Genomic DNA, 576,716 nt, shown 5'->3' on the forward strand with positions numbered 1-576,716 from the left:
AGCTATAAGAACATTTGGGTACTGTTATGTGAGAAGATTTATGCTGCACTCAGAGTCATTTTTGGGACTATCTGATGAAAGGTCATCTAAGGGATCTTTTTTACACTAGAAAAGAGAGGAAACAAACAAACAGGTGCATAGACAATAAATTCAGAACACAACTCGTAGATCTTCATCATCTGTGCAACTTTTCTTTATTCAGGTTTCTTCATCTATATAACAAAAACACAGCCAACGCTTTTCACTTTAACAACGGCTTCCTCAGGGCAGTATTATCCTTCCACTGGTTTCTTCCAAAATTCTTAAGGCGCAATCAAAGGACATAGGTCCAAGGCATATGAATGTGGTTCCGTGTAGCCAACTGTGAATGAACTTCGGTCACTATGTTTCCCCTAAATATCATAAACGTTGTGAAGTCAGACAACGCAATCAGGGGTGGTCCACGGTCAGTTGTTTCAAACTCGTAGCGACTCAATTTATTTATTTTATTTATTTAGTGTTTTCTATAGCGCGAACATGACCCTGCGTAGGGTATCAGAGCGCTTTACAGAAGCATTTCAACAAACAAAACCTTATACGTTACCAAGTCATTAGAGAGTTACCAAAATTAGAACAATCATTCGGCTTCAAGGATAAGATATACACATATACATATAAGTCAATGGTTGAATTACCATGAATAGTTTAAAACATTAGGCTACATGGTGAACATATATACAAGCCCATATAAGGTTAATGAGCGGCTAGCGGGAGCATGGACAGTCATGATAGGTTTGTAGACAGTGACAGAGGTTCTGCTATATGGACTTATGGGAGAAATTTCCTCATATAAAATGTTTTTGCTTCCTTTTTGAATGCCGCGATGGATGGAATTCTTCTATTGTTAGGGGGGAGAGCATTCCAGATTCTCGGAGCTGCCCCGGAGAACGCTCGGTCATAAGTTCTTTTCTTACAAAAACGAGCCGGTTTCAATAGTAGGTCTGCGTGGCTCCTGGAGAATCGGCACCCTCGTGATAGAGTGAGTTTCTGTGCTAGGTAAACTGGTGTTTTGTGGTGTAATGCTTTGTGCGTGATGCATGTCAACTTGAATTGAATTCTTGCTTCGAAGGGCAACCAGTTAAGTACTTTCAAGTGAGGGGAGATATGGTTGAATTTTCTGGATCTAGATATAAGTCTTGTGGCTGCATTAAGACAAGCTTTCAGTGGGGCTGTTGAGATCTTGGGGAGCCCGGCCAGAGTTGTGCAACCATACTTAATCCTTGATATGACCAGTACCTGAACTGCTGTTTTGAGATCTGTTTTATTTAGAAAAGCTTTTAGTTTTCGCAGGTAATTTAAATGGAAACGGGCGTTTTTTGCCATTGTGTTAATATGTGCTAACATGTTCAGGTTTTAATCCAGAGTATTTCCCAGAGATTTAGTAGAGTCAACAATCTTCGGAGTACACTTTAGAGCAGTGATAATGTTGGTCCATTCTACTAAATTTTATTTGCTTTTCTGGGCTGTAATCAGTAGGAATTCGGTTTTCTGAGGGTTTCGCTTCAGGTGGTTCGTGGTTAACCATTGGATGGTTCTCGCTAGTGCCTGATTCATGGTCTTCATCTCTTCTGTCGATGTGACCTTGATGTACAGCTGAGTGTCATCTGCGTACATGTGGAAAGAAATGTTCGCTTTTTGTAATATATCCGTGAGTGGTTCTACGTATAGGTTAAAAAGCGCCGGGGATAGTGTTGACCCTTGTGGAACTCTGATAATGTTTCTGGTTAGGCCTGAGAGGGTTTGGCTGACTATGAATTTTTGTGATCTATTCTCAAGTAAGGAACTAAACCATTTTAGGACTGTTCCCTCTAGCCCCATTCTGTTTTTCAACCGATCTAATATTTTGGCATGGTTTACCACGTCGAAAGCCGACGACAGGTCCAACAGGATTAGGAGACATGTTTTGTTATGGTCCAGAGCCAGTAAAGCGTCATCTACTATGTGCAGAATTGCTATTTCTGTACTATGGTTTGGTCTGAAACCAGATTGGAAATCATTTAAAAGATTGAAATCCAAAATATGAAGACTCAGTTGTTGTTGGACACATTTTTCCAGTACTTTGGCTAGCATGGGAATGTTTGTTACTGGTCTGAAGTTGTTAGGATCAGAGGGGTTCTCTGTAGGTTTTTTGAAGAGAGGAATGACTTGACCAGTTTTTAGGCAGGCCGGTATTTGGCCTTGTGACAATGAGGCATTTATGACCTTTGTCCATGATGGGATTAGCAGGTGGTTTATAGCAGACCAGCACTTTGCCGGTAGGGGATCGTTGTAGTGATTGTTAGGTTTAGTGGTCGACATGATCTTCGCAATGTCTAGTTCACTGACCGGCTTAAATCCTGACCATCGAGCATTGTTTTTTGGTTTTTATAAATCTTGTTGATCCTGTTGTTCCTCTAAATAGTCCTTATCTCTTTCAATGTCTTCGGCTGCTTTTTTGAGCATCTCCATCCAGTGAGTTAGCTTTGTCTGTAAAGAAAACGGAGAAATCTTCAATATTTATGGTTGATTTTGTAATGGTTGGTGCCGATTTGGCAGATTTATTTGATTGTTCTTTTAGTATATCGAATAGTTTCCTTGGACTTTTTACTGCATTATCCAGTTCTTTCCTGAAAAAGTCTTTCTAAGATTTTAGAATGCTTTTATTATAGGTTTTCATGGATTGTCTCCGTTGGGTTAAGTGGGGCGAAGAAGGGTGTTATTGCCATTTACGTTCTGAGAGTCTCAGTGACCTTCTTTCTTCATGAAGGGCGCTATTGAAACACGGGTTTTTGTCTTTGTCAAGAGATTCTTTTTAGTTTTAGAGGGGCTATGTCCTCGATAATGCTTGATATTGTCTTGTTATAGTGCAACGTGAGGTCATTGACGTCAACCAAGCTCTTAGGTGGCCACAAATCTTTTTCACAGCGAGCTGCTACGTTTTCCATGTTGATTCCTCTAGTGTCCCGGGTCCATTCTTTGGGATTCATAGATTGTGAGGACGATTTGGTTGTTCTGAAAGGAATTTCGAATGAAATTATGTGGTGGTCAGACCAATCACAGGGGGCGATTACAATTTTCACGATCGCTTTCTCTTTTGCTAAAATCCAGTTTAAGGTGGAGCCTTTGGAGTGTAATATGTATTATATCCAGAAAGCACCTCCTAAGGTTGACACACGCGGTAAAATCGGCAGGCATCTCATTCGTAGGCTTAAAGGCTGAAAGGTCATGTATCTCTGCCATCCTACTGAACTCGACTTTGTTTGTGCTGAACACGGCGGAGATACATGACCTTTAAGCATCGGAATGGGGCACCTGCCAATTTTACCGCGTGTATCAACCTTAGGAGGTTCCTTCTGGATATAGCATAAAGAAGCAAGTCACATGCTCAACAGAGGTATATTTTCACGAAAACATGGGATCAGTGAATTCTGAGGTGATGATATGGGAAGCTCATGCATGTAACCAACTCCTGCTCCATTGCCACGTGATCAGGGGGGAATATCTCTTTAGGAAAGCTGTGAAAATTTGGCTATTTAATTGGGACTTTTGAGGGCTTTACTCTGTGGATGGGGTGGATTGTTGCAGTTCATTTAGCACTGGGACACTCTGATGAGTAGTTGTGGCGCTTTATAAATTCTTGACTGCTTGATTAATTGATTGATTGTTTGAAGCTGATAAACAGTAATAAGACTGCAGAGTTTTGCCATAACTCCAGGACAACATAAAGAAAAAAATAGAAAAGTACTGGAGCTGGAGCAAAGACTGGGTCATAGGAGGAAGAATAAATACAGAATCCGGGCAAGGGGTTGCTACACTGCACATTGAGCTCACTAGGGAGGGATACAGGAAACAACAGAGGTGGAAACAAGGGTACTCTTTTTTGGCAAGGCAACACAAACTGAGTGATGTCAGCAACAAAGCAGGTATACTATTAGCCTGGCTAGCACACACAGAGGAAGGACAGAGTAGGGCCCGAAAGATTGTGACTGAGGATGACAGACCGACTCTGCAACCAACAATGCACAAGGATATTTAGAAAAGCTATACAGGTCTAGACTTCACTACTCTACTGAGGAGACAGAAGAATTTGTTGGGGATATCCCTACACCCTTACTAACCCGAGACAAGGCAACCCAGCTCCACCAGCAACTCAAAGCAAGAAAAGGTAATAGAAAACATGAAACAACTACATAGCGTGAGGATGCCCGGACTCAGTGGTTCCCCTACAGATTTTTTCAAATCTCTGAGCAGGAGGACTGGGCGCCACTCACATGTATGCTTCATGATGCAAGGAAGGATGGGGCTTTGCTGTGAGATTTAAAAATGGCCAAATCTGCATTTATTTGTAAAGAGGGCAAACTTCCCAATGACGGCTCGTCATAAGGGCCTGTGTCTTTGCCCAACACAGAGGAAAAGATACTGCCAAAATATTAGTTAACTATCTATATCAGGTGATAGACAATCTAAGAGGTCCAGCCCAATCCAGTTTTATTCCACACAGGGCCACCCAACACAATCTCTGCTGACTTACTTCATGGAATAATAGCAAGAGTGTGTAACATGCAAGAACTGGCAGTGTTGCTAGTACTCAACACCGAAAAGGTGTTCAACTTGCTCGAATGGCCTTATCTAATATTAGTCCTACATAAAATGAGATTTGGTCTAGAATTTAGAGCCTGAGCCGGCTTATTGTACACTTCTCCAGTTGGACGATTGAGGGTAAACAGGGTTCTCTCAAGGAGATTTCCTTTGGGTCAGAGAACAAGGCAGGATCTTCGCTTTCTCCCTTGCTGTTTTCCCAGGCAGTGAAGCCTTAGACTGGCTGAATATAATGTGATGCTCTACTCCGGAGTATTATGTGGGAGCTAGAATGGGATGGATATTGCTTCTTTATACGAAGACCACTTCTTCATGTCAGACCCAGACCGCGTAAGTCGTCCATGCCCTGATGATGCCAACATTAATTTCTGTAGTTTCCTTCCATAGTGACTATTTCAAAGTATTATGTTCTGATTTGCTCACCATCTAAAAGTAGTTTCCTTCTTCTGTAAGCCCCTGGCCTTAGTAAGTATTATTTTTCTAGTCTTTGATTGGTTTACGGTCACCCTATTGGACTTACTATACTTATCCAAAGATGAAACCTGCCTCTGTAAACCTATCCTAGTTCAGGCACTGGGCAATTTTAGGAAGGAACAAACGTTTCGCTAACAGACATTTATCCACATTGGCCATGTATGAGATAAAAAGCTGAGATTACTTAATGCACCTCTACTTAAGGCCTCAATTTGTCAAGATCTTTCTTGGCAGCTTATTACCCATGGCCATTTAATCTTAACCCAAGCCTTTGTTTACAGGGCTATTACTACAGACAATAGAGGTTGGGAAATACACCAAATAGACATGTTTTGAAAGGTGTGAAGCTCTATCTACACTGTCAAAGGTCTTTTTAAAATCGGACATGTGGCGAGTAACTGCCTTTCTATGTAACCTGCACAGATCCCTTCAACTCTTGCCTTCTGTGATATATTTTATAGCGCAAAAAGATGCACAATTTAGTAGTTATTTGGTCTTGCTTCCAATCTTGCTTATTACATTGCACATTCAAATAAGAGTTTTTAGGTCTCGCCTGGCGACGCAGCGCGAAGCGTTGTCGCTAGCAAGATCTATTGTTGCTGACTTGCTTCGGAAGGGAGACAGGAGATGGGCACGCGCAGTGGCAACTGGAGGTTGTGAACGCGCCCGTGAACACGCATGTCCAGACACGCGATGTGCACATCTCCTGTCCCCCTTCCGTCTTCGCAAGCCTCATGCAATTTCACCTTTTTTTAATGCGGGGTGAGACAGTGGCACCCAGGGAATAGAAACGGTGTTTAAACACACGGTAATGACACTGCACTGCCTCGCCCCTTCTCTGTTTATCGCACGGCAGTGACATCACACCCTGCGCATGAAAGTTAAGCTTGCACTGCGCTAGAAAGTTGGGTACTGCACACGGTTCTGTGTTTAGCACAGTGTCACATCTCTCAAACTCACAGTCAGACAGAGCATCTCGGCGCGCGACGCCACACACAAAGCCGTGACGTCACGCTTGCACAGCGCTGGGAGGACGGTACTGCACTAGGCGCTGTACTTAGCACAGTGGCGCATCTCTCAAACTCACAGTCAGAGCATCTCGGCGTGCGACATCATGCCCAACGCCGTGACGTCACACTTGCACACAGCGCTGGGGAAGAGGGTACTATGCAGTCTGTAAACCTATCCTAGTTCAGGCACTGGGCACTTTTAGGAAGGAACAAACGTTTCGTTAACAGACATTTATCCACATTGGCCATGTATGAGATAAAAAGCTGAGATTACTTAATGCACCACTACTTAAGGCCTCAATTTGTCAAGATCTTTCTTGACAGCTTATTACCCATGCCTATTTAATCTTAACCCAAGCATTTGTTTACAGGGCAATTACTACAGACAATAGAGGTTGGGAAATACACCAAATAGACATGTTTTGAAAGGTGTGAAGCTCTATCTACAATGTCAAAGGTCTTTTTAAAATCAGACATGTGGCGAGTAACTGCGTTTCTATGTAACCTGCACAGATCCCTTCAACTCTTGCCTTCTGTGATATATTTCATAGCGCAAAAAGATGCACAATTTAGTAGTTATTTGGTCTTGCTTCCAATCTTGTTTATTACATTGCACATTCAAATAAGAGTTTTTAGGTCTCACCTGGTCACCTCCCGATAGCTCTTCTCGGGCAGGCAGGCTCCTCGGCCGTGCAGCAGGGCGTGCAGGGGCTTGTCCTTGCCCTGGCGGGTCAGGCAGCGCAGGCCCTGGGCGCAGCGCTCCGTGTAGACCCCGCAGGCATAGCCCTTGGCCAGGGCGCTGAAGAACCAGAACCTTTTGGGCCTGGCGGCGCAGGGTACGCCCAAGTCTCCGGAGTTCTCCTGCTCAGCTACACAGAGACACGGGACACTCTGTCGGCGTTAGAAGATCAGATTTATTTAGCTGCAGCTAGTACAGTTATCCTAGAAGTACACAAAGTAGGTTCTCAGGAGACTGCCACTTCACTCTGTGGCGCACAGGGTTATATACTATATAATGTTAATATACATTAACCAAATGCACTCCCAGAACATACAAGAAAGAGCCAATAAGAAGAGTTGGAAAACAGGATAGAACCAATAGGAGAAATTGGAAAACAAAAGTGTCAGATGACTCGAAGAAACCTCTCCTCCAACTATGTTTGTCACCCCTCCCTGAGGCTAATTCATTAACAGATTCGTAACTAACTTGCAGGTGGCGAGATACGTTTGTGTGAGTTGGAGGACAGTTGTGAAATGAGAGAATGCTAGCAGAAGACAGTGAAGGCCAGACGATAAGATAAGGTCAGGAAAGAATAGTGTGAACCAACAGATAGTTGAGACGGGGATTAGCAAAGCCAGACAGGGATTAGTGTACTCGGCTAGTTCTAACACCAGCGTTGTAAATAGAGGCAGAAAGCGTATTTCGACACCAGGCTGCAGAAAAAGCAGAATAGACTTTGTTGGCCGTGCTGCCTGAGTGATGGCAACATAAAATGGCGGCGGAGCACAAAATGGCGGGTCGATTCGATCGCGATCAGAAATCGAAGTTCCTCAGACCCTCCTTTTGCCAGAACTCAGGCAAGATAGACTCATGCTAATCTGAGTCAATGTCGATAGCCATGAGGTCATCGAGCTGTTGCTGCAACATCATTCTTATGTTTTCTGTTACTTGTGGTTTTGGTTTTGGGATGCACATAGTAGCACAAAGGTCACAGATAGCGGGACCACAGTGCATACAAAGGCAACAGGAGAAAACAATGGTCAGAATTATACCAAGAAATGTCAATGCTTTCCAACCCCATTTGGACAGTAGTCCCCAAAACCACTCCATAAAAGACCAATCTCCTTCGTCCTGATGAATAGACTCAGAGATTATGTGCAACTTGGAGATAGCTTGGTATACTGTCGGAGCGTCATTAGGTATGAAAATACAGCAACTTGACCCGATCAGTTTGCACACTCCACCACGATCGTCAAGAACAAAATCTAAGGCAACTCGATTTTGTAATGTCATAAGACGGTCCGCCTATAGTTCTGCCGTGATATTACTTAAGGCTCCTACAGTGATGTCTATTGTAGTCTCTACGACACGGACTAGTTGCCTTATATTTCTGCTGTTAGCCATTGGACCCCAGAAGGGAAGAAATCCTTTAAGGAAATCTCCTCCCTCTTGTCCTGCTGTGTCCTTCGAATCAATAATCCTCTGCCGTATCTGGTTCGATGATGATTTGCGGAAGCGGTGTAAGTAGGGGGGAAGAAGAAAGGCTATATAACAAGAACCAGGAAAACCCGTTGGTAACCAAGGATAAGCCCTATTGTAGCAAATGAAATAGGTGCCTTGAGACGGCACTAGAGGAGGCGAGTTCTGAGAGGAATAAATGTACGTGTAGGAGCAGTTATTCCTTTGTATGGTGTCAGAAGAGCGATCGTTTATCTATAAGCAGAAATTGCCCTGATGTGGTATAGTCCAAATCGGTGAAGACTTTCCTTTCTTAACTTTATCACTAAGACTAGACATATATTGGGTAACGTTCCAGTTAGTGTATGCTTTTCTTTCGTCAATGGAGATTTTACTGTTTTCCATGATTTTAGCCATAGCTACCATTCCCTTAATCAAAGAACTATGACTAAAATCCGGATCACTAACATGTGAACTATCGGATCGTCTGAATTTGCTTTGATAAGCATTGGCGAAAATTACAAAATAAGCCCAAGCAGAACCCTCATAAGAGAACGGGAGAACTAAATATGGCATTCCTTTCTCTGTGGTGTGTGGCATAAGTCCACACACCCAACAGTCAGTTGTATTGAGCACTAACTGGTGCTGATGTAATAGCTGGACAAAGGAATTGTTATAATATTCAGTTCTTCTAATGAGTTCATGTGGAGGAAGAGCATGAAAGAAATGTGGAGAGACAGTTGAAGAAGACGGGGAGGAAGAAGAAGAGACAACTTTTTGCTGCAGAGCATTAATAATCCAACCGATAAATGCCAAAACAATACACAATAATATAATAACACATAAAGTTATACTGAAACGACTGTACATTATTTTACAGAATCTTTTCGTCATTTCATCTTTTCTCTCTCTTTTGTCTAGTGTAGTTTCCATCTTTCTAATGGATGCTCACGGCAATCTTCCTCGATCGCTCAATCACGATTGTCTGCCGTCCTATGACACTGCAAGTCCTGCAGGCCTATTGCCACTACTCAGGTCGCGATTCAGACTCCTACCGTGACCCTGCAACTGGGACAGAATACTACACAAGAGAGAAATCTTTTAAGTGTTCTTTGGTCTAGGTCTCAAATCGTATCTTTCCTTCCCAGGAATGTTCTGGTTTTGGAACAATGTTCATGGATTAGTCGTATCCAAGCGACGATGTGGTGGCATTGCTTCCTGCAAAACGTCGTCGTCCTCTTTCTCAGACAGTGTCCCATTCAGGTGTGCATCACTAAAAGGCACGAATTATGGAATCTTTTCACTTTCACAGTCACCAATACCCCTGCGTACCCATTGATCGTAGGGCAAAGGCAAAGGCACTTTCTTACAATGCACACCGTGAATCCAATTTTTCTTTCCTTCGACTTTAACTTCTGTTCTCGTTGTGAGTAGAACCATCCGCGCCAGGACACCCCAGGGTAACAGTGCGCTTTAGAAATCATGATAACATAACATAACATAACATCCGGGGCTCTCGCCATCTGGGTTCCAAATTCCTTGTCCTCTGGAAGTTTTTAATGCAGATCCAGTCGCCTGATTGGATGGAATGACCTGGGTCTGTGGAAGCCTTCGGCAGAGCACTCTGAACCTGTTGATGGAGAACACGCAATTTAGTCGTAAGATCATGCAGATAGTCAATCAACATTGGATACGGCAAGTCTGAGTATTTCTTAGGGCGAGGGACTCCCCATACGTTAGCCGGACGTCCAAAAACCACTTCGTAAGGGCTAAGTCCCAAACGCGAGTGTACTGCAGTTCTGGTGGACAGCAGAGCTAACGGCAAAGCATCGGGCCAATTGAGTCCTGTACTCGCTTGAACCTTTGCTAGTTTTAACTTCAAGGTTCCGTTGTAGCATTCTACTAAACCCGCTGACTGTGGATGATTTGCCGCATGGAACTTTTGCTTGATACCAAGACCTGCACAAACTTTTTGCATGACTTGGCCAACAAATTCACTCCCATTGTCACTCCAGACAATGCGCGGCAAACCAAACCTGGGGAAGAATTCTTTTAGAAGGATTTTAGCTGTGGATAAGGCTGTGTTATCTTTTAGAGGGTATGCTTCTATCCATCTTGAAAAGGCGCATACTACCACCAGAATATATTTGAGGTTTTTGCATCGCTCCATATGAATATAATCGATTTGCAACACCTCAAATGGATATGTCGGAGGAGCAAAATGACCCGCTGGAGTTGGGGTTCCCTTTCCTGGATTGTACATTAAACAAACAATACAGTGCTTCACTACATTGTCTGCACATTTTGGGATACCTTCATTCTGCCACACTGGAGCCAGACGTTTACAAATACCTTTTGCACTTAAGTGGGCTGGACCATGTGCCATAGTAACCACTGGGAGAACATAGGCATCTGGTAACAACCAACGTTGATGTTCAGATAATTCCACCCAACAACCCATCTCATCTAACATTCCTGTACTCTCTTTCCACTTGCTTAACTCCCTCTCTGAGGCCTCTTTCTGAGTCGCTTTTATACTTTCCACTGTATTCTCATACATTCCTCTCTCTCTGACCCAATTCGCAGGACCTGCCACATACATTCGACTTGTTGAATCTCTCGCTGTCTTTTTCGCTATTTTATCTGCAAATGCATTTCCTCGACTAACATCATCTGTAATCTTTTTGTGTGCACTACACTTCACAATTGCTATTTGGGTGGGTAAGGAAAGTGATTCGAGGAGATCAGTCACTAACTGACCATGTTGTATTTTGGTGCCATGTGAAGTGAGAAAACCCCTTTCCTTCCAGAGGCGCCCGAAGTTGAACGCTACACCAAAAGCGTATTGGCTGTCGGTGTACACGTTCACTCTGTTCCCTTTCGACAATACACAAGCTCTTGTTAATGCTATCAATTCTGCTGCTTGTGCTGAATTGTGTCTAATGCGTGCAGTTTCCACAACTGTATGTAAAGTAGTTACAGCATAGGCTGAAACTGTATCTCCATTAGGCATTTTAAAACAGGAACCGTCTACCCATAGAGTTCCATCCGGATTCTCTAGTGGTGTGTCTTTCAAGTCAATTCTTCCTTTTGTCTCTTCCTCAGTACGGAAGAAACAATCATGCTGTTCCTCAACACTTTCCTCATCTGGAAGGGGCAACAGAGTAGCTGGATTCAGGGTATTACATCGTTTGATGTGTACGTGACTAGACAAAAGCGTCAGCTCGTATCCAGTTAGACGAGCACTCGTAAGGTGCTGCGTTTTCGTTCTGTTTAGTAAGGTATCCACTGCATGTGGCACCATGACAATGAGAGTGTTATCCAACACCACTCCAGCAGACTGTCGAATAGAAATTGCTGCTGCTGCTGTCGCTTTGAGACAACTGGGCAATGCTTTAGCTACAGGATCTAACGTAGCCGAAAAATAGGCACATGGCCACTGTTTGTCTCCAAATTGCTGTGTTAAAACTGATAATGCACAACCTTCTCTCTCATGAACATAGAGCGTAAAAGGCTTAGTGTAATCTGGGGTGTCTAGTACAGGAGCAGAACACAGAGCAGTACGTAAATCAGAAAAGCTCTTTTGGCACTCATCAGTCCAAGGAAGGGGCAGAGGCGTATCTTTTAAAGTGAGTGCCAACAAAGGTTTGGCTATTAGAGAGAAGTTAGGGATCCACTGTCTACAATAAGGAGTAATACCCAGAAAGGCACGTACTTCCCTTTGTGTGGATGGTACAGACATTCGCGTAATCGCCTGAATTCGTTCTGGTGTCAATCGTCGTCCCTCCTTTGATAGGAGATGACCCCAGTAGGTAACCTCTCGACAAACATATTGTAGTTTGGAAGGTGAAACCTTATGATTCAGATTAAACAAATGGCGTAATAATGCAATAGTGACATCTTTGCAGATATCTTCTGAATCAGCGGTGACTAACAAGTCATCCATATATTGTATAAGAGCAGCACCAGACGGCAAATGAAAGGTATCAAGATGACATTTTAAAGCTTGGCTGTAAATAGAGGGACTTTCACAATAGCCTTGAGGTGCACGCTTAAACCGGAAGCTTCGGCCTCCAAGGGAGAAACCAAAAATGTCTCTACTCTCTTCTGCAATAGGAATACTAAAGAAGGCATTCTTTAGATCGATAACAGAGAACCAAGTCGCTGTGGAAGGTATCATTATCAACAAAGCAGTGATATCTGGGACAACAGGAAATTGTGGGACAACAATTTTGTTTACCTCCCGCAGATCAATTACGAAACGATACACAGGAGGCTGAGAAGGATCAGTGCGTTTGAGAACAGGAATAGGACTATTGCATGTGTTACCTCTTGTTTCTTCAACCACATCCTTCTGAATCAAGTCATAAATGATTCCCAAAAGCGCTTTCTCACCTTCAGTAGAAATTCTATACTGCGGGATGCGCTGTAATTCAACATTGGGCTTGAGAGTGACAACATAAGGTGGAATCTCAAGACAACCCACATCGTTCGGACCCGTGGCCCAAAGCGCTGCTGGAAGAGAAAGTAATTCAGGTGGAAACTGATCTTTGGACAAATACATTGGGGAGATCAATTGCTGTCCTAAAGTAAGATGTACACCAGAAGGAGAACAATATATTGTAGCATGCATTCTTTTCAATAGGTCCAGACCCAACAGATTCTCACCGCAACCATTCGTCAACAGAAGTGGAGCTTTCAAATCATAAGGACCAACTGAAATAGGCAAAGGGCAAGAAACTGGATTGCGAACAGGGGCGCCAGAAAATCCTACAGAAACATTCGTTAAGCCAGACAAAGGTGCCCCAGGGAGTTTAGAATGAATGATAGAACTTCTCATTGCCCCAGTATCCAGAAGAAATGGCTCTGAAACACCCATTGTAGTGACGTTAACATAAGGTCCATTCTGATCTACTGGGATCGACACAACTCCCTTACTTTGTCCATGGCTGTCCTAGTTAGCATGAAGACTTTCATTCTCGCCTTCAATATAATGGTCTTCATTGTAATACTGTGCAGACCTCATATTTTGCTGATCGAAGTAGTTCACGGAATTGGGAGAAGGAAGGGCACGCTGTTCTTGAGTCAACACACCCCGACCTCTACCTCTGTTTGCTGACTGGAGGCCAGCACGACCTCGTGGAGCAGATAATGCTCCATTGCGCTGCAATAAAACTGGACAACTATTCTTAAAATGACCTTCCTCTCTACAATAGGCACATTGATAAGGTCCTAACAAAGGTCGCGGAATGTATGGCTCAGGTTTTTGATACAACCTCTGAAGCTGCGGAGGCTGTTGAAATTGAGGCTGAACATAACGTGGAGGATAGGCTTGTTGCAAGAGAACCTTCGTTTTTAATTCTTTCGTCTTTTTCTCTTGCTTTTCTTTTTCCTCCTTATCTCTGTTTTCATAATATTGCGCAGTAGCTAATATCTGGGCAGAAGAAGAAACAGCCCATGAACTTTCAGAATCTTTTAATTTGTGTGACAGCTCGGGAAGCAAATTGAATACGAATTTGTCCACAAATAATTGCTGTCCACCCTCTGTAGCCATGTCTTGACCACTGTGGTCGATAAATGTCTCCTCGAAATGAGTAAAGAAATCAGAGACACTTTCATCTTTCTTTTGTTTGCATGCTGCTAGTTTATCCCAATTAACTCTCAATGCAGGCATCATAGTTTTCATTAAGGTGATAATCCTACCAGGAAGTTCCGAGATCAAAGCGTCAGGCTTTGCGCCACCCACTTGGTCTCTATCTGTAGTAGTTATAACATCCCAAGTAGCACCTAGTTCCTGCGCGTGATCCTCTCTACGAATCTTAGCCCATATTGTCTGTGGGACTACATTTCCCATCAACATATCAATATCTGCTAGGTTCATGATGCAAGCATCAACTGTCTGTGATACTTCTTTGTAATAACCTGCAGGGTTTTTACGAGGATCCGGTAGAGTCTGCTTAAGGGCCAAAACTTCAGATCTCTTCCAAGGGACATGTACCCATATACGTTGGAAATGAGCAGGAATAGCTGGATTAGCACCTACTCCCGCAACCTCTTCCTTCCATACTGGAGGAACCTCTCTCATAGGATAATTTTTCAACGTCAGTCTAACCGACGGATCAGAATCAAGGAAAGCCTGAGAGGACAATGAGGATCTATAAGAAATAAGTGTCCTTACAGCTTTCTCAACCTTAGAACCCACAATAAGTCCTTTATCAAAATCAGTCTGAACATTTAACAGATCTTGTGGGATCGGACTCGAACTCACATCTTCCCATTCTTTAATAAGTGTATCGCACATTGCATTAAAAACATATCTTTGCGTAGGCGCATTCCATTGTGAGAAAGTAGGCATAATATCAAGCACACTGTATTGTGGACCCTTTTTAATCCATTTACGTGCAAGAGAGTCCAACTTCTCTCGTTCTTCAAAATCTAGGAACTGACTACGAGACTGTCTTCGAGCAAAAGCCGGAGACACATTTAAAGCTTCAAAGAAAGGAGATAGAATACCAGTAACAGTGTCTGTGAGACGCTTACGCACAGACGGAGAATTAGACATAAGAATTGGAGACAAAGTATTAGGAGAACTGACAGGTGGAGAACCGATAATTGCAGGAGGAGCAGAAGGCAAAGGAGATCTAAGATCAGGAGATGAGGAAAAGGAAGTCGAAGTTAATGGTAAAACCGGCAAGGGCGGTAATACTGGAGGAGGCAAATGCGGAAGAGCCAGAACAGGCGGAGGTACCGCTGGCGGCTGAACAGGCTGTAACGGCTGAGGTGCATTGGCACTTTGTGCATAGGGCGGAGGCAACCTTAATAAGTGGGACATTAGGGGATCTTCTTCTACATCTTTCTTATTATCAGAAGGAGAAACAGGCAACACCGGATAGCATTTATCTATAGCCATACGATGCTGTCTTTCTGCAATTTCAGTCGCATTATGCATTTCATCGTTTTTAAACTGTTGGGCAGCCCTTATAATTGTCATACCTTGTGCTTTCCTATCTCGTTTTGCTTGTTTAATTTCTTTCTGTTTGGCTTCCTTACGCCAAAGGCGGAAAGAGTCAAAATTGTGGGCGCGACCCACGAAAATACTTAACTAAGGACGTCTTCTCCCACCAACAGAGGCCCGTCGATCATCTCGCCTTACCATACATCATCAAAGGAAGGGCCAAAGCAGGGCAGCAGTCAGGGCAGCGGTCATCAGTAGCCGTCAGGAAGGAGTAACCGCGCTGCAAAAGACTTTCGGACCACTTTCGACATACAGGGGTCGCTTAATGTGGCTCGCGAACCCTCCGGAATTTTCTTGCAGGGTTCCTCACGACCTTCGGGCAGAACCGGTACCACTAAAGCCGCCCCACGTTGGGCGCCAGTTGAAGAACCAGAACCTTTTGGGCCTGGCGGCGCAGGGTACGCCCAAGTCTCCGGAGTTCTCCTGCTCAGCTACACAGAGACACGGGACACTCTGTCGGCGTTAGAAGATCAGATTTATTTAGCTGCAGCTAGTACAGTTATCCTAGAAGTACACAAAGTAGGTTCTCAGGAGACTGCCACATCACTCTGTGGCGCACAGTGTTATGTACTATATAATGTTAAAATACATTAACCAAATGCACTCCCAGAACATACAAGAAAGAGCCAATAAGAAGAGTTGGAAAACAGGATAGAACCAATAGGAGAAATTGGAAAACAAAAGTGTCAGATGACTCGAAGAAACCTGTCCTCCAACTATGTTTGTCACCCCTCCCTGAGGCTAATTCATTAACAGATTCGTAACTAACTTGCAGGTGGCGAGATACGTTTGTGTGTGTTGGAGGACAGTTGTGAAACGAGAGAATGCTAGCAGAAGACAGTGAAGGCCAGACGATAAGATAAGGTCAGGAAGAATAGTGTGAACCAACAGATAGTTGAGACGGGGATTAGGAAAGCCAGACAGGGATTAGTGTACTCGGCAAGTTCTAACACCAGCTTTGTAAATAGAGGCAGAAAGCGTATTTCGACACCAGGCTGCAGAAAAAGCAGAATAGACTTTGTTCGCCGTGCTGTCTGAGTGATGGCAACATAAAATGGCGGTGGAGCACAAAATGGCGGGTCGATTCGATCGCGATCAGAAATCGAAGTTCCTCAGACCCTCCTTTTGCCAGAACTCAGGCAAGATAGACTCATGCTAATCTGAGTCAATGTCGATAGCCATGAGGTCATCGAGCTGTTGCTGCAACATCATTCTTATGTTTTCTGTTACTTGTGGTTTTGGTTTTGGGATGCACATAGTAGCACAAAGGTCACAGATAGCGGGACCACAGTGCATACAAAGGCAACAGGAGAAAACAATGGTCAGAATTATACCAAGAAATGTCAATGCTTTCCAACCCCATTTGGACAGTAGTCCCCAAAACCACTCCGTAAAAGACCAATCTCCTTCGTCCTGATGAATAGACTCAGAGATTATGTGCAACTTGGAGATAGCTTGGTATACTGTCGGAGCGTTATTAGGTGTGAAAATACAGCAACTTGACCTGATCAGTTTGCACACTCCACCACGATCGGCAAGAACAAAATCTAAGGCAACTCGATTTTGTAATGTCATAAGACGGTCCGCCTGTAGTTCTGCCGTGATGTTACTTAAGGCTCCTACAGTGATGTCTATTGTAGTCTCTACGACACGGACTAGTTGCCTTATATTTCTGCTGTTAGCCATTGGACCCCCTCAAGCTAATTCATTAACAGATTCGTAACTAACTTGCAGGTGGCGAGATACGTTTGTGTGTGTTGGAGGACAGTTGTGAAACGAGAGAATGCTAACAGAAGACAGTGAAGGCCAGACGATAAGATAAGGTCAGGAAAGAATAGTGTGAACCAACAGATAGTTGAGACGGGGATTAGGAAAGCCAGACAGGGATTAGTGTACTCGGCTAGTTCTAACACCAGCTTTGTAAATAGAGGCAGAAAGCGTATTTCGACACCAGGCTGCAGAAAAAGCAGAATAGACTTTGTTCGCCGTGCTGCCTGAGTGATGGCAACATGAAATGGCGGCGGAGCACAAAATGGCGGGTCGATTCGATCGCGATCAGAAATCGAAGTTCCTCAGCGCATGTCAGGCAGCAGCTCCTTCACCAGCTCGCAGGCGTTGGGGGTGGGCGGGCACATGGACAGGGCCTTGTCGTCGCACTGCTCGCAGTGCACAAAGGAGCCCAGGGCCCGGCACAGGCCCACTGTCAGGGAGAGCAGCAGGCAGAGTACCGGCAGCATGGCTGCGGCCCGGGAGTCAAGCATGAGGTGCGGGGAGAGTGCACCCCGACAACTGAAGACCAAGAGAGAACTGAGTCAAGGAGTGAAGTGAACTGCGACCAAGAACTAAAGACCTACCCTCAAAGAACTGAGGGAACTGCACCCCAAAAGTCAGAAGTCTGTACCTCAAGAAAGTTACTCCCTAGTATTCTAACTAGAGCCCTTAGCTCAGAAGCTGCTTTTTTGCGTATCCCTGTCCCTCTGCTCCCTGAATACTCTGTACAGAAAAGCCCTAACCCTATGTACCCCGAAATAGTGTGCTGAATGTTTTAGATACTCCCTGCGTCCAGAAGGCCAACAGCTGCCCAGGGGAGCCTTAAGCAGCGTCACATATGTGAAATGCCTGGGTGCGGTTTTCGGGCGCTCTTGGTGCTTTGCACCCCCAAAGTTTTCAGGCGACCTCATGCACCGCCAGAAGACTTCAAACGTGCTCTAGAACGAGAGTCCGAGGCGTGTGCCTCAAGGGGCGCTGTATGCAGAAATGGTCTGTCTCTTGTTGACCCAGCACTGCTGTGGGGGTCAGCCAAACAAAATGTCTTGTCGCCCGCAGCGGTGCCCTCCACAACAGGTTGCACTAGGTGTTGGCCAGAAAACATTGGTGTCTTTTTTTGGTGCGTTTTTTTTTGTCTTTGTTTTTAAGGCAGAAGCCCAATCCACACAGGGGCGACTGGGATTGTGAATGTGCCCGTAAACACGCACGTCCAGACACGCGATGTGCACATCTCCTGGCCCCCTTCTGTCCTTGCAAGCCTCATGCAATTTCACTTTTTTTTTACCCCTCTCGGAGAAAATACAACTCAAACACCCCAAATCAGTGTGTGGTTCCCGAAACCTGCCCCTCAGCTTCGCTACATTCCCCTAAGGACAATGCTGCACATTACTTCACAGCCACACAGAAAGAAAAACACACAAGAGCGTTCCAGTCCACCGTTAGCCCTCACACTGGACATTTTCCATATACGTATGTCACTGATGAACACACATTACCGTAATGGTTTACCATTCAGCAGCTATCACAGGACAACCCGTCCCAAATCGAGCAGAAAGTGCCAATCTTACCTTGCGCATCCCACCAGAAGACAGTAAAATCCGATTGTCTCAGCTTTCCTTTCTACTCATACCAAGTTCAAGAAGTGAAGGCAAGGAGTGGTGAAAAGAAAAGCGAGTTTACAGTGATTGACAGGCTACGTACAGATACTGGGCGGGCCTTGGTGACTATAGTTCGCCTTCAATCCTGTGATTGGCCAGAAAGAATGACTGCCCCGAAGAAGAAGGTTCGCCTATCCCGAAAGGGTCCTCCTCCAGCTGCTGCCCCGAAAGAGACGACCATGCCGCCCCAGAAGTGTTCGCCTACGGGTTGTTTCCCTTGGTTGGTACTCTGTGAGTAGTACCCTAGCAGACCCCCGTGGCAAGGTGGTGAGTGTCTCCGTGCTGCGGAGATTGAAAACTCACAATGTAAGAATAACGGTGAGAGTAGCTGGAACCAAACCAAAACAGGAGGAGTCCGGAAAGGACACAGGCAATGCTGGGAAATGCAGAATAAATGTTCCGGGAATGCACACATTGCTCACCAGTGAGAAGCGGAGCGGGCGGCAGCCAGCCAATGGTCTGCAAGTGCATTTGCATTTTTTTTGAGAAGCTGACATTCCACCTTAATTCACAAGGCGAATTGCCATAATAAAGCTACCCTCTCTCTTTTATGTGTCTTGGGCAGACCTCGATCCTCTCTTCCAAATCTGACTGTAAAAAAAGGAATGAGAGGTAGGTATACCGCATGAGGAAAGCGTAGTTAAATTACATGTTTATGTGATGTTAAGTTTAATGAAGTTCTGTAAAAACGTAATGAAAACATGTATTAGAACAAGCATTTCCAATGCAACAGGTCTCACATTTACGCGAGTTTGAGCTATTGGCATTGCTAATGACTGCCTTTTATTTATGTTTTGGTTTTTGAAACAACATTAAAACGCATTGTCATTTACAATGCCAATAGCTTAAATTTGCGTAAATGCGAGACCTATTGCACTGCAAATGCTTGTTATGTTGGATGTTGCGTTGAGGTTGTGTCTCAGACACAACCCCAGTCCAGACACACCAGACACTCACGTTACATGGTGGTAACTGAAGTGAGGGCCTGAGCCACAGCTCCACTTTACTGAACCAGTCACATGACCAGTGACACAGGTGGTGGATGGGTGCAGAGTCAGGCAAAGTGTACGCGGCAACCCTCTAGGAGATGGGGCTGTCCACAGAACTTGTCCTCATGGACCAAACAGTTAAATAAATTCACATTTTGAGAAAACGGCATATATATAAGCAAAAGATACAGAATGTAATAATCAAGCAATGGATGTAACTCCTGAGGCTCAAACCACTCCTTGTCTGTGACTGCAAAAGGCGTGATAATAAAATGAGTCAACACATCATATGCTCACTTAAGCGCCATTGCGCCATTTGGTATTCATTGATTTTGCAGGTACAAAAAAAATAGCCACCAACCACCCTTTTTCCACAAATATTGCTGGCTGCTGGTACATTAACGGTACGAACACGAGAACGGCGCGAAACCATTTAAGTCTGTCATGGAATCAACATACAGCTCAAAGGGCTCCGTTGTTTTAGCCCAAGGAAGTTCCACCAACCTCAAATCACAGCTGTGCAGTCTGCAAGTGTGATTAATTCCGTTAGGAATTCTGGAGAAAAAAAATCAACGCGTCTCGCGTTACACTGATGTCGCCTCTGTTTGCCCCCTCCCTACCCATGGGCAGCCTCATTTTTTTTTTCCTCGCTCCTTCGCTTCCTCCCTTCACAGCTGAGTGCAAAATTGCTCTCCCCTGAAATAATCCTGTTGCTTCTAGCAGCCTCGCTCCTGCTTTCTAGAAGACACGTCGCCACCTCTGGCAGCGAAGGCACGCCCGCCTGATTCAAAGGGAACGTGCGTCTGAGCCCACCAAGAAGCCATTAGGCAGCTGCCACTGGATGCATCTTGGCACGTACATTTCACCAGACTGCCAGGCGCACGCACATCACATACATACAAGGCGGCAGAGCGCGGGTTAGGCTTCGGGAAAAAAACCACAAAGGGGCGTGGAAAAAGGAACACTCTTCAGAGATATTCGCGGACCCTTCTTCGCAGGAACGGTAAGAGACTTGGCAAGGGGGGAATTGAACTGAAAAGGCGCAATCTCCTCAAAAGTTTTGCTACTGTGTGCTGCTATCTATGGTGGTGTCTGCTGCGATAAAGATTCTAATGCAAGGGGCGCTTTTGTGCGCGTGACAGGCGTTTCAAATTGAACATTCAGCTGCCAGCTCTAAGCCGTTGACAACGCGGAGAATAGTCTGGCGACGCTAGAGGAATATTGCATTTGAAATATTTGGGGCAGAACAGCAGAAGGGAGGAAATGGTGGGTGTGCAAGTGCAACACAGACGCCATGGCGTCCTGAAGACGCGGATTTATATATTTGTTTGTGTGCCAATTGTCAGGAATTCATTGTAAAAAGGATTGGCAGCTGAGCAGATTGATACATTATTTATGGTTGTGCTTTTGGAACAGCATTAAATCCCGTTTACTACAACACGGAATGCGCGTATAATGAAAAATGAAAACAAAGCCCTTGCTTGGGCGGGTGGTTTGCCCGTTTCTTCCTGCTTCTCTTTCCCTGTGTGCCCTAAGGATAATTATAACCTGTTGAGGACATACTTATTTTCGGAAAGATGCTACAATGCGAAGCCGCCTCTCGTTTGGAAGGGATGTCAGGGGATACTTTGCGCGTCACAATTTTCAAAGGAAGGGGTGGGGTTTTGGGAAAGAATCTAGTCTTGTGAAAAAAAGAAACTCCTTATTTTGACTGTGAAATGCAAAAATGAGTTTAAGTACCAGCTGATCTGATGTTTTAGAAAGGATGGCTTGCAATTTATGTAAAGAATTCCTAATCATGTACCAGAGTGACGCATTTATACCTATACTCAATAATATAAAAAATATTTGTTTCTATGAAGAAAGAGGTGTAATGCTTGGTATTTGGTTGAATGTTTCAGCAGTTTCAGTTCACATATTTATGCTTTATACACAAATATATACATTTGTTCCAGAAAAACACAGATTTTCAACCTTAAATAACGAGGACAGGTTTGGCACCTTGCTGTTCAGAAAGTTGACGTTTTCATTAACGTAGACTTTGAGAATAAAACAGCAGCATAGACAAGTCTATTTTTGTTGGTAGTCCTAGAACTAACTGGATCCCTGTGGTGGCTTTGGGTTTGGAATTCAAGGTAAATGAATATGTTTCAGTCCTTGCTTTTCAGTTTCGCAGTTGCCCTTTACACAATGATGTTCCATCATACCCAAAATATTTTGTAGGTGCACACGTAATGCTGGCTGAAGGGTAGGTTTACCCCTTCTCGAACCCTCATGGGTGGATTTTGTGAAACCCACATATTGTCCAAAATGTCTAAAATGCTTAATTTTCATTTAGAAAATAAAATGAAAATAAATTACATTGTCCAAAACCTGTCTCAAGAGGGCACTCCCCACCAACACAGCAGGGTCTGCCGCCGCCATTTATAACCAGTGTGTCGGCTACTATCATTATGAGCAACGTCCACCGACTTCAGTGCTAGCTGCAACCACTGTGGTTTTGGAGGGTGGTCTGCCTGGTAGAACTGACATTTCTATTTCCTTATGGCACTTGTTTATGATATATTTGTCATCTTTTGCTTGCAATACAAAAAAAAACAAAATGTATTTAAAAGCACATTTTTTAATACCAATCGCCACACCTACTGCCACTCTAGCTTCTGTGCAAATGCCTACCCAATACTTTATTGCCTGTTCTGGACAAACAATAACTAACATGTTTTGTGTTTAGGACTTACTATCAGCTTAGTTGCTGCGTAATATACACATTTTATCATCTGTGGATAGATGAAAGGCTGAATCAACCATTCCACAATGGAACATGTGACTAAGTATGAGCAACATAGCTGACAAATATGTAAAAAAAAAACAGCACATGAAATGCACATGGTGCAAATACACCTACTGTAGGATAAAGTGGATGAAAGTAATGAGCTACATCCAAGTCCGCCAAACACACCTCGCAAGAAAGTAATAAAAAAGGTGAAACTTTCTCCATTATGACAGAATACATATTGTTGAGCCTTAAGCCACATTGAGCGAAGACATCTTGAGTTGTTGCGAGGCAAGGCCGCTGAGTCACTAGATCACAGGGTCTTTTCAAGAGGACATTGGCTGATGTGAAAACAAGATGGCAAGACATGAAGCAGTGACCACATATCGCAAGAATGAAAGGGTTACAGGAAAGGCCCCATGTAGCACCAAGTACCAGCATGCAGCCTATAGAATAAACTAATGAATCAGTTAACCACAAGCAAATACATGAAGCATCTGTCATCCGTGTACTAAACAATAAGTGAAAAAACACCACAAAAACACAAAACATGGCTCGCTGCTTGCCCAAAAACTGTCCAGCAAAGTAACATTCAGAACCAGCTTGTCAAACTACACTATTAAATACCAACCAGGTGCAAATTATGAAAGAGGTAATTGTAGCACATGTCACTATGCAGGTTCGACTGATAAAACTACATATGCCAAAACAGCACTTCATTGGCCAGGTGGTCAAGCAGTTAATGCAGAACACCATATGCAATGTGATTGGTTATTGAACACCATATGCAATGTGATTGGTTATTCACTTGCCCAAAGGGCACTAGAATGGAGCTCTGGTCCTTAATAGTATGCCCTATGCTGACTGGACCGTAGCTACTAGTCTATGCATGGTTGGTGCCTCAGCTCTAACCTCGCTGAGCACTGCTATTCACTGGCAGCCTGCCATGTCAGAGACAAGCATTGAGGCTGGAGCTGCAGATACAGCTGCATATTCTGCGTACAGGGCTACACTTTAAGGGAATTCCATGGGTGGCACTGGCACTGGTTGTGAGATGGACACTGTCTGCCTTCAGTGTGGTGACTGACTGTAGCTTAGGTGCTGGAGGAACTGGCAGGCACAGATGTTATTGAGCATGTGTGCCCATTCCACCCAGTTAAATGACTGACAGTCAACAGGCAGCTGCAGTGGGTGAACCAGTGCCACTGCTCAACCCTGAGGGCACTGCTCCCCTTTACATTAAACGCGACTCACATGGTGTGTTTCCTGGTAATGCTGACCCAATGTCCGATGGCTTTTGTGCATCTGTGAAATGAAAATGAATTGCCTCCAGTTCAGTAAGTGAAACACATGCAGTGCACCAGCAGAAAGTGTTCCAGTCTCCAAAAATGAAACAGAATGTCCACTACCAGCAAACACTGGCACAAAATAAACATTGCTCAAATTAGGGGTGGGTGAAGAATTCCGCTTTGCCAGTTGAGTTCGGAGAGTTCTGCCCACACTGCACTCTACGTGGAGTTGCACAAAACTCAGCAAAGTGACGCGGAGCAGAGAATTTTTCTCCAGCGGCTCGCCAATGTTAAATTGACGAGCGCTCGTGAGAAAAAAACATGCGCTAGACCTCCCTCTGGTGAGATTTCTCAACACGGGAGGTTGCGGCAGTTCGCGATCGCTCGCGTTGCGAAACCTGTCGCTCACGTTGAGGAAGCTGTCACTCGAGCAGAATGTCTACTCGAGCAGCAGAAAACAGCAGTATCCTCAGGCACGATATCTAGTGCTGTTTGCGCTGAATTTACAGCACGGGACAAAGTCCTGGCACTAAAAACCAGTGGGAGGAGCAGGACTGAACAGACTCCGCCTCTGGAAGAACCCCACAGAGTTTTTCTGGCTCTTCGCGGAGTAGAACTCTGCAAACTCTGCCCAGGCCTAGCTCAAATACAATTTAGAAACTGGCTTACTAAATAAATCCTTTTTCCAAGGTAGTGCAGAAGTGGATGTCCATGGATGATGTCTGACAAAGGGTCTCTTAGCATCATTATTAGTCACAAAGTAAAATTAATCTTAGCATAATCTTGAAAACTAATTCAACTATACCATAATGAAAAAATGTCCTGCATATCTCCATTTGAATAAAAATAGACACCCATATCTATAAATAGTTAAAATAGTCTGAAACTGTGATAAAGCCATTGTTTTGCTCATCAGCATAAATATCACGATTTGTAGCCTACTGTCTATGGGGTCTGGGCACGGCCTGACTGGGAAGCCAAAGCAGCCCTGGCGATTTTGTTGGATGAGCCCCTGGAACGGATAGGGGGGGAGTGTAAGTGCGAAGCACTGCTGCTTTTGTTACTGGGGGGCAATATTGCAGCACTGCTGAAAAACCGGCCCCAGTAATAAAACCGGCCTCCACCGCTGCAAAACCGACCCCTCCCTTCCAGCCTCCCGGGGAAATGCCCGATGCCCGCTACGGCCAGGCCGGCCCTGAGTTTCATTTCATTGATAATTAGGATGGAGGGTAAAGTTGGACTTAAATTGAAACTTCATCCTAGACTACTAATTGAGCCAAACCCTTCTTATCACATGGAGTTTATCTGAGTCATTTCTAAAGCACAAACATATTCAGGGTGTCTTCTGCCTTGCATTTTATTTGGGATGTCTTGCAAACATTTTGGCTTATGACTATTTAAATGTGCCTTAGATAGAAGTACATTGCAATCACCTCAAATTGCTATGGCCATACTGTTGAGGGGTGCTTTTGATGTACTATTCATTGGTGTAAGCTACAGCCCAAGGATTGTTCACAGTATCATGGCAAGGTTTCACTATTTGCCAAGAAAATTCTATTGATATAACTATAAATGTATGTACAAATCACACATTCATGGCTGTTAATTTGTCACTGCACAGCCACTGTGGATGCTTTAGGCAAAGAATGGGCCTACATTTAAAAAATGATCTGTTATGTTGCATTCTATCCTAATGGCCATGCAATTAACAGATGTATAGGAATGCAAAGATTGCTTCAATGGACTATGCAGACTTTTGTTAGCATCTTTTCTGTGTGAAAATCATCAAAGTAATGTGATGTTGTATCCTGTCAAGTGCATGTCAATAAACAAAGTGTGCCATAGGCCATGCATGCAGTTTTCCATACAGGGATTTGTGATTAGTGATGATGGTCTGTTTTTGCTGAGCCAGCTGTTACATTGTTGTATATAATAACACAAAGTCAACTCTCAGCTCATGATTAGATGGCATTCTTGTCAACCTCAGTTCCCTTCTTTTGATAGGTGGCTTCCTCCAGTTGTGCGTTTGTCCGCCCCCTGAGCATAGCTTTTGCTTGGCTTGGCTATAACATTCCACTGCTGTGTCGTTGCGAGACAAAAGAGCATACAATGAGCGGTAGGGCAAGAGACAGTGAGAATGGAAATGTCTGATGAAGGAGAGAGAGAAAAGAGTAAGAGACGAAATGGAAAAAAATAGAGGGGCAGATTTACAATAAACTGACGCATCTATATAGATGTGTCCATTTTTCTGCACCTCCATTAGAAACCCTTGCTCCACCATAGATACGCCGTATTTACAATACAGCGCACTATGGTGAAAGTATTGACAGATGCGTCAGATATTCTGACGCATCTGTTGGCGTAAAGGTCACGCATTGCTGGAGTCGTGTCGCAAGCACGATGGAACTCCAGCAATAAGTGTTGCGGCCTATTCCCAATACACTGCGTCACTCCTTACACCTGCTTCAAGCAGGCGTAAGGTTTTGACAGAGTGGCATCCTAAAAGTCACGCAGTGAAATCTTGTAAATTTCACTGCGTCACTTTTACAAGGCTTTCCTGCGTGGTAACGCCTACCCTGCATACATTATACCTGACGAAGGTATAATGTCACGCAGAGCTTTACAAAGTGACGCATCTCCTTAGATGCGTCGCAAGGGACTCGTAAATCTGCCCCTTAATCTTTAAGCATGGAGGTAAAAGACGGGAGAGTCAAGAACAGAAAAATCACAATAGTGGAAAATCAGACTCAAACTAGGGGGCACATTAAGAAGGTAGAAGAGGAAGCTATATATGAAACTGATGGCAAATGGTTCCTCGCAATCTGTCACACCTGGCTTCATTAGTGTCTATTATGCCCGTTGTGCAGCCCTCGCTGCACGGTGAAACAGATTAGGGGCTTGCTAGAGAATTACAGTTGAAATCGGTAAGCACTACCCTAAAGAATAAATAAAAACATTAAAGGTTTGGCGATTGTTAAGTTACAGCAGCAGCCTCACACGTCTTGCTTTCCTGCCTCGTACCTCGTGTTTGAGATAAAACCCGAGGCAGCACGTGCGCGCGCGCCACTGAAGGGAAACGTGCCCCGCGCCAGAGGAGGGTGAATAATGGCGGGAGTGAGAGCGGCCAAGACTCTCGGTGGGTAACGGTCTTAGCGGAAAGGTTTCTGAGAGGGCGCAGCGTCGACATGTAGGTGGTTGAAGGCCCACGTGCTCTGACATAGGACAACCTCTCCCGTTCATAAGTAACACTCCAGACAGCGCACCTCCAGACAGTCCTCTGTGAAGAGGAAATCATAGGAGCCAAGCCTCTTCAGTTCTTTGCTCAGCCATGGTGATGAGATGTGCGCATGCGGCGTGATACAAGAATGAGACTGGGTAGAGTGATGTTGGCGCCTCGGTTTTGTGGAGGCAGAGGGGTCGAGAGCGGAGTCACGGACAAACATGCTTCCTGAACTGCGCTTGCCCAGGATAAAAAGACAGAATTTCAGTTTTCGGGCAGAGCTTTCTGGTTCCTCTCGCAAAGCAGCTGATACAGTCACTAGTAGTAGTCAATGTTGATATCTATCATACATTTTATTCGTGGTAACCAATTTGAAACTGGTAAAATTTACAAAATACATTTTTTTCTTTTTCAGTGTATTACAACATTTCATATTTGAATATTTGTATTCACTTGTATGGTTAACAATCAGAGAGGATGATCTAAAACCTAATCATAATTGGTTGCAGTAAAAAAACGACAGTGGCTCAGATCTAGAAAACATGCGTTAAACAACAGCAGTAATCCTTACGGATGTAAACATTAGTTACTACAAGAAACAGAGTCTGGGAGGAGTGGCCTTCCAGTGTGGAGGTGGGGTCAGTCAGAGCCTGAACTTCATTATAAGACTATCACTTTTCTATGTACTGGCCTCTGTTGATGGATGCCGAAGTCATAGGACTGGCCAGAATAGAGGTGATCAACCCGACAAGTTTGAGACTGCTGTTGGGGTCTGGACTGTCAAGGCCTGTCCTATCACTAGTGGCCAAGTGTGTGACATGGGGTCCTCCTGTGTCTCTTCAGCTGGCATTAACTCATGAGAGGCTATCAAGTAAGGGGTCCCAAATTATTTTGTTTTCTGCCATTTGATCATTCAGTTAATATATTGTTTTTTCAAATGTGGACAGCGTGATCATTGTGCTTGTCCAGTCCGTCAGAGTGGGGGCAGTTTTTTCTCAATGTCATATGATACATAACTTGGCTGTGGCTAAGAAAACACTAGCCATTTCTGACCGAGTGTGGTAATGACCACCACATCCTGCATGTGAGATCTGCCATTGGGCACACTAGGATCAAGGGAGGAGTTTGGATAGTCAAGTCAAGTCAAGTCAAGTCAGCAACATTTCTGTAGCGCAGACATATCACTCCGAAGAGTCTCATGGCGCTTGCAGCGTCTGAAAGCAAGAGAGAATGGCGGAACGGAATTACTGATCGAACAGCCAGGTCTTAAGTCTGTTTCGAAAACACCCAAGAACGGGGATGGACCGCAAGTCAGCCGGCAACTTGTTCCAGGAAAACGGAGCTAGGTATGAGAAGGATCTACCACCCTGCCTAGTGGTAAAAATTCTAAAAGGAGTGAGTAAGGATAGAGCACCATCCCAAAAGGAGGCTGTGATGTGGCAGGACCAAAGTATGTGGAGCAGGTTCCCCACCCCGTTGTTTGCATCTACAGCGTTCCGAGAAAGGGACCATCTGATCTTCATAAAGTTTATGTGATTGGTAATGCAAGTTATTTAAAATCTCAAAGAAGCTAAGTTTAAGGCGTGCTTCTCGTAGGCCTTTCACTTGGTGCTTTAAAACTGAGGACCATTTGTCATCCTCAAATTGTTTGTGGGATTTTTATGACCAAATGAGGCAGTCATTTTCTCCATAGATTTTGAGAATTGTTCCCTAACAAATTAAGGGGTATATAACAGAGATACATTTTTTTGTATGCGCCCCACAGAACTAAGTATTTGTGGATGGGGAAGAGATGGGTATTGTTGCCTGTCGTCCCAATCTCTCAGTAAGAATAGATTTCAGTTGTAGGTAGCTAATTATTAGATTCCTATGTAGTGATCCGGGAGACCAAATTCAGTTTGTAGACCCTGAAAGGTTTTTCCTCGGTCACGTGTCAAGAGTTTTTGGATTGATGCGATTTCCTTGGAGGCCCACAAGACCTATCCGAAAGTAGATCCATCGATCAGTAAATGAGCATTGTTCCAGATCGTGGCCTCGAGGTGGGAGAAGCCATTACAGGCACAAACTTTGTGTTGTGTTTTCCAGATATGTCTGGAGTTGTCTGTAATTGGGTTATTGGGGTTTTTCGACTTTTGGTCCTGCTTCTATAGAATCTGTGAGCTGGAGGCAACCATTTGTAAAAATTGCTCAGTAAGGACCCAGTCTGGAGTCTCCAGGTCATTATGAAAATGGTGTGTCAGTTGCGATATGTGATGAGCCATGTAGTTGCACTGTATGTTGGGTAGCCTAATACCTCTTGTTGCAGTGTCAGAATGTAGTTTGGACATAGCTAATCTGGGTTTTATGTTTCCCATACATAGGTTTGATTTGATTATCAATTGATAGCAGTGTTTTGCAGGGCATGGGTATGTAAGAGCATGCCAAAAACGTAGTTTAAACAGGATACCATCATCATCTTAATTGCACTCTGTCCCAGAGGGAGAGGTGAAGACTTCCCTATTTATGGAATTCCCTCTGCATCAGGTCGATATCACTAGTGACTAGAATTCCAAGATATTTAAGCTTTTCAGGTAGCCATTTGAAGGGGATACCCACCAGTGAGGACACCGTCGTCGATTGTGTCACCGGAATGGCTTCACTCTTCATCCAATTTATTTTATAACCCGAGAATGAGGAGAATCTAGTAATCGTGGCCAGTAGTGCAGGGATGGAGGTGCCCCGAGAGGACAGAGTCATCAGTATGTCATTCACGTATAACGTGATCAGTAGGAGTGTCTATCCTGAATGGCAATTGCCAGGGGTTCAGGGTAATCAAGAGCATAAAAGGAGACATGGGGAAGCCTTTCCTTGGTCCTCAGCCAATATGAATCGGATCAGAGAGGAAAACATTACAAGTAACTTGGGCCATTGGAGAGGGTGTAAAATGCACAGATCATTTTAAGGAGGTTGGCTCAAAAACCTATTTGTCATGACTGAATAAATACCCCTCTCCACTCGGTTGAATACCTTCTTCACTCCTAGGGAGATAGCCACTCTCTTGCATGAGTAAATATACGTGTGCATATTTTCTCATGAGATCATTTATAGCACAGAAGCCTGCTCGCAGTATGGATTCCAGGCATGCTTCTGTAAACTCTTGCGAATTACTGAAAGGAATACATCTGCACTAATGGAAGGACATATAAACAGGGATGCCTTTAGGTGGCTTTTTTTTGTTTAAACTAATATGCATCAAAATAATTTTCCCATTTTACTAAATGATGTTTCAAGAAAATTGTATATAAAGTTTCACATTAGTTTAGCAAAACTGTTTTCAAGTTGCAAATATTTCTGAGCATAATTTTTTGGGGGAGGAACCACCAATCTTGCATTTGTGCTTCTGCATGTTTTTGCCTATTATTGTAGCATAATACATAGCTTCAAATTGTTACATTTTATGAACGTGTCTATGCATTTCTATACTGGATCCACAGTCAGTGATGCAAGCTAAAGCTCCCAGCTCCCTGCACATCTTATTCATCTTGCTTTTGTGGTAGGCAGCCCTCTATCACGGATCCATACGGTGGTACTGTAAACTGGTAGCCAAAGAGTTTGTGCTTCAGTAGATTGAGACTGCTTGTCCGGTGGACAAAATAAACATGACATTTATTGCCCCTTGTTCCCAAAACAATATATCCTTGACGGTGGGTGATTGGAATTTCACATCTCTGGTTGTAGCCAGTCTCAGAAAAATATATACCATTTGTTTGTTTTTTGATTATAGGAATAGGTCCATAGCTAATGGTTGATGGTGATATTTTGTGAACTCCTCTAGTAATTTTTAGCATAACAATACTGCCCCAGCTTTGCTTTAATAATCATTTAGAAATACTGCAGGCAGGTCTGAATGCTTTTGAAGATTTATTTTCTTAAATTTGTTGTTTTGAGATTATATTTCAAATGGGAATACAAAATGGCTTTCCATAGTTTCTGTTCCATTCCGGGCATTGACATCAATAAAATACTGGCCACCTGTCAACCTTACTCATTTTGCTGCACTCAAACATTCCCTGCTCATTCTTTAGCAGTGCTTCTCTATGTTTCTTATTTACATCACAGCAAGAAATGAGGTCAATCACACAATCATTTGTTGTGCTGTTAATCTACTCAGTTGCACCCGAGCCTGAATTGCATTCCATTTGCCAAACCACAGGAGCATGCTGCAGGAATCAGACTTTCATTGACACACCACCGAGGACCATTCCATGTCAGGAACTAGGGTGATGATTATGCATCCTAACCTTCTTCCTGAGTCTCAGCAGCCATGAAAAATAATAGACAACTCTTCTGGACTACATTTTCCATGAGTCACAAACAGGAACCGACAAGATCCAAACCTAGATCTTCAGTCCAAAGATATAAGCCCTCAGGAAACAGCTCTTACTTTTTGTCCACTGCACAGCAGCCAGTTAAAAGGTTTCTCTTGGGGGTTTTTGTGTTTGGAACTGTGTGAACGTATTGGTTGCTTTTGCCATATGTATTCGGTGCTGTGCTAATATTTAGTGTGCAACGTCCTCTCAGTTTAGGTATCTCGCAGAGGACTGCAATGCTTCTCCTGGGGAGTCCACTCCCTGTATTAGCGACCAACGTCCTTATCTCAGATGAGTAGCAGGTCGTTGCCGTTGAGCCTTCTCTCTTCATTTCTTACTGTAAGGTTTCACCAGCATGTGCTGCCTGCAGTGGAGGAGTCCCTGCAGGGCTCTCAGCGGTGTGGTCTTCCCGTGATATTTCAGCATGTCGCGAGGTAGTGGGATGGAGTTGCTGGCTGATGTGCGGTGTGTGTTAAAGACGCCTAGCGGTGCTTCAGGAGGCTTTCCATGTTATCTTCCGTCTCATTTACCGGGGAGGAAGTGGCTTGCAGGGAAAGTTACATGTATTTGCTACAGTCTTGTGCCCCTGAGATGTATTTTTAGTCTTGACCCTCCATCACCCACTGTGACACCCTAAATGGTCTGTTGAGTCTTCCTTCACTAGTGCAAAGACTTTGTATCCAGCACCAGGTGGGTGATTGACCTTAACAGTTCCTGGGGGCAGACTTAGGGTACACCACAGTCTATGTGTAAGCCCAGAACACTATGGCAGGGTTATGGGATCAGGATCTCATTGAGGAGGTATAGGAAAGGCAATTCTTCTCCCACTGGTGAGGGTCTGTCGGGCCAATGATTCCACAGTTCAGAGAGCAGTACATACTGCATTGGAACCTCTGAGAAGAAAACTACTTTTGGCTGCTTCCCAGAATATATTCTTCACTGTGGGGGAAGAACCTGGGCCTTCTAAGAACACAAAACACCAGGACCACCTGTGCCTGTCTTGCCTGGCAAGACCAAGAGGAAGTGTGAAGCCACAGCCCCAGTAGATGCATTCATGCTGCTTAAGAATGCATTTCTAAGAAGAGTTCATATTGCCCAGAGGGCCTTTTCCTGAACAGAGAATGATACTGTCCCTGACAAGGGGGACATCCCTTCTCTGTAGATCATCCTGAGGACGGGGAACGAATAGATGGGGATCACAATGAGGACTGGGGGAAGGATGCAGCCTTAGTAGATCCCTGCAACCAGATTAGAGTGGAAAAAGGCATTGACTGCATAGAGGAGCTTAGGAGTCCCAGCCACTAAAGGACTATAAGGCATGTTGGATCCAGAGGACATTTACCATTCTTGGTTCTCTGTCAAAGAAACCAGAGTAATATGTCTGCAACATGCTGAGAAAATCTCTGCCAGTGGATGTCTGCGGTGGAGTACCCAAGAGCTTCACTGGAGGGCAAGCTTCCAGAGATTGATGGTAAAATAGCCACTTTTTTTAGCCAGAATTGAAATGCACCCAAACAATGGAATTCGCCAATTGTGGTGGGCATGCAAGTGTAAACCTCTAGTTATTTCTAGCCCACTGATAAAGATCCTAGATATGGATGAGGAGGCCAAGAAGAAGGAAATGTCATATCCCCAGCTTTCTTATTGAATTGGGCCCGCTTGTGGAATGGCAATTGGGCCCTATCCATGCAGTGGGGATGCTCCCCATTGATTAAAGTAGACCCAAGCTTAAGTAGCTGGCAATCTCAGAGAAGGAGCAAGCAGCAGAAGGCTGTCTTGTTGGACAACCTTACATTAAAGAGCTTGAGAGGTTCATCACCACCATATCATCACTTCATGAGACCCAGATGTCAATCAACACCTTTGGACAGAGGATTTTAATTGGAGCTGGTAGAGGCAGGAGGCAGTTTTAATTTGCTCTAAGTTCACTTCCTCCCAGATAGGCCAAGGGCCTCAAAGAGGCATTTAGCAAGAGGTCTAAAATACACTTGTAGGCTTGTTTCCCACAAGAGATGGCAGCCATTGTAGGAGAAGTGTATTCTGGGATGCAGCTGACGCAGAAGGAGGCTTCTCAGGTAGGAATTTCCCTTTCATATAAACCAGAAGTGAGAGGGAGACTGTGCTGTTCGCTCACAAGTGGCAAGAGATAACTGGGGAGGACGAATGGATCCTACAAGCAGTCAAGGGTATCCAGATAGAGTTTTAAGGGACTTTGAAACTCCGGCCCCTAGAGTTTTCCAGCAAGAAAGGCCCCTTAATGATAATGAAATAGAGGACTTTGTAAGTAAATGCACAGTGGTTAACTACCGATCACCCTGAATGATTCTTAATATATTTATTTTTTGGTGAAGAAGGCCACAGTCTGGTCATCAACCTTTGGAATGTAACAAATGGTTGATGTATCAATGCTTCAATATAGAAGTAGTCCACCTTCTCAAAGATGTGCCTCTGGCGACTATGTGGTCCACTTAGATCTTTGAAATGTATTTCAAGGTACCGATTTTCAGACCTTACTGATATTTGCTTCCATTCCTTTGGCAGGGACAGACTTTGATGTTAGTGGACCTTCCCTTTGGCTTTTACTTCATTTGTTTATTTTATTTCTCATTAGTATATAGCATGACTCCGCCCACCTAGGTATAGATCAAGACATCTCTTTAGTGACAGCAGGAAAATGCTAGGAAGTAAACCTGTTAACTGTAGAAAGTGACGTGCATAAAACGCGGAGTAGGGTTAGCAGAATTAAGGCATGAAGATAAGTATAGGATTACAGTCACAGTTGATAAAGAGGTGCAAAAGGAAGAGGGGAGCAATTCGTTTTTGTGTAGGGACAGACAAATAGGGGTAAGGAATTATGGATTGAGATAAAGTTTAAACAGGTAGGTTTGTACCTTTTTACAAAATTGTAGACGGTCCATTTTTGTGCAGATATTCAGATACTGAGTTCCCAAAATAAGGTGCTGTCCGGGAGAAGGCTTGGGTAGCAGCCACATGTTATCTGAACTCCTTTGTTTTGAGTCTGAAAACTTACCTACTCCTCAAGTACTGACTACCTCAAGAGATCCAGGGTACTATGGCTCATAGAGTACATAGGCGACAATTTCCTCATGGTGCAATTGGTGGTATATCTTCTTCAAGGAATGGAATTTGTCATTAACAGCCACAAGTCAAAGCTTTCTTTTGTTTAGAGAAGTTTCTGCTTGGGGTTCACAGGGACTCAGTGTCGGCCACACTGATACTCCTTCAGAAGAAAACAATGAACATATTCTCCATAAGCCGCACGCTTTGTTCCTACAAAGATTCTATCACTCTATCCATAAAAGGTTCCCTTATTAATAAACATTTGCTAGCCTATGGGTACTTGCAAACATTTTCCCAGGGCACAAAAGGTTTGGTCTGTGGTGTAACTGGGGGCTGCAGAGTGGCAGCGGTTGGTGGTTATGTAAGGTGGGCATAGTGGACCCAAATCATGTACATAATAGTGGCTGAATGTGAAACCAAAAAATCTGGGCTCAATCCTGGCTTCCCCACTTGCCCAAATTGTGTGATTCCAGGCTATTGTTTTAGTTCAAGTTCCATACTTTTTCTTCATTATCACACATCAGGACCAAGACATACATGGCTTAAGGATATGCTCTGTAGACAATCTTCTCTTGTGTTTGATTTAATAAACTATAGTGTTATCCATGTATAATTAAAACCCAGGCCACCTAGAGAGTGCACATAACAACTGACTTACCTCTTAGTTCACTATTGGCATTGTTATCAGGGTGGAGGAAACATGGATGTTAGTATATCCTTGTTTGATACATAATGACTTTTGAAAGAAACATACTTCTCAATTCCCTAATATAATCTGATGCACTATGGTGAAGCACTACTGCATATTAATGAAATACTTTTTTTGAATTTTGAACAGACTTTATCATATTTTTGCACGTTTGTTGCAAGATGTCTTTAAAAATCAGTGTTCCTAAATGTAAGTAGTGTCAGACACTCTAGTTACTTCCTTTCATAAATTTCAGTTAACTTGTAAATAAATGCTTCCCTGTTTGTTTAACCCCTTCGATGCGTGTGACGGAACGGTTCCGTCATGCACGTCGGTTGCGCTGTGCGCATGACGGAACCGCTCCGTCACGGCCCCGTCCGCGCAAGGAACCTTCAGCGCGGCACGGTAATCCGCGCCGCGGTGAAGGGGTTAACACATTTCTGAATGTTGTTGCTGAGTAGAGTAAACAGCAGCCCCGTTCTGCTGTTGACCTGGGAGCTTGTAAAGGCCAGCACATCCGCCTGCGGTCCCTGAGCTGTACTTTGCTCTAGCCAAACATGCTCTGGAAGTCTGGGATCTAATTGTTTCAAATACCCCAGACTTGCTTTCCCGATCTCAAACTTGGCCCAGACAGAGCAATAGCAATTCCTCCCGGCTACAACATAATCAAACAAGACACAATTCATAAACCTGGATGTGGAGTGGCTATCATGTCCTGCTCCTCCTTTAACTGTTCCTATATTTCATTAGGGGTCGATCATTGAATTGAATATCTTATTTTCAAAATCAACTCTGTCGATTCCCCAGACATGGGAGGACTTTGGTTTACTGTAACCAATACCCAGGAATAACTTCTGGTTCAACTTTATTGAACAGGCTTCACCTTTTGCTCGGACTTATAAATAATTCATGGTCCTTGGGGACCTCAACTTTCATCTGGAAGGCACTTCTGACCCTGACTCAACAACCTCTCAGACAACCTAAAACTGCTTGTTCTCTCCCAACACGCTGATGAGCTCCCCGTCTCGCTGGACATTTACTTGACCCTATCTTCACCAGTATCTCTCATATTAGGTAGCGAGGCTCCTACACCTTACTTCATCAAATCATTTTTTTTAACATCTTCAATATCCCCTTCTCTCAACATAACAATGCACCTGCACAGAATTTTAATACACAGCAGTGGAAACTAAATATGGTGGAGTTCCACCTCGTAATAGACAGCTGGGCTCAGTGTCACTTGGATCTCTTTGCCTTGCCATTTAATCAGTTCCGAGAGTATTTCAGCTTGAGATTGGACCAAGCAGTAAACGTGTTGGCTGTTTTTACGCAGATCTGGGGGATGGGTTGTTATTATGCAGTCCTTCTTTTATGAATCGATCAGCCTATGTGAGAAGATTGTGGATGACATCATAGTTACTCCACTTTGCACATCACAAGTTTGTTTTGTTGTTCTGCTGGAACTATCTTATTCAATCTTCCTTAACTATCCAAACATTCCAAACGGCGGTCTGTAAAGGTTGCAGCAACTGGTCCTGGTGGAATCTCTCTGTTTGATGCTGTGGAAGATTACATGAAATGCTGGGAGATTGCAATATTTTCACTCCAGCCTTCAGGCTATCCAGCAATCTTGGATGGGCACTTGCCAAAAGATACAGCTTGGGTAAGGGAAGAAGGACTGTGTTTGTGTTTTGAATGAGATCTGATCCTTTGCAGCGGATATTGTCCAAATCATTTAGTTCCTCTCAGAGCTGGTGGAGAAAGGCTTGGCCTACAGAGTGATGAATGCTTGCAAATCAGCCAGATCTTCGAGTCACGTGCCAATAAACAGTCTACTGACGAGAAAAAATCCTGTGATATATTGGTTGATACTGGGTATCCGGCTGCCAATTCTTTTGGAACCCACGTATTTTCAACTGTAGCATGTCAATGTTGTCCTGAACTACATTTTGTCTTTGCCTGACAATGAGTACCTTTCTAGGAAGGAACTCTCAACGTAGATGGCAATGCTACTGTGCTTGCTGTCATGCAGAAGTGGATCTGATGTGTGACCCCTGAATTTGTAGGGAAGGATGTTCACCACAGAAGGGGTGACTTTTACTGTTGGTAGAGAACAAATTACAATACTCAAATTAACTCCAGCTTTTCAAATGCGCCCAGGTTATGTGTGGTGAGATGCCTTAAGTCCTACAAGAATATGACAAGTGAGTTTAGGCCACTGGGCATGCAACAACACCGATTTCCATTAGTAAATTATTTAGTGTGATGGATTAAGGCAGAGGCTGGCATCAATACAAATTTTGGGTGCCCATTCCGTGAAGCAGGGTAAGGCAGTTAGCCATGGCAGGTGCCTTGAAGATATTATAAATGCAGCTTTCAGTAAGTTTTACTTCACACCAGTGATGGGGCAGCCTCATGGGTGGTCAGCATATTTTAAATATCCATACTCCTCGCCTCCAGTCCTGATATAGAGTGTAAAATGTCCTTGCTATTTTGAAACAAAGTTTCATTTAATGGAGACAAGTATAATCCCTCCCGGATGTAACCATTCAGTTTCAGTTCCCACCCTTGAAGTTACTATGTAAAAATAAAAGACAGACTGAGTATAAGTAGTTTCTATTTCGTTGTGATGAAAATAAAGAAACACAACGAAAGAGCAACATTTATTGTTAAGTGGATTGTAGTTCTACTTATGTTTTTTATTACACAATTGAAATGTACTCTAATGTTAATGATTGATATTAATTGGAGATTGCTTAATTGACTTTACAATGATGCTATTTGTTCTTGTTAGGAACAGATTAAAAGCAGGATGACAATGAAGGAAAAATGATGCGAAAGGGCAATGAACTAGCAAGAAGAAAGAGGAAGTTGTGTTTCTTCTGAGGACTTCTCTCTTTTGACTGCCTATAGCGTTGCTTCCTGTGTGGGTCTCTTGGGAGGTCCAGTCCAGAAGAGCTATTGATTGTTTTCCATGACTGCTGTGAACAAAGAAGGTTAAGATGCACAATCCCCTTCTCTGTGCCTTTAATAGAAGTGAAACTTTCCTTGGGCTAGAAAAGTTCGCATTCTCCACTGCGCGAGCATCAGCTCACATGTTGGGTGCTGCAACTTTTGTGTGCACCAAAGGTGTTCATCACACCACCAGTAGTGCACAAGTTGCACCAAACAGACCTCTCCTCGCGTTTTTGTAAGACCCCAGCTCAACTGTTCACCAGCAGCAGGACAGTTTTCCTTCTCAGCCTCCTTCATATCCTCCTTTCCGACAGTCCCTCATCTTTCTAGAATGCCAGCTACATTCTGTACCACCTCAAGCTCATAGAAAGATAAGGACAAGCGGCGACTTTAGAGGAAAGGTGTGTGCTGAGTTAGCCTTTACCAGCATGAAGCAGCCTGCTCTGCTCTGACTCTTACAAAGGCATGTTTCGCTTTATGCAAGTAGTCAAGATTATCTGGATGCACTAGTTAGAATAAAACGCAAACATTCTCTTTTGTTAATGCTGGTAATGGATGAGGAATTTTGTGTAATCGTATACCCAGGTTTCACATTTTTTTATTGTCATTTTGGGGTAAATGAGACCGAATTTCAAAAGCTACTAATTCCCAAACCGACATAAAATATATTTTGCCATTTAGTTACAAGACCTGCACAGGTCCCACAAATCCCACGTAATTCCTCAATCAGACCCAGAGGTTAAATGCTTAAGTGTGGTCCAGTGCCATCTCTAAGACTGGCACTTAAACAAGGATTTGACAGTTCACCCAAACTTCATAATGGCTTCCTAACACATCGATGCCTAGCGGAATGCAAGGTATCATAAAGCTTACAGGTGGATGAGACTTAATAACTACGGGTGATATTTCCCGCTTCACCTTCTGTATCTATTCCTCTCTGAAAGCACTTTGAAATGGACGAAAAATGTAGCAAAAATTACAGTTTTACAAATTTTCCAACAGCATTGCAAATTTCATGATTCAGGACCAAATGGAGGGGAGAGACTCGGGGGCTGCAGATTTAATATTGCACTCAGTATCCATTTTCTAATTCAGAATGCTGGAAGAGGTGTGGTTGTGTGACCTAGCTGAAGACTTTGAAGAGGTTCAGCATATTCTATGATCCTGGGCAAATGACTTTATCACCCGGTGCTCTTATTTGTCCAAAATTGGATGTGTTTTGAGGCAATACATTTGGCAATTTTCACTATAAAAAATGATATTAGATTGAATTACTCATCTGGGAGAGTACCTAGAACTCCATAGCTCACTTTTGCAACGTACTGCCGAATTAAAACGAGTATCCAGGCACTCATTTGTAAAATTATTTTTTATGTTATCTTAAACCTCAATTTTTGTTTTTATTTTAACACTCATACAGATCAAGACTTTGCCAAAAATCTTGATTTACAGATAACTGGCATAATAGTAAAATATTTTGCAAAATATCAAAAACAGAATAAAAAGGATGAGTAAAACACAAATGTCTACTATTGATGCCAATATAACTTCTATGACGATGTAGGAATTTCTTTTTACGTCTGCACGGAAGAGAGACAGTTTCAAAGCCATTAGATTTGGCTTTTGTTTAATGGTAAAGTTTAACTGAAGTTCTCTAAACACCGAGTATATGTAGGGCATGGCAAGCAGCAGTATTATCTTTCCTCACACTACAAATATAGTTCGGATAGCAGCAGTGCAGGTATGAACAGTGTGAGCTGCTCAGACATACAGGGCTGGTCTACATAGCAACAGTTCAGGTTTTACACACACACACACAAAAGTGATACAATATTCAGTACCAGTGCAACCCTTCTGCACATACCTAGAATGTTTACAGCACGCACAGAAGCAGTGCAGAGTTCATTGACGTTCATGTAACACGTACAACACAAGCACCAGGAATGTATTCTTCCTGCATATACTCAACATTTACAGCAGAGCAAGCTTTCCTTGTTCTTCAAGTCTTGCAGTTGGATGAGCTCAAAAGGGAGTTTGTGTTTCAATTGTGCACTGCACTGTAACCCACTTCAGTGAGATTTCAGTATTGTTTTTAGTTTTAGATGATGCAACTGGAATATTGTGCCCTGTTTTGAAGGCCTCATCTGGAGTGCTGTGTCCAGTTCTGGTGGCTACCTCTGGAAAGTTGTGCCAAATTCTCTGGGTCACCCCTAGCATATTGCATCTACCTCTGTGGGAAAGACCTAGCACACACAGTGTGTCAAGTTTAGGGCTTCTTTCTAACATATTGTGGCCACAAGGCTAAATGTGGTCACAGGTGGAAACCTACGCAGAGGACAAAGAAGTGTTCATTTGTAGAGGGGTTCAATTTCCCCCTGTCCTCACTTCTCTGCTATGGAGGACTCCACAGGAGAGTTATTTTTTTAAAGTAACCTGTCATCCAGGTAGTGTGCCTGGAAACGAGCGCCTGGCACAGCTTTCCAGGCCTACCACCAGGGATGTTAGTGAATAGTAAAAAAACTGAAAAGTACACTCAGGTGAAGCTGTAAATCTCTGCCGGTACTTATCTGTTTATTTTGATAAATATGGCTCATTGTATCTAGTTTTGGAGATCACACCAGGATTATTGTGTTCAGTGTTGAAGGAGTGTTTCGTTGTTTTTGGAGTGTGCCTCTGGCCCATTATCTCCGGTTCTGGGAGCTACCTATGACATGTTGTGAACAATTTTGGATTCCATATCTGGAGTGTTGTTCCTAGTTCTTTCATTTGAACGTATTTAGCTTGCAGTACGTTACATAGTCCAATGTAACGTAGTCCTGTTGAAGTGCAAATCACCTTCAGGATTGTATGAATTGCGCAGAAAGTTGTTCACTCAGGTCTACCATGTTTTCTGCAAGAAAGTATGCCCACTTGGGGGTCAAAGAATTACAAGGGTGAACAAATGAAAAAGCCTCACCAAAGAAGAGGAAACTTCCCAGCAGGTCTTGTTCCCTGAACTTCATTTAGGGGTCACAGGGGCCCCAGATGCGACCCTTGGCTTGCCCCTTGCTATCCCTGGCACTGCTTTTGCGACCCCATGCCCCAGACGAGGCAAAATCAGTCCCTGGAGCACAGGGGCAGGTCTTCCTAATGGACGCTGGTTGGCGCTCCACTTGCCTGGTTTCGGTCAACTTTTTAATTATACAAATAGTGAATAATAATATTCATTATTAGTGTAATAAAAAATGGAGTACATTAGCTGGATAATGACCCTATCTGGAAGCTAAGGTAAGTAAAAAATGCTGTTAAATGTAAATTGTATACTTTTTTGCGGATGAGAGTGTGTAAATGTGTTACTATGTGTAAGCATGTGTGCGTGAGTCAAAGTAGAGGTCAAATGGCGTGCACAGTTAGTTCCGCTACCCCTGACATTTTGGTGAATTGACGTCCATGCCTTCTCGTGCCTCACAAGCAAACTCTTGAACCAAAGCCAAATTCCTGAAGGCATAACACCGATTACTAATCTGACCTTTTATAAAAATTCCAAAACTCACCTCTTCAACCTCTACCTTCCACAGTTTTGCCCCTAGTGCCAAGCCAAGAATGATCTGTATATTGTGCCTGTTATATGACCGATATAGGATGTCATGGTGTTTCTGAGCGTGTTGTATGTACAGCAAACCACTGCGCTGGCAGCGAGGAAAGCTCTAGAAACAAGCAAGGTTAGCAGTTTACTTGTACTCTGAACTCCCTCTTGGTAATCGCAATGAGCAGCAGTGAAGTAAGAGCCCCACACGATATTGGCTGTTAACAAATAAAAGGTTATATGCCAACATTGGATATGACTTTTTAATACTATACCAAACACAACCTGTCTACAGGATCATTCTAACACTTTGACTGTATTCAGCGAAATCCCCAGAACTGTAACGGGGGCCTAGATTTTGAATGAGCTACGGAAGCAATGCTCAATTTGAGCCAGTGGTTGTAGGTGGAGGCCAGAGGCTCTCATTTTTTAGGACCCACACTTTTGTTCCTCATAAGTCTTTGACCCAGAGCAAGAAAGGGAGAAACAGACAAAGGGGAAAGAAATAGAAAGAGAAAGACGAAAAAACTGTGACAGAGAAAGACGAAAAAACTGTGACAGAGAAAGAAAGCAGGGATGAAAAAGAACATGAAAGAGTGAAACAAAGGGACTGGGAGTGTCTGGTGGTGGATGAAAGAGGCATGAGTTGCTGGTGGGGACTGAGGGAGGGGGAGGGACTTTATATTTTTCATGGTGGTTAGAGGTAGGTCTTAGTTGGGGAGATTTTTGGTTTATTTGACGCACAGCTCTGGAACGATTTGTATTTCCTTGTACTATGCACTGTGTAATTGGTGGGGGGGTGTTGATTGCTCCTCAGGGATTATGCTGATAAATATTGTGTGCGGATTTGTGGATGTTTGTATAAAAACTCAATAAAGTGCGTTTAAAAAAAAAAAAAAAAGAGGTATGAGTTGGAGTCAAGACTACACAGCCTTTGTATTCAGCACCCCTGACATTCGATAGCACCGGTCGCAAGGTTCTGAATAAATCTTTGGACCCTGGCACTTATTCTTTTACAAAGTAAGCACTGCTCACAACCCAGCAAATGGCAGAACTGCTTTACAAATGTTGCCACATCAACTTTTTTTAATCTATAAGAACAGTTTCAACATTTTAAGCATGATGTTGAGTCAGTGAGTAACATGTGCCATTCTGCATGGTCCAAATTTATTTTAAGCATTCTATTGCTGTGGGTGACACTGCGAAATGCACAAAAGTGAACAAGAAACTCTTAACATGTCCTCATGGTGTGTATACATGCATCGCAATGCTATATCAGTGAAATTATTGGTTAGAACATTCTGCCATTTGCCAAGTTGACTGGACAACTTTGTTAGTGTATTATTCAGCTTATTTACTATTTGCACCACTTTCCAAAGTCTAAGTAATCCAAACAGATTGCAAAATTGATTTAAATTAAATCAATATGGACGTGTTGCTTGTCAATGTTCCTTTTATTTTATTGTTAGTTTCAGTTCGGCCTCATCTGCAACTGTGTCATTTGAAGCTGAAAATAAGTTGCATGAATTGACCTTAACATTCTATTATGAGTAGTCAAAAGCGTATTATTTCCCCAGAAGCGCCTGTGATGCATAACATATATGTTTTGTTTCTATTTGCAAATCTTGGACCGTGTCTTGTTTACGTCAGATTGTTCGCTAAACAAAGCTAATTGAAAAAAAAACGCGATGACCTATATGTTGCTAAAATGTGGCGGGTGATATGCAGCAGGAAACGTGGTCGAGCCCTACACAGGGTTAGTGCGCTCTTAAATCACTAGTTGGATAGTAGAGCGTTAGAAAGAGCTGCATTTTATCCCCGTGGATGGCAATCCTAAAACTCAGGTTTCGCTACATCCTCCACAGAAATCTTGATTTCAGAGGTCTTCATGCTTTATGCTTGTGGTCATCTAGCACACACGATTTAGTCCCCAAGGCCTACCTGGCCCCGTCACTCTCTTTGGAATTATTATGTACTTTTTATAAGTTGTCAGTAAAATCATTAAACAAGCAATAACAAAGTACAAAGAACGGGATAAGGAATATAGATTGCATTTAGTTTCTTAATGTATTATTCTTTGTGGGTTATGTAGAGTGGTGCAAGTATATTGATACTTCTCCAAGGAGTTAGCAAAGGGAGGATGGGGTGACAGGCTAGAGGAGGCGGAATGTATGGTAATAGCTTGATGTAGGAGTTTAGAACTAGTCCTTATGTTTGGTGGAAGAGGTGTGTTTGCAATTTTTTATTGCTCATTACAAGTCAACAATGCATATCCTAAAACCCTCATTTACTACCAAGTCATATAATATCAGGAATATTTTCCAGAATGTTCAAAAGCAGACATGAACATATAAGACAGTATCCATACTTATTATTGATTTATATTATTGAGTGACAATCTGCTATTAAGGCAGAGGAGGCTTAGGATGAGCATTCTTGAAAATGCCAATTAACTTTTCAAGCTGTGACATGCAAAATAATAGGTCACCATTATCTTTTTTTTTAATGGTTTATTTTAATGGTGTACTGTAACATTTTACAAACTACCTCAGGATGCCCCCTTACATCACACACTGGCAGATGCAAAGGATAGGCAGGACATAGACCATACATTAACTAACTGAGACATGGCTTTGAGTTGGGCTTAGGAAAAATTTGAATGTTTGAAAAAATAGTTTGGAGCCTGCCTCGGTTAAAAAATAGTGCAGGGGGAATCTGGTAAATTATGAACCCTATTGAGCTCTATGAAGCTCACAGAAAACAACTCTGGCCACCCCTTGTCCCCAGGCACTGACAGACTTGCAAACGTGGTGTCAGATCCTCCCACTCAAGAAAAAGTCAGAGAGCCTATTTGATTCCTAGAGATAAAACGTGCTCTTCCCCGTTCCCTCCCCAGACTGTAAATTGCAGGTGGAAGATATTGGAGTTGATCTGAACATGTTTGGGTAGCTCATCTAGTGGCCTTTTCCTCACTATTATATCACCCTTGTCCTAATTAGCTATTAGTGTCCCCATAAAATGTACATTTGCAAACTCTTCAAGTGCACCCAGCTCTGAATAATCTCAATTACTCTTTCACGTGTCACATAGACTGCTGCTGAATCCCTAACAAAGGTCCGCCACTAAACAATAGCCCACCTACACTCAAACAATAGAAACATTGTCACTGACCTCGTTCTTTCCTCTAAAAGGTGGCGCACTGTCAGTGTGCCTCATGATGGCAACCTTCTGGAGGGGAGCAAGGGGGTCCTATGGAGCCCCCAGACATCCCCTTGCAGGCAGGTGCAGTCTCTCACGCCACACTCAAACAGGGGGATCCCTCCCTCTTAAAAGTGCAGACTGGTTGCACAGTAAAACATGCAGTGGCTGCTTCAAAGCCGCTCCATTTTTCAATTGAATGCGCTGCTCCCAGGACAGCACAATTTTGCGGCTGCCCTGGGGGGCAACGCATACAATGTAATAGGGCTCACTTTCCGTGTTTGTGCCCGGCACACATGTTTTAAAGTCTGCCGTGGAGTAAACAGGAAAAGTGCACCCTATATGTGATAGGGCCCCTGTTGCTCTATCTATAGAGGAGTGGCTAAAAGGCTTCTAAAATCGGCATGGCTCACTCCTACTCAATAAGCTATCATTTCATTCTTTGCAGGCTAGTTGGTTCCAATTTGAAGCTAGTCAGTGCTATGTCCCTTAGAAGGATAGTGGCAGAAAGAATTCAAGATTGTGAGGAATTCAACCACTAGTGGATATCCCTGAGGAATAAAGCTGTCCCTCTAGGACTATGACCCCTTAGTATTTCCCTTAGGTTTTATTCTTTTCATTTGTACTCGTAGATAGGATGGAACAAGAATGAGGGGTGTCAGGGTAATTGTGGAATAGCAGAGACCATACTAGATTACTGGAGAATTAGTCACTTGAAATACAAGATATCAGGCAGCGATTTGCACAGTCCAGCTGAACTTGGTGGGTTTGGGGATGCAGAGAAAGTTAGCTGCTTTCAAATGAAGTATGTTTTTTAGGGCTGAATTTGGCACTACAATATTCAGTTTTGGTTCCAATGAGTTCTTTATGGACAGTTCTGGTTTCGTGGAATTTAGTGAATGCAGGCAATGGTGTGGATATGTTGTACATTGTTTCTGCTTGCTTATAACGCCAGAGAGCTGTGGTTAGAACCCAGAGGTGGTAGTGTTATCCAACTGTAAGTGCCAAATGGAGGCTGTTTTGTGGCGGTGAAGCATAGAAGACTGCAATCACAAGCACCGAAACCAGCTTTCTTAGATCCCATGTGAGAAGAGGCATCTTAAAAGAAAACTTAACAAAATGAAATCAATGCAGAAAAAAAGACACTTGGATGCTTTCCATGAGAAGCAACTAAATAAACAGCCCTTTGATGAGAAGCCCTGGCGAAGTGAGATCTGACACTGCTGGTGGCAGGCCAGAAGGCATAGAGGCTACAGAGGAGACTTTGATGTTGTCCTGAAGAAACCTGTTTTTGAAATATATTTTCACATTAACTTGTTTACAAATACTTACATAATATCAAAGGAAATTTTGACACAAGAACGGTATTAACCTGTGGACAAACAGTACTCTGTCACCAAAATTGGCGTGTGGGGACATTTTAGTTCATTATGACACATTTGAGGCCATATTACTCAAAGAGCCCCGGGGGCGCATAGGGCGTTTTATATTTGTGTATTTGTTTTCTAACAATGTACCTACAAATGTCAGGATGTCAATATACATCGATTGCCAACTGTTGTAAAACTAACATATAAGGAAAGGAAAACTGTCAATAAACATATCACTGAAAGGATTATTAAAACAGTTAACATTTTTATGATAATCTAATATGTAGTCTTGTTTTATTATGGTAATGAAAATGAAAAATTATTACACACAAAATGCATACTCTGCAAAAAAAAGTAAAGTATTCCAATAGTTTAAAAGCATATACTCATCTGCTGACCACTGTATTAAGCAAGAGCTGTTCTGACCACATAGGTAAAATGTACAGAATCCAACAGAACTAAAAGAGAGAGAGAAAGGATACACTATTTTAAGCCACAGTGTTGTTCACTATGGGATTCTATTTAAAAATTATTTGTAACTTAAATGTACATCATATTCATATCGAATACATTAATAAGCAGTGTATGATGGAGCTGTTATTCAAGAGAGAAATCATTTTAAAAATAATCGTTTCCTTTGGAGACATTTTTTAGCAGTGTCCCTGACTAACAGCTCCAATGAAGGCAGTTTTGGGTATGTAGCGCTTCGATTAACATATCTGTAGAACTTACATTTAACACTGAAATAAAACTCATTAAACAATAGAGGATTAAAGTACATACAAAAAAATGAAAGTAATAACAGTTAACCAACTGATTAAATACTAAAAACTAAACCAAAAGCAATAAAATGATTTTTTCTGACCTTGTATCATCAAAAATATAAGTAATTACTGATCTTTGGGGGAGCACCTCAATATAGCAAGAAATCACAAGAAAACTGTACATCTTCCAGTTACTCTTCACCGTTCTAACCCAGTTGTGTTCCTAACCTTTATCTAACTGATCCCCCAATGTATGTTTAACCGTATGGAAATGCCAACACCAGGGACGGACTGGCCGTAGCGGGCACCGGGCAATCCCCCTGTACGCCGCACGGGTGGGGGCCGGTTTTGGGCCCCTGGGGGCCGTTTTTGTTGCAGGGCCGTTTTTACAGCAGAGCTGTAAAATCGGCCCTGTAACAAAATTGGCCGAAAACCGGCCCTGGCAAAGAGCTCGGCGGCACCCCCAACCCCCTGGGGAGGCCTATCGAGCACTTTGCCAGGGCCGGTTTTGGTTCCCAGTCCGGCCCTGGCCAACACATGTTTTCTGAATTTAGTCTCTGTGGCTTCCTTAGCAAATAATAAAGTATTTCAAGCAAATGATACATGGAGGCATTCTCCAAATTGTTCTAGTTTTACACATGGGACCGATTCACAAACAAAGTACGAAAACTACAGGCAGAGGTCTCCGCCTCCACCTGAACATACTTTTCCTACTTTTTAGGTCTCGCCTGACCCAGCGCATGCGCTGGTCTGGCGAGACTTATTGAGAGGGCTCCAAAAAGTGCTACCAGGCCAGCCTAGAGCTACAGTGCAAGTGCGTGGGCGCGCCCGCCGCGCTTTACCGCGATTACCTACACTTTCGCGGCCGCTTTGATGTTTGATCGCAATCGCGATCATTTTCACTTTCGCGGCCGCACGGCCGCTTTGCATAGCCAATAGGTCTCGCTTTTGGGACCTTATAAGTATTTAGTTATGCAACTGTTGCATGGCTAAACTCTTCTGAGGTCCCAAAGGCGAGACCTATTGGCTATGTCAATGCTTGTTTCTACTTACTGACATCCCCAGGTGTGTCATTGGAAAGGCCATGTGACCTTCACAGAGGGACTGTAATCTTCTACACCCCAAGGTAATCTAAGGGTGATCCATTCCCAATTTCATTTCTAAAGGAAGTTACACCAGCCCTTGGCTGCTTTAAATTTACCTTTGTGAATAGGCTCCATCAAGGAGTCACGAGACCGGGTTAGCAGATGTTTTGAATACAGTACTATTACCCAGATTTTAGAGCAGATTTTTTAGTGGCTTCCTTAAAAAAAATGGGTGAAGAAACCCCACCCAAAATGATTTATTTCCCGAAGTTTTACAATAGCCGTATGCTTTGTGCTGTATTGAGGTGCTTCCCAGAGATTATTCATGAATTGTATTTATTGCTACAATGCAGGGATTATATGTTGTTCAACAAGGTTATCGCTGTACTGGTCTCACCCACAAAGTACCACAGAAGTGTAAATATCAGAAATATACTCAGATCCTGGGAACGAAGTCAGGTGAGATGTGGACAAGTGTAAAAATATCTTGAGATACCTACCATTCCAACTCCTGCCAAAAACCACCATGAGTAACTCAACTATTTGCAGTGAAAACAGCAGCAACTAAGCAACAACTGCTACCACCTTCTTCTCACTTTGACTGTAGGACTACATAGTTCCATTCGTCGTGTTACTCAGCCCCTAATAGTTGTTGTTGCATTTGAATTGAGGAGGATTCCTGCTTCAGATCTCTGGCAGTTTCTGTGCACTGATTTGGTCTGACCTGCCGGCTACATTTCACATCAGTGAACATAAAGTTCATGTAAGTCGCCTGCCTTAGGTCAGGGTTGGGGGTACTGGGGTCCTATGGCTCATCTCCTGTCTGATTGAGAGGAGCCAGATTGTAGTCCTGACTAACAGGTTGTAATTTATCTTTTTATGCCCATCAGGCTTCCTTCATGATGCCAATGTTCTCTAACATCTCTGTTTGCAGTTTGATGTTATTATACTTTGTTTCGACTGAACAGTATTTCAATCCTTGCTTTCAACACTAACTCATTCAATACTGTAATAAAATTGTTATCACAAAACTAAGCTGCAATTATATTTTATATATCTAGCCTAAATATGTCATATCATCAACGATCCTCTCCATCAAGCTGGGGTGTAATAATACTCTTGGTACTCATTACAGCAGAGCGACAGTTTATCACAGTTTAAACACCAAAATGCAAAAATAGATCCTCCCTTCATGGGTGCATGTGTTTCCTGCTGTCTCCCCTGTGTGCTTCTCTACCCCCCTCTGCCGCACACTGTGTTCCTTTCTCGCGCACGTGTGCTCCTCCCCACTCCCCAGGTTGCCTTCTCGCCTGTGTGCTTTCTCCCAGCCAGCTCGATGTAGCTTTCTTTCACTCATTTGATTCTCCACCTGCACCTGCTTTGTCACTTCCACCCACCAGCGACCCTTTATCGTCCCTCATGTTGCTTCAGCGCTTCACCTTCTCCCCCTTTTATTTGCTACAGCCCCTGTGTTGCTTCCCCCATCTGCTTTAGGAAAATCAGCCCCACCTGCGTATTGTGTTGTTTCTACCCTCCACCCATGCCCCCACATGTTGCGCCTCTCTCTGTGTTGCTCCTTGCACTTTTTTTTCCTTTTTTAGTTACCTATACAATTTGGTGACAAAATAAATTGCTTCGCCATTTTGTAGGTGTGTGCATGTGTCACACGTGCCTACAAAACGTCATGGTTGGCCACGTTAGTAGTTTCTTTTTAAAGAAATTCTTTAGCCATGCGGCACAGCATCCGGGATGGCTAAAACCATTGGGAAAGCCACTAGGTTCCAAAAGCAAGACCTATTAACTTTACCAATGCTTATTTCTTATTTCTCAGGGGTTTCTCATTGAAGTAATGATTGAGGTCTAGTTTTCTCCATTGATCTTTTTTGCTCAGCTTGTAGCGAAGTTTGCTTCATTTAGCTTCCTAATGACTCCTGCGCCACAAAAGCAACGCTGTCTGCACAGTGAACATACAGAACCCCTCGCATGCGTGTCACACCAGTGAACACAGACTCTTAATCCACCTGCCACGGGTCAGAGTTGTGGCATCCTTCTAGCTCCATAAAACGTCACTCTAATATAATGTTTCAGGGATAACTGCAATTAAAGCATTGTGTGTTATCATTTCCTTTTTTTGGTGGGTCTCTCTGTAGAGTACAAGTGTAGGACTTGTCTGAGTGCTTGATTACCTTGGTGGCTCTCTCAGTGTGCTAGCAAGAGCCATTATTATGGCAGCTAGTCTGCAAGCCTATTCCCTGAAGTAGCACGTCAATAAAATACCTCCCAACAACAGCATGTCAGCACTCCCTTCCCCTCAGCAGCACGTAAGCATGGCCCCTTCTCCCCAGCAGCACGTGAGCATGGCCCCTTCTCCCCAGCAGCATGTGAGCATGGCACCTTCCCCTCAGCAGCACGTGAGCATGGCCCCTTCCCCTCAGCAGCATGTGAGCATGGCCCCTTCTCCCCAGCAGCACGTGAGCATGGCCCCTTCCCCTCAGCAGCATGTGAGCATGGCCCCTTCTCCCCAGCAGCACGTGAGCATGGTCCTTTCCCCTCGGCGGCACGTGAGCATGGCCCCTTCCCCTCGGCAGCATGTGAGCATGGCCCCTTCCCCTCAGCAGCACGTGAGCCTGGCCCCTTTCCCTCTGCAGCACGTGAGCATGGCCCCTTCTCCCAGCAGCATGTGAGCATGGCCCCATCCCCTCTGCAGCATGGGAGCATGGCCCCTTCCCCTCTGCAGCATGTGAGCATGTCCCATTCCCCTCAGCAGCATGGGAGCATGGCCCCTTCCCCTCAGCAGCATGTGAGCATGGCCCCTTCCCCTCAGCATGGCCCCTTCCCCTCTGCAGCATGTGAGCATGACCCCTTCCCCTCTGCAGCATGTGAGAATGGCCCCTTCCCCTCAGCAGCATGTGAGCATGGCCCATTCCCCTTAGCAGCACGTGAGCATGGCCCCTTCCCCTCTGCAGCATGGGAGCATGGTCCCTTCCCCTCAGCAGCATGTGAGCATGGCCCCTTCTCCTCAGCATGGCCCCTTCCCCTCTGCAGCATGTGAGCATGGCCCCTTCCCCTCAGCAGCATGTGAGCATGGCCCCTTCCCCTCTGCAGCATGTGAGCATGGCCCCTTCCCCTCTGCAGCATGTGAGCATGGCCCCTTCCCCTCAGCAGCACTTTAGCATGGCCCCTTCCACTCAGCAGCATGTGAGCATGGCCCCTTCCCCTCAGCAGCATGTGAGCATGGCCCCTTCTCAGCATGGCCCCTTCCCCTAAGCAGCACGTGAGCATGGCCCCTTCCCCTCAGCAGGATGTGAGCATGGCCCCTTCCCCTCTGCAGCATGTGAGCATGGCCCCTTCCTCTCAGCAGCATGTGAGCATGGCCCCTTCCCCTCAGCAGAACTTCTATAAGGCCCCGTCCCTTCAGCACCATATGTTAAACCTTCCCACCTGAAACACCACTTTGTAGGTACTGAAATAATACTATGAAAAATATTGATGTATATTTGTGTTACGTCTTTAACTGACACCAAAGGAAATGTAAAAATACAATAGAGAAATAATCTAAAAAAAAAAATTCTTTATATATTTTCTAGTAAGTGTGTACCTAAGTCACTGCCCTAGCCATGCATTTCCGAGGTTTGTAATGATACTTGCATTCAACAATATTTGTACAACTAACATTTAATGCTACAGTAAACTGTCTTTGAACTAACTATGAGGAGAGTATTTAAGAATAGTAAAAGCATCATACCAAACTGATGTAAAACTATTCGAGTTGTAGTCGTCATGTATCATATTGCCTCAGTAGAAAACTACAATAAACCTCTACAGTACATTACCAGCATTGAAACAACTTTCACACAAAAAACTTAAAATAAAACATGTATCCTTATATGAAAAATAAAGTAATGATTCACGTGATTCATATCAGCAACATCCGGTGGTCCTCAGCACTGAGAAAACACCAGTACTTATGATTTCTTTTTTCAGTGAAAGGATCAGCAGTTGAACACCAGTTGCTGCTAGTTTCCTCTTGCTGGTGTCTCACCGATAGGAAATAGTGACTCATTTTGTTACTCAGCCTTTCTCTTTATTTGTTGCAGTAAGCTTTCTGATAATTGCTGTTCCCAACCCTTGAATCACGCGCTTCCGGGTTTCGACCAGTTTTAGAACACGTTTCTACCTTATTCTCTCTCTGACTGCTTGTGGTAATGCCCCTACAGATGATGGAAGGTAGGGGCGTCAGACTGCTTGGTACAGTTTGGCTTGTTACCCGGCCCTCTTCCTTTCCTGCGGTGGATTTCCTGAAGCATCGTGGTCCTAACCCTGGCATCGTCTGCTATTGAGGACAGAATTCTAAATGCTGGTAGTAAATCGAGAGAAAATGTTAAAATAGTGTAAACCTTCATGTCTCCGGTGGCCTGTGCAGGACGGCAGGTGCCCTCTGTGGAACGGTGTGAACAACTGGCTCACTACTTCCAGAAAAAGATTGTAATTGTTTCAAGCTAGTCTCCACCCTTCTGTGCAGGTGGAGGCGACGATGGGGGACAATCAGCAGCCTATCCAAATATATGAGCCATCCCTCTCACTGGATAGGTTCGAGATGATCTCCGTGAAAGGATCGCTACTGGCAACCCGTAGTCTTAAGTCGGGCTCTCCCTCGGATCCATGCCCCATCAGATTTCTGGCTTTAGGAGCAAGTGTCATTAACCCATTGGCTAACAAGCTCTTGAACACCTCGCCCTCTTCCACCACATTACCCAGTGCCCGGAAACAGGCTAAAATTGTGCCTCTGCTGAAAAAACACCAGGCGGAGGCTCTGGTTCCATCTAACTACAGGACTATTTGTTTGCTGCCGACCCCCTCAAAAGTTAAGGAAAAGCATGTCAACCAGCAGACCTGCCATTACTTGGAAAGTAATAATGTATTGCATCCAAGTTAGTCTGGTTTCCGCCGCAGTTGTAGTAGAGGGACGGCGGTAGTGGAGGTAGTCGATTTCATCAGGGATAGCTTAGATGTCGGGGGCAGGGTGGTACTGATTATGCTCGATCTGTCAGCAGCCTTCGACACGATACACCACTACACACTCCTGGCCCATCTCCATACCTTTGGAATCAGGAGGCGGGCTGGGAATGGCTGACTACTTTCCTGGAAGGAAGAGTTCTGGTGTCCACCTTTTGCATCTGGGTCTTGTGATCTACAGGTGGGACTGCCACAGCGTTCAGCTTTGAGCCCTACATTATTCAATATATATCTCACAACTCTTGCATTCTTGGCAGAGTCTCTGAGAGCAAAAATCAATTCGCATGCGGATGGCACCCAGTTACTTTTTTCCTGGGGTAAGGAGGAAGGGTTTCCTGGCAAAAAAAATCAGAACCTGTTTTATGGAAGTCTTTTAATGGCTATCTCACTACCAGCTTAAGTGTAATGTGGGCAAAAGGGAGCTACCTTTTTTTGGTATAAGATCAGACGACCCTTAGCAGTCCTTTTGGCCAGAGGGTGTTCCCCCTACATTAAGCCACACTAGCTTTGTCAACTATCTGGGCATTAAGCTTGAATGTGAGCTTTGTTTTCTATCACAGGTTAATGCAATAGTGGCCTGTTTTGGTCTGCTACAGATGCTTAAGAAGTTCCTTCATTTTCTGTCTCTTTCTGCTAGGAAACGGGTGGTGCAGGCTTTGATAACATCTAGGCTTGATTATGGTAATGCACTGTATTTGGGCCTGCTTGTTTACCTGATTAGTAATTTGCAGTTATTCCAAAATGCAGAACCTCACAGGCATCTTGGCTTGCCACTGAGAACTCATGTAGTCCCTATCTTAGAGGGCAGCATTGTCTTTCTATTAGGAAGAGGATCCGTTTCAAGAAGTTGCTACTCTTCATCAGTGTGGCGCAGAGTGCCTTAGAGCAAGAATTCGCTTTTATACATCTTTCAGGAGTTTGCGCCCAGCCAACTGTTTTCTGGCCAAAATCTCCACGATTCGATGGTCCAGAACAGGGGACAGGTCCATTTCATTTTTGGGACCTTCACTCTGGAACAAACTTCCTTTGGAGTTAAGGTGCATTTCATCTGACCCCCAGGCAACGTTTTCACTAAGAACCCTTCTACAAACCTTTAATTGCCCCATCAAACGCAGACATTAACACAATCGTCCATCTTTTCAACATTGACAGTGTTGTCACAGAATGCATGCTTTACTTAATGTAGTGTGTTGCAGTAATATTGTAAATGTTGGCTCCATATTTTTCAATATCTGCCGAAGGCAACAATCGTTTCATTCAAAATTTTGGTCGATGAAATGAGCATCTTTGAATTGAGTAATACTACCTAGTATTAATTGTCAAAAACAATGTGGTCAACTGATCAATGTCATAATTACCAATCTTAACACCTAGACACCGACGTTCTAGCCTCGAGGTTGGCACTTAGCCATCATCATTGTGATTCCTGTTTGTCTCCCCATACTTTTAATTGTAAACATGCAGTTAACTATTATATTTAATGTTTTATTTATGTACGTTTTTCTCTGCACACCTTCACTACCTCTGTATGTAAACAGTATGCTCTCAGGGACCTAATGTGCCTTCTTGATATTATGAACTTTTAAAAATGTCGGTTTCATAAATTAAAAACATTTAAAAAACAAGAGACAGGTCAGTTTTAGTGTGCCCTAAATAGTCACTGTTTTTTTTTGCCTAGCGGTAAAACAACCATAAGCATAAACAACCTTATGAAATTCAGGTATGTGCAAAATAAAAATGTTCCAAAAAACACAAAAGAACAGAATTACTGCTACCCATATTTGTTGAGACTCGTGTATTCGTGAAAGTTAGCACTGGGCCAAAGGTCTCCTGGCTGGCACCACCGAATTCTTTAGTCGGGTAAATAATGTGATTAGCAAGGCATTTATTTACAATGTAAAATATATTTAAATTCCTCTCTCCCCTTCCCCGACAGCCTAGGCAAGGAGATGAGAGCGAATGTGATTGGTTGGTGGTTCGCGTGATCTGTCAGCAGTCTGCCCTTAGTGTATTTAAGTGCATAACAACAGTCAAGCAGAGGGGCTGGCACAAATCTAGTTTTAACTGAATGAGTGCACTGGGGAGTAAGTGGCCCATATTCTACATCGATATTTCCTTCTGGGAGCCCCGAGTCATTTTGTCCTTGACATTTATGAAGAGTTAACCATCAACTTCCGGGAGAAGTTCGGTGTTCGGTTCCAGTCCTTCTGCAAAACCGACTCTCGACTTGTGCCCATGCATTCATTTGTAGGTCAGTGTTTCTTATTTGGGCCCGAAAACCATTGCGACAGATGTAGCCCATCTTCTCCATCCAGGTATGTCGCCTGCCTGCTCTTGGCATACAGGTTCAGTGTGGTTTCCAGTTTTTCACGGAATATTTGGACAAAAGCTCTGTACCTTGTCTCTACTTCATCTTCCTATGGCCCTTAGGAATGGCTTTTATGTATTCCTAGCCGACTTCCTCGGTTGTCGCGAGTTCTCGTTCTGTGAGTACCGTTCTCTGATCAAATGCAGTCTTATATGATTTCCTTTTTTTTTGTCAAAGTTGTTTTTATTGAAGTAAAAATAGAAAAACACAAATATAAAAGACCAAAGAAAAGGGAAGGACATGCGACAGTTCCGCTATTATTCCCACGCAGGGGAGATGCACAAGATGAGGGGGGCCGCTATGACCAGCAAAGTTCCTGTTGTCCGGCCCAGCAGGGTAGTAGCGCTAAAAAGGGACGATGAGGGGCCAAGACCGGGCCGACAGTGCGGGGGCTATATTGATGGGCGAAGTCCGCCCTTCTAAAAATGAACACCTACAGTTGAGTCTCGAGGGCTGGATCAGCCAAGCCCATCACCTCGGGCCCCTACCCCTTGGATTTCGGACTGTCACCAGTGTTTCCCAAAATAAAAGGCAACCAGAAAAACTCCCCCCTACCCTCCAACAACCCCCCCCTCCCCCCTCCCTCCAGTGGTGGAGCGCGCACTCATACCTTCGCAAATTCCTCGCCAATTTTACACCTGAAAGAGATGTAGGGCTCTGATCGTCGGTGGGCAGACCGCAGCCGGTAGCCCCTGGGAAAGGAAGCGTACTAAAGGTCCCCAGCGGAAGACAAAGTTTTTAAAATCCCCCAGAAATACGTCCGCCATTCGCTCCATGCTCAACAACTTCCACAGCCTCGCATGCCAGAGAGAAATCGCCGGGGCCTCCTTCTTTTTCCAGGCCGCTGCCAAAGTGATTTTAGCTGCCCCAGTACAGAGCCAAAAGATCTTTTTGTCCGCTCGAGTCTGGTGTTCCAGAAGCGGGTCCCTGAGGCCCAACAATACGTGTTCCAGGGACCTCGCGGTAGGATACCCCAGTATGTCCTTAATATGGGACAGAATCTCCTCCCAATAGGGGCGGATGATCGGGCAGTCCCACCAGATGTGGCGGAAGTCCCCCAGCAAACCACAGCCTCTCCAACATCTATCCGAGGAGTTGGGAAAGATGCGATGGAGCCTGGCAGGGGGGAGATACCAGTCCATCATAGTTTTAACATGGGCTTCCCGCAGCTCCATCGAATGATTGAATCTAGCCAAATCCCGCCATAGGTGGGACCACTCCTCGTTCGTGATGTCGCGCCCAACTAGGCTTTCCCAATGGCCCATATATCGTGGACAGGGCGCGACAGTGGTGGCTAGGAGGTGGCTATAGAAGAAGGAGACAGCCCCACGCATGGTCGAGGTGCGGGAGAGAAAAGCTTCAAAGGGGGTAGGCGGCCGAGTCGCCACTTCCCGTATAGACGGGGATAGGGCCCAGTGTAGCAATTGTCCCTGATGGAACCTTTCCGTCTCAGCAACCCCATAGTCCCGTCCACAGTTCGGGAAGGTCAACGGGGCAGAGCCGTGGAATAGATGCGTGAGGGCTAAACAGCCCCCCTTTCTCCAGGCGTCAAAGGGGCCCTCCCTAAGCGCAGGCGGAAAGGCCGGGTTGAAGTGTATGGGAGTAAATGGCGACGGAAAGGTGGTCCACCGCTCATTCCCGGAGACGGCATCCCAGACCTTAAGGGTGGTGCCGGTAGGGGTGCTAAGATAAGCATTCTTGGGCCTATCTCCCTTAGGTTTCCACACCAGGTCCCAGATCGTACGACCCGCCACACTCCTCTCCATGTGGAGCCAATGCTTTTCCGAGAAGGGCTGGGTCCACTCCACCAAAACTCTCAATTGCGCAGCTTTGTAGTAGAGGCGCATATCAGGGAAGCCCATCCCCCCCTCCGCCCTCGCCCGCCGAAGAGTGGTAAAGGAGAAGCGAGCCCTGCCCCCCTGCCACACATAGCGCAGCATGAGTGTCTGTATGCGGCGAAAAAAGTCTCCGTCTAAGACAATGGGAAGAGCCTGGAAGAGGTATAAAAGCTTCGGGAGGAGTGTCATCTTGATCGCATGGATCCTGCCCATCCAGGAGATAAACAGCGGCTTCCAACGCTGCAGCTCCGTCTGAATAGTTGCCAAGAGCGGGGGGAAGTTGGCCGAGTACAGTTTGCCCACTGTGGGGGTCAGGCGAACCCCCAAATATAATAGCGAGGAAGGAGACCACGACAGGGGCGAGAGCGGGCGGAGCCATTCCACCTCCGCCGAGGGGAGCGTGAGGTTGAGGATTTACGACTTGCTATAGTTGACCCGAAACCCCGCCACTTCCTCGAAGTGCGCCAGGGCCGTCTGTACATGGGGGAGAGAGTGCCCCGGATCGGCAAGGGAAAGGAGGACATCATCCGCGAACAGGGAAATCTTATGTTGTTCCCCCGTGAAGGGCAGGCCTCGGATGTCCGGATTTTCCCGGATCGCCAGCGCCAGAGGCTCGATACTCAGGGCAAACAGCAGTGGGGAGAGAGGACACCCCTGTCGCGTTCCCCGCGAGTGCGAGAAGAAGGGGGACAGATGCCCATTCACCGCGACCCTAGATCGGGGGCTGCTGTAGTTGGCTTTAAGCATGGTCACGAAGCTGTCCGAGAAGCCAAAGGCCTGGAGGGTGCGGAACAGGAATCGCCAATCCACTCGATCAAACGCCTTCTCGGCATCTAGACCAAGCAACACCGCCGGGATACGAAACCGGTTGGCCTTCTCGATAAGGTGGACCACCCTTCTGATGTTATCATGGGTCTGCCTCCCTTTAATGAAACCGGATCAATCCGGGTGAATCAAAGCCGGCATCCAATCTTGCAAGCGCGACGCCAAAATAGAGGAGTAAAGCTTAGCATCAAGGTTGAGTAGCGCTATCGGACGGAATGATGAACAACTAGAGGGGTCCTTGCCCGGCTTGGGGATCACCGAGATGACCGCCTCCGCCATGGAGACCGAGGACTCCCCCGCCTGGGCCATTTCGTTGAACAATCGAACCAGAAAGCCACAGATGTCCCCTGCAAAAGTCTGGTAAAAAAGGGCCGTGAACCCGTCCGTGCCAGGTGCCTTGCGAGGCTTCAAAGACTTAATGGCCTTCAGTACTTCCTCGCTAGTGAAGGGGGCAGATAGGCGGTCGTTCCATTTGGGAGTAACGCGAGGCAGCGGGAGGGCACGTAGGTAGGCCCCCTGGGCAGTGGGGTCCAAGTCGTCCCCCGAGTACAATGTAGCGTAAAAATCCCCGAAGAGTGCTGCTTTGGTGGCGTCATCGTGCTGGAGCAAGCCAGCGGCATCCCGTATGCCTCCTATGTACTCTCTCTCCCGTTTGCGGCGCAACTGACGGGCCAAGTGTCTCCCCACCTTGTTCCCCTGGGAAAATGAGATATGGCGGAGCTTCAAAAGGGTGAACTCAGCCCTGGTGCTGTAGTGGGTCCGGAGTTTGCCCCTGACAGCCGTAAGCGAGCGCAGCGTCAACCTAGATGGGTTGGCTTTGTGCGCCTGCTCCAGTGTGGAGAGCTCTCCCTCCACTCTCCGCAGCCGATTGAGTGCAGCATTGAGCGCCAAGCAACTCCCCCGGATCGACGCCTTGAAGGCGTCCCAAGTAATGAAGAGCGATGTGTCCCGCACCGGGTTGAGCTGAAAAAATTCCCGGATTGCCTTGCGAAGGTCGTTACACGAAGACTCATCGCGCACCAGTGACGCCGGGAAAAACCACTTATGTGGCGCATTCTCCTCTGGGGCCCATTGAAAGCCAAGCGCCTGTAGACTGTGATCAGAGACAGAGAGTGGGAATATCTTCGCATCTCTCAGGGATCCCCGGAGGGACTGGCTATAGAAAACATGGTCCAGGCGGGAATAAGAGTTGTGCACATGAGAAAAAAAGGTATATTCACGGGTGAGAGGGTGCAGAGAACGCCACCCGTCCCGCAGACCTAGCTCCTCAAACCGCCGACGTAGCTCGTCAGAGAAGAGGCCGGCATCAGCCCTCCGCTGGTGGGAACAGTCCAAGTCCCTGTCCCAGACCAGATTAAAGTCACCCATCAAAAAGAGGCCGCCTTCCACAAAGTCTTCCACCGAACGCAGCAGTAACCGGTTTTGTCCAGCATTGGGGGCATACACCACTAGGAACGTGCAGGTTCTGCCATGGAGCACTCCCTTAACAACGAGCCACCTGCCCTCCTTATCACCCCGCACCCCCAGCGGTTGGAACTGAAGAGTCGAGCGGAACATCAGGGCCACTCCCCTGTGCTTCGACCCCGCCGAGGATCTGTAGATAAGAGGAAATTGCCTGTGCTTGAGACGGGCCTCATCTCTCCGGGCTAGGTGCGTCTCCTGGAGCCCCACCACATCCAGGTGGTGATCCAGGATATATTTCCAGACTTTCTGGCGTTTCTGCGGCGAGTTCAGCCCATTCACATTCCAAGTACCTAAAATGACAGGCATCCTATCACACTCCCTCCACTCTTCTCCGCCCAGTCTCCCCCAGCCCCACCCAGCAACAGCACGCCGCCATCAGTACAACCAGCACTCTCCTTCCAACTTCGAACCAGCAGCACACCCCGGGGCCATCGCTCGCAAGTCCTAGCAGCAGAGATCACCTTATCCCACCCCAACTTGTCATACGGCACACCGGGCCAGTCAGACAGTCGTCGCCTCATGTCTGGACATGGCAGAAAGGACCCAGTCCCAGACCAATTCCACCCCCGACTCCCTTGTCTGCAGACACGACGTGCACTGTCACTCATCACAGGGCCTCCCTCCATTCCTCACCAAACTGACATCCCTCATTGCGCTCGCACTTTCCCCCTCTAGCCTCCACCACTGCCAACCTAACTCCCCCCTCCCCCCCCTCACCCAGGACCCCCCCAACCTGGAGTCCCCCAACAAATAAACAAAAAAAACCCTGAGTCGTCAACAGTCCCGTAGCTGAGACCACTGTGGTTGTCCCCCAAGTTCCTGGGGCGGGATCATCGCTCACATCCCTCCAAAGGGCAGGACCAGGGTGTCTCCCCATAAAGTACATCAAAACCCAGTGGTACCTGAAAGGAGGACGGCCCTCCGGCGCCGATCATACAAGGACTCCCGGGTGGCTAAGCAGCAGAGGAAGAGTCCTGCGGGGCTGTCTCCGTCACGGTCACCACCGAGGCCACCGCGGCGTCTCTCTCCTGCACGCTGGTCTCACGGTTCGGCCTACTCGGGGCGATAGGTCGACCCACTCGGCGCCAAGGGGAGGAGCGCCGACGCTGCCTCATAGGCGAGCCCCCATCTCCCAGCGACGGGGATCCGACATCCAGACCCAGGAGATCCTTGGCAGCCTGCAGAGAGCGGACCTGAACCAGCCTGTTCTGCCATCGAGAGATCAGACGAAACGGATGTCCCCATGAGTAGGTGATGTTCTGGCCTCGCAGGAAGGACGTCACAGGGCGAAAGTCACGGCGCTTCTGCAGCGTCGAAGCCGCCAAGTCTTGGAACAGCTGGGGATGGTGATCCCGATAGAGCAGCATTGAAATCCCTCTCGCCTTCCGGAGTATACGCTCTTTAAGCTGATAGTCGTGGACGCAGACTAGAATGGAGCCCCTGATCCTCTTGGCAACCCCACTCGATGCACCCTGTCCATCCGGACTTCCCGTATGTCCTCCTCACCCAGGATGTGCAGAAAGAGGCCCTCCACGTAGCCCCTCAGGTCCCCAGCCTCTCCATCCCATGGCACCGAGCGAATGCGGATGTTGTTCCATCGGGACCGATTCTCTAAGTCCTCTGCGTGGGCTTGGAGGTCTAAGTTCTGCTCCGTGAGCCGGAGGACATCTTGCTGGAGTTGATGAACATCGCCAGCGAGCCCCAAGTCATGCTCTTCCAGGGTTGCAACCCTTTCTCCAATCCCATCTACATCTCGACGGACCTCCCGTAAGTCAGAGGCCAGCTGGGACCGGAGGCTGGTGATGTCCTCCTTGATGGCGTTAAATAAGTCCAGCATAAAAGCCTTGGTGACAGGCGCGTCATCATCAGGTGGCTTAGAGGAGGCTCCCGCACCAGGCGGCGTCGAAGGGGCAGCCCCCCGTTGCGGACCGTCCCGTCCGGATTTGCCCCCACGGGTCTTGCCAGACATTCCGACTTCTTCAAGGTAGTGCGATGCCCACCACCGGCAGTCGCGTGGTACCGCCACTGGCTCCCCCTTCACCGCTTGCCTCCCCAGACGGGGGGAGCCAGCCTCTGGCCAAGGTAACTTCCCAGTACTGGCCTAGGACGGGGGGTGGTCCGACACTGCCCAGTTCACCTCCGTAGGCCGACCTTCCAAGCAAGCGGGTCGCTCCACCGCACCACCGGTCCCAGGGCGGCTCTCAGCTCCTCTCTGTATCGTCGGGCCCCCGTCGCCACTCCGCCCCTCGGCACGTACAGCCAACCTGGAGGTCTTCAAAGCGAGGGTCTCCCCATAGATCGCCGTTAGGGCCCTCAGCTGGAGCGCCCCCACCCCGGGCCCCGGAGCAGGCTCACCGGACTCTCGCAGGGGGCGCCTCCAACAGCACTATGGCGGAGCGCGCTCAAGCTCCCACGCCCCAGTCCACTCAATCGCTATGAGGCGAAAGTCTCCCGTGGCCGCTGCTCCACTATCGTCTCCGTCTCTCCAGGGGCCCAGAGGGGCCGGACACCCCCTTGCACACTGCTCTCTCGAGCCAATCCGGGCAAACTCCGGACCCACAGACCTGCGGTCCGATGGGGCCCACAGTCTTCGCCCCTGACGCCGGGGTGGGGATCCGCACCCCCCAGGCGCCCCAGCCTCCTGACCTCGCCGGGCACGGTACTCTGTCTCTGCCCTCCAGACGTCCGGATCTCCCCGATGCCCCCGGCAGCAGCCCCACCTCCTTCGGGAAGCCGGGCTCCGTCGCGTCGGCCTCGCCCCGCAGGCGAGGCCCCGGTTCCTCCTCAGCCGGTCGTCCTGCAGGCCTCAAAGGTTACGGGCCGGCCAGCACACTGGTGGAACCCGCCGGCGCTCCCAAATTGTTTCTGCCGCCGCCGGACTTCAAGCGCCACCGTTGCCAGGTCTCCACGATCCCCGGGAGGCCGCTAATACAAAGCTCTGCAACTTCGGCGCCGGAGGGACCTAGAGAAGCGTCCTACTCCGCCGCCATCTTGACTCCGCCCCATGATTTCCTTTTTACAACCTTATTGTTTCTAGCCAATCTACATCTCAGATTACCCCACTGCATCCACAGTCAGACTTTCCTCATTATGGTTTAAATCACAATCCATTTTAGTCATCTATATTTGACTGAGTCCAATTTGTAGACATGTGTCTTTGGGTTCGACTCCATAAGGAAGGCACAATGCCATTGATGTGGCCTATGGAATTTGAAACAATTTTCCGACTTTAACCAATGAAGGTAACACAGTAGCCTCTACAACCACACATAATGATGCAGAACTGGCAGCTAGGAGTGAAAAACCCGCTCCATCTGACACCTTGGGACCTATGTACTCTGCTACTGGCTTCACCTCCAAACCTGGACTCAATAGCCCTGTTAAGGCCTCCAGAAATTGATGCAATATTTCAGGTGTGGCAAATTCAACTAGACAGCCCCCCTCAATATACAACATTTGGAACTGGATGCAATGGTCAGGTTGACGTCACACCAGAATTGTGTGCTGCTAACTTTGTCCTCCCGTCCTCAATATCCCTTCTGCTGGTTCCATATTACATTGTTGACACTAAGATTAAGAGTCCTTCTTCTTTGAAAAGACCTGCACAGGCTGCCCACGTCACCTTCAAACCCTAGAGGTTGAGCTATAAAGCTGCCCCAATGGGCACATCTGTATTTCTGGCCTAAAATCCAACCAACACAAGAATAATACACAAAGACCTGAGGTGAAACCAATAGCTGCAAAAAGAGAAAACCTGGAGCCAATGCTTTCTTTTCTATGCACCTTGGTCCTGGAGTGACATCCTGTCGCACATCAGACACCGCCTGCATTTTTGGGAATTCCGGAATTGGCTTAAGACCTGTCCAGTCACACTGCACCTCACGAACCATTGACAACAAACCTCCCAACAAATCTTAGCTTGCACTTGTCATTGAAATTCTCACTTCTCTCTTATAGTGCATGACCTTGAATTCTTCTCTTGACGGACAAAGTGCCCAGATCCGTCCAAAATACTTCTAGAAATTACACACCGTTGATACAGTGGGTATCTTAGAAACACCATTACATACATGGATAGGTTAATGAATATTGTAATTAGTAACTTTAGGCATATGCAAGTAGTTCCAAACAAAGAAAACATTTCTTATGGCACATTACACTCACTAAGGTTCTTCTTATTATGACAGGATAAAATAAATCCCCACTCTGTGAAGTTAAATCTTAATAACAAAACAACTGAACATTTGTACATGTATGCCATCTCAAAGACTAATTTATAAATGTTCTTGTATGAAAAATGCTAAAAGATAAAAATAAAAAAAATGGAGAGAGTTGGGTTCACTTTCCACTACATTCTGTCTTTCTCCTCAATTTGTTTTTAGGGATATACTTTATAATTTCAGAATTCGTAATTTTTTTCTCTTTTCCAGTAGTATCACATTTTGTTAGAATTATTTCAGACACGTAGGCTTACACAGTGAAAGAGATCTCAAAGTAGCAGGCAATATTTTGCTAATGCATAGTGTCTTGGAAAATATTCCCCCTATATCGGCGATGATAGCACAGTATCTCATAGAGAGGTTATGTTTCACAGCTGCACAAGAGCACACAACGTAACACACTTCAAAAATGTAAGAGACAACTCTTACAAGATTCTCACATCTAATGTGTAATTGTGATGTTTTAAAAAATAATTACTGTCTCTAGTTATGGTTCAGTTTCACTTTCCATTAAAAAGTATTTTTTATTTGCTTATAACTTTGGTGTTCTCTGATAAACTTGTAAATGTACCACTTAATGAATGCAGAGTTATGCAGGGAAAAATCTTTACAGGAGGTAAAGAAAAATGCGTTTCACATTTTAACTTCCATACGGCATTTTGCTCCCCACTACTGAAGAAACCAATTAATTGATTTACATCAAACTTGGCATTAAATTGCAACTTCACTGTTTTTATGGTTTGGTTTAAATTTGTTTGCTGTTCTTAAAATGTTTGTGTTTGAGAAAGGTGTAGTGGTTTTTGAAACTGGTGAGTTTTGTCAATGACATTTGAATTTTTCATGAAATGTAATTGGAGGATCAAGAGCTTGAAGATTATTATTTTTGCCATCTTGTAAACCCACAGATTTTGCATCCTCAGGTGCAACAGGGGGTGTACACAGGTACACAAATGTATAGAAACTGAGCTCTAAAATATCAAATCAAGAACACATGGCCACACCTTTGTATTCAGAAATGGGCGCCATTTTTGTTAACTCATGAGTTTCACTGAATTCACAAATGATATGATTGCAAACTAAAATGACAACACACACATAAGGCACCAAGTATGGATGAAGAAAGGCACAAATCAATCATTGAGATAGAATAAAATATATTGCAATAAAATACCTTTAATAAGGAGTGTTTTAAAAATTAAATTTCAACAGCTTGAAATCGAGATTTTCAAGAAATTCTCAAAGGAAAAAAACATGAAATGGGTTTAATTCATCAGGGTGCAGGGTCATGTTGGACATATTGGTTGCTGAGTGAAAGGTCTGGTGTCAGGCCAACCACTGGGAGGAATGGGCAGGTGGGCTCATTGATGTCCTCTAGTGCATTCCAGGCAAGTGCATGGGTGATTGGACAGAGGCAGCGCAGGCACACAACTGAAGGCTGTGCTTAGCAGGGAGGAGGCATGGGTGGTTGGATGCATACAACCCAGCAATACATAGCGGAAGGCCTTACGTGGTGAGGGCTTGAAGCGCAGGAGAGTGACTCTGCATCAAACTAAAGCTCCTTCTGAAAAAAAAAATATAGTAAAAGACAGTTTATAAAAAAGTTATGATTCTGGTAATGCAAACGCCGTAGTAACAATTACTTGTTAAACATGTAAGAAAGTCCTGTAAAAACATAGTTAAACTGATGTTATGGTTCCACAACAAATCCTATCCCCCCCAAAAAAAATCATCAGTTATATTCTGTTTCACAAATCACAGCTTGAACCCACCATGAATTTCTTAATCTTTTTTACGTGAGCGTTCCAGTATTTGCAGTAACTAAACCATAACTTTAGATAATTTTATTATTAGCGTGCTTGCTGCTTTTCTGCAAAAATACTGCAGAACGACAAAGGTATTTTAGAAGCAATTAACTTGATCAGCAATTAATGTAATACCTGTGAATTGAGCGCTCGCAATTGCAAGCCAGTGTGCATGTTTAGTGTCTGCCTGATTGAATGGCCGTACTCATGGTTCTCCTTGCTTTGAAAGAAGGATTTATTGTTGAAAAATATGCTGTTTCATTGCCAGCTATCACCGATTTGTGCAAAAAAGGAGAAATAAATAGATGAAAAATCTTTGTTCAGAAAATTTGTGAAATTCATAATTAGCTCTTAAATCCCTAGACAGTGCCAGGGCATACAAGTAGCAGCTGTGTTGTGAAAATGTGCAGTTCTTTATCAAACAGTTGTGTTCACTTTGATACATAAGACTGTCGACTTGAATTGGTAGTGAACATACTTGACAGACCATTTTTGTCTTCACTTGCGGCAGACTGATAAGTGATAATTTTTATTATGAAATATTTGCATCCTCCGGAGTCTTAAAATACAGGGTACTCTTCAGAATCACTGTCACTAAAACAAGCATGCTATTCAATTTAATGGTACATGTACATGTCTTTTGCAGATAAAGAGATGGCCCTTGGGGATTTTAGCAGGTACTGCCAACTTTAAACCTTTCTGGGTTCTACGGGATAACTCGGGCCCCAACGAGAGGAGACATATAGGTCACAGCCGTTAGTTAGCCTCTGTGCTGATATGACAGGTTGGCAGCAGTGGGAAATGAAAAAATTAGTTTGACATTATTTTCAAAGCTGACGCCAGTTTCCTTTTTAGGTCAGAGCCTCCCTGTCTGGTTTGCTAATGACATCGGGGGAGACTCGAGAAGCTTCCCTGGGAATCCATTCCGCCCGTTTCTTAGACTTTGCTTTGTTGGTTGTAACTCACAATGCGTGTTTCCTATTTGCTGGCTCTGTTTGTTTTAGGGTGTGCAGCTCTAGTCCGTCCCTCCTGTGCCAAACCCTTATTTATTGTATTTGTCCACCAGTGCTCGATTTCTGTAAATAGGCTATTAAATCTTGTCACATTTGCTGTGCAATTGAAGACAGAGGCCAAATGTCAGGGTTTGTCTTCCAGGGAGCTTGGTGTTTACTTTTCTTTAACTTACTTCAAAGTGAGAGGACTTATATGACAATCATGCTGGCTCTGGGGAAGTACTTGAGCAAGGCTGTACAATGTTTTTCCTACAACACAACAACATTTAAATGTCTGTAAATAAACTGTGCAGATATTTCAGAATTAGAAAAGCCTAATTGAAGCACCTGTTTTGGTAATTCTAAAGTGTGGTGGAGACAAATATTTCAATATGATCAAAACAAATCAATACACTAGGGTGATGACATTTCCACACATTATTGTTTGTGCGCTGTATATCTGTACAAATGTAACTGTGATTTCAATTGAAGATGTGTTGTCTGTAATGTAAGTTTGCCACCACACATGTTCCACTTTATGCGACTACACTCTACTCTGCTCTACTCCGCACTACACCACTCAACTCCATGCCACTACACAATTCGTCACTACATCTACTCCGCACCACTTCACTCTACGCCACTTCACTCTATGCCTCTCTACTCTACACCACTCTACTCAATGCCATTGCACTCTACACACACTACTCTACTATGCACCACTGCACTCTTCACCACTGCACTCGACACTACACTACACCATGGCACTATATGCCAATGAACTCTACACCATCTCTACACCACTTTACTCAAAACCAATGCACTCTGTCACTGCACTCTATGCCAACTACTCTGCACCACTGCACTTTATGCCTCTATACTTTACTCTGCAACACTCTACACCACTCCACGTTACACCTCTGCACTCTCGCTGTGCCCCTCTACTCTACCCCATTGCGCTCTGTCACTCTACTGTAAACCACTGCACTCTACGCTAATGTACTCAACACAACTTTACTCAAAACCAGTACACTTTATGCCACTGCACTCTATGCAAACTACTCTGCACCACTGCACTCTGCAATTTTACTCTACACCACTGCACGCTAAGCTACTTTACACCATTGCGTTCTACATCACTGCACTCTATGCCACTCTTGTCTTCTCTGCATCACTGTGTTCTGCGCCATTGCTCTCTGCGCCTTTGTACTCTGCTTCACTCTACTCTGTGTCACTCTACTCTCCCACACTCTGAAAGACTGCACTCTCCTCCACTGTACGCTACTTTGCATCACTCAAACCTACGCCACTCTTCTGTACTCTGTGCCAGTGCACTCTACACCACTACACTCTGCCCGACTCTATGCTATACTAATTTATTCTGCACCACTGTAATACATGACACTGCACTCCATGCTACTGCACTCTACACCACTGCACTCTATCCTGTGCCACTCCACTCTTCACCACTTCACTCTATGCTGAAACAATCTACTATACGCCACTGCATTCTATGCTACTGCAGTCTACTCTGCCCCCCTCTTCTCTACGCTACTGCACTCTACACCACTCTACTCTTCACCACTGTATTTTACACCATTTGACTCTAGGCCACTCTATGACACTCCACTCATTTGACACTCCACTCTACTACTCTCCACTCTGCGACTCTCCTCTCTATGATACTCCACTCTCTGATAGTCCACTCTAGGACTATCCACTCTATTAAACTATCCTCCACTCTATGACACTCTACTCCACTCTGTGCCAATCTACAACACTACTACACTCTACGCAACTCCCTCTATGCCACTCCATCACACTTTACTCCGCTCTATTTTATGACACTCTACTCCACTCTATTCCACTCCACTACTCCACTCTTCACCACTCTATGCCACTCCACTCAACTCTACGACACTCTGCTCCACTGTATGCCATGCCACTCTCCTACACTACTCCCCCACTAAGAGCAACACCCCCTATGCCACTCCTCTCTGCTCTACACCACTCCACAGCACTATATGCCGCACCATTCTACAACACTCTACTCTGCTCTGGCACTCTGCTCCAATCAATGCCCTTCCACTCTAAGACACTCTACTCCTTCCACGACACTCCACCCTACACCACTCTACACCACTCCACACTACTCCATGACCAGTTCACTCCACTCAACTTTGCTCTTCACCACTCGACGCCACTCCATAACACTCCGTTCTGGGTCTTATCCACTTTAGAACGCTCCACGCTACTCTTCTTTACCCCACTAAATTTTAGCCATACTGAACAGCAGCCACGCTGGTGTACAACATAGCTAGAGCATATTGGCAAAGTCAATAACTCTTGCATGGGCAAGACCTATTGGCTTTGCCAATGCCTGTTGCTCTTAAGCAAGGTTCCTTGTGCGGGAAGGAGGGGCCTTCCAGATGCCAGGCAAGAGATTGTGGTGATTTGTATTTCGTGTGCTTGTAGTGGAATGTGCGCCTGCATTGTCCGGGGACATGTCTTCCGAAGACTCATCTCGTACTCAAATTTAGTATAATTTATGAAACTAATGTGATGCATTAGTGCTAGCACCCTTCATCAGACAGCCGAAAAGATTGACATTTCACTGATTCATTTCTGGCAGTGATTTGTGATAGCTCTCGGCATACTAACCCTGCATCTTAAAGTAATAGGCAAAAGCCAGTTCACAGCATTAGAAAAAGAAAATGTACATTAGTATCCTGATCTATATAATGATGGATATTGGAGACAGCGTTGATGTCTTCATTTCTAATCGGTTTCATGTGCTTAACTTCAGTGTTCAATTGCACATGGGATGCCCAGTATGCGTGGCAGCCACTGTCAGGTTTTGAGTCTTGTTTAATCTCTGTCTTTACTTAGTGGTTCCTGTACCCCCCAACCCCCAGCTGTGCCAGCGACCCGCAGGCCCTCCCGACCTTCACTCTCCCCATCGAATTATAGCCACCAAGACTTCTGTGGTGTTAGAACGGATGCAGTTTAAAGCATGCACATAATACATCACGATTGATTGCATCGGTCATTAGCATACTCAGCTCTTTGCTTATCCTGTGTTTAAATGTAAAGCATTCAGATCACACTGGTCCTACAGTGTACAGTCTTATCTTTATTGCAATTAATATCTTAACTCACATATATGCAATGTGACACCCTTAAAGTCATAATGTATCTTTAATGTAAGTCATAAATCACTGTTTATCCACTGCTTTGACAGCTTTTCCTCTGTCACTTACTTTGTGCAGCGGGTGGCGGCTACAAGGCTTTCCTTGCTACCAAGTGCCTGGCCCGTGGCCATACCTGGGTTGCAAGTGTCATGTCCGACCAGCGCTGACCATTTCTTGCCCATATTGTTTGCCCTCAAGTGTCTCTGCCGCAAGGCATCCCAAGGACCGTGTTCAGAAAATTGCCCTTTTCTGTCCTTGTGAGAAGATACTTTATTGTTAACCCTTGTACTTCATATGCGGGCCTCCCCGCTTGGTCGCATTTTGTACCGTGCTTGCCGCCATGCCTCTCTGCCCGCATTTGGCTGTTTGAACCAAACTTGTTAGGTCACTCCGCTGACCACTGTCCTTGCGTGGTTTTCACGCCGCTTCCTGCTACTGTGCCCTCTAGCGCCACCCACTGAAGGGGCAGGCTTAACCGCCGCCCCTCTATGGTCTGCTGCGCCTCCCCGTTCCGTGGTACAGGGAGCTGAACATTACATTCCTAAATGAGAGTACATGGTAGATGTCTATGTGTATGGCTTGAGGCAGTGAGGTTATTAGGCTAGGCTTACGTCACGGTCTGTATGTCTTTGACAAATCCTTTAGATAGAACCTTAACGCTAAGTGAAGTTTAGCAGTCTGTGGCGGCAGAGATGTGATCAGGCTACAGGCTGAATAAAAGAGCTTTGTCCCAGGCTTCTTCGGAGGGAAGGAAGGGCATTCCAGGGAGTAGATCCAGGGATATGTACTGATCTGCCAGTGTTATGTTTTTTTAGTCTATCAGATGCAAGATATGGCAGAGGAATCCCCATTGGAATTTAGAATCTTAGCTTCCGCTACATACATAAACATGCAATCTCCACAGATCTATAAAATTGTCAAATTACTGTCAGCAGCCCCATGCCAGACTTAAAGAAAAGTGGGAACAGGAAATGGGTATTCTAGATGAGGATGACTGGAATGAGGCTTGTAAATACACCCGGGAGGTAGCAATACTGCATTGTGCATATTACGCCAGAACCAGATTATTCCAGATGGGCAGACTAGATAACCATGGATATTTGCGGGATGTAATCAACAGGACACGCTGGTGCACACGCTATGGGAATGTCTGAAATGACACTGTTTCTGGCTAACACATGGTAAGAGTCATTGAAATGGAAATAGAATTCAGAAAATGGGTGGTATGTTGGGTATTTGGGGAGATCTAACCTGCCCATGTATTCACTTCTGGTTTGTCATATTGCATTGATGGTGGACAGGAGACATTTTATCAAATTAAAGTAGAGCAAAGTGATACCCAGCGTGACAGATTTGGCTCATAATATGGACTGGTGCATGCTTGCAGAGGACACAATTTACAGGGCAGGCGGATGCCCCAGACGTTTATGAAGATTTTGGGCCTTTCAAAGGTCCTCCGAGGCCACAAGTAATCTTTCTGGGACGGGCCTAAGTAGTATGGCCATGAACATTTGTCCACCAGGGCTGCTGGGCTGGATATGTCTCAGTGGGGGTGTAGCACGTGTTATAAATTAGTCTCAAATAAAAACTGAGGACTATGCCCTGATAAGAACCCCTAATAAATACAATGTGGTCACGTGGTTTGCTCATTGATGCCCTGCAGGTTAACATGTTATTTCTGTTTGTATTAATGTAAACTAAAAATATTGTTCTAAAAAAACAGTCTGAGAGAGCAGATGGCCAGTAGTTTGAAGGAGGTGATACCATTCTTGATGAGAGCTTGCGGTATTGGAAGACCTGGGTTAGGTAATCGGGAGTATGGTCTTGACCGGCTTTGTGGATTATGAACCGTGTACATTTTTATAGTTCTTAGTGATAGCATGCATATTACATTACTCTAGTTTAGGCATGCCACACTAGCTCACAATGCTGCATCCTGCATATTATACAAGAACCAAATTATTCAAGATGATCAGACTTGATAACAATAGATATTTGCGGGGATACCCACACTATAGGAATGTTCAAAATTATGAGATGCAGTTTGTAGGAAATTAAAAGATAGTTCCATAAATACATACAATACCTGCAGGCGAATGCAATGCTCAGTATACTCTTGAGTATGGTTTTGTAGCTACAGGTGAAGCTTGTCTACCTGGGTAAAGTTGTAATCTGGGCTACCACGATCATGGCAGCATTAGAATATTGTCTGCATGTGGAGGGATATTTTCTAGGTCTGGTGTTAGCCAAGACCATTTTATTTTACCAAATTAATACATTTAATATACTTATAGTTGCTTTGAGCAAACCTCTTCATCCATTGGTCTCTTGTTGTGTCATTCACCCTTTTCGTCTGCCTACCAAAGGACACAGCATGGGGCAATGCGTCACCCCACTTCAGGCACTGGATAACTTCACTGTGAGTGATGGCATACTGCTCTTTCACTAGGAGCACATCCACATGCAAAGTAGTTCTTTTCAGTGCCAGGGACTACTATGGCAGTGTGTGCTTTTTGAGACAAATACAGATTTGCTTTTAGCCATTTATTTTATAATGGGGCCTGTGAGCTGCCTCAACAATAAGGTTTTACAAAAAAAATGACAAAACAAGTATTGAAAAAGCCAAAAGGCTGGCACCCAGCTTCGGTCCTACTGGCTTTGCCAATACTTGTTTATTAAGATATCATTTATCACTATATTTCCTAAAAAAAACCTCACCAACTCCCAATAAAACAGTTTGGTGTGCGGAAACACAAATAAACAAGTGCCAAGCCTGATGTACACATAAGTAATAAAAACAGTTGAAGTGACACCCCCATCACACACACACAAAAATAAGTTCTTGCTTTAAAAGATCTTGCTAAAAAGCAAAGCCTTCTGATAGAAAAGTAATTCTGAAACCAATTGCTCTACTCTGTGCCAAGAAAAATATCAAAATCTTCAGTTGGCAAGGCCCTAATTACACCCCTGGTTATTCTGTAAGGCATTAACCACACAGTGACTACTAACATCTGCAACCGACAAAAAGTCGGAGCAACAGGGTAAACAATCACCCTTCTACACCCCGCTCTACCAGAATTTTGGGATTCAATGCAGGACACACTCCTTAAAATAATTTTAAAAAGTACTGTTTAGAAGTTCGATATGCATGAGATTCCTTTTTGTTTTGCAAATCTATATTTTTGTACCCCAGTGCAGAAGAAAGATGTGAAGTATTGAAATCCATGGTAGGTAAGAATCATTAAATGGAAAAAACAGCCAAACTGGAAAGAAAACCTCTTCAGCGGCTATAAATAAATTTAAATACAGCAAAAAGTAATCATAGCTTGCAGCTCCCTGCTGTATTTGTATTCTTTATGTGTGTTCAGAAGGTGTACTAGCTCTGTTTTTTTAAAGCCCTCCACTTTTAATCGATAAGTGCTGTCGTACTTCTAGACGGTAGCGGCAAAAAACCTACCGCTGTGTGAAATCTCATAAATAAGAGCTGACTCCATCAGTTCCTGTGATATTTATTCAAAGGTGAATCATAAAATTCAGAAAAGCTTTTATTCCGATAAACGTTTGCAGCATGGCATTTAACAACACTACACATTAGTTTTCAAAGGTTTGTGAATCATGGATTCAGCTATTGTAAGATTCAAGGTTTTTGTCTGAAGTGTAATTTCTGTTGTAGCTCCTTTTTAGGTCTTGCCTTTGACAGCGTGCATGTACTGTCGCTTGCAAGAGATTTTGTGTAATAAAAGGGACTTGGAGCCCACCCATTGCTTGCCATTCATTGGCTTAATTTTCACTCTTATTTGCTGCTTTCTAATTGGCAAGCATGTGCCAGTTTCAGTTCCTCTTCATTTGTGTGGCGCATGGACCAAGTACTTATTACTTTGGTTTAATTAGGGTCCTTCCTCTACTCGCGCTGTGATTGAGGTACTATTTTTCTTTCTTCCACCCCTTTTGTTCGTTGTTATTTGTGTTGCTTCTCCTGTGATGCTTCTTCCCTCCTACCCCAATTTTGTATGTGCTGCTTGCTGCATCATAGTGCTTTTTTTACCCTCCCATTGTCCGTGTTACTTGTTCCTTCCCTCCCATTCTCAGGGTTGTCAGTAGTTCTCTCTCATTCTTCCCTCAATTGTCCATGTTTCCCGGTCATCCCTGACCTAGAAAAACAAGCATTGGCATAGCCAAAAAGTCTCGCCTTTGGGACCTTGTAAGTGGGTGCCTCTGAGGAACCGAGAGCTTGAAAAAACAAAAGCGGTAAATAAAAATAAACAAATCAGCCATGCACTTTTAACATAATAATTTTCTTGCAAAGAAAAAACAAAAAATACACGCTATTACTGCACACCCCTTGCCTTACACAAAACTTGAACAGTTTGGGCTTCAGCGCTTATATTTTTTTTAGACCAATTAAGCACTACCTAGACACTAATACAGTTTCCACATATAAGGACCTTCCGTTTTAGTAATGACCTCCGTACTTCAAAACTCCCTTCCCTGCCAACATCAGTGAATTGCCGACCATCTGAAGGGTTGATAACTCACTTCTGCCACCACTCCATGATAGGAAGATCACAAGCCACATACTTGACCTCAAGAAGTCGCACTCTGGATCCTGCAAAACCTAGCGGTAGAAACCCAGAGGGGGGCCATAACACTGATATCTTCTGCCCTTTGACTCCGCTCCCAAAACCGATCCAAACAAATACTAAAAATAAATTAACTGATCCCTTGCGTGAATCTACAGGCAACCATTAACATACCACGAAATGTGCCAACCGGAGAATATCCAGAGCCGAGATGTATAAGGCCAGAGTCATGTGTACAAACTTAACCAACAGTGATACACGCAACGTCTAACATTCCCTGGCAAAGAAACGCTACTCGCACCAGCACGAGTACCTTGACTGTAACATTATGCCACCTCGACCTAAAAAGGACAACGACGCAGACCCAAAAGACAAGGCCCTCCGAAATGCTGCCCATTCGTTAAAATCATAAAAGCAACAACACAAAGACCGAGCAAAGCACGCTACTTGGACAACAGAGACAGATCCCCACAGGTAAAGTTGCACTCAACGAATGACACCGAACCAAAATAAAAATACCAATGCGCAGTAGGAAAACCGAGATCCCCGACGAAAACATGTGTATGGGCAGAATAAATGGGATGTCACTTCATTGTGATTTATTTTGCGATGTCCTCATTTATAGTTGAACATATTGCCTTAAATAAACGGCTGTTTGCAAAACAAATAAACGGGTAAATGATATAAACAAACAAGCGCGGTGCAGAATATTGAGCTGCCCATATTTTTTTCCATTACCTAATTCTGTAGATGAAAGAATGTTACACATCTTAGATGTAAAATGGGTGCTCATGCATTAGATTGAATGGACTAAACCTATTCAATATCAATAGCATAATGGAATTGGAAATCTTCTTTCTATTCAGCATCGAATTTTAATTCCTGCCAATTGGCCGAAGTGACGGCTGGTGTCAACACTCGGCAATCTGATCGGAGAAAGCGCTGAAGTTAATGGAGACTTGTTGGTTTCCCCCGGCCAATGATATACTTAGTTCAAACTTTCAGAAAGGGGGCGTAAAACATACCAAACAAGCGTGGCAGCACAGTGACCGTGAACGCGCTAATTCGACACATAATTACAAACAGATGGCGCCGCTGCTGGCGCCCGCAAGCGGATACATTTACTGGGAAAGGTGGGACATGCACCCGCCTTTACCCAATTGCATTCTGTCTTTTTAAAAAGCGCATGCAAAGCCCAGTAGAAATAATGTGGTAAAAAAAAAAAGCACAGGCTTGTGAAAAGTCCAGAGTCCCAAGAGGCCCGCTCCTAGAGCAGTGCATGCGCGCTGCGCTAGGCTCGACCTAGAAAGCACTATTATGCTTCTAGCGCTTGCCACATCATAGCGTTTTTTTCTTTATTTTTTGGGCCTGCTACATAGCAGCTGTGTTGCTGTAGTACATGGCTAAAAGCCATTGACAAAGCCAATAGCTTTAGCATAGATGAAACCTATTGGCTTTGCCAATGCTTGTTGGATTGCCCACCCTCAAGTCAGTGCTCATGTTTTGTTGGCTTCTGATTCAGCTCTTTGAAATCGATTAAAAGCTTTTCAAGGATCACTAGCACAGCTGCACATTTGGTCTAATGCCTTGAAATGCAGGGGGTATCGGGATGAATAGTTAAAGGATTTGGTCCAGAGAGATTGTCATAATCATGGTTGACTATTACAGCTAAGACGCTGACAAATTGGTAGTTGTTTAGGGGTTTAATAGCACCTAGTGAGATTTACTATCTGCATGCGATTCTCACTGATTACATTTCAGACTCTATAGATTACAGTAGTGCATCTGGCCTCTTTAAAAAAGCTCGCTTTGTAAGAATACTTCTGACCTTCACGAGGCCAGCTTAGTTTTAATAGTTTTTATTGTTAATTAGTAGGTGTAAAGAAATAAATGTAGGTGGGCATATCCACCGAAACCTGCCCTCCCCAAACGCACCCTGATGTCAAAAAAAGAGAACTCGCCCCAATCTTCCTAACCCCTCGCCCTGGTCCCCTCCCTTAACAAAGTTAGAAGTATTGTCATGCCTGGCACATGAACACACAAAGACAGGATAATATGTTGGTAGAGTCCACAAGACCTAGTGTTCTCAGAGACTGTGGATAGCTAAGACTCTTGTAATTCTTGTTCAGGTTTAACAAAATGGATTCCATAATCTATTCAATTGGCAGGTCATTTCTTCCGGAGCGTATGGTAGTAAGACCTAAAGTTTATGTTATGTAGCCAAAGTTCATGTTTTCTTTTCACCCCACCCTGCCTGCACATCCAGACGTTATGAGGTTCCTCTGATAAATATCCATAACAGAAATTTTGGGGCACCTAGTCAACTTACTCCAAACTCCAGTAAAAACAGAGTATGCCCCATCACATGCTTCTCCATGCAGTTGAGTGGACTGGAATGCTTTTTTCCAACTCTTTGAAGCTATTCAATTTTCTTTCCATGTCCTCGATAGAGTCTTAATTAAAGGGCGTAGAGACAAAGCCAATCTGTCATTTTCTCTTTCCATTACTAATGAAAACCTTCCTTTCATGTTACATATCAGATGACTGAAATGACATGTCGAGCCATTCTAACATACAGTATTCTTCTTGTGAGGCTGAAAGTAAGCAGTACCTCTGCAGCCCCTTCTACCAAGTGCCACTCCCAAGATTAGGAACTTTTGCCAAATCACTGCCATCACAGAGCTGTGCGACCCCACAGGACACCAGTTACCACGAGCTGGTCTCAAACTTGTGGAGTAATTACATGCAGTGTGCCTTGCTCTTTCTCCGGCAGCAGGGTACATGCAATTGAAACCTACAAAGGAGCAGGAGTCCTATGGAGTTAGAGGATTAGGCAGTAGGGTGTGAGTTGTGGAGTAAAAGTAGAAACGTAACTCCTGTGCAAGGCTCGTGGAGTCAGCAGGGAATCATAATAGGTCCCCACACGGGAGTCTGACTGCCCTCTGTTGTGGTAGAGAGTAGGGGTCCGGCACCTTGCCTGACAGATTGAACGACCCAAAAGGCAACCTATGCCTCAGTGAGTGGGGGACCGCAGGAGTGCTGTCCAGACTCCACATCTCCGCTCACCCATTCTGGCCCAGATCGGGATCCAGACCACACGCATACTGATGAACTTTACACTGAGGGGGGTAGAGGGAGAAAGTTAAGCCAATGGCTACGAAACTACATTGAGATACCCCCTTCCAATGTAGGAGTGGTGGGCCGGCCTCCTTGCAGGCAACTCCTGTCCAAGAGTATAGTGGGAAGAACTTCTCAGCCAGGTGGCTTGTGGAAGGTACACTCCTTGGAGACCCGGGAGCTCCAGGGGACATAAAGGGTCCCTGGGGCATGGGATATGAGGCCAATATTAAGCAATTGGTGTAGGCCTGCCAAGGAGTAAGGGAAAGTAGTGATGGGCCGAATATTGTCACTAAATAAAAGGGGGTTTGACAAGCCAGAAGGGTGTTTGTTGGTTCCTCTATCTAGGTACAAGCAAGTGAAGAACAGGCTTCTAGACCTTGTCATACTGGGAAAATCCCAAATAGCAGCTGCATGAATATACCCCAGGACCCCAGCCGTCCGTACTTGTTCCAATGGGTGAAATGGTCAGAAGCTGAAGAAGAAGCAATGTCAACACAACAGTGCAGACAGGGGAGTGAGTACACAGGACTCATAGTGCTATACGTAATACTGTTCAACTTAATGAGAAAATTGCACACTAGGCCTCCTATCATGTTGGTAATGAATGGTACTTAGAACAAGAAGTTGAAGATCTGAGCCCCAGGAAGGTGGTAGGGGTGAGCTTCTCAGACAGGAATGAAAACTTTATGTACAAATTTAGAGGGTGGAGAAGAGCGTGAAACGTAGTCAGCAGAACAGAGCGTTGCTATCTAGCCGCCAGACACTCTCAGTGAAAACCTATGACTTCGTTGGGGAAATTATAGTTAAATGGCTTGCAGAGAAGCAACATGACAGAAGGGACATACAGAAATGTTGTTGAATTTAAAGCTGTACAGCCCCAACGTTGCACTTTAAGGTTTAATAGTTAATTCATTATTTATATGCCTTATGCTCACCTTATTTCCCTATGTAACATCTCAATTGACAGAATTGTAATGCATATAAATATGAAAAACTTGATCACAGAAAATAGAAAATCAGTAAATATGTATAAAAATCATTAATGGATATATTATTCACTATAGACCAGTGGTTGAACCCTCCTATGAGGGTATCCCACCTTAATCGGGACTCAAGAATATTGTGATTCAGAATATTAAGGACCAAAATATTGTCACAGCAAGTGTTTATAGGTGAAGGTTTCCTTTCATTAACTTCGTATGTATGAATCATGATCATATATATCTTCAAGGCAGGAAGATGTCGAGTTAGGAACACTAAATCTGTATTTAACTATAGGCACTTAGCTTCTTGAGATTTTGGACACAATATTTTGATAGCACAATGCTTGTGTTGTCGACATTTTGAGAAATAACTGCAAGGTGCAGGATGTGTTTTCTATCCTGAGTCAATGTCGTTCTATCTGCCACTAAGTGAGGTTCAAGGGGCACTCATCCCATTATACTAGTCAGAGCAGATCATCGCACATAGTCAGTGGCGTAGCTAGACGATTTGCCGCCTGTGGCGGTCCCAGCATTAGCCACATGTAAGCGGGGGTGCTGGCAATTCCTGCATTTGCCACCCTGCGACGGCTGCAGGTAAAAGCGGGGGGCGTCCCCAAAACTCGATCCACCTGGGGCAGAACCCCCATGCTATGCCACTGCATACAGTTTATATGGGATAATGGGGTAACCCGGTTATGTGCAGAACCTGTGGATTAATACATTAAGGGAAAAGTGGTTCTGCCACCAATTAGCTTAAAAAACATGCAACTTTTAATTTATTCTTTATCCCTCTGTTAAGATGAGACTAATATTTAATGAGAAATATAAGCATATCCTGATTTTTGTCGCTGGGGGTTGCGTAACTAGTTAGCATGGAGAAGTCTTGTTCGTTATCGGAATTAACCGGACAAATCGCTCCACCAACTAAGAACGGCCAGGCACCACCACCCACAGAATCGAGAAAGAGCTATCAATCTGTCAATCCTTTCTGTGTCCGGGCCGGGTGAGGTTTCCCGTGTTGAGTCAAATTAAGCCGCAGGCTCCACTCCTGGTGGTGCCCTTCCGTCAATTCCTTTAAGTTTCAGCTTTGCAACCATACCATGTGGGTGGTGGTGCATGGCCGTTCTTAGTTGGTGGAGCGATTTGTCTGGTTAATTCTGATAACGAACGAGACTCCTCCATGCTAACTAGTTACACGACCCCCAGTGACAAAAAACAGGATATGCTTATATTTCTCATTAAATGTTAGTCTCATTTAACAGAGGGATAAAGAGTAAATTAAAAGTTGCATGTTTTTTTAAGCTAATTGGTGGCAGAATCACTTTTCCCTTAATGTACTGCATACAGTTTGGCATACTGTTTATGCATTTTAGAGTTTATAAATAATCTTAAGTGGTACTTGTAGTTCAACCAGGAAGCAGTATCTGTGCTCCAGACATGAATCTGTGAGCTTGCTTTTAAAAAAATCTTTTATAACTTTTTTTTACAAATGTCGTCATACCGAACTTCAATCATTACTAAAGCCTGTAAATACCATATGTTGCGATTACTCAATTTAGTGACCTCAAACAATCCCAGTTTAAATTGGCCTTACTTGGATTTAATTCGTGATTTGACCAATACAGTACATGTTAATGTGTTTGACTTCTTAAGCCATGCCAAAATAAGGTTTCTTTTACAAAACCAGCCTATTTGCCTCGATTTGTATATTTTGAAAACAGTCATGGCTTTCTGGAGCAGTATGTGATCTAGGAAATTGCAGTCACTGTGTATGTTGCCAGATTTTTAATATGTAACCCGCATGATTTAATCGCATAACTATTTGGGTGTTCACTTTGATGACCTTAAAAAAACATAAGCAAACACATGTTAGCTGTATGTCTCCTTTAATGGTAAGACTCCCAACAGCACATCACTAAGACGAATATGATGGGAACAGTACATAGTCTGTAGCTTCCCTAGAAACAGCCTATAGTGACGCTCCATGTGAGAAAACCTGCCGAGGTGAGCAATAATCAAAACATGAAAATTTTATTTGAAACTGGATATTGATCCAAAATAACTTTCATTTCAACTGTCAAACACTTGAAGTGCATCTCAGGAAATCAGGACTCGTGACGTTTAAGCCACCATCTTTAGTACAAAAGAAAAATTGAAATGCTGAGTCAGTGATCCAAAGATGTAAGGGGACTAACATGTTTATTTCAAGTGAGAGCAAACAGCACCATCACCCAGACATGTAACAAGAAGCGATTCAACTGAGAGGAGTCAGAACATTTTAAATGCCATTTCCACCCTGTGTAACAATCTAACAAATATAAAAATAACCTAACTCCAACCTTAATAAAACACCGTCCCATAAACACAACAAAAATAAATGTCCCAACATACAGCGAAATAAAAAAGTAGGAACGTTCCTTATTTACTGTTCTGTCCAGCTCTCAGAGACTTAGGGTAAAATGAAAGTATAATATGGAAATCTCTTTATTAATGTTCCCAGCAGCAGCAATACATATGAAAAGTGCCTGTGGCATGAGTAATTATGATTGAGAAAAAGGAAGTCCGGAATCCACAGAAATGATTGATCAAGAAAGATCTAACCAGAAAGATAGCTCTTTGCTTTTCATTGACGGTACTGTGATGCTCTCCTGATCTGTGATAGTTGGAGGACATTACAAAGATTGTACACCTGTCCTGCAAAAGGACAGTCGCCAAGCCTTCTTTGGACGAATGTCAGTTTGAGCTGCTTGTTGGCTGTTGTCATAGCAAGACGGTTTTTCTTTACAGATGAGTAGAAAGTCAAGGAATGATGGTTTTCGATTAATATTGTAGTAATTTCCTTCCGAAAGTGATTGAAAACATTCTTATGCAAAAACAACAGTTGATGTACAGAATGCAGAACAATGTCATACATTCACCCCAGTAGAGAGATCTGGGCCTAAATCACAACATTCTTAACCTTTTTTGTGTAGACAAGTGATCTTTCCTTCTGAGTCATTCCTGGTGCCATGTTCCTCGTCCTCAACACTCTTGATTCTGGGAGTCTCTCGGCCGCAAATATGAAAAGACTGTTTTTTCTACATGCAAGCTTGGTGGGACCTCTCATGTACCTTATGATAGTCGGAATCGCGCCCACTCCACCCACTCATTCTCAAGCTGGTCCCAGACTTCCAGTTTGAATAGGTGGTGCGCCTCCTTGTCTTCTTCCATCAGTATATTTCTTCACTAGAAGCTGCCCTCTTCTTTTCTTATGGCCATAGGACAGCGTGTGTTATCTCTGCACTTACAAAATGGTGAGTCTTGGAAAAAGGAAAATACAGGAAAGGTACCTTCAACTTGAGTTGATTTTGACTGGTATTAGCAAAATTTGTTGAACAACTCAAGGTGCAAATATTCGTGATAGCCATGTGACTGTTGGTGGCCTAGAGCCCAAAGGCTTATATGATGCACAGCCCTGTCCAGGGGCTCATACACCACTTCGCCTCCCCATCCAGAGATTAACCGTGTTCGCCTGTCTTCCATGGCTTTTTTAATAGTAACTCATGCTCTCTTTAACTCTGCTCTATTTGACCTGACTGTTGGTTTCCTTCAGCAAATAGATGTGTGGGTCTGTAAGGCAACGAGATACCCCTGTACTGATTGCATCTAGATACAGAAACAATTAGTGTTCTTCCACATACCACACAGATGTTTGCTTGTCTGTTGCTAAACAAGCCCTTTAGATATCTATCCCAAATTAATCTTTCGTTACCGCATACCAAATTGCGTATTTGGCCCTGGACCCGCAATAACCCATTTACCAATGCCACCTAAATAGCCCATTCATTCCTACAGCCCAAAAACCCATTCAGTATTGCAACTCATTCAGATGTTAACCCTAAACAAGCATGTAAACCTGAAATCTAAACTAATCACTTACTTCTGTACCCTAAGCTTCTCATTGATTTCTGGGCCTTAAATAAGCCATTCTACCATTCATCCTAAATTGTGGATGTCCAAGTGGCATTCCTCTTCATTGACAACAATTATTCATGTACCCCCAAATCCCTTTTTAGGCCATGAATAACCCATGTAGCCTTGGTAGGAAAAAATAACATAACAAATTAAGAATTGTTTGGGGGCAAAACATTGTTCCTTGGTTAAAAAAGAATCTGTCTCTCATACCAAAACACGAGTTGAATTTATTTTCTTGTGCATGTAATTCACGTCCATGCTGGGAAAAGGGCAGAAGAGAACATTTGTAATGCAATTATAGACAGAGTGCTTGTTATCTGAATTCGCCTGGGAGGAGAGTGATTGAAAGAGAAGATATCGCAAGTTGTAACTGCTGACCTAGGAATGAAGCAAAATGCAAACAGAAACGCAAGCAGTACAGAGTGAAGGAGCTCGAGGCCTGAGATAGGATGTCCCAGAATCCGCTAATTATTCCGGATGAGATTTGGCCCTTACAGGGGGGAAATCTGGTCATCCAGAAACTGGTCCATGGATCATAAATATTGTATTGTATTGTAATTGCATTGATGTAGCGCTTACTACCCCTGATGAGGCATTAAAGCGTTTTTTCAGTAAGTAGCACGCTACTCCAGAACCCATGGAGGTGTTGAAGCGATTTTTGGGCGAATAGCGCACTACTCAGGAACCCATTAAGGATTAGTGGTGAATTAGTACAATTAAATATGAAAGTAATTTGAGTGGTGGATATGTTAGTCAGTTATTTGGATTGAGAAGGATAGTGGACGGATAGAAGAGGGAAAAGGTTTGCAGTTATATAGCAGTTCATCAGGTTTAACACCCAACCACAGAACCTATAGAATACTAGAAATGTCTTATGTTTCTGATCATCAGCAAATCTTACCAATAGGAATCGCAGAAATTGCAACCAAAAAAAAAATGCGGATTAGCCACAAATATGAACATATGACCTGTGCAGGTATCCATAACATACTGGAGCTGCAGAGTCATAGAAATGTAGAATCCCATGGCAGAGGCAGGTGTTTTTCTTCAATTTTCACAAAAGCAGAATTTAATGGACATTCTGGTTAATACCTTTATTTGCTATGGAATGTGATTGTTTGTGCTGTTCTAGAACAAAAGAGCTAAGAAGTCTCAAAGGGGGCTCTTCAAGGGGGATACATGCTAACTCAAAGGGCAGGAGGACAACCCAGCTGGGAAAAGAGAACGGCAAGGAAAAGTAGGTCCCGCTGAGACAGTTGTCGTCAGACTTTAACTATGGACTGCAGAGTCGTACAGACACAATTTGGAATACTTAGGAAAGTTTGGGGTGCTTGAATAACGGTTGGCATGGCCAGGTGCAAAGTAAAAATCAGTAGGTTTGACAATATAATAAGCATTGCCAAAGCCAAAAGGTCAGCAGTCCAAGTCAGACCTATTGGATTTGTAATTCTTGTTATGTTTTAAGGCCAAGAACACAACGGATTGTGGAAGCTTAAACTGTGGGTCTCTGGGTAATTTTCCAGAAAATAACACTGTCTTAGAGCATGGTAGTTTGGTTTAAATGTGTGCATTATGGGCTAAGCCTTCAAATTCAAGCCCTAGTAGAAGCCTGCCTTTACCAACAAAATGAGATTTCATGATGGTCAGTAGTTTACAAAGTAAAACAAATCAATAAATGATGCACTGCAAAAGGCAAAGTTGATTGTTTTACCATATTGTATGAGGGTGAATACTGCGGTGCACTGGCTTCCAACCTGGCGATCGCATACTAATGATTCACAGCAAGGGAATTCAATATTTGAGAAACGTCTTGCTTTTCCAAGCCCTTTTAGCAGACAAGCATCCAGTGGTTCTTACCATATTCTTACGATTTTCCTGTGGTGAGCTCTTGTTCCTTTGACACGTTTTTAGTGCTTTAAAAGCCGTGTATTGAAAGTTAGATGTCACAGGTATAACATGTCAGATTTTGATGCATGGTCTGGAGCATCATTAGAGCTTAATCCAGCTCATTGTGAGCCTATCCTCAGCCTCTGTTCTCCTCCCTTGGTCTGTTTGAGGGACTTTACGCCCTATTATGAAAAGACAGGTCAGGGGCGTGGATCCATAGGGGATGTTTGGGGTGTTACACCCCCTAAAAAGATATTCTGTAGTAAATAGTTGGGTATAGGTGCTTTCAGTCGGGTAATATGAAGTGTCTGTTGGATTTCACCTGTGACTCTCAGATGCCTGTATTGACTGGAGCACACACACTCTCTCATTTATTCTTTAAAGGTCTTTAAAATTGTTGATTAGTTTGACAAATATTGCGTTTTAAGTACCCCTAAAAATCTTCACTCCTCTTTCTTTCCATTGCCCCATAATCCCCCCTCATGTCCGGCTTCTCATATAATGTGTTTTAACAAGATGTCCCTGCGTGTCTGTTGGGAAATCTCAAACTCACAACCCTCCCACTCTCCCAATCATACTGACCAAGATACGCTCCTTAGTCAGTTACTGCAAATCTACTGTGCCATTGCACTCGGAAAAATGAAACATTTAAGCTAACACTATGGTCACCAATACTCTGCTCATGGTTTGTAGAATCAGACACAGTCTGAAACAGCGGGTTCGATTTGTAATTCAGATGGTTGTTGACATGTAGAAAGGACAGGGGGAGTTCCTGCCAGGAATCTAATACTCATTGGTGGGGAAATATATTAAACAAATAGAAACTAGGATCGTGTTGGAGGCACACCTTCCAAATACTGAATCGGTATATGTATCAATATTTTGCAACTAAAATCTGGTTGCAAAACATTGAAAAATTAGCAACCCCCAAACTGGGGTTCTAATGCATTTTGCAAAAAGGAATTTGTGAATTAAAAAAGATGTTTGTTGGGGAGTGGGCAATGGTTCAGGTGGCAACTGCCAACTCTCAAACAAACTTTTCAAAAAAAGTAAATATTTCTTAAATGCAGCTCTGTTTTTATTTATAGAAAATAGGCTGCATTTAAAAAAAAAATCATTTTGTTAAAAAGTGATCACAGACATGGTAGTCTGTTGTCCCTAGCAGGCCACTATCAGAATTTTATTAACTGACCTGTTGGTACATAAGACGGTTCTTATAATTATTTGCTGAATGCAAAAATATGGTGAAATATTGCTACCAGTTGATTCACACCTGATCCTTGGAGTGCTTCTGTGTCCTCATCCCTGCCCCCATAGACTTTATTTTATGTCTCACAGCTCTGTATGTTACTAGAAGTTGCTCCTGCCAGAGTGCCTGGATGTAAGCTGAGTAGTTGTTGGGCTTGGTAGCAGAATGCCTGGCATATTTAGACATGTCTGCCAACGCATCTCTGCAGCCTGAAACCACCTGCCCACAGCTGCAGGTGCGCACTCATTTTGGGACAAGTGATGCAAGTCGCACCAACTAACAGTCCGCCTCCACCACACTCCCAGTCCTTAAACTTTATGCTTCTTGAAAAGATGTTTTCCAAAAAATCAGATGAAAAGACAAACACGTTAAAAAAAACATTGTCTGTAGGTGGCTGTATGTATGATTCCCACAGACTAGAGAAGACGCCTTGTGACATCAGCTGCTCGCAAGTTACGCAGCAGCGTCTGTCGTCACACGTCCAATGTAGGGTGACCTCCCGTCTGTAAATTTCACAGACCACCCGTTATTTGGGCCTCATGTCTGTTGTCCGTAAGGGTTTCTTTCACCGACGCTTTTTGTCCGTAATTCTGCTCGGGCTCCTGCTGTGCTCAATGGACTGCAGCAGCCCCTCCCCGACCTGGCGCAGACTTCTATTGGCCCATTATCATTCTGTATGTCGGCCTAATTATCACAAACAGAATGATAATGGGACTCCCTGTGCACTGTCAGAATGATCTCTTTTCACTAGTAAGTTTTACATGATGCCATGTCCTGACTCCACCATGTAGGAAGTATTTGGTGCTTGATTTTCTCCCCGCAACAATCAGAATATTTTAAAGGAGTCAATCTCTGACTGTGAGTCAGAGAGTGACCTCTCAAAACAATGTGCAATAATTACAGATAGTATTTGCCCTGCTTGGCTCTCATTCCTTGAGATTGGACAACCCAGTGCAGTAACCATATAACTAATGATGATGTGAAATACCACAAAAATATCTGCACAGTTGCTCAAAGCTGCGCGCATACCAAAAAAACGAGAACGATTGTCGCAACCTAATATAAACTTATTTTGACTTGTACTTATGTTGGTTTTCTATTTACGTACTCGTATGCTATTGCGTGACCTCCTCTGATATGTCTGTAAAACATACCTTTTGTCCCACATTTTTGTCCTGAATTTTGACCCTTTGTCTTGAATTTTCACACTCACCATCCTGAATTTGCACCCATGCCAGTTGGTCACCCTAGTCCAAAGCTACCTGCTCGGTGCACACAACATTTTTGTTTTTTTCAGGTTACCACTAATCAGACAATATGCTGCTTGCCTTTAGCCTAAAAAGAAGTTAATTTTGTGGGAATTCCTTATTTCCTGCCATTTCTCAAATTGTCTGCTTATTTACTCGCATATCACCTCCATGAATCTCTCACAAACCCTCTAACACACACCGCTGATTGCCACACATTTAATACGGAAATGTCTTACAAACTGAGGTGACCTTGAATTTATGTGAACAGTTCCTCTGCTCAAACATCTGCTGCATTGGAACACGGAGGGTGGAACATCTTGAAGGTAATTGTACTGCATTACCAAATTACTATATTTACATTTCTTTTGCCGTACAGAGCAATTGTTAGTTTTTTCGGTGATCGTTTTTAAAAAATATTTCTTCCCTTTCAAGATAGGTATTTTTTCAAAATAAATAAACCCTACCTTGAGATCGAGAAATGTGTGAGTTTTAAGGCAAGAGCCTAACATGGCGGCCTGTTTACATTTTCTGCACGTCTGACTTATTTATAACCCGAATGAGTCATCACCTTGCCAGGAATGGCGGCGGCTGTTTTTCCACTGGCCATCCTGAGCGCATTCCACCTGTTACAAGCGTATAGGGGTGCTGGAAGACAAACACACTGGGAACAGTTGTGTCTTGTTGGCTGCTGGCACACACGCTGCGCAGGAGTCACAGCCTGTGCACCAGCAGTTGGTTGGCTCCGAGTTGTGTTTGGACTGATGCAGTGGTTGTGTGAGTCCCTGGCTGAGGGAATGGCAGAGGAATTCGTCTCCCTTATCTATGGTTTCTAGGCAGTGCTGAAACAAGCCGTTTGCCGCGTCATGGGAGCCTGTGGGGGCGGCTGTGACCAGCCTCTGGCGCTTTCTCTTGTCCCTCTTTCCCATTGCAAGTCAGTTATACAGCTTATCACAAAAACCAGTGCCTTGCCTCCTATAAGAGGGAAGGTGTTTATTAATGGAGATAATTCACTTTTCGGTGCAGTCGCTTTTAGCTCTCTGGAGTGAAAACAAAATATATATATTTGAGTGACTAATTGATTATTGTTTTTATGTTATATCCTGGAAAATGTTTGAATATGAAGCTGTGCTGTCATTGCAATGCAGTGGCCTCCCCATACAGGCATGAAAGGTTTTAGGAGGATGAGTGACCCGTATGCATGCTCCTGTTGGTCCATGTTGACAATGCCAAAAAACAGCCTTCTGGAGGGGTAGATAAACATATGTTTCCCCCTAAGACCTGGAGTGATTGAAATCATAACCAAGCTCTGTGTGGCCAGTTTGCTGACCTCATTCGGTGTTCCACAGGGCAGGTTGGGGCAACTGGGCCCGAACCATGTGTTTGAGCTAATTTCCCACTGGTGTCCTTGGGTCCATCTCACAAAGGCTATGCACACCGGGCCAAGTACAACCCCTTACTCACTTGACTCTCAGTGTAGCAAGGGTGAGCAGTCAGGGCTCCTCAGCAGCGGTGGCTCCTCCCCAATGTCGGAGGAGAGTCGCCACACCGCCTGGCTCGGAGCCAGCAGGTGAAAAATAAAATGATGTTCTATCATCGTTTTAGTTTTCATTTGCCAGTTCTGAGCCAGCACCTGCAGGGAGGGGCGGGGCCGAGGCATGAGAGAGGGAGGGGGGGGAAAGAGTGCTATGTGTACTAAGTTCTAAGTTCTCATGTGTGTTTCGTCTCAGATCGGCAAAACACACATGCACACTTAGGTTTCTCCTAACATTTCTATTGATGCTTGAAAATTGCTGGAGGCAAGGCAGCAGGTGCTTTTAAAACCTGCTGCCTTGCCTCCAGCAAGGCAGTAGGTTTTAAACCTGTTTGCATATACTTGCAAACATGGTGCCCCCACCGCAAGTCAGCACCTGGTGCGGTGGCAGCGGTCGCACCGCCCTAGAGCCAGCCCTGCCCAGGACTAAGACAGTATTTCTCTGTTCACTATGAGGGGACGCTTGTTGAACTCCACCAGGTCACAGGAGAGGTCCTAGACCTCACGGTGGCAGGAACAGCTCTACTCCTCTGTGTCCATGCTAGCTTAGCATGACGCAAGGGCCTAAATAAAAGGCAAGATGCCAGATTCACATGCAGTTGGGCACTCAGAGGAGAGGAGCACCCCTTATACCATGCAGGGGAAAATTCCATTCCCAACATGGACTATCACCATCTTGGCCCTTGGTAATCTTGACTTGGCCAGGTAAAAATGTTAATGACAACAGCATAATTTGCATATTTTTGGGAATTTTATGTTCTGTTTGTTTCACCAAATTCCAGTAATTACACCACGTTGCATAATTATGTGCCATTTGCTGAAAAACTTTACTACGAAGCGCCTGGGAATAATGCAAATGGACAAAATGCAAGTGATTGTTGCTCACGCCACTTGTGTGATTGCCCTCATTTTTTTAAAATGTGAAATGCATCTTTGTGTGAAAAATTGACACAAGGACACATTTTGGGATCAAATTTAACATTAATTTAAGGATTTGCATTTTGCATAATTCTGTGTAATTTTGCTGAAATTTAGCCTAATTATGTGGAAGCAAATTATGTGCATTTCGCACAACCCTAGACTAGGTAAGTTTCCCACCGTTGCTGTTCCAGCCTTCTATTTTCCTCTTTGATCACCAGGATTCATGGTGATCAAATCTAGGTGTTGTTTGTAGTCCACGCTGAGTATTGTTTTTATTTTAAATTTCATAGCATCAAAGTTACACTCCATGGAACATGCATGTACATATATAGGTGGATATTTTACAGACAGTTTCTCTAACAACAATGGTGGGTGAGGCACTTCTTAGTGCCTTGCCCTGTATCTTGTCAATATGCGTCATCTTGCATGCCTTTAGCTTTAGGTGATTTAGGATTACAATGAATCCTGAATCACCTTGTAGCCTTTTATTTGCTCCTACCTAACCTTGTTGTACTGAAGTTATCTAACTAGAGGGAAGAAAGATTAAAGTCGCACTGCTGCGATTCAAACTTGTAGCCTGCATGTGCTTACCTCAGTGAGCCATCGTCTTGGATACAGTTGTTCAAGTAACTAACAGTAGAAGCCTCCAATACAAATATATTCTGTGCAATCACTAGGATAGCAGGGGTGGAGAAAGACACCAAAATGTAATTCCTACCTGACTGGATAGGTTGGAAAAAGGTCAAGTGAACCCTTTTCCTGCCTGCAGGCCTTTTCCAGCTGGTAGTCCAAAGGTCCAATGGGTGTAGTGGGGTCATGTTGTTCTAAAAACAATGCTCCTGAATAAACCTACTAAAAACTAGCCTAACATTGAGTAATGTTTGCCCTGTCACTGGCCGTTAAGTAGCGCAAATTCTGCATTTGTAGGCACCTGAAAATAAGTCATGTGGCATGGTCCATATTGAATGCAGGCCAGAAACTTCAAAAGAAACAAATTTCAGGATTTTAGAATATTTGGTACTTGCAAAACATACAGGACAGGCACAGCTGTCATGGAGTGTGGTGAGGGGAAGTTGGGCAGCTGAGTATCCTTTCGGCCAAGCCTTCGTCTGCCTGCCCTATTTAGAGACTGGCTTACAATCAGCAGTGACCCTGTTGGCTCCATCGACGGAAAGCTTCCTCCGATGGCCTGAGAGAGTGCATCACGCTGGTCACCTTATTTCAGGCTGATAAGCTAATGTCCTTTTTTCTATCCATTACCACCAGTGAAAACCTGGTGGTGATGAACAGAAAAAAAACAATGACTTCCACAACCAGGGAAAAAAACTCCCCGGGTGTGGGATGCATCCATTTTTTGTTTTTGATAAGCAAACTCCGGCTTTGGGCCCTCAAAACCAATGACGGACATCCATCAAACGCTTTATACCTTCAAAGGAATCGCCGTCCCAGCGGTTTCTCCGTAGATACAGTAACCACCTAGGGCCATTTGTGATATCTAAATATGGCAGTCCTCTATCTTTTAGGGTGGCTGCTGAACTATCCTCTGCCAATCTGGCGGACAGAGCACATACCATCAAATCCTAAATCAGGCCCTCAGAAAGGTGGTCACTCCAACTGACAACAGCACAGGAGGCCACCATAGGGCCCTACATTTAGGTTTCGTCCCATGCCTCGCACTGACTGCTGACAAGCCTGAGGACAGGCATCAATTTGCAGATGAGGTCATCAAGAATCGTCCGGTAGCATCTCTCTACCTGGTATTAAGTTGCTATTCACATACTGAAGACTTCCATGACTCCTGATTCTGTTCAGAAAGCCATGGAAAAGTTAAGGTAACTCATTACTGGAATAAGGCCATCCTCAGCCCGAGGCTCCACCCTGGTGTGTCTTCCGGTTTAGTCCATACGTGTACTTTCTGACTGAAATCAAGTGCAACTAGTGCCATTGCGTTGCTAGCAGGTCCTCGGGATGTTCCTACGACCCCCAATAAGTAGAGTTTATGTAGTGCACAATGTTACATGAAGTTCCTTCTTCCAGCATCATAATCTTTCACCTTCCCACAGCAGCCTTTATTCCAGCCTGCTGAATCAAACTGATGTATTTTCTTTGTATTGTGTACTACACCGACAAATAATGTGTAGCCTTCATATACAACATCAAAAAATAAATGTGTAGACCCTTTATAGAAATGGATCTATGGGCCAAGGGTTATAGCAGTAGCTAATGGGTGTGTGGGCCCTATGTGTGAGACTTGTATAGCAGCAACATAAGTACACAGTGACAGCACTGTACACAGGGCAGGTTCTACAGCAGGCAGCACAGAGGGAGGCTGAGATGTAAAGAAGAATGCAGACTTCATGGCAGGCGTTTCAGTGCTGAAGGTAATGGCATCGGGGAAAGTTATAAAGGGTGGCTAGGAAGTAAATTCATGGGTAGAGCTGTGTGTGGGAGATAGTATGATGTAGGATTGGGTGGGAGCGGGAGCTCTCCAATGGTCTGGAATTTTGGGAGTTGCCTTTTGACGAGTTGTTATGTAACCAGTTCAACAAAAGACTGGGAGCTCTATATTCAAAACAACAAATAATTGAGTGTGTCTTTTCTGTACAACATCAGCAGGAGAGGTGTGGGTCCTTTTTACTACAATAATTGCATATGAGTTAACCTATTATAAAGCGTTTGTTCCTTCATTGGACCAATAAATCTCTCTAATTAGTGGTGAATTTTGCATTTCCCTAGCTCTTTCTGTCTTCCTCTGTACAATAAAGATAACAGTTTTCCAAGTCTCAGTCTCAAGGGCTGTGGGCACCGTGGGCACAACAACAGAACACTGGCAGGAGATAAGAGGGCAGGATTGCAGACATGTAACCTTTTCCTCATTGTCGAATAATATTTTTCCGAGTTCCCGGCCCCTCTTCTTTGCTCCACTTCTAAATGCACGTTTTTCTGACTACCCTCAGGTCGAGCCCTTCCAGTGTGTGGCACGCTCCTCCTTGGCCTGCATTGTACAACCTTTTCCTTGCCATGGTTGTTTATTCCCCAGGAGACGTCTGCAGTGCAAGGCAGCCTGCTGGGCCCCATCTGTCGCCATTCTGTGCAGTTCCTGAAAAGCATCAAAGATGCACAAAAGAGTGCACGCAGCGCTCTTTTATCTGAATGAATAGTCGCAGCTGTTTGTGGATTGCTGCCAAAAAATAACGTCACCTCGTGCTGGTTGTGAGTGAAAAGAGTGACAGAAACGTCCTTTAGATTGGAGGCCGCTCCATTAGAGCGGATGAGCGGCGCCCCTCTACCACCATCAGTCCATAAAACGATAATAAACGGGGTTTAAACGCGTTTTATTATCGTTTTATTTTAATCCCTTGGACCCGCCCCCAGGACTTTGACCGTCTTGGGGGCGGGTCCAGGGGATGACACTGCTGGTGGGGGAGTGGTGGTCACTCCCTCAACTGCGCATGAGTTGTTTGGCCGGCCGTCTCAGGCCGGCCAAACCCCTCGTGCGCAGTGAAGCTCTCTCCGGCCCCAGCTGTGTTGCTGGGGCTGGAGAGAGCAGGCGCAGGCTCACAGTTTGCCGGGGAGCACAAGTTGCCGACGCTCAGGCCAATTCTGAAGGTGCTCTCATGTGAGAGCAGCTCCAGGATTGGTCGCAGGGCAGGCTGGGAGCCTGTGCCCAGCGCCAGAGCCAGAAGCAGGAAGATCCGATGCACGGGAGAAGGCAGCAGCGGTGGCAGCATAAGATAGGATTTTTATTTTTGTATTTTTTTGTGCCCAAACCCTCCCTAACTCCCTGCTCCCCACCTCCCTCCTTCGACCCGGCTCACCCCACCCACTTTGGCAGGGGACGGGCCGCCTCTGGAGGCTACTTAAAATTATTGCACGTTCAACCTGTTCGACCCTCCCAGGCGTGTCTGGAGTCACTCTACCCATAAGATGTTGGAGACAAATGTTGTATTTTATAGCCTAATAATTATAATACATGAGCTGGTAACCCATATGTTTTATGAGCGGTTCTGAATGGGAATAACTGAATTTTGCTACGCTAGCTAAGAGCAAAATATCTCTGCGGCAGCAAATCAAGGATGTGCGTCATACAAAACACTGAATCTCATAACCCTCCCGATATAGTGTGCCCCACTGGAAACAATTCTTACCGCCAGATCTATGCCAGGAGAAGTGACAAACTTTTGAAATAGTGCGCCTCGCCACATTAATATTCTCTGATAATATGGTAAGGCACAGTAGGCACTACTGAGTAGGTAGTAAACCATCAAAATGTCTGTGCCACAAAATAAAGTGCCATCAGAACATAATTATATGCCAGGGCTCACCACCATATTGCAGAGGGAAACAACAATTGCCACGACCACCGAACGTGTTGCCTTTGCAACGTGGGTGGAACAACAAATGCGTCTGAACTATACATTCCATTTACAACGCAAGTCAATACAGTGACATGCATTAGGTAAAGCGGCGTTGGACTTTAAAGTAGAACGCTTTCCCTACAGTTGCGGGGACTGGAGTTGGAATAGTAAATTATACTATTCCAAAGTCCAGCACCCCGTAAGGCACTTTAAGTCATTGTAACGACTTGCATTGTAAATAGAATGTGTGGTTCAGACACATTTGTTGTTCCACCCATGTTGTTAAGGAATGCATGGGAAAGGAAAGCGTGGTTGTGTCAGAAAACCTATTGTAGAGCACTTCTGATATATACCATTGTTCAGTCAATAGTAATATTAAAGCACAGTTTCTCACTGTATCAGGGCAAGGCTGGCTGTTCCATTGATTGTTTGGGTCAATTGCCAGGGCTTTTTCTCGGTTACATGTCTCCCTTGCGTTATGGATCTCATGGACCTCCACCTCAACGCAGACAGTTTGCGTGCTTTGTTTGTTAACTGAGCATACGATACCATGATGGGATCCTGGTCCTGCTCTACAGAATCAGCGATTCCACAGGAGTTTGTGATGCAAAAAGCAAGATTAAGTTAACAATTTATGCAAAGCAATCCAATTTATTATCAAATATAAAGCCAGGATTGTGAAGGGAGCTCACTGGACCAGGACGTTCTCCTAAGGATGAAGGCCACCAAGGATGAGACAAAGGGAAGACTGCTCAGAAATTACCCTTTAGGACGCAGCCATCAAACATGCCGGTAATCCACCTAACTCACAGCGTGTAAACCAGCATCAGAAGATCAACAATTAACGTAGCCCAAACCTGGTAGGAAATCACTGCTAGATCAGTATTTCACATAACCCACATCATGTAACACACAACTGCATACTACTAACTCACATAGCCCAAATCATGTACCACACACAACTGCATACTACTAACTCACATAGCCCAACTCATGAATGCCCCATTGCTATACAAGTAATTATTGTAACCCCTGGCATGGTCTATGCTCCATCACGTCTGCGCCTTTTCAACTATGGGTATGATGACTAGGATAGTAAAGGACAGCAGAGCCGCAGGGTCCCCTTTGGCCATTTGCCCATCAAAAATCGTCAAACATGCTTTAGTTTTATCAGCTAGTAGATCCATTTCACTTCTTGTTTAAGCACTGCCCATGTAGCTCCCACCCTTAGAGTGATACCGAATGCTGCTGCTCATTTTGTTTTGGGTTGCAATAAATTCAAGCATTTTACCCTGGTCACACCATCACTACAGAGGCGCCTCATGGAACATCGAGCACAATATAAAATGGCCTTCATCATTTACAAAGTGCTCAACATGTCTCCTCCCTCTTATTTAATGGAGAAACAGAAAACCTCTGATGGCTAGCGAGGATCATGAAATGCTCAGTCCCTTCTCCTTGAACCTCCTACGTTCCAATGAGGATGCTATCAGAGAGCGTGACATGACTGTGGAACTCACTTCTTCCAGGTCTCCGCACCACATGACACCTTTCAACCTTCGAAAAGGAGTTGAAAATCTTCTTGTTCCATAGACAATTACATTTGATCTGAAAGACTATTTGGGAGTTGGTTTAACATGTTATTATTCTGTCCTGGCCCTGGATTTTACTTGAAATTTCACTTATACATAGTCTCACGTATCCCCTGTTCTCGACCCTTATGCTTTTTTAATCTTGGGCTCCTTTATACAGCCCGCTTGTTAAATAGGTAATTTTATTGTATCTGAGAAGCTACTAGAAAATTGGTTTGAACTTCTTCCTATTCTGTTCTAACTCCAGATTTTGAGTTATATCTTTACTCTCTATATTCAAGTTTTACGTTGTTGATGTACAGTTCCCTTACACCCCTGAATCAAGTTGGTGCTACATAAAACTGCTTAAATGAACAAATAAATAAATATCATGCCGGTTGTCAGTTTGGGGAATACATGTAATCCAGAGTCAAGGACATGCACATCCTTGTCTTTCTTAGGATTGCATGCCAGTGGTCGTGCTGGATAGCGGCAAGGAGGTAAATAAGGAAACGGCAGCCAATGGTGACCGTTGCTGCACGTGAAGTCAAAAAAGGGGGACACTGTTCCTGAGGAGTGGTGCAACATGTCACTCACTCACTGAAAATAGGGTGGAAGGAGGGGATCCTAGGCCTAGAACCCACTAGTGAGAGGGAAGAACAAGTCTTGTCTGTTGTTGCTCTCACACAACCCGAAGGAAGTCATGCTTCATCATCGGGCAGTTGCTCCTCGTCGGGCCGGCACTGCTATGCCCCACGGGTCCCCCGAAGGGTCACTTTATCGGAGATCTTTTGAGAACTGCCGTCTGGTGCATGCAGATGTGTGGGGTGAGTCCTATGTGGTGGGTGTTGAGGTGTATGAAATGGTTTAAAACTGACTAAGGGTTACCAGGAGAGGTATGTTTAATGTGGCAGTACCCTTGTCAGAACACCCGTAGGTTAGATGTTACCCCTCTAGGCGCAATGTGCCTAGGTAACTAAAAGGTTGACATGTTTCGCACCTATGTGGTCACAGGGATCCGTGGCGCTTCATCAGGAACGAATAAACAAGGTGTGGTGTGTGGTGTGTTGTGCACGTAAATAGTGATAAAAGGGTCAAAACCCCTCTATAAGATCAGGTCAGGCCAAAAACTGTGAACCCTACAGTTAGGCTACAACTCAATAGTTGATACCACTCCTGATCGTGACCTAGGAAAGGAGAAGAAACAACAAAGAAGGCATACATGAGGCAAGTGTATGAGGCTTAATGGCATGTCTCAGTAATGTATATCAAGGAAACGCAAATAGCGTTATGTGGAAAAACATACAAGACAGACTAGGTTAATAGAACCATGGGGCCCAATTACCCGGCGTAGTAACTTACCAGGTGCGTACGGCGGGCAGACTGTACAGTGGCGCCAAGATACTGGCGAATGTGTTATCTGCCATGTCGGCCACCTGGGAGCTACCCATGTCGAGGGAGGTGCCATGAACGTAGGGACCCCACGTGTGGGCTCCAAGATGCACTGGTCATGCGGGGTGACCCGTAGGGCATTGCAGCTCCAGCCCGACGAGGAGCAACTGCCCTATCATGAAGCATGACATCCTTCGGGGTGTGTGAGGGCAACAAGAGTCAAGACTTGTTCTTCCCTCTCACTAGAGGGTTCTAGGCCTAGGATTTCCTCCTTCCTCCCTCTTTTCAGTGAGTGAGTGACACATTGCACCACTCCTCAGGAAGTGTCCCCCTTCTTTGACTTCACGTCTAGTGCTTGGAGCACGGGCATTGGACCTTTAATTAGCTCCTGGTCCCCCACTCTCTTTACTGACATTGACCGTTGCTGCACAACACCATCTTTGTGCCCTCTGGATCATGTCCAAATGGTCAGTATTTCATCACATGCTTCTAGCTCCCCTTTGAACGGAATGTCACCTTAGCTCCTTCCCAGTGCAGCGAGTGAAATCTGTTTAAGCCCCAGTGCCAAGGGCCTCTGCAACTGTGTGCACTGCAGATGAGAAGCTTCCCTCCGCTCTGTGTTACCATCCTGCTGTTTGTATGACACCTTGCTCCTGTGTTCCTGTCTCCTTTTCCTTTGAATTCCTCCCGTCAATTCTGTCCCACCTTTATTATGAAGCTCTCCATTGGCTCGTGTCCTTTCTTCTTTGCAGTGCTTAATTTGAGCTTGTGATTTCCAGTACTCGACACAGGCACTTAATTCTCCACACCGGCACTTATTAAAGTCTGCCACATGGTGGCACTGTTTGTTTAATATATTGATGAGCACGATCACAGCTGTTTATTGATTCAATATACTTTGAAAATGACTAAGGGGCATATGTATCAAGTTCCGTTTTTGCAATTCTCAAATAGCAATTTTTAGGGAATCGCTATTTGAGAATTGCAAAACGGGATGTAATAAAAAATTCGCAAATGTTTTGCGATTTCTTAGCATTCCTTAATTGCGATTAGCAAATTGCTAATCGCAATTAAGGAATACCTTCCCATTCATTCCTATGGGCCAGGAGGCCCATAGGAATGAATGAGAAGACATTCTCAATTAGCGATTCGCAATTAGAGAATCGCAAATTGATAATAATTTCAAGGGTGTCATAAGGACACCCTGATGCACCCCTGAAATGAGCATGTGTGCGCATGTGGTGCACATACATGCCCTAAGGTCATGTATGTGCGCCACATGGCACTTTGAAAGATACCAAAAAGTGCATCTTTCAAAGAAATCGCAAATTACCACCAACTTGAAGTTGGTGGTAATTTGCGATTTCTTAAGGAGAAATCGCACAACTTGGGTGCTTGTTACATTGCATTTAAAGAATCGCAATTTGCAATTCCTTAAATGCAATCGCAAAATAGAGAATCGCAAATTTGCGATTCTCTAATTTGCGATGCCCTTTTGGGATGATACATCCCACAAGGCCTTTTCACGTTCGCAAACGGGCCGATTCTGAGAATCGGCCCGTTTGCGAATGGGAAAAGGGCTTGATACATATGCCCTTAATACCTTCTGAACAAGCCTCTCGTGTAACTTTTGGGGAGGGGGCTGTAATTGTCACAATTGTCATTCTTGTAGAAGTGTGATGGTTAGGAGTTGTGTTGTTACTGACTTTGCAAGCGCTCTCAGGGGAAATGGATGGTGTCAGCTGCAGGGGCCTTCCAACAAGCGCCCTGGCACCCATTTTTTGTTTTACAAATTAAGCACTGCTTCATTGTCAAATGTTCCAGCAGGCTGCTGCCTTGCTACCATTATCACGTTTTGTGTGCTTTTCTTGGGTCAGTATCATCACAAGACAACACAATTGTACTCCACTTCCAAACTCCTTTGCAACTACCTCTCCTCAAAGGTCTCTATTCTCTATGTGCTGCTTTCTCAAGGGAGTGGAGGGCCCAGGATAAGCCAAATCCACCTCCCAGCTACTCCTTGTGTCTGAAACATACATTAGTCTCTCCTCTTTTGAAGAACCCACAGGCTGATCCAACTGACCTTTTCAAATTGCAGGCTAATTTCTAATTTCCACTGGTCCAAATTATTGGAACTTGTTATTAGTTAGGGCCAGTTGCAGGAATACAGCGAGACTAGCAAGATATTAGGTGACCATCAAGCGGGCTTTGCTCCTACCACCGTACAGAGTCGGTCACCACAGCAATCGTTGACGGTCTTTCCCTGTTAGCGCACGCTAGGATGGTGTCGACCGCTGATCACGTCAGATCTGCCAGCGGCCATTCTACTCCATTGGTTGCGAGATTCTATGTGACAGGCTGGTTGGCTGTGGACTGCAGAACATCGCTCTTGCATTATTTGACCCCTTCATGGTGGAAAGGATACAAGCAGTGATCCTGGAAATTTGTGCCTCTAAGTGGAGCCCTTTGACCTGTAAAATGCTGCCGGGAGCAGCACCGCCACTGGATATTTATCGATGCCCTTTGATAAAATGCTCCAAAACCTAGGACATTTGATTCTACAACAATGCTGACAACTTGCAGCTGATCATCCTAAATGCTTCATCGGCCCCTCAGTAGACTGCTTCTTGTCAGCATGTGCACCCACACTTTGGAACGCGCTGCTCCAAAAAGTGAGAGCAGCAGGAAATGTGACTCATTTGAACACAGCTTGACAAATTACATTTTTTGAAAGGCTTATCCCGCGGACTGCTAAATAACAGTTCTGTGACCAACAACCCACTTACAATAGCGTCAATCACAGATAGTGCCAAGAAACTGCCATGGCGGTGATAGTTGTGCTTTACAAAAACATGTAACACACCATTGCATTATATATTGTAATCAACCTAAGCAGAGGCTTGAAGGTCACCATTGACATGTCCACATAAATGGAAGCAACCATTGCCATACTACAACTCGACAATGCGTAGCAGGTAACGCCAAGCCTGCAAATGACCTGCCCGTCAGTATGTAACTCACCATTATCATGTCAGTAATGCATAGCCCTCAGCATGAAAAACACAATTCCTATGCTTGCAATGCACAAACCCCTGTGCTGTAAACCATTATCCCCAAGCCAGTAGCCCACAGACACTCCTGCATGTAAACCACTGATGCTATTCTTATATGTACACACACTTTTGACATGTTAATATGTACGTGCACTTGTGAAAAGTTAGGTGTCAATTCCGTGACAAGCCACCACACCCTGAATGTGAATCACCATTCCCATTCAAGTAGCGTTCCTCATAGGTAAAGCATTTTTGCTGATGACAAGCAACCACCAATCTACCTGTACCCTAAAAATGAAGGGGCTCCCAAAATCCAAAGTTTCTATTTGGAATAAAAGGATTGTCGGTGAGGTACAGCAGGCAGGCGAGAGAGAGATAGTACAGAGAAGGAAGTAGCTTTGGCCGAAAGAGAGTGTCCCCAGCAAAGCCATGTTGTATCTTTGTATTTCTGCTGGCCGCGTTGTGTGCAAGTTGTGTTGGGACCATGGTTGGATCGTGGTTCTTCCCTCACCCATTCTTTGTGTGCCCTTTAAAATACCTCTGCAACGCTACTTGCAGACCTGTGCTTCTTTCTGCCTCAGTGCCACTGTAGAGACAGTAACTGCCTCCCACTGTGATTAGGAATGGCGCCCCCTCCCCCAGCCCAAAGGCTGAGAAGGACCCGTCTGCTCAGTTGTGGTCAATTCAGAATTTCTGAGAACTGGATGTAGCAAATGGATGTGCGCTGCAGGGAATGCATCTTTCAAGACCAGCCTTGTCATTCAAACCCCTGGCAAATGGCTAACCCAAAGAAGATGAATGGACTCTATCTAGGAGAATATGTACCCCACTGAGCCAATAAATGGTCTTAAGTTCATGCAGATGGCATGTATTATTTATTTTATTCTTAACCAGATCATAATTGCTCAAAACAGGGTATGAGTTGATTTGATTATAATTTTGTAAAGCGTGGCGTTTGCCCTAGGGCGTCCTTGCGCTACCTATAGTGTGAAGGAAGAAGCCAGCATTTAACAGAGGGAAGGTAAATAACCATGTTTATAGTGACGTTCTAAAAGCTAGGAAGTTAGAAATATTCCGTAAGTGCTCTGACATTTGATTCCGGAGGTGACGTAGGAGAAGCTTCTACCTACGCAAGAGGCTTTGTGAATTAAAGGAACAGACACTTTCTTGGCTGTGGATGAGCGCACTGATCTGTTTGCAGTGTACCATGAAAATGTGTTTTTAAGAAAGTCAGGGCCTTGAAGATAAAGTAATCTATGGGCTATACAGAGTGTGTTAAAGGCAACTCTCTTTTTAACAGGCAGCCAGTGGAGTTTTTCCCAAGCTCTGGAAACAGGTTCTCACTTTTTTAATCGTTTGTTTCAGGACCCAAACTGCAGCATTTTGCAGTCTCTGGAGTCTTCCCAAAACACACTGCCGTCCTTCAACATAGAGGGCATCACAATAATCTAGCTTTGATAGTGCCATAGAAGTGTCCACTGTCTTCTGCAGGTCAAATGGTGAGAAAGGGCGAATTTTCCTCATTTGTTTTTTAATATAGAAGCCTGTGTAACTCAAGTGATTGGTTTTGTTCCCTGAAAGAGAGATTAATGTCAAAAAGTATTCTAAGATTCCTTGTTTTGACTGCCAGGGACATGGCTGGTTATTTTCAGAGCAAGGTGCAAAATTGTGGTACTGGCTTCTCACAGCATTCACAGCACACGTTCCCTTCTGGTCAGATCTTCAAATTCTGAATGCTTCCCCACTAAATGTAGGTTATCTCTCTTGTGGATTTTTGGAAAGTTCTAATATCTGAAAACCATCTTACCAGCAACATTAGGCTTTGGAAATGTTCTAGCATACAAAAGAATTGTGTACAATAGCCCACATAAACAGTATTATTAATGACTGTCTACAGAAACCTCTTTTTGAATCCAATGGCAATCCACTTACGTGGTTGCCCACTGTTGGACTTGGCCCGTTTTGCAGGATCATCCATGAACTTTTTGCCTTCCTCCTATATTTTGTCTGACCTGTTGTTGGCTGTTTTATGACTCTGGGCACTTTACCACTGCTGACCAGTGCTAAAGTGCATATGCTCTCCCTATTGTACATTGATGATGAATTAGTGATTCCATGATTGGTTGGTTTGGTTTACCTGTCAGACCCTAGTACAGTGCACCAGGAGTGCCCAGAGCTTGTAAATCCAAAAGCTGCTGGTGGGCTTGCAGCACTGGTTGTGCCACCCACAGAAGCAGCCTGTAAAAATGTGTCTAAGGTCTGCCATTGCAGAGCCTGCGTGCAGTCTGGTAGTGTCATGCTAACTGGGCAAGTGCACCCACTAGCCAGTCCCTAAACCTTCCCTTTTCTTCATATCAGACACCCCTATGGTAGGCCCAAAGGCAGGGTGCATTGTAAGGATAAGGTAGGACATGCCCTGGTGTGTGTGGCATGTTCTAATAGTGAATTACAGCCATTTTCGTTTTTCACTATTGCAAGGCTACCTGTTCTCCATAGGCCAGAATGGGCAGTTTGGTTATTACATCTTATAATCCTAACTGACTCGGGGAACATGGTAGAAATTCGAATTTAGTATGCCTGAACTCAGGATGATAAAATGCATCTTTTAGTGAAGTTGGTTTTAACATTCTGTGTTTAAAAATACCACTTTTGGTAAGTAGGTATTTTCTTGTCTAACCATTCAACCCTGCCTCTGCTAGGCTGTGTATTCCTTGTCTGGAGTTTGAGTGACAGGGCTGGGGAATTCCAGGAGACAGGGGGAGGTAGCCCAGTGGTGAATAGAGAGATCTGTATCTAGATGGGAGGGAGTAGTTGCACCTGGAACCTGAATAGGGCTGTGCCTTCCCTCCACAATGCTGGCTCCACCTCCTGTGGTGTGTCTGATGTCTCTGCCCTGCACTCTGAAAGGAAAGAAGAAGGAGTCAGGTAAACAAAGTGCTCCAGGACTGACCAGAACTGGTTTGAACAAGGTAAAGGCCCCTCTGCCTTCAGAGGACAAAGGATTTTGGGCTACGTATTGGGACCCTGATCCCAAGAATGTAGATCACTTTGAGAAACAAGAAGAAACCTTTGCTGAGGAGGGGAACCAAGAAGAAACTGAGGAGAGACTATCCCTGAAACTGGGGGATTGGCCTGCAGGGGTTGCCTACTGCCAAAGAGAGGAGAAAGGAACTTTGTGTGTACTTTTGCTCAACATGTGAAGGATCTCCAAGGGATTGGAAAAGAGCTTGCCTCATGCTGAAGTCTCAGGGACAACAGACTTCAACCACCAGCTCCCCAGAGTTTTTTTGGAAGTGCCTACTGCTGTTTTGAGCCTTCTGAGGGACTGCGTGTTGCAAGGAGCTGGAAGCGCGACTCACGGAGAAGAAGCGTGTCGCCGTCGCAGCTGCTGCCGTCGCATCACTGAATAAGGGTGTCGCCGCTGTAGCTGTCGCATTACACTGCATCACGAGAAGCGCCCGCAACACCGAAGAAGCGTGTCGCAGCCATCATAGCTGACGCATTGCACCACATCATGAGAAGAGTCTCGCATCGAGGAAGAAGCGTGTCGCCGTCGCAGCCGCTGCCGTCGCATCTTGGATGACGCTGCTGTAGCTCTCGCATTGCACCGCATCAAGAAAAGCACCTTGCATCCATGGAGAAGCGTGCCTCCGTCGCATCACTGAACAAGGGTGTCGCCGCTGTAACTGCCGCATCGAGCGGAAGAGTCTCGCATCGCTGGAGAAGAGTGTCGCCGCCAAAGCCGCTGTCGTCACATCACTGGACAAGGGTGTCGCCGCTGCAGCTGACGCATCGAGCCGAGATCTCTCGCAATATCGGAGAAGCGAGCCGCATCAAGAAAGATCTTCACATCTTTATTTCTGTCAGTATTGCTCCACAAGACTTACCTCTGCTTGTGCAGCGATTCCACAGAGACGACAGGAGCGCCCGTCCCCGCACCCACCTGACCCTCGTGGACCGTAGAACCCAGCAGGGATGAGATGGACGCAGGGAAAGGAGCCTGAATGAAAGCGGTGGGTAGGGGTGCAGGGTATCTCGGAAAGACCTGCGAAAGAGGAAGACTACGGTCAGTGAAGAACCCACAACCACAATGGAAGCACACACAGAGCTATGTCCTGTCCCAGACTCAAGGAACTCACCCTACTGCGGGAACGCCGGTCGCTACACGGCCGTCGAGTAGGTGAAAGGCCAAGGACAGGCTCTACAGTAAAGCAAAAGTCGGTGCTCTCACACCGTGGTCAGTGGATTCAAGCTGGTTTCCCAATAACAACCCTGGAAGCGGTAATTAGAGTTTAACCCCTGCTTCCGAGTAGAGAAAACAAACTGCAAGTCGCAACAGCGAAAAAGTCAAAGGAACTCCTCAATAGTATATCAGCACATACTAATGGGCAAAATCATCAAAGGCTAAATCAGCAATGGAGAACAGATATGGCGCATAGCGCGTTGAGGCAAAAACAAACTGTGGCAAAATCATCCAGGCAAAATCAGCAATGGAAAACAGAACTGGCGCTAAGCGCGTTTAGGCAAAAACAGACTGTGGCAAAATCATCCTGGCAAAATCAGCAATGGAACTCAGAAATGGCGCAAAGCGCGTAGTAGGCTAAATGAACTGTGCAAAATCATCAAACGGCAAAATCATCAAAAGGCAAATCAGCAACGGCACCCTTCAACAGCCTAGGGGACAAGGGTCTAGGAAAAACCTGAGAAGCCAGGACAGGTTCCGAAGCGTGGACGAAGGTAGACACAGGTTCCACTGGATAGGGACGGCGTTCTTTTCCGTTCGGCTTCAGGACGGTCACTCTCGCTCCTCGCTGCTCGGAACTCCAAAGAATACGAAGCGCCGAGCCGGCGGGAAACGCGGCGTATAAGCGTTTCCCCCCGGAAGCGCTTCCGTGACCCTAGTGCTCCTGTGGATGACTAGACCGGTACTCGACTTCCGCCCGGAAGTGAGTATTTCGGGTCGTCTCTGTGTGTGCGTCTTCGTGGCGGGGGACGGCAAGCGCCGTAACATGACAGAACCCCCCCTCAAAAACAAGTCCCCCCCCCCCCCCCCAGGGGCTCAAAAAGGGACAGCAGGGCGAGGGCTGCAGGGGTGACTGAGATGAAAGGCACGGACCAGAACAGGAGCATGGCGAACATGGGACAAAGGCTCCCAAGACCTCTCATCCGGGCCGTACCCCTTCCAATCGACCAGGTAGAACAACTTCCCCTTGGTACGACGAGAACCCAGGATGGCCCGGACTTCGTACTCCACGTGGTCCTCCACCACCACTGGAGACGGAGGAGAGGGAACCCCGCCATCCGGGCGGACCGCTTGCAGAAGAGAGACATGGAAAACGGGGTGGATTCTCATGTGTGGAGGGAGCGTGAGTTTCATAGCCACCGGATTCACCACCTTCTCAATGACAAAGGGACCCACATAACGGGGTAACAGTTTCTTGGGGCCATGCACGTTGAGATGTTTGATAGACAACCACACCTGATCACCCAAGCGGTATTCGGGTTCCTTCTGTCTATGGGCGTCCGCATGCGCCTTGTAGGTGTCCTTTGCCTTGGCCAACCCAAACCGAGCTTGTTGCCAGATAGTACGCAAGGCAGCATGATAGGAAAGAACTGACGGCAAGGAGCAGTCCCGGGGTATTTCCCAGGCAGAGGTGCGGGGGTGACGGCCTTGGAGGCAAAAGAAGGGAGACATTCCGATGGCAGAATGCTTACTGTTGTTGTAGGCGTACTCAGCCATCCATAGGACCTCGGACCCGTCTTTGTCAACCATAAGCAGCAGGCAACGGAGGTACTGCTCCATGGTGTGGTTAGTTCTTTCCGCTTGACCGTCCGTTTGTGGGTGGTACGCTGTGGACAAGCGTACGTCCATCTTGAGGATTCTGCACACCTCTCTCCAGAAGTGGGACACGAATTGCGATCCCCGGTCTGTTATGACCACCGATGGAATGCCATGAAGGCGGATTACTTCTTGCACAAAGATTCCGGCCAGGGTCACAGCTGTGGGCACCTTCAGCAAAGGCACGAAATGCGCCATTTTGGACAGATGGTCGACGATGGTGAGAATCGTGGTGTGCCCCGTCTTGGTGGTGGGGAGTTCCACCACGAAGTCCATGGAGATGGTGTGCCATGGATACGGTGGTATCGGAATGGGACGTAGAAGGCCCACCGGAGGCACGGAAGCGTTCTTACTCAGGAGACAGATGGTACAGCTCCTCACATGAAGTCCTGTGTCGGCCACCATGGTCGGCCACCAGAATTGTCTCTGCAAGAGCTCTAGTGTCTTATGGAAACCGGGATGGCTGGACAAAACGTGGTCATGACATAGGCGGACCGCTTCCTGCTGACTGGGCACCCCGGGTAGATACAGCCGGTCTCCATGAAACAGCAATCCGTCCGTGTATGACACGTCCGTGCGTCCATCCGCCAGTCCCTCCAGGTCGACTTGCTCCGTGTCCTTCCGTACTTGAGTTAAGAAGCCCGAAGACGTCACCACCCCCTGGAAGTGTTTCTCGGCAAGGATGGGAACTGGCTCGGTGTTCTCACCTTCGTTGTCAGCTTCTTCCATCCGCGAGAGGGCATCAGCCTTGGCATTTTCTCTTCCTGGCCGAAACGTGATCATGAAATCGTAGTCATTGAAGAAAAGGGTCCATCGGAGTTGTCGGGCGGTGAGAGCGCGTGCTGACCGGAGAAACTGAAGGTTCCTGTGATCCGTATAGATGGTTACGGTGTGTTTGGCGTCTTTCAGGAAGTGGCGCCACTCCTCGAAAGCGGTCTTGATGGCAAGGAGCTCTCTGTCCGACACCGAGTAGTTACGTTCCGCAGGTTGTAGTTTCTTGGAATAGAATGCCACTGGATGCAGTAGTCCAGTGCGGGTGCTCCGTTGAGACAGCACGCCCCCGATGGCATCTTTAGAGGCATCCGCCTCCACGACGAAGGGCTGCTTGGTGTCGGGGTGCATCAGAACCGGGGCTATGGTAAAACGTCTCTTCAGTTCTTGGAAGGCGTCATCCGCCTTTTGATCCCAATCGAAGTGCACGCCCTTACGCAACAACCGGGTAATCGGGGCAACCATCTCGGAGAAGCCAGTAATGAATCGGCGGTAGTAATTGGAAAACCCCAGGAACTGTTGTACCCCTTTCACGGACTCCGGGGGGGGCCAGGACAGGATGGCTTCCACCTTCTTGTTGTCCATTTGTATGCCCGCTGGAGTGATGACATGCCCCAGGAACTCGACCGTGGTGACGTGAAAGGCGCTCTTTTCCAGCTTTACATACAGACGATGTCTACCCAGCCGCTGAAGGACGGAACGCACGTGCTGCACGTGCTCTGTGATGGTCTGCGAATAGATCAAGATGTCGTCTATGTAGACGATGCAAAAGACGTCTATGAACTCCCGCAACACCTCGTCGATAAAGTACTGGAACGCTGCGGGAGCGTTACAGAGTCCGAAAGGCATGACCTGGTATTCGAATAACCCGAATTTGGTTCGGAAAGCGGTCTTCCATTCGTCGCCTTTTCGGACTCTGACTAGATGGTACGCACCCCGCAGGTCGAGTTTAGTATATACCGAGGCGTCTTTTACCTGTTCCAGGAGATTGGTTATCAAGGGTAGCGGGTAACGGTTTTTGACGGTGATGTTGTTCATCGCTCGAAAGTCAATGCACGTCCGCAGATCGCCCTCCTTCTTAGCCACGAAAAATAGAGGAGAGGAAACCGGAGACCTGGAATGACGGATAAAGCCGTTGACCAAATACTCGTCCAAGTAGGAGCGTAGGTGGGCGTTTTCTTTCTCCGTGAGAGAATAAATCCTGCTGCAGGGCAACGTGGAACCGGGAATCAGATCTATCCGGCAATCGAACGAGCGATGCGGCGGCAAGGTGTTGGCTCCCTTTTTGTCGAACACGTCGGCGAGGTCCAGGTATTCTTTGGGCACGGCTGCTTGGGAAACCAACCCCATTCCCTGCACGGGCAGCGATCTTGCTTGTATGGAGCGAGTCCCGAGGGGGTGGTCTTGGGTATAACAGGAATCACAACAATGCTCAGAGTCCAAGTGGATGCTTCTGGATACCCAATGAACGCGAGGATTGTGCTTCACCAACCACGGCAACCCCAATATCACCTTGAATTGAGGAGCATCAATGACGTCAAAGCTGATGGCTTCGGCGTGGTGATTGATAAAGGACATAGTCATGTTCTCGGTGTGGTGCCGAATAGGGCCGGAAGTTAGGTCTGTTCCATCCACCGCCTTGACCCTCTCGGGATGGGCCTTTGACACTGTAGCTATACCCAAGGCGCGTGAGAATGCGGTGTCTATGAAACAGCCCGTAGCACCGGAGTCCAACATCGCTGTTACTTGCCAGGTTCTGCCCTCCTGGTTTTGCAAGGAAACATCCATTCCTATATGGTGAGTACCGTCGACTACAGCAGGGATCGCGGCATTGCAATACGAAAAACCCAGAGGACGGATCCCCTTATCTACTGGGTTGCCTCGTTTCCCGTCTTCTCCGTTTTGGTGATGGGCAACGCGAACGGCCTCCCGCTCCGGGACTTCGTGGGCTTCACCGGACATTCCCTGACGAAGTGTCCGCTTTTCCCACAGTATAGACATTGATTCTGTTTCCTCCGCCGTTCCCTTTCCTGACTTGACAAAGGACCTCTTATGCCTCCGATTTGCATAGGTTCAGGTGCGTCGCTCTGGGGACCGGGCCCTTCCTGGGTCTTCCGGGTCTCCTTCTCCCCCATAGATAGGAAACGACTGTCACTGCTTCCTCCTTTATCTGACTTTCGTTCTTGCAACCGAAAGTTCATCTTCACCACCAGATCGATGAAGGGACCGATTTCCTCGGGTGGGTCAGGGAACTGCGAAATGAGATCCTTTAGTTCGTCCCGCAAACCTCGGTAAAAGACTGACACCTTCTTGTCCTCGGGCCACTGGGACTCAATCACTAGCCTACTGAAAGTGGTGATGTAGTGCAGGAGGTCCTGGTTGCCTTGCTTGAGGCTGAGCAACGCGTTATCAGCGGCTTGCACAAATGTGTGCCGCGCGAACATACGTCGCATAGCTTCCTTAAAGGTCGGCAGGTGGTGCAGCATGGGGTCGTCGTGTTCAACCAATGCTATTGACCACTGAGCGGCGTCTCCGCCCATGTATGACAGGATGTAGGCAACTTTGGATGCATCATCAGGAAAGGCAGTGTTCCTGGCCATAAAATGCAAGTGGCATTGATGGATAAAGATGCCATACTTGGTACTGTCGCCATAGAACCGTTCCGGTGGTGCCAGTTGTACGGGATGAGGAGCGATGACTTGGACTGCAGGAGTCGGGTTGCTGGCGGCAGATGACCTCCCGAACGTAAATGTTGGCTGTCGTAATATTCCTTCCTGTATGCTCCGGTGGCTCGGGGCGGACCCCCAAGGGTTGGTGACCCCCGATGACATCTGGCCCTGTAGAGTAGTCATGTCGTGACGTAAGCTGAGGTTTTCTGCCTGTATTGCGGTTAGCATGGAGGCAATGTCTTGCAAGGTGACCTCTGGGTCGCCCATGTCGTCTGGGCAGAATAGTAAACGTGGGCTTCGTATTCTGTCAGTATTGCTCCACAAGACTTACCTCTGCTTGTGCAGCGATTCCACAGAGACGACAGGAGCGCCCGTCCCCGCACCCACCTGACCCTCGTGGACCGTAGAACCCAGCAGGGATGAGATGGACGCAGGGAAAGGAGCCTGAATGAAAGCGGTGGGTAGGGGTGCAGGGTATCTCGGAAAGACCTGCGAAAGAGGAAGACTACGGTCAGTGAAGAACCCACAACCACAATGGAAGCACACACAGAGCTATGTCCTGTCCCAGACTCAAGGAACTCACCCTACTGCGGGAACGCCGGTCGCTACACGGCCGTCGAGTAGGTGAAAGGCCAAGGACAGGCTCTACAGTAAAGCAAAAGTCGGTGCTCTCACACCGTGGTCAGTGGATTCAAGCTGGTTTCCCAATAACAACCCTGGAAGCGGTAATTAGAGTTTAACCCCTGCTTCCGAGTAGAGAAAACAAACTGCAAGTCGCAACAGCGAAAAAGTCAAAGGAACTCCTCAATAGTATATCAGCACATACTAATGGGCAAAATCATCAAAGGCTAAATCAGCAATGGAGAACAGATATGGCGCATAGCGCGTTGAGGCAAAAACAAACTGTGGCAAAATCATCCAGGCAAAATCAGCAATGGAAAACAGAACTGGCGCTAAGCGCGTTTAGGCAAAAACAGACTGTGGCAAAATCATCCTGGCAAAATCAGCAATGGAACTCAGAAATGGCGCAAAGCGCGTAGTAGGCTAAATGAACTGTGCAAAATCATCAAACGGCAAAATCATCAAAAGGCAAATCAGCAACGGCACCCTTCAACAGCCTAGGGGACAAGGGTCTAGGAAAAACCTGAGAAGCCAGGACAGGTTCCGAAGCGTGGACGAAGGTAGACACAGGTTCCACTGGATAGGGACGGCGTTCTTTTCCGTTCGGCTTCAGGATGGTCACTCTCGCTCCTCGCTGCTCGGAACTCCAAAGAATACGAAGCGCCGAGCCGGCGGGAAACGCGGCGTATAAGCGTTTCCCCCCGGAAGCGCTTCCGTGACCCTAGTGCTCCTATGGATGACTAGACCGGTACTCGACTTCCGCCCGGAAGTGAGTATTTCGGGTCGTCTCTGTGTGTGCGTCTTCGTGGCGGGGGACGGCAAGCGCCGTAACATGACAATTTCTTTGCACCAAACTTTAATCGCATCAACATCGTTGCAACACTTTTGTTGCCCTGCGTGTCGCATCTAAAGGTACATTGACTTAAAGTGTCGCATTTAAGAACTAAAGAGAACTAAGCTAAATTCTACCATCTTAAAGTAACAGTATTGTGGATTTTTGTTGTTTATGGTCTTGTGGTAAATATATATAAAGAATACTTATTTTTTATATAAACTTGTGTGGTGTCCATCTGTAGTGTTGTCACTTGATTACTGTATGTGTTCACAAATGCTTTACACACTGCTTCTGAGATAAGCCTGTCTGCTCGTGCCAAGCTACCAAGGGGGTGAGCAGGGGTTATTTTAGGAGTATACCCCCTTACCCTGACTAGAGGCGAGGGTCCCTATTTGTCACAAGTGCATACCTGTGCCAACTATAGACCCCCAAGTCTAACATTGGTGGCAGCGGTGGGATTCTGGACTTGCATTTGTGACTCATGTACAGTGATTGGTGAGCACTACTAGTGAGCGCAGACCAAAACGCGACCACATACTTTTGGTAGATTGTTTTTTCTGGGACTTTCTATTTTTTTACAAAGGACTGCCAAGTTTAACCACCATGGAGAAAACAGCATCCATAGCATCAGTTCATTATGATTGTGAAAAGGAGAAACTGGGATGCTACAATGTAAGGCAGCTGGAGGGGCCATTGGGCCCAGGAGGGAGGAAAGCACCTTCCCCAGCGGGTAGCAGTGTTTCTGCCAGAAGCCTGACTCCAGAAGAGTTGGAGGACAGGGAAAGATGCAGGGTGCATGAGATGGAGCTGACCAAGCTCAAGTTAAACGGGCAGTTAGAAATTGAATTGCAAATTAGCAAATTGGCCCTAGAAGAGAAGAAAATGGAAATGGAGCATGAGTTGAGAATGAGGGAGCTTGATTTAGAGCTCGAGAGGCTTGAGGCCATGAGTGTCTCAGCCCAGCAACAAGAAATGTGTGTAGCTCAGAGAGTGAGCTTTGCTGAGCTGGAGGTGGAATCCAGCTCAGATGGTGGCAGCAATATTGAGTTATCTAGTGCTGGGAGAGTAGTACACACACCTAGAGATTTGACGCCTGACTTGAAGGAGGGGGTTAACATACACCAGGAGGTACACGGATATGAGGTAGCTCCAGTAGTGCGCAGTGTCCCTTAGGAGAATGGGGAAACTGTCACAGGGGTTCATAGTCCTAGTGGTGGGAGGGACACTCTACTGACTCTAGATGAGAGGTGCAGGGAGAGGGGTTCTCCCATAGTTGAAGTCCTGGTGTGTGAGTGTGAAGACCGCCAAGAAGAGTGTGGGTTGAATGACAGAGACAATCAGATACTGTCTTGCCAACCTCAGGAGAGTGGTGTGGAGTACGTTTACGAGGCACTGGATGGTGAGGTGAAGGATAGTTTGGTTAACCCTTGTAGGGCGCTGTGTGATCCAATTGTGGGAGAGCATATTGTAAGTCCCTGTTTTCTAGAGCTATGCCAACACCTGTTGGAGAGTGAGTTCTCTGACCGCAGAGAGCTACCATTGGAGGCAGACCTTTTGGTGGATTCCAGAGGGTCTGGAGAGGCGTCAGGGAGTGATCCCAAGAAGAGTGGTTCAGGTATGTTCCAACCCAGAGTGGGGGAAGTGGTTCAGTGTAGCCCAGCTAGGTCCCAGTGTAGTGGGAGGGGTGTAGGGACTCACGTCCTGTCTCAGTGGAGAAGGAGTGAGTGGGGGGCTGCGGGTCCCAAGGTGCCCGAAACCCAGTCTCAGAGCCTGGATAGTTCTTTCAGGGAACACCAGGTGGGGAGTCTAGTCTGTCCTGAGGGGCTGCCCGTTGTGCGGTATACACTAGTGTCTGGTGAACTGAGAGTGTCTGTAAGCAGGCCTCCATTAGTTCTGGTGTCTGACAGTGCCACTCCTAAGTGGAGGGTGCAGAAGTCCAGAGTGAGGGGTGAAAAGGGGAAAGAGTCCCCAGTGGAAGAACCAGTGGGTCAGGGGCCAGCCAGAAGGGCTGCATCACCAGTGAATGACCATGGTGACACCACTTCTGTCCAAGGGGATCTTCGCGCACTGTCAGATGGACAGGGGTTGGGAGATATGCGCCAGGCAGACTATCACACAACTCATGAACTATGTGTTGCCCTTGGGAGGGGCATGCGTGCTCCCCAGGACGTCCTGGTTTGCCAGGCAAGCATTCAACCGCAGGGGTTGGTCCCTGGGTTGGGAAGCCAGGTTCAGGTGTTGACTGACCTGGAGGACGGGGCAACTGTAATCACTGTACTTACCGATGTAGTTTATAGGTGTACCACCCCAGGTGGGAGGGTACAGCACTCTGGAAGGGGGTGCAGAGGGAGGGAGTCCTCACCTCTGACCCTGGTGCAGCCTGAGGGTTTAGACCCTAGGTTGGAGGGCCAAGTTCAGGGTGTCCCCCCTGACCTGGACACCCAGTTGCAGGATAGAACCCCGGAACTGGTGGGCGAATTGAGCAGGACACCTGCCACAGGTTCCCTGGCAATTCTAGAAGGGGGTACCACTTCAGGTTGGAGGGTACAGAGCCCCAACAAGGAGGAGGAGGACCGGGTGTGAGAAAGCCCACCCCAGTCTCCTGTCCAGCCACCGGGTACAGGCCTGGGGCTGGTGGGTCAGTGTCAGGATGTCATACCTGACCTGACAGGAGGGAGAGTTGACAAAGGGTGGCAAGCACCTGGAGCTACTGCCCCCGTTCTCTCACACCACAGAGGCTTGAGAGCCCTGAGAGGCATAAGGTCTGGGTCTCAACACTGACTACAGTCAGTGGCCACTGTGACTTGCTCTGTGTGTCTGTTGGGACACACCTGTGAGCAAGTTAAGGTTAGGTGCTGCACAGGTGGCGTCCACAGGTGAGGAGAAGGGTTCCACATGGGTCGGCTTGGTGGGCCCTGAGAGTATGGACAGAGGGATTGAAGTGGGTTCAGGTTGGCGTAGAACTGGAATATGCCCCTGCAGTTGCGTGCCAGGTCCAGGTTCTATCGCCCAAAGCAGGGAAGCCCATCAAGGTAGTGATTGGTCTACCCTGCGTTTTGGCTGGAAGGGGGTTGTGTTGGACTTGGCCCTTTTTCGAGGGTCATCCATGAACTTTTTGCCTTCCTCCTATATTTTTTCTGACCTGTTGTTGGGAACTTTACCACTGCAGACCAGTGCTAAAGTGCATATGCTCTCCCTATTGTAAATTGATGATGAATTAGTGATTCCATGATTGGTTGGTTTGGTTTACCTGTCAGACCATAGTACAGTGCACCAGGAGTGCCCAGGGCTTGTAAATCCAAATGCTGCTGATGGGCTTGCAGCACTGGTTGTGCCACCCTCAGAAGCAGCCTGTAAAAATATGTTTAAGGTCTGCCATTGCAGAACCTGCGTGCAGTCTGGTACTGTCATGCTGACTGGGTAAGTGCACCCACTTGCCAGTCCCTAAAACACCTATGGTAGGCCTAAGGGCAGGGTGCATTGTAAGGATACAGTAGGACATGCCCTGATGTGTGTGGCATGTTCTAATAGTGAATTACAGCCATTTTCGTTTTTCATTATTGCAAGGCTACCTGTTCTCCATAGGCCAGAAAGGGCAGTTTGGTTATTCCATTTTATAATCCTAACTGGCTTAGGGAACATGGTAGAAATTCGAATTTAGTATGCCTGAATTCAGGATGATAAAATACATCTTTTAGTGAAGTTGGTTTTAACATTCTGTGTTTCAAAATACCACTTTCAGAAAGTAGGTATTTTCTTGTCTAACCATTCTAACCTGCCTCTGCTAGGCTGTGTATTCCTTGTCTGGAGTATGAGTGACAGGGCAGGGGAAGTCCAGGAGACAGGGGGAGGTAGCACAGTGGTGATTAGAGAGATCTGCATCTAGATGGGAGGGAGGAGTTGCACCTGGGACCTAAATAGGGTTGTGCCTTCCCTCCACATTGCTGGCTCCACCTCCTGTGGTGCGTCTGATGTCTCTGCCCTGCGCTCTGAAAGGAAAGAAGGAGTCAGGTAAACAAAGTGCTCCAGGACTGACCAGAACTGGTTTGAACAAGGCAAAGGCCCCTCTGCCTTCAGAGGACAAATTATTTTGGGGTATAAGTATTGGGACCCTGATCCCAAGAATTCAGATCACTTTGGGGAACAAGAAGAAATCGTTGCTGAGGAGAGGAACCAAGAAGAAACTGAGGAGAGACTATCCCTGAAACTGGAACATGAAGTGTTGCATTTACAGTACGGCTGAAGCATAGTACAGGTACCAGAATTTGAGATGGAGTGGGGTACGAACGAGGGACTGGGAAAAGGCCAAACAGCACATTGTACAGTTGTTTTTTATATTCCATTATATTACAAATGTTCTTTCTAATTCATATACTTACACATATTTGCATTACGTTACACATATTTAACATTCGAGGAACATGTCAGTATTAAGTGATGTGTCCAGCTTCACACATTACTTTTTTTGTTGATCTGCCAAAAGCATGACCAAAACCCAAGCCTTTGGGTTCCAGCATCTGAGATCAGCACCTCGAGGACCACACTGAACAAGAAAACTCACGGCAATTAGATGCGAGAAGAACCCATCACTGTGGCAACCTCAGGCCTTCCTCCGGAGTGAGACTCTCTCCCTGGAGGAGGGAGCTGCCAGTGTGTGAGCTGATGTGTCACCAGTGGTTTCATCCGCTTGATCAGAGCTTTCAGGAAGTTAAAGTGCTGTCGTTGATTTATCTGCACCATCATTTTGCATTGAAGTGCAGTCAACCAAAGGAAGGCGAGGGAACCTTAATTCACCCCATTGAAAGTTTGTTCCCTTTTAATAAGTATTTTCCTGCATTTTTTAATCCCTAATCCTCCTTGAGCACAGCAGATTAAGTGTTCGGCATATGCCACTACAGCCTAGGGTCCATCTGCGGTACAGCTGATAATTGGGCTAAGAACAGCCTATCTTTCTGTCATCATTACTTTATTTTTTGCCCTCGGCTGGGCTGGCTTTTAGTGATAAAAAATACACAAGTCCTAATCCTGAGAGGGTGAGCTCTGAAGTTCCTTTCGACTGCATCTACTACCAGAAAACGATGTTCAAAATCTTAGCACAATCAAAGGCACAAGCAATGCTACCATTATGGGAGCAACAATATACGAGCCGCACCACTTGCCACATATGCACTGATGAATGTCAGCAAAAAGTGTGTTGTTAGAGCCAATCCAAATCGATCCAAAATATTTGGAAATTAGCAAAAATGTTTTTAAATCCCTACATCAGCAGAAACCCCTAAAGTAATCTGGAAGTGATACAGAAAATGCGTATTTCAGGGCCCAACAGAATAGTCAAAACAGAAAACTATACAACAACCGCAGTATAACACAAAAAATCAGACTTAAATAATGCAGCACAAAAAACAAAAGAACACATCACCACTGTGACCAGAGCAAAATGCTACACAACAAATCTACATCAACATTGTTGTCACACAGTACCACCTCCAGAATCCTGTTTTCATTTTACAGTGGTAATTGGGGATTGGAGCAAGCACTATCCTAGCTTCCCACCAAGACCAGTCACGTGCTCTTGCAGTTCCTCGCCCACAGTGAACATTCAAGAAGACGCTTCCATTGAATGATTATTTTATCAGATTATGGCAGTACAGAATAGCCAAGTTCTTGCATATATTATCAGTGGCGGCTGGCACAGGTAAACGCGGTACGATGGTGGGGCAGGGTGAGGCAGGTGGGTAAGGTGACTAACAACAGAATATTTATTATTTATTTATTTAATTATACCTATTCCGTCGTCTGTCGATCGACCCCTGCCCGCCCCCACCCCGTCCTACCGAGTTTATCTGTGCCAGCCGCCGCTGTATATTATGTTGTTAACTTTCATCACTTGCCATTGTTTGGGATGCTCTTCAGTCCGATACTAGGGACTGACTGCAAAATTTAAGACCACACATAGGAGAGAACCCCATATGATCGAGGTCCCTCCCAATTGGTAATTTTAGAATGCATCATGCTCAGCTGATCAACAATGACAATATATGCTAAGAGAGGGTACTTGGTAGACAAAGCCTTCAGGCACGTCTAGATCAGTGCACTCTAGTCCTGGCATACTTTGAGCAGGAGTAATCGACTACGTTTAAAACAAACCTGTGCGAAATTTAAACTTTACCAGTGTAATTAAAAAAAAAAGCGTTATGTTTGTTAGGTGAAGTTCGTGAAATGATGTCATTGTGCCACTTCATGTGATTAAATGTCATTCTCAGTAAATTTTGCATCAAATAGGCCCTGTCCACAAACCTTCTTAGCAAATGAGTCCAGTGGAATCGGGTTCAAAGATTGTGGAAGTGTTTGCCCGATTTTATAAACAGCATTCTGCTCATGCAAATCTTCATGAAAATTGTCCAGATTTTCTAGGTAGATTGTTCCATGTGCTCATTGTGCCATGGGGACTGAGGTCCCTTGGGCTCCAGCAGCTATTGGTAGTCATTCACAGAGTTCCCAATCAGAAAGCCACAGGCTTAGACAGTCATCCCTATGAAATACAGAAACCTTGGGGAAGGACGTACTGATACCATTGCAGCAAGCAATAAGGAATGTTGGGGCGTATTATCAACGGCCAGCGATAATTATCGCTGGCCGTGCTTAGCGATAATTTTGTTACCGCAGGCTATCTCTGGAATTTATCGCCCTGGTAGCGCGTTATTAACAACGCGTTTCTCCAGGGTGATAAAAATTCCAGGGATAGCGAGGTTATCGCCGTTTTGCAGGGAACATCGCTAGTTTTCCAGCTATGTTCCCTGCAAAACGGCGATAACCTTGCTGATATGACCCACAGGGTCGTATCAGCATAATCCACCCCAATGTTAGGGATACGCAAGTCTGCATTTTAGCAGACGTTAGTTTTTGGAGAAAACAGCGTGTGCTAAAATGCTGGGGCAGCCTTGTAAATATCGCGATGTGAACATCAGCGATATTTACAAGGTTGTCCTGCCCAGTTTGCATCTCATTAGAGATTCAAAGGGAGGCGTTGGGTAAAAGGGTGCTAACATGCGCTAATGCATGTTAGCACCCTCTTGTTAATAGGGCGATAGTTTTATCTCCACTTTTTTGGCTTTAAAAGTAAAAAAAGCAGAGATAAAGCCCTTGTAAATAGGCCCCGTTATGCGGGAGCAGCAATACCTCCCTCAATTGCTCCATCATAGTTTTTTTGATGAAAGTTAAATCCTCACTAAATCGGGAGTCCTAGCACCAAATGTTATAGTGTAGTTTTGATGAAATGTTGTGGAGCCTGTGATTTCCTATGTGGATGTGTGGAGAGCTAGTAGGTTTGTGGACTGTTAATGCATTGTTACGTACTGTTGTTTAAAGAGATGCGTCTTCAACTGTTTCCTAAATTGAAGCATCATTGGAGCGGTCCTGCTGAATACAGAGATGTTGTTCTAGAAGCTGAATGCATAGATGGAAAAGGGCTGCTGATTTTGTTTTGTTTTGCGACTTCATAGTTTGCAGTCTGATTGTGTCGTATTGCTGTTGCGCAGAGAACCACCAGAGATGGTGAGCGCGTCGGCAAGATAAGAGAGCAGTGAGCTTCTTTCACATCATGAGCCTGCTGCATTGCCTCTTCAGATCTTGTTCTTGAGATGGGTGCAGACCACGGCTGTCAACTCTGGAGAGGTCTTCCTGCACCAAGTTTAGGAAATACTGAATAGAAGACTCTTCTTTCCTCTGGTTGTCAGTCCTCTCCCCTACTCTTACCTCAATGTCTTCTTTGGACCTGCTTGCTGTCCTGGGTAACCACGAGTGGCCCTAGTTCTGTGACTGTGACTGCCAGATCCACTCCCAGCTTTCCCATATTAAGCTGCTGACCCTACTCACATGGCGGCTTTCACCCAGGGCTTGCTGGTTATGTTCCGGCATCCCGCTGATATGCCTTCCAAACTCAACATGCTTGCAGAATCTTTGACCATGCCTCCTGTGGTGACCCCTACTTCAGTGCTGGTCAACTCATTTGGTACCCCTGACACTATTTAGCCTCAACTGCCCCTATATTGCCCACGAAGGCTTTGCTGAGTGTTCTGGCATCAACTCGAATATTAACATCATTTAAAGTGCCAATTTAAGTTCAACTGTCAGCATTATTGAGGGACAGAGCTGCTTTGGCTAAATTGAAGTGCACAGCACAGAGAAGAGTGCCTTGGGTTTCCTGCTGAAGTTGATGAGGCCTTTCATGTTGAGATGGACATGGTAAGTCAGACTCTCTGCTCTCTTGTTTGGACTCTGATATAGCGCTCTTTTTGAATTCCCAAAACACCAGTGAAATCTGTTCCTTGTGTGAGGTTGCCCTTCAGTTTTCCTTGGATAGTCCGTTTGAAGAAATGTTTTCTTTTAAAGCGGTCCTGTGCCAAATGGGCGAGGTCCTTGAGTTACATTTGCATGTTAGTGAAGTACCTACTAACTTAATGACAAAAATTCCACAGACAAGCTCCTTCACAAATAAATCTTCACTGCCTTTTAAAGATGCCCTCTAGGCCCAGATAAATCTGCTTGGGCTAAACTGGCCTCGCCCTCCACCCATGCCGTCTATTGCCATGTTGCTCATTGTCAATGCCAAGGTCCAGGTGAGTCAAACTTTCTATCCTTTCATCCTTTGACTGAGGGTGTGGTACTTCATCTGATGGAGAGTCTCAATGGATTGAGATAGTGGGAAGGAGATGTTTCTCATTGGAGAGGCTGGCTCTTCATTTATGCAATGCTGCATGACTGTTAGTTCACTTCTCACTCTTTGGAAGATAACGCAGATGATGCTTCTCCTTATACCAGATCATGTGAGAGGAAACCTTTTCAACGTGGTTGGTGATTAATTTAGGTCCACCAAGCAAATTCTTACATCTGATATTTACACCTGGGCTTAGGTGTCTATGTGTTCCTCTGTGATCCTTTGTAGACATGTTTGGGTCTGCTCCACTGGTATCCCTAGAGACATCCTGACGGTATTCTACCTTTACTACACAGTCATTACTTCGTATTACCATTACTACGCATATTTTAGTTCACAGATGCCATTACTTAGCATGCATTTACTTAGCATGCATTTACTACGCATGTTCCATTACTTAGCATTCACTTACTACGCATAATGGAGTTACTGTGCAAATTAAAGTTTTAGGGTACAGGGATATTTTTAGGGGTCAGGGTGCATTTAAGGTTTTGGGGTGCTGGGGTATTTTTGGTGTTCAGGGTGCGTTTAGGTTTTTGCGTGCTGGGGTAATTTTAGGGGTCGGGTTGGTTAAGGTTTTGAGGTTTGGGGGGTAATTTTAGGGTTCATGGTGCGTTTAGGTTTTGAGGTACTGGGATATTTTTTGGGGTCAGGATGAGATAGGGTTTTTAGGGTGTAGGGGGTCTTTTTAGGATTGTATGACATAATTTCGAAAGACAAAAATTCGACCTACAAAAATATCGCAACAAAAATATCGTGGTCAAGAATATCGACATCCTATCTACAACATGGTAAGTACAAAAATATCGATAATTTAATATCGATGTCAAAAATATCGTAATTCAAAAATATCGGTTTTTTTTTAGTTTAAAAATATATGTAAAATAAACCAAATAATACTTATAAATCAAAGAAACATAATTAAATATATTGTATAATATGTAAAATTTATAATAAATATATATAATTAAATGAAACTTTAATTAAACATATATATAATATATAATATATACACTTACTTAATAATTACTTTTAATAATAATTTCTATAACATATAAATTATTAAATATTTATTTAAATTACCAATACATCTATACACATAAAACAATAACATTAATAAATATTAAATAATTACATATAGCAAATAATAATCAATAATTTTAATTTGAATAATTTTTATTATTAATTATATATTACAATAGCTAAAATATTACAAAACATATTTAATATCAGACACAATAAAACTACTAGTCCAACTTCAACAAAAACAACAGTAAGGAAAATGTTGGATAGCGTAGGGGTAAAAATATCTATTCCAACTCCCGAGAGTGCAACAGTAGGGAAAACATTGGATAGCGTAGGAGTAAAAATTACTATTCCAACTCCAAAGAGTGCAACAGTAGGGAAAGTGTTGGATAGCGTAGGGGTAAAAATTACTATTCCAACTCCAGAGAGTGCAATAGTAGGGAAAATGTTGGATAGCGTAATGGTAAAAATTTCTATTCCCACTCCAGAGAGTGCAATAGTAGGGAAAGTGTTGGATAGCGTAAGGGTAAAAATTACTATTCCCACTCCAGACAGTGCAACAGTAGGGAAAACGTTGGATAGCGTAGGGGTACAAATAACTATTCCAACTCCAAAGAGTGCAACAGTAGGGAAAACGTTGGATAGCATAGGGGTAAAAATTACTATTCCAACTCCAGAGAGTGCAATAGTAGGGAAAGTGTTGGATAGCGTAAGCGTAAAATTTACTATTCCCACTCCAGAGAGTGCAATAGTACGGAAAGTGTTGGATATCGTAAGGGTAATATTTACTATTCCCACTCCAGAGAGTGCAACAGTATAGAAAACGTTGGATAGCGTAGGGGTAAAAATAACTATTCCAACTCCAAAGAGTGCAACAGTAGGGAAAACATTGGATAGCATAGGGGTAAAAATTACTATTCCAACTCCAGAGAGTGCAATAGTAGGGAAAGTGTTGGATAGCGTAAGGGTCAAATTTACTATTCCCACTCCAGAGAATGCAATAGTAGGGAAAGTGTTGGATAGCGTAAGGGTAAAAATTACTATTCCAACTCCAGAGAGTGCAACAGTAGGGAAAACGTTGGATAGCGTAGGGGTAAAAATTACTATTCCCACTCCAGAGAGTGCAATAGTAGGGAAAGTGTTGGATAGCGTAAGGGTAAAAATTACTATTCCCACTCCAGACAGTGCAACAGTAGAGAAAAGGTTGGATAGCGTAGGGGTAAAAATTACTATTCCAACTCCAAAGAGTGCAACAGTAGGGAAAGCGCTGGATAGCGTAGGGGTAAAAATTACTATTCCAACTCCAGAGAGTGCAACAGTAGGGAAAGCGCTGGATAGCGTAGGGGTAAAAATTACTATTCCCACTCCAGATAGTAAAACAGTTGGGAAAGCACTAGATAGCATAGTGATTCTATTAACATTATAACCAATTTAATAATTTCTTATAAAAAAATTGCATGTTAACAATGTTTTACAAAAAAAAATATTATTAAATACCAATTATGTAAAATAAATATTTAAATAAATAAATTTTAATTACATCCCACACTATTCCCCCTTTAACACACAACACACTACACATAAAAATTCACATAATTAATTTAATTATGAATTAATCACTTAATAAAATTAAATCACCAATTAATTACTAATTAACAATTAATTAATTAACTATAACAATAAAGAAATATTATTAATAAACTAATTATAATTTATATAATTAACAAAATAATAAAGTAATTTTACAATTAATAATTAATTAAAAATTAATTAATCTATTAATCACATTAATTACCAATTATTAATTGATTACAAATTAATTAATCATAAATACCAATGAAACAATACATATTAATTCATTAATTATAATTACATTACTTCCCACCCTATTCCCCTATAAACCCACAACCCACTACACATTAAAATTCACATAATTAATTTAATTATCAATTAATCACTTAATAAAATTAAATCACCAATTAATTACTAATTAACAATTAATTAATTAACAATAAATAAATATTAATAATAAACTAATTATAATGTATATAATTAACCAATTAATAAAATAATTGTACAATTAATAATTAATTAACAATTAATTAATCAATTAATTACCAATTATTAATTAATTACCAATTAATTAATCATAAATACCAATTAAACAATACATATTAATTCATTAATTATAATTAAATTACTTCCCACCCTATTCCCCTATAAACCCACAACCCGCTCTGATACTAAAACGCTAAATTAAATGTAAAATAATTATAAATCTCTAAACATTTATTTTTAAATGTATTAAAATACATTACAATAATCTTTAACATACAAATAAAATACATATTAAATGACATTACACTAAATAAATATCGATATTATTGACATCGAAATTTTTACTTACGATATTACTTACATCGATATTAATTACTTCGATATTATTTACTTCGATATTACTTACCTTGGGATCGATATTCTGTCCATCGATATTCTTGACTTCGATATTCTGTACCTACGATATTAAAAACACGATATTATTGTAGGTCGAAATTTAAAACTCGATATTTTGGCTAACCACCTCTTTTTAGGGTTCAGGGTGCGTGCCAGGGGATAGGTTACTATTAAGATAAATTTTTTGTTTTAAAGTACCAATAACGCGTTGTAACGGTATGCGTAATAATTAACTGCAAAGTAAAAGCATTTTTAATGTATGTGTATATATTTGCAAAGTAAAAGCATGCGTACTAAAATCATGCATAGTAAAGGTATTTCCGAAGTAAAAACTTCAAAGTAAATACCTGCAGAGTAACGGTATTCTAAGTAACATCATATATTCCATCCTGACAAGCCTGATGGGTGTGGCCTTTGATGGTTCCCATCTCTTTGACAGAAAATGCCTTCTTGGCCTCAGATGTAATTGCTCACCAAAGCACTACTGGCAAATCTTGGTGCTGGGATTCTTTTGTGTGAATGCTCATCTGTGGTGTGGAAGGTTCAAGTGCTATTTGAGAATATAGGCTTGTAGGGAACTTTAGCTTTCACAATCAGGTCGATAGCCATCTGCCTTCCCATTGGTAAGGAAAAGAATGATGCCTTAAAGAAGTACAAAGGCTGAAAACATTAGTCTTCTTCCTATTCCTGCTCTGCTTCCCATGCCAGACCATGCATCAGGGAAGGACCTTAATGCCTGACGTGATCACACTCCCTCAGTAGGGGCCACAGAGGCCTTCGAATAGTTAATAGAGATTTGTCCTCAACTTTCAGGTGCTCATATGCTAACTCCATTTTATTCCTGCCCATTTGCTAATCATGATGCAGAGCGCCTTCGCTCCTTGATCACAATACAGTAGAGTGGATCCCAGAGCTTGAGGATTCCCTTTTCTTAGGCAAGTTTTAATATAGCTATCCAGACATAGGGTGTTCTAGCCCTGAAGTCTAGGGTGTGCCTACTTCGCCCTGCAGGCATGTTTCATTCTTTGGTCCTGCAGGCTGATGGATACACTGTGTGTTCTGTACTAAGTTTCCCTGGTTTCCAATTGCAGCTCTGACGTTTGACGTGGTATCAGCTCTTCATGTCATTATATCAATTGTGTTGGTGATGATTATGCAACTTTGTGGATTAGTGCTACCGGTGTTTCAGTGTCTCAAGCACTGGACACTGGACTCAGGCTTACCATGGCTGGTATTGGCTTCCCCCACCAAGCCCAGTTGTTTTCTGTATGTCTGGGCTTTTTTCCATCCACTTCATATACTTCCTTCAGCTTACACAGCATGTCTTCACTTTTGACTGGGCTACTCTTGATTGACTTCATGTTCCCTTCACCCAGGAGGTCTCGGCACCTTTAGGGCAGGCTTCCGCTATTTTGGAAGAAGGTGCCTATGTAGAGGAAGCCATACATCACAACTTTGAAGGATACACCTTCGGGACTGAGATTGAGAGGTTATGTTGGCGGTGATTCATCTTGGTTAGCTAACCATGAGGACAGATGATCTTACTTGTGACATCTCACTGACGTTTTGTGCTATCTTCCTCCCAGGGAGGTTGAGCCTATACTTTCAGTGAAATGGCCCTCTGGTGATTGCCTTGCTTTTCGTGATAGTGCCGTCATGGTTGTACTGCCCCTTCTGATTGGTCTTGACCTTCTGGGAGACTTCGTTTTTGGGCGAAATTTGGATTCCAATTACATGGTTTCTGTCCACTGCCTCCTCATGGTCAGAGTCCGCCTTGTCAAAGCTGAGACAAATGATAATGAGCCCCACGGAGAGGGGTGGCACACTAATCTTTTAACTGTTCTATCTCTGTTCTTATCTTCTACTTCCATTCATGATGGTTCCTCTCTGGTTTAGGTTCTTCACAGGAAACTTCAGACATGGCTGTTTCAGGACAGAAGCTCAGTGGAGACCACCTATGCTAATGCGCTTTGCTCTTAAGGTGATGGAGGCCATCTTGGCTGCAGGTTGCCCTCTGTGGAAGTGTGTTCGGTAGTAACAAGACATTATTTCTTTAGTGGCCTGAAAAGAGGGTATTTTTCTCCAACTTCAGCTTCTTTTTTCGCCTGTTGAGGGGGCAAAGTTTGGTCATTGTTTTCTGGTGGGTTCTTGATTGAGGTCGAGACACAGTTGCCATTATAAATGTATAATTTATTATCGTTACATCTGTTAGACTTGTGCCTATTTAAGCTTCTCTCCATTTCCATTTCAGTGTCTGCGTTCTGTCAAAGAGTGTAAGGGATTCGGAGCCGGTACAGGTAAGAGGGGTGGGACGGGGCGGGCGGGAGGGAGTTGACATACAATGGAATAGGGAAAATAAAATAAATAAAACCACTTACCTTGCGCTCGCCGCATTGCAGACTGCGCAAGGTAAGTGGTTTTATTTATTTATTTGTTTCCCTATCCCATCATATGTTGACTTCCTGCCCCACCGCTCTTACCTGGACCGGCCGCGCCTGCTGCAATGCTAGCATCTTTGAGGGAGTTGGTTTTACGATGCCCTAGCTGGCCCATCATGATTGGAGATGCGCTGTCCTAGGAGGGCAGTGCAGTCCAGAAATGATGGACTGTTTTCCTGCTACATCATTTTAAGGAATAGAAACAAACGAAAAAATGTTTTCTTGGAAAAGTCAGACTGAATTTGGCCTAGCACATGCACTGTTATACTCTGCATAGGTACAAAAATGAGCGGCCATGACCCAGTAGCTTACAACGTCAGTTACTCTGACCCAGAGGATAGAAAATCCCTGCCTGCCGCAGGAGCCAAAGTCGATTGTAGGTGTTGGTGTAAAGAAAACATCCTTTCACAGTATTTGTGCTGTTAATGTAATTATTTGCACCAGAAATAAAGGGCACACACTAGTTTCATACTATTTCCGACGTGAAGTAAAAAAAAAAAATTGTATCTACCTTTCAAATAATAAAGACGTGACAATGTTTGAAGTGAAATTTGGTTTGTTCCATTTTTCCATTGTTTCAGTCGAGCCTACCATACAGCGCAAACTTTCTGGGTGCAGAAAACCTTACCAAGAACGTACAGGGGCTGTAAACCTATTGTGAGCTTACCAAGAATTTACAGGGGCTTGTAAACCTATTGTGAGCTTACCAAGAACTTACAGGGACTTAGTGCCGCACATTGCTTACTACTGTTTATCTTTCTCATCACTCTAATTTTCTTGCTTCTTATCCCACGGGCTTCCTCGATCAACTTATACCATCTTAACTTTGACACTCCTCTGAAGTATAGCTTCTTCACATTTTCTTTACAGGCTGGCTTGTGTACTTTAACTGCTGACTGTTGAGGAACTTTTTTTTTCTTTTTGTTTATTCGTTCACCAGCTTCATTTTTTTGTCGAGCCTGCAACATCACATGAGCTACATGCGATCCCACTTGTGAGACACTATTGTGTAGACTAAATGGCTTGTTGCCAGTCCTTTGCTTTAGGGCACTATAACTTGTGCCCTGAACTAATGATTGCTCGCGCCCCCATCATGCACAGTGTTGTCATCAATGATGTAATTTCAGATGTTGCAGTAATGTTATCAGTGATGTCATAGAACATGTCATGGGTGATGTAATATGTGAGGTCATTGGCAGTGCATGGCGAGGGTGTGAGTTGTAGTTACTGTAGGGCATAAGTCATAGTTACTTGAGATAACTATAACTGGGGATTTTCAGTTGTTTTGCTTGTTTAAAACAGTATGTTTAAACTGACATTTTCACCTAACTATAACATCCCTATAACCTTATGTTTTTTCAGTGAATTTCAAAGTAATTTTTTTTTTAAGTAAGATGTAGTTACAATTCCTAACTATAATGTCACTTTAAACTTTGTTTTTTTTCAGTAAATTTCCTTTAAAAAAAAAAAATGTAAGTAAGATGTTCATTGCCATGTGCGGCATGGGGTTGACAAGCCCCCGTGGGTGCCCAACTCCCCTGCTGCGCATGGCTGAATACATGATGTAACAATATAAAGGGTTGCATTTTTTATTCTTTTGTTTTGTTTTTTTAGCGTTTTATAAAGCGCAAACTAGACCCGAAGAATAAGGTATCAGAGCGATTTACATGAGCACCAGTTTCGCTACAGATTTTAAGTAAGGCAGAACTACTGGCTTTGTCAAAGGGTCAAAATACAAAAAAAAACAGTATCCTTTTGGCCTTATTAAAAGGTCAGCACATCAACATATACAAAGTAGATCTATTGGCTTTGACAACATTTCACTAATAACTTTAATCAAACCTATATGTGATAAATTCATACATTGCAATATTTAATAATAATGATTGCCTATTAATATATAAGCATTTTTAATAAAAAAACATTAAACGTGTTTGAGTTTAAAAAAAAACATTTTTCAAGCCACTAAGTGCAAACATAGAACCGACTACAAAGAGGCACTGCACTCCAGCTGGAGAGCATTCAGCTCTACCTTGGAGTGCTTTAAAATCTATGGTATGCTCTCCTGGGGTCATGGATTCAATGACCCAACAGACTTACTGTATGTTTTTTAATGTTGCTGGGGGGCTGCTGCAATTCATGCAGTCCCTCTTCCCCACATCATTAAAAAAGGTTAGTGGTTCCCCTGCCACCACCAGGAATAAAAAATATTATTAAAAAACGCCCATGGCATTATTGAAAGTTCCTACAACGGAGCGACTCCTGCTGCTTATTTATCAATCGAATTTTTGGGGGGTAAGTGGGTGCCCTAGTGCCCACCCAAGGTACCCACATCACCTAAATCGTTGGGAAAAGCATGGGGAACCCCAAGGACCCGTGGCCCCTGCCAGCTCCCCGCCTGCAGCCATACTGGTGCTGGTGGGAGCTAACAATTTTTTTTCCGTAAGCCATTGATGGGGGGTGCGGAGGGAGCCCTACAACCCCCACAGCTCAAGTCAGCTCCACAGCCGCCCCTCCAGCTATTACACTTATGAGCCAAAATTGTCCTAATTCCAGAATTCCTAGTTCAGATTCATATTGCAGAGAGAACCTGAATTTATAAACTCATGTCGTTCGGTGCAATTAGACTATTATGCTAAACATGCAGAGTTGGGAAAATATTTTCCTGGGCACAGACATATTGTCTTATCTGTAGACTGGAATCCGCTGCAATAACTATGCAGATGCTTGTGGGACACACTAGAAATCAACTATGAATAAGAGGAGAATTACATGCATAATGATTATGCATTGCACAAATCATTGAGTTATCATGAAACAAAATCATTGAGTTATCATGAAACAAAATCATTGAGTTATCATGAAACGTACATGATGAAATTCAGGCAATATCGGAAAATGTTTTATATTATAAGTGAATTATAAGTGAACCATGTAATAGAATAACATCTTTTCGCATGGCATTCAATGCGTATACATCTTCATTCAACACGCTCACAATTGCACTACTTTTGTTTAGTTAAAAGAGTATTCCTCTTTTATGTCGATGAATCACTGATGACACAGGAATTTGAACAAATGAATTGCGCTTAAAATTATTGAGGTGCGCTGGTACGCTGAACGTTGAGAAAGGAGCAAACCGAAACGCGTCCGTCTGTGTAACTCATGAAATTAAACAAAGTTTATTTGCCTCTTCCATGAGTGCTGTCCTTCCTTGGAAGGATTTGGAGCTGCCTATATGCATATATATGTATCTGTGTATATATCAGGGGCATAACAAAGGCCCCTGCAGCTCCCGCGGTGTGGGGGCCCTCAGCCCAGTACCCTGTCAGAAGAGCTCCTGAGTGTGGTCGGAGGGGGCCCCCTTCATACACTTTGCAGGTTGGCCCCCTCAAGTTTGGTTAAGTCACTGGTATATATACAGTGCTTTAAATGGGGAAAAAGAAGTGCAGGTACTCATTAAATTTTGCTCCGGCGTAGATAGTGGGTGGGGCTGGAGGCGGAGTGAAACATAGTGATAGACATTTCTATGGAGTATTCATTTTGCCCTTACATTTCCGTTGATAGTAGTTTCAAACTTCCCATATCTGCAGATTCAGTGACTCAGGTAAGAGCTGAGAAGGTGATTTGGATGTCAGAATGCCCTATAGATCTGCTTCGCTCGAGCGCATCAGTGACCTTACTTTTCATGAGTACCGGTACTCTCCTTTGCTGTGGAAACGTGCCGGTACTAAGATCGCTAAAAATAAGATGTGCCGGTGCTCAGTACCTGTTAGTACCGGCCCATTTAAAGCACTGTTTCACGTAGCACTCAAGCCGCCTGCAGTTATGACACTTGAGCACAGAATGTGCAGGAGTAGCTGAAGCGCTCCACTTGTTGTCCTCGGGTGATCATTATCCGTGTCCGCGATTACAATCCAGCCCAGGCGAAGGACGAATACCACATACAAATTCGATTACAAGGCTTTCATTCCATTATCTTGGAGACAGCAGAGGGCTCGTAGTAATTCATTACGATCTGTACAGGCAAGGCCTTTTACTTCCTGACTGCTTTACTGTAATGAGGTTTCCCACAATGCCCTTCTCCCTGACCATCTGCTAGCGAATGCGCTCCTGACTTTTCATTTTTTTATAGTCTGGCAACTGGTAACTGCATTAAAGATGAATGAGAAATTGTTTTTTAATACCAAGATCGCTTTGTTGCTAGTTCTGTACTTGAATTTGGCTTGTTCGCTTTTCTGAGGTCAAAATAATAAAAACATTTAAAAAAAAATATTGAAGCAAATACATCTAATGGTTGCTCAGAAGAATGTGACTTGTCAGGAAATACTGAAAGGCAAAAATTTCCCAAAACGGGAAGTTCTCGGGTGTTGCAGTTTTTCTGTTTCTTTCCGTCTGTATAAAGGAATTGCTGCAAACATTGGATCCCAGCCACGGAATCCACGCCATAGGCTTTCTCAACATATGTTCAATGTGTTTAGAATTCTCTGTACCTAGAAATCTGCGACGGCGCAGGCTGTCATGGAATGTATTTGAGAATCATCATTTTTGGTAATATACAAGAAGCATTTGACGTGTGATTAGTCGTACAATAAATTGCACAAGTGGATTTCCTGATCAAAACTTTTTTTTCCTCTACTGGGCAAATTTTTTCACCCAAGGTAGATCCCAATCCAGACATCCCCCGAGTCTGGGGGATTTTTCTTTCCATTCGTACCCTTGAAACGTATTTATTCTTGCCCATGAAACAAGTATCTCAGACCTTTTCCGGGGAGGGAAGGGCTGAGAAAGTCTTTACGAATTTCCATGAGCAAGAAATATGATGGTGCTCCCCAAACTTTTTTCATCCCTTCCTGTCTTGGTATTTCCCCCCCATATCTGGTATGAAACATTCTTGTACAAAAAAGCATTGTCAAAGTTTGTAAGTCCTATGTGAGATCTATTGACTTTGTCAATGTATTTTTAGCTATGCTGTACAGCACCTCATCTGCATAGTGCTTCTGTTTACTTTCTGCCATGCTGCACAGCAACCACAGTGCTGTATAACAAGGCTAAAAACATTGACAAAGGTGATAGATCTCTCATAGGCAAGACCTATTGGGTTTGCCAAGACTTGTTTTTCAATGGAGAGACAGAACCAGTGGTGTAACACAGGCCCCCGCAGCCCACGCGGTGCGGGGGTGCCCAAGCTCCAGCAGTCTTGCCGGAGAGCTCTTGATTGAGCTCAGAGGGGGCCCCTTCACGTTCCTTGCAGGGAGGCCCCCTCAATTTTCATTACGCCAGACAAAATGGAAGTAAATAGACAAAATGGAAGAAAATAGACAAAATGGAAGTAGGCAGATGGTGAGCTAAGCTATGCCCTCCTAGTTTATTGGGGTGCTGGAAATAGCTTCAGGGTGGTGTAGTGTTGGGCCTCCGGCCAACATGGCGGCAAGGACTGACACGGGCACCAGGAGTAATGGTACAGTAACTGGCCTCGAGCATGTGCACCCGGGCCTTTTTATTAGCGGGGCCACGTCACTCGTGACACCCGTGATGGATGGGTGTGGGGTGTAGTGTGTCCAGCCCTCAAGGGAGTGGCTGGAAGTACAGCTTCCTGCGGAACACTAGAATGTGTCCTGCAGGACGTTACATTCCTCCCCAACTTTATTGAGGAACAAACAAAACATTAGTCCAACCTGTGGGGACAAAACAGTTATCTAAATACCACAGGGTCCATCAGCCTTCCGAGTCAGGTGGCAGGATGACATCAGACAGGCGCTGGTAACTTGGCTTGCAGCAGGACCTTCTCAGCGGGCACCCGTAGTTTAACCTGAGGGGTTCAGGACACGACGGCTGGCGTGGGGATGTCTGCTACATACCGTCAGTTCACTGACGATGACATGTCTTGCTGTCCTGCACGGTTTCCCGTTTGCTGACGTCAGTGATGGTCTGTGGTGAGATCTAACAGTTCCTTTTAGTGGGCTGCGTCATGAACATGGGTGGAGTCTCACGTGAGAGTTCATAGAGGTGTTGCTGGACCGACTGTCCCTGTTGAACTACTTGGCTGTGACCGGTAACCTGTCGGTGGGGCAGTGTCTCTCCTCGCTCTCCCGCCTGGAGAGGCCCGTCTTCGGGGTTGCTGCAGGACTGTAGGAAGGCTGCGCTGGGGCCGCTGCTTGTGTGCCATCTGGGGGCAGCTGCAGGACTGCCGAAGAGCCGTTACTTGGTCACATGCCCAACCCTTATGGGTGGATGAGTCTTGGTCAAGACTTGCACTCGCTGCCGCGATTCCGGTGTAGGCCAGGTTCACAGGTGGCTTCTGCTTTCTTTTAGTCGGCCTGTATGGCAACGGTTTCGGACTCCAGTCCATCGGTACTCGGGGAGTGGTGTTTGACGCATATGCTGATGGCTGGCGTGATGACGGCTGCCAGCCATCTGGGACTTGGAACAACAGGTGGTGGTGACTTGCTGGGAGAGTTTGGATGTCAGGATGGACTTGGTAGCCAGGTGTCTCCGCTTTGTCGAGGTTGACCTTCGGTGGTGGCTTGACACGTAGAGTGTACGGATCCTCTCTTGCTTGTTTTGGGGCCACTGCCGACTCCATCTTGAGGCGGTGTGAGGGCAGACACTCAGTGCTGATCTTCACCCATGGCATCTGCGGACAGGAGCAGCGATGCCGCTTGACTTTAGACTGCCGACATTTTGGGATGGACGGTCGCCTGGGAAGCGTTGGGATGAGACGCGGTCTGCGCTTGCTGCGGCTTATGTTTGGTTCACCCGTGCGGCTGTACCCAGGGACGTCGGTCCGCCTTGGTGGCTGTCTGTTGTGTCAGGGTGTGCTTCGTGGCTTGCTGTGAGTCCTCGGTCTTCTCCTTTTGCTGGTCTGTTCAGCCCACCTGTGTTCATCCGGTTTTCAGGATGACAGGGCTGTCACTCTTCTTTCTTCGAGGGCGTTGTGCTTGTACCTCGAGGCGGCGCTGTCATGGCGTCGTCTTTTGCCTTCACTCCAGTGCGCTCCTTGCTTGCTGGGCGACGTGACGTCCAGTCGCGTGTTGCTGGCGTTGGAGCGCATGTTGCTGTGGCGGCCTGCCACGTGGAGTGTGCGAGTCCTCTCATGCCTGTCGTGGGTCACCGCCGACTCCATCTTGAGGCAGTGTTAAGGAGGACACTGTGTTGCTTTTGGCCCGCTGCGGGGCTTCGCTGGTGCAGTGGAGACATGGTCGTTCTCTGTGCTGCGTTCAGCTGTGTTTCTTTGTTGAGATGTCTCGTTCTTGGACGCTGTCTTCTGGCACTTGGGGTGCCTGTGGTGTGGTCGGCGGCCGTGCCCGTTCACCAGTAGGGGCGGGTGATGCGACCTCTTCCCCGGCGGTGGCGTTGTGCAGCCACGTATGGTGTGTGCTCTGCACCAGTCTGTCTTGCGCTATTGCTGGAGGTAGCTTTCTTTGAGATGTCGCTGTTTTAGCTGGTTATCCATTCTTGCTAAGGGTGGCTGTCCGTGTGTGGCTCCGAGTTCCTTGTAGCTCTTTGCAGGGTTTGTTAGTCTCTCCCCATACTCTGCAGAGGTTGCAGGCTTTGCTCTTGTTTATATGATGATGGTTTTCGCTGGTGTGGCTGGGGCCACTTTGGGGCTTGAGTGTGGCATCCACCTGGAGACTTCGCTTCCTTCGCAAGCATCCTGGCTGTTCTCACTTGCAGGGTGCAGAGGGCCACTCTCTGAGTTTTCTTCTCTGAGGGCACGTCTTGCTGTGCCTGGTGCAATCTGTCTCTGCTACTGGGCGTGAGCTAGCAAGCTTCCTGGTGACCGCGGTGTGTACTCTGGGATCTGCTGACTGCTGTTGATGGTTGGTTAGCTGGACGCTGGGCGGTGCCCTGGTGCGGCTGGTCTGTGGGGTACAGTGCAGCTTCGCTCATCGTAGGTCTGCAGCCGTCGGTCGCTGTGGGCATTTAGTGTGCTGGACTGCCCTTTGGATGCGCCGGTGCAGATCCTCCTGCTAGGATCCCGTCGCAGTCTCCTTTCGCTGATCCAGTCACTTCCAGCAGGGTAGTGGGGTGTTAGGGCCTCTCCTCCGGTCTATGGTGCTGCCTGGGCTGACGGTCGTGGGACCCAGCTGGCTATCTGCTCCGGCCCGGCAGTATGTCCGTCCTTCAGCGCGTTGTGCCTGGAGAGCCACCAGTTGGCGCTGCGGTCGTTTTGATGGCTTGCCCTGGTTGTCGCAGGTTTTGAGTGCTGGAGGAGTGCGTGCAAGGCTCTGTGTGGTGTTGACGCGTGGCGCTGCTAGCCTGTGTGCAGATGTGGGTCTGGCGTGCACTGTTGGCCACCGGGTGGCGCTGACATCGATGCTGGTGGCAGCGGCGGCTGAAACAGAGTCCTCGGTTAGTAGCGTTGCATGGACCGGCACCTGTCCCAGGGCTCAGGGATGATGGGACAGCTTCAGCCAGGAATTTATATACGGTTGTGCACATAGTATGCGGGCGGGGCTTTACCTTCTTGTGGTAGGCATCCGTAAACGTGTGCTCATGGAGGGCCACTTGCAGTGGGCAACGCTCCCGATGTCCTTCCTGGGTGTGCCCTGGGTGCTGTGGTGGCAGCATTGGGCTTTCCATTGTGTTCAGGGACGATTTACTTACTTGTTGAGTGCTGTGTCCCACTTGCTAGACGCCTAAGGCTTGTGTCACCCTGTGATGGTGTGTGGTTTATTTACTCATGCCAGTGACTGGGCTGCTGTTGGAAGCAAAAGTCCTTTCCTGGGGTCACAGGGTGCAGTCAGCACTCTGCTGGCGTACGTGCTTGCATGGTGCCGGTATGCAACATGTGTAATGTGGCACCTTGACCACCAGGTAGCGCTGCCGCTACTCGCTGGGCTATGGTAACTTTCTTGCCGCGGGGGATGTCTGCTCAGAGACAGTAACTTCTATAGTTGCTCCTTACCGCTTCTCGTAGGAGGTGCGGTGCCGCTCGTGTCCGCCAGGTGGCGCTGTAGGCACCTCATAAGCCAGGGCTTTCCTCACTGATGCCACGCTCACTTCGAGCTGCCAATGCGGGGGCATGTAGTGCTGGAAGGCTGATCATCTCAGTCCCGTTCGGGTTGGTCTCCGGAATGGCATCGTAAGTGTGTGGTCTACTTCCTACATTCCTGCGTAGACCGCCTACTTCGGGCTGCGCTGGCCTTGCAAGTGTATTGCAGGGTGCATGTCCATTTCCCCTGAGTACTACAGATTGGCCCCACGAGACGGCAGGGGTACTCTTGCTTCTTCTCACCGCTGCTGAGGTCGCTGCGGACCCCTCTTGACACGAGAAGCAGGGCCGGCCTGTACTTCTTTGCCGAGATGGAGGCCCCTCCGCTGGCAGTCTCTTCTATAGCCCTGGTGCAGTCAGCACCGTCTCGCCGGTGCTCTTCTCTTCTCGCCTGCACACAGCTCCAGCGGTACAGCGGCACCTGCTATACTCCTCATCCCTCAGGTGCCACTGATGGAGGGTGGTATCGTCAGCTTTGGTGAGTCCTCGTAGTGCCGGGCAATGACGGGCGGTGCAGGGTGCGGCGTGGCATGTGGGGCTGAGGTCATCGCGGCACCTCCCTTTTGTGCAGCAGATGCAGGGAGCGCTGTTGGCAGAGCTGTGCCTTGCTTGGGGGCAGGGTCGCTGACCGGTGAGGATCGCAGGGCTCTTTAATTGCGGCAGTGAGTGCCTGCGTGAGGCGGCAGCCATGCCGTAGGCATGATGGGGAGACTCACGCTATCACTGGTGTTCAGGCGGCTCATTTCCTCCTCCGGAGGGACGATACAACACCGAGTAGCAGGCATGCGGGGTGAGCTACCTGCCTCGTCGCCAGTGTAGTGTTGGGCCTCCGGCCCACATGGCGGCAGGGACTGACACGGGCACCAGGAGTAATGGTACAGTAACTGGCCTCGAACACGTGCACCCAGGCCTTCTTATTAGCGGGGCCACGTCACTCGTGACACCCGTGATGGATGGGTGTGGGGTGTAGTGTGTCCAGCCCTCAAGGGAGTGGCTGGAAGTACAGCTTCCTGCGGAACATTAGAATGTGTCCCGCAGGACATTACAGGTGGGTATTTAGGGTGTGACATCCCCCAAATAAATTAATTCTTGGCTTGTTAGTTGGGCCCGGGTCCTGAGTCGGGTCTACTATCTCTTTGTAGGTTTTTCTCATTGTGAGCCATGAATGAAATACAAAACAGTGACCTTTGATGCAAAGGAGAGAGAGAGAACAGTGGCTGAATTTCAATGTGAAACCAGGTAACCTGGAATGAATATTTTATTTCACAGAGCCGCCTTTTTCAATATTATCATACATGAGCGTACTTTTAAAGACTTGAGTTCAGGATTTGCACTGTACAAGCACCTCTTATGTTTGATTTAATAGACTATAATGTTGCTTCATCTAAAATAAGAATCTAGGCCACGTTTAGGGTTAGCAAGACTACTGGCTTGCCTCTTTGTACACTAGTGGTATTGTAGTTGGGGAGCGAGCCCTTAATGTTTCTAAAAACTATAATTTAAAAAAAATGTGTGTCCATGCAGTGATATCTAATGCACTGAGGTGAATCCCTCCTGCAAGTTAAAGACATAAACTTTTAGAATTTTGAATCGTTCGTATCACATTTGTACATTATGCTTGGTGCATGACAAACATGCAAACATTTTCATGGCTCAGCTCGTGCACGGACTCCTAGAGCTAAACCAGATCCATGCCTCGCTCTGGCTTGCCCTACTAACTTGCCTGCACACCTTCCTCTCTTTGCAACTCAGGCTTAGTACATGGGGCCATCAGTTACTTGATAAAAGTATTTTTTTAAAGCGAGGACTAGAAACATGGAGCCCTGCCCACATGCACCAATTTGACAACTCTATCATCGAGACTCCTTGTAGCGGAGACGAAGAACAGTGTATGCAGTGAAAAAAAAATTAAAATAAGTAATACCAGGGCAGGGACTCCAGGCTGCAGTGCTGTACATAATTGTAGTCATGAGTTCCCTGGGAGAACTACCAGGCAGAGGTGGGACAGACTGGGGCATAGCTTCGGCAGGGTGTTTGGAGTGTGACATCCCTCAAATGCATTCTTGATTTGGTAGTTGGGTCTGGGGCTCCAGATTCGAGTCTGCTGTATCTGTGTCATTTTTATTCTCATCGTTCTAATTTCTTTAAGAGTTTATAACTTGTTTGTTTTTTGGATCAGAATCTTAAATATATATACTGACCACTTTACTAAAAAAGTAGTACATCTATACCCACAGAAGTAATCACTGAATGGATGCAAAATTACTACGTTTTGGAATTCACAAACATTTTCAGTAGCAGGCAAGAAAAGCTGCACCAGTTTCAAGTTTCCAGGGATACTACTGGCAAACACCCAAAAGGTGATGGGGTGAATGCTTGCAAATAATCTAACCAGTGGTGATCGCTCAGGGCAGTATCCCAACTCACTGTTTGTTGCTCCGGAGCCACCACAGACGGAGGCCGACCAATGCAAATCAGCACTGACCCTGCTCCTCATTGAAATAGTACATCCCCAGCCTGGGTCATCTCACCACTCCACCCTGCAGCCCATTGCTTTTTTAGTTGGAAAATTTGAGATTCATGCCCCCCAAATGTCAATGACTAAGCTATGCCTGTGATTTTTTTCAGAAACAAAAGGAGGCACTTCCTCCTTTTATGTTCAGTTGAAGAAGGGCAGGTGTCTACTTTGATTGGAAAGCAGTAACTATCAAAGTGGATTTGGTTGAATGGGCTGCATTTGTGGCGTATTTTTGTATTATTCCTGTCGAAGAAGGCATCAGCTGATGTTTAGCTGCTGGAATGTTTTTGCTGCCTCTGAGAAGCGTTTGGAAAACAGCATTATTTGAGACCTTTGGTGACTTGCTTTCAGTCCTTGTGTAGTTTCAGCTTACTTAAGGGGAGGGTGGGCAGTCAAGCAATAACGATGGGAGGGCAGGTGCAGACAACAAAGAAGGGAGGGCAAGCAACAACAATGAGAGGGGGCAGGGAGGCAGGCAATAACAACTGGAGGGGCGAAGGGGCAAACAACTATGGTAGGAGGCGGGCAACTGCAAGCAACAATGATGAGGAAGCAACAAAAAATAAAGTACTGAATCCAAGCTGGGGAAGCACACTAATAAAGACATTAATCAATACTTGGTGCATTCGCCATTGAAACAACAAACACATGAAGCGAGAAATTTAAACTGGCACATGCTGGCCAATGAGAGGCAAGGAAATGAGAGTGACAAAGAAGCCAACCAGTGGAAAGTAATGCGTGGGCTCTAAGCCATTGTTAGTGTTTTTTTAGTAACAAAAGATCTTGAAAGTAACAGTGCATGTGCTATCTCAGGTGAGACCTAAAAAGTATGTGTAAAAAAATCTTTTTACAATAGAAAACATGCGTTTCTAAATTAGTGAACCTGTCCTAATGTTATTAAGGAACAGGCACAACAGCTTTAGACTTGTAAATTGAACCCACAGTTGTGTTTGTGAATAAGGCCGTACACATTTACCATATATACTTGCCTGCACTAACCACACATGGCAAATAGTGTACTCATTACAGTTGATGGCAGGGGCGGTTTCTTTGTATGGGAGTGGGGGCTCCACCCCCATAGTTGTTGCCTCCTTAATTACTTTTTAAATTAAAGAAACGCATCATACCGGCTGCCCTAAATATTTGATCCTTCAGGAAAACTTGCAAGTTCTGACCCTAACTCAGGCAGTCACAGCAGCACTGCCACACACATACACTTACTTCGCATGTGCAGTGTCGCAGGGTGTTTAGGGCATAGGTCTTCAAACTGTGGGGCATGCCCCCCTGGGGTGGCGCGCACTCCACCCTACAACTTCACCTTTCATTGTTGCTACCAGGCGCACAACGCCTATTAGGCTGAAAGTGCTTCAGCCCCCACCGTCCTGTGTCTCAGCCGGGTTGCTGCTACAGCTCGAGCTGCTGTGTGCATGTGCGCATATTTCAGGAGCCCCTTATGGGCTACTCAATGTGTGAAGACAAGCGCTTCAACGCCTCGGCAGTAAGCGCCATATAAATGCAATTACAACATTACAATACAATTTAAAGAATTCTAAGCTGTCAAAAAACGCTTGGTGCACCGAGTCGCCCACTGTGGCGGACAAACACATCTTTGCTGCCCTCTTGCAGCAGTTCAAGGGTGCAGAGGTCTGCACCATCAACCCCTGCATGACTACTGGACTAGGCTGGGGGAACAACTGGAGGCAGCTTGAGAGCCAGCATATTCGTTTCTCCATAGAGGTCAGCGTTACATAAAACCACAGAAACTGACCATGCTTATTTTCTAGCTTCTGGGACTACCCAAATGCCTAAAGCAAAGAGGGACACGAGGGACACAGGTGCACAAAGAAGGGGAATTCTGGGAATGTTTGTTTTAACGGAATTCTCACCAGCCATCAGGGTGAGTTTCTGCAAATGCGCGGTATGCCGCAACTGAGCAGCATGATGTTTCCATGCAGACCTGGGTTCACACTCGGAAGTTCACAATGGCAGAGAACGACTACAGAAACATTTGCTGTTTGTGAAAAAGGCCTTTGTTTCAGAAGCAAGTTGAGTGCACAAACACATCTTTCGGTTTAGACATACATTCTTAACTGACATAACTACATCCTAAAATGGTCAAACTAGCCCATCTCTTCTCCCCTGATTCACCACTCACCAGAGGCGCAACTAGAGCCAAAAATTTCGGTGGGGGGGGCTAAGTAAATATTTCGGGGGGGCTAATTCTTCCACCAATAGGCAGAGTGGAGATGCAGGGGCTCTTAGAAGAAGTGAAAAAGCAAAAAAGCCTCATTAACAAGCAAATGGTCTTTTAAAGACCTGTGAAGTACTCGGGTGCGGCTATGTGTGTGCCCGGAAAGCTGTCTCACCCCGGGCTGACACACAGGACGGGGGGGGGGGCTGAAGCCCTTTGAGCTCAATGGGCATTGGGCGCCTGCCACTCACACCCATGAGGTTCTAAAATCCGTCTTTTAACATCAACTTCAAAAATATGTCTACCATTTAGCCTGCTGTTTATTTCCTCAGTCTTGAATTCCTTCCAAATTCCTGTCCAGCCAGTCCATGCTAGGCCCACTGGGCCAATGCTGCAACCTCTTGCTTTTTGTTAGGATCTCTCCTTCACTTTTCTGTTTCTAACCTGCTCCCCCCCTCGCTCAGTCTGGGCTCTCTCTTCCCATTGCCTCTTGTGACAAAACTTAATATGCCAATAACCCCCCGGCCCAACCAATTTTAACATAGCCTGACACTCTGTGCCAGAATGGGAGTTTGCCTTGGCTCCTCCAAGGGATTGTGAACATCCCTCTGTGTAGACAAGAGAGCTTTTCTCTGCTGAGGGACTGTGATAATCTATCTGTGCATGTGTGGGCTTCACACACATGCACAGATGTGCATGTGTGAGGGCTCAAAAACACAGACACCTGTGTCTTTGAGCCCTCACATCTCTGTGCTGAAAAGGCCATTCCTTCCCCCACCAAAAGGGACCTGCCTTTAATGAGAACATCTCCAGACACGTTTGCTGTTTATAAAACAAGCATTGGCAAAGCCAATAGGTCTCAATCAGTGTTAATACATTTGTGTATATGAATAAAAACAGCCCCTCAGCCATATAGAAATGCACTTACATTGTCATCATCTGTAGCTATCTGATTGCCGAGACCTATTGGCTTTGCCAATGCTTGTTCTGATATCTTTTCTAGGGCAAGGATGTGGCGCAACAGCCAGAGCCAGCCTTACTGATCCCAACCCACTCTGTGATGAGTTGGCAACAGGAGGCCAGGATTGGAGTAAGAAGGGTTATGTCATACGGGCCACATGTGGAGCACTTAGGATGGAGTGAGAACGAAGTTTGCATAAATTTGAGACACACCGGGATCCCAGGAGTTTTAGTTTTCCAGCTCTGCCCTATTCCCTGTGACAAGTTTGTCACCACTTGTTTTTGCCATGTAAGCACTTTTCTATAAAAGGTTTGTGGTCATTCTCGGGATTAGATTGGGTCCAGCAAGGCCAGATAATTGGTATCTAAGGGGGAAGGTGACCTTTTTTGCATTTCTGCTTCAACATAGTCTTGTGTTCAAAGCAGCAACACAACATGGATTAAAGAATTACTTCAGTGCGCTGGCATATTACATTTTTCAAGTGCAGCCCGTCAGCCCTGCATGGGCGTGCCTTGAAAAGTTCATTGCTTTTCAGTAATTTTCCCTTTACTACTCACAGGTAAGAGTAGTGAGCTCAGCAGTGCTTTCATTTTTTTTTAAGGCAGTATTTGTGTTCCAATGGCAGTTCTCCTTTAAGGGCTCAAGGGCTATGCCGTCCTTGTTTTCTAGGCCATGTTCATTTTTAATAAACCAAGAGTGAATAATAACTTATTATTCACTCTTGGTACAATAAAATAAATGCCGTCCAGCTTCCTGAGGCAGCTTGTTGTAAAACTGGCTGATGGCTGGTGCAGGGGTACAACAGCACCTACACCAGTCATCAGACAGATCATCCAGGGCTGGTGAAACCCACAGCCCAGGCCTCAGGCCCCTGGCACACCTCAGTGCCTCCCCATCTCTGATGTTTAAAGCATCACAGATAAAGTTAGACACAGGCGTTGCAGGCATAAGTCCTGCAATGCCCGTAGCTACATTTGAATCAGCCTATCACCCCACCATTTCCCCACTTGTCACAAAGTGGGGTGAAATAGCAGCCACTGACACTTCAAGTCTGCAACTGCACAGCTTCGAAGTTTCAGTTTCACAGTCGTCCCATTGGGAAGAGATGGAGCTGGCACCATGCAGATCTTTGTGAAGACCCTGACAGGCAAAATTATCCCCTTAGATGTGAGTGACCGGGTGTCCCTGACTGGTTATAATTGCACGCTTGTGTTCGGGGCCGGCAGGGTGCAAGATGTGACTGGAGACCTGGTGCTGAAGCTCATGTGCACTAATTCTTAGTTCCTGATCTCAGCCACTGGTGGGCCCCCACGTCCTTTGAGGCACATCCAGGTGGTCTCCTGCCGATTGGGGGCTTCAAACCAAGCTGACCAACCAGTGGCCAGCATTTTCCTGGACTCAGCTGCTGCCCGCTCTCGTTTCTAGCCCCCTGGTAAGGTTTTGTCACGGGCCCCTCACCCGTCCGGCTGTGCCTCCCCGGCCTGCGTGCTTACTCTGGGGGGCTATAAACACGTGCGTTGCAGAGTGTCCTGGCAGCCGCCACCATTCCTCCATAGAATGGCATTGCATAGCTGTCGATTATCTTACCGTACTTCTGTATGTATGTTCCCTTTGTATTCTCGTAGCCCGCTTTTTGTTCAGCATAAGCCTTTCTCAATTGTTTCACATTCAGCAACTTGCACGAACCCTTGCTTGCTCTCAGTGACATAACATACTAGGTTGTCTGTAACCTGGCTGTCTTCTCCCCAGCTTTGTGGTCATTGCTAATCTTTCATTCAAGAATAGTGGCCCGCAAGTTAGCAGGTCAAAACGGGTTGCACAGCCGTGTGCACATTGGTATCTCAAAGTAATACACATCCACCTGAGTAATCAATTTTTGTCCATTTTATTTTCTTCACTTTTCATCATTATTTTTCCACAGATTTGATAAACATAATGATACCAATGTGCACACGGCTGTGCAACTCGTTTTGACCTGCTAACTTGCGGCCACTATTCTTGAATGAATTATGCTCAGGTGCGTAAGGAACGGCGCACTAATACGGGTGCCGCATGCCAAACGATAAAAAGCATTGGCACAGCCAATAGGTCTCACCTTTGGGACCTTATAAGTATTTAGTTATGCAGCATAATATCCTTACTACAACAACATTAACTGTTGCATGGCTAAACACTTATAAGGTCCCAAAAGCGAGACCTATTGGCTATGCCAATGCTTGTTTAGAACTTATGCCCGGGGTACCAAATGTGGAATGGGTGGGAAAGCCAATGACACAGATGGATTGGAAGACAAAGTTAATGCTCCAATGAGTAAAGGATATGTGGTGGTCGCACGGAATGGAGGAGCGTCATTGCAGTGACAGAAAGCAATGCAAAGGCTAAGTCACAAAGACAGACAAAATCCGTAACTTCGAGATGCACGGTAATGAGACGGTTTTACTACATGCATGCAATTTTATTGATTCCGTTTGTTAAATCTCCACAGCAACGAGGAACTGTAAGAAAATTCTGTGGAATGGAGAATAACCATTGGGCCGATTTTCCAGCCATAAAACCACATGAATCCCCTATTACATGTGGTTTTACCTCACATACTTACAGTCTGCTGTGTACGGGTGGTAAAATGTATGTGGCACCGGTGTGTGGGTTAGTAGGCTGCTGAGGTGTAGGGTCGTGGGAGTAGGGGAAGGAAAGAAAAGTCTTTTTTAAGCAGTGAGATCTGTTGTACGCACCCTGCCCCCAGTTAGAACAAGGAAGTTAATTGCGGGGCCAAAGTGAAAGTGATCGCGGGGGAAAAATGCTACCGCCGGCCACAGCTTGCATTGCATGTGTGCGAGTGGTGCGCACGCAGCAGTAATCACGCCATATGGCGCCTATGCTCAAGCGCACGCCCGTGCACATGCACTGCAAGTTGTGGCCGGCGGTAGCATTTTTTGAAGCCCTTACTTAAAGTCTCGCCTGACCCAGCGCAAGCGCTGGGTCAGGCGAGACCTAAAAAATGAAGGCAACATGAACCATAATGAAGAATAATAAGGGTGTGCTTCGGGATATTCTTTGCATTGCTAATCTTTGCCAGTCTGCCCGCTTTTACTATTTAAATACTTCATAAGGTCAGTGCATTCAGGTGTTTTTTTTCTAATTGAGTTGACAATGTTCTGTATATTTCGCAAGAATAGGACTTAAGCAGGTTTCTCAGAAGATTTAATGCAAGTTTCACGCTCGTTACTGAGCGGTTGATTGCTTAAAAAATTGTACTTCAGGAACCCAGCATGCACAAAACCAATACACATAACTGGTTAATGTACCGGGACGTCCACTGCATGACCTTTTCTATTCAAAGCCCTCTACTGCTGTAAAAAAAAAGTACATGAAAAGCGTATTTAAAGGTTTTTCAGAACCCCATTAATCTGGATTCATGCAAAAATATGCTCTAGTAAAAAAATGTCTGATTCTTTATGTGTACAGCTGGAAGAATGGTGGATGTGACGGTGATACAGCGCAGTAGTGAAATAGCTAATTTGCCTTTGACTGTTTATTTAACGACACACCTATGAGGTAGGGTGAATGCTGGAGAGTTATGATGATCAGATGACACATTGATTCTATATCTCCTGATGTCTGTTCTGTGGGTCCCGGTGCTCTTCAGGTATACCCAGGGGAGAGTACATTCCGAACCCGGTGTTGAATGGGTCAGAGCATGCACTGAACTCACTAATAATGATTGCTGCAACAGCTGTCTTCTTATATTTTAAATCGGCACGTTTGCATAACATTTTTATAATATATATGTAGTTTATGTATGGTATAAAATGATTTCAATAAACTGTATCAATATTTTATGCTATTGAATGTACTGCTGTAGTGGACAGGGCCGGACAGGCCATAGCGGGCACCGAGCGTTTCCCCGGTAGGCCGCTAGAGTGGGGGCCGGTATTGGGCCCTGGAGGGCCGTTTTTGATACCGGGGGTCAGCAATATCGACCCCCTGTTACAAAATCGGCCGAGACCAACCCTCGCAAGCTGCTTGGCTGTACTCCCCCTCACCCCGGGGAGGGGGGCGGCTGAGCAGTTTGCCAGAGCCGGTTTGTGTTTCCAGCCCGGCCCTGGTAGTAGATACACATAGGGGTATTTCAGGGTTTTAAATCAGTGCTTGTATTGACTACAGTGGGGCAATGATGGTGTTTTCAAATTGTAATTATGGGTACTGAGATGTGCTTCAATGCTTCACTGCTTCAAGGTAGCTGTAAAGCAATCTCAACAAGCACTGGTTTGGTTTTTGCAGTGAATCAAGTATGTGCCACCTCTTAAGTGACTCAAGAAAGAATGTTAAAAGCTACATTCCTGTAGAGAAAAATGTAATAAACTGTTTCTTGCAACAGGTTTACATCCACAGACTGCTGCAAAAATCCCCACCTGACATTTTCCCTTGAAAAATCCTGCATAGAAAATAGGCCTTGAATTAAAAGTTCTTTCTCTCCCTTATTTATTTTGAATGCACCTCTCCTCCTCTTCTAACTTATACATGCCTGCCCTGTGCATATACTACTCTAAATCTCATACCTATCTGTTTCAATCTCCTTTTTGAAACCATATCCCTGTAACCTAACAATATCTATTCATTCTGGAAAGCGTTTCTTCTATTATACCATCCACTAAAGTTCACTCCTCAGGCACTAATCTACCACACAGAAACTAGAGTAAATGCATGGAAAGGTTTCCTTTAGCATGCAAAACAAACCCCAAATACAAATAGTCTCACCACTAACTCTGGGGCTCTCGAGTAGCGTGCTACTTCCCATAAACACTTCAACGTCTCATTAGGGGTAAGTAAGCACTATATAAATGCCAATTTAATTCAATCAGGCTCCATCTCTGGAAGCAGAAAGAATCAGTAGTCCAAACAAGAAATGTGTAGGTAGCAAGGTGAGTAATAAAGCTTTTAAATGCTATGTGTGTATGACTGAGAGTGTTGGTCTGTGAGAGCTTGTGCAAACGTGTGTGTGTGAAAGTGAGAGTATCAGTGAAGGAGCGAGTGATAATGAGTGATAGGAAGAGTGTGTATGAGTGAGAATGAATGAGAGTGAGGGAGAATGACAGTGAGTGTAACTGAGTGTTACTGTGTGTGAGACTGAGTGAGACTGAATGAGACCAGGTGATTGAGAGTGAGATGAAGCTAGGCTGAGTGAGAATGAGTGAGACTGAGCGAGCATAGTGTGGCTGAGTGAGAATGAGTGAGACTGAGCGAGCATAAGTGACACTGAATGAGTTGGAGTCACCGTCATTCAGGATGTGTGGAAAAGAGCGTGAATGAGTGAGACTGAGTGAGTATGAGTGAGTCACAGTGAGATTGAGTAAATCAGAATCAGTGGGACTGAGTGAATCAGGAGATATAAGTGAATCAGAGGGAGCCTGAATGAGACTGAGTGCGACTGAGTGAGTCACAATGAGAATGAGAGAAACTGAGTGAGACTAAGTAAGAATGAGTGAGTCAGAATGAGCGAGACTGGATGAGACAGTGAGTTAGAGTGAGATCGAGTGAACTGAAATGAATAGAATTGAGGGGGACTGAGTGGGTCAGAGTAAGAATGAGTGAGACTGCGTGAGTGAGTGTGATTGAGTCAGAGTAAGTAAAAGTGAGTGGAAGCGCGAATGACAGTGAATGAAGAAGAGTGAGTGAGAATAAGTGGGAGAGTAAGAACAAGTGTGAACGAACCAAATGAGAATGCGTCAGGCTCGCTTACTTGAATTCCAGCCAAGGATTATGCTCCACCACTTGTAAAGGTCACCAGTCACCACTGCCAAAAAGGGTGCAACAGTCTTTCTGCCCCCCCCCCCCCAAATTATAGGTTTGCCCCAATCTGCCTTCCCACGGTGGGCAGAACCTCCACTAAACACCAGGGATTTTGCATATGGAGCAAAAGAAAAGAGTGCATGCCCCTCCCATTAACCATGTTAGATCCATTCCTGTCATGGGCACTAGGCACAGCCACACAAGTGACAGGTGGGGTAACGCTGGGTGTCAGGAATTTTCTGGATCCCTTCAGATTCTGGAAGCTTACATCACAGACGTGCAAGGAAAATTTGTGATTTTAGACAAAGTATGAGGTTTGCAGGGCCTTGTGGGTAAGAAAACTTTATGGGATCTACACGAAGCACACCACCCTGGAATCCTTTGGGTGTCTAGTTTTAAAAAATGGCTTTGGTTGGCTCGGTTCAATAGGTGGCAGCTGAGCCCTACAACAAATACCTATCATTGAACTCTCCATGTAGTGTTTTAAGGTTATTTGTCTTGTGGTCTCTTGGCCTACCCACACAAGTGGGGTACCACTGTTATCAGGAGTCTTGTGGGAACACTGTACAGAACTAAATTTATGGATCCCTGCAGATTCCGGAACTTTCCAGCACAGATATGTGAGGAAAATATGTGCTTTTAGCCAAAGTTTGAGGTTTCAAGAGCATTGCGGGTATGAAGACGGTGTGACATCCATGTAAGGCACACCATCATGGACGTTCCAGGTGTCTAGTTTTCAGAATTATCTGGGTGTGGCAGGTTTCCCTAGGTGCCAGCTAAGCTAGAGACCAAAAACCACAACTACCCAAATTGCAAAAAGAATGGTTATGTTTCAGTGGAAAACATCTGCTGTGTCCATGTTGCATTTTGGACCTTTTTCCTGTCTTGAATGCCAGGCCCATCCAAAAAAGTGGGGTAGCATTTTTATCAGGACAAGTGGGGGAAGGCTGGGTGGTAAGAATGTTGTGGATCTCTGTGGTTTCCAGATGTTTACGTCACAGAAATGCATGGAAAATGTGAAATTGTAAGCAAAGATTGAGCTTTGCAGGACATTATTGATAAGAATACATTGCGGGATATACACAAGGCACACCACCCAGGACTCCCCCGGGAGTCTGTTTTTCAGAAGTGTCTGGGTTTGGTGGATTTTCAAAGGTGGCTGCTGAGCCCAAGACCAAAAAATGCAGTTACCATTGCCAAATCAGATAATTTTTGACAGGAAATGTTGATGTCTCGGCATTGCGTTTTGGGCCTATTCCTATCACAGGCTCTAGAACCACCCACATAAGTAAAGTCCTTTTTTATTGGGAGACTTAGGGAAAAACTGGGTGTTAGGAAATGTGTGGTTTCCCACAGATTCCGGAACTTTCCCTCACATAAATGTGACGAAAATGTATGTTTTTAGCCTAAGTTTGAGGTTTTCAAGGGCTTCTGGGTAAGAAACCCTGGAGAGAGCCACAAAAGCCACCTCACCCTGCATTTCCCTGGGTGTCTAGTTTCAAAAAACTGTGTTGGTTTGGTAAGTTTCCTTTGGGGCCGGCTGAGCTAGCGCCCAATATCCACAGCTGCCCAAATTACTAACAAAGGATTGGTTTTGAGATGAAAAATTTGATCCATCCATGTTTAGTTTTGGGTCCTTCTCTGTTGCGGGCGCTAGGCCCACCCACACATGTGCTATCATTTTTGTCAGTAAACACGGGGAAACGCTGGCAGGTAGAAAATGTGTGTCTCCTTGGAGATTCCAGAATATTTTATCTCACAGAAATCTGACGACAATGTGTGTTTTAAGCCAAAGGTTGAGGTTTGCAAGTGCTTCTATTTAAGAAAATCTAGTCAGAGTCACACAAGTTACACCATACTGCCCACCCCCTGGTGTCTCGTCTTAAGGAACGTCTGGGTATGGTTGATTTCCCTGGGTGGCATCTGAGCTAGGGCACAAAATCCACAGCTACTGATCTTGTAAAACAAAGTGTGGATTCTTTGGTGAAATATGATATCTTCAGGTAGGGTTTCAGGGCATTTTGTGTCAAAGGCGCTAGGCCCGGGCCCACAAGTGAGGTGCCATTTTTATCAGGAGATGTGTGGGAACACACAATAGTAGAACATTTGCTATTATCAATTTGATTTCTCTGCATTTGTTTCTTCCAAATGTAAGCTAGTTTGCAAGAAAGAAGACCATTAGCTATTCTTGGAGGATAACCAACTGCTCCAGAAGCGAGAAGCTGGGTTTAGAGCCCACCACAGCACGGAACTGGTGATGTTGTCGGTCCTTGATAATCTCAGAATCATGGCGGATAACAAAAACCGAGTGCCCTGATTTTAATGGATCTATCAGCGGCGTTCGATACGGTCAACCACACCCGGCTGTTGGATCGAATAACGGATCTGGGCATTCATGGGCTGGCACATCAGTGGCTAGCCTCCTTCCTGACAGAGCGGTCCCAGAGGATCCAGCTAGGGGAGCGGGTAGCAGATAGAGGTACCCTCACCTGCGGCGTCCCGCAAGGCTCCGCACTGTCCCCGCTCCTCTTTAACATCTATCTTCAGCCTTTGGTGACAGCCCTTGCCCACATGGACTGCCGCGTTTTTAACTATGCGGATGACACCCAGCTCATTATCCAGATTGACAATTCCAGCTATGCCCAGGACGTGGCACAAAAAATCCTTAGATTCATGGTGAACAGGATGACTGCCAACTCACTGAAAATCAAACCTGATAGAACGGAAGTACTTGTAATCCCCACGAAAGACAACCCCTGGAGTGACCGTTTCTGGCCTCAAGAGCTGGGTGCCACCCCCACACCAGTACATGCCATAAAAAGCCTGGGCATAAAAATTGATTCAAAGCTCTCCATGGCCAACCAAGTCACCACAGTGGTCGGAACTTGTATAGGGCTTATGAGACAATTACGAAAACGTGTCCCCCTCCTTTCAACTGCCTCGCTGCAAATGATCGTATCAGCCACGATTGTATCCAGATTGGATTACGGCAACGCCCTATACATAGGTCTCCCTCAGAAGTTGACTAATAAATTACAGGTGGTGCTGAATGACACAGCCAGACTGATCTTTAGGCTGCCAAGACGGTCCCACGCCTCCCCCCTTCTGCGCAAATTGCACTGGCTTCCAATCAAACAGAGAGCTAGATTTAAGGACCTCTGCATCACCCACAAGGCAATCCACGGCAAAGCCCCGGCTTATATTAAAGAACGCCTGAAAAACAATGTTCTGGGCCGCACAATACGGTCTTCCGAGACCTGCCGCCTGGCCACTCCAGGCTACAAAACTGCATCCAACGGGGGTCGACCATTCTCCAACCAGCTCCCACAACTTTGGAATCAACTGCCCGATTACCTGCGCAAGGAACCGGCACTCCTCCCATTCAGGAAACAGCTTTAGACGCTTCTGTTCAAGGAGGCATTAGACACGGCTTAACTGGCCTACTATACGGCCATGCACCCGTGACCCATGACGACCTCTGGTAACTCTCTCTCAAGCGCTTAGAGACCTGCTGGTGAATAGTGCTATATAAAAATCAGTTAACAATAACAATAACAATTAGCAAAATGCCCACTGAATCACAATAGTCTGGGTAACCCTAAATTCAAAGGGTACAAATAACCACTGATCCAAAACTCATGTTCTGGTGTACATTTAGGAAATACATAGGTTCCCTTCATACCCATTTTTCAATCTTTACATTTTGCCATATGAATTGCTCTATACTCAGTACACAATGAAAAAACATTATAAGATGCAGCTCACTTGTTGGTACTCTTAATCTCAGGTTTTTGGACAGACTAATAACCCTATATATCCTTACTATCAGAAGAGTCTTTAGGACATAACGGTATATTACTTTTGTAAGTTGGTCACTTTGGCAAGAAGTTACAGATGAAAGGGCTGTTTCTTCCTACTCATTTTTAATATCATTTTTATTTCAACAGTTAGTTTATTTAGAAAACCTTAAGGGATCTACACAACTGACCCTTTGCTGAATTCAATATTTGGTCTGCTCTTCAGAATTCTATAGCTCTGTAGGATCACCCATGGGTTTCACACCTGTTTCCACCATGAACTGGAAGTGAGTTATAAGCACTAAAATTTGTGTCCGTGTAAACTAAGAAAATGATACAAGGAATGTAGGCCCAGTTTGCATTTCTTAAATGGCTACTCTTTAGGAAACACTATTTAAGAAATGCAAAAGGATATGTACTAAAGTTGCGATTCCCTAATAGCGATTCTTACAAGCTAGGAATTGCTGTTAGGAAATCACAAATAGAAAATGCCATTGCATTTCCACCTTGGGGCAAAATAGGAAATGGTTTGCCTATCCTAAATTGAGATTTCCTAATAGGGAATCGCAATTTAAGAAATGAAAAGCCAAGGGTGCTTAAGGCCCCCTTGGAGGCACCCCGAATTTCCTAGTGACATGTAAGTACATATGCCCTAGAGGCATATGTGCGCTTCATGTCACATTAAAAGTTCAATGTATTTTTTAATTTTGCACATGGTTAACATCGACTGCAAGTAGATGGTAATAGCATTGCCTAAATGCCTGATTTGCATTCAGGAAATGCTACATACATGAGCTTTAGGAATCGCAAATAGGTAATCCCTATTTGCGATTCCTAAATCACGGTCGCAATTTGCGATTTCTATTGGGTAGAAATTGCATATTGCGACCGGTTTTGGCCCTTTGTACAGGCCTGAAAAGGCCAGTTTGCATTTCTTAACGTGCCGAAATAGCGATACGACCCGTTAAGAAATGCTAAATGGCTTCATACATCTGGGCTTAAAGTCACTGTTCGATCCCTCTAAGTACAAAACAAAAAATGCAGTGCTCGTAATCTTCGCGTATCAGACTGGACCTTGTGTATGATGCAAAAAACTCACTGTTTGTGCTCTGTCTGGGCATCCACAAATACTAAGCAAATGTGAAGTACAGTGTTTATAGTCACTTTGAGTACGCTATATCCACTAAGCGTGCTATAAGTAGTGAAATCTTAATTGCCTATTCCCTTTGTGAAAAGTACACATATTTCTGTATTTACAGTCTCTGTGCCTGATTTAAAAGGGATGGAAACAGTCCATCCACCTTCTGCCTACCTCAGACCTCGACTGTATCATATATAAGCAGAAGGAGGAAGTCTTCAGTATTATGAACATGTTGCCAATTGTGCCATTGGTGGTTGTGGAATATCTGGTAAGTTTTTGGGAGCTGCTGCATACTTTAGGCTTGATTTCTGCCACTGTTTTGAGCAGTAACTTCCACGCAAGACCAACATGTAAACTGTGGCAGTCGTGTGTGGGAAGCCATGCACAGATCCTTTATGAGCTGGGAAACAACTCTCATTACCTGGACAGTCATTTGTAACAGCAATTCCACTATACTGCCTGTGCATTGGGAAAATATCATGAAAGGTTTCCCCCAATGCGATTCTGCCTCCTAGGAAAAGTATTCACTGCTGTGGTGAGGATCTTATAATGCGGCAGATAGTCCTACGCCACTGTGATGCTGTTTGCTCTGCCCACTAGCAAGTGGGTGATCAGGCAAACCGTCTTTAAATCACACTTCATGCCCCTTTAAAATTAGCACAATGAAAATTGTAACCACAAGAAATATAAAGATAAAGCATAAACCATTAGTTTTGACATTGCTTTTGTTAAGACATTTGGGTTATCACAGGCACTTCTTTCAAGGAATGCCGCCTGTCACTTGTCTGAAAACATTGACTTTATCAGACTGGGCTCTGGGGAATGTTCATCTGCTTTTAGGATCAGACAACAATTGCATAGTTAATGGGCTGGTGCAAAATGACTCGAACCCTTCACTTATAGTAGTGAGTGGTTCATATGAGCAGCGCACACATTCACTGTGTCAAAGGGTTGCTGCCTCAAAGCACACACTTTATTCACACTGCCCAAAGCAGTCAGCCTAACAATGTATTAAAAGAATTGTGCTTATAAGCTCGCTGTGATATCCGCTCAATCTCTACATATTTTTGTCCCTTCCATCTCAGAGGCACTTGGCCCACCGAAACAAGTGAGGTATCATTTTACTCAGGAGAACGAGGGGAATGCTGGGTGGCAGGAAATGTGTGCCGGTGCGATGATCCAAAACATTAATGTGAGAAAAATGCTATTTTTTAGCTACATTTGAGGTTTGCAGGGAATTTTGGATAAGGGTTCGTTGAGGGATCCATGCAAGCCACACATCCATGGACTCCTATGGGTGTCTAGTTTTCAGAAATGTCTGGGTTTGGTAGGTTTCCTTAGATGGCCACCGAGACCAAAAACACAGGTGCCCCCCTTGCAAAACCAGGTTGTTTTGTAATAGATCATTTTGATATCTCCACAATACGTTTTGGGCCCTTCCGTGTAGCAGGCACTTGGCCCACCCACACAAGTGAGGTACCATTTTTATCGGGACACCTGGGGTAACGCTGGATGGTAGGAAATTTGTGTTGGCTCGGTGATCCTACAAGTGTCCACCACTGAAATGTGAGGAAACTGATGTTTTTAGCTAAATTTGAGGTTTTTATGGGATTCTGGATAATAAAAACGTTGGGGGATCCACGCATGCCACACCTCCCTGGACTCAGCCGGGTGTCTAGTTTTCAGAACTGTCTGGGTTTGATAGGTTTCCCTAGATGGCCGCCAAGTCCGGGACCAAAAACACATATGACGCCCCGTGCAAAACCAGGTCGCTTTGTGGTCGATAATTTTGATGCCTCCACAATACGTTTAGGGCCATTCCCTGTCACGGGCACTTGTCCCACCCACACAAGTGAGGTAGCATTTTTATCAGGACACCTGGGGGAAGCCTGGATCATAGTAACTTTGTGCTGGCCCAGGGACCCCACAGCTTTCCTACACAGAAATGCGAGGAAAATGTGATGTTTTTAAGCTAAATTTGAGGTTTGCATGGGATTTGGGGTAAGAAAATGTTGGGGGATCCACACAAGCCACACCTCCATGGACCCTCAGGTGTCTAGTTTCCAGAAATGTCTGGGTTTGGTAGGTTTCCCTTGATAGCCTCCAGCTATTGCCCCATCTGCCCCCCTGGGGGGGGGAAGACTGTGCCTATTTCTGGGTGGTGGCATTAAAATTTACATTCAGGGGAACCCCCACCCCTAAATTTACATAAAAAAATATCCCTTGTTCCTGGTGGGCTTGGGGCAGATCATGGGTTATTGCTGCATCTGCCCCTCAGGGGGAGTAGAGAGATTAATTATGGACAAAAACATAAGGGGGGAGCAAAAGCCCTTACCCACTGGGCTGCTCCCTCTCCCTGGTGTCTAGTGGTGGATCCTTGCTTGGGGATCGTCCTCCTATGGTGATTCCCAAGCAAGGATCCATGAGGGAAGTGTACCATCAGAAAGGGGAGATTCGTCTCCCATCTGTTTAGGGGCTCGGGTGGAGAAAGCCCCACGAGCACGTAGGCAGTGAAAGTGAAATTGGCTAATTTCACTTTGGCTAATTTCACTTTCAATGAAATGATGTCAGCGTGCACACTGATCGTCATTACACTGGGGAAAAAAATGCCTCTGGCAGCTGGGGAATCTATTCTCCAGCTCACAAGGCAAAACCAAACAATCATTGTCATAGCCAATAGGTCTCGCTTTTGGGACCTTCTAAGTATTTAGTTCTGCAGCACAATATCCTTGGTGCAACCACATCAACTGTTGCGTGGCTAAACACTTATAAGGTCCCAAAGGCGAGACCTATTGGCTATGCCAATGCTTGGTGTGGTTGTGTGTGTGGTTGTGTGTGGTTGTGTGTGTGTGGTTGTGTGTGTGTGGTTTTGAGTGTGTATGTGGTTGTGTGTGTGGTTGTGTGTGTGTGTGTGTTTGTGGTTGTGTGTGGTTGTGTGTGTGTGGTTGTGTGTGTGGTTGTGTGTGTGGGTGTGTGTGTGTGTGTGTGTGTGTGGGTGTAGGTGCAGTTGTGGGTGCGGGTGCGGTTGTGGATGTGGGTGTGGATGTGTGGTTGGGTGTGGTTGTGTGTGTGGTTGTGGTTGTGGTTGTGTGTGGTTGTGTGTGTGTGGTTGTGTGGGTGGTTGTGTGTGTGTGGTTGTGTGTGATTGTGTGTGTGGTTGTGGGTGTGTGGTTGTGGGTGTGGTTGTATGTGTGTGTGTGGTTGTTTGTGTGGTTGTGTGTGTGGTTGTGGTTGTGTGTGTGTGGTTGGGTGTGTGTGTGGTTGGGTGTGGTTGTGTGTGTGATGTGTGTGTGTGGTTGTATGTGTGGTTGGGTGTGGTTGTGTGTGTGGTTGTGTGTGTGTAGTTGTGTGTGTGGTTGTGTGTTGTGTGTGTGTGGTTTTGGGTGTGGCTGTGTGGTTGTACGTGTGGTTGTGTGTGTGGTTGTGGTTTGTGTGTGTGTGTGTGTGTGTGTGTGTGTGGTTGTGGTTGTGTGTGTGTGTGTGGTTGTATGTGTGGTTGTGTGTGTGGTTGTGGTTGTTTGTGTGGTTGTGTGTGTGGTTGTGTTTGTGTGTGTGGTTGTGTGTGTGTGTGTGGTTGTGTGTGTGTGGTTGTGCATGTGTGGTTGTGTGTGTGGTTGTGTGTGTGTGTGTGGTTGTGAGTGTGGTTGTGTGGTTGTACGTGTGGTTGTGTGTGTGGTTGTGGTTGTGTGTGTGTGGTTGTGGGTGTGTGTGGTTGTACGTATGGTTGTGTGTGGTTGTTGTTGTGTGTGGTTGTGTGTGGGGTTGTGTGTGGTTGCGTGTGTGTGGCTGTGTGGTTGTGTGTGTGGTTGTGTGTGGTTATGTGTGTTTGTGTGTGTGGTTGGGTGTGGTTGTGTGTGTGGTTGTGCGTGTGTTTGTGTGTGTGGTTGTGTGTGTGGTTGTGTGTGGTTGCGTGTGTGTGGCTGTGTGGTTGTGTGTGTGGTTGTGTGTGTTTGTGTGTGTGGTTGGGTGTGGTTGTGTGTGTGGTTGTGCATGTGTTTGTGTGTGTGGTTGTGTGTGGTTGTGTGTATGGTTGTGTGTGTGGTTGTGTGTGTGTGGTTGTGTGTGTGTGGTTGTGTGTGTGGTTGTGTGTGTGGTTGTGTGCGGTTGTGTGTGGTTGTGTGTGGTTGTGTGGTTGTGTGTGGTTGTGTGGTTGTGGTTGTGTGGTTGTGGTTGTGTGTGTGGTTGTGGGTGTGTGGGTGTGGTTGTGTGTGTGGTTGTGTGAGTGGTTGTGTGTGAGATTGTGTGTGGGGTTGTGTGTGTGGTTGTGTGTGTGGTTGTTGTGTGTGTGTGGTTGTGAGTGTGGTTGTGTGTGTGGTTTTGTGTATGTGCGTGGTTGTGTGTGTGTGGTTGGGTGGTTGTGTGGGTGGTTGTGTGTGTGTGGGTGCATGTGTGGTTGCGTGTGGTTGTGTGTGTGGTTGCATGTGTGGTTGTGTGTGTGTGGTTGTGTGTGTGGTTGTGTGTGGTTGTATGCGTGGTTGTGTGTGGTTGTATGCGTGGTTGTGTGTGTGGTTGCATGTGTGTGTGTGTGGTTGCATGTGAGTGGTTGTGTGTGTGGTTGTGTGTGTGTGGTTGTGTGTGTGGTTGCATGTGTGTGTGTGGTTGCATGTGAGTGGTTGTGTGTGTGGTTGTGTGTGTGTGGTTGTGTGTGGTTATGTGTGGTTGTGTGTGTGTGGTTGTGTGTGTGGTTGTGTGTGTTCTCTGTGTGGTTGTGTGTGTGGTAGTGTGTGGTTATGTGTGGTTGTGTGTGTGTGGTTGTGTATGTGGTTGTGTGTGTTCTCTGTGTGGTTGTGTGTGTGGTTGTGTGTGTGGTTGTGGTTGTGTGTGTGGTTGTGGTTGTGTGTGTGTGGTTGTGGTTGTGTGTGTGGTTGTGTGTGTGTGGTTGTGTGTGTGGTTGTTTGTGTGATTGTGTGTGTGGTTGTGGTTGTGTGTATGTGGTTGTGTGTGTGTGGTTGTGTGTGTGTGGTTGTGTGTGTGGTTGTGTGTGGTTGTGTGTGTGTGGTTGTGTGTGTGGTTGTGTGGTTGTATGCGTGGTTGTGTGTGTGGTTGTGTGTGGTTGTATGTGTGGTTGTGTGTGTGGTTGTGGTTGTGTGTGGTTGTGTGTGGGGTTATGTGTGGTTGTGGGTGTGGTTGGGTGTGGGGTTGTGTGCATGTGTGTGGTTGTGTGCGTGTGGTTGTGTGTGTGTGTGGTTGTATGTGTGGTTGTGTGTGTGTGGTTGTGTGTGTGTGTGTGTGTGTGGTTGTGTGGTTGTGTTTGTGTGTGTGGTTGTGTGTGTGACAGTAATACTAAAAGCATCTCAAAATAAAGGAACACAAACATCGAGTTTGTGGAAAGAGAAAGCATGTTGTAAGTCAAACGGGTGCAGCAAAGCATTAACACAACATGTTCTTTGATGTTTGATGTTCTTTGAACGAGAACATCAAAGGGGCGCCGCGAAAGTGATCGCGGGCGAAAGTGAAACTGATCGTGGGCGCTTAATGAGCATGACGAGGTTTGCCAGCCTCTGCTCCTAAGCGCGCGCCCGCGCACATGCACTGTAGCTCTAGGCTGGCCATGGTAGCATTTTTTGAGCCCTTACAAAAAGTCTTGCCAGCCCAGCGCATGCGCTGGGTCAGGTGAGACCTGGAAAGGAAATCCCTCTGCTGTATACGGCAGAAGGATTTGGTGGTCATGTGCAGAAAACAGAATGGATCCGTCCTTGGCACACAAGCACCATGGCTGAGGACAGACCCCTTCTGTCCTCAGTATGAAAAAGGTTCAATCTTGTTTTTGTCACATTTGCTGTGTGTTAAAAGCCAGAGGTCAAAGTCAGCCAACCTCTTCTTAGAAAATGCGCTTACTATACCCTTGAGATTGCTGTTTACTTCTCTTTCTCTGACTGCAAAGTTAGAGGATTTTGTAAAGTGAACTCCACACTATTGCTGGGGTACAGTGATTGTAACATGAACTGTTATATAATTGTCAGATTTTCTTTCTTACACACAACATTTAAATAGCTCGCAAGTAAACTGTACAAATATTACAAAAAATATTGCAGTAGTTAGGAAAAACACTTTTTTCGTAAATCAGAAGTGTGAGGGAAACAAAGATTTTAATAGGATCAAAACAAATCAGAACACCTTACTTGTTGAGGAGCAAATTAATATTTTGCTGCAACCCAAATTCCAAACTTTATTAACTGTATGCTATATGTTAGTGGGAAAGTTTGTGGCCATGTCAATGGAAAATGTGCTGTCTGTAAATGACAGTGTGCTACCACATCATGCTTTATTAAAAGTGAGTTTTTAAACATCAATTGAGAAACATTTCTGCCCTCTCTGATTACAGTGCCATTAGTGAACTAAGAGGCAAGTCAGGAGTTATGCGTATTCTCTATGCGGGCTCTATTCTTATCACACACGGAGGAACAGTTCAGTCTATTGAATCAAAAAAAGCATATTTTTGTACAGCAGACATGCTGAACTCACATATTTTGAATTATATTTGCCTAGGGTCACACAACTTGAGACGCATTTATGGATCAAGTGCATTACATTCATGTCGAGTAGATTATTCAAGTCACTAGGCCTGCAGGTCTGGTAACATTTTTATGATTTTTCGAGGCCTGAGTTTTAGTGGATACAGTTCATGGATTTGATGCTCATATAGAAGATCTTTCACTTGCTATCTGGTTCACAGGAGTGTCACCCAAATTGACAACTTTTCCCTTGTGATCTGTGGTTCTTGAGAGCATCATGTAGATTGGTGTCTTTTCACAAGTACTGCTATGATGTTCATGTGAGTGTTACATGTTTAAGGCCTTTCATGTGTAGTCCTATAACGTCCTATAACGTTCAGTCGAGCCGCACACATTGGTGGTCTTTCATTTGTACTGATGTGTGCTTCTTGAGAGCATCTCAATCCTTGACAGCCTTTCACTTGTGCTATTAGTTATTTTTCTATTATTTGTGATAGTAAATTATAATTTTTAAGCATGCAATCCATGATTATTTGCCTTTTAGTTGGGTTTTGGTAATGTTCTGTACATCAAATTTCTAGGTGCCAACTAGCCCAGCTGCAATGCTTACGTAACACTGCTGTGTGTCCTGTTTTTGGACAGAATGTCCAAAAACAGGACACACAGCAGTGTTACGTAAGCATTGCAGCTGGGCTGGTTGGCCCTAGTTGGACCTACATTGTAATTTGACAGTAATCTTTTTATGCAGCAATTTTTGACTTGCACACTTTGTCTTTGAAAATGGGGCTGTCCTGCCCAAGAGCAGACTAAGAGCCTGATTTAGAGTTTGGTAGCTGGGATACTGCATTCCAAATTTGGCAGACATTTTGTCTACTGTATTGCAGGCGCCTATGCCACTTTTAACGTGCCAGGCGGAATATACGTCACAATTTGAAACTTAACTTCAAGGCTTCTCCAGGGACAGCTCGTGCAGGTAAGAGCCGTGAGGTGGGGGAGGGGGGGTGGGGGTTGGGACTCGACAGGCGACGACAAGGGAAAATAAAATAAATTATTAATTTTCCCTCGTCGTCGTCTGTCGAGTCCCCCCCACCCCCTCCCCAAATCACCGCCCTACCGCTCTTACCTGCATGAGCGGCTCCTGGGCTTTTCCAAAAACCAGGCATTCTCTGATGCAAAAAAAACATAACAACCACATTCCAGGCACCATGGCGCGAAGTGCCATGGAGCTGCTGCCTGTCTATGCTTTGCACATATTTGATGGGGTGTTAGAGAATGTACCCCTAGGGGACATTATGGCCCCATGGGACGGGGGTATTTTCCAGACATGCTGGTGTCTCTAGATGAGCCTGGCCTGGTGCAGATTCTGCACTAGCCCTATTTGCGGAGCCCTGCTGCTTTTATTTTGTATAAAGCAAACAAACTGTATTTAGAAAAGGCTAACGCGCTGTAGTCTTTTAAATAGTATCATGTTTTCCACATGCTGAACATTCCTAGCTAAGTGCCTGAGGGCTCTCACAAGGCTGTCAAATATTTGGCAAAGGCTGAAAGGAAGTGTTTGTAAACAGAAATCGCTAGAGCAACATTGATGAGAGTTACAGGGGGAGCAAACCCTGAACAATATCAGATGATGCCAAGAATATGGTGTTTTTTCCCCTAATCTGAGGACTGGGGAATTTGTGTCTAGGTTGGTGATCTGTCTTTTAGCTATTTATCTCTAATTCTGCCTGCTGGGGGTCAGTTATGCATCTAGTGCTAGTTTTTTCTTCTCATTATGGTACATGTAAACTTTCCCATTATAAGTTCAGGAGCGAAAGGATGGAAATAAAAATGCACTGACAACTCACACCAGACAACTATGCATCACCAACGGAGAAGACTGAACTGACTGAACAATTTACGTAGCACCAGGACAACACGTTTCAGTCCTAGAAATACCCGCTTGGCCTTCCATCTTCTCAGGAATGACATTGGAACCTTACTTTACTTTGTAGGAGTAACATTGTAAGGCTTGCGAGAGCTCTGGCTTGCTCTGACCAATCGTTTGAGAGAATTACTTTACATTACTCAGTGGACGATAGGCAGTGGATGTCACTTTCATCTCCCTCCTAGCATCATATCTTATCTGCCAACTGGCATTATATTTTGTTTGAGCCTTTTGACTTCCTCAGTGGGGTTAAACATGTGGTCCACCTACTGTCATACTGTGAACACTATTTTGCATGCCTGGTGAGGATTCCATGGAAACCTCTCCTTCGCAAGTGAAACGCAGCTTGTGCCTCTTGTACGGTACCAGGTTCTGGCTTTCCTCGCTGATCCTTTGTTGTCACGTTGTATGACCGGACATTTGCTCTTCCCAGACGGTCTAGGGTGATTGTTTCTGTACAACACGGCCTATTTGGATCTCGTAGACACCCAAAGAGTCTACCAGTGGGAACTGTCCAGAAAAGTAGCATTGGCTGAAGTAAAAAAAAAATCCAATGAATCAGGACTAGGCAGAAGATAACTATGAGGAGCATCCTTTCCATTCTTGTTTTTCTTCTGGACTCTTTCCAGCTCTTGCAAATCTGTCATTGTCCTTTGCTGATTTAAAAAGGCTTCACTTGATCCCTCTAACCACTCCAAGTATTGTCTTCTATCACTTCTACATATTTGAAGTCAATTAGAACACATTGCAGCTGCAAATGTCATAATTGCTCCATACTCATAATTTTCTGCATCCCATACGGTCTCGTTTCTTCGTGACTTGCGCTTAGTTTCAAATTTTCTTCACCCAGAGTGTGTTGTCGTACACTTCTGTTCCCATCATACTTGACGTAATCTGCAGCATTTGATGCTTTACTGTATTGCCTTACTTCTTCACATTCTTCTTTGGGTATTTCTCAACTTGCATTGCAGAGATTTAAACTTACTTTTCTGGCATTCTCTTGACACGTTCCCACCCTGCCTTTGCTTTCTAAGGGCGCCGTTCATGTAGCTTAACTTGTTTTCTCTGTACTTCATCGCTCTTTTCTATTATGTTGTAATTTGACGTTGATGCCAATTATTATTTGCTGATTATTCTTACTTATTCATTTCACTTCTTTAATTATCCATTTCTCTCCCTTCTTTAGTAAGAATGTGGCATTTCTCCTTCTTAAAATCTTATCTATAATTTATTCCAGATACAATTTTATTTTCTCCATCAAAGCTAGTAATGTAAAATGTGCTTCTAGCACTCCCTTGAGGGATTGTAGGCACAGCCAGTAGCCAGCAAGAAGGCGCAGTGACTTAATTGTTTGCTGACAACATCTGGTGTAATTTACATGTCAAGAGTTTGAATCTCAGCAAGGCATACCAGTATTTCACTGCTCGCAATCTGAGTACAAGTAAAATGGATAAAAGTAACACTGATTATTAACAACACCTGAAAATATCAAACTTGTTATATTGAGCACTTTAAAGATTATTAAAAACGAGGAATGTCAAACTTCTGGAATTAAGCACTATTACTAGAGCACCTCTGCTATAAGATTTTTTGTTTTCATTTATAATAGAAAAGTTGATTCATAATTTTCTTTTTCTTTGAAACCCCTTCACACTTCTATCCTTTTGTAGTTTAAACTATTTGCATTCTCTTTATTTTTGATTACCTTCATATGTAACATCCCTGCTTAAACTATTCAAAATTCTTGTGTGCGAAACACAATTGTAGTTTTGGAGAAGAAAATGAACCAGCAAAAAAGCTTCCGATTCTTTACAAGTGACATATAATCTGCAGGTACTGTACATGTTCAGAAGCCATACATAGCTTCAGGGTACAGATTCCCTTTGCTGATTAGTGTGCAGATGCACAGCTTGAATTTCTATTGCCAGTCACTAAACAGACACTAAAGGACCAGACAGCCAAACCCTTCAATAATCACAGCATTATCCTAACTCCACAGCAGCCATAGCTACCAAAATCTCAACACAGGAAAGTGCATCCAGGATGAGGCATCACTTATTTAGGGAGGCCTTAGAGAACCAACATACCTCGCACTGGAAGACACACTACTTCTTGTATTTGCCAATTGGTTCTCCTATGCTGACCTATCCAATGATCTCTTATAAACATTATAATCATGCAGCTCCAGCTTGTTTCACCGCCCAGCTCTGTGGGAGTTGTGGTCATTGGTTGCTTCCACAGAACTATGTGGAATGACCAATCCGAGAACAATGATTTGTAACTGAAGGAGCCAGGACTGGTACAGAAGGGTATCCTGGAGACATGTTTTCAGCAGGGGCTGCTCCTCCGTAATGGCGGAGGAGTGTCGCCCCACTGGCTCAGCCAACAGCTGAAAAATAAAATGATATTGTTTTATTTTTCAGCTGCTGGCTGAGCCATCATTTGTGGGGATGGGCGGGGCTGGGCCATGGGAGGGGGCAGGTGATGTGCACTGCTAACTGTGCATCTCTGTTTAGCCGAACCTCTTAGGCATGCGCAGTTAGGTTACTCTAACCTGGCTGTATTCTACAGCCTGGTTGGAGAAACAGCACAGACTCCCTTAGAAAGCGTTAAACCAGCCCACTAAGGCCTTTCCCCGCGCTGCTCTCATGCAGCACGGGAGCAGTGTGGGGATTGCAGAAGGACTCTCTGATGCTGTCCCAGGGGCTGCTGGGGCCAGGAAGCAGAGGAGCTCCGAGGCGCAAGTAGTCAGAAGCAGCATAAGGCATGTTTTATTTTTTGATTATATTACCCCCGCACTCCCCCCTGCACTCCCATCAAGCCCCTCCCGAACTCACTCCACCTGCCCCACCACTGTTTGTATGCTTCGGCTGGCACTGGTTTACAGTATGCATACTTACATAGTGTAAGCACTAAGGGTTGCAGTGCTCCAAACTGCATAATCTGTGATGGGAGTGGTCTGGCAGGCACACATCCCCTTGCTGTGTGGCTGCCTACTTTTCCCACACTGCATATCATGGAGCAAATAGTCTTGACTGTTCAGTGGGAGACCATTCGTATTTATTTAGCAAGAGTTTTATAATGTGTGAAATGACCAGGGATCTCAGAGTGCTGTGCAGTATAAAGAAGCAATAACATGTTACAGGGAAGAAGGTTTAGCTAGTCATACTGGGTGAGGTAAGACACTCCTCGTCTGCAAAACAAAAATGTGTTAAGAAAAAAAAAAAACAGGAATAAATACGATCAATATATATAGAGTGAAAATTAAGCCAGTAAATTCACTGCGGTGGTGGGAATCCATAACTGCCCTCATGGCATACGCATAGCAAGTCAGTGCATTAGGGATCTTTTGAGCAGAAGAGATTTGGCGCTCTTGTTGAAGCCACCAGGGAAGGGTTTGTTGGTATCTCGGGGGTAGTGCATTCCAGATCTTGGGAGCATTTCCAGTGGAGGAGCGGGGTAGGATCTCTCTTGCTTGCATCTGGGTGATTCTAGAAGTAACAAACCTGAGCAATGGAGGGAGAGACAACCTCCACAAAGAGCGAGTTTCTGAGCCAGGCATTTAGGGTCCTAAAGTGAAACCCTTTGGGGGTAATACAGGTTACCATAAGAAGGCATCGGGAGCCAGTTGAGTGTCAGCAGAGACAGAGTAATGTGGTCAAAGCGTCTAGCCTAGCAGCCGCGTTGAGCGGAACAATCAGCGGAACAAGGTAAGTCTTCGGTGTGGCAGGTTGAATCTGCATTTTCATGGTAAAGTCTAGAAATTACAAGCGTTTGTTTCGTGTTTTGAAGGTCATATGGGGGATGGAAGTATTCGTACTCCGAATATTCTGCATGGGCGCAGCCCACCTCGTGAGGGACTTTCAAGTTACTTTCAGCCATTGCATGATAGGCACCCGTGCAGTTTTCTCAGCAGGTACATTTTGTAAACCACCTACGAGGTGAAACCACAACTTACCCTTGGAAAGGGTCTGACAGGCGGGTAAGGACCATGTGGCTAGACCACTTAGTGGGTGCAGTCTCTGACAGATTCTGTCAGTTTTATCAGTCGCGGCCAGCACATGTAAGGGTGGTGAGGCGGTGGGGAGTGCGGGGGTCGGGGAAGTCGACGTACGACAGGATAAGTGAAAGTATTTTTTTTTCAATAAGAGCACTTACCTTGCCGACTCGGCAATGCGGCGAGCGCAAGGTAAGTCGGTTTATTTTATTTTATTTCATTTAACTTATACCGTCGTATGTCGACTTGCCCTTACTGTGCCGACCACCACTGAGTTTTGTGCTACTAGTCTTTAACAGTCTGACAAAATCCCTAATGGAATGGGAAGATGGTCCTGGTACCTTTCTTGACAATGCCCTTTTCTTTCTCCCCATCCTTGCGTCCATGATTTTGAGTCTTCGCTCGTGAGTTGGTACCTTATTTCAATCCCCTTACAGATGGCAACAAGAGCTCATTTTTCTAAAATGTCAAATATATTAGCTGAACACAAATTAAAGCACACACACGTGAAAAAGGGCAATCGTGATACCCAGACACTCTATCTCACAGGGTATTGTAGAAGGGGGTGCTGCAAGGCCCCTGGTGTAACACATTGCTGCTGCTGAAGCCGTTGAGGCCCCTACTGGTCCACACCCGGGCCCACCCTTCTGACCCAATCAGGAAAACGGCCGGTGCCCGCTACGGCCAGTCCGGCCCTGCCTGACACAGTGTTGCGTTAGGTAGATAAGATTCTTGCACCAAATGCTTTGTCAGTGAAATAAGAGTAAAACATGTATGACTCATCAGATGAGATACTGCAGACAGATCAGCACTGTCCGTCTGTCTTAATTTTGTTATTTTTTTTAAACAACAGGAAATCTTGCAGTGGTTGGACTAATGTGCTCAGCCTATTATAGAAATCATCCTCGTAAGACTATTTGCTATAGATTGTCCGTCTGCCGTACTTGGCTACGGGCGCGTCACTCGGTGGCTGGTGGGCGCCAAGAGGCAGGGCGCTGGAAAGATACACTTGCGTGATTTCACCTTTCCAAGGTCACGTCGTAAGCCTGGCTGTTTATGAGACAGCTCCCCGCCGACGGCCTTCAAGACAGGAACACTCATGACAAGCAAAAAACAGAGCTGAGCAAGAATTGAGATAAGCTGAGAGACGGTACGACGGCCATAACACGCCTCGCGCGGATGCAAATTTAGCAACACTTGTAAATTAAAAAAATAAAGAAAAAAAATAATCCGCCACTGTAAATCAATGGTATTTGGTGCGTGTGGGGCTCTGGTGCCACCTGGCGGCAAACTGAAGTCTGGCTAAAATTGTTCATATACATTTCCATGTTTATTACTAAGAAAATTGCATGTGGAATACGTAGATTTCATTGCACACCACCGTGAGGCGTATGTGCCGTTAGTGTTCACCAAGAGCACCTCGGTCTTCAGCGATACTACCTCAGCAGTAGCACGGCTTGTTTGTCATTCTTACCACGGGCAGGTCCTCGGCTTTGCGTCTGACTGCCACCTCTTCTCGGCTACGTCCTACACAGACTGCGTGCTCGCCCCCTCGTGCCAGTCTCTCGAGGCTGCAGGTTCTCCTCCACGCGAGCAGCGCCAGCGTCACTGCTAACAAATGCACGCCTATGATAAAGGTCATCGGAGCTTCGGCGGCCGACGATAAAAACAAAAGAATGATGCATTCTGCCGAAGATGATGGTCGCCATGATTGTAAAATTATTCAAGGGACCATCCAGTAAAATGACAAAAAAACAATTCTGCTCCTGGATATTTTGTGTTTTTATCAGTGCTTAATTTTTGCTGGTGGCTTCGGATGCTCAGCACCACTACTTAATCATCAACACCACCGCATTTCATGAGCACCACTTAACCCCTTCGCTGCTAGGCCTTTTCCCCTCCTGTGCTAAGCCCTTTTTGGGCTATTTGAGGTAGTGCGCGCTTAGGCCCCTGTAACTTTTTGACCACATTAGGTATCCACGCCAAATTTGCGTCCTTTTCTTCCAACATCTTGGGGATTCTAAAGGTACCCAGGGTTTGTGGATTCTCCTAGAGGGTTCCCAGAAATTAGTCAAAATACAGCAATTTTTTTTTTTTTTGTGAAAAATGTGAAAAACGGGCTGCAAATGAAAGCTTCTGGGTTTTTCTCTGCAAATGGTATCAAAAAAGGGTTTGTGGGGCTGAAATCACAATTTCTCCAGCTTTTAGGGAATGACAGAATTTTGTTAGAAAACCAACATTTTTTACACAGTTTTGGCATTTTTCTGGGACATACCCTATTTTTGCTATTTTTTGTGCTTTCAACCTCCTTCCAGTTAACGGTAGAAAAGGGTAACAAAACAATAATGGATCCTGGAAATCTATACATTTTTGAAAAGCAGACAAAATTCTGAATTCAGCAAGGGGTCATTTGTGTAGATCCATCAAGGTTTCTTTATAGAAATTTACAGGCAAATATAGGAAAAATTAAAAATTTGTTGAAAAAAGCAGCCTTTTGAGTCAACGTTTTTACCTGTAACTTCTTCGAATTATGACATCTCTTTGAAAGCAATGTACCGTTACATCCGGTAGACCTTCCTGGTTGTGGGGACATATAGGACTTGTAGGTTCACCAAGAGCCCAACGAACCCAGAGTAGAAAAATGAGCAGCATTTTGTAATGTTTTTTTTTTTTGGTCCGGGTATATAGCAATTATTGTGGGAAAATGTATACATGGAAAAATCGGTATGAAAGTCACCTATGTATTTCTGAAATGGGAACAAATTACAGAGTTCAGAAACAGTGCATATTTGCACATTTTCGAAATTGGGAATACTCATATTTGCATGACAATTATTGGTCATTTTTCAAAATGACTTTTTTTTTACACAATGTCTTTCATTTGGAAGGGAGAAATGCATCAAAAATCAATAGGTAATAACAGTTGCTTTACAAATTTGAACTACCCTAAGTCTCCCGAGAAAAATGGTACCTCACTTGTGTGGGTAGGCATAGTGCCCACGACAGGAAGTGGCTCAAAACCTAAGGTGAACACACCACATTTTCACACTGAAAATTTACACTTTTTTTGCAAAGAGTCTAGCTGTAGTTTTTGAACCCTAGCCCTGCCGGCACCTAGGGAAACCTAGCAAACCTATACATTTTTGAAAACTAGACACCCAGGGGAATCCAGGATGGGGTGACTTGACTGCCTCCCACCATGGTCTGTTACCCAGAATCCCTTGCAAACGTAAAAAATTGACAAAAAAAACACATTTTCCCCACATTTCTGTGATGGAAAGTTCTGGAATCTGCGTGGATCCACAAATTTCCACTCACCCCGCGTTCCCCAAAGTCCTACGAGAAAAATGGTACCTCACTTGTGCGGGTCGGCCTAGTGCCCGCGACAGGAAACGGCGCAAAACGCAACGTGGTTTTGCAGTGAAAAATGACCCTTTTTTTGGCAAAGTGACTAGCTGTAGATTTTGTACCCTAGCCCTGCCGGCACCTAGGGAAACCTAGCAAACCTATACATTTCTGAAAACTAGACACCCAGGGGAATCCAGGATGGGGTGACTTGACTGCCTCCCACCATGGTCTGTTACCCAGAATCCCTTGCAAACGTAAAAAATTGACAAAAAAAACACATTTTCCCCACATTTCTGTGATGGAAAGTTCTGGAATCTGCGTGGATCCACAAATTTCCACCCACCCCCCGTTCCCCAAAGTCCTACAAGAAAAATGGTACCTCACTTGTGCGGGTCGGCCTAGTGCCCGCGACAGGAAACGGCGCAAAACGCAACGTGGTTTTGCAGTGAAAAATGACCCTTTTTTTGGCAAAGTGACTAGCTGTAGATTTTGTACCCTAGCCCTGCCGGCACCTAGGGAAACCTAGAAAACCTATACATTTCTGAAAACTAGACACCCAGGGGAATCCAGGATGGGGTGACTTGACTGCCTCCCACCATGGTCTGTTACCCAGAATCCCTTGCAAACGTAACAAATTGACAAAAAAAACACATTTTCCCCACATTTCTGTGATGGAAAGTTCTGGAATCTGCGTGGATCCACAAATTTCCACCCACCCCGCGTTCCCCAAAGTCCTACGAGAAAAATGGTACCTCACTTGTGCGGGTCGGCCTAGTGCCCGCGACAGGAAACGGCGCAAAACGCAACGTGGTTTTGAAGTGAAAAATGACCCTTTTTTTGGCAAAGTGACTAGCTGTAGATTTTGTACCCTAGCCCTGCCGGCACCTAGGGAAACCTAGCAAACCTATACATTTTTGAAAACTAGACACCCAGGGGAATCCAGGATGGGGTGACTTGACTGCCTCCCACCATGGTCCGTTACCCAGAATCCCTTGCAAACGTAAAAAATTGACAAAAAAAACACATTTTCCCCACATTTCTGTGATGGAAAGTTCTGGAACCTGCGTGGATCCACAAATTTCCACCCACCCCGCGTTCCCCAAAGTCCTACGAGAAAAATGGTACCTCACTTGTGCGGGTCGGCCTAGTGCCCGCGACAGGAAACAGCGCAAAACGCAACGTGATTTTGGAGTGAAAAATGACCCTTTTTTTGGCAAAGTGACTAGCTGTAGATTTTGTACCCTAGCCCTGCCGGCACCTAGGGAAACCTAGCAAACCTATACATTTTTGAAAACTAGACACCCAGGGAAATCCAGGATGGGGTGACTTGACTGCCTCCCACCATGGTCTGTTACCCAGAATCCCTTGCAAACGTAAAAAATTGACAAAAAAAACACATTTTCCCCACATTTCTGTGATGGAAAGTTCTGGAATCTGCGTGGATCCACAAATTTCCACCCACCCCGCGTTCCCCAAAGTCCTACGAGAAAAATGGTACCTCACTTGTGCGGGTCGGCCTAGTGCCCGCGACAGGAAACGGCGCAAAACGCAACGTGGTTTTGGAGTGAAAAATGACCCTTTTTTTGGCAAAGTGACTAGCTGTAGATTTTGTACCCTAGCCCTGCCGGCACCTAGGGAAACCTAGCAAACCTATACATTTTTGAAAACTAGACACCCAGGGGAATCCAGGATGGGGTGACTTGACTGCCTCCCACCATGGTCTGTTACCCAGAATCCCTTGCAAACGTAAAAAATTGACAAAAAAAACACATTTTCCCCACATTTCTGTGATGGAAAGTTCTGGAATCTGCGTGGATCCACAAATTTCCACCCACCCCGCGTTCCCCAAAGTCCTACGAGAAAAATGGTACCTCACTTGTGCGGGTCGGCCTAGTGCCCGCGACAGGAAACTGCGCAAAACGCAACGTGGTTTTGCAGTGAAAAATGACCCTTTTTTGGCAAAGTGACTAGCTGTAGATTTTGTACCCTAGCCCTGCCGGCACCTAGGGAAACCTAGCAAACCTATACATTTCTGAAAACTAGACACCCAGTGGAATCCAGGATGGGGTGACTTGACTGCCTCCCACCATGGTCTGTTACCCAGAATCCCTTGCAAACGTAAAAAATTGACAAAAAAAACACATTTTCCCCACATTTCTGTGATGGAAAGTTCTGGAATCTGCGTGGATCCACAAATTTCCACCCACCCCGCGTTCCCCAAAGTCCTACAAGAAAAATGGTACCTCACTTGTGCGGGTCGGCCTAGTGCCCGCGACAGGAAACGGCGCAAAACGCAACGTGGTTTTGCAGTGAAAAATGACCCTTTTTTTGGCAAAGTGACTAGCTGTAGATTTTGTACCCTAGCCCTGCCGGCACCTAGGGAAACCTAGCAAACCTATACATTTCTGAAAACTAGACACCCAGGGGAATCCAGGATGGGGTGACTTGACTGCCTCCCACCATGGTCTGTTACCCAGAATCCCTTGCAAACGTAAAAAATTGACAAAAAAAACACATTTTCCCCACATTTCTGTGATGGAAAGTTCTGGAATCTGCATGGATCCACAAATTTCCACCCACCCCGCGTTCCCCAAAGTCCTACGAGAAAAATGGTACCTCACTTGTGCGGGTCGGCCTAGTGCCCGCGACAGGAAACGGCGCAAAACGCAATGTGGTTTTGGAGTGAAAAATGACCCTTTTTTTGGCAAAGTGACTAGCTGTAGATTTTGTACCCTAGCCCTGCCGGCACCTAGGGAAACCTAGCAAACCTATACATTTCTGAAAACTAGACACCCAGGGGAATCCAGAATGGGGTGACTTGACTGCCTCCCACCATGGTCTGTTACCCAGAATCCCTTGCAAACGTAAACAATTGACAAAAAAAACACATTTTCCCCACATTTCTGTGATGGAAAGTTCTGGAATCTGCGTGGATCCACAAATTTCCACCCACCCCGCGTCCCCCAAAGTCCTACGAGAAAAATGGTACCTCACTTGTGCGGGTCGGCCTAGTGCCCGCGACAGGAAACGGCGCAAAACGCAACGTGGTTTTGCAGTGAAAAATGACCCTTTTTTTGGCAAAGTGACTAGCTGTAGATTTTGTACCCTAGCCCTGCCGGCACCTAGGGAAACCTAGCAAACCTATACATTTCTGAAAACTAGACACCCAGGGGAATCCAGGATGGGGTGACTTGACTGCCTCCCACCATGGTCTGTTACCCAGAATCCCTTGCAAACGTAAAAAATTGACAAAAAAACACATTTTCCCCACATTTCTGTGATGGAAAGTTCTGGAATCTGCGTGGATCCACAAATTTCCACCCACCCCGCGTTCCCCAAAGTCCTACGAGAAAAATGGTACCTCACTTGTGCGGGTCGGCCTAGTGCCCGCGACAGGAAACGGCGCAAAACGCAACGTGGTTTTGCAGTGAAAAATGACCCTTTTTTTGGCAAAGTGACTAGCTGTAGATTTTGTACCCTAGCCCTGCCGGCACCTAGGGAAACCTAGCAAACCTATACATTTCTGAAAACTAGACACCCAGGGGAATCCAGAATGGGGTGACTTGACTGCCTCCCACCATGGTCTGTTACCCAGAATCCCTTGCAAACGTAAACAATTGACAAAAAAAACACATTTTCCCCACATTTCTGTGATGGAAAGTTCTGGAATCTGCGTGGATCCACAAATTTCCACCCACCCCGCGTCCCCCAAAGTCCTACGAGAAAAATGGTACCTCACTTGTGCGGGTCGGCCTAGTGCCCGCGACAGGAAACGGCGCAAAACGCAACGTGGTTTTGCAGTGAAAAATGACCCTTTTTTTGGCAAAGTGACTAGCTGTAGATTTTGTACCCTAGCCCTGCCGGCACCTAGGGAAACCTAGCAAACCTATACATTTCTGAAAACTAGACACCCAGGGGAATCCAGGATGGGGTGACTTGACTGCCTCCCACCATGGTCTGTTACCCAGAATCCCTTGCAAACGTAAAAAATTGAAAAAAAAACCACATTTTCCCCACATTTCTGTGATGGAAAGTTCTGGAACCTGCGTGGATCCACAAATTTCCACCCACCCTGCGTTCCCCAAAGTCCTACGAGAAAAATGGTACCTCACTTGTGCGGGTCGGCCTAGTGCCCGCGACAGGAAACGGCGCAAAACGCAACGTGGTTTTGCAGTGAAAAATGTCCCTTTTTTTGGCAAAGTGACTAGCTGTAGATTTTGTACCCTAGGCCTGCCGGCACCTAGGGAAACCTAGCAAACCTATACATTTTTGAAAACTAGACACCCAGGGGAATCCAGGATGGGGTGACTTGACTGCCTCCCACCATGGTCTGTTACCCAGAATCCCTTGCAAACATAAAAAATTGAAAAAAAAAACACATTTTCCCCACATTTCTGTGATGGAAAGTTCTGGAACCTGCGTGGATCCACAAATTTCCACCCACCCTGCGTTCCCCAAAGTCCTACGAGAAAAATGGTACCTCACTTGTGCGGGTCGGCCTAGTGCCCGCGACAGGAAACGGCGCAAAACGCAACGTGGTTTTGCAGTGAAAAATGTCCCTTTTTTTGGCAAAGTGACTAGCTGTAGATTTTGTACCCTAGCCCTGCCGGCACCTAGGGAAACCTAGCAAACCTATACATTTTTGAAAACTAGACACCCAGGGGAATCCAGGATGGGGTGACTTGACTGCCTCCCACCATGGTCTGTTACCCAGAATCCCTTGCAAACGTAAAAAATTGAAAAAAAAACACATTTTCCCCACATTTCTGTGATGGAAAGTTCTGGAACCTGCGTGGATCCACAAATTTCCACCCACCCTGCGTTCCCCAAAGTCCTACGAGAAAAATGGTACCTCACTTGTGCGGGTCGGCCTAGTGCCCGCGACAGGAAACGGCGCAAAACGCAACGTGGTTTTGCAGTGAAAAATGTCCCTTTTTTTGGCAAAGTGACTAGCTGTAGATTTTGTACCCTAGCCCTGCCGGCACCTAGGGAAACCTAGCAAACCTATACATTTTTGAAAACTAGACACCCAGGGGAATCCAGGATGGGGGGACTTGACTGCCTCCCACCATGGTCTGTTACCCAGAATCCCTTGCAAACGTAAAAAATTGAAAAAAAAAACACATTTTCCCACATTTCTGTGATGGAAAGTTCTGGAACCTGCGTGGATCCACAAATTTCCACCCACCCCGCGTTCCCCAAAGTCCTACGAGAAAAATGGTACCTCACTTGTGCGGGTCGGCCTAGTGCCCGCGACAGGAAACGGCGCAAAACGCAACGTGGTTTTGCAGTGAAAAATGACCCTTTTTTGGCAAAGTGACTAGCTGTAGATTTTGTACCCTAGCCCTGCCGGCACCTAGGGAAACCTAGCAAACCTATACATTTCTGAAAACTAGACACCCAGGGGAATCCAGGATGGGGTGACTTGACTGCCTCCCACCATGGTCTGTTACCCAGAATCCCTTGCAAACGTAAAAAATTGACAAAAAAAACACATTTTCCCCACATTTCTGTGATGGAAAGTTCTGGAACCTGCGTGGATCCACAAATTTCCACCCACCCCGCGTTCCCCAAAGTCCTACGAGAAAAATGGTACCTCACTTGTGCGGGTCGGCCTAGTGCCCGCGACAGGAAACGGCGCAAAACGCAACGTGGTTTTGGAGTGAAAAATGACCCTTTTTTTGGCAAAGTGACTAGCTGTAGATTTTGTACCCTAGCCCTGCCGGCACCTAGGGAAACCTAGCAAACCTATACATTTTTTAAAACTAGACACCCAGGGGAATCCAGGATGGGGTGACTTGACTGCCTCCCACCATGGTCTGTTACCCAGAATCCCTTGCAAACGTAAAAAATTGACAAAAAAAACACATTTTCCCCACATTTCTGTGATGGAAAGTTCTGGAATCTGCGTGGATCCACAAATTTCCACCCACCCCGCGTTCCCCAAAGTCCTACGAGAAAAATGGTACCTCACTTGTGCGGGTCGGCCTAGTGCCCGCGACAGGAAACTGCGCAAAACGCAACGTGGTTTTGCAGTGAAAAATGACCCTTTTTTGGCAAAGTGACTAGCTGTAGATTTTGTACCCTAGCCCTGCCGGCACCTAGGGAAACCTAGCAAACCTATACATTTCTGAAAACTAGACACCCAGGGGAATCCAGGATGGGGTGACTTGACTGCCTCCCACCATGGTCTGTTACCCAGAATCCCTTGCAAACGTAAAAAATTGACAAAAAAAACACATTTTCCCCACATTTCTGTGATGGAAAGTTCTGGAATCTGCGTGGATCCACAAATTTCCACCCACCCCGCGTTCCCCAAAGTCCTACGAGAAAAATGGTACCTCACTTGTGCGGGTCGGCCTAGTGCCCGCGACAGGAAACGGCGCAAAACGCAACGTGGTTTTGCAGTGAAAAATGACCCTTTTTTTGGCAAAGTGACTAGCTGTAGATTTTGTACCCTAGCCCTGCCGGCACCTAGGGAAACCTAGCAAACCTATACATTTCTGAAAACTAGACACCCAGGGGAATCCAGGATGGGGTGACTTGACTGCCTCCCACCATGGTCTGTTACCCAGAATCCCTTGCAAACGTAAAAAATTGACAAAAAAAACACATTTTCCCCACATTTCTGTGATGGAAAGTTCTGGAATCTGCATGGATCCACAAATTTCCACCCACCCCGCGTTCCCCAAAGTCCTACGAGAAAAATGGTACCTCACTTGTGCGGGTCGGCCTAGTGCCCGCGACAGGAAACGGCGCAAAACGCAATGTGGTTTTGGAGTGAAAAATGACCCTTTTTTTGGCAAAGTGACTAGCTGTAGATTTTGTACCCTAGCCCTGCCGGCACCTAGGGAAACCTAGCAAACCTATACATTTCTGAAAACTAGACACCCAGGGGAATCCAGAATGGGGTGACTTGACTGCCTCCCACCATGGTCTGTTACCCAGAATCCCTTGCAAACGTAAACAATTGACAAAAAAAACACATTTTCCCCACATTTCTGTGATGGAAAGTTCTGGAATCTGCGTGGATCCACAAATTTCCACCCACCCCGCGTCCCCCAAAGTCCTACGAGAAAAATGGTACCTCACTTGTGCGGGTCGGCCTAGTGCCCGCGACAGGAAACGGCGCAAAACGCAACGTGGTTTTGCAGTGAAAAATGACCCTTTTTTTGGCAAAGTGACTAGCTGTAGATTTTGTACCCTAGCCCTGCCGGCACCCAGGGAAACCTAGCAAACCTATACATTTCTGAAAACTAGACACCCAGGGGAATCCAGGATGGGGTGACTTGACTGCCTCCCACCATGGTCTGTTACCCAGAATCCCTTGCAAACGTAAAAAATTGACAAAAAAACACATTTTCCCCACATTTCTGTGATGGAAAGTTCTGGAATCTGCGTGGATCCACATATTTCCACCCACCCCGCGTTCCCCAAAGTCCTACGACAAAAATGGTACCTCACTTGTGCGGGTCGGCCTAGTGCCCGCGACAGGAAACGGCGCAAAACGCAACGTGGTTTTGCAGTGAAAAATGACCCTTTTTTTGGCAAAGTGACTAGCTGTAGATTTTGTACCCTAGCCCTGCCGGCACCTAGGGAAACCTAGCAAACCTATACATTTTTGAAAACTAGACACCCAGGGGAATCCAGGATGGGGGGACTTGACTGCCTCCCACCATGGTCTGTTACCCAGAATCCCTTGCAAACGTAAAAAATTGAAAAAAAAACCACATTTTCCCCACATTTCTGTGATGGAAAGTTCTGGAACCTGCGTGGATCCACAAATTTCCACCCACCCTGCGTTCCCCAAAGTCCTACGAGAAAAATGGTACCTCACTTGTGCGGGTCGGCCTAGTGCCCGCGACAGGAAACGGCGCAAAACGCAACGTGGTTTTGCAGTGAAAAATGACCCTTTTTTTGGCAAAGTGACTAGCTGTAGATTTTGTACCCTAGCCCTGCCGGCACCTAGGGAAACCTAGCAAACCTATACATTTTTGAAAACTAGACACCCAGGGGAATCCAGGATGGGGTGACTTGACTGCCTCCCACCATGGTCTGTTACCCAGAATCCCTTGCAAACATAAAAAATTGAAAAAAAAAACACATTTTCCCCACATTTCTGTGATGGAAAGTTCTGGAACCTGCGTGGATCCACAAATTTCCACCCACCCTGCGTTCCCCAAAGTCCTACGAGAAAAATGGTACCTCACTTGTGCGGGTCGGCCTAGTGCCCGCGACAGGAAACGGCGCAAAACGCAACGTGGTTTTGCAGTGAAAAATGTCCCTTTTTTTGGCAAAGTGACTAGCTGTAGATTTTGTACCCTAGCCCTGCCGGCACCTAGGGAAACCTAGCAAACCTATACATTTTTGAAAACTAGACACCCAGGGGAATCCAGGATGGGGTGACTTGACTGCCTCCCACCATGGTCTGTTACCCAGAATCCCTTGCAAACGTAAAAAATTGAAAAAAAAAACACATTTTCCCCACATTTCTGTGATGGAAAGTTCTGGAACCTGCGTGGATCCACAAATTTCCACCCACCCTGCGTTCCCCAAAGTCCTACGAGAAAAATGGTACCTCACTTGTGCGGGTCGGCCTAGTGCCCGCGACAGGAAACGGCGCAAAACGCAACGTGGTTTTGCAGTGAAAAATGTCCCTTTTTTTGGCAAAGTGACTAGCTGTAGATTTTGTACCCTAGCCCTGCCGGCACCTAGGGAAACCTAGCAAACCTATACATTTTTGAAAACTAGACACCCAGGGGAATCCAGGATGGGGGGACTTGACTGCCTCCCACCATGGTCTGTTACCCAGAATCCCTTGCAAACGTAAAAAATTGAAAAAAAAAACACATTTTCCCCACATTTCTGTGATGGAAAGTTCTGGAACCTGCGTGGATCCACAAATTTCCACCCACCCCGCGTTCCCCAAAGTCCTACGAGAAAAATGGTACCTCACTTGTGCGGGTCGGCCTAGTGCCCGCGACAGGAAACGGCGCAAAACGCAACGTGGTTTTGCAGTGAAAAATGACCCTTTTTTGGCAAAGTGACTAGCTGTAGATTTTGTACCCTAGCCCTGCCGGCACCTAGGGAAACCTAGCAAACCTATACATTTCTGAAAACTAGACACCCAGGGGAATCCAGGATGGGGTGACTTGACTGCCTCCCACCATGGTCTGTTACCCAGAATCCCTTGCAAACGTAAAAAATTGACAAAAAAAACACATTTTCCCCACATTTCTGTGATGGAAAGTTCTGGAATCTGCGTGGATCCACAAATTTCCACCCACCCTGCGTTCCCCAAAGTCCTACGAGAAAAATGGTACCTCACTTGTGCGGGTCGGCCTAGTGCCCGCGACAGGAAACGGCGCAAAACGCAACGTGGTTTTGCAGCGAAAAATGACCCTTTTTTTGGCAAAGTGACTAGCTGTAGATTTTGTACCCTAGCCCTGCCGGCACCTAGGGAAACCTAGCAAACCCACGCATTTCTGAAAACTAGACACCCGGCGGCTTCCAGGGAGGTATGGCTTGCGTGGATCCCCCAACGTTTCCTTACCCAGAATCCCCTGCAAACCTCATTTTTTGCTCAAAAAATCACTTTTTTCACACATTTTGGGGTGGGAAAGTAGTGGCATCACCGGGCTCACACAAATTTACCACCACCCAGCGTTCCTCCAGGTCTCCCGGTAAAAATGGTGCCTCACTTGTGTGGGAGGCCCAAGTACCCGCGGCAGGCAAGGGCCCCAAACGTAGTGAGGCGACATCAAGATGGCCTATCGCCAAACCACCTGGTTTTGCAAGGGGGGTCACTTTGGTTTTTGGCCCGGTGCGCGGCGGCCATCTAGGGAAACCTACCAAACCCAGGCATTTTTGAAAACTAGACACCCGGCGGCTTCCAGGGAGGTATGGCTTGCGTGGATCCCCCAACGTTTCCTTACCCAGAATCCCCTGCAAACCTCATTTTTTGCTCAAAAAATCACTTTTTTCACACATTTTGGGGTGGGAAAGTAGTGGCATCACCGGGCTCACACAAATTTACCACCACCCAGCGTTCCCCCAGGTCTCCCGGTAAAAATGGTGCCTCACTTGTGTGGGAGGCCCAAGTACCCGCGGCAGGCAAGGGCCCCAAACGTAGTGAGGCGACATCAAGATGGCCTATCGCCAAACCACCTGGTTTTGCAAGGGGGGTCACTTTGGTTTTTGGCCCGGTGCGCGGCGGCCATCTAGGGAAACCTACCAAACCCAGGCATTTTTGAAAACTAGACACCCGGCGGCTTCCAGGGAGGTATGGCTTGCGTGGATCCCCCAACGTTTCCTTACCCAGAATCCCCTGCAAACCTCAATTTTTGCTCAAAAAATCACTTTTTTCACACATTTTGGGGTGGGGAAGTAGTGGCATCACCGGGCTCACACAAATTTACCACCACCCAGCGTTCCCCCAGGTCTCCCGGTAAAAATGGTGCCTCACTTGTGTGGGAGGCCCAAGTACCCGCGGCAGGCAAGGGCCCCAAACGTAGTGAGGCGACATCAAGATGGCCTATCGCCAAACCACCTGGTTTTGCAAGGGGGGTCACTTTGGTTTTTGGCCCGGTGCGCGGCGGCCATCTAGGGAAACCTACCAAACCCAGGCATTTTTGAAAACTAGACACCCGGCGGCTTCCAGGGAGGTATGGCTTGCGTGGATCCCCCAACGTTTCCTTACCCAGAATCCCCTGCAAACCTCAATTTTTGCTCAAAAAATCACTTTTTTCACACATTTTGGGGTGGGAAAGTAGTGGCATCACCGGGCTCACACAAATTTAACACCACCCAGCGTTCCCCCAGGTCTCCCGGTAAAAATGGTGCCTCACTTGTGTGGGAGGCCCAAGTACCCGCGGCAGGCAAGGACAACAAACGTAGTGAGGCGACATTTGGGATAGGCAATGTTGATGTTGCCTCACTACGTTTGTTGTCCTTGCCTGCCGCGGGTACTTGGGCCTCCCACACAAGTGAGGCACCATTTTTACCGGGAGACCTGGGGGAACGCTGGGTGGTGGTAAATTTGTGTGAGCCCGGTGATGCCACTACTTTCCCACCCCAAAATGTGCGAAAAAAGTGATTTTTTGAGCAAAAAATGAGGTTTGCAGGGGATTCTGGGTAAGGAAACGTTGGGGGATCCACGCAAGCCATACCTCCCTGGAAGCCGCCGGGTGTCTAGTTTTCAAAAATGCCTGGGTTTGGTAGGTTTCCCTAGATGGCCGCCGCGCACCGGGCCAAAAACCAAAGTGACCCCCTTGCAAAACCAGGTGGTTTGGCGATAGGCCATCTTGATCTCGCCTCACTACGTTTGGGGCCCTTGCCTGCCGCGGGTACTTGGGCCTCCCACACAAGTGAGGCACCATTTTTACCGGGAGACCTGGGGGAACGCTGGGTGGTGGTAAATTTGTGTGAGCCCGGTGATGCCACTACTTTCCCACCCCAAAATGTGTGAAAAAAGTGATGTTTTGAGCAAAAAATGAGGTTTGCAGGGGATTCTGGGTAAGGAAACGTTGGGGGATCCACGCAAGCCATACCTCCCTGGAAGCCGCCGGGTGTCTAGTTTTCAGAAATGCCTGGGTTTGGTAGGTTTCCCTAGATGGCCGCCGCGCACCGGGCCAAAAACCAAAGTGACCCCCCTTGCAAAACCAGGTGGTTTGGCGATAGGCCATCTTGATGTCGCCTCACTACGTTTGGGGCCCTTGCCTGCCGCGGGTACTTGGCCCTCCCACACAAGTGAGGCACCATTTTTACCGGGAGACCTGGGGGAACGCTGGGTGGTGGTAAATTTGTGTGAGCCCGGTGATGCCACTACTTTCCCACCCCAAAATGTGTGAAAAAAGTGATTTTTTGAGCAAAAATTGAGGTTTGCAGGGGATTCTGGGTAAGGAAACGTTGGGGGATCCACGCAAGCCATACCTCCCTGGAAGCCGCCGGGTGTCTAGTTTTCAAAAATGCCTGGGTTTGGTAGGTTTCCCTAGATGGCCGCCGCGCACCGGGCCAAAAACCAAAGTGACCCCCCTTGCAAAACCAGGTGGTTTGGCGATAGGCCATCTTGATGTCGCCTCACTACGTTTGGGGCCCTTGCCTGCCGCGGGTACTTGGGCCTCCCACACAAATGAGGCACCATTTTTACCGGGAGACCTGGGGGAACGCTGGGTGGTGGTAAATTTGTGTGAGCCCGGTGATGCCACTACTTTCCCACCCCAAAATGTGTGAAAAAAGTGATTTTTTGAGCAAAAATTGAGGTTTGCAGGGGATTCTGGGTAAGGAAACGTTGGGGGATCCACGCAAGCCATACCTCCCTGGAAGCCGCCGGGTGTCTAGTTTTCAAAAATGCCTGGGTTTGGTAGGTTTCCCTAGATGGCCGCCGCGCACCGGGCCAAAAACCAAAGTGACCCCCCTTGCAAAACCAGGTGGTTTGGCGATAGGCCATTTTGATGTTGCCTCACTACGTTTGGGGCCCTTGCCTGCCGCGGGTACTTGGGCCTCCCACACAAGTGAGGCACCATTTTTACCGGGAGATCTGGGGGAACGCTGGGTGGTGGTAAATTTGTGTGAGCCCGGTGATGCCACTACTTTCCCACCCCAAAATGTGTGAAAAAAGTGATTTTTTGAGCAAAAAATGAGGTTTGCAGGGGATTCTGGGTAAGGAAACGTTGGGGGATCCACGCAAGCCATACCTCCCTGGAAGCCGCTGGGTGTCTAGTTTTCAAAAATGCCTGGGTTTGGTAGGTTTCCCTAGATGGCCGCCGCGCACCGGGCCAAAAACCAAAGTGACTCCCCTTGCAAAACCAGGTGGTTTGGCGATAGGCCATCTTGATGTCGCCTCACTACGTTTGGGGCCCTTGCCTGCCGCGGGTACTTGGGCCTCCCACACAAGTGAGGCACCATTTTTACCGGGAGACCTGGGGGAACGCTGGGTGGTGGTAAATTTGTGTGAGCCCGGTGATGCCACTACTTTCCCACCCCAAAATGTGTGAAAAAAGTGATTTTTTGAGCAAAAAATGAGGTTTGCAGGGGATTCTGGGTAAGGAAACGTTGGGGGATCCACGCAAGCCATACCTCCCTGGAAGCCGCCGGGTGTCTAGTTTTCAAAAATGCCTGGGTTTGGTAGGTTTCCCTAGATGGCCGCCGCGCACCGGGCCAAAAACCAAAGTGACCCCCCTTGCAAAACCAGGTGGTTTGGCGATAGGCCATCTTGATGTCGCCTCACTACGTTTGGGGCCCTTGCCTGCCGCGGGTACTTGGGCCTCCCACACAAGTGAGGCACCATTTTTACCGGGAGACCTGGGGGATCGCTGGGTGGTGGTAAATTTGTGTGAGCCCGGTGATGCCACTACTTTCCCACCCCAAAATGTGTGAAAAAAGTGATTTTTTGAGCAAAAATTGAGGTTTGCAGGGGATTCTGGGTAAGGAAACGTTGGGGGATCCACGCAAGCCATACCTCCCTGGAAGCCGCCGGGTGTCTAGTTTTCAAAAATGCCTGGGTTTGGTAGGTTTCCCTAGATGGCCGCCGCGCACCGGGCCAAAAACCAAAGTGACCCCCCTTGCAAAACCAGGTGGTTTGGCGATAGGCCATCTTGATGTCGCCTCACTACGTTTGGGGCCCTTGCCTGCCGCGGGTACTTGGGCCTCCCACACAAGTGAGGCACCATTTTTACCGGGAGACCTGGGGGAACGCTGGGTGGTGGTAAATTTGTGTGAGCCCGGTGATGCCACTACTTTCCCACCCCAAAATGTGTGAAAAAAGTGATTTTTTGGGCAAAAAATGAGGATTGCAGGGGATTCTGGGTAAGGAAACGTTGGGGGATCCACACAAGCCATACCTCCCTGGAAGCCGCCGGGTGTCTAGTTTTCAGAAATGCGTGGGTTTGAAAGGTTTCCCTAGATGGCCGCCGAGCCCTGGGCAAAAAACCAAAGTAACCCCCCTTGCAAAACCAGATTACCTATTGTTACTACAGCGTGAGAATTTAGGAATAATACTGCAAAGAAAATGTGGCAGACAATTTGAGGTTTACAGGACAATGGGGATAAAAAATATTTTTCAAATCACTAGAGAGACATCACCATGAACTCCCAAGGGTTTTCGACAATATCTACAGTTGGTGGGTTATTCTTACATGGAAAGTGTACCTTGGCAGAGAAACAAAAGACAAAGATTCCTGCACAACCATCTATTCCTCAAACACACACACATACTGGTTGGATTTGGCACGAGGGCAAGTCATGGTTCAGTGTATTAAATTTTATTAACAAGAGATTTCACAAAAATGAAATGCACTGTAAATAATTAAATTCACAAAAAACCAAACCAATGACTTGCAGCTCGTGAGCTGTAAAGCCACGTCAAGGCACCAACCACTGTACAGGCCATTCACACACCTTTCATACGTGATACAAACAAGACCATTCGCACCACCAGGTACAAAAGCAACACAGTACAAAAATCACCAAAAAGGGACAAGGTACACCCTGCTTCAGAAAGACAAATATTACTGCACAGTCATCTAACCCGCAAGCACACACACATACTGGTTGGATTTGGCACGAGGGTGAGTGATGGTTCAGTAGATAAAATTGTATTACCAAGTGATTTCACAAAACATGAAATGCACTGGTAATAATTGAAAGGGCAAGAAACTGAACCATTGACTCACAGCTCGTGAGCTCTAAAGCCACGACAAGGCACCAACCTCTTTACAGGCCATTCATACACCTTTCATACGTGTGAGACATACAAAACCATTCACACCGCCAGCCGCGGGCCCATCACATAACAAAACTCACACCAGCACACAGCGCCATTCAAGGGCCCATCACTTTCACACGCCCACAATCCAGACACAGCAACTACACAGGCTGAAGGATTGCGTGGAGTGGCACTCAGCTAGCAGTGTGTGTAGTGACCAGCAGAAAGTCACTACTCACACACAGCCAGCCAAGCACCAGTCGACACACACCGCTAGCCAAACGCCAGTCCACGCACACCGCTAGCCAAGCGCCAGTCCAGGCACACCGCCATCCAATCGCCAGTCCAGGCACACCGGCAGCCAATCGCCAATCCACCTACACCGCCAGCCAAGCTCCAGTCCACGGACACCACCAGACAAGCACCATTCCACGCACACCGCCAGCCAAGCTCCAGTCCACACACACCACCAGACAAGCTCCAGTCCACGGACACCACCAGCCAAGCTCCAGTCCACGGACACCACCAGCCAAACACCAGTCCGCACACACCACCAGTCCACACACACCGCCAGCCAAGTACCAGTCCACGCACACCGCCAGCCAAGCACCATTCCACGCACACCACCAGCCAAGCACCATTCCACGCACACCGCCAGCCAAGCACCATTCCACGCACACCACCAGCCACGCACCAGTCCACGCACACCGCCAGTCCATGCACACCGCCAGTCCACGCACACCGTCAGCCAAGCACCATTCCACGCACACCACCAACCAAGTGCCAGTCCACACACACCAACAGCCAAGCGCAAGCCTACACACACCGCCATCACATTTTGGATTTTTTTAGAAAAAAATAAAAACACAAACAAATTGCAAATAGATACAAATCTTCTAACAGAAAATCAGCAACTAAATACATTGCACTAACACCAACCTTGAAACAGAATCACATTTTCCAAAGAATACAGACCAGGCAGTTCACTTTACCACTCATGAATCTTCCCAGAAGTTTTTACGCGTGTGGTACGCTCGGAAACAAGCAGAGAGACACAGTGCAGGATGAGAGGGACAATCGGGGCAGTACATACGACTCTCCTTCCGCGAACCTCTTCGCCAACAGACTCTACATCTCCTACTGGGAAAATCTTTTGTGGGTGTGGGAGGAATGTGATCTGGAAAGTGGCGTTCTTTCAATCTAGCAACATCCTCCACCAGTCCAACTCTAGGAACACTTGCCTGTTCCACTACAACAAGGCTGCCTATTACAGACTCCTGAAACTTAGCAAAAGTCATCTTTGACTCAGGGCAAGAATCCTGGAACACAACAAAAGCATTAAACATTGCCAAGTGGAAAAGATGGATAGCCAACTTCTTGTACCAAATGTAAGCCTTACGAAGAGCAGTGTAAGGTTCCAACCTCTGATCTACTCTGTCAACACCACCCATGTGCCTATTATAGTCTAAAACACATACAGGTTTGCGCGCTTCAGCGACCTGACCCCAAACAGTCACAGGTGCAGTGCTTTCATCATGGATGGAAGTCAGCATGTAGACATCTCTCCTGTCTGTAAACTTCACAGCAAGAAGCTCCTGGCAACGCAACGCACTGCACTGTCCCCGCACAAGCTTTTGACAAACAAGTTCTTTCGGAAAACCTTTACGGTTACAGCGGACTGTGCCACAAGCAAAAGTGTCCACTTTGGCCAATTCCCTGAACAACCGCACACCAGTGTAGAAGTTATCTACATATAAATGGTGGCCTTTGTTAAAAAATCCTCTACCAAGTTCCCAAACAATTTTCTCAGTCACTCCAAAAGTGGACGGACAACCAGGGAGGTTAAACCTAGATTCCTTACCGGTGTACACCCTGAAATTAGAGACATATCCAGTCCTACTGTCACACAGCATATACAGCTTTATTCCATAGCGTGCCCTCTTACTAGGAATGTATTGCCTAAAAACCAAGCGGCCCTTGAACAACACCAAAGACTCATCCACTGCAATTTCTCTACCAGGGGCATAAATCTCAGAAAATCGATCAACAAAGTGATCAAGGACAGGCCTAATCTTAAAAAGACGGTCACAATCAGGGTGATCTCGTGGCAACGCTAAACCATTATCAACAAAGTGCATCATCCGAAGCAGAAGCAAATACCTGTCACGAGTCATGACTGCCGGAAAAATAGACGTTGCCATCAAGGGACTGCTAGACCAATATGAAGCCAATGATGGCTTCCTTAGCAAGCCCATCAAAAAAGTTAAACCCAAGAACTTCTTCATCTCTTCAACATTTGTGGGAGTCCACCGGGTAGCTCTAGAGTGTGGCTTAAGACTGGCACTGTTGTCCCTCAAAAACTGTTCGGCATACAAATTAGTCTGCTCAACAATCTCTGCCAAAAACACATCGTCCATAAACAACTGAAAAAAATTTACAGGCAAAAAGTTCTCAGTATTCACTCTAGACCCTGGAACACCAGTAAACTCTGGAAATTCCGGCTGCACCATGCCAGGGGCAACCCAGAGGTCATCACTTTCAACGGGAAGACTTGCAGCCCCAGCCTGCAGCCCAGATGTCTCTTGCCGCACTACACCAACGGAAAGGCTTGCAGCCCCAGCCTGCAGCCCAGATGCCTCTTGCCGCACTACACCAACGGGAAGCCTTGCAGTCCCAGCCTGCAGCCCAGATGTCTCTTGCCGCACTACACCAACGGGAAGCCTTGCAGCCGCAGGCTGCAGCCCAGATGCCTCTTGCCGCACTATCGGCACATCAGTCTCCTCCTCTAACACAGGCACTTCATCCGCACTAAGAGTATCTTCATCATCCGATGACCCCATACGGAGAGAAAACTCACTGCCAGAATCGTCCCCTGCCCCCTCTCCCTCAGAAGCAGAGTCAGTCTCTGACCCAATATCAGAGGAAGACTCAAACAGCAAACCAACAACCTGCTGAGCAGTCATCCTGCGGCTAGCCATTATACCTACTAAGATAGAAGACTGCACAAACAAGTCAACAACAACCAACAATGTGCAAACCAAGTAAGTAAAGAAATGTGTACCTTATATCAATAACATCAATGTACTCAAAAACGATACAATCCAAAATCAAAAGAGACAGCTGCACTCACCAGAATCAAACTCTGCAGTGACACAGCAAAGACCAACGATATCAAACTAGAAAGAAGAAAAAAAAACAAATTACTCACAAGACAACAAAATACACATCGAGCACCAATGCAAAAAGTTTTTGAAACTCAAAAACCAAACATACTGCTATTATTACACCATTTGCAAAAAAAAACAGGCAGAGAAATCAAACACATTTGCATTGTACAAAAAAACAGTCTCTTACCAAACTACACAAACAGCAAAACCACCAGAACCAAAACGTCAACGTGAACAGAAGAAAAGCCTTCACCTAGAACAAAAAAGTAAACAAAAAAAACATTACAATTGGAAATCACAAAAAATATAACAATAAACATTATAACATGCCATGTCACTACCCAAATGGTCAATCGGTTTGTGTGCCAGGTCAGGCAGAAAACAGCAGGAAAAAAAAGGCTATTCAGTCCCGGGGCAGGTGAGCCAAATACATATAACAAATTGCACCCTGGAAGCGATGGGTCACTTCTATTTCTAATTGAACTAATTCCCTGGTGTCTAGTGGGCTTTTCTGCCCCCAATGGGAGCAGAAACGGCAAAAAAATAAAACCGATCTGCCCACAGAGGGGGCAGAAAAGTCTTCAAAACATTTAGGGGCCCAAGGAAGCGACCCTTGCCCAAGGGGTCGCTTCCTACAATAATATTTATATCCCTGGTGTCTAGTGGGCTTTTCTGCCCCCCCCCCTAGGAGCAGAAACGGACAGAAAGATGACCAATCTGCCCCCAGGGGGGGCAGAAAAGTATTCTAAATAATTAGGCCGCAAAGGAAGCGACCCTTGCCCAAGGGGTCGCTTCCTACGTAAAGAAAAAGACATCCCTGGTGTCTAGTGGGCTTTTCTGCCCCCCCTGGGGGCAGAAACGGGCAGAAAGACGACCGATCTGCCCCCGGGGGGGCAGAAAAGTCTTCTAATCACTTTACCACCCTAGGAAGTGACCCTTGCCCAAGGGGTCGCTTCCTACATAACGAAATAGACATCCCTGGTGTCTAGTGGGCTTTTCTGCCCCCCCTGGGGGCAGAAACGGGCAGAAAGAAGACCGATCTGCCCCCAGGGGGGGCAGAAAAGTCTTCAAATTATTGGGCCCCCCAAGGAAGCGACCCTTGCCTAAGGGGTCACTTCCTACATAGCATAAACGACATCCCTGGTGTCTAGTGGGCTTTTCTGCCCCCCCTGGGGGCAGAAACGCGCAGAAAGCGGACCGATCCCCCAGGGGGGGCAGAAAAGACTTCCAAAAATTTTGCCCCCAAGGAAGCGACCCTTGCCTAAGGGGTCGCTTCCTACATAGTAAAAACGACATCCCTGGTGTCTAGTGGGCTTTTCTGCCCCCCCTGGGGGCAGAAACGCGCAGAAAGCGGACCGATCTGCCCCCAGGGGGGGCAGAAAAGACTTCGCCAAATTTTTACCCCCAAGGAAGCGACCCTTGCCTAAGGGGTCGCTTCCCAAATTCGAAATAACAAATCCCTGGTGTCTAGTGGGGCATCCCTACTCCACGATCGCGACGCTGTGCGCGATCGTGGAGCAGGAATGCCCTGTATTGAGACATCGGGGGAGAGGAAATACTCTTTCCTCTCCCCCGATGCCTCAATACTACAAATTTCACCGCCGCGGCCCCCACCGGACTACAAAAACCTACCTCTGCTCCCTTGGACGCGCTGGAAGAAATGGATTCCAGCGCGTCCAACGCTTCCTGATGACGCCGGCGCGCGCTGTGCGCGCTGACGTCATCAGAAAGCGTGGGGGGGCTCGGGGGGGCTCGGGGGTGGCAGCGGAAGCTCTTCCGCTGCCACCCCCGTAAAGGGGGTGAAGATCGCTGCACAAGGGGGGGAGCGCCAGCGCTTCCCCCGGGGGCTGTCCTCATGACGGAACGGTTCCGTCATGAGCACAGCCCAACCGATGCTCATGACGGAACCGTTCCGTCATGAGCATCGAAGGGGTTAAGGAGAAATTCATTTATGGGAAGATTAAGTGGTTTGCCCCAAATCACAGGATGTTGAGCTAAGGCTGAGACTTGAACTGTTTCCCTAGCTCCGAAGTAGGCATCTCTGGCCACTATACCACATCCCCACCCTACTTTTATGGCTGGTAGTTGGTTCTGTTTTAGGGGGCGCAAACAGGAGAAATGAGCTGGTGCAAGCTGCCGCCTGACGAGACCCGCTGCACTTATTTTGTCATAAATTAACCACTAGTTTCTCTCAAGCCCCGCCCCCAGCAATAACCCTTCTAGAGTATTGCGCTGTTTGATGACATATTCTTGAGATTTGAGATCTATTGTGACATTCACACACTTGCGGGCAGGAGGGTCGCGCGGTGGAGGTTTAATTTAGATTTTATTAAAAATGAACATACCTTCTCCGGGCAGATCCGGTCCCGCGTTGTCTCTGCTTCTCTGCTCCTTACAGGAAGCAGACAGCCTCCATCCCCTCCCCTAAACAAATCACAACGCTTCAATGGCAGCGTTGTGATTGGTTGGGTCGCCGACCACACAGGCATCTATGCGGAGGCTATTTTCTTCATGTAGGCTGCATGACTGGTTTGGTCGGTCCTGGGGCCGACCAAAAAGTCAGCGCCCTCAGAGTGGGCAAGCCACTCCTCCCCTGCCCTAGATCAGGACCGCCTGCCTGCCCGCCACCAACCAAACCCTTCGGCTTTCTCGCAACGCGAGAAGCAGAAACATAAAATGGTATTAATAATACCATTTTATGTTTCTGCTTCTCGCACTGGGAGAAAGCAATGGGGTGACGCTCCTCCGCTCACATGGAGGAGACGCCCCTGCATTCACCAGATGGCCCCTTTAATAATCACTTGCACATATGCTATCAGAGAGATACTTGAGGTTTAGTAACACAATGCACAGCGGTAGAGATCCGGTAACAAGTGGACTCTTTTGGCTCCTGTGGGGTGTGTCAACTCATCACCACTTGAAGAAGCTGAGGACGGTTTTGAGTCAACAGATTTATTACAGATTTCCACATAGAAATAAGCCACCAAGGATTCTGGCAGCCAGCACCAACCTTCTTCTAGCTGTCTCTAGTATCATTCCCCAGCAGCATTCCTTATTGCAAATGGCTGCCAAGCAGGGCTTTAAGTGTGACGAAAAAAGTGTGTTTGGGGGATGAGGAGGTGTCCTTAAAAGAGGCATGGCCTGTATAATTAAGGGTAAACTAAAATTCTATAGAGTGCAACCCTAGCAACGCATTTGCAGAGAATCACAAGTGCAGCTGGCATACATGATCATTGCTCTGTGTGAATACAGGAAGGGACCAGCTTTAATGTCCATTTTTAAATACTACCGGTTCTGAGACCACTTAAAGCCCTGCTATCGGATAATGTCAAAACATTGATATTCCAATGGAGCAAGCTCTTTGTGGTTACGCATGCAGGTCTCTGTATTAGGCACACTAAGCAAGTGTCCCAATTGACTTGAGTCTGAAACACATATCTGCATCCAAGGAATGAATCCAACAAATTTCCCCATTAAGTCAGGCACCGGCCTCCTCCCTTCATAGATCTTGAATTTGAAACATGTTATTGGGGTAATCCAATGCTCGGGGCGGTGTCTCCAGTTATTTACATGTTATTTATAAGTGCATTGATTTATTTATTTAAAATGTAGCGCTCATGTATTGTAAAATATGTAGGCGCCTTACAATAAACTGCATACATTTATTCTACATTGAGCACGCAAAGAAACTAAGAGCCACAGGCCATTGGAAAGACACAAATTTGTGAGGTGCAGTTTAGTAGGGCAATACAAACTGGATCAAATAAGAGCAGCGGAGCAAGAACAGAAGGTGAGGGTGATATGGTGACAGGAAGGTGGTCATAAAGGTGTGTTGTGTATAGCAGGGCTGATTACAGTGGTTGATTTGTAAAAAGTGCCCGGGCTCTCGTCAGGAGGCAGCTTGCCCCAGCCCATTTCTCCTGTTAGCGCCGCCTAAAACAGAACCAACTGCTAACCATGAAAGTGGGGCAAGGATGTAGCGTTACTGCCAGAGCTGCTGACTTCCAAGCTGGGGAACCAGGTTCGAGTCTCGGCATTGGCTCAACATCCTGTGATTTTAGGCAAATCACTTAATCTCCCCGTAAATTGATGTGTCCTTAACTGCCGCTCATGAAAAGCGCCGGTGTTGTTGATTAAGTGCTGGTGTTGAGCACTGTAAACCACTGGCTCAAATTAAGCACTGGCTGCTTGAGTATCACTGTTAAGCACAACTTTAGGGTACAGCGAGGAGTGTGGAGGGCAGGTTGCAGTACAGCCACAGAGGAGGTGTAGCCACAGTAAGGCTAGAAAGAGTCACATAGTGGGACTACATGTTATGATTGTAATGGTTATTCAAGAGGTCGTTAGAGGCTTCTGGTTCAGTTGTAAGGTGGGTTGGGTTGTGAGTCCTGCTGGAAGTGAGTTCCATTGGAGAAGGGTAGCACCTGAGACTGACCTGTGTTGGGTAAAGAGGGAGGCTGAAAGGGGGAGAAATATACAAGGGATAGGATAAGGTCATAGAGGAAAAGAAGAACGAGAAAGAAGGAATAGCGGAATACCCTTTGAAGTAATACAATATCAGCTTGTCATATTAGGGCTTGACTTACCTGCTGCATAGACTTTCTGACCCTCAGCTTCCGAGGTTGTTGAGTTTCTCCGCTGATGCCTCTGTCGGTATCCAGCCAGCGCAGATCCACAGAGAGCAAGGACACTCCTATAGCCAGGAGGATTGTAACTGTCCATACCTGGGATGTGGTGGAAACCCCAAACATCTCTTGCAGCTTTCTTTCCCTCGGTGTCCCTGGTGCAGCCTTTGGTTCCTCAGTGCTGCAGCGAAGCAGAAGTAAGTGCTGATTCAGCAGCATGCGCCGTGAGACTGCCAATGCATCATCTGCGAGGGCACCTGGGACAACAGACTAAGGTTACACCCTCCTGCAAAGCACCACTTCTTGTCTAATAAATTAACCACAGAGTTCATGCTGAGTGGTGGAAATAAGGATGCAACTGATGCTGCAGAAAGAACTGATGGCTGCTTGATGCACCCAGTAAGGACTGAAAGAGGGTTAACACTCTACACACTGTGAGCCAGATCAAGAGAAAGGCACCAGAGTGAGGATATGTTGCACCAATGTTGAACCCACATTTGCAGTGACCAGTGAAAGAAGTTTTTTTGCAATGGCACTTCAGTTGAAGTGTCCTTTTTACACTCTTCTTCAGTACAAACGACACTGCAATATTTCTTATCCTGCAAAATCAAGCGGAACCCATATCTAACCTATGATGTCATTAAATGCATATATAATCATTATTTTTATACTCTTAAAAAAAATCTTCTGAAGAAGAAATGATTGCATTGTCTAATTTGTTCTCTTGTGAGTTTATAGAATGTTTAATGCCATCTGCTGCAGCATGTATGTAACCAAATTAAAACTAAATGTCCCTGAAATATACTGAACATACCACTATCAGCAGTTGTATTTATGTTTTGTACGTTAAAGGGATATCTTAATGATTTTTAGGACCCTAGGTTCATGTGTATTTTGGGGGCCCCTGTTAAGAACAGTATTGAATTTGTGATCTAATTTCAGCTCTTCCATGCCCTCCTTGGCCAGGTGACTGACAGTGCACAGGCACACTTGTCAAATTCTAAATGTTTTTACATCTAATATTCATGGATAGTGATGTGTTTTCAATATTGTAACACAGCAGCAGCTCACTTATACTACTGCAAACAATCTCTGTGGCACCCTCCCATTTCTCATGTGTGAGGCCCTGTTTTGATCTAAAAAAAAAAACTATTTTAATGGATGTTGCATGAAACAAAAAACAAAATTTCTCAGCAAAATGTCTGTATTAGACTCTCACACATCACCCACATTGAATTGAAAAATAAATGAAACGAAAATGGTATTTCAAACAACCTGTTTCAAGAATTATTCAAGGTCATCGGGTCAAAGCTCTGTGTAGAACAGAGCTGGCTCTATCAGGAGACTCTCTGAAAGGCTGGGTCCCTGTGCCAGAGCCCACTTTGCCCATACTTTAAAACGTCTCTGGTACGTCAGGCTCCTGGTAGTCCACAGGGTAGCTCCTGTTTCTGTTGGATATTAGATGCATGGCGCCTTCAATTTACCCCTTCCCAGCAGCAGCATCTACCAGGATCAAACCCCCAAAGTGCAAACCAGCACCGGATTGGTACATTGTATAACTAGACTCTTCATTCCCCATTCTGCCTCGTCAATATCCATCATATATCCAAAATATATTCATCAAGCTCAATGAAAAAATAACCAACAACTAAAATCCTTGTCGAAAGAACCATGAATGATTTTAAACCGAGACAGTTCTTCATTGGTCGCATCGACAGAGGAGGAAGCGCATGTTCCTTGTGAAGTCATTACCTCTCTCTTAAGTAACTGCTAAAATCAATCTGCAAAACTCTGCGGCTGTGTGGATTTGCCTCCACTTCAAGAGGAAGAAAATCGATTGCAAAAGAGCTTGCTAGGTGTGCCACAATCTACGGTCAGCCGCGGCCCAGGCAGGTAAGAGCGGTGGGGTGGTGGGGTTTTCGACAGACGATGACCAGGGAAAATTAAATAAATAATTGTTTTTCCCTGGTCATCATCCATCGAAAACCCCACTCACCCGGCCCCACCAGCCTCACCGCTCTTACCTGTATGGACCGCAGCTGTCTGCAGCCAGTTACAGCTTACCAGTTCTGGAATACCAAATAGGCAAAGTAGGCAACTGCCTATGGGTCCCACTACTTTTAGAGGTCCCCCAACAACAGATCAAAATAATATTGATTTGATCTTGAAAGAAAATTACAATCAAGCTTTCCCAAATTGTTTCCAAATCATTTTTGTTTAATAACATTAATAATTGGCAATGTTTAGTTTTATGTAATAAAAGTAGTTTATTAAAGTCGTTGGTTGGTAAAATTAGAAATGTATTAGAAGATAATTTGCAGGGCGGGGCCCAAAATTTCGATTTTCTAAGGGCCTCCAAAGGTTTTAATCCGGCACTGCATCTTACACCAGCAAATGGCTGTCCCATGTCTCACCAGTGATGGAACCACGGTTTCCATGGTAAGTCTTTGGTTCCATGACTACACTGCTCTCATCAGTACCATCCTAGAAGGCATTAAAAGTCTAGAATCTGCATGAATATTCCCTAGATTATGTAAGCTAATGGCATGCTTTACATACTGAGGAGGCCACTTATGTTCCAGCAGCCATGATCATTTGTGAAAGCAGTTACAGTATGGATTAGGATCTGATTTAAGTTTTGTAAAGCACGGTGTCTGTTTTAGGGCGTCTTGTCACTGCTTTCAATAAAGAAATGGACCTGATATGGAAACTTACAATGGAAACGTTAAAAGCCAGTTTTTTAAAGATTTCCTGAAGGTGAAGAGGTTAGATTGATTCCTCAAACTCCATGGCATTTGGTTCCAGAGACGGGAGTTGGTATCGATGAAGGTTCTATCACCATAAGAAGCTGTGTTTATGACCGGGATTAACAGTTTTTGAGAAAGCCTTATGAAGCATGCTTAAGGCTACCACTATGTAAGATATTGTGCACAATATACCTACTGTCATTGGTGTCGCACAGAATATATCTACACCGCTTAGAAATCACCTGGGCTGGCCCTGTGCATATATGGAGCATATAAAGTCAGAGCAAAAGGTACAAGAAACATGGGTCCCATGTAAGTAGCCATTGGAAACTAAACATGTGCAGGGGCCATTTTCTTGAAGGGCCAGGACAGCTCAAAAAGAGACTGACCGCTGGGTCATGGAAACACAAAGAAGCTGATCACTACACAACAAGTTTTTCCCGATTAGCGCTGCCCGTGTATACTGAGTAACACTGTGGGACGATACCCTCATTACACTTGCATTCCATGTTAACCATTTTTGCAGTATAAATTAGTAGTGTAATAAAGTACTTTTTCGTAGTAAATAAAAGCATTGATTAGACACTCCATTGTTTTGGTTTTTTTTGTTTTGTTTTTTTTAAATTTTATTGTGCAGAGAAAAAGGGTACAAGCACGGGCCTACAACCACCTGGGCCGGCCGCTAGTATTCAGAAGTGTTCAAGCAGTTCAAAAACAATGACTGGCCCGCAGGGGCTCCGCTAAATGACAGGAGATCAGGCTGCACATAAGGGAAGTCAGGATACACCCTATTTTACATAAATATCAACAAAAGTAAAGAAAAACAAAAAGCAAGGCGAAAAACATTAAAAGGGCGTCTAACCACAGCAGAGGAACTCCACATAGGACCACCCTAGGGTGGTCAATAAAAAGGGGGTCTGAGAGGGAGGGGGGGGGGCCACGGGAAAACCAAATCTATACTCAGATGAACAAATTAAGCAAGGAACCCTCAAGGATCAGGGGGACAAGGCAACATCAGACGTATCCACCAGGGGGAAAGAACAGATAAGACACTCCATTGTTGATTATTATTGTGCGCCGTGTTGACTTCTGAGTTGCCAACCTCACACCACCTTCCTGCATGTTACCTTGGACTGCTCACATCACTGTCTAGTGCTAGAAGGGTGCACGTTTTACAGTTCACATGACACCAGTAGATAAGCTGCAGGAATCCAGAGGCAAATGGACTCCAACACCTCATTGAGGCCTAGTAACATCAGAGAGCCCTGCGGCTCCCCAAGAAATTATGGCAATGTCACACCACTTCATTGGGCTAATGTCTCTGCAGTGCAGTTCTCACATAAGAAATTGTCCAGATTTGTAAAAATACGGCTTCGATTAATGGAAATAGCATAAAAGTTGGGCAGAGAATTACATTTCTGTTTAAATGTACTTTTACCTTTTTTTATAACTCTTAACTGTTACAAATAATACTTAATGCTTAAGAATTCCATTAGATCATTCCAAGTATGGTCCTGATGACTGGAAGCATCTTCTAGTTCATGCACTTACTCCATGCCTATTCCTGACCCTCCATATGAATATGCTCTATACCGCCTATCCTGTGTTGCAAAATGGTGTCCCACATATGCTCATGTAGAAGACGTTTTGCAGGGAATGTCTACTATTCCACTTGCAACAAAGGTAGATTCTACAGTTCTCGAGTCTTCAGGCAGGATCTGATGGTGTGTCAAGGAAGTCAATGAAGTGATCAGTAACCGTTCCTGGCATAGTAACGTGGTAGTCATCAATTGTTTTAGGATTAGGTTACGCCAGACGTGTTAGTGCTCTACAGACTGTTGCATGAAGTGACAAGATGGATCCATGTAATCTCCACACCATTTTCCTATTTCTAAACTTTGCTTTTACATATCATTGTTATCACTTGTGTTGGTCCACTTTGCTCAGTTAAAATGAACCAAAACACTGTATGCAATTTATGATATGGTCTGTATTGATTATATTTTTTCTATTATCCATTCTGTAACCTGATTGATATCTGTCTAATGAATGAAGAGTCAGAGAAACTTACACTTAGATTGGAAAATACATCCCTTTAAAACTACTCACAACTCTCATTATTGCCTAAAATATTTATTTGTATTTGATTTGCATAACTCGGTGGGAAAGATCCATCACCTTGAGCGGAAACAAGAGTAGTGGTAGTTGAAGTTGAATGGTGCTTTTGCAAGGAGAGATTCCAGTGAGATTTCTGCTCTAACACACTCGTACTTAAAAGCAAAGCCCAGGAACGTAAAAGTAGCGCCCCGGTGACCTGAAGCCATCTGTTCACCCTACTGTTGTATGCATTTCCACAAAAGAAGAGCACTGTCCTTGCTCACTACCTAATGCTGTGTCTTCTCATCTCCTCCACAGGGGCCATGGAGTCGGCGATACTCTTCCTCTGCTCTGTCCTCGTTCCAGTGCTTGGTACGTATTTCTACTGGTTCCTTTCAAGTGTTGCTGAGCAGGTGGGAGGAGGAGACTTCTGGAAATCACAAAGAACTTGACCTCTTGTGAACTGATAAGACAATCCTCTCCTCTATGTTATCACAGGAACAGGGTGGGAGGTGCTAATGCCAGTGTTTTTTTTAACTGACAACATCTTCTTTGGGAAAATATGCAGAAAGGCTACAATTGAAGTGGAGTCATTGATCACAGTATTTGTACATTCTCATTAATTGTAATGGTTTTGCATCTTTCTTAGAGTTATAATCATACGAGGTGGTCTCTGGGGTCTATGTAGGTGGATGGGAGGTATCCTGCATATCAAGGTGTGAGCTGTGACCCTGCACCTCTTCCAAGAGCTCTGCCATCCTTCCATGAGGGATGGAGCCGGTCACCCACATGGTCCCCAGGGAGGCTAGGACTCATAGCTGAGGCCCTCTTCTGCGAAATGCACAGAACAGGCTAAACTTCCACCTGGAGGATCACAGACATTGAAATTAGACAGGCACCTCTTTCTCAGTGGATCCTATTCGGATGAACCTTGCGGGAAAAATCCAACATACAACTCGTGGAGGGTGCATCCTGAGGACAGCTTGATAGAGAGTGGTCTCAGCCACCCAACTCTCTTGCGGTATAGTTGTCACCACTGGTGTCACCTTTGGGAGCGGATGGTCTATAGCATCACTAGACAGGAAGTTGGCCTGGACTTCAATTGACCCATTCATGAATGAAGCTTATTTTGCCTGCTGTCAAGACAGACAGCGTTTCAACAAACAAATGATGGACGGAATGCTGACAATGCATACATTCTCCCCCAGTCAAGAGATCTGGGTTAAATCCATCGTTCTTTTGCCCACTACACCACCCCAGTTTAGACATGGCCATATGCAAATCAGTCTTGACCCTGTGCCTCATGGGAACAGTCCAGCCCGAACTGCCAAGCCATGTCTTCCCTGGACCGGAATCAAGCATCCTAGGACCGGTTTCTGGCTATCAGCCGTCATCAGCCAGGATAGCTTGACTCCAGTGGCGTAGTGAGCACGGGTCCCACGTCTGGGAATACCCATCCCACTTAGGGCGAAAAGCGTTTCAACAAACAAATGATGGACGGAATGCTGACAATGCATACATTCTCCCCCAGTCAAGAGATCTGGGTTAAATCCATCGTTCTTTTGCCCACTACACCACCCCAGTTTAGACATGGCCATATGCAAATCAGTCTTGACCCTGTGCCTCATGGGAACAGTCCAGCCCGAACTGCCAAGCCATGTCTTCCCTGGACCGGAATCAAGCATCCTAGGACCGGTTTCTGGCTATCAGCCGTCATCAGCCAGGATAGCTTGACTCCAGTGGCGTAGTGAGCACGGGTCCCACGTCTGGGAATACCCATCCCACTTAGGGCGAAAAGCGTTTCAACAAACAAATGATGGACGGAATGCTGACAATGCATACATTCTCCCCCAGTCAAGAGATCTGGGTTAAATCCATCGTTCTTTTGCCCACTACACCACCCCAGTTTAGACATGGCCATATGCAAATCAGTCTTGACCCTGTGCCTCATGGGAACAGTCCAGCCCGAACTGCCAAGCCATGTCTTCCCTGGACCGGAATCAAGCATCCTAGGACCGGTTTCTGGCTATCAGCCATCATCAGCCAGGATAGCTTGACTCCAGTGGCGTAGTGAGCACGGGTCCCACGTCTGGGAATACCCATCCCACTTAGGGCGAAAAGCGTTTCAACAAACAAATGATGGACGGAATGCTGACAATGCATACATTCTCCCCCAGTCAAGAGATCTGGGTTAAATCCATCGTTCTTTTGCCCACTACACCACCCCAGTTTAGACATGGCCATATGCAAATCAGTCTTGACCCTGTGCCTCATGGGAACAGTCCAGCCCGAACTGCCAAGCCATGTCTTCCCTGCACCAGAATCAAGCATCCTAGGTCCGGTTTCTGGCTATCAGCCGTCATCAGCCAGGATAGCTTGACTCCAGTGGCGTAGTGAGCACGGGTCCCACGTCTGGGAATACCCATCCCACTTAGGGCGAAAAGCGTTTCAACAAACAAATGATGGACGGAATGCTGACAATGCATACATTCTCCCCCAGTCAAGAGATCTGGGTTAAATCCATCGTTCTTTTGCCCACTACACCACCCCAGTTTAGACATGGCCATATGCAAATCAGTCTTGACCCTGTGCCTCATGGGAACAGTCCAGCCCGAACTGCCAAGCCATGTCTTCCCTGGACCGGAATCAAGCATCCTAGGACCGGTTTCTGGCTATCAGCCGTCATCAGCCAGGATAGCTTGACTCCAGTGGCGTAGTGAGCACGGGTCCCACGTCTGGGAATACCCATCCCACTTAGGGCGAAAAGCGTTTCAACAAACAAATGATGGACGGAATGCTGACAATGCATACATTCTCCCCCAGTCAAGAGATCTGGGTTAAATCCATCGTTCTTTTGCCCACTACACCACCCCAGTTTAGACATGGCCATATGCAAATCAGTCTTGACCCTGTGCCTCATGGGAACAGTCCAGCCCGAACTGCCAAGCCATGTCTTCCCTGGACCGGAATCAAGCATCCTAGTACCGGTTTCTGGCTATCAGCCGTCATCAGCCAGGATAGCTTGACTCCAGTGGCGTAGTGAGCACGGGTCCCACGTCTGGGAATACCCATCCCACTTAGGGCGAAAAGCGTTTCAACAAACAAATGATGGACGGAATGCTGACAATGCATACATTCTCCCCCAGTCAAGAGATCTGGGTTAAATCCATCGTTCTTTTGCCCACTACACCACCCCAGTTTAGACATGGCCATATGCAAATCAGTCTTGACCCTGTGCCTCATGGGAACAGTCCAGCCCGAACTGCCAAGCCATGTCTTCCCTGGACCGGAATCAAGCATCCTAGGACCGGTTTCTGGCTATCAGCCGTCATCAGCCAGGATAGCTTGACTCCAGTGGCGTAGTGAGCACGGGTCCCACGTATGGGAATACCCATCCCACTTAGGGCGAAAAGCGTTTCAACAAACAAATGATGGACGGAATGCTGACAATGCATACATTCTCCCCCAGTCAAGAGATCTGGGTTAAATCCATCGTTCTTTTGCCCACTACACCACCCCAGTTTAGACATGGCCATATGCAAATCAGTCTTGACCCTGTGCCTCATGGGAACAGTCCAGCCCGAACTGCCAAGCCATGTCTTCCCTGGACCGGAATCAAGCATCCTAGGACCGGTTTCTGGCTATCAGCCGTCATCAGCCAGGATAGCTTGACTCCAATGGCGTAGTGAGCACGGGTCCCACGTATGGGAATACCCATCCCACTTAGGGCGAAAAGCGTTTCAACAAACAAATGATGGACGGAATGCTGACAATGCATACATTCTCCCCCAGTCAAGAGATCTGGGTTAAATCCATCGTTCTTTTGCCCACTACACCACCCCAGTTTAGACATGGCCATATGCAAATCAGTCTTGACCCTGTGCCTCATGGGAACAGTCCAGCCCGAACTGCCAAGCCATGTCTTCCCTGGACCGGAAACAAGCATCCTAGGACCGGTTTCTGGCTATCAGCCGTCATCAGCCAGGATAGCTTGACTCCAGTGGCGTAGTGAGCACGGGTCCCACGTCTGGGAATACCCATCCCACTTAGGGCGAAAAGCGTTTCAACAAACAAATGATGGACGGAATGCTGACAATGCATACATTCTCCCCCAGTCAAGAGATCTGGGTTAAATCCATCGTTCTTTTGCCCACTACACCACCCCAGTTTAGACATGGCCATATGCAAATCAGTCTTGACCCTGTGCCTCATGGGAACAGTCCAGCCCGAACTGCCAAGCCATGTCTTCCCTGGACCGGAATCAAGCATCCTAGGACCGGTTTCTGGCTATCAGCCGTCATCAGCCAGGATAGCTTGACTCCAATGGCGTAGTGAGCACGGGTCCCACGTATGGGAATACCCATCCCACTTAGGGCGAAAAGCGTTTCAACAAACAAATGATGGACGGAATGCTGACAATGCATACATTCTCCCCCAGTCAAGAGATCTGGGTTAAATCCATCGTTCTTTTGCCCACTACACCACCCCAGTTTAGACATGGCCATATGCAAATCAGTCTTGACCCTGTGCCTCATGGGAACAGTCCAGCCCGAACTGCCAAGCCATGTCTTCCCTGGACCGGAATCAAGCATCCTAGGACCGGTTTCTGGCTATCAGCCGTCATCAGCCAGGATAGCTTGACTCCAGTGGCGTAGTGAGCACGGGTCCCACGTCTGGGAATACCCATCCCACTTAGGGCGAAAAGCGTTTCAACAAACAAATGATGGACGGAATGCTGACAATGCATACATTCTCCCCCAGTCAAGAGATCTGGGTTAAATCCATCGTTCTTTTGCCCACTACACCACCCCAGTTTAGACATGGCCATATGCAAATCAGTCTTGACCCTGTGCCTCATGGGAACAGTCCAGCCCGAACTGCCAAGCCATGTCTTCCCTGCACCGGAATCAAGCATCCTAGGACCGGTTTCTGGCTATCAGCCGTCATCAGCCAGGATAGCTTGACTCCAGTGGCGTAGTGAGCACGGGTCCCACGTCTGGGAATACCCATCCCACTTAGGGCGAAAAGCGTTTCAACAAACAAATGATGGACGGAATGCTGACAATGCATACATTCTCCCCCAGTCAAGAGATCTGGGTTAAATCCATCGTTCTTTTGCCCACTACACCACCCCAGTTTAGACATGGCCATATGCAAATCAGTCTTGACCCTGTGCCTCATGGGAACAGTCCAGCCCGAACTGCCAAGCCATGTCTTCCCTGGACCGGAATCAAGCATCCTAGGACCGGTTTCTGGCTATCAGCCGTCATCAGCCAGGATAGCTTGACTCCAGTGGCGTAGTGAGCACGGGTCCCACGTCTGGGAATACCCATCCCACTTAGGGCGAAAAGCGTTTCAACAAACAAATGATGGACGGAATGCTGACAATGCATACATTCTCCCCCAGTCAAGAGATCTGGGTTAAATCCATCGTTCTTTTGCCCACTACACCACCCCAGTTTAGACATGGCCATATGCAAATCAGTCTTGACCCTGTGCCTCATGGGAACAGTCCAGCCCGAACTGCCAAGCCATGTCTTCCCTGGACCGGAATCAAGCATCCTAGGACCGGTTTCTGGCTATCAGCCGTCATCAGCCAGGATAGCTTGACTCCAGTGGCGTAGTGAGCACGGGTCCCACGTCTGGGAATACCCATCCCACTTAGGGCGAAAAGCGTTTCAACAAACAAAATGATGGACAGAATGCTGACAATGCATACATTCTCCCCCAGTCAAGAGATCTGGGTTAAATCCATCGTTCTTTTGTCCACTACAGACGTGGGACCCGTGCTCACTACGCCACTGGAGTCAAGCTATCCTGGCTGATGACGGCTGATAGCCAAAAACCGGTCCTAGGATGCTTGATTCCGGTCCAGGGAAGACATGGCTTGGCAGTTCGGGCTGGACTGTTCCCATGAGGCACAGGGTCAAGACTGATTTGCATATGGCCATGTCTAAACTGGGGTGGCGTAGTGGGCAAAAGAACGATGGATTTAACCCCGATCTCTTGACTGGGGGAGAATGTCTGCATTGTCAGCATTCCGTCCATCATTTGTTTGTTGTAACGCTTTTCGCCCTAAGTGGGATGGGTATTCCCAGACGTGGGACCCGTGCTCACTACGCCACTGGAGTCAAGCTATCCTGGCTGATGACGGCTGATAGCCAGAAACCGGTCCTAGGATGCTTGATTCCGGTCCAGGGAAGACATGGCTTGGCAGTTCGGGCTGGACTGTTCCCATGAGGCACAGGGTCAAGACTGATTTGCATATGGCCATGTCTGAACTGGAGTGGCGTAGTGGGCAAAAGAACGATGGATTTAACCCAGATCTCTTGACTGGGGGAGAATGTATGCATTGTCAGCATTCCGTCCATCATTTGTTTGTTGTAACGTCAAGACAGAAAGGCTTTGCAGGCTATCTCGTGCTGCCAGCTAGAAACTTGAGAAGCGCCTAAGTTGAACAGGATCTGTAGGGATTGCATTCTTCTGACTCATGAGGATGCAGAGCTTGCAAGTTTCCTCACCAAGCTATGCTGGTTGTCCTCTAAATCTGACCATAAATGTATTATGTTCAGCCAGCCCGGGAGCACCCTTTCCCCTTTGTGACAAAGGATAGGGAAGAAAGGAGGCAGGCTATTCATCGTCAGTCTGTTTTTGGGACCCATCAAATGCTAAATTATTGTATTTACCCACAGCATTGTACTGATTTTCAGACTACTAATCAAAAAACAACTTTACATCTTCCTGTCCGAACAACACTGAAAGTCCACTATTTTTAGACTCACTTGTTTCCAAAATCCCAACCTTCCTGCCTTCAAAAACAATTGAGTTTCTCTTTTGAACAACTCTAAAACTTCTTTGTTTTCAGCAATCAACCGAAGATTCAATTGCTCCTCAACACCCCAGTCTCCCAGCCTTTGGAAACCAACGTCTGACACTCTGGTCAACCATCCTATCGCTCAAGGGAAAAATCCACCTCTCACAAAGTGCTTGATTGCATCAGTGATGTATTAGCACTTAATGATCTTAACATGTCAACTACATTCTTCCAGACTCCCAATTGTCTTGTACTGGAGTTTCACACTGGAAAAAGTATAATTTTCCTGCGAACACACTAAACTTAGTTCCAACTCTCTCATTTCTGTGCATGGTTAGATCTTGACATCATAGAATATTTTATGAATTCATGTATTTGTGCTAGGATATGGTGTATCTGGACCAGAAATGTAATACTTAACAGACAACATAAATTAACAGGGTTACATCAAGTTGAGGTAGGGATTACATGGTAAAAAGCAAAGCAGCAGTTATAACGCAGTGTGAAAAATCTAAATTGGGCTTAGTCTAGCTGTTGTTATACATGTTTGAGGAACTGTATGGAAAAATGGCCTTTAAAGTCTCTCCTGAAGGAAGTGAGAGTGGTAGATGTATTAGTTCAGGCAGGAGAGAGTTCCATGATGAAACAGTCACCTGGGAGGACTGCCTCTGTAGGAGTAAGGAATTGAATTTCGGGACTTTCAAGAGTAGTGAGTATATACTTCTTAAACTTCTCAAGCCACTGGAATTGGTAAGTAGTTCAACTGTTCCTATGAATGATCAGGTGGGTGAAACAACATATTTTGAATATAATTTTGGCTCTGGTGGGTAGCAAATGTGGGTGGTGCACTATTCCTATGGAGCATTGTCCTCATTGACTACCCATCATGACCAGGATCAACATGGATACAAACATATTTCCTTGCCGAGGGAACATGCCTGTTCGTCTAATGAAGGACGGGTCAAGCATGAACCTCAAGACTATAGCAAAATGACAAAGGGATAGGGAAATATCTCTCTAGATTCAGCATGGCTAGGTTGATTTCTTTCCTAAGAGAAAACAAACTTCATTTTCGGCGGATTGAAAAGGAGAAAGCGTTTATGTTCAGGTATGTAGTTTGATGAGTCAGCGCCTTAGGATGGAAAAGTCTTTTATATTGCGGATTTTCAGGTACAATTGGGTGTTACCATCATATTAAAACATTGGAATGTCGGGAGCTCCATTGAAACAATGGGGTGCGCTGGGCTTCTAATGACCAGTAGAAGCCCCTAGCTCCAGCATTTCAATGTTGTCATTCACAGCTGTTGCTGTGAGCAAAGGCCTCACAGAGCCCGGGAGGATTTCAGTCCCCTCAGGCTCCATGAGGCTTTTGTTTTATTTGTTAGAACATTCTGCATTCTGGTGGCGAAATGTTCTAATAGCCTTATATCCCCTCATAGCTGGGCTACATCGACATTAAAGTCCCGCTCACTTGTTAAAAGCCCTCGCCTTGGGCTTGGGCCTTTAACGTTGGAGCGGACATTTAATGGCCGGTATAGCCTGCTACGGTGGGCTATAAAGCTATATTAGTGCACAGCGAATCCAGACATTTCCATGATTACTCCATTAAAAAACTGAATCACAGGAGGGCTAGGACTGACCCCCAGGAAACTCCTTAAACTGATTCCGCTATAGAAGATTTACGGTCTTTAATTTTAGCATAGTACTTCCTGTTATGACAGAAGATAACTAGCTCAAAGCCATACAACCAAAGCTCCAGTGTCTCGAGCACAGCCTTCCATGATCAATCAAAGGAGACAGAAACAAAAGATACGTGGCTTTCCAAGCAGAGAAACAGCCAACCTCAGGTGTGCTGTACTTTTGTTCAAATGGATTCACAGTGCATGGGCTATTATGACCATGCAGGCTAATTTGTATCCAGTGAGTGGGGATTTCAGAATTTCCTGAGGCTTGAACATATCTCCTTCATAGACAACTAATTAGTGTGTCTTAAACTGTGGTCTAAATGGAGAAACCTGGAAGCCACCCCTTATGAAGTTCAGAGAAGTCAAGAAAACCAACCTATTTTGCTTTGCCCAAGCACTTTAATGAAACCTGGAGCATTACAAAATAAGCAAAGACAAATTACCCAATCAGTGTTCCAGACCTTCGCCCTTTGATCAGTTGGAGGATATATAATTTTAAAATCCATACATTCCGGTGCTACTTTTTTATTTTTCCCCAATGCAAGTGAATGGAAGCAGATACATGTGACAGACAGAAACCTACAGATAGTCGCTAAAGAGTAGCTGCCGGGCTTATTTTTTAGAAGAATGTGAGAAGAACTTGTATGTTACAAATTCCTGGAGGAAAAGGCTGACAATACCACTTTCTGCAGTCCTCACTTTGTGTTGCCAACTTCAGAACGAGGCTATGGGGCATATTAACAAGGAACAGGGAAAATTAACGCTAAGGCCGCTTAGCGTTAATTTTTTTAACGCCGGCTATCGCTGGATAATATCGCCTGGTTATCGCGTTATTAACAACGCTAACCGCCTAGGCGATAAAAAATCCAGCGATAGCGGCATTTTGGGAGGTTATCGCTGGTAATGCAGCGATAAAACTACAAGGATAGGGATATCCTTGTTGATAGGCCATGGTGGACTTAGCCATGTAATCCACCTCCCATTGGAATACATGGCTAAGTCTGAAAATTAGCAGACATAAAAAAGCAGTGTTTACCGCGGTTAGCGCTACTTTTTTTGTCTCTAACAGGGTTAGCGTGAAGCTTGATGTCGCTTAGCAACATTTCTCCTATTATTTTGCTCTGGAATGCCCACTTTGCATCTCATTGGAGATGCAAAGGGAAGCGTAGTGAAAAAGGGTGCTAACATGCGATTTGCATGCATGTTAGCACCCTGTTGTTGATAGGGCGATATTTTTATCTCCGCTTCTTTGGCTTTTAAAGCAAAAAAACGGAGATAAAGCCCTTGTTAATATGCCCCTATGTTTTCCAGGACGATTAAGCTGAAATGTGCAGTTTACTACACAGGATAACACAAGGGCAGTTTGATTAAAATATGTGTAATTGTGCAATTTTGCTAAGACTTTAGTGAGCTTCACAATTGATTGGGGCTGGTGAGCAGAGTCAGTCACAGTGCAGATGGCTGTGGATCATTTGAATATGCAACATTATCAACCACTCTTGGTGCTCGTGAAGGAAAAAAGAAGAGCGCAATTCATGGAAAGCAAAATATATATATGGAAGGGTGAACTAAAAGGCTGGCTTACCAATGGGTGGTTGGTGTTTTGAAACAGACACGAGGAGTCCCATTCACGTTAGCCATCCAGTAACTCATGAACCCTTAGGGCCCAATTCACAGAAGTAATCTGAGACAAAGTCCTAACTTTATGTCTTTCTGTATTCACAAAGGGCATTTAGGAGTAGTAAAGTTAGTTTTCCTGACTTTACTACTCCTAAATGCCTTTTGTGAATACCGAAAGTCATAAAGTTAGGATTTTGTCTCAAATTTCTTTTGTGAATCGGGTCCTTCCTTACTATCACCACCCTGAAAATGAACGAATTGCAAACATTTCTGACAGACTTTAATGAAGCTCCTCCCCCTTTTGCCCACTGAGCCAAAGACATGATTGGAGGTAGAAATCCTCCATGGTGTTTTGTCGGGGGCTGAAATGGGGAAGTAGTGATGCCAGATTAATGAGTTGGAAGATCTCACGTCTAGCCGAGGCATTCTATGTTAATATCATGAAGCAGTGGTAAAAGCATCACACACAGATTTTTGAAATTCACTTATGTCTTGTCTCTGCAGCTGCAGCAACTGATCAGGAACCGAAGGAGCCCAATCCATTTATTTACGGTGAGCATCGGGTGGAATAGATGAGGCAGTGTCGCCAAGGGACATTGTGCACATGGAGAAATGCAAGAGTAGTGCAAATGCCCAATTCATCCCTGGGGCACATTTTAGGGCATAAAGACAGGGGGCTCGGTGCTCTGCAACTAATGGCTTCCTCCAATAGCTGTGCATGTTTTAAGCACCTGGCTGCAGGTCACTTGGGGATGATTGTATGTATGCCCCTGACTTACTCACTGTGACTCATTATGGCTTATCAAGGGGGGCGGGTGTGTGTGTGTATGTGTGTGCGGGCGCGCATGCGCTTCTATGATTGTGTCTGTACGCTCTTATGGAAGCGTAGGTTCAATGTTTATCCACTGTTTAAAGAACTTCTCTAGTTTTGTTTGCATATTCTAGTCAACCTCTCAACCTGCAGTTTGCTATCAATCCCCTTTTCCTAAGGCTGCTGCTAAAAATTGACCCATACATTAGCTGAATGTCTCTCATCGGTTTGCTGTCATTTTATGAAGCCGCACTCCAGCAGTGTGGGGATGCAGATATGTAGAGCTTACACGTGACAATATGAGCTGACTATGTATGAGCGTGTGGGGGTCTTAGGTGTGAGTGGGGTTGTGTTACCTTTCTCTGCACCATCTGAGTTATAAACCTAAAAGATTTCATCGAAGCATGAGTGCATCAAATAATTGATATTGTTAATTTATACATACATGCATGTACACGGTTCCACTTTCTCTTACAGACTATGAGAGCTTGAGGATCGGTGGTTTGGTGTTTGCTGTGGTGTTGTTCACGTTGGGAATTCTTCTTATACTGAGTAAGTGTTCAGAGCAAAGGCAGCTGTACTGACTTGCCTGATCCCATGCCAGTGTTTATAGTTTGTCCAATGCTTATCAGCTTTCATAGGTTGTCCAAATGTAGGTCAGTTAATAACACTGGTCAGAATCAAATCTGAGTGTTTTGGAATCAGGCAATAGTCTGACAGAGTCTCCAGTTGCTCTAACAAAGCTGGTGGTTGCAGTTGGGACCCTCCGGGACTCATTTGTGGGCACCGGAATTTATGTTTAATCACCAGACTGAGAAGCAGATCAAGAGAGAAAAAGTCAGTGAATAGTGAAAAAAGGAAGAAGAAAATGGCGGGAAAACAGCGATAGAGAGAGAAAGCGGAGATGAAAAATGACCTGAGCACCGAGCTAAAGGAGGCAGGAAGTTTAGGTTGTTAGAAGAATGAGGAGTGAGGTGGAATTAAGACCAGACATCCTTGGTATTCAGCAGCCCCAACTTTCCGTAGCACTGGCCGTAGGCTTCTGAGAAAAAACTTGGGCACCAGCACATATTATTTTACAAATCTGACAAAGACTTCTAGCCCCAAATTCCTTAACTTAAATTTATCCCCAGGCATCAGACTCGATCCGGAAATTTTTCGTGAGCAGTACCCTTGTGCGCTGGTAGGTGGAATTGTTCAGCCCCGTTTGGCGTCGTTGGCGCCAGAAGTGATGCCTGCAATGTCTATATAGGTCCCACCCACGTCCACGATCTTAATTTCTTTTGTTTCTGCGCCAGCTAGTGCAGATCCGGGAAAAACTACCCCTTGGTCTCTTTTTGACTAAGCTTTTTTCGACGTTTTGTCAACGTTTTTATTGAGGTCTCAACTACTGGTGTGGCAGGGATGTCCTCCAAGAAAGTCAGCTTTAAGCCCTGTGGCTCCTATCAGCAATAGAGGTTGTTGACAGAACTTCATCGTGTTTGCCTATAGTGCCTTGAACCTATGACCCGAAGGCCTGCCCCAACTTCTGCACCATGCATCTGAAGGCCTTGAGGGAGCAATCCCTCAAGCTCATGCCAGCTCAACGTGTGATGCCATTACGCTCAAGGTCCCGGTCGAGAGGAAGTTCCCAGGAGCGAATGCAGAGTATGAGGTCATCATCCCACTCCAAGTCTCCGAGCCGTTCAGGTAAGTTTGGGAGCTACAAGAAGAAAAAGAAGCTGAAGCACTCTTTGACTTCATCCCGTTTGTTACCCAACAAGGCGAGGGAGCATCCCTCAAGGCCTGGCTCCATGGTTGAGCCAGTGTCTGAGCCGTCTCCATTTTTTTTTTTGTTGAAACATTTTTTATTGTTTTCCAACACAACAATACAACAATCAACTCTCAATCCCCGCCCGTCCAGGAAATACCCCACATGTACCAGCATCCCCGACTCTCCCAAGGACGGCTCAACTTTCCCACCCGGTCCCTTACCCCCCCTCCCCCTCCCTCTGTCAGTGTGCCCCCATCTTCTACCCCGGTCCCACTTTCGACGTGTCCCCTCCCCCTGGGCAATACAATACAGGGGCCCAGCCTCTCCCTAAACCAACAGGACCTTCCAGCTAGCCCAGCCCAAAGTGTAGGCGGTCAGGGCCCGCCGTCTCGCCTCTTCTACTCCCCGCTCCCCACTACCACTTCCCCGTCAGACCCACTCCCCTCCGCCCCCGTCTCGGACATCAACCCCTGAAGTTCTACCACCAACGCTTCCCATGCCCGGGCCGTCGCTAGCGCTTTTTCGTCATCTCGCCGGAGGGCCAGTTGCACCCGGAGCGTGCCCTCAGCCCCTGCCCAACGCGCCAATGCTGATCTCCAGCGCAGGAAGTTAGGTCCCCCCCGGGATTTCCAGTGCAGAGTCAATTCCCTCTTGGCCATTATCAGCCCTAGATCATAAAATTTGCTAGTGACCTTCGTGCGGCGAGTGTGGGGGAACCAAAGCAGCAAGCAGGTCCCCATCTCTGGAGCAATGGAGCGATCCGTGACCTGGTTCAAGCAATCCACCACCGCTTCCCAGTAGTCACCCAACTGCATACAGGACCAAAATATGTGTCGAAAGTCCGCACCGTCCACCCCGCACCGCGGGCACCGAGAGTGCGCTCCCCCGAAATATTGCAGTATCTTGGCCGGTGTCCGGTATGCTCTGTGTAACGTAAAAAACTGGACTAACTGGAACCTGGCATTCCTCGTCCCCTTCCAGGCCCTCCGCACCAGCGTGGACCACGTAGACTCAGGGATCTCTTTCCCTAGGTCCGCCTCCCACTTTTCCCTCAGGGCGCCCAGGGGGAGAAGGCTCTCCGTCGACAGCCGGCGATAAAGGCATGTGATGGCCTTAGCCGTCCCCGCTGCCATCACTACATATTGGCAACGCGCGGCAGTCGGGGGTTCTGACAGCCCCACGTTCCAATGCCTCTGGAGGCTCGCCACCAAGGCCGAATGAAGCAGGAAGTCTCCCCGCGGAAGCCCATAAGAGTCCTGCAAGTCTTGGAAAGGCAGCAGTACTCCCTCTCTAAATAAGTCCCCCACCATCTGTACCCCCAGTTCCTCCCAGACCGCTAATCCCGACCAATCTCCTCCATGCGGGAACGCCGTACACATCCCCAGGGGGATCTCCGGGGCATAGGGGTGAACTATGGCGGCCCTTCTCTGGCATCTGTTCCAGCATAACCGGAGGGTACGTTCCTCCAAGGTGAGCTGGGCGAGGTCCAACCTCTGGTGGAGGACTATAAAGGCCAGCACATGGCGCGGGATTAGTCTGCCCTGAGGGCCTTCCGGGCCCCTGTACTCCCTGGCCACCGCCTGCGTGAGCCACTGGAGCTGGGCCGCCAGATAGTACCACTCGAAATCCGGAGCCGCCAAGCCCCCCTCTGCCCGTGGCCGCCGCAAGGTGGTCAGCGCCACTCGACGCCTTCCCGAACCCCAAATGAAGCTCGTGGTTAATACCCGCAGCGTCGCAAAGAACGACGCCGGGATCCATATTGGAAGGGTGCGAAAATAGTAAAGGAGCCGCGGCAGCGCCACCATTTTCAGCAGCGCCACCCTCCCAGCACACGAGAGCGGGAGCGTTTTCCAAAACCCCATGCTACCCCTTAGGCCTCGAAGCGCTCTACCCACATTCCCCTCCAGCAAATCAGTCTGGGTATGGTAAATGTTAACCCCCAGATAACGGAGACAGCTGCCTTCCCAGCGGATATGACCCAACGCCTGCGGGGGCTGTCCCCCTCGCGACATCGGGAACAAACACGTTTTACGCCAGTTGACCTTAAGCCCAGACAGCCGACCAAACTCCTCCAAGAGGGCAACCGCTCCCTCCAGTGCTCCCGCCGCATCCGCCAAGAACATCAGCAGATCGTCTGCATAGAGGGAGATATAATGCGTATCCTCCCGCAAGGAAACTCCTACATACGCACCCCCTCATCGGGCATGAGCTGCCAATGGTTCAATGGCCAGCGCAAACAGCAGGGGGGAGAGGGAACACCCCTGCCTTGTCCCCCTCCGGACATGGTAGGAGGCCGATATGGTGACCCCCGTCTGCACTCGGGCCGTAGCCTCGCTATAAAGCAACGTGGTCCAGCGCACAAAGTCCTCCCCCAAGCCGAACTCCCGCAACACTCGGTATAAATAAGGCCATTCCACACTATCGAAGGCCTTTTCTATGTCGACCGACAGCGTGCAGGCCTCCGGGAAGACCTCCCGGTCCAGTTCCATCACTCGCATCAACCTTCGCACTGAAGTGGCAGTGCTGCGTCGAGGAATAAAGCCCGCCTGATCCGGGTGGATTAAGGCGGTCATATGACCCAAAAGGTGCGACGCCAGTATCTTACTCAATATTTTATAGTCCACCGTCAACATGGAGAGCGGCAGATACGCCGTGCGCGCGTCGGCCTCCCCTCCGGGCTTTAATAAGGGTATCACAATCGCCTCCCGAGCAGAGGCGGGGGAAGCACCCACGCCGCCAGGCTTCGCTGTAGAGGGCCTGCAGCTGCGGGGCTAACAGATCCGGAAACGCCGCAAAGAACTCGACAGGCAACCCATCTGCCCCCGGGGTTTTCCGACGTGCCATGTGTCTAATCGCCGCACGAATCTCGCCCAGCGATATGGCACTGCCAAGATCTTTCCCAATCTCCGGGTCCAGTCGAGGAAGGCGGGCCTCCAGCAAGAAGTCCGCTAGGCCCTCAGGCTCCCCCTCCATGGTGCTATCGTATAGCCCAGCGTAGTATCCGGCAAACTGCTGATTTATCCCCTTCTGGGAATAAACCGGGGCACCCCCCGCTTCAGTCAGGGAAAGTATCGGTTCCCCCCGGGCCGCCGGGTTCGCTAGCCACGCCAGAAGGGATCCCACCTTATCGCGCTCCGCGTGCGTTCGCATTAGGTAGCTTTTATGGTCAAAGCAGCGGAGCTTCTCCACCTGCACCGCCACACCCTCACGCGCCTCAGCAACCGCAGCCAACTCACCGCTCCCCGTCTGATGCGCCCGTTCCGCCGCCCGCAGCAGAGCCTCCGCCCCATCTACCTCCTTCAATAACGTCTTCCGTACTCCGGCTGTGGAGGATATACAAACCCCCCGAACAACCGCCTTAAACACGTCCCATTCCGTCGCCCGGCTTGCCGTCGTACCCGAGTTTCGCTCGAAATATTGTGTTATGCAGTCACTAACCTCAGCCCGGAAGACCGGGTCCTCCAGAAGCAGAGGGTTAAGACGCCATTTGGGAATAACTTGCCGCTGCCTGGACCACTGCAGCACCCCCATACAGGGGTTATGGTCCGAGAGAGTTTTAGCTAAATATTCACTATGTCGCATCAGCGATTGGACGTCCGGAGAACACAGTATACCATCCAATCGGACATACAGCTCATGGGGGGCAGAATAGAAGGAGTTATCCCTGTCCAGCGGGTGATGAGTACGCCAAGTGTCTACCAGACCCCAAGTGACCTGCCAGCTACGTCGACTATTGGCCACCCGACGCACCGCCGACTGTGCCAGGGGAGGGTGGGACCTATCCAACTCCACATCCGTCACCGAATTAAAGTCCCCCCCCAGCACCACCGGCCCCGTCAAATACGCCGCCAACTGCCCCGACAGCCTGGAGAAAAACGCAGCCTGGTCCATATTAGGGGCATACACACTACACATGCTCAAATCCCTCCCATCCAGCCGCCCCTGCACTGCTACGAACCTGCCCTCTGGGTCTACCAATGTCATCAGGGGTTGGAAAGGGACACCTGCTCTCACCCAGATCAGAGCCCCCCGGGCAAACCTCGAAAAGGTGGTGTAGTACAATTGACCCCGCCAGCGCCTCTGCAATGCCTTCCCCTCCTCTCTGTCCAAGTGGGTCTCTTGAAGGAAGGCTACCTGAACCCCTCTCCGCACTAAGTAGGCATGGATTTTATGTCTCTTCACCATAGAGGTGAGCCCCCTCACATTCCAAGTCACAATTCTCAATTCAGGGGGGGTCCCCATCCCATCGTCGAACCAACCATCCCTTCCCACCCCTCCAAGGCACACTGACAACCCCCTGAAACCCTAAAACACCCCAACTCCCCGATTCCCCACCCCTCCCCAGAACAGGCTCTAAACCACAGTCACCCATCCAAATACTCCCCCAAACAGAAACCAAATACTCTGGTAGCCACCAGAGTCTCACTATGTCCGTGAGGTTGAGGTGGTGGCTCTACGCCTGACGGGTTTGACGGCAGTCCTCCCCAGAGCATCCACGCCCAGTCTCCGTCAATCCCCCCCAGCGGTCCACTCCCTGCAGGCTCCCCCGCCCCTACCCCCAGGGCCCCCAATAATCTCCATAACCTCCAGCCATGGACCCCACCTGGTACCGGTCTCTCCCTGAGCCCCATCAAGCCCGGACCAGCCTCCCTCTCCACATGTACCCAGTCCTCCCTGCCCAAGTCCCTCAGTTCATGGCCCGAGCACTCCCCAAACCTTCAAGCGTCCAACAGTCCATCCGCCGTCCCCGGGGTAACATCTGGCAGCACCTCCGCTTCGTCGATAGCACTGTCCGAGTGGGAGTCCTCTGTGCCCTTCCTAGAGCCCAAATCCTCGCTGGGCTGGGAGGCTGTGGCCCCGGAAATCACAGAGACCGCCCGCAGCGCAGCTCGCCTCTCCAGAGCCGTCTGGGACGCACCCGGTGATCGGGCCCCCGCTGTCCTCACCCTGTTGCGTCTGTTGCGACGGGCCTTCGTCGGGGTACCCTGCGGCCCCTCCCCATCAGCATGCGCCGCCGCTCGGGTCCGGGCCGACTCCAGCCAACTCCAGGCTGCCGCGGGGTCAGTGAAGAAGGAAGCCGCCCCATCCATCACCACTCGGAGGCGGGCCGGGAACAACAAAGAGTATTGCAGCCCCTCTTCCCGCAGTGCCCTCTTCACCGCCAGGAATGAGGTACGTCTGCGCTGAACCTCCATGGGGTAATCCGGGTAAATAGAAACCCGAGCGTTCTCCACCTGGTAGGGTCCCGAAGTTCTGGCCCTCTGAAGGATAATATCCCAGTCCTTGTAATGCAGCAGGCGGGCCACCACCGGCCGGGGCGGTCGGCCCGGGTCCGGGGGACGGGCCGGAACTCTATGCGCCCTCTCCAAAGTAAAGAACCGCGTAAGTCCCTCGGGCGCCACCACCTCTTGCAGCCAGGTCTCCAGGTAGGTTAGCATATCTCCCCCTTCGATCTTTTCCGGCAGCCCGACTACGCGAATGTTATTGCGGCGGTTGCGCCCTTCAGCGTCCTCGGCCCTCTTTTCCAGAGTCACCACCCGCCGTAGGAGATCCGCTGTCTGACCCTCCAATACCTTCTGCGCTGGCTCCACCAGGTCCATCCTGTCCTCCGTGGTCTTGACCCTGTCCACCAGCTTCCTGTGGTCCGCCCGGAGCAGCCCCAGGTCCGAGGATACCTGGGCGATATCATTTTGCAGCGCCGTTTTTGTGTCCGCTATGGCCTGTAAGATTTGGTCGAGCTGTCGCTGCTGTAGGCCCGCCGCAGAGTCGGCGCCGGTGCCGCCCTTGCAGCCATCGGCAGGGTCTCCCGCTGACTCCACTGGATTCCCTCCCGGCTTGAGTCGCGGCTTGCCCATTCTTCCGGCCAGGCGGTTCGTCAGGGAGGCCCTCCCCAAGCGGCCTCCAGGCCCGCTCACCAGATCTGCGGGAAGTGCGCCTCCTCACCGGCCTCAGGGACCTGCTCCACCTTGCCTTCGGCCCACAAGGAACCAGCGCCCTCCTGCCTCTCACCGGGCGCCCCGACGGGAGCGGCCCCTAGCCTTCTCCAAAGCTGCTGTGGCCGGGGGCCTCGTCCGACCCTTTCCGCTGTCCTCCGAGGGACGCCGGGACTGTCGCACCAAGGCGGGCACCACCCAGAAGCCAGGTCCTCACGTCCGCCACCTGTGGCCAGCCAAGTCGCCACCTCCGAGGGGTTCGCTGCGCCGGTCACCCACCTCGCTGGTCCACTAAACACGTGGTGTCTCACTGCGGGCGCTCCAGTTCCAGGCCCTCCACTACCGGCACAAGCCCAGTGCCGTCCGCCGTGTCGCCGCTTCACCGCAGCTCAGCCACCGCAGCTAGGTCACGCTGTTGCGGGCATCCCAGCCCCGGGCTCCGCATTGAGGGCGATCTCTGCAGCCACCCTCCGATCAGCAGGGCCAGGCCGGCACTTCCGGTGCCCGCAGCCGATGCAGCCTCACTTCCGGCCCGCTCCTCCAGCACTGTGGACCGCTGCTTCCCGTCCCCTCATAGGCCGCCCAACATGGCCGACGGCCGCCCGCCTCCGCCGCTTCTCCGGCTCCGCGTCAGCCCTCTGCGCTGCGCTCCACCCCGCCCGACTGCTCCAGGGGTCCCGAGTTGGCAGGGGGAGCCCTCCGGGAGCTTCAAACCGCCGGGGGGACACTCGTTGCAGGATTAATTGCTGGGCTGGATGCGGAGCTCATCGCTCACGCGTCCATGCCCGTCGGCTGCCAAGCCACGCCCCCCGTCTGAGCCGTCTCCATGCCTCCATGCATTTCTTGGAACCGGAGTGACCCATGCTCAAATAAAAGTATTTTCTGAGGCCATGTACGCCATATTTGAGCAGCCTATTCCCTCCATCGTGCCTATGGGCCCCACAGATTCAGGAGGGCCCCTATTGGATCCATGTCGGTGGCTCCAGCACTAGTTGTCCCCCAAAGATCCACACATGGATCTGTATCGATGCCATGGCAACCTTCCCTGACACAGGCCCGAGTCCAATGTTGCCAGTGCAGCTGGCACCCACCGGCACCGCCATCCCCATTCTCATCACTGACACGGAGCCGGAGATGGGTTGTCTAATGCTGGCTCCGGCACCGACTGGAGCCATGCTGCCCCTACTGTGGCTATGGAAAAGGGAGTATCATCCAGATTGGGACCCCAATCTGGTCCTGACGTTCCTGATGTGCGCTCCATTTGAGCTCTTACATAACTGTCCTCTCTAGCTCTTTACCATCAAGACAGCCTTCCTGGTGGCAATAACATCTGCCCGGAGGGTCAGTGTGCTTCAGACCTTGTCATCCAAGCCTCTATCATCGTAACATCTACCCAGACAAACTGGTGCTTTGTACAAGAGTTTGCTTTCTTCCAAAAGTGGTCTCTTCATTTCAGGCAGGCCAAACCATCAGTCTGTGTACTTTTTGCGCTCTTCCTCATCCCTCCAAGGAAGAGGAGCAACTTCACTGCCAGGACCCAAAAAGAGCGTTGTTGTTCTACCTTGACCACACACGAGAATTCTGGGTGGATGACCACCTCTTTGTGGGGTATGTTGGAGCGAAGAAAAGATGGGCTGTACAGAAGAGGACCAGTCACAATGGATCATTCTCTGTATCAAATTCTTCTATGCATTGGCGAAGAAGCAACCCCCTGAGGGTTTGCATCTTCATTCCACCAGGGCTAAAGATACCACAACTGCATTAGCTCACTGAGTTCTGGTCCTGGACATCTGCCAAGCAGCAACGTGTGCTTCCCTGCACATGTTTACCAAACACTACTGTCTTGACAGTTAGGTCCATTGGGATGGGCACTTTGCCCATTCGGTCCTGCAGGACTTCCTCATGTAAAATTGGTCTGAAGACCCACCTCCGGGAGGTATTGCTTGGGTATCTATTCTAAAGTAAAGGATCTGTGGCTAGAAGTCTCTATCCAATGAACACGTTTCTGACCCTCTGTAACGCCTTAGCTGTTAGAGACTCTATCTAGCCGCAGATTCCTTACTGACCCACCCATCCGCCTTGCTCTGCCAATGGTTTTCTAGGGACAGGGCTTTCCCCTTGCAGTGCTTTCGTTTCCCACACCAGTGTTTAGTGTACTTCGTGGCTCTGCTCTTCTGGCATGGGAAAGTCACAAAAAGTAGCTGACGTCAGCACACCTGTGTGGCACCTATACTGGCACCACGGATGTCACTTCTGGCATGGTGGATGCCATGGAGAGTTGAACGACGCCACATAGAGTCAAATGATGCTAACTGCCAGTGCGAAGGGTTACTGCCCATGACAAATTTCCGGATTCAATTTGACGCCTGGGGATAATTCTAAGGTAAGGGATCTGCGGCTAGATAGAGTCTCTGCCAGATAAGGCATTACCAAAGGTAAGTACCTTGGTCATTAAGCACTACAGAGGCCGTTATCAGAAGGGTGCGATATGATGCCTAAGTATGACTTTAGCACAACACCTGAAGGGTTAATCTAATGATCACTTCAGACTTGTTAAACTTTCTGTAATAATCAGAAGTGTAATTATACTCACCCAAGAGAGAAATCCAGGTATAGTTTTTCTGGGTTATACAAGGCAAACAGATTCTTAGCAGCTACCTACACACTTTCCATTAAGGTCTCAGGACTCAGTAAGCGATCAAAGCAAGGTCTCAACAGAGATGTTCATGAGGCTCCAATCAGATATAAGCAAATAGTAAGTGGAGTTACCAGCCCCGTTGGAATTACAAGATCCGCGGGAAGACTGCAGAGTGATGCTTTTCGCTCAGACATTTTGGCTCCTGAAAGCAACAGAAATGTCTGATAATTCCTCATTTCTGATGGTAACCTGAGGGTACAGATCTTAATACCTGCTGACCCCGTTTACTGCTACACACCTCCCCCCCCCCTCCCCCCCCCCCCCCCACACGGGTCAGTAACTCCAAGCGGGGAACCTGGCCCTGATGCTGGCAGACTTCCTAAGAAAGAGGCACTTGGAGAATCGCCCTTGAGTAAAGATGGAATCACAGATTCAGAAATAATAGGAAAATATTGTAAAAATTCAGGGGGAACAGGGAGGGGAAATACGGACATGAAGAAAGGGCAGGTACAGCTGTGGAGAAAAAATAAGTAGAGTACCAGCCATTGCAAAAGGAAGAAGAGTAGAAGAACTAATAAGGTGAACAGAAAGTGTTGGAATGAAATAAGGATTATTAACAGCCAATGAGAGGCAAGGCAGTGGGTGGAAAATGTTGGGAACGATAGAGTTATAAAGGCAAGGTGATGTTTTGATGACTGGAGGAAACTGTCAGCAGAATCAGGGTAACATTGCTCCATTCCACATTTCCTCATAACCTGCATAGGTTGGTCGGCACCCACAATGGGGGGTTTTCCTTTGACTCCGCTGACATATAATTACATGGCCTACCACCACCTCCATAGAGTAGTTAAACTGTTGGTCCAGTTATACTCTAGAAAACATTAAGGAGAGGCCTGTATTCTTTTGTAACCAACCTAGAATTCAATTAGCCAGAAATTGCGAAAGCATTGGCCAAGATAATGGCCAAAATGAGAGGGGAAGTATTGGGAGGAATAGTAAGTGTCAGACTTAGGAATAGTCCAGGGAAAAGTGTACATTTTTCAGTGGTTTTCCCTATCTGAGCTTTAAATTTCCACAAAACTCTTATTCTCCACAAAACACACTGTCATCGCCAGGCATTGGCCAAGCTTGAAGGCTGGAACCAGTGTCTAGATAGACCATTGCTTTTACACATACACATATGAAGCCGGAACAATAGGAGAAAAGATTCCATCAAGGTGTGGATTCGTGCAACATCTGCTGATTTGATGTCTCTATCTTTTTAACCCTAGGCAGGAGGTGCAGGTGCGGCAGTTTCAATCAGAAGCCAAGGTAATCTGTCAAATTGATTATGCTGTTTGTGTTGCACCTTCTGGGGGGAGGGTTTGGGGGGAGGGTGTGGATACCAGAATGAATCCTGATTGCGAAAATTAGAGTTTCAGAGAAATGCCGATCTAAAATATTTCTGTGTTATAGTTGGGTTGAACTATCCTTAAACATAATTCATAGGCCAGTGTATCTAAGAGTCTTGTCTCTCAGCTCTGTGAATCCCATTGGTTAATATTGCCTCTTCAAATCAAACACCGTAGCAAGGATGCCATGGGCCCTAGTGCAAGCAGGAAAGATGGCCGCAAATGTTTTAGCCTTTACTTCCACATGCTCTCCTGCAGAGGCATAGTTTGATTTTGTAATTTCATTAAGAAATGAGTATCTAACTGTTTTTAAGGAATCTCCTCCTCACAGTGTAATTTCCATAAGTCCCTGGTGTGGGGCTTCTAGTCTTTATCTCTAACTGTGTATTATTTTTCTCACAGAGCTCCTGGGGATGAGGAAGCCCAAGCTGAGAATCTGATTACTTCAAAAGGTGGGTGACCAACCATTAACATTTGGTATTTTTTCCTACCAATGTCCATTCCAGCACCAGGCCCTGAAATTCTGACCCACCATCCCCTCTTTACATGTATGTGCTCAGATTAAGACATCTTCCTTTCTTGTCTGCTCACAGGACATGGGTCACAGAAGGCAGAGAACTGAGCGGTGGCTGCTGGGTAAGTACAAATTCCCTCCAATGGAAGGTCTAATGTTTGGTCATTTCTTTAAAGGCACCAAGTGACCCCAGAGAGAAATCACTCTGTCTGAGTCCATAGCACAGCCCTTGCAGGAGCTTCCTCTGTTTGTTGGGGCTCATCATCCAGAAAGCCCCACTCCTTCTGCGTCTACGGAGATCAGAAGCTCCCCAAACATTTATTGGATTATTTAAAACGAAAAATAGTTATGAGTATAATTCGATTTTACATCATGCAAAATGTGCAGGGCCATCTGGAATGTAGTGGATGCAAATCTGAGGCCAGAAAACATGTTCTTCAGGTTACGTGACCCACCTGAGGTGGTAAACAACAAGGACATGAGGTAATATTTGGTGGCCTGAAGATAACCGAAGCACCATACAGATTTCACCAATGTCTTAACGGTTGGCTTACTACACAGCTGCTCCTTGCTCCATGGAGTACTGTACATACAGTGCATCCATGGAGTCGATAGGGCATTAGCGGCAGGCGCAAGAAATCTGATGCATGGATGCCGATGCGTCAGTTCTTGTAAAAATACGTCTCAGTTCCCATGCTCTAGCAGGTCCACCATTCCTGCCTTGTCTAGAACAGCTTAAACCAGCATGTGGCTCTAGTCGCTTATGTGCTGATTCTTCACTGTTTCTGCCAAAAAACAGCTTACACTGGTGAAGCAGCTTTTGCACTGGTGCTGCTGAGCATGTAGCTGGCTGATAGTCACAACTGGACTTCAGCTACAAGATAAGTATTCAGTTAGACCACCCTGCAACGCCAGATACAGGAAGAAGGCTGAACAAGTCCAGAAATAATTTAGTACTCTTCTCCATTCAATCGCACAGTCAATGACAGCCACATAGTTGTAGGTGTTGCTGTCTTGAATGCTTCTTCTACGGCTCAAGGTCTGCAAAGCTTAACAGTCACCTAATAAAACATATTTTGGAAATAAAATATAATTCATTTTTTATAGGGTAATGCAAGACAGTTGCTAGCCAGAGCATCAACCAACTGCTGCCTACGGGTTAGATCCCAACATTGTTCTTCAATGAACTTTCATCAACACAGTTTTTTTCCCATTTCCTTATTGATTTTATAACACAGAACAAAGAACAAATACCATGACCTTCCTGAGCCAACCTAGGGCCGTATTACAGAACGTGCCCCAGGGGCGCAACGGGCATGTGAGCCCACTTTGCATGACCCCAGGGCATGTTGGTATTACAGTAGGGGCCGCTGATGTTTGTGCGGTCCCTTCTGTAATACTGAAAGGCCTGGCGCATCTATAGTGCAAGCGCTTATTCAAGAGAGCATTCTCTCATTGCATGAGGGTATTGCCCCATGCAAATGAGGGAATCTCTTTGCCTCTGCACCCGCGCCATAACATAGATGTGGACACAGAGGCAAAGAAGCTGTCAGGAGGTGCACTGTCAGTGTGCTGCTTGATGGCAGCCCTCTGGAGGGGGTCCTAGTGACCCTAATAGACCCCCCAGACATCCCCTTGCAGGCAGATGCAGTCACTCACTGCATCCACCTGCAAGGGGATCTCTCACCCTTCTTGAAAGTGCAAGCGGGTTGCAACCTGCACAGAGAAACATGGAACAGCTTTCAAATAGCTACCCCGAGGGCAGCTCATTCTCCATGATAAGGTGCACGTTTCCTGTTTACACCCACTGCACCTGCTTAAAGGTGCGCAGTGGCACAAATAGGAAAAGTGTGCACTATCTATAATACGGCCCCTGGTGTAAAAAAATACACTGTGAAGTTACAAAGTCACAGTCTACATGCATCAACAAGTTGGTGCTTACAACTATATTATGTTAATGAATACCATTACAACAGCTCTGGAATCGTACCAGACTGCCTCAAAGTAGGTCAAGTCACGCCACTACTAAAAAAAACAGGGCTTAACACTGAGGATTTGAATAACTTTAGACCTGTATCGAACTTACCTCTTCTGTCCAAAATCCTGGAAAGATGTGAAATCCCTCAGCTGACCCAACACCTGGATAACATCAATCTCCTAGATGCCCATCAATCGGGCTTCAGATAAGGCTGCAGCACCGAATCCGCAATCCTCAATGTCATAGACGATCTACACAAGTCACTTGACTCGGACCAATGCTGCCTTCTCATCCTCCTAGACTTATCGGCCGCATTCAATACAGTCAATCACAATCTGCTCATCAAGGTCCTACAAGAAAGGGCTGGTCTTCAAGAGACGGTCCTCCACTGGTTCTCTTCCTTTCTCCACAACCGCTCACAAAGAATACAAATTAAAAACTTTGAGTCCGACCTCCAACCCGTCTATAGAGGTGTTCCACAAGGGTCAGTGCTCTCCCCTCAGCTTTTCAACATCCACATTGAACCCCTTACCATACTACTCAGGAAATCTAACATCCCTTTCCACTTATATGCGGATGATGCGAAGCATTGTCTGGAAACCACCTCCATTGACGACATCCAGAGACTCAATGACATGCTCAAAGAGGTTCAACACTGGCTCACAATCAACCACCTGAAACTCCATCAAGAGAAAAAGGAAGTACTCCTCATCTCCAACAAAGACGAAAATCCCCAAATTGAAGAATGGCTCAAAGCCGATGACGCCCTCAATGGTACCCTCACCCTGGTGGAGTCGGTAAAATCTTTAGGTATCACCCTAGACCCGATACTGGACATGAAAAAACACATTACAAGATCCGCCAAAAGTGCTTTTCTCAACCTGAAACTACTGTGCAAAATAAAACCCTTCCTCCACCACAAGGATCTTCAACAAGCCACTCAAGCACTGGTGCTCACCAGAATTGACTATGGGATTGCAGCCCTGACTGGGACAGCAAAATCGCACCTCGCCCCCCTGAAAACCACATTCAATGCTGCAGCCAGAATGGTCACCGGAACTAAGAATTTCGATCACATCTCTCCTGCACTCAGGGAACTTAAATGGCTCCCAATTGAACTGCGAGCCAGCTTTAGAACAGCCTGCCTTACGCACAAATCCCTGCACACAGGCATTCCGGAATACTTGGCTGCCAAACTCAAAAGGGCCGGCCAGTCCAGGAACCTCAGGAGCTCCAACACTCTGCTACTCATCCCACTGAAAACTTGGAGGCAAAAAACCGCAGCCAAATCATTCGCTAGAAACGCCCCAAAAATCTGGAACTCCATCCTCCCCACATCAGAACGATCCCCTCATTTCCAAAATTCAAGAAACTGCTCAAAGTCCTCTTCCTCGACCGCTCTCGAGCGAACAAATAAGAGCCAAGGAAGCACCTTAGCCGGCTCTCCATCTTTCCGTAATTTTTTGACTGTTAACACTGACTCGGATCTAGTAAACTTCTTGGTCACCCGTCCTGTTTGAAAAAAGAAACCTTTTGGATCCTCATCTTGTTTGATCGGCACCCTACACGCCCTTTGCTCGTTTGCTCCTTTGTCCGATCTATACCCGACTCAAACCCTCATGTTCTACCATACTATCTGTACTGTATATTTGCACTTAACTGTACATGCTGTGAAGCGCTCTGATACCCTCGGGTCCAGCTAGCGCTATATAAAACTCTTAAAATAAAATCAATTCTTAGATACCACGTAAAATGCAAGTGGGTCATGGGGGGTGGCTACCGTTTGGATATTAAAATGCATGCAGCTCACTAGTTTAGGTTTCGCCTGCAAGGATTGGAATTGTGTGACCGGGTATGTTATGTTAAGTTAATTTGCTCTTGTATAGCGCGTGTACACCGACAGGTCTCTTAGCGCTTTGGAAGAAGTAAAACACAGTCAAAGGCGGGATTGTCTCCATGGTAATGAAAGGTCTTAGGCCGTATCTAATGCTTCCCTAAAAAGAATAGTTTTTAGCTGTTTCCGAAAGGGAAGAAAACCGGATTCCTTACGCAGAATAACGGGCAGCTGATTCCAAAATTGTGTCAGAAGGACCCAGAACACTCGTCCCCCTTTGGATGTGGTGTTACATCGTGGGCAGGTCAGCCAGCCGGCTATTGCTGAACACAGCGCGCGCCCTGGCACATATTTGAGAAGGAGTTCTTTTATGTACCATGGGGCGTGTCCGTGTAGAGCTTTGTGGGTAATGCCGTCCTGCCATCTCTACAGTCTCTTAAACTTCGCTCTTTTCTTGATAGGCAGCCAGTGCAACTTGCGCAGCAAGGAAGTGTCGTGAGTTCTTCTGGGCAGCCTGAAGATCAGCCTGGCTGTGTCATTCAGTAACACCTGCAATTTGTTAGTGAGTTTCTGGGGGAGCCCGACATAAAGTGCGTTGCCGTAGTCAAGTCTCGAGACAATGGTTGCTGATACAATAGTTGTCAATGACGAGACTGAGAGAAGAGGAACCAGTTTCCTCAGCTGTCTTAGAAGACCTATACATGTTCCGACCACAGAATTTACTTGGTTGGTCATAGAGAGAGCTCAGAGTCGATCTTAATGCCCAAGCTTTTCACAATGGGTGCTGGGCTGGGAGTGGCTCCCAACTCTTAGGGCCAGAAACAACCGCTCCAGGGATTGTTTTTTGTTGAGATGGCTAGGACTTAGGTTTTGTCTGGGTTGATTTTTAAGGAGTTGGCAGTCATCCAGTTTACTGTGAACCTGAGGATGTTCTGGGCTGACTTTTGGGCATGGGCCGAATTATTGATCCTCAGGATGAGTTGGGTGTCATCCGCGTAGTTGAATACTCGGCAGTCCATTTTGGCTAGCGCGGCCACCAGAGGCTGTAGGTATATATTAAAGAGGAGAGGTGACAGTGCGGATCCCTGAGGGACCCCGCAAGATATGTTGCCCTTTTTCGTTACCTGCTCACCCAGTTGGATCCTCTACAACCGTCCTGATAGAAAGGATTCTAACCATTTGTAGGCCTGGCCCCGAATGCCTAGGTCCGCCAGCCGGGTCAGTAATTTTGTGTGACTGACGGTATCGAACGCCGCTGAAAGATCTAATAAGATCAGGGCGTTCGATTCTTTGCTGTCGGCCTTAATCCTAAATTCATCCAATACTGATAGCATGACCAGCTCCGTACTATGGTGGGCTCTGAAACTTGCCTGGTTGGATTGGAGTAGCTCGTGTTCTTCCTGGAACGCCGAGATTGTCTTCAAGACGTGTTGCTCAACAACCTTCGCCAGGAAAGGGAGCTGGGAGATAGGCTTATCATTTTTGAGCTCGGCCCTATCTGCCCCCTGTTTCTTTAATAGAGGAGTAACTCTAGCCTCCTTCAAGTTTGAGGGGACCTGGCCAGTCACCAAGGAATTATTCAGGAGGGGGTATGTGGGGGGTACTCCTCAATTTGTCACTCGCAATACGCAGCATTGCAGGGGGGTCTGTCTGCAATATGTGTCTCATGGACATCATGGGTGGAGCACTGAGCACTGAACCCGCAAGGGGGTATGATCCAGCACCAACCCACTCTGTGGTGTTATCAACCAAGCATAATATCAGTAATAAAAATGAAAAAGTATGGAGGCAGCACCAAGGATGGAGTCACAACAGCCAATATGTTCTACTCAGATATCTTTTTTCTTCTTTGGGTAAAAACAACAGAACAACAGCCAACGCCTGGGTCCATAGAGCAGGAAAATAACTTCAGCCGGAATCTGGGCTGACCTTCTTCTTGTTTCTGAAAGTGGGACCTGTCTGTTACAGAGGTCTCTTGCCCTGATGAAGTTCCTATAAAAGTAACGAAACGCGTTGGCTGTTGTCCTGTTGTTTTTACCCAAAGAAGAATAAAGGTATCTGAGTAGAACATATTGGCTGTTGTGACTCCATCCCTGGTGCTGCCTCCATACGTTTTCATTTTTATGTTTCTGGATTCCCAGTGAGACCTAACTGCAGCAGGTTTCAGAGGCTATGGGCACAGGACTCTAAAATATTGTGGACATTGAAATTGAGGTGCCAAACGTATAGTCAGCTGCAGTTCGTTATATTATAATATCAGTAATACACATATATATGTGGGGTGCTCAGAGGAGCTTTGTGTAATTTTGTGTCATTTTTCACCTCCAAATTCCTAATGAACACATCCCAGATCAGTACACCTGTGCCACGGTGAGAACATCCTGTTCGGCCCCTGCCCATTTCAGCAAGGTATGGTGCCAGCATTTCACATTGGGGGCCACGTGGGACTTGCAGGACATCAATAGTTGTTGTTTGAACACTACAAAAGCTAGCTTGATGAATCTATGGATCTACTTGTCTCCCTTAGCTTAGGGTCTGAGGCTCAGCAAACATGATTCCTGTGTCCCACTAAGCATGTTTTAGATCACAGCAGAAGTGATACCCACGACATCCCACCAGGCTGAATGTATCACCTAGCATTCCCACGCCATGTGGAGGAAACCCATGTCAGGTATTCTACACCTAGGGCACTCGGTAAACCTCCTGGGAACATGTGTTTTATATATGGTGGTGTGAGATACGCCTGATGTAGGTAATTAAATTGAGTGTATCGGAACTTTGGGTTACGTGAAACCTTCACATGCTGAATGGCACGGGTCCATTGTGTATCAGTGAATTACATGTGGAGATCTGCCACCCATCACTCTCTAGCGCTGGTATCTGGTGTGTTGTATTGGGACTGGAGGGCGGAATATAGGGCTGTTGCAGCTTTCTGCATGCCTATGTGTGATAGTATTGTATGTAGCAGTGGTGATGTGGGTGGTTCAGCTCGGCCCAACCCCACTGCATGGTAATCACATATTGTATGGCATTATAAGTCAGAAAGATCACCTGCCAGTTCCATCCCTCCTCTTTGCGGTGCACAACATCGTGATGCCGAGTAACCTCTTGTAATGTTACTCTGTGGTAAATGGTGATAAGTGGTGAATACGGGGGATTCACTCTCTTAAGATGTACGTATTTGTGCCAACATCGGTGTGCTATTCTCATCTGGCCAGTCTCATGTGACATGTGTACCCCGGGGTTTGATAGTCAGGTGTATATATGCATCCTATTGAGTCGTTGTTAGATGCTCGGTCGTTCAGGACAGGGAGCTGTCCCCAACCAGTTTAGTGGCCACTGCAGCTGAGCCGCAGCATAATATACCTCATAATTGGGGGCACCCAGGCCCCCCTCGAGAAGCAGCTGCTGCGTTTTACAGAGTATCGCCCGTTTCCTGCCCGTGTCCCATATTATCTCTGGTAGGAGCCCATGTAGGTCTTTGAAAAAGTGTGCAGAGAGTATGAATGGCAATGCCGCAAAAAGAATACTATAGTCGTGGCAGTATCAGCATCTTGGAGATAGCTATGCAGTCCAGAGGGGACAGTGGGAGCAATGTCCAAAATGGGAGGGACCTGTGCATTGAGCCCAGTGCTTTATATATATCTCCCTCTTTTCGAGACTATCCCCATGATAGATTTGAATATCCAAGTACTTGAACATGTAATAACGCCACGCAAGCCTGGATTGCGGCAGGGCTCTTCTCTTATGTTTCAAGACCGGATGCAGGGAGAACAGGAAGGATTTAGTTCAGCTCACCCTAAGGGCTTGGCATGGTCCTGACTTCATCCAGTCTCCATCAGGACTGGGATTGCAGTGCTAGCTTAATGCAAGTGAATGAGGGTATCATCCTTGTATAGGGAGAGTATGTGGTATTCTTTGCCATCCACCACTCCCCATGGAGGTGCTCGAAAACGCATCCTACAGGCCAGGGGCTCCATGCCTAGAACAACATCAACAGAGATAGTGGGCATACCTGTCTGGTACCCCTTTGTATGTCAGAAAGATCAGAACCACTATCTTAACTCTTGCCACTCACACTTATATAGCGTGCGTATCCAACTAAGATATTCCACACCTATGCCCATCATCTCCAGTATCACCAGTAGATAATTCCAGCTCAAGGTATCACATTTTTTTTTATATCAAGCGATACTGCCACTTGTTTGCCCTTGTCACGTACACCAGCTCTCATCAGAGTTTGTAGCCGGCAGACATTAAGAAAGGTGTTGCATTCTGGTATGAACCCCTTTTTGCTCTCTATGTACTAGTGTGTTAATTATGGGGGGCAATCTAATGGCACCCGCCTTCCCCAATATTTTGTAATCGAGGTTCAAGAGTGACAGTGGCCTGTAGGAGCTAACATCCAACGGGTTGTGACCAGGTTAGAGGAGCACCACTATCAACACCGTCCGGAGTGTGCTCGGTAGCGGTCCTTTCTCCCTCACCTCCTTCACCTCATTGTAGATTTCCAATAACTTCAGGGAAAGTGAGGCACCAATATTAATATTCTTTGGGGAGGCCATCTGTGCCCGGGGTCTTATTTCAGGCTATTTGAGTAAAGGCCATGCAGTTCTTCTCCATTTGGAGTGGTCCATATAGATTCCACTCGTTGGGCTGCGCTTAGACAGGGAAGTTTGATTCCATGTAAGAATTCCTGGAAACTATCGATGTTGGGACAGTCATCCTTTGCATATAGGGAGCAATAGTAATCCACAAAAGCTATGTTAATGTCCATTTTCGTATTGAGAAGTCTGCCATCATCATTTTTAATCATCCCTATCAATGGGCGTATCTGGTCGCCACTTACTAGCCACAAAAAAACTGTACTTGCACGTTCACCCTCGCCATATAAATGGGTGAAATGTTATCCATAGACAAGCCTCCCCAGGTCTTCCATGTCTCTATATTCTTTACTTAGTTTTTGTAACTGGTCTACCAATTCAACATGTTATGGCGTCTCAGACGCAAGTTACCTCAATGTCCGCTCCATTTATAGCGGTTCTCTACGGAGTGTCTGACAAACCCTCGAAGTTGTAGCAATGCAATGCTCCTGCATTACCACTTTAGGCACGTCCCACTCTGTTGCTCTGGACGAGGCAGAGCCCGCATTTTCTTCAAAGTATTGAGTAATATGTATCGCCAGGGACTCTTTAACAGCAAAGTTAATAGATTTAGGGTTATTTACCTAGAAATGTACCTCTCTTCAACAATAGTTATCAGTAGCATGTTGGAAAGAATCTCGCGACTGACTAAGAAGACTAAAGCTCTATAATAGGTCTGGACATTGAAGCAATCATAGCCAGTATACACCCCTGTAAAACACATGCACTCAGAATCGACCAAACGTGGTTTTCACCCGCTCCAGTTCATCCAACCTCTTCAGCACCCGGCAGAGTTCACTGAGAAAAACGAGCCAAAATCTTACTCTCCACGGCGAAACCTCACTCATTTTAAGCCATCTCTCCTGCCTTGAGATGTCCATACAGGAGAACCGCACACCGTCGCTCAAGGACAAAACCCATATAGGCGTTATCTGAAAACTGAGGATCCCCTGTAATAACTGCCTGGCTTGCTCATGGGTGAGAGGCAACATAGAGACCTAGGCTTCTTCATCGAGGGCAACAATATGAATTATTGAAGCCCTTTATTATCCTTTATGTGGTGTCTTTAAACCCTACTTAAACACTTCCTGGGACCCTTCCCGTTTCTACTACTGTAAAGCAACCCAAAGAATGTTACACCCTTAGATGCAAATTCTGGCTGTGGCTTCTCAGCCTTTATAAACTTTCTGGATCAAACATATATTTTCCTAATAACGTTCTGGTCCATATGTTCCTTCTTAATGGCCTTAGAGTCCAGTGCTTTACACTGAGATGTCTTAGATCCTTAGGACTAAATAGTTTTTCTGCCCTATCTAGATACTGCCTTCCTTTCTACTCTACTCAGTATTTCTTGTTCTTAATCTTCACAAATTTAGAAGGGGAAAAAAGAGATTATGGCAGATTTGTGGAAAAAGAAGAAAATATGGGTTGAAATCCTCAATATTTTCTGCAGAAGCCCTCCCCTTTTGAGGATTTTCAACCCGGCGTGAGACATTTGTGGCGATGTGAGTCTGGAGCGTTGTGCCGTCATGGAACTCCAGATCCTCTGAGCCTCTCAATAAAAATATCAAACCCACTGAAGATGAGTCAGAATCTACTTCAACATTGAACGATCCAAGACTGAGGTTGAAGGCATAAGAAGGGGCCTACTTAGAGGCGGGAGGGACCTCTGACATCCTCTAAAGCTCCCCTCTTCGTGATGTCAGGTTGATTTCTTGCTTAAGTTAACTTTCTTTTGGCTACTGGAAAAATCATTTAGGTGAGCCAGAGGCTCCACAGTCCTTTGTGTTGCGACCTGACGCCTACATATGGAAGCTTCACTGCAGTGAGTCTACAACAGCTTGTGCTGCTGACAAGGGTGCTGGAAATATGGAGAATGAACTGGAATAGGCAAAGCTGTATTTGAGTCGGTGGTTGTGGGTGGGGCGCCCATCGGCACTCTTTTTAGGGAACTGCCACTTATATTTCATCATCAGACTTTGATCCAGAACAGGAAAGAGAAAGGAAGAAAGGCAAAGGCAGAAAACAGGCATGAAAAAGAGCCTGCAAAGTGTGATAAATTGTTGAAGAGTGAATGGTAGCAGATGAAAGAGCCATGAGTTGACATGTAGGCTAGACAGCCTTGGCAACCCCGACATTCAGCAGCACCAGCAGCAGGTTCCTAAAAAAAACTTTGGTCACCCTCACATATTCTTTTACACGGTAAGCACTGCTCCTTCTGACTTGCAGTGTCTGTAGGCAGCCACTGTGTGGAGCTCTGCAATCGAGATCCTCCTGCTTGCTAGAAAGAGTGGGAAAGTCTATTTGTTTAAGAGCTAGCAACTGTATGGGCAAGGTAACAATAGTTGCACTACCCCAAAATGGTGCACTTTACTCCTGTGTCAGGTAAACTGCACTGGCTGCTCATTAAGTTCTGACAGCACTGACATCAATTGATCTGTATGGTTCAGCCATGGTTAAGTAAAAAGAAGCCCCAGGGTGACTTTTCCTGTCCTTGTAAATATGGAGTGGTTAAATACGCCACCAGTACGTCACAAAAAGTGACGTACTGGTGGCGCAGGGGGCTTGTAAATCTGCCCCTTAGCATGCACTAGTGACGTCATCAAAAAGTGCCACATGATGAATAATTGTGTAATGGATTGCTAGTAAGTAATCAGGCTATCACTGTGGGTCTCCTACCTCAAGGGGCCTCTTGTACCAAGTTGAGGTGCAGTACCTTGCACCCTCCAGGGGACATTTAAACCAAATTGTCTTGCAACGTTTGTCTCACATTTCTGCAGAACACTTTGAGCTGCGTTAATCACAGCGAGCTTCTCAGACAATTTGTGCTCGAAATGCTGCGCAAGTGCCTTTAAAACGATTAGTCTTTTGTTATTTTCAGATTTGCATGAAACCCAGCCACAAGGACAGTCATCAATTCTCCTTTTGATATTCTAATATTTTTTACCTCTTCCCGTGTGCCCTTTGAATATTAGAGTCCCTGCGTTCAGTAGCTAACAAGCAACTCTTTGAAAAGGTCTACAGGGAGTAGCTAAGTGCATTTAAATGACATGTTACGTGAAAGGCTCTCAGTAATAACTTTTAGCGCATTAAAGCTCCGTTTCTACGACAACAGCGCTCCCTGGCCACGTCTCCATGATTACAAGGGAGGAGGCCGCATTAATTATGACTCTTTAAAATCGGGCTCCTTTGTGTGACTTCTCTGGCATGCACTCAGGGGTGGACGGGTTCGCAGGTGAATGAAGAGATTATTGTAAAGGCTGCTGCCTTTGAAATTCGTCAGCGCTCCTGCAGAGTCTGGTCTAAGTCTGAGCGCGGTAAGAGTGCGCGAGAGCTACGCGGACTGTCAGAATCAGAATGATTTTTATTATGCGATTAAATAAAATGATTACAAAAGTATGACAATTCTCCAGGCATCATATGAAAAGTAATCAACCTATGAGTTCATAATGTGAAAAATAGCCGTATTTTAAATTTAGACCCAAGACAATCGACTTACCGTGTAGTTATTTAAAGTGCACTGCATAGCTTCTAATACCTATATTTTAGAAACCCCTTCTGTGAGAGGCCGGTAAAGTGCCTGTGCATTAAGTCCTTAAAACCAAATGACAACCCTTTTTAGGTCTCGGCTCGAAGGCTGCGCTTGCGCAGTCTCGATCCGAGACTTAATGACTTGGAGAAGAGGGGCTTGAACCCGCCCCTCTTCTCCCCTGTTCTCCATTGGCTGGCCTCTTGAATGCTGGCCAGCCATTGGAGAAGAGGTCCGTCACTCCGATCAGGCCCCGTCCTTTTCGGATTCGGGGGCGTGTTTTTTTCAACAAATCTAATTATCTCCTCCAGCCAATGGCAAGAGGAGAACACGCCCCCGAATCCGAAACCGCCGCTGCCTTTCTCCGAGGCATTTCTGATTGGCTTCGGAGAAAGGCAGTGGTGTGCTTGTTTGGGAGGCTACTGTTTCAGGCAATAGTGTTATATTTGCATACGACTGCGAAAATCATGACCTCAAAATAGTAATGCAACAAGTAAACGTTGTTCGTGTCCATGTTTTGAAACGCCGAGTGCATACTCCGCTGAAAAACACAAATGTTGAAGCCGTTTATGTGTTTTAATTATTGGGCGCCAAACGTTTCAAGGAGCTGGGTGTGCTTATGCCTTTTCAGATTTCAGCAGAAGCCAGAAGGGAGTCTGGGGCGGCTGCACCTGAGGCACTTCTGTCCTTCACAGATTTGTAATAAGCCCTGCCTTCAGAAGCAGACCTCCAGCGACTGTCTGTAAAAAATATATTTAAACCAATGAAAAGTGAGCGCGGAGCAGCCAGTCACAATTCATCTTTCAGCAGCCAATAGAGAGCCACTTGACATCGTCGATGTGATGGTAGAATCCTGGTTCGTAAGCCTGGCAGGGCTCGTAGTAGGCTGTGGTGCGAAGCGAGCCTTGTCTTGGGAAGGAAGAGGCTCGTGAGCCGGATTGACGGGAGGGGGCGAGGCTCGCGCTAACTCCTTGGGTGCAAGGCAGGCTCATGCCAGGCCCCTGGAGTGCAGCAGAGGCTCGCGCCGGACACTTGGGAGAGGCTCGCGCGCCTTGTCGGCGATTGTCCCTGGCGATTGTCCCTGGAAGTGCTCATGGCAGAATCCGAGAGGCAGCGGGAATCCGGCTGAAGCTACGGACCGTGCAACAGGGGTGTGCTTGGACAGCGGCTTAACCTACTGCTCACCGGGAGCTGCCATGCAGCACGGCTGGCCATTAGCACGTTGTCGGCTCTACCGAGAGCTGTGACAGACAGAGCGCTGCTGCCCTCATCACGCGTCTGCCGCTGGCAGGATCCGTGCCCCGGAGGTCTGAGATCGGGGTGCAGGCGTGCTCTCTGCTGCTCCTGGTCGCACCACGTTAGGCATTGCCACGGATCTGTGTACCCCCGATGCTCGCCGCTGTGACCCCGCAGCACGAGGCCCTTCGCCGGATCCTGCAGCCCTCGCCGCTCCAGGATGCTGCTCCCTCTGGTCCTCGTTCTGCTCGGACCGGCCGTCTCCGCGTCCTTCCCATCGAACTGCACCTGCTCCGGGGACCTGCTGGACTGTAGCCGCCTGGGTCTTACCGAACTACACGCCCCGCTGCCCTCCTGGGCTGTTAGCATGTAAGTACCGAACAACCAACCTCCTCAATAACTGCACATGACTCCTGCACACTGCCTCGCTGCATCCCCTGCCGTGCGGCACGTAATCGTCACCTCCTGCCGTGCAGCACCCTAGGTATCCCGCAAAGTACCCGACAGCCGTACAGCACGCCCTGAACTTCACAGTTCTAAACGACACTGGGCACTGCTCCACGTGGCTCCCCTGACTAGCTACACATGTGTATTCCATGCTGCATCCACTGCTACTGGCATGGTGTGCTCTATCCCTTGCTATGCTACCCATCGCAATACTACTCTCATGTTGTATCCCATCCCGACCTATCGGTCTGCTCCCCATGCCCACCTGTCCCGCTGCACCCTCTCCAGTACCATTCCATGCAGCGCTCTGTTCTAGCCACGCTGTGCCACTCGCATTGGTGCACGAATAGTCTTGGTGCCTGAGTCTTAGAAATCACAGTGCATTGCAAGAAACAGGGCCCATTGTTTTGTCCTAAAACTCTCTCTACTCTTTAGAGCGGCAGCTGTAGTTATCTCTAATTATTGGTAAATTCAGGTGCTTTTTAACTTACAGTATTATCAGTATTATGTGGTCACTTTACAGACGCCTTTTCACGGGAAAGTCTAGCCTGACGTGTTAATTAATAAACGCAACTTTTTCCGATATATATATATCTCGCGCGTGCAATAAATGTAGTAACTTTTAAACGTAAGCCATATTTCTGTTGTTTTAGGGGGGCAAAGCCGATGTTCACTGTAGTTCTGGAACAGGTCTATTGCGTTTCCATTAACATTCGCTGATTACCTTAAATAGTTTTGTTTACTATTAATAGTTTTTGTAGTGCTCGCCACATTGTGCTTGTAGCAAATATTAGAAAATTACTAGTAATGAAACGGAGCAATAGAATCTGGAAGCAGTTGAATGCTTGGTCCGAGTAATAATTTCATAAGGTTAGATAATTTAAGGCAGCCGAGTTCCAATTTAGCAAAATACATCTTTACTTGTAAACAAGAAGACTTTGTGATGTTGACTGAAATAGCAGCCGGGCTCAATAGTACTGTTGTGTTGGTTTGTTTACACGTCTTCCCACTCCACCGAGATTCTTGCGTGTGTTTCTAAGTGCCTCGGAGCAGTTAGAGTGGTGTTGATGTTTGGAATTACTCTGCTCCAGTGGTTTACTTGTTGTATTTTTAAATAAACGTGGTGTTTAGCTTTTCGTTTGGAATGGCAGACGTGCGGTTTTGTATTTGGTGTGAAGCTCTGCTCGCAGCTGGCAGTGTGTCGCTGCGTATTTGGTGGGAAGCACAAGCTCTCCTTGCAGTTGGCCGTGCCACAGTCAGTGTGTATTTGGTGGGAAGCAGCTCACTCCCTGCCCTGTTTTGCAGCTGGCAGTGGCACTGGGATTAAGTAATGTGACGCTTGGTACTCCTTGGAGGTGGCCGTTTCACTGTGAGTAGTTTGTGGACGCCTGGCCCAGCTGTTTGTTGGCAGTATTATGCTGTGTATTTGGAGTAGGAGCCCGGCTCACCCACAGCCCTCTCACTGCGGCTGGCAGTGTCACGGTGTATTTTTTGGTGTGAAGGCACTGTACTCCCCCTGCAGTTGACAGTGTCGGTGTGTTTTTGATGTGAAGCAGGGCGTTTCCCTGCAGCTGGCAGCTTCACGGCGTGGTTTTGCTGTGGAGCACGTAATCTCCCCTGCAGCTAGCAATGTCTCAGGTTGTTTTTGCTCTGAAGCACGGCCTCTCCCTGCAGATGGCAGTGCTGTGGTGTGTATTTGATGTTAAGCACGGCCTCTCTCTGCGGCTGGCAGTGCCATGGTGTGTGTTTGGTGTGAAGCACGGCCTCTCCCTGCAGCTGGCTGTGTCACGGTTTGTGTTTGGTGTGAAGCACGGCCTCTCCCTGCAGCTGGCAGTGCCATGGTGTGTTTGGTGTGAAGCACGGCGTCTCTCTGCGGCTGGCAGTGTCACCGTGTGCATTTGCTGTGAAGCACGGCCTCCGCCTGCAGCTGGCAGTGTCACCGTGTGTATTTGCTGTGAAGCACGGCCTCTGCCTGCAGCTGGCAGTGCCATGGTGTGTATTTGGTGTGAAGCACGGCCTCTCCCTGTAGCTGGCAGTGCCACGGTGTGTATTTGCTGTGAAGCACGGCCTCTCCCTGCAGCTGGCATTGCCATGGTGTGTATTTGGTGTGATGCACGGCCTCTCTCTACGGCTGGCAATGTCACAATGGGATTTTGGTGTGAAGCACGGCCTCTCCCTGCAGCTGGCAGTGCCACGGTGTGTATCTGCTGTGAAGCACGGCCTCTCCCTGCAGCTGGCAGTGCCGTGGTGTGTATTTGGTGTAAAGCACGGCCTCTCTCTGCAGCTGGAAGCGTCAGTGTGTTTTTGCTGTGAAGCACGGCCTCTCCCTGCAGCTGGCAGTGCCATGGTGTGTATTTGGTGTGAAGCACGGCCTCTCCCTGTAGCTGGCAGTGCCACGGTGTGTATTTGCTGTGAAGCACGGCCTCTCCCTGCAGCTGGCATTGCCACGGTGTGTATTTGGTGTGATGCACGGCCTCTCTCTACGGCTGGCAATGTCACAATGGGATTTTGGTGTGAAGCACGGCCTCTCCCTGCAGCTGGCAGTGCCACGGTGTGTATCTGCTGTGAAGCACGGCCTCTCCCTGCAGCTGGCACTGCCGTGGTGGGTATTTGGTGTAAAGCACGGCCTCTCTCTGGGGCTGGAAGCGTCACAGTGTGTTTTTGGTGTGAAGTGGGGCCTCTCCCTTAGGCTGGCAGCATCACAGTGTGATTATGGTGTGAAGTGGGGCCTCTCCCTTAGGCTGGCAGTCACAGTGTGTATTTTATGTGAAGCACGGCCTCTCTCTACGGCTGGCAATGTCACAGTGGGGTTTTGGTGAGATTAAGCTATTGACATTGTAAATAACAATACCGTTTCTTTAAATGTTTTAAAAACAAAAACATAAACAAAAATAATGTCATGAGCAATGCCAATAGCTCTAACTTTAACAATGCCGAGACCATTGCATTGTAAATGCTTGTTGAAGCTTACCAAAGGCCTGCCTGTTGCAGCCATATCATCTGGCAGGTTGTGGATGTTTCAACTGTCTCATGCCAGTCCTTTGCAGAAGTGAAATCATAACTTTAAAAACATTTCTGAAAGCGAGCAGATATCTGTGTGGATTCACCTTCCAAACAGGATTATATAGCATTGTGTCATGTCAGAATATTTAATGCTGGAAAAACGGAGATGTCTCCTCTGTTTGAGCGGAGAAGCATCGCCCCACTTAAAAATCCCCCCAAAGCCTAAGAGATAAAAAATGAAATGGTAATTAACCCTCCCCCCCGTCCCGAGTTGAGAATAGGGACGGCGGCAGGGCTGCTGCTAAGTGACAACAGCAGGGAGGAGGGGGGGCTGGTATTGCACTTTTTAAAGTATGCATGTCTTTTTTGCTAGACGTTTTGCAACAGCCAGCCACACATGCGCACTTTAAACATCTCTAACCTAGCTGTCTTAAAACAGCTGGGTAAGAACAAGCCAAAACCTCTAGAACACTATGGAGAGCCAAGTGAGACCGCTCCCACTAATCCTAGTGCTGCTCTCATACTGGTGAGAGCAGCATGAGGATTGCCCATTGGAATTCTACCATCCGGTTCCTGTGCTGGCGAATCAAGAGGTCCAGAGCGAGGATGTCACCAAGTTCAGTAAGTATTATTTTATTTTATTATATTATGTTACACGCGCGAGCCCGACCCCCGCCCCATAGATGCCACCCGCCACTGTCAAAATATTGGACGCGGCCATAATCTTCTATACAGAATTAATGGTTCACAAATGCAGAGAATGTGAGTCAAGGATTCAACTGCCCTAGCACAAAGTCTGCATTGCCTGTTCTCATGGTGTTCCTTCCGGCTGTACCAATACGCTTTTAAGGGGATCAATCTAAACCTTATTATTATCAGGTGCTTTTTCATTTCCTTACCACGCGTTTGGGAAAGATAGTTTGGAAGAACCCCTGGTTCATAGAGCATGGCTGCCCAGCTACCATGCAACCTTCCCTTCAGCGACCGGACACGTGGATATTTATTTTGCTTGTTTTAACAGTAGCTTGGATATCTAGGCAGCTGGGAGGTTAGTCGCCCAAATGCCTTGTGCCTCCAATTCGGCAATGAGGTGGCCAATTACTGATGCCATCCAGACTCTGGGGGGCTTATTGCCATTCATGTAGTATGATTTAAGGTGTCAGTCTGTGCTTGCTTAGCTTTTAGGCAGTAGGCTAAAAAAAATAAGTTCAATATCAGATATTGCGAAATAAGGCAGAATTGTAAGTGAATTTGAGCATGTGTTCAGTAGGACAAAGATTCTTTTGTAGCAGGTGATAATGCGCCCTATCCAGAATCAAAGCCCATGTCTTGAGCCAAAAAAAAGGTCTTGCATTGCCTTACTACCGCCATGGTTCTTGTCCTGGCTGATGTATGAGCTGCTAGTCTGGAAAGTAATTGAAACTCGCACCAAGGTTTTGATTGAGACACAAGTGTGCTTTTGTTGTTGGCTTTCAATGATGTTTGTGGTCCTGCAGGTCCAGTTCCGTACTACGCAAGGGGCAGCGGGGCGCTTAGTGTGCATCGCCTTCAGGGACACCCAGTTTACGGGTGCACATTTTGCCCCACATTTCACCTTACTACTGATTAAAAACTCTGTGTAACCAGCCAGGCCAATAGCTCACATCTCACCTCAAACACCAAGGGCAATTTAGAGATTGGCTCTGTAAATCGGCAGTGCTTCCACAGACCCAGCCTTGCTGTTCAACTTCTAAATTTATAGTGAGGGGAAGTGCTAGGATTGCACCGTTGTAAACCTCTGACCTGGAGGCGCGCTTGGCAAAGGGGCAGCTGCCATTCATTTTCCCTGCAATGCATGGCCCGACAATGGCAACGGAAATGCAGAATAGGACCATGCGGAGGGAGAAAACTCCCTGCTTGTCAGGGCCATTTGTATTTTGTTTATAGTAAACAAACTTCTGGTTTGAGAGTTTATTTTCTCTAAAGAAAATTGTTTTCCAATTGGGCGCCTTAAACATGAGGCCCACTTGGATAACCGCTGCAGCTCCCTTAATAGCATGAAGATGCCACCAGGCAAGTGGAGAATCTCTAAGTAGGATGGATGATTCCCTGTGGGGTGGCTACTGGCAGGCCATCCGCTAGGGTCTAAATGACCCCCAGGTCACATTCCAATGCAACCAATACAAAACATCTCAACCACTAGACTACAACTTCAATTAACCACTAGGTCATGTCTCAGCTTAACTACTAAACCACAACTCAACGTAAGCACTAGGCTACATCTCAGCCTAGCCAGTAGGCCACATAACAACCTAGTGGAAAATCAAAGGGAGAGCTAGGGAATAAATACTGGGGTACGTCCCTTCCCCAAATGAGTACAAGACTTAAACAATGTGGACGGACCCACTATGTGTATGTAATTAACTCACTGTGAGTAGTAAGAACATGGACCCATTTGGTGTTATTAAAAGACCCCTCACACACCAACCTGGTTGGTGTCATGCTTCATCATTGGGCTCCCAACCGGATGGCCGAGTGCCTCCCAGTTGTGCTACGACACCTGATTACAGCGGAGCAGGTGTTGTGCATAAGTGTGGTGTGAGGTGAATTATTTACAGTTAAAAATATCGACCTTCGACTGCCCCCTCCAGGTTGCCAGACCTGGCATTTTTCTTCCCTCTAACAACAAACACAATTCTGCATATTCTCTCTAGCTCCCCTCCAACACATCTGAATGGGCTTCCCAGCACGCTGTGCATTCTATAAATATGTATGATCAAGGCCGGCGTTCCGCCCGAAATGCGTCATGGCAGGCAGTTGAGAGAAAATAAAATATTCTTCTATTGCCACAAAGATGAGTTTGCCTCGTTCCTTTTCGCCATACCAGAAGGTTCAGGAATGATCGGTTTTAATATATATATATATATATATATGTATAATTATATATATATATATATACTATACTGGAATAGAAGGATTGGGACTTCTACTCCCGGCATATCGCCTACCTGAAAGTGAGTGCCAAAACGGGTAAAAGATGAGGAAATCCATTTCATGTTTTGCCAGCTGCCGCCCTATGATTAAGGTGCTTGTAGCACTGAAACGCGTCAGGGAAAAGGATTCATTGGGTCACTTCACGCCACCTTCATGAATAAAGAGGTTGTGTCAACTTTACCCTTGTGGAGTGCTGCTTTAAAGCTCAGGGCTTTTTTGGAACATATATATATCTCTCTCGCTCTCTCTCTCTCTATATATATATATATTCACTGAAAAAACCATAGGTTTCACACATGTTATAGTTAGCGGAAATTTTACTGATAAAAAACCAATGAAATTCCCCCGTTATAGTTAGTGCAGGCAACTATAACTCACGCGACCGCAATCCTCTGCTGATGCTAATACTGTATTTAGACACTTATTTGCCCATGTCTTCTTCCATACATTTTTAGCTATACATATATTACAAATATTTTTTTTTCATAAAGACACATATGTCATCAGCAGAAGATTGCGGTCGCGTGAGTTATAGTTGCCTGCACTAACTATAACGGGGGAATTTCATTGGTTTTTTATCAGTAAAATTTCCGCTAACTATAACATGTGTGAAACCTATGGTTTTTTCAGTGAATTTGCAAGGTTTTTTAAATGCTAATTCCTAACTATAACGTGTGTGAAACCTATGGTTATTTCAGTGAATTTGTACGTTTTTTTAAATGCTAAGTTACTTTACGCCATTCGTGGCGTGCGCGCCCACTTAACGCAGTTCGTTCCGTGCGCGCACGGTGCGCTTCGCGCACCGTGCGCGCACAGTGAGCACGCGGTGCGCTTCGCGCACTGCGTGCCCTCTTTACGCAGTTAGTGCCGTGCACGCACGGTGGGCACGCGGTGCGATGACAAAGCAAGAAAGCACGTCAACAAATCTGTTTCTGCTTTCCTCCGTGACTATGGTATGGGTGCCATTTACCACAACAACTTGCGTTATGACATGCAAGACATTTATAGAGGAGATGGTGTGCACTTCAATGATGAAGGGAACAGAGTCTTCCTCTTGAACCTTAGACTCTGCATCGGTACTTACTTGTAGGTACCACTAAAAAATCATTTCATAAACACAACGGCTCTTTTTAGAGCCCCCTAATATCTAAACACTTAAATCTGATTTTCATTTTTTTTTTTTTTTTTTTCTACCGTACGCTTACCGTAAGCTTACCGTACGCGTACCCCGTGATTTTTTTTAAAATCAATAAATGTTTTCTTTGTACTTTACAGTCCTTCTTTGACCCCCTCACAAATGTAAGGGGGTCTGTAACTCTCCTCATTGCCCCCTTTCCTTGTTTTCACTCTTTTTTTTCAGAGTGAAATACACAAAATGGCGGCCGCCGCTTCCTGGTTTCGGCCGATTCGAATGTTTACTAAGATCTAAGAGCCAATCAGAATCGCGCTCGCGCACGCCACCGTACGCTTACCGTAAGCGTACGGTAAGCGTACCGTAAGCGGGCTCAGATATATATATTGATTTAAAGGCTATTTTCTCAGAATCTACTGAACAGATTTACACCAAACCTACAAAAGGCACTTCCTTGACCTAGGGACTACCTCTCTGCCAAATTTTGAGTAATTCTGTTCAGCCGTTCGGGCTGTAGCTCGTTCTAAAGGTCCTATGGAAAAATGCATGGGAAAAACGCGTTTTGGGACCCCCCTTTTATCTCAGCCCCCGCTTGACGGATCCCCCCGAGACTTTCAGGGTAGGAGCGGAGCGTAGCGCCCCACCTATTTTGAGAAATTCGCGAGGATTCGTCGACCGGCGCCAAAGTTATTCAAAATAGAATGTTGAGGTTTTCCTATGGAAACGTGGTCCTAACTATAACTACCTACTGGCGACCGCCAGTAGGTAATATATATATCGAATCCTCCTTCCGAAGCACCAGCCGGTACTCCCAAAAGACACGGACACTCAAATGCTGGTTCAGGTTTTCATGCTCGATTTATTTTAAACAAAGTATAGGTTCAATATATATATATATATATATATTCACTGAAAAAACCATAGGTTTCACACATGTTATAGTTAGCGGAAATTTTACTGATAAAAAACCAGTGAAATTGCCCCGTTATAGTTAGTGCTGGCAACTATAACTCACGCGACCGCAATCCTCTGCTGATGCTAATACTGTATTTAGACACTTATTTGCCCATTTCTTCTTCCATACATTTTTAGCTATACATATATTACAAATATTTTTTTTTCATAAAGACACATATGTCATCAGCAGAAGATTGCGGTCGCGTGAGTTATAGTTGCCAGCACTAACTATAACGGGGCAATTTCACTGGTTTTTTATCAGTAAAATTTCCGCTAACTATAACATGTGTGAAACCTATGGTTTTTTCAGTGAATTTGCAAGGTTTTTTAAATGCTAATTCCTAACTATAACGTGTGTGAAACCTATGGTTTTTTCAGTGAATTTGTACGTTTTTTTAAATGCTAAGTTACTTTACGCCATTCGAGGCGTGCGCGCCCACTTAACGCAGTTCGTTCCGTGCACGGTTTTTATCAACTTTAATAAGCCCTGTACATTTGGTGGCCTTCGGCCACCAAAAGCACAGGGGGTGGGGTCAATGTGGATAGTGTTTTTTTTATTTCGATTTTATAATTTCATGTTGCCAAAATTTAGTTTTTTTTACCTATTAATAAGCCCTGTACATTTGGTGGCCTACGGCCACCAAAAGCGCAGGGGGTGGGGTAAGTGTGGATAGTGTTTTTTTTTTTTACCGTACGCTTACGGTAAGCGTACGGTAAGCGTACTCGGCGAAATTGCCGAAAAAAAAATAAAACCGTTTTTGCTCTTGGGGGATGTTTGGGGACTCCCTCAACATGACTATGTGGGAGGGAGTTGTCAAAACAGCCCCGTAACATGTTTTTGGCCATCTTGTTTGATAAACAACACTCAGTGCGAGAGACAAAATGGCGGCCGCTGCTTCCTGGTTTCGGCCGATTCGAATGTTTACTAAGATCTAAGAGCCAATCAGAATCGCGCTCGCGCACGCCACCGTACGCTTACGGTAAGCGTACGGTAAGCGTACCGTAAGCGGGCTCAGATATATATATTGATTTAAAGGCTATTTTCTCAGAATCTACTGAACAGATTTACACCAAACCTACAAAAGGCACTTCCTTGACCTAGGGACTACCTCTCTGCCAAATTTCTAGTAATTCTGTTCAGCCGTTCGGGCTGTAGCTCGTTCTAAAGGTCCTATGGAAAAATGCATGGGAAAAACGCGTTTTGGGACCCCCCTTTTATCTCAGCCCCCGCTTGACGAATCCCCCCGAGACTTTCAGGGTAGGAGCGGAGCGTAGCGCCCCACCTATTTTGAGAAATTCGCGAGGATTCATCGACCGGCGCCAAAGTTATTCAAAATAGAATGTTGAGGTTTTCCTATGGAAAAGGGGTCCTAACTATAACTACCTACTGGCGACCGCCAGTAGGTAATATATATATATATATATATATATATTCACTGAAAAAACCATAGGTTTCAGGCACGTTATAGTTAGGAATTAGCATTTAAAAAACCTTAGAAATTCACTGAAAAACCATAGGTTTCGGGGGCGTTATACTTAGCTGGACTTTTCACTCCTACAAAACCATTGAAATTCCCCCGTTATAGTTAGTTCAGCTAACTATAACTCGCGCGCCCGCAATGCACTGCTGATGACGTCACATATTACATCACTCATGACATGGTCAGTGACATCACTCATGACATCACTGATGACATCTCAAATTACATCACTGATGACATCACTGATGACATCATCCTTGTGATAGTGTGGCAGACCTCCTCTCCCCCTAATATAACCTTTTGTACACACATTCAAAAGTAGAAACTAAAATTTTCAAAACAATGGGCATACCAATACCAGTTACAACAACCTATTCAGTAATTCTAAGATCCACATACACATCCACTCATTCAGGCCTAGACCACCTCTCTGCAACGCAGCGCAGTGGCGCTTACTGGAAGCACCTGGTGGGCTTGTTGGCCCCCAGGGTCCCTCAGGATTGAAGGGGAATTATTTCCCACAACTTAAAACGTGCCACAGGGCGTGTTTGCACACGTTAACTCAGGCCCTGTCCCCTCCCTTCACCACTGTGTAAACACGCCCTGTGGCCGTTTTTAATTGGGAGATTAAGTTCATTTGAATCCTGAGGGTCCCTAGGGTCCAACTAGCCCACTAGGTACCTCCAGTAAGCGCCACGGAGCTGCGTTGCAGAGAGGTGTAAAAAGTGGCACGGCCTGCACCACCTCTCTGCAACGCAGAGCAGTGGCGCTTACTGGAAGCACCTGGTGAGCTAGTTGGCCCCCAGGGTCCCTCAGGATTGAAAGGGAATTATTTCCGCAACTTAAAACGTGCCACAGGGCGTGTTTGCACACGTCACCTCAGGCCCCGTCCCCTCCCTTCACCACTGTGTAAACGCGCCCTGTGGCCGTTCTAAATTGAGAGATTAAGTCCCCTTGAATCCTAAGGGTTCCTAGGGTCAAACTAGCCCACTAGGTACCTCCAGTAAGCGCCACAGAGCTGCGTTGCATAGAGGTATAAAACGGGGCGTGGCTTCAGAACACCTGTCTGCAACGCAGCTCCCTGGCGCATACTGGAGATACCTGTTGGGCTAGTTGGCCTTCAGGGACCCTCAGTATTGAAGGGCAATTAATTCCCCAACTTACAACTGGCCAGGGGGCGCGTTTGCAGAGTGCTGCAAGGCTGGGGCGTGGCCTCCGGCGTGATGCCGTTCTTTTATTTATTTTATTTTTTTAAGAAGGAGGACTGTGTGGCCCCCCTTCTTTTTCTAATTTATTGGTCCTGGGGACCCCATCCCCCAGGGCCTGCACCCTAATTCTTTTTGTTCAAAAAAATTAATTTGGCCCTCCCAAGGCCTTAATCGGCCCCGGGGACCCCAGCCCCCGGGTCATGGCCTTTTTAAAAAAAATTCTTTAGGAGAGGGGCTGCGTTGCCCCCCTCCTCAGGCAACTTATGGCCCCGGGGACCCCATCCCCCGGGGCCGGCCTTTGTTTTTTATTATTTAAAAAAATATATATTTATAGAAACGCCTAGGACATGCTGGACAAACCGTATGTACCTATCACCATGACGATTTGCGTGATATTCATTAAAAGGCGACTATACATACAATGAATCCACGTGGAATGTATTTACACCACTAGTGAAGCTCTGACGTGTCTGACGCCTACCGTGCCTAAACCCGGCACCCCCGCCGGTGGCTACTCTCCAAGTAGACACCCTTGTCGTTTATTTATACAAACATGGGTAGCTATTGACGGGCACATTTAATACACACGCACACCAAGCCATTCAAAGGGGATTCGACAAAAATTCGACCAAACTATGCAAGAAACCCCCCTCACGGTTAATAAAACACACATCCACCGCCGGATGTGTAATACTTTTTATGTTACTCTCTGGGAAGGAGACGAACCTCACTTGAGAGTCACAGCGTGCTCCTGGCTGAACCCAATGCTGTGTTACACCCACCAGTGCCCGCCGAGTGCCAGACACCTCTGTGTTGTATTCCACCAGCTAGTGCGTATGCTATGACACTCTCTAGCCCATGTGCACTGTAACACCACCCCGTGAATATGTCATGCCACACTTGCCTTCACACGGGTTATATTGCCCCATCTAACGTGCCTTCCTCGATGCCTATGTTATAACGCACAGCGCTATGCCATAAATATTACAATCTGGGATCCATATCTTTGTCACAGTGCATATGCAACGTTACACTCCACAGCACATATTTTATATTACAACTTTAGAGACTAGTTAGGTTACACAACACTGCCCTGTGCATATTACACTCCAAGGCGCATATCGCATAGCACGCGCTAGTGTCTGTGCTATCTCGCGCTCTCCAATGAATCTGTCATTGCCCACAATGTATTGCATATTATATTTCACGCCCCGGTTCATCTTATATCACACTTTTTGGTGCATAGTTTATACCATATACTATATCTAGTGTTCATTTTCAATCGTGCTCTCAGGACTATGTTCTATATAACACTGCGTCCACCTACCCTTTTCACGGGCATTAGATTTTGCCATGGGGGGTGGAGGGTCAGGGGGTGTTTCTACCAAGTGAGCCCAGAGTCACGGTCACAAACGTCCTCGTCTTCCTGAATAAAAGTGAGATTATGCTGCATACTTGTTCATATTTTAAGTAGTTCGCACAGACACACATTTTAAAAACAATAAAGTTCCTAATATCCACCTTCTCTGAACAGTTAGCTTGCTGCCCCATCCACCTCCTCCCTATCCTCTGTTGTCTGAATCCATGGACTAGCCTCCTCCCATGCATGGTCTGATGTGCTGTGTAAAAAGGGGGGACAAGGGCACCCAAAGGAATTGGACAGGGACCTTGGGTTGAAACGTATTACAGGAAACAGTGGTCCCTGAAAGCAAAATGGTAGAACAAAAAATGAATATAGTCAAAATTGAAACTATATTATAGCCAATGACCAGCCGGGCATGGCAACTTTAATAAGTAGAGGTTGTTAACAGTGATCAAGAGAATGTAAGTAGAGTCTTAGTGGGACACAAGCCTGTATCCTAGGACTTACATATCATGTTGACAACAAATAGTAGAACACATTCAGGCAATTACAATGATGTTTCTTTTTGAGATAATGAGTAGCGAAACATCTGGTAATTAAATTGCCACCATCACAATGTTTTACATATAGAAATATTTAAAGTGTAGGGTGGACAACAGAGTCGACGGCGTTTCGATCCTTATCAGAGGGATTCAGGATCATCATCAGGACTGATTAGTTAAATTGCCCATATTTAGATTGCCTGAGTAAACATACGACAATAAGGCAAACGAAAAACAAACACAGATATAAAGAAAATTGCATGGGAGGAAAAGGGGAAAAAGAGAAAAATAGCAATGAATCGGTTTATAATTGCATTTAGACAAAACATATGGCATCAGAACGGCACTATGTCAGATCAGGGGCTAATCCCTAATTGTATACTTATGCAGTGGTATTATGGGCATTCATCTGCTGGAGACAATAAGATTGAAAAATTGCAAGGGAACAATTGCGGATTATAGGAAAGATTGCGAAATACGCTAAGGAAAAAAGTTGCGAGAAACAGTAGGTGACTCATACATGTTATAGTGCTAAAGTTGCTGAGGATTGTCACTAAAAGCGGAGTGCGGAGTATACCGGTGACCCGTAGGAGGGTGCTGCGTGAGGAAACATGCGGCGTCGGAGAGGTAACGATGAGGGTGACAGGGAACGGTAACGGCATAGGAGTTAGTGAGGGGGATACCTCGTATTGCCATTGGAGGCAACGAAGCAGGCGCCGAGTCTCGATCTGAAAACGGTGCGTGAATTAAAAATGGTAGGAACAATGCCTGTGGAAGAGAACATATTATGAGTGGAGCGAAGCGTAGTGGCATGATCGTGGGAAGTGCCGTGGATACTTGTAATGTGATTTATGCTATCTTATGTCCCTGCGATATGATTTACATAGGTCAGACCACACAAAAAATCCGGATAAGAATCTGTCAGCACAGAAGCAGATTAAGATGCAAAACCCCCAATGCACCATTGGTCGAACATTTTGAGGCCAAGGGCCACACTGAGGATGAAATACGCTGGACCGTAATTTCTGCAGTGAAGATCCCACCCAGGGGCGCTGATCTCGCCCAACTGTTGAACAAGGAAGAATTAAAGTGGATTCTCAAGACAGGAAGCATACACAGAGGGCTGAATCGCCTTGAGGACTGGACCTCCTTACTATGAACTGGTTGGGTTCATTCCATTTCAATTTGCACTCCCATGAACACTGACTGGAACATTATTAGTACCTTTTAAGGTTTTACCGTCATGAGGACCAGACCTCGTTACCAAGTGCTTCATGTACAATGGTCTTCGCTTTCCACTACTGTGATGCCTGATTGGTATTGGTTTACATAAAGTATATGTACATACTGAATTTATGTTTAATGCGGTATATAAATATCCATTATAATTCCCGAATACTTTCGTTTTCTGTCAAGGCATGCCTCCTCACTTTTCCCTTCTTTCACCTATTTCCTAACTCGCTGGCTGCCTTGCTCTTCATTTAACAAACCCCTTCCTCTCCACCCTTCCAATATGGCGCCACGATTCTCCGACATTTTTCACATCCACCTGCATGGTACAGCTCCCCGATCACATGACTATTCATGTGACTGTCCACATGACCGCACACACCTACATTATGTAGCGTGTCAACTCCCCCTTCACAGTCGATCCGGCATCGTCCGAACGCGCTGTCCCCTGCATGGCCACGGAACCCATCTCTTCGTTTTCATTAAGGTAAGCCTCGCCACTGCGGACCCGCCACCTGCTTGTTCCGCTCACTCCTTGGACCCTGATATTATTCACTTTTTTCTTATCAGATTCATTTTACCGTGTCCGCTACCCCGGAAGTGGTTATCCGTAGGTAAGCCTCTCTATCCACGGCACTTCCCACGATCATGCCACTACGCTTCGCTCCACTCATAATATGTTCTCTTCCACAGGCATTGTTCCTACCATTTTTAATTCACGCACCGTTTTCAGATCGAGACTCGGCGCCTGCTTCGTTGCCTCCAATGGCAACACGAGGTATCCCCCTCACTTACTCCTATGCCGTTACCGTTCCCTGTCACCCTCATCGTTACCTCTCCGACACCGCATGTTTCCTCACGCAGCACCCTCCTACGGGTCACCGGTATACTCCGCACTCCGCTTTTAGTGACAATCCTCAGCAACTTTAGCACTATAACATGTATGAGTCACCTACTGTTTCTCGCAACTTTTTTCCTTAGCGTATTTCGCAATCTTTCCTATAATCCGCAATTGTTCCCTTGCAATTTTTCAATCTTATTGTCTCCAGCAGATGAATGCCCGTAATACCACTGCATAAGTATACAATTAGGGATTAGCCCCTGATCTGACATAGTGCCGTTCTGATGCCATATGTTTTGTCTAAATGTAATTATAAACCGATTCATTGCTATTTTTCTCTTTTTCCCCTTTTCCTCCCATGCAATTTTCTTTATATCTGTGTTTGTTTTTCGTTTGCCTTATTGTCGTATGTTTACTCAGGCAATCTAAATATGGGCAATTTAACTAATCAGTCCTGATGATGATCCTGAATCCCTCTGATAAGGATCGAAACGCCGTCGACTCTGTTGTCCACCCTACACTTTAAATATTTCTATATGTAAAACATTGTGATGGTGGCAATTTAATTACCAGATGTTTCGCTACTCATTATCTCAAAAAGAAACATCATTGTAATTGCCTGAATGTGTTCTACTATTTGTTGTCAACAGGATATGTAAGTCCTAGGATACAGGCTTGTGTCCCACTAAGACTCTACTTACATTCTCTTGATCACTGTTAACAACCTCTACTTATTAAAGTTGCCATGCCCGGCTGGTCATTGGCTATAATATAGTTTCAATTTTGTCTATATTCATTTTTTGTTCTACCATTTTGCTTTCAGGGACCACTGTTTCCTGTAATACGTTTCAACCCAAGGTCCCTGTCCAATTCCTTTGGGTGCCCTTGTCCCCCCTTTTTACATAGTAAGCGCAATCGCTGGATTGCAAGGGCTCATGGTCCTATTACCCCTTCTTGCTTAGATAGTGGGTCACTTTCCTTCCCTACCGACTACCATATCTCTAGCTTTTCCCATTTTTTTCCCCCCATTTTTCGTGTCATGTCAGATCACGCACCCCTTTACACAGATGAATACATCAAAAAGATCTTAGAAGGTCCATCCCTCTTCTCTGACTCCGCTAATGCTCCTCAAGAAACTGGTTCCACATTACCAGAACAATTAGAGAAAACAAAGAAAAAATCAGTCAGGTTACAACTCATGATACGGATGCTCACAGAGTATTTAAAAGCTGATATTATCCCCACAGGCCTCCAAGTCAGAAATATACCCGGAATTTTCACTGATATTCCCAAATATATTACAAATTTCAGCTACATTAGCACTACGTGCTCTAGGCACTGGATGGTCCTCGGTATCGACATAGCCACAGAAGAACTCAAAAAACTTTTGGAAGAGATAACAGAAATTGAAAGACAAATAACAAGCAGCGACATGATATCTGACAGTAAGAAGCTGCTAGAACAAGTTCAGAAAACAGTGGATGAATTCTATAGAATAGAACAGAATAAGAAATCCACGAAAGTAAAGAAAGACATTAAAAGCTATTCTACTGAACGTACTTACCCCTACCTAACCAAAGATTTCTACGTCAACCGATCGTACAATAACCAAAGTAACAATCGCCCCTGGGGGCGATTCAATAGAGGACAAACTCTAGTGGGATTCTCCGACACTTCTGTGGAATCCTCTGATGGTTCCGATCCAGGTGAAGGGACTAGTAGTGCTAATAGAACACCAGTTAATCCACAACCTACAGCCTCTTTTTTAGGACGTGGCCAGCACGAGCCACCAAGGAGAGTGGGTCTGAAGCGTGCCCATTGGCAAAACCCACCAGGCGAACGGCAAACCCGACGCAACTACTACCGCTGGTAGACCATTCACAACACATGGACACCGCTACCTCCCTCAGCCAGACACAAACTAATCTCTTACTTCCTATATTTAATCTCACTAGACACCATTTAGACGACTCAGAATTGTCTGTACTAAGCAAGGGGCTCTCATTCGTACCCATCACAAAAACTAACTTCCTTGACTTACAGACCGAAGTCCTTAGATTTTTTCGCAAACTGAGATTACATAGCTACTTTCTGTTAAATCCCTTTCCACCCAAAGCACCCAACACCCCTTTGAGGCCTCCTTCCACCTTCTCCCCGTCGGCCAATATGGTCCCACCGGAGATTTCCACTTTTGAGAAGTTGGTATTAAATGACCTATCACAACTGGCCAAAGAACACCACTATATCCCTTACAATATTTCATTGGCAGAAAAATCAGCACTTCATACTCTTAAGACTAACAACACGATAGTCATCAAACCTGCTGACAAAGGTGGTGGAATAGTATTACAGGAAACCACTACCTATAAAAACGAAATACTAAGACAACTAGGAAATACAGACCATTACTGCAGACTCCCCACCAACCCCACTAATGAACTTAAACAAATCATCCATCAAGTCACCAAATCAGGTTTAGATGAAGGCTTCCTTTCCAAACTCGAATATCAGTTTCTGAATGCGAAGGCTCCTCGGATGCCGGTTATTTACACTCTACCTAAAATCCACAAGGATACTGAACACCCTCCTGGACGCCCTATCGTCTCCGGTTGCGGCTCCATTCTAGAGCCACTTGGCTTATATGTAGACTTTTTCATAAAGGAATTCGTCCCATTAACGCCATACTACGTCAGAGACAGTATGCAGATGATTACCTTGGTAGAAAACCACAATTTTAACCCTTCAACAGACACACTTTGCACTCTTGATGTTGAGTCTCTTTATACTAACATCCCCCAACGAGATGCATTACTCATCATTGAAACAACTTTAGAGACACGCATCAGACCACACGCAGTTCCTACCATGTTTATTTTGCAACTCCTTGAGATCTGCCTGACCAGGAATTTCTTTTTGTTTGATGGGCATTACTACCAGCAAACCAAAGGCACATCGATGGGCGCAGTTTTTGCACCGAATCTGGCTATCCTATACATGAATTCACTTGAGACGAACTGCATACTGGCCCCACTCAATCCTTTTTTCCCTGCCATGTCACTCTGGAAACGATACATAGACGATATCTTCCTTATTTGGCATGACACCCAAACCATGCTCGAAAATTTCCTTCACTGGCTGAATAACAACTGTGGCGGTCTGAAATTTACACTTACACACAATAAAATATCTATTCCCTTTCTTGACCTCAATATAACACACAGAGATGGACATCTGATCACTAGCCTTTTCAGAAAACCAACTGAGCGTAATACTTTGTTGAAATACAGTAGCAATCATCCCAGAGCTCTAAAAGACTCTCTTCCCTATTCCCAGTACCTCCGCATCAGACGCAACTGCACTCTTAAAGAGGACTATTTCAGGGAAGCCAAAATACTAAGCAACAAGTTGACCTCCAGAGGCTACCCCAAAAGATTGATCCGAAATGCCCTTAAAAGAGCATGGTATTGTCCTAGGGACATTCTCTTGGAACCTAAAACCAAAAAATCAGAGAACCGCATAGTATGCGTCACAACTTTTTCCCTCTCCTCAAACAAACTCCGAAAAAGCATTCTAAAGCATTGGAGTGTAGTTAATGCCGGAATACTTAACCTGGAGAAACCCCTCTTTGCTTTTAGAAAAAACAAGAACATTAAGGACCACTTGGTCAGAGCAGCACTCCCAAGTACCACAAACACGGGTACCCTTCATGACCATTGGTCCTTACCTTCTGTAATTGGTCATAATAAATGCGGCAACTGCTCTATGTGCGGCTTTACCACTGACTGCAAGGAATTTGTATATGGAAATATACGTAAACCTCACAAACACTTCAGTAACTGTAATACTTGTAATGTGATTTATGCTATCTTATGTCCCTGCGATATGATTTACATAGGTCAGACCACACAAAAAATCCGGATAAGAATCTGTCAGCACAGAAGCAGATTAAGATGCATAACCCCCAATGCACCATTGGTCGAACATTTTGAGGCCAAGGGCCACACTGAGGATGAAATACGCTGGACCGTAATTTCTGTAGTGAAGATCCCACCCAGGGGCGCTGATCTCGCCCAACTGTTGAACAAGGAAGAATTAAAGTGGATTCTCAAGACAGGAAGCATACACAGAGGGCTGAATCGCCTTGAGGACTGGACCTCCTTACTATGAACTGGTTGGGTTCATTCCATTTCAATTTGCACTCCCATGAACACTGACTGGAACATTATTAGTACCTTTTAAGGTTTTACCGTCATGAGGACCAGACCTCGTTACCAAGTGCTTCATGTACAATGGTCTTCGCTTTCCACTACTGTGATGCCTGATTGGTATTGGTTTACATAAAGTATATGTACATACTGAATTTATGTTTAATGCGGTATATAAATATCCATTATAATTCCCGAATACTTTTGTTTTCTGTCAAGGCATGCCTCCTCACTTTTCCCTTCTTTCACCTATTTCCTAACTCGCTGGCTGCCTTGCTCTTCATTTAACAAACCCCTTCCTCTCCACCCTTCCAATATGGCGCCACGATTCTCCGACATTTTTCACATCCACCTGCATGGTACAGCTCCCCGATCACATGACTATTCATGTGACTGTCCACATGACCGCACACACCTACATTATGTAGTGTGTCAACTCCCCCTTCACAGTCGATCCGGCATCGTCCGAACGCGCTGTCCCCTGCATGGCCACGGAACCCATCTCTTCGTTTACATTAAGGTAAGCCTCGCCACTGCGGACCCGGCACCTGCTTGTTCCGCTCACTCCTTGGACCCTGATATTATTCACTTTTTTCTTATCAGATGCATTTTACCGTGTCCGCTACCCCGGAAGTGGTTATCCGTAGGTAAGCCTCTCTATCCACGGCACTTCCCACGATCATGCCACTACGCTTCGCTCCACTCATAATATGTTCTCTTCCACAGGCATTGTTCCTACCATTTTTAATTCACGCACCGTTTTCAGATCGAGACTCGGCGCCTGCTTCGTTGCCTCCAATGGCAACACGAGGTATCCCCCTCACTTACTCCTATGCCGTTACCGTTCCCTGTCACCCTCATCGTTACCTCTCCGACACCGCATGTTTCCTCACGCAGCACCCTCCTACGGGTCACCGGTATACTCCGCACTCCGCTTTTAGTGACAATCCTCAGCAACTTTAGCACTATAACATGTATGAGTCACCTACTGTTTCTCGCAACTTTTTTCCTTAGCGTATTTCGCAATCTTTCCTATAATCCGCAATTGTTCCCTTGCAATTTTTCAATCTTATTGTCTCCAGCAGATGAATGCCCGTAATACCACTGCATAAGTATACAATTAGGGATTAGCCCCTGATCTGACATAGTGCCATTCTGATGCCATATGTTTTGTCTAAATGTAATTATAAACCGATTCATTGCTATTTTTCTCTTTTTCCCCTTTTCCTCCCATGCAATTTTCTTTATATCTGTGTTTGTTTTTCGTTTGCCTTATTGTCGTATGTTTACTCAGGCAAGCTAAATATGGGCAATTTAACTAATCAGTCCTGATGATGATCCTGAATCCCTCTGATAAGGATCGAAACGCCGTCGACTCTGTTGTCCACCCTACACTTTAAATATTTCTATATGTAAAACATTGTGATGGTGGCAATTTAATTACCAGATGTTTCGCTACTCATTATCTCAAAAAGAAACATCATTGTAATTGCCTGAATGTGTTCTACTATTTGTTGTCAACATGATATGTAAGTCCTAGGATACAGGCTTGTGTCCCACTAAGACTCTACTTACATTCTCTTGATCACTGTTAACAACCACTACTTATTAAAGTTGCCATGCCCGGCTGGTCATTGGCTATAATATAGTTTCAATTTTGACTATATTCATTTTTTGTTCTACCATTTTGCTTTGTGGTCTGATGTGCTGCCACTGCCCTCCATTTAGCATGATGTACCAGTCCACTCCTCCTGCCCTCCATTGCCCAATTATATGGCCCATCATTGACCTCCTGCTTAGCCTCTGTGCTTAGCTTGCTGCCCCTGTTCTCCTTCCCCCTGCCCTCCGATGTCTTTGTGCATGCCCCTGCTCCATCCTTTTTGCCCACCATGTTCCATGGACCTGCCACTCCTATCTACTCTGAGTGTTCTGTTGAGCTGCCACTCCCCTCCCACCTGCCTAGCATTGTCAGATGACTGTAACCTGTCCCTGCCACCTCCACCCTGCCTGTCCACATGCCATGCCCCTATCCCCTTCCTCCTGTCCCCCATGGTCCATTTTACTGCCACACCCTTCTGCCTTCCCTGGTCTGTTGTGCTGCAACTGCTCCTCCTGCCTGCCCCGCGCGGTCTGTTGTGAGGCCCTTTTCCCTGAACTCTCTTGTCTGTGCCCAGGTCCTGACCCTCCCTTCTATCCTCCATGGTCCTTTGTGCATGCCCCTGCGCCCTCCTTCTTGCCCATCATAGCCATTGTGCTGGCACTAACCCTCCCGCTTGCCATGCATGGTCTTCTGTGCTGCCATGGCCCCTCCCACCTTCCCCGTGTGGTCAGCTAGCTGCCCCTGACCCCCTCCCACCATCCCTCCATGGTCTGTGTTTATGCCATCATAGTCTCACTGTTGCTCTCCATGGTGTGTCTTGTTTCTAGTGCCCATCCTGCCTGACTTCCATGGTCATCTTGCTGCTCCTGCCCTGCCCCGTTGCCCCCAGCCCTCTGTTTCCATGTGCAGACCCCTATTCCCTCCCTCCTGGCTTGTCTGTTCCATTGTAATGCCCCTGATCCGTCCCTCCTGCCCTTCATGGTCTGTTATGCTGCAGCTTTCTCTCCTGTCTGTCCATTATGGTCAGCTAGCTACCATTGCCTCTTTCCCCTCTGTTCTCTGTTGTCCATGTGCATGGTCCTGTCCCCTCCCTATTGCTTTCTATGGATTGTTGTGCTGCACTCCCATCCCGCATGCCCTGTGTGGTGTATTGTGCTGCTGCAAACCCTGATGTTTGCCCTGTAGGGTCAGTTTGTTGCACCTCTCCATGTCCTTCCTGTCCTCTGTTATCCGAGTCCATGTCCCTACCCCAATTCCTCCTGCCTACCATGATCCAATGTACCATACTTGCGAACATTTTGAACTTGGTAAGAGGGAGATTTTGAAAAAACACTGGGGTATTGATTTTCCCCTTTGAGTTATATTGAAAAAGAGGAGATTGTAGACAGGAGACAGATCAAATAAAGCCCATTGGAGCTTAAAAACATTGGACGTTTCCTGGCTGAAACGGGTCTGTTGGCATGTATGGTTGCACTACCGCTGCCTCTTCCTTCTGCCCACAATGGTCTATTATATTGCCACAGCCTCTCTTGCCAGTCCTGTATTGTTGGTTTGTTGCCCCTGCCCCCCTTTCCACTGCCCTCCATAGTCTGTTGTGCTTTCACTGCCCTTCCTGCCTGCCCAGTGTGGTCAAATTGTTGCCTCTGCACTCTCCTACCTGCCTTCAATTTTCAGAGTCTGTGCCCCTGGCCTCTGCCTCTCAAGAGTATCCCAATGAACAACTAGATTGCTAACATTCTATATTTATTACAAAAGTGTGGAACGCCTGACGTCATCTTGATGTGATCAAAACTGTAATACCTAGAGCATTTCCTTTAGAAATTACATATATGAGAGGGTCTTATTTGCATCAAAATTATGGTTAGTGCTCTAAAAAAGTTTGAAATAGCGACAAAGAACTTTTAAATTATTGTAATCTTTATGTTTTTTTATCCAGTTGACCACTTGATTAAATGTTGCACCTAGGGGAGAGGATGTGGTGTTACTTCCAGAGCTGCAGACTTTGCAACTGGGGAACCAGGTTGGAGTTTCTGCTTCAGCTCAACATTCTGTGATTCTGGTCAAATCACTTAATCTCCCCATGTCTACAACCAAAATGAATTTGATCTTGTGTGATGTAACCAATGCTCATGTAAAGCACTCCAATACCTGACAAGTCTGCACTATATAAAACTGCAAATGCACAAAAAATAAGTGTTTTGCACACTTCTGTCATTGGGCTACATGTGGGCTACATCTGGGTGATATTTGTGCTGCATTTGGGCTCTTTTGTCTCTGGTGGCCATCTTGGGAGATTTATTTGTTATGAAGTTTCCTAATTTCCTCATTTACTGCAGTCTCCTCAGTAGGAAATGCTTTCAATTTTTTACTTTGATTCCATCAAGAAGGCATTCAGATGTGTCACACATTTGCCATAAATTCTGAATGTTAGCGCTCTAGTTGCTCATTAGATCACTGTAGTAAAGCTACTGCTCACCAGGGAAGTCTGCTGCTGGTATTCAAAGTGCATGTTTCAGTCTGCCTGTCAGAATTTTTTATGAAATAGAAGAGGATTTGAGAAGTCAAAATGTGCCCTAATTTTTCTTTCTGCAGCACTAATCATAATTTCTATGGCAAAATGAACCCCCTCATTTTGTTCCTTTGTAAATTAAATGTTTTAAGTGTTACCACTTTATTCCAATCAAGATGGCTTCAGGTGTGCCATACTTTTGTCATAAGTAAGACTGTTAGCGCTCTAGTTGTTCGTTAGAACACTCTGGGACATTCTGTCATTGGGCTATACTTGGGCTACATCAGGGTGATATTTGTGCTACATTTGGGTTCTTTTCTCTCTGGTGGCCATTTTGGGAGACTTATTTGTTATGAAGTTTCCTAATTTCCTCATTTACTACAGTCTCCTCAGTAGGAAATACTTTCAGTTTTTAATTTGATTCCATCAATAAGGCATTCAGATGTGTCACACATTTGCCATAAATTCAGAATGTTAGCACTCTAGTTGCTTATTAGATCACTGTAGTAAAGCTACTGCCCACCAGGGAAGTCTGCTGCTGGTATTGAAAGTGCATGTTTCAGTCTGCATATCAGAATTTTTTAATGAAATAGAAGAGGATTTGAGAAGTCAATCAAAATGTGCCCTAAATATATATATATTCACTGAAAAAAACCATAGGTTTCAGGCACGTTATAATTAGGAATTAATATTTAAAAAACCTTAGAAATTCACAGAAAAAACCATAGGTTTCAGGGGTGTTATAGTTAGCTGGACTTTCACTCGTACAAAACCATTGAAATTCCACCGTTATAGTTAGTTCAGCTAACTATAACTCGCGCGCCCGCAATGCACTGCTGATGACGTCACATATTACATCACTCATGACATGGTCAGTGGCATCACTCATGACATCACTCATGACATCTCAAATGACATCACTGAAGACATCACTGATGACATCATCCAGTGAATGTGTGTCTTTCTGAAAATTAAATATTTTTAAATATGTTTATCTCAAGGTCAATGGAAGAATAAATGGGTAAATAAGTGTCTAAATGGATGTTTTTTTTTGTAAAATTGATTGTATAACTGACTGATTAAGTGTATCTTAGTCAATACATGGGTTAGCGAGTATTGTGTAAATTTTTAAATATCTGGATCTGTCTCTTACTTTGTGAATAAGTGGTTGCATGGGTTGGTGAGTAGCTACATGAGTGTTTATATGGGTTATTAGTTGTGTTTTTGAGTATCAGTATGAGTGTCTGTATGGTCCGGTGGGGGTATTACTTAGCGCATAGATGCATGAATGAGTGACTCACTGTTTGTATATGTTGAAGACAGCATGTGTGCAGGACTGTATGGGTGGATGAGTGTGTGTATGGGTGTGTCAGTGAGTGAATGACTGTCTCAATAGTGTCTTTATGAGTAACTACATATGTTTTAAACTAGTATATGTGAGAATTGGTGTATATAAGTGAATATATGTGAGAGTGAGAGATTGGAAGAGTTCCTGTATAAATAAGTATGTGTTTCTATAAGTGATTGTTTAACCCCTTCCATGCTCATGACGGAACGGTTCCGTCATGAGCATCGGTTGAGCTGTGCTCATGACGGAACCGTTCCGTCATGGCCCCGCCCGCGCTCGAACCCTTCAGCACCGCGAAGGAATCCGCGCAGCGCTGAAGGGGTTAAGAGAGTAAGTTTGTGTACGTTTCTGTAGAAGTAAGTGTGGTGGTGTGTGTATAACTGTAAGTGCAATTAAATGGATGTTTGATTCTTTATTAGCATGAGTGACTATGTGTGTGAGTAACTCTATGGATGAGTGGTGGTGTGTAACAGGATGTATAGGTGTATGAGTGCATATGATTAGTGACTACATGTATGAGTGACTATATAGGACTGTTGGTGAATGAGTGGATGTGTATGTAGATCTTGTAATTATTGAATAGGTTGTTGTAACTGGTATTGGTATGTTCATTTTTTTGAAAATGTTAGTTTCTATTTTTGAATGTGTGTATCAAAGGTTATATTAGGGTGAGAGGAGGTCTGTCACTCTATCACAAGGATGATGTCATCACTGATGTCATTTGAGATGTCATCAGTGATGTCATGAGTGATGTCACTGACCATGTCTTGAGTGATGTAATATGCGATGTCATCAGCAGTGCATTGCGGGCGCGCAAGTTATAGTTAGCTGAACTAACTATAACGGTGGAATTTCAATGGTTTTGTACGAGTGAAATGTCCAGCTAACTATAACACCCCTGAAACCTATGGTTTTTTCTGTGAATTTCTAAGGTTTTTTAAATGCCAATTCCTAAATATAACGTGCCTGAAACCTATGGTTTTTTCAGTGAATTTCAAAAGTTTTTTAACTGCTAATTTCTAACTTTTACGTAACTGAAACCTATGGTTTTTTAAGTGAATTTCAAAGCTTTTTTAAATGCTAGTTTCTAACTATGCCTACAGAGGTAGGACATGTGAAGAAAGAAGACAAAACACACAGAAAGAAGACAAAGACCAGGTACCTCCAGTATGCGCCAGAAAGCTGCGTCGCAGAGAGGTGTTCAGAGGCCACGCCCTTTTTTACAACACTCTGCAACGCAGCTCCGTGGCGCTTACTGGAGGTATCTAGTGGGCTAGTTGCCCCCCAGGGACCCTCAGGATTGAAGAGGTATTAATTCCCCAACTTAAACCAGGCCACAGGGTGTGTTTGCACACATGTCAACTCAGACCCCGCCCCCTCCCTTCACCACTGTGCAAACTCGTTCCGTGGCGCGTTTTAAGTTGGGGGATTAACTCCCTTTGAATACTGAGGGTCCCTGGGGTGCAACTAGCCCACCAGCTACCTCCATTAAGCACCACAGAGCTGTGTTGCAGAGAGGTGTAAAAAGGGGCATGGCCTCAGAACACCTCTCTGCAACGCAGCCCCCTGGTGCATACTGGAGGTTCCTGGAGGGCTAGTTGGCCCCCAGGGATGCCCAGTATTCAAGGGGAATTCTTTCTCCATCTGCAAATGCGCTAGGGGGTGCGTTTGCAGAGTGCTCAAAGGGGGGGGCGTGGGGTCCGGCGCAATGCCAGTCCTGTTTTTTTTATAAGAAGGGGGGCTGTGTGGCCCCCCTTCTTTTCCCAATATTCTTGGCCCTGGGGAGCCCAGGGCCTGCCCTCATATTTTTTTATTTTTCATAATTTTGGGAAGGGACAAAATCTGCCGCGGGGAACCCATCCCCCAGGCCATGGCCATTTTTTTTTTACTTTTATTTTTGGAGGGGGGCTGCCTTGCCCCCCTCCTTAGGCCATTTATGGCCCCGGGAACCCCATCCCCCGGGGCGGGCCTTTGTTCTTTCTTTAAAAAATTCTAAATTTGAGGAGTGGGGCCACATGGCCCCTCTCTCGGGCCACTTGCAGCCCCGGGGACACCATCCCCTGGGGCTGGCCCTCTCCGTTGGGGGCCATGGGGGTCCCCAATCCTCCCACAGTCCCACCGGCTCCCCCGTCCTTCGGGAGCCGGCATTGCTTTTCCACATGGGGATCTGCTAAGATGCAGCTCCCCATGTGGAAAGGCAATTTGGATTGAGCAGGTTTTCCTGCTCTCTCTTTCAAAATTCAAACTAAGTTTGCTATGGCAGGGCGGGAGCCTCGAGGCTCCCGCCCTACCATAGCAAACTACAGTGTCCCGGGGTGGGCACCCCGGGAGACTGCAGGAGCCGGCCCTGGGGAGTGGCGGTCCCCGGGGCCACAACAAGGCTCCAGGAGGGGGGCCACATGGCCCCCTCCTACAATCTACAAAGTCCTGGGGGGTGGTAGTCCCCAGGGCTGGGGGGTCCATCACAGAGTATTTAGAGCCCCGGGGAGGTGTCTTGAGCCCCCCCACACAGAGCATTTTAAAAAAATATGTCCCGGGGGTTGTGGTCCTCGGGCATGCAGAGGGGGCAGTGTGACCCCCGCAATAGCAATTAAGTAGAGCCCCTGGGGGGTGGTGGTCCCCAGGGCTTGTGGGGGCCTTAAAGTCCCCCAACATTAATGGTTTGCCCCTGGGGGTGGCGGTCCCTTGGGCAGTGTGGGGGGATTGGGCCCCCCACACTTTTTGTTAGCATGCCCCCGGAACTAGGCCCCCCTGGGGGCTAATTGTTTTTTTTATCAGCAGGATCCGCGCACCCAGTGTGGATTTTGCCGATTTGCATGTCAGCAGCTCCCCTTGCCCAAAAGCAATGCCGTCTCCGTCAGGAGGCTGGGAGCCGGCAGGGACTGTGGGGGTATTGGGGCTCCCCCCAGAGTACCCAACTTGAGGGCCGGCCCCAGGAAATGGGGTCCCAGGGGCCAGAAGTGACCAGGGAGGGGGGCTACTCGGCTCCCTCCCCTTTCATTTTTTTCTTTTTTTTTTTAAACAGAAGGCCAGCCCCTTGGGTTAGGGTCTCCGGGGCCATAATTGACCTGAGGAGGGGTGCCACATGGCCCTCCTCCACAAAAAATTCCAAGCTGTCCAGGCCCTGGGGGATGGGGTTCCCAGGGCCAGTAGTCGCCCAGGGAAGGGGGGCCACGCGGCCCACCTCCTGGCAAAAATAAAATGTAAAAAACAAGGCCAGGTCCCGGGGGATGGGGTCCCCGGAGCCAGAAATGGCCCCCCCTGTTTTGTTTTTTTTACATTAACAAATGCTCAGGCCCTGGGGGATGGGGTCCCCAGGGCCCTAAAAATGTTACGCGAAGGAGAACCAAACAGCCCCCTTCTAACAAAAAAAAAACAGAAGCTGGCATCACTCCAAGACCCCGCCTCGTCCCTGCACCACTCTGCAAACGTGCCTCCTGGCATGATTTGGGTTGGGGAGGAAGTCCCCTAGAATCTAAGGGTCCTTAGGGGCCAACTAGCCCACCAGGTACCTCCAGTAAGCCACACACAGTGGGATTCCTGAGAGGTGGTCTGAGGCCACGCCCCTTTTTACACCACTCTGCAAACAAGCCTCTTGGTGCACTGCTGGTGGTGCGATGAGGTCCTCTTGTGTCCTGAGGACCTCAGGACTAAAGTGGACTTCATCCACCGAGCAGCAGTGCGCCAGGAGTCGTGTTTACTGAGTCGTGTAAAAAGGGGACGTGGAGTTTGAGCACTCTCAGCAATCTAGCTGTATGGGGCTTACTGGAGGTAACAGGAGGGCTAGTTGATCCCAGGGACCCTCAGGAGGAGAGGGGACTTCATCCCCCAGCCAAGAGCGTGCCAGGAGGCGTGTTTGCTGAGTGGTGGAGAAAGGGGGCATGGCCTGTGTCCACCTCTCAGCAATCCCACTGTGTGGGGCTTACTGGAAGTAAGAGGTAGGCAAGTTGGCCCCTAAAGGACCCCCAGCAGCAAAGGGGACTTCAATCTCCATCCAAGAGAGCACCAGGGAGCGAGTTTGCAGAGTAGTGGGCAAAGCGAGTGTGGGCTGCTATGAGAACTTAGCAATCCTGCTGTGTGGGACTTACTGGAGGTAATAGGAGGGGTAGTTGGCCCCCACGGATGTCCTTGGGGGCCAACTACCCCTCTTGTTATCTCCAGTAAGTCCCACACAGTGGGATTGCTAAAACGTCTTCGGAGGCCATGCCCCCTTTCTCCACCACTCTGCAAACGCACCTCCTAGCAGACTATGGGATGGGGGATGAAGTCCAATTTACTCCTGGGGGACTTTGCGAGCCAAGAAGCCCTCCTAGTACCTCCTGTAAGTCCTACGCTGCAGAATTCCTGAACGCTGGTCGGAGGCCGAGGACCCTTTCTCCACCACTCTGCAAACGTGACTACTAGTTAAAGAAGTGTTTGCAATGTAATAGGTTTCACATTTGCGAGAGTTAGAGCTATTGGCGTTGTAAATGTAAACGTTTTTTACTAATGTTTTTTGGAGTGGAGTGGATGTACGTTGTGTGTAGTAGAATTATGTGGTATGATGTGTTGTGGAATTATGTGGATAGAAAGTATGTGGTATTTAGTGTATAGGAATTATGTAGAGTGGGATTCTGTGTTATGGAGATTAATTATGTGGTATGGTAGTCTGTGTTGTGAAGTGATAATCTCAGGTTTAGTCTTCCTAATTAACCTAGAAGCTCAACTATGAACTCAATGAGACAATAAAAGAAGGAATCACTGAGGAGCACTGTGGACCTAGTTAGAGGTATGAGCAGGGCCACTGGAATTATGCGACTGTTTGGCTGCACCGACAATTACACATTTTCCGCATCAGCCACATAATTCATCATCTGCTCCCTAATCTGCAGATTTGAACAAAAAAGCCTTGTTTCTAGCTCAAACGTTACCAAAAATGCAGCGACAAGTGTTACAGCCTGGTGGAAGGCCCTTTGCAAACCTAGAATGGTCACCTGTTACTTATTGCTAAATGTAGGTGTTAAATTGGTAATAATTGTGTGCAAGCCACTCTTGCTTCTGTCTGCACCTCTCTTGCCTCTTTCTGAATTTCTGTTGCTTCCTTCTGCACATTTTTTTCTTTTTCTACACTTCTCTTGCCTCTTTCTGCAAATCTCTTCTACTTTCTGAACCTCTGTTGCCTCTTTCTGCACTTCTGTTGCCTCTTTCTGTACCTCATTGGCTTCTTTCTGTACCCCTCTTGCCTCTTTCTGCACCCTTCTTCAATCTTTCTGCACCTCTGCTCCTTCATTCTGCACTTCTTTTGTTTCTTTCTGCACCTGTCTTGTTTCTTTCTGCACCACTCTTGGCTCTCTCTCCATCCCTCTTCCCTCTTTCTGCACTTCTGTTGCTTCTTTCTGCACTTATCTTGCTTCTTTCTGCACCTCACTTGCCTCTTTCTTCACCTCTTTTGTCTCTTTCTGCAGTTCTCTTGCGTCCTTCTGCACTTCACTTGCCTCTTTCAGCACCTCTTGTGCCTCTTTCTGCACCTCACTCGCTTCTTTCTGCACCCCTTTTGCCTGTTTCTGTACCCCTCTTCCCTCTTTGTGAAACTCTCTTGCCTCTTTCTATACCTCTTCCCTCTTTCTGCACCACTCTTACCTCATTCTGTACCTCTGTTCCTTCTTTCCCACCTGTCTTGTCTCTTTCTGCACCTTTCCTGCCTCTTTCTGCACCTCTGTTGCCTCTTCTGCAGTTCTCTTTCTGCACCCCTCCTGCCTCTTTCTGTACCCCTCTTGCCTCTTTGTGCACCTCTCGTACCCCTTTCTGCACCCCTCTTTTTTCTCGGATCCACCTCTGTTGGTTCTTTCTGCATCTCTTTTGCCTCCTTCTGTACCCCTCTTGCCTCTTTCTGTACCTCTGTTTGTTCTTTCTGCACTACTCTGGTTTCTTCATGCACCTCTGTTCCAAATTTCTGATTCCCTCTTGCCTTTTACTGCACCCCTCTTCCCTCTCTCTGCATCTGTTTTGCCTCAGTCTGCCCACCTATTCCCTCCTTCTGCAGCCCTTTTGCCCGTTTCTGCAACTCTCTTGCCTCTTTCTACGGTTCTCTTACCTCCTCTGTACCTCACTTGCCTCTTTTTGCACCTCTGTTGGTTCTTTTGCACTGCTCTTGCTTCTTTCTGCACCTCTCTTGCAAATGTCTGCATCCCTCTTGCCTCTTTCTGCAACCCTTTTACCTATTTCTGCACCTCTCTTGCCTCTTTCTGCAGTTCTCTTGCCTCCTTCTGCACCTCCGTTGCATCTATCTGCAGTTCTCTTGCCTCTTTCTTACCCCTAGTTGCTTCATTCTGCACTTTCCATGAGTCTTTCTGCACCTGTCTTGCTTCTTTCTGCACCCCTGTTGTCTCTTTCTGCACTCATCTTCCCTCTTTCTGTAACTTTCAAGCCTGTTTCTGCATCTCACTTGCCTCTTTCTAACCTTTTCTTGCTTCTTTCTACACCTCTGTTTCTCTTTTCCGCAATGCTCTTGCCTTTTTCTGCACTTCTCTTGCCTGTTTCTGCACCCCTCTTGCCTCTTTCTGCACCCGTCTTCCCCCTTTGTGCAATTCACTTGCCTCTTTCTACACCTCTCTTCCTTCTTTCTACACCACTCTTGCTTCTTTTTGTACCTCTGTTGCTTCTTTCTGTACTCCTCTTGCCTCTTTCTGTACCCTTCATGCCTCTTCCAGCACCTCTGTTGCTTCTTTCTGCACTTCTCTTCCTTCTTTCTGCACTCCTCGTGGCTCCTTCTGCACCTCTGTTACTTCTTTCTGCACTTCCTTTCCTCTTTTTGCACCTCTGTTCGTTCTTTCTGCACCTCTCTTGCCTTTTTCTGTACCCCTCTTATGTCTTTCTACACCTCTGTTGTGTCTTTCTGCAATTTTCTTGCCTCTTTCTGCACTTCTCTTCTTTCTTTCAGCACCCCTCCTGCCTCTTTCAGTACCTCTCTTGCCTCTTTGTGCACCTCTCCTACCTCTTTCTGCACCCCTCTTGCCTCTTTTTGCACCTCTGTTGGTTCTTTCTGCACTGCTCTTGCTTCTTTCTGCACCTCACTTGCCTCTTTCTGCACTTCTCTTGCTTCTTTCTAAACCTCTGTTACTTCTATCAGCAATTCTCTTGCCTCTTTATGTACTTCTCTTGCTTTCTTCTGCACCTCTCTTGTGTCTTTTTGCACCTCTCTTGCCTCTTTCTGTACCTCTTCTACCTCTTTCTGCACCCCTCTTGCTTCTTTTTGCACCTCTGTTGTTTCTTTCTGCACTGCTCTTGCTTCTTTTTACACTTCACTTGCCTCTTTCTGCACTTCTCTTGCTTGTCTCTGCACCTCTCTTGCATCTTTCTGCACCTCTGTTGCTTCTTTCTGCACTTCACTTGCTTCTTTCTGCACCTCTCCTGCCTCTTTCTGCACCTCTGTTGCTACTTTGGCCATTTTTCTTGCCTCTTTCTGCACAAACAGGGATACTTTTAAGTTGACCTCAGGCTCAACAGTGCACACATGCAAGTGCAGTAAAGGGCTGCTGGTCTCTAAACTGCCATGCTCTATTTTATGCTAAGACTTAGAGGTAGTTTTAACCCCCCTGCCCTATTATGTACTAGGGCCTTACAGGGGAGGTCATGCCAATCACAGGGGTACCCCAACCCATAGTGTACTCTAGTGTATGTAGGTGTTTTCACTGTATTCTAAGTGTCTTTAAGCATAGCACTGGCTCTGGGCCTGGTTAGTCAGAGTCAGTTACCACCAGTACCAATCAGCAAAATGTTGGGGGCAAAGGATGACTTTTCAACAAGGCCTCTTTCTGCACCTCTTTTGGTTCTTTCTGCATATGTCTTGCTTCTATCTGCACCTTTCTTCATCTTTCTGGACTTCTGTTGCCTTTTTCTGCATTTCTCTTGCTTCTTTCTGCGCTTTTCTTCCTCCTTCTGCACATGTCCTCCCTCTGTAGGCATAGTTAGAAATTAGCATTTAAAAAACCTTTGAAATGTACTGAAAAAAAAATAGGTTTCAGGGACGTTATAGTTAGACATTATCATTTATAAAATCTTTGAAATTCATTGAAAAACCAAAGGTTTCAGGGATGTTATAGTTAGAAATTAGCATTTAATAAATCCTTTGAAATTCACTGAAAAAACCATAGGTTTCAGGAACGTTATAGTTTGAAATTAGCATTTATAAAACCTTAGAAATTCACTGGAAAAACCACAGGTTTCAGGGACGTTATAGTTAGTTGAACATTTCATTCGTACAAAACCAGAGAAATTAGGCGGTTATTATTAGTTGAGCAAACTATAACTCGTGCCCCCGCAATGCACTGCTGATGACGTCACATATTACATCATTCATGACATGGTCAGTGACATCACTGATGACATCACTGATGACATCTCAGATGAGGAGGAGAGAGATGGAGTGAATACAAGTTTGAAAACCCAGGGAGAGTGCCACATATTATATATATATATATATATTCACTGAAAAAAACATAGGTTTCAGAGACGTTATAGTTAGAAATTAGCATTTAAAAAACATTAGAAATTCACTGAAAAAAACATAGGTTTCAGGGGTGTTATAGTTAGCTGGCCATTTCACTCGTACAAAACCATAGAAATTCCTCCATTATAGTTAGTTCTGCTAACTATAACTCGCGCGCCCGCAATGCACTGCTGATGATGTCACATATTGCATCATTCATGACATGGTCAGTGACATCACTGATGACATCACTGATGACATCTCAAATGACATCACTGATGACATCACTGATGACATCATCCAGTGAATGTGTTTTAGTTTAAATTTAAATATGTATTATATATATACCAATCTGTATTGAAAATTGAGTGGATATATAACTGTCTGGATGGAGGATTTAGTAGCTGTCTGACTCTCTGTTTTTCAAGTGAGTAATTAAAAGTGTCCCACTTAATACATAGATTAGTAACTAAACTATGTGAATGTGTGCATCACTGTCTCTGTTGTTGCATAACATGTTGCATCAGTTGGTCACTAACTACATGAGTGTGTATATTAGTTATTGATTAGTTGGGTGAGTATTTGTATGGGACACTGAGTTTGTGTGTGGTTGGATGGGCTGTGTGTAACTCTATGTATAGATGTGTGAATGGTTGATTGTCTAGGTGTATAGGTTTAACAGTGCATGTGGAAACAGTTGTTTGGGTGACTGAGTGTATTTATTTGTGTGTTGGTGAGCGAATATATGTTTTAGTTGTACATCTTCAACAAAGTAAAAAAATAAAAGGCATTGTATGTGAGAGTTGGTGTATATAAATAAGTATGTGTAAGAGTCAGTGATTCTGAGAGTAACTATATGAATGAGTGTATAATTGTAATGGTGATTTATTAACATATTACCTATGAGTAGGCTGTCCGAAATTCGGTTTAAACCGAATCTGACCGACAGTACACTACCGGACGAAAATCAGCGGACTCGGTTTAAACCGAGTGTCACTGATTTTCGTTGCTGTTGCACCACTTGGCCACTTGATGGAGCCAAAGCGTTAGATCCAAAGCCCCAATTTAGGCCCGAGAACAGAGCAGTTTACCATTAACCGTAAACGGACAAGGACACTCCATCTGCACGTGTAATGGAAGCAGTCGGCAGGAGAGTCTTGGCTCCGAGTGTATACGCCGTCCCAACGGAGAGGAAGTAATATTACATTTTAATATGTCTTCATTTGATCGTTATTACTCTGCCTCCCGGGAGAGTAGGCTGTCTCATGGATCTTGGTCTTTCCCAACCTAGTGGGCTGGGAACATGGCTCTAATCAGATGGTGAATTAACATGCTGGGCATAAGCCGCCCTGCCTTGCAGTCCATTGACAAATAAATTAAGGAACAAAAACAAAAATAAACTAGACTTGTTTTTCGCTGAATAACAAACATTAAAATAGAGTGGAGTAGTAAAGCTTACAGCAGAGCTTTCCAAAGTATGTGTCGCGACACGGTACTGTGTCGCCTGACATTCGTGGGTGTGTCGCGCGACGGTGCTCTCTAATCAAGCATGTACGTCCGTCTTAAATCTTTAAGACAAACGTACATGCTAGATAGGACGTAGGTACAGTCTCGTGCATCATTACGTCTGCACTGCATACTTTGGAAAGCTCTGGCCGGGTCTCCCTTCTGCGGGTATCTTTGCTGCGGGTCCTGAGCTCTGGTCCCGTGTCCGGCAGGAAGCTGTGGGGGCCGAGGCGCAGGATGGGCTGCACAGTGAGCGCCGAAGATAAAGCCGTGGCAGAGCGGTCGAAGATGATTGACATGAATCTGCGGGAGGACGCGGTGCGGGAGGTCAAGCTGCTGTGTAAGGGGCAGGGGGTGGAGGGGGCGAGCCGGGCGGTTTTAAAAAGACCTACTTTCAGTGCTGCAGGAGTGGTATTACCGGGCGTTGACGAGGGGTCCATGATCAGGATCAGGCCCGGTTCTAGCGGGTGAGCCAGGCCCACCCAAACATGAGCCTGGCCCATCCAAACAGGAGCCTTGGCCCTCGCAGTGAGGGCTTGAAGGCAGGGGCGCAACGGAATTGTGCTCAAAGAGCTGTCTGTGTGTGTGTGCGCCCGGGCTGAGACAGCTTCCCACACACACAGACAGCTTTGAGATTATCGCAGCCGCACCCGGGTATTTCACAGGTCTTTACAAGACCATTTATGTTAACGGGGCTTTGTTTATTTTTTCACCCCTTCATCTCCACATGGCGAAAGGGACAAATCCTTTGTTTGGCACTGGTAACCTTTACCGACTGTCCTGCTGCGTGGATATTTCCTTTTCTATGCAGTGCAGGAGAAAAGAAGTTTGTTTATTCCTGTCACCTTTCCTGACCCCTGCAGCAGTTTATCACATCAGGCTGTGACACAGTTTGACTAATGGAGTAGGTAAGAGAATTTGTCACTATTTGTTTTTCGGTTTAAAATGTGCACAGGACCAGCAGGACACATACTTTGTGTACGCTTCATTTAAACAGTTTTTATCATTATCATGGCCGATGCAGGATAAAATAAGACAACACAACATGCCCAGATAACGCTGGTGATTAATGATCCTGCTGGAGAGCAATCGTTTGTCTGTCCGTAGTTTTTAAATGCAGATGAACTGTATTTTATGTGGAAGCTCAGTGGGTTACTGCCTTTGACACAGAGATCCTTGTGTTACTTGCAGTTCAGAAGTTACAATCCTAACATAGGACAGTGACCAATGAACTGTCAAAGAGCTGCATACAAACATGAATGGTGTAGTTAGAAATTCGCTTATTTTTGTTTTGTAATATAGTTAGAACTTCCTCAGTCTTTCATTATTCTAATGTTGTTAAAATGAGTATGTTTGGGCAGACATACATTTTTATCAGTAAAGCTGACCCCCATGGAATACTCTTAAATCCTAAAGTTGTGTTTCCCCACACCAAACCCTCTTAAAATATATTGCCCACCAGTATGGATGACGTGATTCATACACCTTGTAATCCTCATTGGCTTATGTGACATTCCCTGTAGACTGATTTACATACTTGTATGACTCATTGTCTCTGTATAATGTGTGCATGGTGTAAAGTACTGACACACACTACACTGACATGAGTAGCGCTGTACAACAAATGAAATGCATATGAGAGAGGGGCTACGTAAAGATGAGGGGCACTGTTGGAGGGTGGCAGTGAGGGAATCTGAGGAGGAGGTAGTGGGAGGGGCTATGGAGGGATGAGGGGCACTGTTGGAGGGTGGCAGTGAGGGAATCTGAGGATGAGGTAATGGGGTGGAGGGGGGAGCTAGGGAAAGACAAGCAGCACTGGTGGAGGGTGGTAGAGAGGGAATCTGAGGAGGAGGTCATGAGGAGGAGGGGCTACAGAGAGATGAGGGGCACTGGTGGAGGGTGACAGTGAGGGAATCCGAGGAGGAGGTCACGAGAAGGAGGGGCTATGGGGAGATCAGGGGCACTTGTGGAGTGTGGCAGTGAGGGAATCCGAGGAAGAGGTCAATAGGGGGGGCATGGAGGGATGAGGGGCACTGTTGGAAGGTGGTAGTAAAGGTATTTACGGAGAAAGAGGTTATTGGTGTGGCGCCAAAAAAGACTTTCGCATCAGCGCTAAACCCAGCCCTGTCATGGCCTTTCTGTTTTTGTTTAATTAGCAGTCTGGTCATACAGGCTACTGTGGAACATACTTTAAAGCGCGTGCTAATTATATTTACTGCTTTATTCAATGTTTTAAGTTTGAAGGTGATTTTGCTAGTGTTAGATTCCTTCCGTAAAGGGGAATTTTCTCCAGACTTTGCGAAGTACAGCTTCATTTTTGACCGCTTTAACACCTCTGAGGGCATATGCACCCAGTTCAACGCATATGTCGCAGAACCTGGCCCAGAGAATGTCAACCTTGAGGTGCGCCAGTATTGGCATGGAAAGCTACGTCAGTGGCCAGAGTTGGCAAATTGTGTACTGTCTGTTTTAGCGTTGCCAGTCTCAAGTGCCAATGTCGAGAGGGCCTTTTCCCAAATAAAAGTGTACATGGGTAGTAAAGAGAGAGCGCGAATGACCAAAGATTCACTGAAAAAATATTGTATGGTGTACTAGAATAAATTTGATTTGTAAAAATGTATTTTAATCTCATATACACTGTACATAGACTGTCTATATTCCATGCACCAATTAAGAAAGCAAACAATAATAAAAGCAAAGTGTCCCATAAACACCGGTAAAAAACTGTTTCAGTTGTTTTTTTTGGGGTGAAAATGAGTAACCACTGAAAAGCACTGTTTTTTTGAGGTTTTGAAATCACTGGAAAACACTGAAAAAACACCACCAGAATTCACCAAAAATAGAAACTGAAAACAGGAAAGCCTACCTATGAGTTACTATGTGTTTGAATAAATGAGGTATTGTTGGATAATTGTGTAAGTGAGCAAATGTAAGTGTCATTAATTTTTTTCATGAGTGAGTAGGATGACTGCATAACCGACTAAGATGACTGCTGATGTGTCAATGTCTATATATGTGTATAAGTGCATTTGATAGTGTTCTATTAATTAGTGACTGCACGTATAAATGATTCTGTTGTTGAATGGGGAGTTGTGTGTGAAGACGTAGGAATAAGTGAGTGGGTATGTAGTAACTGGTATTGGTGTGTCAATGGTTTCAAATATGTTACTCTGTATTTTACAGTAAGTGATGAAAGGTTATACTAGTGTAAGATGAGGTGTATCAGATTGTCACATGGATGATGTCAGCAGTGATGTCATTTGAGATGTTATCAGTAATGTCATCAGTGATGTCACTGACCATGTCATGAATGATGCAATATGTGACATCATCAGCAGTGCATTGCGGGCGCGCAAGTTATAGTTAGCAGAACTAACTATAACGGAGGAATTTCTATGGTTTTGTACGAGTGAAATGGCCAGCTAACTATAACACCCCTGAAACCTATGGTTTTTTCAGTGAATTTCTAAGGTTTTTTAAATGCTAATTTCAAACTATAATGTCTCTGAAACCTGTTTTTTTTTCAGTGAATTTCAAAGCTTTTTTAAATGCTAATTTACAACTATAACGTCTCTGAAACCTATGGTTGTTTTCAGTGAATTTCAAAGGTTTTTTAAATGCAAATTTTTAAGTGTGATAGTAGTTATACCTATTTTTTGTACTGATTTTCTACAGTTTTTTAATTGTTTATTTATAAATATTTTATTCTTTAAATAACATTATATATTTTTCTGAAAATTGAAAATAATAAATTTTAAAAAAACATTCAAACTGAAATATTGATTAATTTTTTTGTTTTCATTTTTTATTTAATATATTTATATTATTTTCTTTGTAAAAAAAATCCATTTTTTTTTCGGAGTCGCGCACTCAAAGCGTACACATCACGGTGGGTGCATGGATTCTAGCAGCAATTTTAGAAAAGTTGTGAAGGATCCGCGTATGGTGTGCGACGGCTGCGTGTTTTTCAGTTACATCATATACATTTAATATTGCGTGATGTGCGCGATTGGTATGCGACCAGTCTGCGACTCCTGCTCCCGCGTATTCGCGACACATGCGCATTACGGTACGAGATGCTTGCGCGGTGGCGGGTCCCGTGTGACGTCATATACATGCTGGGGCGCGCTGAGTGCACGACTCCCGCAAAAAACATATATGTGCCAAAATGATGTGTATGTGTCTTTGATATACATATTAGGGCAAGAGATTATCTAAGATATTCATAAAAATAATATATTTGTACTTATAATAAACTTGTCTGGTGCGTGCATCGTGAGCGCAGAGAACCAGGTCAGCAGAGCTGCTGTAGAGCCATAGAAACCAGGTCAGCAGAGCCGTTGTAGAGCCAGAGAACCAGGTCAGCAGAGCTGCTTTAGAGCCTAAGAAGCAGGTCAGCAGAGCTGCTCTAGAACCAGAGACCCAGGTCAGCAGAGCTGCTCTAGAGCCAGAGACCCAGGTCAGCAGATCTGCTCTAGAGGCCGAGAACTAGGTCAGCAGAGCTGCTGTAGAGCCAGAGAAACCAGGTCAGGAGAGCTGCTTTAGAGGGATAGAACCAGGTCAGCAGAACTGCTTTAGAGCCAGAGAACCAGGTCAGCAGAGCTGCTCTAGACCCAGAGAACCAGGTCAGCAGAGCTGCTTTAGAGCCATAGAACCAGGTCAGCAGAACTGCTCTAGAGGCAGAGAACCAGGTCAGCAGAACTGCTTCAGAGCCAGACAACCAGGTCAGCAGAGCTCTTTAGAGGGAGAGAACCAGTTCAGCAGAGCTGCTTTAGAGCCAGAGAACCAGGTCAGCAGAGCTGCTCTAGAGCCAGAGAACCAGGTCAGCAGAACTGCCTTAGAGCCATAGAACCGGGTAAGCAGAGCTGCTTTAGAGCCAGAGAACCAGGTCAGCAGACCTATTGTAGAGCCAGAGAACCAGGTAAGCAGAGCTGCTCTAGATCCTAAGAACTAGGTCAGCAGAGCTGCTCTAGAGCCAGAGAACCAGGTCAGCAGAGCTGCTGTAGAGCCAGAGAAACCAGGTCAGCAGAGCTGCTTTAGAGCCAGAGAATGAGGGCAGCAGAGCTGCTCTAGAGCCTAAGAACCAGGTCAGCAGAGCTGCTCTAGAGTCAGGGAACCAGGTCAGCAGAGCTGCTGTAGAGCCAGAGAAACCAGGTCAGTAGAGCTGCTTTAGAGGTAGAGAACCAGGTCAGGAGAGCTGCTCTAGAGGGAGAGAACCAGGCCAGCAGAGCTGCTCTAGAGCCAGAGAACCATGTCATCAGAACTGCTTTAGAGCCATAGAACCGGGTCAGCAGAGCTGCTTTAGAGCCAAAGAACCAGGTCAGCAGAGTTGTTGTAGAGCCAGAGAACCAGATAAGCAGTGCTGCTCTGTAGCCTAAGAATTAGGTCAGCAGAGCAGCTCTAGGGCCAGAGAACCAGGTCAGCAGACTTGCTGTAGAGCCAGAGAAACCAGGTCAGCAGAGCTGCTTTAGAGGGAGAGAACCAGGTCAGCAAAGCTGCTTTAGAGCCAGAGAACCAGGTCAGCAGAGCTGCTTTAGAGCCAGAGAACCAGGTCAGCAGAGCTGCTCTAGCTGGCACTGACTGACTGACACTGATTGACTGACACTGACTGACTGCCACTGACTGACTGACACTGACTGACTGACTGACACTGACTGACACTGATTGACTGACACTGATTGACTGACATTGACTGACACTGATTGACTGACACTGACTGACTGGCTGACACTGACTGACTGACTGACACAGACTGACTACTCTCTACTACTCTACTACTCACTCTCTACTACTCTACTACTCACTCTCTACTACTCTACTACTCTCTACTACTCACTCTCTACTACTCACTCTCTACTACTCTCTTCTACTCACTCTCTACTATTCACTCTCTACTACTCACTCTCTACTACTCTCTACTACTCTCTCTCTACTACTCACTCTCTACTACTCACTTGCTACTACTCTCTACTACTCACTCTCTACTACTCACTCTCTACTACTACTCCTTACTACTCACTCTCTACTACTCACTCTCTACTACTCACTCTACTGCTCTCTACTATTCTCTACCACTCACTCTCTACTACTCTACTACTCACTCTCTACTACTCTCTACTACTCTCTCTCTACTACTCACTCTCTACTACTCACTCTAATACTCTCTACTACTCACTCTCTACTACTCACTCTCTACTCCTCACTCTCTACTACTCTCTACTACTCACTCCACTACTCACTCTCTACTACTCGCTCTCAACTACTCTACTACTCACTCTCTACTACTCTCTCTCTGCTTCTCACTCTCTACTACTCACTCTACTACTCTCTACTACTCACTCTCTACTACTCGCTCTCTACTACTCTCTACTACTCACTCTCCACTACTTACTCTCTACTACTCGCTCTCAACTACTCTCTACTACGCTCTCTACTACTCACTCTCTACTACTCTCTACTACTCACTCTCTACTACACACTCTCTACTACTTCCTCTCTACTACTCACTCTCTACTACTCTCTACTACTCACTCTACTACTCACTCTCTACTACTCTCTACTACTCACTCTCTACTACTCCACTACTCTCTGCTACTCACTCTCTACTACTCTACTACTCTCTACTACTCTCTCTCTACAACTCACTCTCTACTACTCACTCTCTACTACTCTCTACTACTCACTCTCTACTACTCTCTAGTACTCACTCTCTAATACTCTCTCTCTACTACTCACTTTGTACAACTCACTCTCTACAACTCTCTACTACTCGTGAGTAGTAGAGAGTGAGTAGTAGAGAGTAGTAGAGAGTGAGTAGTAGAGAGTGAGTAGTAGAGAATGAGTAGTAGAGAGTAGTAGAGAGTGAGTAGTAGAGTGAGATGTAGAGAGTAGTGTCGAGTCCGGCGGGTGCTCCGGCCGGCCCTCGGGTTGGTGTGGTTGGGGCGGCCGGGGTCTACGACCTCGGGTATCAGGGTGGTTGCAGGTTGGCTTGTTGGTCGGGAGGGCCCACGCCGCGAGGCCGGTCTCACATCGCTCTACTACTCACTCTCTACTATTCTGTACTACTCACTCTACTACTCTCTCCTACTCTCTACCACTCACTCTCTACTACTCTACTACTCACTCTCTACTACTCTCTCTCTACTACTCACTCTCTACTACTCACTCTACTACTTTATACTACTCACTCTGTACTACTCTCTCTCTCTCTCTCTACTACTCTCTACTACTACTCTCTTCTATTCACTCTCTACTACTCACTCTCTACTTCCCTCTACTACTCACTCTACTACTCTCTGCTGCTCTCTAGCACTCACTCTCTACTACTCTACTACTCTCTCTCTACTACTCACTCTCTACTACTCTCTCTCTACTACTCTCTACTACTCACTCTCTACTACTCACTCTACTACTCTCTACTACTCACTCTCTACTACTCTCTCTCTACTACTCACTCTCTACTATTCACTCTCTACTACTCACTCTCTACTACTCACTCTCTACTAATCACTCTCCACTACTCACTCTCTACTACTCGCTCTCTACTACTCTCTACTACTCACTCTCTACTACCTACTCTCTACTACTCTCTCTGCTACTGACTCTCTACTACTCACTCTCTACTACTCTACTACTCTCTACTACTCGCTCTACTACTCACTCTACTATTCTCTACTACTCACTCTACTACGCTCTCCGACTCTCTACCACTCACTCTCTACTACCTACTACTCACTCTCTACTACTCTCTCTCTACTACTCTCTCTCTACTACTCACTCTCTACTACTCACTCTACTACTCTATACTACTCACTCTGTACTACTCTGTACTACTCACTCTGTACTACTCACTCTCTACTACTCTCTACTGCTCACTCTCCACTACTGATCCTCTACTACTCGCTCTCAACTACTCTCTACTACTCACTCTACTACTCACTCTCTACTACTCTCCCTACTTCTCACTCTCTACTACTCTCTCTACTACTCACTCTCTACTACTCACTCTCTACTACACACTCTCTACTACTTGCTCTCTGCTACTCACTCTCTACTACTCTCTTGTACTCACTCTAATACTCACTCTCTACTGCTCCACTACTCTCTACTACTCACGCTCTACTACTCTACTACTCTCTACTACTCTCTCTCTACTACTCACTCTCTACTACTCTCTACTACTCACTCGCTACTACTCACTCTCTACTACTCTCTACTACTCACTCTCTACTACTCTCTACTACTCACTCTCTACTACTCTCTCTCTACTACTCTCTACTACTCACTCTGCTACTCACTCTCTACTACTCTCTACTACTCACTCTCTACTACTCTCTACTATTCTCTACTACTCACTCTCTACTACTCTCTACTACTTTCTACTACTCACTCTACTACTCACTCTCTACTACTATCTACTACTCACTCTCTAATACTCACTCTCTACTACTCACTCTCTACTCTCTATTACTCGCTCTCTAATCTCTACCTCTCTACCTCTCTCTCTACTACTCTATACCTCTCTACCTCTCTACCTCTACACCTCTACCTATACACCTCTACCTCTCTGTACATGCACACATATGCACATATATATATGCATATATATATGCATATGCATTTATATATGTATGTATATATATATATATATATATATATACATATATAAACATATAATCTGCATATCTATATAAATATAAATTCATGCAAACATATACATATACATATATGCATACATATGCATGGTATGTATATGAAATTTTGAAAAACACTAATAAAAGCAAAGCTAAAAAGCCACCTAATTATAAACAGAATTGCTTTAACTTAAACGAGGGCGAGACCTATTGCATTTTCAATGCTTTTTTACTTTGGTTCCATCAAGAAGGCATTCAGATGTGACACATTTGCCATAAATTCTGAATGGTAGCACTCTAGTTCCTCATTAGATCACTTTAGCAAAGCTACTGCTCACCATGGAAGTCTGCTGCTGGTATTCAAAGTGCATGTTTCAGTCTGCATGTCAGAACTTTTTAATGAAATAGAAGAGGATTTGAGAAGTCAAAATGTGCCCTAAGTTTTCATTCTGCAGCACTAATCATAATTTCTATGGCAAAATGAAAACCCTCATTTTGATCCTTTGCAAATTAAATGTTTTAAATGTTATCACTTTATTCCAATCAAGATGGCTTCAGGTGTGCCATACCTTTGTCATAAGTAAGACTGTTAGCGCTCTAGTTGTTCTTTAAAACACTCTGGGATTTCTGTCATTGGGCTATACTCGGGCTACATCTCGGTGATATGTGTGCTACATTTGGGCTCTTTTGTCTCTGGTGGCCATCTTGGGAACCTTGTTATGAAGATTCCTAATTTTCTCATTTACTGCAGTCTCCTCAGTAGGCATACTGTCAGTTTTTAGGTCTCGGCTGCGAAAGGCTGCGCTTGCGCAGTCTCGCTCCGAGATTTAATGAGTTGGAGTGACTTTGAGAAGAGGGGCTTGCACCCGCCCCTCTTCTCTCCTGTTCTCCATTGGCTGGCCTCGTAAATGCTGGCCAGCCACTGGAGAAGAGGTCCAGTCACTCCGATTAGGCCCCGTCCTTTTCGGATCGGGGGCGTGTTTTTTGCGAGAAGTCTCAGGGAGGAGACAACAGCAAAACACGCCCCCAATCCGAAAAGGACACTCCCTTTCTCCGAGGCATTTTCTGCTGTGCCTCGGAGAAAGGCGGTGGTGTCCCGGCGTTGCTCCCTCACCTGATCTCCTACTGTACGGCAGGAGCTCTGTGCTTGGCCGCTGAGGTGACGGACCCGCGTCATCATGGGCAGCGTCTCTGTATGTTTCGAAAAAGTTCTACAGAAAGATTTTTATGTTTTCGTTCGCACCGGAATCTTATGGTTCCGCAAGATGGCTGCCCAGAGTCCGGAGGATGCTGTCTGAGCGCATGTGCAAGCCTCAACCCGAGTGTGATTGCCTGACCCCGGCCACCGTGACCGCACCGCTCCAGGCACTTACCGTATCCCGAGTCTGCCCCTGACGCTGCCGTCATGAGAACCGGCTTCCCGTGGCACAGCTGAGCGTGCTGTGCTTACAGTCACGAGCACGCCTTTGTGTGCTGACTTGCCCCTAACTTTGTGTTGGTGCAGCATTTCCTGCGAAGACCGCTTTTTGCGCATTGGCAGCTGGTCTTCACGCGCTGAACCTAAAGCCTTACCATGGCACTGACTATGTTTGGTAAGTCTGACGCACAATTCATATTTATCGTATCTGAAGTGGCTAATGCCTTTGTGACTGTTTCAGAGACGGTGACAGTCTGTGTGATACAGTGCTTGTGTCTGCTGCCTGAGACAGTATAACTGTCTGAGGAGAGCTCCTTCCCATTGTTTCCTCGGGCAGAGCCCATGGGCGTGTACTCCTGCTAATTTTAGCTCTGCTACGGCTAGTCCACTGAATCTTGATAAAGATTTAGCTGGAGGAGGAGTGCACGATTTCCAGCCGTTGGCGATTTCATTATGCACAGCTGTTTAACTGTACGAGAATTTACCTGTATTTCACATTCCCAATGCATGCGCGTTTTATACAAGAAAGTCGGTCAGTGGTTAAATCGATATCTTCGGTACCTTCACCCCTTCCTTGCCCTTCCCCTCACACCTCCCCCTCGAAAATGGTTCCTGCTCCAGTTCCCCGTCATTGTGTCACACGCAGATGCGCCACGCCCCTTGCTGCCTCATGTCCTCCCACTTCCACCACCACACCCCCTCCCGCAGTCGACAGGAGATAAAGTCAAGATGAGTAGGGGAAAGCCATGGGAGGCGAGGAGAAGCGCTGCGGGGGGCCCCGGCCCGGGAGCCGGAGCAGCGGGCCTCTCCCCTGTGATGTTTGTTTATCCTCACACCTCTCCAGGCGGGATAGAGGGGACAGGGAGGTATGTGCAGTGAGAACTAGCACTATTTCTGGATGTGGATAGATCAGCGGGATATACCATGTTTCCTGGCTGCGGGTGAGTTAAGCCTCAGATCTGCCACCGGTTCAAAGATAGCCTGTAGAACTGTAGGCGCGAAAGGACGGACTCTTTATTTTCTAGCCTCCATTTCTAGGAGGTTTATCTCTGTCTGTAACCAACCCTATGTTCTTTTAACGGCCGTGACACGGGTCATATACGGTCTCAATGGGCGATTTTAATAATGTAGGCTAACTCCCTGTCAGAGACTCCCTGACATTGTTGTGGGATTTAGCTTCATATCCATTTCAGAACTCTTACAATTCTGGCTTCTAATACTAGAGCTGTCCGACCCATCAGACTGGATCACCGATGTAATCCCTTGAAAGAGAGGAGGAAATAACTATTCAAACTGCAACCCGAGTTCACGATCAGCTGGTGCTATAGTTCCGCGGGTTAGGCGCCTGCTTCTGTTTTCTGTGTCTAATCTGCTGTAACTCTCGCGCTCCAAACTCGGACTGAGCCTGCCGATGAGATCAGCCTATCACATGCACACCACGTGTTTCAGTACTTCCAGCAGGGTGTTGTAGGTGCCTACTGTACAGATCTCCGTCTTCTATGCTGCTGAACGCCATAGGCTACTCAGTAAGGCAGATCAGTGGGTCGTGTGCCTGCTGCGGAAATCCATGAGACGCTCGCATATTACACATTGCACTACGTGTAGGGTAGCTCAGTGTGTTAGACCCCTTCAGGGAGTTTGTGTACAGTCTAAAAACAAGCATTTACAATGTAACGGTCTCGGCATTGTTAAAGTTAGAGCTATTGGCATTGCTCATGACAATGCCGTTTCTTTAAATGTTTTAAAAACAAAAAACCTAAACAAAAATAATGTCATGAGCAATGCCAATAGCTCTAACTTTACCAATGCCGAGACCATTGCATTGTAAATGCTTGTTTACTTTGATTCAATGAAGAAGGCATTCAGATGTGTCACACATTTGCCATAAAGTCAGAATGTTAGCACTCTAGTCGCTCATTAGATCACTGTAGTAAAGCTACTGCTCACCAGGGAAGTCTGCTGATGGTATTGAAAGTGCATGTTTCAGTCTGCATGTCAGAATTCTTTAATGAAATAGAAGAGGATTTGTGAAGTCACTCAAAATGTGCCCTAATTTTTCTTTCTGCAGCACTAATCATACATTCTATGGCAAAATGAACCCTCTCATTGTGTGCCTTTTTAAATTAAATGTTTTAAATGTTACCACTTTATTCCAATCAAGATGGCTCTCTACTACTCTACTACTCACTCTCTACTACTCTCTCTCTGCTTCTCACTCTCTACTACTCACTCTACTACTCTCTACTACTCACTCTCTACTACTCGCTCTCTACTACTCTCTACTACTCACTCTCCACTACTTACTCTCTACTACTCGCTCTCAACTACTCTCTACTACGCTCTTTACTACTCACTCTCTACTACTCTCTACTACTCACTCTCTACTACACACTCTCTACTACTTGCTCTCTACTACTACTCTCTACTACTCACTCTCTACTACTCTCTACTACTCACTCTCTACTACTCCACTACTCTCTGCTACTCACTCTCTACTACTCTACTACTCTCTACTACTCTCTCTCTACAACTCACTCTCTACTACTCACTCTCTACTACTCTCTACTACTCACTCTCTACTACTCTCTAGTACTCACTCTCTAATACTCTCTCTCTACTACTCACTTTGTACAACTCACTCTCTACAACTCTCTACTACTCACTCTCTACTACTCTCTACTACTCACTATCTACTACTCTCTCTCTACTACTCTCTACTACTCTCTACTACTCACTCTCTACTACTCACTCTACTACTCTCTACTACTCACTCTCTGCTACTCACTCTCTACTACTCTCTCTCTACTACTCTCTACTGCTCAGTCTACTATTCACTCTCTACTACTCCCTACTACTCTCTTTCTGCTATTCACTTTCTACTACTCACTTTCTACTACTCATTCTCTACTACTCTCTACTACTCACTCTGTACAACTCACTCTCTACAACTCTCTACTACTCACTTTCTACTACTCTCTACTACTCACTATCTACTACTCTCTCTCTACTATTCTCTACTACTCACTATCTACTACTCTCTCTCTACTACTCTCTACTACTCACTCTCTTCTACTCACTCTACTACTCTCTACTACTCTATCTCTGCTACTCACTCTCTGCTACTCACTCTCTACTACTCACTCTCTACTACTCTCTACTACTTTCGCTCTACTACTCTCTACTGCTCACTCTACTTCTCACTCTCTACTACTCTCTACTACTCTATCTCTGCTACTCACTCTCTACAACTCACTCTGTACAACTCTCTACTACTCACTCCCTACTACTCACTATCTACTACTCTCTCTACTACTCTCTACTACTCACTCTCTACTACTCACTCTCTACTACTCACTCTCCTACTCTCTACTACTCTATCTCTGCTACTCACTCTCTACTACTCACTCTCAACTACTCTCTACTACTCTCTCTCTATCTACATCTCACTCTACTACTCACTCTCTACTACTCTCTACTACTCACTATCTACTACTCTCTCTGCTACTCTCTACTACTCACTCTCTACTACTCACTCTCTACTACTCACTCTACTACTCTCTACTACTCTATCTCTGCTACTCACTCTCTACTACTCACTCTCTACTACTCTCTACTACTCACTCTCTACTACTCCACTACTCTCTACTACTCACTCTCTACTACTCTCTACTTCTTTCGCTCTACTACTCTCTACTGCTCACTCTACTTCTCACTCTCTACTACTCTCTACTACTCTATCTCTGCTACTCACTCTCTACAACTCACTCTGTACAGCTCTCTACTACTCACTCTCTACTACTCTCTACTACTCACTATCTACTACTCTCTCTACTACTCTCTACTACTCTCTACTACTTACTCTCTACTACTCACTCTCTACTACTCACTCTACTACTCTCTACTACTCTATCTCTGCTACTCACTCTCTACTACTCACTCTCTACTACTCTCTACTACTCTCTCTCTATCTACATCTCACTCTACTACTCACTCTCTACTACTCTCTACTACTCACTATCTACTACTCTCTCTACTACTCTCTACTACTTTCTACTACTCACTCTCTACTACTCACTATACTACTCTCTACTACTCTATCTCTGCTACTCACTCTCTACTACTCACTCTCTACTACTCTCTACTACTCTCTCTCTATCTACATCTCACTCTACTACTCACTCTCTACTACTCTCTACTACTCACTATCTACTACTCTCTCTACTACTCTCTACTACTCTCTACTACTCACTCTCTACTACTCACTCTCTACTACTCACTCTACTACTCTCTACTGCTCACTCTACTTCTCACTCTCTACTACTCTCTACTACTCTATCTCTGCTACTCACTCTCTACAACTCACTCTGTACAACTCTCTACTACTCACTCCCTACTACTCACTATCTACTACTCTCTCTACTACTCTCTACTACTCACTCTCTACTACTCACTCTCTACTACTCACTCTCCTACTCTCTACTACTCTATCTCTGCTACTCACTCTCTACTACTCACTCTCAACTACTCTCTACTACTCTCTCTCTATCTACATCTCACTCTACTACTCACTCTCTACTACTCTCTACTACTCACTATCTACTACTCTCTCTGCTACTCTCTACTACTCACTCTCTACTACTCACTCTCTACTACTCACTCTACTACTCTCTACTACTCTATCTCTGCTACTCACTCTCTACTACTCACTCTCTACTACTCTCTACTACTCACTCTCTACTACTCCACTACTCTCTACTACTCACTCTCTACTACTCTCTACTTCTTTCGCTCTACTACTCTCTACTGCTCACTCTACTTCTCACTCTCTACTACTCTCTACTACTCTATCTCTGCTACTCACTCTCTACAACTCACTCTGTACAGCTCTCTACTACTCACTCTCTACTACTCTCTACTACTCACTATCTACTACTCTCTCTACTACTCTCTACTACTCTCTACTACTTACTCTCTACTACTCACTCTCTACTACTCACTCTACTACTCTCTACTACTCTATCTCTGCTACTCACTCTCTACTACTCACTCTCTACTACTCTCTACTACTCTCTCTCTATCTACATCTCACTCTACTACTCACTCTCTACTACTCTCTACTACTCACTATCTACTACTCTCTCTACTACTCTCTACTACTTTCTACTACTCACTCTCTACTACTCACTATACTACTCTCTACTACTCTATCTCTGCTACTCACTCTCTACTACTCACTCTCTACTACTCTCTACTACTCTCTCTCTATCTACATCTCACTCTACTACTCACTCTCTACTACTCTCTACTACTCACTATCTACTACTCTCTCTACTACTCTCTACTACTCTCTACTACTCACTCTCTACTACTCACTCTCTACTACTCACTCTACTACTCTCTACTACTCTATCTCTGCTACTAACTCTCTACTATTCACTCTCTACTACTCTCTACTACTCACTCTCTGCTACTCCACTACTCTCTACTACTCACTCTCTACTACTCACTCTCTACTACTCACTCTACTACTCTCTACTACTCTCTCTCTACAACTCACTCTCTACTACTCACTCTCTACTACTCTCTACTACTTACTCTCTACTACTCTCTAGTACTCACTCTCTAATACTCTCTCTCTACTACTCACTCTGTACAACTCACTCTCTACAACTCTCTACTTCTCACTCTCTACTACTCGCTATCTACTACTCTCTCTCTACTACTCTCTACTACTCTCTACTACTCACTCTCTACTACTCACTCTCTACTACTCACTCTACTACTCTCTACTACTCACTCTCTGCTACTCACTCTCTACTACTCTCTCTCTACTACTCTCTACATCTCACTCTACTACTCACTCTCTACTACTCTATCTCTGCTACTCACTCTCTACTACTCACTCTCTACTACTCTCTACTACTCTCTCTCTACTACTCTCTACATCTCACTCTACTACTCACTCTCTACTACTCTCTACTACTCATTCTCTACTACTCACTCTCTACTACTCACTCTCTACTACTCTCTACTACTCACTCTCTACTACTCACTCTCTACTACTCACTCTACTACTCTCTACTACTCACTCTCTGCTACTCTCTCTACTACTCTCTACTACTCTCTACTACTCACTCTCTACCTCTACACCTCTACCTCTCTCTACACGCACACATATGCACATATATATGCATATATATGCATATGCATTTATATATGTGTGTGTATATATATATTCACTGAAAAAAACATAGGTTTCAGAGATGTTATAGTTAGAAATTAGCATTTAAAAAACCTTAGAAATTCACAGAAAAAAACATAGTTTTCAGGGTTGTTATAGTTAGCTGCCCATTTCACTCGTACAAAACCATAGAAATTCCTCCGTTATAGTTAGTTCTGCTAACTATAACTCACGCGCCCGCAATGCACTGCTGATGATGTCACATATTGCATCATTCATGACATGGTCAGTGACATCACTGATGACATCACTGATGACATCTCAACTGACATCACTGATGACATCACTGATGACATCATCCACTGAATGTGGTTTAGTTTGAAATTTAAATATGTATTATATATATACCAATCTGTATTGAAGATTGAGTGGATATATAACTGTCTGGATGGAGGATTTAGTAGCTGTCTGACTGTCTTTTTAAGTGAGTAATTAAAAGTGTCTCACTTAATACATGGATTAGTAACTAAACTATGTGAATGTGTGCAGCACTGTCTCTGTTGTTGTATAACATGCTGCCTCAGTTGGTCACTAACTACATGAGTGTGTATATCAGTTGTTGATTAGTTGGGTGAGTATTTGTATGGGACACTGAGTTTGTGTGTGGTTGGATGGGTTGTGTGTAACTATGCATAGATGTGTGAATGGTTGATTGACTAGGTGTATGGGTTTAAGAGTGCATGTGGAAACAGTTGTTTGGGTGACAGAGTGTATTTATTTGTGTGTTGGTGAGCGAATATATGTTTTAGTTGTGCATCTTCAACAAAGTAAAAAAATAAAAGGCATTGTATGTGGGAGTTGGTGTATATAAATAAGTTTGTGTAAGAGTCAGTGATTGTGAGAGTAAATATATGAATGAGTGTATAATTGTAATGGTGCTTTTTTAACATATTAACAATGAGTTACTATGTGTTTGAATAAATGAGGTGTCGTTGGATAATTGTGTAAGTGAGTAAATTTAAGTGCGATACATTTTTTTCATGAGTGAGTAGGATGACTGCATAACCAACTAAGATGACTGCTGATGTGTCAATGTCTATATATGTGTATAAGTGCATTTGATAGTGTTCGATTAATTAATGACTGCATGTATAGATGATTCTGTTGTTGAATGGGTAGTTGTGTGTGTAGACTTAGGAATCAGTGAGTGGGTATGTAGTAACTGGTATTGGTGGGCCAATGGTTTCAAATATGGTACTCTATATTTTACAGTGAGTGATGAAAGGTTATACTAGTGTATGATGTGGTGTATCGGATTCTCAAGTGGATGATGTCATCAGTGATGTCATTTGAGATGTCATCAGTGATGTCATCAGTGATGTCACTGACCATGTCATGAACGATGCAATATGTGACATCATCAGCAGTGCATTGCGGGCGCGTGAGTTATAGTTAGTAGAACTAACTATAACGGAGGAATTTCTATGGTTTTGTACGAGTGAAATGGGCAGCTAACTATAACACCTCTGAAACCTATGGTTTTTTCTGTGAATTTCAAAGGTTTCTTAAATGCTAACTTTTAAGTATGATAGTAGTTATATCTATTTTTTGTACTGATTTTCTACAGTTTTTTAACTGTTTATTTATAAATATTTTATTCATTAAATAACATATATTTTTCTGAAAATAGCAAAAAAACTTTTTTAATTAAAACGGAAATATTGATTAATTTTCTTGTTTTCATTTTTTATTTTAATATATTTATATCATTTTCTTTAAAAAAAATAATTCCAATTTTTTTCGCAGTCGCATACTCAAAGTGTACACATCACGGTGGGTGCGCGCATTCTAGCCGCCATTTTAGAAAAGTCATGAAGGATCCGCGTATGGTGTGTGACGGCTGCGTGTTTTTCAGTTACATCATATACATTTAATATCACGTGATATGCGCGATTGGTATGCGACCAGTCTGCGACTACTGCTCCCGCGCATTCGCGACACATGCGCATTACGGTACAAGATGTTTGCGCGCTTGCGGGTCCCGCGTGACATCATATACGTGCTGGGGCGCGCTCGGTGCGCGACTCCCGCAAAAAAAAATGATGTTCCAAAATGATAGGTATGTGTCTTTAATATACATATTAAGGCAAGAGATTATGTAAGATATTCATCAAAATAATATATTTGTACTTATAAGAAACTTATATTATTTTTAAATATATTTTCGCGAAGTCGGGTGCGTGCGTCGTGAGTGCAGAAAACCAGGTCAGCAGAGCTGCTGTAGAGTCAGAGAACCAGGTCAGCAGAGCTGCTCTAGAGCCTAAGAACTAGATCAGCAGAGCTGCTCTAGAGTCAGAGAACCAGGTCAGCAGAGCTGCTGTAGAGCCAGAGAAACCAGGTCAGCAGAGCTGCTTTAGAGGGAGAGAACCAGGTCAGCAGAGCTGCTTTAGAGCCAGAGAACCAGGCCAGCAGAGCTGCTGTAGAGCCAGAGAACCAGGTTAGCAGAGCTGCTTTAGAGCCAGAGAACCAGGTCAGCAGAGCTACTCTAGAGCCAGAGAACCAAATCAGCAGAGCTGCTTTAGAGCCATAGAACCAGGTCAGCAGAGCTGCTTTAGAGCCAGATAACCAGGCCAGTAGAGCTGCTCTAGAGCCTAAGAACCAGGTCAACAGAGCTGCTGTGGAGCCAGAGAACCAGGTCAGCAGAGCTGCTGCAGAGCCAGAGAAACCAGGTCAGTAGAGCTGCATTAGAGGGAGAGAACCAGGTCAGAAGAGCTTCTATAGAGCCAGAGAACCATGTCAGCAGAACTGCTTCAGAGCCATAGAACTGGGTCAACGGAGCTGCTTTAGAGCCAGAGAACCAGGTCTGCAGAGCTGTTGTAGAGCCAGAGAACTAGATCAGCAGAGCTGCTCTGTAGCATAAGAACTAGGTCAGCAGAGCTGCTCTAGAGCCAGAGAACCAGGTCAGCAGACCTGCTGTAGAGCCAGATAAACTGGGTCAGCAGAGCTGCTTTAGAGAGAGAGACCCAGGTCAGCAGAGCTGCTTTAGAGCCAGAGAACCAGGTCAGCAGAGCTGCTCTAGCTGACACTGTCTGACTGACACTGACTGACTGACACTGACTGACTGACACTGACTGACACTGATTGACACTGACTGACACTGATTGACTGATACTGACTGACTGACACTGATTGACTGACACTGATTGACTGACACTGACTGACACTGATTGACTGACACTGACAGACTGACTGACACTGACTGACTGACATTGACTGACATTGACTGACACTGACTGACCACTCTCTACTACTCTACTACTGACTCTCTACTACTCTCTACTACTCTCTCTCTACTACTCACTCTCTACTACTCACTCTCTACTACTCTCTACTACTCACTCTCTACTACTCTACTACTCTCTACTACTCACTCTCTACTACTCACTCTCAACTACTCACTCTCTACTACTCTACTACTCACTCTCTACTACTCACTCGCTACTACTCTCTACTACTCACTCTCTACTACTCACTCTCTACTACTCAAGCTCTACTACTCTCTACTACTCACTCTCTACTACTCTCTACTATTCACTCTACTACTCACTCTACTACTTTCTACTACTCTCTACCACTCACTCTCTACTACTCTACTACTCACTCTCTACCACTCTCTACTCCTCACTCGCTACTACTCTCTACTACTCACTCTCTACAACACTCTCTACTACTCTCTCTCTCTACTCTCTACTACTACTCTCTACTATTCACTCTCTACTACTCACTCTCTACTTCTCTCTACTACTCACTCTACTACTCTCTGCTGCTCTCTAGCACTCACTCTCTACTACTCTACTACTCTACTACGCTCTCTCTACTACTCACTCTCTACTACTCTCTCTCTACTACTCTCTACTTCTCTCTACTACTCACTCTCTACTACTCACTCTACTACTCTCTACTACTCACTCTCTACTACTCTCTCTCTACTACTCACTCTCTACTATTCACTCTCTACTACTCACTCTCTACTACTCGCTCTCTACTACTCACTCTCCACTACTCACTCTCTACTACTCGCTCTCTACTACTCTATACTACTCACTCTCTACTACTCACTCTCTACTACTCTCTACTACTCTCTCTGCTACTCACTCTCTACTAACTCTCTACTACTCTCTACTACTCGCTTGTTGGAAAGGTGTTCGCAGGAGGGGAGGTTTGGTGTACGTTCCTACCTACCCCTCTGACCCACCTCTCCCAAGTGGACCGAGCTAGGCGAGGAGGCCGCTCCGGGAAGGGGGTCTCGTATCCAGGAGCGCACACACTGAGCTTATACTACTGACAGAGGGACACCACACAGTAATTCCTCTTAAGACGATAACCTTTATCGATAGATTCAAGGGATCTTTATGATCCGAGTTGCAAGCATTAAATCAGCGCCACAAGCGACTGCGATCTCGTGTTCGGGGTCTGGGGGTAGCGAGACAGTCTTTGTTCAGTGTCTCTGTGGAGTACCCTGCGCACAGCCCCCAATCCTGGAGCTGGAGGGGTGTTGGTTCTCTCGGCAATCTCTGCCAATCTTCCTGGAGGGGAGCGCCGCGAGTCACTCAGCAGGCACAGGTAGTTCGGAGTCGGGGAGCCGCGACAGCGTCAGCAGGGCTCAGATGGTTCAGACTTCGGGGAGCCGCGACAGCGTCAGCAGGGCTCAGATGGTTCAGAGTTCAGGGAGCCGCGACAGCGTCAGCAGGGCTCAGATGGTTCAGAGTTCGGGGAGCCGCAACAGGGTCAGCAGGGATCAGGTGGTTCAGAGTTCGGGGAGCCGCGACAGCGTCAGCAGGGCTCAGATGGTTCAGAGTTCGGGGAGCCGCGACAGCGTCAGCAGGGCTCAGATGGTTCAGATTTCGGGGAGCCGCGACAGCGTCAGCAGGGCTCAGATGGTTCAGAGTTCGGGGTGCCGCGACAGCGTTAGCAGGGCTCAGGTGGTTTAGATCTTCTTCCCCGTTGTCCCTTCGGCACCCCCTATTATACTCCCCCTGCCCTTTGAAGTCCGGAGTCCTCGCAGAGAGGGGTCTTGGTGACTGAGGGGGGTTCGTCGGGATTTCCTGCCGCTCGGTCCTTTGATCTTTTCAGGTGGGTCTGGGAGGGACCCCAGACGCTCAGCAGGCGAGGCGCCCGCCCCGCAGGGGCCGGGTGGCCGATCGAAACCCTCCTGGGGAAGGCGATCCGAGGTGTGGCTGGGCTGGCGCCTCTCGGTCTTGCTTGGGGGTTGCCCTGCTCCCTTGGTCGGGCATGCGTGGTAGGGTGTCGAGTCCGGCGGGTGCTCCGGCCGGCCCTCGGGTTGGTGTGGTTGGGGCGGCCGGGGTCTGCGACCTCGGGTATCAGGGTGGTTGCAGGTTGGCTTGTTGGTCGGGAGGGCCCACGCCGCGAGGCCGGTCTCACATCGCTCTACTACTCACTCTCTACTATTCTGTACTACTCACTCTACTACTCTCTCCTACTCTCTACCACTCACTCTCTACTACTCTACTACTCACTCTCTACTACTCTCTCTCTACTACTCACTCTCTACTACTCACTCTACTACTTTATACTACTCACTCTGTACTACTCTCTCTCTCTACTACTCTCTACTACTACTCTCTTCTATTCACTCTCTACTACTCACTCTCTACTTCCCTCTACTACTCACTCTACTACTCTCTGCTGCTCTCTAGCACTCACTCTCTACTACTCTACTACTCTCTCTCTACTACTCACTCTCTACTACTCTCTCTCTACTACTCTCTACTACTCACTCTCTACTACTCACTCTACTACTCTCTACTACTCACTCTCTACTACTCTCTCTCTACTACTCACTCTCTACTATTCACTCTCTACTACTCACTCTCCACTACTCACTCTCTACTACTCGCTCTCTACTACTCTCTACTACTCACTCTCTACTACCTACTCTCTACTACTCTCTCTGCTACTGACTCTCTACTACTCACTCTCTACTACTCTACTACTCTCTACTACTCGCTCTACTACTCACTCTACTATTCTCTACTACTCACTCTACTACGCTCTCCGACTCTCTACCACTCACTCTCTACTACCTACTACTCACTCTCTACTACTCTCTCTCTACTACTCTCTCTCTACTACTCACTCTCTACTACTCACTCTACTACTCTATACTACTCACTCTGTACTACTCTGTACTACTCACTCTGTACTACTCACTCTCTACTACTCTCTACTGCTCACTCTCCACTACTGATCCTCTACTACTCGCTCTCAACTACTCTCTACTACTCACTCTACTACTCACTCTCTACTACTCTCCCTACTTCTCACTCTCTACTACTCTCTCTACTACTCACTCTCTACTACTCACTCTCTACTACACACTCTCTACTACTTGCTCTCTGCTACTCACTCTCTACTACTCTCTTGTACTCACTCTAATACTCACTCTCTACTGCTCCACTACTCTCTACTACTCACGCTCTACTACTCTACTACTCTCTACTACTCTCTCTCTACTACTCACTCTCTACTACTCTCTACTACTCACTCGCTACTACTCTCTCTCTACTACTCTCTACTACTCACTCTGCTACTCACTCTCTACTACTTTCTACTACTCACTCTACTACTCACTCTCTACTACTATCTACTACTCACTCTCTAATACTCACTCTCTACTACTCACTCTCTACTCTCTATTACTCGCTCTCTAATCTCTACCTCTCTACCTCTCTCTCTACTACTCTATACCTCTCTACCTCTCTACCTCTACACCTCTACCTATACACCTCTACCTCTCTGTACATGCACACATATGCACATATATATATGCATATGCATTTATATATGTATGTGTATATATATTTGATGTGATCAAGACCGGTTCTCCGGTCGAAACGCGTCATGCTGTAGTACGAAAAATAAAGCACTTTACCTGATAGCCACGGAGTGGTCTGTTCCTGCTGCTTGCATCATTGGGCATTCTGAAGGACTTTGGAAACCATATATATATACATATATAAACATATAATCTGCATATCTATATAAATATAAATTCATGCAAACATATACATATACATATATGCATACATATGCATGGTATGTATATGAAATTTTGAAAAACACTAATAAAAGCAAAGCTAAAAAGCCACCTAATTATAAACAGAATTGCTTTTACTTAAACGAGGGCGAGACCTATTGCATTTTCAATGCTTGTTTACTTTGGTTCCATCAAGAAGGCATTCAGATGTGACACATTTGCCATAAATTCTGAATGGTAGCACTCTAGTTCCTCATTAGATCACTTTAGCAAAGCTACTGCTCACCATGGAAGTCTGCTGCTGGTATTCAAAGTGCATGTTTCAGTCTGCATGTCAGAACTTTTTAATGAAATAGAAGAGGATTTGAGAAGTCAAAATGTGCCCTAAGTTTTCATTCTGCAGCACTAATCATAATTTCTATGGCAAAATGAACACCCTCATTTTGATCCTTTGCAAATTAAATGTTTTAAATGTTATCACTTTATTCCAATCAAGATGGCTTCAGGTGTGCCATACCTTTGTCATAAGTAAGACTGTTAGCGCTCTAGTTGTTCTTTAAAACACTCTGGGATTTCTGTCATTGGGCTATACTCGGGCTACATCTCGGTGATATGTGTGCTACATTTGGGCTCTTTTGTCTCTGGTGGCCATCTTGGGAACCTTGTTATGAAGATTCCTAATTTTCTCATTTACTGCAGTCTCCTCAGTAGGCATACTGTCAGTTTTTTACTTTGATTCAATGAAGAAGGCATTCAGATGTGTCACACATTTGCCATAAAGTCAGAATGTTAGCACTCTAGTCACTCATTAGATCACTGTAGTAAAGCTACTGCTCACCAGGGAAGTCTGCTGATGGTATTGAAAGTGCATGTTTCAGTCTGCATGTCAGAATTCTTTAATGAAATAGAAGAGGATTTGTGAAGTCACTCAAAATGTGCCCTAATTTTTCTTTCTGCAGCACTAATCATACATTCTATGGCAAAATGAACCCTCTCATTGTGTGCCTTTTTAAATTAAATGTTTTAAATGTTACCACTTTATTCCAATCAAGATGGCTTCAGGTGTGCATACCTTTGTCATAAGTAAGACTGTTAGCGCTCTAGTTGTTCTGTGGAACACTCTGGGAAGCTGCAGTAGAACACAAAGGAATCAACTGACAGTCTCTGCCCTTGTTGGATGTACATGTTTTACTGAGAATGTCAGACTTCATTCTCACATGACTGAGAAAGATAATGTGAATTTACAGAAAATATGCTCTCAGTTTAGCTTATAGATCACCTTCCAAACCTCTGTGGGAAAAGCATGTGAAAATAGTTTTCTCTCAAACATGATTCATGATATCCCAGCAGAAGGCTTTTTCACATGGTAAAATCACCTTAGAACATACCACAATTCCTAAAATGAGTATGGTACCCTCAACAAATGATTTATAATGTAACTAAAGTCTTAAAACCTTCCATTAACTGCAATGCTTTTTAATGAGGTGTTATCATGTATATTGGTCCCAAGATGGCTGCCAACACTTCTTGGATGAAGTGCTGACAGCCAATCAGATCTCACAATGAGATGTGTGGTTAGGCTCCGCCCAGATATATATATGATGTTACTTTTGATTTTCACAGGAACTTCTGAACAGATTTACACCATATATGCAAAAGGCACATGCCTGACCTGAGGACTACCTCTTTGCCAAATTTCAAGTAATTATGTTCAGCCGTTTGGGCTGTACCTTCGACTAAAGGTCCTATGGGAAAATGCATGGGGAAAACACGTTTTGGGACCCCCCTTTTTTCTCAGCCCCCGCTTGACGAATCACCCCGAGACTTTCAGGGTAGGAGCTGAGCGGAGCGCCCCATTAGTTTTGAAAATTTCACGAACATAAGTCAACCGGCGCCAAAGTTATTCAAAATAGAATTTTCAGATTTCCTATGGGAACTCGGCCCTAACTATAACTATCTACTGGCAACCGCCAGTAGATAATATATACATACATATATAAACGTATATATAATCTGCATATCTATATAAATACAAATATAAATGCATGCATACATATACATATATGCATGCATATGCATGTTATGTACATGAAAGTTTGAAAAACACTAGTACAAGCAAAGCTAAAAAGCCACCTAATTACAAACAGAATTGCTTTAACTTAAACGAGGGCGAGACCTATTGCATTTTCAATGTTTGTTTACTTTGGTTCCATCAAGAAAGCATTCCGATGTGTCACACATTTGCCATAAATTCGGAATGTTAGCACTCTAGTTGCTCATTAGATCACTGTAGTAAAGCTACTGCTCACCAGGGAAGTCTGCTGCTGGTATTCAAAGTGCATGTTTCAGTCTGCATGTCAGAATTTTTTTATGAAATAGAAGAGGATTTGAGAAGTCACTCAAAATGTGCCCTAATTTTTCTTTCTGCAGCACTAATCATACTTTCTATTGCAAAATTAATCCCCTCATTTTGTTCCTTGTTAAATTAAATGTTTTAAGAGTTATCACTTTATTCCAATCAAGATGGCTTCAGGTGTGCCATACTTTTGTCATAAGTAGGACTGTTAGCGCTCTAGTTGTTAGCTTTAGAACGCTCTGGGAAGCTGCAGTAGAACACAAAGGAATCAACTGACAGTCTCTGCCCTTTTTGGATGTACATGTTTTACTGAGAAGGTCAGACTTCATTCTCACATGACTGAGAAAGATAATGTGAATTTACAGAAAATATGCTCTCAGTTTAGCTTATAGGTCACCTTCCAAACCTCTGTGGGAAAAGCATGTGAAAATAGTTTTCTCTCAAACATGATTCATGATATCCCAGCAGAAGGCTTTTTCACATGGTAAAATCACCTTAGAAAACACCACAATTCCTAAAATATGTATGGTAGCATCAACAAATGATTTATAATGTAACTAAAGTCTTAAAACCTTCTATTAACTGCAATGCTTTTTAATGAGGTATATTGGGCCCAAGATGGCTGCCAACACTTCTTGGAGGAAGTGCTGACAGCCAATCAGATCTCACGATGAGATGTGTGGTTAGGCTCCGCCCAGATATATCTATGATTTTACTTTTGATTTTCTCAGCAACTACTGAACGGATTTACACCATTTAACCAAAAGGCATGAGTGTGAACCAAGGGCTACCTCTTTGCCAAATTTTGTGTAATTCCGTTCAGCAGTTCGGGCTGCAGCTGCGATTAACGGTTCCTATGGAAAATTGCATGGGGAAAACACGTTTTGGGACCCCCTTTTTTCTCGGCTCCCGCTTGACAAATCACCCCGAGACTTTCAAGATAGGAGCGGACCGGAGAACCCCACCAGTTTTGAAAATTTTGCGAAGATTCCTCAACCGGCGCCAAAGATATTCCATCCAAATAGAATGTTGCGGATTTCCTATGGATAATAGGTCCTAACTATAACTACCTACTGGCGACTGCCAGTAGATAATATATATATATATATATATTATATTAGATTATATTAGATTTTACATATATATATGTATATATATGTATATATATATATATATATATATATATATATATATATGCAAAAACAACAATTGATGGACAGAATGCAGAACAATGTCATACATTCACCCCAGTACAGAGATCTGGGCCAGGTCCTCCCTGGACTGGAAACAAGCATCCTAGGACCGGTTTCGGGCTTTCAGCCCTCGTCAGCCAGGATAGCTTGATTCCAGTGGCATGGAGAGCAAGGGACTCACGTCTGAGCATACCCTTCCCACTCGGGGTGACAAATGCAAAAACAACAATTGATGGACAGAATGCAGAACAATGTCATACATTCACCCCAGTACAGAGATCTGGGCCTAAATCCATCGTTTTTTTGCTCACCATGCCATTCCAGTTTGAACCCAGCCATATGCAAATCAGTCTTGACCCTGTGCCCCATGGGAACAGTATAGCCCGAACTGCCAAGCCAGGTCCTCCCTGGACTGGAAACAAGCATCCTAGGACCGGTTTCGGGCTTTCAGCCCTCGTCAGCCAGGATAGCTTGATTCCAGTGGCATGGAGAGCAAGGGACTCACGTCTGAGCATACCCTTCCCACTCGGGGTGACAAATGCAAAAACATATATATATACATATATATATATAGAGAGAGAGAGAGAAAAACGCCTTCAGGTAACCAAATCCTTGGCAAAAGACGAAGCGACCCCAATTTGAATTTGTGCCAGCGTTTATTTAGTGCCCAACACCAATGCCGCCATTACGCGTTTCCGCCCTCGTGGGGCCTTGATCACATGACAACGTTTGAGGGCGTGAGTAAAGTATTTAAAGTGCAAAAAACTCATTATCAATTGCATCAGGTGTGTAGTTTAGCAATTGACATAGAAAACATACCCTGATCAAACCATAACGTATTGGTTTATGCATGATAGATCAGAGTATAAAATCAATGTGAAATACATGATTTAAAATCACCATAAAATACGGGAAATGGGGTACGGAACAGATATCTACACAGATTATTTATAAAAATATTTAAATACATAAAAACAGATATATTACAGAATCCTCCACATATTAAATTTAAAACACATGCGAATTCTCAAATATATAAAAGACACGAATTATGCCTATATAAATATAGATAAATAAATATCATATATAAATATTCGGATACCTGTTTGAAAAGATTAATTATTAATCATTAGTTACCTCAAGGATACTACAGGTATTTATGTTCTGTGTAGGACATCTCAGATGTTTATAAATATTTAATCGGAAATAGGGGACAAATGCCAGTCATTCCCTCCATTACTATCCTATTGCTGTATGTGCAAAGATGCAAAGATAAAACATCATAAATATGTGCAAACCAAATGTGTATAAAAATACTCTAAAAAATGTCTAATCATTAAAAGACCTTATAGGTCACGGGAGAAGGCAGCCTTATATGTTTGAAATTTAAAAATTATTTAGAGACAGGTGAAAAAGTCTTCACTAGCATTCAGTCCATTTGGTGTTTTGCAGTCCATGAGAATAATGTGCCTTGTTTCCAATTTGCGCAGTAATGACTCTCGATTGCCACCTCTTCTTAGGGGCGGGACTGTATCTATGGCATAATACTTAAGGCCTGCCGGGTTTCTATCATGAACCTCATTGAAGTGTCTGGCAACTGGGTACGCGGCGTCTCCATTGATAATAGCTCGTAGGTGCTGGAGTATCCGCTTGTGCACCTGCAGCTAGGTGCTGCCCACGTAGCGCAGGCCACACGGACACTCCAGCACATACACCGCATACTCAGTCTTGCAAGTCAGTTTCTGCTGTATACGAACAGGACTTGCACTCAGGGGAGTAGTGTAGTCGGTTTTACTGACCACATTTTTACAGGCTTTACAAAGTGAGCATTTAAAGAAACCTGTACTGCTAATGAGCCAGGAACTATTGGTTCTGATTTCTGGGCTACTAGATACTAGGCAATTGCTTAAAGACCTTGCCCTCCTATATGTAATACTAGGGGATCGCGGTAATTGGCTCCCCAATACCGGATCATTCACAATCAATGCCCAGTTTTTCTTTATGATCTTGCGAATAGTCTGATGTTGGCTATTGTACGTCAGAATCAATCTTGACTCTTTGTGCTCATCAGAAACCAATTTCTTTCTGCCTGAGAGTGCAAGTGCCCTGCCAGGTTCATTGGCTTTGCATATGGCCTTATTAATGAGTTCCATAGGGTAACCTCTACTCAAAAACCTAGTCTTACACTCTCTTTTTGCAATACTACAGTCCATGTCATTACTACAAATTCTTCTTATACGAAGCATTTCCCCGTATGGAATACTTCTAATCACATGTGCGGGGTGATGACTAGTGGCGTGTAATATAGCGTTCCCCGCCGTGGGTTTTCTAAACAGTCTAGTCTGAAGTGTATTGGAACATACCCGAATTTCAACATCCAAAAAGCAAATAGATGTATCACTTATTTGCCCGGAGAAGCCAAGGTTCAATTCATTGTTATTTAAATTGTCTCTAAATTGTTTGGCTTCACTTTCTGGTCCATTCCAAATTATTAAAAGGTCATCGATATACCTATACCACTTTACAATGTTTTCAGACATGATTTTGGTGTATGTAGGTATGAGGACATGTTCCTCCCAGTACCCCAAATGTAGACAAGCATAGCTTGGGGAGAAACATGCCCCCATAGCCACGCCACTCACTTGCTGGAATACTTGGTTAGAAAACAGGAAAAAGTTGTTCTCAAGGCACATGTTGATCATTGATAGTAACATTCTGTTATGTTCATGGAAATGGATGAGTCTCAGATTAAGGTAGTATTCTATGGCTTTCATTCCATCCCTGTGATGAATACTAGTATACAGGGAGGATACATCTAAAGAGATAAGAAGGTACCCCGGTTGCCACACTAAACCCTCTATTTTCTTCAATAGATCACCAGTATCTAGAATGTACGATGGAAGTCTTTTTACAAAATCCTGCAGAAAAAAATCAACATATTTACTAGTGTTTTCCATGATGTTGTTACAGGCGGAAATGATGGGGCGACCAGGTGGTTTCACGCTGTTCTTGTGAATTTTAGGAATAAAGTAAATTATCGGCATCACCGGATGGTCATTCTTCAGGAATTTGAACTCCTCCATTGTTATTAGACCCATACTTCTCCAACCCATTAGCTTTGTATGGAATAGATTCCACGCCTGTTTTACCTCAGTCATTGAAGATCTTTTATGATATTGTCTGTCATTCAGTTGGCCCAACGCCTCCTCCATGTACATGTCTCTTGGCCATAGTACTACGTTTCCGCCCTTATCCGACTGACGAATAACAATGTTAACGTTGTTCTGCAACTTCTTAACAAGCTGGTGATATGCAAAGTCACGATATCGATGTTTCTTATTTATATTTGCTTGTTTTAGGTGCAGATTCTTTAGTTCTTGTGATACTTTGTCTTAAAACATATCAATGTTACCTTTCAACATCAGGGGACAGAATGTTGATTTAGGTTTAAATGGGGTGGGTACTATTATTCCTCCATGTCCCAAACCTGGATTTGCTGAACAAGTTGCGGTCTCATCCTGCATATGCAGTAGGTCCTGTAAAAGCTCAGCATCTCCCGCTGTTAATAGAGTGGGACTTAAATTAGGTTGTGCAGGTGTCGTTGTTTTGGTAGACTTGTGAGTTGAAAAGTACTTTCGCAATTTCAATTTGCGAACAAATCTGAACACATCAATTTTGGTATTAGCATAATCGAAATTGCTATTGGCACTAAACGTTAGTCCTAATGCCAAAATATTATTTTCTTGTTCACTTAATATCGTATCAGTGAGGTTTATGACAGTCAAAGGGTCATTCATATTGCACAATGTATTTACCTGCGTTGCCACTGCTTGCAAGTTTTCTTGTAGGGTTTCTTTGTGTTCACGTTTGTGCAATTTGTTGCATCTCCTCCTTGCGCTCCGTTTCCTGTTGGCATTTTGTCGGTGTCCGCATTTCGAACACTCGAGCGCAAGGTCTGTTTGCGATCTTGACGCATGCACTCCAGTTCTTGTGTCAGCGTGAATTTGCGAAACCCCAATCTCTGCGCCCTTTGTTGATCACTGTCAGATTCACTGTCCACATTGGAACTTAGTTCAGATGCAGAAGTCTCAGGTATAGCAGTGTTGGCAGGCTGCTTTGTTGCATCACTTGTATTAGGAATGAGCTTCTTGTTTGCTTTAACGCTGTCGTACTTTTTGGCAAATGTAAAAATTTGACCGTGCTCATAGTCCAAGCGGTCTCGCTGAAATTTGTACGCCTTCCTCTTCTTTATCACATCCTCCTCTCGGCGCAGACGTATTGCCATTTCCTCCCGATATTTTGCTGCAAGGGAGGTATCAGGTAACTTTTCAATTTCAATATTTAACGTGTCGATTTGTTTCAGCAGGGTAACTCTATCACTCTCCGCATATTTAACCAATATCTCCACCAGACGGCGAGAAGACTCCAGGTTACACTCTGCCCACTCCAACAACATCCGGGGGTCTGGATTATCATACGGAGGAGCCAGCATGATTCGCAGTCCTCGGGGTATTCTACCCACCTCCAAGTACCGGGTGAGCGAGCGGTGCTCCCACCATTTGGCCTGCTCAGCCTTGCTTGCTTTCTCCAGGATTTTAAACAGCTCCTTAATCTTCGGCTGTGTTTCCGGCAGTCTGTTAGACACCGAACCGGTTGCTCTCTCCCCTACCGGGAGATCAATGAACATGTCGGTTGCCGCCTCCTCCCTACTCCTCAACGTGTCTGCGGACATGGTGTCGCTTTATGGGCTTGTATACAATATTCGAAAAAACAGGTTTGGTGCGTCGATAATATCGCGCTGCAGACCTAGCACACTCCTTTACGGGACTCTCAGCAGGACCCCTACCGTGTGTTGATCGTGGAAGTAACAGACCCGGGTCCTTCGATCAGCCGACCTATGACCACAGGAACTCCTCCACGTCTCTCCCCACTGCACGTAGTCCTTCCGCTGTCCCGGGGCAACCGCGACTCCTCCTTCTTGGGAGAACAGGGGATTCCAAAGCCTCGGAATCACAGCTTCATGCCGCACGGCCCAAAATCAAAGGAGGGGTTAACGCCAATTCGAGGAAGCAGTCTCGAAGATAACTTGGAGAAAAACGCCTTCAGGTAATCAAATCCTTGGCAAAAGACGAAGCGAACCCAATTTGAATTTGTGCCAGCGTTTATTTAGTGCCCAACACCAATGCCGCCATTACGCGTTTCAGCCCTCGTGGGGCCTTGATCACATGACAACGTTTGAGGGCATGAGTAAAGTATTTAAAGTGCAAAAAACTCATTATCAATTGCATCAGGTGTGTAGTTTAGCAATAGACATAGAAAACATACCCTGATCAAACCATAACGTATTGGTTTATGCATGATAGATCAGAGGATTAACGGTTCCTATGGAAAATTGCATGGGGAAAACACGTTTTGGGACCCCCTTTTTTCTCGGCCCCCGCTTGACAAATCACCCCGAGACTTTCAGGATAGGAGCAGACCGGAGAACCCCACCAGTTTTGAAAATTTTGTGAACATTCCTTAACCGGCGCCAAAGATATTCCAAATAGAATGTTGCGGATTTCCTATGGATAATAGGTCCTAACTATAACTAGCTACTGGCGACCGCCAGTAGATAATATATATATGTATATATATATCATATTAGATTATATTAGATTATACATATATATATATATATATATATATTACCTACTGGCGGTCGCCAGTAGGTAGTTATAGTTAGGACCCTGTTTCCATAGGAAATCCGCAACATTCTATTTGGAATAACTTTGGCGCCGGTCGACGAATCCTCGCGAAATTTTCAAAACTAATGGGGCGCTACGCTCCGCTCCTACCCTGAAAGTCTTGGGGGGATTCGTCAAGCGGGGGCTGAGAAAAAAGGGGGGTCCCAAAACGCGTTTTCCCCATGCATTTTTCCATAGGACCTTTAGACACAGCTACAGCCCGAACGGCTGAACAGAATTACTTGTAATTTGGCAGAGAGGTAGTCCTCAGGTCAAGGAAGTGCCTTTTGTAGGTCTGGTGTAAATCTGTTCAGTAGTTCCTGAGAAAATAGCATTTAAATCAATATATATATCTGTAAGCGCGCTCCGAGCGCGCACCGTAAGCTTACCGTACGCGTACGGTGCCGTGCGCGAGCGCGATTCTGATTGGCTGTTAGATCTTAGTAAACATTCGAATCGGTCGAAACCAGGAAGTGTCGGCCGCCATTTTCTCTCTCGCACTCTGAGGGGGGGAGGAAAAACAAAGTTGGATATCATAAAAAGGGGGCAGGCTAGACAGCTCCTAAACACCTAGCCTTGGTTATTGTGTGCCAGAAGGCCATTCAAGGCCAAAAAATAAATTTTTATTTTTTTGAAAAAACGCCGATTACGCTTACCGTACACGTACGGTAAAAAATAATTAAAAAAAACAAAATCCACATTTTCCCACCCCCGTGAGCTAAAGGGGCCGCAGGGCACCATTTGTGCATGGCATATGACTTCTACAGAACATTTAATAGAAAACCTTTCACAACGAAGCGCATAATATGTCCTCCGTGTGCGGACGGTGCGCGAAGGGCATCGTGCGTACATGGCCCATCCAGCGTAACGTGGGCATGCGATGCGCGTAGCGCACCGCGTGCCCACCGTGCGTGCACGGCACTAACTGCGTTAAGTGGGCGCGCGGTGCGCGAAGCGCACCGCGTGCTCACTGTGCGCGCACGGTGCGCTTTGCGCACCGTGCGCGCACGGAACGAACTGCGTGAAGTGGGCGCGCACGGCACGAACGGCGTAAAGTAACTTAGCATTTAAAAAACCGTACAAATTCACTGAAAAAACCATAGGTTTCACACACGTTATAGTTAGGAATTAGCATTTAAAAAACCTTGCAAATTCACTGAAAAAACCATAGGTTTCACACAAGTTATAGTTAGCTGTACATTTCACTCGTAAAAAACCAATGAAATTCCACGTTATAGTTAGTGCAGGCAACTATAACTCACGCGACCGCAATCCTCTGCTGATGCTAATACTGTATTTAGACACTTATTTGCCCATGTCTTCTTCCATTAAATTTTAGCTATACATATATTACAAATATTTTTTTTTCATAAAGACACATATGTCATTAGCAGAGGATTGCGGTCGCGTGAGTTATAGTTGCCTGCACTAACTATAACGTGGAATTTCATTGGTTTTTTACGAGTGAAATGTACAGCTAACTATAACTTGTGTGAAACCTATGGTTTTTTCAGTGAATATATATATATATATATATATAACTTTCAGCAATCCTGTCTCTTTCCTTGTCAAACAGGTACAGACCACACAGTGCCAAGTAAATAAAGCGTGCTAGTTTATTCTTCCACGGTCAGCATAACGTTTCGGCTGTTGACACACAGCCTTGATCACATGACCCCCCAGTGACGCACATGGTTTATATACAGGTCGTGATTGGATTCTAATCAGTTACAATTGCGATTGTTGTTGGAAAAGCAGTAGAGCTAAACAAAATACTTCGACATTAGAAATACTTGTTAAAAACCATAAATACATAAATAACTAAAACATCATCATAGTTAAATATATAATCACCAATAATATGATAAAATTTCATATAAAAAGATTTTTTCATCATTTAATATATAGGACCTTAAAATGAAGGAAAAAGGCCTACATAATAGGGTTTTTCTACTGGGATTTATATATTTATCCCCTCATTTTTTGTCAGTGCCGTAGTGACACGATATATTCCCTATTGCATGAATACTGCTCTAATACATATTGTTCCAAAAAATAAGGCGTAACTGGTCACTATAAAGTGCAAATGCTTGAAATATTGTCTCACAGTGAGATAAAGTGCAAACAGTGTATACAGAAAAAATGTATTCTATATAACATCCCAAATCACGACACTGATAAAAATAAGTGCTAAAAAAGTGAGAAAAAAGACTAAAATATTAACAAATATTATCTTTCTGATGCCTAAAAATGACTGTTCCTAAATCAGTAAACATGATCTATTAGTTGAATGAAATTCATTGCATTACATCCAAGAAAAACTATCACGAATATGTAAACAGATAAGATCCCCCAGTTCTAATGATGTTAAAAACAATTGGAAATTTCTAAAACTCAGTTAACTCCATAGTGAACACAGGTAGAAGGATGCATAGGAAAGAGTGAGACATTTCAAAATATCATAAAATATCTCATAAGCAGTTACTCTTATTACACATATTCTCATAAAAAATTATGTAGATCCTCTCCCGTGTTTAATCCTTTCGGAATTCTAGTATCCAAGAGAAGAATGTATTTGGATTCAAGTTGCCTAAGTTGTTTCTCTCTGTTACTGCCTCTTATATTCTTTTTCACGGAGTCAATTACATAATAGCATAGGTCATTGAAATTTTTATTATGTACTAATTTAAAATGACGAGCTACCGGATAAGCATCATCGGAATTGACTATCGCTCTTAAATGCTGCAAGATACGGTTAAACACCTGTAGCTTCGTACTGCCCACATATTTCATTTTACAGGTGCATTCCAACACGTATACTGCATAATCCGTGCGGCAAGTAAAGAGACTTTGAATTTTAATGGGATTTTTCTCAAAGATACTAATGTATTCAGTGGTATTGATGCCAAACTTACAAGCCCTGCATGAGATACATTTGTGGAACCCCGATTTGTTGGATAACCAATTGGTGGAAGTAGTTACCTCAGGGTTAGATTTGACTAGTGCATCTCTCATTGAGGGCGCTCTTCTAAAGGTAATGAGAGGATTGTTCGGAATTAAGGGAGCTAAAGTTATATCTGTTTTCAAAAGTGGCCAATGTTTTGTAATAATACCCCTTATTTTCTTTTCTTCTACATTATAAGTTGTGATAAGTCTGACTCCACCTTGGTTATTCGGTAAATCCTCATCCGTATTTGTTTGACTCTTTTTTTTATTAGAGGTAGCAGTTGTGTTCAAACATTCTTCTCTAGTACGGATGTTCGCCTTATCTTTAGACTGAATTAACTCTTTTAAGCAGTAGCCTCGAGCTAAAAATCTCAATTGGGCCTCATCTTGACATTTTTTCAGATCCTCATCAGAGCTACAGATTCTACGCATGCGGAGGAATTCACCGTAAGGTATACTTTTTATAAGGTGACCAGGGTGAGCACTACTGGCATGGAGGATTGAGTTCCCTGCTGTTAACTTTCTATGTAGCCTGGTCTGGATTTCGTTATCCCTGATGTAGATTTCCACGTCCAAAAATTGGACAGAACATTTATTAATATCAGCAGTGAATTTCAGGTTCAGATTATTCTGGTTTAATACATTGATGAAGGAGGTCACAGAATCTTCAGTACCCTTCCATATCATACAAATGTCATCGATAAACCGCCAAAATTCAATCACATTAGTGTCAAAAATTGTTTTGTGGGTACCTCTGAGGACTTGTTCCTCCCACCATCCAACATGTAGGCAGGCATATGATGGGGAAAAACAAGCCCCCATGGCAACTCCTCTCTGTTGCTGATAGATCTCCTTATTAAATAGGAAGTAATTGTTCTCTAAACATATTTGTATCATACGTAATATCATAACATTGTGTTTGCAATAATCAATGCTACGTTTATCCAAAAAATGTTTAACCGCATTCAATCCATCAGTATGATGAATACTGGTATATAGGGTACATATGTCCATGACTACTAACACATAATCATTTTCCCATTTTACTTCCTTTAACTTGGATAAAAAATGTCCTGTATCTTTTATAAAAGAGGGTAAATTTTCCACTGATTCGTGCAAAAAATAATCTACATATTTCGATACGGGTTCCAAAAGGCTCCTTTGAGCCGAAATAATCGGTCGCCCTGGAACCGGCACTACCTGCTTATGAATTTTAGGGATAAAATAGAGAGTCGGTGTGATTGGAAATTCATTCTTGAGGTAACCCAATTCTTGTTTGCTTAAAAGGCCATCTCTTTTCCACTGATTTAATTCTTTAAACACATTTTCCTTTAAGTTCCTCACATCCATAGCTGAACATTTTCTGTAACATAAAGTATCTTCCAAATGTCTTTTTGCTTCTTCCATGTAAAGTGTACGTGGCCAGATCACAATATTGCCTCCTTTGTCGGCCTTGTTGATGATTAAATTAGAATTGTTTCTTAATTTTTTCATAAGTTTCGCATATTGTGCTTCCATATATTTGTATCTCCTTTGTTTGCGAGATGACATGATTTGTAGTGTTTTCAATTCTTCTACTACTATATCATTGAAAGTGTCAATAGCGTCTTTAGGCATAAGTGGTATAAATGTTGAAGGAGGTTTAAAATATATATATATATATATTATCTACTGGCGGTCGCCAATAGATAGTTATAGTTAGGACCGTGTTTCCATAGGAAATCTCAAAATTCTATTTTGAATAACTTTGGCGCCGGTTGACGAATCCTCGCGAAATTTTCAAAACTAATGGGGCGCTCCGCTCCACTCCGGCCCTGAAAGTCTCGGGGTGATTCGTCAAGCGGGGGCCGAGAAAAAGGGGGGTCCCAAAACGCGTTTCCCCATGGATTTTTCCATAGGGACTTTAGTCGCAGCTACAGCCCGAACGGCTGAACAGAATTACGTGAAATTTGGCAGAGAGGTAGCCATAAGGTCCATGAAGTGCCTTTTGCAGGTTTGGTGTAAATCTGTTCAGTATTTTCTGAGAAAATAGCATTTAAATCAATATATATATCTATACGCGCGCACCGTGCGCGCTGGGTGCGCGCACACTGCCGTGCGCGAGCGCAATTCTGATTGGTTGGTAGATCTTAGTAAACATTCGAATCGGTCGAAACCAGGAAGTGTCGGCCGCCATTTTGTCTCTCGCACTCTGAGGGGGTGAAAAACTAATGTGGAGAACGTGAAAAGGGGGCAGCGTGGACACTTCCTGACCCCCTAGCCGTGGTCAGGGGGTCCCAAAAGGACCCCCAAGGGCAAAAAAAAAAAAATATTTTTTTTCGAAAAATCGCCGAGTGCGCGCACCCAGCGCGCACTGTAGAAATGGAAAAAATTCCGTGAAGTTCGCGCTGCGTGCGCGCACGGTTAAAACATTAAAAATGAAATTGCATGGTCAGTCCCCCCGTGTGCGGACACTGTGCGCAGCGCAGTTTGCGTGCACCGTAATCCGCTGCTGATGACGTCAGATATTACATCACTGATGACATATGTGTCTTTCTGAAAAAAAAAAATATATATATGTATAGCTAAAAAAAAAAGGAAGAAGACATGGGTATATAAATGTGTAAATACAGTGATGTAATATCTGACGTCATCAGCAGCGGATTACGGTCGCGTGAGTTATAGGTGCCTGCACTAACTATAACGGGGGAATTTCATTGGTTTTTTACGAGGGAAATGCCCAGCTAACTATAACATGTGTGAAACCTATGGTTTTTTAAGTGAATTTGCAAGGTTTTTTAAATGCTAATTCCTAACTATAACGTGTGTGAAACCTATGGTTTTTTCAGTGAATATATATATATATATATATATATATACATATATGTAATATGTGGCACTCTCCCTGGGTTTTCAAACTTGTATTCACTCCATCTCCCTCCTCCTCATCTGAGATGTCATCAGTGATGTCACTGACCATGTCATGAATGATGTAATATGTGACGTCATCAGCAGTGCATTGCGGGGGCGCGAGTTATAGTTTGCTCAACTAATAATAACCGCCGAATTTCTCTGGTTTTGTACGAATGAAATGTCCAACTAACTATAACGTCCCTGTGGTTTTTTCAGTGAATTTTTATTATTATTTTATTTTATCAACTGTGAAATGGGTTTCAGGGTTAATCAATAGTCCAAGAGGCTGCATTTGAGGCCACAGGCAGCCTTCCGCTCCCCAATTTAGTTCATTTCTGCCTTGCTTTCTCAGAGTGCAGGCCTTTCATGTAGGAACTTCAGCAAAAAGCTGAATGTAATCCATGTCATACTTACTGATTCTACCAAGTTTCAACTAACATATGTTTTCTTTTCAGGCTTCTTGTCTTTATCATTTTGTCCACCAGGGATTTCAAATATAGTTCCTTTATTTTGTGCAGAACGTTTTTACACACTTCAGCCTTCAGATAAGGATCATTAGGTTGAGTAATTCCTGTTGAACCCCTACCACACAGACCTTAATGTGGGCACCCAAAAGCACCGTAAATGCATGGGCACCAGAGTGGGTTATTATTTGTCTGTAAAGTCCTGGGTGTTATATGCAAATATATGCCACTGATTTCCATCTTTTTTGTAGCAGAAGCTGATGACTGCAGTGGACCAATGGACCACACGGCGTGATGTTTGAAAGAAGAGAAGAAGTTGAGACTGGCCCAGAGGGGGAGACTAAAGGAAGATGCCCCCCTCCCTAAATCCCTTTACACTGTGTCTGTGGCCACAATATGTGCCCTTCTCCTGTACTGTGTATGTGAAGTGTGTGACTCTCATATCTCTGAACAGTTGTTGTTGAAAATAATGTTGTGTTATAGTAAATAATGTATGTCGCTTCTCTGTTTCTGGTGCATCTGAAGTCGTCTCTATCTGTGTGGGAAGGACGGTGGGTAACCGCGGGGTCTTGATTCACCAGAGTGTTACAGAGGGCTTCCAACTACTCCACGCTTGATCACAAACCACAAAGAGCCGAAGGTGCCTCCATGATCAATGGAACACCTTGAGTGAGGTGCCTCTACAGGTCTTCAGGCAGATGGAAATATTTGGCTGGCCTTGTCAGATTTTTGACACAACGCCAAGCCAAGGTTTTGCTGAGAGTCAAGGATGACTTCCAAAAAGGCCTACTGAGAGTGAAATTCACAACGTTGGTAATAAATGGGATTCAAAAGAAAACTCTCTGTCCACATCTTTTTCCTTTACTATCTTTTTCTCATTGATTTCTATCTCTATATTTTATCTCTTCCATTTCCACTTGTTATTTACTCCTGTAATGTCTAATTTCTGTTGGTGTTTCTAATTTCTGAAAAGGATAACATTGGCAAACACGGTGACTGCTGTTGGCAGCTACGACTGCTTGTGTGGGTGTTAGTGATTCATGGAGCTGCTGCTGCCAGTAAGCAGGTGCTGGAAGTGTTCACTTCATCTGCTGCTCCGGCACAACCTAACGTTGTGATACGACATTTGGTGTTGTGCCATGTCCCCTCAGCTGCTATGTGATACACCTGCTACTGATATGTGATAATGTGCATGCTGCATATGCCTGATATCCCTATTGGTGGTGTGTGACATGCAAGGTGCTGATGTGTTATACACCTGTGGTCAGGTGTTATACAGTTGCTGCTGGTGGGTCACCTGCTTCAGATGTGTGATAATACTGCTGGGAATGAGTCATATGCCTCCTGGTGACATGTGATACATCTGATGATAATGTGTGATGTTTTAGCTGCTGATATGCGCTTTACTTTTCAGATGGTATATGACATACATGCTGAGGGAATGTCATACACTTCCTGGTGATGTGTGCTACACTTGATGGCAATATTGTATTATGTGTCAGCTGCTGATGTATGATATACCTGCTGATAATGTGGGAAATACCTGCTGATTATGTGTGCTACATCTGCTGGGGATGTGTTACATGTTAGCTACTGCTACTTGCTGCTAATGGCTGATATTTGGTTTGCTTGTTAGTTATGTCTGATAAACCTGCTGGACAAGCATGGTTTACCTGCTGGTGGTCAGATCTTCCCTTCTGCTGTCTGGGGCACCTACTACTGCTGTGTCATCCAGCTGTTTGTGAGGTGTGGTTCACCTAAATGTGTCATGCGGTTCAGATCTTGTCAATGATATCATAACAGATTGCCCTCAGCTGTCTAGTGTTTCACTGGCACCAAGACCACTCATCCAAGATGGCTCTCTGTCTTTTTAAAATGTCGATAGTACTCAGGAAAATGTATTTGTTTGTTCTGAAGTGTGTATAGAAGTTTAAAGAAATTTAGCAATACCTCTTTCCCTTGTGGCCCAGCATCTTACCACAATGTCAGCCTGCTACAGGTGGCTAATTTAAACATGCAACCAACAGACACAACTCCACTCACTGCGTAAAATCAAAGTTTTGACTTGCATCTTTCTAGTTTGCTTGATTACTTTGTTCCACTTTTTCTTCTTTTTGTGTTAATAATTTCCCTCTTTTTCACTGCAATCTTCCATTTTATTTCTTAGTCTCATGTTACGTTTTTCCGGTCATTCTTCCACGAGCCTCTCTGACCACATCCTGATGGAAAAAATGCCTGAATTAACAAGTCAGGCACTGTACACTGAGCCGGAACACCGTTTCTGACCACCAACCACCAATCAGGTTTGCATGGAAAAATAACAGTATTTGAGACCATCTTTCTTTAAAAGGTCCAAGGCAAAGAAGGCAGAGGTGGTGTAATGAACGAGTCCCTTTTCATGCTGTTCCAGGAATAGTGCAAAGACTCTTATGAAGGCCTCAGCTCCACTTCTTCCCCATGGCACACTGGGTAAACCCTCAAAAAGTAGTGACTTTCAAGTGCCTTTTCAGGCCAGGACCACCTGTGCTTGACACTGGAATCATCGTTTGTCCACTCAAGGACCATGGGTGTCACCAGTGCTTGAAATGGAGAAATAGAAGTGCAGGTACTCTGTAACCAGAGTACCTGATTGTTTCTGAGAAGTGCCGGTACTCACCAATTAAAAGTATTACGTTTTTATTGAGAAGTGCAGGTACTCTCCCTCTCAAAATAAAAAAACCACTGGTACTCAGTACCGGACAGTACCGACCCATTTAAAGCACTGGGTGTCCCAAGCAAACTGACTGTGAACTACAAAATGCCCCTCACTAGTGAAACCTAAGGACTCGTTTGCATATTTTCGGACCATCAGCAGGATCATTATATGTGGCCTAATGGTGTTGGGACGTGCTAAAGGATGACTGAGCAAGAGAAAAAAGGCCTTATGGAAGGACAGCAAAAATGAAAGTTAGACATAGAAGTTTAGATCAACACCTCCACTGGGTTGAAAGGGTAATACAATAGAACGCTTGCTATTATTTTATTTTTTTATACACCGAACATGGTCATCGACTATGAAATCCCAAGAAGGAGGAATCTGATTCCAAAAAAAGTGTAAAAATGAATATAAATGTACTTGGAGTGCATTTGAAAACGTTTTCGCTTTATCTGTCTGCATTTTACTTGTTTGTGTCTTAGCTCTGTGGGTATCTAAGCAACATTCCTTTAAACTAAAAACAAAGAACATCTGATGGTCATTGGAGGAAAAGATGTCAACTGGAACAACAAAATGAATGATCTTTACATTTCCCCAAAACATTGTTAGAAAATATGATTTCACCATTTTCCTCCCAGAAATCCGACGTCGGGGTACGATAGCATCCCTAAATTAAAAGTGAAAGAAACTTACCAACAGGAGGTGTTGTACTTACAAAGGGACTTATTGATCTTTCTGTCTGAATCAAGATTTGATGGGATATTTTTCTGATGTCCTATTTTGTTGTGTCTTGAATTATGCAGGTTTGTAGCCAGTGCCTCTTCAACTTCCTAGAAAGGGAAGTAGGACCCATTTGAGATGGCTTTCCCACCACTTCCTGTCCTTCTTAGACCCTCCTCTTCACCAACATCTTAAAACATTTTTTCCAGACTCACACCCACCTTAGTTCTGCACTCGCCTCATCCAAGACAGCCTCAGAGTTAAGCTGGGGGTGCTGTCAATAATCAATGAGTGTCATTCTTAGGGCAGTAGGAGGGTAACTGAGACCTTCTAAAGAGGACATTTTTAAAGGGATTCTCAAGTATATGCAATCTTCAGAAAGGAATTTTCCTTGATTTAGTAAATCAGAACTCACGCGGTATACTGAGCGAGACTTGTCAGTTCTATACAAACCCGCTGTGTAAGACTGGCCTGAAGAAAAGTTATATTCTCAAATGAGATCAGCTACGTAAACAGCTACAAATGTATCTTATTGCAAAAGCAAGCAAAAATGTAGGAAATGCTACTCCGCTTTCTCTCAGCTCTAACCTGTGTAAGGGGATGCAAGGATCTCAGCGCCGGTGACTCAGAACAGTTCTCACTTTCTGTACATATTTGATTAGTTTTATTGTGCACATCACAAACTGTAACACTTCTAGGCACAATCGAGGATCATAGAGCATTGCCAAGGTGATCTGGTAGAGTTGTTACTGGAAAAGTAGAGGTTTTTAGCTTTTTGTCTTGAAACAATTGAGAATCTACCTTGATGGCCTTCAAACAACTGCGGTCTTTGAGTAAATCTTTCAGTTTCCCAGTGTACCAGTCCACAACTGCCCAGTCAAGAAGCTCGAACATGCTTGTTTCTGAAAGATAGGACTCTGGGGTTGGTTACTCACTGGCTCTCCTACAAAATAGTTCCACTGGGAAGGGCCGAGGCAGCTGGACCCGAGAGCGTACGTCGCCAGGAGGTGTACCGATGTCTACATGGTTCTGTGTGCTGTAGCCTTGTTTTCTCTGCAACTTATTGACTTTATTTAGTTTTCCCTCTCACAGTGCAGAAATCAAACTTTTCACAAACACAAATCCTATGCTTGGCTGTACCTCCATAACAACTTACCTTGGTGTTTAAGTATGTATTTTCTGTAGAGCAGCAAACTGTGACAACATAGGACAGTGCTGAAATAAGTGGTCATTTCATGTAATACAGTACATCAGCCATGAGTGTGTTGTATAATAATAAAGAGAAAAATAATATCAGATTTTCATGGGTGGTATGTTTTTATATTGTTGTGTTGTGACTGACCCCAAACTTTGTAGTGGAAAGCCAAAAGCATCTCAGTAACGTAAAATGTCTTCAGATCAAACACTCAGAGCGATCGATGACCACTGCCTTCTCCACATTTTACTGCAGCTCGTGTGGATCAAATAAAAATACTCAGTTAATTCCCACCTGCATAAAAAAAAACGTAAATAGTGCTGCTGGTCCCCGTGGCCTGTTTCTATACTCAAACTACAGATTTCGTTGAGTCATTGAATTGCATCCATTAATCAGACGGTCATCTATCCTTTACTGAAAAGTAATTTCATCGACCGTTGTTGCAAACATCCATCTCTAATTCACACAATCTACCCATTTACTCAAAATTCAGCTCCTCCATGTAACAAAGTACATTAATTCATCCAAGCATCAGTCACACACAACAATTTAATCATGAGATATTTGGGTTAATATAGTTGATGGCAAGATGCTGCTTTGTATTTCTGATCTAGTTGTTTTTTGGTGCAATATAATGTGTGATCTTTGAATGCTCATCTGCGCTCTGGTAATGAGATATACATTGGGCCTCATCTCTCTGAGAAGCATCATGTAATTTTTGGCTGGTGTTGGAATTTCCGTCTGTATGATGCATCTACTGTACCCTTAGAGCCCGCCGTAGTGGGCTACATGTCGGTATAGCCCAGCTATGGAGGGCTATACCGACATGGCTTTAAGGCCATTAGAACATCCGCCACTAGAGGACAGAATTTTCAAACAAATGAAACAAAGGCCTGATGGAGCTAGAGAGGATTTTAAAACCCGCCAAGCTCCATGAGGCCTTTGTTCACAGCAACAGCTGTGAACAAACATTGGAATGTTGGAGCTCTGGGCTTCTACCGGCCATTAGAAGCCTGAAGCACTCTATTGTTTTCAATTGGGCTCCCAACATTCCAGTGTTCCAGTATAACAGGAAGACTTGTATGTAATTGTTTTACCTGAATTTTACTCCATAGCTTTGCACCACCTGGAGAGCTTCAGCCTTGCTATGTGAATTTAGTGCCAAAAGTGAACCAGGGAGAATTAAGAGTCTTGTTTTTCCAGCTTCGCTGCAATCACTACCAAGAATATAAAGGAAATATGCCACAGAAGAGGGCGCATAATAGAGAGAAAATCCAACAAGGCAGAAGCCAAATCCATGGTCAAAAATCTAGTAAAGAATTCATTGTTTTGGAGTGAAATTACTGAGTGGTTGGAGAAGTTTGCCCTTGACCACAACATGCAGATGATCACAGAGGAGGAACTACTTCCCGGATTTCTGAGCAAAATGCCTAAAGCAGTAGCGATGTAATAGTACAGGGCAGGGGAACTCGCATAGTTGTTAGCATGGAGAAAAGCAAATATGGTTTGGGGTTGGACCAGGGGCCACATGAATGTATTTAAAAAGACTTCACAATGAACAGGCACTGAAGATGAAGAATTAACAACCACTAAGGGAAGATATGACTGAAAAAATATCTGGTGTGTGAATTCTTCCGAAACCACCGTAAAGTAACAATTTGGAAGGAAGTTTATTTTTCCAAACAAATGTTTAAGGCATGTGTTAGTGATGTGATCCGTTTTGTAAGCGCCAACAGGCTGATCCATAGCTGAAAGACTTTAAAGACAATTCCAGTTTCTAAGGGGTTTCAGATGTCTTCACCAAAGACAATTTTCACAAGGTTCAAGTAAAATGGTGTGTTTTTTCATCAAAGGTCCAAAGTGCACAGGGTTTATACAATTGAAAAGGAGAGTTTTGAGATCCTCCTCCAGGATACCTATTTTAAACAAGCATTTGCAAAGCAATAGGTCTCGCATTACTAAAGGTTTGAGCAATTGGCGTTACATTATTATTTGCAATGCCAATAGATCAAACGTTTAGTAATGCGAGACCTATTGCATTGCAAATGCTTGTTAAAACTCAAATAAATTTCAACGTAGTATAAACACTGTTTCTTCAGCCCCTAATGACTTTAGTGCTGAGAAGAAGCTGAAAAAGCCCAGACGTTTTTTTTTTTAACATCAATCTTGTCTTACAACACCAAAGGGATTTGCTTTGTATTGGAGGCTTTATGAAGCTAAATGAGCATGCTTAAAGAATTAAAACCCACCGAGAGAGGACTGCAAAAGAACACAGGTGTTCTGTTAATAACATTGCGCCTAGTTATTTATAGCTTCTTAAGGCTGTGAACAAATACAAACTTCTCAGTGACACTTTGCCAATCACAGACTCAGATTAGAAGCCTTCCATGACTGAATCCAAACGTCTGGCTGTCCTTCACTGAATGCTACACCTCCTTTGCACTTAACCTGGACATTCGCCTTTTCAGATATAAACTTTCTAGCGGTTGTCCTCTCACATAAGTATACATGGAGCACTGATACTCTGCCCGAAAAAAGAGTGATGGCGGAACCAGAGAGATAAAATGGAATGCAGAAAGAAGCCAACGAGGCTGAGGAAACCATGTGAAGTAGAGGCTGAGTAAAGACAACTCTATCTTAGTCAAGATGTGTATTTCCATTTCGTCCATTTCCTGCTACTTCCAATACGATATCCTGTTTAACTCTCCTCCATGGACACAGTAAGTCAGCCACCAGAAGTGTTATCAGTGCAGAGGTTCGTGGATAGAAGCTAAAAGTAGAAAAAACTGTAAACTTTTAACTTACCTGCCCGCTGCTGGCTCCTCTGGAGGCACGGAACAGAGACACCCCATGCAGGGCTCGAGTCGGGGTACCACGCGGGTGGACGGCGTCCCCCCACTTATTTTACCAGGTTTTTCCGGGTGGACGCCGTCCCCCCTGCCCAAAAGCTGGACAGCATTGTGTGAGCAGAGAGCCCGGGTGGGAGGGAAGTTTCCCGTAAATTACCAAAGATATGCTAATATTTGTAATTGGAGACTTTAAGAGGCACCGGTGGTGTGTGCAGGCTGGAGTGATTGGGAGGCGGAGCGAGCAGGCGTTGGCGGTTAACGCTTGGAATGTGTGTCCTTCTGTATCTTGTGCACTTTTGAGCACTTCATTGTGCAACTGGGGCACCCCCTCGGGGGAGTGGGGGGGAGGGGGGGTTGCAAAGGACATCGAGGAACAGACCAGGGGTAGCAGTGCTGTGAAATGCCCCGTCATCTAAAGGCATATGAACACTCATGAGATTCCTGTTGTGACGTCACTTCCGGTGACAGCGTCCCCCCACTTCTTTTCATGAGATTCCTGTTGTGACGTCACTTCCGGTGACAGCGTCCCCCCACTTCTTTTTTTAGGACTTGTGCCCTGACCCCATGGCTTCAAAGTACAGACCCAAGTATGTAAGTATCCCGGGTCTGTGGTCGCTGCTCCACAGAAGAGCTTTTCGTAACTTTATCTGTACGGAAAAGTGCCCCCAGGCCTCTTCATTCTTCGGCGCACAGGGAAAGATGTGTGCGAGCAAAGGCCCTGGAAGGAGTCAACAGCAGCTGCAATGGTACTGGGTTCGGAGGCTCGGTCTTGTAGGGCTAACTCTCACCCAGCTGTTAGTCTTAGAAAGTGCGCAGTCTGATTTGATGCGCGAAAGACGTACATTGGCACAAAATGGCTGCTGCTTTTTAAAGGTGAACGTGGCGCCCACGTACATAACACTTATGTAGGAAATGGATCGGCAGCGCTGCTGCTGTTTTTTTAACGGTGAACGCGGCGCCCACGTTCATAAAAGACGTGTATGCGGTGACAGGAAGTGGATCGCGGCACTGCTGTATTTAATTTTTTGGGGGTGAAACGCGAGAGATTGAATGAAAGTGAGTGCTGTGCTGAAACAAAGCGCGGCGACCCGTATATAAAACGTGCGTGCAGTGGTAGAAAGTGGATCGGCATAAAACGTGCATGGCTGCGAGTGAAGCCGGAGCCATATTAATGAGCAAGCGAATGCTAATGATCAGTGGCGGCTCCCCCATTGGGGCGTGGGGGCGTTGCCTCACTGCTTTCTCGCAGTGCAAGAAGGCAGAAACATAAATGGTAATAACTACCATTTTATGTTTCTGCCTTCTCGCACCGCGAGAAAGCAGAAGTGCCTGGTTGGGGATGGGCGGTCCTGCTCGAGGGCAGGGGGGAGTGGCTTTTCTCACTGTTGTGCATACTGACTGTTTGGCCGGCCCTGGGGCCGACCGAACAGTCAGTATGCACAACAGTGAGAAAGCCACTCCACCCCTGCCCTCGAGCAGGACCGCCCACGCTCCACTTTTCTCTATGAAGCCTGCTGCATGCAGCAGTTTACATAGAGAAAATGGCCCGGGTGGGGCGCTCTCTTCTTCGCCTCAGCAATCACGATTGGCGGATGGGAGGAAGGGAGGCTGGCTTTCCTTGATGACAGGGCTGCAGTTCGAAATTGGAAACCGGTGGACGGCGGGAGCGGGAGTCGGACTCGGGACCCATCCAGAAGCGGGACGCTAAGTTTTATTTTACATTTTAATTTAATTAAACCCCTCCCGCCTCCCCCACATCCCCCCCGCAATGACCCCATTTCCACCCCCCCACCCCCGCCGTAATGCCGGCCGTGACTGCTAATTTGTTTTTTGGGCTCTTTTATTTTATTATCCTGACTCGTGCTGACACACTCATGATGATTTTAGTCATTTCGGAGTTCCCTCCCCTCGGCTGGCTGAGTCACTCTCGGCGCCAAATGGCATTCGGATGCCCTTAATTCAACAAGTGCATTTGCTGCTTTTTTCATTCAACGTTGTTAAACCGATTATCAGCGCTTCGTTTGCTAAGGCCACCGAGGTACGGCGAGATTGCCGCTGCCCGCGTCCCACGCAGGGGGACATTCAGCAGGGCAGCCTTCTAGTGGCCGCCCGTTGGAGCCTCCCCCCCCCTGCTCCACCTCTCTAGATAGGCCGCGCCTCGGGGAGGGGAGGCCCCAATGGGTTTGTCCTGGGGAGGCGTGCCACAAGGATGGGTGAGGCTAGACCCCCCTTTTAGGCGCCTCACCCCCTCAGTTCTTCCTCTGCTTCCTGCACCGCTCCCCCTGGCCACGCGAATTGGTCGTCGTCCTCGCGGTCGTCGTCCTCGTGTACGCGAGATGTCCTCCCGTTCGCCTTGCGGTGTGTCGTCGTCGGGTCCGGCTATTTGCGGTGAGTACGGGCCATTGCCGAGTGCTGCCTTCCTCACACTTGGTGCTCCCACTTTGGCCGGGCCCAGCGTGGCGATCCGGGTGTTTCCGTGTTGGGGTTCAAGAGCGGGTCTCGTTCTCGGCTCGCCACGTGGTTCTGGACATGTCCTGCCTCTGCTGTTGGAGGGGGGGGGCAGTGTGTTGCAGCGCGATTTGTGCCGTATTGCGAGGCGCGGAGCCTCTCCTTTGATTTTCTGTCGGGCTGTTTTATTATCTTCATGGGGAGCGAGCGGGATTTGTATATTTGAGGTTTTGACTTCAGTGGAGTTCGTGCAGTGTTAATGTGCCTGCCTCAAAGACCGAGTAGATTACAGAGTGCGTGTTATGTAAATGGGTCGGCGGGTTGCTGTTTTCAAAAGCGGCATCGTTTTGTTACTTGCAATTTATAACTTGGAGTCCCGATATTCTACAGTGAGCTACAAACGTCATCTAGAACTGCATGCACACCGGTAAGCATACATTATTAGAACACTGATTAATGTTGCAAAAAGGGTTAATATGGCTGGAATTCTACTCTGAGCTTATGAGTGTGATTAATTGTCTTCATGGAGAGCGAGCGGGATTTGTATATTTGAGGTTTCGACTTCGTTGGAGTTCGGACAGAGGGTTAATGGGCGGTGTCCTCGGGCAGGCTGAGTACAGACATACCGCTACGAACAGCAAGCTCAGTGCAGCAGACATAATTAGTTTCCATTACACAGAACTGGCGACTGCCGTTTATTTCCCAGCGTTTCCCAATCATTACTTTAAATGAGTTATTTGGCAGTGTGATTACTCTCAGGCTCGTTTGTAGCCATATTAGTATAACGTGAATTTCTTGTGTGCCTCTAGTATGGAATGATAATGCTGTTACTGCAGATGAATGCTCCAACGTTAAATAAATATGCTACACCACACATTTAATTTCAATCCTAAAAAACGTTTACCAGAAGGTGGATTAGGAGTGCATCGGGATTTCTACATTAATAGTTATGTGGCGTCAGAATTTGCGAGAAAGCAAACGAGGAGCGTTGCTGTGTAATTGTCCCCAGTACTACACCAGGTTTCTAGTGCCAGACTTTCCTTTTGCAAACAACTGTAATCCGGAACTTCGGCCCAGCGTAAGAATGCATGGTTTGCTGAACGAAAGGCTGGGAAAAGAAATGAAACCAAGTAAATTGGCGCCCGTCTACTCGCGAGACAAACAGGCGGAAATATCGGGAGGCACGAGATGCGTGTGGGTCAGCGGTTTGCGGTTTTCAAAAGAGGCATCCTTTTTGTTACTTGCAATTTATAACGGGAGTCTGGATATTCTAGAACTGCATGCACACCGCTAGCAGACATTATTATAACGTTCCGGTTCCAAGCTTATGAGTGTGATTCATTGTCTTCATGGAGAGCGAGCGGGATTTGTATATTTGAGGTTTCGACTTCGTTGGAGTTCGGGCAGAGGGTTAATGGGCGGTGTCCTCGGGCAGGCTGAGTACAGACATACCGCTACGAACAGCAAGCTCAGTGCAGCAGACATAATTAATTTCCATTACACAGAACTGGCGACTGCCGTTTATTTCCCAGCGTTTCCCAATCATTATTTTAAATGAGTTATTTGGCAGTGTGATTACTCTCAGGCTCGTTTGTAGCCATATTAGTATAACGTGAATTTCTTGTGTGCCTCTAGTATGGAATGATAATGCTGTTACTGCAGATGAATGCTCCAACGTTAAATAAATATGCTACACCACACATTTAATTTCAATCCTAAAAAACGTTTACCAGAAGGTGGATTAGGAGTGCATCGGGATTTCTACATTAATAGTTATGTGGCGTCAGAATTTGCGAGAAAGCAAACGAGGAGCGTTGTTGTGTAATTGTCCCCAGTACTACACCAGGTTTCTAGTGCCAGACTTTCCGTTTGCAAACAACTGTAATCCGGAACTTCGGCCCAGCGTAAGAATGCATGGTTTGCTGAACGAAAGGCTGGGAAAAGAAATGAAACCAAGTAAATTGGCGCCCGTCTACTCGCGAGACAAACAGGCGGAAATATCGGGAGGCACGAGATGCGTGTGGGTCAGCGGTTTTCAAAAGAGGCATCCTTTTTGTTACTTGCAATTTATAACGGGGAGTCTGGATATTCTAGAACTGCATGCACACCGCTAGCAGACATTATTATAACGTTCCGGTTGTTGATCTGCATTGTAGTTCCACACCGCTACACAATTGCTCTTGCCACATGATGGAAATGGGAGCATCCGCATAGTACCTGTATTTGAAATATGTAATGTAGCCGTGGGCGAAAATGTTATGGCCCTAGTCCCTCCGTCACTTACCAATCTCTACGATTAGTTCAGGAATAAGCAACATCAACACAATAAACAAAAGTGGTTTAAAAAAAAAAAAAAAAATGAAATGATGTAGAGCATAAACAAAAATGACGCTGGGCTCTTAATATAGCTGCTTTGTTTCGCAACGTGATGGTACTAATGTTATCGGCCTTTGAATGATGAAGTACAAACCCTGCCGAGATTACGATCATTATGAGGGTGCGGGGGGGGGTAGGAACCCGTCATTATCGTAGAAAGGGTTGCGTCTTCCAGCTCACGGTCCTACGTCACTGCCCCGGTGCCGCTGAGTGTACTTCGCTGTAGTGGGTCCACCCTTCCATAACGTTACTGCTAACCCCCCTACACTGTTCGGACAGGATCCATTCGAGGGCAGGCTGCACACTGCCCTTCACACCCAGCAGGCGCTGCTCTCATAAGACAGTTATTCCTTTCAGGGCTCACCGCCGATCTGTTTTCTTGACATGCCAGCATGTTCAGCTATCTTGTGCCCCGTCGCGGTTCCCTGCCGTCCCCTCCTGCCGGGTTTGGAAGTTTATTATGCTTAATCACCGGATGCTGCGTTTCTTCCCGTGGCAATTCCAGGCCTCACATAAATGTCTACATAACTCGGGGGATTCGTTATCTTCCTGGAGAGAGATCAGGAATTTGTATAGTGGGGGGGTTTTGACTTCGGTGTAGTTAGTGCAGAGGGTTAATATGCCGGCTGCAAAGAACGTGTGCCAAGTAGACTTCAGAGTGCGTATGATGTAAATAGGTCAGCGGGTTACTGTGTTCAAAAGAGGCATCCTTTTGTTACTTGCAAGGTATATCTTAGAGCCCTAATAGTCAACAGTGAGCTACGAACGCTCATCCTAGAGCTGCACACACACCGCAAAACATACATTATTAGAACATTGATTAATGTTGCAAAGAGGGTTATTTTGGCTAGAAATCGCCTGAGCTTGTGCTTCTCCACACCAAGCAACCTTAAACTATACTGGGTGATCTATGATGAGTCTGTACTCATTACGGTTTATGGTAAGCGTTTTGAGAAACATAGGGCGGCAGGCAGACAGCATTTCTCGTCCTAGAGCATTTCCAATGTGCATCTCCTGTGCAATTCTTCCTTGTGGGGCGGCCAGGAATATTCAGACAATGTGGTGGGGCTCTCGCATAATTATACAGTGAATGGCGGCCGATTTCTAACGTCTGCTGTTGCAATTTAGGCATGACAAGCGTTGGGAAGCACAATGGGTCTAGTTTTACTAGTTTTAGCTTTGGCCAATGGTAGTTTTCGTTAGCCAGATTCGGAATAGATGACATGGCAGGACACTAGAAGTGGATGTCAGTATGTCCAAGTTGGGGAAGGTTTTCTTGTGATACAAGGCAAGCTTGCATTGTGGTGCACCAGTGCCAATAGCCTTCGGTATCGGCCCGGCAGCATCGTGCATAGGCACGCATTTCATAGGAATACAAACCCACATTGCTTATGCCCTTATGCAGTGTCTTATGCAGACTCCTGCGCCGCTGGCAATACAGCAGCTTTTCCGTAGGTACACATGTAGGGCTTCATCTTTGTGTTGTAAGTTAAAAATAAATTTTGAGGGGCAGTCGTACCTGCGCTGCACGGTCACGAAAGTCGTGAGGCCGCTTCACTCAGCCATGTCTCTGGAACCATGCAATGCCGTGGCTCATTTTGTATATCCTTGGGCCGGCCACATATTCCTTCATCTCCGGCATGCTTTGCTGATTAATTGATTAAATGAATAAAGTCGCATGTTCTAGCTCAAACAGCAACAGTTACTAATCGCAATGACATGGGTTCACACGCACTGGAGAACCCCCTTTACATTTATTCCCTGGTATCTTTGTCCCAAAATCCAGCATTTATTAGGGTTATCCGGTACTAGGGGGGAATCTCTTTGGCATTAGTTCCATGCCTGTAGGTACGAAGGGACGAAGTTATGTGTCCCAAATGGTGCAACAGGATAAGGGAGGGTATATATAGATATATGTTATCTTGGTAGCAGGAGTACAAATAAGTCAAGGTTCAGCCTAAAACCCAGTCTCAACCATAATGCAATGGTCAGCTTGTGGAAAGGTGTAACACAGAAATTGATCTACCAATGTTATTATTGTAAGTTCAACGCTTGAGTCAAGAGATGCTGCTGTCTTTCATTTTTGCCTTGCTATTAGAAAACAGCTGGGGTAAGGTTTCTTTCAAATCAGTCATAGTGGCAGCTTAGTCTATACAGAAAAGTCAGCAGCCTGAGCTGTTTTGAGGCAAGTTGTAGGCCTGGGTTTGTGTGTCATACATAACATCTTGTAGGTATTTATTATTCTGCAACTCAGTCATAGTGGCAGCTTAGTCTATACAGGAAAGGCAGCAGCCTGAGCTGTTTTGAGACATGCGGAAGGCCTGGGTTTGTGTGTCATACTAAACATCTTTGAGGTTATTCTCCCTGTTCCACAGGGAGGCCAGGGAAAGCACAGAGTGGCATGGTTTACCGAGACTTAGCCTGGCTTGCCGCTTCTGCGACCTTGTGAGGTTTGTTTATGTATTGTATGAAGGTGACAGAGGCTGTCACTGTTGTTTGATGGGCACCAGGGCCAGATGACATTTAAGTGCATTGTGTGCTGGAAACTAAGGAGCGGGTCCATTTAGTAAGCACAAGGAGCATGGGGGGCGTTTCTAGCTCTAAAAGGAAAGTTGAGACAACCCAGTTAAGTTTCAGTGCAAGGCCACATTTGGTGGGGCAATTCCAGGCGTAAAGCATTAAGCCAGTCAGCCCAGGGAATTAGACAGGCGTACGATTAGATAAGATTTTGTTCAAACTGAGGGAGAGCATATCGACCATAATTAATTGAGGAACCAGAAAAAGCTTTACAAAGCAATGCTGTAGATTTCCGGTAGAATGCTGTATGGATAGGCTTCAGGGATAAGGCCATGACCTTTCTGGAAGGGGCATCTTCTTCGACCTGTGTCGAACTGGGAAAGGAAGTAAGGCGGGCTTGATAACTCTTTATTCTGTCTGCATTGGCACATCTTGTCAGGAGTGATTGTCAAAGGTTTTGCCTTCAGCCAGTCTAGGTTAACACCCATCCACTCCAAGCTAATTGTTCATGGTGATATTGGGCCGCATATACACAGCCCAGTATTAGGCCCCTGGGGTTGTCAGTGTCATGAATTACTAAATTCTACTGAACTGGAGGTGTGACCGGGTTTTTACACTAGCAGAAGTTTGGGAGTGCAAGCCTCCACCTAGGGGGGTGGCTGGCTGAATTTGATGAACTACTTCAAACGTTTCACAGCACTGCACGTGGGAGAGTGTCAATTACCTGTGCATACTTCAACGAGACACCCCAGAATGAGTGTCAATTACCTGTGCATACTTCAACCAGACACCCCAGAATGGCATGCCCTCATCTACATGGTAATAATTGAGAGAGCAGAGAGCCACCATACCTCTTGAATTTTGCACTTAAACTTTCTAGTAATGGAAAGGGCTTAACACCTTCTGAAATGAGCATGACAAGAGATGTGCTGCTTTCCAATGACATTTGACAGGTTAAATGGGCAAAGCTAGCAGAAAAGCCAGATGTATTGTCATCATTTAAAACAGACGTGACCCAGGTATTGGCAAGATAGAGACACTGCCAACTCATAACTGGGGCTCACAACAAATTATTTGATAAAATACGAAGTTTCTTTTTCAAGCGACTATGTCGGTGCCACGAATTACCTATAGCGCAGCAACACCGGTATAACAAGGACGGTAGGCAAACCTATTAACTCCTTGCAGCAGCAATAAAGTCTAAAAGCTAGCTTCTATTCAACAAGCAAGGAAATTGGATACGCTGTCCCAGTGGAGAGCAAGAAAAGATTGGGATGAACAGCTGGACTAGTATAAGACTCTATCGTCCAAGTTAATGTAACTTAATTTGCAAGTAGAAAGGCTAAAACGAGGAGATGTTGCTAAGATATGGGTCAGTTTGTAGTAAACAATAGGATAATACAATGTGAAAGGAAGCAAACTTAGGGAGTCAATGGCCAAAAAGGTAAACATGGCAGAGTTAGCAGTTTTATCGATTGTTCATTTATTTGGTCTGGCATGCTGTAGGAAGGTGGGATTGTCTCAGCGAATCATTTGCCAACAATGCTGTCACCAGCTAAGGTTTGTGGCAGTAACCATTCAGAGACAGTGACATGAAGCAGCCAGGGACAGTGAGCATATGTTTCCCGTGTGCTCGGTGAGAGTACATAGACAGAGGCTGTTGCCCCCATACTGTCTGATGCTCACAGCTTTTAAGGGCCCATCCCCTCATTAGATACCCGTGATGTCAGCTTGTGTTTATATACGTAGGGAAAGTGGTTAACTCACATGTTACCTTCACCCTGCTTATTGTGCTGTAGCTGTTGGGAACACACTTCTAAGCCAGGAAGGCCCCTAATTTGGCCAATTGAAAAATCTTAAAAGGATTGCAGGTCCATAAGCGCCTATTTCACCAATGCCTTGTTACCCATGCCATATTTTCCAGCCTGAGAAACAGATTTAGGTGTTGCTCTTCTCGCTCAGCCTTTCCTTGGAGCCAGGGAGTTGGGAAACGTTCACAAATTCGGGTCCTCGAGCTGAGAGATGTATTCTTCGGCAGCTCAGTCAGTCATATTGGCTTTATCCGGAGTCATGATAAAAGGCGTCCATATAGCAGTTACGTTAAATGTTTTGCCCTGCCGAGAAATCATGCAATCCTCGTAGCAGCAGCAATTCGGGAACCATGACGCTATCAATATATCACCTTTGTAGACAAAGTGGAAATTAAAACCTTTTCGTGCTAGGATATGAAGGGAATCGATGGATTGAAGAATTTCAGCTATGGTTCAGTTCTGGCTCCATATGTAGGTGCTAGATCTTCCCATAATTACGTTAGGAAGATCTGCAGTGGCATCGCTAAGAAAGTTAGGAACACCATTCACGTCTAAGCTGAACGGCAGTGGGGCCAAAAGACATCCTTTGTTAGTCTGCCCTGGGCTTCTGAGTAATGTTGCAAATTAATGCTGTCATTTACGGGTTACAGAACAGGACCCATAATTTAGCCCACTAAAGCTAGCTCGCATGGGCAGGGCACCTATAACAGCAAAGGGAGGAAGGGGGGCTCTGGCAGCGAAGGAAGCCTCCCCAGAGCTGTGGCGGAGTTACAGGGCGATCTGGAGGCAGAAGGGTACAGTAAGGGTACCTCTGCGACAGGCGGTACAGTAAGGGTACCCCTGTCAGGCACAGTAAGGGTGCCCGAGCCAAGGTCCGGGAGCCGAAGGAGGTTCTGAGAAGACCGTGACGGCGCCCCGTTAGTCCTTCCGGCGGTTGGGGGCCCTGACCAACCGGGGGTGTGCCACAACACGCTCCGCCCCCGTTAAAAGGGGCGGGAGTATGAGACTGATCCAAAGGAGGATCTGGAAAAAATGTGCCGCACTGCCGGGCATCGACCCACCGTGCGTGCTGGCTCGCCAGGCGGGCGGAGCAGCGAGGGGCAGCTTGCCCTGGATCGCCCCTAAAGATAACCCACTTATCGTCATACTTATGTTGTATGAAATAAACCTGCAGCAGTTCTTCACCCATAATGAAAGTGTCAGTGTAATCTTTGGGTGACGTCTGTGCTTGCGTGTTGAGTGGAGCGGATGACGGTGTGGTCACTATGCCGCTGCCCGCGTCCCACGCAGGGGGACATTCAGCAGGGCAGCCTTCTAGTGGCCGGCCGTCGGAGCCTCCCCCCCCCCCCCACCCCCTGCTCCGCCTCTCTAGTTAGGCCGCACCTCGGGGAGGGGAGGCCCCAATGGGTTTGTCCTGGAGAGGCGTGCCACAAGGATGGGCGAGGCTAGACCCCCCTTTTAGGCGCCTCACCCCCTCAGTTCTTCCTCTGCTTCCTGCGCCGCTCCTCCTGGCCACTCAAATTCCCACCCTTTCCGCTTACCCTGCGCGGCAGAGGCAGCGCGCTATTGGAATGTTTTAATGTTTTTTCTTGCGTTGCAGGCGGAGTTACAGGGCGATCTGGAGGCAGAAGGGTACAGTAAGGGTACCTCTGCGACAGGCGGTACAGTAAGGGTACCCCTGTCAGGCACAGTAAGGGTGCCCGAGCCAAGGTCCGGGAGCCGAAGGAGGTTCTGGGAAGACCGCGACGGCGCCCCGTTAGTCCTTCGGGCGGTTGGGGGGCCTGACCAACCGGGGGTGTGCCACAACACGCTCCGCCCCCGTTAAAAGGGGCGGGAGTATGAGACTGATCCAAAGGAGGATCTGCAAAAAATGTGCCGCACTGCCGGGCATCGACCCACCGTGCGTGCTGGCTCGCCAGGCGGGCGGAGCAGCGAGGGGCTGCTTGCCCTGGATCGCCCGTAAGATAACCCACTTATCGTCATACTTATGTTGTATGAAATAAACCTGCAGCAGTTCTTCACCCATAATGAAAGTGTCAGTGTAATCTTTGGGTGACGTCTGTGCTTGCGTGTTGAGTGGAGCGGATGACGGTGTGGTCACTAAGTGTCATGACCAGGATCACACATTTTGGGTAAACTGTGACACGGAATTCCTTGTTCTACATTGAGAGCGTGACTTAGAACCGAGATAGCTTATCACTAATGCATGCATTTCACAGTAGCACATTTTGAAAAGTAAATGCAGACGAGCGAGAGCCTATCAGCCCCGCAAAGGAGCTCAGTGTGAAATTTGAGCGACAAAAACACAACAGATAAAAACACTTCCCTAAAACAGTGCCATTCCCCTTCCCTGCAAACCAGAGCACACACAGAGGGGGCCCCAGAAGCAGAAGTTGCCTTGTCATGTAACACATTGCCCTGATTTATAATAAAATTTTAACGAAGTCATGCATATTTTAGCAGGCTTTAATCACTGCATGAAAATTTAATTCATGAACTGTAGCGCGTTTAAATAAATGAAGTGTTAATTCATGGGGGTGATTCAATGTTTTCACAGCGCCCCTGCGCAACCGGGGTCCGATCCTTGCTAACTCTCACCACCTGGGGTTTGCCTCGTTCTAGAATGTCTCCCCTCTGCTTTCCTAAGCCTGGGAGGAAGCAGCTCCCCCTGCCTAGCTCGAGGTGGGCTGTTATCGTTGGGGTTAATTTAACTTCGGGACCGAAAATGACTGACTCACTCTGAACCACCAACCGAGCAAAGCACTACTTTCTAGACACTGCACAGTCTGCTAAACTGTGCCAAAATGTGTTGTGTACTGAGCACGTCGACTTTACTGCAGACTCTAGGATTAGCCAAGGTGACTATACTTCTCCAATCCTAGGTCACTTTATACACTGAGGGTCTTTCACATTCTTCACATTCCCTGTCGACATCCAAGATATGCTCGACCAGTGGACTGGCTGTTGTGCGACCATTAAACTCTAAAATGACTGGAAATCATAATCCACTAAAAAACAACAACTGGAAAGGACAGGCTGAAATTATTTGTAATTATCGTATGTAGTGGAGAAGTAGGCACCGCAGGTAAATGTACTTTCAATAGATCGTCATGTAAATAATAAAATACTAAAACATATTTAGTTACACAGTACCACCTCTGCACTTATCAGCAGAGAGGCAATATGGTAATATTTAATCCCTGCACTTTACCATGAGACTGTAATATTAGTATTAGGGCACTATAGCACTTCTCAACAGCAGTGGCGGCTCTTGCTACGTAGATTTCAAACTTTTTAGAATTCGCATATGTATTATAAGTCCTGGAAAAATGCAACAGCAGCAGATCTCTTTCCCTTCTCCTTGCCTCCCTGGAGTGAAAGTTACTTCTGTCCTTGACAGAAGTACATCTCTAACAAATTCCGTGGCAGGATGGGAATTGAAAATAGTTGGTGAACTCTCAGAAATGGGTACGTTTGTGGTTGTTCAACGTTTTCCTGGTCATTTCCACCCGGATTACCTCCAGTAAATCCATTAACGAGTGGCCAGCCTACCTATTTGATTTTCAAAATATAGGTTTACACTCTGAAAAAAGACTATTTCAAATGTAAGTTAGAATTGCACACACAACTAGCTTTGTGAATGAGACGACAGGAATCCCAAGTATTCCTTTCTACCGTACAATGCAGAGCCATAAGAATTTAGGAGGGCGACGGAATTTGAGCTTTCTTTACCAAATAAATGCATGGTTTGGAATATATTTTTTAATAGGAGAACAATAGCCTGCGTGTCCTTGGTTACAGAGAGAATTATATGGTGTCTTGACTGAACGTTCACTGAAACTTTGCAGAGAATATATGTTCTTCAATGCTTTTATCTTTACAAAGAGTGTGTGTTGCCTATAGTATTAGCCAAGGTATTACCTTACCCGTACATCGAACAGATTTATTCTTGATGTCCAAGGTCACGGCCTAGAGTGCTGTTTCGCAACTATGCATTGATGCATGCATAAAGATATAAATTGCAATTATACCTCCGTACATGGTAACATATGCCAACCACATCCCCAGGAGCGTTTATACAATACTTTTTGAAATCTTAGTTTGTTGCAGCTGCCCCAATTAAGTGATTTATTTTAGAAGTTGTGGTAGTAAATGTACTATGTAACACCAAGTTTTTAAAGAACTTTTCTCAGGGTGGGGAGGATTGAAACCCCTAGAAAGTTTTGAGTACACTTCCTACGGCCGCTAGTATAAAAACATATGTTGACTAGTTTTACGCCCTACCACTTTCAAATTCCACCAGCCGCCACTGCTAATGATAAAGTCTGGTTGCCAGGCTGCTTTAAAAAAAACAAGCGAGACGCGGCAGAGCGTGGCGCACACGCTTGGCGGGGGAGCGCATTCCAGGCGGGGGAGCGGATCCTTTGAAGTATGATGCCGAAGGCACCAGTGGGCTGAAGCGCTTCCCCAAACGGATTGCATGGCGGCATGATGCACGTGATTGTGAGCGTGCTCGCCATGCAATCCACTTTTGGGAGCACTTTGAAATGCCCCTCTTTCTAGAGTCTCGCATAGCGATTGCGTAAACGCGATAGCTAGGCGAGACCTAAAAAGGACCAAAAGGGCTCATACTGGTAAAGAATGATATTGGTCAAGGGTTGCACTGTGTAAATCTCCAGCTGGGATTATTTATTTATTTATTTATTTACTTGTTTATTTATTTACTTGAGTTTTATATAACGCTGGCTAGACCCAGAGGTATCAGAGCGCTTTACATGAGGAGAGTTACATAGGTTACAAGTTACATAGTTACAGAAGGTACGTCAATTACAAGTTACATCCGTTGGTTCAAGGTGTGTAGAGGATAAGGGGGTAATGTAAAAGGGCGACTTGGAGGGAGATTAAGTGGAGAATTGCCACAAGAAAAAACAGAGCAAGTAGGGGGAGGGAGCTTCAGGGGAGGGAGGAAAGGAATGGGGAGGCAAGCAAAGAATGAAGGAGGGAAGGGTTGGGGGTAGGAGACACAGCGAGGAGACGAGGAAGTAACTGTGTCTGATGTCGGGCGGGTGGGAGACGGCTCCCTGCGGTAAAGGGAACATTCTCAGTCTTCCATTTAGTGTGATTCCCTTGTCACGGTGGACTCTCAGCGGGGTCGCTGAGACTCCAGGGCATAGATGCTGGATCCCTCCCCAACAAGGGGAGAGGAGTGCTTTGGTCATGGGCACACATAGAAGAATGAAGGGGGGAGGGGGTAGAAAACCCAGCGTGATCACAGTGTTCGACTTCCAGCAGAGTAGGAGACGGTTTCCAGTGGTATGGGGATCAATCCCAGACCTTCACTATGTGAGACTCACTTGTCACTGTGGACTCTCTCAGAAGGGTCTCTGAGACACCAGGGCAAAAATGCTGGATCCGTCCCCAACAAGGGGAGTAGGAGTGCTTTGGACAAGGGCATACTAGAGGGGGCCATAATAGGAAGTCGGGCTGGTAGGGTAGACATCCATTTGTTCAAGGCATGTAGAAGGGTAAAGGAATATTGTAAAAGGGCAACGGTGAGGGAGATTTAGCAGAGCAGAGGCACGAGGATAAACAAAGCAGGTAGGGGGAAAGAGATTCAGGGGAGAGAGGGAAAGGAACAGGGGAGGCAAGCAAAGAATGAAGGAGGTAAGAGGTAGGGAGGGGGTAGGAGACAAAGCGAGGAGATGAGGAAGTCCAGGCTAGAACTGGACGTATCAGTGCTTTACATGAGGATTAAGGCGTGTTCCAGCGTTACATCAATTGCAGTTATATTACAGTTAGATCCATTGCTAGTACATTCAATAAACATAGAAAAACAAGATGAGGAAGAAAATAATGTCTGATGTCCAGTCGGCCCCTCTGATCACCTTTGGGGACCACACAGGGGGTAGACCTGAAATTGCCTGACCGGCGCCATTTTGAAGATAGGCGACATCACCCAGTTTGTGATATTGGGCAAACATAGCAGAGACCAGGAGTGTGAGTATAGGTAAAGTGAATGACCACACCAAGATGGCCACCGTAGTTTGTGACGGGAGAAGGCCCATTTCTATTTCCATGCTCAGCAGATCCTCAGACCAGGGAAGGGGGCGCCATCTTCAGGATCGGTGGTATGAGGACGACATGGTAGTCTGATTATAGCAACAGCAACAGGCCATAGACATACAAAATGAGCGCTCACGAATGCAAACTGTTATCAGGGGATCACCCCCTGTTGAATGTCTCTGAGTCCAGTGACCGACCCCTGGACCTTCCACCGACCAGTAGCCAGATAGTGTGAGACACTATGGGGTCAGTAGTTCTCCAGACACATTGAGGTTCAATAACAGAGCAGTAAGAGAGTCGGCGGTCCGCTCAAACCTACAAACAGCAAGGTGCCTGAGAGTCCAAGGGTACCAGGACTTCCCCCAGAGTTCATCCACCAGCGTGGTCCAGCTAATTCACAAGCTAAAACAAGCCAGCAGCAGTGCAAGGGTGGGACTCAAAAGTCCCCAGTCGAGATTAAGACAGGGCTGGAGAGATACGGAGTAGTGCTGTCCTAAAAAATGCCGCCAGAAGGACTGCCAGTAAATCCGATCACAAAGCCGATAGTTGCTTAGCCCCGGGGAGTTCCTGCACCCGATCCAGCAGAGTCTCCTAAGTCAGGCACGCACGAGGACCCACCTCACCTCTCATGCGGCGTCTGCGAGATATCGAGCATGTGTATCGCAGCCGACGCAGAGGGCAGCGTCACTGAAAGCCCGCCGATCTTTAGTGCTCGGCTGGGCGTCCCGTTGCTCCGGAGTTCCCTCACCGGTCAGGGCAATTCGCACAGGGCCTCCCCCACTGCCGCTCTGGATGTTGTGTTCTACAGGACGAGAGACACCGTGTACTGCTTGGCTTCCAGCCCCCGGGACAGGTCTTCCGTGCCTCTGCACTTGTCTCCCCCTCCTCACCTAAGGCACTGGATGGGGAAGTCTCCCAGGAATGCAGTGTTCCCCGTTACTGACCGCGTGTGCAGTTCCACACTACCGTGGCCGATGGCAGCCTTCCGCCTCCCATTTTGTCGCAGCCTAGTCTCGATCCCAGGCTATTGTACAAGTAGGCAGACAGTCACCTGGGGGCCGCCCGCCATCATCCACTACCTGCGTGGTTCACCGCTACAGTCGGTGTGTGCTCCGCGAGCCGCTCCTTCCCTCTTTCCTCTCTGTAGATCGGGCTCCGGCTTCCGATTCACACATCAGTCGCCATTTTGTACGCTGTTCCCGGGGATCACTCACCGCCAATTTCAGCATTTCCCTGCGTTGCAGGGGAAATGATCACACCCTTTCACGTCCACTGGGTGCCAGGGTAAGGCGGCCACCAATTTCCCCGTTGCAGTGAAGGGCCGGGGGCTCAGGATATAGACAAACACGGGAGTCTGGGGCCGGAGCACTGAGACTCGCTCCCTAAGTACCCCAACTTCTAGGTCTTTTAGACATTGTTATACTTCAATACACACTTTACAATACACACTTATAGTTTTTGCATTTCATTTACTAACTGACAGAGTGCTTGGAAGATCACCACCAAAACCTTTTAAAACATATGCACACTTTCAATTCACATTTTGGTCAGCACACTCCCAAAATAGCTTCTTGTTTAAGTTAACCCATACGTGGCTCTATCAAGAGGACTGCCTGGACTCCTGTCTGAACTGTCTGTGTAAAAGACTAGTGTAACATTCAAGGGGACCTATGCAATGGTGTACCTTCCTAGTCGACCTTTACAGGAAGTTCTTTCAGGGCCCTCTGTAAGTTATTGAGAAAATCCCAGGCTGTGCTTGTGAGGCAATCAACAGGCATGTGTAAGAGAGGCATCTTAACCTTTAAGCAGGTGTCCTATGTCCCGGATGTGATGTCACTGAGCTAGTCATCAAAGAACTTAAATTAGGCTAATATGAGGTCCATCACAAAAGGAGGAGAAGCACACTGCCTTGGATGCCAGCACACAATTAGCCCAGATGCATTGTGGTAAATGCAGTGCATGATAACACTCACTTAAGTTGAAAGTCTTTAGTATTTACCAGTGGCGGCATGTTACATTTGAAGGTGGTAGGGCGTAAAAGTTTGCTTGAAGTGTTATGTCGCCAGTAAGTGAAGCAAGTAGGCCTGACAGACAAAAGAGGAGGTTGGAACCTTTGTCCAAAATTGTTTTTTGAAGAGTGGCAATAGGCAGATGTTGTCTGCACACATTTGCCGCTCGGTGAAGAGAAGGGCCTATTTGTCAGGGCCTGTGCTGTTCTTGCTGTCATGCCATTGCAGTGTGTTGGTTGTATTGGGATCCACCCGCAGCGTGTGGCTGTGACACCAACATCCGTAGACAATCAGAATGGAAAACATATAGGGGGATAGAAGCACGTCCTGCAGTGAGAGCTACCCGTCTTAACAACAATCAGAACTGTGGCAACAACTGAACTTATTAGCAGGGTAATTATTTATGCATAGTGATTCAAATAAAGAAACATCTGCACAGATTGTGGTGCTACTGTGCCCTTTTCTATTCAGTCACTGACAGCAAGAGGAAAATAAATAAACAGGGAATATAGGGTGGTTAAGGAAAAAAATGAGTCTTTCAGTTTAACCATAATCGCTAGATTTGATAGTTTATTCTGCATTATTAATTGTGAGGGGAAATACTATAGAATGTAGCTTGGTTAAGGTAAACAAAAATGAGATTTTCAGTTGGAACATAGTCACAGAGGAGCAGGTGTAGGGTATTACCATCCACCTCACAGCATTGCAATCTGACCCATGTGGACTACGATACAGCAGATGTTCGGAGTCTGCCTGGCACGCAAGTATTCATAAAATTACAAACAAATGATCATAGACTGCACTATGTTTACCGTTTTGTGGTACATGTTTGACTCAGGAGAAGCTACACCGCTTGCGCCCACTCAGCTTGTTTCGCCCACTGTGGAGTCTTCTTTAGGGACGCTCCTTCTTTATTTATGCCTAGAATTATTGTATGTGGTTGCAGTTGCCTCAGTCCTTTTTTTACCAATTTTATAAAGTTCTTGGAGGCGAGTGCTTTACCTGAGTACCAATTACATTAAACAAAGACCACATTCATTTTTATAGGACGGTGATATTCAGTGATTTGCCCAGAATCACAGGATGTTGAGCCGACGCCGAGACTCAAACCTCGTTCCCCAGTGCCAAAGTCGGCAGCTATGGCCGTTAAGCCACATCCTCTTTTTCTAGAAATCAATTTCACACATGTACTATTATTTACTAAATGAAAAGCAGCTAATTTCAGGGAGGCATTACATACCTGTGAACTCTCTGCAGCCTGCTGCTTCTGGCTGTGAGTAGCGACAAAGGTAAACAGCTGCGTGTGGATGAAGAGAGTAACGAGCACTCTCTCTCACTCAGGCCCTGCCTCGCCCTTTTCTTTTTTGCCCTCCTCACATACACAATGCACTGGGCATGAAGGGACAGCAAGGGAGAGAAAGTGGCCAATCACTGCACGGCTTCAAATAGCCATACAGTGATTGGCCATATTTGCGAACCCAAACCTCCCACCCCCACACTGCTAAGCTGCTAGTCAGGCCTACTCGTGTCTCTTCAGCCAATCCAGACTCTGATCCCTTGCTGTTTATATCAGCAAACAGCATGAGAGCACCGCCTAGATTAGCTGGAGCAGGCACAACCAAGGCTCCTTAGGAGACCGGGGAGGCTTGGTTGTAATTTCCCCGTCTCCCTAAGTTACACAGGTCGGAGAGGCCTCCAGTGTGCATGTCTGGTTGGTTGGTGAAAGAAATCAATCCAATCCAACATGCGCAGACCCAGCCAGCCTGCTCTGCTGTCAATTGGTATGTCCCGCCCATACCCACACACTGATTCTGAGCAGCCCTCCTGCAGTGTGCATCATAACGCAACATGCCGGTGAAAATTATAGTACGGAGGCAGAAAAAAAAACGTTAACGTTTTAGCATTATTTATTTTTAATGCAGGGTTCCTCAAGTATAGGGGTGCAGCACCCTTATGCTCTCCTTCACCCTTGTTGGTGCAGCCAGTGCCGTGTATCTCTAGACATGTGTTTCAGGATTTTTGTCCTTCAGTAGTTAGGAACAAGTGTAATTTGAGGGGTGCTGGCGATGCTGCTCACAGTCTTCTCCGGTTTATTGTCACTCCCAGAGCACAGGTGCATCCCAGAGCTTGTCAGCCCAATAGCTCAGCAAAGAGCCAATCACAAAAGGAGGAGGGAGCACACTGAGTGCTGGGATATGAGGCAGTGTGCTTCCAACTTCCTTCTATATGAAGTCACGTCTGCGTACATTGAGGGAAGGGGCTTAGCTAGATGGATTGGCCCAGGATACCCTTGGGTGTGGTGTAGGGTGACCAACTGGCATGGGTGCAAATTCAGGATGGTAAGTGTAAAAATTCAGGACAGGGGTTCAAAATTCAGGACAAAAATTCAGGACAGAAGGTCAAAATTCAGGACAAAACTTTGGGACAAAATGTAAGCTTTACAGACACCAGAGAAAGCTGCGCAATAGTATAAAAGTAAGTAAATGGACAACCACTTGTGTACAAGTCAAAATACGTTTTATATTAGGTTGAGACAATCGTTCACTTCATGATTTTTCTGTATGCGTGCAGCTTTGTGCAACTGTGCAGGTCTTTTTGTGGTATTTCATATGAGAATAATCTATTTATATGGTTACTGCACTGGGTTGTCCAGTCTGATATTTTGTTTACAACTCATGGTCCTGAGCAGGCATGTTTGGTGAGAGAAGTGGTCAGGAGGATCTGCTCGGAGAGACTTTGTTATTAGCATCTCATATTTGAGTGCCATTGTGAGATGTAAAGCAGCACGCATAGGTGAACTAAAGGGAGGATTGCTGTGATGAACCCACTATAGGGAACGCATAATGGGTGTTTCAGCAAGTGGAACTTAAAATAGGGAATCTGACATTGCTTATGGGGGCGTCACAGAGAGCTGCACTAGCTGACTGATGTCAAAAAGGCACTTTTCCCTTTAGCTTTCTAAAAGAAGGCACTGTCTATACACTATTACATAGCTTATTTCTGACACCTTGCCTATTGCTACAAACACAATATACATCTCAAGCAGAGCTCATGGCACTATGAGGCTCTCCCTAAAACCTTACACCTGAAACAAAACATGCAAACATTTACAATTACTAGAGTAACATTCAAGTAGCAGTTGGGTGTCACTCAAAATGTCATCTGTTAATTCTTTCATCATCATTCAGTCTTTCACCATTCAATCTGTCCTTCCATCTGTGTGCCCATCCATATCCAAACCTTTTTAACCATTTGCAAACCTATCTATCTATCATCTATCCTTCCATCCATAATTTCACTCATCCATCCCTTCATATACCCTTTCACTCATCCATCCACCCTTTCACTCAATCCATCCTTTCACTCATCCATCCACTCTTCCACCCATTCATACATTCACTCATCCATCCAACCATTTGCACTTTTACCCATCCTTTCACTTACTCATCCATCCACCCATTAACCCTTTCACTCATCCATCCATCCTTTCTTCCAGCTCTACACCCTCCCTTTAACTCATGTATGCATTCTTTCACTCATCCATCTTTACATTCTTCTTTTCACTCATCCATTTGTCCATTCATTTTGTCAATCATCCATCCATGCTTTCACTCATCCATCCATCTATCCTCCCTTTCTCTCTCCATTTCCCTTTCACTTAGCCACCCATCCTTCCATCCACCCTTCACCCAGCCACCCACCCATCCAGTTGCAGAAAGAAGAGGCCCATCAAGAACCTCACCCTCGCTGTAGTTCCTAAAGCAAGGGGTGGGAATGGGTTCACTATGCCCCTGCACATAGGCAATCTGAAAACTTGTCTGTCATGCATGATGCACAGTGCCAGGACATGAGGTGAATGTGACATGGTGTTATTTCCAGGGCTTTAAGTGGGATGAAAAAACTGGGGGTCTCTCCAAGAGGCGTGTCTGATGTAATTAAGGTTGTGACTTAAAACACCTCAGCCAAAAATATGTGCAGAGCATAATGTGCCGGCCGTCTGGTATTTTGCTATTTCTCATATTGCCTCCAGTAACATTAGACCTAAAACAAGCCATGACAATTGGCTTTGTCAATAGATGTTAGTTGCAAAATGCAGTACACATAGAAAGAGCAAATTGCCTTTCAAGATTGTTTATGTGCAGGAAGGAACACCTTCCTGCACATAAACAATCAAACCTGCAGCACTGACACCCTTGTAGCGGGTGCAAGGGTGCCTGAACTGCCACTAGGCAGGTTTATTAGCACCATCGCTAGGGGAAACACAGGGGTGCACCATATTTTTATAAATACAGCGCATCCCTGCATTTAAAAAAATGTTGGTGAGCATCGTTACCAATTTTGGCGTAACACCGCGCTTCGACGTTTTGTTGTAAATGTCCCCCAATCCCTCCCATTAAGGTGTAAGTAGTTCCTAAATCAACCAAAAGAAAAACCTGTCACGTAGCAAGGCAGCTTTACACTTCAACGTCTCTACTTTCTCTTCTTCGTCAGCGTGGGCTTTCAGCTGAATCCCCAACATCCTGATAAATCCACCCCCTTCTTCAGACATCAGCATCTTACCTTCTTCATATCCCGAGCACAATGTCCTTCCTCTTTGCACTTTCTACAGGCACATTTCCCGGGCTAGCATTGTAAGGTGTAGGTAGATGTGCAGCATTACCTCGTGGTCAACATGTTATTTCCACTCACTACCCTTTCACACTCCCATTCCTTCGGATCTTACTCACTTCCTCAGTTTTGTTCAGTGTTGTATCAGCTCTTGCTGCCACCAACCATTGTCTCGTTCACACATGTGCTCCACCCCCTGGCTGTGTCAATAGCCTAATTCAGACATGGGCGTAGCTTGGTCAGTAAGATTGGGGCCTGTGCGCTTCAGATTTCCCAACAATCACACTGGCATATACTGTTAAAATACATTATGAGCAGCAGGACACAAGGGGGGGCTTAAGAGGCAGTCGAAAGAGAGGAGTGTGTATTGTTAGGGATACTTAAAACGCAAGTGTTTTCAAACGAACCAGATTTTAAAGCAGAGTGTGTGTGTATATGTGTTTTTGTCCTGTGTGTACATGTAAAAATCCACTGTGAAATAAGGCGGACACCTCACCATACCCAACTGAAAGCACATGTACCCAAATATTTACAACAAAATATTTTTTTTAGGGGGATGTAAAACCCAAAACAATCCCCTGAAGTCACACCCCAGAATCCATCTCAGGGATTTTGGTCAGCAATTCATCTGCATACATATATGGTTTCTGCTCTTTCCACAATTTTCCACAAGTCACCAGAAGCAGATCTGGAATCCAAACTTGTAATTTTCTTCTTTTTTTATTCTTATCCTGAACTCTCACAAAGAATAATATTCCTACGTAATGCCACATGGATTTATGGACCTAAAGATTTTTCCATTATAGGCGTAGGCTTTGTCCCCAAATGCCTGCATTCAGGTCTTTCCTTTCGTGGGCAAAACGCTATTTCTATGACATCAAAAATCATTTCTGGTTGTGCTTTGAGAGCAGTTTGATGCTATTTTAAGCTCAGGCGGGCCAGGCACATTTTATTGCCTTTTCTCATCTGTTAACACGGAGAGCAGGAAGTGTGGCCTGCTTCCAAAAAAGGTAGATAGAAGTTCCCTCTGATTCTCCTGATGATCAAGGCTTAATTGCCTTCTTTAGTGAGGGTTTACAGGCAGTCATCGATGAAGCAGTTGCCACTGCCTTGCAAAATGCAAATCAAAAATTAAGAATGCAGCATACAGTTGATGAACCAGAGCCCAGACCTCATTAAGGGGAACTCGTTCAGGTTCACAGAGGTCAGAGCTGATGCAGCATACTAGGAAAAAAGGTTTCCCTATTGAAGGCACCTCCTCAATTACAGAGGAATGCTTTGGATCCTAAAGCCATGCATTAGCTTTACACTAGGCAATACAGGTGTAGAATATTATGATAAGAGAGTGGAATGATATCAGGGGGCATATTATCAAGACACGGCGTTAAAATGATCCACGCTTTAGCGGCGTTAAAACTGCTGCTAAAGCGGCGATAATGGGCTTGATAATATGCCGCAGAGCATTCCAATAGAAGCTCATGTTGACACCAGAACATGGGCTTCTATGGGAATTCTCAAGGGCATATTTTCAAGCCCATTGTCGCCGCTTTAGTGGCAGTTTTCTACTGCTAAAGCGGCGATCATTTTAACGCCGTGTCTTGATAATATGCCCCTAACAAAGCGAGCTTCTCGGGGTTTTTGGGTAAAAGAAATCCTGCAACTGACTTTGATACTGGGTTTCTCAGAATGCTAAAGTTAACTTTCTCCTTGTCAGCAAATCTTGTTATTTAGCAACAAATAACTGTTTGTCATTTGATTTTATAGTTAAGAAAGTCCTATAAAAAGAGGATACACTACATCAAGTTTCTTCGTTCCGCATGTCTACAAATGCAGCTTATTCATTGCGGGATTTAATAAAGGACTTCCAAGCTCTGTATAATGCCAAGCAAAATGGAGTAGACTGCGCAGGATTATTAGGTACCCTAGATGTAACTGGAGGTCTACTTTCTTTAGGATACAGTGGGCCTAATTCTGAGTTTGGCGATCTGATGGACCGATAAACCCGCGGGCAATATAGCTGCCGCCACACCAGTCGTCCGACCGCCGTATTACAAGTTGGGCAGTCGGACCACCAAAGAACCGCTGCTACCGCTAGGGATCCGCAATCCCTAGTGGTCTTGCAGCAGTCTGAGGCCCGCAAAATGCTGGCAGTGCTGCTGCTGCCGCACTGCCAAGCACATGACGAGTTTCCTCACTGCCAGTTTTCATGGCAGTGAGCCTGCCATGAAAAGTGTGGTGGTGAGTAAACTAAGGGGACCCCCTTTTGCCTCAAGGCCGTGGGATTCATGCAGGGGGGCACATGTTGTGCCCCCCTGTATGCATGCACCCTCAGTTCGTGCATAATATGGACTTAAAAGTCCATGCCGTGCAGGAATGTGCTGTGGCGGTCCCACGGCGCTGCCTTTCTAAAGCTCACATAGGAGCTTTTCAAATGCACCACATTTGGCCAGCTGCCACAGGACCGCCTGACTTGTATTCCAATCGCAATACGGCGGGTGGCCAAACTATGGGTTTGGCAGTCTTGGAGCGGGACACTGGCCCTGCGGCCCACTCCAAGGCTGGCAAACTTGTAATCAGGCCCTATGTTTGGTCCTTTGTGTGCATCAACAAGCCTCTGAACGATCAATCACAGCCGGGCGAATGTAAATGTGGATGAAACTGTGGAAAATTGATGCGGCTCAAATGTCTGTCTTCTCTCATCTTCCATTTAAAGGACAAAAGCTGTTTGGCTCAGAACTCGCCTACCTATTACAGAAGTCGAAGTCTGCAAATAAGAAGAAATTGCTGCAGCCAGTCAATGCTCAGAAGCCTAAATATTTCCTCTTCTGTTAAACAATAAACCCAAAGCAGATTTCTCTACCACAATGAAAGCAGTGGCTGACACTGTTTCTCCAAGATGTTTCGTGTGCCAATTATTAACCTATAAGAATGCGAATGCAAGAAAGTAAAATGCCATTAGGTTGCTTTATTTTATGGTATAATATCAGCAAATTCATTCTATTATATTTTCTGGCAGACAGAAGGATATGTACGTGTGCTGGCATGATTTCGAACTGTATGTCATATACATATGTGTGGTGTTCGAACATTCCATGGCACTGCTCAAGTATTCAGGGGCATTTAGGTAATGCTTATGTGCCATAATGTTCCCCAAGTGAGAAATGAAAGCTCATAGTGAGACCAGCTCTGCTGAAAAATGTCTAGGCTGTTTATTTTGCCTAGACTGTTAAGGATGTCATGATCAGTTAATAGTACACAATATGCTTCGTTACAGTGTTACATGGGCGGTGACAGTTGTACTGTTTGGGTTACAAATATGAGTATGGTGCTGGTTTGCACAACATCCTAGTACTTTATAGATTGTACTGCAAACTATACTAAAACAAAAACAAAAAGACAACAACAACAAAAATATATATATATATATCACAAGAACGTACCATATTAAAAAAAACAAATGTATCAAGCGGATTAAAGCAATCCTTAAAATGCAGCTATATTAAATACAACTATATTCTATACAACTATATTTAAAAAAAAAAGATATAAAATGCCTTAAACAATATTCTTACCTTTGATTTTAAGTCCCAAGATATTTTTGTCATCACGATATTTGGTAAAACACCATATAAACACTTCATACCTCTTTAATCAGACAGTTTCAAAACATACAACATATCTCTTGTCAGAAGTGAGGTCTTACTTTGCACAAATATTTTTTAAGTTTTAATTAGGGTTATGGCAGGGGCAAACTGATCCTTATTGATTGCCTATGGTGGATACAGATGGGTCCAACTTCAACATTCTGGTCAGCATAAAATACATAACGCTGCACAGTGGAGCAAACTCTAGTGAAGTGTTGGGGTCCCCAGGACACACATAGTGCGAGCTATAAGCGCCTCGGTGATGACACTGTGCCAAAGTCTTACCTATGTGCAGTTGCAACGTACATTTTCACTTCACCAGTACACTTTGTGTGAGACAATCTGTCTATCCTAGTCTTTACTTGTGTATCATTTAGTGTCAATTCCATATCAGCCTTTAATTGTTTAACCATCCAAATGGAGCTATCAGCAGTGCAGCAGGTGCAATGGCATTAAGGAACAGAAGTTTGATGGGGCCCTAAGTATAGCTTTTTATTACAACCAAACCAGAGGATGTGTGTCCCATTGTCCTTTCTTGCATGAGAGCACAAGGCACCTTTGCTAATCAGTGTTCACAATTTTACCTCCATATCATTTCATCTAATTCCTTTGCCATATACACTACCCACCATCTCACCAACTTCTCCCTCAGTGCCCCTTTCACCTTCACTGCTGTTCTCTACTCACCTTTAAATTTGCCTCTCATACTCTTGCTTCTGTCCCATGTCTTTCACCTCTTTCTTTCACTTCTGTGCCTGCCAGTGAGACTCTTTACTTTGTCTCTCTTGGTTTACGTTGTACCTTCTTCTCTTTCATCTGTTTTCTACCTCTTTCTTTCATGTCTAATTAACTATCGCTCCTTCACTTCTGCCTCTCTCAGTTTCTCTCCCACAGCCACTTCTCTCATTTCCTTTTTCTTCCACTGGCACATGTTGAGATCACTGAGCTAACTTACACCTTCATCTTCATATGTGTCTATTAAAATCTCTAGTCTTAAATTTCCATCTCACCCCCAGCATTGACCTTCTCATTCGTTCACTATCATGGCTCGGTTTCATTCGAACCTCCATCTATTCATTTAACTTCCAGTTTCCATCTTTCTTCATCAGGTACCACTTTAATATTTCCTGTTTGACTATTAGCTATATATTTTCCAGTTTCCTTTCTACTCACTCATTCTCTTCACTACAGTCTCTTTCTACTTCAGGCTTCACATTTGCCCCAACACTCTGCCCACTTTTTTTCTTATGCCTTCCCTCCACTCACCCTGTTATGTCTGTGTGCACCTCTCTTGCCCCCTTTTTTGCCTGTTCTGAATGGCCTCATTCCTCACCAACCTAAACTGTGCACCTCTTGCTCTTTCGTGGCTTCCTTTTCTTGGTCTCCATAATATGTGCTCTCTTTCCTGTTGTTCCACCTTTCTCTTACTCAAATTCGCATTCCTTTTAGTTTCCCTTGCTCTCTTTTCACTTCCTTCTCTTCCCTTTTTTTTCTTTCTTACCTAAAGTTTATTTAGGTGTCCCTTCCACTTTAATGTCTTTCTTTTTAACATTCCTTTTCTTGTCTCTTTAAAGGTTTTTCTTGTTATCTTATTTCCTCTTTTTTAAACAGAGTTTAATTGATTTTATTACCGAGATCAACAACAGAAGTACATTACAGGTAGGTAGTGCATAGTGGTTATTGTTCAATGTACATTGACGTCATTGTTTTCCTTTCCTCAATCATTTTTTTTGTTTCAATCTTTGCTTTCCTTTTTTCCTTCAAGCACTGTTTTCTCTTATATTTTCTCCCTTGTAGTTTCCCCTTTCTATTTTTTCCTTGCTTCTTTCCTTATTGTCATTCACTTTTTCTTCTGCTGTTTTTTCTGCTCCCCTTTGTTTTCCATCATTTTTCTCTTCCTACCTACTTTTTTCTTTCTAACCCCACCATACATTTTCCTCTTACCCTTTTCTTTATTCAGCCTTCTATGTTACCCTGTTCAAGTTCTTCTCCAAGCTTTAGCTGATGGACACTAAGGCCTTTGCTGAAGATGCTTCCTTTTGCATGCTAGCCTGACAGAACTTCTTTAATGTCATTTTTGAAGAACAACCTTCGAAGTGTGGATGTTTCTTCAGAAATAACAAATCTCTATCTGGTTTTTATGTAACACTCCCTCTCTCTTAAAATCAAATTCCCAAAAATTCTTAAGTCCATTTCTTCCTGCTTATGCCAGCCTTAAGTGTGCAAAATGGTGGGGTAACTGTGGTAAAGCATGTGTGAAGGAATTCCAATATCCCCAAATTTCGAAGGGTGACTGGATTAAAAATAGAAGTGTCAGGCAAAATATGTTTGCTTGATAGAAAAAGTTTAAATGCATAAAAAACACTATAATCAACTGGCATATGTAATCCCAGTGGCAGCATAAGAAGCAGCAGTGCAGGCTGCACTGTAAACAAGCAGTTGCAATGCAATAGGTGTCGCATTGACGCGAGTTTGAGCTATTGACATTATAAATGACAATGACTTTTATTTTTGTTTTCATTTTTAAAACATAAATAAAAGGCATTGTCATTTACAATGCCAATAGCTTAAACTCACGTAAATGCGAGACCTATTGCATTGAAACAAGGGATTCTCGAAATACCAGCACACGGAACACTCGTGGAGTGTAGGCCAGGAATCTTCAGTGGAATTACTGCTTGGGGTGAGGACTATGAGTAGCCCAAAGCACAGCCTCAGGGATCACCAAAAAGCATATGTTGCTGCAAATGTACGCGGTGCACAGGGGTTTGGATTCCACGGTTTCCACGAGGGATACGGGCCTCAGAATTCCTGAGAGTGCAGATCAACCTCAGAGACCTTGGGAACTCACCTCATGCAAATCTTCGAAGTGCTTGGTTTCTGTAGCAGAGTTTAGTCCAGGTAAAATCTAAAGTCCTGTAGTCAGGGGTTCCTACTTCATACCCAAGGAAGGGGTAGGACAAACTCTGGGGACCCACCTATGAGAGGGTCAGGACAGAGGGGTGGCTATCCCATGTCCTTTGTCCAGTTTCACACCAGAGCAGGGGCTGATAGCCCCTGCAACCGGTTTGAGCTGGACTATGCACAGGGACACCAAATGTTCCCCCAGTGCAGACATCAAAGCACTCTCAGAGTGCACCCACCCAGCCCCACTACACTAAAACCTGTCTGGGAGGTAGTCACACCTCCCTGTGACAGGAAACCTAATGTCCAGCCTTCCTGTGCCGGAGTTTTGTCCAGCAGCAGGAGGGCAGACTCGTGTCTGTGGCTGGCAGCATCCATTATGTAATGCCAGGGTCTGTGAAGTTGATACCGGGTGTACCGGTGCTGTCATATTTCTCCCTCTAGTAGGGTGGAATCATACCTCCCACACCAGTCACTGGTTTGGAGGTATGATTCCAAGGTGTTTGACAACAAACACAACATGTTTCCATGCAACTGTTTTAAAGTTAGCATTTACCGCGAGGTTCTAATGCACTTAAGTATATATGGTTGGCTGCATCACAAACAACCCCGGAAAATAGGTTCCGAAGGCTGCAGAGGGGCTCTGCTCATGCAGGTGCACCCTCTCACATAAAACCCGGCACCCTGCCTTCAGGATTGACAAAGCCTGCCATAGGGATGACTGATGGGTTTACATGTGCAGTGATATAGAATAGATATAGTGAACCTATATCTAAGTAAGAGGTGCATGCACCACCTTACACAGGCTGCTGTAGCAGACCTGTGGTGTCATTTTGAATGGTCTCTCAGGGGTGGGACAATACATGCTGCAGCCCCTCGAAGGCCTCTGGGGTACCTATGCCCTGGGTGCATAGTATACCATATGCCAGGGACTTATGAGGGTACCCCAGAATCCAATCTGGAGTGTACCTAAAGTACATGCAATCAATTTAGAGGAGAAAACAGCTAGACTGGGGTTCTGGATAGCAGGATCCCAGTCAATCTAAGTCTAAAACAGTGAAACATCAGCAAAATGTGGGGGTAACTATAAGAAGCAGATCCTATTCTCCTACAATCGCTGCCCGCCGGTTTCTTCGAGATCGCCTTCATTTAAAAACAAGCTGTCACCATTGTGCAAAGGCAGACGCTTGTTAACATTGTGCTTTCACTTTAATGAAAAAACAAAGTGCCTACACCGAGTAATGAAGGAGACCGTGTAACGCTGCAAGTCAAAGATCCAGTCGGGATAGGCCGTCCCAAAAAGAGACAGGGCGGTAACAAGGAGGGACTAAGAAGCCTCCTTTTCAAGCAGAAGCCAGCGTTTAGCATGGAGGATGATGCCAACCAATGAAAAAAATGGGCGGGGCTTCAAGTCCCCTTCTGAAAGCGTATTGATGACAATAAGCCTCGCAGGGCGAGGAGCGCATGCGCGCACCAGCGCTAGGTCTGCGAGACCTAAAAATAAGTACAGCACAGGAAGAGGTAGCGCAACCCTCCATCACAAAACAGGCACAGCATAGCTGTGCAGGCATCCGCTATACAAAACAGATTTAGGGGCCTAGTTCACAGACTGCATTTAGTAATACGCAAGGTAATACTGTAGTAGTACTGCTTACGCATTACACCTCAGACTAACAGCATGATTATTGAAAGATTACTGTTTAATTAAATGGGCTGCTTTGAGGCAATAACTTTTTCCGTTTGAGAGAGCCAAGATCAGTCAAGAAGTTATTCTTATGGCAGGAGTTTGACAAATTTTTCAAAGTGGTGTAAAGAATGGAAGTAAGATCCTAAAAGTTATAATCCTTTTCATAACATTGGAATGTTGGGCGCTCCATTGAAAACAATGGAGTGCTCCGGGCTTCTAATGGGTGGTAGAAGCCCAGAGCTCCAACATTACAATGTTTGTTCACAGCTGTTGCTGTGAACAAAGGCCTCACGGACCCCCAGGGTATTTCAACACCCCCGGGTTCCGTGAGGCCTTTGTTTTACTATTTAGAACATTCTGTCCTCTAGGGGCAGAATGTTCTAATAGACTTAGAGCCCTCAGTAGCGGGATGTACCTGCCATTTAAGGCCCGCTGCCTTGTAAAGGCCCTTGCCCTCGGCTCGGGCCTTAACACTGGAGCAGGCCTTTAATGGCAGGCTCTAAAGCTGTATAGGATACTACACTTTCAGAGGGGTGATTTCAGTTGAATTTGGCCAGCTCCCCCCTCAGGGATCAATGGTTAGCTGTTAAACCCATTGGAGAGCCGTTCAATTCATTATCATCGATTGGTTTGTTGGCTAACAGACCCCTTAAGAGTTTTTCTCAGCAACATCGTGTTAATCGCCTACTTTTTCCAGTGTGGAATTCATCTTTGTTTCTTGAAGTACCTCAGTTAGGGGACCTTTGAACCCTTTGAGTTAGTTTGCCCTTTCTGACATCTAAAGTCAATTTTTGCCAAGCAGCTACATCGGCCAGAAGGTTGGAGGAATTAGGTGCCTTAATTACAGATTCTCCTTACCTTACGATTCTATTAGAAGATGATCCTAAGGCCTGGGACTGGCTTCATACTTGAGGTGCTCTCTAATCTTCATGGGTAGCAGGACATTATTATCCCACTATTTGATTCAAACCCTTCATCTCCAGCAGGGATAGCTCTTCACACACTAGGTATTAAACTAGCGTTGAATATTTATCTTAAAGTAACTAAGGGGCATATTCTCAAGAACGTGTGATAATCATCACAAAAGTAACTTAACGCAACCTACAACATCGCAGTCTATCGTGGGAAATATACGCCGTGTTAACCAAGTATTCACAACACGGCAGTACCATGCAATAATCACCAGATAATGCGTCAAATGGCTGCGTTAAAATCAATGCCATGCCGCAAACTTGCGAAACACAAACGAAAAAAAGCTGAGATTGAGGCCAAGCGTGATACAAAAAACAGCGAACAACAGCCACAGGCCTGCAAATCCCACGCGTCTTGCGGGAAAATGCACTATAAAAGCAGAACAAGAAAAACACACCAGAAACAATTCAAAGTGAGCAGCACCATGGATGCACCCTGACCGAGCGCAGAGGCCAACGCGAACCCCACAAGCCCCACAGACCACCAGCAAGGTACAACGGGGTCGGGGAAGGCCAGGGAGAAGAGGGAGAGGAAGACGGGGTGCAGTCCTCAGCAACACAAGACCAGGGTCACGGAGGTGACAGAACACTACCAGCAACTGTCCCACAATCAGACTACCTGGAATGCAGCCGGAGTGTCGAGGAGGACAATGGATGAGGCCAAGAGGCACTGGCATGACCTGCAAACCCTAACCAGGCACAGGCCCGCTGCCAACAGGAAGGCAGCAACGGCGACAGGAGGTGACAGCCCTGAAACCACAGGAGAAGCTGGAGAAAATGGAGGCCAGTCATCAGTGTAGAGACGGTGCAAGGAGGTGGGAGTACGGACACAGCTCCAGACGACCTGACACAACAACAACAGGGTGAGTAACGACCAGGGACTAGGGGGACGGGGAGAGATGGGCACAATGGCACACATGAACAATCAAGTATAGAACACTGCACACCCACAATGACCAAGGATCATATCCCTCATCTCCGTGGCACACTGCAGCACACACACATAGCAATCACAGCACATCCCATGACAATGTTGCACAAAGTACAACACCTACATTGCAGAACAGGGGACACAACTGCATGCTCATGCGCAGAAACAGGCCAATCACATTGGACACAGCAGGGAACTGTGAGATGCATATGCACGGTAACAACCTCAGATCCGTCATGTAGTCCCAATGTTCACTCTCCCCCCAAATTGCCAGCTCCGCCCAAACAGTCACAATGTACATCATGTTCGCCATAAGTTGGCAGGGCATGCTCAGACGTGAGTCCCTTGCTCACTTTGCCACTGGATTCAAGCAAGCCTGGCAGAAGACGGCTGAAATGCCAGAAACTGGTCCTAGGAAACTTGTTTCCGGTCCAGGGAAGACATGGCTTGGCAGTTCGGGCTGGACTGTTCCCATGAGGCACAGGGTCAGACTGATTTGCATATGGCCATGTCTGAACTGGGGTGGCAGAGTGGGCTAAAGAACGGTGATGGATTAAACCCAGATCAGTTGACTGGGGGTGAGTGCTTGCAAAGTTCAACACTCCGTCCATCATTTCCTTTGGTTTTTGTGAGTATAAGCCAACCCGCACAGAGTGCTTGGTGCTGGCAACAACTTTCACAGTGGACACCAGTGCAATGGAAACAAAAAACACCTGCATAACAGAGTCAACTGCTGAGCAACATGGAGGGAGCCGGAGCAAGGACAGCAGTCACCCAACATTCAAACAGAAGTGTCCATGAGTTGCAGTGCACTGAGGTTGGGGCACTAGAGATGAGCACGCTCATGTGAAAAAACTGCTAGAATTGTGTCCCTTCGGGTTAGTCCTGATGCAGATGCAGTGGGGTGTGTTACACCTGCATCAACTTCCTCATCAACGTCCCAGGTCTCCCACTCTGTCCCCACTCTGTCTGAGGTGACATTGCTGCGCACCCTCTACACTGCACAAAACACAATCAGTAACAGTCCATGGGTTGTGGTGCACTGAGTCACTGGCACCTGGAGGGCTGAGCAGGGGATCAGGCAGATGATGGCATCCACGACAGGTCTGTGCAAGTCCATTAGTCTGCCAGTACCACTGTTTCGACTCTGGCAGATGGTGGATGGAGTTGGCCCTTGCGATGGTGGCGTGTGCCTCCTGCGGTGATGTGACGTCCGGCCCGGTCAGGACTCGATTTGATGTGTGAGCCCTCGTGGTCCGCAATTGAGGCCGGAGGCAGCGGACAGCGCAGGGCCAGATGCACATGGCGTAGATGACCCCAGGACCACCGTCACAGAGGTCATCCAATATTAATTCAGACAGGCTCCCTCGCGTGAGCTGCACAAAGTTATTGGCCCTGGATGCACAGCGGTTGGCACAGGTACACCACCACGGGATGGTGACTTGCGGTGCACTGAGGTAGGGCCACGCGGACTGGGCGTGTCCTCATCGATGTCCGAGGTGAATGTGGCAGAGGGTTGTGGGAGACAGTGGAAGGTGTCCTCCAGGGCATGATGTAGAGGTCTGATGTAATACGGAAGCAGCAAATGTAGGAGTGGAAAGCGACAGCCTCGTTGTCACCACCAATTCGGTGACAGCCACATGAGGATGAAAACTACCCCCTAGTCCATAGACTCAGACTGCACCAATATAAGACCAGAGAGTGTCCATGAATGTCGGGGAACAGACTTAGTGGCACCGGGGCTGGGAGGGGGTGCAGTCTGCGATGATGCCGGTACACTGATATGAACTCCGCCATCGCTAAATCAAGACTCTGTGACCTACTGGACCACAGTGAAGGCCGGAGGCAGCAGGCAGCATTGGCCCACAGCCACATGTTGTTGGCTCGCGATGCATAGAGTTAGTGACACCAGGGCAGTTGTCAGTAGTGTTCGATCACCTCCGTAACGATGATCCTATTCCCTCCGGACTGCAACGCATCATCCTCTTACACCTCTCCTTGCATGCAATGATATGTATTCTGCCTTTCAATAATCAATGCTCAGTTCCAATTATGTGACCTACATGTCTGTAGTGTAGGCCGAAGGCAGTAGTCAGCAGGGGACAACATACATGTGTCGTAAGAATGCCATGCACAGAGTTGGTGGCACCACATCGAAGGGAGTACACTGATATAAAATCTGCAATGAACATATGTACTCTGCCATCATGTAATCAAGACTCTGTTCCAAATGTGTGACCTACTTGACCATAGTGTTGGCCGGATGCAGCAGTAGAGTACGTCAACGAGAAAGGAGTAAAGCGGGCCTGTGTCGTGGAGGCCGTGATGGTCTGAGGAGGCTGCCAAGGTCGTGGGCCTCAGGCTTGGAGCTTGCGCTGGCACGTGGTAGGCCCTCCGTGACACAAGCCGGTGTCGGCAGGTGATCAGTATGGCCTGGCAGAACAGGGGCGGGCCTGACGGGTTCTGGGTCCAGCTGGCTGGGGTACGGCAGGTGCACAGGATCGCAGGCAACTCCGCTCACGAGGACGGCGTCGGCCTCGTGGCGGTGTGAGAGGCGCCGCCCTAGCAGAAATGTTGCGCATTCCAGAAAAGGACCACGCCAAGGGCTACGTGCTTTTTGTTCATACCCTTTGTAAGAAGTTGGCCTGGTATATGCTGTCCAATGGTAAAAGTGGGCACCTTGCACCAGTCCAAACTACCATTATTGATGATTAGGTTAAAGACAACCTTTATTGAAAGCTATCCTAGTGGTAGCTATGGAGAGCAGCCTTCAGGCTAAGTCTCGAAGGAATGTAAAGCAGCTTGGTTTACCAGACTATAACCTCCTGAATGACCAAAGGAAAGGAGAACCACACAAGGTATATATATATAAAGTATATGTATTTATTTCTAAACACTCTCTACTAACCTCTTTATGAGATTAGAGAACAAGGCACACAATATTACAGTACTAGAACAACAGTAAATAGCACAATTCACAGTGGGCCTCAGGGGAGACCAAACCATATATTAAGAAAGTGGTATAACAACCACGACTTGACTATACACAGTGCCTAGACCATGTAGAATTGCTGGGACCCTAAGGAACCACCCAATGTAGTGACACAGGGGACCCACGGGGGACGCGTGCAGTGTGAGTACACAGCCGAAGCTCCGTACAATCCTATGGGAAAGTCGCGGTTGGAATTGTAAAGATTAAGGACACTTAGGAGAGGACTTTGAGCAAACCCTTTAAAACTTAGAAGGCTCTAAGACCAGCACCCATGTGAGCACTGGAGTACCCGTGTTACCTAACCCAGGGAAGCCGGGTGCATAGGTGTCAAATGGTGTCGGGAATCTTCGTTGCTTTCAATGGCGTGATGCTGCTGCCGGGAAGAGGATAAGTGTCCGGTGTGATACAAGCCTGGACCAGAGCTGATAAGAACCTGAAAGCAGAGGGTACATAGTCTGGGTCACTTCAGGATGACCAGGGGCACGATAAACCAATGCACACCAATGTCGGGTGTTTCAGGTGAGATGAGGTGAAGCTTGACTCTGCACCCACGGGGACCAGGAGACGTTGACGATGACCAAAGTCTGCAGGCGAGCTGTCACACAAAAGATGTTGAGTGCTGGGGGGTCAGGGTCCGGATTGGAGACCAACAAGCCTTGGCAACTGCAACCCACGCGGTTAGAGAAAAGATGCTTCGGTGTAGACCAGCAAGGTCCTGGGGACTCCTCAAGCAATGGACAGTCAGGGTATATCTGGAGCAACCAGGAAAGCCCACTGAAAGTTAAAGTTCCCTTCTCAGGGACCCACAGGTCGACAGACCAGGGATTGCAAAGGGACCTCAAAAGGAATCACAAAATACCAGCCCACGGAACACTCGTAGAGTGTAGGCCGGTAATCTTCAGTGGAATTACTGCTCAGGGTCTGAACTACAAGTAGCCCAAAGCACAGTCTCAGGGATTGTCAAAAAGCATATGCCACTGCAAATGTTCACGGTGTCCAGGGGTACAGGTTGCACGGTCCCCATTAGGGCTGCGGCGCTCAGGTTTGCTGAGAGCACTGGTCGGCCTTGGGGAAGCTTGGGAACCCACCTCTTGTGTTGCAAAATCTTCAGAGTCCTTCAGGAACTGCGTAGATGTAAACTGGTCAGATGCGTTTCAGGTGTCTGCCTTGCAGGGGAGTAACTTCTTTACTCCAAAGGAGATTCTTTGGTTATCCAAAGTAGTGTAGATATTTGAAGTACTTGGTTTCTGTAGCAGAGTTTCGTCCAGGTGAAATCTAAAGTCCTGTAGCCCGGGGTTCCTACTTTATACCCAAGGAAGGGGTGGGACAAACTCTGGGGACCCACCTGTGGGAGGGTCAGGACAGAGGGGTGGCTACACCCATGTCCTTTGTCCAGTTTCGTGCCAGAGCAGGGGCTGATAGCCCCTGCAACCGGTTTGAGCTGGACTATGCACAGGGACACCAAATGTGCCCCCAGTGCAGACATCAAAGCACTCTCAGAGTGCACTCACCCAGCCCCAATACACTAAAGCCTGTCTGGGAGGTGGTCACACCTCCCTGTGACAGGAAACCTATTGTCAAGCCTTCCCCTGCCGGAGTTTCGTCCAGCAGCAGGAGGGCAGACTCGTGTCTGTGGCTGGCAGCATCCAATTTGTAATGCCAGGGTCTGTGAAGTTGGTACCGGGTGTACTGGTGCTGTCATATTTCTCCCTCTAGTAGGGTGGAATCATACCTCCCACACCAGTCACTGGTGTGGAGGTATGATTCCAAGGTGTTTGACACCAAACACGACATGTTTCCATGCAACTGTTTTAAAGTTAGCATTTACCGCGAGGTTCTAATGCACTTAAGTATATATGGTTGGCTGCATCACAAACATCCCCGGAATATAGGTTCCGAAAGCTGCAGAGGGGCTCTGCTAATGCATGGGCACCCTCTCATATAAATCCCAGCACCCTGCCTTCAGGATTGATAAGGCCTGCCATAGGGGTGACTGATAGGTTTATATGTGCAGTGATTAGGATAGATATAGTGAACCTATATCTAATTAAGGGGTGCATGCACCACCTTACACAGGCTGCTGTAGTAGTCCTGGTGTGTCATTTTGAATGGTCTCCCGGGTTGGCATAATGCATGCTGCAGCCCCTGAGAGGCTTCTGGGGTACCTATGCCCTAGGTACATAGTATACCATATACTAGGGACTTATAAGGGTACCCCAGAATCCAATCTGGAGGGTACCTAAAGTACATGCAATCAATTTATAGGGGAAAGCAGCTAGGCTGGGGTCCTGGATAGCAGGATGCCAGCCAGTCTAAGTCGAAAATAGTGAAACATCAGCAAAAAGTGGGGGTAACTATAAGAAGCGGATCCTACTCTCCTACACCCCTTCGCTGACCTGGTGTACGCCGGGCCATCCCACTCCACTCATGCTTACGGGGGTGGATGTAACAGGATACATTTCCTCGAACTCCCCCACTGGCTGGGGTGACATGGTTGCGTCCACTGTCCACTACACTCCATACACCAGCGGTGTATGTCGCCATGGATATGGGTGTGTTATGCATACTGCGGTCTGTCCAGCACATCGCCGCCACTCTTGGCATTGTGTACTTTCCCAATCATGGTTCTCCTGCCTCCTTCACACATGCCTGGTTCCCACCTCTCCCCACATTTCACTATTGTGTGGCTGAGGTGCCATGCAGTTGATGGCTCATGTTCACGACTTGCCCAGGTTACCATTGTAAGTTGTTCTGTCGTGTCTGGTGGGTGCGCATGTTGTTTTGCATGTTGTATATGATTTTGTGACGTGTGCATTGCCAGAGTTGTGAGTTGCATGGTTGTGGAGTTGAGGCATGTAGGGTGTTCATTTGGTACTTGACAACGGGCAGTGCATTCCCATTGGTGCCATCCTGGAAGCGCTGGTTGATGATGGGCTGTTGGAGGATGAAGGAATCATGCACACTGGCTGGGTATTTGGCAACAACGCTAGTGGAGATTCCACGGTGTTCAGATGTTGCCTGCACATTGATGTGAGACGTGTGCTTTCTGTTGTGATGATTGTGTGCTGTGTCACCAGGGGGCACAAGTAGGACATGTGTGCTGTGGATTGCCCCCAACACGTGCCTGCATCCAGCTATGGCGTATGGTCCTTGCTTGGTCTTTAGCGGATCCTGAGCATTGTGGTTGACGTATAGGTACTGGGGTACCAGGCTGATGATGGCATCCAGGACAGGTGTGAGGGACTAGGATGCGGCTGGCTATGAGACTCCTCCGACTCTGGTGGGTGTTGGTTGGGGGGTACCAGAGGCCACAGGTGCAGCACAGCCAGCAGCTTTGTGTGGGGTGGGATGTTGGTTGCCCGCTGTGTTGGTGCCGTCGGCCTGTTGTGCGATGATGATCAGGATGCGTAGGATGGTTGTCCTTTTGAGCCTGTAGTGGGCAATGAGATTCTGTGGTGTTAAGTCTGTGAGGCTGGTGCGTTTCCTGTGGGTCCGCTGTCTTTGTCCGTGCTGCCTCTGTGGTGGTTGAGGGGATGGGGTTTTGGGGGGGTTGTGGTCCTGGCTGTGGTGGCGGTGGGTGTTGTTGCCCTATTATGGCTCCTGGCTGCATGTTCAGTTGCTCGGGGCATCTGTTGTTCTTCATGTTTGGCTTTGGGCTGTACTCCCTTGGCTGCTGCCGGTTGTCGTCCGACTTTACACCAGGTCAGAGCAGGTGTTAGTTTCCTGCAGCTAACGCGCATTATCGCATGTTTCATGGTCTTTTCGCAGATGTGGCTGGTCATTAAGAATGTTGAGGAGTGGTGTTGTCGCTGCTTTTTGCACAGGAAAGCCTACTCTGCATCTCATTAGCGATAGTTGCCGGGGCCATCTGTGGCGATGTTTTTAGCGGCTGCTATCGCGGATAAACTGGTGTTATGGGCTCTTGACACCAGCTTGTGAATGGGGTGATAAATGTATTGCAACTTTGGCTGCGATAAAGTGCCGTTAACTCGGCGATAGCTCCTTGAGAATATGGCCTTAAGTCTTTTCAGTTTTGTAATTCTCTTTTAATTGCTTTGGGCCCAGGAAACAGGTGTAGACAACTATCTACTACTACCACCATTAGCCATTGAGTGAAATTTGCTATTGTGTGAATTTACAGTAATTCCCAATGGGATATCCTGAGATTTTTATGTGGTTCCTCTACGAGAGAGATTTCAGCTTCTTGGGAAGGAGCTAAGGGGATTTCATCGATGGAAATCTGTACGCAGCAACGTGATGCATACATTTGTAATTCATTGCCTCTTGCAGGTACACTCACATGGTTCTATATACTTATCAGAAGATTTTATTGTGCATGTAACCTCCAAACCAAATGTATTTTCGTGGTTGGTTGTTTTTTTCAGTACACAAGAATATCCAATATTATTTGGTTAAGAGGTTACAATCTTATAATTATATATTTTTAAACCTGATGTGATAATTCTAATTTATAATACATATCTTATGAAAGTTGGGCAACAGTATCTGTAATTAATGCTTGGCATACTCTTTTACGCTAAGGATTCGTGGCTAGGAAGAAAGGACAGGATGGTAATGTCCTCATTACTTACTGGTGATCTTCATTACTCCTGGTCCTAGTCTTCCTCGTCATAGTTGAAATTCCCTGGGCTCCCTTTCCTTGATATGCTTGATAATACAAGAGCTTAATTGTCGGTAATGGCGATTACCATAAGTAATCGTGACATGGCGCGTTAGCAAGCAGTGATAGCTGGTGTAGGGACCCATTCAAAACTCAAAACTGACGTCAGTTCAGTTACTAAGGGACATATTATCAAGGCAGGCGATAAAATTATCGCCGCTTTAGCAGGAGAAAACTGCCGCTAAAACGGCGATAATGGGCTTGATAATATGCTCTATGGAATTCCAATTGAAGCCCATGTAAGATGTGCAGAACATCTAACATGGGCTTCAATTGGAATACCATAGAGCATATTATCAAGCCCATTATCGCCGTTTTAGCGGCAGTTTTCTCCCGCTAAAGCGGCGATAATGTTATCGCCTGTCTTGATGATATGCCCCTTGATTTGTCAATAAGGCTCCAAAATGACGTAATAAACAATGAACAGCATATCGAATTTTATTTGGCAGTGCTTCTTGCCAGTTTTGTTTTCTATTTTATATATTCAAGTCTCTGTTGCCATCGTGTGGAATAGTTTGGCACTGCTCATTTCACTTGCTTATTCGAGGTCTGGGTCATTTTATATTCAACTGCAAAGTTTCCAATACGGACAACTTTTATGAACATATTGGCCCACCTCTTTGTAATGGCCTTGGGGTACAGCGCCGAAAGGTGATAAATCCATTTAATTTATTTCTGAGTACTAGCTTCCAGTCCTCTCTTCCGTTGTTTGGTTCAACTCTGTCAATGGCATTAAACTGAAATCCATCGAGCGTTCCGAAATTTCCTGCTGTTGCATATTTTACAACTGTATTAGAAATTTCCACAGTGTCTTCCATTAAGTGCATTCGTCGCTGAGCCTCTTTCCTGTAGGGCTATTCTATTATACACTACAAGCGGTGCGATGATGAACAATTTAGAAAACTATTGTTATAGAATTCAGATGCACCTTCTAATGATTTTCAGAGCAAGGTCAACCTGCTTTGGAATGAGCACATGTAAAAAAAAACTCTCAGCCAAATTAGGGGGTAAGCAAGTCCTTTCAATTTTTTGGGGATGGATGTTAAATTATTTGACGAGTTTGGATCTTTTGATTTTGGTATTTCCCTATTGGATTTTATGAAGTGCCTTACACAACTAGATCTGTGTCCTGGATTAAAAGAGGGCAATATGTATTTATTTATTAAGGAGTTTTATATAGCGCTGGCCAGACCCGAAGGTATCGGAGCGCTTTACAACAGCGAGGAAATCACATAGTACAGCAGTAGTAAACATGTTTACTCATGGTGCATTGGAAGTCTTCGTGCGCTGTAAATCATTAGATGCAAGGAAGTCACATATTCTCTTAGTAGTGAGCAAAGTGTCTCAAGCCGCGTCTCCTTCCGTCCGGGGGAGATACAGGCAGGAGTCAGGATAGGAATGAGGTATAGGTCTTAGTGTCAAAGTGTCTGTGTGCAGCAGTGTGCAAGCTTGTGCGCTTGGGTGGCAGCTATCCTTTCGGAAGAGAACAATTGGGGAGGAGGTGTTTTAGCTGCCTTTTAAATTTTAGAAAGGAGGGGATGGTTCTGATGTGGAATGGGATGGAGTTCCAGATTTTGGGCGCATTTCCTGGGAAGGATCGGGATGCGGTTTTTAGTTTGCGGGATGAGGAGTAGAGTGTTGGAACTCCTGAGGCTCCTTGTCTGGCCCGCCTTCTTGAGTTTGGAGGCCAGGTAGGCTGGTTTCCCTGTGAGGAGGGCTTTGTGCGTGAGGCAGGCAGTTCTGAAATTGGCACGCATTTCAACTGGGAGCCATTTTATCTCTCTGTGTGCGGGCGAGATGTGTTCATATTTCTTTACTCCAGTGACCATTCTTGCTGCTGCATTAAGAGTTGATCTGAGGGGAGCTAAGTGTGATTTTGCTGTACCTGTGAGGGTTGCATTTCTGTAGTCCAATCTGGATAGTACCAGGGATTGAGTAGCTTGTACGAGGTTGTTGGGTGGGATGAAGGTTTTTTTTGTTGTTGAGTAATTTCAGGTTGAGAAAGGCGCTCTTTGCAGTGGTCTTGATGTGTTTGGCCATTTCTAATTTTGGGTCCAGGGTGATTCCCAGTGATTTTACGGAGTCGACCAGGGTGAGATTTCCGTTGCGAACATTGATTGCTTTTAGCCATTCTGCGACTTGGGGGTTCTCCCTTTTGATGGAAAGGAGGAGGATTTCTGTTTTTTCTTGATTGAGTTTCAGGTGGTTTAGTGAAAGCCAGTGTTGGACTTCTCTTAGAGCGTCGTTGAGTCTCTGAATGTCATCAATGGAGGAGGTTTCGAGTTAGATATGGTGTCGTCGGCATAGAGGTGAAAGGGGATGTTCGATTTTTTGAGTATGGTGGTTAGGGGTTCCATGTAGATGTTGAAAAGTTGCGGGGAGAGAACTGATCCTTGGGGGGGACCTCTTCTGACGGGGTGTAGGTCCGACGAGAATTTTTTGATTTTGATTCATTGGGTGCGGTTCTGGAGAAAGGAGGTGAACCAGTGTAAGACACCTCTTCTGCACCTAGCCTTTCTTGGAGTATCTTGATGAGTAGTTTATGGCCCACCGTGTCGAAGGCTACCGATTGATCCAGGAGTATGAGTAGGCAGCATTGATCTGCGTCAAGAGACTTGTGTATATCATCTATGACATTGAGGATCTCTGTCGCTGTGCTGCAGCTTTTTCTGAAACCTGATTGGTGGGGGTCCAGAAGGTTGATGCTGTCCATGTGTTGGGTCGGTTGGAGGAGAACGCACCTTTCCAGGGTTTTAGCGAAGAGAGGGAGATTGGAGGCGGGCCTGTAGTTGTTCAAGTCGTTGGTGTCCAGGCCCGTTTTTTTCAGTAATGGCGTGACTTGGCCAACTTTGAGGCAATCAGGTATGACTCCGGTTTCAGGGAGCTGTTTAGGATCTTGGTCCAGAGCGGTGCTAGGCAGAGTTTTAACTTTTTGGCCAGTTGGGCAGGCGTGTGATGAGGGTTTAGAGGTGAAGATCAGTTTGACTATCTCTGTTTCGGAGATGGGGTTGAAGGATTTCCAGTGGTTAGAGGGGTGATTGGGTGTGGTATCTTCTGACCCTAGGGCCAAGTTCCTGCAGGGGGGCTGTGGTTGGCGTCCAGAGAGAGCTCGATCTTGGTGATTTTCTCATTGAAGAAATTGGCGACGTTTTCACACAGGGCTTTAGAAGCCTGCATTGAGGATGAAGGGGGCTTGGAAGTTTGTTGCCTGATGAGGGTGAAGAGTTCTTTGGGCCTGTTTTTTGCGTTTTTAAGAGCATTGCAAAAGAAGGACTTTTTTTTCCGCATTTGATGTGGTTTTTGTACTTCTTGCGTACTGATTTGAGTTGGTCAAGGAAGATTGTGGACGGATTGTTCCCACCAGAGTCTTTCTGCAGCTCTGAGTTGTCCTCTTTCGGCGTTTATGTCGCTGTTAAACCAGGATCTAGAGGGGTTGTTCCTGCTTCTTTTTAGTTTTAAGGAGGCTGTTCGGTCCAGAATGGAGGTCATAGTGATGTTGTAGTGAGAGGTGAGTTCTGTTGTGGAGAGATCATCCGAGGAGATAGGGCGGAGAGAGCTTATCCTTTTCTTCAGGTCGTCCAGGGGAACATTTATGTTCAATTTATCTCATCTCCATTACATCTGTTTTGAAATTCATACGTGCGAGATCGTTCTCATTGTGTTTCACTTCACTTTCAGGGGATTTTGGCTCAAAGAGCAGATCTTCTCTGTTCGGGACTCTATCATCTTTAAGTTCTTCCTCTTATATCATCTTTACAAAAAATTCAGTATTATGTATTGGTCCTCTTTTCCAAATATAACATCTGTGCTACTATTCCTGTTGGCTCTGTCCCCCATAATGGATGCTGTGTATTATGGATCTAGGGTGCCATGATGTTGCGTATAGTTTTGTATTTGCTGCATTCCCCTTTCTGGAAAATGTAGTTTTATTTTTAGATTAGCACTCATCACCTGTTAAATAGGGGCCTACTCACAAAGTTAAATATACATGTAGATATTTGCTACTACACCTAGGTGTAACTCAACTCTTTTGCTATGCACCATTTCCAAGTGTAGAGTTACACCTAGGTGTAGACTTACATGTCTCCACTACTTCATATCAGGTGGTGTAGCCTTCTACTTTGCACACAGTAGAGTTCTAAGCCACCATGGTGGAGAGTTCCCTATGGGAAAGTATAGGGGACGCGAGAATGCAGGCTGTGTGTTATTGGCAGGGGAGCTACCACTACCATCATCCTGTGCTGCCTTTGCCTGCCAGGAGGCAGCCAGGCAGCTTCCATTGGTCTCTGCAGCCATTTTAAGGGAAGAGGCACTCCCACAGAGCGGGACACAAGAATTCAGGCTGTGTGTTATTGGCAGGGGGACTACCAACATCCTCCACCTCATTTCCTGCCAGGAGGAGGCCAGGCAGCGTTCATTGGCCTCTGCAACCCTCTTAAGGCAATGACAGCACGCTCAGGCCACGCCTGGGCCAAAGGCAGGCCTGTCTGTGCCCATCAGAGCACGGAGAAGACTGAGCTGGGCCCCCCTTGGCTGAACTATCTGGGCGCAGACTGCAAAGGTACCTGTGACATGGACCCCGCTAAGATCACTTCACTATTCTTTTAGCTCTCCTTTAAGGTTTTAATCTTATCTCGTCCTGAGGCCCTGTAGATAGCTTGCTGCATTGTTTTAGGATCGTATTGTTCCTTGTCACATCCTAGCTGCTTTGCTCATATTGTAGCAACAACGGGGCATATCATCAAGGGCTGGTGACATAATTATCGCCGCTTTTGCGGCCTTTTTCGGCCAAAAAGCAGCGATAATTATATCGCATTATTTGCAAGGACACGCTAGCGCGTGTTTCTTTGTTTCAGCTCCCGTCTTGCTCATGCCTCGCTTTGCATCTCTGATGAGATGCAAAGGAGGCGTGCCTGACAAAACACCATGGGAAAATATCGCTACCCCAGCTTCGTGATATCATCAACGAGGTGTAGAGATATTTTAAATCCCGTTAACTATGCCTTAACGCAGGAATTTAACGTCTGTTAAATTCCTGACTAAGGCATTGCTAACATGGGAGGTGGATTATGGTGATACGACTACAGGGTCGTATCACCAAGGCTTTCTCCGTTTTGGGTGCAACATCGATGGTTTTCCAGTGATGTTGGCCCATTTCCCTGAAATATTATCGCCCTGGAGTAATGCGTTGTTAATAACGCGTTACCACGGCGATAAATTCCTGCGATAGACGGCGATAAATAAACAAGCGCTAAGCGCACTTTGCGTTTATTTATCGCCGTCCTAGTAAATATGCTCCCAATTTTGCATGTTTGTTTATTCAATAGAGAAGCAAGTTAATATTGTGTTTTCTGAAACTAGGCCAGTGCTTATTTATTTTTGTTTTTCAAACATGGGCAAACAGAAAGCATCAGATTTTGCTCAGGGCACTGCCAAACACCCAAACAGCGCCAACAAATCTGACAATTGCACTCTCAGGAAGATTGATCTTTTGATTGAGGAAGTGGAGTCACTCATCATCTCAGACACAACACCCCCAGCTGAATCCAGAACAGATGCAAACCAGACAAATGTTGCCACCCCTGTGGACAACTTGGGCACCATTCCTAATCAAAAACCTTCCCTGAATACAAAAAATCACTGCTAGATCTGCCCCTAAGCGCAAGCTTGATGCTTCGGACATAAAAAGTTATTTCAAAGAGCATCATAGGAAGACATAAACTAATAAGTATCTATAAGTAAGTATAAAGATGCTTATTAATCGCTCGAATGCCTAAGGCGTCTTGGCGCTTGTAAGTAAGGCGAAATGATGGGCTGATAGCTACTCAAGGTTAAAGAGCCAGAATTTCAGGGCTTGCCTGAAAGAGGAGAGATTCGGCTGAAGTCGCAAGGCCACTGGTAGTTTGTTCCATAGTTGGATTGCACAGCTGGAAAATGAGCGACCACCCCATCTGGCCCGTCTATGTCTGGAGGTACAAATAAGGCCAAGATTGGCCGATCGGAGGTCTCGCTGGGGAGTATAGAGCCTGAACCTGTCCTGACAGTCCACAGAGCCCCCGTCGTATCGTGCCTTGTGCACCAGGCAGAGTGCCTTAAACTTGATTCTCTGCTGAACAGGGAGCCAATGTAATGACCTTCTTCCCTTGAAGGTAGGGTGACCCTTGGGAAGCTTTAAGATAACACGGATAGCAGCGTTCTGTAATGATTGAATTTTACTGACCTGATGCTTATCGATGCCCAGGAACATCGCATTACAATAATCTAGTCTGGACATGAAGAGTGTGGCCATTATGTTCTGGTGTCAACATGGGCTTCTATGGGAATTCCCTGCAGCATATTATCAAGCCCATTATCGCTGCTTTAGAGGCAGTTTTCTGCCGATAAAGCGGTGATAATTTTAACGCCTTGCTTGATAATATGCCCATGGTTGTCAAGAACAGAGTTGAAAGCGATCATAATGCACTGTGCCTCACCATGGAACCTTTCTATTCCAAGTTGGTAACTTAAGCCCTCATTATGATGCCAGTCAGACGAGCATCCAACCGGCATTGAAGCGGGATTGGGATCAGTCAATAGGTAGTTGTTGGTCACGGCCACTGAAATACGATCCGACCACCATGTAGGTGCTTGTAAACATGTCTTTTGCCATTGAGGCTAGTGCTGCGTCCCGGAAAATGGCCACAGCACAAACCTCAATGGAAAAAGGCATGTTTACAAACATCCCTGCAGTGTGTGCCATATAATAAATATTTATAACATATATAATGTGAGTGGCTGTGTGACTGTATATATCCTTGTGTGAGTGGCTGCATGGGAGTGTGAGTGGGTGTGTCAGTGGCTCTTTGGGTGTATAAGTGGGTGTGTGAGTAGCTGTGTGGGTGAGTGAGTGGCTGTCTGAGTGGCTGTATTGGTGAGTGAGGGGGTGAGTCAGTGGTGTATGAGTGAGTGAATGTCTGTGGGAGGGACTGTATGGGTGGGTGAGATGGTGTGTGAGTGACTGTATGGGTGAGTGAGTGGGTGTCTCAATGGCTTCATGAGTGAGTGACTGGGTGTGCACGTGATTGTATGGGTGAGTGAGTAGATGTTTGAGTGAGTGTTTTGTTAATTTAATTGGTGTGCGAGTGACTGTATTGGTGAGGTAGTGTGTGAGTGGCTGTATGGGTGAGTGAGTGAGTGGGTGTGTGAGTGGGTGTATGTATGTATAAATGGGTATGTAAGTGGTTGGTGGGTGTGTGAGTGGTTTTATGTGTGAGTGAATGGCTGTGTTGAGAGGTTGTATAGGTGAATATGTAGGTGTGTGAGTAGCTGTATGGATGACTGACTCAGTGTGTGAGTGGCTGTGTGGGTGAAGGAATGGGTGTGTAAGTGTCTGTATTACTGGAAGTGTGAGTGGCTGTATTGGTGAATGAGTGGGCACATGAATGGCTGTATGGGTGAGTTAGTGGTAGTGTGAGAGAGTGGATGTGTGTGTGGCTCTATGGATGAGTGACTGGTTTTGTGCGTACTTGTATAGGTCTGTGAATGCATATGAGAGTGGTTGTGTAGGAGTAGGAGTGGGAGTGGGTGTATGAGACAATCCATGTGGGTGTGAGTGGGTGTGCGAGTGGTTCTGTGGATGATGTCCTCAGTGATATCATCAATGATGTAATCAATTATGTCATTTGAGATGTCATCAGTGATGTCACTGACCATGTCATGAGTGATGTAATATGTGAGGTCATAAGTAGTGCATTGCAGGCATGAGTTATAGTTAGCTCAGGTAACTGCTGATTTTCTCTGGTTTTGAATGAGTGAAATTTGATCGTAACAGTAACGTCCACGTAACCTATGTTTTTTTCTGTGAATTATTTATATTTATATTTCGAAACAATCCTAATACGTAATCAAATATGGAAATGGCTCTCCATACAGTGTGTTCACTCCATTTAATCTTTATGGCGAACATGAAGCATCAGACACATTTTGGCAGTTAAGCCTTTGTAACGACGCTGACCTCGTCAATATGCACCATTTATAAACATTTCTTCACAAGTCAATAACATAAACAAAGGACTACACATTAGTCCATTCAATTCGCCGCCATCTTATAAGGTCAAAGTAATACGCAAGGCAGTATCTACATGCACTGTTTGAAACAATATGGGCTGTCACTTTTAGAAACAGGTGTTGCACAACTGATATCTAACACATGTAACTTTACTGCTTCCTAAGTATTACTTTACGGCATCAAAGAAACTCAATTTGAAAGCCTCATTGCTTGTGCAACGTTCATGTTTACATTTGTAAAACAGATGAGGGACTTCACATCAGTCCATTTACTTTGCCGCCATCTTGCAATGCCATGAAGGACGGTAAATGATTGCACATTACATAATTTTGTGAGCTGCTAGTAAAATATTAGGCATTTTACAAAACATAATCAACAAATACAGCCTCATTGTTTTGTGAGCGTAACTCCATGGCGTCAGACTCAGAGCATCACATTGTTAGATATCGATTGTGTTTGTGGCGTTCATGCACTGTACACATGCCTGATATAACATTTCTGGAAAGTTTGAATCTGATCACAATGGCAACATAGTATTGTGATTAACATAAGTGAGATTAAGACCCAGTGGGCCTTTTAACACTTCCAATATTAACAATAATAAGTGGTCAGCTAGTGCTTGCGAGTCCCGGATAAAGGAGCCCTGAACAGAACCAATAAAATTAGTTCACACAAGTATTAGTATTTACAATGGTTAATATTTCTTATGTGACATTCTTTTGCAAGGCATAGAAAAAATTATTATAATCTTAATAAAGTACGCTTTAATAATTAAAGACAGAATAAGAAAGAATACCAGATGCACTCCACATATTGTTCATCACACATACATGACCAACCGGTCTAAAAACATTAGTTGCCCTGCGACATCATTTATTGTTGTCTGTATCTTTTGTCAGAGCGGAAGCAGACAGACAAGGAGGCATTTTTAGGACTCGCCTGACAAAGCGCATGCGCTGGTCTGGCGAGACATTTTGTGAGGGCTCCAAAAAGTGCTACCAGGCCAGCCTAGAGTTACAGTGCATGAGCGCGGGCGAGCGCGTCGCGCTTTACCGCGATTACTTTCACTTTTGCAGCCGCGCGGCCGCTTTGATGTTTGATTGCGATCGCGATCACTTTTGCGGCCGCACGACCGCTTTGATGCTCTCCGTGAGGCTTCAATAGATTGCAGCAGTTAAAACAAGCATTGGCATAGCCAATAGGTCTCGCTTTTGGGACCTTATAAGTGTTTAGTTATGCAACTGTTGCATGGCTAAACACTTCTAAGGTCCCAAAGGCGAGATCTATTGGCTATGCCAATGTTTGTTCGATGTTACGAATTGGCATGTCTTCAACCGGCTGGTGGAGCTAAACGTGCAATGAAATAATCATCCTTAATTCCAGACCACAACCTCCTGGTTTAGGGAAAACCCTAAACCAATAACATAAACCTTATGAAAGGTGAAAGATGATGAATTCACATCAAAGACCTCGGGCGTTGTGTTGCTATATACACACATGCACAAGCACACACACACACACAGACACACACAGCACCCATGAGATTATTTTTCTATATTCATTTAGATCACAAGTGTCATCTTAAATTTGCGCCAGCACCCAAAGTTGCAATCCCCTGTGTGATCTTCCCATTGGAGCACACGTGCAACCCAAAGGCGCGGTTGCTGCCACCACTTTAGAAACACAGGGTCCACATGAACCCCGAAGATTAGTGAAGCATCTGCTCTTGAGGACACGGTGCAGGTCCTACCCAAACTCTCTGTTGCCATTTACGTTTGGATAAGGGAAGATTTGTGTGCACATGGAATTATGGGGCATATTTACTAGGAAGTGGGGGAGTGCGGTGTTATCCTCCTTGGCTTAACGCCAAGCTCCGCCACTTCCAAAACACAGGGTTGCACCGTATTTACAAGGATACGGTGCACCCCTGCATTTCCCTCTGTGCTGACGCTAATTTTAGCAGCCCAGCGCCAACGCAGACACCCTTGCACCATTGAGCCGGGGCCATCTGTGGCGATGTTTTTAGCGGCTGCTATCGCGGATAAACTGGTGTTATGGGCTCTTGACACCAGCTTGTGAATGGGGTGATAAATGTATTGCAACTTTGGCTGCGATAAAGTGCCGTTAACTCGGCGATAGCTCCTTGAGAATATGGCCTTAAGTCTTTTCAGTTTTGTAATTCTCTTTTAATTGCTTTGGGCCCAGGAAACAGGTGTAGACAACTATATACTACTACCACCATTAGCCATTGAGTGAAATTTGCTATTGTGTGAATTTACAGTAATTCCCAATGGGATATCCTGAGATTTTTATGTGGTTCCTCTACGAGAGAGATTTCAGCTTCTTGGGAAGGAGCTAAGGGGATTTCATCGATGGAAATCTGTACGCAGCAACGTGATGCATACATTTGTAATTCATTGCCTCTTGCAGGTACACTCACATGGTTCTATATACTTATCAGAAGATTTTATTGTGCATGTAACCTCCAAACCAAATGTATTTTCGTGGTTGGTTGTTTTTTTCAGTACACAAGAATATCCAATATTATTTGGTTAAGAGGTTACAATCTTATAATTATATATTTTTAAACCTGATGTGATAATTCTAATTTATAATACATATCTTATGAAAGTTGGGCAACAGTATCTGTAATTAATGCTTGGCATACTCTTTTACGCTAAGGATTCGTGGCTAGGAAGAAAGGACAGGATGGTAATGTCCTCATTACTTACTGGTGATCTTCATTACTCCTGGTCCTAGTCTTCCTCGTCATAGTTGAAATTCCCTGGGCTCCCTTTCCTTGATATGCTTGATAATACAAGAGCTTAATTGTCGGTAATGGCGATTACCATAAGTAATCGTGACATGGCGCGTTAGCAAGCAGTGATAGCTGGTGTAGGGACCCATTCAAAACTCAAAACTGACGTCAGTTCAGTTACTAAGGGACATATTATCAAGGCAGGCGATAAAATTATCGCCGCTTTAGCAGGAGAAAACTGCCGCTAAAACGGCGATAATGGGCTTGATAATATGCTCTATGGAATTCCAATTGAAGCCCATGTAAGATGTGCAGAACATCTAACATGGGCTTCAATTGGAATACCATAGAGCATATTATCAAGCCCATTATCGCCGTTTTAGCGGCAGTTTTCTCCCGCTAAAGCGGCGATAATGTTATCGCCTGTCTTGATGATATGCCCCTTGATTTGTCAATAAGGCTCCAAAATGACGTAATAAACAATGAACAGCATATCGAATTTTATTTGGCAGTGCTTCTTGCCAGTTTTGTTTTCTATTTTATATATTCAAGTCTCTGTTGCCATCGTGTGGAATAGTTTGGCACTGCTCATTTCACTTGCTTATTCGAGGTCTGGGTCATTTTATATTCAACTGCAAAGTTTCCAATACGGACAACTTTTATGAACATATTGGCCCACCTCTTTGTAATGGCCTTGGGGTACAGCGCCGAAAGGTGATAAATCCATTTAATTTATTTCTGAGTACTAGCTTCCAGTCCTCTCTTCCGTTGTTTGGTTCAACTCTGTCAATGGCATTAAACTGAAATCCATCGAGCGTTCCGAAATTTCCTGCTGTTGCATATTTTACAACTGTATTAGAAATTTCCACAGTGTCTTCCATTAAGTGCATTCGTCGCTGAGCCTCTTTCCTGTAGGGCTATTCTATTATACACTACAAGCGGTGCGATGATGAACAATTTAGAAAACTATTGTTATAGAATTCAGATGCACCTTCTAATGATTTTCAGAGCAAGGTCAACCTGCTTTGGAATGAGCACATGTAAAAAAAAACTCTCAGCCAAATTAGGGGGTAAGCAAGTCCTTTCAATTTTTTGGGGATGGATGTTAAATTATTTGACGAGTTTGGATCCTTTGATTTTGGTATTTCCCTATTGGATTTTATGAAGTGCCTTACACAACTAGATCTGTGTCCTGGATTAAAAGAGGGCAATATGTATTTATTTATTAAGGAGTTTTATATAGCGCTGGCCAGACCCGAAGGTATCGGAGCGCTTTACAACAGCGAGGAAATCACATAGTACAGCAGTAGTAAACATGTTTACTCATGGTGCATTGGAAGTCTTCGTGCGCTGTAAATCATTAGATGCAAGGAAGTCACATATTCTCTTAGTAGTGAGCAAAGTGTCTCAAGCCGCGTCTCCTTCCGTCCGGGGGAGATACAGGCAGGAGTCAGGATAGGAATGAGGTATAGGTCTTAGTGTCAAAGTGTCTGTGTGCAGCAGTGTGCAAGCTTGTGCGCTTGGGTGGCAGCTATCCTTTCGGAAGAGAACAATTGGGGAGGAGGTGTTTTAGCTGCCTTTTAAATTTTAGAAAGGAGGGGATGGTTCTGATGTGGAATGGGATGGAGTTCCAGATTTTGGGCGCATTTCCTGGGAAGGATCGGGATGCGGTTTTTAGTTTGCGGGATGAGGAGTAGAGTGTTGGAACTCCTGAGGCTCCTTGTCTGGCCCGCCTTCTTGAGTTTGGAGGCCAGGTAGGCTGGTTTCCCTGTGAGGAGGGCTTTGTGCGTGAGGCAGGCAGTTCTGAAATTGGCACGCATTTCAACTGGGAGCCATTTTATCTCTCTGTGTGCGGGCGAGATGTGTTCATATTTCTTTACTCCAGTGACCATTCTTGCTGCTGCATTAAGAGTTGATCTGAGGGGAGCTAAGTGTGATTTTGCTGTACCTGTGAGGGTTGCATTTCTGTAGTCCAATCTGGATAGTACCAGGGATTGAGTAGCTTGTACGAGGTTGTTGGGCGGGATGAAGGTTTTTTTTGTTGTTGAGTAATTTCAGGTTGAGAAAGGCGCTCTTTGCAATGGTCTTGATGTGTTTGGCCATTTCTAATTTTGGGTCCAGGGTGATTCCCAGTGATTTTACGGAGTCGACCAGGGTGAGATTTCCGTTGCGAACATTGATTGCTTTTAGCCATTCTGCGACTTGGGGGTTCTCCCTTTTGATGGAAAGGAGGAGGATTTCTGTTTTTTCTTGATTGAGTTTCAGGTGGTTTAGTGAAAGCCAGTGTTGGACTTCTCTTAGAGCGTCGTTGAGTCTCTGAATGTCATCAATGGAGGAGGTTTCGAGTTAGATATGGTGTCGTCGGCATAGAGGTGAAAGGGGATGTTCGATTTTTTGAGTATGGTGGTTAGGGGTTCCATGTAGATGTTGAAAAGTTGCGGGGAGAGAACTGATCCTTGGGGGGGACCTCTTCTGACGGGGTGTAGGTCCGACGAGAATTTTTTGATTTTGATTCATTGGGTGCGGTTCTGGAGAAAGGAGGTGAACCAGTGTAAGACACCTCTTCTGCACCTAGCCTTTCTTGGAGTATCTTGATGAGTAGTTTATGGCCCACCGTGTCGAAGGCTACCGATTGATCCAGGAGTATGAGTAGGCAGCATTGATCTGCGTCAAGAGACTTGTGTATATCATCTATGACATTGAGGATCTCTGTCGCTGTGCTGCAGCTTTTTCTGAAACCTGATTGGTGGGGGTCCAGAAGGTTGATGCTGTCCATGTGTTGGGTCGGTTGGAGGAGAACGCACCTTTCCAGGGTTTTAGCGAAGAGAGGGAGATTGGAGGCGGGCCTGTAGTTGTTCAAGTCGTTGGTGTCCAGGCCCGTTTTTTTCAGTAATGGCGTGACTTGGCCAACTTTGAGGCAATCAGGTATGACTCCGGTTTCAGGGAGCTGTTTAGGATCTTGGTCCAGAGCGGTGCTAGGCAGAGTTTTAACTTTTTGGCCAGTTGGGCAGGCGTGTGATGAGGGTTTAGAGGTGAAGATCAGTTTGACTATCTCTGTTTCGGAGATGGGGTTGAAGGATTTCCAGTGGTTAGAGGGGTGATTGGGTGTGGTATCTTCTGACCCTAGGGCCAAGTTCCTGCAGGGGGGCTGTGGTTGGCGTCCAGAGAGAGCTCGATCTTGGTGATTTTCTCATTGAAGAAATTGGCGACGTTTTCACACAGGGCTTTAGAAGCCTGCATTGAGGATGAAGGGGGCTTGGAAGTTTGTTGCCTGATGAGGGTGAAGAGTTCTTTGGGCCTGTTTTTTGCGTTTTTAAGAGCATTGCAAAAGAAGGACTTTTTTTTCCGCATTTGATGTGGTTTTTGTACTTCTTGCGTACTGATTTGAGTTGGTCAAGGAAGATTGTGGACGGATTGTTCCCACCAGAGTCTTTCTGCAGCTCTGAGTTGTCCTCTTTCGGCGTTTATGTCGCTGTTAAACCAGGATCTAGAGGGGTTGTTCCTGCTTCTTTTTAGTTTTAAGGGGGCTGTTCGGTCCAGAATGGAGGTCATAGTGATGTTGTAGTGAGAGGTGAGTTCTGTTGTGGAGAGATCATCCGAGGAGATAGGGCGGAGAGAGCTTATCCTTTTCTTCAGGTCGTCCAGGGGAACATTTATGTTCAATTTATCTCATCTCCATTACATCTGTTTTGAAATTCATACGTGCGAGATCGTTCTCATTGTGTTTCACTTCACTTTCAGAGGATTTTGGCTCAAAGAGCAGATCTTCTCTGTTCGGGACTTTAACTCTATCATCTTTAAGTTCTTCCTCTTATATCATCTTTACAAAAAATTCAGTATTATGTATTGGTCCTCTTTTCCAAATATAACATCTGTGCTACTATTCCTGTTGGCTCTGTCCCCCATAATGGATGCTGTGTATTATGGATCTAGGGTGCCATGATGTTGCGTATAGTTTTGTATTTGCTGCATTCCCCTTTCTGGAAAATGTAGTTTTATTTTTAGATTAGCACTCATCACCTGTTAAATAGGGGCCTACTCACAAAGTTAAATATACATGTAGATATTTGCTACTACACCTAGGTGTAACTCAACTCTTTTGCTATGCACCATTTCCAAGTGTAGAGTTACACCTAGGTGTAGACTTACATGTCTCCACTACTTCATATCAGGTGGTGTAGCCTTCTACTTTGCACACAGTAGAGTTCTAAGCCACCATGGTGGAGAGTTCCCTATGGGAAAGTATAGGGGACGCGAGAATGCAGGCTGTGTGTTATTGGCAGGGGAGCTACCACTACCATCATCCTGTGCTGCCTTTGCCTGCCAGGAGGCAGCCAGGCAGCTTCCATTGGTCTCTGCAGCCATTTTAAGGGAAGAGGCACTCCCACAGAGCGGGACACAAGAATTCAGGCTGTGTGTTATTGGCAGGGGGACTACCAACATCCTCCACCTCATTTCCTGCCAGGAGGAGGCCAGGCAGCGTTCATTGGCCTCTGCAACCCTCTTAAGGCAATGACAGCACGCTCAGGCCACGCCTGGGCCAAAGGCAGGCCTGTCTGTGCCCATCAGAGCACGGAGAAAACTGAGCTGGGCCCCCCTTGGCTGAACTATCTGGGCGCAGACTGCAAAGGTACCTGTGACATGGACCCCGCTAAGATCACTTCACTATTCTTTTAGCTCTCCTTTAAGGTTTTAATCTTATCTCGTCCTGAGGCCCTGTAGATAGCTTGCTGCATTGTTTTAGGATCGTATTGTTCCTTGTCACATCCTAGCTGCTTTGCTCATATTGTAGCAACAACGGGGCATATCATCAAGGGCTGGTGACATAATTATCGCCGCTTTTGCGGCCTTTTTCGGCCAAAAAGCAGCGATAATTATATCGCATTATTTGCAAGGACACGCTAGCGCGTGTTTCTTTGTTTCAGCTCCCGTCTTGCTCATGCCTCGCTTTGCATCTCTGATGAGATGCAAAGGAGGCGTGCCTGACAAAACACCATGGGAAAATATCGCTACCCCAGCTTCGTGATATCATCAACGAGGTGTACAGATATTTTAAATCCCGTTAACTATGCCTTAACGCAGGAATTTAACGTCTGTTAAATTCCTGACTAAGGCATTGCTAACATGGGAGGTGGATTATGGTGATACGACTACAGGGTCGTATCACCAAGGCTTTCTCCGTTTTGGGTGCAACATCGATGGTTTTCCAGTGATGTTGGCCCATTTCCCTGAAATATTATCGCCCTGGAGTAATGCGTTGTTAATAACGCGTTACCACGGCGATAAATTCCTGCGATAGACGGCGATAAATAAACAAGCGCTAAGCGCACTTTGCGTTTATTTATCGCCGTCCTAGTAAATATGCTCCCAATTTTGCATGTTTGTTTATTCAATAGAGAAGCAGGTTAATATTGTGTTTTCTGAAACTAGGCCAGTGCTTATTTATTTTTGTTTTTCAAACATGGGCAAACAGAAAGCATCAGATTTAGCTCAGGGCACTGCCAAACACCCAAACAGCGCCAACAAATCTGACAATTGCACACTCAGGAAGATTGATCTTTTGATTGAGGAAGTGGAGTCACTCATCATCTCAGACACAACACCCCCAGCTGAATCCAGAACAGATGCAAACCAGACAAATGTTGCCACCCCTGTGGACAACTTGGGCACCATTCCTAATCAAAAACCTTCCCTGAATACAAAAAATCACTGCTAGATCTGCCCCTAAGCGCAAGCTTGATGCTTCGGACATAAAAAGTTATTTCAAAGAGCATCATAGGAAGACATAAACTAATAAGTATCTATAAGTAAGTATAAAGATGCTTATTAATCGCTCGAATGCCTAAGGCGTCTTGGCGCTTGTAAGTAAGGCGAAATGATGGGCTGATAGCTACTCAAGGTTAAAGAGCCAGAATTTCAGGGCTTGCCTGAAAGAGGAGAGATTTGGCTGAAGTCGCAAGGCCACTGGTAGTTTGTTCCATAGTTGGATTGCACAGCTGGAAAATGAGCGACCACCCCACCTGGCCCGTCTATGTCTGGAGGTACAAATAAGGCCAAGATTGGCCGATCGGAGGTCTCGCTGGGGAGTATAGAGCCTGAACCTGTCCTGACAGTCCACAGAGCCCCCGTCGTATCGTGCCTTGTGCACCAGGCAGAGTGCCTTAAACTTGATTCTCTGCTGAACAGGGAGCCAATGTAATGACCTTCTTCCCTTGAAGGTAGGGTGACCCTTGGGAAGCTTTAAGATAACACGGATAGCAGCGTTCTGTAATGATTGAATTTTACTGACCTGATGCTTATCGATGCCCAGGAACATCGCATTACAATAATCTAGTCTGGACATGAAGAGTGTGGCCATTATGTTCTGGTGTCAACATGGGCTTCTATGGGAATTCCCTGCAGCATATTATCAAGCCCATTATCGCTGCTTTAGAGGCAGTTTTCTGCCGATAAAGCGGTGATAATTTTAACGCCTTGCTTGATAATATGCCCATGGTTGTCAAGAACAGAGTTGAAAGCGATCATAATGCACTGTGCCTCACCATGGAACCTTTCTATTCCAAGTTGGTAACTTAAGCCCTCATTATGATGCCAGTCAGACGAGCATCCAACCGGCATTGAAGCGGGATTGGGATCAGTCAATAGGTAGTTGTTGGTCACGGCCACAGAAATACGATCCGACCACCATGTAGGTGCTTGTAAACATGTCTTTTGCCATTGAGGCTAGTGCTGCGTCCCGGAAAATGGCCACAGCACAAACCTCAATGGAAAAAGGCATGTTTACAAACATCCCTGCAGTGTGTGCCATATAATAAATATTTATAACATATATAATGTGAGTGGCTGTGTGACTGTATATATCCTTGTGTGAGTGGCTGCATGGGAGTGTGAGTGGGTGTGTCAGTGGCTCTTTGGGTGTATAAGTGGGTGTGTGAGTAGCTGTGTGGGTGAGTGAGTGGCTGTCTGAGTGGCTGTATTGGTGAGTGAGGGGGTGAGTCAGTGGTGTATGAGTGAGTGAATGTCTGTGGGAGGGACTGTATGGGTGGGTGAGATGGTGTGTGAGTGACTGTATGGGTGAGTGAGTGGGTGTCTCAATGGCTTCATGAGTGAGTGACTGGGTGTGCACGTGATTGTATGGGTGAGTGAGTAGATGTTTGAGTGAGTGTTTTGTTAATTTAATTGGTGTGCGAGTGACTGTATTGGTGAGGTAGTGTGTGAGTGGCTGTATGGGTGAGTGAGTGGGTGTGTGAGTGGGTGTATGTATGTATAAATGGGTATGTAAGTGGTTGGTGGGTGTGTGAGTGGTTTTATGTGTGAGTGAATGGCTGTGTTGAGAGGTTGTATAGGTGAATATGTAGGTGTGTGAGTAGCTGTATGGATGACTGACTCAGTGTGTGAGTGGCTGTGTGGGTGAAGGAATGGGTGTGTAAGTGTCTGTATGACTGGAAGTGTGAGTGTCTGTATTGGTGAATGAGTGGGCACATGAATGGCTGTATGGGTGAGTTAGTGGTAGTGTGAGAGAGTGGATGTGTGTGTGGCTCTATGGATGAGTGACTGGTTTTGTGCGTACTTGTATAGGTCTGTGAATGCATATGAGAGTGGTTGTGTAGGAGTAGGAGTGGGAGTGGGTGTATGAGACAATCCATGTGGGTGTGAGTGGGTGTGCGAGTGGTTCTGTGGATGATGTCCTCAGTGATATCATCAATGATGTAATCAATTATGTCATTTGAGATGTCATCAGTGATGTCACTGACCATGTCATGAGTGATGTAATATGTGAGGTCATAAGTAGTGCATTGCAGGCATGAGTTATAGTTAGCTCAGGTAACTGCTGATTTTCTCTGGTTTTGAATGAGTGAAATTTGATCGTAACAGTAACGTCCACGTAACCTATGTTTTTTTCTGTGAATTATTTATATTTATATTTCGAAACAATCCTAATACGTAATCAAATATGGAAATGGCTCTCCATACAGTGTGTTCACTCCATTTAATCTTTATGGCGAACATGAAGCATCAGACACATTTTGGCAGTTAAGCCTTTGTAACGACGCTGACCTCGTCAATATGCACCATTTATAAACATTTCTTCACAAGTCAATAACATAAACAAAGGACTACACATTAGTCCATTCAATTCGCCGCCATCTTATAAGGTCAAAGTAATACGCAAGGCAGTATCTACATGCACTGTTTGAAACAATATGGGCTGTCACTTTTAGAAACAGGTGTTGCACAACTGATATCTAACACATGTAACTTTACTGCTTCCTAAGTATTACTTTACGGCATCAAAGAAACTCAATTTGAAAGCCTCATTGCTTGTGCAACGTTCATGTTTACATTTGTAAAACAGATGAGGGACTTCACATCAGCATTTACTTTGCCGCCATCTTGCAATGCCATGAAGGACGGTAAATGATTGCACATTACATAATTTTGTGAGCTGCTAGTAAAATATTAGGCATTTTACAAAACATAATCAACAAATACAGCCTCATTGTTTTGTGAGCGTAACTCCATGGCGTCAGACTCAGAGCATCACATTGTTAGATATCGATTGTGTTTGTGGCGTTCATGCACTGTACACATGCCTGATATAACATTTCTGGAAAGTTTGAATCTGATCACAATGGCAACATAGTATTGTGGTTAACATAAGTGAGATTAAGACCCAGTGGGCCTTTTAACACTTCCAATATTAACAATAATAAGTGGTCAGCTAGTGCTTGCGAGTCCCGGATAAAGGAGCCCTGAACAGAACCAATAAAATTAGTTCACACAAGTATTAGTATTTACAATGGTTAATATTTCTTATGTGACATTCTTTTGCAAGGCATAGAAAAAATTATTATAATCTTAATAAAGTACGCTTTAATAATTAAAGACAGAATAAGAAAGAATACCAGATGCACTCCACATATTGTTCATCACACATACATGACCAACCGGTCTAAAAACATTAGTTGCCCTGCGACATCATTTATTGTTGTCTGTATCTTTTGTCAGAGCGGAAGCAGACAGACAAGGAGGCATTTTTAGGACTCGCCTGACAAAGCGCATGCGCTGGTCTGGCGAGACATTTTGTGAGGGCTCCAAAAAGTGCTACCAGGCCAGCCTAGAGTTACAGTGCATGAGCGCGGGCGAGCGCGTCGCGCTTTACCGCGATTACTTTCACTTTTGCAGCCGCGCGGCCGCTTTGATGTTTGATTGCGATCGCGATCACTTTTGCGGCCGCACGACCGCTTTGATGCTCTCCGTGAGGCTTCAATAGATTGCAGCAGTTAAAACAAGCATTGGCATAGCCAATAGGTCTCGCTTTTGGGACCTTATAAGTGTTTAGTTATGCAACTGTTGCATGGCTAAACACTTCTAAGGTCCCAAAGGCGAGATCTATTGGCTATGCCAATGTTTGTTCGATGTTACGAATTGGCATGTCTTCAACCGGCTGGTGGAGCTAAACGTGCAATGAAATAATCATCCTTAATTCCAGACCACAACCTCCTGGTTTAGGGAAAACCCTAAACCAATAACATAAACCTTATGAAAGGTGAAAGATGATGAATTCACATCAAAGACCTCGGGCGTTGTGTTGCTATATACACACATGCACAAGCACACACACACACACAGACACACACAGCACCCATGAGATTATTTTTCTATATTCATTTAGATCACAAGTGTCATCTTAAATTTGCGCCAGCACCCAAAGTTGCAATCCCCTGTGTGATCTTCCCATTGGAGCACACGTGCAACCCAAAGGCGCGGTTGCTGCCACCACTTTAGAAACACAGGGTCCACATGAACCCCGAAGATTAGTGAAGCATCTGCTCTTGAGGACACGGTGCAGGTCCTACCCAAACTCTCTGTTGCCATTTACGTTTGGATAAGGGAAGATTTGTGTGCACATGGAATTATGGGGCATATTTACTAGGAAGTGGGGGAGTGCGGTGTTATCCTCCTTGGCTTAACGCCAAGCTCCGCCACTTCCAAAACACAGGGTTGCACCGTATTTACAAGGATACGGTGCACCCCTGCATTTCCCTCTGTGCTGACGCTAATTTTAGCAGCCCAGCGCCAACGCAGACACCCTTGCACCATTGAGCAAGGGTGCCTGCGTTGTAGGGTAAGATTATTTATGTGCATGAAGGTGTCCTTTCCTGCACATAAACAACCTTTTAATGGCATTTTGTAACTATGTGTGCTGCTTAATGCAGCACACATAGAAGTTGCAAAACGTCATTATTTTAAATTGATTGTTGATGTGCAGGAAGGAACACATAAACAATCCATGGCCTTTTGCTGTTTCTATGTGTGCTGCACAATGCAACACACATAGAAACAGCAAAAACGAGGAGAAATGAAACATTTCTCCTCGTTGCGCCTGTTTAAGACCAGGTTTTCCCTGGTTTTAATGTCGGCACTGCCCCATATTTATGCCACGTTTGTAAATATGGGGCAGTGTCAAAATCAATGGTTGTTGTGGTGGAACGCCCACAGCAACACCCATTCCCCGCCCCTTTCACGCTAAGTATAGCGTGAAAGGGTGCCTTATTTACAAGGCAGCATTAAGCCACGTTAGGTAGCTTAACGCTGCCTTGTAAATAAGACGAAGCTTATTTGGCCACACGTCACTAAAAGTGACGTTCCTTTGGCGATAGGAGCTTGTAAATATGTCCCTTAAAATCTCATAGCTTACTTTCTTCTCTACCACTAGGGGCAGTAACACATCCAGCCCATGTGCATTTGGAACACATCATGGCTGCGACTTTGGCATCACAGACAATTAATGACTCTTTGTTGTGCACCAGCACACACGCACAGTTATACTGCCACCTTCTGGAGACATGAAGAATCACCTAGTCATCAGGGTCTGGGCCTGCAACCAAAGACAGAGGCACCGTCCAGAGAAAATCACTTGTATTATCATAAAGGACACTTCACCCCTCATGCCAAAGATGCCTGCAAGCACCCCGAAGGCCACCAGTGACTACATGACATCATGGCAGACTCAGTATGTGAAAGCGCTGGGTGGATCATGGGTAGTTCCATTGGAGAGCATGGAGTGATGGCAGGAGGCGCAACAGTAACAGGTGTGTTAGCAGGATCAGTGTTAGAAGTGGGCGGGAACGGAAGGGCACGGCGTGCCCCTACTTTTAAAAATTATTTCAGTCCGTTCCCCTACTACTTTGTTTTAAAAAAGCATCCCAGGACTGCAGGAATAGCCCTACTTTTAAAATTGCAACTTTATCTTTCAGCCTGTGTGGTGTACATTGAGGAAGGCCTCTGCAGTGCCCACAACCTCCTCCCCCTTCCCCTCTGTGTCTAGGGGCCTGCAAAACATCACCCAAAAGGGCCATCAGTCTTAGGTTAGCACGAAAACTGCTACCTCTGATGGCCCTGCTGCTGCCGTGATTCACACCTCATTTGGTGGGGCTGCTACTTGCTTGCACCCACTGTGACCAATACAATGATCAGGTCAGGATACCTTGGTGTCCCCGACCTTGAACTCCTCTGCCCTTTATTTTCGGGCTCACGCAGACTGACGGTCGCCACCAGGAAAAAACAAGCATTTGCAATGCAACAGGTCTCGCATTTATACGAGTTTTAGCTATTGGCATTGTAAATGAAAATGCCTTTTATTTATGTTTGTTTTTGAAACATAAACAAAAAGCGTTGTCATTTACAATGCCAATAGCTTACACTCTCGTAAATGTGAGACCTATTGCATTGCAAATGCTTGTTTAAGATTGCTGTGGGTAATTTACTTGTAATTTTTCTATTTTGGTATATATGTTTATATGGTGGAGAAGCCATTAGTATTCCAAGCCATATGTTTTCAGTTGTGCGTTAACCAGGAGGGTAGGCCGAGGGGAACTCACCAACAACCATTCCATTCTCTGACAGGACTGTCCAACGCAAATGATGTGTACTTTATGTAAGATTTGATGGAGGAGTTATGAGGCACCAGTCTATTTTCTTTGCCGCCTGGAGCCAAGGGAAATCTATTAGGGTCCCTGACATTTCAGCTTGCAGCAAAGCCTTCTATCACGCTGTGCAAGGGATTTCTACTATAAGAGGCCATGGATGGAATGGCCATCGATATTATACTCATTATCCACTTTGAATGCGAGTTCCTCAGCAAATGGGCTCAGTTGAGTATTAAATGTACCAGCTCCCCAATGCAGGAATGAAAATCTGCATTACTCCAAGTCTTCCTTGTCCCAATCTTTGGATTCCATCCCTCTTGCTCACGGACCAGTTTCAACCTTTCCCAGATTACATATTGCTTGGTAGTGAGTCATTACTGAAACAGGATGACACGGGCAACATTTTAAAAAACAACTGAGTTATTTTCTTTTTCTAAAGTTCACATCACTCAGTAATCCTTTGGACACTCCGATTCGCCACACCTAACAAAGTAATCTTAAACGGAAGTTCAGATTTACCAGTAATCACGTGGGAAGCCCTCAAGAATGAGAGAGAGTATCGAGTGAGAATCAAACAGGACCAGGTGATAGAAACACAAACTACAAGATAGCCCAAGGCTAGCACCTGCTGTTCATGGTGACTGTTTTTTCCCACAGTTCTAAATAAAATTTCCTCAACTTTATGGCCTTTGACTACTAGATGTGAATGGACGTACCAAGGAGAGGCCAATGACTGTATGGGTGCCAGCATTCTGCTCTGTTCTCTACTTCGAATTCTATTTCCTGTGCATAAAGTGTACATGAAACCTACATCTATTCATCCATACAGCCTTCTGTCCATCTTAAAATCATCTCTCGAATACCCCTTGATCTTTATCTGGTACAGTACGTATACTTGAATTCTCTTCATATGAGACACTCCGGGTTGTACTGTACGCGCCTGCACCTCTGTTCAGCTGTGTACATGGGTGACAAATGCTGGAGTTCTGCACGCAGGGTGCATGAAGGTTTCTGTGCAGAAATACATTAGGGTTTTGTGTTAGTCTGCGTAGGTCATAAGGGGGGTGTCGCTAAACGTGAGGGGACACCTAAACTATTGCTAAACATAGAGGTCAGCGCCCCCTCCACAGGTCAGCGTCCAGTGCAGCCGCACCAGTCGCACTGCCCTAAAGCCGGCCCTGCATACGAGTCATCTAAAGCAACGTCAGCGTCCTGCATCACTGTGGGAATGAACGTGCTGTAAAACGACAACCTGCTTCGGGGTTTCTCTAATATTCAACAGTTTTGTTCAGTGTTACAAGTTAGTTACAACGCACAGCCTCTCATTTTCCCAAGTAACGACCTATCATCACCTTCCGGCTGATTACTCCAAACCACCATGGTTAAGAAAACAAGCATCGATCTCTTGTCTTTATAGAGCCATGTGTTTCTATCTAGAAACACATGGCCCCATAAAGATAAGAAAGTGCTTTGCGACAGCAGCAAAGCAGGCGACCCAGTCCGAATCGGAGGCCAAAGGGCGTCAACAAAAAACCCTAATTTCCAATGGCAGGCCACCGTTTAGCATAAACGGTGACGCCAGCCAATAAAAACGAGGGGCGGAGCTTCAAGTCCCCATCTCAAATCTACTCTCCTACAAAATCTCACGCCCATCGACAGCGCTTTGCGCTGCAACGCCAATATCGCTCTTGTTTTTTGTGAGTAGAAGAGTTGGCCAAGCAGGACAATTTAAAAGGTATCCTTTGCAGGACACTTGAATAAATATGTACTATACTATGTTTGAGCAGCTAGCTAGCTGACATGAATATAAAGGAGCCCTTGTGGATATCCGTGAGTCAGATCAGATTCTCTTGAAGAGGCCCTTTCTCTTCTGAGCCCTGCTCAACACATGTGTACAGGAGGAGCCCTGTATTCATGTCCTCAATGTTTGAGACAAAAAAATACTCATTGATTTCTGAACAATGAGAGTAAAAGTGTTAAGGTAACATATCGTTCCTGATTATATTTCGCATGCTTTACATAATCCTGCATTCCCTATGAGTGTCTGCATTTTCACATCTGAGTCACATCCAGGTGTTTATAATGGGGCAGAATTGGGTTGCAGCTGAAGACAGTGCGAGTCTCACTCAGTGGGGCTGAAGGGTTTTCGGGGGGATAGGATGTGGCACTATGGCCAGAGCTACAGAATTTGGAAATGGGAAACCTGATTCAGCCTTCATGACTAGTCCATCAGACCACTCTCCTGAGGGATCACATTCCCCTACTAGACCTTAGAAGGCCCTACTAGAACTTAGAAGCCCAGCAGGTGGACCTTACCGGTGGCCAGTGTTGGTTAACCTTGAAGCCCTGTCCACCACAATCCATACTAAAGGTCACCTCCAGTCTTCCGGGCAGGCCTACAAAGCAGCACACCCTAGAGCAGCAGTGACTTTGCCACTGAGCTCACAGGACCCTTGAGGCCAGTCCGTCTCACCAATTGGTGCTTCCATTTGCCTTGTTCCAGCAGTACTAATGCAACTCACCAGGGATTGGCAATGCAGGATTTGCAAGCACACCAGACTAAGGGGAATGTTTACAAGGGCCTTGCATCATGCTTGCACTTTGCAACATGGTACATGCACAATGCAAAGTTCCAGCTGGGTGACCTATCCAGAAGGCTGCTGCGGCGTGATATGACCATATATGAGGTGGATCATTCAATACAGATGCAGATTTTAGTGCTTGAATCAATGGCTGGTTCACCTGGGCCCTTTGCTAAAACCGCATTAAATGCTGCTGAACGGATGCAGTTTGCTGGTGTAGGACTGCAACAGAACAAAGGCTGTGTTAGCATCAGAAGGGCACAGTTCTTTAGGAGCTTAGCAAATAACCTGCGAAAAAGGATGACAATGACTAATGCATCAAATGTTTCTAGATGCACAACCACAAACAATGACAAAATGGAATACAAAGAGTTGGTACACAGAATTACAACCAGTTTATTGGCCAGATCCAGTAGACATCTTATATGGTGAGGCAGAATTACTAAACTGTTGTAGCAGGTTGCAGGTATTTGATACTAGGCGGTACATCCTTGGTTTCAAAGAGTACAAACAAAATAAAAATTGCATCCCTGGAAGCCTGAAACCATTAGTGCACATTATAGACACCTTTTGCACCTCCACTGCTGAATGTGAACGGGGCTTTAGTGTAATGAATGCTGTGCTCACACCACTTCGGAACAGAATATCAATCAATCGTCTGTCTTCTATTATGTTCAGAAAAATTGTGGGGTCTCCTGTCATAGAATTTAAACCTGAATTTTATGTTCAAAAATGGTTAGAAAAAGGGAGGAGAAGTGCCGATGAAAGAAACTGCATGGCTCGGACACAAATGTCTTATGATTCCACTTATAAGCGTATTTGAAACATTCTGTGATTGGAAACATGTCCCAGATTGTAAATGTATTAAATGTAAACAACTTATATATTAAACCTCAAATAAACATGTTAATTCATTGTTTGAATTAAATAACATTATAAGCTGTAACTGGTCAGTGAAATGCCAAACGTACTAAAAATTGATATGTTTTGCTATTTCTAGCCACACCTCCGACTCCGCCCACTGATCCAATCTTCGGTTTATTCCCGCCCTCTCATTCTCCGCCCACAGTTCCACTACTTTTTTTTCCCCACTTCGACCACTGAGCAGGATACACATGTGTAGGTCAAGCAGCTGCAGTGAACTGGTCTCTAGTGAACCTGAAGAGCAACACATAAGCGATGCAGTCTTGGCTGAGCCAGTGTGCCCGCTCAGCCACTGACAAGCAGTACGAGATGGGAGAGTCAGCTTGACATGTCCCTAACTCCTTCAGAGGCACCGGGCTTGCGGGAATTCCCTTGGTGTCAGTAAGGCCCAGTCACTAGCGGAGGGAAGGTCATTTGTTCTGGCGGGGGTGAAGATCGCTCCCCACCCAGGGACTGGCCATTCTGCCACTCTGGCAATTGCCCGGTTGGCTGGAGGGTATGAGGTTGCATACCACCCAACTTGAAGAACAATCTCACAGTGTGAGGAGGGGGCGGGCCTTGACGGAGGTGGGGCCTCATGCTGAGAAGTACCTAGGAGGCACTTTTGAACCCCACCACGCCCCCAAGCCCCCTCTTCCTAAAAAAAAGAAAAAAAGCTCACCGATGCTGGTGCCGATGTCCTGGGGTGTTTTCACACCTCTAAATTGATGTTGGCAGTCCAAAGCGTCTCTTAAACGATCTGGAAAACCACTATTTACAGTGGTTTTCAGCTCCTTTTCCCAGCCACAGTATGATATCGGCTCCTCACCAGGTGACTGTGTGATGGGAGCCTATATCGTGTGTCACACTGTGACACCGTGTGAGTTGGCAGGTATGTGGTTGCTTTCAGAGGCGAGTGGGCTGCCATGACCCAGCCACACCCCAATGGCCCATTCCAGTCGAGGCCCCCTCAGTGTGACACTGCTTTGAACCTTTTTGTCAGGGCTGGTTTTGGCTTTCAGTGTGGGCCTGTTCCGAGCTCCACATAGTGAAAGGTTGGCATGACCTTGTGAGTGCTTGATTGGCAAAGGCAGCGCTCGTGTGGGGTGGCAACATTCCCTCTTCTGGGATTCATTCACCTCTGAGGTGATTTCACCAGCTAATGGCCGTGCAAACCGATGCCCGTAGGCGCCATCTGAAACCAGCTGGAAGCGGTTCACACACAGTGCCCCTTTCAGGTCTGCTTGTTTTCCACATACATCTGGCAGGTGACCTGTGAAAGACCTTGTCCTGGGAACCGAGCCGGGAAGTTCGTCATCACAGCCTCCGCAGCTACAATAGCTCTTCAACACGGCCAGATACACCCCTAAGTAACATGGCGTCCAAAATCAGTACTCAGCACAGTATGTGCAACTCACTCATGTGGTGCTATTATACCCCCCGCATCCATTATTTCTGCGTTGACATAAACGCCGCTTCTGTGCTATGTTTTACTAGCATCATATCTGTGTTAGACGTGGGTCCGATGCAGAGATCAGTCTGCAACAAGCAGGTTCCGCAATGGAGACGTAGCAGGGCCAACTCTTGCTGTTATTCTCGCCAGGTCGGTAACATGAGCACAGCACTAACTTGAAAAATACTAACAACTGCTTTTGCCTTCTAAAATCTATGTAAGTTAGTGAATTGTGCTTTTGAAATGTCTTCGCAGTCACAAACTTCTTACCCAACGTGCTACCCACTCAAAAATGCCAATCCTGCTATCCACGGATATCAGAACCAGCGACTCTTGACCCACTCATAGAGCAAACACGTAGAAAGAGAAAGAGACAGGAGGAAGAAAGACGTTAAAATGAATAAAAAGATTAGCACATTAATGGAAAGTTGAAATAGAAACTGAGGCAAAGGAACAGACACTGAAACCTGCCTTTTAGTGGCACCAAGGGTAAGGGGCAAGGGGGCCAACATGTCTGGAGCTGGAATGGAAAGGCCTCTCTACTCCTTCACTTCCTCTACCATCTACCTGATTTGCACTCTCAACTACCAAGACACTCTACAATATGACTCCTCCCTCCTCCTCCTGGTGAAACTTGAATAAATTACATGCAGGACCCTTTGAGCAGCGGGTCTTAGCCTATGGTCCGCGGTCTTCTGGGGAACTGCAACGCCTACTCAGGGGGTCCGCAACTGCTCAGGAAATAAAACAAATATTAATAGAGTGTACATAAATTGCAAAGCATAATTAATTTTAAAACGCTTTGTGAATGTGAGGGAATTTGAATTTGGAGGCGAGAAATTAAGCTGGTGTCCTCAGATTGATTTGTAAGGGCGGTGCAAGTGCATCAAGCAAAATATAGTATGGAAGATGGGTGGTCTCAGTTGAATTCAGAAAATCACCAATTTCCCCATTAAAATGTTGATTTGTTATATTTGCGAATAAAATTTAATTTTTCATCATTTGTACATTTGTTTGCTGAAGGATTTTGACTGTAGTTTCGTGCATTGTTTGCAGTTCAAATCATTTAAATTGCTTAGATCAGGGACCCCTTCTTCCAGGAATGACTTATTGGGCGGCCTCTGATTCCAGTAATGATTCATTGGGGGTACCCGAATTCCAGTAATGATTAAGTGGGGGCCCACAGAAGTCAAAGGTTAAGAATATATCCTGGAACCTGCTATCAACAAACCGGACAATATCCTTGATCTTTTCATCCCAAAGTTAAACAGGGCCCTTTATTCCCTCATACATTCCTCTTCAGGACAAGTTGTCCTGCAAAGACTTACAAATGGGATACTGATACTTTGCAGCAACTCAGTGCCAAGGGAGAGTGCTAGAAAGAGCTGGGCCAAAACCAACCTTGCTACTGATCGCTTAACCAGCCACGGTCGTGCCAAACGTTACAAATCTGCATATGCAAGAACCAAAAAAGTATACTACCTGTGTTGCATTCACAAATGTTCCAACTCTACCAAGGAACTTTTCTGCATCTTCAAGGATCTGGGGGCATATTTACGAGGAAACTATTGGAGCGCGGTGTTAAGCCAAGAAGGCTAATGCTGTTCTCCAACAGTTTCCAAATGAAGGGATGCTCCGTATTCACAAGAATACGGTGCACCCCTGCATTTCCATTAGCGCTGGCACTAAATGTAGGTGCCTAGCAGCAACGCAGGTACTCTTGCACCATTTTGCAAGGGTGCCTGCGTTTCAGGGAAAGATAGTTTATGTGCAGGAAAGTCTCCCTTCCTACACATAAACAATCAGTAAGGGTATTTTGTAACTACTAATTCTGCTGCAGAATGCAGCACACATAGAAGTTGCAACTCGTCCTTTTTAAGTGATTGTTTATGTGCAGGAGGGGGAACCTTCCTGCACATAAACAATCAATGGCGTTTTGCTGTTTCTATGTGAGCTGCACAATGCAGTACACAGAGATATAGAAATAAAGCATTTCTCCTCGTTTTTCAAGGTGAAGAAGAGGTTTTCCCTGGTCTTAATTTTGGCACTGCCCCAAATTTACGCCACCCTTGTAAATATGGGGCAGCGTCAAAATTAATGGGTGTTGCAGTGGAAAGCTCACTGCAACACCTTGCCCACCCTTCCACACAATACGGCAGATCTACAAGGAAGAGCCGCAGCGCGGCAACGCAAGCCCTTTGACTGTGTCACGCTGCGGCACTTCTGAGGCACAGAAATGTGACATATTTACAATAATATGTTGCATTCCTGTGCTCTCCCCTGCGCTGGCGCACAAACTGCAGCCATGCACCGGCGCAGGCACCCTTGCACCATGGTGCAAGGATGCCTGCGTCATGGGAGATTGTTTTTGTGCAGGAACGGGCACCTTCCTGCACAAAAACAATCACTACAGGCATTTTCCGCTTTCAATGCGTGCTGTAGAATGCAGCACGCTTTGAAAGAGGATAAAACGAGGAGAAATGAAAACATTTCTCCTCGTTGCAACTCAGAGGCGTAGCATTGAAAAGCATTTCCAGATTTACGATTCCTCGTAAATCTGGAAAAGTGTCTCGTTCCATGGGTGTTGTTTGGGAACGCCCCTTCCACACAAAGTGCTGTGTGCGAAGGGGCCATATTTACAAAGAGAGGAAAAGTCACGCAGGGTGGCTTTTCCTAGTCTTGTAAATCTGGAGAAGTGAAATGCGCCTCCAATACGTCACAAAAAGTGACGTACTGGTGGCGCAGGGGGCTCGTAAATCTGCCCCTAAGAATAATGTGAAAGGGTGCCTTATTTACAAGGCGGTGGCAAGCCGCACTAAGTGGCTTAACGCTGCCTTGTGAATAAGGCGAAGCCCCTATTGCCACAGGAACATTGGAAAAAGTGATGTTCCTGTGGTGATAGGGGCTTATAAATATGCCCCCTAGTGTTTTCCAGGGCCTCCCATTATTTGCCTGGTCCCTCAAAAGACCTCTGCAATTACCTCCTGTCATTTTTCACCCATAAACTTGGCTTTCTGAGAGCCAGAGTTTCTGCTAACACCCATTGGTCTTTGGAACATAGGCCTCCCTCTGGAATCTCTTCTGGTGGTACTCTATGTGAGTTTGGGCCAGCTTCAGAACCCAAAGTTTAGAATATCTCAACCTCCTTCAAGAGGTCCTCTCCATCCTTAGATATAATCAATGCCAACGTCCTTAATCTTGGCCTTAAAGCACTCTTACCCCAGTGCTTAATTCGAGCTGATGGTTTCTGTTGCTCAGCACCGGCACTTAATCATCAACACCGCTGCGTTTCATGAGCACCAGGTAACAACACAATTATTTATGGTAGGCACGGGGACATTAAGGGATTCGCCCAGAATCACAGGATGTTGGCCGACACGAAGACTCTAACTTGGTTCCCCAGCTCCGAAGTCGGCAGCTCTTGCAATTACACCACATCATCTTCCCACTTTCATTGTTAGTAGTTGGTTCTGTTTTAGGTGGCGCTTACAGGAAAAATGGGTTGGTGCAAGCTGCCGCCTGGCGAGAGCCCCAACACCTATTTTTTTTACAAATTAACCATTGTCCAACCAAGTGATTAATTTTGTAAAGAATGAGTGCTTTTGCCTAAAGCACTGCTCAGAAGCCTTCAACTGGTGCACTTACATGGTGCACCAAATACCAAGGATGCAAAATCTTGAATCCATCACTTCCCATCATATACTTGGCAGTCCCTGCTTCCTCACTCTGTGGCGGCTTTTCATCCTTTCTCTTCCTTCTTCTTTCCCCTTTGTGTGTTTTTCCCTCTCTTGCTCTTTGTAAATGTCTGATGAGGAAAAATAAGTGCCACTCCCCAAACATGACTACCGTTGGACCCCACAGGCAGCCAACGGCTCAAATTAAGCACTGCTGTTACCTACCATCACCACCTTTATCTATTGTTCCTTAACCAGCATGCCCATCCCCCAGCCGTTCACTCATGCAATCATCTCAACCTATTCTAAAGAGATCTACAGGTGTTCCTGATACCTTCACCAACTATAGATCGACCTCAGGCTTGCCCTATGCTGTAAAGTTGCCCAAAGCCATTTTCTCTCGCCAAATGTCCTTCCACCTGGAGCCCAATGGCCTCCTCTGTGACTTACAGTCTTGAGGCAGCTCACAGAGGTGCACGGAAACCACCATCCTCTCTGGCAGTGACCAAGGTCACTCCTGAACTCTGATCCTACTCGCCATGAATGACCACCAAGTGCTCAATTATAGACCATTCAATTCAGCTGGCATCAGTAGCAGCGCCCTGGTATGGTTCTCCTCCTTCATGCATAACCAGATGCATCACATAAATGCGGGTTAATTACCCTCAAATGCAGCCAACGTCCATAATCCCTCTCCTACCCCATAAATCTCCAGAGACCATACAACACACAGGCCTGAACCTAGAGACTCATCCCAAGATCATGGCATCGGCTGCTGCAGTAAGCGTGCAAACTTTGAGAAGAATATCTTCCTCTAACCAAAGTGGGGACATATCATCAAGGACCAGCGATAATTATCGCTAAGTGCACTTAGCGCTAGGATAATTATCGCCGGGTAACGTGGAATTTTATAACTGAGATAGCTTGCTGTTAGCAATGCTTATCTCAAAAGCGATAAAATTCCAAGCACTAACTGCCAAACATGTCATTTTCGCTGGAAATCCAGCGATAATCTCACAAAGTTTGGTGATAGCTTGATAATAGGGCAAGGCATACTTAGCCATGATATCCACCTTCCATAGGATATCATGGCTAAGTCAGTTTCAAAGCAGGCGTATGTAAAGTAGCGATAACAGAGGTTATCGCTACTTTTCTTGCCGCTATGCTTCTGAGCGTGAGGCTTGATAATAGGAGAAATGTCGCTTAGCGACATTTCTCCCGGTTTTCCCGGGGAGGAACGCCCACTTTGCATCTCATTAGAGATGCAAAGCTGGGCGTTAAGGGAAAGGGCGAAGAAGCATGAATTCACACGTTAGCGTGTCCTTGCTAATAGGGCGTTAAAATTATCGCCGCTTTTCGGCCGAAAACGGACGCAAAAGGGGCGATCATTTTTTAACGCCTCGTTGATGATATGTCCCGTGATACTTCAAATGTAACGGTTATCAGCCACAAAAAAACACCTCAAAGATATTCAACAATCATAGGCATCTTCACCCAGTTTGGTCTATTAGCTGAGTTGTGATGCAAGTGCCTTACAAGTACTGAAGCCTCACAATTCATTAGGGCAAATAGTGGGACAAGACGCACCCTTGTATTACAAGGCCCATCTTGACACCAGCTCTGAATTATGAACCCCCTGGTGGCAATAATGCAATAGGTGAACCCTTCTAGAAAGGTCTCTGCATGCCCACAGGAACATGCATCCAGTCACTGCTGGTTCACGCAGCAAACACTGAAAATGTTTCTGTGCAGCTTTACTGTACTATGTAGTTTTACCTGAGGAAGTTTCTAAGACGTTCACGCTTCACTGCTCCCTTTGCATTCAAAATAGTTAAGAGAAGGACCCCTCAGGACACATTCATTTGACGTCAGAAGGAGGTATTAGAGCTCCTGGGAGAGCAGCGAAGGGCAGAGGGGTTGTGTGTGTGCAAAGAGAAGGGGCGCATTGCCTGCGCGGAACACCCATAGCCATGGATGGTGGGCAGAGAGCCTGGAAGGGAGCGTATGAGCTAAATGAATCAAGTGGAAGGCCCTCCGAGGAGAATTTAAAAGAAGGAGGTCTTTTCTGACGATGAAGACTAGGATAAGCTGTTCTTGGTGAGAAGCCCTTTACTAGTAGGCATCGGTTGTCATAACAGGTGATGACCTCCAGAGATCAGAGACCTTACCAGATGCAACCACTGTAGATAGTGAGCAAAGTGAAGCTCAAACTACATCAAGTGTAGCCCTCTGGGAGCTGGAACCACAGCATGTGAGTCATCTGTGGGGTTGTACCCATAGCTTGTGCTGGCCTCTGGGTGGCTAAGAGCTGGAGAGCTGGGAATACAGACTGCGTTGACCTCTAGGTGGCTGTGAACACAGCTTGTGATGAATTCTGCAGAGATGAGACTACAGCGGGCTATGACATCTGCAAACTGGGACAGTAACATGTAATGGCCTCTGGTGATCTGCGGTCACATCATGTGACGGCCTCTATGGAGCTGGGACCACAGCATGTGACAACCTCTATGGAGCTGGGACTATTGCATGTGACAACTTCTATGGAGCTGGCGTCACATCATGGTAAGACCTCTATGGAGCTGGGACCACAGCATGTGACGACCTCTGGGGAGGTGTGACCGCAGCATGTGACGACCTCTATGGAGCTGGGATCACATCTTGTGACGATCTCTGGGGAGCTGGAAACACAGCATGTGATTACTTCCTTCGAGTTGGGACCCCAGTATCTGACAACTTCTGGGGACCTTGGACCACCGCATGTGAAGACCTCTCTGTGACCGAGCTCATAGTTTGTGATTACCTCTGGGCAGCTAAGAACTGAAGCTGCACCACGTGATGACTTCTAGGCAGCTATGACCACAGCATCTGATGACCTCTGTAGAACTGAGAGCACATTTTGTGAAGTCCTCTACAATGCTGAGAATGGACATTGTAATGACCTTTGGGGATCCGAGGCCTCAACATGTGATGACTTTCGCTTTCAAAACGATTTGCTACATCTATCTGACTTGTTATGATAAGGGGTCATCTTTTAAAACCTTGTAGTCCTGAAGATGGTCTTATAAAATGACAACAAAAGACCGAAACGTCGACTGATTCACTTTTTTCCACAACGATTGAATACTGTGTTGAAAAAGTGTTTGATTTATTGTTAAAGTGAAGGAACCATTGAATGTACTATTGCCTTCCATTATAAGTACAACTGCTGTTATTTTTAAGTACCCTGAATATCGTTTATTGATATAAAATTCATTTCTCTTTTACACACCTTTGCTTCTTTTGATTACTTTGATATTGAGTCTATTTTTGAGGAATTGATTGCTTCATTTTTTCACTCTCTTTAGTTATGATGATTGAACACTTATACATATGACAAATTCGCTGTGTATAAACTCTAGACACGAATAATTTGAATAAATCCCATCTACGATTATATTCTGAATTTGGATAAATTAATTGTAGATTACACAACTAAGTTGCTTCTCAAAAAAGAATCCCTTGAAGGCACTCTGCTACCAGATTCTTTGTAGAGAATGGCGTCAAAGTTTTTTTTTTTTGCAGATTTATATTGCGCAAACTCGACCCGCAGGTATTGGAGCGCTTTACATAAGCACCAGTTACGTTACACAAGGACACATTCATTTTTTGGGTAGACACCGGGAGATTAAGTGATTTGCCCAGAATCACAGGATGTGGAGTCGACTCCAAGGCTCGAACCTTGGTTTCCCAGCTCCAAAGTCAGCAGGTCTATCCGTGAGACTACATCCTTGCTATTATCTCTTGAGTTTGGGCATATTTATATTTCCCCATTATGACCAGCAAAACCACTGGCAATGGAACCTCTCTGGGGGTGAGAACTTAGCGTGGGATATCCTTGGTGGATCTGACCACACAGCCTGTTATGTGGACTGCAGAAGGTGTGTGACAAACCTGAGCCACCTGTGAGATCTGCGCCGGTGAGACCACACCTCATTGTGTTCTGTCGAGTTGAAACCACAGCATGTGATGCAATCAAGGAAGCTGCTACGCCCTCTTGTGATGACCTGTGTAACGGCTACCACAGCATCTGCTGACTGCAGGTGCACTGGGACCACAACATGGTAGGACCTCTGGGAAATGAGTTGTGAGCACAAACGAACCACTGGTTCACCATAAGTGTGGGTATTTTCTGAATATCATATACCCAATGAGATGTTAAGCAGTGCTTAATTTGTACAAAAACATAAGTGCCAGGGCTCTCCTCTGGAGGCCACTGCAGGTTGCACCACCCGTTGCTCTTGCTATGATGCCAATGATAGTAACACAACTACTAATCATCACACTCCTACAAGTGTGACAATTCTATTTGAGGCCGCCAAAGCTGTAAGAATGTAATTGTATTTTTTTAAATGTATATTGAACTAATAATTGAACTAATAATTGCCTGTTGTTGTGGTTATTTCCAGACAGCGCCACCTTGTGGCAGACTGCCAAATGCGCTGGTGTTAACAACTATGTACCAGTGACACGCACCAGAAACCACAGGCTCAAATTAAACACTGATGTTAAGTTATTTCCTATCTTTTTCTAAAGCACAGTGAGATTCTAAAATGCTTCAAAGCATAAATAAACAGGGCTGAGAAATAATATAATACTAGTGTACTGTTACAACAGCCTGTTCCCACTGTTTGAGTTACACATTGGCTGAGGGAGAGGGTAGTTGGAGATTGCAGTCCTCACAGGAGTACTAATTGGTAACCAGTTTTGTTTCCTTGCAAGCAGAAGTGCACGTAATTGCTGAATTTCACTAACGCAAGCTTCATGGTGTGTTTGAAAACGTTTAAAATATTACGAAAATAGAAAAACAAGCCATTTCATGAGAAAACGTAATTAAAATTCGCTTTTGAGGAAGACAAAAAACATAATTTTTAGCTAAACAAGTAAAACATTCTTTGGAAGCCTTGTCACATTGGTCAAAAAAATCCCCATCAAATTATTATTTTAAAATATATCTATTTAGAGGACAACGTGTTTTTACAAGTTAATTCTCCGGAATCTTGACTGGACAAAAATAATTGTTTCTTCAATTTCATGAAGTCCAAAGTTATCGATTTGACTCAAATCTGATAGTAGAATAACCATTTTGTACACCCTTAAAAGACGTTTGTTATTTCCAAAGGGGACTTGCAGTGTTTGACTCCTACTCAGTAAAGACCCGTGTTCTGCTTGAAAGTCCTGATCAAGGCTTAATTTGCTTTTCCAGATGTATCACATCTTTGTAAACTGCAGGGATTATTGTTGAATATTTTGTGCACAAACTCAAGTACGTGGAACACAAAAAGATGTTGAGGAGCCCCACCCTATGGTGGGCAGTGCTTAATTTGAGCCGGCGAGTTCTGGTGTACGGCACCGGCCCCTAATTCTCAACACCGTTAGGGCAGTGCAACCGGTGCAGGTGCACTGGGCGCTGACCTGTGGAGGGGCACTGTTAAAAAAATGGTTCTGTCGGGTGTATTCAACTAGTTTGCACAAGGTATTTAATACATAAAGGGACGAAATATGTATTAATCATATATTCATATATCACACCAAGAACAACAACTTGTTTATATAAGAAATGAATTTCTTTACTTTCTGTTCATACATATGAAAATAAATGAAATGGCTGTCTGTGATATTAAACACATACGGCGAAAGAACAAACTACTACAGTGTACACTTAGTGACTGGTAGTGATATGTGATAAAGTGCTATACAAAAGTGACATAAATGACATATGTGATATATACAGAACACAGGGAGATGTTTATCTTTCAAGTCCAAGGATAAATGAATAGATCCCAACAGTACTAATGATTTCCGGTTCAAGTCAGGGAAATTGCGTGGAGTTATTTGAGACAGTAACGGCGACGTTTCGACCCTGGGAAATAGTGCAGCTTATTAGGCATCAGAGGCGGGTCGTCAGCAGGACAGAAGGGGAAGAGGGGAGTCAAAGCCTGTTGAATAATAAATAATGTGGTCAGAGTGGTGTGTCCCTGGTGCGAAATTAAGTAAGAGACGCAGTTAAACCGTCATGCTTACCGAGAACTGGGGGTCCTAATGTCCGGGCATACAATATGATTTAATGTCCCTGGAGGTATCAGCCGACACCTTAGACTCACATCCATGGATTGTGGTCTGAAAATAATGTGGAACAATGCTCAGTCATGTGCCAATTATATAGTCAATATTGTATAGAGGAGGCCCAGTCTGGTTCCTACATACTTGTGTTCAAACATGAACTGAGTCTTCACCAGCCAGTGGAATTAATTAGAGAGGCCGCCGAGGTGATCCAAATAACTGTAGTGACAAATGAGAGGTGGGGACTAATCAGTACAGAAATAATACAAACCCAATGGCTGCAACTGAATACAAGCTCATGCGCATACTAGACATACATAGTACATAACCATTATTCAAAATAGTGATTGACTTATTGTTTAGTGATTAATCTATGTTTTTATATGTCTGTATTTCCGTCAAATGAAATTCATTTCTTATATAAACAAGTTGTTGTTCTTGGTGTGATATATGAATATATGATTAATACATACTTCTTCCCTTTATGTATTAAATACCTTGTGCAAACTAGTTGAATACACCCGACAGAACCATTTTTTCTTCAGTGTACTTACCAGGTTCTGAGGGTTACTGGCTTACCCCATTATCACTAATGACCTGTGGAGGGGGGCGCTGACCTCAGTGTGGAGAAGGCTGTGTTTAGCAATAACTTATGATTGGAGAGAAGAGGGGCACTTTTGCCCGGTGGTAGTGAGAGAATCTGAGGTGGAGGTCATGGGGTGTGGGGGCGCCACCAGATAGTCGCAGCGGACGCCACCAGCTCTAAAGCCGGCCCTGCCAGTTCTTATGACATTCAGCCACATAGTGGCGATGTTTGTCTCACTCTGAGAGGAGAACAACAACAGTTGTTTAATCATTGATCTTCTGACGCCCACATCATTTTTATACCCTTGGGAGGCCTGAAATAGTCTGATATTGTCACACTTGTAGAAGTGCGGTGGTTACTTGTTGTGTTGGTTCTGTCACTGGCAGCGCTGGTAGTGGGAATGCATAGCGCAAGCCGCAGAGTCCTGCTGAGAAGGGCACTAGCACCTTTTTTCTAACCAATTAAGCACTGAAATTGGGCAAACCAGAGAACTCATGGCTCTAAGAACCAACACACGAGCCAATCTGTTCCACAAAAAGCATTGCAATATCAATCCTTGACGAGAGTAGAGCCTTTGCCTCGTTGCATCATCACATCTTCTGGTATACTACGGTCGTATATGAAGTTTACTTCCTATAACTTAGAATAACCCCTGCCTCACCTTCGTGGGGTTATTACAAAAAGCAGTGGACCCTAGTAGTTGGGGGATTAAGATAAGGATAGACACAAACTAAATAGTATTTATGTCCTTTGTCCAGCCAGACAGGAATTTATTTGGCGATGCACAAAATCAGAAAGTAATGTCAAGGGGGCACAGCCCGTGACCTACAGTGAACAAGACAAAACAACAAATATAGGCAACAGTGAGCAAATCGGTCTGTATACTTATAATCAGTGAACAGACTTGATTATAATTTGAGTGACCATTGTACATAGCATTCACAAGTATATTCAGTATATATGATCCTATTGTGTCGATGACGTTTCGATGCCAAAAAACAAAATAAATGGCATCATCTTCAGGACAAATATATAAATCATTTTTGTCTTGGAATTATAAACAATTTGCCTTTCATGCAAGGCTGGTCCATAAAGCGGGGAAGGTAGTTCAGGTAGAGAAAGATTAAGACCATCAGTGGTGCGTCGATATTCGGATATCCCGCGTATTTATCAAGGAAACCGTCCAGATCACGGCTCAAGTGGTGACGGTTGCAGAATCGCAGGACGCGGCATCTCTGGCGGGGATCGTTCGTGGAGGGCACGCAAGGGAGCACACACTCTCATGTATGTAATCTAGCAGCTTTCTTCACAGATGCTCGACCAGGAGAACTGCAGTTTCATTTCAGCTTTTGCACTTGATCAAGTTATGGGATGCTTGGCAAATCATTTTACTCCCAGGTACTTCAAACCCCCTATTTACTGAATCGGGAAGTCTCTCCCTCTCCCTCTCCTTCTCCCTCTCTCTCTCTACTCTCTCCCCCACCCTTGGAAGTGAGTTCAAAGACACAGGTCAAATGTCAGTCATATTGCCTGACGAATAGCTTTAACATGGAGATCAGAGTTTACTTTTCTTTTCTCCAAAGTGAGAGGGTTTTGTAAAGTGAACTGTATGACAATCTTGCTGGTGTGAAAGGAAAGGGTGTAGAATGTCGCTTTAAAATAACACACAACATTGAAATACCTAGATTTGGATTTCACAAATATTTCAAAATAAATATTCCATTATAAATTCACAAATAAAGTACATTAATTTCATTGGATCAAAACGAATCAAAACTCCTAGTGATACACAAATGACAAATATTCACTGAAACATGATTTCCATAAATTACTGCTTTCGCGTGCACAGTTTTATCAGTTAAACTGTACGGCTGTGAAAATTTAGGGTGGTACAGAAGGGGGTGGTGATGGACGGAGCATCAGAACCAATCAAACAGTCACACCCAGTCAACAGATCTGGGTTTGATCCATCACCGTTCTTTAGCCCACTCTGCCACCCCAGTTCTGACATGGCCATATGCAAATCAGTCTGACCCTGTGCCTCATGGGAACAGTGCAGCCCGAACTGCCAAGCCATGTCTTCCCTGGACCGGAAACAAGCTTCCGAGGACCGGTTTCTGGCATTTTTAGCCGTCTTCAGCCAGGCTTGCTTGAATCCAGTGGCAAAGTGAGCAAGAGACTCACGTCTGAGCATACCCTGCCAACTTATGGCGAACAAAGTGGTACAGAAGGGGGTGGTGATGGACGGAGCATCAGAACCAATCAAACACTCACACCCAGTCAACAGATCTGGGTTTGATCCATCACTGTTCTTTAGCCCACTCTGCCACCCCAGTTCAGACATGGCCATATGCAAATCAGTCTGACCCTGTGCCTCATGGGAACAGTGCAGCCCGAACTGCCAAGCCATGTCTTCCCTGGACCGGAAACAAGCTTCAAACCCAGATCTGTTGACTGGGTGTGAGTGTTTGATTGGTTCTGATGCTCCGTCCATCACCACTCCCTTTTGTACCGCTTTGTTCGCCAGAAGTTGGCAGGGTATGCTCAGACGTGAGTCCCTTGCTCACTTTGCCACTGGATTCAAGCAAGCCTGGCTGAAGATGGCTGAAATGCCAGAAACCTGTCCTAGGAAGCTTGTTTCCGGTCCAGGGAAGGCATGGCTTGGTAGTTCGGGCTGTACTGTTCCCATGAGGCACAGGGTCAGACTGATTTGCATATGGCCATGTCTGAACTGGGGTGGCAGAGTGGGCTAAAGAACGGTGATGGATCAAACCCAGATCTGTTGACTGGGTGTGAGTGTTTGATTGGTTCTGATGCTCCGTCCATCACCACCCCCTTTTGTACCGCTTTTTTTGCCATAAGTTGGCAGGGTATGCTCAGACGTGAGTCCCTTGCTCACTTTGCTACTGGATTCAAGCAAGCCTGGCTGAAGACGGCTGAAATGCCAGAAACCGGTCCTAGGAAGCTTGTTTCCGGTCCAGGGAAGGCATGGCTTGGCAGTTCGGGCTGGACTGTTCCCATGAGGCACAGGGTCAGACTGATTTGCATATGGCCATGTCTGAACTGGGGTGGCAGAGTGGGCTAAAGAACGGTGATGGATCAAACCCAGATCTGTTGACTGGGTGTGAGTGTTTGATTGGTTTCTGATGCTCCGTTCGTCACCACCCCTTTTGTAGTGCAAATTTAGGGGTTATTTCAATGGGAAAGACAGTGCGTTACCACACTATGCTTTACTGCTATATTTGTGTTCCAAAATACACCACCAGTTACACACAACACCCCTACCACTATGATGCTGAACAGGCATGGCTTATTTGCGACATTTTGTATGATGCTTGGATTTTTCTGAATCTCTAAGAGTTTAGTGATGGCATCACCCCCACACTGAAACTTGTTACAGTGCCACTGATATGTAATCTACATCCAAAGGGATAATATTTTTATACAATATTTATGACACAATATTTATGTTAGACTATATTTTGTCAAGGACATTCTGGCGTACAGCTCACACCATCAGCATTCATGCACACCACAGATACACGCTCCCTTTCTCTGCCTCTCTTATGCAGTCTTGCTTTTTGTCCCCCTTCTCATCTCTATCTCAAGAACTCTCACTCTTAAGGTGTCTTTTCTGTGGACATTTGACACCTTTTGAAGGTCTCCAGGCTGAGGGTTTTAGAGGTCCCATGGTGGAAAATCTGGGTTCCAATGGAAAAAACAGGCTCCAACAGGGACAGGGTAAGGTGGAGACGGTCTTAACTCCTTGGTGTAACCATTATTCCACCCCTAATTTGGCATTGTTTAGTTTGGGGTATCCAAGTGTGCTACCCATTCCTTACTTGATGCTTGTTGAGATGTTGTTCTCAAGTCCCCTTTCCTATGATTTCCTGGCATAGTCCCTAATAACGTGGTGCTAATTTTCAATCATATTGCAAACAGGAGTTTGCACAAGAATCAGAATTATAAGTTGTGTTATAATTATCATATCCTCACAGTATTTCCCCTGATCGACCTCCCAAAATTTATAGGAGGAGAAGGCATGCATAAAAGGCAAAACAGGAATTCAGTTTGTTAAATACTGATTCTGTAAGATGGACACTTGGAATAGGAGGTATTTACCCTACCTGGTGAATACCTCACCCTAGTCCACTCATCTTGCCTTTGTCGTATATAAATTCCTCAAAGACTCATAGAGAAATAGTGACATGTATTAACACACTGATGGTAAGTGAGCGTTGATCAGAGTTGCTTGAACCCTAAGCATCTGCATACTGCAGAACTGCAGACCATGACTAACATTTATGAAGCTATTGCCCAACTTTCCAAATACGCGCTGTGACGATAGGCAGTACTTGCTGAAATTATTTTTAAATGAGCTTGGTGGAAGTCATTTCATGCATATCATGACTTTTATATGCTCTCTGAATGCCCTTGCCGGTGAAACTAACAGTTTGTAAAACAATTATAAAGGTAGTAACTGTTGTTTCATCAAATGACTTGAAAGAAATCCCTTTTACAAGGTCTTACAGGGCACTTTCATAGCATAGACCAACACCCCCTCCCCTTCCCCGGCAGAGGGTGCAACCAAAAATGAAAAAGCATGCGGTGCGACTCTACCCTGCACCACCTCTACTATAGGTGTGGGGTAGGAGGGCCTGGTGAGTGGAGTGACAGTAGGGGCGCCAAGTAGAACCCACCTGAATTCTCAGGTTATTTTTAGGCTTTTGTTATCTAGATGATGATAGGCTGAGCCAAGCACTTAGCTTGAGCCTTCATCGACTTGCCCGCCTCTGCGCTCAGCAGTATATCTGACCTGAATCCGGTCCGTGATATGTCGTTCATAACCGCACATGAGGCTTAGTTTGGTGCAAGGCTTGAACCTGTCAGTGGATTGCTGTTTGATGGCCGATGTGCAGCGAATGTTCCATCTCAGCCTAATTCCCGGAGGACAGCAATACTCTGTACTGGTATCCTCTCTACCACTTAGCACAAAAGTGCACCTCATAGAGTACACATGGCTGGTTTTAGTGCTGGTGGTGCCCAGTGCAACAATCTTTCTGGCGCCCCCCCCCCCCCCCAATGGCCTCCTTCGTCACTGATTCCCTCACTACCACCCTCCAACAGTGCCCCTCATCTGTCCGTAGCCCCTATCTGACATACATTTCATTTTTTTATAGGACTATCCATAGTTTTCTCACATTAAGTTATGTGATCTGTATGGTATATTTCTTTGCAGCATGAGTATTAACCCTCTGCGCTATTACAGGATGAGTCAAAACTGCTACTAGAAAAAACTCCCATCTCTTTCCAGCAGGAACATTAATCACCAGAGTTATCTCGGCATTTATTATGTTGCCTCAAAACTGCTGGCACACAAGGAACTCTACACCACAAATTTTTAACCCATAAGTTATTTTAAACACATCGCCCCCTGCCTACCAGAGGTCAGCTCTAGGTGCAGCTGCACTGGTCGCACCATCCTTAAGCTGACCCTGAGAGCCCATTATGTGGGTAACAATAAAAGATCTGTTTTTTTCACCAAACTACTGTGCTGTGAACATGTGCTTTACAAATACATGTTATGTTACATTACGTTACGTTACGTTATGTTATGTTATGGTATGTTAAAATTATAATATGTTATGAACAGCAAAACAAAATAGAAAAGAGTGAGAAGAAGAAGTAAGCACGTTGCTCTTCCCCTTATCAATATAACCAACAAAGAATAATGAGCTTGCTACCATATCAACAACGTTTCACAAGTGTCTTCCACTCCTGTATCAGGCAACATCCTAGTTGGTGGCATGCCTCATCACTGGGTTCCCACCTTAGATGACTAAGGCACCTAAGGTGTGCTATGCCACCAGATTACAGGGGAGCTGTGTGTTTTGTGATGCCATGAATTTTATGTGAAATAAATGTAAATCTACCTCAAGGGGATTCTTCCCTTTAGGAAAATGTATCACAGAGTCACAGTGGCTTTCTTCAGGACCAGGTAACCTACTAGAAATGTCTTGGTAAGAAAGATGCATGCACACTAACGCATGCGTCAATTTTGTGGAGTGGTTCATAACTTACGATTTTCTCCTGTACTCATTATTCTATTTTTATTGCACTTGATTAAGGCAACATGAGTCTTGCTGGGGCAGTGCCTATTGTCACACATTCGTCAAGGTGGGCCATCCATCACAGTATATGTTACTGTCCACATCAAAACCTGAATGGTCCTGAAGAAAGCCACTGTGACTCATACAGCACGAATGATTAGTTGAAACATGTCGACCTATCACGATTTACACTTGGATGTGTGAGACCATTATTTCCTCACTGCACATCCACTATTGCTATTTTTAACCCTATCCAAGGCGTCCACTAATATATTATACCGAAGGGAAGGATCCCCTTGAGGTAGTTTTAGAATTATGTCACATAAAATCCAGTGTGTCACAAAAAAACAGCTCCGCTGTAATCAGGCGTCATAGCACACCATAGGCATTTGAGATGGTAACTCAATAATGAAGGATGCCTCCAACTAGGTTGATGGATGCAGGTTCTTTTAAAAAACCAAATGGTTTTCCTGGCACAGGAGTGGAAGACACTTGTGACACGTTGCTGATATAGTAGCAAGCTCATTTTCCTTTGTTGGTTATGTTATGAACAGCCTCAGCATGGAAGTGAATAGTCTAGTGGGCACTGAAGGAATGAACGAATGAATGAACAAACCAAACGAATAAATGAATGAATTCTTTGCAATTTCTAGAGGGTAACACCTGCTTCCAAAGAAGCATTCCAGCACGGCCATCCCAATGAATTACCTAAACATCTCTGAAAAGGAAGGTATCCAAATCTTTGGGGAATTTATCTTCTGCTTGATTCTCTCTTAGTTTTTTAGATAGATCATGCCATAATTTTGCGCCTAGAAAGGCGTTGGAGTGACTGTCCCTCCTTGACTTCCGAACCTTGGGAATGGAGGGAAAACCCTGGTTAGAAGATTGCAGCTCTCTGACCGTGGTTTATTCACTAAGTCCCTTACCGAAGGCATTCCTACAAAAGTCATTTTTACAATGTCATACGATCATAAATCATCCTACAATGGAAAAGGACAAGTGCCTGCCTTCCTGGCTTCAGGCATGGGGTCTATGAGAACAGTAGTTTTGGGAATTGCACCAGGCTGTCTTAACGTGACCAGGAGCAACTGGAGCATAATACACTGAAGCGACTTGATGATCCTCCAGGTCTCTGCACATTGTTCTTCAGACTGGCCCAGCATATTCCTAAGTGTCTATAAGCTCCTTGGAACTGGCCTATTGCAAAGGGGCCAGCTACTCTTGTGTGTCCTTAGAAATGGGCTAGAAGGTCACTGATAATCCAAGAGCGCCTCACGAGAACTATGCTGCACATCCAGAGGTGACCAGAAGCTATAGGTTATCCTTGGCTGGATGTCCGTAAGCAGCCAGGAGGCCAGAAGTCACATCACGATCCTGGAACTGGATGAGAATGTTTTACGCAGCCTATAGTAGTTGCAATATTTCTTTCAGAATTATACAGCTTGTCTCTAACTGAAAAGGAGCTGCAGCATGTTATTTGAAGTAGACAGGAGTGCCACTAAGTGATAATGGGCTCAGATGTGTAGTTAGAATTGACTGTCTTGTCCTAAAGTGATAAGAACTACAGCATTCGCTTAAACCTGTACCATCGAGTGCCAAAGAGGTGAGGGAGTCTGCATCTCTCCACAACTGTGTTATCACTTCAGTAACTGACCAGGTGCTACCTCATGGTATTTAAATTACACCAACATTATCCATGACATAGCCTTAGAAGTAGCTCAACATAACCCTAGATGACCTGTAACCCAGACATGTCGTTAGAATTGGATCTGCGTGTTCCCAATGACCTGAAGCCCTGACATGTCCTCATAACTGAACCAGTCTATCTTTAAGGGGACCTGTGGCTCAGAGGAATCTATAGCGCTGGGCCAGCATGCCTGTGACTGCCTATAAGCTACCAGACAAAACGACTAAAGAATTCAGGGATACTATACTGGCGAGTAAGATAGTCAAATTTAAAAAAGATTTGGCTAAATTCTCAATGACCAAAATATATCCTTACACTAGTGATTCCTATACTCCCCCGGTGTTCAACCAACAAGGTAGACGACCCGGCTCGAATTATTCAACATCAGGGAGTGAGAATGACTCCTCAGACTCAGATCATGGGGGTAGTTTTCCATCCAGAGGGCGGAATTGGAACAAGAGGGGTCCCAGAAGAGGCAACTTCTATGGAGGTCCCCAACAACCACAATGGTGGCCTCCTGGTCCCTATAATTATCCACAGTCTTTCTTCCCTCATCCTGGTTTTCAGGGCCCGTTTCATCAGGACAATTTTCAACAACAGCCTTTTTTAGGGCAGGGCCAACGCCGTTCCAGAGGCCGGAGAAGATCAGCACAGCCCAGTGTTCATTGGAGTCCTCCATCATCTCGAACACGGAGCAACCTGAAAGATCCTCCAGTAGCAGGCCCAAGCAACGTGACAGCCTGATTGTGAATTTGAATAAACGGATACTTAATAAAGACGAGACCATGGTCCTTGAGAAAGGACTTGGGTATGTTCCCACTTATAGGGGTGATCCTTTTCAGACCAGACAAGAACTAGCTGGGTTCTTTAGGAAAGTCAGATTACGTGCTTTCTTTAAAGATAAACCACTTGAAGAAAATCAAGAGGACGGGTCCAACACTGGTCTACGTCCTAAGTCGACATTTACTCCACCAGTCCATATGATTCCGCCAGAAATACTCACTTTTGAGAGGGCTGTTCTCAGAGATGCTGAAACCATTTTTCAAACTGATAATCGCTCCTTTTCCAACTTATCGAAGAGTGAACGCTTTGCTCTTCGTTCTTTAGCAGATGACAAGTCCATCACCATAAAGCCTGCTGACAAAGGGGGTGCGACGGTCATCATGGATTCGGAGGCATACAAAACTGAATGCAGGAGACAACTAAATAATACAAGATTCTATCATCCTATCAAGTTGGATCCCACTAAAAGACTCATGGCGACCATTAAGAATCTGACAGATGAGGCCTTAGAACAAGGTTGGATCACTGGTCATGAGGCACAGTTTCTTTAAACAGCATACCCGATCATTCCATATTTCTATGTATTACCCAAAATACATAAGGGGGTCTTACCTCCTCCGGGCAGACCCATAATATCAGGGATAGGGTCTGTTCTTGAACCTCTATCAACTTTTGTAGATTTTCTCTTGAAACCGCTTGTGAGAACTATGCCCTCTTATGTTGAGGACACTAAAGATTTGTTACGCATCCTGGATGGGATGCCATTTGATGTCACCCAAGATTTTTTGGTGAGCTTTGACGTAGAGTCATTATATACATGCATCCCACAAGATGAGACACTATCTACTGTAAGAATGCTGTTGGAAGGTGCCGTTCTGGAGAGCCCTACACCAGTGGACTTTATCATGACATGTGCAACCATAGCCATGAAAGAAAACTTTTTCAAATTCGAGGAGGATCTCTTTTTACAAGTCTCCGGTACATCCATGGGGAGCATTTTCGCACCTTCCCTAGCGAATTTGTATGTTCATCAGATCGAACAGACCGAGATCCTCTCTACTACCAATCCGTTTCTAGGTCATATTTTGACCTGGAAATGTTATATTGATGACATTCTGGTCATCTGGAGAGGCTCCTCTGAGACGATTAGGAATTTTCATTCCTGGCTGAATAGCAAGAACAAATTCCTTAAATTCACCTGCGAATTCTCGCGAGAAAGCATATCCTTTTTGGATTTACGAATTGGCTCTGTCAATGGAATTCTCAACACTGAACTCTACAGGAAACCAATGGCACGGAACTCCCTCTTACATTTTCAAAGTTTTCATCCCAGAGCCCTTAGGGAGAACCTTCCATTCGGACAATTTCTTCGCATTCGTCGAAATTGTTCTGAGTTGTCCAAATACCGTGAACATGCTTCCCTTCTTTCTATACAACTACAAGAGAGGCAGTACCCCATGAAGATTATAAAGACATCTATGAAAAGAGCTATAAACAATCATAGAGAAGCTCTGCTTGAGAAGAGGACCCAGAATCCCATGGAAGACAACAAGAGAATCACTTGTGTTAACACCTACTGCAATTACTCAAATGCACTGAAAAAGAGCATCCTGAGAAACTGGAGAGTGCTCAAGATAGAGGGCAGTGCTCTACCTCCTCCCCTTTTTGCTTTCAAAAGGAGCTCTAACTTGAAAGATCAATTGGTGCATACACGTCCCAGGGTAATGAGAAACCCCGACTCTACCACACTATGGGGCTTACCGCCAGTCATGGGTCATTTCCCGTGTGGGACTTGCTCAGTGTGTCCCCAAACCTTTCATACAACCGAGGTAGATATAGGTACGAGCGGGACCTTGGTCTCTGAAGACACGCACGAATTGTAATAGTGAGAGGGTGATCTACCTGATAAAGTGCCCCTGTAATAAAAACTATGTGGGCATGACATCACGTAAGATTAAAGTGAGGATATCGGAACACAAGAGCACCATCCGGTGCAAGAAAAGTGCGACCAAGCTCACCAATCACTTTATAACAGTGGGTCACAAAGAGAATGAGCTACAGTGGGTCATTCTAGAACAACCACACATTCCATCTCATATAACTGATATCCAGAAGTTCCTGCTACGCAGAGAACAGAGATGGGTGCACAGACTACATTCTGATACTGAGGGTCTGAATGATGATATTCCTTGGCTGTTGCTGTAAGATATTGCCTTTGCAGCCCTCATGGGTTACGCATGAAATAGACTTGTTGTTGCTAGGCAGATGACATCATAATGTACCAAGGGTATGGGCATTGTAAATGAGGTTCAGCTCTGTTCCCCCTTGACGATACAATAGTTTTGAGACGATTACTGTTTTAACGTTAGGCACTTTTTCCAGTCATTATTTACACTTTTCTTGGGCTCTAATAAAGATGATATTGCCCTAACTGGCTGTCTCTGTCTATACACTTATAGAACAGTACATTGCGTTATAGCTCGTTTAATATACTCCCGAGCGATCCTCAAACCTTTTTTCAAAACTTTATTTGTGGTGTAGCTATTCACATTGGTTCCACCGTAGGGAAGCGTTTCCCTTCCATACCGTAGATGATTACAAGTGGCAGGTATGGTATTCAGTCTTAAGCAGTGGCTGGATGCCACACACGCGCAGTGTAAGCAAGTGAGTGAGAGCTAGTATTGACTCCACTGCACATGCGCGTTTTCGGCATTATCCGTTACAGGCACTTGCTTAGCCACCTCTGCCTGTCAGTCTCACCTGTGTCAACTGTGGTCCTAATATGGATAAATAGTGGTTACAGATCCTACCGCCGACACCTCCGGTCTTAATTTAAAGACCGCCCCGGGGTACCGACGGATAGGTGAGTTTCTTCTGAGCACTCTTCTCTACTTGTAACTTCGAGCGCGTTAGGCTCTTTGATTTAATCTGCATTATACTTTTTCAAGTATACGTAACCAATGGGAGGGTGTAGAGGCCATCCTTTGTTCACTTCCAGCTGCGATTATTCGCTTTTGGTTACTCTCTTTGATTTAAGAATTTAAATGCTCTAAGGCTTTCCTTTTATGCTTGTATTTGGTCTCTATGCTGCCCTATTAATGGTCTATATTTACAATAGAGCGAGTACGGTTGCGCACACTTAACCGTTCTTTACATATTGATAGGTTTGTCCGGTTTTTTACATTTCTCCACATCGGACATTCCATCTTTCTGTACTACCATTGATTTATGGTGGTTTTTATTGACCAGATTGCCATTCACTGCAATACATGGGTGCTTTTCTCATGTTTTTAAGCCATGCTTCTAAGAGGAGAGTGTTTTCAGGTATAACAAGGTGCAACCTGTTTTCTCTTTCTCCTACTGTTCTTCTGATTTAGAGCGGGGCCCCTTTCCCTGAGTTGAGACCAGGTTGAGGTGAGGGCAACACCCAATTGACATGGGTAAGTGCAATTCAATTTATTATATTGAATGCTTCACAGCATTATTATATGCGTGTTTCGGAGTCATTTAGGATTAATGACCTCTGGCTTAGTACTTCTTTAGACACTGGGCTATTTTGTTTTCATTTCTCTTTTGTCCACAGGTATCCGGTTTTGATTGCTTCTGACTTGACCGGTGCGGTAGGAATATTTAATTCATACACCCCTTCTTTTGGATTCTTTTTTCACGTTTTTCACATTGAACCACAGCAGTATTATAGGTCCTGATGAAAGCCCTGATACTTTTGATCTATTGTGGGCAGAAACATGTTGACCGATCTTGCTTTGGACAATAGCATAATGTCAAACTTATTTATGCCGTATTGCCATTTTGCTTTTTAAATATGACAGGGGTTCTCTATCAATAAAGAACTTTTGAGCACCCTTAGCCATTTTTAGTTCACACCATTATTATTTAATACTGCTGACTTTAGGATCTCCCGTTTTTTGATCTATGGGTAAAATCCCATTCCAGATAAAACCCTTGAGAGATCCGATGACAACCCTCTTTTGTTGCTTCTTCTATGCAAGTGACCAGATCGCTGCTTCATGAACTGGTTCGGCATGTTGAAGTGCACAGACCCAAATGATAAAAAAAACTAACCACCTTAAGTGATTGATGGGTCCTGTTTAAGGAGGTTCTCTCTTATAGAGCTGTCAGATTAAGAATGGGGTATACTTTGGCCTTTTAGTGTTTAATCTTTACTCAGCCTGAGACCCAGGTTGTTTCAGTGTTGATATTATTGTTCTTTAGGGGAAACACAACCTGCTGGTCTATCTTTTTGTAAAATTTTCCCTTAGACCTCCCCCCCACATTGATATGTGTTATTACTATTGCAAAGGGGCCAGCTACTCTTGTGTGTCCTTAGAAATGGGCTAGAAGGTCACTGATAATCCAAGAGCGCCTCACGAGAACTATGCTGCACATCCAGAGGTGACCAGAAGCTATAGGTTATCCTTGGCTGGATGTCCGTAAGCAGCCAGGAGGCCAGAAGTCACATCACGATCCTGGAACTGGATGAGAATGTTTTACGCAGCCTATAGTAGTTGCAATATTTCTTTCAGAATTATACAGCTTGTCTCTAACTGAAAAGGAGCTGCAGCATGTTATTTGAAGTAGACATGAGTGCCACTAAGTGATAATGGGCTCAGATGTGTAGTTAGAATTGACTGTCTTGTCCTAAAGTGATAAGAACTACAGCATTCGCTTAAACCTGTACCATCGAGTGCCAAAGAGGTGAGGGAGTCTGCATCTCTCCACAACTGTGTTATCACTTCAGTAACTGACCAGGTGCTACCTCATGGTATTTAAATTACACCAACATGATCCATGACATAGCCTTAGAAGTAGCTCAACATAACCCTAGATGACCTGTAACCCAGACATGTCCTTAGAATTGGATCCGCGTGTTCCCAATGACCTGAAGCCCTGACATGTCCTCATAACTGAACCAGTCTATCTTTAAGGGGACCTGTGGCTCAGAGGAATCTATAGCGCTGGGCCAGCATGCCTGTGACTGCCTATAAGCTACCAGAAGCCCTTCGAAGTGAACCGGATGTCCTTGAAATGGATTTCTGAGATGCCTTTTATATTGCACGACATGTCCTTAATTGTCATGTGACTGAGAGGTATCCTTACAACTGGACCACACTATCTCTAAATGACCTAAGGGTCACAAATATTGTGAGTACAGGACCTACATACCTCTGGTTCAGTACAAACTGCCAAACATTCTCAGAAGCGAAGCTGCATATCCCCAAGTGACATGAAGTCCCGACACATCATTAGAACTACACCAGCATGTCTCTATATGACATGTATCTTTGAGACCAGTCTGTCCTTCCATTGCCACGCAGTTCAAGAAAAGGACTAAGGTGTCCCCAAATGACATTGATCCTTGTAGTGTGGATACAAGTAAACTAACAGGCCCATGACATGTGGGTCGGGGACATCCTAAGTGGATAAGCATGTCTCTAAGTGACCACAAACTTCCAAGTGTAAATAAAAGTGGACCTGAATGTCCATCCTTCACGTGGTTCCCTATGATGGCATTAGAACTAGGCCGGCATGTTCCTTGGCTAGTGGGTGACACATGATCGGAGGTAGACCAGCATGTTGGTAACTGCCTGAAACCTGAAGAAGGCCTTTCAAGCAAAGCGGTGTGCCCTATGTGGCGCTGAACCTTCAGATGCCCTTAGAACAAGACCAGTGTGCCCCTAAGCACTGTGATGTAGCTAGTGTGTCAAGGTCCCTGGTGCAAGGAAGGAAATGGGCCCTGGCCGCTGTTTGAACTGTGATATATAGCATTAAATAGGGTTCAGTGGGTCCCTCAGGCCTCTGGGCCCCGGTGCCACTGCACATGTTGCCCCAATGAAAACTACTCTCCTACCTAACCAATGGCTGCAAGATATCCTTAGAACTGGAGCAACAGGGCCCTAGGAGGCCTTCCGTGCTCAGTCCACACTTCCTCGGTAATCCATCTGTCCACCCCTCGTTCTCCGCTCCGTCAGTCCGAACCTCTCTGCTTCTCTTTTAATTCCCTTCTCTTCCGCCACGTCCCTTTTGTCTGCCAATACGACCCCCTCACCCCCCCCCCCCACCCCACCATCGTTTTCACGTGCCCCCTGCTCCTGACGCTGCAGAAGTCCTGTTTATACCTGACTAGTTGGTTACTTATTAAGAGCGCGCGGTTGGCCTAATGCACAGCGTGACGCTGGGAGTCACTGAGGCGCGAGATTAACATTCTGAAATGGAAGAAATACGCACGGTCGCGCTCACAAATCATGTCTCCGGGCCCAGGGCCTAATGCACGAAATAAACTCTCCTTCAAAACTCACTCCTTGGTCCTGACAGTAATGAACCTTTTTTTATTACTTCACGTTTATAAAGTGTTGTTTAGCACAATCCACTGCGTAACCCAAACTTTACACACACCTGGAACACTTCCAACCCTGCAGTAAGTGGATTTCTCTACCAAGGTCGCGTGATTTGCCGCCAACTCACCCCCCACCCACAAAACGTCCCCTCCACAAGTGGAAAGGACCAATTGTGAACAATATCGGCCAAGTAGATCTCTGCCTGCAGGTTAAATTATACCTGTCAGCTAATTGTAACTATGCTATGCACACCTATCTCTCACACCTCATCTTCCACCACATTGTGAGGCCAAGCACTCCAATACAAGATAAGAGCACCTCTCTGGTCAGTCATGCAGGACAGGACACCAAAACGCTTCCCACATAAGATCAAAAATAAACAGAACACTCTGGGCCATATTCTCAAGGAGCTATCGCTGAGTTAACGGCACTTCAAATTCGCAATAAATTCATCGCCCCATTCACAAGCTGGTGCTAACAGCCCACTGCACCAGTTTACCTGCGCAACATTCTCAACGACCAGCCAGACCAGGAAACATGCGATAAGGCGCGTTAGCATCAGAAAAGTAACACCTGCTCTGACCTGGTGCAAAGTCGGACGGCTGCCTGCACCACAAAAGGGAGCCCAGTCCAGAGCCACACTTGAAGAACAACAGATGCCATGGAGCCACTGAACATGCGGGCCGGACAGCCAAGAGGGCCACACCACCCACCACCACCACCCCCAGGACCCCCCCTCCCCGGCACACGGCTAATTTAGTGATCATTTGAATGAAAAACGTGCTGTAAACGACTGTGTGCTACCACACCATGCTTTAGTAACATATTTGCAACAAAGTGCTGTAAAATGCACTACTGGCTGTATTCCACCCCCTTACCACTCTCCTACTTAATTAGTGTGGCTCATTTGCTGCACTTTCCCTTTGTTTGACGCTTGGATTTTTCACAGCCCCTATGATTTCAGTGATGTAACATAGATGGCAGCACACCCACCCTGAACATTTTTAAAGGACCACTGCACTACCCCTCGGCTTCTCCTTCCGTTAAGCCACGCTAGATGAGTTGCGGGTGAAGCGAAGCAACAGAAACATTTGGAAGTCTCTGCTCACCTTTCCATTCAGGCTGTGGAGTTCCACGGGACTTCAGTAATAATGAAGGATTCTTGTGCCCTGTGTGAGCTGCATTTTTATTAATTTATGTCTGCAGTTTTTTTTCTATTTGTTACACTGTACAGGGATGGTTTTGAAGTGTTATGTAAATGCTACAGTAAAATACAAGTGCGCTTTTACATCATGTGACTTTATGTACCTTTTACATTGAATGTGGTCTGCAGAACAGGGCCGTCCAAGGCAATTTTTCTCACCTGCTCCTCCGGCGGCTGGCTGGGATGGGACTCATTCCCCCAGCATTACAGGCCGTGTGGGAGGGAAGGATAGCGCTCCCGGCGCAATAAAGGTATTGCATTCCTCCCGCAGCGCGGAATGTGCGCAGGCCACATCCAGGCAAAGCCTGGGCCATGGTTGGACCCATCTGCGTCCGTCCACGGCCGTTCAGGGTCGGGCCGGTCCCACAGACTTGGGGGCAGATTACAAGCCCCTTGCGCCACTTTTGCGTCACTTTTCCCATGTTAAAAGTGATGTAAAAGTGGCGCAAGGGGCTTGTAAATCTGCCCCTTAGTTTTTTCTCCGGAGGTTTTTAAAAGAGAATTCACCCCACCTATGGTACTGTGGTTTTTACTCTGCTGCTGCGACAAAAAGAAGCTTTTTTTAAACTTTTGGGTACTAACGGGTCAGTCTGTATTATTCTGTTCTGCTGTTCTGTTAAAATGGGAAAATGCAAGTCAAACCCTGTCCTTTGGACCCCGGGGTCTGCCATTCTTGATGGGTGCCATAATAAAGAGATTAAAGTGGCTGAACGTAGGCTATCTCTTTCCTCACTTCCCTGCCCCTTGTGTCGATAGAGGCGGGTGAGACTCAGCAGGCGAGTCAGCCGGCTTCGGTAGCCTCAACCCCTTCCATTGCTGGTTGCAGTCAACCCGTTGGTCACCTTCAGGATATCTCTCCACATATAGAGGGGACTGATAGTTTTAAAACCAAAGCAGGAAAGAGAAAAGGATGGACCCTGTTACAGCTTCCAAGAAACAACGTTCTGCTCCTACGCGACACACTCAAAATGTTGATCAGCAGGTCCCCCCTCTGTAAAATTCTTTGGGCGATGACAGACTTCAATCTGTTTCGGATTGTTTCTATCCTATGCTAACGAATCTTATGGGAGATGTTCTGAAACCTATTTTGGCACACTTAGGGATGATCGAGAACAAACATGTCTTTTATGGACTCTGCTAAGCATGACTGTCGATTAAATCCTCCACGGGTGATTCAAGAGTCTTTGGCTACTCAGACCCCAGTAAATTGGCTCAATGATGCAGCATGTGTTCCTGAGTCGCTTCCCACTGATGCTGGTCAACCTTCCCAAAGACCTGGATCTATCTTCTGATAGGGGTGTTGCTGCAGATCTACCTTCCTCAGGATTGGTGAATGCCGGAAAACATGAAAAACCTGATCATGGTACAGTTTCACAGGGCTAGTCATTTCTGATAACTTGCATCTCCCACCAGAATGTACTTCCTATACAATGATTATAATGAGAGTTCCACTTTTTGTCGAAGGAACTCAGAAGTCCTGTGATATTCTTATTAATAATGCTGGTTAAAGGTGCGGGAGAAACGCAGTCTGTAACCTAGTTGTTATTGAGCAAATTATAGTGGCTTGTTGAGTTAAATCGGTTGGCCCCACAGTGAAATCTGATGGAGATTGCATAGTCTTAACTTTTAGAGACCCCGGGTGGATACGTTTTCTATTGTCCTGTTTGACATCTGGCAACCTAGCATCCAGTAAACTAAGAGTTACCCCATTGTTTTTTTTTATATCATCCCACATTTAACCCCTTCGCCGCGGCACGAATTTTGCTGCGGCGCTGGGGGGGTTTGGGGTGTTTGCGGCGCCGCAATGCTTGTGACGGAACTACTCCGTCATGAGCCACGGGCGCGCTGTGCTCATGACGGTGTGGTTCCGTCACGACTCCGCCCACTTGCATTGATCGCCCGCACAGGCGGGGAATCAGTGCCGCGTGGGCGGAGCGGCCGCCAACGGCCGCAGCATGACGGAACCACTCCGTCATGAGCACACCGCACCCGTGGCTCATGACGGAGTGGTTCCGTCATGAGCAGGGAAGGGGTTAATCAAGGCTCTTATAGTCAGTATAAGCGTATACATAACCCTCACCATCCCCAGCCCTGTTTGGATAATCTTGTTCATCCTAACTGATTTGAAATACTCTCAGGGCTTACAAAAAATGATTAACATCCAACCCTGACCAATAGTGTGCAGGAAATTAGCCACTAGAGCGCTGTTAATACTCTTTCTTCATCAGTCCCTCAGGTATGTTGTGTACGCAGCCCATAGTCCAACACCAATAGCGGGCAGAATTTCCATTTTCTATCTTGGAACATTGCAAGGTTTTAGGGATAACGCAAATAATGAAGACTGGTCGGCCTATCTGCACAATTATGGTATTGTATGCTGTCAAGAAGCGTGGGCTATTGATCCCATAAGTATAAATGGCTATAAAACATACGACTCACAAGCGATCCTCTCAACTGCAGGGAGCAGGGAAGGGAGGTTTGGACATTTTTATTTCATGTTCCATTAAGAATTTGAAGGGTAAGCGTAATAGCATCGAGTCCTTGCTATCAAGTCGTGGCTTTGTGGATGAAGCAACAGCTAAACGTGGTTGTTGTTAATTTTTATTTAAATTTTTTCTCTGCTGAACCGGTAGAGATTTTTCAAGAACTTGGGAAGTTGTTGTCAGATTTTAGGGATAGACAAAATAAGGGCAATTGTTCAGTTATCTGGGCAGGAGATTTTAATATTATTAAATGTTCTTCTGGTGAGAATCGTATTAGTGTTTTTTCAAACCTTCAGGAGAATGATATTAACCATTTTAAACACTCTGCATATGGTGACTCTCTAAATCAGATAATGTTATCTCAGAATGTAATCTTTGCTTCCGATTACTGCCCTAGTGACAATATAAGCCATCCAACATTTATCGGAAGAGGTAGAGGGAGTATTATAGATTTTATCCTTTTAAATGCTGATTTGGCTCGCTATCTTTTGAAATATTAGGTTTTTCTGCTCCCCTTTAGTGACCACAATCCTATCTCTATATGTTTGAATACGGGCCCTCTAGAAGTGTTTCCAATGAGCTACCTGTAAATTACTCAAAAAATAAAGGAGTTCGAACAAACCGGAGGAATATCAATCCTGATAAGTTTTGAAGCAATGTGAATAGTAAGACATCTGATGACATTTTCTATTGTCTTTCGCTTGATATTTCTTCAGCGAGGTTTGTGGAAGGTTTTATTAAAATTGTTAAATGCGTAGCCACTGATTTGTCTAACAACAAACCAACCAAAGAGTACTAACCCAATTCTTGGTTTAGCCCCAAATGTACTGCAGCGCTTAAAGCATTATAACATGCCATTAAGAAAGCCTCACAGAACTAAGAGGAGATAAGAGCAGCCAGGATGAATTATAAGCAAACTCTTGAACAAAGAAGGCAGGCACTTAGACTCAAGGCCTGGGATGATCTAGAAAAAGCCTCCAACCTGAGAGATCTTAGGTTATTTTGGGAAGTTGTAAATCCACCCTTTTTTACAGCAAACTCTCCAAATGGTATGGAGCATGGGTACTCGCAAATATTTTACAGAGGGCCAAAGTTTTGTCTTTGGTATGAACGAGGGCCACACTGGTGGTTGAGGTTGGGGTGGTGGGGAATATGGGGAGTAAAGTGGGTGTAGGGGAAGTGGAGCATGTACAACTAGTGGCTGAAATGAACTGGGTAATGTGAAACCAGAAGACCTGGGATGAATCCCAGTTTCCCCCCTTCTCCAGTGTTTGGATTTAATCACTAATGGCATTGTTGTCAGGGTAGGGTGGGGGACATGACCATTTAAAAATTCATGCTTTAAAACTATCACTTAAAAAAAAAAATGCTTCTGAATGCACTGCTAAAATCTGATTTACTAAGGTGAAACAGGTTAATGAAATGTACATTTTGGATTCTCAAGAACCTTCATATTTTTACATGTTTGCGTTCAATAAAGATGCAGGTGGTCCTAATGTTAAGGAGTGCAGTACACCCTAGTTACTTCCTTTCTTTAACTGTAATAAACCTTTTAAGAAATGCTGCTGTTTATTTAAAAATATTTTTATGTTTGTGCTAAGTCGAGTAAAATCGAGCCCAGTGCTGTTGTTGGCCAGGGGGCCACATATAAAGGTCAGGAGGGCCGCATGCGGCCCTCGGGCCGTACTTTGAGTATCAATGGTATAGAGTGTCACATACTTGAACAGGATTGGATACCTAATTTTTTCATTATTTTTAATCCTGTGCAAGAATTGTTGGGCTGCAACAAGGATATCAGGCTTGTTCCATACCTATTGATGATGATTGGTTAGTTGAATTTATAAATCTCCCTGCCGTACAGCTATTCAGTCTGCAGCTACCAATAAGGCTCCAGGCCCGACGGGTTTCCTATTGATCTTTTTAAGCATACCATCGATACTTTGGCCCCTGTTGTGAAGGTTGCTGTGAGATGTAACTTAATTGAGTCATGGACAGAGGCAACTATAATCCCAATCTTTAAAAAGGGCAATAGGAATCAGACTGCTTGCTGCAGACCAATTGCACTAATTGATTGTATCGCCAAAATTTTGGGGTGCGATATTTTGGAAAAATTTGAGGAAAGGGTTGAACTTATGTTCTTTTTCTCACAATTCTATTATGGGTTTAGACCTAGTCTAGGAACAGTGGAGCATGCCCTGAATCTCCATCTTTTCTGGGGCAAACATGTCAAAGCCAGGAGAGGTGCCCTCCATTTGGTATTTACGGGTCTCTCCTGTGCCTTTGACTTTGTTGACAGGAAGAAACTATGGGCTTTAATGCTTTATACAGGAGTAGATCCGAGTTTGTGGAATCTAATTTAGCGACTACATTGAAACACATCCCTTAAAGTGCGTTATTCATTCTCAAGGGATTGCACTGAACCTAATAAGGTGACCAGAGGAGTGAGAAAAGGCTGTATTCTGGCCCTTTTTTGTTCTTATTTTATATTAATTCTCTCAATAGATCTTTGGGGGTATGTACTAAAGATATCCCGCAAATCGGTTCTCGTGTACTTCCGGTTCTATTATGCGCGGATGATGCTGTTCTTTTAGGGTTAACAGCAAATGGCCTCCCAAGTCTTTAAGACGCTTTTAATAATTTTATGAGTAGTCTTAACCTCGAGGTAAATCATTAAAAATCACAAATCATGACCTGCAGTCCTAAATCCGCTAAATAAAAAAAAATATTCTATTGATGGGACGCTAATTGTGACAGTATCCTCGTTTAACTTTTTGGACCTCTTAATCAGTGCAAATGGTTTGTGGGAAGGCTTAATCAACCAGCGAATACAAAAGATGGGGCTGCTGGTGAAATGATGTTTCAATTTGCAAACAAGACTGGGTCATAAACTATTTAGGGAAATGATCCAGGTATATAAACGTAAATGTTTATCCCTTGGTGTTTATGGAGCAGGAGTATGGGGTTACATAACTCCTGGGAAATTGCAGACTGTGAAAAATAAGTTTTTAGCTAGACTTTTAACTTTACCAAAATCAACCTCAACAGTCATTACACATGCGGAAGCAGGGGTTGGCTCTGTGGTGGACTCTATTAATCTAGCTCTTCTGCTATTGTGCTTAAAACTCTGGAGCACCCCCAGGTCTGGTCTATCAAGGGAAGTTCTGATTGATTTCCTATATCTTGAAAATGTCAATGCTATCCCATGGCTGGCTTATGTAAAAAAAAAATTATACCTGGGGTCTGATTGATTTTTTAATCTTCCCGAAAATATAGGACCTCAGACAAAAGAAAGGTTGAGAAATAGTTTTTTTCATACTATTAAGAGGGCAGGATACTAAAATCTTTTGATTCATGTTCCATTATTAATTATATGTAAATATCTATTGCTTCTTGTACTGAACCCTACTTAATATGGTGTGTTAATCCTCAGCATAGATTCTACTTGTCAAGGCTGAGATAAAAACGTATCCAACATTAAGTTGCCTTTCCCGTGGCTGGTTCATGGGTTACTTCTATTTTTAAATGCCCGTGTGACGATGTTTCAACTTAAGCAATGTGCACCTTATGCCATTTTGCAGATTGTATTTTACATTAAGGGTTAGATTTTTACGCCCCATCTTTCTGCACAAGCAACTTTCCTCACATAAAGAAGGCCTTGGATATTTCCAATTTTTGGCCTCTCCTGAAATTTGTATGGCTAAACTTAATTATATCACTGCTGCTATAAATCTCAGGAAACATTAAGCAATGTAAAAGTGTGTATTCAGTTTTCTTACCGTCTTACATGAACACAAAATATTTTGTCTGTCATTTTACCAGTCTTAGCAATTTGTTTTATTTTATACTGTGTTGTATTACAGGTTAGAGGTCTAGTTTTTCGTTCGTCTGAACCAATTGGACCTCCTATTTTAATCTATCTACTGTATAGATGGCTTAGGCCACATTGATCTTATGAACTGCCTAGTATCTTGCACAACCATATTTTGCTGCTATGGAACATATGAAATTATTTTGCAATATAAATGATCTTATTGTTTTATCAGTCTGTGGAATTGCGGTTATATATTTTACCTATTGTATTTTTGGCGCTGTAATATTTTTCAATGTGTTTGTGGTTTTAATGTATGTGCTTTTATGACTATTTTATTGGTTGAATAAAAACATTGTGACTGACTGTGGCTGTGCTATCCTAAACAGAGCTATCTCTGGTACTTTGTAGCTCACGCCTCCTCTGGGAGAGAGGAGTATAGGCCATTCTAATTATATGCCAAGAGAATCTGAATTTCATTAAAGACACAGATGCTAATATTATGCAATAGTCCTTTTTTAAATTTATTTATTTATATATATATATATATATGTTTTTAATCGTCCCTTAATGCAAACTCCACAAAGCCACTTTGAAGTATATAGTGATTCATGGAGCATTCTTTCTCGCCCTCTGAAATTCCAAAGACGTATTATTGGCCTAAATCGTGCACCTGCTCTGGTTGTATTTTCTAGTGGGATTTATTTGGCATTCCAGAAATGGTCGCCACTGAGATGTAAAGCTTGCAAACCCCTCCTTTCAGCTAAATAAGCCTGTGACTTTGTTCATAAAGCTGAAACTAAAATTGCTTTGGAAGTGTAAGTGTAGAAGATAAATTACTGTTTATTAGCCAGTTCTCTTGAAAATTTCACAAGGGAAAACTGATATCCGTTCTTACTTGGTGTCCAGGTCTACCAACATTTCAAGTGCTGTGCCTTAAGGGACAGCAATTGTATATGCCCTCTTCAATACATTGAATCACTAACACAATATAGAAATTAACAACACTGTGCAACATTCATTCTAATGTCTTGAAGATTGAAAATAAAAAATTGTTTCACGCTAATATTGTTAAAAAAAATACAAAAATATTGTTTCTTAATATACGTATAGTTGAAAGTTCTAGATCTCAAATATTTTTAAATATCATTAATATGATGTTAATTACATCTCACTAATATGTATTACTATATATAAATGTATACATAAATATATACTTATATAAACACACATATATGTGTATGTTTATAAATATATATATAATGTAACACAATTATTAAAAATATATATTTTACAATATGTTAATTTTTTTTATGTACTACTATAAAAACATATTTTATATATATATATTGCCCACTCTGCGTGGCACCAACAGGACCAAGACCCACGGGAGAAGCCAGCAATCTTTGTCAAAGAACTCTAAGGACCTCTGAATATCCTGCAGCAACAATCAACGAGTTGCCCACTTCAGGCCACTTACGGAGGATCCATCGGGGGAAGGGTGCCTCCCCCCCCCCCCCCGGGGGTGTCATCACTAACATTTGTCTCAGCCAGGCGAAACCCAGTAACAATAATAAGGCAGATTGCTCCCATCAACTAACAATTATCTCATGGAACATTGCAGGTCTTAAGCAACTTTTTGAGGAGAAAGCCGTCCAGGATTACCTTTGCACTGGGGAATATTATGCCTCCAGGAGACCTGGACTACAGCAACAACAACCCTTACCGAATACTTTGAGTTTCATAATGCTGCCTCAAGACATAATATGTTTGATCGGCCATCGGGCAGCTTTTCTATCTTCATTAAACATGCTCTGAAAATAGTGGCCACAGCACTATCCATTAAGTCAAATTCTGTTCAAGCCCTACTCATCAAAGGCATAAAGTTACATTCACAACCCCTACGCCTGCTGTGACTCAACTGCTATATCAATCCTGCACCGCTCCGAAAGAAGCAGGCCCTGGACTCCTTGGCAAATACAATTTATGAGCTGCTGAACAAATACAATTCGTACCAGGCAATCTTAGCCTCGGATTTTAGCATCAGGGATTTGGGAAAATCTACCAGTTCTCTTGAGTTGTAAGTATGGTCACACCCTTACATGCTCTCCTTGTCAACCATCATCTCTGCTCGTCCCAAACCATAAAAGAATCCAGCTTTCCCCTATGGTGCCCTAAACCCACCTTTAGGAATATATCCATAATATGTTACATTTTTTGTTGTGAAGGGCTGGTTCCCACTCTCTATGCTTTTGAAATTGATTATAGGGATGAAAGCGATCATAGACCTCTATGCATAACATTGCACTTATTTTCTACAAACTCACAATTCATACCATCTCTGGGGAAACCAACTGGGACAGAGCGCCACAAAGTTCTAAATAGAATTAAGTGGTCGAATAAATTAGGAGACAAACTTTCAGCTTGGATGGAAGATAGGAAGACAAGCAGCAACCCAACCAGTACTACAACAGCAACGGAATACTGGGAGGACCTTGTTGCAGATCTCCCGCAGGTGTTTGACAGTGGCCAACTGAACCCCCAAATCAATTACCGCCAACTCAATCCTCTCGCCTTTCCAAGGAAATAATTGCCAGCAAACGTTCCCTCAGTAGGGCTGTAGCTGCCAGGAGAAGAGGCTTTAAATTAGGAAACGATTAAACCATTACCTGGCTCAGCACAACCTACAAGGCAGCACAAAAAGGAGCTTAATGAAGAAGAGTGGCTCAAAAGTTTGAACCTTCTAAAAGAGAAAAGTAATTCCCAACTATGGAGGCGTATAAATTATCTTGGTAATTCAGGGCTCACCAAAGAGAATGGAGTGGCAGAAAGGGATTGGATTAGTCACGTGGAACTATAGTATACAACTGGCCAAGTGATAGGAGCAGCCCCCTCGACATTCTGTCACACCCCAGATTTAGGGGACCTACAAGGCACGCTAATCACAGAAAGCACAGTACTCACCACAATTAAGAAAATGAGGAGCAACGGGGCACCAGGGCCTAATTGGATCCTGGCAGCTGTGTTCAGAACATCGCAACATTTTTGGCAGACAATACTAATGCCACTCTTCAACTATGCGTTTGCAACAACAATAATACCGGCGTCCTGGAGGAGCTCAATTCTCTTCCCGATTCAGAAAAAGGGGGACCATTCCAACCCTGTATACTATAGGCTTATTACTCTCCTCGATCTTGAAGCAAAGATCTACGTACGCTTCCTCTTAAAAGAGATGGCAACATGGGCAGTAGAAAACGGAATTCTCCTGCTTTACCAATCAGGCTTCCAACCAGATAGCTCTACATTGGACAGCATCTTAGCTCTGGCGTATCTTTCCAAACTAGCGGTCAGAAGGAAGCAACCCCCCCCCCGTTTCTGCTGACTTCATTGACTACTGAACTATGTTTGATAAGGTGGATCGGGTCAGGCTATGAGGAAGCTAGCCGCTTGGGGTATACCATCACAGCTCTTTAGGGATTACATAATTATATCAAGGAACTTTTGTATGGGTAAAAACCTATCCTACTACATTTACAGCCAGAGTACCCACTAACAACAGTCTCTAACAGGGCTGTGTGCTGGCACCCCCTCCTTTTCAATCTTTATATTGCAGACATGGGAGCAACCCTGGAAGGAGCCAGTTTAGTCAACCAAGGCTGGGAAGGCTGCGCATCTCAATTTTGCAGTATGCGAATGACACTGCTATCATGGATCACACTAGGGTAGGTCTACAGAGAACCCTCAATGCACTCCATTGCTACATCGTAGCGAATAACCTGTACGTAAACTACAACAAAACCAAAGTTATTGTGTTTGTCAAACACCCGTACAAAAAACAATCCCACTGGCAGCTGTGTGACCTACAAATAACAACAGCCCCAGACGATAACTATCTCGGAGTGTGGCTATCAGAAAGGGCCAATTCACCCGTCCATCCCAGGCATCTCAAAACAAAGGGTTCTATAGCCATTCACCTGCTAAAGCGTCTCAACAATCATCTACCCAGCCCAATAGCTATGCCCATGCTGGCTGAATTGAAAGCAAAACTGATCCTGGCTCTCAATTATGGCCGTATGGCCTTTCCCGGTGTCCTCAATACGTTTTTAATCAACTCCCAGATTAAGGCCTATAAGAAAATACGACCTGCTCCGCGACAGGGCAGAAGATCAAGGCTGAGGCTGGAATTTGGCCTTGGGATAGGCACCTCACTGGACAGAGGTGCCTAACAAAGTATTATCTTAGGGTCCTGCGGGCCCCTGAGCCTTCGCTCAAATCCCACCCAAGAGTAATCTGTGACGAAGCAGGGTCCCCGTGGCAATTACACCTAGCATCTGCAATAAACTCCCTGGAGATCAGAACAGAAAGTCTGCACGCGCAAGACATCCCATTCTCAGCCTGGAACAAAATTGGGAATAGGAAAATGCTTTTAACTTCTTTTGAACACGAAATTGGGAATTTTCAGCATAACTCCTTGACAGACACACTGGATACATCTTATAAACCAGGGAAGGCACAGCCATATTTTCATCTTGCACTCTCTGCCGAAATTCTCTACTAGAGGCTAGTTGCCTTGCCAATTGCAGATTTCAACCCTGCCTGGGCCAATCAAGAGGAGGCAATCCTATGCAGGCTATGTAAACATCGCAAAGAAACTTGGCCCCATTTATTGTGCTGTTGCCTCAAACTGGCCGAGGAATAACACTGCCTGCTCCGTCCCCTGTTTCAGCTTAAAGCTGTTAAGTGTTGCAGGGACGCATCGCAAATGTGCTTTACCGGAAACACTTCCAAGACTCTAGCTAGATTGGGGAAATTCACTAGCCTTATCTGCTACTCACTAGCTGAAGCAGTGACAGCAGCAACTGTCCATACAATGTAGGTCTTGCACTCCACAAACAGCCCACGGGAGATCTGTCAATCCAGAACTAATAACCTTGTGGGTCGCGTGAAGAGTATTACACGGTAACATGGCCCGGGATTTGACAATCACCAACTTGGAACCATCAATCCCCCAAGGAAACGTTTAAACACTGACTGCAGGGAAATCTTACCAGCCCACCCAAATATCTCGTGGTGCCCAGTCGCATGCAGCTTAGGCCTTGGCGGTAAACTCCGCTCCGTTCACGGTGATTAAGATCCCAAGATCTTGTCTTTTGAATGATAGAATCCAACCAAAAGACATATACTAACACCTTTCGATTTATAACGACTTTCACTAGAGACTCGGAGAGACTGACACATATCTTGACACGCAATTGGCACATCCTAAAATCTGATGCTGTCATTGGAAATGACATACCAGATCACCCAAGGACCACATATAAACGATACCGTTCTCTTAAAGATCTGGTGGTACAAAGTCATTATGATTCAATACCAATCAATCCCAGACTAAGTAACCTAACTGGGTTCTTTCCATGCAACAGGTGCAAAGCATGTAAGAATAGCACCAAAGTGACAACATACAAAATACCTGGTATGTATGCCATTACTAAATTTATGGCATGCACTACACCGTTCTGCGTATACTGCCTAGTGTAATTTACAGTACATCGGCAGAACAATACATCCCACTAAGCGCAGGATACTTGAACATGCAAGAGCAATTGAACATAATGATGTAACCTATCCAGTGGCAAGGCATTTTGCTCGCTTCCATCAAAGTGATCGAAATCTTCTTCGGTTCTACTGTCTGGCCAACGTTCCAGTCAAGGAGCGTGGAGGAGACAGAGAACTTTACCTACGCAGACTTGAATCTAGATTTATAATAGACTTACAAACTAAGATCCCACTAGGTTTAAACATGGAAGAAGAACTAGCAATCCATCTGGGCTAGTCAACCTTGCCTCAAAAAATCTGCACCTTTCAACCCGTGTCCGTCTCTTAGACACGGGTTACAGTAATCTGTATGGCTCACAGACCCACGCTGCATGTTGGCAACACATACACATATATATTTTTTTGAGTACGTATAGTCACATAATGCACAGGCAATTCTATGTACTTTAGGACTGAAGGTACACACTTTCAGGGAATATTTCAGCATGAAATCATTCACTTTATTTTATATTATGAAATGTTCAGATGGGGAATGAATTAAGACTAAAAAGCCCATATAGGGCTTCATAATTTTCAAATCTAGAAATGCATTTTTATTTGATTGTCTTAGACACCCCTGATGATCAGAATGTCTTCATTTATTTTCTTTATTTGCTATTAATTTCCCTGATACTTATTCTTAATGCCAACACATGATAATTATTGTTATGCCAGCAACGATACATACAATTTGTTATCACCTTTATAAAATGAATTCAACATAGCATTAGCCAACGAATCATAATAATGTGTGATCATTGATATGTATTAAAATTGTTTATGATTGTTTTTAATCAATTAATTAATTTTTTGAGCCTTAATTTACACTGTAAATATTTTTCACACATTTTTGCCCATTCAGGGCTAAAGCTCTGTGCAAATCGGATGTCTTCACAATTGAAGAGTGACCAAATTAATAATATTTACATTCACTGATAATCAATTTTGATACAAAAATTCATGTCACGAAATGATTTGTGCTACTTAATGCTTGAATTACTGAATGAATCACTGTAAATAATTCTGCACTAATGAATATTGCCTTTACCTACCCATTTAGGGTTAAATTGCATTTGTAAAATTGGCCTTAAATAATCGACATACAGCCACTCATCAACTTAAGGTGGCCGCCATTATTCCACAGAGTAAGCTTTAACATTATGTGCAGTGATTGCTATGGTTACTCACATGCTGGCCGGAAATGATGTAATTTCCCCTGGAAGCATTCCTTGGTTGAACCGATTAAAAATGGCGATTATTCCTGTGAGTGTTATGCAGTACAAAAAAGGCGCGAAGCCGAAACGCGTCCTGTTTGCCTGTATACGGAAATAAAAATGGTATAATCCACCTTCATTGAGAGTGCGGTCTATTCTTTTGTTTCACAAAGGAAGTTTGAGCCTGATATATATATATATATATATATTCACAGAAAAAACCATAGGTTTCAGGCCTGATATAGTTAGGAATTAGCATTTAAAAAACCTTAGAAATTCACTGAAAAACCAATAGGTTTTAGGGGTGTTATAGTTAGCTGGACATTTCACTCGAACAAAACCATTGAAATTCCTCCGATATAGTTAGTTGTACTAACTACATCTCGCGCGCCCGCAATCCACTGCTGATGATGCCACATATTACATCATTCATGACATGGTCAGTGACATCACTGATGACATCTCAAATGACATCACTGATGACATCACTGATGAAATCATCCAGTGAATGTGGTTTGGTTCATTATTTAAATATGTATTTTATACATATAGCAATTTGCATTGAAGAATGAGTGGAAATATAAATATAAATATCTGGATGGAGGATTTAGTAGCAGTGTGATAGACTGTTTACTTGACTAATTTACAGTGTCTCACTAAATATATTGGATAGTGACTAAACTGTGTGAATATCTGTATCACTGTGTAAGTTGTTGTGTAAACTGCTGCACCAGTTGGTTACTAGCTACGTGAAAGTCTATATTATTTATTGATTAGTTAACTGAGTATTTGTATGGGAGAGTGAATGTGTGTGTGGTTCGGTAGGGGGTGTGTGACTGCCAAAAGATGTGTGAATAGTTGATTCAGTAGGTATATGAAGTTAAAACTACATGTTATAACAGTTGTTTGGGTGAGTGAATATCTTTATGGGTGTGGTGATGAGCCAATATATGTCTCAATGGTACATGTCCAACAAACTAGGAAAATAAAAGCCAGTGTATGTGTCAGTTGTTGTATATAAATAAGTATATATATGACTCAGTGATTGTATGAGTGACTGTATGGATGACTGTATACATGTAATAGTGTTTTTATAACACACTAAGTATGATTTATTATCTATATGAATAGATGAAGTGGTGTTTATATAAGTGTATAGCTAAGTAAAAGTAAGTATGATCCATTGCTTGCATTAGTGAGTAGGATGACTTCATAAGTGATTAGGATGTGTGCTGGTGTGTAATGTCGATATAGGTGTATAAGTGATAGTGTTCTATTGATCATTGACAGCATGTATGAGTGAAACTATAGGTAAGTGATTAGATGTGTGTATAGATCTAGGAATCACTGAGTGGGTATTTAGAAACTTGTATTGGTGTGTCAATGGTTTTAAATCTGGCACTCTGTATTTTACAGTGAGTGATGAAAGCTTATACTAGTGTGTGATGAGGTGTATCTGATTGTCACGTGGATGATGCCATCAGTGATGTCATCAGTGATGTCATTTGAGATGTCATCAGTGATGTCACTGACCATGTCATGAATGATGTAATATGTGACATCATCAGCAGTGGATTGCGGGCGAGCGAGATGTAGTTAGTACAACTAACTATATCGGAGGAACATCAATGGTTTTGTTCGAGTGAAATATCCAGCTAACTATAACACCCCTAAAACCTATTGTTTTTTCAGTGAATTTCGTAATGTTTTTTAAATGCTAATTCCTAACTATATCAGGCCTGAAACCTATGTTTTTTTTAGCAAATTTCAAAGGTTTTGTAAATTACAATTTTTAATGTATTAATTGTTATACTGATTTTTTTTATACTGATTTACTACATTTTTTTAACAATTATTTTCAGATATATTTTTTTTAATTACATTATAATTACATTATACATTACAATACAAAATATACTTTCTCAGAATGAATTACTTTAGTTTAAATACTTGGCAAATAGGCAACAGACTTTTAAGTACAGTAGTTACAGTTGTTGCAATGGGCAACACAATTTCAAACACAAAGCAACATTGAGCTCAATGTAAATTTCTAGTTAAATGCAATTAGTTACTTTATGAATTACTTTTCTAACCACAGGACTGGATCCTAGATTCAGTCCTTGGACATCTCCTGTAAACAGTTGAGTAAAAGCGTTTTGGTTACAGTAGTTAATTTTAAGGAATATTATTGTATTTTAAAAGTTGACACTTAGAAATGTTTTCACATAGAATCACCAATGTTATCCTATGGCAGAAAATTCACATAGCAGGTAAGTAGTGTTATCGTTACTTTTTCTTACTCAGTGGTGGATCCTGGATCCAGCACTGGCCAACCTCCTGTAAACAGTTGAAAGAATGTGTTTAAGTCATACAGACGATTTTTTAGGAATATTTTTAGTTTGTGAAAATAGACACTTAGAAACTTTTCTGCTGAAAACCACACAATGGATTCCTATGGAAGGAAATACAAGTTACTGGTAAGTACGCTTAGAATTACTTTTCAGAGTCAGTGCTAGGCTAAAAGATGCAGCCCTGGGTTCTCTCCTGATAACAGGTAAATCGGAATTCGTAGTTCGGCTGATTTTAGAGGAATATTTGTACAAACAATGGTAAAGGAAGTGGGCGGGGCCTGAGGTGACGTGTGCAAACACGCTCTGTGGCGCGTTTTAAGTTGGGGAATTAATTCCTCTTCAATCCTGAGGTCCCCTGGTGGCCAACTAGCCCACCAGGTACCTCCAGTATGCGCCAGGGAGCTGCATTGCAGAGAGGTGTTCAGAGGCCACGCCCCTTTTTACAACACTCTGCAACGCACCTCCGTGGCGCTTACTGGAGGTACCTGGTGGGCTAGTTGGTCCCCAGGGACCCTCAGGATTGAAGAGGAATTAATTCCCCAACTTAAAACGCGCCACAGGGCGTGTTTGCACACATATCATCTCAGGCCCCGCCCCCTACCTTCACCACTGTGCAAACGCGCCCCGTGGGGTGTTTTAAGTTGGGGGATTAAGTCCCCTTGAATCCTGAAGTCCCCTGGCGGCCAACTAGCCCACCAGGTACCTCCAGTATGCACCAGGGAGCTGCATTGCAGAGAGGTGTTCAGAGGCCACACCCCTTTTTACAACACTCTGCAACGCAGCTCCGTGGCGCTTAGTGGAGGTACCTGGTGGGCTAGTTGGTTCATAGGGGACCTCTGGATTGAAGAGGAATGAATTCCCCAACTTAAAACGCGCCACAGGGCATGTTTGCACAGTATCACCTCAGGCCCCGCCCCCTACCTTCACCACTGTGCAAACGCGCCCTGTGGGAGATTAAGTCCCCTTGAATCCTGAGGTCCCCTGGCGGCCAACTAGCCCACCAGGTACCTCCAGTAAGCGCCACGGAGCTGCCTTGCAGAGAGGTGTAAAAAGGGGCGTGGCCTCATTACACCTCTCTGCAATGCAGCCCCCTGGTGCATACTGGAGGTTCCTGGTGGGCTAGTTGGCCCCCAGGGACCCCCAGTATTCAAGGGGAATTAGATCCCCCTCTGCAAACGTGCCAGGAGGCGCATTTGCAGAGTGGTGCAAGGAGGGGACATGACCTCCGGCCCCATCCCTTCTTTTTTGTTTTTTTGTTTTTTTAGAAGGGGGGCTGTGTAGCCCCCCTTCTTTTTGTAATTTTTTGGCCCTGGGGACCCCATCCCCCAGGGCCCCATTTCGTTTTTATTAAACGAAATGGTTTTTTTTTATTTACGAGGTCCTTTAGGGACCCCCTGAGAAGGCCAAGGGGGTCAGGGACTCTCTACCCTGCCCCCTTTTCACGTTCTCCACTTGTGTTTTTAGCTCTCTTCTGCCTCTAAAACTCAAAATGGCGGCTGGGGGGTGCGCGCACCGTGCGCGCACGTTGCGCGCACCCCGCGATTTTTTGAAAAAAAATAAAATGTTTTTTTCACCATTCGGGGTCCTTCAGGGACCCCCTGACAATGGCTAGGGGGTCAGGAACTCTCTACCCTGCCCCCTTTTCACGTTCTCCACCTTTCTTTTTCACTGTCACACACAAAATGGCGTCCAACACTTCCTGATTTCGACCAATTGGAATGTTGACTGACATCTAACCACCAATCAGAATTACGCTCGCGGACATTTGGTGCGCGCTCAGTGCGCGCACCGTGCGCGCACCGTGCGCGCATATAGATATTTATGTACTTTTAACTGCAATTTTCTCAGGAACTACTGAGCAGATTGACACCATATATGCAAAAGGCACATGCCTGACCTGAGGACTACCTCTTTGCCAAATTTCAAGTTATTCTGTTCAGCCGTTCGGGCTGTACCTTCGACTAAAGGTCCTATGGGAAAATGCATGGGGAAAACGTGTTTTGGAACCCCCCTTTTTTCCCAGCCCCCGCTTGACGAATCACCCCGAGACTTTCAGGGTAGGAGCTGAGCGGAGCGCCCCATTAGTTTTGAAAATTTCACGAAGATAAGTCAACTGGCGCCAAAGTTATTCAAAATAGAATTTTCAGATTTCCTATGGGAACTCGGTCCTAACTATAACTATCTACTGGCGACCGCCAGTAGATAATATATGTGTATTATTTATTTTTTCATTTATTGATTTTATTTGGTTTTAAATTCATTGATAACACAGTTATGTAGCATAGAAATACAACTCTGCCACATTCCAGACAGTCTGCTCAGTTCATTAAAGGATTAACAGCATATTTCACAGGACGACTATAATACCAAAGTACCAGCATATTGTTGGATGGACATTAACTCTGCCAACCTCACAGAGCTAGGCCTCCATGTTAGTGGAGGCAAGCTGGTTCAGTCCATCACCCCAAATTTTTGTATGCTTTTCAGGGCATCCCCTTGCTTTATAGACTGACTCCTCGGCCAATGAACGCATGTTATACCTCTATACCACTCAGCTTTAGGCGGAGAAATGGCAGCTCTCCAGTGTCTCACTGTCTCTCTTTTAGCAAGTAATAGACCAGTGAATGCAAATTATCCTGCAGTGCACACTCCACATTCATCAGTCTGATGAACTGCAAGGTATTGTAGCAGGATGGCTTAGTATATGGTGCACACTTATGGAAGTGTAGCACCCTGCACTAATCTAGACAACCCTTATGGTGATTTTAGTGGTATTAGAAACCTTAGAAAGCTCTCTAAGTGGTAGCTGTGAAGAGCAACCTTCAGGCTTACTCCAGAAGGAGTGTAAAGCAGCTTGTTTTATCAGTACTTAATCTTATTGTGAAGGTTAAGTGAAAAAGAACCACATGGAGTAGTTATAAAAATAGGTATTTAATATAAACACTCACTAACACATTGCAATATCTCCTACCTGGAAATATAACCACAAGGCCACAATACTTAGATAACAGAGCACGTAAGTAGCACAAATACACAGTGGTCTCCGGGGGAGACCAAACCATATACTAAAATAGTGGAATGCGAACCACGACCTAAGTCGGGACTGGACCAGGAAGATGTAGAAGAGTCAGGGACCCAAGAAACCACCCAAAGTAGGTACCCAGGAACCCCACGGAGGCCGTGTGCAGAGTGGGAACACGACAGCAGGCTCAATACAAGTCAATGGGTAAGTTGCGGTTGCAGTTTTAAAGAAAGAGGACTCTTCCCAGCGGACCCTAAAGACGCCCCATGAAAGATGGGAGGTTGGAGAGTCACCTCACCCATGGATACCCCAGGATACCTACACCAGGGAAGCCGGGTGAATAGGTGCGAACAGACTTTGGAAATCTCCGTAGACCACTTTGGAGTACTTCAGAAAAGTTGCTGCTGGTGAAGAAGACGAAAGAGTCCGGTGGAACCCAAAGGTAGATTCAAGATGAGATATACCTGCAAGCAGTGGGGACAGAGCCTATGCCACTCAGGAGTGACCAGGAGGCACGGGAGATGAATGCCTACGGATGTCGGAGCTGTAGGAGAGTTGACGCTGCCCCTGAAGTTGCAGCTGTGCGGACCTGGCGACGCTGTGGAAGACCAGAAGCCATTCACAAACTGTCCCACTTAGGATGTCAAGAGCCAGGGGGTCAGTGTCCAGCAGGGGCACCAAAACGCCTTGGCAACAGCAAGCAACATAGTAGTTGACTAAGATGCAGTGTTGGGACCAGCAAGGTCCATGTGACTGGCCATAAGCAGGTGAGTCAGAGCAGGCACTGAACAAGGAGGGGAGCACATTGGAGCCAAAGAGGACCCTCAAGAGGATCCACGGGCCAAAGGCACAAGAATCGCAAGAGGGCCTTGAGCAGCTCACCAAAGGATGAGGGCCCACGGTGCACAGGATGTGTTGCAGGCAAAAATCTTGGCTTCAGGAGATGCTTGAGGATGGAACTTCTTGGAGCTTGAAGATCTCTGGTGAAGAGAGTCAAAAAGCCTTGGCAACGAGAAGTCGATACTGTGCACAGGGGTACTGCTCCAGTGGTTCCGACAAGGGATACTGGCTTCACTCTTGCTATAAAGACAATGCAGGCATTGAGGGAGTTGCAGAACTGCCACCTGTGTTGCTGAACCTTTTGGAGTCTATAGGAGTTCAGGGACAGTAGATGGGTCACCTTCGTTGCAGTGCCTTCAGACACAGGGAAGTGACTCCAACACTTCAAGGGAGATTCCTTTGGGTGTCTTGGATGTCCACAGGCCTGTAAAAGAACCTATATGGAGCACAGGCACAGACGACACAGAAGACTGGCAGGACGATGAGACCAAGAGCAGCAGGAGTCATCCCAGTTGCAGTCTTGGTTCCCAAAGCGAAGTCCAGCCCAGATGGTTGAAGATGAAGTGATTTCGGATCTGAATCTTGTCCCACGATGAATCTAGGGACCCACCCACAGGTAAGCTCTTAAGTACCCTAAGGAAAGGGTTGGGACAATTCAGGGGTCCCTTCCAGAGAAGGGGCTGGACAGTGGGGAGGATACTCAAATGTCCTTTATCCAGTTTTGCACCAGAGCAGGAGCCAATGGCTCTCTGGACTGGTTTCAACTGTAGTATGCATGGAGGCACCAAATATGCCCTTCAAAGCAGTCTAGTGGGGCTGGCAAGCGCCCCAACCCTGTCCCAATACAGTACGTCCTGTCTGGGAGGTGGTCACACCTCCCTGTGACAGGAAACCTATTGTTCTGCCTTTTCCTGCTCAAGCTTGGCTTAGCAGCAGGAGGGCAGAATCGTGTCTCTGGTCGGCAGCAGACATAGTTTGCTGTCCGGGTCCAGAAGACTGGTACCAGGAGCACTGAGGGCCTCCTGGAGGAGCTTTACAGTGCATGGAATCATACCTCCGACACCGTTAATGGCTTTGGGGTATGATTCCACCATGTTTGATACCAAACATGACAGGGTTCATTACAGCCAGTTTAGAGTTAGCCATCGCGTAATGACGCAAAGCCACTCTCTATATCGTAATTGCTGATGCACTTACAACCCGGGAGAATGGACTCCCTGGATTGTAGGGGTGTTCTGCTCATGCATGGGCACCTTCATACTTATAACCGAGCACCCTGCCTTCAGGATTGAAAGGCCTGCCTTAGGGGTGACTTATAGGTTTTTAGTGCAGTGACCTCATATATGAGGAAACCTATATCTGTCGTAAGTGGTGCTAGCACCAGCTTACACAGGCTGCAATAGCAGGCCTGCAGTCACAATTTGAGAGGTCTCCCATGGGTTGCATAATGCATGCTTCAGCCCATGGGGGACCCTAGGTGTACCTATGCCCTGGGTACCTTAGTACCATATACTAGGGGCTTATAAGGATACATCAGTAGCCAATCTGGGGAGTACCTAAGAACTCACCATGTCCAATTTAGGAAAGAAGCACAGAGCCTGGGGTCCCGATTAGCAGGATCCCAGTCAGACTAGTCAGTAAAACATAATGACACCAGCAAAAAGTGGGGGTGACCATGAAAGGAGATCCTACTTTCCAACAGTTATGTAGCTTAAATGTTGCCCAAACCTGCTCAAATTACTTTATATGAGTATCATCCCGAGCTTTAAACCTGGTGAGTTGGGTGACCAACAGCAGTCTAGTGCCATGTCATTAGGGTATCTCTTATGGTTATCCTCTGGTGCCATCCTGTCAACTTCTCCGCCAATTGCCAAGTGTTTAGTGGAATCTTAGATACTGGTGAATGGGTTAGATTAATCCTATCTCTGTACAATTGCAACACAAGGTGAATAACACTCCTTTCAATGCAAATAGCTTGGTCCGCACTGTCAGCAGAGAACTAATCATTTTTGTTATCCGTTGGACAGCACAATAGTAAAGATTCATGTTAGCAAATCCCATTCCCCATTGTAGTGAGACTGCACATACTTAGTGAAGGAGACTCATTGGACACCCCCATCCCAAATGTAATTAGTCATTTTGGATTGCAGTGCAGTGAGGAGTTTACCAGAAAGGGAGAAAGGAATATTTTGTAACACTTACAAGAGTTGAGGCAATGCAAACATCTTAAAAAGCAAAAGACACACGATTGATGGACTGTTCCCATGAGGCACAGGGTCAAGACTGATTTGCATATGGCTGGGTTCAAACTGGAATGGCATGGTGAGCAAAAGAACGATGGATTTAGGCCCAGATCTCTGTACTGGGGTGAATGTATGACATTGTCCTACATTCTGTCCATCAACTGTTGTTTTTGCATTTGTCACCCCGAGTGTGACGGGTATGCCAGACGTGGGTCCCATGCTCTCCATGCCACTGGAATCAAGCTATCCTGGCTGAAGAGGGGTGAAACCCCAAAACCGGTCCTAGGATGCTTGTTTCCAGTCCAGGTAGGACCTGGCTTGGCAGTTCGGGCTGGACTGTTCCCATGAGGCACAGGGTCAAGACTGATTTGCATATGGCTGGGTTCAAACTGGAATGGCATGGTGAGCGAAAAAACTATGGATTTAGGCCCAGATCTCTGTACTGGGGTGAATGTATGACATTGTTCTACATTCTGTCCATCAACTGTTATTTTTGCATTTGTCACCCGAGTGGAACGGGTATGCCCAGACGTGGGTCCCGTGCTCTCCATGCCACTGGAATCAAGCTATCCTGGCTGAAGAGGGGTGAAACCCCGAAACCAGTCCTAGGATGCTCGTTTCCAGTCCAGGTAGGACCTGGCTTGGCAGTTCGGGCTGGACTGTTCCCATGAGGCACAGGGTCAAGGCTGATTTGCATATGGCTGGGTTCAAACTGGAATGGCATGGTGAGCAAAAAAACGATGGATTTAGGCCCAGATCTCTGTACTGGGGCGAATGTATGACATTGTTCTCCATTCTGTCCATCAACTGTTGTTTTAACATCTTTAAAAGGGCACCTATACCCATAATGGAGCACAATAGCTTACTCCAGATACCCATGTGGGATCTAATTTTGCTAAGTAGTTGGAGGCCATTCAGTTCCCAACATCTTGGCAGGTCCCTAGTTTTTTATATACCAAGATAGTTAATTCCGATTGTGCTGCAAAGCACAGTCAGGGACCCGGTTGTCCAAAGGCACATCTCCTTGCAAAGGAACTATTGTGGACTTTTCTCTATTAACTCATAAGGCGGAGGCCTCACCCAACACCTCCAACACATGAAGGATCCTGGAGATAGTGAAGCAGGGCTTACCGGCATATAGCAAGACATCACTGGTATATAACACAATGCAGTCTCCCTGACCACCAGCTCAACAAAGTACCCAATACTGAGCATCATTTCGCACCCACCTTGCAAGTCCTCGATCTCAAAAGCAAAAAGCAAGGGGGATAGTGGACATCCCTGTCTTGTGCCACACTGGATTTCAAATGGTTCCAAGAGGACACCATTGACTAGAACTGTAGCACAGGGAGACGTGAAGAGCAACTTTATGTACAATCTGAATAAGGGGCCAAAATTAACTTTTTCAGCCACTTCAATAAAGCATCCCACATAATTGCAGGCCTTTCTGACTTCAATTATTAACAAGGCAGCCAGATCCTGAAGTTGTACCGCATGAGCAAATCTACATGCACCCGTCTTGATCAATGTCTTGTTCCTCTTTTCGATCCGAAGCCTTTTTGATCCCAATGGTGCATATTTCCTTAACCAGTCTATTTGCTAATACCTTGGCAACAATTTGTTATCCTCTAAATTAATCAGTAAGATTGGTCTTTAAGAGGCAAACTCAGTGGGCTCTTTTCCTGGTTTATGTATGAACATCACGGCTACAAGCAGGTCATAGGTTACCTTGCCTTTCTGCAGGTTCTCCTCATACATTGCCTTCAGATATGGAGTAGGGACAGAGGGGAATTGCCTAAAGAATTTGGCTGGGATGCCGTTTTGGTCCTGGGGTTTTCCCTGATGGCATATCTCTCATAGCCAGAATCAGCTCTTCCTCAGATACTGGAAGGTCTGTGGCCCCTGTCATCATCCTTCAGTCTAATATTGGGGAGATTGTTCACAAAAGGCCTTTCTCCCTCAATATTATAAGGAATTGTTGTGATATAGAGTCATGCTTAGCATTTGGAGAAACCATGAGTAATTCCCAGTAAATTTGTCATCAACCCGTGATGAGCGTCTGCAATCCATGAAAACAAATCAAGTGTCTTTTTCTCGATTGGACAGCCAGTATTTAGGTTTTCTGACCTTGTCCCCATTGCCCTTAAGTATTTCTCAACTCACAGTGAATCGGTGTAATCCTTCAGAGCATTGGGCTTGGGACAGGAATCTCTCGAAATCTGCAAGTCATTCACTTCTCTAACCATGGACCTTTGAGTTTGGCTGTTTGGGACATTATCGCAGCCTGTATCACAGTTTTAAGTGCTTCACAAAGAACCACCTCCAAGGTGAGTGACTCTTTATTAGTATCTAAGTACCCATCTATTTTCTCTCGCAGTGGCTGGCAAAATCAGCATCTGATAGGAGCCAAGTACTGAATCTCCAACCTCTCAACCAACTTCTCTTATCTTTCAACAGGGAGGGGTCTTTTAAGCATCTCAGCAATTTGGAACGTCTCCCACCCTACCGAGCACCGTTGCAAGCTCAACAAACCGCCTACCCTAGGCTGTGTTTTGTGGGCATATGAGTAAAGAATGAACTGTGACTGTGAATCCTCTAAACGTTGCTGAACCCCAATAAGTCTGCTCAGCTAGGGAGGGTTGTGATCCTTGCATGCAAAGGGGAGCCAGGGCTGTCCGTACCATGTGACATTACTACGTAAAAACTTTCTCCCACTATTTGCTTTCCGGGGTGCGGGGGGGTTAGTAGCAGTCCTCTTCCTCACATACTGAAAGACCACCCCTGCTTAAATTTATTGTTGAGCCCATTTACATTTCAGGAAATTATCATAGACCCCAGTACTCTCGAGTCTTGTGTCATGAGAATGTTCGCACATCATCCATCATACTGAACAGTGTAGCGAGTTGTAAAAAAGATTAAAGATAAACAACTACAATAGCCCAACTTAACCCAAAGTCCACCCACCTCACACTTCTCAACAGGAAGCATCTGTTACCTGAACAATCAACACAGCGGGGCACACCCGATCCCTCAGTTAATGCTTTACTATCCAGGACCTCTCAGGCCTCATTGGGCACCCTTACCCAAGACTGTCGCCTTGTATCAGTCTTGCCCACGCCTCAGTCCACCACATTAATAGGTCAGAAGAATGCCCCAGAACTACACAGCCTGGGCTACAGAACTCTCAATTGGATAGGGTCTGCCACCGCACACTAAAGACACGCCTCCAAGAAGCCGGAATCCAAGAGAAGGCCCTGGACTGGACCACGTCCTTCCTCTCCGGCAGAACCCAGAGCGTCCGCCTCCCACCCTTCTGATCCGAAGCCACCGACATCATCTGCGGCGTACCCCAAGGATCATCCCTCAGCCCGACGCTGTTCAACATCTACATGGCCCCCCTCGCACACGTCACCCACCAGCACGACCTCAATATCATCTCCTACGCCGACGACACCCAGCTCATCCTCTCCCTCACCAAGGACCCGCACACTGCCAAAACCAACCTCCACGAGGGAATGATGGCCGTCGCCGAATGGATGAGGAGCAGCCGACTAAAACTGAACTTGGACAAGACGGAGGTCCTCATCCTCGGACCCACCCCCTCAGCCTGGGACGACTCCTGGTGGCCGACCACGCTGGGAACAGCACCAACACCCACCATCCATGCACGCAACCTAGGAATCATCCTTGACTCTCCCTCTCCATGTCGAAGCAGGTCAACACCGTCTCCTCCTCCTGCTACAACACCCTCTGCATGCTCCGCAGGATCTACAAGTGGATCCCTACCGAAACAAGAAGAACGGTGACACAGGCCCTCGTCAGCAGCAGGCTGGACTATGGCAACGCACTCTATACAGGAATTCCGGCCAAACACCACCGACGACTGCAACGCATCCAAAACACCTCTGCCCAATTGATCCTCAATGTCCCTCGACGCAGCCACATCACTCCCCACCTGAGATACCTACACTGGCTCCCCATCAACAAGAGGATCACCTTCAAGCTCCTCACCCACACAAACAAAGCACTCCACAACACCGGACCAGCCTACCTCAACAGCAGACTCAGTTTCTACACCCCCACCCGCCAGCTCCGCTCCACCAGCCTCGCCCTCGCCGCTGTCCCCCGCATCTAACGAACGACCTCAAGGCGGCAGATCCTTCTCCTTCCTCGCCGCCAAAACCTGGTATACCCTCCCTACCCACCTTCGATAGACCCAAGACCTGTTCACCTTCAGAAGACTCCTCAAGACCTGGCTCTTCGAGCAGTAGCAGCACCCCCTCCCTCAGCGCCTTGAGACCCTCACGGGTAGGTAGTGCGCTCTACAAGTACAATGATTGATTGATTGATTGATAGGGAATGTCAAGCAGTCATCCCCACCCACTTGTTGATGCCAGGCACCCACTTGAAAACACTTCCAGAACCTGTGGATGGTCAGAAGAGGACTGAACCTGCTGTCTGTGACCTGAGAGGAGCACTGAAGGACTGGACCTGCTCTGTCTTGTACCCAGGACAAAGACAGAGAAGTGGACTCCAAGGGTTAGTTGACTCACCTCCTGCGTGGAGACAACAAGCTGCAAGCTACCTTTTTCTAGAAGTACCCAGCTAACCAATGACAACCGGACCCTGCTGTTGACCTCTACCTGACACCATGTGTGCCTCCACTGAGGTCCTGGGGAGATTTAGAATTTTACTCCTTTGGTGTTTTAGGCTTAAAGGACCAATGTCAGCAGGTAACATTTTTGAACAGTGCAAACATGGTTAGTGTATTCAGCCTGTGCTCAATTGTGGTCAATGTCAAATTGTGCCTGGGTCCTGTTCTACCGCGACCATTCACTATTACTGGCACTGTGTTCTTCCTGGCTCTATTTCTGCTTTAAAACTTTAAAATTCAGATCCCGGCATCCTCTTACTGGATGTTTGTCATTTTGCTGTCATTTCATTTTTTATATTTAAGTCTAGTTTTCTAATTCAGTTTGGGATTTTCATAATTTTACATTTCGACTTTATTTCTGTTTTGGTTTTGCATAAATACTTTACACATTGCCCTAAGTTAAGCCTGTCTGCTCTGTGCCATAGCTACCAGGGGGTTCATCTCAGCTTAAGTGAGTGACTTTCAGGGCTCAGCCTCATAAGGTTGTGATTATTCCACGAGGCAGGTAGTCACCTACCCCAAATAATAAACCAGGCAGGGTAATACAAACTCATAGGATTCCTAGTAAAACTCACACCAGAAATAATATTAACTGGAATTGGACAGCAGCAGCATTTTCCCTGCTTTCCCAGCTGTATGCTATTTGAATTGAGAAACTTTTAATTTCATATCTATGTCCTTTTTATCTTAAATTAGGTTCTAATTTATGTTTTGTTCTCATTCTAGAAGCATATTTTAAATTGTTCTTTCTGAATCTGTTAATTAAACATTTAGTGCTCACTTATGATGCTATTTTAAATTGTTGTTCCGGAATCAGTGTCTGTTAGTCTCCTGCACTTTTCACATTTTTTGTGCCCATAAACTTTCCTTGTCCGCCCGATCCTGAGTTTTAGAGCAGTGGCCATTTTTTAGGTCTCGCTAAGCCCAGCGCATGCGTTGCCTCGGAGAGACATTTTGTATGTGCGTTTTCAAAGTGCTGCTGGCTGGCCTAGTGCTTGCGTTCACGCGACCGTGCACACACGAACCGCTAGCCTTCAGCAGCACTTTCGCTTTCAGAGCGATCGCGATGACGCACGCTTTCAATGCTTGTTTTTTAAAACTTTTTTTTTTACTCACGCTTGTTCCATTTCACTGTTAATAAAATAGACCCTCTTTGACTTTCCACCCCGGTAGCTGGCAGTGCAGCAGAGTGAATGCCAGGCTTGTATATTTGCAGTTTGATTCCGCACGTCAAGTATAATTCCTTTATACACTTTAATGGAGTAGGCTTGACATACTTAATGGCTCCTAATCATTAGAACTATTTTGCTAGCTCAGAGACATGTTCCAGTTGTTGTGATAGATCACATTTCACCTTTAATGACGGAAAATTACCATTTGTAATTCTCCGGTTCTTGACACCTAAATCCACAGACCATATGAGAAATAAGTGTGTTAGGCTGCGGTTTAATGACATTTTACCAATGCGCGCCTATTAATCAAAGCAAAGTTATCACGCATCATTCCACCTGCCCTTAAATCAGCACTAAGCCAAATTACCTTTCTTTATATAAGTGTGCTTCTGCACGCGCGCGCACACGGAAACACAAGCACCTCTACATAGGTTCCCTGTATTGCACACACTAGCTCACACACTACCTCTCACACACATAAATACAGTCCCTCAGACACACAGAAAGGATAGTGTGCATCCTTTGTGTCTTGCGCATCTGTGCACGCGCACCACCACACAATATCACACACGCGCTCACAGACTAACACACACATTTTAAGAAGGCAGACAACGAGACAGACAGCGAGACTCAGACAAATTGACCGAATGTGCGAACAGGAAAGTACTTTATTCTGTAAAATTGCATATATACCGATTCATGCATTCACTTCTGTTCCGTAAGTGTGAGAAAGGGGAGCAGTCTACATTATAGAGTTTTCATCACATGCTCACTAGCTGTAGTCACAAAAGGGAAGGGTTTACTTAAAAAAACGCCCGGCCCCCATTCTAGTTGATCATAATAATGTTCAGTGTGCACAATTCTCACACCTTAAATGAAAGTATCGCAAGCATTTGTAAAAGGGGAGATTTCGAAGTCCATTTTTGGGGGTGCAAGGCGTTTAAAGACACAGACCCAGGAAGCCAGTCCGAGAGGTCAGTCATTGCACCACAACAAGTCAAGTTCTTTGCAGCCTCTCTACCTGGTATATACACATCCTTGCAATACGTTTTTTATGTGTTGGATTTGTTCTTTATTTAGGCTCCCGGGCAATGAATGCGAGGTGTGCTGTGGACTTTTGAAAGTGAAGTCAACTATGTTACACACCCACACACGTCATGTTACACCAGTGAAAATAAATAAGGGACCAATGAAATATTAAGTGTACTAATAAAGACAGATGTCCATCATATCAAAAATAGAAAGTCAAGAAACTAAACGCTGGTGCTTGAAATCCCCCAAATTAGAGAGTGACCCCAAGGGCAGCACCCAAGATGTGGAACAGCATTCTCCAGGAAGTGAGGAAGGACACTTTATACATCACATTTAAGAAAGGAATTAAAATAAAATCCTATCCTACCATTAAATTATTATCCTGTAGCTTGCGACTGTTCTGCCTCTTACTACAGTTACCAAGGCCTATACTTTTAACTCCTAAGCTACCCTTAAACTGTATCTTTGTATTAGTTTACTGGCTTTCAGCTAAATGCCACTTCACTACAATTTGCTCTTTGGTAATGCCCAAGGTAAGTCCTAATAAACAATCGCTTATTTACATTTCTCTCACATATGTTTCTCCAGCTAATAGTTAGGCCTAAATAGGACTATGCATGTATGCAGTGCATAATTTGTAAAAGAATAAGTGCCGGATCCCCAAATTTTGTTCAGAAGTCCGCAGCTGGCGCTATTGAAGGCCGGGATGCCAGATAACGAGGCTGCATATTTTTGATTCCACCTCTCTCCTTTTAATCTACCATCAGACACTCCCTGCCTCTCTTTCTCGCTGCTGAAGGTTCTTTTTCGCCCCTGATTTCTGCATTTGTCATTTCTTTTTCATCTTCCTCCTTCTCTCCCCCTTGTGTGCTTTTCTCTCTCTTGCTCTGGATCAAAGTCTGTTGAGTAAAACATATTATCAGTCCCCAAAAATGAATGGCCGAGGGGTCCCACCTGCAACCTCTGCAAGAATTAATCACTGTATGGATATATGAATATTGTATTGACACGTTCCATTGGAAAGTTTGTTTTCTCTACCTCTCTACCTCTCCCTCTACCTCTCTACCTCTTGCTCTCTACCACTCTCTCTACTTCTCTCTCGACCTCCCTACCTCTACCTCTCTACCTCTCTCTACCTCTCTCTCTACCTCTCTCTACCTCTCTCTCTCTACCTCTACAACTCTACCTCTCTCTACCTCTCTCTACCTCTCTACCTCTACCTCTCTACCGCTACCTCTCTACCTCTCTCTACCTCTACCTCTCTACTTCTCTCTCTACCTCTCTATCTCTCTCTACCTCTCTCTCTACCTCTCTCTCTCTCTACCGCTCTCTCTCTACCTTTCTCTCTCTACCTCTCTCAAAGATGGCTGCAGTCTCTACATGGGATGCGGTGGACTAAGTGGCAGCCGGAGCCTGATAGCACTGCTTGTCCTTTTAAAAAAAACAAGCATTGGCATAGCCAATAAGTCTCCCCTTTGGGACCTCATAAGTGTTTAGTTATCCAGTACAATACCCTTGGTACTTCAACATCAAGTGTTGCATGGCTAAACACTTATAAGGTCCCAAAGGCGAGACCTATTGGCTATGCCAATGCTTGTCTTTGGATTTGCTCTCCTCAGCGGTCCAGTTCTTTTTGACTGACGGAGCATAAGCACAGCCTCTCTCACTATTCAGGCAGAGCTGATGCAAGGAAGTGCCAGCACACCAATGGCAAACCTGTGTCTGCCCATCTGGTCACAGCCAGACACAGGGCACGAAATGCTGCCAGTTCTTACTCAAGTTAGTGGATGTGCTTTGACCGTGATTCTCTACTTGGGTGAGGGTGCCCAGGTACACGGCCACACACCCCAGGGGTAAGAAAGTATACTATAAAGCCACTGAAAATCCACAGTAAATACTGAGTGGTTGATCTGACTCAAACATACAAACCTAGTGAAATCCGTCAGTTATGGTTTTACAAACACACACATCAAAGTCCATAACTCATGCTGCCTGCCGTGCTCAAAACAATTTGCCAACAGTAAAGAAATGAAGAAAAAAAGACTATAATGTGAGCAAGATGGTGAGAGTCGCGAGTTATGGAGTGTGCTGTGTAATTGATAACCATAACGAGTGGAGAGGATGTGGTCCGTGGACTAAACTGCCGACTTTGGTGCTGGAAACCAGAGTTCGATCCTCGAGGTCGCATCCACATCCTGTGATTCTGGGCAAATCACTTAGGGGCATATTTACAACGAAGCGATAAAAAATTATTGCTGTTTTACGAACGTTTTCGGCCGAAAAGCGGCGATAATTTTATCGCTATATTAGCAAGGCCACGCTAACGCGTGAAACCTTGCTTTAGCGTGGGGATGTCTAAAGCCCAGCTTTGCATCTCTAATGAGATGCAAAGTGGGCGTTCCTGACCTGACATGATAGGAGAAATGTCGCTAAGCGACATTTCTCCTATCATCAAGACCCACGCTATGAAGCATAGCGTCAGGAAAAGTAGCGATAACACCTGTTATCGCTACTTTCCTAACACCTGCTTCAGGACTGACTTAGCCATGATATCCTATGGAAGGTGGATATCATGGCTAAGTTTGTCTGTCCCTATCAACTAGCTAACGTGAGATTATCTCAGCGATAAAAATTGGCGCTAGCCGGTGATAATTATCCAAGCGCTAAGACGGTTGTTGTTGATATGCCCCTCTATCTCCCCCTGCCTGAATGTGTAATGTAAATATGGCTCATGAAAAGCGCTCCAATACCTTAGGGTCGAGTTCGCGCTATATAAATATGCAATAAAAATAAATAACTGGCAAATGTCTGTGTTATTGTACTCTAGCGCCAGAACCATAACCCAGTTGTAACTTTTTTTCGGTTTAATTAATGTTATTAATGGGCTTATGTGAAATAGGGCTTCTTGTTCCCATGACCATCCTCGGCACTAGTTGGCCAGTGCCAAGAAGCCCTGAAATTGCTACATTGAGCTTCTATCGATCACACAGCGTCCCTGTGAAGGTGCGCCCATTGTTCACTCGTGCACGGATTCAGGAGGGGGGGCGGCCCAGGTGCTGTGTGCTCAAATGTCACCTCTGGCCCTTGCTGCGCCAGAGGCCCTCCGGCACCAGTCACGCACCCCTCATGACGAGGGATAAATAATACACCGGCCTGTTAATGTTTAAATCGCCAGGCACCGGATGATGGCCATTCATACCAGGGCCACTCACTCGACTCTCACACCTCGACGCCAGAGGAGATACGCTGGGATCTCGCGGCAACATGGCGGACGGTAAGACGTAGCTTTCTGTTCCAGGGTTCGGAGCACGCTGTTTGTGTTCATCTCCCTCTCATGATGTACTTTGTATCTATTGACAGCCCGAACCTCCGCGCCACCACCTCACTGAGTTCTCGAAACCTCCTTAGCTAAAGTCTGATTAATGCAATATTAGGAATGACCGAAAGATGTGCATCTCTCTTTATCTGTCTGTGCACCTGCGGACTTCTTTATAGCCGTCCGCCACGGCCTCCCTCCCTCCTCTCTGCACCTTTACTCTCTCTTTACCTCTTGCGCACTTCTTTCAATCTTACTCTGAGGATAACTTGCGGTTTTCCCAGCCTATTTCACTCTCTTTTGTCACGTCCCATCACATCTTTCCTTTGTCCCTCCGTTTCTCAATAATCGTTATCTCACTCTTTCACTTTCTCTCTGGTGATCTCTTTTTCCTGCTGTTTCTGTTCCATCCAGCGCCATCTTCCTCTCACTTTCAACTTCACGTACTTACCCTCTGCGTATTTTTTCTCTCTTCTTACTTCTCTCTCTCTTTATACCTACTCACTTCTCTTTGCCTTTTTATCTACTTATCTCCTTATCCCCCTATCACGCCCTTCTCTCTTTCTCTCTCTCTCCTCCCATTTCTCTCTCTCGCCTACTGCCTGTCGTTCTCCCGCATGTCTCATCTCTTCCCCCCTCCCCCCCTCTGTTGCTTGCTCTCCCCATGTGGGGTGTGAAGCCGGACACTAAATAAAGAGTATGTCAGTGCTGTAGTAAATGTGGAAACAGGCTGGCGAGATGGGCCAGGGGGTCTTTTTCTGGACTCAGCCTATAGGCCAGGGATGAAACCTGCAGGAAGCATTTCTGTCCTACCCAGGCCTCACCACCGCCCTGCTTGCACCCTCACCCTTTGCTGAGTTGTAGTTTCTGGTATGGTGGAGAGGGTGTCTTGGCCCCCTCTGCCTACTTATGCTGGTCCAGTGGAGCGTGTTAAAGCTGGCACCGAGTGCGTGACCCAGCAGAGTGCAGGTGTGGCATTGCTGGCACAGGGTGAACCGTGACAGCCTGTAGAGCGAGGCTGCCTCAGATGGGAGTCACGCGTTGTCCCTGGGAAAGAGAGGCGAAAACAGAGCGGGAAGGGGAGGAAAGAGAGCGGGGAGGGTGAGGTGACAACAGAGGCAGGGGGACCGGGCGGTCCTGGGTTTACACCAGCTGTCCAGGCAGATTTCGAAAAAGTTTGGCTAATGTCCTGGTTTTTAGAGAGGGTCGACTGAAAATGGGGGGGGGGGGGGGGGGAGGGTGCTTTTTGTGTTTTCCGAAGCAGTGATAGTTAACAGCTGTTATAAGAAATATTTTAAATTAACAGGCATGCTACTGGCTTTCAAAATTGCATTTTATTTCTGTTCTTACAGCCTCTTCTGTAATTTTCTGCTGAGGAGGGCTGACATTCCGTGCGCTGGGTTGGAGCAAAATTGTAGCCCTTCTTCTATTTTTTTGTGAAATGTCTGGGTTTTTGGCTTTAAAATTCTGGTCACCCTAAGTAGAGGGGAACAAGGAAGAAATGCTATACCTAAAATATAAGAAAGATAAACAGAAATATAAGGGAAGGCAAATAAACATATGCAGGGAAGTTAGGGACAGTGCCTGAAACATAGCGACAGCGAGAGTAAACCGAGGTAAGTAGGAGGACAGAGGAATGCAGAGAAAGGGCTGGGAGCATAATGACAGAAGGCAGAAAGGAATAGAGAAAGAAGGCAGCGGACGAAAAGTGTGAGAGTCTGAGCGAAGGATTGAGAAGCCGAGACAAAGGATACATCACTCAAAAAGAAAGAGAGGGGAAGAAAGAGAACGAGGCTTGATAAGTGGAGACAGTGGAGGAGAAAGAAAATGGCAGAAAAAAGGGGGTCAACAAAGAGTGAGAAAATAAGAAAGACAAGGAAGTGAGACCGAGAGTGAGGTAGGCGGAGAGAGAGAAAGAATGGGAGAATACAAGCACTTGTAAGAGAAAATGAGAACTTTATATGTAGGGAGAAGTGTCAAGATCAAGAACCATAGAACAGGGGAGCATGTAAGCATCCCCGCCACCCTGATCATCTTCCGTTAGTTTTCCATGCACAGACTTTACAGCTCTTCTGGTTCTCGCTACCGTGACCTCTAACTCTCCTGAGAACCCCGTGTTACTATCAAGGCAAACAATATTGTTTGACACAAATATTGTGTCAAAAATAACATTTACAAAATATTGTGTACCTATACTTATGTTGGTAAGTGCAAACATATCAGAAAATATGTAAATCGTTGGCATTAATATCATAAAAAAATATACAACAATATGGATTTTTTAAAATATTAATGAGGTCAAAAGTAGTAAATGTTAAATAGTTTTATACATAATTTTAATATACTGTAAATTTAATAAATTCGACTAATATTTAATACTACATATAAATAAATATTTATATAAAATCACAAACCACATATATATATATATATATACATATGTGTAGTGAAACATAATACAATCATGGATTTAACATTATATCAGTTTTTATTGAATATTTAATATTTATTACTGTGAAAATAAAACATATATCTGTATAATACATATCAATTAAACAATAAATGATATAAATAATTCAATAACAAAAATATATTAATTAGTTTAGACAACAAATTAAACATTACAAATTTAAAACATCAAAAAACACATTCACTAAAAATACTATAAAGTGTAGTGGGAAAAAAAAGTTGGACTCTGAAGGAAGTAAATTTACTATTCCCACTCCAGACTGCACAACAGTAGGGAAAGCGTTAAACTTCAAAGGGGTAACATTTACTATTCCCACTCCAGTCTATGCAACAGTAGGAAAAGCATTAGACTTCGGAGAGGTAAGATTTAGTATTCCCACTCCAGTCTGTGCAACAGTAAGGAAAACGTTGGAGTTTGGAGGGGTAACATTTACTATTCCCACTCCAGTCTGTGCAACAGTAGGGAAAATGTTGGACTTCAGAGTGGTAAGATTTACTATTACCACTCCAGTCTGTGCTTCAATCGGGAAAGTGCTGGACTCCAGAGTGTTAAGATTTACTATTCCCACTCCAGTCTGTGCTACAATAGGGAAAGTGTTGGACTTCGGAGGGGTAAGATTTGGTATTCCCACTGTAGTCCGTGCAACAGTAGGGAAAGAACTTCACTTCAAACACATTACATACTTGAATAACCCTAATAATTTATAACAAATATATAAAGCTCTTAATATAAACAATACTAATTTACATAAAAAGATATACATTAAAACATAAAAAAACAGTTAAACAATTTACATATTTCTTAAACAATGTAATGATTAATTATCAATGAAAAATCATTATTATTTAAGTACTTCACACTCTATACCCCTACAAACCTAGCAGCTCAGTCTTGCTCGCCATCTGCTATGTATGACATACAAATTGTATACAGCACCATATTAGCTATTACCTTAACTAATGATGTATTTGTATGAGGCCTGTTGGCTGGTAGAAAGAAAATAAGCAAATACATAAAAATGGGCAACAGTCACAAGTTAAGAAGGGTTCCACACAAATTCAATCACAGTTATGAAGCCCACCTAAAATACAAATACTGAAAATGTCTAACACATACACACAAACACACACACACAAAAATACTCCCCCCTAAACCCACCTCTCCCTGGGTCATGCCACCCCCCCCCCCCCCAACAGTAAATAGCATAATATTATCTGCATGTCTCCTGATATAGCTTTTGCCTGGAATTTGTTTCAGGTTTATTTAAAAATAAAAATTATATAGCCAACATCAGGATTGAAGGAAAACGACTGCAGCAAAAATAAAATCACAATGCAGATGCCTCATAACCAGTGCTTAATTTGAGCTGGTGGTGTCCGGTGCGCGGCACCAGCACTTAATTGTCAACACTGGTGCTTGTGACCGTCTGCCACAAGGTGGTACTGTCTGGTTAATTTAAAAATGACCAGAACAACAGTTAATTACCAATCCAATATACATTAAAAATGAGCATAACTGCTGTCCAATCCATTCTTCTAGTGTTGGGAGCCAGGAATAGTCGGAATGGTCACACTTGTAGAAGTGTGATGGTTAGTAGTTGTGTTGTTAATATCATTGGCAGCATGGCAGGGGTAATGTGTGGTGCAAGTTGCAGTGGACTCTTGAGAACCCTGGGACCTATTTTATACAAACTAAGCACTGCTCCTGATTATTATCAGAATTGTTCCCGTGTTTAGATTAATTCACACATGGAATGTGCGAGGCAGTAATCAGATCAGATAGGAATTTCTTAAGACGCCATTTTGGAGCACTGACCTAGTGATGACAGTTATACAGGTACTTGTGGGCGACTACATTAATGTAAATACCAGGGCTCCAGTATGTATAGTTTTTTGCATAGCTGATAAATGCCTGCCTCTTCTTTTCTAACAATGACAAACTCCAAATAATTACGACTCAGAAAAAATTATACCATGGCGTTGATGACCCTTGAATGCTTGTTAGCTCTGAAAGGACCCTTACTGACTTTTTGTTAGACCTGCATGTGAAGCTGTTCGAAGATTGAAAGAAAGAAAATGTACTGGGGCAGGAATTTAGGTACCTTTCTAACCATTTTTCATTCTTTTTTTCTATTTAAGATATTTTGAATGACCAGCTTGCTGACAAATTCATTTACGGTAAGTTTTATATCAAACTAAATATAATGTTTATTAATTTGTAATGTAAATCTGGTTATGTCAGCACTCTCTGTGCCTTAGAGAAGCGTCGCTGTCTCTGGCACTCTTCGTTCACTCACCAGACTCATTGTTTGCAACCAGGGGATTCTGTCTAGTAGAGTGATAGTTTCTCTGCCAAGGGTCCAAAGATTTTTCTGCCAACTAAATAAATCTCAAAGAGTTGTGCCAATCTTAAAAACAGACTCCATTTTAAATCCTATTTCTGACCTTCCGTTTCTAAATAAATAGAGTTCAATAGCGTCTGTACAAATTACACATGAAACACTCACAAATTCATGGGAGTAATGCTTGCAAATAATCCAAACCACTGGTAATCACTCTGGATGACATGCCAACCTATAGTTTTCCACCTACTGTCTTACTGTAGACAGATACTTACCTTATGCAAATCATTAATGAACATACTAGCAGGGAAACAGTCGGTCCCAAATTGCCAAGCGAGGCTCCCTCAAGAAGGCAGCCCCAGGCCTGTTTTGAACTTAATAGGCCTCGTCAGTTATGCATAGGTTGGAGCCTTTGGCACAAGAAGCAAGGACCCATGCCTGGGCATACCCATGACCACTTAGAGCATTACATCAAGCATCACAGGGTGATGGGAGGAATGCTTGCAAGTAGGTGAAACCACTGGCAATCTCTCTGGGTAGCATTGTAACCTATGGTTATGTATGCACTCTGCCACTCTAGACAGAGTTTTTCACCAACTCTGCCACTCTAGACAGAGGCCTATCCTATACATGTCAGTACTGACCCTGCTCCCCATGGGAACAGTCTATCCTAGACTGCCAGGTAAGGCCTCCTCAAGAAGGGACCACAATCAACCCCAGGCCACGTTCAGCCTTATCGGACCTCATCAGTGAGGTATAGCTTGGATCCTGTGGCACAATGAGCAAGGGACCCATGTCTAGGCATAACCGTGGCCTCTTAGGGCATTACATCAAACACACACTTTTGTGATGGAGGAATGCTTGTAAACAATGTAAAACACTGTCAGTCACTCTGGGCAGCATTCCAAATCATAGTGTTCACCCACTTTGTCAATCTAGACCAGCGGGTCTTAACCTGTTGTCCAGAAATCCCTGGGAGTCTGCCCCGCCTATTCAGAGGGTCTGCGATTGCTTAGAAAATTAAATAATTTTAACAGAATGATAAAGTGTATATAGATGAAGAAGCAAAATGTAAACATGAACATTTTAACATGTGCTGTAAATGTGAAGGAATTTGAAATTGGAGGCTAAAAAATGACGTTTATGTCCTCAGATTTATTTGTAGAAGCAGTGAACAATGGGTGGCCTCAGTTGAAATTAGAAAAGCCTCAACATTCCCATTAAAATTAAGATTTTTTAGATTAGCTTGTGAATTAAATGAAGTATTTCATCATTTATGTATTTGTTTGATGATTTTTTGTTTCTGTATTTTTGTGAATTGTTTTGAGGTTCAAATCATCAAACTTGCTTGAGTCGCAGTCCCCGGCTTCCATTAACGTCTCTGTGGGGGACCCCGGATTACAATAATGATTCAGTGGTGGGTCCTGAATTCCAGTAATAATTAAATGGGGGTCCACAGAAGTCAAAAGGTTAAGAACCACTGCTCCAATTAGAGGCACACCATATGTAAATCAGTATTGACCATGCTCCTCATAGAAACAGTCCATACCAAACTGCAAAACAAGGCCATCTGAGAAGAAACCACAAGCATCCCCAGACCGGTTTTGTCCTTATAAGCCCACGTCATTGAGCTATAGCTTGGACTCTCAGGTACAGCGAGCAAGGAATAGCCTTGTGATAGACATCTGGGCATACCCATGGCCACTTAAAGCCTTACATCTAAAATACAAAAGCTGATGGGAGTAATGCTTGCAAATAGTCTAAATCACTGGCAGTCACTTGGGGGTTGTATTCCAACCTATAGTTTTTGCCCACTGTGCTACTCTAGTCAGATGTCCACCTTGTGTGTTCTCAAGTTACAGATGAGGCATTACATTTTTTAATCCATCTCTCTGTTTGTGTAAAAATAATTAAATTATGTGAGAATGATGTCACCTTTTACTGAACAAATTATTTACAAGTGATGCAAGTATGTGTTAGTCCAAGGACCCATTTTCATGATTTACTTTAATTTCTCAAAATGTAAACATTTTTCTCCAAAATGTTTTACTAGAGTACATCCCGAGTCAGTGTCCATGCCTCCAATAGGGTATCCAATTTTGCAGGACTTTAATAAAGTCTTAAACAAATGACGATTTCCTGGCGTTATGAATGATTTATATTCCAGGATCACAAACTATATCCCAGGGACATTACTGGATTTCTAAATCACTATCTCAAGACATTTTACTGTATTTTCATACGTACTGTGGACCTGATTCACAATTTATTTTCTCGATACTACAGCTAGGTGCTTTTTGGTAATTCAAGAATTCACAAACAGAATTTCAGCCTGTGCAAAATGAGATGCATTTTGAAAACTGACTTGTACATGCATATCGTGCACAACGTTTGTGCTCAAGTGTGCCAGAAAGGTGTGGCAGACACAGATTACAGAGCATCGCTCATTGATGAAGAAACACGCTGGAGTTTCCACTGAAGCCCATGTAGCTCATGGGAGCTGATACATAAGGGGGGACAGGGTTTTAAGTGCGCCAGGTCTCTCTGGGCCTCAGACCCAGAGGTAATTAAAAACAGACACTGAAAAGCGTCCCTGTTGGGCCCTGTATTCATGTCCCTAACTTTATTGGCAAAAACACTGACTGATTTCTGCATAATGAATGAAAAAAAACGTTAATGTAATCTATGTAATTGATTTAGTTCCTGTTTATATTTCATGTTTTTTTACTTCACATTGCACTTTCTAAGAGTATTAGCTATTTCCAGGATGTTGTATATTTACATTTTTTCATGTAGCATAATACTCTTGTATAGTGCGTACTTTGGACTGAGTTACCATTAGGTGCTTTTAACGGGCCACGAATGAGAGCTCTGGAATTGAGCCCGAAGGCTAAGCAAGTTTCTCACGGTGCCTGTCAGTGGGTCAAAAGGGTGCTCAGAATACATAGCCATCCAATCCTTGGCCTCTCTGCAGAGCACCCAGCGTAATGGGCACACATTCCCGTTTCAATTGTGATTCTGTGCAAATGTGTTTGAAGAAGGTCCACAAATGACAAAATATTGACAAGATAAAAGTAAAAGAAAATGCAGTGCAGGTGCGTCTGTGCCTTGTGTGTTTTGGTGGGAGTTGATGTGAAAGAGATGTGAGAAAGTGTATTTAGGAGAGAGAGAAAATTGTGTTCAAGAGCAAAGAGATGAGGTTTAAGATATGTAGATGGAGGAAATGTGGTGCGAAAACGGGTGTACATGTCTAACATAAAGTGAACATAACAGGAGTGATTGAGATACTCTTAAGACCATTAACCCTTTTACAAACTCCATTAATACTTGATTCATAGTCTCACAATTTCAGAACTGAAACTTTTCAATATTATTTACAGCAAATCATAGTTGCCAAAGCCAATAGACCGGACTAGCTTTAGGTGTATGTCAGTTGTTGTGGTATATATCTGGATGCAATAACAGAAAGCTCAGAGAGGAACCAAAATGCTGGCCCAGTGGGGCACTATAGGAATCCTATAAATCTAGTTTAAATTGTTATGCCACATCCTTAATTACATGAGCTATACCTCTTTCAGAGACCCCCAACTTTTTTCACCCCACTTAAATCCTGGAGTGTGTGCATACTGATTTGTTGTGTATGGAAGGACGGACAGAAAATGTGAGCATCTATGCTGTCTCCACGTCCACCCCATTGCCCCTCAGTCCTTATGAGTCAAGACCTGTGGACTTATAAACTGGGCCTGCTCAAACTGATTGTGCCTTGGAACATATGTCAATGTGGCACCATTTACTCTCTGAGACACTTTGCTGCATTAAAGTGAATTTACTATCCTGGCGAGAACAACATGAATTCTGAAACGTTCACTTGTGCTTTGCAGACTATGAGACGATCAGGCGAGGGGGGCTGATTTTTGCTGCAGTAGCCTTCGTCATCGGAATGCTCATCATCTTCAGTAAGTACACTCTCTTTCAGTTCTGTCCCTCCTTTTCACCTTGACCAATGCACTTGATAATATGCCACATAGTTTAAATAGCATAGTTAGAAACTTATTGCCTGATTTCGATTTGATGGTGATTGGATATCCTTCAATTTCCCTAGAAAATACTACAAATGGATGTGAATCCATGGGTGGGATTCTCTCTTTTCGTATTATACATGTAGTGGAGGAAAACCTATGTTGCCTGGTAACCACAGTGTCTGATGTTTGCATGCTGTGATGGCATCACAGTCTAAGCTCTAAGGCAATAAGGTCCTCCCTTGTATCCCAGCGGCACCATGGGCTCACTGGGACACTTGCTCGAGGTCTCTCGGTCTGTTTTCCTGCAGCATTACTCAACAGCTTGCGCATTTGTTATTCTTCACCAATTATGTTTCAATATAAGTAGAAATATATCAAACCTTTACTCAAACGTTTTCATGTACAACCCACTAAGCATACATAGATGTGATTGTTGTGGTCGGTAATCACTGTACACACTCTGCCAGGTATGAAGTTAAATATACCAACAGGACCTCTGTGACTCCCTGGAGGTAGTGCAGCTCAACTGTCTTCCAAGGAAACCCGCATGAGATTCCAAGAATAGGCATTCTACAAATATGCATTCTATAATGTCTTAAAGGCATAACACATCTCCTTTCCTCAAAAACAGGAAATGCACAGTTGAACAAGAACAGTAATTTATTTGAAAACAAGTTGCATAAACTAAGAAACATACAGTGCATACGGCTAGGTATAAGTACATAACAGGGAAATACCCCTCCTTTCACATGTTCCCTTAACCACACTGGAGACCTTCTTGATCTGCGATAAACCTGTCTTTCGTGACTGTATTGAGGCATACGACGGTTTCCATTTCCGTCATGAAAATCACGTGACCGTCCCTAGCATCCAATCCTGACATGGTCTATTACTAGAGGCCTGCCCACTCTGACTCGCTTGGCATGCCCCTCTCATGACCTCTGCATTTGTCATCATAATTCAACCATTACACGGGTCCTCTTCTCCACCCACTTCTCCCCTTGCACATCCCATTCCATTCTCTTGATACAAAACACGTGCATTAAGTTCCATCTCTGAACATGCTCCAGTTCCACCCACATATCAGAAGCAGACTTAACCATGTAAGGTTCCTTGAACCTAGATAAATGACCATGCTTTCTTCCTGACTTGACAATTATCCAATCACCAGCTTCTTACACCTTACGACCCACTTTACCTTTTATCTCATTCCATTCACTATCACCTCTCGCAAGTAATTCCTTCAACCAACATGTGACCAATTCAGAATTTTCCTTTCTCACGCCAATCATGCAGAAAGGTGACACCCCAATTTTATCACGCAGAATGGTGCGAAATGCCCACACCATTTCTCTCACCTCTTCTTCTATTTCTCACCCACTTTCCTAGCCATTTCGATTACGCCCGTTACCATTCTATTGGCCCTTTCCACCTGGCTTTTGGCCTGAGGGCTATAAAGTGATGCCCTCACATGTTTAACGCTATTGGTATCCAAGAAATCTCTCATATGGTTGGAGATCAACTGTGTTTCATTGTCCATAACCAAGTACTGGGATACACCTTCCCTCACAAATATATCCTAAAGTACTCTGATATTAGGGGTGGTAGTGACCATCCTCATAAAAACAACTTCCAGCCATTTCAAATGAGCATCTACAACAACTGCAGCATAACGCTGGGAATCCAACAGACAGGTGAACGATCCAATGAAATCTAAACCTACTTTCACCCAGGGTGCACCCGGATCACCAATATGTTGCTCCTCCACACTCACCACTGCCTTCAGCCTTTTCTCACTATCTCTGCATACCAGATATCCTTTCACATGTCTGGATACCTCTGCTTCCATCCCTGGCAACCAGAACCTTTTCTTTGTCATCGACTGTGCCAAATGACCTTGATGTGCTAAACTGATCAGCTTCCCTCTCACCTCCTGGTGAGGTACAAATCATTCTCTTCTCATGATCAGTTGTTCACCACATATTGTCAACTCCTCAACCACCTCGCAATATGGTCTGACAGACACAGCCACCGAACTCTCTTTCTCACCCGTGTGAAACATTTTCATGACTTCTTTCAAAATTACATCCTTATCCATCACTACTAGTCACTCAGCATTAGTGAGCACTTTATATATGCCATCCTTTGCATCATCCAAACATGCCACAACTTCGTCAACCTTATAATCCTCAATCAATTCACTCTTATCAGGTAATCTTGACAGGCAGTCTGCCACACGGTTCCTCTACCCCAGAATGTATTCAATTACATAGTTATAACTCAGATGTCTGGCGGTCAATCTTGCTAACCTGCCAGAAGTTTTGTTCGTGCCTCCAGTCCTCAGAATTCTCAAAAAAGTTTGTGATCGGTCCTCAAGACTACCATTGTTTACCCATCTGAAATGTTCCATGTTCCACACTGCTGTCAGTGTCTCTCTCTCAACCGCTGAATAGTTTTATTTTGAAGAACTCAAAGCTCTAGAAACAAAGGCTACAGTCATGTCTTTGCCATTGTGTTTCTGGAAAAGAAAGGCCCCCATTCCCAGAAGCGCTGGCATACAACGTAACTATGGATAGTCTGTTGATGTTAAAAGGTGTGAGTATGCCTGCATCCACTATTTCACACTTTTCTTCTTGAAATGTTCTATTTTGAATAGTGTCACCCTGAGATGATCTGTTTCTTCAGCAAACTTTCTCACAAATGTTGAATAGTATCCTATTAAACCCACAAAAGATGTGCGCTGATCTTTGTTGCATGGGGCAGTTGTATTAACAATTGCACTGACCAAATCAGCATTAGGTGTGACACTATGGGCAGATATAGAGTATCCCAAATAGTCAATCTGCTCCACTAAGAATCAACATTTTTCTTTTTTTCTTTTATCAATATGATACCCGCCACTGATAACCTGGCCAGCAGATTTTTCAGTACTCCATTGTGCTCCTCTATGGTACCACCAAAAACAAATAAAATGTAGTCCTAGAAGAATACTACATTCTTTACATCTTCCAAAATACCAGGCATGATCCACTGAAAGACACCTGCAGTGGGTGCCAATCTCAAAGAAAGTCTGCTAAACTGAAAGATGCCCTCTGGTGTTATGCATGCTGTGAAATGCTTCAAGTCTGAATGTATCAAGACCTGATATGTGCTTTAGAGATCCACCTTTAAGAAATAACCCCCCCCCCCCCCTTTTAACATGAGCACAATCTCCTTGATGTTTGGCAAGGGAAAACTCTCTATCACAATACTCTGATTAGGCAATCTTAGATCTACACAAAATCGTAGGCTCCCATCAGGCTCTTTGGTTAAAACTATGGGAGTAAGCCATTCTGATACCTCCACTGGTTTTATCACCCCATCTTTCACCATCTGACACTACATTTCTTTGACCTCCTGCCTAACTAAAATCAGGATTCTCATGGCTTTGTGCTTTATGGGTAGTGCACTTTTTATAGCAATTTATGTTGATACACAGCAACAGAATCCAACCTATCTTCAAATATATATTGGCAGGCTATGAGCCCTCCCCCTGATCCTATCATCAGATACTAACAGTATCTTATCAGGAGCTCTGGGATGTATGACAATGTTCAAATCATACTAGTGCACCCATCCCAAAATTGCTTGTCCATACAGTTCAATGTACACTTTACCCTTTACTACCCTGTCTCGAAAGCTGATGTTCACCCATATGCACCCTATGACATCTATGGGCACTTCCTGGCATACTCTAAGATTATTATCCCTAGGTAACAATTATTTTGCACTGAGCCATGTTTCCTTAAACAGGTCTCTGGGCATTATATTGTAAAGGGAACCTGAACCAACCATAACAGTTATTTCTTTCTCTCTGACCACAAATATTGCTTTTGGCCCATTCATCCTAGTGTGATGGCTTCTCATCACTGTCTCCTTAGAATTTTTGATTTGAACTTCTCCTAATGAGTGCATTTCATCATTCTGGCAATCCACAGTCAATATTCTAGTAGGGTTATCTTCAGAATCAACATCCAATGCTCCCATTCTGCCTCAGTTATCATGACATATATGTACAAAGTGACATCTTTTTCTGCACTTCCTTCTTTCCAATTACAAAACAATTTCTTGATTCTGGACCATAGTACGAACTACCACGCCAATGGTAGTTCCTTTGATTAGAGATTCCTCTTACATTTCAAAATGTTTTATGTTCCTTAGCTTCCGCACCTGAATTATTGTACCAAGCTTGGTTATTTTTCATAACAATAACATTAACTCCAGTAGCATGTTGTTGATTCTCCTGAGTCACTGTGGTTCCCTGTATTTTCATTGCATTTAGATGGTGCATCTCCTTCATGCAAGTTTTTAACTCTTCCACCACTTTAGCTATAGTTATTGCTTCTTTAAGGGTTGACTTGCTTGCTACCCGTAGCCTTTATTATACTTTTTTTTTACTTGAACATTGGTCTATTAATTGATACCTTATAAGTTCTTCCATCAACATCCAAATTAACATTTAGCTGCCAACTGTCCCAGCCTAGATACAAACTCATCAAAAGTCTCATCCGTTTTTGTGGCAAAGTGTAAAATTTTCATTGCGTCATCATAATATTGCCAATCTTTGCAAATCTTAACTTTAAGTTTATATTTGACCTCCTTATATGCATCTTCTATCACTGCACCTTGGGCATTAACAGCTTGCAGGAAGTATTTAAATATGTCCTGTCCTTCTTTGCCCAACATGTTCAACAGCATCGCTCATTTCCTGGAAGAAGTCAAATCTAATCCAACCATCGCTTCCAGATAATTTTCAAAATGATCTATCCTTTCCTCCCACTCCATATTAGGCGAGCCAGGACGCTGGAGGAAAAATTGAGGCATTACTATATTTTGTATTGAACTTGTGATGTCAAAACATTATAATGATAATTATATTTTCCTTTAGTCCTTATCCTTCAGCTTGATACAGAGAAAGATAAAATGGGACTATTTTTTCCTTGTCATTTTTTTGTACCATTTATGAACATACTACCACTAATGCTCGTTAGATGGCACTGTTTTCTTCTTTTTTAGGTCTCGCCTAGTGATGCAGCACAGCAGCTCGCTAGCGAGATCTATTGTTGTCGACTTGAGTTTGGAAGGGGGAACAGGAGATGTGCACTTTCCCAGGCAGCCGATGTGCACGCTCACGGCGTCTGTTTGAGCTTCGGCCCAGACAGCCGATGTGCACACTCACGGCGTAGCTTCGGGCCAGACAGCCGATGGGCACACACGCACGCTCACGGCGTCTCTTTCAGCTTGCGCCCCGCCCAGACAGCCCATATGCACGCTCGACTGCCAGTCAGCCCCGCGCCCAGCTGGGGTTGCTGGACAGTGTGGAGTGCCGGCGGGCTTGCCCATCGCGTCCCCTGCAGGAGCTGGAGGCTGAGTGTCACCGCTACCCGGCCGTGGTCATTAAGGACGTACAGCTTATGGATGCTGGGGTGCTACTGCCACTGCTGCAGAACCCGGGCGCTCAACCTGCGCATCATCCAGCTCTTCTGCGACCCCCGGGCGGTGCACAACTCCCAGCTCAAGTCCAAGCAGGTGTAGTGGCCGGTGTGAGGTCGTGTTTCAGTGGAAAGGAGGGTAAATATTCCCAGACTTGGAATGCTGCAACAACAAAAAATTCACTACGAACAAAAGCTCAACAATGTGGGATTGATGTGGTAAATTGTGTAAACGCTTGTGTGCTCACATGCCATGCCTGTGTCTGAGGAGGTGTTCGCGCAGCTGCTGCCTGCTCCTCACCCGGATGGTGGTGCATTCCTTCCTTTGAAGAAGGCCGCGCGCTAAGGTGGCAGCGGGCGCAGGGGGCGCTTCTGTCCGAGGCTCCCGTATCAGCATCCCGAGGCCCGGCTTGGAAGCAGTCAGCTGTGCTCGTCTGGTGATTAATGTGCTGCTTGCTGGGGGTGTTGAAGGGAAAAGGGTGAGAGAGGCTACTCCTGGCCAAGGTAGCGGACAATTACACCAGAGTAATGTGTTCATCAACCTAAAGCACATGCAACTTGGCGGCTGGCACTGTAGAACGTACAAGTGCCTACAGGAGCACGCGCCGGTGATTCATGGAGGAGATGAGCGGGAGACGCACCGTATCCAGCAGGGATTCCTTTTACTCCACACCCGCTACATGTGTGCGTGGAGATGGCAGTTCACGGAGCGCGAGGGCTTAGGTCTTCCATTTTTTTGTTATTAATATATTTTTATTGCATTTTGATTGTCCCCAACATACTCGACTCATTGTGTTCTATCCAGCCATTACTTGTTGCGCTTGTGACTTTATACTCACACGATGTGCTGCCTCCAGAAATCGACTATGAAAGGCAATGATGAGATTTTTGAACAAGTCATTACCTCGCCTGACATGTGACCGACTGTCCCAAACCTATTACCTGTGAGATGAAATCGCTAGTCACATATTTTCATATTTTTTGTCAGATGATCTCATCCCTTTCTCTGTGGTGTTTCCCAGGGCTTTTCACTAACACCGATGCCCTTTAATCCCTCTGCCCACTGCACAGCTATACTGATCCTGTTGTCTGCCTGCAGTGCTTCACCCATGCAAAAGACACCCGTCCATAGGCGAGACCTATTGCATTGCAAATGCTTGTTTTAACTGTGAGGAGCTGGAACAGCTGCTGAAGATCGTATCATGGGCGTAGTGACGACTAACAAGCAGGTAGACTCCAGAAAAGTTTATCTCTTGAACTGCAGGTAAAGTGCTGCTTATGTACTTGACTTTGATGGGTGTTTTTGTCATCGCTCCGCTGTAGGAGCGGGGGAATCAGTGTACGCTTGTGGTTGGTTTGTTTCACCTCTCGAATCTCCAGCATGTCCATGCCTCCCTGCAGGGCTTTAAGCGGTATGAAAAACCTGGGGGGGTCTCCTAAAGGGGTGTGGCCAATGTAATTAAGGGCATGGCTTAAAAACACAAAAATCTGTGCTTAGCATAGTGTGCCGCCTGACTTGTATTTTGCTGTTTCTGTCATTGCATCCAGATATATGATACAACAATTAACAACATAACTACAGGTCAGGACTATTGGCTTTGTCAATGGCTGTTAGTTGCATAAGATAAATAAGCAGCAACTATGGCTTGTATATAATATTGAAATAGCTTCCACTTAAAATCCTGGTGACACCACGACAATGTTGCTGCTCCTGCGTTTCAAAAAGAGAAGGGAAATCCAGAGAGAAAATGACTCTATTTAAAGGATTTCCCTTCCCCTACAATGCTCACCTGGCATGACGTCCTGCTGCAACTTCTCCACTAGTGAAAAGTGAGCAGTGTGAGCACGTGCACATCGATGTGCCTGCTGTCACTGCAGTCCGGAAAAAAACGGGCCGCCTGTGCCAGGGCACAAAATAGAGTCTGATAGAGACCCTTTTCGAGGCCCCCTCTAAAAAGCCGCCGGCGCTCAGACCCAGTGAGACCCAGCCCACTTAAAGCCCTGCCTCACTCTAAGTCAAATAGCAGGAGGCACTTGAAATATATGTCCTGAATAATTATGCTACTGTTATGTCGATTCATCATAATGTCGATGTCTCATAAAGCGCACTTGAGTAAATTATTTCTTACTTGACGGGTGACAGCGGTGGACAGCAAACAGCCCTAAAATACTTAGCAGCTTTACTCATCAGGGTCCTGAAGGAAATGAGCAGGCTTCGCATTTATTGCCAAAATGTTATGCACATGATGCCGGTTATAACATTTAATATGCCAACAGAATCTCTGTTGCGCTCCCTGGAGGCCAGCGCAGCTCACTTGTCCCCCAAGGACCCACGTCAGAGCTTGCAAAAATAAACATTCTACCACGTGACATTCTAAAATGCCTTAAAAACACACAACTGTGAGCATACCCCAAGATCTAGTGGCATATTTACATGCCCCTATCGCCACAGGAACGTCACTTTTATCATCATTCCTGTGGCGATAGGGGCTTCGCCTTTATTACAAGGCGGCATTAAGGCACTTAGTATGGCTTAACGCTGCATTTCGAATATAGCACTGTTTCACACTATACTTAGCGTAAAAGGGGTCGGCAATGGGTGTTGCAGTGGACAGTCCACTGCAACACCCATTGATTTTGATGCTGTCCCATATTTACAAGGGTGACGTAAATATGGTGCAGTGCCAAAATGAAGACCCGGGAAAACCTGGTCTTAAACAGGTGAAACGCGAAGAAATGTTTTATTTCTCCTTGTTTTTGCTGCTTCTATGTGTGCTGCATCTGCGCATCATTTGTTAGAGCTATAAACCAACATGCTTCCAAATACCCACACAGGCTTCTGGAAGCCGCAGAAGAACGACAGACAACAATTCTTCATTCACTTTGAATGACAATGATTTGTAATACGAAAGTGCCGCTTTTCTGAACCCAATATTCATACAGTGTTTTATTAAGATGTCATTCATCTGATGAGCCCGTCCCACTTAAGCTATTTTCTCAGCCAAGTTCAACGTGTAAAGGAAACTGCACATAGCCTTTCTTTGAACCACACGACTAGTAAATTATTTAATTTAGCAATTTCGTTTTAAGCAACAGCAGCACTTTTGCCCTGCTTGAAAATCACAAGTGTAATACTATAACGACAGATAGCCTATTATGAATCTTGTTAATGGATTCCTTTTTAAGTTTTGCCTGCACAGCACTTGCGCTGTGCTTTTTAGCTTTCGCCTGCACAGCACTTGTCAACAAAATTAATTTACTTAGTAGTTACTTGACCTGTAGCTGCTTTGCAACATGCCCTCCTGTGACGGCTCGTGAACTTTGAAACTAGTCGGGATCAAATGCTTGTCTCTACTTCCACTGACTGGGCATAGCAAGAAAGGTTGCCCCTGCTGCCCAGTGGAGTTGGAAAGGATCCTCCTCTCATGGCCCAGTTTTGCTGCAACTTGTTTGTAGCATTAGCGAGTAACTCTTCTTGTTTGCAGCTATCCTGCCCAGAGAGTAGGAGCTGTGACCAGAACATCCTAAACCTATATTTGATTCTTCCAAAGCTTCGCATTTCCGTTTTTTCTTTTTCACTACCCAGATTTCACTCATTCCTTTTCTCTTTGATTTTTTACTTGCTTCCTGACCCTCCTTCTTTTTTCTTAAATCCTTACTTCTCTTCTTGCTTCCCTCCTCAGTCCCCCCTTCTCTTGTGCTTTCATTTGTTAATTTTCTATTTATTTCTGACTTTCAACTCATAAAATAGTGCCTGATATTCAGGTACCTCCACTCAAATATTAGTTTACCATATCATTTTTACTCCTGCTCACCAAGCTAAAACTTACAACAACAAAAACATTATTAATATTCACATAGGCAAAACCTATTGCATTTACCAATGTTTGTTAATTTAGAACACTCTACCCTCAGTGGGTGGAAGGTTCTAATAGCCTTATTGTCCTCAGGCAATACCAGTTGTTAAGTACCATCTCCCTCATTATTGATCTTAACTTGAGGCTTTGGCCTATAACTTGAGTTCAGGGCCTTTAACAACTGGTATAGCCCTTGGAAGCAGGCTATAGAGCTATATTAATGAATGGCATATTTAGAATTCAACCAAATTATAAAATAGGGACTTGTGTAAATATAGGATTCATAAGTCAGCCAGAAGAACCAGTTTACTCAGCGATACCTGAAGCAGCTGATCTGCTTGGGTAGCTTATGGATTCTTGCAAATCTGGACACCCTGAGCCATGTGCTACAGACGAGTAAAGATGAGACCCTCTAGAATTCTCCTTATACTCATTAGACAGCCATGTTCGGATGGAAACTCGAATGTTGACAAGCATGGTTTTTTAAGGATTTTAAAGTTTTAATCTTCAATGTGCTCTGGTGGGCTTAAAGGTTTGCAGGTCATAGATAAAGATGTTTCCATTATCAATGCATCTTTTGCTCTTGTATTATTTGCAAATGTACATTATGGACTAAAGATTGTGGTGTGATGATCTTTATAAAGCAACTTTTCTGTGGTATCTTATGATTATGATTCGCAATGTACCCCAATATAGGCCTGGGTAGTCTCCTAACCTTTCACCTACATTCACCCTGCCAGTGTACTACATAACGGGTTTAGGGCTGACCATTTATCTAGATTGGGTGCTGCATAAATGTTGTGTGGTTTTCTCCGAAAACTAGCTTAGTTTATTATGCATGAGGGTTCTCAGAATTACAGCAGGATTACCATATTCTGCATAATGAATTTGCATAAGGTTCATCACTATCGTCATCCTTGGCCGATATGACACAACAATGTAGAACCCCTGAGGGTACCTACTTTGGTGGGGCAGGCAGAGGAGAAAGACTTCCATGCTGACACACTGACGCGAGACGCTGAGGTTCCTGCATGCAGACATTCCAGTACAAAGTAGTCTGACATCCCTCGCGGGGTGCCCATCTCGAGACCAAGACGGGGTCCTTCATTCTCTTACACCAGGTAATGGGGTTGACGGTATCCTAGGGGGATTCTTGGCTATGCACCTACATACATGCTAGGTACATTTAGATACATCTAGTTAGGGTTAGCATCGTAGGAGTAGGTAGTATTACTGTCATGTATTTATATGCATGCATATACTCATTGTTTTAGCACTATGGTAGACATCTACCATCCTTTTACTCTATTGGTGCTTATATCTGTTTCTGTTTTATGGTTGTTGAAGCACACATATTTTACACTAGAATGACGCTGGTTCAATAAATGCTTATTGAAAACGTCCCCACCGCTTATTCTGTGTACCTCTCTGAGGCAAATTGAGCACGGGTGACTAAGAGAAAAGTACTGCACTGTTTCCACAATCCCTGAGGAGTCAGGGCTGTCATGTTCAATAGTTGCCAGAAAACGATTCTCTCCTTGGTAAAAGGGGTTCATAGTGGCACTGTGAGCTAGCTGGTGTACAGGCGAACATATCCAGTGGGGGTGTCTGGAATCAGTCTGGATACCACTCCCACAGTTTATGTTGTCTAAACACGCAGATCCTAAATAGATTTATAGGAACTACACGACACTTGCGGATTTTGAATTTTCACATTGGTGCTGATCGAAGCAAATTTACGAGTGCACACTCCCATTCTTCATGGTCTGCAAGCATGGCAGGCATGGGTTCCCACCAAAGTACCATGTCTTCCTCTCCTGTGTCACCAGCTGTTTGCGCAGCTGTGGCTACAAACTGAAGACATTTTGGTGACACTGGGGGGGATAGTGACTTCTAGAAGATTCGACACGTGTGCTGCTGTACCAGCAACTTACATTATGGAACACAAAATTTGCGAACTATGTATGGGAAAAAAGGGAGAGAGACTGCATGGGAACGAGTAGTTCAATTAAGATTTGACCTGCCAATGTCCATCAAGGAAGAACAGTCTTTTTGAGTCTGTCTCTCTCTAAAACCTACAGAAAACACGCTGAAAGCCACCGGAATTGGAACCTTTGTAAGAACATCCTGTGGCCAAATTCCCTATTTAAATTAGGGCTCTTTATACAAGGAGACAGGTCCACTGCTATCCACTCACGTGTTTGCTTCTTTCCATAGGTGGGAAGTTTCGATGCGGAAGAAAAAAGCTGTTGCGGTGAGTTCAGCTACAGCGATGGCCATGTCTGGTGACGTAGGTGTTTTGCAGAATATTGTCTGGTGCACTGATAAGGTACTAATTCTACATTCTGTCTGTGTTTCCCCAGGGCTACTGGTGATGAGATATAACCACAGGTAGGTGGCAGTACACAGGTGTCCAGTAGACTGCTGCAAAGGAGGAAAAGTTATCCCTATTTTATTTACTCATGTTATCTGGGTGTCTTGTAAAGCACTGCGTAACGCCTTGAAGTGGCTTCAGGGCATGGGCATCCGCAACTGGGGGTAAGGGGGTGTTTTTACGTCAGGTTGAGAATTCAGGTGAGAGAAAATTGTCCATGTGTAGAAACTCTCTCCCCCCTTACTACTGAAAAATTAGTAGAGTGTTTATTGAATTTTTCCCCTCATTTATACAACTTTTTGTGAGTAGTGTTAGTTGTGTAAACGTGGTTAAAAGCTTTATTTGTAATGCTTGTGAATACCACAAAAGGTATAATTTTGAGTTATTTGAATACATGTCCATTGGTTGTACATTTGTCCTTTATTCCAGAGGTGGAAACTTTTACAGCTACAGTTCTAGAGACAGACATAAGCTTACTTATGAGAGTGCTAAAACAAAGCAGTACATACCTTTCACAGCTGTGTGCCTTCCGTAGGGCCTCATAGCATTGTGGTAGATGTAGTCCTTGCATTTTTCATGCTGTTTTTTAATCTTCACATAGCAGGAAAATACTTATCCACTTTGAAGGAGATAGTCTACTTCCATTTAAACAGTTATGAAAGTTATATTTTCACCAGATGATCTCCTGACGTCATGGCATTTTGCTTCCATTGGAGCTAACATTCAATGCTGCTGAAACACTCAAATGGTACCAGTTCCTAGAAAGGCAGCAGTCCCTCAGTGCAGTCCACCATCCCCAGAATCCACAAGTTTCAAAGACGTAAACACAGGCTGTAGTAGTTGTAAAACAAATAACTTTTTACAGGTCTATGCCTTCGGAAAGGCTACCATCAATAATGCCCCATCCTGTCTACTTTGGCTCCCTAGTGGGGTGTAGTTTACCATCAACCAAACATTTTATGATTGCTAAATTCTATTTATTCAAATTCTGTTCATTAGAAATGTGGAACGTCGAACTGCAGAATATGTTTTTGAGTACTCCTTTATGAAGCACAGAAATGAAGAAAAACATTAGCTAAGAAACTAGTTTAACTAACTTAATTAAAAATGTTATTGTCTGAGGATTGAAAATATCCAGGGGTGCCCCCATGTGTGGATATATGAAAGAAAATGCACCCCGCCTGTTATTTTTTGTCCAGCGTAGGAATCAAAGTGGTTGATCCCTATCTGAAGAAACCTGGGCACTACAAGAAATTAGGTAGCCTATAGGAATCTTCAAACTGATTTGGCACCCCATGTGTTCTTTGCTGTTTCTAGATTGTTGCTGCATTCTTGGCTGATAAGGAAAAGAGAGGCTGATGCAACTCATTTAAATGGACCTAGATAGCAGGGTTTTTGAAAATACACAGCAATTTTAAATGTTATTAATCAGCAGTATAACATACTTATGGATTAAATAGGGGTAACTCCTGGCTTGTTGACTATGTACTCTTCTTTTACAAATGATCTAGATGTATGGTTTTCGTTTTTAACATATTAATAATTTATAAATGAAATAAAAGGTATGATGCTAAATTAAGAAAACTATACTAATCTCACTACAACAAATTAGATTTCTGCAGGCTTGCACTGATGTCCGTGATGTGTATGTTGTATATGTGAAAGAAGATTGCACAGCTGCTCATCGTACCGTACCTGTTTTGTGACTGAAGGAAACTTACCCTGCTAGCTCCTACCTTCGGTGTTCCTGTCCTGTGAGTTGTGCAGTGCATGGTGGAAGCCTGCACCCCAGTGCAGTGATATGTAAGCTCGAAATGTTGGGACTAATTCTGCACTTGTTACATGTGTGAAAGGAGCTTGCACCATTGCTGTCTGACATGTACCTGGTTGTCATTGAAACTTGCACTGCTGCTACATTTTCTGTGTCCCTTTTGAGCATGAGGAAGGGTTTCACTGTGCTTCTAGTTCTGAAAATGTGTTCTGTATGTTTGTATAGTTTGCACTGCTGCCGATACTGTACCTGGTCTGCATGTGTGGGTGATGAGGATGTTGCACCCCTCCTACTCACCATGTGTGGGTATTGAGGAGGTTGCACCCCCTACTCACTTCATATCTGTTCTGTATTTGAGTGAAATTTGCAACACTTCTGACATATTTCAGATGCCCTTTGTTTCAACAAACACAAGATTCAGCTAGGTCTGGTGCTTCACCCGTTCCTTATTTGATGTTCCCTTTCCTATCTTCTAGTTCCTGTACTCTTAGGGGAACGTGTCTCCACCTGTGTGGTCCCTTCTCTGTCCTGTTGCTTTCTGGTGCCGGTACTTCCACTTCCTACCTAGCCCCTGGCAGGAGGTGGTGTCCACTGTCCACCCTGTGACCAATGAAGGTCCTGGCGGCAAGGCCTCCTATCCACTCCTCGATACAACACAGTTTCTATTCCTCTTCTGAGTGTGTGGAACGCTGACACCACTGCTATTAATTATGTAGAGGGTGTGTAAGCTTGCACCTGTTCTCTAACATTTGCAAATGTGTGTGAAACTTGCACTAATCATACCGATTGTGCACTTATTCTGGATGTGCATGAAACGGACACTACTACTACCGATTGTGCACACAGGGGCATATTTATTAAAAACCACATGCAGCACACCGAAGCAAGCTACCTTGTTGCGTTGCACTGCGTGATTGGGAAAGGGCAGGAATGCATCGTACCTCACATTATATGGCGCATTTTTGTAATTTCCCAGGGTTGGCCATAATGTGCTGCCTAGCAACAATGCAGGCACCCTTGCACCATGGTTCAAGGCTGCCTGCGTTGTAAGCAGGATTGTTTTTGTAAAGGAAAGGACACCTTTCTGCACAAAAACAATCCCCGAGTCATTTTCCTCTTTCTTTGTGTACTGCAGAATGCAGAACACTTAGAAAAAGGAAAAAACAAGGAGAAATAAAAAATATTTCTCCTCACTAAAGTTCCCGTTGAGATGCGTAGCATTTTGAAGCATTCTGAGGTCTACCAGGAATGGTAAATCTGGGAATGCTCCAAAATTAATTGATGGTGCATGGGAACGCTCATGCAGCGCCCATGGAACACCTCCCTGGGGCAGAGTATACCAACTCAGCAACATGCACTGTGTTGCGTTATTCTAGATTTATCAAGCCATGCAGGGCCACACAAAGTGGCCTTGCGTGGCTTGATACATCTAACTTAAGAGTAGTGTCGCTCTTGCACCTTGTTGTGTGGCGCAAGGGTGACGCAACTCTTTAATAAATATGCCCCTTATTCTGGATGGGCATGAAACTGGCACTACTGATACCTACTCTGTACCTGTCAGATGTGCATGCCTAAAGCTGGTGCCACTGCTGCCTTATCTGTACCTATTATGGATGTATATGAAGCTTGCACCGCTGTTACTGATTCTGTTTTTGTTGTGGGTGTGTGTGAAGCTTGCTCTGCTGCTAATGACTCTACATCTTTTCCGAATAGTACTGAAAGCTGCACCACTGCTGTGCATTCGTTACCTGTTCTGGATGTGTGTGAAGCTTGCACTGCTGCTTCCTAGTCTGCATTTGTTCTTGAAGTACACAAAGAATTCACTGTCCGTATTGATTCGGTACTGATCCTTACTGTGTGTGAAGCTTGCACCAATGCTGCCTATTGCTTATTTGTTCTGGATGTGTCTGAAGCATTTACCATTGCTACTGTTTCTGTATAAGTAGTACATGTGTGTGAACTTGTACTGTTGCAAATTACTCTGCAGCTGTTTTGGATGATATTGAAACTTGCACCACTGCTGCGCATTCTTACCTGTTCTGGATGTGTGTGAAGCTTGCACTGCTGCTACCTAGTCTGTATTTGTTCTTGAAGTGCACAAAGAATTCACCATCCATATTGATTCTGTATCGATCCTTGATGTGCGTGAAGCTTGCATCACTTCTACCTATTGGTTATTTGCTCTGGATGTGTGTAAATCATTTACCGTTTCTAATGTTTCTGTATAAGTAGTGGTTGTGTGTGAAGCTTGCACCACTGCTAACGACTCTACAGGGCATATTTACAAGCTCCTAGCACCACCACAACGTTACTTTTCTCGATGTTGTGGTGGCGATAGGGGCATCACCTTATTTACAAGTCGCCATTAAGCCAATTAACGTGGCTTAGTGCTATCTTGTGTGGCTTGCCACCACCTTGTGAATAAGGCACCCTTTCACGCTATACGTAGCGTGAAAGGTGCAGGCATTCCACCGCAACACCCATTGATTTTGACGCTGCCCCAAATTTAAAAGGGTGGCGTAAATATCAGGCAGCACCAAAATTAAGACCAGGGAAAACCTGGTCTTACCTTGGGGTGATGAGGAGAAATGTTTAATTTCTCCTTGTTTTTGCTGTTTCCATGTGTGCTGCATTGTGCAGCACACAAAGAAACAGCAATATGCCATTGATTGTTTATATGCAGAAAGGTGTCCCTGTGAAGAAGTACCAGGAAGCAGTATGTCAGCTGAACAGATCTTCTTTATTTTAAGTATAAAGTATAACAACGTCCTAGCCACAGGGCTGCCAGCAGCAACTGACTCCCAGTCCTAGGCAACCAAGGCAGACCATTCATACATTCTAGATTACTAAAGGTAAAGTGTTCTATGTACAGGAGCTCACTAATACAGAGTAAAAGGGAGGCAAATTACCACAGTCTCTTTCTGTACATAAACAATCATTAATAAAATGACGATTTGCAACTTCCATGTGTGCTGCATTAAGCAGCACACATAGAAGTTTCAAACGCCATTTCAGCTTGTTTATGTGCAGGAAGGAACACCTTCCTGCACATAACCAATCACTCCCCTCTGCACAGGAACCCTTGCACTATGGTGCAAGGGTGCCTGGGTTAGTGCTAGGCAGCTAAATTAGCATCAGCGCAGGGGGAAATGAAAGCTTCACCGTATTCTTGTAAATACGGTGCTTCCCTGCGTTTCAGAAGTGGCGGAGCGCGGCATTAAGCCAAGGAGTCTAATGTCGTGCTCCGCCACTTCCTTGTGCATTGTGCAGCACACAAAGAAACAGCAATATGCCATTGATTGTTTATGTGCAGGAAGTTGTCCCTTTCTGCACATAAACAATCATTAATAACATTATGTTTTGCAACTTCTATGTGTGCTGCATTTCCTTGTAAATATGCACCTACATCTGTTCTGGATCACAGTGAAACTTGCAACACTGCTGTGTATTATTGACCTGTTCTGGATGTGTGTGAAGCTTGCATGCTACAACCTAGTCTGTATTTGTTCCAGAAGTGCACAAAGAATCCAGCGTCCATATTGATTTTGTAATGATCCAGGATGAGTGTGAAGCTTGCACCACAGCTACCTATTGTGTATATGTTCTGGGTGTGTCTGAAGAGTTTACCCTTGCTATTGTTTCTATATATGTTCTGGAGGTGGACGAAGCTCTTAATGACTCTTCATTTGTTCTGCATACTATTGAAGCTTGCACTGCTGTTAATGTCTCAATGTTTGTTCTGCACGTTATTGAAGCCTGCACTGCTGCCCGCAGTTTGTGTCTGACATCAGTGTGAGTGAAGCTTGAATTGTTCTTACCTCTTCTGCATCTGTTGTAGCTGTCAGAGAAGCTAGCATCACTGCTGTAGGCTCCCTTGAGAGAAGTTGGCACTGGTCTTAACTTTTTCTCACTATGAGTGAAGCTTGCACTTCTACTATTGTTTATATAAACACTGTGGTTGAGACGAAGGCTTGAATAAGTGCTTCCAATATGAGGCACATTCTGAGTGACCCGGTAATGTTGATTTGGCTTAAACAGGGTGTTGCATCAGATCAAGCATTACAAGGTGGTTGCACATTCTGCACGGATCCACTAGTTTTTACTTACAGATATTGGGCCTGTTAAAATCTGTTGAAATGTGAGCGGGCGCTAGCTGCAAGATTCTTTGTTTTGCAGCTCTCAACACAGAAAACATGCAGTATCACAGCACGGTTCACCATTTCAACCTGCAGAACTCACATTGGGAATATTATACTACAATGGTAGAAAACTGCGCCATATGAAATTTGAATTTCTCGGGATAATAACCCCTGGTATTACCTGGCTCTTTGGAAAAAGGTCTGTTGTATCTGTTCTGATTTAGAGGATAATTTAAATGCGTGTTACTGTTTCCTTCCACATTCCGATAGTGAAGGGATCTTGCACTGTCTTTATTGAGCTTGTATGTGCGTGATAAAGACACTCTGTGCTTGGCCTCATGGTCACTGATTCGAATTCCTGTGTGTCCACTCTGCCTTTTATCCTTCCAAGGTCGATAATTAAATGGGTGCCTTTGAGTTGGGTAGCAATGCCTAATTTGAGCCTGTGGTTTCCGGTGCTCAGCACCGTCGCTTTATTGTGAACGCCAGCACTTATGACAGTTTGCCACATTGTGGCGCTGTTTGTTTAATTTAGAGATGAGGCACAACAGTTATTTGTTAATTCAATATACATTCAAATGCTGCCCAAACCATTCTTATAGCACTGGGGTCATAGAATGAACCAGTTGTCACACTTGTAGGAGTGAGATGGTTAGTAGTTGTGTTGATACTGTCATTGGCCATTACTGGCAGGGGCAATGGGTGGTGTACCCTGGCACATATTTGTTTACAAATTAAGTACTGGTAATAAGAGAAGTATTTTATTCCTGCGCCAATATACCCTTCATGTTTACAATTGCACATGCCATGTGTTAGAAAGTGTGTGGGGGTTGACTGCTGCTCCCTCTGCTGCACTTGATCAGTGTGGGGGGAGGTGGAGAGGAAGCTAACACTACTGATGAAGTCCTTTCATATTTTCTCTGGGTAAGGATGACAAGATTGCGTTCTATTCTCACCCTTTCCTTCCTTTCACAAGTACAATCAGCTTTCCAAGGCCCCCAGCAGCAAACATAGGATACAAACAATAATTACTTCTGAATACAGTGATAAATATTCGGATGCACTGATCTGTTTTGTTTTCCTTCCCCCTCACAGACTCTGCAGTTGTCGACTATGATCACTCCACCGCCGCCTTTCCGGGGCTGGCATGAAGCTCTTCTTTGAATGTGTTTTTTTATTATTACTTGCTTCCTTCTGAGGATGTCTGCACTACGGCAGCTCTGGTGCCTTTTCCCACTGGATCCAGACCCGTGAGAGATACCCCTGCTCGCCATCCCAAGCCTTCCGTTTCTAAGCATCATCCCGCTTCTTTTTGTTTCAGGTGTAGGAGTCTTCGGATAATATTTTCTGACAGATGGAGACAGAGGGGAAGGTACAAGATGGTGCAGGAGGGGATAGTGTGATGGGTATATCTGTGAGCATTTTGCTTCACGTTGTAGTTATCAATACTCACCACTAGAGGGAGCAACTTCACCTGAAATGATATCCCTGCTCACACAGCAGTTAGCGTGTTTCCTTCTGACTTGGCTAATGACCCATGTCGCAAGGTTTTCACTGTCCACGTACCTACTGTATTTATAAACGTAACCGCGTTCTCTTACTCCCGGGTTCTAGCAGCATGTCAAAAAACGATAAATAAACAAATGTCTAGTGTTGTGTGTTGCATGTCTACTCAACTGTCACTCCCTGTCCCCATCTGCGCATTATTGGTGTCTGTGAGCTGAAGACCCACATTGTTAGCTGATATATTAAGTAATAGTCAAAATTGTTATTGCTTTGCTTTCATAATAAACTAATGCCACATACATGTTGCTTGCCTGTGTATTTCAGTATTAATTGTGTGCCATCACTGTGTACAATTATGCAGTAGTAATCTTCACATAAGGATTAGGGAGTTGGGAGATCAAGGCGCGTTTCCCCTTGAGAAATTGTGAACGCCCACAAACTTGGAAGTTTGTGAACTTTTACAAACTACTCTCTGACCTCTTCCAGACCCTGTAAAAGACCTCCGATTTGCTACATTAGGAAGCAGGAGTAAAACGTCTTCTGGGAACTCCCTGGTTCCTGATGTTGTACGGCAAAGGGTTACTCCATGGGCGAAAATACATTTCTCATAGAGAAGACATTTTTTAAAATTTTATTTTGCACAATGGGCTGTATGATCATCCCGCACTGGGGAAATAGCAACTCAGGAGAAAATGTCCAACGACAGTCCCACTGATGTATCCACGAAGCTGCAACTGGGATAGCTTTCCAGGCGCACTGATGGGAACGTATGTGAATTCCCAAATCTCTTAAATGTACCCCATGGGCAGGCAGGTGCGCAACACCCATTGGACTCACAGGGCTTCAGCCCCCCCCCCCTCCCCCCGTCGCGTGTGGCAGCCCGGGATGAGACAGCCTCGCGGCGCACATACAGCCGCACCCGAGCACTTTACAGGTCTTTAAAAGACCATTTGCATGTTAATGAGGCCTCGCTGTTGTTTCACCCTTTCCAAGAGCCCCTGCAGCTCAACTCTGCCTATGGCTTAAAAGATTCAGCCCCCCCCCCCCCCCCCGAATTTTTTTCTTAGCCCCCCCCCCCCCCCCCGAAATTTGGCTCTAGTTGCGCCTCTGTGGACAGGAGTACATTTGTGACTGTAGATTTACGACTGTTCTCTGAAGTGCAACCTATATTTTAACTTCCAAAAGAGTTTGTAATGAGCCAAGCGTGTCTGTACCCACCACTCTTCCAACACAGAGCAGCAGAGTGAGTGGATGTTTCATTTATAGTAGCACTTTAAGAATACATGTCGATATAAAAATAATTTACATAGAGAACAAGTTAGTAGTGATCGCCAAAGAGAGAGAGAACGCAAAGGAGTGTGAAAGAGAGGAGGAAATAGACGGAAACCAGTTGTACCACAAATCACCAAATTTGGCACACACTTCTCTGTCTCTGGGCACTGTTATTTCATGAATATAGCACTTTAGTGTTAGCAATTATCTCTCTCCAGTTGTATTACAACTACAAGGCGTCAGCAGCACTTCATAAAAGAAAACAAAACCTTCTATCAGAGACGTCTTCCCATACTGGAAACCTGTTATCAGCACCGGGCCCCAAAAAGGACACGCTGCTTTTAATTAAACAAAACATCTGTTTGAGACTGCACATGCAGAGATCTGCTGTCCCTGCATTTGCAACCAATCATAGAAGGTCATAAATTGCGGCCTGCTTAATTAATATTCATTAGGCAAGTCATTTTGTGACACTCTGTGAATGTACAATTTGCAACGCAACCTATTAGTACATTGGTCTAATCGTAAATTGCATTCCCATTTGCAAACCAGTCGGTTTGCAAATTGCATATCTCTGGTCTGCAAATGAGAATTGTACAAGGGGCCAAGGAGCCATGAATTGGCCTCCTTGTTCACAAATATTTAAAAATAAATGAAGGAGGAACACGGTCGGACTGGCGATAGGGCAATCAGGCAGTGCCCGATGGGCTGGTCTGACGGGTCAGCGTGTGAGCTAGTTTTTTGGCTGTTCTTAGGCGTGTTTATGGTCTATGGGTTGGTTTCTACTATGGGTTTCCCTTGATATTAAAACAAACATTGGCTTGAGCAAGCTCTAATCCGTGAAGTCTTCAACGCCTGACAAAACACTGATACAGCGTGTCTTTACAAGTTTAAGAATGCCTCAATTTGCAAACACAGGCCACTTTTTTAGCTTTCTAATACACCAGTAGGGGGCACTTTTTTTGGTTCCAGGGCCTATTTTCTGTTCCAGCTTGACCCTGAAGAAGTGTTGTTGGGTGTGGGGCGTGGCATAAGGACATGCGCTGCTCGCAGTGCCAACAGTTCGTGCCCAGCATGTATTGCGGATATGGGGGGCAGGCAAATGTGTGACTGGGAGTAATGATGTATGTTCCGGATGAGTTTATTTGAATGGAAGATTTGTAGAAAACCAAGAAGGTGCTAACCAAAGTGTGTCTGGGCCAAAGAATAGTACATTGAAACATAGGGATTTTTTTTACAAGTTATGTTATGATAAAGTAGTTTATGGAGCGGGTGTCGTGGCACTGAGACAGATGCCTACTAGGAACATGGCTAGGTGTTAAAGAGCCATGTTTTCAGTTCCTTTCTGAAAGACAACAGAGTAGGAGAGGCTCGAATGTGTGGGGATCTTTGTTGACATTTTTGCAACCCAGACAACATTGACACAGTATGTAAGTGACAATTAGCAATAAGGTTGTGCAAGAAGACATGGACAGTCAGTATTAAGAACAGTATCCCTGTTAACATCGATCGTAGTGTACTCGCAACGTCCATGCCGACTACCACACACGTCACGTGCCACTCCGCATAAGGTAGTGGGGATATATTATATGCCTTTTGTCAAAAAGCCCATTGCTAGTAAGCTATATAACCACGAAAAGTTTCCAACTGGGTAGTAAATGTTGTAACTGTGGGTCTGTGAAAGTAAACTAGCATCTTTGACTATGGAGACAATGGGATGTAATTATCAGCGCCTAGCTGGCAGTGTGGGTGGATCGCGGTGGTGGGAGAAGGATCACCCCGATTATGGATTGTCCGTGAGGAAGGTGGGATGATGGGGGAGTGGGAAAAAATGCAGACTCCCTTGTATATAGTTTGTGCCCCGGGTGTGCATGATGAGGTAGGTATTATAGAGTTTCATGCACCGGCACCTGGAAACAGTGAAAGTACCAACCCTCATGGGCGGGGTCTTTTGTGCGTCTTAGCTGTAAGGTTTTCTAGGTGTGCATCCCAAGCATCACTGTGGGGTGTGTCCTCCGGGCGCTTTATTAGTGTATGCCAAGTTGCAACCTCTACCGGCGCCCACTTGAGCATGTACCTTAGCCAAAATTATATTGTTGATCGTCTGGGGATTGTCAAGTCATAGCTACACGACACTTCGTCAACACGTATGCCAAGTCGATAAATCTTGTGCTGTACTTATTTTAACCTGGGCGCACGGCTAAACCTAGGATGGATGCACTGCAGTGGATAACAGGTAGCATCCGCCCGGTGATGTCCATCAGGTTTAACGTCACTGCTGCCCAAAATTGTTCAATCACAGGGCATACCCACACCATGTGGTAAAAGTCTGCCTCTGGGCATGGGCATCAGGGGCATTTAGAAGTGGCTGTCAGGTACATGTAATGGATGCACACATGCGTAAGATATGTCTGATGTCGGTAGTGGAATTGGGTATACTTCAAGCATGAATTTCTAGATACCTTTCACACTTGTTTGAGTGCAATGATTCACTGTCAGTCAGTGAGTTCATAGTTGCAAGCGCTTTATAGGATAGGAACTGGCACTCATCAATACCATACTGTTCCTGTGGTTCCTGAAAGGTCAGTAGGGTTTTATGAATATTAAGGTACCCCAGCTGGTCTAGTGTTGTGGTAATCGGTTAATCTTTAAAAGTTTGTCAGGGCCCCCAGTGGTAAGCATAGTTGCAGCTGGTGTCAGGGCAAAGTAGTGGGAGTTCAAACAAAAAACAAATTTTAAAAACTTACCTTAATCATAATATATTACCTGTAGGGAGCAAAAAGGAGTCCAGCTGGCCTTTCAATGCCTGACTATAGATACTTGGACTCTCAGTATAGCCTTTAGGAGCGCGACAGAATCTAAAACTTTTACCAGCTAGGGTGAACCCGAATAGATACCTGCTGTCAGGATGAATTGGAATACTGAATAACGCTTTTTTCAAGTCAATGACAGAAAAGAATGTAGCAGAAAAAGGAATCATTTTCAAAAGAGTTGTGATGTCAGGAACCATCGGAACCTGGGAAATTACTATTTTATTAACCTCCCACAAGTCAATCAAAAAGCGGTAAACATCTGCATGATCATCAGAGGGACCTGAAGGTGGCCTTTTGAGAATGGGAAGAATAGGGCTATTGCAAACATTTGCAGTCGTCTCCTCAACCACTCCCTTCTCAATCAAATCCTGCACAATCTGCAATAAAGCTCGCTCACCAGCCTGCGGTATTTTATATTGAAGGATGCGAGGCAAAGTAGCATTGTCCTTAACTCGAATCGACACTGGCGGGATCTGCAACAGTCCCTGTAAGAAAGTGGGTTTCTGTTGCAGTAACCCCCCCCTTTTTTTGCCTAATAGCTGATGCACATTTCCTTGTTGTGCCCTGGGCTCCTGCCAATAAGGTGCCCAGGGCCTGTGTTCCTTCCCTAAAAACTGCCTAACAGCCAAAACTTAAAGTGGGAAACCCTGGCCACTTTTCAGCCCCTGGTAAATGGTACCCTAGGTACCCAGGGCCTTGTGACCAGGGAAGGCCTCTAAGGGCTGCATCACTCATTGTGCCACCCTTAGAGGCCCTGTACCCTAACACACACACACTGCTCTTGCAGGCTGAGTGTCTGGATACAAGACAAAACAGAGAGTCGACATGGCACACATCCCTGTGTGCCATGCCCACAACCTACACTGCCCTGGCATACATCAGCCACCCCTCTAGCTGGGTGCCCTATGCCAGTGGTGTGGGCACAGAGGCAGGAGCCCTGTGCCCCTACAGTACCCAGGTCCATTCCTGGGTCCTGTAAGTGCAGTGCTGCCATCTAAGAGTATATGGTGCTGGGAGCTTGTCAAACACGAACTCCAACGCACCATAATGGCAGCACTGAAGACTGAGAAGTTTGGTATCAAACTGCTCAGCACATTAAATCCACACTGATGCCAGTGTGGGATTTGATGTACCAAGCACCACAGAGGGCATCTTAGAGAGCCCCCCTGAAACCTAAACCTACAATCCACGTCTGTTCTGAGGCTGCCTAGGCTGCCACACAGCAGACATGTTGCTGGACCACAGGGTTGGAGAGCCCCTGCTCTCCTGGGTCTGCAACAATGCACATCCTGGGCGAGGTGCTAAATCTCCTCCCCCAGGATGGGCAGGGGGAAGGTTCAAAGGCATGCCGCCTCTGTGAGCTTCCCCAGGCCACTGCAACCCCCCACTCTGGCGGGAAGCTTGACCGGAAACCCCAAATAAGGACAGGGAATGTGCCAGCCTGCCAACCCCACCCCTCAGATGGGGGAGGCGAGGTGAAGCACATCTCCGGGCTCTCGCCATCTTGAAGATGGGAAGCCCTGCCCAATCAGGACTAGGCTCCTGCCCCCCTCCCACAGGAGAGAGGCAGGATAGGGGGTGTACCCACCCCAGGACAGGGACCCATTGGCCCCTGCCCTTCACCTACCTGTAACGCCCCTAAATCTAGTATTTAGGGGCACCCTGAACCTTCCTTCCCCAGATTCCAGATTCCAAAATACAAAGAAGAGCAAGAAGAAAGAAGACCTGCCCTGCAGCTGCTAAGAAGAGGAGGAAGACACCAACTGCTTTGGCCCCAGCCCTACCGGCCTGTCGAACCTCGAACCTGCTCCTGCTCCAACCCACCATCTATTATGGCTAGAAACCTCACAAACCCCGGAGGACCTGGCTACCTTTTGGCTCTAAGCCCCTGGGACTCCCATGAGTAGAGGCTCTACTCAAAACCTACTTCTAATCCCTGGCAGCAGCCCGGAACCGCGAACCCAGCACACTCTGCACCAGCCAAGCCTGGCCAGTGCCAGTGAAAAAAGACCACGAGGATGACCCCACGGCAACTGTTACCCCGAGTCCGGCACCCAAGGACCTCCCTCGACACTCCTGAAGAAGCCTGCAGCCTCAGAACAAGGTGCACCCCCTACCGCAATCAACAGAGGGTAAGATTTCTGTTGTAAAGAAGATACAGAGTCCATCTGTACATGTAGGATGCTTCTTTATTAGTAGCTCAGTTCTGGTATGAGAGATCAGGATAGTAGGAAAGGATAGATGGTACAAGGACAGCCCCACCAGGAGCAGGCTCCTAGCAGCTCAGCCTGAGTTGACCAACTGACACTGTAAGCACAGAGAGACACCCAGACATTCCATGATGTCATGGTACATTCTACAGAGCTATTCAGTGGAGAATAGTAGAGAAGTCATTTACTACACATCCTTCTTCCTTAGGGAACGACAGCAGAAATAAAGAGAAAGATATGTAAGATACCTCAAATATAACATTAACATGAAAGTACAACAATGAGATGCACATATCTAACAGTGTATTACATGAGGTATCAGAAATACCACTAACATGAGCAGATATACAATAAGATGCAGAAATAACTGAAAATCTTAAAACTGCAAATATCATTACTACTACATGCCCCATCCCCCTCCCTAGGGAAGCATGGCTTAGATGAATAAAAACAAAGCAACAAAGCAACAAAGAAGGGTGGTCACCCCCACAACCTCCCCATACACGGGTACACCACAGGGTAGGCACCCTGGTAAACAAAGGTGGGTGTAGACACTGACCCTTGGGAGAAAACAACATCCCCTTACAGGGGTAAGATACACTCCAGATAACCAGAAGAGTGCAACCTCCACAAAAACGACAATACACCAGAGAGAAAACGCTCTGGAAAGAAACGAAAGTTCCTCCGATTAGGATAGAGGGCATGCTGACACTGAAAACTAGGATAAAGGTCCGTTAAGGGTAATGGAAGAGGTGTAAATACTAGAGCGAAGCTTCTCACTCAAAGTCCTACGAACATGAAACTCTTGGCCACGAGAGGCCACAAGCAGGTGGACTTCGACCGGAGCATAGTGTCAACATGAAAAGATGCCCCATGGGCAGTAACCCTAGGAACTGACCAAACATCCTCCACCCAAAAAAAATAGGGAATAACACAGCGTATTAACCCTGGAAAATAATACAACCTCCTCTAAATTGGGTACAACACAGGGTACACACCCTGGAAGACAAGAACTAAAATTTCCCCTAAATAGGGTACACCACAGAGTACTTGCCCAGGAAAACAAAACTACAACCTCCCCTAAATAGGGTAAACCACAGGGTACTAACCCTGGAAAACTGCAAACTAAATTAGAGGCATTGACTGCCCCCACAACCTCCCCAAGGAAATGGGTACACTCTACGTACGAAGACTAAATCAGGACACACACCGCCCCAAGGTACACTACACCTGTGAGCTGTACATAACGCTCACCGTCTAACAACACATTAAAAAACTGAATTGGAGCACAGACAACTAACTACCCACAAACAACACACCTCCCCTAAATAGGGTAAACCTAGACGGGTACACCACAGGGTGCTCACCCTGGGGACTGATATGGTGCGTAGACTACCCACAAACAATAGAACCTCCCCTAACTTAAAACTACAATCTCCCCTAAATAGGATACACCACAGGATACTCACCCTGGATAATTTCACAACCTCCCCTAAGTAGGGTACACCACAGGGTATTCGCCCTGGAAAACCACACAACCTCCCCTAATTAGGCTACACAGAGGGTAAGCGAGTAAACGTCACCCTAAAGAAAGAAAACGAGTTGAGGCACTGACCCCCACAAAAGAAAGGTACACACCAATACAGAACAAGCATTATCAGTATAGACATTATAAACAAGGAGAGATTGTTCAGCTCTGGTGAGCGGTCTCTCACCCGAGGTCTCTACACACAACTCCATTCAGTTGCCAGAATCCAATGCAGAGCCAAGAGTTCCATTTCCTCTTGAACCAATGTACCTCGTCCTTCACTTGCCGCACAGGCCGTTCACCACTGGAAGAAACTGTGGGACTCACAATGCAGGCCAAACTGGACCAGAAGACAGACACAAACTCCTTTTGCTGAAATATCGTTGATGTAATCACCAGTGAAAAATCAGCGCATCGAACATCGCTGGTGTACTGAGGGGTTGCATAAACATATAGTGTGAGCCAGGATCAAACACAAAATGGCGGCACACTTATAGACGCCACGCCGGGTGGCTCAGGGCGTGTTACTGCATACTTTACAGGTACTACAGTCTTGGGTACTCTTCGACATTTCTAAGTGCAGTACCGCATGTATGTTAGGAGTTTTTATTCTAGCTTGAAGTTTCTTTTCTTCAAAGGGTGGACACTTAGTCTTGGTTGCAATACTGTTACTGGGACCTTTGTCTCCTCTCGGCTCTGATACTGGGACCTTTGTCCCCGTTGTCGGTTCTGTGACCTTTGTCCTCTCTGGAACTGGTTCTGTGACCCTCTTACTGGTTCTGTGACCTTTGTCCATTGCCGGTTCTGAGACCTATTGTCCCCTCTGCTACTGGTTCTGGGACCTTTGTCCCCGCATGATACTGGTTGTGAGACCTTTGCCCCCTCCTGGTTCTGGGACATCTGTCCTGGTTCTCCATCACTGTACTGGGACCTTTCTCCCTTCCATAGTCTGGCTCTGGGACCTTTGTTCCCTCCTGCTTCTGGTTTGGCTCTCAGTAGCCATTTCCTTGTTTTAGTCATCTTTAAGTAGCTTATATATTTGCTAATTGCCAGCTCTCTATATAACAGAATTGCAGCCAATATATTTTAGATGGATATTAACCTGTACCAAGTATCTTTATCCCTGTCTGTGCACTAGAAGAGACATGCTTACTGAGCGGTTTTATGTTATCCTTGGCGTCAATCAGTTGCTTCGTGGCTTCACAGTAGCTGTAAACTGACCAAGAATTGATGCCAAAGCTTTAAGTCTACAACTATGTTTGTCACAACTCTCCCTGGATTCGATTGGTTATTGGAGGTCTTGGAGGATGATCATGCATTTTGCCAGAATAATTGCGATTCTCATGGCAGTGATTGAGAAATATCTCATCCCTTCAAGCTCGGCACCCAAAACGAATGTGTAAACATGACTGAACACGCAATACACCACCAGCACTACAGCAGTCTCCTTTTCAATACCTCATACCCTGTGTTTGATCTGGAGGCTTTTCTGCGCCATTAAAAATAAATAAATAAATAACACTCAATCAATGTTCAAACTTGGAGCGAGAAGGCCCTGTAAAAAAAAAAAAAAAAAAAAAATAAACAAATACCTGAGATTAGACTTCCAAATGAATGTATGCTTGAAATGTGCATACTCCATATGATTTTAGCGGCTGATAACACCGATGCGTGCGACTAAACATGAAGATGCCTGATAATGGTCTTACTTGGATCGCGTTACATTAACAAACATTCCTCTGCTGAAATTGCACACCCCAAGATGGCCGCTGGACGTTGCGCAATGATGTGAGACAATCTCTGCACTGCTGACTTGCATTTTTTTTTTTATTGATTCTATATGTGACGAGAGACGCTGCTCCACGACAACTCCGCTTCCTAGCAACGCTTGGAGGGAAGGAATATACATAGAAAAGTAACTGACTCCCAGTTTAAAAGTGACGTCGTAGGTAATTACTGATCCTTTAAATTTTTGTATAATGCCAAACACGCTCAAAGAGAACCGGGGCTCGATGCTTGCCCCCGATCAACCCGTCTCAGGAGTTAGTTTTTAGAGTGCTTGACGTACACACCGGGGCCTGATCTCTTGACGTTCACACAAGGGCCCGATCTTTGCCACCAATAAACTCTTTTAATAATGATAATAGTCACTATCAAACAGGATTTACTACCGTCGGGGTTATAATTTTGCTCTAATTTGCCAATTCATAGTGTAAATGCACCATCTAGTGGCGAACAGTTTAAATGATGCATGCAGGGATAAATAAGCTTTTAGAAGTAACTGACTCACGATTCAGACGAATTACGTCAGAAGTTTGTTTATTTTCCTGGCAGCAGTGTATTTGCGACTGGTACCTGCAATTGTTTTCTTTTCTTTTTTTTGTGTTCCTCTAGTTATCTTGTTCCTGGAAACAAACAACACACGGTCTCACCCAAGATGCCGCTCCTCAAGCAACGAATCACTCGGCCAGTTCCTCAAGGCCGTTTGAAGTTGTCACTACCTTAAATACACATATAAAAGGTGTTCGCTGTGAAGAGAGTCACATGAAGATTTCTTTTTTTTAAAATACACCGCTGAAATGTACACTCAGACTTTAATGAAGACGCTGTTTAAATACATTGCCAGACGCTGCTGGAAACAGATTACATCACTCAGATCGGTAATTCACTGAGGATACAGCGAAAACTTTCTGTCAGACCACTACACTTCCAGGCGGGTTGTGGGCTCAAATAAAGCAGGGGAGCAGCTGCACCTATGAGAGGCTTGTTGCTGGAGAGGCTGTTCACTGTAGGAGTCTTCTAGGTGACAGCAGGCTCCTCAGTAATGCGAAGACAAACGCCCAAGCTGTAGGCTGTCCAGATGGTACAGGACACTGGTGGGGCCATCCAGGGCATTTCTCTGAGTTTCCATTGACGTTTTGAAAGTCCTTAATGTGCTTTGTTCCTTGTCCTTTAGTTCCTTAGTTGTCCTTACTCCTTACTCCACGCGTAGGCTCAAGATCGTCGCCAAAATTGTTGTAAAGAAGATACAGAGTCCATCTGTACATGTAGGATGCTTCTTTATTAGTAGCTCAGTTCTGGTATGAGAGATCAGGATAGTAGGAAAGGATAGATGGTACAAGGACAGCCCCACCAGGAGCAGGCTCCTAGCAGCTCAGCCTGAGTTGACCAACTGACACTGTAAGCACAGAGAGACACCCAGACATTCCATGATGTCATGGTACATTCTACAGAGCTATTCAGTGGAGAATAGTAGAGAAGTAATTTACTACAATTTCCCGACACCAAAAGGCACACCTGCACGCGGCGCCCCGCGGCCCCCTGTGCTCAATCCCGGGGTACCTACCTATCCTCCAACTACCCAACTTACCTCTCGAAGTGGTGGTGGCACCTGAAGAATCCTCGTCCCCGAGCTTGCAGTCTTTTTCTAAACCGGAGATTTCCCATTGAAACCAATTGAGCGCCCGAAGGCTCAAAAGCACCCTGCACCCAGTCGCCCGAGTGGCCCTGGCAGTGCAACCTCTGCACCTACATACTTCCCCACTTGCCCTGAGTAAGTGACCAGGAGCCCAGCTCCCACAGCCGCGTGGCTTGCTAGTCAGCAGCCACCAACGAAGGTCCCCCTATCCCTCATAGGATAACATTGGGCCTAACTCTCTCTGCACCCGGCCGCCCTAGAGTCGCTGAGGGTGAACCAACTGTACCTACCTGACCCTGGGGGACCCCTGAGTCTATGCCCAGAACCTCAACTCTGCCAGTCGAGTACTTACCTTTAAACCGATAACTCTATTTTCTTCATAGGGTAACATTGACTGGCTTTTTCCTGAAATTTCTTCCAAGTGTGGACTTTTCAAATCTTAAAATATTCACCAAAAATCAGCCGAGTAACGAAAACGAAAATACTCACCTGCTCTTAGGTGAGCTCCCAGTGCTGGATCTTGGTGCCCAGCACTGACTCTGAAAAATACTTACAACTGTACTTACCAGTAACCCAATTTTCTCCAGTGGGAAATCATTGACTGTTTTTCTGTGAAATGTCTTCTAAGTGTCAATTTATGCAATCTTTAAATATTCTTTAAAAATAGTATAATATCTGAAAACTTAATTACTTACCTGTTTTGGATAAAGGTCCCAGTACTGAGTCTAAGCCCCCAGTACTGGATTACAAAAGTAACGAGAACATACTGTACCTGCAACCTGAATTTTCTTCCATAGGGAATCATTGACTGTTTTCGTTGAAATATTTTCTAAGTGTCAACTTTTAAAATAGCTAAATATTGTTTAAAAATCATCACAGTAATTAAGTCGACTTTCATCACTTGATTCTAACTACTGACCCAGGACTAAATCTAGGATCCAGTCCTGGAATTCCAAAAGTAATCCTAAAAGTAATCTGTGGCAAATAACATGAAACTTCCATTGAACTCAATGCATTATTGTGTTTAAAATAGTGTTGCCTATTGCAACCACTTGTAACTGTTTACAAAAGTCAATTGCATATTGCAAAAGTATTTATATAAAGCATCTCATTCTGAGAAAGTATATTTTAATTCCAATTGTTGGTTCTAAAATAAAACACACATATATTTTTAATATATAAACCATTGGCCTAGAGTTCAGTTATTGAGTGTGTGAGACCATTTGCTGACTGAGTGTGTACAACAAATGCTTTACACTGTCCTCTGATACTGCCTTACTGCTCGACCAAGCTACCACTTTAGAGAGGAAGGTTATATCTAACTTTAGCCTCTGCCAAGCCTCTGGGGACTGTGGACTCTGTACACCCTGTACCTGTTTGGGAACAGTATATACAGAGCCACTTTCTCACAGTCCCACATCATTGTCACCTGTCACCCAAAGAGTGGGCGGCACATCTTTATACTCTGCAAGAAGAGGCGCATCTTTGGACAGGCACTGCGTAGCGCGGCCCACATCGGGACCCATTGTCATCTAAACTCCTGCCGGGGAACAGTAAATCGTAGCATGCAATTTCTTGAACAAGTCTAAACCCATCAAATTTTCTCCACAATTAGACGTCAACAGAAATGGTGAATCCACAGTGAAAAGCAAGGGGTTTTAAAATGAGGCTCACAACCGGTACACCAGAAAAAACAACCAAAACATTATTATGGCAAGACAGAGCCGCCCCAGGGACCAAGGAACGAGAAATAGAACTGTTTGTTGCACCTGTATCCACCAAAAACTCCTTAGCCAAACCATGCACATCCGCATTAACATACGGACCACGTTGATCTACAGGTATCGGAACTGGTCTCTCACTCTGTCCCTCGCTGTCCTTGCTGTACGACATCCCTGTCACCTCATCCGTGTCATAATCACCATGATAATACTGTCTTCCCTGAGGGTCATCAAAATAATTTTGGTCAGAGCGACCCTGTGAGGCCTCAGTATTTTGAACCCTATCCTGACTACCAAACCCACGACCCCGTCCACAAGAACCTCGTCATCTGGGGGCCGCCACCTTCTGCAAAAGCACAGGACATTCGCTGCGCCAGTGTCCCTCCTATTTACAGTATGCGCACTCATTCGCCCCTAGAAGCGAGGTATTTGCAGACCTGCTAGTGCGTGGAAGCTGTCGGGCCAGACCACCACATCCTCTACCATTCCCTCTAAAAGTCTGCTGCAACAACACCTTCATCTTTAAATCCTTATGCTTCTTCTCTGGCCTCTACTTATCCTCATTTTCCCTGTGCTCATAGTACTGGGCTATATTCAAGATAACAGAAGGGGAGGAGGTGGCCCAGGTGCTTTCAGAAGACTGCAATCGGGTCACAATCTCAGGAAGCAAATTGCAAACAAATCTGTTAACAAATAGTCGCACACCACCTTCGATCGACAAATCCAGTCCACTATAATCTAAAAAACACACCTTCAAACCAAGTTAAAAAATCAGACACACTCTCATCTTTCTTCTGGCGACAAGCCGATAATTTGTCCCAATCAACCTATTCTTGGAGGAATAAGAGAATGCATATATGTAGTGATACGGCCGGGCAAAGCGAGTATTTCTGCTTTAGGCTTATCACCTGGCTTCCGTTCCGGATTCCATCCTTTAATTTGATCCCAGGTACCACCCAATTCTGCAGCATGATCCTGTATATGTACTTGTCTCCAAATATCAACCGGAACTAATAAGCCAAAGAACATTTCAATATCTGCAAGGGTCATCACAATGGACGAGGCAGCTTCAGTCAACTCTTTATAGTAAGCTGTGGGATTCTTTCTGGGGTCAGGTAACTGCGTCTTAAGAGACAAGACTTCACTCCTCTTCCACGGAGTATAAACTCATTATTCTTGAAATCGGGCCGCTGTCCCTGGTCTAGTAACAACATTATGCTGATCCCTTAACTCTGGTATTTCAGGATGATAGATGGGATGAACCGCCCGCATCGGGAACTGTGATATTGGGGTGGGGCCCTTCTCAAGCAGTCTACCCTGATAAGCAACGAATTTTGTGACATTACCTAAAACCTGACCAGGCTATTATACAGAATCAGCGGTGCAGCATCCTGGAAACACTGCTCCCAAAGATCAATCAAAGTGGCCGACATATGCTTAAGGTTATGCTGTTGCACAAAAGGCTCATAATCTTTCATCACACTCCACACATCTTCCACACCAAAGATGGGGTTTCGGGCCCACTGTGCAGCCTGATTTGCCACCACCTGTTTCTCTGCATCTCCCATATCAGATCGGACTAACGTCTGCCCCATGCGTTCCTTGAATTTTGTCCAGTCTCTATCCTCAAACCCACATATTGGTGTCTCACTATTCTGCAATGTCGGGACTGAAAGAACACAGGGGGAGTAGCAACCGAGGTGGCAGGCACTAACGTCGCTGCCGACTGCGTTGTAGGCATGGGAGCTGATGAAAGAGACACCGAAGCAATAGGTGTTGCAGAAATATTAACAGTCATAGTTGCCACAGACGGTGAGGGCAAGGAAAGGACAGGAGGTGCCATGGCCGAGACAGTCCGATCAACATTAACAGAAGCAGAGACAGCAGAGACAGAAGGGCCAGGTAACTGAGCCTGTGAAGGAAGGACTGGATATATCCTCTGTGGGGCATATGGGGGTGGAGGTTGAGTATCTAACAATTGGTCTACAAACGTATCAACTTCTTCTTGAGCCAAATAGGATTTATCAATTTGTAATCAAAATCTCCTATGTTCACGTTCAATCCCTATCTCTTGTTTCTCTCTATCATGTGCTACAGCTTTCTGAGTCAATGTTTGCATTCTCCCTTTCCGGGCCTCTTTCTCTGCTTTCATTCACCTCTGTTTAACCTCCTTTTGCCATGTTCTGAGGGAATCAAACATAAACTGCGTACTTTGTCTTGCAAATAAATTCTCTTGTAAAAAGGCAATTTTTTGTTCATCAAAAGTGCCCGTTAACGGCCACTGCAACTCGGTATTGTCCCTCATATATTTGTGCCATAGCGTACTAAACATAATGGGGCAAAGGCCATGCTTCACATACGTATCAAAATTCGGTGTGCTTTCCGGAGACGCTGGCTGACTTTCCTCCAGTCGAGCATCACCAGAACAACAACGACAACAAGAAACCAAGAACCTACTAAACACGGGCATTTTCAAAGTAAGTCAAATTCATTATGTTGGCCGGCAAAGTGTTCACAGACACTTTGTACCAAAAGTGGTCCCCAAACCGCACCAAATCCAAAGGCAGTCCTTAAACCGTGCCAAATACAAACCAAAATGGTACCTCAAAGAATCGAGAAAAACTTACCTGGTGCACACAGGGCAAACAAATATATTCTCCACTGCCGCCTCTTCGGACCAAACGGTCAGATCCGAGGGTTTCGCCGTTCAGGACCCCAGCTGGGATGACCGCTGGGCGAGGCACCGACCAGTCAGACAGATGGGGCAGCTGCGAGTTCAGGAACTCTCTTGTGCAGAGATCTCTGGTACGCCCGTCCGACCCGACTATGGCCCTGACCTCCTCACCCGTCCGCGGGCGAGGATGGGTCACCCGATGGAGTTCATCAAGAGCAGGAGCGACATGCCACTCCGTTACCGGACGCACAGCCTTAACCGAAATCTCAATAGATTTTCAACACTTAATCCATTTTCCATCAGTTTTATTCTTGGTATTCAAAAGTTTATGTGCCATTTTATTTTCATTTCATCATGTCGCATAAGCGATATTAAGTACTTAATATCTAATGCTGCAGACTGCCAATCCAGGCCTTTTTTCCGTAGCAAGAATTTATACAATTAATCCTCAGTTGTAAATATATTTCCCAATGCATTTCGGGCTAAGTATTGCCCTTCGTCAGGGGTACACTACAAAATGAAAAACAACCATCATTAGATAATCTATTTAAATCATAATATTATCACGATGTTTAATGCAAAACATGACTCGTTCAAAAAATTATCCCCATTATTGGCGTTTTCCCTCTAAGCAGCGCACTTACACCCTACCAGTAGAATACTCAAATAAGCGTCTCCCCACCACAGTAACCATCCTGTTACTTAACTTAACACCCTATCGGCTCTAGTTTTTTCCCCTCAATTCCTTCTGAGTTTATCACAATCCCCATATGCATGATGACATCCATATTTACCCACCTAAATCATGGTTAGCTTGAACAACTTTAAATGCTTTCTATTCCTTCTCGCTGACCAAGAAACCACCCACAGCCACCTGCATCCTTTTACCTACTCCTAACCCCTCCCCTTCAATTTGATCAATCACGTGAGCCTCCTCGGGCCTCAACACTACAACACCCATCACCCCTTGCGTCAGATGCCGCATTAATACCCTATACTCCAATTAATGCTAAGCCTAATGAAGATCTTTCTTCAGAGTTAACTACTCCCGTGATAAAACAAGCATCAATAAACACCCATTCCTGATAGATCTCCCAACATACTCTTAGATGTTTAACCCACCTCCTTACTCCAAGAGGTAAAACACATAATTTCAACCTCCCATTATCATCTTTCCGTTCCGTGGAAACTTCCCTGAGCAACCCGCAAAATTACCCCGCCCACCCGATGGAGCCCCTGTTTGGACGCCAACTGAAGGAAGTGACCCCATTAGGGCCACCGGGTCACTCAAGACCACCTCTCAGCCTTCCATACAAATGAAGAGTCGGTCAGACAGTAGAGAATACAAACCAAGTATATGTTTATTCAGGTACACTCGAGCAGAGTTCCATCTGCCCAGTCGCTTGGGGTGCTGCAAAGAGGACTCATATCAGCAAGCATGGCGATACATTATGTACAATTCAGAATCAATGAAGGCATGCCCAGACTGGAAATTTCCAGATGAAGCCAGTTACACAAAGAAAGAACAGAAGGATAAGTTTTGGTCTTGAGACCGGGCACACACTATCTCCATGCCAAGGTCATTCTAACCGTACCCATCACTGGGCTAGTGGGAGCAGGCTTCTATCTAATGGGAAAGGTATGTGCTAATAGGAATAGTGTATTCATTAGTACAGCGAGGCCCAACCTTGAAGGGAACGAAAATCACCAAGGCTGCTTTTAGCAGAGACAGAGAAGAGTTAGTTGCGATCATGGCTCAAAATGGCGGCTAAACATAAAATGATGCTGTGAATGCTAACTTATGCGAAACTACGTATAGCAACACAACAAAGGCATTTTATTATATTCCAACACTGTGGGGAAGATCATTTGTTCTAAAATCTGATAATCATCCTGCTGGCCTCCATATTGCCGAGTGCCAATGTCAAAAATAGTTCAAGTTTAGTAAGTTTGCTACAAAGCTTTTGGAATCTAACTTCAGAGTGACATATGTATCAGTACAACGTAGTGTTAGAGCTGAATGTTTATCTAGACTAGTGTCAGAGGTCGCTAAAGATAAAGTCTTGGGGAATGTGGAAGACAGTATCATTGAAAAGATTAATGTGAACAGGATGACTAGTCAGGACAACCAAGCATTTGAAGGAAGAGATGTGATAGCAAATGGTGTTTATTGGGTATGGGTTGGCCAAGAGAAATGATTGAAACAAAATATACAACCTTTTTGTAAGTTGGCACATAAATTGGCAGATGATAGTGGTTTGTTATTGAGAGATGCAAGTTGACTCCTCCTGAAGGTGTAAGAGAAGTATTAGATGTGGCACAAGGAGGTCACATGGACATATGTTTCACTAAAAGACATTTAAGGAAAGAGTTTCTGTAGCCCGATATCAATGAAGAGGTTTAAAGGAAGATGTGGTATTTGTGCCAGTGTCAGTGATAAACATTTTGTGGTGAAATCCCCTGCAGAATTATCTGTTTTTGCAAAAAAAGAGCTTGTCCGAAATTTGGTCTGCATTTCTCTGGACCTTTCTACATTGTGCCACATTGATCAAACTTCATGTGAATTCTAATTGCGCATTTGTCATGTTGGGTGTAAGTGACATTAAATGAGCCAACTGCGGATTAAAATAATCAAATTCTTGAAAAGTGTGTTTGTAGGAAAGTGTGGTATTATGTGGTGTGCGGGTTAGTCCTCACAATGTAATACTATCACGATACCCCAAAGATGGCCTTTGGATTCACACTAATAAATCCTTAGCTCAGTCTTGGTATTGTGGCAAACAGTAGTCAGGCTTTACTGGAGCACCATGTGCTAAGCATTTCAGAGTACCAAAATGGAAGATAAGCAATTGACGCAAATCCAGAGAAATCTGAATACGTATAATTTTATTTTAATTTAGACACCAAAATGAACAGAGTGCATACATACAACCAGAGTTATAGATTTTAGATGTGATAGAAAATAAACGCAAAATAATACAGTGAAAATTTTACATTGCGGTCAATGGGAAAAAACAATAGTGACAATCAGTCATTTGCAGGTTGAGTTCTGTTGTACCCTTGCAGGGTAAAGATCCCAGGACCAAGCCAAGACAGTCAGTTCGATTTTACCTGGCCCCTAGAGCCTGGGTGCAGAGCTGTCCTTGCTGTCCATGAACCTGAACGGTCACTGCAAGAGAGGTGGTTTTACCACAGAAATGGTGCTGCAGTGGAAAAAGATGCAAAAAAGACAACAACTGGTTGCTGATGTCGGTTGTAGGTCAGATGGAATTCCCTATTAATGCAGCCTCAAGTAAATGGATCGGTTGCCAGACTAGCCACCAACAAGCCTTGGCAGCAGTAAGAAGAGCAGGAAGTAAGTTAAATGTCCGGTGGCTCAGGGGAACGCTGTAGCTGCTTGTTACTTCGAGGAAGTCAGGACTACAGTTCCCACAATTCACCTGACCATCTGGATTTGGGCGATCCCTTGGAGGGCCTGATTGCCAGTTATTCTTTGGGTCTGCAGTGTTGTTTTACCTGCAGCTTGCAGGGGACCTGTACCACTGGTCCAGGGGAGTCTGAGGGTGCTTCAGGCTACCACAGGGGTCCTTCTGTCTGGTGGAACTGAGAGATAGCCTAGGGTGAGTCTCGATCAGGTCGTTCCAAGAGTGTTGCCACTGGTTCCGGGTATGCTTCCTTTGCTCCCTGCAAGTCTTGTTGTCACTGACACGGGTCTCCTCTTCTGTCCTCTTTGATACAGGTTGTTCAGAACTGAGGTTCTGGTATCAGCGGGCTTCCTTACATCCTAGATTTAGTGGAGTTAGGGGTGTTGCAGCTAGCAGCCAATGCACAGGTAGTCCCTACAGCTAGTCCACCCCTGAGGTGCCCACATCCTGCGGTGTAGGTACCTTTTCTACCCAGAACCCTCTTTTCTGCCACTTCTAAAGATGGCAGAAATTCAATTTTAGCTTACAGACCAGGCTGTTCACCCTGGAGGTGTGGTTAGCCTTCTGAGGATGTGCACCTCCTTGAATAACTAATTTTCTGCCTGCCCGGGTGCATAGGTGCCTGGGACATGGGAGGGTTGTATCCTCCACTGGAAGTCAGCCCCAATGCATATCAGAGGTGGTATAGCCTTTGAAGCTCTTCACCTTGATGTGCCACTTCACTGGCTTGCTTGGGAGGAGGGAGGTGTGACCTCCTTACTGCCCACGCCTTTGTTCCTGAATTCTGGTAGGGATCACATTGCTTAGCAGGAGGTCAGAATCCTGTCTTGGCGGCAGGAAGTGCAGTAAACACGGGCTTGCCAGCCAGAGTGCAGAAAAGTTGGGGCAACCAGATGGGCAACCTCTAACGTAGCCACCTGGGTGCATGCCACATCATTGTATAAACAATAGAGCCTTTGAACACAGTCACAATGTATGCTCAATTCTAAAGGCAAACTCGTACCAATGTAATTCTTGTAGTAGGGAGGGGTACAGTTCCAATAACTTTTGGAGACTATCCCAATATCTGCGTGCGATGCTTTTGTCAGGTTAGGTGACAAAAGATATTCACATCAACTCAATTTGCTACGGTTGTGAGAAAAATTCTATAAAAATATAGCAACCGCCTCACGTAACCAACCACCAGAAAGTACTTGGCTGTTACCAACTTGCTCACTTTCTCATCATTAGCAGCTTTCCTATAAAACGGAATAACAGATACCCAGGTTGAATCAAAAAGTGAATTAAATGTGGCATGTAGCATATATCTTTATACCATGCCCATAGTCATGTAAAGGGACCCCATTACCACCTATGCCCTGGGTAGCCCTGGTACCATATACTAGGAACTTATAAGTAGGGGGGCAGAATTGTTCATTCTACCTGCAGAATTGGAGAAATTTAGTAATTCCTTGTCACTCTTGTAACGCGTAATTAATCAATTGTGCGCCTGCGGGATTAATTATTCAGCATTATCATGACCCATCAAAACAAGTGGTCTCAAAATGAGTGCTTGATGAGTTTAACACCGGATTCTTATTGCATTACTGCATTAAGCACATTAAAAACAGAAGAGTACTGACAGACTCTCTGAGCAAACACGTACCTTCATTAACATTTGGGCCACCAGGATGGGAAAGGTGCAAGGAGAAACATTAATCCAAATTGCCCACGGGAGCGATGGGAATGGTGCCATGCGCGGTTCTTCCTTTTCGGAGGTCAGCGTGACACCACACCAAGGGACGGGAAGAAGCCAGACCATCTACAAGGAAGGGGCTAACAAGAGGGTGGGGGGCTAGAGTGCCACTGCCTCAGAAAGTAGCTGCACTCCCGAGTTTGAGCACAGCGCCTGTCTGGACTCTAGGCACCGAGAGGTAAGGGTTGTTAGTCTTTTAAATCTTTTTTCTGTTTCATAGCTTCCCAATTAATAATTTTTGAGAAATTGAGAGGATTTGAGATATGAGATTTCAAACACTGTGAGTGTGCCAAAGCCTGGTCACAAAGTGATCTGGAGATGTTGGAATACGTTCAGGTTGTGAATGCCACTTTGTGGCTGGCACCCCAGAGTGGTACTGGGGGCATGAGATGGGTGCTCCCTTATGTCCACAGCAGAAGGAGGGTGTGTCTGTGGTTTGCAGACACTTGTCTGCTCACAGACTCCTCTGCAATGTAAAATACAGAGCGTACCTTCAAAAACAAAATCAATTTTATCCGATGACAATCCATGAGCTTCAGTTAAAATCTGTAGCCAGGAAAATCATCAATGATGGGCACATTTTTCATTTACAAATACTCCCTCTCGTGCTAAAAATGAATGATACCTCGGAGCATCCACAGACCCCAATCTTCCTTGAAAAATAAAATGCCTGCTTCAATCACGGCTCCTCTTTTCCTGCCTGCCATGTGCTTCCGTCTTCAGATTGCCACCATCAATGGAGAAAGCAGTTCCCAGACAGGAGACACTTACTTTGCTGTTTCACATAAGGTGCTCTATCATTTAATAGACTCCCCGCCCCTCTTCGCCCCTCCCGCACTCTTTGTACTCCAGGTCCAGATTAGCACCACTGTTGTCGCACGCAAGTCTGTATTTACAGCAACAGAACTGCCCCCCAGAGCTACTGCTGCATCCTACACAGTGTTGTTTCTACACATACACATAGATTAAGGGTGGGCAGAACTCTGCGGGATTCCACTCACCCCTAGTTTTTATGTAATTCCCCAGAATTACATGGAGTACAACTCCATGAGTTCTGTACACCTCTACTTATAAGGGGGTAAAGTCTTTGCCAATTTGGGTTACCAATTCGCACATAACAGTTTTGGGGAAAGAGCACTGGCACTGGGGCCTGGTTAGCAGGCTCCAGTGCACTGTCAGATTTCAAAACAGCATCTAGTAGTCCAAATGGGGACAAAAAGTGGGGGGCTATCTTCCAAAAGCTCTGTTTTCTTACAGTATTTGTCTTAGAAGACGTCCATAATAACATTTTAATAGAAAATGGGATTCAGTTTACTTCTGGTGTCATTACTGAGTTTTTAAGTGCGGAATGAAGCACATGCACCCCCTGCTATATTAGCCACAAAGCAAAGGCACAGTGGAAAGGTTCAACTGATGCTGGTTTTCTGTGCAGCTGTATGGATGTGCATAAGGCAGTGGGGAGATGTTGTGGGCATATAGAACTATTCTGCATGTTGCCACTGGAAATAATCCACTTGAATTGATGAGGGGAAGGAGGGTGTGTTGGAAATTAAACCTGATGTGGATGGTTGCTGCGTTAGGGAAGGTTGAGGTGGTTTGCAAGTTGTGGAAGGAGGTCAGGACACCGTGTGATCGTAAGTCTTGTGCAATACGAGAAAGTGTCATGAATGGACTCAAGGCGTGCAGTTGTTTGTGTTAAGGGCGGCGTGAGAACCAAAGAACCACTCAGAACCCTCCAGATTGTGATGTGGGGCCCCTGAGTCTCCTATATCTTATAGATACTCATTGGCCTTCGGCTGCATAAGTGGCCCCTTGAAAGTTGGGGGCCCAAAGGCTGGTTTGGCATCCGTGCCTCATGGGCTGCAGGCACCTGCGTCACACCCCTGGAGCCATGTTGTTGAAAAAAGGCTGTTTCGTGAAGGGCGTGGCGATGCTCTTCGGCTCAATAACTCACGTTGGTGGCGCGTTGAACGTTTGGTAAGATCAATTCTCTAGAAGGGAAGACACGTGCTGGAAACGTGCCAGGGAAGTGACAGCTATTCCAATTGTTCCTCATAAGTGGGGTCACACCCCGTTCGTAATCTTTGTATTCTGGGTTATTCTTATGTTTTTGTCATTGAGGAAGGTGTGTAGTGTTCTTGTAGTGCTCCAAGCTGTGGGTGTTGTGGGCCCTGGGCCCACATGCTACTAACGAGGGACACAGACACACAGTGGTTAGGTACTGGAACTGGCCCAGGGCACGTGCACCCGACCCCTTTATTTGCAGGGTCACCTGACCGTGGACGCCTGTGGTGGGTGGGTGTGCAGTGTGGGGTACAACAGGCAGAATACTAGAACTTGTGCAGCCGGACACTACATCCCTCCCAAACTTCAATGAAAAGAACCAAACAAAAGTCCAGCCTGTAAGAAAACAAATAAACAAACACAGAGCACCAAATGAGTCTCTTCAGACCGTCAGCCAGGAAGTGCTGGAGCTTCGGACCACATGATCAGGATGCTTTAGTCCGCCTTGGTGATGTACTTCAGACCGGCCTGGTCTCGCGGTGTTGGAGTCTATTTACAAAGTTCAAGTATCGGTGCATCTGGAGCGGTGGTGGAGTCCTGTCTGGAGGTTTCGCTGGTGCTGAGGTTCCAGTGGACGACAAACGTACAGCTGTTGGGGATGATCTTGGGGTATGAGGCCTTTCCTTGGAGGCGACGTGCTTGATGGTCTTCCTCGCTCTTGACAGCCTCTCACGCCTGGACTCCTCTCTCACTGGAGCCTCCTGGAGGGCCTTCCTGCCGGGCTGCCATGGGACCGTGTGGACTATGCCGGCTTTGTGTAAGCCTCGCAAAGGCGTCGCTGAGTAACTGCTAACAGGACTCACAGCCAAGTCACTCATGTAACCGCAGAGGGTGGTGTCTCCGTCGAGATGTTTTCGCCGTCAGGACTCAGGTTCTGTGCCTTCCTCTGATGGTCTTTGGGTGACCAGTCTTCGAATGTGACCTCCATGCTTCCTGTGCCTGTCGTGGAGCTGCTGCCGACGCATCTCTCCTATTCGGATTCCCGTCTCACAGGAACTCCGTCGAGGCCCTTGCCCCTGGATTGCCATGTGACCGCGTGGGCTGTGCGGGCCTTTGCATAGGCCATGCTTAGGGGTTGCTGCGGAACACCCAACAGGGCCACGGCCAAGTCTTGTGTAACCCCAAGGGTGGATATTCCAATGGTCGGGTATGCTCCACTTCGGCAGGCTACAGGTTGACGGGGGCACACAGAAGGTTCCTGGGTAGCTTGATCTCTGGTTGATCTCTGGTTGTCTGGAGTGTGGGGATCCACTCTGGTGGTGACGCGCCTTGGTGATGATGCACCTGGATGGCGATGACAAAACAGTGATTTTCCTTCAGTTGGGAAACCGGGGGTGCTCTATTGTCTTGGGTGACCTTGTGGAGTGAGGAGGACTAGACGGACTTCGCAGCCCATGTCTTCATCCTGCTGAGGCTGCTCTTCACCTGTGGCATCTGCGATGAGGGGCAGGGATGCCGTCCGACTTGGACTGATGCTTGGGACTGGACGGTCGCGCTAGGAAGCATTGGAGAGAGATGCTGTTCGCGCTAGCTGTGGCTTACACTTGGTTCTCCCATTGGGCTGTCTCCAGGAGCGTCGGTCTGGCTTTGGGACTGGACGGTTGCACTGGGAAGCGTTGGAGAGAGACACGGATCGCGCTGGCTGCGGCTTACACTTGGTTCTCCCATTGGGCTGTCTCCAGGGACATCGGTCTGGCTTGATGGCTGTCTGGTGTCTCTGGGTGCACTCATCTTGTGGTGGTATGAGTCCTCCGTCCTGTCGCTCTGCTCCTTTTCCTCCTGCGCGCCTGTGGTGGCTGTCTGCCCTGTGGTGTTGTGCCACTATTCTTTCTCCCTTAGCAGAGTGGCGTCCTGCCACTCTCATTTCCTCTTTCTGACCAGGTCCTCACTTGGATATGGCTACTGGGGTTTGCACATTTGGCGCGTGTCTCTCTTGCGCCTTCACGGTGCTTGGCTGCCCCTGGTCTTATTGCCTTTTCTGGACCTTGCTTGGTCACTTGATGTTTCTCTTGGCTTGGGGAACTGTGAGCATCTTGTTGAGGTCTTAATTGGGTGCACGGAACCATTTGCATAGTAGTTAACGACTTCTCCAATGCCGTCCTAGCTCGTCTGATGCTACAGGTGATGTCACTGAGCCACAGCAGTTTTCCTCATAGTGCTGGTGTGTTGCAAGCTGTGTAGTGGTGTGGTGTCTTGCACCACCACTAGGGGCGCTGTGACTACTGTTCAGGTGCTGGCAGGTTACTACCACTGTGGAGCCCTGCTGGGGCGACGATGCTGGTGTGGGACCATGGGCTTTGCTGGTGGGCCCCAGTCTTCACAGGATGCTTAGTCTGGCTTTACCCTCGGTAAGTGGCATTGCATCTTTGATGTTGGATGCCATTCCTTTCTTTAACTGCACCATTGGGCATAATTCAATTTGCCGTGGAGGCAACATCCCACTGGGGGCCCGCAGCGCTCACTCATATACTGCTTGTCATTGACCCTCAGAGGGTTTGCTCCCTGCACTGTAGATTCTGTGTTTGAGGGGCAGTGGGGCCTCTCCTATTGTCTCTTAGTGTTGCTGCTCAGGGCGAGGTTACAGCACATTGCTGAGTTTCCTGCCGAGGCCGGTATGCAGTGCAGTGGAACGGCCGCTAGGTGGCACTGTTGCATCAGGCTGTAGCAATCTTATTTGCAGCCTCGGCCACGCAGAGCTGTAGTTGCAGGTGCAAGAAAGCAGCTTCTGATTTTGGGGGCATTCATGTGAGTGGCTTCCGCGGGGGTAGGCAAAACTCTTACACTTGGTCCCCTTCTTTCGTTTTAATTACCGCCAGAGCCTCTGTCTGGCAGTCTTGTTTTCGCCTTTGCGCTGGTGCGCCCCTCGTGCCTGTGACAAATGTCTGCTTCCAGGGGGTGGCAGCGTTAAGAGAGGGGGGCACAGCCTGGTCAGTGCAGTAGGTAATCTCAAAGCGGCAGCATTACCGCCCCTGCTCATCTCCGTCTGCAGTCTCTCCGGGTGAAGGTGCCAGCAACAGCCACACCTCTCTCATGCCAGTCGACAGCGTCTCCTCGAGGCTTCTGACCTCTGGACCAGGTAACTGCCGCAGGGGTGGGGAAACTTCACAGCGGTGCTTCGGCTACTTCTTCCCCGCTTCTCTTCACTTCCCTCACGCTGCGGGCCTCTGGAGATACCGGTGCAGGGCACTTTGCGCTGGCGCCGGAGTTTTAGTGCCCTTGAGTTCCCATCACGGTGTTTGGAGAGGCCCCAGAGCGCTGGGGCTGCCTGTGTAAAGCTCCGCTCTCGGTGCAGACTCCTTCCTCTCCTTTGCACAAACTGCACGAGTTGGGTGTCACCCGGGCCAGTGACACCGCATTCACGTTACTCCGCTGAGAAGTGCCTCTCTGGATATTGTGTTGGCAGGCTTAAGTTCCCTGTGTTTCAGGCCTTGCTTTACTACGCTGGCGTACTCGCTGTGGTCTGTCCGCATTACCCTCACCTGGGGGCATTTTCTCATTGGGCCAGGCAGCTAGCTATGCGGAGCAAAGTGGGGGGGGGGGGAGTAGGGGAACTGTGGGCGGAGAAACAGAGGGCGGGAATAACCCAAGGATTGGATCAGTGGGCAGAGCCAGAGGTGTGGCCAGAATGCGCAAACATCCCAATTTTTAGTATTTGTTTGGCATTTCACTGCCCAGTTTATTCAACCAATGGATACAAATGATTATTTAAGGTTATAATGAGTTATTGACATTAAAACACATTCACAAAGTGGGATATGCTTCTAATCACAGAATGTCCCAAATACTATGAAATGTGCAAGCACAAGCCATTTGTCGCTGAGACATGGAGTCTGTCATCAGCACTTCTCCCTTTTTCCACAACAGCAGTTCAAACATGAATGGCAAAATATCCTAGTTTGCAAATGTTTTTATATAATTATGGCTCTGCCATATTTGCCTCAAAATGCAAGAACTGCTGCATGATCTGACCATTTAAACTAATAAATTGTTTATAGCTCAAACGTATCAAAAGTTAATAAAAAATGTGACTTGTTTTGCTGCGGAGTGGATGGCTTATTGCAAAGGTTGACTGATCACCTTTCTCGCTGTTGCATTTGTATGTTACACTGGTGCTAATAAGGCAAAATCTTTCCAAAGACTCTTAGCATGTGTACACGTCAAAATAATAAAATATCAGAAAATATCCTGCATTACGCTGCAGCCATTTTTTTTTTGATAACCAATTTTTATTGATTTTCGGTTGCAACAAAGAACACAGCACCATTTAGGAATACATCTTAAAAGGCAAGACCAAGACACAAACATATCACATTGGCATAAAAGATAGACGTACTGCAGCCATTTTTTAATGCATAATTTAGTCAACACTGCGGCACAATTTCGTCCTCCTTTGCTGCATAATTAATTCCAGTGGCCCCACAGCAAGCAGCACATGTTAAAAGTGCTTGTGAATGCAGCAGAGAGACTGTGAAGTTTGTGAACTTAGTTTGGTGTGCGTGCAAATTCCGCGTGGCCAATCCCTGGTGAGTTGCAGCTACTACTTCTGAAACAAGGCAAATGGAGGTACCTATGGGTGAGGCAGACTGGCCTCAAGGGCAGGGCCGGCCTTAGCACTGGTGGTGCCCTGTGCATTAATGTTTGTTATTGCCCCCCAATGACCACCTCTGCCATGGATTCCCTCACTACCACCCTTTAACAGTGCCCCTCAAGTCTCCATAACCACACTCTCAGATGCATTTAATTTGATTTACAGCACCACTCATACCAGTGTAGGGTGGCAGAGCACTTTACATCACACACATTACACAGAGACAATCAATATGTGTATAAATCACTGTATTGAAAATGTTACATAAGACTAAGGACTACAAGGTGTAGGAGTCACATGTCAACCATACTAGTAGGCTGTATAGTTTAATAGTGATTGGCCTGGAGAAACACTAACTCAGAATTTAAAACGTAATACCATGGTTGGGGGTTCTCTTAAATAATCAGAATTGATTTCTGTCCAAAAGAACACTTTTTGAAACATTAGGATAATCAAAGACTGGGGGAAAAAACATAACGCTCTAATTTATACCTTGCAGTTTGATTGCAGCTCTTAGATGAAAGTTAATAGCTCACTGTTCTTTGTTAGGATTTTAACTTATAAAATGCAAGTAACAAAAGGATCTCTCTGACAAAAGCAGTAGCCCACTGACCTATTTACATTATGTGCACTTTGTGAACTGCATGGTACATGTTCTTTGCAGAAGGCACATTAACCATCTGACCTACCTTTCCATGAATCAAAACTTCCACTAGACAAAATGATCTCTCTCTAGGAAGAACAGTAAACACCAGAGTCATCAAAACATTTTTATTGTTGCCGAAAATTGATGGAGGCCAGGAAGGAGGCAGCAGGCGCTTTTAAAATCTTAATATACTTGCAAACATAATGCCTCCACCCAAAGTCAGCACCCGGTGCAGTCACACCGGTTGCACTGCCCTAGAGCTGTCCCTTCTCATGAGTTCTGTGACCACAGTGACAGAGTCACTGTTGTTCTAGGCTGTACTGCTTCATAGGCCTTTCCGCAAGACTGGAGGTGAACTTCAGTATGGATTGTGGTGGACAAACCTTGAAGGTTAACCCACACTTGCCACTGTTAGGGTCCAACTGCTGTTGCTAAGACACCAGGGCTTCTAAGCTCTTGCAAAGCCTTCTAAGGTTCAGCATGGGATTGTGCTCTCTCAGGAGAATGGTCTGGTGGACTTGTTATTAAGGCTGAACCTGGTTCCCCAGTTCCAAATTCAGCAGCTCTGGCCATAGTGCCACATCCTCTCCCCTACTGAGCACCATACTGCACCACTGAGAAAAACTCACACTGCCTTCAACTACAACCCAATTGCTGCCGGCTATAAACACCTGGATGCAGCTCAATTTAAATGACTCACTAGACAAGAGCAATATACGGCCTACAAAAAAAAGTAACAACATCCTGGAAAAAGCAAACACTCATAGGGAATGCAAAATTTAGCAAACCATGTGAAATGTAAGCAGGAACAACATGGTTGCCTTAACGCTTTTATACTCACTATTCAGAAATCAGTGAGTGCTTTTGCCTGAAAAGTTAAGGACATGACTACAGGGCCCTGAATGGACCCATTTCAATGTCCATTGCTTATATCCTTACAAAACATAAGCAGTATGGTTAAAAAAAAGACCACATCCCTGGACGCAGAGCCGCAGTACACATTTTGTTTTCCAATCCACACTTTGCAGTACCTCCAGGATTGGTGCACTAGTTGCAAGCCCAGGGAAAACAAAGACAAGAAAACAAAAATAGCGCTTCATTGGCAAACTCTGTAAAAGTGGCACTAATGTGTTCGGGTGTGAATAAAATCAATCTGGCCAGTTTGCTACCACCCTGTCTTACTTTATTTAGTTATTTTTCATGTTTTTAACCTTTTATTCCAGATGCTGCACTTTGGAATTGAAATACGACGTTTCCAGCAAAAATGTTTTTTCTTTTTTGGATCCATTTCACAGGGGAGCAAATAAAAGAAAGGAGAGGAAACAGAGTGAGAACCTCGTCTTGAAGTCACAGTTTTCAGTAAGAGAAGAACTGCTAGAGAGAAAGAGAGGGAAGAAGGAAAGAGTGTGGGGGGGGCCGCTGAAGCGGCAGAGCAGAAGTGGACACTGTATTTTCTTCTCCGGGCAAGAAGGAAAAGACAGAGTCCTGTTACTTCTCTGCCGCCCGTCCTCCAACGAACAGCAGGAACGCCGAGCTTTATTTATAGGCAATGGTGATTTCTTGCGTCCTGGGAGGCATTTTCAAAATAAAAAAAGTAGGGGAATGGAATCCTCAGAATTGAAGAAGTAGGGGCATGCCGTGCCCTGCCGATCCCGCCCACTTCGACCACTGATGCGCAGGCACTTGGGACCAGTCTCTCTTCTTCTGCTGCATACGGTCCTACCTGCGGGGCTTACCTTATGCCCAGCGGGGCGTTGGACACAGCCTCCAGTTAGCTTCAGCCTTATAGGAGTCACGGCAGGCGGGTGACAGCAGGGCAGGGAGGCTGAATGTTGTTCTCGTGGGCCAGGCTGGCAGCAGGAGGGGGGCCTTAGGCACAGGCTACAATTCTCCCCCTCCCTCCCCCCCTCTCCCCCTCCCCCCCCCCACGACAAACCATGTAACAGCTGCTAGCTCAGACGCAGGGGCCAACAGCCTTGTCCCCATTGTAGGGTTGTGGGTCACAGTCACACAGCGGTTAGGTACTGGAATTGACCCAGGGCCCATGCGCCCGGCCCCTTTAATTTGCAGGCTCACCTGACCGGTGACGCCTGTGGTGGGTGTATAGTGTGGGGTACAGCAGGCAGAACACTGGAACGTGTCCAGCCGGACACTACACAAGCCTAGGGTATTCATCACACAACGCTCGTGACCTGAAACGCTGAAGAGTCCTCAACCCGCTGTTTTCTCTGGCAGGTCGGGACGGGAGAAACGACATGGCGGACGGAGTTAATCCTGTTTTGCCGTCTAGACAGCCTTTAATTTCAGAAAGTAGACACAAGAGGGCGCCCTGGGCACATGCAATTTAAATACATCCATCAATGCTTCGTTGCCAGAATTTGCAGCAACTCAAAAGTATGTAGCTGTTGGTGTACACGTTTCCCTGGTCCTGATATTGTAAAAACCTCAGAAACAGCGACATACACTCTGCAGACGAATGAGTTTAAACCAGACCATTTAAGGGGATTGAAATCGTTCAAAAAGTGCATGTTTGGCAGTCAGGCGAGGTGTTGGGGATTTTGAATGTCGGTTCTCTACCTGTTTCACAAAGTGTTGAATGTCAAGCATACAGAGTGACGTGATCTTTAAATACAACATGTAATTCAAAATTAATATGTATTCCTTTAATGCCACAACCCAAGGCATTCTGGGTGTTGAAGCATGATTAGTACTTTAGTAGTTTAAGAGCCCAGGACAGGAAACAGTGCCCACGATGGCATGGCATAAGGTGGCACTCTAGGTGGGCATGTGGGGATTCCCAAAGGAAAACTTTACTTGGAAGTTCTATTCGGAGTGAAACTGATTGGATGCAGTGAATATCAACCCCCTGCCTATCTCTCCATGAACTGAGGGAGTAGCACACACTGAAAAAGTTCCTGGGTCTGACCAATCTGACTGCAGGAACTCCTCTTTACTGTGGCATCCATCCAAGTTATAAAAAAAGAACTCCGCTTCCAACCAGGTGAGATTCATGTCCCAACTGGATTATTTCTTAGTTGTGGCACGCCATGTGGGGCACCACCGTGGCACAATGTACCTCCTAAGGGGCATCTCAGACCGCTTGCCCTTGGTCACAACCCTGGGACAACATAAACTTCGAACGGGGCAGAATGGAAATTGGACCTATAGGAACTGACTGACTGGGAGACACAACGATTCAAGCAAGGAGCGACAGACATCTACCTCTAAGGACAATGTGGGATCAGTTTCCTTGGAGGTAACAATATGGGAAGCATATGAAACAGTAGAGAGGAGTCAGATAATATCAAACACCTCCGGGAAACAGAAGGAACTTGATTGGGAATGGAGGAGAGATTAATGGTATGGAAACACAACTCGTGAACTCCCCAGACGTAGATCTGGCCAAACAGATAGAAAGAACCCGGGAGGAATTACAGAAATCTAGCATTGCAGGAGGCACAGGCATTATAGGGTTAAACAACACAAGATCCGGAATAAGACCTGGAAACTTCTGGCCTGGCTTGCATGGTGAGAAGAAGGCCAGAGGAGGGTGCAGCAGCTGTACACAGAGGGGCTCGCAATGGCGACAACTGACAGGGAAATCGCACAAGCATTCGCGGGTTTCCTGAAAGGCCTGTACACATCACACACTGACATGACAAGGTAGAAAGGATTGGCTTCCTTCATTAGAGACCTTCCAGTTCCCATGCTAGGGAGAGAGGGGAGGAAACTCCTAGAGCAGGTGTCTACAACCAGTCGTTCACGAGCTACCAGTCGATCGCGAGCTACCAGTAGCTCGCAGAAACCTTTAGCGTAGCTCCCAGCCTTGAGTTCATCTTTAACTAAGAACTGCACTAAATAAGTGTTGCGTTTTCCCTTTAAAGTTAAAGGAAACGCTATGTTTATTTTACATTATTATCAGGCCGCAGATAGCAGAGCCTGTTAATGAGCAGTGCTCCACTCAGTTTTATGACCCAGGTGGGTCACAGAGGCTCAGAACTGAAGCAATGAGGTATTTAGCTCTTAAATAAAAGTCGTTCTCAACTCTGTATTGGAGCATGAGAACAAAATGATGTTTCTGAATGCTTTTAAATGAGAGAGAAAATGAAAATGAAGAGTTTACTTAATGATTAAGTTAACCCTTCATTTTAATTTTCTCACTCTTCAAAGTGCATTTGCAAACAGCAGGCATCTGTCATATTTATAGGTGAAAAATACAGACATTTTTTAAAAATGTGAGCAATTTAAAGTGCAGAAAAATGCTCCATCAAGCACAGAAAAATGTTCCTTAATGTGAACATTTTTGTAGAACAATTTTCTGCACTTTAAACTTCTCCTATTTAATAAAAATGGTTGTATGTTTGTGTTGTACATTTAACAGTGCCACATTTGGTGAAATGTATGTCCTGTCCCACAAGTACATACGACGCAGGCTCTCAGTCACCCATGCACATATATCCCATTCATTCACACACATGTTCATCCCTCCAGACCATGCATTCACTGATGCAAATGGCAGCCCTATCATAGTACGCCTAGTCACAATATTTTGTTCAAACCATAGCATTCGGGCTCCTTGGACATTAGGTTCAAAGTCAATAAAGCTAGCTGTGGGGGTGTCTGGTAACAAACCACAAGTTACCTGGCCTTCAGTAGCTCACCACGATTTTCACTGAACAGAAGTATCATTACAGAGGTTTGGAGACCCATGTCTTAAACAGAAACAGACAGGAAGGAGAAATAATAGCACAAGTCCTGCTACAAATCAAGAGCGGGAAGGAACCAGATCCTGAATGGCCTCCCAGCGGATTTTTTTTAATACAGTAGCGGCTCCTCCACTTAGGCGACGGAGCGTCGCCCCACTGCATTTTGAGCAGTGGATAAGGGAAAAATAAAATGATAATGACACTATGTTATTATCATTTTATTTTTCCGGTTCATGGGGCAGGGCTTGGCTGTGTAACACACAGCAAGGGGATGAGTAGTGGGCACTTAAGTGCCCATGATTGTTTGGTCGGCCGTCTTGGGCCGGCCAAACAGTCATGCGCACTTTGTATGATCCCCACCAGGCTGTAATACACAGCCTGGTGAGGAACATGCACGAGCTCCCACTACCTGCCTGAGCACTGAACCACAGCACTCAGACAAATCAATACGCTACATTGTAGTGTTGTGTTGTGATTGGCTCGGGGAGCCTGTTGTGCCTCCAGCTTCAAGCAGGAACACAATATGAAGATGCGAGGCGGCAGTCCGGTAGAAAGGTAAGTAATTTCTCTTTGGGTATCTGGCACTGGGGAAGGGGTGGCTGAACCGGCAGGGGTGCTGACACTAAATGCTGAAAAAGCATTTGATTCATTAAAGAGGCCCTACTTGATGGCATTGCTGGAGTGGATGGCTTTCAGACCTGGGTGTGATTGCTATATACGCGACCAAGAGCATGGGTCCTTAACGGAGCACTGTCGGACGAGTTTGAATTGGCAAGGGGCACACGATATGGCTGCCCCCTTCCCCCTTGTTATTTGCGGTGGCCATAGAGCTGGTGGTTAATTGGATCCACCAGGATGCCCTTATCTGGGGACTCTAATGGGACCACGTCAGGGAGGACATCATCTCACTATATGCAGATGACATTCTGATATATCAAGCAGATCTAGAGGGGTCCATCATGAGTATCCTGGAGAGCCTAAGGATTTTCAGGGGATACACCGGCGTCTGTATTAACAGGGGCAAGTCCGTAGCTTTCCCATTGATAAGGTGGCAGCCCAGAGAGGAATGGCAGTGCCCAATCCCATGGAACGAGGAGGGTTTTACCTATTTAGGGATATTTATAGCAGCTGACAAGAAACTGTTTTATGAATAAAATTTAGGCAGACTGTTCGAGGGATACAAACAAGATGAGGACTACTGGTCGATTACCATTGTCACTGTTGGACCGGGTGGCACTATACTTAAAGGTGTATTTATGCCCTGCAGAACTCTTTGTTTGAGGTTCCACATCCTTCCTTTAAGCTAGTGTAGGGCCTGCTGCTCTGGGATGGAGGGTCGCCTCAGGTAACGCTGCCGATGTTGACTAGGAAGCCTACAGAGGGGGAGGGGTATAGCATTGCTAGAACGGCATCTTTATTATTGGGCATCCCAATTAACTGTGGTTAACAGCTGGTCATTTGTCGAGCACTTGCTGGTGGAAGGCAGAAGGGTGATGGGCCCTGTCAGCTATATAAGACTTCCCTATGGTAGTGTGAAACGGAAGGGCCTCCCTGCCCTGATGGCGGTAATGGTTAAATCTTGGAGGCTGGTGGTTAAGAAGTTAGGTTGGCAGGGTAAATTGGCACTGGAGATGCCCATGTGGGATGCGGCCGCCTTTGCTGCACTGCGTGAAGTGGTTGGCTATGGGAAGTGGAACCTGTTGGGCATTTCAAAACTAGGGAATATCTGAAATGCAAATGAAATAATCCCTTTGCCTGAGCTCCAGCAACAATATGAACTGACCGGACGTCAATATCTATGCTATGTACAAGTCCGACATATCCTGCGGGGCTGCATCCAACCCACCCAGGAGATTGCAGATGAAAACCAAATGGATTGTAGGATGCTCTGGGCCCGCTACACAGACATGCAATACCCCTGACCTACTTTACACTATTAATCAATATTCTACCCCTGCTGACAGTATTGAGGGAGAAGTGGGAAAGAGACCTGGGAAGACTGAAGGTCGAGAACTGGGGCGCAGCATGCCGCTGTTCAGGGGAGGTAGAAATTAGAGCAGGATTTCGACTGATACAACTGAAACTCCTTCCACAGGTCGTATTATACCAGGACCAGGCTCTATTCAATGGAGCAGACCCTGGACAATAAGTGCCCGAGAGGCTGTAATCAAAGGGGTACACCCCTACGCATTGTATGGAATGCCCAAGACTTCGGCACATTGTGACCGGAGTACAGCGCAGTCCCAGGCCCTTGACGATGCCTTGGAGCTCATCCCCAAGGTGGTCGCACTGGGGATATGGAGAGCAAACGTTTGCAAGATACTGTCTCCTCTTCTGTCCCGGCATGATATTATACAGAGCTAGGGAAGAAAAGATGCCCCAACCATGAATACATGAGAGACTAACATGGACTGGTGCATGAGTGCAACAGAGCAGGTATACAAGGCAAGAGAGTGTCCAAATAAGTTTGCAAACATATGGGGTCCGCAGAAGGGAGTTGAGGCCAATGAATAAAAGGGGATTATAGGTGGGAGAAGCATATTGTTGGGACTAGCGAGGAAAAGAGGACTCACGATAGCCGAGGGCTAAAGGGATGAGGGGACGGCACTGGGGTCATGAAAATATGATGCTAATTTGGGAAATAGGATCTGAATGGGAGATCTGTGGATCCTGACGTAATTACATTCCGAGTATGCTGAGGAGGGTTCACTATATTGCTTGTTGTTTTGTATTGTAAACTCAATAGAATGGATGGGTTTACATTTGTCTTTTAAAAAGTACTCCTGTACTAAACACAACTGAGCATCAAACAGGGCAGGGGTTATCTGCCAGTCTCGGTGAGCAGGTCTGCCCGCACTGCCCATGCGCTTCTACTCTCCCATGGGCTGAGGGCATACCCTGGCAGAGCATTGCCTCAGCCATGGCTAGAGGGTACACCGGTCCACAATTTATGGCACATCTAGGAAACATGTTATCACCTGCCATCAATAAAACAGTCTTATTCCCAGAAGGGCACAGCTTATCCATACATCTCAAGTCAAATGTTATCAATAAGTACCAATTGCACATCCATCATTTTCTAATCAGTACATCCCAAGGCACCTGTTATCAATGCACCAATCTCATCAGTGAAGAGCCACATCGTATCAATATACCCCAAGGCTCTAGTTATCAATAAATACCAATGTTACTCTCTGGAGAGCCACATCTTATCATCACACCCCAAGGCTATTGTTATCAATAATACCAATGTTACACTCCAGCGAGCCACATCTTATCATCACACCCCAAGGCTCCTGTTATCGATAATGACACCTTTCTCCTTCCCTGGAAAGGCACATCTGATCAATAAGTACCCGTCGCTTCAAGGAGAGCTACCTCTAATCAATAACAGTAAAGGCACCAATGATCAATAAATCCTAGAGCCATGTATGAAGCCATTTAGCATTCTTTAACAGAAACAAATCGATATTTCGGCCCGTTAAGAAATGCTTAATGGCCGTTGCCTATGTACAAAGGCCAAATCGCGGTCGCAATTTGTGATTTCTACCCGGTGGAAATCGCAAATTGCGACCGCAATTTAAGGATTCTCAAATAGAGATTACCTGTTTGCGATTTCCAAAGCACATGTACGAAGCATTTCCTAAATGCGAATTGGGCGTTTAGGAAATGCAATTACCATCGACTCAAAGTTGATGGTAACCATGTGCAAATTAAAAAATGTTTTTTTTTAATGTGACATGAAGCACACATATGTTCCTAGAGCGTATGTGCATTTACATGTGCACTAGGCAATTCGGGGTACCTCCAGGGGGGCCTTAAGTCTAGCGGCATCCTTAGCTTTACATTTCCTAAATTATAATTCCTAATTAGAAATTGCAATTTAGGAAAAGCAAACCATTTCCTACTTTGCCCATAGGCAGAAATGCAATGGCCTTTCCTATTTGCGATTCATAGCGATTCCTACTCTGTAGAAACCGCTATTAGGGAATTGGAAATTTTGTGCATATCATTTTCAATTTCCTAAATAGCGATTCCTACAGAGTCGCTATTTCGGAAATGCAAACATTGAATTTCGTACATCTGGCCCTTAGTCTTCTACCAGAAAGGCATACTTTGTCAATTCTTACCTAGAATAAATCTATATTATCCATAGATACTAAATGTCCCCAGGAAATACACTTCTTAAATAGACCAGCCTTGAATCTTGCGATCAGGACCCACGTGTTTTATCAATGGACGCTTGCCTCTCTAGCAAGAGGTACACCCTATCAAGTACTGATATACCCTCTGAGAGGCACGCCTTATTGATAAAGATCTTCTTATAATGGAGAAATATCCCTCCCGGGGAAGGCACGTGTTATTAGTCCCAAATATTCCACAGTCCTTTTCGCTGAAATGCTGTTGCAAAGATCAGAGGTAACTTTTGCCATACATCGTCTACATCTGTTCAGCGCCTTTCTACTGATTGCAAAATTACTTCTCAGGCTGGTCTTCGTTATCAGTGACTCTGCATTGACAGGAGCAACGTCCCCCTTAAGATGCTGAAGCTCACAGAAGATGAATGCAAGAGGCCGATGTTGTTAGTAAAGAACTAGAACGTTAACTGATCACCCAGAAAGTAGCAGCACATGCACCATGCTTGCTGGACAAGCCAGCTTACGAAATCATAATTTTCCCAATCAGGGGCGTAAAGCAAGCCCCTGTAGCACCTGTGGTGAGGGGGGGCACCCTTTAAGACGTCCCTGTTCCGCCCAGGTCCAATGAATACCTGTGAGGGGGCCTCTTATCACATTCTGCCGGGGAGGGGGGCTATCACTTTGCGTTACGCCACTGTTTCAAACGCATACATTTATGAATGCAAATAGTTCTTGACAGTCCTTCTACCAAATAAAAAAATCTGTATACTTCAATCAAGTGGTTAATTTGTAAAATAGTAAGTGCCGGGTTCCAAACCTTTGCTCCAAAGAGGCTGCTGGCCCTGCAGAAGGTCTTGGTGTCAAATACCAAGGTTGCGTAGTCTTAATTACCTCTCATGCATCTTTAATCCAACACCATACACTCCTTATCCCTCAAAGTCATTCCCACATCTTCTTTTTCGTCCCTGCTTTCTCTTTTTGTTGCGTTTTTTTCTGTTTTTCTCTTCCTCCTTCTTTCCCCTTCTGTCTTTCTCTCTCTCTCGCTCTGGGTCAAACTCCAATGAGGAGAACCAAGTGCCGGTGCCCAAAAATAAGTGCTGGTGGCCCCCACCGGCAACCACCAGCTCGAATTAAGCACTGCTTCTATCTGGTTGGATTGAAAGCTGTCAGGCATTTTACTGTAGAACTCATGCAAGTTCTATGGTATTAAAATATAACTGCCATAGCCGATTAGTTTTCCTAATACATTTTCATTTGGTAGATGGTGCGGTGAAGGGTGGGATCGCAAACTCTGTAGTGCAAAGTGTAGGGGACCCCTTAGATTAGGCCGAAATTATGTCTACCATTGTATGAGCATGAATAAAATACGAAATGTGCATTTTTTACACTTAACTAGGACCTTGAATTTTAATTTAATGCAGAGCAAGAAAATAGAGATATGGCCAGCAAACATTAAGATCTTCTACGGCTCTCAGAGCCAAGCCGGACTCATGGTATCTACTCTCGCTTAGTTCACCCAGTGAACTGTGGAGCTTGCCCACTTCTATACATCACAGTGGGATGGTAAAAGTACCTTTCTTTGTAGTCCAAGTTGTTCCTACTTTCAGATTTATTTATAACCTAGGAGGAACGGGGCAGGGCGTGGCCAGACAACATGGCTGACTAGACGTGCCCCGAGACAGCTCCTGCCAAGGAGTCGAATATCCTGCCTGTGTTCTGCTCGATTTGGGCCTATTTCTCCCCCATAAACTGTGCACAGACTGTCGGTGGTGCGGGGGATCTGTCCTGTCTCCCCGAAAAATGCATGTAGCTGATACTGGGGGCGCCAGTGATGCATGGAACATGAGGCGCCTGGGTTAGCCCTGTGAGACAGTGGGCCTGGGGTGCTGTGTTGCGAGCTGCGGGGCTCGCCTGAAGAGACACCTACCACCCCATATGCGGTGGTCAAGGGCTGGCGTGGAGATGCTAACAGCCTGGCTTGGAGGGACAAGCTGCCTGGGACTGTTGGCTGCAGGGCCTGGCAGAAAGCAGAACTGGTCGTGCGGCCTCACGAAATGGCGGCGCCCGCATACAGGACAGATTTACAATAACTGGTGCATCCCTGCAGATCAGTAGGGATGCGCCAGTTATTTTGCATGACGTTAGGAACCCCTTGCGCCACCATGGATGCGCCGCATTCCGTGGCACAAGGAGAGACAGGTGTGTGACGCTTCTGTCAGCGTATAGGTGATGCAGTGCTGGAGTCGTGTCGCAAGCGAGACACAACTTCAGCACTGCTCAGGGGCGGCCTATACTTGCAATGCTGCGTCACTCCTTATGCCTGCTACAAGCAGGCGTAAGGTTTTGACGCCATGGGGACGTAAAAGTGACTCCGTGAAATCTTGTAGATTTCACTGTGTCACTTTTACGGGGCTTCCTTGCGACGGAACACCCACCCTGTATACATTATACCTGACAAAGGTATAATGTAGCACAGGGCTTTACAACGTGACGCAGCTCACTAGATGCATCACGTTGTAAATCTGTCGCATAGTGGCGCATTGTTTACGAAGCTGCTGCGTCACATAAGTGACACAACGGTGTCGTAAAGATGTCGCAAGGGGCTTGAAAATCTGCCCCACAGCCTCTGGAGAGCAGTGCATGCGGCAGAGGCTGTGTGAGCAGTTACAGAGGTCCAACAGCCACATATGGACTGAGCTCCGCCTCCTCTCATATCATAACAGATGGGGGGAATGGAATACCTGAGTACCTGATTGCGCATCGCCTGTGGATGCGAACCGGCCGGCGAAGGCCTTGCACTTAGCCGTCGCCAAGGAGGCTGCTTGAAATCCTGGGACCAGCTCACCCTGTGCGCCCTGCTGCACCCACATGGGGAATCCTGCCTGTTGTGACTGAACCTGCCAAAGGGGGCTGCTTGTAGGCCTCCCTAGTGATGAAGGGATCTGAGCTGCTATTTTCCCCCTGGTGCCGGCCCTAAGTGGACGTTGAAGACTTGGGAATGCGGTGCGGCTTCCAGGCATAATGGCGCCTGAGTAAAATCTGCAGAGGGCCACCTCATCAAATTGGCGTGGGGGGAAGCGGGCGCGGGTTCGCTGGCAGGTCCTGACCCTCCCATGTGAGAGGGGTGGGTGTGGGGTCCCAGACCTACACTTATATTATTTAGTGGCCCAATGCTGCTACGCATATTCCTGGTTTCATCCGGATGCACAGATTCTGTATCTACGACCAGAGGCAGACTTTGTACTACCCGAGAAATTGCCCACGGTGTTGCCAAAGGGGGTCCCCGGGGACCCAAAAGATATACAGACAGTATCAACCACTAGCTTGGCCTGGAATAAGGTAATGCGGTTCGCTGGTGCCTCCTCCTTTCACTCCTCTGCCCTTCCTCTCCCTAATCCCCCCTGGTTGTGGATTACAGGAGAAAAATTAGTACAACTCACCCTAGCCAAGTTTGCCATCACGAAGGTGGGAGACCTATACCCGAATGGACATATCTTCTCGGTGACAGAGGACATCCGATTCCTGAACGTCCCCTTCAAGGACAATTTCATATTAGGACGACTTCGTTCAGCCCTACGGGCCGCTTTACCCTCCTGCCCTGTGGAACCCAACTTATTCGCTCCACTCACATTAGTCATTGAAAAAGAGGCTGGTGCACACCTTATCTCAAAACTATACAAAGAGTGCGCAAACAACCGTCCAGTGAATGATGACAGGGTGCGCAAGGAATGGGATGAAGACCTGGGTAGAGTCATGACTGACGACCAATGGGCCAAATGCTGCACGGTAACATGGGAGATATCACTGAACAGTAGACACAAGCTGCTACACTTCAAATTTCCGCGCCGCGTTTATTGTACTCCGGCCAAAACACACCGATTGGACCCCTCCAGACCTCATCACTGTCTGAAATGTAACGCCCATTACGCAGATTTCACGCACCTGACATGGTGGTGTCCTAAATTACAGACCTGTTGGGAACAAACACACTCTGTCCTGGGAACCATGATTAATTTAACCCTGATACCCACTCTGGAAGTTGCGTTGTTAGGCTATACCGTGAATTTCTCCAAGAAAGTCAGAAGATTTGCGTCCCTGTGCCTTTTACTGGCCAAAAGAGAAATAGCATTAGCGTGGGGCAGCAAAAGGGTTCCTACACTACAGGGATGGCTACGTAGCTTGGCATACTGTAACATAAATAGCGAAGTTTACTCCAGCAGTATGCCTAGTTCGTAACGCCCAAAGGACATTTGGTGCCCATACAGGGCATATGTGGAATCTCGAAGAGTAGACGCAAATTCACAACTGGCAAATGGCTTGGTCCCGGAGGGTGTAGGATGATGCACTCACACACTGAGCTTGAACCTACACGACATTGATACTGCTTGACTCGAACGCAACATTGCAAATAGACAGGTATATCGCATATATACAGAAGGAAGGTGAAAGACGGAGGGTCGGAATAACTCTGGCCATCTTTCTGAGACATGTCTAAAAGGTGTAACCTAGGCACCCGACAGAGACTTATTGTTGATAAATGGATGTCAAAGGCATATTAGTAGACCATTATGCTATTATGTGACAATGTTAAATGTTGACATGTGAATTCGTATAACAGTGAACCACTAATGCTGTTTTATGTGATTATGAAAAAATTGGAAAATAAAGTTTAAAAAAAAACAAAAACATCTGCAGAGGGCGGTACTTGAGATGGGGGCTGTGAGACCTGTTGTGGAGGCCTTCCGACTGTGCATTGATGGAGCCCCCCTCCTTCCACATTGTTACAGGTGTGGGGGACAACAAAATACTTGCCGCCACGCACTGCTCATCTCTTGTGGCTGGGGGCCGGCCAGTGATGACCGTGAACTGAGGCGCAGCCAAAGAGGCCAGTTGGAATTCTGGGGCAGCTCCCCCTGCAGCCCTCACCACACCTATGTAGAGGAATCCTGCCTGTTGCAGCTGGAAGTGCCTGGGAGCTGCCTAGAGGGCCCTCAGGCTACACAGGATCCTGTACTGCCTTTTGCCCTCCGATGCTATCCCTGTCGGGCCTTGGAGCCTTGATTGATGGCTATGGGTCTTTGCTGTCACATCTTTACCACCAGGTGAATGCACTCGGCTGGGGAGCCCTGATGGTGCCTAGCGTGCCCATTAATGTTTATGTAGGTGTGGCCCCTATGTTCCCGGCAGATACACCATTGCGATTCTGAGCCATCTGCCCACTCCCCCAGGTGCAGTTATACCGTCCATTGCCCTCCATGATGGTGCTTGAAAAAGGTGCCCAGGGGTGGGCAGACTAATAATATTGTGCAATATACTGTCCCAGGTCCGGGCCCTCCCCTGAAGAACAAGGGGCCCGTCCTGACTCTGACCACTGGGACCCTGCGAAAGGCACTGCCGATATACTGGCAGCCATACGTGACTCTAAAACAGCGCTCAAGACTAAGATGGATTCCATGGTCATGGGCATTAATCACCTCAGCCTGGATTTGTACAAAGTGGCGGATAGGGTGACGGTCAATGAGGGGGAGGTCACTACTTTGCGGCAGCAGGTTTAAAGATCTTCGGGCTACAGTGTAGGTCCTAAAATGTAGCGTGACAGCTGTAGAGGAGCACCTGGAGGATGCAGAAGGGCCCTCGAGGTGCAATAACCTGCAGTTCCTCAGGTTCCCTGAGCAAGAGGATGGCCCAACTCCAGACCTCTTTGAAGAATGATGGATTATCACTGAACCCTGACTTAAAAGACTCTCCAATTTCTTCTCCATTGAATGGGTACACTGGGCCTTGGCACCCGCCCCCGCCCTGGTGCTCTGCCTCGCGCTCTTATTGCAAGGTTTCTTAACTTTAGGAACAGAGAATCCATTCATCAACATGTGTGTGTACATGGTCCCCCTGGATATGGAGACAAAGCCATCCCAATATTTCCTGATTATACAAGGAAAGTCGAAGAACTTCAGATATCATTCCTAGCTGTTAAGCAAAAATTACGTGCGCAGAATATTAAATACAGTCTGCTCTTCCCCACAAATACGAGAATAAAGTTTACTTCTATGAATGTCCTCAAGAGGCTGCATATTGGTTGCAGTCCTTGGGTATTAACATAGAACAGCAACCATCAGACTGGAGAGTGCAGAAACAGTGGGGTTGGAGGGAAGACCTAGATCGAGTCGGCAAAGCCTCCCACCCGCCAATAGCCCAAGCTATCCAGAATCTTTGGGGCATGACCGTAGCCTTTAGAATTAGCAAGCAAACATCTAAGGATTAGGTTCCATCCTTGGAAACTACTTCCTTGACAATCATCATAGTTGGCTACTTTAGTGGAACCACCAATATACTGTGTATACTGTGACAGATTCCTGACAAAGGCTCTGCCGAAATGCGCATACTGTGCCAACATACCGCCAGTTGTTTCATTATATCCAGTCACCTTTAGTGTACATTATGCACAGAACAAAGTCGTCCAATCAAATGATGCAACTTTATTGACAACAAAAGAATATGATTTGTATCAATCATGTATTCACTGTAAACATGTGGTAATGGTTGAAATCTTTTTTTATTTTTCTACACATATGTATCATTTTTTTTTGTATTGTCTATATTTAAACAAATAATCTACCCCCCAAAAATACATGTTGAATAAATAATTTGATAATATCAGTACATGTATCACCGTATATGTCTTTTCACTACAAGTTATTATATTACTCCAATGCTAGATTTTCTTGGCCACGCTTGTATTTTTATCGCCTTGCCGAGGCTTCTTTCCCAATTGATATTTTCCTTGTTATTGGCAAGTTTATATTGTTTACAGGGGCCCCGTTACTTTCAAAAGTAGTTGATAAATGGCAGTCAGGAGGCTACATAATGTTGTCTCACCTTTATCTGGAAGGCCGCTTGATCACTATGCAGGTGGCAGCGGAATCCTTTGGTATAGGGGGGGGAGGGGGGCAATTCTTGCAACATGCTAAATTAGCAGTCACAGCTCACAAATTATATCCCTCCTTTCCTAAGGCTCCTGACTCTTCACACACACTGGCGATGTTGCTGTCTATGGCGGGGAGGGGGGGTCGCCGACGCATCACATATCTATACAGGGTCCTACGCACTGAGCAGAAGTTAGCGTGGCTTCGTATGGAGGAGGCCTGGCAGGCAGTCAGTAAAGACCCTATAACCCTTAAGAACTGGTCACAAATGAATGCAGGGGCCTATAGGGTATCAATCTGTGCCAGGTACAAGCAAATCCAGTATAATGTTGTGCATATGGTATATCTGTCGCCTAAGAGATTACACTCCATCTACAGGGATGGAGGGCACTTTTGTCGTAGCTGCGCTACAATGGCAGTGGATTAATTCCACATGATATGGCACTGCACAGCTCTTACATCCTTTTGGATGGAAGTTCTGTCCTGTATTAAGCATGTTACTGGCGGGGACATCCCCAATCTGATATTTAGCTGCCTGCTAGGATGCCTCCCTGATAACCCTAAAAAAATCTGAGCAGGAGGTATGCGTAGCTGAGGCTCATTGTGGCAAAGCGGAGAACAGCGATTCATTTAATAAGGCCTTGGCCACCAAACGTAGAGGCTTGGAGATCGAACTTTATTGAATGGGCCGGCGCTGAAGAGGCACACATGAAAAAACCTGCACAGTTGAGAACGCTCCTGAAACCCTGCTGGCCTAAGGCGCTATGACACGAATATTACCTGAACCCTCAGACGAGACTGATCTATGGGATCTTATTGAGGCGGATGGAGGGGTGAGTGAATCATGAACCTCAGGACTGTTCCTAGATCAGTCATGGTTTATCACATTTGATTGACTTTGTGGTACAATACTGTGACCTTTATTGAGCATATATCCTAGTGCCACATTTCTGTATATGGTAGAAAGCTAGCTGGGGTGGATAAGGGAGGAATGGGGGGGTGTTTTGTTATGAGAGTTATTTGATACAATGTGTGCACGGGGGTCCATTATCAGTGGTGAGAACGCTGTTCAAGCACAGGGCGGGGAACGCAGCATTGTTAGTAGTGCTTGCTTGTTTGGTAATATTTCCTAATTAGCAAAGCAAAAAGATGATGGACGGAATGCTGAACATTGTAAAACATTCACCCACAGTCACAGAGCTGGGTTAAATTCATCATTTATTTGCTCACCATGCCACCAGCCGTGGTCCGTGCAGGTAACAGCAGTGGGACGGTGGGGCCGGATAAGGGGGGATTTCGAGGGACAATGCAGAGGGAGAATTAAATAAATAATTAATTTTCCCTTGGCATTGTCCGTCAAAATCCCCCCTTTCCCAGCCCCACCGCCCCACCGCTGTTACCTGCACGGACCGCGGCTGCATGCCAGCCCAGTTTGGACCCAGCCATATGCAAATCAGTCTTGAGCCTGCTCCCCATGGGAGCAGTCCAGCCCAAACTGCCAGTCCAGGTCCTCCCTGAACTGGAAAACAAGCATCCTGGACGGTTTTGGGGTATCGCCCCTCATCAGCCAGGTTAACTTGGATCCAGTGGCATAGTGAGCATGGGACCCATATCTGGGCTTACCCTTCCCACTTAGGGCAACTTTAGCAAAACAAAAAGATGATGGATGGAATGCTGAACATTGTCAAACATTCACCCGAAGTCACAGATCTGGGTTAAATCCATCGTTTTTGCTTGCCATGCCTGCCCAGTTTAGAGCCAGCCATATGTAAATCAGTCTTGAACCTGCTCCCCATGAGAACAGTCCAGCTCGAACTTCCAAGCCGGGTTGTCCCTGGACAATATACACAGTCTCCAATCACTCCCAGCCTATCTTTAGACTGGGTAAAATCTGAGTCGCTGCAGTGTTACCATTTATATTGCAACCAGCATCTGCTACTGTTGAACTTTCGCAACCACAGGTGCGCACTATAGCTTCCAGAGTTTAACCATTGTGTCTAGGACTAAGGCACATCACCTAAAGCTGAGCCTACTTGAAAGTGCTCAAGGAGTGAGGGGTAGGACATGGCTCTGCCCCTGCTATCTCCTGCAATATCTCCTCAGTGGCATGGTAGTACGCGATTGTGGGTCTGATTTGAAGGAGGAGGATCTCTGATGGCACAATTAATCCAAGGTTCCACCCAGACAGTGAAGAGTACAACCTGGGTCGCATGGTGATCTGTGATGAGGCGAAAGCAACAAATGTGGTCGCGATCTTGACAGGAGTGTTTTCTTCTAATGATGAAACCACCATTTTATGTTAGCGAATCTTTCAAGTCCCAAGCTACTAAAGGCAATCATTTGGTAGTTTGTCATTTATTGTCATCTCACTCATCTCTGGTTGCCTTCCGCAGATCCATGAGAAGGAGAATCCAAGAGCTCTCATGCAATGATAGTTATGGTGACCAAGCTGTCTTGCACCTGAGCACCAGTGGTGGCAGGTAATTTTAGGAGGGAGGGGGCAGATGGGAAACACATGTACACGCATACATACACACTCACAGCCATGCATTCACACACACGCTCACACACACATCCATTCACAACACTCATTAACAAATATTCATACATACACGCAGGCATGCACCAAATATTACTTTTTTTTTTCTAAATCACACTTACCTGCAGCTCTGCCTTGGAGTTCCGAGGAAGCATGGGACTGCTGCATTGTCTTCCCTCATTGGCTGACCTAAGCTGACATAAGGTCAGCCAATGAGGTAAGGCAGCCGTCCCAACATCATCACAGAGTGGGATGGGGTCGGTGAGACTGCTGACCCCACCCCACTCTGTGATGAAGTGTCTCTGATTGACACTCGACCCTTGGTGCTTCAGGGCTGAAAATTGAAGCGCCCAGATGCGAGGCAATGAGTGACACTTCCCCTTGTCACGGGGTGGAGGGCCTTGATGTCCTTTGCTCAGCTGAGGAGGTCACGCCCACGGGAGCTTTGACTTCCTCAGCCCAGCAAAGTTCAGCTCAGGCAGCAAGGAGCCTGCACATTTAGCACATGCCTAGCTCCTGGCTGCCTGACCTGAAAATAAACAGTGTCTGTCAGGCCGACCTTTTCTCAGCCTGACATACACTGTTCTTAGGGGCAAAAGGTGAGAGGGCATGGCCCATCAGCCCCAATGGACCAGCCATGGCTGCTGGGCTCGCTGCAGTGTGGACCAGGGTCAAAAGGCCAAACCACATGGGCCTGGTTGTGCTACTGCTTCCCTGGACTACAGCAGGCCAGTTCCTCCTCTTCTAGGTAGCCATTCCTTCTTGCAGGAATTCCTCCAGTACTCTTCTCCAGCAGTCAGTGGGCTCCTCCCTCAATGCGGTTCAAAGGAACTTTCCTGACAGGATACGCAACCTAGAGGTGCTAATTCACACATCTAGAAAAGGGGACTCGTTAGTCAGTGGCCAAAGCCCTCAGTGATTAATTTGTAAAATAATAAGTGCCCGGGCCCTGGCCAGGAGACAACTGCAGCTTGCACCACACATTGCCCCACCCAGTACTGCCAATGACGGAACCAAAACAACTAATAACCATCTCCCTCGCCTCCAAGTGCGACAGTTCCGATTATTCCAGGTCCCCAAAGCTAAAGGACTGGCTGAGGAGGAAGGTATTAGTTATTTTTAATGCATATTATATTCCTAAACAATTGTTGTTCTGCTCATCTCTGGATAAGATGAGCAGCGCCACCATGTGGTATACTGTCATAAGTGCGGTGTTGACAATTAAGTGCCAGTGCGGAGCACCGGAAACCAATTTAGTGCTGGTTTGGACCACCGGAAACCACTGGCTCAAATGAAGCACTGACTGGTGCACAGATTTCTTTCTTAGACGCCACAGCTGTGGAACCCCTTGCACTTGTCAGTGACAAGTCCAGAGACTCTGACTGATGATTGACCCACATTTATAACTAGTGTGCGTAGAGAGGTTGTGTATTCCACAGGTACAGATCTGGGACCAGGTTCATTGAATTCTTGATTTTTTTCTTCCTCTAGCCTACACACTCTAGGGTCTAGTCCTTTCCAATGCGTCCTCGGGAAAGCTTTGGGGGAGCTCTGAAATTCACAAATGCCTGTCAGGCTCTCTCCAAACTCTATGCACACAGGCGATTCAAAATGGATTTCTGTTCTGCAACAGCCAGACACAGCACACACCCTCCGTGCTCATCTTAGTATACATTCATAGGTCGAGTACACATGCAACATACAGGTCGAGGTTCAAGAAACTGACAGACAATTTAAACTGGCATGGTCAGTAAGCATCTCTTCCAGTGCATACAACAGGTAATAAGGCCTGTCCTGTAGATATAATATTTCACAGCCATGACTGTCAGTCCTCATTTCTCAGTGAGCTGTGAGTGGTCAAGGAGTCGGGCTCAGAAAGGAAAGTGCATGGGGTGTTCCCTGCCAGACCACAGAGTCCAGGTCTGAGTCATATTTATTGACACGGTGGGCCTTTGTGTGACTCATGATTGTCGTGTGTGCTGAGGTCCAAAATTACCAGTCTTGCTAACTGAGAACTCTGGACCAGGATGAATGCTTTCCTGAGGCAAGCAGAGGGCTTTTTCATTCCCAATAAGGCCCAACAGGGCTATATATAGTCTTGGCTTGTTTTCTATCACATCTAGTGGGGACCTGGCCTAGCAGCTTGGGTTTTAATGTTCCTAGTGGAGCTGGACCAAGTATGACTTGCATATGACTGGTCTCAGTCTCGAGTTGCATACTGAGTGAAAAAACGATGGGTCAGAATGCAGTCCAGATTAGTCACCTGTTGCTAGGTTTTTAACCATTCTACCCATCACGTTTTATTTCTGTAAATGACTGAAAAGGTTTAACTATGCAATAACAAAATACAGAACAATTAAAAGCCATATTTTACTAATTTGCTGTGCTGCAAGAGCTGTAAATAATAAAATAAAAAGTGGGCTACTTTCTTTTTTTAGAAAAAAATAATCTTTTGTGATAACAGTTTTCATTGCTTGTGATGTTATTAGGTCTCGCCTACGCAGCGCATGCGCTGTGCTGTGAGGCATATTGTTCACAATTTGGTAGGCATACAACCCACCCGCAGCATACCATTAGCCATTTTTGTTGTCACTCTCAATTTAAATCTTTCAATTGCTTAGCTCATGTAGGTTATTTGAAATCTTTCAATTGCTTAGCTCCCATAGGCTTCCCTTCTTTTCTTATGTTAGTTCCTCTTTGAAGCATGGACCAAGTACGTGTTCTTTTTGCAATGTACTATGGTTTTTCCTTTCATAAGCATTTCAGCATTATTTCTAGATCTGCAATGTGCTTTTCTACTTTTATCACAGGCTTCCTATTTATGTTGCTTTCACCCTATCTGCCATCTCTCTTAATGCTTTAGTTACTTACGCCCACAACTGTACCACACTACACCACTCTATGCTACTTCATTCCACTCTACGCCACTCTATACCACTCCACTCTATTCTACACCACTCTACTCTATGCCACTATGCTCTACGCCATTCCAATCTACTCAATGCCACTCCACTCCAAGCAATGCCACTCTATGACACTCTACACCATTGTACTCTACTCTATGCAACTGTACTCTACACCACTTTACGCCACTCCACGCTACTCTATACCACTGCACACCACTTCACTCTACTCTATACCACTCCATGACACTCTATGCTAATCTATGCCATTCCACTATATGCCTCTCTACTCCACTCCACCCCACTGTATGCCACTCTACTCTATGCCACTCCACACCACTCTATGACACTCACCTCTATTCCAGTCTATTATATACCACTCCCATCAATACCACTCTATGCCACTCCATTTTAAGCCACTCTACTCCACACCACTCTACTCTACACCACTCTACTCTACGCTATTCTACTCTACTCTATGCCATTCCTCTCAACATCACTCCACTCTTCACCATGCCACTCTACTCCATGTCACATTACTGTATGCCATTCCACTCTACTCTATGCCACTCTACACCACTGTACTTGATGCTAATCTATGCTACCGCAGTCTATGCCACTCAACTCTACTGTATACCACTCCTCTCTACATAATGCCACCCTGCTGCACTATATGCCAATATACTTTACCCCACTCTAGGCCACTCCACTCTAAATCACTATACTATACGCCACTCTACTCTCCTCTCCTCCACTCGCCTGCACACAATGCCACTCTGTGGCACTCTATGCACTCCACTTTATGCCACTCTACTATATGCCTCTCTACGCCACTCCACTCTATCCTCTGCCCCTCTACTCTATGCCATTTCACTCTATGACACGCCACTCGACTTGACTCTCCACCACTCTATGCCCCTCTACTTTACGCCACTCCAGCCTACTCCACGCCACTCTACTCTATGCCACTCTACTCTACCCCTTTCTATGCCACTCTACTCCACACTATCCAATTCTACACAACTTCACTCTATGCCACTGCACTCTACATCAATCTATCCTATGCCTCTCTACTCCACTCTGCTCTACGCCACTCAATGCCATACCATGCCACTACATGCCACTCCACTCCACATCACTCCACTCTCCACCACTCCACTCTATGCCATTCTACTCCAATATACGCCACTCCACTCCCTCCACACAGTCCCACCCTACTGCACTCTACCTCACTTAAATCTATGCCACTCTGCTCTACACCACTCTAGGCCACTCCACTCTACACCACTCTATGCAACGCACTCCACTCTATGCCACTCCACTCTATGCAACTCTACTCCAATCTATGCCACTCCACTCCACACAATGCCACCCTATGGCACTTTACGCCACTCCACTCTTGCCACTCTACTCTAGGCCACCTTACTCTATGCCACGCTATTCCACTCCACTCTACTCTTTGCCACTCTACTCTATGCCACTGCACTCTATTCCACTCCACTGCACTCTACTCTATGCCACTCCACTCTACTCCATACCACTCTACTCTACCCCACTCTATGCCACTCTACACTACCCCACTCTACACTATTCTACAAAACTCCACTGCACTCTATACCTATTTACTCTATGCCTCTCTACTCTACATCACATTGCTCTATGCCCCTCTAAGTCTCTCCACTCTATTTCACTCTATGCAACTCCACTCTGTGCCATTCCACTCTATACCACTCTACTCTATGCCACTCCACACACTGCCACCCTACAGCACTCTACACCACTTGACTCTACGTCACTCTAGGCCACTCCACTCTCCACCACTCTACGCTACTCTACTCTATGCCACTTCACTTTATGCCACTCCACTATATGCCGCTCTACTCTACAACACTCTTCACCTCTCCACTGTACACCACTCCACTCTTAGTTACACCATTCTACACCACTCTACTCTATGCCACTCTACTCTATGCCACTCCACACTACAGCACTCCAGTCTATTCCGCTGTACTCTATGCCACTCCATGCCACTCTACATCACTCTACTCAGTGCCACACTATTCTACGCCACCCTACTCTAAGCCACTGTGCTCTGCACTACTCTATGCTACTCTATGCCACCCTACTCTATGGTACTCTACTTTATGCCATCCTACGTCACTCCAGTCTATGCCACTCTGCTCTACGCCACTCTGTGCTACTCTATGTCACTCTACTCTGTGCCACTCAACTTTACATCACTGTGCTGTATGCCACACTACTGTACGCCAATCTACTGTATGCCACTCAACTCTGCTCTACACCACTCTACCCTACACCACTCCACTCTATGCCACTCCACTGTACGCTATTCTACACCATTCTCATCTTCTCCGCTCTTCTCTACGCCACTCTCAATTATGCCACACTACTCTTTGTCACCCACTTACTTTTAGCCATGCTGAACAGTAGCTACGCTGTGATACAGCATGGCTGGAAGACATTGTCAAAGCCATTAACTCCCACATAGGAAAGACCTATTGATTTTGACAGTGCTTCTTTTTGAAATGTCACCCACCTCTCTGTGATAGGAAGTGTGCAGAAGTGGTCTTGACTTTAGGGGTCTCAGGAGATCTCGCATGCCCGAAAAGCTGCTGGTGCTTGGGAAAAGTCACTCACATCCCAGACATCACTGACCATGTGACTGGTTTCATCAGCGCTGCCAGGCTTTCCCCGGCCACAACCATGACCAAGTCTGACTCCGTCATATCCGGGCTATCGGTAAAAGCCAGCATTGGCCTATTAACGCTTTTCTCTCCGTGCTTAAGCAATAGATATTATTTCTACCAACTTCTACTGTGTTGAATGTATCAGCCTCACGAGGGTAAGAGACAAAGTCGGCCCTGCAATTTGCAACTTGAATACAAATCTCCGTAGCAGACCCCTAACCCTCTGAGTTATCCCCTTAAAACGGAAGCACTACTCACGTGTTTATTTTGGATGTTTACAGTGCAACGCACAAATTACACTGTCCCTCTGAATTTGGGGGGTGCCTTGGAATGGTCGAATTACACGTATGACTTTAGCAGAGTACGTGTGTGCTCGTTGGAGAAGGAGGGGGTGAAACTTTGTAGCGAGTTTGAAGGGTGATGTGATATGGGCCCATAGAAACTAATACTACTGAACTACTAATGTTCGTTATAAAAAAAATTAGGCAGACAAAATGTATTCCTAGCCTATACCTTTATGGTAATCTCTGCGTGCAACCAGTGCTACCACCGTTTCCCTCTGCCCCCCCCCCAAACAGGAGGAGCCTTTATTTGTTGTATTAAAATCTGACACCCCGTTTTTTTCATGCCCAGACGAGTCCCTGCTAATATTCCTAAAATCACCAACCTTAAGGGTTGACCCGTGACCTCGCCAACTGTTCCCGATTAAGGTTTCCGGTGGAAGGTTTGCGTGGTCATTTAGAGATGAAGGATTAGACCCCCATCGCTATAAAGGAGACAGGGCCTCTAATGCAATTAATGCCATCTGGAGCCCAGACCCCCATGGCTACCATAATCCACCCCATCACCGGAGCGGACGGGTGAATGAAGCCCAGAGTGTGGCCATGTCCAGACGGAAGCCTTCTTCCTTCTGCAGGGTGCTCTTAAAATCTCCTCGGTCACTGCAGCGACAGGTGTCGATGTCCAGAGTGTGGGGAAGTCGTCTTCCGTCTTTAGGGCGCTCCCATAATCCCTCATCACAGCAGCGGACAGGTGGGTAGCGCCAGACGGACGCCATCTTCCTGCCAGATAATGGGATTTACCCCTGTAGCTGCCTGAGCCGATTCCAACCAGCCTTATGAGCAAAGGAACAAAATTGTGTGGTTCACTGAGGACGACGCCCATCCATTTTAATTCCTGAGCCCCGCCTCCAGGATAGAAGCCCCGCCCACGACTTCCGCAAAAAAAAGACACCCTAGTATGACCTCATCGCGCACACTCTGTTGTTTTCTAAGTAATAATAACACTGTATGGGCCCAACAGGAAATACGCCCTGAAGCTCACTTCCGGACTGCACCACTGGGAAGCACCTCAGTAAATATGTGCCTTAGACATGAGAGAATGCAGGTTTGGGATTCACCTCAAAACCTACACCCATTGAATATCCCCCAGGGAATGCAAACCCATGAACCCAAATCCCAAACAGCCCAAAGGACTCTCATCTGAAAACACTGCCCTGGGATTCATCTTCAAAGACACCATTGAACCTCTCTCAGGAAATGCACCCTGACCTTCCCTCAAAAGATTCACCCCGCGTGAGCCCTATCCCATGTAAATACATGGTATGAATTCCCCTCACAGAAGTCATACCTTGAGCCCTCCCCTGCACCATGAACTCACCTTAGAGCAGTGCTTAATTTGAGCTGGTGGTTTCCCGTGCTCAGCAACAGCACTTAATCATTAATGCCAGCGCTTTTCATGAACACCAGCTAAGGACATATTCATTTATGGTAGGCACAGAGAGATAAAGTGATTTGCTCAGAATCACAGGATGTTTAGCTGACCCCTAGACTCAAACCTGGTTCCTCACCTCCGAAGTCAGAAGCTCTGGCCATTACATCCTCTCACCACTTTCATATTTAGTAGGTGGTTCCGTTTTAGGCGGTGCTAACAGGAGAAATCCGCTGTTGCAAGCTGCCTCCTGACAAGAGCCCCGGCACGTATTTTGTTACAAATTAACCACTGCCTTAGAGCATACACCACTTGTTCCTCAGGGAATATGCCACATGGACTCACCTCAGTACAGAGGTGGCATTTCCCTTTCTGGATACATCTCCAGAATTCGCATGCTGAATATTTCTAAACTGCACCGGAGAAAATATACTTCAGCCCTTTTGGGGCTCAGCACAGAGAATGCCCTAAGGTGAAAGGACTTTGTCTGTACAACGCACACTGCCCTCAGGGGGTTCAAGGCACATGTCTAATAAAGGTCATGCAATTAGGCTCTAATTGAAGCATAGCAGGGGCTCAGGCAACCTCATAACACGAGGCAGCTCCATCATGTGGTACCCTTAACAGAAAAAGATCTTCTATCCCTGAAGAGGACCTTAAAAAGAGAGTTAGTCACCAGCAGGGCCGGACTGGCCGTAGCGGGCACCGGGAAATCCCCCGGTGCGCCGCACGGGTGGGGGCCGGTTTTGGGCCCCTGGGGGCCGTTTTTGTTACAGGGCCGTTTTTGCAGCATAGCTGCAAAATCGGCCCGTAACAAAATCGGCCGAGAACCGGCCCTGGCAAAGAGCTCGGCGGTACCCCAACCCCCCCCAGGGGGGGTGGGGGGGCGGCCGAGCACTTTGCCAGGGCCGGTTTTGGTTCCCAGTCCGGCCCTGGTCACCAGATGAGACGGAAACTTCTTAGAGTCCCAATGAGAGAGTAGGGTTGGATACGGTTTATAATGTAGATTGGAGCCAAGTCATGAAAGCACTCATAGCCCACGTAACCTTATTTGAACAGTCGCGGCTGGTACTGAATGAGGGTGTTGGGGCAGGGTTTGAGGGGGGTTTAAGAATGCATAACTAGCACTTACCTTCTAACGCTGCAGACTCCTCCGTCTTCGTCTCTCGTTCTTGGCCTGGCAGAACAGGAAGCACAAACAGGCTCCCCTAGCCAATCACAACACTGCAATGCAGCATTGTGATTGGTCTGAGTGCCGTGGTTCGCCGTTCAAGACAGGCAGCGGGAGCCTGTGCATGTTCCCCACCAGGCTGTGCATTACAGCCTGGTGGGGAACATGCTAAGTGCGCATGACGGTTTTGCCGGCCAAACCATCAAGGGCCCTGAAGTGTACATATTTCCTCTCCCCACTGATGGTTGCGTTGAAAGCCAAGCCCCACCCTAAAACCTCATCATGTTGTTATTTTATTTTTCCGTCTATGCACTGCTAACAGGATTTGAAAGATATCTTTTCCTTGACCTATAGCCAACAAAGACGATTATCTGGAAAGATATGAAATTGAAGCCTCAGGTAAACAATAAAAAGCACGGAGCAGATGAATAAAACATGCAGAATCCCACAGTAAGAAAAAGGCTTTGTGGACACCAAGGACCATAGATTCACCCTTTGTGCTATAACTGTCAGAAAAGGCAGAAACTAGTCCACAGTCTATGTCAGCACATGCCAGCTACAAATATCTATCCAGCAGATCATTGGGCACAATGTCAGACAGTGCAGAGAGGTCCTGCACCACCAGAAAACTGTCTGCCCTTCTATGGGTTATCATCCCAGAAATCCAAGAGCACAGATGTAGTGCCGTGCCTCGGCTGGAACATGCATTATGTTGGGTACAGACACTTGTGAGCTCAATGAATTGTTGCAATTGTGGGATCACACCCTTCTCTAATGCTCTGTGAGATCTCTCTTCAGAAAAAAGTGCTTACTGCTCTGACACACCCATCATTGTATGGAGGATCGACCAACACTCTTTTTGTCAAAGCGGCTCCCGCTATGTTGGCAAGAACCACATTGAGCGAAAAAACACACCGTGTCACCCATGTTGCACTCTCCCTCGTGTGCTGCTTTTCTCTAACTCAGTCCCCCACCCCATCTCATCTACCCCACCACAGTACTTTTTTATTTTTTATTTTATTTTGCACCTCTGGTGGTGTTCGCTATCTTTGATTGGGAAATTAAAACAAGCATTGAAAATGCAATAGGTCTCACCTTTTATTAAGTTAAAGCCATTTTCTTTGCTATACAATACCATTAGCAAAGCAAATGGCTTTAACTTAATCAAAGGCGCGACCTATTGCATCTTCAATCCTTATTTATATTACAGAGAATATGTGCTCCGCATGCTGTGAAATAACCTTTTTTGTACTTGATAATGTTGGACTTCAAACTGTACACCAATAATGAAAGACTTATGTCCCAGCATAACAGCCTGTTGCCTTCGCCGTTAACTCTGGTTCGTTGCCATGGGAAAGTCCGTGATACATCTGTGCACCATTAATATTTTAGCGCTCCTCCATTAGGTTACGGGCACTGTCACAGTCAGTGGAAACACGACACAAAGGAAGCGCAGCCTGTTCACTACGGCTGTACAATGCTTTCACTTAATTTGCCCTGTGAGAGCACCATGTTGGGGGCTGCCCTGCGACATGAAAGAGTTCGAACATGACGTCAGAAGGGGCACGGCTATAGAGGGGAGAGGTGTATTTATTTGTTTTTTTATTTATGCAATTATATAGCGCATCCTGTGCCGGAAAGCATTCGAGCGCGTTACATGCGCACCAGTTACATTACAGAAGGACACATTCATTCGTTTTTTTACCGCACCGAGATATTAAGTGATTTGCCCAGGATCACAGGATATTGAGCCGACGCCGAGACTGGAAGCGGGCTACCCGGGTCCTCAGGCGGTAGCTCTGCCCAGTGTCTGCCCTTGAAGGCTGACGGTAGCGCGGAGGAGCAGAGTGAGCCTCATAGCAGTGCCTCAGACTCGCCTGAAGGCAGTTTTCATCCAACTTTCATTCGGAGCCTCTTTTGTCGGAAGTCCGCAGCAAGGCGCAGAGAAGAACTTTGGCAGCAAACGAAAATGAAGAAAAAAACGTAAAATGTGTCTTAAAAATACATCTCTTTTTTCCCTGAAAATGCAACAGGATTTCTTTGAAATATAGGATTTGTGGCCCCTAACCTAGCTTTCCGATATGGCATTTGTTTAAATATCTGTAGAGGCGAGGAGGGTGAGCACCAAACGTTTAAACGACAATTGCACCGCAGGCGTCCTGCTCATTACGGGTACTCCCTCTGCGTAGATTTAAAGATAGAAATAGCGCCAAAACGCCAGTGTGGCACTAACCTGCGATTAATTTTATAACACAGCCCTATGACTTTTGAGATAGCGCAGTTAAGCGTTATACTGTGTTTTTGTTAGTAAAAAATAACACAAATAGATGTAAAGCAAATCGCGTCAACAGAAAAACGTGAACAGAACGTTAAGTAGAGACATTGTTTATGTTTATATGAAAAGCATTTTTTAATGAATAAAGGATAAAAAAGATTGTGAAAGTATGTCCTGTGCATCTCAGTGGCACTGGAAATAAAGGGGCTTATTTACAAACCCCTTGTGTCGCCCCAATGTCACTGTTTCCCATATTAAAAGTGACACACCTGGGACGCAAGGGGCTTGTAAATAAGCTCTTAACTGTTCCGAGCAGTCGACCAGTGGGGCTGAGGCGGGGCGCACTTCCTTGTATCTCCACAGGCGGACCTATCGGGCGCCATATCTCTTATCCGCAGATCCCAGCCTCGAAGAACTCCGTACAAAAATATTTCCCCGGAGCAGCAGCAGCAAAAAAAACAAGAATGTGTTGGAGCCTAGAAACGAGTTAAAAGTTGTCACAGGTTTATCGATTCGGTTCACAAAAAGAAACAGTAATTTACCACTGTGTATCGACTGACAAGGAAGACAAAAGTAGCGTGTGTCTTCCTGTGGGCTCGAGCTCCCCGTGCGCTGCTGTACGTCAGTCTCGCGCCCAAATTGAAGTATCACTTTAATCTCGCTAAACGCGGGCTTTGAAGCGGCAAGGGGCGGGGGAGCGCATCCCAGGCGGGGGAGCAGACCCTTTGAAGTATGATGCCAAGGCTGTGGCTACACGTGCACGCGCCAGTGGGCTGAAGCGCTTCCCTAAACGGATTGCATGGCGGCACGATGCACGTGATTGTGCGCGTGCTCGCCATGCAATCCACTTTTAGGAGCACTTTGAAATGCCCCTCTTACTAGAGTCTCGCATTGCGATTGCGTAAACGCAATAGCTAGGCGAGACCTAAAAAGTGGTGAATGTGTGCTGCTACAAAATGATGCGATGACAACAGCAGTTGCACCATTGTGCCTTTTTTCTGCTTTTCAGCATTGGTAAAAAGCATGTTCCTTTTTGTCAATGCTGCACAGCATTGAAAACCTGCATTGGCACAGCAAATAGGCCCAAAAGGCAAAATCTTTTGGCATTGCCAATGCTTGTTTTGTTTTTACCGATGAACACCATCCCTAAAACTATATATATATATATATTGGAAAAGATAATAGGTCTTCATTAGAAAAAGCAAGACTCACTGCCTTTACCAGTGCTTGTTTTCTATTGGAGCACTAGTACATTCAGCATTGCACATCGCCCCCTTTAGGTGTGTGCAGCAGCTTTGACCTACAGAATGGTGGCGTGTAAAAGCACAAACGTGTGTGAGTGTGTGTGCTGTGGGAGGCTGGGTGTGTGTATTGGTGGGCGTGCGCGTGAAACAAAAGAGGTCTGTACAAGGTACTCGGAGTAATATGTGACAGCCGCTCTACTGTCACACACCAATGTTAGTTAGTGCTAAGTTAACAGCGCACGGTAGCATAACATTTCGAGAACTTTCAAATGGGTTCGATCTGTACTTTCGGAGGGTGGGGGGGGGGGGTCCATCAGGTGCGCGTTGCCCTAGCCAGTGGCTCGTGACTGGTCATCGCAATCTAAATATCGCGGTGCCTTTGTGCGTCCGATCTCCAGGCCGAACCATTTGCAACTCTGCCAGTCATGGGGGTGGGGCACGCAGGAAATGGATGGAATTAGAAGGGTGTCCCGCCCGGCGAGGGAACTTATCTCGGTCAGAATCTCCTTGTGGTCCGGCACCACAGGGGGGGGAAGTGCAGAGGTAAAACACCCTGGCGTGCCCGGGCATGTCCGAGCACGTCTGGCACGAGGTGAGCCGCGGCGGCGGAGATCTGACTGATATGATATGTTCGGCCTGCCCCACCCCCACTCCTCCTGTTCAACAGCACCCCTGATTACTGCAGTGCTGAGCCCACACACCTCTGTGAATGCGCCCCACCCCCAGCTTTTTCAGCTCTGGAACCCCGCACACGCGTCTGCCCTTGCACCCATTCATGGCACGCATGGATCACTTTTTACTATTTAAATATTAATGTCCGCAAAGAGTGCAACTCTGTGGTGAGCTGCAGCATGCCACCTTTTCCACCAATGACCCGCCGACGACCCACACGGCTTTGCGAATTCTGCCCGCTCAGACACGCGGCTCTCTTAACTACTCCACTACCGACCCCCACACAGCTCTTCCAGCGCACTGCTGCCCTGTCCTGCAGCGCCCTTTCAAATTCCAGTACTGCAACCCTCAGCTCCACGAATGCAAATTAGCATTTCCAGAGTCGAACCATGGATAACCTGAATTACTTCAAACCCCTGGTGTGCACCTTAAACAGCCGTGGCCTGATTTATAGTGGGATGTTCATAAACAAATCCTGCACATTGTGCAAAGGGGTGAGTCTCTCCTGGGGTTTGTCCACCATCATCCTGCCCATTACCAATGTTTCGGTCCATCGTCTTGCACACACTCCTGCTGGCACCCCACGTCTCCTCTACAGACAACTCCAGCTGTTTGTTGTAGAAAGACCTATTGTGGACACCACCAATACCCACGGTGGCGTAGGGTCAACCCATTGCTTACTAGTGTTTTGCATTCTTCTCAATATCATTTGCTTGCTTTTTAAATGTTAACTTTTATTCCTTTTCTTGTAATTGTCCCTTTCCTGAAGCGTAGCTTCTTTACCATTATTTTAACTCCATGAATTGTATCCTTCCACCAGGAACTACTTCCCCCCTTTACTTTCAGCACTTCATGTTAAGTGCATGTCTTTTCTTGCATTTCCCTCGTGTTGCTTCCGCACCGAAATCCCCTTATGCTCTCCACGTTGCTCTCCCACAGCTCGTAGGTTGCTTCTCCTTCCCCTCCCTGTCCCGCATCCCCACTCTCCAGTTTGATTGTTGCTTCTCCCTACCCTCCCATCCTGTTCGCGTTTATTGCTTTTTTAAAGTTATTTTTTACTACCTCCCTGTCCAGCTCTTCCATTGTACCCCACTGATCCCGCGCTCACTCCACCCCTCACCACCCACATGGTCTACTGTAGCCTCACTCATTTCGTGTTATTTAAAAAAATCTTTTTTGAAGGGCCTGGTTGTAGTTTGCTGTTGGGTAGCTCCTTTCCAGAAATAGTGTTCTTTTGTGCTCTTTCTAAGCTTTTTTTATAAGCATAATGGCCACCATGTGATGACATGTTCATGGTCATGCATGATGATGCACTGACGCATGTGCACAAATGCATCATTGCACTTTTTTAGGTCTCGCCTGACCCAGCGCATGCGCTGGTCTGGCGAGACTTATTGAGAGGGCTCCAAAAAGTGCTACCAGGCCAGCCTAGAGCTACAGTGCATGTGCGCGGGCGCGCGCGCCGCGCTTTATTGCGATTCTCTTCGGTTTCGTGGCCGCACGGCCGCTTTGATGTTTGATCGTGATCGCGATCACTTTCATTTTCGCGGCCGCATGGCCGCTTTGCATAGCCAAAAGGTCTCGCTTTTGGGACCTTATAAGTATTTAGTTATGCAACTGTTGCATGGCTAAACACTTATAAGGTCCCAAAGGCGAGACCTATTGGTTATGCCAATGCTTGTTTTGACTGATGTTGATTAACATCACCAATAGGCATTTTTATGTTTTTGTTATTGCCAATGCTGAACTGCATCTGAAAAACATGCAGTGGCAAAGCCAATTGTTCTGCATTAGTAAACCTAATGCAGACTTATTGTTAGGTCCGTTTGACAGCACAGACATCTGCAAGACTGATACGTTACAGTCTACATAGATGCGGGCTGTCGGCCTGCCCCTTCAAACAGTGGCTTATAAGGATTGGCCTTTTTCTGCCTGGGGCTCAAGACATTGATCATGCTTTAGATCAGCCCAGAGGAGCATTTCTCTCTCCCAGTCACGCTGTTGACTGTGTTATATATAATTCCACCTCCTATAGATTGTTTGCATTGCAATTAAGGCTCCCTGTTTTCCGTTTTTACAGATAAATACAGATAAATACAGACGAAAAACAATGTGTTTTCTGTCTGCATTTATTTCTAAAAATGGATAAATACAGAAAATTGTGCTTCTTTTAAGTGACTCTTCATGCTGTCTTTCATGAATTATAGCCCAACAGCTGCGCAGATGGACAGCATAGGAAATTAAAAAACAGGATGACGTTTCTTTAAGTAACTGCATGTGTCAACATACATTTGTGGTATAATGCTAATATTTGCCAGTGGATGTACTGTTATGTAATATTTGGCAGATTAAAGAGCTAAAACACAACAGAACTTAAATTAGGAACGCGCGCCTATTGGTTAAATAAATATGGAAATGTAGTTTTACAACTTCATTCATATACAAAACTCAAAATAAATATGGATAAATACAGATAAAATGCCCAAAAATAAATATGGATAAATACAGACGGAAATGTCAAAAAAATAAATACTGTAAATCCGGGAGCCTTAATTGCAATGCATAAGGCACTATTTTACATCTAAAAAGTTTAGTCAGTCAAGTTGACTCCTGAACAAGAGGCATAACCGAAGCGGCAATTAAAAGCGGTATAACACAGTAAGGGGGTTACTTGTATGTTTTCAAATTGTTTTAATCGCGTTTTAATTGTTCTCAAACAACTATTTCTTAAACCACAGCATCTTGCTTTGGCTGTGTTCAGTGCCAGACTTGCGGTGACACATTGACACCACTTTGGTCTGTGTTCTAGTCATCCGGCTCAGCTGACTACTAAATGAGTCTGAGGACACAGACGCACAGCGGATGCGCCACTGGCCCACCTAAGGTGTGCCCTAGGCTAGCCGGTCTGCTCCAGAACCCCTGCCTGTTCTTCCTACACCCGATAGTTTATAAGAGGGGAGAACTCCTGCAACTACAACAACCTGTGAGTAAGGACTGCATCGATAGTCTAGAGACTCTAACGATGTTTTGCATACAGACAACATTATATGCAAATCCTGCAACAAAAACCTACTCTATTCAGAAAAAACATGACATAAAAATAAGCTGGTATCTGAGGAGGATAAAAGTGAAAAATTGAGTTTTTTTAATCTGGTCAGCTATAGATCCCTCCACATACATAAATCAGATCTCTTCACATTTCGTGAAGAGACTTGGGGGCATATTATCAAGAAACGCTGTTAAAATTATCGCCGCTTTATCGGCAGAAAACTGCAGCTAAAGCAGCGATAATGGGCTTGATAATATGCCCGTGAGAATTCACATAGAAGCCCATGTTCTGGTGTCAACATGGGCTTCTATTGGAATTCTCTGCGGCATATTATCAAGCCCCTTATCGCCGATTTAGCGGCAGTTTTCTGCCGCTAAAGCTGCGATAATTTTAACGCCGTGCTTGATAATATGCCACTAAGTCCGGCCTGTTATTAATTACAGAAACCTGGAGAAAAAATGGCCCTCTGTCCGACATCCCGGTCACCCTCGCACAGGTGGCCATTGCACAGGTTCACCGCCAAAACAAAGTGGGGGGCGGAGTGCCCATTATTTGCAAGAAAGTGAAAATCTCACATTTGCAATCGAACTGTCCCACACTTTTACGTTGTCAAGTAGACTCATATACCACCCACCTGGTGCTCCCGCTCAGTTCATACAAGCTCTGCCAGATCTTGTTGCAAAACAATGTATTAAGAAGGCAAATTACATAGTACTGGGAGACTCAATCTACACTTGGAAAACATTGAGGGGCATATTATCAAGCAAGGCGTTAAAATTATCGCCGCTTTAGCGGCAGAAAACTGCAGCTAAAGCGGCGATAATGGGCTTGATAATATGCCGCAGAGAATTCCAATAGTAGCCCAGGTTGACACCAGAACATGGGCTTCTATGGGAATTCTCAACAGCATATTATCAATCCCATTATCGCCGCTTTAGCGGCAGTTTTCTGCCGCTAAAATGGCGATAATTTTAACGCCGTTTCTTGATAATATGCCCCTGAATGCTGTAATGTCAATAACTCAACTCAGGAGTTGGAGGTTATTCAACCTACACAGAGAGTGACCCATCCCACACACAAGAAAGGTCACCTCCTTAACCTCATATTCTCAAACATATCCGAGTTAAAGTAAAAAACTGCTCTTCCTCTGTGCCGGTCAGATCACTATATCATCCCTTTTTATCTCAATAAAGTCGGGGGTAAACCCACTCTCTCCCGGCCAACTAGGCTCTGTCGAAGCTGGGCTAAACTAGATGAAGTTATCTGGGTCTGCCCCCTCTCCAGGTCTGTGCCAACTGTAATAAGAGACGTTGATCAAATACACCAGCAGCGGTCCGTGGAGGGAGTTGCGTGGGGCGGAAAGGCGGGGCGGGGGAGGGGCAGGGTGGGGTAACTAAACACCGGAATATGGATAATTGGAGGTAAGTAAACAATTAAATAAATAAAACGAATTTCGTAGCGCGCCCTGCACTGCATTTTGTGATGCAGGGCGCGCTACGAAATTCGTTTTATTTATTTCATTGTTTACTTACCTCCAATTATCCATGTTCCGGTGTTTAGTACCCCCCACCCTGCCCCTCTCCGCCCCGCCTTTCCGCCCCACGGAACTCCCTCCACGGACCGCTGCTGAAATACACTCTGCACTCGAAGACTGGATAGAGAATACACTAGATCAGATAATCCAGAGAAGTTGTCGTTCCCAAACTCTGGCCCCTTGGTTCACCATTGAGTTATTCATTTTGAAGAAAGAATCTAAGAGAAAGGAGAAAACACTACGACACAGCCAGTGAAAAGGCATATAGGGACACTGTAAAAAAAATATCATTATTCTATTAGGAATTCTAGGATAGCTTTTTTTAAGTGCAGAGATTGACATTTTTTTCAATTCGGCAAAGGAGCTTCGGAAAATTGTAAATTAATTCATGAAGCTACTGGCTCAACAAGCAGGTCCAATAGCATCTGAAGCTAGATGCAATATGTTTCCTTTCCGGAGAAAGTCAATAAAATCTGCGAAATCAATGCCTAGGGTAGTATTTCAAAACAGACACTACAGGAACACAGGCAAAAGAGCACTTGACTTCTTTTTCCAAGACCAAAATGAAAGATGTTGAAAGTCTTCTTACATCAATTAAGTCAGGATCTCCCCTGGACCGTGCATCCCCAAATACTATCCTGAAAGGCGGAAAAGTCAGCCCAGCTCTAGCTAATATAATAAATAAGTCTCTAGAAAGTGGTGAAATACCCCAGACATGGAAACATGCCATGCTGAAACTACTTCTAACAAAAACCCTCACTGGACCCCTTAATCCCTGAAAGTTACAGGCCAATTTCCATGCTTCCATTCATCAGTAAAATCATGGAGAAATTTGTTCATAAAAACATATCCACATTTCATCAGGATCAGGGACTTCTCCAACACACCCAAATTGGCTTTAGAGTACGCAACAGCACCAAAACTGCACTTTTAGCCGTGACTGAGCACCTCAAAGCAACTCTCGACTCAAATGGGTCAGCTGCAGTAATATTCTTGGATTTAAGTGCACTTTCAACACAGTGTCTCATCTGATATTCCTCAGAAGATTAGAAGAGGCTAGAATTGCTGGCAATGCCCTCAAATGGGTGACCTCATTTTTTAAAAACAGAAGCTTTTAGGACTGGGAGCAATTCTTCTGTTGAAACATCCTGACCTTGGAGCATGGGGTGCCACAAGGCTCATCTTTAAACAATACCCTGTTCAATATTTATGTCAAACCTCCGGCAGACATCATATTGGGGCATGGATTTTCACTGGTATCATATGTTGATGATACCCAAATAACCATTTCCATAACACCAGACACAGCAGCTCTTCCCGCCAAGCTGAATTCCTGCCGTAGAGATGTTACTGACTCAATGTCCAGTAATAATCTTAAACTCAACGGTGATAAAACTGAGAATCTGGTGGACAGTAACAACCCCTCCTTATGGCCCGACTACTTAGGGGACCTAACCCCACTAAATCTGAAATAAAAAGTCTGGGCTTCTGGATCGACGGCCACCTTACCATGGAAGCCCAAGTCAAGAAATTAGGAGCTGCCTTCTTTGGCCTACTTCGGACAATTAGGAAGGTCCTCGGTTGGCTTCCTCAGGCCACCTGAAGAATAGTAGTCCAGGGCATAGCGCTGGCCCGGCTTGGTTTTGGTAACTCAGTTAAACTGGGAAGACCTTTGTATGTAATAAGGTGTTTTAAATCGTTCAGAAAGCGGCAGCTTGCATTATCCCAAAGATCCCCAAGTCTCAGTCAGTCTCTGCTAGGGCCGGCTTTAGCACTGGTGGCGCCGGGTGCGACAATGTTTGTTGTCGTCCCTCCCAATGACCACATCTACCACGGGTTCCCTCCCTACCACCATTTAACAGTGCTGCTCAAGTCTCTATAATCACTCTCTCAGACGAACTTAGTTTTATAGGCCACTCGTACCAGTGTAGGGTGTCCGAGCACTTTCAATCACACACACATTGGCACAGAGGCCATCATACATGTGTAAATCAGTGTACAAGAATGTTACGTAAGACAAGGGACTACAAAGTGTAAGAGTCACATGTCATCTATACTGGTAGGCAGTATAGTCCTTGGTCTGAAAAAGCACAAATTCCAAATTTAAAACATAACATCATTGTAAGGGGTTCTCTTTAATAATAATACTTGATTTCTACCCAAATCAACCATTTTTTGCAAGAGTAGCATAATGAAAGACAGGGCAAAAAGATAATATAGCTCTAATATATATCTTGGAGTTTGCATGCAGCTCTTTGATGACCATTAATAGCTCACTATGCTATATTAGGGTGTTAACTTATAAACTGCAAGTAATTCAAGGATCCCTGGGACACAAGCAGTAACCCACCGATCTATTTACATTATATAAACTTTGTGATCTGCATGCTACACATTCTTTGCAACAGGCATATTAACCCTCGGTACTCCCTTACAATGAGTTAAAACTTCCACTAGACAAACCTCTGCTCTCTCCAGCAAGAACATTAATCACCGGAGTGATCTTGACGTTTTTATTGAGGGCTGAAAATTGCTGAAAGCAAGGAACAGTGCTTTTAAAATGGAAATATGCTTGCAAACAGGGCGCCCCCACCCCAAGTCAGCGCCCCGTGTGGTGGCACCGATCGCACCCGCCCTAGAGCCGGCCCTGGTCTCTGCATCCTTGGCAGGTCTGCACTGGCTGCCGGTTCTCGAAAGAATCAAATTTAAAACTGTCTGTCTGGCCCACCAGGTGATACACAATCAAAGTTCAGTGATTGTTAACCCCCTACAACCCTAAAAGACTTTTACGCTCCTCTGATGAGAGACTTCTTACTATACCAAAGATTAAGAAAGCAAGAAGTGGAGGTCGCTCATTTGCCTACCTGGCACCAAAGCTCTGGAACTTGCTAACCCCAGCACTGTGATTGATTAGAGAAGAATCCAAATTCAGGAAACTACTTTAAACACACCTCTTTGAATGATCTGCTTATGTCTCAGTCACAATGTGACGGACTTGACCTTCAGTGCTGGGAGGCCCGTTGGGTAGCCATGCACTCTACAAATCCCTAGCATAGCATAGCATAACCATCACGCTTTTTGTCACATTAAATTCTTTATATTATACATGTATAGTGAAAGCGGTCATATCTATGTATTCTTTTAAGGTGCGACAATTTTTAGTTTTGATTTGACTGCACAGCTGTTTGCTGTACTTTTGGCATCAATGCTCTAAAATATACATAGACTGGAAATTATATTTGAAGCGATAGAACCAGAGTGTTACACCTTGTTCTGATCGGTAGATGAATGGCATACTTCACTCTTCGGTCATTTTATCCTTAGGGAGTTTTAAATAGCGCAAACTTGACCCAAAGGTATCAGAGCGCTTTACATGAGAATCAATCAATCAATTAGGGGAATATAAATAAAGTAAAAAGACTTACCTGCCACACCCACTGACGCTGGCAGCCGCCTTGGGGCTCCGCTCGTCCTGACAGTCCATAGGCCACAAAGCACAGGCTCCCCACCCAGTCCAGACGCTGCTTTCATGCAATACCTAGCATGAGAGAAGCGCCGGATTGGCCGGAGCGGGCTGGTATGACGCTTGCTTAGGCACAGGCAGCCTGTTCCTTTTCTCAACCCGGCTGTGCAACACAGCTGGGTTGAGAAACATAAGTGTGCATGTCGGTTTGGCTGTCCTAAGATGGCTGGCCAACCGACATGCGCACTTACAGTGTCCACCACTCCTCCTCCCTGCCTTGGCCTAGTCCCGCCCCTCCGCTGACTCCATCTTTCAGCTTAGTCAGACAGTGATAAATAAAATCATAATAACATTGTTTCATTATCATTTTACCTATCATCTGCTGGCTTTGAGCAGTGGAGCGATGCTCCTCCGCCTTTACGGAAGAGCCGCCGCTGTGTGTGCCACACTTAGGGTTGCCACCTTTCTTAGAGGAAAATACTGGTCAATTATTCAATTTTAGATTCCATAAAGGCCCATACATAATATTTAAATATACCTTTCTAGAAAACCGTCTGTATTGTTTTTTAGCATGTTCTTTTTCTGGCTTTGTTATCAGTCAGGGATCATTAAGGCAGCTCTAGGGCACTTTTTATCTTGCTATCTTCTTATATTTACCATTTAAATTATGTACCAAAAAAGGAGAAAAATGCAGGGTTGAAGTGCTTTTCCTAATTTTTCTACTGGCCTGGATGTTAATATACTGGTCAAGCCACTAAAAACCGACCAGCTGGCAGCCGTCGCCACACTAGTGTCATAAATACAAATGTTAGTGCTCTAGTGGTTTATTAGAACACCATGGGAAGCTGCAATAGCACTCTTGGGAGTTACTTACAGATTGCTGCTGGTGTTGAAAGTGCTTATCCAATATTATACTTACATTTATTTTCACGACGCAGGGACCATGTCTCTGAGTCCTGTAATGGCTGCCAGAACATTTTGTTGAGGTTGTGGCCAGCCAATCAAGATTGGCTAGGCCACTTTAATGTGGACATATGGAGTCCAACAGTTCAGATATATAGCTAATTAAACCCTTCAAGTCCACCCTGAGCACCACTTTACAGTGAATTTCTTAAAAACAGCTGAATGAATTTACACCAAATAACAAAAAGCATGGCTTCTGTATAAAGTTCTATCTTTCTACCAAATGTGTTGTGACTCCCTTCAGCTGTTTATTCTGTATCACTTCCCAAAATTTCTTATGTAATTTACTTGGGGAAATCAATGTTTTGAGACCCCTCCCACCAGTGTACTTCTTTTCTTGGCCCCCGCTTGATGTATAGCCATGAAACTTTCCAGGAAGGAGCTGTAGTGGATTAGATTTTTGGGGGGAGGGAACCTTTTTTAAAGATTTATCAAATGGCACCAGTGTTATTAGCGAAACAAAAAACATTCTCCCCATCGAAACTCTGACCTATCCTACACAGTGTGACTGGGGAGCATTTATATATCAAAACAGTGCAGATTAAATTCTAAATCCAAAACAAAACTATGCAAAACAAAAGAATGGCAACAAAATACAGTGGTGCAAAAATGCTGTTAAAAGCGCAATAGTGTGCTGCAAAATTTCACATATTGTGCCACAAAATGTCCTTGTCTATGTAGCAATATCTTGGAGGGTCAAAATAGGGAGCTTTTCAGGGAAAACTCCAAAACAGCAGAGAAGCCAGCTTTGGAATGACTACATCGCTTGACTTCATTATGGTCCTTTTGCTATTCTGGTGTATGTTTGCCCAGCCATTTTGGAGACATCAAAGAAAATGTCACTGCACAATGTGCAGGCACGTGGCTACACATGTATCACTGAGGTCTGCAAAGCCATCGGAAAAGAAATAGAAAAAAGACATCTGTTTTCTGATTGGTTGATTTTGTTTATTTCAATGTTCACAAATCGCAGTGATGATGACAGACCAGAACACTAAAGCTTCCAATGAGTTGATATGGGTCGTAAAATTCTCAAAACATCACCATCTTGTTGCCTTTTGCATATATTCGCCATTATCAAACTAGAAGGGAATTTATTGCAGAGGAAACACCCAGCAATCTCCACTGACCCTTGTTAGTCACACCTATTCAATGTAAATAAACACTTCATTCAGAGGTGTTGTCAGTGCAAATGATCGCCTTCGCCAGGTTACCACCATCTTGAAACAGTGATCGCAATGAGGGCTCCTGGTGGAGGGGTAGGTACTGTTCTCATGGCCCAGGATTTTGAGGAAGGAAAGGTGGGGAAACATGTTTGCGTGACGGCCACACGGCTACCTCTCTGGTGTAATTCGTCATGCGCATACATAGGGGAGTATCAAACCCCAGCAGCGGCTCCTAGTGGAGGAGTGTCATCATACCTTCCAGCTGCCAAAAAACATAGAAAATACAATGATAATAAACCCTTTTTTGTTATCGTTTTATTTTTACTCTGGAGCTGATGCTTGGGGGTGGGGCCTTGGGGATGACAGGCTTGTGGAGTGTTTTGCACTGCAGTCCAGTGCGCATGACGGTCTGATCGGCCGTCTCAGGCTGGCCAAACAGTCATGCGCACTGACGCTCTCTCCAATCTAAGCTGGGTTGCCGGGTTAGAGAGCGCTAAAGCACAGGCTCCCAGTCTAACTGGGAACGCAAATCCTCGGCGCTCAGGCCAATCCTGACACTGCTTCCAGCAACATTAAGCAGATTCAGGATTGGCTGCAGTGCACTCTGGGAGCCTGTGCCTGCAGAAGAGAGGAGTGCAATGCAGCGATGCAGGTGTTTTAAAAAAAATAATATGTTTCACCCGTCCTTCCGCTCCTCACCCACACCCACCACCCCCACTCTATCCACACACTGCCCGCTACTGTCGATCCCCTTTCTGTTGTGCAACAATCAGGGCAACCAGTTATCTCGGATTTGCCGGGACAGTCCTGTTTTTAGTTCTCGCCTGACCCAGCGCATGCGCTGGTCTGGTGAGACATTTTGTGAGGGCTCCAAAAAGTGCTACCAGGCTAGCCTAGACCTACAGTGCATGTGCGCGGGCGTGCATGTTGCGCTTTACCGCGATTACTTTCACTTTCCCGGCCGCACGGCCGCTTTGATGTTTGATCGCTATTGCGATCACTTTCGCGGCCGCTTTGATGTTCTCCGTGAGGCTTCAATAGATTGCAGCAGTTAAAGCAAGCATTGGCATAGCCAATAGGTCTCGCTTTTGGGACCTTATAAGTGTTTAGTTATGCAACTGTTGCATGGTTAAACACTTATAAGGTCCCAAAGGCGAGACCTATTGGCTATGCCAATGCTTGTTTTATTTTCTGTCCTGGCAGGTTTCACTAAATTCAGCAAATGTCCCGTTTTTTTAGAGAGTGTCGACCTAACATAGAGGAAGGCTAGCTTTTATGTGTGCCAGTGCAGGACTAATTACCAGCCTTTTCAGAAATCAATTTAATTAACACAGAAAATTCTCTGTAAAAGTTGCGTTGAATTTATTTCTCTTGGTGCCTCCTTGGCTATGTTTTCGATGTTGGCGAGCTCTCACTTTTAAGTCATTCTGTGATGTGAAATTATAGTCCTACTTCTATGTTTGTTAAATGTCGCCGTTTTTGGTTTTCAAAATCTGGTCACCCTAGTGACAATACTGGAATGAATAGTATCCTGCCTGAAGGCTACTTTGATACGCAGGAAACAAACTCGCCTTTAGATTGTGCTCAAAGAGAGTCACACATGAGCCAGACAGAGACCACGCTAACTATAAGGGCAGATAATATGGATAAAGATAATCAGTCACATGTAATACATTTATAGATTACAATAATTAGGCAAAGAGCGAATGCATTCTTATTTTTATTATGAGAATCAAAACAGTCTGAACTGAATACTTTATAAACACAACATGATAAATAAAGCAGTTAATGAAAATAACGCCAAGACACAAAAGAATAACTTAATCCATCTGATCCCACACATTGACCAGCAAAAGGGTTACGTCTTCTGCTGGTCAATGTGTGGGGTCGGATCTGTCGTTCTCTACTAAGGAGGTTATTCTTGGGCTCAAGAAGCATGATGATAATGCTGCAATGCGTTTTTTTGATTATTCTATTAGTTACTGCACGTCTTTGCATTGCAAGGGCATGGATTAGTTCTAATCCTCCTACCTTATCAGAACTCCTTGCTCTTCTCTCGGATATTTATGAAAAATAACGGGCAATGGCGAAAACTAGATCTATCTGCTCAATGCAAAAATTTGAACGAATATGGAAATACTTTAGCATTAATTACGGTCTCTAGCACAAACCCATGTACTTCATGCCTGGATTTAAATGTTTTTGTACTTTTTGCTTTTTCTGTGTCTTTTTCTTTTTTCTTTATTTATTGATTTTTTTCCTTATCTTCTGTATTGTTCATATTTTGCTCTGTATGTCTCTCTTATATGAATTTGAATTTGAATATTACGTACCCTTTGTCAAGAAAATAAATAAATAAATAAACAACAACAACAATCTGATCCCACACTTCCATACATACCACATTCATACCACAAACAGTTTGCACATACTAAAAACAAAGAATAAAGAAATCTGGGAGCAGGGCCGGACTGGGACCCGCAACCAGCCCTTACAAACTGCTCGGCTGAGGGGTGCGACCGAGCTGTTTGCAAGGGCCGGTTTCGGCCAATTTTGTTACCGTGGGCCGAAACTGCAGGCCCCCGGTAACAAAAAGGGCCCACAGGGGCCCAAAACCAGCCCCATCCTGGCGACTCACCGGGAAAACGCCCAGTGCCCGCTACTGCCAGTCCGGCCCTGTCTGGGAGGACCATTCCATAAACCTATTTAAAAAAATACCTATAGTGTAGTGTCTGCTTATACAACGATACGTCAGTCTCAGAGTCTTTGAGTAGTGTATATACCATGAATATTTTTTACACAGTATTGTTATATCATCATAATACGATTTTATAATTATCCTAAGTAGATACAATTCCGAATAAAGGTAAGTTTATCACTACTGCAGACGTTCTATGTAGTGATTCTGTTTTTTGGTGGTCTCCTAGTGACAATGCCTTTCTCCCTATCTTGAATCATGTGGTTAGTAGGCATGGGTTCTTCCTGGAACAGGTAAGTGATGGGAAGTATTATGTTATGGTTTGTGGCAAAAAGCAGGTGGTGAGAGGTCATATCTGGGGGGAAGTAGAAGGCTAGAAAAAGAGAAGTGAGAGCAGAATTCAGATAAAAATAGGAAGAGAACAGTTGGGCTGGAGCGGACTGGATGCCATGACCTTGGAGGAGTCCCAGAGGGAGAGGATGGTGCATCAGAGGGGGAAACCCTGATGAGGCAGATTATACTAAAAAGAGATGGACTGGTTTGAAACTTGGTATACAGGGAGTATGAGGGAAGGCGGCATTAGAGCCAATGGGCAGGGTGAGCTGTTCAGGGACGGACTGGCCTATAGGGCAGTGAGGCAGTGCATGATGGACTAATCTGACAGGTCGCTGTGTGGGCCAGTTTTCTGGTTGTTTGTTTTCCTGTCATATGGTCTGGTGGGCTGGTTTTTACTGTTGATTTCTCGGATATTAAAACAAACTTTGCCTGCTGCAAGCTCAAATCCATGCTGTCTTCCATACCTTGCAAAACACTGATACAGCGTGCCTTTACAAGTTAATTTGCGAACATGAGCCACTTTTTCAGCTATCAAATTCACGAATGCGGTCCGCTTTTATTTTGGTGCCCGGGACTATTTTCTATCCCAATCCACGCTGGAGTTGTTTAAGAGGTGGCATCAGGGGGTAGTATTCAATGTTAGCCGGTTGACAGGGCATTAAGGTTTGTAAGGTTTAGCTGAAGAATGATTTTGTGAACTCAACCTGCTTCTAAAATAAAAGCGCCTTTTCCGCATAAGAAATGGAGATGACGTCCTTCCTTTCCCCAAATACGTGTAGAGCTAAAAACACCACACACCCGTTGACTTTCACTTCATTTCACTGTCCTGTGCCTGTCCAGTCCAGGATGCTTCGCTGCAGGTGGAGCTGTGGTTTTGCTGATCTGCCAGCGTTCGATCATGAGAGGTTGGATCACTGTGTTAGAGGCAGTGATCCACCGAAGGGGCTCCGCCTGTAGGGAAGGATTGGCAGGAGGCCTGCAAGAGAGCAGCTCCGTCTACAGAGAGTAAAGCAGGTTTACAGAGCAATGATTGGAGTAAAAACTGAATAGAGCTCTCTCTCTACAGGCACTGAACCTGTACAGGCCGGTGATTGGAGCCATACCTGAACCGAGCTCTCTCTACAGGCACTGAACCTGTACAGGCCGGTGATTGGAGCCATACCTGAACCGAGCTCTCTCTACAGGCACTGAACCTGTACAGGCCGGTGATTGGAGCCATACCTGAACCGAGCTCTCTCTACAGGCCCTGAACCTGTACATTCCGGTGATTGTAGACGCACCCGAATACAGCTCTCTCTTCAGGCACTGAACCTTTACAGAGAGATGATTAGAGTTATTCCTGAATAGACCTCTCCCTATAGGTGTGGAATCTGGACAGGCCAGTGCTTAGAGTCATAGCTGAACAGAGGTCTCTCTACAGGGACTGAACCTCTACAGGCCAGTGGTTGGAGACATACCTGAATAGAGCTCACTCTACAGACACTGAACCTGTACAGGACGGTGATTGGAGTCATACCTGAACAGAGGTCTCTCTACAGGCACTGAACCTTTACAGGCAGATGATTGGAGTCATACCTGAAAAGAGCTCTCGTTATAGGGGTGGAACCTGGACAGGCCGGTGATTGGAGTCATACCTGAACAGAGGTCTCTCTACAGGGTCTGAACCTCTACAGGCCAGTGATTGGAGACATACCTGAATAGAGTTTACTCTACAGGCACTGAACCTGTACAGGATGGTGATTGGAGTCATACCCGATCAGAGGTCTCTCTACAGGGACTGAACCTCTACAGCCCAGTGATTGTAGACATACCTGAATAGAGCTCACTCTACAGGCACTGAACCTCTACAGGCCAGTGATTGGAGACAAACCTGAATAGAGCTCACTCTACAGGCACTGAACCTCTACAGGCCAGTGATTGGAGACAAACCTGAATAGAGCTCACTCTACAGGCACGGAACCTCTACAGGCCAGTGATTGGAGACATACCAGCATAGAGCTCACTCTGCAGGCACTGAACCTGAACAGGCGGGTGATGGTGTCATACCTGAACAGAAGTCTCTCTACAGGGACTGAACCTCTACAGGCCAGTGATTGGAGACACACCTGAATAAAGCTCTCTCCACAGGCACTGAACCTGTACAGGCCGGTTATTGGATAGACCTCTCTCTACATAGGCGGGCCCTGTACAGGCCAATGATTGGAGACATGCTTAACTGTAGCTCTGTTTACAGACCTGTATGCGCACAGATGCTTCTACAGGGCCTGAACTGTGTGAATGAAAGAGAACACGCCCCTTACACATGGACTGAATATTTACCGAATGAGTGACAGGAGACGAGACCTCGCTGAGCACAGCTCCTGCTGCAGGGACTGAACTCATAACGTGCAGTGATTGAAGATGCGCTAACGCACAGCTTCATCTGCAGGAACCAAACATGTACTGATCAACCAATAGGAAGTCTGCCTGCAGGACCACAGCCCTTTCTGCAGGGTCTCCCTCTCTACTGAATGAGCTGCAGGACATACATGCACACAGCTCCATCTACAGGGTCTCCCTCTATAACGAACGAGCTACAGGACATACATGCACACAGCTCCATCTACAGGGTCTCCCTCTATAACGAACGAGCTACAGGACATACATACACACAGCTCCATCTACAGGGTCTCCCTCTATAGCGAACGAGCTACAGGACATACATGCACACAGCTCCATCTACAGGGTCTCCCTCTATAACGAACGAGCTACAGGACATACATGCACACAGCTCCAGCTACAGGGTCTCCCTCTATAACGAACGAGCTACAGGACATACATGCACACAGCTCCATCTACAGGGTCTCCCTCTATAGCGAACGAGCTACAGGACATACATGCACACAGCTCCATCTACAGGGTCTCCCTCTATAGCGAACGAGCTACAGGACATACATGCACACAGCTCCATCTACAGGGTCTCCCTCTATAGCGAATGAGCTACAGGACATACATGCACACAGCTCCATCTACAGGGTCTCCCTCTATAGCGAACGAGCTACAGGACATACATGCACACAGCTCCATCTACAGGGTCTCCCTCTATAGCGAACGAGCTACAGGACATACATGCACACAGCTCCATCTACAGGGTCTCCCTCTATAGCAAACGAGCTACAGGACATACATGCACACAGCTCCATCTACAGGGTCTCCCTCTATAGCGAACGAGCTACAGGACATACATGCACACAGCTCCATCTACAGGGTCTCCCTCTATAGCGAACGAGCTACAGGACATACATGCACACATCTCCATCTACAGGGTCTCCTTCTATAGCGAACGAGCTACAGGACATACATGCACACAGCTCCATCTACAGGGTCTCCCTCTATAGCGAACGAGCTACAGGACATACATGCACACATCTCCATCTACAGGGTCTCCCTCTATAGCGAACGAGCTACAGGACATACATGCACTCAGCTCCATCTACAGGGTCTCCCTCTATAGCGAACGAGCTACAGGACATACATGCACACATCTCCATCTACAGGGTCTCCTTCTATAGCGAACGAGCTACAGGACATACATGCACACAGCTCCATCTACAGGGTCTCCCTCTATAGCGAACGAGCTACAGGACATACATGCACACAGCTCCATCTACAGGGTCTCCCTCTATAGCGAACGAGCTACAAGACATACATGCACACAGCTCCATCTACAGAGAATGAACCTTCACTGAATGCCTGGACGGGTTCCCCAAGCCCATCTCCCTCGCAGGAGCCAAGGGCTGAAGCCATCCAGATGTGCAGACCTCTAGTGAGGAACATGCATACAACATCAGAGATGATAAACCAATAGAAGGGTGGAAGATAACCCTGAAGCAGCACTGAAGAGGGAGGAAGGGGTTTGCAAAGGGCCGGTAAGACTCCTTCTCATTGGATGAAATGTTCCCTAGTTTCCCATTAGAGAGGAACCTGGGGATCTGCACACTTGATGAGGAACAGAAGAGTGTTCACAATCTTTGCATTGATTGTGAAAAGTATATTTCCAGTATAATAATTATGGGTATTTGGGTTTTTATGCTGTTTTCATTCTTATTTATTTGCATATTTATTGAATTTTATGATTTTCTGCTGATCGGTGGACTTCTCAAGGGGCAAATCTCTGAATGCGCGTTCCATCCTTACTGTATCCAGTCTCAACATTCGCACCGCTCCTGAAGAGCTAGGACTTGACTCTTCGGGCGCGTACCCTTAGAGAGTCAAGAAAGGACCATCTTCTTCTCTCAGGCCAAGTACAGAGCATCCTTATCAATGGGGAGCACATGATATCTCACCTTTGCTGCAGCTGAGTGGTCTCTATAGCTTCAGTGCTGGGGGCAAAAGGCTGCCATAAAGACACTGGGAGACCAGGACACTTGGAAACATGGATCAGCTGGAAGAAACCTAGGCAGGCATAGACCTGGTGGGATATGGACTCTCAGCATCAACAGTTTCACTTGGAAAGGACAGAAACCCCTGGATATTCAAGGTCTCAAGAGCATGCAGTTCATAAGATGATATTAGAGCAGTAGGGTTGATCTAAAGAGTAGAAGAGTTTTCATGGCCGAAACGGGTTTGGTAATGGATTACCCAGCTGTCAAGGTTCAATTTCAAGCTCAAGCTGTTCGGGATTGCAAATTGCGGCTTCCCACTGGAACAAAGACTTATCAATTGATGTAGATATTAACCCGCTTGCTGGAGATTTCCATGCTTAGCCTTGTGGGTCAGGATTGAGAGTAATCCTGGCTGTACCCGCAAACGATGTATCTTCTGAGAGCCTCTGAAAAATGTTCTCACGTGGAGCAGTTCATCTTGGCACTGGCGACTGGGTTTGGATGGACTATCAATTTCTGTGTCAAATTCCTTCATCTTGGCATTAGATATTGAAGTGATTGTGGTTTGTACTTATTACTGCTCTCACAATTATGGTTGTGTGTTGATCCCGAAAGACGGAATTGATTGTGTGCAGCACTTTAATACAATAGTGACAAGGGCTCCTGTTGCCTTACCATGTATTTCGATTGACCGTGTAGCATGAAAAACTGAGCCAAGAGTGTTTACAAGAGAGAAGGATGCAATCCCACTCGATATTGGTGGGGTCCATGTAGAAGCTAGATCAGATTTATGATCGGATCTGGCTTCTGCATGGACCCCATCCAGTGCATCATTTGTAAAAGAAAGAGTGCTGGTGCCCAAAGCTCTGATCAGAAGCTCTCATCACGCCGAATACCAAGGATGGTAGTCTTAAAACCCCCTTGTTGCTCTTTAATTTAGTACCAGACACCTCCTGCCCCTTTGTCTCACTCTTGCAGACCCCTGCCTTCTTCCTCTGTGATGGTTTTGGAATCTTTCTCTTTCTCCGTCTTTCCGATCTGTGTGTTTTCCCACTAAAGTCCCCAGAAATAAGTGCCAGTGCCCCCCACCGGCAACCGCCGGCTCAAATTAAGCACTGACCCCCATCAATAGAAATTCAGTGTTCATGTCATTGAAAAGTACCTTGTAGTTATTCTTCAAGGATTCAGTAAATTAGAAAGTGGTTTGCAGAGTGGATTTAACAATGACACAGGAGTCAGCCACATAGTTATGAAAGGACACTCCAAGGTCTTGCAAAGTCTATTCAGCTTCAGTCCGTAAACATTGAAAAGAGATGAAGACGAACAGAGAGCTAGATCAATGGAGAGTTCCCCACACACTCTAAGGGGCATGCTAATCAGACAATGAAGCAGTGCAGCGCAGCAAGCCACCTTGCTGCGCTGCGTGATAGGGAAAGGGCAGGAATGCGCTGTATTCAGCATTTAATGGCGCATTTCTGTCTTTTCCCTGTACTGGGCACAATGTGCTGGCTAGCGCCAAAGCAGGAACCCTTGCACCATGATGCAAGGGTGCCTGTGTTGTAGACAGAATTGTTCTCGTGCAGGAAGGAACACCTTTCTGCATAAAAACAATCACCTGAGGCATTTTCCTCTTTTTTATGTGTGTTGCAGAATGCAGCAAGCAAAGAAAGAGGAAAATATGAGGAGAAATAAAAATATTTCCCATCGTTACACCTCACCTGCGAAGGCATAACATTTTGACCCATTCCTAGGTCTACCTGTAATTGTAAATCCAGGAATGCACCAAAATCTTTGCGTGGATGGATGGGAACACCCACGCTCCACCCACGGAACCCCTCCCTGGGGCAGAGTAACGCAATGCAGTGATTTGCCTGTGCTGCATTAGTCCATATATATCAAGCCACTCTAGGCCATGCAAGTTATGCATGGCTTGATAAGTCTAACTTAAGAGTTCCCTCGTACTTGCACCCCATTGCGTGGCGCAAGGGCGACGCAACTCTTTGATAAATTTGGCCCTTATTCTGGACCCTGGGTCTGATCTGGACATTAACCAGTTTCTAGCAAATTTAGACACTCCATCATCACACCAGTTTGTGTTAGTGGCACAGAGTGGTCAAGGGAGTCAAAGCAGCAAACAAGTCCCGGAGCATGAGCACCCTCCTGAACTGTTGCTCAGCCGTAGAGTCGAAGGGTATGTTATTGGTTTATAAGCGCGCAAATACCTAAAAAGGGGATGGAGCCAAGGAATAATTAAGGTAGGACAGTAATTATTACATTTGGGAGGGTCTACCTGAGTTTTTCAAATGTGGTCCTGACCCTGGTCAGCTTCAAAATATCCAGCATACAGCATGGCAGGGAAAAGCAGTTAATAAATAAGGAGACCGCAGTACTGCGTGATATAGAGAGACGCTGGAGGACTAGGACACGCAGATCCATCAGGAAACCAGACACAGTTTATACTAAACTAATTCTGGTCTAGAGGAAGCCCTCCATCAGAAGGTAACACTCCCTTCAGAAAACCTGCAGCAATGCCAGAAGTATGATGAGCAAACATAAGGTAACCTAACATTAATATAGAAAATCTGCACATACACTAATCGAAGTCTGAAAGAGTTTATTAAGAAAAGAAGAATTAATTATCTGTAAATTTCTGATTTGGTCAAATAGAGCTTTCCCAAGTTCACCATGACTGAGCAAGCTTTGTAGGAAAAGGCAAGACACAAATGCAAGGATTTCTTCATCCAGGATTCTAATGGAGATCACGTGGCTTTGTAAAACAAAGAGTGTTCACAGGTGCCTAAGAGGGAGAGCATGAGAAAGGAAGTAGAGAACTTTTAGTGGTAACAAGAATGTCAACTTTTTCAGCTGAGCAAGAAAATCCACTCTTTCTAATCTCGGGAGCCAAGATGTGAAAGAGAGGCTCTGAAATCATGGTTAGCATAAGCAAGAAAGTATGTCTGCAGCAGGTACTAAGTCAGTAATTAAAAGTCAACACCATGATAACTTATGGGAGAAATGGCCCTGAATCTGCAGCATTTCCTTCCATAGAATAACTCACCATGCATATGCCTGCTGTCACCCAATAGCATATATCATCATACAAGTCCTCTGCCATCTCATAAGACATGTCATTAATAACATGCCCCCTACAATCTCAAGCATAACATCATGCATGTGACCTCTGCAATACCATGTGTTCAATACTGTCTTGTAGACATATCACCATGCAAAAGATCCCTACCATTTCATGGGAATGACTGTGTGTGATTGCGGAAAAATGGGCTTAAGCAGATATGTTCTGGAGAAACATTCTCCATAAACAGTGGTGGCTGGAAGGGGGGCGAGCGTGAGTGCAAATAAAATTTTAAAAAATAGAAATATAAACACGTCCTGCACTCGGGACCTCAGACCTCTTCTTTCTCGACTGCAGTGCTGTCACCAGCAAACCTCTCTGACCAATCCTGGCGCTGCTCACTTGTTGTTAACTGGCATGAGAGCAGTGCCCTGATTAGAGGGAGCTGCCTCTCTCGGCGCTCCCCAGCACACTGGAGGCCTGCACTTGCTCTCAACCCAGCTAAGACAGCTGGGTTGAGCGGTTTAAAGTGTGCATGTCTGTCTGGCCGTCACAAGACTGCTGGTCAAAGACACATGCACACATTAAACAGTGCACAGGCAGCCCTCTGCCCACCGCGCCTCCCTGCTGCCACTCAGCAAGCCGCTCCTCGTCCTGACACTTGGTTCAGGACGAGATGATGCTGAAAAATAAAATAGTAATAAATTTGGCATCTCTGGGGCTTAGGGGGGGCATTTAAGTAGGGCGACGCTCCAAAGGAGGAGCCGCCCCATCCATAAACATATTTCTTTGAACTTTTTGAAGTGAACAGCATTTCCAAGAGGTCCCTTTCCATCATTGTACCCCATGATCACTTTGATCCCTTGTTTTGTTTTTTATGGGCAACTACCCCTGTATGATTATTCTACCTCCCTTTATATCGTCTATTTGTCTTGTTTGTGGTAGAGGAAAAGGACCCATACATCCTGCACCCATCTTCTCTCATCTTCCGAGACCCAGTGTGATTTCTCTCCTCATCTCCCTCGACTATTGGACTTTTTCCTCGCGGCTTTCCACCACATTTTCCTACACATCCGTTCCACATCCCTGCTTTCCCTTGCTGTTATCCTATAGCTATGCATATACCTTAGCTCCCCTACATAAACTCTATGCATATACCGCTATAACCCTAGTACTCATATCCCTTTTATAGTCTAACACATCTACCCCTGCCAGGACTCTACAGCACCTACAAGCAGCTATAAATTGGATGCTACAAAACCAAGAGAATCTAAATTCCTCCAAAACAGAGATCTTAACTTGCAGAGTATGGAAAACACATGCTCCAAATACATCCTGGCTAAAGGAGAGTGGACATCCTCCTACCAAGCCTACAGAAGTTAAGACTTTTGGGTGATCATGAACTCAGGTCTCATGCTAGTAAAATAGGCCAACAGTGGAGTAAAGAGTTCCTTCAACACCATGGGAACATTACAGTGGATTTCCCCTTCATTAGACTGCCCAGTAGGGTCCAAGCTTCAACAGTTCTAGCGCTGAGATAGCTGGTGTTTGGGAACCGACGCTATAAGGAGCTGAAAAAAGGCCTAACCAACAATCTTAAGCCAATCCCAAAGGCCATCCCCAGAACTCACTTGACCACGTCACTCTCCCCTCCCATACACTGGTTCTGTGGTAGGAAAGGAAACCCTCCAAAGAGTTCATCATCATCCACAGCACTGGGCTGAATTTTCTCCAATCCAAGTTCAATCTCAGCTCCCAAATTAGAAACCTTGCATTGTGAATGGCACCTCTACTATTCATCCCTCCACACAGAAGTAATAGCATAGGTGGAAGATGCTTCTCGATAGAAATAGGCCTGGGCAAAACCTGTGCAATTTCCTTTGCAAAAAATTGTGTGAAATGCCCAAAATATTATGCACAATTAGGTGGTATTATGTAAAATGCCAGTTCAGCATTTGCATAGTTTTTACTGCGAAATGTGCTAGTTTTTAGTGTAATTAGCACTAAAAAGCACAAAAACATGTGTGAAGCGAACAAAATTGCTCATGCTCCATTCTTTCACATTCTTCCCATGCTCATGCAATAGGATTTTTTACCTGAACAAAACCTCAATTACATGGTGCAATGGCATAGCCGCGGGTATGTTGTGCAATAGCTGGATGCAAAATGCCAGAAATTACGTGAAGTTATGCTGGCATAAACTAAATTTCACTGAGGTCTAAATATAAAACTTCAAACTATTGAACACCCTGCCGAAGAAAATAAAGGCAATCAGCAACCGATTAGAAATCAGAAAAGCAATAAAAGCTTCACTGTTCAGCAAATTATGGCATGATATCCTTGAAGACTGCATATGATGCCTCTGTCAAGCGGATCAAAACGCCCCAGAATCGCCCATAGCAAGGCCCTGGGGGGTGAGGGTCACAGCACCGCATGCTGGACTAGACAACTATGGAGAGCCTGAGTTAGGTATTCCTATCAATGAGGGTAAGACAAGTACCATTAACGTTTCAACCACTTTGAACAACATTAGCTGTAGTAGAAGGCTCCCCTAATTGCACTCTATTCAACTCTGAGCACAGCCAAGTAAATGCTTTGCATCACGCAACTGAGCATGAACCCCCAACCTGGGGGGCTCATAAGTCGCCATGTGAGCTGTGGGAGGGTTGGGCGGAAGGACAAACGAGGAGGCCGGATTCGGGGATCAATTTTGATTGTCTTTTATTGAGAACAGGAAAGACATCCAATAAGACAGGTTGGTGAGGGGTAGTAGTGGTTCTTGGTCCCTCTGTTTGTGATCTTCCTTCAAGGTTTTTAGGTCTCGCCTGACCCAGCGCATGCGCTGGTCTGGCGAGACTTATTGAGAGGGCTCCAAAAAGTGCTACCAGGCCAGCCTAGAGCTACAGTGCATGTGCGCGGGCGCGCGCGCCGCGCTTTACCGCGATTTACTTACACTTTCGCGGCCGCTTTGATGTTTGATCGCGATCACTTTCGCGGCCGCGCGGCCGTTTGGCATAGCCAATAGGTCTCGCTTTTGGGACCTTATAAGTATTTAGTTATGCAACTGTTGCATGGCTAAACACTTATAAGGTCCCAAAGGCGAGACCTATTAGCTATGCCAATGCTCGTTCTTCTTGGTAGGGAACCCCGGGAGGCTCAAGAGGGAGAGAAAGAAATGGAGGTAAGTGCATCTGCTGCCTCTGAGATAAGGGAAAGAACCCTCCACTGTCTTTTTTTCGAGATGCACCCGTCGTGTAGGACAAGGGTCTGGTTCCTTTAGGTGGTTTTAATCAAAAGATGGGTTTTACCGAAGCAACACAAAGGCTACCCGCATTAGGGGAAAGGAAACACCTAAGTTCAGCCTCCTAACGTCAGGAAAGCTATTGGTGCTCTTTGTGGGGGAGCAAACAAGGAAGGGTGTGCTAGGAGAAAAGGGGTTTTTGCTGCAGAGTGTGGGGTAAAGTGATGCCACAACATACACACGTGCGAGATATATACATTGCCTGGTGCCGTGTTATGCTTCCCACTACCCTCCCCTTACTCCCTCCCCCTCCCGCTTCACGTACTGGGTCAGCCGCAACTCTCCTGAGCTGCGGCGGCTTGCAGGTGTTCTCCGGGGGTGTCCACCACTCCTCCGTCCAGGTCTCCGTTCAGGGCTGGACTGGGAACTAAAACCGGCCCTGGCAAAGTGCTCGGCATCCCCCCCCCATCCCCCCCTCCCCCCCTTGGGGTGCGGCCGAGCTCTTTGCCAGGTCCGGTTTTCGGCCGATTTTGTTACAGGGACGATTTTGCAGCTATGCTGAAACAACGGCCCTGTAACAAAAGCGGCCCCCAGGAGCCCAAAACCGGCCCCCAACCTTTGCGACACACCGGGGGATTGCCCGGTGCCCGCTACGGCCAGTCAGGCCCTGTCTCCGTTCCTTCTTCCGTGTCCTGGAGGGTGTTGGAGCCACCGTCCAAGATCACCTTTCTGTGTGGATCTTCTTCCGCTGCACTCTCCTTCTTCACATTTGTTTCCTCCTCGCTCTGGGTCTGTTCTCCTCGCTCCTCCGATTCTCGATGCCCCGCCTCCTCTTCCGCATTTCCCTCATACGGCAGTAGCCCCGCCTTTCCGACGTCCCATTGGCTGCTCTCCTTCCTTGTCGGACTTCCTCCCTGTATGCAAGAGGCAGTGGGAGAGGTTAACCCTTTCTCTCCCTGTCCTTGTGGTTCGCCGTTCCAGCGCTTTTGGTCTAAGGGAAGGAGGGGTAAGGTTTCTGTGGAGGCGACCTCCTCACATCAGCACACCCTCAAAATTTGGGAATGTCGCCCTCTCAGGTTTTACATATCAATGAATCTAGTTTCTTGTAAAGCGCGACTACTCACCGTTAGGGTCTCAAGACGAATAGGAAAGTTTAATACACTAGGGGCACATGCATCAAGCTATTTTCTGTTTGCAAATGGGACAATTTGCAGAATCGTCCTGGAAAAAGGCCATTTCTAATGCTTCAAAGGCTTGACATTCACAATTCAAGTAATCGCAATTGCCTGAATTGCGTAATTCAGGTAATTTCCTAAATGCAAACTGTGCATTTAGGAAACGCTAATTAACATCAACTTCAAGTTGATGGTAAGATATGCATGCTTTGAAAAATGCCCAAAAATGCATTTTTCAAAGTGCCATGTAGCGCTTAACATTTTTGTGGGGTACTTCAGGGGGGGCCTTAGGCCACTGGGCACCCTTGGATTTGCATTCGCTATTTGCAATTACCAATTTGGTAATCGCAATTACCAAACGCAATACCATTCATTCCTATGGACCTGTAGGCCCATAGTAATGAATAGAATCACATTACATAATAGGGATTCGCAATTTCCAAATCGCTATTAGATAATGTAAGGAATCGCACATTTTTTTTTCGATTCCTTTATGCATAGCTTTTTGAGATTTCAAAATAGCGATTCGGTAAAAATCGCTATTTTAGAATCGCAAGATGTATGCTTGATGCATGTGCCCCTATAAGGAGTAAACTGCACCTGTGTCATTTATCATAGAAATAATGATTACATGAGTTGTAAATTACTAGAAGGTGATGCGACACCGCAGCAATGCACTGGCTGGCACTCAGTGATGTTACGCTAGTGCTCACAAGGTCACCCTCCATATATAACAGCATCATCAACATATAGATGGGTCATGCACCCCCAGCAGCATCTAAATCTTACAAACTCGAGAGGAGGAGCCTAGCGCGCATCCAAGATGGTCGCGTGAGCACAGGGCTCCCCGGACCCTTTCTGCTCCTCGGAATATATCCTGAGACTATCCTGATTTGGTTTATGGAATCTGGGAGATGAAGACCAGCTGATCTTATATCTCTTTTTAAAACTCTAATCGGACCTGGGAATCCTGAGTTGTCGTCGTCGGAACTTTTGGGACCCACCCGACGGAGGTGGCCGGGGTGAAGGTGACCCGTGGGGCCGGGCTGCAATTGAACAACAGCGGCCTCAGCGCGGTGCCAGTTGCCGATTCAGCACTTTCGGTTTCGGTTTTGGCCCTCAGGAGATTGGCTGGCGTGCGTGCTCAGGGTGGCGAGGTGCCTCCTGGGCCTCTGCCCGAGGCTTGCTTCCCTCTGCTACTGGTGGGCCTGACGCCTCCGACCCCTACACCGACAGTTTGTGGTCCTTTTGCTGGCGCCCGCACACCTCTTGATCGGAGGTCCCATTGAGAGACTGCGCTCACATGGCGGGCAAAGGGGGTCCGGAGGGGCGCAAGACCAAGGCTTCTCTGCGCGGGGGGCCGGTCCAGAGCAACAACATGGACCGCTACACCCAGGGCAGGGGGTCCCCTGGCGCTGCTGGCCTCTCCCCGGATGCTGCAGGGGGAGGCACGACCGTCTCTGCGGAACCTTCCCTGCAGGACATTATGGGCGCCATCGAGGGCATCAGGGAAACCATCGCGACGCAATATGAGGCCCTGGCCCGTAAGATCGACACTGTCGCGATCGATGTCACCCTGATTCGGGCCGACCTCTCCAAAACTAACGAGAGGGTCCAGGCCCTTGATGCACGGACCTCCACCCTGGGTGCGGAGGTGTCGGATCTGCGGGCCGCGCTTGGGGACATTAGAGTGGTCAACGACCATATGGCCCGGCGGCTTGAGGACTTCGAGGGACGGGCCCGACGCAACAACATCCGCATCATTGGTGTACCGGAGTCCTCCGACAGCCGCCCGGTGGACCTCGTGGTCGAGGAACTTATCATGCAACAGCTGTCCCCGGCTGGCCTAAGCAAATTCTTCGCCGTGGAGCGGGCCCATCGAGTGCCGGGCGGCCGGCCGCGGCCGGGGGCCCCCCCGAGGCCTATCGTGGCTAAACTGTTCCACTACAGGGACCGCGACGCTATTCTGCAGGCTTCACGGACCCGTGGCCCGGTCCGCTACGAGAACTCGACCATCAATTTTTATCCGGACTTCACACAACTGGTCCAGAAACAGCGGATGGGATTCCAAGGGGTGAAGCGCCGTCTCCGCGAGCTGGGCCTGAAGTATTCGATGATCTACCCGGCGAAACTACGAGTGGAGCATGGAGAGCGGACAGCCTTTTTTGACTCTCCTGTGGCCGCAAGTGACTGGCTGGACTCGCTGCCGGACGGGGGTGGCCGGCCCGGGCCCTCTGGGGGCACCGCAGGTGACGGGTCCCCTTAGACTGACATTTGGTCCTTGCTTTTGCGGTTTTGCACTGTACAGTTGGGTCTTACTCTTTTGCATACTGTGTCTTCCCAGGACCCGTGAGGGGTGCGGGCGGGTTCGGGTCCCTTTCCTCCTCCGGGGTCTTTTTGTAGAATGGGGTTAGTGGGGCGACAGGCACACTGCAAGTTGGGGGGGGTCTTTGGCCCGCAGGGGTGCAGGGTGGGGGGAGTTGGACTTGGGGTGGGGTTGGGGGGGAAGAGGGGTTGTTTTGTTGTGTGTTTTTTGTTTACAGGGCGAGGTATTGATTTTTGTCCATATTTGGGAACTGTGCGGCGGGCTGGGGGCCTCTTGATCTATTGGAGGGGATGGGGGGAGACGGGTTGAGGCTTATGTCATGGAACGTCAATGGGTTGGGGGACCGTATTAAGCGGGGTGTTGTACTGCAATATTTGCGTCGTTTGACTCCTGATGTGGTGTTTCTCCAGGAGACGCATTTGGTCGGCAATGTCTGCCATGCGATGAACAGGGGGGGATACCGCCTCGTAGCCCATTCTGGTTTCACAACTGGCTCCAGGGGGGTGGGCATTCTCCTGCGAACCTCCCTTCCGGTGGAGATCACGAGGATAGTCTCGGATGACAGAGGGCGCTATGTGTGTTTGATTGGGAGGTGGGAGGGGCAGCCCCTTACCCTGGTTTCAGTCTATGTCCCCCCGGGCCTCCAGAACTCCACCTTTATTGACTTGGGTCGAATGCTGCTTGACCTTCCGGACGGCCTCCTGCTCATGGGCGGGGACTTTAATTCTGTGGTTTCGGGTGAACTGGATCGTCACCCACCAAGGACCCTCCCCGCTGCCCAGTCATGGCTGGGTGGGATGTTGGAGACCTTCGGCTTGGTGGATAGTTGGAGACTGATGCATCCGACCCAGTGTCAGTTCACCTTTCATTCGGGGGCGCATGGGAGTCTCTCCAGGTTAGACTACTTCCTTATGCCCGCGGCGCAGACTGGTAGGATTCGAGAGGTCAGACACCTGGCGCGTGGTATCTCCGACCACTCTCCGCTGTGGCTTCTCTTTGACACCGGGTCGCGGTCCGCAGGGCGGATAGCGCCCATTAACCCCTGGTACTTGCGGGACCCTGTGACTCGTGACAGCCTGGTTAAGGCCATGGACCAATATTTCAGTGAAAACGAGGGGTCGGTGTCGTCTGCGTTGTCCCTTTGGGAAGCCTTTAAAACTGTGATACGCGGACACGCCCTCGCCCAAATAGTGGTGGCCAAGAAGGTTAGGAGCGAGGCGGTGGTGAAGCTTGAGACTGACATCTCGGGGCTGGAGTCGGCCTTGGAGGCGAATGTTACTCCGGACGGGCTACATGCCCTTAGCCTGAAACAGTTCGAATATAGGTCCCTGGTCACTGACGCGGCCAAAACTATGTATAGGGAGCAGCAGGGCCGATTGTATGACGCGGGGGACAAGGCGGGAAAGTTGATTGCGTGGCTGGACAAAAAGGAGAGAGTGAATCGTGTGGTCCCCGAGTTGCGTGCTGCGGATGGTGTGTGTGTGACTGAGCCGGATGAGATTGTGGAATGTTTCGCCGACCACCTCCGGGCTGTGTACTCCCCGGTGACTGACAGGGATGAGGATGACTCTCGCCTCTTACTGAGAGATATTGCTCTGCCCGGCCTGTCCGTTGAGGACCGAGAGCGGCTGGACGCCCCCTTGTCGTCGGATGAAATAGCGACCGCGATTCGTTCCCTTCGCTCGGGCAAGGCGATGGGTCCTAACGGTCTGCCCATTGAACTATACAAATTGCGTCCTGATAAGCTTGCGCCCTTCCTCAGCCGCATGTTTCGCGACTCTCTTGCGGCGGGTTCCCTTCCGGCCGACCAGCGCTTGGCCACCATAGTCGTTATCCCCAAGGAGGGCAAGCCGCGAGACCGCTGTACTTCTTACCGGCCTATTTCACTGCTCAATGCGGAGCCTAAAATCCTGGCGAAAGTCCTGGCCAATCGATTGTTGAGTGTCGTGTGCGACCTTATACATCCGGACCAATGCGGCTTTATCCCGCACCGCAACACCGCTCTTAACTTGCGGCGTCTTCACGGTGCTCTTGCCAGGGCGGAGTTCCTCTCCGAACCGGCCGTGCTGGTTTCTTTGGATGCCACGATGGCCTTTGACACTATTGAGTGGCCATTCCTCTGGGCCGTCTTGGATAAATTCGGCTTTGGAGAGGGATTTATTGGCTGGGTGAGGCTCCTTTACACGGGACCCATGGCTCAAGTGGTGGTGAATGGGCGGGTCTCTCGGCCCTTTGCCCTTGGCAGGGGCACGAGGCGGGGGTGCCCGTTGTCCCCGTTGCTTTTTGCTCTCGCCCTGGAGCCACTCGCTGCCTGGCTCCGTTGGGAGCCCTCGCTTAGAGGGATCCGGTGGGGCCCGGGCTTCGAAGATCGGGTCTCGCTGTATGCGGACGACATTCTCCTGTATCTCACCTCACCGCGGCAGTCACTCAACGTCCTTTTTGACGTTCTGACCTCCTTTGGGAACAATTCGGGTCTCACGATCAATTGGTCTAAATCCTGCGTTTATCCCATCTCTGGTGGTCCTCCTCTCCTGCCGCCTCGGCTCCCGATTCAGATATCTCTGAGCGGCTTTAAGTACCTGGGGATATACGTTTCGCTGGACCCGGTGGCTCGCTATGAGCAGAATCTCCTGCGTCCACTTCGGCGGCTGCGGGAGGACACGGCCCGGTGGTGCAGGCTCCCCCTGTCCCCGCTGGGTCGGGCCGCGCTGTTTAAAATGATGTCCCTTCCCAGGTTCCTCTATGCACTCCAGAACTCCTTCGATGTTATCCCAGTGGCCTATTTTCGGGAGGTGGAGAGCCTGCAGAGGAGACTGGTGTGGGACGGGCGGGCGCGTATTGCTCTTGCCAAGCTCACTCTCCCCTGGTATGACGGGGGCATCGCGCTTCCTGACATTCGCAGGTACTATTGGGCCTCGCAGCTATCTGCCATTAACCACGCCACGTATGCGCCCGGCTTGAATCCGGCGTATGAGATGGACAAGTTCCTGCTTCCCGGCGGGAACTACAACAGGGCACTTTATTCCCGCCTGGCTGGCCGGACCCTTACGGGTCCTACTAAGATTGCGGTGCGGACCTGGAGGGCTGCCACTGCGGCCATGGGCTGGAGTGAGCGATTAACATGTGCTACTCCCTTGTTTGCTTCCGACCGCCTGGGAAGCTTGTGGACCACGAAGGGGTTTGACCAGTGGGACACGATTGGTATCAGCAAAGTGGGAGACCTGTGGCACAAGAGCGCGGTAAAGACTTTCGCGGTGCTCCAGGCCGAATACGAGCTGACCGACAGGGAGTTCTTCCGCTACGCCCAGGTTCGGCACGCCCTGCTCTCGGTCTTCGGGGAGGGGACCAAGATCCCTGTTTCATCGCCCCTCGAGGACCGCATACTTGATGGACATGTCCCTGATAGTACTATTTCTTTAATTTATAAAAAATTAATCAATCACCGGGCGGACCTTCTTGTTCGCCTTCGGGAGGCTTGGACTGGGGACGGGGTGGAATTGGACGACGAAGATTGGCAGTCTGCACTGTCGTCCCCCAAGGAGGTTGCCATTCCGGCTCGTCTTCGGTTGGTACAGCTCAAGATTCTCCACCGGGTGTATGTGACGGGTCCGCGCTTGGTCTCGATGGGATTTTCCGGCGACGGGCTCTGTAAGCGAGGCTGTGGGCTCAGCGCCACCTTTCTTCATATCCTTTGGGAGTGCCGTGAGGTGGCGGACTACTGGCGCCGGGTCCACACGGTTATGGGACAGGTCACCGGGGTTGTGCTGCTGCCGGAGGTGCGTCGCTGTGTCCTGAATGTGTGGGAGCCCAATGACTACAGCGCGGCTCAGACTCGGTGGGCGGCCCTAGGGAACATGATTGCCAAGAGGGATATAGCGCAACTTTGGGGCGCTCAACGGCCGCCCACCGTGTCAGTATGGAAGGAGAATATGGACTGGTGTATGTTTAGGGAGAAGACTGTGTATGTGGCCCGTGGCAAGCCGGGGGCATGGGGTAGCATTTGGGGGCAATGGAACGCGTATCGCGGAGGCATCTGTACGCCCCCCCTGGTAGACACTGATATCGCCATGTCCCCCTGACCCTTGATGGCTCCTGGCGCCTTCTGGAACAACTACATATGGACGTCCGTCTCCCTTGACCCCCTCCCCCCCCCTCCGTCCCCGGCCTCCCGGTACTCCTCTCTTTAGCGGATTGCTCAATTGTTCTGACGGGAGTTTCCCGGGGGGAGCCTGACCCGCACTGGTTTCCCTCATAACTCGCCTTTTGTTTTTTATTGTTTTTCCTTTTGTTTTTGTGATTGTTGGACTTACGCTTCCTGTTCCTTGAGAACTATCTGGAGCCACTGCGGGGCAGCGCCCTGGGAACTGATTGCAGCCTTGATATGTGTAGATTTCCTTCTGTGCCTAGCGGCCGGCCCGGGTGGTTGTAGGCCCGTACTTGTAACCGAATTATTGTTCAATAAAAACTTTTTCAAAAAAAAAAAAAAAAAAAAAAAAAAAACAAACTCACTCATTTTTGCGCTGTTATAGCACTACATAGAACCTCTACTTTTCTTCCAATCATGCATTGCCAAATCTACTCACTGCACTCCGTCGTACAACCCAAGAGCACCCAGGAAGCCATTAAAAGGCAGAGCCCTTCCATGACCTCTTCAGGGCTGTGAAGCACTAAATAAATTGTACATACTGAACCTAAAATCGAGAAACACTTTAGGCCACGCAAGAGGTATGGAAAGCATTATATAAGTACAGATATAATACAAAACAGTACTATACCGTCTATACCCAAGTACGTCAGCATTTACCTATTGTATTGCATTGCAACATTTATATAGGACTAACTACCCCTATGTGGGGTGTTGAAGCGCTAGGCCCTAGTGATTAGGAAATTGGTTTGAGGAAAAGCGTTTTCTATTTTTTTCCCTAATTTTTATGTTTCACCAGCCTGGGGTAGTTTTGCTGGTATTTTTTTTTAACATGTCATACGTATCCATCTGTACATTGCCTGTTGTCTTATACATCCGTGCACAGGCCACCCTGCCATCTCAATGGACTTCCACAAGAAGCATGCATCAAGCCATCCAATGGAACACCGCACACTGCCAGAGACATGCCGCCATGCATGTGCAAGCTGCTATTTCTCCCAAGAGGCATTGCCACACACATGCCAGCTGCCATCTCCATGGATATATCACCTTGAAAGTGCCGCTCCCATTGCAGGGCCGTATCACTGTGCACGTGATTTCTGTCATTTCAAAGAACATATCTCAGTGTATGTGCAAGCTCCCATCTCTAGGGCGATACCGCCATGCATTTGCCAGCTGCCACCACACAAGTAACATGTCCATGCACGTGCAGCTGCCATGGCAAGGGGCACATCTCCGTGAACGTGCCCTCTCCTTCGCAGAGGGCACAACAGTGTGCACCCGCTTCTTGCTATCTCTAAGGATATCTTTCCATGCATGGACCAGCTGCAATCACCATGCTAGTGCCAGCTACCATCACCATACTAGTGCCACCTGCTACCACACAAGGCATATTTCCAGGCATGTGCAGCTGCCATGGCAAGGGGCACATTTCCGTGAACGTGCCCTCTCCTTCGCAGAGCGCACAACAGTGTGCACGCGCTTCTTGCCATCTCTAAGGATATCTTTTCATGCATGGACCAGTTGCCATCACCATGCTAGTGCCATCTGCCATCACACAAGGCATATTTCCATGCAGCTGCCATGGCAAGGGGCACATCTCCGTGAACGTGCCCTCTCCTTCGCAGAGGGCACAACAGTGTGCACGCGCTTCTTGCCATCTCTAAGGATATCTTTTCATGCATGGACCAGTTGCCATCACCATGCTAGTGCCAGCTGCCATCACACAAGGCATATTTCCATGCAGCTGCCATGGCAAGGAGCACATCTCCGTGAACGTGCCCTCTTCTTCGCAAAGGGCACAACACTGTCCATGCGCTTCTTGCCATCTCTAAGGATATCTTTCCATGCATGGACCAGCTGCCATCACCATGCTAGTGCCAGCTGCTATCACACAAGGCATGTTGCCATGCACTGTGAACATGCCCTCTACCTTTGCTGTGCATGCGTGCTATGCCATCTCCATACAGGAGCCAGCTGCTATCCGTAGGGTGGGGTCGCCATGCAGGTGCCACCTTATACCACCTAAAATATATTGCCATTCATATGAAAGTTGTCATCTCCAGGGACACGTCACCATGAAGTGCAGTCTGCCATCTGCCAGGGCATAGGACCGTGCACGTGCTGACTGCGATCTCACACAACACATCTCCATGTATGTGCCAGCTGCCCTCTCCAGGGAGATATCCAGAGGTGCGTGTTAGCAACTATTGTGAAGGCTATATCTCCATGCACTCGCCAGCTGCGTTCTTCAGGCACAAGTTGCCATGTACGTACCCCTTGCCTGCCATCTTATTTGGTAAATGGCCATTACCACGCCCGTGCACCCTGTCATCTCACAAATCCATCACGGTGTGCATGTTCCGCGGCATCTCCAGCGACATATGAATGTGCACATGGCTCCTGCCCTCCCCAAAGGCACAATTCATGAGGACCCATTCACCTCTTTGCTTGTACGCCCTGCCATCTCAAAGGCCACATTACGTGCACTTGTGCCCTGCCATCTCTATGAAGGTGTGCACGCTGAATATCAAAAGCAGAATGTCAATGCCGCAGAATATGGAGGAAAAATATCAAAAATGAAAGATTGACACATACGCAAATACAGATTTTCTATACCTAACTTCACATATATGTACCTTGGCAATATATACATAGCTTCAGGATACGTAGATGTGGTGTTGGAGTTCAGAATGGTAAATCTCTACTTCCCTAAATGCACTTATTTTTCAATAGTTTGTCTCTCGATAATCTGTCCATGATATCTTGGCCCATATTCTGCTGGTTGATCAGCTGAGTAGTGCAGCCCTCTATGGAGATATCACAAAGCACGTGTCAGTGGCCATCTCCATGGGCACATGGCCTCGCTGGTGCACCCTTACATCTCAAAGGACACACCATTGTGCACATGCCCGACCCTTGCCTCACCTGTGATATACTATCTCAATGCACAAGCCAGCTTTATCGCGAGGCCTGCTGTAATGCATATACCAGCTGCTATCACGAGAGACGTATCACAATCAATGCATACCAGCAGTAGCAGCTGGTGTGTCGACAGAGTGGCAGGGCGAGGGGAAAAGAGAGGATGGATGGACGGATGACAAGCCCAAAAAAATAAACCACTTACCTGCCACATCGCTGCATCGCGCTTCTCTCCACTACAGGCACAAGCTCCCAGAGTCCACTGCGACCAATCCTTATGCTGCTTTCATGCTGCTGAAAGCGATGCCAGGATTGGCCTGAGCATCAACGATTTGTGTTCCAAATTAGACTGGGAGCCTGTGCCTGCGCTCTCCAACCAGGCAGTAGTAGTAGTAGTTTATTGTACGCGATTATTTAAAACCTTTACAACAATAAAACAATATTAAAATTAGTTTCAGTTAATTCATAAAATTACACAACTCTCCAACCAGGCAACGCAGCTCGGGTTGGAGAGAGCTTCAGTGCGCATGACGCTTTGGCTGTCCCGAGACGGAGCGCTAGACTGTCGTGTGAACTGAATAGCAGTGCAACCACTCCTCCACCAGCCTGTCATCCCCCTGGCTCCGCCCTCAAGGCTTGGCTTTGAGAGCAAAAATTGAATGATAATAAGCAATGGTTTATTATCGTCGTATTTTTAATTTTTTGGCTACTGGCTGGTGGGGCGACGCTCCTCCGCCATAGCGGAGGAGCCGCTGCTGAGGCCATCTCACGGGTGATACTGACATGCACGCACCCCTTACCACACCAGAAAACATATTACTGTTCACGGGCGGCCTGCCCAGTCATTGGGCTTAACGGTATGCACGTGCCATTTTCCTTCTCCACTGACATACCACCTTCCACATGCCAGCTGCCACCTCTGGGCTCATATCGCCCTACACTGCTCCCTGTCCCTGCCATCTCAGGGGACACAGGCCCTAGAAAGGCGGCAGAAAGCAGATATCCCCGAGGCATCGCGCGGCCCGCGATAAGGGCTGACAAACGGCGAATGAGACATGTCTGATAAAGGGAGAAGGGAGGGCCCGTGGTGTAGGCCGTCGGCCCGGGCTGGCTCCAGCCCAGCTCGCTTGCCTCTCTTTGTGTGTCTGTGAAAGATGTTCAATCACGGGCACAGCACATGCGCCCACCCAGCCCCCCGCGCACAGCAACTGTCTCCGCTTCAAAGGGTAAAGAATGGGCCACCCCTGCCCCCGCTACAGCGTCCACGCGCCGTTTATTATTTAGACAATCTCTGGTGGCAGAGCAGCGTGATGCTATCTTTACACAAGATGGCGGGGGCATTGTTGATCTGAGCCAATCAGTACCCTGCTCGACTGTCTGAAAAGGTCATTGGCCACTGCGAATGTCCGTCAAGGTATCTATGGACCTATCTCTGATACTTGCCCATCCCTCTGTCTCACACCTAAAAACCCTTGTAATGTCAGGCTGTACACTGATGCCCCTGTCCCCGTGTTACCCTCACAGTGTCATTTCAAGCACCAGATCTCCCTGCTAGCTTCACTCTTTATTATGATGCACTGTCTCTGTGACCTGCACAGCCCCCTCTCACAGCTGATGCCCTGTTAATGTCATTCTGAGGAGTGATACATCTCTCCCTGTGTCACCTGCACTGTCTCCTCTCACAGACTAGAGTTGGCTGCTAGTGTCACTTTATGTATTGATCCGCCTCAGGGCTACCTCCAGAGCCCCCTCTCATACCTCACGCCACTGTAATACCAGACTGCGGACTGATGTATGGGCCACTGTGTTATTTGCAGAGTGCTCTCTGTCCCACCCAACATCACTGTTGAATCCATTCTATTTAGGGCCGAATCTGTTCCTATGCTCCCTATGTTACCTGCCCACCCCCTCCTCACACCTGGTGCTCATGTAAAAGAAGTATATAGACATATCACCCATCCCGACCCTCTCTCACTTAACAACCCTGCTAAATTCACCCCATACTCTGATGCATCTGTCCCAGTGTGACCTGCAGAGCGCCCTCCCTCACACCCAGTGCTTTAAATGGGCATGTACAGCACTTTTTTTATTTTGAGTGTGAGAGTACCAGCTCTTCTCAAGAGTGATGTAATACGTTTCATTGGAGAGTACCAACACTTCTCAGAAACAAGCAGGCAGTCTGGTACAGAGTACCTGCACTTCTATTTTTCCATTTCAAGCACTACTCACACTTGATGTTCTTGGCAGCCAGTGACTAGATAGACTCACATGTCCTTGTTACCTGCTCATCCCCCTAACCACGGCTGGACTGGGAATGCAAATCAGCCCTGACAATTAAGTCGGACCGGCCCCCGAGTTGTGGTGGGGGGAGTGCTGGCGGAAACCCTGCCTGCTGCTGCTACACTGCTGCTACTTTTGTTACAGGGGTCCGATATTGCAGCGCTGCTGCAAAACAGCCCCCAAGTAACAGAAACGGCCCCCGTGGTCCAAAAACGACCCCCACCCTTCCTGCCCACCGGGAAAATGCCTGGTGCCTGCTACGGCCAGTCCAGGCCTGCCCCTAACTCACCACTTGTGCCCTTTTAGTGCCAGTCTGTCTACTGCTGCGCCTGTCTCGGTGTTATCTGCACAACCCCCAAAACACCTGATGTCCCTGGCAGTGTCGGTCTGCAAACTGATGCACCTGTGGAACCTCCACACCATCCCGCACCCACACCCGATGTCCCTGGCAGTGTCGGTCTGCAATCTGATGCACCTGTGCAACCTCCACACCATCCCGCACCCAAACCCGATGTCCCTGGAAGTGTCGGTCTGCAAATTGATGCACCTGTGCAACCTCCATGCCATCCCGCACCCACACCCGATGTCCCTGGCAGTGTCGGTCTGCAAACTGATGCACCTGTGCAACCTCCACACCACCCGGCACCCACACCCGATGTCCCTGGCAGTGTCGGTCTGCAAACTGATGCACCTGTGCAACCTCCACACCACCCGGCACCCACACCCGATGTCCCTGGCAGTGCCGGTCTGCAAACTGATGCACCTGTGCAACCTCCACACCACCCGGCACCCACACCCGATGTCCCTGGCAGTGTCGGTCTGCAAACTGATGCACTTGTGCAACCTCCACACCATCCCGCACCCACACCCGATGTCCCTGGAAGTGTCGGTCTGCAAATTGATGCACCTGTGAAACCTCCATGCCATCCCGCACCCACACCCGATGTCCCTGGCAGTGTCGGTCTGCAAACTGATGCACCTGTGCAACCTCCACACCATCCCGCACCCGATGTCCCTGGAAGTGTCGGTCTGCAAATTGATGCACCTGTGCAACCTCCATGCCATCCCGCACCCACACCCGATGTCCCTGGCAGTGTCGGTCTGCAAACTGATGCACCTGTGCAACCTCCACACCACCCGGCACCCACACTCGATGTCCCTGGCAGTGTCGGTCTGCAAACTGATGCACCTGTGCAACCTCCACACCACCCGGCACCCACACCCGATGTCCCTGGCAGTGCCGGTCTGCAAACTGATGCACCTGTGCAACCTCCACACCACCCGGCACCCACACCCGATGTCCCTGGCAGTGTCGGTCTGCAAACTGATGCACTTGTGCAACCTCCACACCATCCCGCACCCACACCCGATGTCCCTCGCAGTGTCAGTTTGTAGAGTGGTGCCCCTTCCCCTGTGTTAGCGGCACATCCCTCCCCGAATGAATGAATGAATGAGGTATCATTTATGTAGCGCTGCTGCTCCAACACCTGAAGTCCCTGGCAGTGTCAATCTATAGATTGATGCTCTTTACTTGTGTTACCTGCACAGCACCCGCCTCACACCTGATGTCCCTGTAGGTGTCAGTTTGTAGAGTGATGCACCTGTCACTGTCCCGTGTTGTTGGTACACATGGCCATGAACAGCTTGTACTCTTGTCATATGAACATTTCCTGGCAGGTCACTGGGCAGTTGCTATATGATTTTTATATTTCCCTCAGTGAGCAGGTCAACCATGTGAGCTCACTAGGCAGACTTTCTGACTCAGGTTGAGGGGAATCTGAAGTATCGCCTTTTCTTCCTGAATGTTGTGGGACAGACAGTGGTGGTAGAGCGGCTTACATTCCATGGAAAGCCCTTATTTACCTGTCTCCTTTGTAGGGTCGGTGCCTAAAGGCTTCTCATATTTGAAAAGTTCTGCCTGACTCTCATAACGGGTGGTTTTCATTTCCATCTGTGTGGGTTATAATCGTGAGGTGTGTCCACACTGTGCTTTTAGCGCAGAATGAGCATGAAACCTGTGTGAATGCATGGGTGCAGCAGGTAATCCTTTCAGGCGTCCTTATGTCTATCGCAGCACAAGACGCTGGAAGGTTTTCATTGAGGCTGACTGGATCCTTTGCAAAAATGGAAGCCTGCACTGAATCATACCGTCCCATCTTGCAGTGTTTTCAGTAGGGTTTTGGTCATGTCAATTTACTCCTTAATATGAAGTTCTGGCCAAATTCCACCCATTGCCGCTTGGTGGAATTTTCCTGCCGCAAGACCACAGAATCTGAACCTCACAGTGTGATTTTTTAACGCGGGCAGTCTCCGACGTTCATGAGCAGTCGTAGTCAGAGGGCTGCAGTTCGAGTAGATGAACTAACGCTTGAGTAGATTGTCTACTCGTAAAAGCAACGTCAACACGAATGGCCTCATGCCCTTGCACAACGCATGGTGCCATTCGTGCTGATTTTCATTGCTGCTCAATTGGAGCATGAGATGCACAAGCTGCATATTTCCCACCTGTTGGCGGAATTCCGCAGAATCGCACAATGTTTTCCTGTAACTCCATGGTATTCTGCAGAGTGAAACTATGCAAGTTCCACCCATCCCTACTTTTTAGTCATTAACTTTTAAAAGAATGAGTGCTGGTGCCCAAATCTCTGTACAGAAGCCCACTGTCGCTGCTATAAAAGGTCAGTGAGACGAATATGAAGGCTGAGTAGTCTTGAATCAACCTCATACCTCTTTAAGCCACTGCCAGACGCTCCCTTTCCCTTCATCTCACTTTTACAGATTCCTGCTTTCTCCCTTTGTAATGTTTTTCCTGTCTTTCCTCTTTGTTTATTTTTCCCTCTCTTTCTCCCTCTTACCAGATGAAATTAAGTACTGAGTGTTTTATTGTAGAAGTGTCATGTGGCGGATGATGTCACATTCTGCCCTTGATGTTTCCCTCCTGTTTCGTCTGCCAGAAGGCACAGAGAAACAGCCCCTCTTCCTTTCCTGACATATCTGTGTGACAAAGGATTTGGCCTGATTCTAATACACATAGATCTCTAAGCTAGAGGGAAGCAGGTAAAGAAAGGCTGCTGTTGAACCCTACCCTGGCATGCACTGATCATGCAGTGGGCGTGCAGAATTGTATTGGAACAGTCCCCCTATAATTCAAGCACTGCACACTGTGTTGTGTTTTTAGGATGGCCTGGACTGCCCATTTTTCCACCTGAGCATTTCTCTGGTGGGCTGGAGCCTTTGGAGACAAGTTTTTGGGGCAGGAAGGCTCTGCTGGTGCCTCTGTCATGTCCCCCATCTTTCCATGTAAGTAAAGAAGGCATGGGATAGGGGGCTTCAGGAAAGAGAGAGAAGTGAGAGATAAGTGAGCAAAAAGGAAGGAAGCGGGGCTTGTTTGAACATTTATGCCAGATAAAATTTTGGTTCCTAGTCTGGCCCTGGTTCCTGCCTTCCTGAGAGGCTGGGTACTGAACCTGGGCCATGACTCCTGCTGGAAGATTTGCTGGGCTGTTGGAATAAAGAGAACTGGCCTTCTTGATGAGAAAAGGGGTAGCTGAACGCCATTCCACACAGGATCGGCAGCCTGGAGGTCATTCATCAAGCCCACCCGAATGAAGACCTTTGGGAGCTGCTGAGGATCACCCAGAGTAAGTTGTCATCCATCTGCTGAGCAGGAGTACTAGTTTCATCAATCAGCGACACTACCCACGGCTCAGGGGGCTCATCGCCTGCAGAGACATGAGCTGAGCTCCCCTTCTAGCCCTGATGGTGTGTCCCCAGTTGCCTCAATACAGTGAGGAGGATCACCTCAGTCACATTTCCAGGAGCTTGGCTGTAGTTTTTGTCCTTAATTGAGACTTTATCAGGCATACAGATTCAGTTATCACTTTCCAAGAGATTGTTGAGGGGCTGTGAATTGAGGCTTTGCTAGGTTCATCCCCACAAACTATGTATGTGGCTTCATAATGATCAGCCTCTGAAACCCTGAATTGTCAATTTTCTTTGTTGCCTGCTCATGTCCCCGGAGCACTTGGCACCCGTTAATACAAGAAGTTGACCACGATTGACAGTTTACAAGATAAACCGCCATTAAATTTACATCACCTCTGGCAAGTGAAAATGTAAACATGCATATCAGCTGGATAGTTATTGTAGTTTTCATTTGAAGAACCTTAAAATTGGGGGGATCCCAGTGTGCAGGCTCTGGGTCAATCTTTGGCCCCCCCAACATGTGGACTCCCACGACTGGGCACTGAACACTGTCCCTCTCTGCCCGCCCTTTGTGTGCTGTGACCAGTGTTCCTAGCTGGGGGTGACCAGTTTTGGGGACAGGAATCATTGGGTCTGAGAGGACAGTCATAGGCCTGGAACCATCAGCAGGCCTTCTAGCGGTGAACACCACCCCCACCCCACTCAACGCACACAAATACCGTTTCCATTCGCTGAACCACGACTGTAGGGTGTGGTAGATAAGCTGCGTCTAAAGAGAGCTAAGTGTGCATAAGCACATGTGTTTGTCGGGATCCACGGATTCACTGCCAGATTCCGTATTTGATGCTCGCAAGATTCAAGTATTCGATGCTCGCCAGCACCACGGAACGCACTGACAATTGGACTGGCTTTGAGACGAGAGTAGCACTTAGTGCCTGTGCGCTATATAAACACGCAAGCACAGATCTTTAGCTAGGGAAGGGCTAGGGAGCTCTGACTTTCATCATTATTGTCTATTTCCATATGTATAATTTAGGTTTGGTGCATTAATGTATTTTTCTTTGTTTACAAGTAAATACTGGGATCTTTACTGAGTTCTGAGTGTCTAACCCTCATCACCTCCCTGAGTAAGCCTTGGACCACTCTGTCTCCCTCTCCTGAAAATCAAGAGTTATTGGGGTGTACCTTGTACTCAGTTGAGTTAATTCGTAAGGAGGCCCTAGGACACCAAAGGTAAACAAACAAGTGTTGTTCCTGGAGATCATTAACACCAACTGTCCTGGAACAGGCCAATCAAGGTCTCACTCCAGCACAGCCCCTGACACACTGATGTCCGTGTATGTTCAGTCGATAGACTGATTCGCCTGTCCCTGTATGACCTGTGGATCTCAATCCACTCTCACACAGATGCAATGTCATTCTATGGACTCGTGAGACTATCCCTGTGGCCATTCCTTGGTACTTTCACTCCCCGCTCGCTCACAGCTAATGTTTCAGATGTCAGTCTAAAGACTGAGACACCACTCTTTGCTCCTCCACATCCGCCTCCCCCTCCTGCATCGGATGTCCCTGGTTGTGACAGTCTTAGATCGGTGCACCTCTCCCTCTGTTGCACCCACACCTTCCTCTTACACACCTGGGGCATATTTATTAAAAAGTCATGCAGCGCAGCAAGCCACCTTGATGTCTTCGGCACTGTCAGTCAGTAGATTGATGCACGCGCCCCTGTACCACCTGCACAGTCCATCTCACACAATTCATCCTCTAGTCTGATTGGTTGGCCAAGGGGAGGGTCCAAAGGGTGCTTGGGATGTCTTCTAGGGTTAATTGAGCAGCAGGAGTCAGGGTGTCACTGAAGATGCTTGCACGGAGTCAGTCTTGTTCTGAACTCAGGGACATCATAAAGATTTTGGGGACCCTGGGCCAAACAATATTTTGGGGCTACCTGTTCAGAACAGATTTGAATGTATGATCCAGTTTCAGCTCTTTCATGCCCTCTTTGGCCAGGTCGCCAAATTCTAAATGTGTTTGAATCTAGTATTTAGGGATAGTGACGTGTGGCTTCAATATTGTAACACAGCAGCAGTTCAATATTATTGATGTAAATAGTATTCCCATCTCACATATGTGAGGTCCTGTTTGGTTCTAAAAGAAAGTTTTCTCTGAATGTTGCATGAAACATAAACACGTCTGTCGTAGATTCCAACACATCACACACATTGAAAATAAACTAAAGGAGAACCGTATTTAAAACAGTTTTAAAGAATTATTAAAGGTCATCAGGACAAGACTCTACAGAACAGAGCTTGCTGTATCAAGGGGGCTCTCTGAAAGGCTGGGGCCCTGTGCCAGAGCCCACTTTGCCTATGCTTTAAAACGTCTCTGTCTGAACTCAGATGCCTGTCCATTTTCTGTCAAAAAGTGTGATCTTGGGCTATTCGCTAGACTCCCACCCAGGCCGGAGATGAATCCTCGGTACAGCTCTGGGTACATCAGATGGGCACTGTGTGTGAGTGTATCGTGCAATATTTTTTATACCCATCACAAACCAGTGGTACCCACATTATCAGCCTCAGCAGAGCAAAGGACTGAACTGGCCCTGTCATGTTATGTACACATCTCTGCAGCAAGATTATCAGCCCCATGGCTACCGGAGTGTCACTGAAAATTGCAGAATGCACACAGATGTATGCAGCAGGTGCATGAACCCCTGAACCGTTGTGCTGGGTTCAGAACCGACGATGAAGCCGATAAACTGTCCTAGTTAGATGGGAGCTTGGGGTGCGCAGGTTGTGCAAAGATTGCTGCAGCCGGCACATTATTCAATAACCCAGTTAACCGGTAAATTCACATTCATGGCCCTTCCCAGCTTCATCAGAATTTGTGCAAAGCTAGGCTCTCTGAAGGAGCGGCCAGCCGGTATATCCTCAGACTGCGGCTCTCACTGGCAGCACCAAGGGACAGAGAACCAGGATGCCGATGCAGTGCATGTGCTGGAACAGAAATGTTCACATCAGGGCTCTAGACTGGGATGTATGTACCGCATGTTATTTCCATGCAGTAGCAGCCGGCACGGATCTGGAGTGGTGGGCGGGGGTTGGAGGTTAGTGGGGTGATGTCAAACAAAAAGTAACTTACCTTCTTGCCGCTCTCCCGCTCGTCGTCTCAGTCTCTTCTCTCCGGGGCCGGAACAGGAAGCAGCCAGGCTCTCTCCCCTAAGCCAATCACAACGCTGCAATGCAGCATTGTGATTGGTCTGAGCGCTGTGCTTTGGCGCTCAGCCACGGAATGGGGGCCTGGACATGTTCTCCATGTAGGCTGTAATGCAGCCTGCATGGACAACATGCAAAGTGCACATGACAGTTTTGGACGGTCCCACAGGGCTGGCCAAACAGTCATTGTGCACTTGAAGTGGGCAGAGCACTCCTTCCCTGCTCTGAGAGCAGAGCAGCGCCGCCCGCCCCACAAAGCTGTGCAGCAGGAACAAATACAATGATATTAACCTTGAGCTATTATCATTTAATTTGTTCTTTCTTTCACTGCTTTGTAGCTCCCCCTTAGCGGAGAAGCCGCCACTGTTTCCATGTATGCAGGCGAATTTGAGTCTTACCGCTTTGAACATGACAATCCTGCATGTTCTCTGAGCGATCTCCTGTTTACATGGTTTGAGACCTTAGAGTGTGTCTCTGAGGTCCGGCGGGGGGGGGGCACCCTAAATGCACACATCTTTAATGGACTGCCAGCAGAAGATGCTTACCCATGTCCCCTATTTTCTGCAGTCTCTCATGACTGGGCTCTTTCACTCCCATCTCTGTGGAGTGTGACTGACTGCCATCAGTGTTCGTGGCGGAAGTGAGACGGTGGAGCCGAGCTGCTTGAGGCACAGGGTCAAGACTGATTTGAATATAGCTATGTCTGAACTGGGGTGCTAAAGTGAGCTAAAGAATGATGATGGATTCAACCCAGATCTGTGACTGGGGGTGAGTGTTTGAAAAGTTTCAGCACTCCGCCCATTATCTCCTTGTGTTTGCTTTGTTCGCCCTAAGTTGGCGGGGTATGCCCAGACGTGGGTCCCTTGCTCACTTTGCCACTGGATTCAAGCTAGCCTGGCTGATGAGGGCTCTTGGCCCGAAACTGGTCCCAGGATGCTTGTTTCTGATCCAGGGAAGACATGGCTAGGCAGTTCGGTCTGGACTATTCCCATGAGGCACAGGGTCAAGACTGATTTTCATATAGCTTCGTCAGAACTGGGGTGGCAAAGTGAGCTAAAGAATGATGATGGATTCAACACAGATCTGTGACTGGAGGTGAGTGTTTGAAAAGTTTCAGTACTCCATCCATCATCTCCTTGTGTTTGCTTGTTTGCTGAGAGCATTCATTTTGGATTCCCTTTGTGTGAATGGCAGCGCAGGATGGCGTGCCTTCAGTGGGGCTGTCGGGTTGTTTTGTTATCCTACAAACCTTCACTTTCCCCTTCCTTCATTTCTGCTAGAGTTTCAGTACAGGGCTACCATCCTCCTTCTGACATTTGCCCCATCTTTCTCTGACGGTGCACTGTAGTCCCACTCTCTGTTCCTGACAGAATCTGCCTGACCCTATTGTGGCTGGCCTGTCCTGGTACCATAAACAAGAGTACCTGAAGTGTCTCAACGCAGCCCAGAGGATGCCTCCTGGTGTCCTGATCCCTGCTATGAGGCTGGGTGGAGTTAACAGAACTGATTGGCCACGTCATGCGCACTCACCCTTTTTAGGTCGCGCTGAGTCAGCGCGCATGCGCTGCTCGGAGAGACATTTTGTATGTGAGATTTCGAAGTGCTGCTGGCTGGCCTAGCGCTTGCGTGCACGTGAGCGTGCACGCGCGCAGCCGCCATGTATCTTTCCTCCGCGCAATCACTTTCACTTCTTCACTTTCGCGTGCCTGCACACAACTCCCGGTCGCGGCCGCACGTCTTGCTTTTTACTTTCACTTCTTCACTTTCGCGTGCGCGCACACAACTCCCAGTCGCGGCCGCACGTCTTGCTTGTCTCTACTTCTGACTCTGTCTCTGTCTTTCAATGATCCCGAACAAGAGCGACCAAAATCTGCCTTAAATTCTTCAGATGTCACTGTAAAAGCTACCTCAGTAGCACCCGCACCAGAATATGGAATGGCGCACACACTGCACCGCTTTTGCCATAAACGGTTTACAAACGTAAGCCCTCCTTATTTGAAGAATTACATGTTTATCAAGTCGTGATAGGTACTATAGAATAACCACTGGTGGTTTGGCTCACATTAGTGCAGTAGGTGCAGTGGCACCTGGTCCCCCGTGCATGACGACCCACTGCACACCAAATAAGTTGCACTAACTAACCAAAAAAGATGAAAGGGTGGCTCATTTTCATTATTTGCTCCTGGTCAAATGTCACACTTCCAAGGGCACAAAATAACTTTTCTTTAAAAAAAAAATACGCTTGAGCAATGTTTTCAAACCAAGGTTTATAGTGGCACGTGTCTTCTTTGAAAATGAAGAGGCTTTTTATTGGTCTAACAGAAATAAATAAAGTGTCCAGGCCATGCTGCTGAATGAGTGTTCGAAGTCCCACAAACGCCTTCTTGGGTTTCTAAGCAGTGCTTCTGCAGTGGCGCAATATGTTTACGTCCGTCGGCCATGATGTGATCCCTCAGGAATTCAGAGGGTAGTGCCCAGTGATTTCGAGTTTAGAAGGCTGTAAATAGGCGTGAGTAATAAACTTCGATGGCGACTCCATGCACGTGATGTACTTTGACATTACGTTTTTGTCACCTTCCTGATAAAGTCAAGGTTCCCTAACATAGGCACGTTTGGAAAATGTTGTTCATACTTTCTCCACAGACGCAAAGGACATAATTGAGAACACGACGGGTTAGACTAGTCATCGTCCAGAGAAAACAGTCAAGGATGGAATGCGAGAGACCTGAAAAAATGCAGTTGTCATTTTGAAAGTAATAGAGATCTAAAAAAAATCTGTTATTGAAGATCAGCCATACTTGCCTAAGAAATCAACTATCTCAAAGGGGAAGAACCAAACCAGGAGCCAGGACATCGCAGACTGGAAACAAGCATTGGCAAAGTCTCCCCTTTGAGACCTATTGGATTTTACAGTGCTGGATAGCATCCCTGATGCTGTGCCACATTGCTAAAATAAGAAATGGCGCTCTGATGCAATGGACGCGCCAGTTTGTACATCTGTATATCACTCATGCACACTACAAAATGTCACAAAGCTTTTTTTTAACTCGCTCCGCCTCTCCACAATCATTGCTGCGCGATGTCATTTTTTTTTAATCCTCTCTCCTACACCCTCCCTTCTCCGACTCCCTCCCTCAATAGGACACCGCAGCGCTCATGATGACGGCCGCATCCGTTCCCATGTTGTGTAATGCTGTGCTGTGTTGCCTGCACGAATGACATTGTTATGGACCCCGAGTAATCTGTCAGTCATGTAGCGCCTCTTAGCCCATATTCACACGCGCGAGTTGTATCGTTTTACACTGCATTGTAAGCGGGGCCGGGTTACGGTAGTGGAAATACTACCCAGAGTGCCCGTGTAAATCTCCACCATTACAGTCAATGTATTTTCGTTGTTTTTGCAGTTTTTATATAGCGCGAACTCGACCCGAAGGTAACGGAGCGCTTTAGATGAGCACCAGTTACATTACTCAAGGACGCATTCATTTTTAGTAGGCACGGGGACATTAAGGGATTTGCCCCGAATCACGGGATGTTGAGCCCACGCCGAGACTCGAACCAGGTTCCCCAGCTCTAAAGTCGGCAACTCTGGCAGTTAGGCCACATCGATAAGGTCCTCATTAAACAAGGGAAACAAAACACGTTATGTTTGGGCTTCGTTTTTATTAATTAGAATGTGCAGGTTGGCAGCATACATCCTTTTGTGGGTGCTTCGGGTTCATTGTCGCTTCTTTCGTGGGGTTCTTAGGACCAGCGATGCAGGGAGCAGGACAGCTCAAGGATGTGCATATGGCCTTCATTACTGCCAATTACAAGGCCAGCCTAGCGCGCGCCCTAGTGCAACACACAATGGCATTTACCTTTTTGAAAAATTTATGTCAATTTGTATCCAAGGATTCTGAGAATGCAGAACGGGTATTATTGTGTTTGAAAACAGGCCTGGGTAAGGTATTTCCTCTCCACTACACCCTCCCTTCTCCGACTCCCTCCCTCAATAGGACGCCGCAGCACTCATGATGACGGCCGCATACTCCCACTTGTAAAGGCGATAATACAATAATAAAATGATACTTCCAATCCACTCGGTATTTTAGAAGTCATAACGGCGAGCATCAATTAAGTCTTTTTGTTGAGTTCATTAGGCGGGTTTTTCTGACGAATGTGTGCAAATAAAAACAAAATACTTAACTGGTGAAAGTCAGTATCGTGTTTCAGTTTTTGGCGGACGTTATTGAAACTTTTCTTATCACACCAATGATAGCTCTGATTTTATTTTGGTTATGGTTAAAGATCATTCAAACGCTAAAGTTTTGAAATGAACAAACCTGTTAATTGAAACAAATGCAATAACTTGGACCTCGGCACTGACACACTTTTCATGTCCTTACGACTTTAATAATGAGCACCTCCTCTCCACCGGACCTGCAATTAATGTACAGGAGGCCGGTGTCCCCCTCGCGCCCCCGTCCCGTCACACTCTGGACTCTACTCGTAGGGCCTCCTAATAACCAACGCTCGCGTGCAACTCTACTGATAAAAGAGGGAGCTGGAGGGAGGCGGAAATACCTTAAACCACACTTTACCATCCCAAACTAGATACACACCTTGGTTCGCTTTAGATCAGCTGTGTTTTTTCGTTTCTGTTGCAGAGATTTATGCGGAACATGCAGCTTCATTGTGACTGCCCTGCTGAAGAAACGTGTCAAGGAGTGCATGTAAGCTGGATAACGTGTGTAAACACAATAACATGCGGGCGGGTTTGTAAATGATCTGTGTGAATGAATATCAGATCAGAGACAGACAGCCTTTGCCGGCATCTGTGAAGGTATACGGTGCTGTGCGCGCACCCTGTGACGCACCGACGCAGACACCTTCTATATACTTGAACTGATTACCATCTCGAACAAACATATTTATTTGACAAAAATACATACATAGACCTTGAGCTCGCATTTGTGTTGGAAGGGCTGGAAAACAGAGTTGGTTTAAAGGCTCCACCAGTGCTTCATTTCATGTGCTTCCTTCTCTTCCCTCTCTCGGGTACTACTTCCCTTCACTCCTCTCTGTCCATCTTTCTATCGGTCTTTCTTTTCGCTCGACTGTCTCTTGAGCTGCCCGCTCACCCCGTCCTCCGCTCAGCCCCTCCACTCTCTTGCCACCCCATGCCACCTTTTCATTTCCTTTCCCCCTTGTTGTTTCTTTTCCCCATCCCTCGTTCCCTTGAATTACTCCGCCTCTTCCACTGTTTGCTGCCTCGCCCCCTCCCTCCTCCACAGTCACATCATGTTTCTTCACACACTTCTCATCCTACACTGTGTCTCATGTGACGTCATGCACCCACACCCAGCAACAAGAGGACATGTTACACAGACTTCTCACATCGACCAAACGCAGTGCAGGGAGGATGCTTACACCACCCACTAGCCCCAGGCAATGCACTCACTTACCACCATGCTGGGCACCCTGCAAGCCAGACATCCCAGATACCCCATATGCACATCTGGAGTCCCCAGGCCACACCCAGAAAAACAAGCATTGGCACAGCCAATAGGTCTCGCCTTTGGGACCTTATAAGTATTTAGTTATGCAGCACAATCTCCTTACTGCAACAACATTAACTGTTGCATGGCTAAGCACTTATAAGGTCCCAAAGACGCGACATATTGGCTATGCCAATGCTTGTTGTCTATGTAGGCTGCATGCAGCCTACATAGAGAAAATAGCTTCCCTACAGGCGCCCGAGTGAGCGCCGTCCACACCAATCACAATGCTGGTTCCTGGTCAACAGGACAATCCTGGCACTTATCATGCGTGTAGACTCCGGTGAATTGCCTACCACCCAATCCAAACTTTGTGAGTGGGTCGCTGTCCCAGGATTAGGTGGGGGGTTGAAGCTGGACCAGTGTGACCGCTGGAAGTGCATTGGAGAACAGCCTAGCGGTGGATCTACCAGACAGGAGAGTCTGAAAGTGACGGTAAGGTGGGTTATCATTAAGAGAAGACACAAAGGCACATCGTTAGCGGGGTAGCTGAGTTTTGTATTAATTGTGCATGAGGGAATTAGTGAAACGCTGTAACCAGATCCCAGTCAATCCTGGAAGTAACTAAAAGTTTTACTTCATAGTAATGAGAGCCATTGTGCTGCAAGCCTTCAGCCTAGCAGGTGATAGGATCATCTGCTTTTCACTTTACTGACGTGCAATTGGATGTGTAACATTGAGCTGTGTGTTCCTTAAGGTACTTTGTTTTTTTCTGAATTAGTAGTTTTATTCAGTGAATTTACTGTGGCGTCTGACTCCTGAGGTTTTAGCCCTCAATACCTCGCTAGGTAATCCTTCGACTGCTCTGCTTCGCTCTGACCATCAAGGGCTAAAGGGGGGGTACGTTGTATCCAGTTTACAGTCCAACAGTGAGGAGTCCCTGTGAACACCAAATGGAAACGGCCCCAACTGGTGCCAAGGAACCCGTGACTGCCCAAGAGCCCCTGACCCAGTTTCACAGCATAGGTATAGGATTAGGGAGAGGATGAAGGCAGGCAACTCCTGCCTCTGAAATAGGAGCCACAGACTGGCCATCTGTCCATGCGACATGGTCCACAGGGTTGACATCACCCCGCCAGCTGGGCCCCCTTGCTCCGTCATGCGATAAAATGAAATAGGTTTGGATGCGCCAGGGTGGGCTTCTGTGTACTATAGTGTCCTGGAATTACCTAGCTGGTGTTTGGCACTTAATTAAATAAATGAATAAATAAATAAATAAATAATGCAGTTCTGCCTGGAACGAATATGCCACAGATCACAGTACTACCCCAATAGCTGTACTAACGGATAGATTACACAACTCATGTCACTGGGGATATTATTGGTACGTTCCGTTTTATTTTTTCTACTTTTCGCCGCTGCACTTTGCACGTAATTTTTTTTTATTACTCACAAGTTATTATTAGAATTTTAACACTCACTCAAGTAAAAGGAAATTATTTTTTGATGACGAGCAAAGAATATTTAATATGTGAGATAATATCCAGCATTTGCTGAACAAGTAGTTGATTGCTTAAACTACTGAAACACAACTTGCACTGGTTAACGTTTATATGTATCTAGGTCTCAGTTTCACAAGTAATTTAAAATAGGATAGGCATTTTGAAGTTTTAAAAATATAATCAACGTTGATTGTTAATGATCTTAGAAGGCTTGACTTCCGGTTTGGCGGTATATCAATTGATCCACTTAAAAAGTCAATTTTTGGTAAGTTAATTCCTCAAGCCCTCTACGAAGCTGAGTTGTTGGCTTTAGACCGGGGAGTCAACTGGGATCACATTGAAAGCTTGCGAATAATGCGACTGAACACACCAGCAAATTCAGTGAACCAGGCCCTAGGGTTAGAGCTAGGTCTGCAGTTTTGGGATTTGATAGTGCAATCTTGTGCTCTATTAAGATGAAGATAAACTCTACGTAAAAATAATGAGAAATGAATTTAGGCATGCGGACAAATATTCTTGCCCAATTTTAAATCTAGCATCCAACTCTGATTTAGGAGTTGACTTCATTAACACAGTTTGCACATTGTCTCTTTTCAAGATAAAATGCCTCCTCAATGAAGGAGGTCAGAGAATTTAGTCCAAATAAAGATTGAGAATATCTATCTACTAAAAGATTAGTGATGTATTCACTAGATAGTCTACGATTTTCCCCTACTTATCCCAAATTCCAGTTAAATGTATGAATAACTGCATTTTATTAACTTGCAGAGGAGTTGACCCAGTTTGGAGAATTTCTGGCTTTAACTCTAGAATTTGTTTGAATAATGACTTTGTATAAGCGCATTCAGAACTAAGTATAGTATAACTGATCTCCTTTAAGATGGTCTACTTTTTTGGGCTGAAAGGGAAATAATTATTTGCCTGCTTCTTAAGAATTATGGTGTGTTAACCACCAATGCATATTGTACGTATTTTTTAATATGATACACATAGGCAGTTATCAAGTCGACTCACCTTAATTGACTATTGGCCGTCAACAAAGCATTAGAAATATATTTAATCCTACAAAAGCCTGAAGTGGGGGTTGCGGTTCAGGGGGACCTTCAAAAACAGTGCAAGACGTACTCATGGATTCATCAAATATTTTAATATGATGTAAAGATTTATTACATGGTCTAGGCTGTTAATAGCGGAGCCCTGATGAACCGATAATAGTTATTGTATAGTTGCGAAACACTTATTGGCTTCTTTTTGTTTGGAATCAAATAATTCTGACATCAAAATAAATTAGTCCAAGATGGATATAAAAAGTTGACTTGAAAGCCTGATTAATTTTAATGCAAAAACAACAGTTGATGGACAGAATGCAGAACAATGTCATACATTCACCCCAGTACAGAGATCTGGGTCTAAATCCATTGATTTTTTGCTCACCATGCCGTTCCAGTTTGAACCCAGCCATATGCAAATCAGTCTTGACCCTGTGCCTCATGGGAACAGTCCAGCCCGAACTGCCAAGCCAGGTCCTCCCTGGAATGGAAACAGGCATCCTAGGACCGGTTTCGGGGTTTCACCCCTTTTCAGCCAGGATAGCTTGATTCCAGTGGCATGGAGAGCACGGGACCCACGTCTGGGCATACTCTTCCCACTCGGGTGACAAATACAACAAGCATTTGCAATGCAATAGGTCTCGCAGTTACGCGAGTTTAAGCTGTTGGCATTGTAAATGACAATGCCTTTTATTTATGTTTTAATAAGCAAAACAAAAAAGGCATTGTCGTTTAGAATGCCAATAGCTCAAACTCGCGTAATTGCGAGACCTATTGCATTGCAAATGTTTATAGGTCTCCATTTAAAGGATGCATTCCAGAACTGATAACCTAATAGTACCTCCAAAAGAAAATACCTATTTGTCATTTATAATGAGTCATAAAGAGCAAGTTGACAGTATAAATGAGCAGTGTCTCTCTTAACTGGCTGAAAAGCTATTTATTCCTTCCACTTCCCCCTGATTGGCCAGGTGAGTAAGAGTTTGGTTTCAGTTTTACTCAACACCCCCCTGTTTATTGGCTTACACTTGTAAATTACACACGGGTTTGAACTGGGCAGCATGTGTCAAGCGTTTGTGTGTTCAATTGAAATGTGTGCGCAGAGTGTTGGTTGCGAGGAGTGTGCTTGAGCGTCCCTGGATTAGAGCTCCTAGAAGAGTCAGCACAGAGCTGTGGTTGTGATGTGCAAAGCCAGATACATAAACAAACACATCTAGGCAAAATATGACAAGTGCAGTCAGCACTGTAACTGCTGTTTGTTTAAGGTGAGGCGGGATCTCTTACTTACTGAAACACGCTTTTAATGACTGAAAGTGAGAAACATTGGGGAAATCTTTGTATTATTATAAAAACGAACACAAATACGACCCCGACTTAAGCCGAAGATGTGCACAGTTGACAACAGTCGCCACAACTTTACAAATTTACACAGAGAGAACCCTCTTACCGGAGTTCACCATCATCTGATGCACTCCGGTGCACCCAATAACTTCTGTT

The 576,716-nt window shown here is 45.7% G+C and overlaps 1 protein-coding gene across 2 annotated transcripts; it reads left to right on the top strand.

Moving 5' to 3' along the window:
- The first annotated feature begins 20,362 nt into the window (after window positions 1–20,362).
- Window positions 20,363–308,209, top strand: LOC146856955 (FXYD domain-containing ion transport regulator 6-like). 2 transcript variants are annotated; one of them, XM_085647431.1, is made up of 8 exons: window positions 20,363–20,712; window positions 193,759–193,812; window positions 204,064–204,111; window positions 204,848–204,922; window positions 215,966–216,005; window positions 216,488–216,537; window positions 216,679–216,721; window positions 303,748–308,209. In XM_085647431.1, exons 2-7 carry the CDS (start codon window positions 193,764–193,766, stop codon window positions 216,705–216,707), a joined length of 291 nt encoding a protein of 96 aa, XP_085503557.1. In that variant the 5' UTR covers window positions 20,363–20,712; window positions 193,759–193,763; the 3' UTR covers window positions 216,708–216,721; window positions 303,748–308,209. The 2 variants fall into 2 exon arrangements, with proteins under 2 accessions (XP_085503557.1, XP_085503558.1); XM_085647432.1 differs by having other exon boundaries at window positions 20,386–20,712; window positions 303,751–308,209.
- Window positions 308,210–576,716: the final 268,507 nt, after the last annotated feature.

Source organism: Triturus cristatus, chromosome 3_2 (assembly GCF_964204655.1).
Source record: "Triturus cristatus chromosome 3_2, aTriCri1.1, whole genome shotgun sequence".
Taxonomy (NCBI): domain Eukaryota; kingdom Metazoa; phylum Chordata; class Amphibia; order Caudata; family Salamandridae; genus Triturus; species Triturus cristatus.

Coding starts and splice junctions, on each gene's coding strand:
- LOC146856955 (XM_085647431.1), top strand. CDS start 193,764: ATGGAGTCGGCGATACTCTTCCTCTGCTCTGTCCTCGTTCCAGTGCTT. Junction 204,112..204,847: donor GCCCAATCCATTTATTTACG/GTGAGCATCGGG, acceptor TTTCTCTTACAG/ACTATGAGAGCTTGAGGATC. Junction 216,538..216,678: donor GAATCTGATTACTTCAAAAG/GTGGGTGACCAA, acceptor GTCTGCTCACAG/GACATGGGTCACAGAAGGCA.